The 576,716-nt window shown below is 33.4% G+C and overlaps 7 protein-coding genes across 16 annotated transcripts; 3 read left to right on the top strand and 4 right to left on the bottom strand.

The window, feature by feature from the left end:
- Positions 1-112,173: 112,173 nt before the first annotated feature.
- Positions 112,174-130,569, bottom strand: LOC147073232 (uncharacterized). Its single transcript, XM_085945276.1, has 9 exons — positions 129,507-130,569; positions 125,921-126,050; positions 123,352-123,517; positions 121,204-121,384; positions 119,984-120,101; positions 118,141-118,381; positions 117,204-117,492; positions 115,469-115,586; positions 112,174-113,382 (listed from the first exon to the last, which is right to left on the bottom strand). Exons 1-9 carry the CDS (start codon positions 130,439-130,441, stop codon positions 113,128-113,130), a joined length of 2,433 nt encoding a protein of 810 aa, XP_085801402.1. The 5' UTR covers positions 130,442-130,569; the 3' UTR covers positions 112,174-113,127.
- A 14,113-nt stretch (positions 130,570-144,682) lies between these two features.
- Positions 144,683-168,498, top strand: Syp (synaptotagmin binding cytoplasmic RNA interacting protein). 8 transcript variants are annotated; one of them, XR_015070487.1, is made up of 15 exons: positions 145,200-145,256; positions 146,079-146,194; positions 148,791-148,984; positions 150,375-150,502; positions 151,188-151,429; positions 153,490-153,625; positions 155,550-155,683; positions 155,772-155,843; positions 156,643-156,792; positions 157,931-158,079; positions 158,848-158,936; positions 160,928-161,070; positions 162,932-163,139; positions 165,208-165,304; positions 166,515-168,498. XR_015070487.1 is itself a non-coding variant. In XM_085945573.1 (14 exons), exons 2-14 carry the CDS (start codon positions 146,084-146,086, stop codon positions 166,730-166,732), a joined length of 1,974 nt encoding a protein of 657 aa, XP_085801699.1. In that variant the 5' UTR covers positions 144,683-144,736; positions 146,079-146,083; the 3' UTR covers positions 166,733-168,498. The 8 variants fall into 8 exon arrangements, 6 of the variants coding, with proteins under 6 accessions (XP_085801699.1, XP_085801698.1, XP_085801697.1 ...); XM_085945573.1 differs by lacking the exons at positions 145,200-145,256; positions 153,490-153,625; positions 165,208-165,304 and adding exons at positions 144,683-144,736; positions 154,469-154,604; XM_085945572.1 differs by lacking the exons at positions 145,200-145,256; positions 165,208-165,304 and adding an exon at positions 144,683-144,736.
- A 1,984-nt stretch (positions 168,499-170,482) lies between these two features.
- Positions 170,483-485,167, bottom strand: LOC147073229 (CUB domain-containing protein 2-like). Of its 3 annotated transcripts, XM_085945567.1 has the most exons (18): positions 484,932-485,167; positions 428,712-428,771; positions 350,935-351,030; positions 208,366-208,455; positions 193,030-193,204; positions 192,241-192,267; positions 191,288-191,499; positions 190,636-190,843; positions 189,937-190,145; positions 187,994-188,129; positions 183,653-183,748; positions 182,528-182,733; positions 180,942-181,173; positions 179,806-180,001; positions 179,290-179,494; positions 177,182-177,311; positions 175,215-175,405; positions 170,483-173,250 (listed from the first exon to the last, which is right to left on the bottom strand). In XM_085945567.1, the coding sequence occupies exons 3-18, from the start codon at positions 351,020-351,022 to the stop codon at positions 172,952-172,954; spliced, it is 2,700 nt and encodes an 899-aa protein (XP_085801693.1). In that variant the 5' UTR covers positions 351,023-351,030; positions 428,712-428,771; positions 484,932-485,167; the 3' UTR covers positions 170,483-172,951. The 3 variants fall into 3 exon arrangements, with proteins under 3 accessions (XP_085801693.1, XP_085801694.1, XP_085801695.1); XM_085945568.1 differs by lacking the exon at positions 208,366-208,455; XM_085945569.1 differs by lacking the exons at positions 208,366-208,455; positions 350,935-351,030; positions 428,712-428,771; positions 484,932-485,167 and adding an exon at positions 233,562-233,598.
- On the bottom strand, positions 233,574-233,735 carry LOC147073230 (uncharacterized). Its single transcript, XM_085945584.1, has one exon. It carries the CDS (start codon positions 233,676-233,678, stop codon positions 233,574-233,576), a length of 105 nt encoding a protein of 34 aa, XP_085801710.1. The 5' UTR covers positions 233,679-233,735.
- A 7,902-nt stretch (positions 485,168-493,069) lies between the features above and the next one.
- Positions 493,070-506,420, top strand: CCT1 (chaperonin containing TCP1 subunit 1). The gene is made up of 10 exons (XM_085945361.1): positions 493,070-493,174; positions 493,516-493,639; positions 495,747-495,864; positions 496,620-496,801; positions 497,858-498,122; positions 499,089-499,341; positions 503,745-503,835; positions 504,215-504,407; positions 504,593-504,733; positions 505,331-506,420. The coding sequence occupies exons 1-10, from the start codon at positions 493,102-493,104 to the stop codon at positions 505,562-505,564; spliced, it is 1,674 nt and encodes a 557-aa protein (XP_085801487.1). The 5' UTR covers positions 493,070-493,101; the 3' UTR covers positions 505,565-506,420.
- Positions 506,411-529,448, bottom strand: LOC147073227 (serine hydrolase BPHL). The gene is made up of 5 exons (XM_085945362.1): positions 529,231-529,448; positions 522,348-522,605; positions 512,075-512,228; positions 507,678-507,933; positions 506,411-506,691 (listed from the first exon to the last, which is right to left on the bottom strand). Exons 1-5 carry the CDS (start codon positions 529,333-529,335, stop codon positions 506,595-506,597), a joined length of 870 nt encoding a protein of 289 aa, XP_085801488.1. The 5' UTR covers positions 529,336-529,448; the 3' UTR covers positions 506,411-506,594.
- Positions 529,449-529,880: 432 nt separating this feature from the next.
- On the top strand, positions 529,881-552,794 carry EMC1 (ER membrane protein complex subunit 1). The gene is made up of 15 exons (XM_085945360.1): positions 529,881-530,057; positions 530,156-530,271; positions 530,502-530,633; positions 531,739-531,946; positions 533,057-533,384; positions 534,092-534,284; positions 539,416-539,532; positions 542,489-542,682; positions 542,995-543,168; positions 544,197-544,469; positions 546,208-546,412; positions 547,305-547,457; positions 549,315-549,494; positions 550,864-551,100; positions 551,518-552,794. Exons 1-15 carry the CDS (start codon positions 529,915-529,917, stop codon positions 551,676-551,678), a joined length of 2,814 nt encoding a protein of 937 aa, XP_085801486.1. The 5' UTR covers positions 529,881-529,914; the 3' UTR covers positions 551,679-552,794.
- The last annotated feature ends 23,922 nt before the right edge of the window (positions 552,795-576,716 follow it).

Raw genomic sequence — 576,716 nt, 5'->3', positions numbered from 1 at the left:
GCACGTGCATAATGCGTGCTTCATTTTCGTAGGACACTCACACATTCAAAAGCCTGCTTCACCATGCGGCGTATTGAATATTGCCTATCGGTATTCTATTTATTATCTGTTCTGTGATATAGATAATAACAATGAAAATAAATTAGATACATTGAAAGTAGGTGTTAATAAGGGTGTGGATGGCAGATCCAAGTACCTACTAGTTTGCAGGATGTTAATCAATAGCTATTAAAGATTCTCTAGAGTCTTGACAAAATAATTGTTAGATACATTATGAAATTTTCATATACTTACATACTTGAACTCCATAGATGGCAAACTAACATTAATTCATCAGGCGATAATGGTTTTTTGTGAATTATGCACATATACCTATCTGCATACTTCAATATAAATAGCTAGAAAAAATACCAGGTTGCAATGCCACCTGACAACATTCTTGTCGATGCGTTCAAGAATATTATTGAGCTAACAATACTACTATCATAACAAAGCAATAGAGGATAACAATATTCATAGCTACTGTCCGACAAGAAGATCTAGGCAATAACCGGATGTCGCTGTAGTCTAAGTGCGATTAACTAAATAGGAGGGGCTTGTTAGTTCACAGTTTTAATAGGATAACTAACGATAACTGCAACTCGTTGCAGTCTAAGTGCATCTAAAACAGGAGGGGCTTATTAGTCCACAGTTTTAACACGTTGACAAAAATATCTTGTTCGACAGAATAGAACGCGTCGATTTGAATATCAATATAGATTGGTAGGTATCTATTTCGATAAATTCGGTGTATTTTAAGTGAGCAATCGTGTAAGCAAAATGCGTAGGTATACATTACGGGATAAATCGATTAAATACAGCGGGCTTAAGAGGGATGCAACGTGGATGTTTAATTTATGCGATCGCGCAACAAAGACTCAAACTCATGAAAACTTACGTACGTCATAGAGATAAGTAGGTATATCAAGACAGATATATAATGTGATTAGGCGACTATGTCAAAACATTCAAAAAAATGATTTGATTTAACTACTATTAAAATGAAGGAACCATTATGTACATTTGCAAGTTTAAGACATTCGCTGTGGTTATCATTAATATCGCTCACATTTTTGGATTCTCACACATTTGACGAAGCAGGTATGGAGATAGGTAGGCACAGAGAGAAGTGTGGAGTGTAGGCCAATCATGATCGTCTGGCCGTGCCCACAGGTGATGGCGATATGAACACATTGCAAGTGGCTCCATTCTCCAACCATTAGCGGCACGCATCGAATGAAACATAACACACACCTAGACGCCTATGGGGACTGCAGTGACGTAGGGACAGGTAAGTAAAGATTACTAGGTAACAACATATTTTTTATTATTATTAAAATAACGATTTATGAAGGCTCTTACAATATTACCTGCATCCGTGAATATTTTCAATACACGACAACATGAATCCAAACTTGCTATTACATATTATAATAAATTTGATCGCAATCTGATGCATGGCCCCACATCCTAACACGGGCCTGTAGGCCAATTCTCCAACGGACCCCCTAACATTTTCTGAGAACAATGTAATGCTCTACAGAAGCGTTTCCCAAGTAATATATCGCGAAACCCTGGGTACTATTCACTATACCAGTGGTCTCCAACCTTTATGTTACTACGCCTCCCTTTAAAAAAATCTAATCTTGGCGCCTCCCCCCCCTTTATTTCATTAAATAATACAGACACTTTTTTAACACACAAGTTTTTACTACTTAATTATATCAAATTAATTTTTTAATTAATTTTTTTTTCATGCGACGAATGAGCTTGTTTATTACCACAATCAATTTTAAAAGAAGTCAACCAAATCCATCATCGTTCATTGACAAAAATTAATGGATTCTATCATGAGCTCCACATAGTGAATAGGGCCCACAGGCCAGGATCTTTCACCCATATATTAAAAATATTTAATAGCCCTGAAACAAAGCAGCGCCGCAGGCGACTTTTTTTACTATTAATAAAATTATATGAAAAATGCATTAGCAAACTAACCAAGAACTCAGGAAATAGATTTTTGTTTGCTTCAATATATCTGGCGTAGAAATCATTTAAAAGTGGAGACATGTATTATTGTTATATTATATTAAAGAAATCACGTCAAAAACAGTTTAAAAAAAAAATATCACACCCTGCCTACACGCTTCAGTTGACACTTTAGCTACGAGTGACATTTAAATTTGAGGTTATTGTTTTCATGCAACCAGCGGTCGTTTTGTGCATTACCGAAACAGAGCGTTTGCAAAAGCGCCATTTTTAAATTTCTCCGCTCCAAATATTTTTTTAATAGGATTTAAATATATGTATTATATATTTAAATAAACATTCATGCACTGAATTTTCACTGTTACGTTAAGATATGAACTTTTATTTATTTGTAGATATTATGGTATAAAAAATAATTTATTCAAAAATTTTGGCGCCTCCCCTGGCAATAGATCGCGCCTCCCAGGTTGGAAACCGCTGCACTATACTATAAACAAAAATTAAATCATACATAATACCTACTTGTCACACAGCTGCATACATTTAAATTTTCATGTAATTATGTGATTTTTTTACTATTCGTGGAATAAATTAGTAGTGTATGAGAACATGTATTACTCTTTATCATAATTATTCAAGAGTAGCGTATGTCACCCTAGAAAGCACGCGGTCCATGGGATAAGAACCAATGGTTTAATTTATATATCAGTTTACATAGTTTTTCTATTGTTTTAAATATTGTGACCATACCAAAGTTTGGTTCAATTTAAATAATAAAGACTGTAATTTATATGTATGTATATACACTTTTTAATTTTACAGAAAAATAAAACCTAATTTAAATAATAACGAAAACTATACAATAATGAATTAATAATCAAATGAAATTATTTCCTTAAACTTAAACGATCATTTTATAACAGTTTTCAATATCTATAACTCAAGCGGATTTCAATAATTATTATCTACCATTGTATATTATTACCGCATATTTGGAATATAACCATGATTCGTATGAACGTATTATGTTACAAAACTTGATGGCGATAGGTATATACTTTAATATTGCAAACTTAATAATAATTTAATAATAAGTAGGTACTAATTTTCATTGAAAATATTTTAAGACAGATTGATTTTTCAAACTGACAGTACGTATTCGTTTTATGGTCAAACTGTGCCATAGTACCATTTTATGTCAATCATAATACCTATACATATTACGCAAATGCGAGCTCTAACGAATTTTCATGAGAAATATTTCATTCAAAATTTCTTAGATATTTTATTTGGTTCACTGTGACAGATTTTACAGACGCAGTTTATTGAGTTTGAGTTTGAAAGGTGTGTACGGACTACATTGATCTGATAAAAAATTACCACAATAAAATAACTGGTAAACAAATTCCAGCCTAAATATTTTTTTTTGAAAAAAAAACTTAAAAAATTTCATATGATCGCAATGACAGATTTTTACACAAAAAATCATTGTAATCATAGGAAATTTGTTAAGTTCACAGTGCATTATGTCGTGTCCTGAAACTTCTACATATGCAGTTCACCGTATCACACTTCACCGAGAAATGTTGTATCGGAAATATAATCCGTATATTAAAGACTGTCCAACCTCTTTGGGTTTATAAAATTCATGTATAAATAAATCACGGTTCTTGTCGGTTTACACTTTACATTCCAGCAGCAAACAATTTTTTAAAAAAGCCGGTATACTGGTTTATTTGTTAGGTTAGGTTAGGTTTTCATTCTTGAATTCATAAATTTTGTCAAAATCAGCTATGAAAATTAAATTAATTTTCATATTGAATCTAATAAAATTGGAGACCGTATAGTAGATATTCGGTCATCTCTTTCCGATAAGAAAGCTCACGGCGAACTGTGTCATGGTGAAATGTTTTACGTACAATTTACAATGCATTATGTTGCTTGATAGTCATGAAAATTATTCTGTACATTATCACTTTGGTAAAAGGAAACTATAAACTTTGGTTATTTGACATATTTTCACCTGTCATCATTATGAAGGTAAGACAGACAAAACAGATTTGTGTTCATTGGTATGACATATGCAATTCTTATACGTTGGTGTAGAACGGGACCGTGAAATACTGTAGATTCATATTATTGTAAAAAATAATATCATCTATTCTGAGATAATTTTTTTTCTACGCCAATGCTCATCGGGGCCCAAAAAGAATTTTCGGCGGTCCCTTGCGAGTCTCGCCAGTCTACCCCATCTCTCACTCGGACCCTTAACTTTCCTCTGAAAGCCCCCCATCCCCACATCCCTGAGCCATCTTTGTATGCAATCCCACGGGGGTTATTTAAGACAGTGTTATACCTATACATATATTTTATTTATATGGTCGGTATACGTTTCTGATGTTTTATCTATTATTCTATGCTTGATATAACGGGATATGGGATTGGAATCTCAAGGGACATCTAAAAATGACTCCTGTATGAAAGAAAAATGTTGTTTTTTTTTCTTCAAAATTTTACACAACAATTTACAAGGGTTTGCAATCCTAGGATTGAGTCATTTTATATTACAGTTTCATTTGTATTGAATTTCACAATATTATCATTCTCATCTATTAATAATTATATTCATTTTAATACAATTTTAAAATGTACTAAGTCTATAAGTTATGTAGCTTTTGGCGAGCCAATTTTTCAATTTATTCTTTAATGCTAAAGATTCATAATGCTTCTTTGTCGCGGGTTTAGGGTCGTAGAGGCTCGATAGCAGTGGATCGGCCCTATCTGATGATTATGATGAATTATTATTGAGGATACAGTGATTTCAGGTAATAATATTAATAATTTACTTTTTTCGTACCTACAAGTCTTACATATCTGTTTGAATGTTAAGTATTGAAGATTTTGTAATGATTTGGGAAATATTTTATACTCAATACCTACCTATTTGGTGAGAGATGTGTGCATCTTTAAAGACTTTGGTAGTTATCATTTAATAATTATATGACTTGTTTGAACTGTTCCAAGGCCCCTTTTAAAACTCCTGATGGAACGATTGCGTCATTTGCGTCAAAGAAAATTGCCGCTGGTTCTTATATCGGGATATGCAGTAGGTACATCTGTTCTTTCAGGCAAGCAGTGCAGTAAATTAAGCTTTTATTTTTTTGCACTACTCAACTTGATTTTCATATTTTTATGCTGATTTTATTGTAATTTTTCTGTTTTTCTCAAATGGTTTATATTTTTTTATATCTTTTAGCTGATTGTATTATTTTAATATTATTGTAGTATGTGCTATAATTTTACAAGATTCTGCAGATGTAAACTCAAATTTGTGAATTAACCATTTGGTATAATTTAAAATAACAAATTTGGTTAAACATTAATAAAAATTCACATAATAGGTATCTAGTACTTTCAGAATAACAAAACTTCAAAATAGTATGTCAAATATGGATGCTATAAACCAAAATTTATAATTTCCAATTATCAGTACGCCAAAGTACCTACAGAATAATTTTGAATGGCTATCATACTACAAAATTATGTACAGTGTGTTTAACAAATTTGCTAAGGAATATGTTTTTTTTTTGCATAAAAAATCTTTCAGTGTGAGATTATGAAAATTTCTATAATTTAAAAAATATATATACCTATACCTATGGGCCGGCATTTGCGCCCCAGATATTATTTTCTTTAGGTAAATTTTGTCAGACCGATAGGGGTCCAAACTCGATAGACTGCGTCAGTAAAATATATCAAAGTGAGCTTAAATAAATTGCTAATATTTTTTTCCCATGAAAATTTCTTAGGACTCGGATTTACATATTATTAGGTACCAGGTTGACGTCAAATATTATCAGACAATAATCAATGCACCCATACACATGGTAAATTTTGAGCCAAAAACGAATACCGACTGTCAGTTGTAAAAATCTGTCAGTGTGAGTTTGAGTTACCTGTTTAAAAAAACTATTTTAAAATCATCATTCGTTTAAGGGGATGATTTTATTTGATTAATAGTAACCTACACATTATTTCATAGTTTTAATATCATTTAAATTATATATTTACGAATTTTTTTAATTTAGAAAACATCGACTTTTCTATGAAATTAAAATGAGTGGGTATCTAAGTATAAATTTAAATAATTAGTATTTCAAGTTAATCCAACGTTGGTACGGTCAGAATATTATTAAAAAAATGACACAAAGCCATGTAAGCTGATGGATACTTACTAGAAAAGAAAACAAAGAAATTCGATAGATAAATGCCCATCGAGAATAAGACTCCTTGCAAGATTGCATCGCTTTCTGTATGAGCGATTTCAAACATTTTCATCCCCGGATTTACAACCCCTCCAAAAATCACTTACAAAAATGTATCTAGTAATAAATTGAAATTAATCTCTTTTCCCAGCAATAGTTTAGTTTATAGAGTAACATACACCTACCTAATTACGACAAATTAACTATGAGTTCTTCTCAAATTTTGTTTATATTAACTATCGGTTTTTGTAGTCTGAATCAAGTCAAATAAAATCATACTGACGATAATGCTCTTATCTAACTTGATTCATACATGGCGTCACGGAACTGAAGATCTACTGATATTGGAAGTTAAACCATCAATGAATAAGAAATAAGTAGTCCAATCATGGCCCCCACAAGGAGGGGGCTGACAGGGCTCTAGCCTGGGAGCCCAAGCTCAGGAAGGGCTCGGCGTGAGTCGACTAGATAAGTGAGATAAACACAGATCACAAATTTGTTCTAATAGTATAAAAAAAGTTGCCCGCGGCGCTATTTTTCTTCAGTGATATTAATAATAAAAATATTTGGTTGTATGATGCAATTTTTAACTGTTTGCCGACACTCGACAACTCCATAATTCAAATGGATTTAGGTACCTACATATTAAAAATACAAACAATTGATAAAAATACATTTTAATTTTACCGCGTACACCATTTGGAAAACGCTACTGCAGCGCGTCACACTGCCTTTACCCTTAGCGATAGGTAGCCTGGGTCCGTTTCAGGATGTGGGGGCCATGAGTCCAATGGACAGGAGTCAGTTTTATTATCACAATGCGCCACTTTATAATTGAAAAAAAAAACATATGCGTTGTCTTCCCTGGAGAATGTCCAGTGCTCCTGTCAGGTTGATACGCAATTCAGCTTTACATGTCAAAACACGTACCTACTACACTCTTCAAGTAGACCGATCAACGCAACGATGCAACAGGATCTCCATTAGTGTTGGTAATCCGCTCAGTTTAGTCCAGGACAAATCTAGAAGGTAACTTATACCTACATTCGATTTAAAATCTAGCCACGTAGGTTTCATCATACTTTAAGTTGACGTATTTTATAGCTTGTCATTCAAGCATGTGGATACAAGATTATAATATTTATTTAAAATTTCAGTTATGATACACTCTCGTTTGAGAAGTGAATCCTCCCTTTATTTCATAAGTTCGGTTGAGTTCCTTATGTGAGTAGAGAAACCGGGAAATCCCCTCGCGATGTTAGGAGTTCCAGAAAAAATAAGGGGAGACTCCGACGACAAAAAATATGGCGACTTTCCTGTAAACACCACAGGGGAATACAGAAATATTAAACAGAAGAAAAAATATATATATTTAATTTACGGAATGGCATGTTAATATCATCATCATTAGAAGCACGACAAATTGGAAATATTCCTGGCTAACCTGATTCCTCCCTCAATTATTTACACCTGTTCCTATTCGATACCTCAAACTTACAGCAGTCTTCAGAAAGTAATTCTTACAAATCACCAGAAAAATAGGTAAATAGTAACCAAAGGAAAAGTAATACGATTGTACTAAGTAGTTGTAATAATCTACAATTTAGTCCCAGAACACTATATCTAGGTAAATCAAAATGGATTATTAGCCAAAACTGGACAATCGTTATGATACAAGCAACCTGGGTTTCCAATACCCAACTCAATATAAGATACATGGAAGTTCTGCGAATTAAACGAGTAGGAAAGATGAGCTAAAAATAATTAGAAGAAAAAAAGAACTTTTTATATACCACGTTTTTAAATTGTCTGTTGAATCATATAAACTTGACAATTCTATGTATTATTAATTTAGGACAAATAAGGCATTGTCAACAAATCATTTTTTTGCTATTTTGTAACAAACAAACAAATATAGAATACTGAAATGTCATTTTGATTTCCATAGTAACGCACGTATATATTAATAATTTAGTTGCTAGGACCACCCCCTTACCAACCAATAATAGTGGATTGGATTACGGATTTCTTCCGAAATAACTTTTCATACAAAACAGAATTAACTGAAAATGAATTCAATTCTACTTAAAGATAGCTAAAAGTATTGAAAGAATGCATTAGCATCGTGTTCTGATATATTCTAAAAGTTTCAAATGTCTAGCTAGTCGGGAAGTTAGTTAAAAATCGATTGCAAGATTTGTACTGGATAAACAACCACCGGACAAACAAGAATACGAGCTAAGAAAAACGTGGTAAAATAGGACCACCAATCATACCATAGATCAGGCATATCCAACGTGTCGATCATGATTGATTGGTCGATCGCGGGATGGATAGAAATATCTACAGTTTCTTATTCATTTCCTTAACCAGCTTACATGAAATTCGTTTATAAATTAACAATGAGGAAGCCAAAGTGACTTTGTTATAATATCTATAGATTCGTATTGCATCACTTACAGCCTGGCGAAGGAGTAAGAAAAAGAAAATATGTAAATTCATGTATTTTAAACTAAGGCACAACATCCCCCTAACCGTCGCGCAGTAAGCTCTTTGCAGAGTATGATAATAGATTGACGATGAGTGCAACAAGTACCCAAAAGATGATAAACACTTATCATTTACAAGACGAATAGGAAATTGTATATTTCTCTGTGATGGTGATATAAAAGGGTTGTTAATTTATTTCAGACCCAATATCCTTAGCCACATTTTAATATGTTTATATAGGTTAAATTGTGACAATGAGAGGTAGTTAGTGTTTATGATTTCTCGACTATGTATTTTCATTTTTCTCGATTGTAGAAATCATCATTATTACGTAATTACTTCTTCCTGTGTCGGTTTTTATTCATTTTTAGACCCAACTAATAAAATAACCAGGAAATTTAAGAATTATCATTGAGATTGAAAGTCGAGACCCATTTTTAAAGATTTTTCGGAGAAATTTTTAACCAAAAAATTTAAGAAAATCCGTTCAGAGTCAGTCCTTTTTTTAACGAGAAATCAAATTTTCTTGAGAAACCCAATAACATTATTAATGGACAACGCACTCAATACAGTAGGTAGTTAGCAAGTAAATTCGCGCATACCGACATTCGCACATGTATAGGTAGACGTCACGCAATTTCCATTATGCGATATCACGCATCGGGAATTTATAGCAATATCACCTTTATTGTAATGGCGTTAGAACAGTGTTTCTAGTATCAATGTTCATTTGAGCGAACCCGTTCGAACCGAACCATTCGGCAGACCCGACAAAAAGCATAGGGAATTTATAGCAATATCACCTTTATTGTAATGGCGTTAGAACAGATTATGCCATTCGGCAGACCCGACAAAAAAGTGAGTGTCATTTTTTTTCCACATGCTTCGTCCATATTAATGTCATTGGAGAAACTCCATTCGGTTATTTTATAGTTACGATTGCGATTGATAGATTATCCTTGTGACATTTTATGGGTTATACGAGAATTTCATTGATGATTTCTTGAGAAATGAGAATGATATTATATTATTATATTATTATATTTACCTCTTTAATATACATACATTTTTTTTTAATTATTAATAACCATGTCTTTGCTTTTTCGTACAAAGTGGTTGTTAGTAATTTTGAACAATCACAAACACCCAGGCTTTGAGAAAAACACGTAAATGTTTTTGTCATGACCGGGAATCGAACCCAGAACTCTCGGGTGGAAGGCCAGCGCCTTACCCACTGCACCACGAGAGCTGCCTCTTTAATATTAAAGTAAATGGTTTTTAACTTAAAATATAATATATATTACTATGATAATATAATGTCTTCAAACGTGACAGTATTTAAAAAACAATTTCGAATTTTTGTGATGCGAATTTCGCGTTACACGATCTATTAATTCGATAATAAAAATGGCGGCAACGTGAATTTTGTAAATTAAAAAAAAAAATGAGAAAAATATGAAGGGGTAAACGGAATAAAGCGACGATAGTGGAGGACAACAAAAATATATCAACCCCTCCATTCTATTCTATTCACTGTTAACAACAGTGGGAAAACTTTTCGACGACGCGACGCGGCATATATCGAACATTGACTGTGGTTCTGAAATGCTAACTTTATATAAAAACTAAATTATGTTTTTCATTAGGTATATCTTATCACACGATGGCCACGCGGCTTAAGCGTCGGCCTATAGCGTCGTGGGTCCCAGGTTCGAATCCTGGGTCTGGCAAGTAGGTACACATATTGTTTTTCAATTTGTGCATGAGTCAGAGTATGGACCTAATAGGTTGAGCAAGTGGCTGACATCCATTTCTCGTAAAAACAAAATCTGTTAATACAAACCTCCATTCCGTGGAGGCCCATGTAATCCTATTAAGGTCGGACATGGTCGGAAAAAAATATCTTAATAATTTTTATTTGTTTATATATTTATCGTTTATTTCAAGAGACATAAATAGTGCACACTAAACTTTGTCTGTCATAATTATTTGTTTTCATTAAACTAAGAAAACAAATTGCTTTGTTGGTTTGTTTTTAAAATTCAATCAAACCCTTTTCAAACCTTGCCATAATAGATAATAAACAAAAAATGTTCGTATACCTCTCTATAAAATGTTTAAATGTATGCCTACAAATGACACATAATTTTATATATTTTACAGATAAAACATTATTTTTATCTAATATGGTTTGGTTTAGAAAGGGATACCATGAATTTTAAAAAACTAACCCACACCTTAATCTTCAATTTATATTCTTTAATATATGAATCATACGATCTTTTGAAATAGATATATTTACTCAATATTATTATAGCAGTGGCAAAGGGTGGAGATAGGCTGTTAAGATCCGACATAAATAGTCTACAATAAACTTTGTGACTCATATGTAGGTATTTGTTTTCATTGAAATAAGACTACAATTTACAGATGGTGTTGGTTAGTTTTTAAAATTCAATTAAACCCTGCGAAAACTAAACCATAATAGATAATAGTCAAAAAACACTCATCTATCTATATAAAATATCTAAAATTATGCAATTAAATCATACATAACTTTGGATATTTTATAGATAGAATAATATTTTTTATCTATTAGAGTTTGGTTAGGCAGGGCTTAATGAATTAATAAAATGAACCAACGTCATAATATGTATTCCTAATCTAACGAAAACAAATACGTATGAATGAAAAAGTGTGTACAATTTTGTCTATTCGCTCAAAATATACCAAAACTATTATTGTTTGGTATGGGCAGGGTTTCATTGATTTTTCAAAACTAACTGACACCATCTGTAAATTGTAGTCTTAGTTCAATAAAAGCAAATACGTATGACTAACAAACTTTAATGTGCACTATTTATGGCAAATCTTAGCAATCTCCACCCTTCGTTACTGAGATATAGGTAGCAAAAATGGACAAAGCTGATCCAGAATTCTGTAGAATTTTTTGGAAAATTATCATCATCATTAATATTAAGAGACGACGAGAAATAGACGAGTTATTAATTCACAAATAGATAATACAAACAGTCTGGAATCGTTAGGAAGTGTTGTAATACAGGTTATATTATTTCCTCTCTCTCTATTCCACGTATTTGTTTAATATTTTTGTTTGCAACAGTTTTAACTTCTGTGTAATACTCGAATAGCCACCCTGCCGGTCGGTAGCCATGCCGCCCCTAAACTCGAACGAGGAGGGTGAGGACTGGAGCGGCGAAGGGGAGCCAAGAAGGGCGGCGAGAGGGAGGGCGGCATGTGATACCGTTGATGGCTGCCAAATAAGAGAGTTCTGGGGATAGAGACAGGCGGCGGGTGCAGTGGCGTACAATATATTTATTTTAATACTGAAAAAAGATCTAACAATAAAAAGCAATAATAACTTTTAATACTGAACTCAGGATACATAAAAATAATGAGAAATGTGTTGCCTTTTGGGTGAGATGGTAACAATAATTTTATTTAATTGTTGAGTATGGAAAAACATGGGATAAACTTAAACACGTCGTGTTATTTTCAATAGTTACGTTACTATCATAATGCGCAATAAAGTTTGTCATGTAAACGAAAGCGGTTTCAATATTTTGTAATGCTGTCTATTTCTTGAATTTTATAGCCTGATCGTCATTATGCTATAACGAAAATATCGCTTCGAATTTTTGGTATATTGTGACTGTTTTCTCATTCATATTTATTGTCTACCCTGTGACCGAGACTCAACCACACCCATAAGCAATTTCACGTAGGTAATTACGATTGGCCTATTGAAGCGGATGAAACTGGTCCTGATTGTTTTTAAATATATATTGAATAAGTATTAGGTATACGTTCCGTTTAATTATTATCACGTCTTTCCAGCAATAATATACATTTATCCTATATATATATATCACATATATACCTATTAGGTATGTACCTATTATGTCACTGAAGTATCAAAATATTATAAATAGTAAAATAATACATTTTTGTCGTTGGTAACTGTGTATTTTTAATCCTTTGCATATTTATAATTATTGCAGTTTTATATTTTTACTTTTACTTTGTACTGTGGTATATTGATCAAACAACTTTTGTGATAAATAAGTAGTTAGATAATAATATCACAAAATGAAGGCCTCTCAAAACACCCTCTACTTTTTGCGTTATCTAGTTATTCGTGTACAGTGGCCGCGCCGCTTAAGCGTTGGACTATAACGCCGTGAGTCCCCGGTTCGAATCCTGGGTTTGGCAAGTACACATATTGTTTTTCAATTTGTGTGTGAGTCAGGGTATGGACCTAATAGGTTGAGCAAGAGGCTGATATCCATTTCTTGTAAAAACAAAATCTGTTAATACAATCCTCTACTCTGTATAGGCCCATATGATCCTATTTGGATCAGACATGGTCGGAAAAAAAATTAATAAACTAACCAATACCATCTGAAATTTATTCTTAGTGCAATGAAAACAAAAGTACCTAACTATGACTTACAAAGTTTAGTGTGAACTGTCTATGTCGAATCACCTCAGCCTACCTCCACCCTTCGCCACTGATACTTACGTTCTGTTTATCTACCTACATATTGTCATTCAACCGATTTGTATCGACAAATTAGATACCTACTATTTTTTTATATAAATTCAATTTTCGAATCGGCTGTTAGTTACCTATCAGTGGCGAACGTGTCCGCTAAAATTGTACGTATGCTGCAGTTGGCCTTATTTGAATAACAATTTGAATTTGAAATGAATTTTATAAAAAGAGAGGTATCAGGTAATTAAAAAAATAGATGTAGGTAGTTACCTAGGTAATATTGATTGATAATAGCACTTCTCTTAATACAATGTTGGTGCATACCTATATAGATACATACTGCTACTGAAGTTTTCTGATTTTATCGGATTAATTACATATGCAGTCAGTTATATCGATCGGACATGGTCGAAAAAAAAGGTATTCGTGGGCATTTACCTTCACCCAAAATATCTGATGAGGTCGTTGAACCTGTAGGTTTTAAGACTGCCCAGAGGTTGTTTATTGCTTTTTGGGGTACCATTGAACTGTATTTGTCCAGTGGTTGTCCAAAATCTCCACTCACCGGACCGAACTATAAGCCTGACCCGTTGCCATTTCATCTGCTAGACGACTTCTTCTACATCCCATACTCTTATCTGACCCTTTACCTTTTTTTGTTGTGTTTACTGTCAATTCATGGTGGAAATGCATTGTATTACATATTAATTGAATTCAATAAAACGCAAATTTTGATATTTATGTTATTTTATTAACACTCTTTAATTTTTTTTACCTACATTACTATTTCACTACACTACTGTCATTGGGCAGCATGGCCTGCCATTGTGTTAAAATAATATAATTCTTATATTTATCTAAAAATATTCCTTTTATAAAGATATGTATAATATTATGTCATAGTATTGATTTCATAATAAACAATTCTATCGCGTTTCAACAATATTTCTGCGGGTGAGATAGATTTACCACCATTGTGTTCAAAACATTCTTGAAAATTGTATATTATTCATTTAATAATAACTAAATGGGTTGATGAAAAATATAAATAATATATTTCTACGCCACTGAGCGCAAACACTAGCAGTACTAAACCCCGCAGTGCTTGCTTTGTTCATGTTACATGTAGAGAAGTACCTAGGTACTACAGTGAGGCGACTCCCTATAACTAAAATACCTAATCCTTGTATTGGGTAGGGCGATGTATTGTATAAAACCTCCCGTGGGGCTCCAAACAGGATATGGGATCGCACATATAATATATATTATATTATGTTGTACAGAGTGACTTAACACTCGTGGGACTTTCTTCACCATCTTGAAACAATTTATTTCTGCACTTTATTACTCGATAAACGCTGAATCTCGTTCGGTTCGTTTTTATGCACTATTATCAGTATGTATATACGACATACGTAATAATATGTTAGTATAAATATAAAAGAACCTCTCGATCTGTAGAGTCGCAAGTTTAGTGTAGGTAAGTATTTCTACTTGCAAGTTTCTAACATAGGATATAATAAATGTCTTTCATCCAGCAGTGGATTGACTTATAATTGATTTATAACGATAATGATATGCAAGCATTAAACCAAAACAATTTTCAATCATTTCCAAAATATCTGTTATTTGTAATGAATAAATATTCCAAACGCGGATGACGCTATCGATCCATCAGAAGATTTTATAAGGGTGCTCAAAACTGTCCAAACAATTATTAATAAATTATACCAAAATCATAAAAAAGATGCGCATTTCTCACAAATTGAGTATAAAAATATTACCTACCCAAAGCATTATAAAATCCCTAAAAATCAATTAACAAGAAGGAAATCTATAACATACACATTCAAACAGATACGTATATGTCTGTTATAATGATATATAAATATATATGATATAAACATCTGTTTGATTGGAGTAATATGACTGTCATCTTTAATAGTAATTATTTTTGTGATTCTAGGAAAGAGATATATTGATATTTATTTTTTTATCGTGGAGAACCCCAAAATTTGTCAGTGCCACGAGTCTCCAGGAACGTACTTGAATCCACCAGTGTACTCAAATCTAATAAATTATACAAACAATCAAAAATAAAATGTGGTTAGTCATTTTGAACGTTCATTGACATAGGTATGGACAGTATGGAGTATTATTATGGTTTCTAACAGGGAACTCAGAAGTAGGGAACTGAAATACCTAACGGGTGTTGAGAAACAGGCAACCGATCTCGAGTGTGGAATAATATGGGATAAACTTAAACACGTGTAAAGAATACGCTTGTATTTCGATCTGACAACTTCTCTCGTTTTATGCACTGACGCTGGTGTATTTTAAATTGCAACACACACTATTTCACGTCTATAATGTGTGTTTTGTTTTCGTAGGACACTCACACATTGTAGTGTATTGGGTTATAGCCTATCGTAATTCTATTTATTAATCTGTTCTGTAGTTTCTAACCATTTCGTCAGCGTTTGAACAGCGGGAACATACACAAAACGCTGTTCTGTGAAAATACTCAACTGTGGAAATTCCCGTGCTCAGTGTCCACAACAGCAAATTGGAACAAGCTTTTACAAAACATTGAAAAATAATATTGAAAACAAATATATTACTTATAATATTGTGTAACATTTTAATGATATTTTTACAGCGGTGGTGAAGAACACTTTATAACCACGTTGTATTGATATTGTTATCCATAAAACCAACAGACTTATTTCAATTTTATATTTTCAAAGCAAAAACTATCATATAAACTATAAACCTTCACACCATAGTAAGTGTATTTATGTATTAGGTGCTTATATTATATAATATATTTTATTATACATACTTGAATTTGGTGTCGAAGTACAAGAAAGCTTACTTCTATTATTTACTTTGCCAAAGCCCAAAGGAAAAGCTCAAAAGCTCAAACGTATTGAGTTTTCCACTTGATGGGTGTACTTTCAAATAAAATAGCTTCTTGGCGTAACCTACTTTAACTATAAATGTCATCTATACAATCATTATATACTAGCAAATATTAATTTTCATGTGCCACCAATGTTACTAGAAACTCTGCGTATTTATATTACTCCATCACAAGACGTATTAAATTTGACTATTCATGATGCTGTCCATCGTGCAGTTAGCCCATTTGACATCTCCTACCATTACGATTGATTATTTATTTTATAACCAGGTATTTAATTTTTATGGCCGTGTAATTATTTACCTATATTAAGTTTGTTATTAATTTTCACGCTACGTAAGTTTGCTTTCACCATGTTTCTCAAACCATTATAATATTATTCTGGTATTTATTGTCATTATTAATTACTTAACTAGTTTTTGTCTTTTTGTGTTGTTATCATCGTTGTATAGTGTAGGTATACGTTATGTTGGTACTCTACAGTGGTGTAACAAGAAAGCTCAGGTAGAAGCGAAGAAGTAGAGTTTCGTTGATTATGCAATAATAAAAAGTGAGCCGAAAATCACTTACTAAAATTATCAAATTATAGGGGAACGAGCCCCTTTGTCATTATGATAAAAATAATGTTTCATTGTAAAAAAAAAAATCGCCTGCAATCTTTTTGGTAGATATTAATTATCTTTAAAATCTCTGTTAAAATAAATAATTTGAAAAATTAGGTTTTCGATTGTTTAGTCTATCGTCTGTTTAATTAGATATATTTACCTATCTAATGTTAAAAATTCACTGTTTATTCCTTCATGGATTACCTAATTAAAGAGTTCTCTGATGTTCATACTTATAGGTGGATATACTTTTATTTTCTTTGGTTTTACGAGGCCGTACATTTTTTAAAAATACTTTTATTAGTAGATAAGTTATTTAATCCATATTATTTTATTATGTTAATAGTAACCGGATATCATCAAATTTTGTATTTATAGGTTGGTATGAAGTGTGCATAGGTACCTACAAGTTATGTATTACATAAGAGGCGCATTTTTCATTCTGCCCCTAACGCTAAAATACCTTGCTACATCCCTGGTACAATGTATTTTGGCGCATTAGTCAAATACTGTAATATCATAATATTGATATTACATTTAGGTACCGGACAAAATAATGGATACGAAGGCAGACAAGAGTACGCTATGCGATAGATGTCGCGAAACTATTGAAATGTACCTAATTGCAATAAGGTGGACAAATGCAACCATACAGGTGTAGACATGGCCCCCATATCCTGAAGCGGGCCCTCAGGCTAGGATCTTTATAGGGCCCCCCTACCTATCGCTAAGGATAAAGGCACTGTGATGCTCTACAGTAGCGTTTTTCAAATGATGTACGTGGTAAAATTAATGTGTATATTTAGTGTTTTTTTTAGTATAATACATATATTTGAATTATAAAGTGGTCGAGTATCAATATACAATTAAAAATTGTATAGTACCTACTAGCATTTAATTTTAAATTATAACAATAATTAAATAAAATAGCGCCTTGCGACTTTTTTTTACTGTTAGAGCAAATCTGTGATGTGTGTTTATCTCACTTATCTGGTCGACTCGTCATGCCGGGCCCCTCCTGAATCTGGGCCCTAGGCTAGAGCCCTGACAGCCTCCATTTTGTGAGAGCCATGGGTGTAGATATGAGGCAGCGAAAAACTTGCAGACCAAAAAGTGTGGAAAGAGCTTGGGGCCGCCTTCATTCTCCAGTGGTTCGACTCCGGCTGTAACTATGATAAGTACCTACCTAGTTATGTTTTCAAATTTCATTTCAACCATTAAGTAGGTATATTTGAATATTAGATAATATGCTCATCAGATGTTATAACAGGTATAGATACTTACCTAACTATTTGGTGCAAAAAATATACATAATTCACTTTTTTTATCAAAACACTTTAATTTCCATGACATACGGCACGCGTGCTCTTTATTTGCAAATATAGAGGGCAATAGATTTAATTTTATATCATTAATACATAGTTAAGGCAATCAAAATTTCTAATTAAAATCGAAAATAAAATCGTAATCAACTTCTGTTTGAACAATTTCATCGCAATTGAAGTTTTTATGACCACGCACGACGCTGAAATTTTAATTTTAATCAAAATTCTACGAAAACCAGTGCTTGATTTGTAGCTAAGTAATTGGCTAAAATAATGTTGTTAAGTCCACTTTAAAGACTCCATAATATTCTGATTGAGTTAGTAGATACTAAATATCAATCACACAAATGCTTGTTATTCACAGAGGCTTTGAGCAGCGATTTTGTCCTTCTACTGAGAATAATTAAGACTATTAGAAATTGGAAGTTTTAGCCCACAAATTCTTAGGTACCTACACGTGCACAATTATCAGTTTGAAACTCAACCCATGGAAACGCCTATAAGCATTGATATTAAATAAAATATAGTTTGGACAGTCTATATCGTATAAATTTACTTGCTTTCATCAAAACATTTCATGAATGTAACATTAAATACACCAACAAAATCACACCGACGTATTATTCGACGTGTTGTAATCGAGACCTGTTTTGGTATGCGACCAAGTTACAGTGCATTAAAAATGCACAAAGTTGCTATTCAAAGTCGCGGTGAATAAACAAGCATTTTCATGAATGGAGATATAATAATAAGAGAATGTTTAAATAACTATTTCTTTTATTCAACGAATAATTCACAATTCAGATTTAAGAATGTACCATTCTAATTATTGAACATACATAATTTTGAAAAACACTTCTGAGAAAATATATTATAGCCAATAGAAAAAAATCTTTTTGAAAAAAGTAAAAGTTAAAAGAAAAAAGTAAGTTAGGTACATCATAAAATATTGGAGAGATCCGTGACGTCGGTTAGTAATTGCCAATAGTAGCTTGATTTGGAAGAGCGCTGATGAGTAGGTATTTAAAGGCCAATAGTTAAAGTCTGTCGTAATTAGTATGTCACCTTGTAGCATAGTGAACAATGCGCGGACGGTGCGTAAACCCAAGAGATGCAGGTTCAATTCCAGCCATGTGTCTTACTTTTATCGAAAAGATTTTTTCTATTGGTTATAATATATTTTCTCAGAAGTGTTTTTCAAAATTATGTATGTTCAATAAGAGAGTGTCTTTAAACTGGACTTAAGAAAATCAATGTGTATAATAAATAATATGACATAAAATAATAATAAACATTATGCCATATGTCCACAATTTCAACTAACTCACGAGCTGCACGTTTGCAACTCGCATCACAATTACCTATCATTGTTTTAATAATTTATTTTTTCTCACATTAAGCACTGGTTTAAGATATTAAGTAGGTACCTTTTGTATAAAATAACTGGGCTTTTTTATGTAATGAGTACTCCTTTGGTAGCTTTTCAAATTTGACACTGAATCTAGCTAGGCACTTATTTTTGGAAATATTATGTTATAAGACGTAGGTTTATATCAATCAGTGGTGTACACACATAACTTTGACGTTATTTTGATTTTTTTTACATTTTTACTAAAATGATGTCTTAAATATTATGACAACAGAAATAATTTTAAAAAACCTTTTCATCCAGAATAATATGCATATTTAAACCTATTAATAGGTATAGGTATTTCAATTTAATATCTAGCTTTTCTTAAAGAAATGTATAGGTATTTACTTATTATATATTAATATAAACTATTTAATTAGTATGTACACTGCACTCTTTCCAAACATTTCCAATACCAGAATTAATAGGTACTGGCTTCATTGCTAAATTATAATGTTTTCACGTTCTTTTATTGTATCTAAATATTACGTACCTACTTCTCTAGTCTGAGTCAGTGTGCATTTGCCTAGATTTTTTATTTAAACGATAAATGGATGTTAGCCTATTAGGTCCATATGCTAGGTCCAAACACACCTTGAGAAACAATATGTTAATTTTGCCAGACCCGTGATTTGAACCCGGGACCCTCGACATTATGAGTCGACGCGGTAACCGCTCGGCCTTCGTGCACACACTCTCGCGTAAAATACTCCGACTTTATCGAAATCGATACTTAACAATAGGTATAAAGGATTTTTATTCAATTCAACGCATTCTTTAGCAATGATTTTTGTTACCAATTATTGCTTTTAACGTTTACACTTTTTTAGATATATTTTTTTCTATTGCATTTTTTTAAGAAAGTATATTTCCATCTGGATATGGATTCTCACTATCAACATTGGACCAGGATTGAGGTACTTAAAACTCAAGAATATGTAGCATTACTTGTATAGTATGGGTTTTTAGGGAAAAAATTAATGACCGTGGATGACACGTTGGTAATCAGCATCCCTTTTACATTTAACTGATTTCACTTCGCACGCCACTCAAAAAGTAGGTTGTAAAAATAGGCACGCGTTAGAAATATAATCATGAAATATAGTTACATTTTCTTTCGTTAGGCCCCTCCCCAATTTTATTTAATTTACAATGAAACGAATCCATGCAATTTGCATAATATTACTCACTAAATAATAAAGAGATTAAAGATGGCCGCCGTTTATAATTGGGCATTGTAAATGGCGATATGGATACATTACGTACGTATTTAATAATAATACATTTTAATTCAAATGAGAAAAGTTAAAATAAATCCGTGGAGATGTTTTTAAAGGCATTGTTTTTTATATTTACCACCATATAAATACCTACCTACTACTACTAGTTTTCATTGCCACAATGCCACACCTATATTATATATTTGCTAAATTATTTCAGCTTTGTAAAATTGATTAAAAAAATACATACAATATCAATTTATTAAAAAAAAAAAAAAAAGAGATAGGTATCTACTGAGCTATAAGTATTTAATAAAAAATATAGGGATTTATTTTCTATTAAATTTATATAAGTATGAGAATGTAGGTATATTGACGACTTACATAACACATAAAACCGATTACTTTTATTTTAATAACTTTACTGGGTATAATACAATATTACTACAAATTTTTAAAACGAAAAAAATCATAGAATTCTGATGTAAGTCGGAACAAACAGTTTTAATATAAAATTAATTAAGGTACAAGGAACAATATGTAGGAGTATCTTTCTAATTAGTAATTTAGAGTAATTTTCAAGTGACTATAAAATTATTTATTATGTAACGTGTGACAGTAACAGAAAAGAAATATCATGGTTGCGAATTCAGATACCACCATGGCCCCCACAAGGGGGGGGCTGACAGGGCTCTAGCCTAGGTGCCCGGGCTCAGGGGAGGGCCCGGCGTGGCGGGTCAATCAGATATTTAAGATAAACACACATCACAAATTTGCTCTAATATTATGTAAAAAAAGTCGCCAGCGGCGCTATTTCACAAGAAAAAATTTTACATTTAAAAAATGAGGTCGTTAGTTGCATTTTGATTGTTTTGTGTTGATACTTGACAACTACATAATTCAAGTAGATGTATTAAAACTACAAAAATCCATAAACACCTCTAACACAATTTTGAAAACGCTTCTTTTGTGCGTCACACATGCCATTAAACTTAGCGATAGGTAGGGGGGCCCGTTTTAGGATGTGGGTGCCATGGATACCACTAACTATACAAACTGCAAGAACATTGTGATGATTGATAATTTATATGAAAAAATATAAATAAGTTGGTTACTTGAATGAAAATTTAATGATTGCGAATTCAATCACATGGAAATACCGAAAAAAAAGATTTTTGATTAGCCTTTCATCCCTTCATCATTTCACCGTGTGATTTCAGTCTGGATGTTTGTGATTGTTTCACTTCTATTACGGGTCGATGACATTGAGCTACTTTACAAGCTGCTTTTTGGTAAATTTACAATCTGCTTGTAAACTCGCCATCTACACAGTGTCACCATTGAACAAGCTAACAAGCAGATTGTAAACAATCTACCGAGAAACGTTAAAAGCCGGTCAACTTTACACGGTAGGTACACGTTGGCGTGTGGGCCGATATGCGTTAGTGGCGACCTCCCGGTAAAAAAACTAACTACGTCCTGTCAAAATAGTCGCTAGCTTGTGGCTTCTGAGCGAGTGGAAAGTTGTGTGTGTCATCATCACAATCACACTAGCTGACTCGCCCGGTTTTAAATTCGCCAACAAGCAGCTCGTAAAGTAGCTCAATGTCATCGACCCATAACCTAATAACTAACTACACTGTGGTCATCACGCCTCATGGCAAGTTGCAGTAGATGTACATTAAAAAGAATAAGTTGGTATATGATTAAAAATAATATTTTTATATTTCTCTTTCTCTCCTATAATAATAATATATGATTGATAATCACATGTAAATTTTTATTTAATTATTATTTGTAAAGTTTTTTTTTCTCCTTATCAAAAGTGCTGTTCTATAAAAACCTGCTGGAGAGTCGCAGATTACTTGGCTTTCATAAAAATATGTCACGATTCTAAAAAGATTGAAAACCGATATTCTCACAAACCAAAGAACACTACAATTACCTATTAAGTAAGTAGTACACCTATCGTCGAAAATGTAGGTAAATTAAATAGCAGGTACCTACCTCATAAAAATTACTTTGTATTTTTAGCACCATATTTCTTTACCTAAATCACACTTCCAATTTGACTGTAGTTACGTATATCCGGTGGCGCGTTTAGTGACGTACAGTCCTGACGCACTAATCGGTCACATTTAAAATACATAGGTAATATTTAAGATTTCGCTATAATGTAATAATTCAATTACTGGTCTGAACTGTTTCGAGGTCTCCTTTGAAACGATCTGACGAATCGGTTACGTCATCTGCGACAAAGAAATTGCTGCTGTGTACCTATACCTATCTACTAAGCACTGTTAATAATTTATTGTAGGTACCCTAACCAACCTGAACATGTAAATACTTACTTCTAGGCATTGATATACTACTAGATGAGGAGTTCCCATACAAGTGTGATTTTAAAAATGTATCACAAAAGAAGATATTACGAATATCGTCTTATAATATTTCCTTGTATGTATAATGCGTTAAGACCATTAACATGGATTCCCGAATTTAACCCGTATTGCCCTGGCTGTAAAAATAAATTTGCGTTCTTGGAATAATGACCCTAAGGGTGCTGTAACCCAAAGCTTGCAAGCTACCAAAAATTCATGTCTGAGCGGACAGAGTAAGTCGTCATGCGCTGACTATTAGTTAGAGTTAGAGTAAGATGCAAGCTAGATCGGGCTTACTCATAATTATTGCCAGGTTGTTTTCGAGACAAATATTAAGTGAGCTTATATCGAGTTAAGTCCGCTGATATTAAAACAGTAAGTTTTAACACTGGCCGAGTCACTGAAAATCGGGCGTCATTTTAAGAAGCATCTGATTCATCCAGTAGTATATCAATGCTTCTAGGCAAGCGCGCACGCAAGGACGGGGGTTTTATGTCCGGACCCTCCCCTCAGGAACCGAAAAATACAACTTATTACGAGAATAGAACTCTTTTTAATCATAATTTCATGATTCGGGATGATCCGTTGAGAAAGCTGTTCGACAACCAAGCTCTCTCAACGGATTGAGCATTCTCCTGTTGGCATTAACGTCACCCAAAGGCCTGTGTCATTGGAAGACCCGTGGCAGTCATAAGTTGGTACAACTATCTGAAGCATCGAATTTTTGTTTAAAAATTCTGATGAAACAAACTTAAAGACAAGATAGCACAAACGAAACTAATGATCTTTATGATGACGGTTAAGCCACGTGCATTCGATAACCACTTATGGATGCGACACATCGCTATAACTCGTAGGTGAGCATCTATAGTCATAGCTGCAGACCATGTGCTCATCACTAAAATAAAAAGTCTGTGTATGAGGAATGTGCCTGTAAAAGTACAAGGGGTCCACGGTTGAAGTTAGTAGAAGTCAGTGGCATTTGGTAGATTTTGTTAATTTTGCCCCTCCTGTCGTAGGCTATTAAAAAATCAAAAATAAATTATTATGGATATTTGATCAAAATGGAACCCCCCCCCAAACATTTTTCTATGTGCGCGCCAATGTAACAATATGGACTGCGTGTCACCAGAGGGTGGTAACACAACAAATCATTCACATAGAAAATGTGATTAAAACTTTAATTATCATCTAAAAATATAAGTGCTTGCGAAAATTATTATAAAGATGGGTTGTTACTCACCAACAAAATATCAAGCGTCTTTGTTGAAAAGACAAAATGAAAAAAACCAGTGCAGTAACAAAAAGAGCAATAATATAAATCACATCGTTCTTGAAATATTTCACTTTGAAGCAAATCAAATGCCATTATGATTTATTGTTGTAATTCTTTCGGTATAATGAAAATGGACACTTCTTTACATTAATTTTACCCTTTAATACATGTACCTACATAAGACCTATCTACACATTTATACACCCATATCACCAATATAATTATATCTGTGTATTTGTAATAAGTACAGTTGAATATTTGTGAGAACTCCATGATTATCCATTTTTTTTAATAAATAAGCAAGTGTAATCTATAATATAAAAATCAATATTTGTTTATTATATAAGTAGATGTTGAGTATTATTATTATATATATTATATATTATTATCTAATATATAAAAATCAATATTTGTTTGTCTGTTCGTATTTTATGCGCTGCCATACCGTTCATCCGATTGCGATAAAACTTTGTCAACTTATTGCTTGCACTTGCGCAAATAGTATAGGCTATATCTCATATATAAAAATGAATGTCTGTCTGTCTGTCTGTCTGTCTTTCTGTCTGTCCCGAATGCGTTCCTATACTATTCATCCGATTGCGATGAAATTTTGGTAAGTGGTTGTATGCACACCCGCAAAGGTTTCTGAATTAGTACAACCATTGTCTTCTTCTATTCTTTATTCTTCTATTCGTATGCGTTCCTATTCCATTCATCCGATTGCAATAAAACCTTCGTCAGTAATTGTGCCAACACCCGCGAAGGTTTCTGAATTAGTACAACCATCTTCTTCTTCTTCTATTTTATCATCTTCTATTCGCAATGAAACTTTGGTGAGTTGTCGTGCGCATGCCCACGAAGATTTCTGAATTATAAAATCATATTCTTTTTCTATTCGTATGCGTTCCTATACCATTCATCCGATTGCGATGAAACTTTTGTCAGTAGTTGTGCGCACACCTGCAAAGGTTTATAATTTAGTATTATATAAAATACAAAGTTTGTTTGTTCCATCCAATTTTTTTTTACTACATATTAATAACATTAATAACGTTTGCATATTTTAGATTCGATTTTAATTTAGTGGTCTTTTGTTTGACCTTTACTCTTATTAAAATTATTTTCATATTGCCATATTGTATTACACCGATATTTTAATATTAAAAAAATAATTACCTCTTATTATTTTTTAAATATCTAAGATAAATATAACCACAAAGCGACCCTGTGCAAAGCCAGGTAATTAGGCTAGTTATATTATAAAAATCGTAAGTGATAGGTATTTTGAGATAACTATAGGATAGATACCAAGGAACTACGTAATATTTATGTATATCTATAAAAAAAAATGTGACGTTTTAACTAATTACAAAATACCTAAGTACCTACTCGATGACAAACAACTCGAAGACCAGGCATAAAGATTATCGCCATACCCACTGTTGGGGTGTTCACCTACGAGTTGCCGCAACTTGTCGCAAAATCGTGTCGACTGGAACATGTGCATGGATAGAAACCTTCGGAAATCTCGCGGCTAGCTGAACTTAATGAAAAAGCAGCATCTGCACATGCGCATTATTTTTCGGTTCTACCAAAAATTTTGTACCAACGGTATGTGCGACAGGATATTAGATTATACTTTGTGAATGAGTGACATATATTTTGTGAATGACAATAAAATCACATCGACAAGTTCTACATGTTGCAGTCAAGACAATTTTGTATGTGCGACAGAGCTAAGAGATTATACCTAGTGTAGGTATACGTTGAAAACCAGGGAACTCAGAAATAATGGAAACTGAAATACCCAACGGGTAAGGCGATAGCAGGTGACCGTCTCGAGTAAGGAAGAACCGGGTTAAACTTACACACGTGTCAAGAATACGTTGTACGTCGAATACTAAAAACTGCTCTCGGTTTATGCATTTACGCTCATTTAATGTTGGTGTATTACACACACTATTGCACGTGCATAATGCGTGCTTCATTTTCGTAGGATACTCACACATTCAAAATCCCTGCTTCAAGGTACGGCGTATTGAATATAGCCTATCGGTATTCTATTTATTATCTGTTATGTGTTGAAAACTGTCCTAATTATCAGAATCATTTGTGTCGTCCACGCCACGCTATCTCATCTTTTAGACATGTCAAATGGCGATATGAAAATCGAACATTTATTTTATTTTAATATCCACGATAATATTTAATTAATCAAAATAATTTAGTGTTTTTTATCATTCTTGAATCTTGTCTCACAATATCCTTCTTTATGTGCTCACCTGCATACATTTGTATTTTCAATTAGGTAGGTAGGTAGATACTGGTAAAATATACTTATTATTAATTATAATAAATTTAACCAATTAGGTATGCACTTATGTAACTATACCTACTTATATATAGAATATATATTATATATGGAATATTTTATTTATAAATAATATTCATCATTTCTTAGGGAGCTTAGTGTGCACTATTTATGTCAAATCTCAATAGCCTACCTCTGCCCTTCGCCACTAATATGTAAACTTATAAGTACCTTACTCCATGACCCCCACAAGGGGGGCTGACAGGGCTCTAGCCTGGGGGCCCGGGCTAAGGAGGGGCCCGGCGTGGCGAGTCGACCAGATAAGTGAGATAAACACACATCACAGATGTGCTTTAATAGCAAAAAAAGTCGCCTAGTAATGTTATTATTTAAAATTATGTAGTTGCACAATATAATTTTTAATTTTGTATCGATACTCGACAACTCCATAATTCAAATGGATGTATTAAAATAAACAAAAAGCACTAATTTTTCCGTGTACACCATTTGGAAAACACTACTGTAGAGCGTCACACTGCCTCTATCCTTAGCGATAGGTAGGGGGCCCGCTTCAGGATGTGGGGCCCATGCCTTACTCTGGGTACCTATTCTACGAACCGTGATGCATACACCTAATATGTGTAGGTAGATAATAATACAAAGATTTCTTATATACCGGCATAAAGATATCACATTTCACAAGTTAGTGACAGATGAAGATTATTTCCACTGAAATCATTTCTGGATCCTTTTCAAAAATATGTTTTTGTATTGAATGAGTGAAAAAAATGTCACGGTCTCTGAACCAATCACGAATAAGCACACTTTTTTTTAATACCTACATGCACTCATTCTCACACCATCGCACTATTATTAACAATCCATGTGAGAATATTTTATGCAATTTGTGTAAGTGTATGGTTGTTGTTTGTATTTAAGCATGACGTCTACAAAATTTTCAATAATTTTTAATAAAAGGATTGTGAAAAAACTGAATTATCTCGCCAGCTTTCGGAGCCAACCTTAGTACTTACATATCAATTATATTTTTATTGTACTGACACATCATTTTTTCACGATTTTTTAAAAATTTAATTTAATTAATGAATTTTGACTTTTAAATGTTGCTGGTATGTAGAAATACTTACCTATGATGTATTATCAACAAAAAAGTAGGTAATGTCACTATCATGATAATTTTACCTAAATATGGCCGACTATTTCTAAGCGTAACTTAAATATTTGTTATCAATGCTTACTACAATGTCCTGACTTGAGGTTCTGCCGTCGATAGAAAGTAACCTTAAACATAAGCCATGTCGCACATCTACACTCGACTCGACTGCAACATATAGAATATGTCGATGTGATTTTTTTTGGTATTTACAAAATACATGTAATTTAATGTATCTCTTAAAATAGCACAAATGCGACATTTTAGTTTGAAAAAAATAGCTGGTGTCGCAGACAACAGATTTCACTCAACGTATAGTGCAGGTATAATACGAAAATGTCGCACTTAGTCATTGATTTTGGCTAACCGTCCAGGCATGGAAAGATGGAACATTGCGACTTGTTTTGATTTATGACTATATCCCAATCGAGAATGAACGACTGGGAGTGTTTCAGTAGATATATCAATTTGATTAAATTTACTCAATTTTCTACATCAGTAATTCCGAACGAATTCTTGGAATCCCGGGATTCTTAAAGCTTGTAAACATATAAAACTTGACATCTTTTTAAAATTAAATAATAACACCCAGTCTATTTTCTAGCCGTGCGTTTAATGTATAACCCGGTGAAAACATTACCCTTACCAAATCGCCTAAAAAATAATTATGTACCTAAGTACCTACCTATGTAAAGTTTTTTTAGTAATACTTTAAGTTATAATCCCTACCAGGGACGGATTTACCTTAAGGGTTCATAAGGACCAACCCGCATCGTTATCATGTCAAAAATACACTTCTGATATAAAAAAAAATATTATTGTCATAATATACTTCTACATGATTAAATGAACTAAGTATTTAATTTATTTTATCCATCTAAACTCTAAACTTAACCCTTTCTCAACTTTACAGAGATATTTATTATTATTATACAAATAAATAAAGAAATGATTGTAAATTGTGTAAGTAATAACATAACGATGATTACGCCGTATTAAAATAATTAATTTAATTTAATATGCATATTTCACGGTGACACCAATGTACAAATTAAGAAAGCTATGGCGTCTATTTTTTACTGACCGGGGTCACTCAGTCCCATCCCGTCGCCGCGGTACAAATCTTGTTCTACAAAGGATGTGAATGCATTAGCGTTGGTATACGCTTACTGGGGAGCGAATCAAATGACATATAGATGAAGAAAAATGCTCGTTGTATGCCGTTGTTCAAAACTGATAATGGTGTCTAAGTCTATAATAATTATTGTTACTAAGTAGATGTGATTAAGTAACGACTCAGATAATCATATTATTTATTCTGAATAATTACACATTTCCTCATCTTAGTCTTAGTAGCTTGTAGGTATGTATGTTTAATAATTAATGGCTAAACCCCACCACCTAGAAAGTCGTCGGACCACCACTGATCCCCACTCATATATTTTACAGCGACCACCTATTTGTGTTAATTGAATTTAAATATTGTCTTTGTTATTAAAATAGACCGTGGACGCTGTGCTTTATACCCTTCCAAGCATGCACTAATTCCCGCCTAACTAACACACACACATTCACAACAATCATAATAGTGCAACTTCTCCTTTACAATATCTGATGAGTGACGTAATAATAGTGTTATCTCTCTCATCGCCAGCTGACCTGTGATTGGTCGCGCCATTACGGTCAGTTTAAGCAGCCACATGCTCTTTTAAATTACTATTCCAAATTCAAAAATGAAAACAAAACAAAAATTTGAATCAGATAACAACAGTAGTAATTAGTTTCGTTCCTAATTCAAAATGAAGGATTTTAAATTCAAAACAAATTATGGCTTGTATAATATGGGTCATAGGAAAATTAACCAATGCGCTGATTATCACAGTCACACCTATAAATGTTTTTTTAACAAACCCGTGGTGGAAAAATACTCTACCGCCCAATAGGTCTCACGTACCCCGTGGCGTAACGAACATTAGGTTTGCCGGGGGTGTTCCAGGAGCTATCATCTAAAACCATGCTTGGCTAATCAATGGATTTAATACCAACATTCTGACCAATTCTTCGTAAGAAGAGTTCTCTCGCTCACAGCAAGACATCGATACTTTTTGATAACAGATACCAATGACCAACCGGTTCAACAGGTGATCGGACTGACGTGAGAAATTTTCGTTTTTCAACTGAAATGATAACATGCTATTTAATATATTATAATTAGACCAACCTACCAACACCTGGAGGCAAAAGTACCATAGGAACTTACCTGTTTGTAGGTATATCTTATCTAAATATTTTGTTAATTAAGAAACAAAAAACCTAAGTACATTTTATAGCATTATTTATCGTTATTCTCTGCCTCGGGAAGGCAAAGGGTCACAGGCAGGCCCTGTTATCGATTAATCAAATATTTTTGTTTTATATCTTGAAAATATTTCATTGCGGATAGAGAGTCATGCCTGAAATAAGGGAAGAGCAGTATATTCCTTAAACTTGTATTACCTACTGCCTGAAGAACCAAATACCTATATCTATAATATTATTTTGACCGTGCAACGGTGCATTATAATTTACTATGTATAATAAAATAGAAATACATGTCTAGAATGAGAGCCAATATAAATAATTATTATTTTTTTTATATCCTGTTTCGTTCATGCTGTTAATTTCTAGGACACCGAGGAACATACTTTAAAAGCGTTTATCCTAAGAACAATTTTATCAACAAGATTATCTCCTTCCATAAAATAGGTACCTACCTGGCATCCACCTTCTTAATTTTAAAAAACCTCAGAATCATTAGTAGGTGTATGAGAAATGGATGTTAGCCACTTGCTCAACCTATATATAACGTAAATACGCTGAACCAAACACACATTGAAAAATATTTTTTTGAATTTTCCAGGCCCGGAAATCTAACTCGGAACCCACAACATTATACACAAACTGACGCGGTAACCACTCGGTCATCGTGGGAGTAACCTATTTCATAAGTGTTTAAAAAATCCCTGATAAAAATTTGGACTTACCTAAAAAGGTTTGAACGCACATATATCACCGTCTGGGTGAGTGCTCTTATCCATTAAGCTACCGATTCGAAGTATTTTCAAATTACACCAATTGAAGGGTTACTAACTTTGTGATTACCTACTCAAGGTACCTAATACCTACTACCAACAAAATTACAGGTAAAGTTCGATGCCAAATTTAGTGATGGCGTCTTTGCATGTGCGAATATATTTTTTTCTTATTCAATACTGAATAATATACCTACAAGTAGGTATCTACTCGTGGTTCAAAAATGTGGATACATAATAATATTTATGTAAGTAGATGTTGAGTAATAATCTTATATATAAAAATCAATATTTGTTGGTTTGTTTGTTTGTATTTTATGCGCTGCCATACCGTTGCGATTGCGATAAAACTTTGTCAACTTCTTTTTTGCACTTGCGCGAAGGTTATATGCTATATCTTATATATAAAAATGAATGACTGTCTGTCTGTCTTTCCCGTATGCGTTCCTATACCATTCATCCGATTGCAATGAAACTTTTGTGAGTTGTCATGCGCACGCCCGTGGAGATTTCTGAATTATAAAACTATCTTCTTCTTCTATTCCTATGCGATAAAACTTTTGTCAGTGTTGTGCGCACGCCTGCAAAGGTTTCTAAATTAGTATTATATAAAATACAAAGTTTGTTGTTTGTTTGTTCCATCCAATTTTGATTTTTTTACTACATATTAATACTAATAATAACGTTTGCATATTTTGGATTCGATTTTAATTTAGTGTTCTTTTGTTTGACCTTTACTCCCATTAGAATTATTTTCATATTGCCATATTGTATTACACAGATATTTTAATATTGGAAAGATAATTACTTTTTAAATATCTAAGATAAATGTATCCACGAAGCGAACCTGTGCGAAGCCGGGTACTTCAGCTTGTAATTTATAATATAATCTTACTCTATAACAAAAATAATAATTTAGTAATTCCGTGATTTTTAGTTTACATTGTTTACATTTATTACAACTTTCTCTTAGAATTTATTATGAGCTTTCAAAAGCTCGTTGTAAGTAATAAATACTAACATTTTATTCAATATTATTTGTATCTGCTGCATACGTACCAGTAAAATAATATGCCAAATGTTCTTATAAATACTCTTTAACGATGACATTTTGAATATGTATTGCAGCCACTAGCCACTGAGGAGTAGGTAAGTGGGCGTCAATTTGACAATGACAGTTGACAGTAGAGTTGACAGTATAATGTCACTGTCAACTCTACTGTCAACTACTCTTCCAACCGACAGTTTCAATTTTGATTGCTCAATAGACACTTCCTGTCAGACTCTACCGAATGTAACCCAGTGATGATTAACATTTTTATTTTTATGTCACGATTATAAATAAGCTTAAAAAAAACGTGGTGTTGTCGCCAAATGTTTCGTATTTCTTGGACAGACCATAAGACGACCATTCAATAATTCAGAGACTACGGATAAAGAAACGGACGGCTACAATATACAGATATTTTATTGTTCGGCCTGGACGGACTAAACTGGAGAGACTGGTGATTTTGAGTAGCCTCCAGGGAAGGCGAAGCAGTGGCAGAGTGTCGGCGCATTGGAGTGACCAAGTAAGGGAGCTGACGGAGGGGGCAGCTTTCAGAGAGCTTTTCGAGAGGGGTGGAAAGTCTCGGTCGCTCAAAAGATGATAGAATTTCAAAGCGCTCACGCTCCTGAGTCATGAGGGAACGACCAAGAAAAGAGATAAATAAGTAGGTGATCAATTAATTACATACAAGATTATATATTTGACTTTATTTATGTAGCGATGGCGAAGACTGCCTGTTGAAGAAAGGTGGACTATGTTTACCTAATTGAAAAACAATGCTAGGACAGACATATTTACGGGACAAATTGAAATTTTATTTTATTTTCAGTACATATTTAACTTTAACTGAAAAAAAAATATTATACCTAGGTATTTTACTTTTTTATTTCACTTTTCAAAAGAGAATTTACAGTCAGTGAATCAGACATTATTTGACCTGAACCCATGTACGTACGCGCACTTTACTGCACACTTCCATTTGATATTATACTGCAAGCAAGAGAAGAAGGGAATGGGACAACTGGACGCAAGAACAATTGGATGCCGCACTATCGTAAACACGTATACAGAACGTAGACGAGGAATTTTAATCAGTTTCTATCTACTACTTAGTAGTTTTAATCCATTTTACTCTTAACATAATGTTTTTTTTATTGCGGATTGAGAATTACCATTCCTAAGTCTTTATATAAAATAATAGAACTCTTTTTTATTTGGATCTTAAACATATGCACGATTAAATCATTATTTACGTGTGCATATTTAAATTCTCACCAACTATTAAATCATAATATAATAATTTAAATATAAATAATAATATTCCCAAATACGCCCACGGTGGCCGCGCGGCATAAGCGTTGGACTACAAATCCGTGGGTCCCAGGTTCGAATCCTGGGTCTGGCAAGTACAAAAATTGTTTTTCAATTTGTGTGTGTCAGGGTATGGACCTAATAGGTTGAGCAAGTGGCTGACATCCATTTCTCGTAAAAAACAAAATCTGTCAATACAAACCTCCACTCTGTGGAGGCCCATATGATCCTATCAGGATCGGACATGGTCGAAAAAAAAAAAAAAAAAAAAAATAATATTAAATATTTTTTTTTAAAAGTACCTATTAGTACCTAACGTCTATTTGATTTCAAATTGCGTGGCTTCCAGTTGTCCCGGTGCCAAATCGTCCTAGACCCGAGAGGAACGTTGAAAAAATATTAGCTACCTACTCCAAAGGGTGTATCTTCTGGCAGTCGTGTCCTGGGTTTAAAACCAATGATATAACTTCATAACGCAGTAGTGTAAAAAAAACCATTTATATACCTACCTATACAAGCATAAAAAATGTGTTCTCCGTGCTAGAAATTTTATTTTAGAAGTCGGTACCTAGATAATGCTTAGACTTTTGTATTTTCAATAATAAGAATCCTAAAACGTGTTACTCGGTGTCGAATAAAAATAATATTATAAAAAGTAAATAATACAGAATTGCCTTGTGATAAAAAAAATATAAAACATGCATAAATCTAAATCACCTGCCTAGATACCTACATCACGTGAAACAGTTGCATAACATAATACCTATTGGACGAAGTGGGACATAATTATAATTTCTGCTTACTTGGCTAATGTTTTGGCCAATTAATCTACTCAAATGTAGGTACTTAGGTAGATATAACTTACGGATAATTCCTAATATCTACGAAACTAGATGTTTTTTTCTTGAATTGCAGCACACAGCAGTGATGTCTCGTGGGGATAGGCACATCATGCGTTGCATGAACCGTTTTGGCGCTAAGAACAATTTACAACTTTATTTTTCATTCCCTACATTTTAACTTGATAACACATAATACCTATAAAGGTTGTGGTCGATATTATAATATGAATCTCGAAAATTCGAGAAATTACTACTAGCAACAAATAAAAATAAAAAAAATAAAGGGAATTTCAAATGGGAAAGGAAAGTCGCCGACCTTTTGGCAAGAAAACCTAAAAAAGGGTTTCAAACGGATTCTGCCGGTTGAACATTTTGTACCGGATGATTTAAAAACACAAATACTTGAGATACTCGAGAAATCAATAAACCAATCTTGAATTCTCGAGAAAAAATATATTCTTGAACTCGAGAATTTTCGAATCTGGAGAAAATATAAAAGTCGATAAATCACATGCTTAGTAGGTAAGTATACTTATATTAATATAAATAAGTTGGATCATTGTGCTGGTATATTTATTTATTATAGTAGCTATAAGTAATATTGTGTTATTGAACATAAAATTGCACCACAGACGACATTTTAGTAGCTATTTAGGAAATTAACTGTGTGAGAGATTCGAATGAAAATAGGCTCTCGACTAGATTGCGAGAAGACGATAGACAACATTTTAATATATATATATATTGATAAGTATATTAATCGTGGTCAGTGACGTCCTTAGACCAAATGCCGCCCTTGGGCAGCGCCATAATGCCGCCCCATTTTTGTAAACAATATTTTTTCATCATCCGTGTTTGTGTCGTTTCTGATCACCAAGGACGTCGAAAGCCATCGGAAGTAAGCTAGACAGACATCGCAAACCTGACAAAAAAATTACAGTCCTCTTGAACCCTTTATGTTAATATTAATGCATTTTGTGAACTGATTTTTTAAATGAGAGTTATTTACATTATTATGTACTCAATTTAAGTAGCTATTTCTATATATACCAAATGATTCTCCTCGATTTACCGCCTTTCGACTCCTCGATTTACCGCCCCCAAGCGACGCTCCATCTGCTTACCCCCACGGGACGTCACTGACCGTTGTTAAATGCACACTTAGGTTTTTATTATGCAACTAAGGCTTTTCGGCGGCCAATTTATCCAGGTCACAATCCTCAACCATGAGGTTCTAAAAAAAAATATATTCACCTAAATACTTTGGATGTTTGTGGTCCCGAGGGGATCAGGACCCGTGGAGGACCTCCTTCGTGTGCGCGCTTGAATATTTAATTATCGATTATTAAGGGCGGACGTGCTCAGCGTTGGTCAAAATGGAGCTTTTTTTCTATTTTCAAAGCATGATCCTGGACATACCTTAAACGTTGTAGATAATCTATTTATATAATTTTGAAGCCTTATTATCCTTTATATTTATTTTAAACATTTGATTTGATAACATGTCTTTGACCATTCAAGTGTGATAAACATCCTACGAATAATGATTGCTTTATAATAATTATTGACCTAAGAATAAGGTAGTGTTTTTTTTTAAATACGCCATTTCTTTTGGCATTCCCCAGTGGTTAAGCTACAACATACGGCCGTAGCCATAAATTGACAAACTATAATTGAAGTAGGGAGTAAAATGATGTTAACGCGCGTGTTTGAACATGTACCTAACCGAATTTTTTAACGGTTTTTTTAGAACAAAAGCTCCATTTTGACCTACGCTGAGCATGTCCCCCCTTAAGAATTGAATTTATAAAATCGATAAACATTGTCTGGCATAACTGTATTAATTTTAACTGTACCTTAGATTATAAGAGTTATAGGTAATCTCAGTTTACGTACCTATCTACAATGTACTCATATGAAAATAATAATATGTAAATATCTGCATGTTCCTGCCATTGTACGAAATGTATCCGAACAGCTTGATACATTTCTGTAACCTTCAGAAGACTTGGACAGCTAGACAAATAATATTCAATCCAGATAATGTTAATTACCATTTCATAGAAAGAAATAATTAATCCAAAAAAAGAGTTGTACCTACATACAATATAATCTTCATAACTACGTTAATACAAACGAGGTACAACTGCTTGTTCTTGATAAGACGGCGGAATTAATTGCCTTATGAATAAATTTGTTTATTTCGACTGTGATTTGTTTGGTAACGTAGCGAATTTTAGTGTTTCTTATATCGTGTTTTTTAAACAGAATGTTTTTAACACACGTTCATTTATTTACAATACGATTAATATAAGACATGAATTAATATTCAATACAATGTAGTAGTTAGAATTAATACTTTTTAAAATGTTAATAAAGACTTCAACTTAGATATTATGGCTATACCTCAGTTGAGGCATGGTCTAAAAAGATCGTGGCTAGGCGATGCGCGGATTGTGCAAATGACGCGTGCCGAACGAAATATAATTTGTCATATAAATCCAACATGCGTACATTTAATGTTCTGTTTATTGTTCTATTAGTAACAATATTAATATCGTCTCTGTTCTGGCAGAACACACTAACTGGAGAATACTAGTTTTGAGTAATTTGACTTTGAAGTTGTTAAAATGTTTGAAATGGTCTATCATGTGAGTTTATTAAGTAATCGTAAAAAGGATGACTTTAAAATAAAGACTGTTTATTTATTAAGAAGGTTTCTAGACGGTAAAGTTTGAAATAAGGAACATTTTGGTATAACTAACTCAATATGTCATTTTTTCGAATTAGTGTCTTCTGCCAGAACAGTGACGATATATTCATTGACATGTTTTCTTTTTCAAGTAAATGGGTAACGTTTTTTAGTCATCTTTACACGATTGAAGAATTAATACCCCCGTCGCCATCACGAAACAAATTGACGTGTTCACAGCTCGACGTTCGCTCTCCGATTGCCAGCGAGTCCAAAATTTCGTCGCACCTATAGTTGAAAATTATTTGCATTTTCACTGAAGTACCGTCTTAAGTCATAACGTTGGTTGAATTTTATTTTTAGTGCAAACAGGTGACACACAATAAAAAATATGCATAATACTTTTTTTATTGATTTTTCAGGCTGATAATAAAATCTAGCAAGTGCCGAATACCGCAAAACTCCAGATACATTCCCCATACCCAAACACTCATTGAGTCTGACTATAAACACCTGGATTGCAGGTATAAGTAGGTATAGGTAATAGGCCTTCACCTACGAGCTATTTGCGTTGTATCCGTTTGTGTAGTCATTGCATGATCCAGATAGTTGCAGCTAATTATGAGGTCACATATCTTGCGTGTCGTAGAATGATAAGATGAGTGCAGTCAACCCGATTGCTAAATCATCCGAATCATGATGACGAATAATAAAAATATATAATATTCCATTTACCTAAATTATTTGTATTTTTTCCGTTTCTGGAGGGGGTTCGGACCCACCCCCACCCCTCCCGTCCCACTCCATGTTTGTAGATACATGTATCTATAGTCTAAGGTAGATACGTAATTCATAATTTCCTCTCCAAGAGGGAGCATTCCTATGATCGTCCGCTTTGTTGAGATATATTCAAAGTTATATTCATCGTATTTTGATTCATGATTACTGCACTCAATTAAGATTGCACCTATTTCACTTTTATTCCACCACGGTAAACGCTTAAATTGTTTCTGAAATAAGACTGGTTGTATAAGAAGTAAAAGTAACAGACGAAGACAAAACAGCTATAAATAATATCTTGCGGCTATCTTGTATTAGAATTAGCCAAGATAACAATGGTCACACATAATAATATTGGTGTGACCATACGTATAATATCTATAGCCTCCTGTGATATTAGTTAAATAGATTTTCATACGCTTGCTTTATGTAAAATTATGTTATACTACTTTCTCAATGTGTAATAAATACGTATTTTTGTAAGTGTTTAGAATAATTTAATTATTTTTATACTGACTGATTTTAACCGTTTTTTGCAAGAGTGATACAAATAATACCTAGTCTAGATCAAAAACATCTGTACGTGAACAATGTTTTCCATCCACAGTGAAATACAAACACATTACATTGATAATTATCTATTTCTTTTATTCAACGAATAATTCACAAGATTTAAGAATGTACCATTCTTATTATTAAACATACATAATTTTGAAAAACACTTTCTGAGAAAATATATTACCTATAACCAATAGAAAAAATCTATTTTGAAAAAAGTAAGCCACCCCGGCAGGGAATCGAACCCTGCTTATGTATTTTCTATAATTAGAATGGTACATTCTTAAATCTTATGAATTATTCGTTGAATAAAAGAAATAGTTAATTATAAATTATTAGCAAGTTCAAGTAAGTTACATCATAAAAAATATTGGAGAAATCCACGACGTCGGTTAGTAATTGAAGTAATAGGTATCTACTTTGATTTAATAAACAAAAACCGATTGCCAAAGTAGCTTGATTTAGAAGAGCGCTGATGAGTGGGTATTAAAAGTGGCCAATAGTTGAAATTTGTCGCAATTAGTATGTCACCGCGTAGCATAGAGGTAATGCGCAGATGGGGCGTAAGCCCGGGAGATGCAGTGTGCCGGGGTGTATTACTTTTTTCAAAAAAGATTTTTTCTATTGGTTATAATATATTTTCTCAGAAAGTGTTTTTCAAAATTCTGTATGTAGGTACATTACATTGACATTAAATTTGTATCAGAACATTTTAAATATTCGTAAACAGTTTGCATATAATTTGTTAATAGTTTTATATTAGTGACTATCTATCGAGGTATCGATTAAAACAGAATAAGAAGGTATTTTTACGAATACAATATAAATTATAAAATCACATAGTGTAAACTTTAAGTTAACAAGCAATTAAGCACCTACTCAATATTTTGTTGATCTGTGAGAGAAACAAAACTTGAATTCTTCCGCTACAAATAAAAAAAAAATCTCTCACGCAAGTAGGTACGTTTAAAGATAGGTATCTAAGTAGGTACTTACGTATCTGTTTTTTAGGTACCTATATACACGCATAAAAAAACAACACGGTAAAATACAAATAACAAAAATTAAATTCGAAGAAAATGTTTCAGCGTGGAGTATCTAACTGCTATCATTTTAAAACTTTGACGTGTGGTCAATCAAACGAGGATATTAATACTTTAGATCGATATTAAATGGGTAAACCGCCATAACTAACCAATAAATTCAATTAACACACAAAATAAACTTAAAGTATATTTTTTCTATTCTATTCTCTTTGTTATATAGACTATCTACATTCGACTACATATTCGAGGACAAAAATGTTAATTATCAACCTATTTTCAATGAAGGTGGTTACATTTTATATCGTGTGTAGATTATGTACCTAAGTATTATTCAGTCTTGATTTTTTTTCTTTTTAATACTACAACAAACCATGAGGCTTAATTACAGTAGTGTAGTTAGTAATATAAGTGAAATAATCACAAACACCCAAACTTGACTTTGAGAACATCACATAAAATATATCTCGTGACCTCACGGGAATCGGATGAAAGGCCAACGTCTTACGCTCTGGACTACTGTCGTTTAGCAAATCCCACAAAAGCATCATGATTGCAAGATGGTTATAATTCAAAACTACCAGTAATGTTGCAACTCTCTACCACGCACATAGCCGATTGCGATGGCTGACCGCGAAGAGCAACAACTGCACATGGACCGCTCATTCACTATGTTAACAAGAGGCCCGTGTCAAGTAAAACTTTTTGCATACAACAACAGATTTTTTTAAACCAAAAATGTTGTATCGCCGCTACGAAAGGTAGTCCATTAACTTACTTGTGTGTTTTGAATGACAAAACTTGACGATTCGTGAGTGCTGCCTGGCTAAAGTTTAGAAAGATCCTGACACCATCTATAGTAGGTACAATGTTAGTGGCTTTGCTAATAAAATTATATTACAAAATATGATTTCAATAGTGTCGAAATTTTAAAACAACTCAGAAGCGTATGTTGTAACAAAATTGTATGAACCGGTTGCTAAATTTGGTTTCCCAATCGGGTTATATGTAAATTGTACGCTATTACATTTCACCGTAGCACAGTTTATCGTCACCTGTTGTACCGGAAAGCGATGGCCGTATAGTATTGAGATCAAAAATGACGTGTTGTTCGTGAACCATTGTAGATTGTAATGTTTCAATTTTATTTGATTCAATAAGAACATTTATTTGATATTGATTTGTATCAAACATCTGATAATAACGCTGGCATTGTTATCAGATATTTTATAGGTATAATTTTATACCATTACAAACACCTACTTACTAAACTACTTTTGAACCATTCAGAATTTTATATAAATATAATATACTATATTATTGAAGATACTTCTAATTTGCTTCCCAAAGTACATATTTTCTTCTTTGCATTCCGGTGGTTGTTAATACGTTATATACGAATTTTATCTCAATGCTATACGGCCAACTTTTATTATTGTACACAATATGTTGCTAAGGCCGTTTTCAAATTATGTATTGATAATAATACCTACTTAGTTATGGCTTTATATCATAATTTGAAAGCAGATAAGTATTCAAATCAATGAAAACGTGCTGAAAATTTATACTCCTGCTTTGGTTTGACATACTTGTGCGAATCAGCGTTTTCGCAAATATAAATGATAAAATCGAAGTATAGAACAACTTTAACAGACGAACATTTGGCATCATGTTTGAGAAATGGTTAAAGTAATAAACCCCCAAGTATACAAAAAGTTTAACCAACCTACAATGTAGGATAAGTAATTCAAGCCCTGTAGCATTAATGACATATTATATATATATTTAAAATATGTCCTTAATTTCAGAAAAAGTAGATCGCGGAGAATTTTTTTCTCCAAAGTACATTGATATACTACTAGATGAGCAGTTCCCATACAAGTGTCATTTTAAAAGTGTACCACAAAAGATATTATGAATATCGTCTTATAATATTTCCTTGTAGGTATAATGCGTTAAGACCGATAACATGGATTCCTGAATTTCACCCGTATTGCCCTGGCTGTAAAACTAAATTTGCGTTCTTGGAATAGTGAACCTAAGGGTACTGCAACGCAAAGCAGACAGAGCAAGTCGTCATGCGCTGACTATTAGTTAGAGTAAGATGCAAGCTAGACCGGGCTTACTCAGTAAGTTTTAACAAAGGCCGACTCGCTGAAAATCGGGCGTCATTTTAAGAAGCATATGATTCATCCAGTAGTATATCAATGCCAAAGTAGATCTTATATAAAAATTAATTGACACCCCTGCTTTATACTAACGAAATACTACGAATCAATTTGTAGGTAATAAATAAATATTATTAGATAGACTAACTACTTATATTTTCTGTAAATATTCAATTTGGGCAAGTTACTTCTCGTATAATGTACTTTGATATCGGTACTGTCAAAAATACCTGTCAGATACCCATTGACGATCAAAATACATTCTCCGCGTCTGTGCTTCACGTGTGGGTAAGTTCCAATACCATGTAGGTAGGTCTTAGTTACCTTTATCCATGTAGGTACATGTAATCTAATAAAAATGCAATTTTATAGTAATTTATCAACAAACGTTTACCTACTTTCCGTGACATAATGTGATACATCAAAAGCAGCTTGATACATTAGTTTTAAAACTTTTTACAGATACTAGCTTTGCAACAAGGCCAAAGAACAGAGTGTTCGTAAATAAATAGAAGAAATCAGAGAAGGTATTTTAATTTTGGACATTAATACTTAATGTGTATGTGTAGGTTCGAATCCTGGGTCTGGCAAGTACACATATTGTTTTTCAATTTGTGTGTGTCAGGGTATGGACCTAATAGGTTGAGCAAGTGGCTGACATCCATTTCTCGTAAAAAACAAAATCTATCAATACAAACCTCTACTCTGTAGAAGCCCATATGATCCTATTAGGATTGAAAGACGAAAGAAGTATGTGTAGGAAGACACTGTTGTTAGAAGTTAAACTTCCTTTTATTTATATATAATCCATATAGTCTCTAAAATTACAATCGGATTTCAAACTCCATTGAATAATTTACCAAATATATTCGTTTTTTCCACATGCCTTTATGGGTACCACGCAATTTTACTATCAAGTTTTCTTTACGGACTTTGGTACGCTAACTACTCTACTTGATGGTAAGTCAAAGGGAATTTGTACCGGCTAAAAATAAACACGCACGGTGGCCGCGCAGCTTGAGCGTTGGACTATCACGCCGTGGGTCTCAGGTTCGAATCCTGGGTCTGGTAAGTACACATATCGTTTTTTAATTTGTGTGTGAGTCAGGGTATGGACCTAATAGGTTGAGCAAGTGGCTGACATCCATTTCTCGTGAAAAACAAAATCTGTTAATACAAACCTCTACTCTGTGGAGGCCCATATGATCCTATTAGGATCAAATTAGATGGATTAGAGGATTAGGTCAAAAAAAAATATTCTTCTACCCCTTAGACTATAGATACAGTCTACCCCTATCGGGTATTGCCAATTTGGACTCGGTCAGGAAATAAAAAAATCATCTTAAAAAAACCCTGGAAAATTCTTTGTAGCAAAAAACGGTGGTGATTTTGATGGACATTTTGTCGTATTCATTAGGAAATGAGAACTGCGGTTTACAGCCGCTATTTTTTTTGTAATTTTCCCATGGAAAAAGAAATGTCGCATGGAACTGAACTTCTTAGCATACAATGCTGCAGAATTAAGATTTAATATACATATTCTAACTTATATGACTGCAATCATCATATCTGAAAATTTATTTGCCTATACTCTGTTAAATTTATGAAAAATAAAGACATAGATACCTAATGCGTATGTTGACAAAATATAAACATAAAATATAGTCCTATAACCATGGACATCTGTTGTACCTACTAAAAAATATGGCTTTATTTTCAATGTTAACCCGACGACGATTATAACAGTACTCTTTTATGGTATTCATATTTATATTTTGTTGTGGTTTTTCTTAGATGAGAAAAGACAATGTATCATAATGACATATGTATACATTTTTTTGTATAAAGTCTACAGATTGTCTAGACTAAACTCGCAAAGATGCACTAATTTCTTCATTTTCGTCCTTCACTAAGCACCCCAACTCTTAAGAAGGATTAATATCTATCAAAAATTGTTTTGGGGCCATTTAAAAAAATATCCACAATACTTTTACTTAATTGATTCTTAATGCAATATAGGGCGAGGTTAATAAAAACTACCAGGTGCCACTGCTTCCACATTTACCCGCCAACTACTTCACTACTACTAATTTCTCATCGCTTCAACCGCGGAATACTGCACTTTTCCAGTCTTCTAATAAACACCTGGCCTGCAACTATAACTAAGAGTGTTCACTTATGAGTCGTTGTGAGCTGTCGCACCCTCAGGTGGTTATCGGATGCGCGTGACTTCATAATTATTACAATCTACATAGTTTCGCTCTTAGACAAAATTCTAAGATAGCGACCGCATCGTTTACCTGCTGGAAAACCGCTATTGATTTCAAAAGTTGTGATGATCGCATCTTTTCGTTCATTTGCCGCCCTTTATAATCTGCCTACCCCAAACAAAGCATGACCTGCCTGTCCCATGAAACGTCACTAGTTCCAGACACGAAACTCCACCCCCCTGTATTCGCGTCTGATATCTGTGCATACTTAATTGAAAATAAAACAACATTTTCACACAAAAACAATACATTAATTAATCAGGGTACCTACCACAAATTATACAAAAACACTTGTAGTTTATACATATGTTAAGATAATAATTACTTATTCATAAAAAAGCTAGTTTTATGAAGATATAAAATCTCAATTAATTACATACACAGCTACCAATTATTTTATGATAAGTAATATGAAGATAATTGCTTGGGTATTATACTGTACATATGTGTGAGAATTAAAAGTTTCCGGCAGATGAAATAAATTTCTCTTCAAAGTATCATTTCATTTGTATTAAAATACTAATTAATGGATAATTTAAAAAAAATTCATTTGTATAAATGCAGGGACGCGCCAAGGGTGTCTGCCGCCCGGGAGCCAGCCTCAAATTGCACCCTCCCAAAAATTTAAAATACTTTTTTTATTGGAAATATGGCAAAAGTCAAAGAAAAGTTTAATTTTTATTATTTTCATTAAAATATTCATAACAAATTTATGACATTCTGAATTATAATGCAAAGCGACTTGAAACGATCGATATGTATCGATAGAGCACAGAAACTCAAATTTATAAAAAAAAATAATGAGACGGAAGATAATAAATTGCGCCAACTGCGAATTTTTTACTATCCGTGAAACAATTTCATGAGACAAATTGTGACTATTTTTTTCTGATGACTGTTCTTAGGACTTTTCCGCCCCTTACATCAAGCCGTCCGGGTGTTTCGCACCCCTAACACCCGCGCATGGCGTGCCCCTGTATAAATTCTGATATTTTTTTATAAATTAAATTCTAATTACAATTGATTTAAGTGTTGTACTCTTTATTTTCGGGATCTTTCGTCACTATGCGCACTCACCAAAGGACACAGATAATGAATACATAATACAATAAAGAAGGTAAAAACATTATCACTTACTAAGTAACTAAGTAAATGATCAAGTAGGTATACAAACAAATTGTGTTTAAGTGTTTGTAAAGGGAGGTAGGCTGTGGAGCTTCGATCGGAGATTCGATATAAATAGTGCACACTAAACTTTATAAGTCATATTTATTTGTTTTCATTTAACTAAGAATACGAATTGCATATGGTATTAGTTAGTTTTTCGATTTAATCCTGCATACATCAAACCATAATAGATTTATTAGATATGATTATATTATATTATAAATTAATTAGACATCCAAACAAAGGCTTGCGTTAATCCAAAGTTTTTCGTATGTAGTTTGACGCTATTTGTCCTTGAGATCTCATAACTATCTGCTTCTTTATAATGCTTCCAACGGCAACGCCTAACTTTGCGTATATTGTATTAATTCACAATATTTCTGTTTCACCATGCGCTTATCAAAAATAAAGATTTTTCCCATCGATGGGCTATGTTATTTTACGCACAATATGTCACCTGTCAGATAAGAATGCCAATAATTAAAGCCAAGTTCGATTCCCGGTTGGGAATTACTACTTTTTTACAGTAAAATATATATTTTAGTGCATACTGTCTTTGTGTCATTATAAAAAGTTAAATTTAATATTTTATGTTCAGTAAATTGGAACAACATTTATATTTAAGTTGTGTAAATATGGTTGTTGAAAGACTCTTTTCAGTTACATATGCTTACCTTCCCCCAACATGCATACCCTTTGCCACCGGTACCTACCTACTTACATTGTCATATTATTTCGATCGGGCAGGTGTCATATTTTCGGCTCATCTTGTATGTAGATACTTCAAAAGTGACCTAGGTATTTCTTTAATACCTGGGTATTGTAATTCTTAGCAGTAGTTCGATGATATAGAATCAATGTCAGTTATATGAGCGACGTGCAATAAAACTAAAAAAAACGTAACATATTTTCATACACGTATTTCCACACAACTGATGCTCTATCATAATATATCAGGTAAGAAGCTGGTTATATTTTCATGTATTAAATAGATACCTATACAAAAATATCCAGGACGGCTGAACTGATAAACATTGAAAATTTATTTTAAATTTTCTAAATTATAACATGTTCACTTTTCTATGTCAACCTTCTTTCAATAACAATATTTAAAGTAACATCCCTCACGGAGGTAAGTAGATCATGTGTTGCATAGTTGAGACACATAAGAAAGGGTGGCGAATTAAGCGAATAAAAATATTACAATTTTTGAGGCCAGTGATGGTTTTCCATGAAGTAGAAAATATCGATATCGTAATTTTAAAAAATTATCGAAGCATAAAAAATCCTGACATTATAACTATTGTTGTAGGTGCTACAAAAAAATTGCGGGTGGCAGTGCCACCTGTCAAAATATTTTTTTTATGCGCTCAATGCAATCATTGTGTTTAATGCGCAGACAGAAAGGGATGGTGTGTATATGTAAAGGTGTTTCAAGAATAGTATGTGAATTTCCATAACTACAAATCTGACAATTGTGCTTATTTATGAAGCCATTTGACCAAAAATGAGCTTCATCGTTGAAGATGATTTTTTCATGAAATGAAGGGTCTGTTGCTCTAAAGCAAAATTTCGACGCACCAAATGGTTGCACGGTTTAAGTTCTTGTGTTAACTCAATACGCCTTCAAATGCAAATCTTTATGAAGAATATTCCATGTAATGCCACAAGAACGTCCAAGTTCGCGAGAACGACGTGTATTTGATTATTTTGGATTTTCGTCCACACTTTAGTTCACAACATCGATATTTTCAGCAGTACGTTTACGTTTTTGATGGGTTGGATTTTTAACATTACAATCATTATTGACTCTAATTTTCCGATTAAATTACGAATATTAAGCTTTGTGGGTCGATAATTTTGACCATATTACATTTGACATTATGCCCAAAACGTAGCTCGAATAGATTCATTATTTTTGTAATAAATTTTAACAATTTGTATTGATAAGCTGTACAATTGTGTATCTTTCCAATGTCAATTTTGGTGGGAATCAGAAAAAATGGCTGCTGTGACGTTTTGAAAAATCTATACCTATCTATTAATTTGATGACCCTATATTATTATACTTATTCGCTTTTAAATTTAATGTTAGGTATCTGTATTAACCTACTTCTTAAAACCACCAAAATAATATTTTCATTAATTTATTATTAAAAAATCTGTTTCTAAAATATACAATTATGTGTACAGTTTATAAATAATAATAGAATTATTTTACATGGAGAGCCTCTGGTCTTTGCGATAAAATTTATTTCATTCGCAGTGGCGTTTCTTTTTATGGGTCAACGTGTTTTCGGCGTTTAGATTAATAAACAGAAAACTGCAAGTAGGTTATTGTGAAAATGTAACTTTACCAGCTTGCCTACTAAATGATTGATGATATGGGGAGAAAAAAATATGATTTACAAATTAGTGTTTAAATATTTTATGATTTGATTGAATTCAATTGTTTCGTTTTTTACCATTTCAAGACATTTCATTTGAAGAAACTAAGTAATCGCCAATAACCATTTAAGTGGTCACAATGCGGAATAATAATTCAAAAATATATTATGTTTAAATGTGACTATTGATTTATTCATAGACATATTATTTTTTTAATAAAGCAATTTTTGTAAATAGCATTAGCATTACCATAAGCATTTGAATCTTACAGAGTCTGCTTATGCATTTGTAAAAAGATGACAGCTGAATGTCATTGAAAAATTAACTTAATTTATATTACTATTCTATATTATATATATACCTACTATTGTGCTAATTTGATATTGATATTATATATTCGATCAATATCAGCCAACCTTTTTAACAAATAAAACGCCAAACGGTGGGTTATCAAGCTGATCGAACACCTTTATTCAATTCGATTTAATCTTGTAAAATATGTAGGTACATACAATACATATCAGTGGCGAAGGGTGGAGGTAGGCCGTAGGAATTCGGCATAATTAGTGCACACTAAGCAAAGGGTGCATCATTTTGTCGGATCTCCACAGCCTACCTCTACTATTATGGTTTTGTCTAGGCAGAGTTTAATTGAATTTGAAAAACTAACCAACATCATCAGCTTAGTTAAATGAAAACAAATATGTATGTCAAAGTTTAGAATTAATTTGTGTCGGATCTCGACAACCTATCTCCACCCTTCATTACTAATACATACAAATTTTATTCAAATTCAAAGTCCTTATTTTTAAAAAAAAATCAAACAATATGGCGAATAGAGAAAATGTTTATTTGAGTATATTTTCCATTAGCCACTGTCTTTCGTTAATTTTCACCTGAAAATATAGTGTTCAAATTTCAACACGATTCTTCCAAATTAATTGACAATTATTAATATATGATGCATGAGAAAATTATAAGAAAATGTTTTTCATTAAGTACACTTTTATTCTTATGTATGTAAGTATTAGCTACGGCACTGGCAACTAGAAATGTAGGGGATTGTTTTTCAATTTACCTCGCAGGCTCCCGCTGTTTGGCGGCACCGCACTGCCACTCCGTGCTCATTTTTCTCATGCCATATTTTTAATATTACCTACTACTATTATTACACCGACATTTTTTTACTTCGTTTTGCAAATTTCTACGCCATCTTGATTATTAATGGCTATTTTGAAAGGTACAATGAACAAAAAAAAAACAAGAAAAAACTGGTGTATTTTTAATGATTATATGCACATGAGATCCACGGTGTTCCAAGGGTGGTTTTTGGCACCTCCCCTTTTAAGAAATGTAATATTCTATAATTGGGTTCCTTGCATTTATAACATCCCCTAAAATTAACTACAATAGAAACCATATATTGTCTAAAGTGACAGTTTGTGTCAGGTCCCAACGGCGATTTTCTTTAACACAGATGACGCAATCATTCTGTCAGAAAATTTTTAAGGGGGTCTCTAAACTGTTTAAATCACTCATACAACTGTGGCTGTAAATAACCCCATGTCAGCGCAATTCGGACAAACTGATCAGCGAGTTACACAAGTGAGGCACATCACCTCAGCTACGGTCAGCACATTATTCTATGATGATCAAACAACAAAGCCTGGTTAGCAAAAGGCCGCGAAGTTGCAACGGTGCATCGGTCATCAGATTTCCAATAGTGACTTACATCAATAATGGCTTGCTTAATTGAGTCATAATTGATGGAATATCATATTCAGCTTCAGTATCTCGGCAGCAGTACAGACTACCGTCTACCCCCAGATGCACTCTCTCACCTTGCCTGGGACTCAAGCATTCCTTCCACCGATCCTCGGACCGTTAACATCTCTCATGCATTATTTATTGTTGTACCACCTGTATACCATTTATGCAGCAATAAATTCTTACTTCTCGATTCATCCGAGCATCTCTAATCAGTCTCTTTCTCCTTCAACATCATTTGTTGCGGCAATTTCGGGTTGGCATGCAGGCGACATACACCCTTGGCACGTCCCTGATTAAGTTACACATAGGAAACAGCACTTGAAGAATAAGAGTTATAGGTAGGTACCTACATATATAAAAAATCGGTGTGTGTACTTATGTACGCGCGTTAGAAGTTATAATTCTTTGGTGTAACAAATCAAAATAAGCCGTTACTTGAGTCTATTAATATTACAGTGGATTAGGTTGATGAAAACGTATGCGATTCATCTGTGTCTCATATAGCATATGATAATTATAATTTAAATATTGTATTGGACCAAAACTCATCTTTGCCATACAGCGGTTATAATCGATTCAGAAGTGCCCATGATGAATTAATAAAAAATCAAAATTTAATATATTTTTTGAATTACTTACCAACTCAACATTCACAAAATTTATTTATTTATTGATATATAATTTTACTCATAAATAATACTTACATAAATATAGCCTCAAATCTTGATACACAATCTTTCCAATATATGCATGCGCATGTACCCTTGAGACCGAAATGAATATAATCATATTAATAAATTATGTGTTGCATCGGCGCGCGCAACTTCCGTCACACGCCAAACGTGTTACATCGGTGCGCGCAACTTCGTCATACGCCAAAAATACACTCTGATCTGTTTTTCCAAACGCGCCAAAAGAAGTATAACTTAAAAAACGAAAAGTTAAATTTAATTTCCGAACATTTTTCGTTGAAATTAATATTTTTAATCTAGCCTCTACTTGACCACTAACTATGGAGCGCGATATATTTATATTCAAATTAGACAGTTAGTAATGCATTATAAATAAAAACACGTTCTTTAGTACATACTCCCATTACGTGACCAGGCGGAGTAATTTAAGCAAAAAAAAAGCCGACTCGACATGCAAGAAATTTACATTTCAAGCTCATTTTCTACGGTGGGTAAGTGAGCTTCGTAAAACGCCTGACTGAGTAGCTTTGGCTTTTCTTTATAATTCAGATATTTAAATACACAATAGGCATCAAGAAACTTAAATGGAGTAACCGATTAACAGCTTTAGTGCTTAAATTTTCCTGCCCATTTATATACATAAAACATCGTGTATTTTATTTACTAGTAGATATGTTTATTTAATTAAAATATAAACTATTTTTATTGGTGACGACGTTTAAATAGTTGGGTAGTTCGGTCAGTGATGTCCTGTAAGATTAGCAGGTCATGAGTTGCTTATGAGTGACAAATGGAGAAACGAATACGATGATTACAACTTTCTAAAGCAGTGGTAGACGATGCGGTCGTTTCGTGATAAAGTGCCGACAATTTAGTTTCAAAAAATTACCAGGAGTGCCGCAGATCTTATGTATTTAAAACCACCGCTGTTTGAGAGTAAAATTTGTAAAAAAATTTCAATAATCCGTAGACAATTTTTACAAAATTTCCGTTTAATTTGTCTATTAAAGATTGTGAAATAGGTAGGTATTTATACACCTGACAATTTTCCATAGAATTCGAGATTAAAAATTAAAGTGAACTGTTTTCTCGGTCTGCCTAATGGCAATACTTTGACTAGTTACGTCACTGACTAGGCTTACTGACGATGATAGTCTTTCCAGGGAACTTGGAATGTACATGGGTGAAGCGGAGTCTGCTTTCAGAGGAGAGGAGATCAATGCTTTATGCTGTGAGGACGAAATACCGTTAGTTAAACGCAGATATTATATTTCCATATGGCTGTGAAACACGGCATCTTACCAAGACTCAAAGATCTCAACTTTTGAGCTTTGAGCTTCGATGTCTCTGCCAATGAAAACATCCGGATTTGTAACCAAACACAGCCCTCGGTGATTATCAAGCCGCAGCGCTAAATAGCGAGCTCAGATGGTAGTGCTAGTTATTGCTTAACTTAAAATGCAATGCCGTTACGTGTTTGCCTTAAATTAATGAAGATTTTCGATTGCATATTTTGTTGCAAGTCATATAAATTCAGTCAAAGTACATTGAGTTTACGGGTACCTCAGTCTTGATTAACTGCTCCTGAGACATTCCTAGTCATAAAATAATGATGCTTCACATCAAAAGTAGGGTCCCGTGACACGCTTGATTAAAACTGGGTGTATTAACTTCAATGCATAATTCGTTCGAAAAATATAATATTACCATTTTCTCTATGTAAATGGGTACTCCAATACCGAAGCGTGTTGAATTAGATACTCCTTTTGTACTGATCACTATTTTTATTGATGTCTGAACATACAGAATATTTAAGAATATAGATTTTTTTTATTGAAAACACCTAATTTATTTTATAAAACTTAGGTTCTGTTTGGGTATATAGAAACGATTTTTAAGTAATAGGTATCTGTTCAACTTCACACTCGTGTATTTAGGTCCATCTACGTAGAGAAGCCAGTATAATAAATATATTATATATATATATATATATATATATATATAGGATGGCAATCTGGGGGGAAAAACTCGTGGTATTAGAGTAGAGACGACGATGAAGAGTTTCCTCTACTAGATAGATGCACCAAGTCAATAATGTCACGGAGTTTTCACTGACAGGCCCGCCGTTTCGCTAAATTTAATGCTGAATGAATAACCAAGACGTGGAGAGGCAGGCAACATGGCTAAATCAGTCAAGTGACAACATTTTCAGTCACGTAGTCTCAACAAAGAAAAGGAAGAAAATTTAGAGATGATTGTATACGACTTGTCTGTTAATTGTTAAGTTTTTAATTCAATTATGTTTTTGTTCGTAAGATTTAAGAAACACAATAAATAATTTTGAGAAACCTTGGAAAAATTCTAAAAAAAATCTTGAATTAATTTGAATTCAATCGCACACCTCTCACTTGCCGGGTGAGTGCTCTAACCAATTAACTCAACTGTTTTTCTTCCAAATAACTCTCCTACACTATTTCATTACTTATTCCTTTTACTAACTCATCAATTAGTATTTTGAGTCTACTAGCAATAATAATTACCCACGCTTACAAGCATCCAAGTGTTTATTCCATTTTTTTTTTAAATATTTAAAATATTCCTTTACAACTTATTTTACCTACCTGAATCTTTTTTTATATTAGTTATTTAAGAACAGTAATTAGTGTCTTCCAAAACTTCTACGAGCTCCCTTAAAAATATCTCTACGCCGTAGGCCGTAGCGACGTAGCAATGGCACCAAAATTTTAGTTTGCCCTAAAGGTTCGTGTTTGGAAAATTGCACGTATCCAGTTGGCTGTAGCACAGTATACCAATGCATGTCAATAACATTAGTTCGCTTAAGATGACCGAAGCAAAATAATATCGTATTATACATAAATTATGTAATTATTAATTTAAATAAAAACTTTAAGAGGGGGCGGCACATTGCCCAAGATATCAATGCTATTACTGACTGCGTGTAAAGGTACAGATCGCGGCACTAATTTTATTGTACATATATAGGCAGCCAAATATACCAAACAGTATTTTATAATAAAATTTAGATGAATAATCACAAACAATTATTTATAAAACCAAACCAGCTGCCAAAGATAACAGCTATATATTGTTGTTTTAGTTTTATGTTTCAATACTCCTAAGTACAGAATATTAATTATAATATGGCTACCAATTCAACCACATTAAAATAATATATTTCAAAATCCATGGTTATTTAAGTCAAAATCCAGGTTGTACTATTTCGAATTTGAGAATACATTTCACAATTGCTAAATCAAATTCTTTTTTTTATGAGAATGCCATAAATCCATTTGTCACAATTTCAATTGAAGTCACTACTTGGAAAATACCCTTCCATTTTATATTGTACGTTCCAAAGTGAATTTCTGCAATAATTGCACATTCTTTGAAAAGACTTTCCCATAATACATCCACCCAGTACTTTGTCGTATAAACGCTATTTTGGGGGTATGTTTTACAGATTTACAGTGCCGTAGTATTTATGTGTTTTTTTATTTATCTCTAGCAGACGACAGAAAAATCGTATAAAATTCTATGGACTATTCAAAATAAATGCTTAGAAATCTCATGATTCCAAGGATTGATTATTAATCATTCCCTCAACCTTTATTTAAGAAAGATTGTAAAAGAAAGAAAGTAATCCAAAAACGCTCAAAATGAGTCACTCATAATATGACTCTATGTAATATGCCTGAGACTAATTACTTTTTTGTTATTGAATTAGCAGGGAGATTGTTATGGAAAAACTCGTGCTATTTTTTTGGTCAGGTCGAAGATCGGAGAAGACGATGACTGCAGATGAACGCTGAGAGGAGTAAAACCACAGAACAGTTTAAAAAGATAGAAATCAAAGACAAAGTCGTAATGAAGGCCTCCAAAATATCCTCAAATACTACCAATAATGTAAATGTAAGAGAAATTAAAAAATATATGATTATCGTAACGTGGCGTGGAAAGGTGCATGTTGAGCATAATTCAAAAATAGCACAAAATAATCCAAAGGATAAAGAGACAAAAAAGAGTACGCGATGTGATAGAGGTCAATAAGTAGGTGAAATAGCAATGGGATGGATACGTCAGAGAACAACCGTTGGACAAATGCCGTCATACAATGGACTACACTGGACACTAAGCGACCACAGGAACGTCCTAAAAACCGCTGAATAGACGAATTCATAAAATTCGGAGGATGTACGTGGCAACAAAGGTCCAGGAACTGAGAAGAGTGGGAGGAGGTGGGGCAGGCCTCATCATGAGCGTTTCGCTTACGTGACTTTAATGCATACAGACGTAACTATTGAGTATAACAATCGTTAACACGTGTTTTTAGTTTATTGCATATTTCTTCATACTCGAGAATTAAACCGTGTACTGCCACACCCAGAAGCATGGCCCCCATAAAATGAAACGGGTACCCAGGCTATGATCTTTGCCGGCCCCCCTACCTATCGCTAAGGTTAAAGGCAGTGTGACGCCTTACAGTAGCGTTTTCCTAATGGTGTTTACAGTAAATTTATGGATATTTAGTGTATTTTTGGTACTTAAATCCACTTGAGTTGTCAAGTATCGATACAAAATTAAAAATTACACAGTATCACCACATATTTTAAAATATTAACATTATCGAAGTGAAATAGCGCCGCAGGTGACTTTTTTTACTATTAGAGCAAATTTGTGATCAGTGTTTATCAGACTTATCTGGACGACTCGCCACACCGGGCCCTCCATGAGCCCAGGCCCCCAGGCTATAGCCCTGCTAGTCCCCCCCCCCCTTGTGGGGGCCATGGTCATGCCCATATGGTAACGCACTTCCAATCATTTCTTTATCCCCTGTACGAAACGAAGCCGCAGAGAAGTCTGCAGACCGTCACCCGTGACATCATCCGTGTCACGATCCACACTCATAACATTGCAACAAAAATATTGATACCTACTAACTAACCTACTACCTACTGCATAGAGTTACTGAAAATTATTATAGTCTAGAGTAGCTATCATTAACACAATATGCATTTAACTGGTTATGGAAAATCTGTTGGCGATGTACTCTACGCCAGTGGGTGGTGGGAAATAGATTTTCCGTGAAAGGGGGATTTAGTGTGATAAGACACAAAAGCTCATGTGTTGATTGGGAGGGATCAGGGGTGGATTAGGCGATCGCAATATTCGAGAGTGACCAACCCCTTTTTGCACGTGCTGGGGGATGAATGTTTTTCACGCCGAAAGGGGTGTGATAATGGTACATACCTAAGTAAATACTAACTCGGAGATCTGTAAAGCTTGACTGTTCGCAGATGTAACTTACACTATGCATTAGTACTGAGCTTTCTGATTATTTGTCATTCAAAGGCATTGTTAATATTTTGACTGATACATCATATGCCATGTCAACTACTAAGAATTTGTCATATATTTAGAAATTACTCAGAAAGTGTATATTCGATTACAATTTTCAATCTTTCCTCATTCAGGAATTAATATTCCATGATCACATAAAATATATTATTAATACCATAAAACAGTACTTCCTACGTCATCGTTTCGAAATTGATAATAAAGCCATATTTTCGTCAATATTTCTAATTATTATTATATAGATACACGCATTATACATACATACATATAGTTTAATATTTACTTAACATTGCATAATAAAATTTATGTGGTAAAACTTTATATTGGAGTTTGCAACTGATAACCTTTGGCGACCTGTTTTTGCTATGATACATGTATTTATGATAGTTACGTACCTACTGTTCATATCACTTTACATAATAAATATGTTGTATGCTGTAATGTGAATTTTCAGTATCGCGTTTAGTGACGTAAAGGCCCGGCGCACTGACTGATCATATTATAGTAGCATTTAAGATTTTGATATAATTTATTAATTGTACAACTTATATGGACTGTTTCAATGCCCCTTTTTAAATCTTCTGACAAAGTGTCATCTGCGTCAAAGAAAATCGGCTATTTCTTCCAAATAACTATACTGTACAAATTTTAGAAGACATAGACGTAAAGGTTATATTTTTGTTGTTTGTTTTAATAAAACGCATTTTTTTGTAGTACTTATTACACTTTAATAAATAATTTGGACCGGTTTCCGGCGGTTTCGTCCGCCTCAGAGAAAATGTACCTCTGAGGCGGACGAAACCGGTCCAAATTATTTATTAAAGTGGAATAAGTACCTCCAAGAAAAAAAATGCGTTTTATTAAATCAAACAACAATATAATGCAGTTTCACCATGAATTGACAGTTAACACAATAAAAGAGCTTATCTTTTTATTTTTTAATCGCAATAATTTCTATTGGCTCTGCAATACGATTTCACGTTGGTTTCTCAACTAATTTCTTTTACAAGAAAGTGATGTTAGCATTATACTCAACCTATAAGGTGGTCTGGTTCCACACTTTGAAAAATAGCATGTAAATTTTCCAAACCCGGGATTCGATTTCATAAACGTACATTATACCACTCGTCCATCGCGGGCGTCGGTAACAGTGCAATAAAAAAACTATTGGATACCTACCTACTATGAAATAAGATATAAATGCGAAACTCAGTCGCCATAGACCAAGATGGCAGTTTTGATTTATGACTTAATGATGGGCAAACAGTACAAAATCCCCTGAATGTCCTCAAATATCACCAATATTAAATAATTACGTTACTTTTACGTGATACCATGGCCCCCACATCCTGAAGCGGGCCCCCAGGCTAGGATCTTTGACGGGCCCCCTACCTATTGCAAAAGATAAAGGCAGTGTGACGCTCTACAGTAGCGTTTTCCAAATGGTGTACGCAATAAATTAATATGTGCCTATATTTAGTGTTTTTTTGTATATTTGAACTATGGAGTTGTCGAGTATCGACACACAATTAAAAATTGTATCATACAACCGCATAATCTTAAATAATAATAATATTGAAGACATTTTTTTACTATTCGAGAGAATCTATGATGTGTGTTTAAATCACTTATCTGGTCGATTCGCCACGCCGGGCCATTCCTGAGCCCGGGCCTTCAGGCTAGAGCCCTGTCAGCCCCCATCTGTGGGGACCATGCGTGATACATTTGAATGTAAAATATGATACATACGTGAATAATGAAAATACCAAATTTTTTAAAACATATTTAAGTTTATCTCAACTATCTATCTGATGGTAACGCATGTTCTCTTATTTTTTGGTTCCCTGGTGTTAATTATCATTATCAAATAATAATATTATATTTATAATTAATATTATTTACTATTTATTTTGTTCACTGATATCACTACTATATTCGATATTCAGTTCTTCCAATTTTAATATGCATTCTTATCTCTGATAACTGTTAAATTTTTAATTTCGTTTTGATTTAGGTTACCTGCGTTACTAACCTTGCATTATTAATGCATAGATATCGTTTCATGAGGCGCATTAACTGTCAAAAGGGCACTCGCGTCCATCAATCATTTTAAGATCAAGGTGTAACTAATTACGTGCCCCTCGCCATATTTAAATGATCTTTTCAATAAAAAGTGAAATATATTTTTTAAATAATAATTCATTGATATTGAGACGACGAAGGTTTTGTTGGGTTCTTGGTAGACCATTCTCACCACGTCACCTCTTTGCCGGCAAATATTTTGCAGAACTTTAATTAAAAAATAATCATCATCAGCCTGCGGGCACGCACATATAAAACATAACCAGAATAATTTATTTATATTTTTTTAATTCGGCGTCAACAATAGCTATAATGTGGTACTTATAGCTTCTCATCGCTCAAACCACGTACATATAACTATTTTCCTTGTACATTCTCCATACCCAGATACTCCGCATTTTTATTCTAGCTAAGCTAACCTAACGATTATAATTATTAGGATCGCTAGTGTTTGGAAACACCTCAGAAACATACATATTAGAAAAAATCTTGAAAAAATATGTCGCCGGACAGGACAAGCAATGTGCTTTACCAATTTAGGAACCCGCATTTACCTTAATACGTAAAAAATAATTAATAGGTATGCACTGATGCAACTGAAGTGCTTCCCAAATATCATAAATACCCAGTGACGTACCGTGGGGGTAGGCAGATTGAGCGTCGCTTGGGGGCGGCAGTTACTCAAAGGGCGGCAAATCGAGGAGAATCATTAGGTATAAATAGCTACCTAAACTTAGTCATAACGGAAATATCTTTCCATTAAAAAAATTAGCTCTCTGGTAGGAAACAAAATGTATTAATTAACATACAAGGTTTAACAGGACTGTTTTATTTTGTTGGGTTTTGCGATGTCTAGTTTACTTCCATTGTCCTTGGAGGTCACGTTTTTGATGACCATTAATGGCATGTGCAGATTTTCGATTTATAGGTAGGTACATACTTACTTAGTTTAAAATGTATCCAAATATTTTTGCCAGTCACTCGCGAGTTTTCAAAGTTGTCAGGTGTATTTTTAAATGTAGGTACCTATCTGAAACCGTGGAAACTCGCAATATTGTCTATTGAAGTAGAGATGGCATTTAAATTAGATTTAGTGGGATATAGTTTGTTAGTAACAACGCATTTCTTAGATATTGGTGTCATGATAGGATGATAAAAATACTGTATAAAAATGGGGCGGCATTTTGGCGCTACCTAAGGGCGGCATTTTATCTAGGGACGTCACTGTAAATACCGGCTTCTGTGCTTTGAATCAATGCATTAATCCTACTTACCTCGATTGATTCATAGCTGATGTCATGGATCTCTCTTAATTTTAGTCTTAACCTAAGTATCTACACACACTTGCCAATGATTTAATAAACTATTTTTTTATTCAACGGATAATTCGCAAGATTTAAGAATGTAGCATTATTTATTGAACATACCTACATAATATGAAAACAAGTCAGAAACATAGCCATTAGAAAACATATTGCAAAAATAAAGTACCGGATAGGACTCGAATCTGATGTGCTGATGGATAGAGGTTCGAGTCCCGTATTGCGCCAAAATTATTCAAGATTTTTTTAACTAGTGTGTTATTGATGTGTTTGCAAATTATGTCAGTGGCAAAGGGCGGAAGCAGGCTGTTGAGATCTATGTTTTCATTGAATTAAGAATACAAATTGCAAATCGTGTTGTTTAGTTTTTAAAATTCAATTAAACACTACATATTATAGACTATACACTTTACGAGTCATATGTATTAGTTTTTATTATTATAAACTAACCAACACATTCTGCAATTTGCATTCTTAATTCAATGAAATCAAATACACAAGTAAGTACATAATAATATGTCCTCCACCCTCTATATTATATATTCAAGATAGAATGTTAAATTTTCAAATCTTGCTTAGTATTCGTTGAATACTTTTATATAAGTACTTAATACTTATAGTAGTAGTAATAATAGTAGAATGAACACATATTTTTGACGCCCTTAGCTTAGTTTTACGATGAAGAATTAAGGTGTGTGATAATGTATTTTTACTACTAATGGCAACACTATTGTGAGGAAAATCTAGATAATCCGCTATGCCAGTTAAATGTGACCCAATTACAATATGCACAGAGTTCCAAGTATAATTAGAAGCAAATAAATAAAGTCTGCTCAGGCAAAATCATCCAGCGGAGGGATGCCATTGTGCGCCGAAACACATGAAAAGGATTTGGGTTCCTTTTGACTCGACCCCAGATGCGACATGGTCTAATTTTGAAAGGTACGTTCTTATCTGCTTTTGATTAATTATCATTCCTTCCGACGGTGCTTTAAAATTGCAAGAAAGACATGTGTGTGTATGCCTCACGAAAATGCTCGGTAAGGCAGGGGTTGGGAACCGCAGATCTTCGCACCACCTGTGCAATTTACAAGAGCCAATAATTAACAACGTATTTATTGTATAACCAATCCGATAGAGCAGCTATTGTCCGACAACAAGATCTCGTCAATAACCAGAAGTCGCTGTAATCGCGTATGGAAGTCTTCTCAGTAACATACCTGTCATGGCGGCAACGCGTGTTTAAAATAATATATCAGCTCTTTTTTTAGATACGACTCCTTTTCTTCTTATCAATAAGCCAAAAGTTTACTAATAATAATTTTAATATCACTCCTGATCGTTTTATATATATTTTTATTATAAAAAGCATGAAATTACGTAAATTGGTACCTAGATCCGTACACAACGGAAGCGTAAAATGAAATGATAAATTTAGGAGTGTTCCTCATTTCAAACGGAAGTACGATTAACTGCGTAGGAGGGGCTTGTTAGTTCACAGTTTTAACACGTAGACAAGAAGTTATTGTTCGACAAAAAATAAAATATTATCTAATATTCTAATTACATATATATTTTTTGGTTAAAAAATCTATGGTTGTAGAGCTTAAAGTTCTTACATCGTATTTTTACGAAGTTAATATTTTAATGCCAATGTGTGTGTGTTTTGTGTTTCATAGATTTTGTCAAATGTAAACAAAATAAACAAAACAATTTAATTTGTAGAAATAGCTTAAATTTTTAAAATCATTTTTAACTCTCAAGTTAAATTACATAATTACATAAGTATAACAATGTTATTTGAATAAACAAGATACACTAATTTAACTTCTAAGCAAGAGTATTTTCAAACTTTTATTTATTTAAAAGACGATTATCTCAGCTGCAACCAAACTGACTTATATGACCACATAAATATTGAAACGTCAGTTTTTAACAATGAAAAACTTTCCATATATAATATACTACAATAATCACGATAAATGATTAAGTGCTAAGATCAACTTGATTTAATTTAATTTTAATATAATAATTATTATTTACTTCCTAAGTTATGAAAAATAACTGAAATATATAATACCTAAATCCTCTTACAAAATACATATAATATTCAAACAATGGACGGTGCTAGTGCTCACGTATACATTGTGAAGAAATTCTAATCAATAACGATTTGGTTTATATTTATTAGGGAATATATTTTTTCATGTGATTTTACCTCACTGATTGAAAGAGTTGTCCATCCCTGCGCCAAGGTATCTTTTAGCTTTTTTTGTCGAAAGAATCATTAATTATTTGGAATACTACCACGCAAGGATGTTAAGAAATTTTGAAAAGAAGAAATTTGAATGCTGCGCTGGAGCTCCATTTCAACTTTTCAACAGATGAATAGAGAAACATTTATTATTATTTTTATTCTATTGCTGTCTGATATATTTTTCTGCAAAAGAACGCGACACAACAAAAAAATTATATATTCTTAATGATTTCGTTCGGGACGACGTCGCCTAATCAGTCGAACTCTAAAAAATACAATAACTAGGTAAATACTATGTATAATATAGGTACTTATCCTTAGTGGTGAATTTAAGGACTTTGATGCAAGAGGCACTGACTGATTTTGAGGCCCCCACGATTAAATAATTAAATAAAAACCATAAAATTTCAACTACCAACATTGTAGGCATCTCTTTCCTCCAATCAAATATTGTCCCTAAAATTATTTTATATTAAAGAAAACAGCGATGACACATAATAATAGTACTGGTTTACTTTTTTTGTACAATTACGTATATGTTTGAGTGGTTATTTTATTTTCCCTCTCATGTTAGTTGCACGGATTTTGTTACGCTTTGGGTAATATTTTATAACCATTTTTTTTTAATTTCTGTATAATTTAATATTCCTAGATATGACTGGTTTGAACAGTTTCAATGCCCCCTTTTAAATCTTTTGACGAATAGATTGCATAATCTGCGTCAAAGAAAATCGCGCCTGCCTATACTATAAAGTATAAACAGACATATTTGCACTAAAACTAAATATTAAAATATTCTATCATAGAATTGAGAGAAAATCTTGTTCTATGGAAACTCTGCACTACGGGTGCTCACCTACAAGTTATTGCAAAATGTTGCATCCATATAAGTAGTTAACGAATTCACGTGTCCGTTTATGTCATCCGCGCTATCTTGTCTCAGTTGATTACCATGCTTTATGAGTGCCACGTTCCTTCCACTGTCACAGGCTTTGGGTATCGTGAAATTCCAAGAGAATAAGGGTAAGCTTGTTAAGTTTAGAGCCTAAAAAATCGTTTTGTGTATAAATGGGTTAAGTTTAAATACAATAGGTATAGGTACCTAGTTTATTTTTATTGTTGAATTTTAAAATATTCAAAACGGCATTTTTACTACCCATTCATCGGAAAACAATGCATCTGCGTGCATTTTTGCAACACCATAATATATAACTGACTACTGCGCAAAATACTGTTGCAAAATATATCATTATTTATGACTGCAATACGTATACTATTCAGAGATAACCCTTTTATGAGTAGGTACAAAATACAGTACCTACCATATAATGAAAATAACGAAGGATATCCTAACAGTAGGAAACTGTTGTAGACGATAGCAATTCTCACAACTATGCATAATAAATTTACATTTTATTCACACATAGGAGGTCCATGATTCTATAGATATTTTTTCCTTATTACCATTATATTTTATGCATTGCTTTTCAATCTTAACATTAGTTTCGTTAGTATATATAAACCTTATAATATATAATTAAAAAACGCCTCAAATATATAACTACCTATTAGAAAAAAATCTAACACCCGACGAGACTCGAATCGGCATCCACTGGAGTCGCGACAACACCCTTTACCAATTGAGCTACGTGTGTCTTACCAAATTATAATGAAATTTTGATTCAGGCAGAGTGTAGTCCAGGGGGGTGGTTTGGTTTGGAGGAAACTATTAGGTAGCTAGTATGAATAGGTACTTTCATCTGAAGCGCTTATATAATTGCATTAATTTTGCCAATCAGTTTTTTTGGTTTGAATCAAAGATAATAATAGATTCTTACCAACCGATGTCAGGATCTCTGATCGTTGAATAAAAACAATAGTTAATTCTCATTATGTAGTTTTACCAGTTGTATAAACAGTTATAGCTGAAAAACTAAACATTTTCCAAGATTGCAGTCGTATCACAGCATTACGACCAAGGCCTGAACAAAAACGAATCATAAGTAAGAGTGAGTAAGAATTCGGCATGCTTATATCTCCGCACAATGCATTAGAGTAAGATAGAATTTCTACGGCTGAATTAAATATTTTTTGTAAACGTCGCCGGTAAATATGGATTTGATTAATTACATTCATTTAAAAACTGCGAGCACGTGTTACTGAAATTTTATGTTTTTGAGTTAAATATAAAGTTAATGGTGATTATTTTTAGTTATTTTAGTAGAACATATGGTTAACTATGCTATGCTTATGCCGTACTGAAAAGCAATACGATGGTATAACGTTTCACAGTAATTAAGTTGATAATAATAAAATCGAGGTTCTACTGTGCGTTATACACAAGAAAAACGGCTTCATTTTCCCGAATAATATGCGCTCTCTATATACCTATCATTACTCTGAGATTACGATGGTTAATTTTTGGTATCTTGTTACTGGGTACTTGCACTGCAAAGGCAGTTTACTAATTTAGAAGAATTATTTCCATATAAGTAGTTATTTTGACCTAATATAACTGGAGTATTGTAACCATTGCTTACTCGCATAGTACATTCTCACTATTTAATATTTATAGATATCTATGGTTTATCGCGTTATTATTTCAATATTTCAATACATACCTACGAACTATCTGTCGCAGTTATATTATAATCAACCCCCAAAGTGGAATGTGTGGTAAATCACCTGTTTTCAAAACCATGGATGCAGGTCCAAATAACGTGTCTGAAAAAAATACAGATTGTTTTTTCAACGTATGTATATTAATTTGATCCATAGTAAGTATCCAATTTGTTCAGTGAATGGCTATCAACCATTAATCGAAAACATGTCTCTCGATCGTACCTATCTCAAAATCTCGAAAAGTATAAATGTACATTGTACATCCATTTTTAGATTTATTGTAAAAACTATTTTCGAAAATCTTCTACAAATAAAACTTTGACAATCACTCCAGAGCAACACTAGGGATAGGATATTTAATGGTGGTCTACTGTGTTTTATTGTTTTAGTATTTTGCATGTCGATTTTTTCAAAATGTCACAACCGTTTTGTCACTAATGGCAATCCTTTTGTCACTCAAACTTTTGTGTTGGTTTTGCAAAATTGTTTACCGTTTTCAAACTAATGTATAACGATTAGCTCAGTTTGAGTTAGATGAATAGATTTTTTCATGTTCTGTAAAACTGGCAAACTTCATTTCAATAATAGGATATCTACTGGTAAATAGTATTCCGATCAATTGTTTTAATATACCTACCTGCCAGGCAGCGGCGAAGGATGAAGGTAGGATGTGGAGATTCGACATGAATAGTGCACACTAAACTTTGTCAATCATACTTATTTGTTTCATTGAACTAAGATCATAAATCGCAGACTGTTAATTTATAAATTCAATCAAAAACTGCCTAGACTAAGTCACTAAACTAAAATAGTAGAGGTAGGCTGTAAATATCCGAAAAAAATTAAACACACTTTGTCAGTCATACTTATTTGTTTTTATTGAACTAAATATACAAATTGCAGATGGTTTTAAAATTTTATTAATCCCTTCCTAAACCAAACCATAAAAGATAAAGGTACTGTTCGGTTATACGGAATACAGCGGAAAACGCATTTTCAAAATAGCCGATAAACTGGATTATTTGTTAGGTTAACCTAACCAAACCTAACCTAACCTAACCTAACCTAACCTAACCTAAACTAACCCAAACTAACAAATAATCAAGTTTATCGGCTATTTTCAAAATGCGTTTTCCGCTGTATTCCGCATAACCGAACAGTACCAAGATAAACATATTCTTCAATTTATAAAATACCTAAAATTGTGTATAATTTAATGCCATAACTTTAGATATTTTGTAGGGTTACAATATGTAAGTTGTACGTATGCAGTTCATCGTGGGACTTTACGTGAAACATGAGTTCATATAACATTTTATCAAATGACGAGGTCTTCGTTGAACATTTCGCACCCCTAGTTTTAAAGTATGACAAGTCAAAAAACAGCATTCTGAGATAATTGGATTCAAAGATTCAAACCCCTTCAACTAAATCTAAAAATGTATGTATTAAACTGATTTTCTTGCTCAATGTGTATTAGGTCTTGTATTTTTGTATGAAATTATTATTTTATTGAAAAATTATACAGAACACATATTTTTGGTAGTTTTTTTGAAATGTCATAGTCTAAAATTGGACTATTTTGATAAATTTTGAAATAACCCATCATGCACACAATACAAACTAATATGAAACAACATAAAATCTCTTCAATATATTATGCATATCAAGTAAAATAATAAACGAAATGGTTATTTGAAATTTTTATTTCATAATAAAATAACAGATAAACCATCACATACCTACCAAATTTTTTAAATATATAATTGTATAAGATTATGATTACCTATTCAGGATTCTTGCATATTATGTAATGGAAATTATTATATAATTTAGAATTAATCAGAGTAATTTCCATCACTCTCTTCGTGAACCAAGTCATTTCTTGCCACTTGAGTACTATTAGCGACTTTCAAATTATTGTAAAAATCGTGGTACGTCATCGGTATCATTCTTTTGCATATAGTTAAAAGATCTTGCCTTTTCTGCATGGTTATTCCTGGTGGCTCATTATAAGCTTTCTGTAAAATTATCATATTCATGTGAACCGGACAACCCGTCATGCCATGCCTTATATTAATTTCCTCGTAGGAAGAATCAATAAAATTGGAAATAATGAAAAAACTATACGGTGATTCTTTTTTCAAATGCATGACTTTGATTGCTTGCCATGTTACCTTCGTACATACGGTAGTTATAACATAATTTTGTCCCAGCTCGTCGGACAGCAATTTCAGGTCAAATATATCATCAGTTGCCATAGCATTAACTCTATAAGGTTCATCATTCTTTTCAGCCATGGCTATAATGGGTATCCATTGAGCTGGTATGAAGACTGGAGCACTTTTAGCATTCTCTTTTTTTCTTTTTCAATGAGTGAATGCATCGCAATCCACTGATTTTGGGTGTAACCCGTGGTCAAATATTTTTGCGTTATAGACTTTATATTTTCTGTTTCCAATAATAAATACAACGCAACTAAATATTTATTATTATTCTGACCAGCACAATTATCGGACCAAAAATGCACATTCTTATTTTTGAGAATTTCTTTTTCAATTAATGGTGTGTAAATACAACTACCAATTTCATTAGAATCTCTTGTAGGAGTCACTTCGTTCCAGATACAACAGAACCCTTTTTCTCACCAATATCAAAGATTGTGAAATATGTTGCAAGTTTTCTTGTGTAATAGAAGTTTGAGACTTCACCACAGGGTTATGAGAGAACTGCAATTAATTGTTTTGCTTTTTGTGTATCATTTAAATTTGTATAATATGCTGTGCTGACCATTGATCGTTTTTTGACTGAAAGCGCCTAATATTAAATTCTGTATTAAAGATGGTAGAATACTGAGATAACTTCACGAAAGGTCGATCATTTTGTCGACACTTTCCTTTGTATAGCCTATAGTGTTGCTAAATTTAAAGAGCCATCAATAAATTGTCTGGTAGTTAGTCTGGTGTAGCGTCGTGGGTCATAGATTCAAATCCTGGGTCTGGCAAGTACACATATTGTTTTTCAATTTGTGTATGAGTCAGAGTATGAACCTAATATATTGAGCAAGTGGGTGACATCCATATCTCGTAAAAAACAAAAATCTGTTATTACAAACCACACGTGGAGGCCCATATGATCTTATTAGATCGGACATGGTTGAAAGTTTGAGCTCTCAGGAAGTGGGAGTCTACCCTAGGAATGCATTCGATGTGATCTCTAACATATTGTTTTAATTCGGTATCAATTTTCTTACGATTTTCACGTGTTCCTCTGAGATCCTTTTCTATGATTTCATCACTGTTTGTTTTATTTATTATTGTGTTTATCAACAAACGACTGTCAAATTGTCAATGTTTTCAGAATGGCTAGTCACCAGTGGGACCACAACACAATTTTTATTTACTTTGTCCATTCCTGTGGGTCTATTCTATACTTATCGAACACTAAAGTGATAAATAGTATCAAACTTAGGGTAGGTTTGTATCAAAATATTAGCACTTATTATAACAATTACACGAAGTTGGTTTTTATTGATGCAATAAGTGCGATATATTAACAGCAGCAAGATAGGTTCTGTTAAAATATAGCACTTATTGCAACAATAAAAACCAACTTCGTGTAATTGTTACAATAAGTGCTAATATTTTGATACAAACCTACCCTAAGTTTGATAATATTTATCACTTTATTACGTAGGCGGTCGATAAGTATAGAATAGACCCACTGACCTATGATAATTCAAGATGTCATAGTCTTAAACTCGCTAAAAATTTGAATCCTAATTTAAGACTATAACAACTCAAAATAGCATAGTCTTTAAATATCACATAATACTATTTATAAAAATTATAGACTATTCTTTCTGTCCTGTATTTCCGTAGAATTCATTTAGACTTCTGATAGTCTTTGACCAGATAAATAATGATATTTTCAACCATTCTGCATTATTAACTCAAAATGTCACTTTTTCGACTTGTAATAGTTTAAAACTAGGGGTGCGATTTGTCACCGTGGAATACATTTGTACGTATCTTACAAAATGCGGCGATAATTTGCAAATAGTACTGTTCCAATTAGATTAACCCTAGCCTAACCAACCTAACCTAACCTAGTAAAGACATCTCATAAAATTTGCCACATGTTGTAGCATACGTACAAATATACACTACGGTGAAATGTTAAGCGAAGAACTCGTCATTTGATTAAATGTTACACGAACTCATGTTTCACGTACTGCGGCACACGAATAAGTGTCCTGCGATGAACTGTTTACGTACAAATTTCCGGATACGATTTTGTAGAGAATAATGATTTTTACCTAATATTTATTATGGTTTACAGGGTTAGGCAGGGTTTAATTGATTTTTAAAAATTAACTAATACCATCAACCATGTGTCGTCATAGTTCAATGAAAACATATTATAATAATATAAGTATGACTGACAAAGTTTATTGTGTACTAGTTATGTCGGATGTACACGGCCTACCTTCAATCTTCGACGCTGCTTATAACTCTCGTAGTCCAATGCGTAAGACAATGGTTTCTCATTCCAGAAGTTTCCGGGTTTGATTCTCGGTGAGGTCTTCATACGTCATATTGTATCATGCAGTTGCAGGTTTAGGACCTTCTAAACTCGAAGTACTGACTGAATCTGAGGCCCTCTACGATCAAAAAATAATTAAACCCATAGTACCCAACGACCAACAAACCTAGTAAAATAACAATATCTATTTTTCCTTGAATCACATACCTAACAACGTATCTGCTTGAGTGGCTATGTTATGGCTCTCTTTGATGTTAATTGCTTACATATTTCATACTGAATTTGTGAGATATGCGCATATTTTACCAATGCGTTGAACAGGACCTCTGGGATTGCCCGCTTATGGAACCTGAACGAGCGGAGCTGTTTGTCAGGGTCCATCCTCACACGAGCCCAATTGGTCACGCAGATCTGATAGCAACCGAGGCCAACTTTGCGGCATTCGAGAAATTTGCAGCGTCGTATGGGGAACGGGATATACCTTATTCTTTTGTAGACTCATCCATTTCAACTCGTGACACTCAGTATGCGGATACATTGAGCATTTAACGTCAGCAGACAGCAGAGCCAATCCTAAAATAAAAAAAATATTTCTTAACTTCCTTCTTTCCGCACTACTGTGCATGGTTGCAGCATCAGTCCTGTGCGGCTCCGTTTCGGGACGTAATGAGCACTTAAAATTACTTCTTTCAGATACGTCTATAGTGTCATGGAAGGCGGCCGTGCATATCCACGGCTGTCCATACATGACGGGTGGTGGTGAGAACATTGGTAGTTATGTACAATAATATTTAATAAGTTTATGTCCTATTTGATCATTTTCAAGGCCCCATTTTAAATCTTGTAATGAATCTATTGCGTTATTTACGTCAACAAACATTCCCGCTGTGATCGATATGACGCATGCTATCTAATACCTACCACAAAATATAAAAGAATTCAGATATCCTATCTATCTAGTTTGTAACACTATATGATTTAACGTAATACTATTGGAGATACGGAGGGTAAGACTAGTGGCATAACACGACCCTTAGTTTCATCCCTCCCTTCCCAAGGCAGGACTTAATGCAATTTCCTTGTGCATCCCCCTTCTCATATCTCATATCCAGCGCGTTATATTCTCTTGTCACCAAGGTGACAAGCATATCAGGGACGAATTGGTTATCGATTTTGTGTCACCCCCGTATTAATACGACGCGGCTTCCATTTTAAAAATTGGATTATGTTATCGTAGTTTTTAACAGTTTTTATCTTAGGGGGATGCCATACTGCGCTATTTTTATGTGACAGTACATGGCAGGAAACTTAGCTTACCGAAGTGAAGGTTTTCATGCGGCAGATAACGCAATCGCTTCGTTAGATAGTATCAAAATATTGACAATATGCGTATTTTGAGTGTCTGCAGGCCTATTCTAACTAGGTACGTAACACGTCTCCTTTATTTTTCTTGATCCAAAATAACACTTTTATCACTCGGGGCAATTCCTTATGCAGGGCAGTTATCTACAATAATAATTGGTAACACACAGCACTGCGTCTTACTTTATTTTATTCCAAATACATCCAATTAGAATCTCCAATTGACAGTTAACTTCCCGGGATAATTAATTACCTGAGTACGACTTATTATACTTATCACTTTTTTATTGATTTTGGAGTTAAGTCATACATTAGAATAGCCCTGCTGAAAAACACCCACAAATCTCAGAATTAGGTGTGCAAAACACCCAGGCGGCAGGATTCAGGTAGGTTGGAACTAGAATCACATATCAACCAGATCTTATACAAATTGATTCACAGAATATCTTCAGGCCTTCGTCATCTGATCAGTAGACGTCGCAAAAGATGGAAGTATAATTGGGGCTGAATATGAATAAAACAGGCGTAATCAAGGGAACACAAAAATAATGAAAATTAGATTACCTACTGGTTATGGCTGTAAGAAGTTTTAATTATTGAGTATTGATAAATATGATTAAACGCGTATTAAAGAATATTATATTATTTCAAAAGTTACGTCCGTAATGCATAAAATGCATTAAATAAACTATTTGTTGATCCTAGATCCTGAGAACGGTTAGTAATTAAGGTAATTCGTACTTTGATTTAAAGCACAAAAATCCACTGCCAAAATTAACGCAATTTGTGAAAAGCTTCAAAGAAATGTAAAAGCTGTCAAAAAGATTTTTTCTATGAGTTCTCAAACTACGTATTCAAATGCGTTGACGTCTGTCATGTAAACAAAACGCGCATTTAATATTGATAATATTTAAGAACATTTATGCAATCATTGTATTTCTTGCGTTTGTGGCATGATTTAAGTCGTAAACCGAAACCCGCTTTAAAGCCTTGATTCACGGTGACTGGCTTCCATATTATCAGTTTACTGTGGGCGTAACGGTATAAAGAAGGGACTAGGAAACTTTTTTGGGTTTTCCGCTAAATCTATCTGTGGTTAGTGATATTACCCCACTTCCTAGACTAAAAGTTATTATAATTACATTAATGTATTCTTAAAATTAAATATTATACATATTTATCACATACATATACAAATAATAAAAAAGCAATCATCACAGAGCTTTTTCATGTCAGAGCTCAGAACAACTTGGATTTTGTCTTAACGGCCCACATGCTCGTCGTAGGTCAAAATTGAGTTCTTATTGTATTTTCAAACCATGATCCTGGACACTCCTTAAACGTTGTAGATAATCTATTTATATAATTTTGAAGCCTTATTATCTTTTATAGTTATTTTAAACATTTGATGACTGCATAAAGTATTTTTGTTACATAAAATAGTATTCTTTTAAACCTCTCGCTCTATTGTTTTAGAATATAGTCATATTTCAGTACATAACTGTGCAGTGATGTTAAGATTTTTTACATTTATTAATTTTTAAACGCATTTATAAAACCATTAGTATAATTTATGACGAGATAATTTTTGTAAAACATTCACGATAAAAAAATATATTGATAATCTCTGTGATCCCAAATTTGACAGGAATTAGGCATTTTATTATTCAAAAAATCGGCAAGATTAACACATTTGAAAATGATTCTAAAGATATTTATTATAAGCTATATCTTTTACCATTCAAGTGTGATAAACATCCTATGAATAATGATTGCTTTATAATAATTATTGACCTAAGAATAAGGTAGTGTTTTTTCGAAATACGTCATTTGGTTCAGTGGTTAATCTACAACATACAGCCGTAGCCATAAATTGACAAACTATAATTGAAGTAGGGAGTAAAATGATATTGACGCGCGTGTTTGAACATGTACCTAACCGATTTGTTTTAATTTTTTTTAAAACGGTACATGTTCAAACCGTATTTTATTTAGACTTGAATCTTATGTCAGTACTATTTGACCCAAATAGGTTGGACGATCTTTAATATACGGCTAAATACCTATTTCCCATACAACATTTCACGGTGAAGTGTGGTACGGCGAACTGCATACGTACAAGTTTCTGGATACGGCCAATAGTGGCAATCCTTCAGGATATTCTGCCATATGAGTAAATTGATAGCTGTTGGGCTATTATTTTACAACGTTTTTCTTAGTTCGTATTCTTATTTGTCCGGTGGTTCTTTGTCTGGTACAAATCCTGCAATCAATTTTTAACTAACTTCCCGACTAGCTAGACATTTGAAACTTTTAGAATATATCAGAACACGATGCCAATGCATTTTTTAATACTTTTAGCCATCTTTAAGTAGAATTGAATTCATTTTCAGTTAATTCTGTTTTGTATGAAAACTTATTTTGACACCATTATTGGTTGCTAGGGCTCTGGGGTCCTAGCAACTAAATTATTAATATATAAGTGCGTTACTATGGAAATCAATATGACATGTCAAGTACAATTTTTTTTTGATCGTTTAAGCTAGTCAAGTCAGTTCAACAGAAAATTTTAAAACGTTGTAAGTATATAAAAAGTTCTTTTTATCTTGTAATTATTATACTTTTGATTTAAAGATTTTCATGCTCAAATACTGAAATACTTTTATTTTCATTTGTAAAGCTCCACTACTCCCACAATTTTCATATCTACCTTCCCTATGTGGGGTAATTTTCCCCAGTTTCCCAACCCCTGGTATTCATAAATAGCGAGAAAATATAATTATCAAACTTTTTATGTTATTAAAGTTAATCTTAATATGATGGATAAGTCTTGTTGGTTAGGTTATTCATGTATATTTATTGAAACACCAGTTGTACCTATCTCGTAACTGCAATTAATTGCATTTATTTTATTCCATACTACAATAATTATAAAACATTCCTACATGCACGATGCGTATAAACGATTTCAAATTGACTTCTGAATTTAAATTTCACTTTACTATGTTTAGATTTATACCAAAGGCGTACCTAGGTCAAATGAAAAAATACCACGAAGTTTCGGGTTTTGACACAACCGCCCGATGGATAATAAATAATCTCCGCTATAGATAGGTATGTTCTAATAATTTTTAATACGCCGTCTTTTTTTTAAGTAATGAAATCGTGATCCGGGAGTTCGTGATGGTGGAAGTTGTTAATGTGACCAGAGGAAATTGTTATCAAATATAACTGATCTTCCCGGTAGCTAATAGTATAAATAACAGTAAACAACTAAAGGCTTTAAAGTTTAATTTATATTATTTGACACATGGGTAACAAAAATATCACTACGTCACTGTATTTTATAACCAACTCAGTATCATCTAGAATCTAGATCAGTCACGCACACGGGGGGGGGGTTCATATCGAAAGATTATCCATTATATTTATTAATGTTTTTTTATGGCGGATAGAGGAGGCGGGGTTGACAAAATCTAGGAGGTGCCACTGACTACCGTATTTACCCCCCGGATCCTCGCACTTTTCCATGTATTTTTTTCATACCCAGGCACTCCGTACTTTGAATCTAGCGATCAACACCCTAGCCTGCAGCTATATATGGATTCTCCCCTATGAGTTATTGCATCAATGAGTGGTTATCGATTCACTTATCGGTTATATTGTTAGTGTGTGTTTGTGACATCCTCGCTGTCCTGTCTTGTCAAATACTGGGTGCATGAGTGCCACGGGTATTCAACTGATATGGCCCATGCTATCGTAGAATTCTGAGAGAAGTAGGGCCCTTTGAGAAGGCTGTCCAATAGCCAAGGCATCCGGGTCATGATATTCAGTCATGAAGGGCCTGGTGAATAGTTGTCCCTATAAGTTCATCGATCCAGTAGGTTTTAGGACAGCTCTGTGCTAAGTGGCAGTTATTCATGGAATCGTTTATCAAAAATACCAATATCTTAAAATTTATGTGTGTTTTTCACAATCTGAATGTAAAAATCGATCAAATCATAAAAATCCCTATACACATTTCAAGACATGTCCAGATGATGTATTGTAGTTACTAGTTAGCATCCAGCGATGCGTGGCCACAGGCTGATCATCAGGTCCTAGTTTGAAGACCTTGCCAGCAAAGCCTCTATGACCGGAATAAGAACGGTTATCTCCATTCACCACTCAATGATGAGGAATGAGGATGAGTATAGGTGGACGTTATTTTATAAATTCTTAAAATAGGGTCTGCTTAACTCATCCGGTGTACTTCCTTGTACCCATATAATTAATATTTTTTGTATTTACACATTTATACTGTAGACTAACTTAATACTGATATACATATCTCTTTTGTTATGTACATAATACTGTTTTAATAATATTTCTTTGTTTCTAAATGTCATGTTGTGTACGTCTAAAACTTATAATTTGTAATGTCTACAATATGTAAAATAAATAAATTGAAATTGAAACCTATCTGGAAAAAATGTGAGCATGCCCTGTAAGAATGCGTCCCATTCCAGATTTTTGCCTCCCAAGTGAGGATGTGGTGACAAATTAAAGTCACCGTCGTCTACTTAAGATGGAAAGAAAACAGTGAAGAAGAAAGTACGTAGCTATATGGTACGAGAAAAGATGTAAGTTAAAAAAAATAATAAAAAAAAGGAGCACTTATGTCCCGATAAGCTAAAAGAAAGTTATGGATGTATCCGAATTCATACCGCAGCTGTGACGCCAAGCAGTAATAAAATACATCCATGCCATCGCATTTAACATTATAAAGCAATTTAAAATCTAACTGTTTTCAAAAGGTTCCTTTGTCTTATGCGTAACAAAAAACATATTATAAAAACTCCTTATTATAATTAATTGGAATATTTCACTAGCATAACTAATAACTATCTAATTTTAGATTGTTTGTAAGCCTCCGTAGTGCAATTTTCTTTGTAACACATCCACTGAAACAGAGATGTCAAACCTTTTTCTGTCTAAAAGAGACAGGGGTAGATTAAGATATTGTAGGCCCTTGGACTGCAAGTAATCTATAGACTCCCAGACATATTTTCAAATTAGAGTTTGAATTTAAAGATTGTTACATTTAAGAATATAATATTACTAAAAACAGTAGCTTGTACGTTCTCGAGAAAATCTTTTTTTAATTGCCTTGTAGTTCTCGTGTCTTTGCCAATCTGCGTACGTGCTTTAGGTGTGTCATCTTAGGCCAAAATATCTCAGTTGTCTTCCAAGTCGTATTTCAATGAGTTGTTGGAGCCATGGGCCCCACATCCTGAAGCGGGTCCCTAGGCCAGGATCATTATCAGGCCCCCCTACCTATCACTAGGATTAAAAATAAACGCTCTACAGAAACGTTTCCCAAATGGTATTCCAGGTAAAATTAAGGATATTCAGTGTATCTTTAAAGATTTTTTGTATTTTTCAATAAATTCATTTGTGTTATGAAGTTTTCGAATATCGACACACAATATTCAAATTTTACATCACACAACCACATACTTATTTTAAAATGGTAATATTCTTAAAGCAGGCGACTTTTTTACCATTAGAGCAAATTTGTGACGTGTGTTTATCTCACTTATAATGTATAAGCGCAACGCGGGCCCCCAGGCTAGAGCCCTGTCAGCCCCCTCCTTGTGGGGGCCATAGTTGGAGCTCTATTCATTGACGGTATATCGTATAACAACTGCATGAAAACATTCTAGGTTGATAGGTATGCCTTAATTCGGCCCCGAAGTTACCATCCATTCTAAAACATCTTAAAACGAAAGTAGGTACTGTATGCCACCAAATTGTTTTAGACATCGACATATTTCACATGTATGAGATGAATTTATATTGATGTTGTTTTATAAATAAATTTAAAAGTCACTCATTTTATGACAATAATGTGATGTATTTATCTGTTTGCTGTAGGTTCCTGTACTGGAAAAGGCGATTGCGCAATTTCCCCTTTCCTATTTCATTATTCTCACAATTTTATCGCAATAGTACTCATGATAACAAGTTAGTGATGATTTGAAGTAGCCAAGGATGCGCCAAGTGGGACTGTTTGGAGTGTGAAATACCAGGACGGCAGAATTAGGGGGCGGCAAAAGTCCGACAAAACATTTTTAACGATATTATTAAAAACTATATAGGTATTATAAAATAATATAAAATAAACGTTATGATGAAAAAAGTCGCCTGCGACGCAATTCTCTTTCGTGTAATTGGATATTCATTTATAAATGTTTTCGTTCTCTGTCTATAAATTTCCAATAAAAAAGTAGTTTTTATTTGGGGGATGGCAATTTTTGAGCTGGCACCCGGGCTGCACCCATCCTTCCCTGATAAGTAGGATAAACCTAATAAGGATAGTGTAAAACTTATTATTTATTTCCATGTCACATAGCACCCATTGCAGGCCTATTCTATGTAGTAGGGATATTTACCGTTGAAGCTAAAAATTTCTCCTGTACGCACAAAATAGCTATGTTTATAATGATTATGCAAACGCATCATCATTGCTCGTGATTTTAATTGGCACCTCGCAACAAAAATATTAAAAATAACGCGATGTTTACTTTTTTGTTATACGTGATAGCTAGGTAATACTAGCCACTAGCTTCTATGCGCTCGCGAGCCACCGATTTTACATCACTGCAACAAAAACATAGGTGTGGTGAGGTTTAAAATAACATTGATCAAAATGCTTAGGGCGACATGGAATTAAACAAGTCATATTTTCTTACTCTGAGCACTAAACAATACGCAGAAACAACAAAATATTGTACAGGGTATTCCACTAGAAATTAAAAGCTTCTGTATTAACAAAAAGTAGACATTTAATGTCTATGTTTAGAGACTAAAAATAAACCTGTTCACTTTGTATATTTTTTTTCGACCATGTCCGATCCTGATAGGATCATAATATGGGCCTCCACAGAGTGGAGGTTTGTATTGACAGATTTTGTTTTTTACGAGAAATGGATGTCAGCCACTTGCTCAACCTATTAGGTCCATACCCTGACACACACAAATTGAAAAACAATATGTGTACTTGCCAGACCCAGGATTCGAACCTGGGACCCACGGCTTTATAATCCGCGCGGCCACCGAGGGTGGTGAGTACCTATATACATATCTACTAACTTAAATTATAAATATTTGCAGTTTTTATATGAGTTCGAAGTAGTTAAAAATGAACGTATAGATATATTTCACAATATGTGATGGTTATCTTTAACAAAGTTAGATAATGTATTGTTTCAAATAGGGCGCCTTGCTTTTGATATTGATGGCGGCTACCAAATGTAAATACTGAGTGACAATTTTTATAGCCAGTGAAAAGTAGAGACGCCCCGTGGGGATGGGCAGGTTATGCGTTGCATAAGGGTGGTACATAATAAAGAGCAGATAATGAATGCACGAATACAAGTATGACAACTTTTGAGAGCAAAGCGACAAGTATTAAATCAGAACGCGAGCCATCATTTTGTTTTCAGCGCTGCAAATAAAAGAAGAAAATAATGAACTTTCTACCCATACAACGTATATCTACATATTGCTTGATTCGAAAATCGAACAGCTCATTAATTTAAGTACTTTTAACAAGACTTAATTCATTTTTTTTGTTTAAAGCCATAAAACAAACGAACGGCTACTAATCAATTATCCGATTTAAAGAACAATTTTATATTTTGTCTGCGATCAATTTATCACAGCGGTCAATTTTCCGTGAACCGCATGTTTGTATCAAACCACCCTATAGTAATTTGGCTTCTGGCATATTAATATGATAGAAAAGCAGCAATAGCCCAAGTGTCCGATGTGAGATTGTAAGATGTTAGATTGACAAGTTATGCGTTCTGAATCCTAACAGAGAAAACGTACCGGTGCCAAATCATAGTTTTGAAACAAGGCGCGTACCAACTACCTATACCTAACGAAATAAATTAGGCAGATCGTTCATAATAATGTGCCGGGAGCACAATAATTTTATTTCATATCAGTATTAAGAAATATCACCATGGGTTTCACTTTACTATATCTCTAAACTACAAACAGCTACATAAGTATAGGTATATGGGTAGGTTTAGCTAAAAAGCATTGACGTATCATTGTCTAGGACGATTCGGCGCGGGGACAACTGGGCGCTACACAATTGAATGAAATTTGAAAATAAATAGACGTTCGTGAATAAAATATATTTTTAACGCTTAGGTATACGTATATTATTATATTATTATTTAATACTTGGTGAGAAATATGCTACTTAATTAATGATTTAATTGTAAATATTATATTTAAGTTCCAACGAGAAAAGAGTTCTTTGATTTTTATATAAAGCGTCAGACATAATAATTCTCAATCTATTTTCTATAATACAAAAATGAATTAAAACTACCAAGTAGTAGAAATAAAAAAAAATTCCTCTTCTACTTTCTATATCAAATCGTAACAAACGTCTATTTATTTCATTCGACAGTACGGCGCCCAGTTGTCCTGGCGTCGAGTTGTCCCAGTGCCGTATTATTATAGACGAATTGTGTGAAAATAAAATGAAACCAAAATGTTAGTCTGCTTGACAGCTTCGTGTCCGGAAAATTGTACTTCTACAGTTTATGCACAGTTTATCATGTGATTTTAGACATATTGGAAACCGATAGCCATATTGTACCTACATTGAAATCAAATTCATATTTAAATAAAACATTTTAAAAACGTAATAAAAGCCACCGGTTTACAAGGGAAAGATTGAAGAAAATAGTTTGTATTCTTTTGACCATACCCGATCCTAATACGATCATATATAGATCATAGATTCCAAAAATTTAGGAAAAACATAAACAAGATGGCTTGATAATGAAAATAGTGTACACTAAACTTTTTTAGTCATACTTATTTGTTTTCATTGATTCATAAATCATACATATTTGGCTGTATTTTTACTGCCTGACTCCTTTTTCCTTGGTTGGTATTACTTATTGTTTTTAATGTTATTGTGTTGGAAAAATTCCATCGAAATAATTTGCAGTAATTTTCATCACTTCCCAAAACGAAATATTTCAATTAGGTATTGTCTTGTCAGAGATCGTCCCACTTTGAGCCAATTCAAACCACCAGTGGCGGATTAGGACGAAGGCAAACTAGTCTTAAATATGGTGGAGTATCTAAATCTGTTTCTCCAACCACCGAGCGCAAATGAACTATTTAAAATTAAAAACATCCCTCATTAGGAGCCAGTTCGACTATTATTGTATAAAATTCTCACTGACAGTACATACACGATAATTAAATTATCTCGGAAAGTAAATCGATGCCATCATGTGTTTTTGCATTTATATCTGGAAACTGACTATGAATAATAGATTAGAGATGATTTCGTACCCACAGCACCATTGACAAAAACGTTATGATAGAAATTTTCCTCATACACTTCAATGTGCAGAGAGATCATTGCAGTTTATCACATTCACACACACACCCCCCCCCACACATATTTATTTTCGAATAATTTGTCAATTAATTATTCGATCGAATTACCTGTCGCGAGTTTTAAGGACGTGGAGGCGCGAGGCAAGAACCGATTTTTCAACCCCCCCCCCCACGATAAAAAATAAAAACCATAATAATTCTAGTAACCAACCAAAATCTGGATCTGTCAAATAAACATATTATTTTCTTCAGTGTAGATATTCATATTTATGATCTTCTTAGGATCGGACATGGCTTAAACAAAAAATAATATTTTATTATTTATATAATATGCTCTCATCGTGAATGAGAGATAGAACATTCGTATCAGCAAGCGACATGCTATAAACTTTTGACTGTAGTTGCATGGGTTTTGTTATACTTTGGGTAAAATTATGCTATACCCAATTGGCGAGAAAAAAGAGTCTTTTTAAGAGCGTACATAAGTGAAACGGCAAATAATTTTCAACACTATGTGGGACGTAATTTCGGTCGTGTTGCCAGTCGGAGAGTGATAGTCGACTTGTGAGCACGTCAATTTGTTTTGTGATGGCGTCGGAGGAATATATTTTTAAATCGTGTAAAGATGACTAAAAAACATTCCGCATGTACTTAAAAAAGAAAATATGTCAATGAATATACTATTATTATTACGAATATAATAATAAATATAACATTTAAAGGACGCATGTTGAATTTTTATGATAAATTATATTTCGTTCGGCTCGCGTCATTTTCACAATCCGCGCATCGCCTACTCACGATCTTTTTAGACCATGCCTCAGCTGAGGTATAACCTTAAGATTCTTGTATAATTTAATATTGTTATGACTGGTTCGAACTGTTTCGGGACCCCCTTTTAAATCTTATGACGAATCGATTGCGTCATCTTTGCCAAATAAAATCGCCGCTGTCAATAATCTACTATCATATTTTCGTTAATAACTATCGGTCGCCCACGACTTCATCCACGTGAAACACGGAAATGATACCTATAAGTACAAATACATAGTGAAAAATAGTACCTCATATTGTTGCAAGTGCGTTATTTTCGAGAAGAAAATCGGTAGCAGCAATGCACCTAGTCAACAAATGCTGAGTAAATTTCATCAATATTGAACACTCCAGTAAATATGTACAACACAAACAAAGACCTACCGAATCATCTCGCCCCGCACCACACTCGGTCTTAATCGAGCGTATCACGTGGCCCTATATTTGGTGTGAAGCATGAGCAATTTGTTACGCCTGGGCATGTCTTAGGAGTAGTTACCCAAGAGTCAAGACTAAGGTCGCCACTCACTCAAGTGTGTTTTGAGTTAGTTTAAATTGACGTATTTAATAAAAGTGCCCATGTGAGAGAGAAGCAAGGAAAATTAACAAAAATAGTTAATTACAATAATTATTCGGTAAATATTATTTTTTATGTAAATACCTATACCTAAATCAATTGTGTGAAACATGGCGGGTAAAATTCGTTCCAGAATTAGCGCAAATGATTCCCCAGACAATGCGAAAATATTATATGAGGTGGATATTTGTATGTGTGGCCTGCAAACATTTTTCGGTCGCCTTTGGAGACGCCATACAAAACAAAAATATCTAGCCTCTGAGTACTTAGCAAATACATGCAGTACTAAAAAACATAACTTCGTCTTTTTTAATATATTTGAAAAAGCTTATTTTCATTGTGAGGAGGCGGGAACTTTATTTAAGATGAATGTATTATTATTTACGATAGGTACTTAGTATTTTTGCCATGTCCATGAAATTATGAGTTGAACATGTAAGTAAATCAACATATAATAAAAATAGAAAGCAAAGATACATTATTAAACATATTATGTATGTAGGTACACAGCGCATCACTAAAAATATCTGCGTCTCTAAGCCGGCTTTCACATCAAAACTCGTCTCGACTGCAACGTTTCGAATACGTCAATGTGATATCATCGTCATTCACAAAACACACGTTGCCAAATGGAGCTCCGCAGATTGGTCGAATGCGACTGTTTAGTTTGAAAAAAATATCTGCTGTTGCAATCGACAAGTTGCATGCTTCTCGGGCTCCGAGTCGAAGACGCCAGGACGCATACAAATACATACGAAACGGTCATTCATATACCGGCTCACCGATCGCCGCATCTAAATATCTATACGTTTCGAAGGTTACGTGCGACCACAGAACAGATAATAAATATAATACCGATAGGCTATATTCAATACGCCGCATATTGATGCAGGGTTTTTGAATGTGAAGCACGCATTATGCACGTGCAATAGTGTGTGTACACCAACATTAAATGAGCGTAAATGCATAAACCGACAGCAGTTTTCAATATTCAACGTAGGTACAACGCATTCTTGACACCTGTGTAAGTTTAACCCGGATTCTTCCTTACTCGAGTCGGTTGCCTGCTATCGCCTTACCCGTTAGATATTTCAGTTCTTATTATTTCTGAGTTCCCTGCGTGCGACTGTCGCTAGGTAGATCTGCGCGGTCTTCATATGCAACACCGGATTGACGTTCTTGGAAGGTTTGATTTATGGCTATGCGGCAGACGAGGCGAGTTTAGATGATAGCCGGCTAAGAAGCGTATTGACCAGTTGTACAGTCCTCGTTATTTTCTGATAAGCCTGACACGAAAAAGTAGTTTTGATTCGAAATAGGTCAAGGTTGTGATCACGCATGTAATTGTCGGGTGCATACAAATAAAATTTTCTAGAACATGATGATTGGAAACCATACCACATGAGATAACAAAGATGCATATCTAAATTGGTAGGAATAATAATGCTACACTGAGGCACCAATAGTATTTTGACCTTCGAGAACAGTTTGCGACGGATACTGAGCGTGCGATACTTTAGGAGTAACGAGGAGATAAGAGAGTAGACCAAGCAGACTCCAGTAACATCCTAGTATACCACTAAATACTATCCACAAAGTGTATACGGCGGAGCAGCAGCGTCACAAGGGTGTGGGGACGGGGTAACCACCTCGGGCGCAGCTTTTGGTGGGGTCGCAGAAGTGGAGTTTCTTTGAATGTGTAATAATAAGAAATTTAAGTATGGAACATTTTTTGCTGAAATGACCATATAATGATGAGAAAAGAATCTTCTTAAAATGTTGATAAAATGTAACGTTTAATTATAAAAAATTTCTTTGGTGTTTATTTATTTTACAACTTTTTTATTAGCTCGTATTCTTGTTTGTCCAGTACAAATCTTGCAATCGATTTTTAACTAACTTTCCGACTAGCTAGACATCTGAAACTTTTAGAATATAATATAACACGATGCCAATGCATTATTTTAATACTTTTAACCATCTTTAAGCAGAATTTAATTCATTTTCAGTTAATTCTGTTTTGTATGTAAAGTTATTTCAGAAAAATCCTTAAAAAGTAAAAGACTATTATTGGTTGCTAAGGGAGTGGTCCTAGCGACTAAATTAATAATATATACGTGCGATACTATGGAAATCAAAATGACATTTCAGTATTCTATATTTTTTCTTGTTTTTTATTTACTTCATAGATATCAAGTACAAGTTTGAGCATATTGAGCATAATAATTCAACAGAAAATTTAAAAACGTTGTATATAAAAAGTTCTTTTTATCTTGTAATTATTGAAATATTATGCTAACGCAATACTAAATATTACGTTTTTGATTATTGTTATCACTGTTATCAATGTTGAAAATTCATTATTTTTCTCTCATTTACGATTTTTATACTTAGAAAAAAGCAGGGTTTTTGAGTTATAGAGAGCCGTATATTTTGAAAATACTCTAATCAGTTATTTTATCCGTATTATTATGTAAATCTGTTAATGATAACCGAATACAATTCAACTTAGTATTTATATTATGTAGATAGTACGTGTGCATAGGTACAACATTTTAATTTCGTAAGGGGCGCATTTTGCGTTACCGCCCCGGGCGTTAAAACACCTCGTTACGTCTCTGCGGCGGAGTTACGAGATGCTTGCATGACTTAGGGAAGATGCAAGAAAACTGGCGAGTGGTCACTTTGTGTCCATATCCTCCAACTAAAAGGTGCACATAACCGAAGGAGAAGTTTTTTTTTCAAAATGAATTTATGGTGTTTGTGATTGAATTATTAAAAATGTAAACAGTAAGTTAGGGAAGGCAGTCGATAGGTATAATTAATAATTCTTCTCCATCCCTTTCCTGTGTGTGCTTCTCAGTACGTGATCATTTTCAGAAAACTATATAAATTCTGTCACAATTCAATGGCCACGGATTGATTCGTATCATTTTCCCTTTTTGATTAGCCTATCACTGTAATACTGCTCTTTTATCAACCATAAAGTCTCCGAGCTTTATCCACCCCCATCCCATCGGTTGTGTTTCTGATGATGACGAATATTTTTTTCCTCTAGTGTCACTCTGTATTTTGTAGAAATGAAACAAGAAAGGACGAGGAGTGTGGAAAGTGCAGGAAGCGTGCGAGAGGGACGGCGAGCTGGCTGCCGTACGCTAAAGAAGAGTTCGGAGCATAACAACGTACATCAGAGTAAAACTCGGTCGTGATTAATGATGTATCAGCGCTCGCTAGTCTCGCACAGTGTCGACTCGTGGAAATAATAGTTATCTTTATTTTATCTTATACATATAAATATATTGGTACGGTCAGACCTTGGATTGTTAGCATAATTCGTTACGGACCCAAAAATATTCATATAATAATTACAAGATAAAAAGAACTTTTTATATACAACGTTTTTAAATTTTCTGTTGAAACATATAAACTTGACTTGACTAGCTTTAAGGATAAAAAAATTTTGTACTTGACAGAAATAATACTGAAATGTCATATTGATTTCCATAGTAACGCACGTATATATTAATAATTTAGTTGCTAGGACCCCAGACCCCTAGCAAACGATAATGGTGTCGAAATAACTTTTCATACAAAACAGAATTAACTGAAAATGAATTCAATTCTACTTAAAGATGGCTAAAAGTAATAAAAAAATGCATTGGCATCGTGTTCTGATATATTCTAAAAGTTTCAAATGTCTAGCTAGTCGGGAAGTTAGTTAAAAATCGGTTGCAAGATTTGTACCGGACAAATAAGAATACGAGCTAAGAAAAACTTTGTAAAAATGATTAAAATACAAAATGCATTTTTGTATTTTTATAAAATATTTAAATTATCTAAATGTAAGGGGATCAAATTTATTCATTATTGCGAAGGACGACCATTTTAAACATTATAGAGTACACTTGTAACACTTCCTATTAGCATGTTTTATCAATTTACAACTTCTATACTTTACATAGCATTATCATTACACACTTGTTTATTTTGTGATTCCTCCGCCCTATACTCAACATGCACATTGAGTATTGTCTTATACGTAAAGTTCTATTATGAATGAATATTGATGTATTAACATATTATGTAATGACAGCGTGGTCATCGAGACTGAATTAGTAGATACCTGTAGTATCGGTCGAGTAGGTAACAATCTTAATAGTGACATGTAAATAGTACGTAAACAGTTGTACGTGTGTATTCTGGCAGTGAACATTTACTCAAATAACATATAGTATAATAACATTGAGACCGGATGACACGATCTTAATCCAGCATTTCACCAAGCGGTAGTTTGAGCGAGTATTAGTAAGTAATTAGCTTGTGATAATATACTAAATGTGTTAGACTAAGTGGTCGTTTCATTATAATGTTCGTGAATTACATTTTTTTTTATTATTATTCAATTTATTCATTTAATTAACTAAATGTGATTGTAATAAGCATGGCCCCTACAAGGGGGGGACTGAGAGGGCTCTAGCCTGGGGACCCGGGCTAAAGGGGGACCCGGCTTGGCGAATCGACCAACCAAGTGAGATAAACACAACACAAAATTTCACTAACAGTAAAAAAATGTCACCTTCACTTCAAGCGTGTTAACATTTAAAATATGTGGTTGTGCAAAGCAATTTTTGATTATTGTTTGTCGATATTCAACTCCATAATTCAATTGACTGCATTCAAAAATACAAAAAAACGCTAAAAAATACAATAAATACCCTTAGTTTTACGTCTAATACAATTTGGAATACGGACACTGTCTTCAATAAATTAACCTTTGCAATACGTAGGGGGGGGGAGGCCAAAGATTCTAGTCTGGGGGGCAGCTTCAGGATGTAGGGGCTATGGTTATAATATTGTCTGATTAATTTAATTAAATATAGGTATTTGTTTTATTTATGAATGTTTTTGTCTCTTTTTAAATTGTATAAATGTATGTTTAATATAAATAAATTTTAATATCAATACGTTAGAGGATTAACCACGAAAGTCACGTTTGGACTTTGTTCAGGAGAGTGATTTTAGTGTAGGTTAAATATTTGAAACTCTATAACTTTTTAAAGAACTATAGTAATTAGGGTCTGTAAACGGTATTATTTCATAATTAAATTTATTTTTGACCATAGTATAGATAGAAATACCGAATTATTTAGAATTAATAAATTAATGGACTTCCGTGTTTTATGTTCTAACACATAATGTAGAAATACCACTAAGCAATAGTTCACATATAGATAATACACGGAAGTCCATATAGGTATAAATTATTTTTATTTCCTGTGCATCATATTATTAATAATTATTTTATTATAAGTACACAAAATATTTCAGTAAGCCTAAATATGAAAAGGAATTATATATTTATTTATTTACATAAGTACAAGATTATTTGAAATTTATTATTGCTCTAGAAAAAAATCGACGCAATGAGAATTATTCCTGGTCATTCTCCGGGACATCAGTTGATGAAGAATTATGTGGAATTCTATCATAAAATTCTTGAAATTCTGGAGATATCCATTGTATCAAAGTCTGCAGATCTTAACCGGACACGGTGGTTTTGCCTCGAAGCTCTTGGCCTAATAGAATCTCCGACTTGCTTATGTGCCGAATTGCAGGATGCCGATCACATGCTCTGGGAGTGTCCCCATATTATGTCGGTTGAAAGGGAAGAGCATTTCAAGTCGGTTTGACCCTCAGTTGGACCGGTCGGCCATTGCGACTTGGTATCTACGGGAAAAATTTGTCAGCTTTAAAGAGTTTGCGGCGTTTTACGGCGAGCGAGAAAGTCGGAGGTCCACACTTCATCGGAGAACTTCGCTTAATAACGTAGATAACCAGCGCCATCTTAATATATAAATAAAAAAGAAAAAAATGGTGTGCCATCAATATTCTTTTTTCGAGCCACAAAAGGAGCTGAAGATGATGCATACAAAGAGCAATAATTGTTTATATCATTTAACTCCATGTTAATAACTTTAAAAGGCTTGTTTCTTTTACATGTCCCTACAAATTGAACCCAATCCCATGGAGTAACAATTATCTGCATACCGTTCAGCATCTTTTTTGACATTCTGTTATAGAGTGGTCAGTGTCTATCTCCATGTGTGTATGGCCTCGTAATAGGAATTTGTGATTTATGATTTTCACCGTAGGAATGGTTTTCAGAAACCAGGTATATGAAAAAATAATCATGATATTCCTATTTTGGTCAGGGCAATTAATTATCATAATCATACCAAATCGTCAGCTCTTCAATATTTGCTAAAACATTGCTAGATGCCCATTTCATCAAGCAGCAGCCGATCTTATTGCCACCCTTTCCACTTTTTATTTCATCCACATCAGTGTTGTGTCTCACTCACCACTTGCATCATCGTAAATTGTAAAATTCAAAGTCTACAATTTTCTCAGATGGAAACTATATAGAGTAGGTAAACACTTCTCCAAGTCAACCATTATTACTTTCATACTGGTAATTTTTTCTGTTGCAAGCCTCCGGGCTGTCCCCGGGGTGCAACGGGTTAAAACTGAAATTCGAGACCCCGACCACGCACTCCGGCTCTGATGCGTCCGCGGGGTGCAACGGGTTAAAACTGAAATTCGGGACTCTGACCACGCACTCAGGCTCTGATGCTACTACATACAATTATTGTCCGTGAGTGAAGCATTCCGATCTACGCGTAACACGTCGCCCGCGCCAACCTGGCGGTTATTAGTTTTTCTAATCTAACTTTGCCATTTGACCTCCGATTAAGCTGAAATAAACGCCAATATTTTTTAAATGTACACATTCTAGCGAGATTTTTAATAAAAAATGGGGGTTGCAGCATTAACTTCCGCGTTTCAAGACCTTGTACGCGGCGACTTTTTTCCGCAAAAACCGTAAAACTGTCCCCGGGATGCAACGGGTTAAATCTGAAATTTGAGACCCCGACCACGCACTTCGGCTCATCAGCCCCCGTCTACTGTCCAAATTTTGTCGAAATCCGACTGCGCGTGTGGATTTTTACAAAGAAAAACGAAAATTATAGTAAGTATAGATAATACGTTGGACTTCCGTGTTTATGGAATTATTATAATTTATAATGGTTCATTAACATTTTTCTTAGAGCATAAACATCGTAAAAAGGACACCCGTTGTTTATGCACTAAAGAGAATTGGACTTCATGATTTATTAATTAGCTATATCGGTTAATTTACTACTTATGGACTTCAGTGTTTCGTTCATTTGTGTAATGAAATAAAAGTAAATTTTCTGCATATTTAACTCAGAAACGGTAAAAACTGGACATCCGTGGTTAATCCTCTAATGCTAATGTACAGAATTATATTTTCGTTTTATTTAAATTGATAAACATACGTTTTATTAATGAATACGACGCCTACACCACTGGCGAGTCACATTGCCCCCAAATAGTCAGCAGTAACATTTCCCAGGGAAAGACTAAACATAGGTTGGCGAAATAAGAAAGAAAAAAAAACCAGTCATCCCGACCGACAGTTTGGGAAATCCACCTCTCAAAGAAATCTGCCCGCGGCGACCGCCATTTTTGTACATTTTTTTCACTTTTTGGAGGGAAACTACAAAAACGGAATTCTTTTCTATTCGGGGTTTATTTTTTACGACTCTCGTTTTTTTTCTCAGACTGCACCGGTTTATCGAGTTTAATTCAATTATTATCGAAACAAAATACTTATTATTGTCTTCAATCCAAAACTCATCGCTGTAATAATTATGTATAATGAACATTGTTTCATTCCACCTATGTACCTACGTAAGTAGATATGAATTCATTTCAATTATTAATAAGTGACTTATTAACAAATCTATTTTTTTAGTATACCAATACGCGCAAATAAACAAAAGCCTAGTTATTTAGATAGGTATCTATAGATATACCTACCATGGCCCCTATAAAAGGGGGCTGACAGGGCTCCAGCCTCAAAGGGCTCTGGCCTAGGCTCAAGGGGGCCCGGCGTGGTGAGTCGATCAGATAAATGAGATAAACGCGCATCACAAATTTGCTCTAATAGGAAAAAAATGTCGCTATTGATTTTTTTTTAAATTATATAGTTGTACAAAGCAATGTTTGATAAGTAATACGCTAAAATACATTGAATATCTAGCCTTAATTTTACCTCGAACACTATTTGGAAAATGCTTCTGTTAAGTGTCACACTGTATTTAACCTTAGCTAGAGGTAGGGGGTCCCGCCAAAGATCCTGGCCTGGAGACCCACTTCAGGATGTGGGGGCCATGATACCTACCATCATAATTCTGGTGTTCGAATTAGAACTAAGCTCATCACAGTATAAACAAATATTACATCGTATGTCAAATTTTAGCATGTGGCGCCCTCACTAAGCGGACAACTTATACTGATGTATCTATATAATATGCTTTGTCGTTATTCTATACCTACTAGGTACTTACTGACGAATTTCTTTATATGAAGATTTTGGTTCCTGTGAGTTAGTACTTACTTAAAATATTATAAATCACAAGTTAAATCCAACGCGACTGACGCAAACCTAATACACTTACTCATTGGTACTACTGTCCAACAGGATCTTCTTGGCTACGTGTTAAAACTGTGAACTAACAAACTCCTCCCACTTTTAACCGCACTAGCGACTTCCGGTTATTGCCTAGATCTTCTTGTCGGACTGTAATACAGATTTTTTTAATCATGACAAATTTAGTCAAACTACGAATGGATTGGTAAATTTGTTGTCACAATGATTTTTTTTTTTTTTGTAAATTATCCTTCGATATCCTTTTGCAATGACGTTCCGTAGGGGGTAGGCAGGCCATGCGTTACATAGGGGTCGCACGTTATAAAGGGCGGCGAATGAAGGAACCGAAGAATACAAAATTGTGTGTTCTCTGGAAGGAACGAATATTACAACTTTTGAGAGCAATGGCGGTTTCATAATTCAGACGATCCTGAAACATAACTATTTATCCACTGCAATACATACCTATTTAAATGTCTGTTTGTCACATAGGTAAATATTTCATAATGGTTCCTTCAAATCTGACTCTACGTGTCTAAAAACAACACAGTTTAAGACTGGATTTCGTGGAAATGCTCTGATTCTCAGCAGACGTAATAATAGTATGTCAATTTAAAGATTTTTCATGCACCTACTAGTGTCTGTTTAATATAAGTTTATAGTTACGAGCAGTGACGTCTCGTGGGGGTAGTCAAGTCATATATTTCATAAGGGCGGCTCATTATAATGGGCGTCGAATGAAGGAACGAATATAAACATTACTACGTTCGAGAGCAATGTTGGTTTTCTATAAAATAGACGATGCTATCGCTTCATTCTCTAGCATCGGCATTAAAAAATAATCAAAGCATTAAAAATCCGGACAACATTAATATTGTTGTATTCAGTATTTTAATACATATTGTAATGGCGGTTTATCACTCAGGTAAAATTTGTATAATGGTGCTTCCAAACCTGTCACCGCCACAGACCTACACGTACCTAAAACCACCACTGTTTGGGAATAGACTTCGTGTAAATTCTCTAATTCTCAGTATAGATGTAGTAGGTATGTCAATTTAAATATTTTTGATGTATTTGTCTGTATAAGAAAATAAACCCCCGAGCGCGAATCCCCGTGTTGTGTGTGCGCCTGGCTTACATGTAAATTGTACGTAAAACATTTCACCGTAGCACAGTTCGCCGTGAGCTTCCTTATCGGAAAGAGATGACCGTATACGGTCTACAATTTTATTAGATTCAATATGAACATTAATTCAATTTCCGTAACTGATTTTTGCAAAATTCATGAATCCAAAAATGAAAACCTAACAAATAATCAAGTAGCTATTTTCAAAATTTATTTGCTGCTGGCTTCCTGTAAAGTCTAAACCGACAAGAACCGTGTTTTATTTAAGACATGAATTTTATGTCAGTACTATACATTGATAGACGGTCTTTAATATACGGCCATATATTTCCGATACAACGTTTCACGGTGAAGTGTGATACGTGCTCCTGAGTGTCTTACATATATCATTACGTGTATCGGGATGTAGATCCATAAGATTTTCTTCTTCGTCACTAACTTTACTGTTTGACCAACAAACTGACAGAATACCCACAACACGATTATCAAGATAACCAAATAGTTATTTACATGCTCTCGTTTATAAAACAACTTCTGTGTTACGATAAGTAATCACTTAGTAATCAATAGTAACTACTTTGCTAACTACCGGTTATCAAAACAAGTAATTCCGGTACCTAATAACTAATAACTACCAGCGATAGAGAAGCATTATGCTTTGTAGATTGTATCGACAAAGTGACTATCAGAAATTACAAAGTTTATCTACAATCGCCTGTAGTATTAAGTACCTACGTCCTACCCACATGATTGTCAACTGTGGTGACCATAAAGTACGTCTACATAAATATCATCAGTTGAAATCGTCACTGTTCTGGCAGAAAACACTAATTCGAAAAAATGACATATTGAGTTAGTACCAAAATGTTTCTTATTTCAAACTTTACCGTCTGGAAACCTTCTTAATAAATAAACAGTCGTTATTTTAAAGTCATCCTTTTTACGATTACTTAATAAACTCACATGACAGACCATTATTTCAAACATTTTAACAACTTCAAAGTCAAATTACTCAAAACTAGTATTCTCCAGTTAGTGTGTTCTGCCAGAACAGAGACAAAATACGACCTTATGGTGGAGTTCAAAAGAAATTTTTGACTCCTTTATTTCAGGTTATATGGATACTATCCGTGAGTTTATCCAATTAGTTTCTCTTAAGTATGCTTACATCATCATCATCATCAGCCTGAATCTATCCACTGCTGGATGAAGGCCTCTTCAAGCTGCTTCCACTTCTTTCGGTCCTGTGCATTGCGTTGCCACGTACCTACTTCCGCAGAACTTTATCATTTCATCGATCCTGCGGCCTCTAGGTCTGCCCTGCGGACGTTTTGTACCACTGAATACCACTGTACCGTTGGATACCACTGGATGACTAGATTTGTCCAACGATTGCCTCTTCTTCGAGCTATGTGTCCAGCCCATCTCAATTTAGGGTTTTTAATAAACTCTATTACATCGCAAACCCTTGTCTGCTTCCTTATCCACTCATTCCTCTTTTTGTCTTTTCGCGCTATGCCCAGCATGCACCTCTCCATACCAGGTTGTGCTACTCTAAGTTTCTGGATCTTAAAGTAGTTCAAATAGTTTTAAAAACTTAAGGTAGTTTAAATGCTAGAAGATATCAATATTTGGTCACGTATTTTTTTCGACTTCTACGTAGTGTAAATGAGAACTCTGCCATTATTGGTGGTATCGACCTGTGTGTCCCTGATAACTATCTTAGAAATCGGGAGCATCAGTTGTTTGTTCTCCCAAGGCGGAAAACTAACCTGTCATTGGTGATGCCAATTGGGAGGGCAATAATTCTGCTCAACCAAATCGCTTCGGATGTTGATATATTCTACCTACGTGAGGATGAGTATATGTGGGCGTTGTTTTATAAATTCTTAAAATAGGGTCCACTTAGCTTTGCTTCCATGCTTTATAGTTTTACTTTACTTTTCACACTGTTTTTTTGTGATACTGCATATATTCATTTTGTTTTTGCACTGTTTTAATACTTTTTAAATGTCATGTTTTGAACATCTTAAATTTATAATTTGTAATGTTCATCGTATGTTAAAAAAATGAAATTGAATATATAAACAGGCGGACAAAAGCATTACATAATCAAACAATTTATACAGTAATTAAGAATCACATCATGGAAAACACGAGCACACGAAAAAATCATTTGGTACCTATAAGTCATAAAATAATGGAAAATAAAATATAAAAAAGCACAGGCAATACCTATAAGAAAAATAAACAATAAGTACAGTAATTGACCACCTTTCAATCAAAACCTGCCTAACTCCATGAACTAAATTGTTGAATAATATCAAAAAAAAGCTTATGTGGGTTTAATTATTAAGTAGGTACCCATAGAAAACAAGAATTGTTAAAAGAATTGAATGAAGAAATCAATATTAACACAATACCCATCGGATTTTTAATGCGGAATCAAAATTTAAAATTTTTATTTAATATTTGGATTTAGACTGTTTAAGGAAATGAAGTGGTTCAAAATTGAAAAAAAAAATACTAGGTGTGTAGGTATGCAATACCTAATGAGACATATGTGTTTTATTGATTTTGGTGAATTATTATTTTATTTTAATGAAATGGGGATTAAGGTATTTACCTAGTTAGTACATGGGGCATTTAATCATGACGGCAATACACTATTATTATTTTTTTACTATCTTAGCAACCTGTTTTGACATTTCGCTTCGCCTGACATACTAATATGGTTTTTTGTGGTTGTTAATCTAAATATTTTAAATGCGTAATGATGATTCGGTATGCATATTGGAATGCTTATCGTATTGTTGTCATCAGTGGGTTAACAACCAGGCCCGCCTTCTGATCACTATTAAGTCATGAATTAAAACTGGCTTCAAAGTGTCTATGACCTATATATCTATACCTACTATGGCGACTGACTTTTACATTTATATCTTAATAATCTGTGATTAGATAGCATTTTAGTAGGTATTCGTAATGCAGTGACGTGATGGTCACCCCAATAAATTACTCAAATATATTTAGTAGATATCTATTTGACGTTTAGAACTCACAAGGCCTGGCGTAATCTGGAAAAATGTCAAAAAAATCAAACATCGATTCGACATCGGCTTACTAATCCGCTACGACAATGACCGGCAGTCAAAACTGGCCATTGATGTCGTTATCATCATCAGCATCGTATCGCGATACGCTACTGAATTGAGGCCTCCCTAATCTCTTTCCGTGACTCACGCGAGCGCATATACCTATATGATTACATGCAAGATCACGTTATTATTTTAGTGAAATGTCGTGATGAATAAAATAATTAAAGATAAAAAGAACTTTTTATATACAACGTTTTTAAATTTCCTGTTGAATTATTATGCTCAATATGTTCAAACTTGTACTTGATATGAAGTAAATAAAAAACAAACAAACAAACAAATATAGAAATACTGAATACTGAAATGTCATTTTGATTTCCATAGTAACGCACGTATATATTAATAATTTAGTTGCTAGGACCACCACCTAGCGACTAGCAACCGATAATAGTGGATTGGATTACGGATTTCTTCCGAAATAACTTTTCATACAAAACGGAATTAACTGAAAATGAATTCAATTCTACTTAAAGATGGCTAAAAGTATTAAAAGAATGCATTGGCATCGTGTTCTTATATATTCTAAAAGTTTCAAATGTCTAGCTAGTCGGGAAGTTAGTTAAAAATCGATTGCAAGATTTGTACCGGATAAACAACCACCGGACAAATAAGAATACGAGCTAATAAAACGTTGTAAAATGGGACATTACCTCGTTATGAAAGTATTAGGTACATAGGTATCAAGCACAAAACAGATCAATAAGATAATTAGTAGATTGAAGATCAAGGCTTTGAAGCCAGTTTGCGTTTTTAACTTACGACGGTCAGTCCATAAAACACAATAAATACCAAGTCAACTGAATAACGTCAAATATTACGAATATTGAATGCACGTTTCATTTACGTGATAAACTTTAACACAATCACTGCTAACCTTTTAATTACCACATTTAAATAACACGTTAATTATATCTAATGTCGAACGACTCCAAATGCGCCAGTCGCTCCAAAGTCCAATGCTCCAAATAACATAATATCTATTGCTTAACACGTCGTGTTTCAGTTCATCCCATATTTCTCCACATTCCAGAATCGTACGTTTTTACAGTCAAACCCAGAAGATAATACACTTCCCTTGTTTTTATGTTCCCTAATATCAAGGTACTCGTACCAAATACGCGCGTCAATATTATTTTACTCCCTACTTCAATTATAGTTTGTCAATTTATGGCTACGGCCGTATGTTGTAGCTTAACCACTGGGGAATGACAAAAGGAATGGCGTATTTCAAAAAAACACTACCTTATTCTTAGGTCAATAATTATTATAAAGCAATCATTATTCATAAGATGTTTATCACACTTGAATGGTCAAAGACATAGCTTATAATAAATATCTTTAGAATCATCTTCAAATGTGTTAATCTTGCCGATTTTTTGAATAATAAAATGCCTAATTCTTGTCAAATTTGGGATCACAGACATTATCAATATAATTTTTTATCGTGAATATTTTACAAAAATTATCCCGTAATAAATTATGCTAATGGTTTAATAAATGCGTTTAAAAATTAAGAAATGTAAAAAATCTTAACACCACTGCACAGTTATGTACCGAAATATGACTATATTCTAAAACATTAGAGCGAGAGGTTTAAAAGAATACTATTTTATGTAACAAAAATACTTTATGCAGTCATCAAATGTTTAAAATAATTATAAAGGATAATAAGGCGTTAAAATTATATAAATAGATTATCTACAACGTTTAAGGAGTGTCCAGGATCATGGTTTGAAAATACAATAAAAACTCAATTTTGACCTTCGACGAGCATGTCCCCCCTTAAGAAAGGCGGTGGTCTTTTTAAGGCACGTACCGTAGAGGCTCCAAACGCTGGCTGATTTGCCATTCAGGTAATTTTCGTAAACAGATTGACAAATATCCAACGTTTCGGTTTCGTGTTATAGTTAGTTACCTACCTATTATTTATTTCAATTTACGACAACGTGATGGACTGTTTGTTCATTTATATACTTAAGTATAGAAAATATCATGCTTAAATTTTTGTTCGGTTTTTAAGAGTACCTACTTTTTTTTTACCTACTTGTTACCCATCTAGATAGTAGATTATATTAATTAGCCAAAAACGTGTATGTATGTTAATATATCTACCTATTAATAGACAATAGACTCCATTTGGCAATCCGTTATTCACACCTTTTCATTTAAAAATATAATGACAATACGCAATAATGGTTAGAATTGGTATTCATAAATGACATTTCAAACAATTAAAAAATATAATGATGTTTCAAAAAAAGAACGAAGTTGTTTTGTTTTTCAACTCAAACGAGCGCGCGTGCGCGAGCTCTATTTTTCTCAACAGTGGCGTGCTAAACTTGGCGTCAGCAGATAATAAAATAGAAACATTTTTTAATTTTAATTAAATTACATACAGTGTTTTCATAACATGTAGATCAATAAAGTAGGTGTTATAGGGTATGAGATAACTGGGCGCCAGGACAATTGGGCGCCGCACGGTTGAATAAAATAAATAGACATTCGTTACGATGTTATACAGAAAATAGACGAAGAATCTCAATCAGTTTCTATCTACTATGTACCTACTTAGTAGTTTTAATTAATTTTGTTCTTAACCATAGAACAGATAATAAATAGAATACCGATAGGTTATATTCAATACGCCGCATATTGATGCAAGGCTTTGAATGTGTGAGTGTCCTACGAAAATGAAATACGCATTATGCACATGCAATAGTGTGTGTAATACACCAACATTAAATTAGCGTAAATGCATAAGCCAAGAGCAGCTTTCAGTATTCGGCGTAAAACGTATTCTTGACACGTGTGTAAAGTTAACCCAGATTCTTCCTTACTCGAGTCGGTTACCTGCTATCGCCTTACCCGTTATTTATTTCAGTTCCCATTATTTCTGAGTTCAGTGTTCTTAACATAATGTTTTTTATTGTGGATTGAAGATTATCATGCCTGAGGCTTTATATAAAAATAAACTCTCTTCTTGTTGGAACCTAAACATTTTCACAATTAAATCATTATTTATGTGTGCATATTTAAACACTCGGCAAGTAAGTGTTAAATAATAATTTAAATATAAATACATAATAATACTTAATATATATTTAAAAAATATGTAGATACCTATAATTTTCGAACGTCTATTTATTTTTGAATTTCATTCGATTGCGTGGCGCCCAGTTGCTCCGGCGCCAAATCGTCCTATACCCGTGTAATGCAAGTTTTATAATTAATATAGAAAATATGAGCCGGAATGACGAAAATTCAATAACGTTCTTCTCATTTAAATTAATATACCTAAGTACATTATGAATAACTACATTAAGCCGTCTACGTCCATTAATTTGTACGAATATCGACGAATTTTAATGTGGCCATTTCTTTGCGAAAAGAAAGCATTTATCCTACAAGTGCAAGAGCTGATCGCGTTGAAGATTTGTTACCAGTCTCAAGACCATCTGAAAAATTCAACTGACCGTCGTTTTCATTGTTTTATAATATGTATTTCACCACACGTGAAGAAAGTTAGCCTTCGATAATATATTATGACACCCGCGGTGGCCGCGCAGCTTAAGCGTTGGACTATCACGCTGTGGGTCTCAGGTTTGAATCCTGGGTCTGGCAAGTACACATATTGTTTTTCAATTTGTGTGTGAGTCAAGGTATGGACCTAATAGGTTGAGCAAGTGGCTGACATCCATTTCTCGTAAAAAACAAAATCTGTTAATACAAACCTCTACTCTGTGGAGGCCCAATTATGATCCTATTAGGATCGGACATGGTCGGAAATATATTATTACGTACTTATCTATTGTTTACCCATCTTCACCGTGGAGCCTCAAATCAGTAAGTATGCACTAAAGGCCTCCAAGTACCTTAAACTGCCACTACTGTCTGGTCTTTGTTTATGCTTCTTATCAGACTAAAATATATAGTTTTCATAGCTAACAACTCAACAAATTTCAATATTTTAATTCTAATCACCCTTTCGGGTAAACAGCTTTGTAGGTAATTACTGTCCAGCAAGAAGATTTAGGCACAAGCCAAAGGCACTGCCGTCGACTAAATGGGAGGAACTTGCTTGTTCACAGTTTTAACACGTAGCCAAGAAGTTCTTGTTGGACAGAACTATTTATTCATTTGAATATAAGTATCAACTGTCCATTTTTTGTGTAAGACATTGCAATAATTAAAATGAAAACATAATATGTATAAATACCTATACCTACTATTAATTCTATAAAATTTAATAAACTGAAAATGCCCTGTTAAACGAAGGAAACTGATCTTTGTCGTTTGTTGAATAAGACGTATTAAATTAATGTTTTTTTAACACATTTACGCAGTTTTGATAGATAACAAAATATTATAATACATCACTGTTAAGTTAATACAACATCCACTCTGTGGAGGTCCATAGTATGATCTTCTTAGGGTCGGACATGATAAAAATAATATCGCACATGGGAAATAATAGTGGCACAACTCGAAAATCTTGTTTTTGCAGGAGGGTAGTTTGAATATTGTATTTTGGTGTGTTAAATCAGTTTTTTTTAATTTACTTTATAATAGCGAGAAGTTGGCACACTTGAGTCATCTCATTTTAATTGAATTCAAGTAAAATGTTATAATATGATAATGACAAAAATGCTTTAAAGGCCACCATTATATTTTTAAGAATTATGCCGCTAATTTGTGCGGATAGAAATAATATCTTGGAACATTTCTGCATACAACTCAAAAATGACAAATTTGGACTTGTGCCACTATTACTCCCCTGGTGCGATATGTTGTAGATACATATCTACTCACCTTGAGATAAAATGGTTAGGTACATTCGGCATTTAACATTTACAAGTAAGTAGTAGGCAAAAAGGTCAACCTACGTAAAATCTTTCTCACGTATGTAAAATTATGTGTTATCTACTGTTTTTTTCTTCTTCGTTTTTGCACGATACCTACGTAGTTTAGTGTTGAAAAAATTGTTTCACAAAATCACGAAAACTTGGTTAGCAAGTTCACACCCTTACAGTCAAAAACTAATGTCACGCCATTCTCCCGAACTGTCATTCAAAGATTTGAAATGACATTGTCAAGTTCTCATTACTATTCCCGCCGCTTCAGCGCTGCGGCCGATTTGAGAAACTTCTTTTCCAACATTTTCCCGCCAATATATCGTGATCACAACATTTTTACTACATAACTAAATAATTTGAAAACATTTCTGAGAAACATAATACCTATAACCAATATAAAAAAATAATCAAGCTTTAGGTACGTGTCCTATCAAATTGCGACTAAGTTAACTCAAGCGCTTTCCAAATTCCGTTATTTTTTAATCAGCTTTTGTATTTTAAAGTAGGTATTAGGTATAATTACCTTAATTATTAACTGGTTTCAGGATCACTCATCTGTTTGTTATAACGTTGGTAGGTACTTGAACTTGCTATTAATTTGTTCAAATTATGTATGTTCAATAAAAGAATGTTACATTTTTTAATCTTGGTAACTACCTATTAGTTAAATAAAAAAAATAGTTTATTATATTATTTACTACAATTTTGGTGTCGAGGATTTTAATGAATACCTACTTTTGGCAAATAAATTTTAGTTACGAACAGTTTTCACACCACCATATAGGCAGCGGCGGTTTCCTTTGTAGCAAATAATGATGCAATCGATTCATTGGAAACTTCAATAAGGCACCTCAAAACAGTTCAAAACAGTAATCATTTTTTTAAACTATATGTAGGTACTAAAATCTTATAATGTTGCGTATTTCTCACAAGTTATAAAATATTAACAAAAACATATTAAAATCCTTGCAAATATCATCATAAAAGTTTATAATAGATACAAATAACTGCACAAACAACTTCTTACTTGTACGTCATACATAAAATAAACCATTTCAATAATATCTATATTTTTTATCGATATGATGAGATTCTAGAAAAGTGATGCCCTTTATCGTTATTATTTATATTTCATCTTGGGGGGGGGGTGGGCTCAAAATCAGTCAGTGCCTCTGGCCTCCAAGTTCTTAAACCCACCACTACATACAGCCTACTGATTGATGCGTAAAATATTATTCAGACATGTAGATAACTGTTTTTTATAAGGATATAATAAATAATCATTTGATTCCCAACCTGTCCCGTGGACATGGTTATAAAAAGCATTATAATTTTGATATCAACTGCATATATCTATATATATATAATTTGAATTTTTAGGCTTGACCTGTAAATAAATTGCGTTTTCCCGAAAAAGTGTCCTTTTGGACTTAAAATACCTACACTTATTCTCAAGTACAGATTTTGTTAGAGATTTAGCGATTAAAACATCGAAGTAGCTCTTAGCATCAAAATAATTAGATGTCATTTATTTATAAATCATCACATTGGTTGGTTTTTTTTCCGATTTTTTTTTTCAAAATTTGCCACTCTCTTGATCATTTTCTGAACCCACAAGTGATGCAGCTCAGAAGTTTACGAAGTCTTAATCCCGCCCTGGCTGCATACCGACATACAAAAATTCGCAAAGAAGCACTACACAATGCTCGTACGAATAGCTTCTATTATATTATTAGAATAAAGAATACAATAATGATTTAATGTTCGACACTTTAGAAGTGAAAAAAAAATGAATGGATAGATGATTAATGTTGATTGAGTCGCAAAGTAAAAATCTATCTACAGAAATATGGCGAATACTAGGTACCGAGTAATGGCAAAGACTACCCAATGGCATGTTTAGTGACGGAGAAGCCTGACGCACTGATTGATTTCGAAACCCACAACGATAAAAAAAACAAATTTTAATTTAACAAATAATACAAATACGATGCATTATTTTTATTTTGTATAAATTACACAAACATGATTGAATCGCATTATAAGATACTTAAATTTATTCAAGTAAACGTCAATATACATTCATACAGCATAGAGTAAAAACAAAACAATGGTTCGGTTGGTCGATGGTGTGCGTGCGAATGTCCGAGCCCTACATGATACTAATTATCTGGCAGCCGATGTTCCCGTAGTGCTGACAACGGTACACGTATTCGTACGCATACAATCCAATTATCGAATCATTGTTTTCTTTTTACTACACGTATGTCTGCAAATTTAATATCTTCCAGCTTCTTAACAGCTTTCATGAATTTATACTAAAACACGAATATAACCTAAGTAGGTAAATTACAATAATAAATGTAGGTACCTTTAAACAAAATCTTTTGAGATAAGTATATCAACTTACATCAATGAGGTATGGATAAGACATTAGCAGTTAGCACCGCAGGCGAAAAAAACCTACATTTGCAGAATCTACTATCAAAGATGTAGGTATGTACATATTAGATATATAATATACGAAATTTTTGCCTTAACTTTCCGTTTCTTAGCAACGCATAATATGCCTAATGCCATGTGACGTCATTGATTTTAACATTGTTGAATGATAGTTGACCGATTATGCCATGAAATCTAAATCGACATTATTAAAAATCATAAAGTTATAAGAAATAATGCGCATTTTGGTATAATTTAATAGTTTCAAGATGGCGCTAGATTTATTTTTTTCATTATCTACGAGTGGAATAATAAATAACTAATGTGAGGATTGTATTTTGAAAATTCTTGTCGATACCTATTTCAATTATTTTTACGAGTCAATCTAAATTTCTTTTAATAGTACCTGTTTAGTAAAATTATTAATAGTCTTCAGATAAATTCGTACCTTGCATGTAAATGTCTATCTCTTATTGTTTTACCTACTATTTTCTATGGTTACAAGCAATACCATAAAAACATTTCTTCGTTCAAAATGTATTGTCAAATAGTCAATTTCACCATTAACCTTTCAGTGAGTAAGGTAGGGAGGCATACATCTACTTTTTGACATTAAAAATAATAAATAAAACCTTTATAAGAAAAATATTAACCACAAAAAAAATGTCAAACAAAGGTAGGGCATTTATACGTCAGTACACATGTACCTACACTTCATAATACAAAACTCACAATGGAAATGGGAAAAGGTTGACCGAAAAACAATTTTCCTGAAAGCACTTTTCGTGGTTGATGGATTTTGGTCGAATGGCATGCCATTATTTTTGAAAGTGAAATTTAATGTCAAAGATCAGAGGTTGGTGTTTTTTTTATCTTGAACTAGTAACAAGCAACGTGAATGTCAAATTAAATGGCAACCCATAAATTAAACAAAAATAATAATGAATAAGATAAATTAATGATACTGTTTTATTCAAAACAGGTTTTTTTGGGTTTTGCCATCTATGGTTTAGTAGTATTTTATATTTTTGTAGTTATTCTATTCTACTATAAATATTTTGATGTTACAAAATGGTTAGGACATCTATTGGAGAGTAGTTATATTATTATGTAATTAGATATGCTATTCGAATATAGATGTCACATAAACCATAACCTATGCCATTTTTAGTGAAATTGTTTACACTGGTTTACATAGTACAATTGTCAATTACCATTCAATTTAGTGAAGAAAGTTTAATCTCTAGATAAAACCTTGTTCACTTATGTGAAATCACTTTTTTGGATCACAAGGTTCCAACTAGTTTTATCAAATTCATGTATTTCATATTAATTAAAACATTAATTGTTTCTAAATAATGCATACCGTCACTGTTTTAGCAAAACCATCTATGTGCACTTTCTCAAATTGTGCAGGAGAAGGATAAAACTGAATAAAAAAATAATGTTACATTTAAACATTAAAATTATGAAGAATGCTTTATTATAATCATAAAATGATCTAAGATTATTATTTTGTTTACAAAAATCTTTCATTTTTAATACAAAAATAATAAAAATACAGTTTGTGATGTCACATAAGTTATTTTGATCGTTTTGTAAATGCACATAGTTTAATTTATTCATCAAAATGTGAATATTAATAAATTTGCACTCATGAAAAACTGTTACATAAATAATAGTTAAAATATACATAGTGCGTTAGTGATAAATTGCGATATCATTTTATTAATTATTAATGCAATAGTGAGATGATATTATATTTATACGTTCGTTTACTTTCTATTAGCAGGTTTAAATGTTAGGTTATCGTAGAAATAATGGTGATCTTTCTCTATTACACTTTTTAATTCCTGAAGATGTATGTATTTCGACTGCGATATTGGCAATGATTCATTATATATATTACAAAGGCAATCAAACGGTTGCACTGATAAAGTTGAGTTTGTAAAAGATTGTTCCATCTGGTAGATACTTTAACATTTTAATATCATATACAACAGGATCTCTGATTCGTTTTCCGGGTCTGATTGAACTTAATCCAGATTTAATCTTATCCATAATTCTTAAAAATTTAAAATCGATGAAATTAATTTTATAAGGTTGTTTTGGTCTTACTAGCCGCATACGTGCTATATAATCAGATGGTGAATATATTGGAGGCTTAAAATACTTTTCTAAGGTGGCATATGTGCACTATCGGCCTCCATCATGGTGTGGCCTTTTTCCAGAAAAAGCTGTTGAATCTCGATGTTTTTTCTCTCTAAAGATATAACTTAGAGCAGTAGCGAATAATTTATTTCGGTTTTGATATCCACACCCATCCGATATTAGAATTATTTCATTGTATTGTCCTGCTTTCGATGAGATGAGATAAATTCATTAGAAGATACATTATTAAGAATGTATATGGTGAAATTGTGTAGTTGCAGTTTTTGTTTATAATACATTTGTGCATGTGTTTTGGACATAGCAGCACACTTTGGAGATCCAAACCGTCCAGTAATACTTCTGGTACTCTCCTTCATTTCATTTTTGGTCTTATAGCATCTTTTTTTTTTTAATAATGTGGCTATTGTATTCCATTTCTGAAACATTCTTCATTTTATAACCACAGCAGATGGCAGTGATGGCACACTGATCTTTGCGTGGTTGGTGGATATAGATTTTTTGCTGATAAATATACTGGAGTATATTCTGCTGCTTTATGACCATTTTCCAGAGACCATTTTTTATATTCATCATGCATTTTGTATTTTGGATCGGTATTTTCTCTGCAATAATGGCTGGGAACTTTGGAATTAGATCCAACCATAATGTAACATTTTTCCACAAATCTCTCCCGTTTTGATTTTTGGTTGCACTACCAATTATTTATCTTCAGTCAGATTCTTATTACCTGTCATTGTTGCTTTCAATTGGCCACTGTCATCGAGACGTTTGTAGTTGTTTACCCAACTTTTAAATTAATTCTCGCCTATACCCTATTGGCCATGTAGGCATCTTCCAGAAAAAGAGGAAGAGCGTCTGCGCGATGGAGCGACCAAGTGAAAGAGCTGACTTGGGGCACCATCCATTCTGCCCTGAGAGAAGCGGAAGATCGAGAGGGATGGAAAGTCTTGGTCGCTCAAAGGATGGCGAAATTTAAATGTGGTCACGATCCTCAGCCATGAGTGCACGACCAAGAAGAGAGAGATTCTAACTGTTAAAAAACTTTTTTAAGAAATAGAATAAATAAACAAAGACATATTTAATTTACCTTCTGAGAAGTTCGACGTTTCAGTAATTTCGAAAAAATGACAAATTGAGTTAGTTATACCAAAATGTTCCTTATTTCAAACTTTATCGTCTGGAAAAACACACTAATTTTTATAATATATACATATGCTTAAAAACAGTTTTGTGCATACGAACTAAATGAAAAATCACAAAATGTTGCCTGGAAAGAACAACTAATTGAGTTAGTGTTTTCTTCCAAAACCATTTTTGCTTTTCACCTTATACTGACAAGCAATGTCATTGCTGACAAGCGACTTACTGTCTATAGTCTCTAAAACAATGTGATCTGAGAGATTGACAGAGCCTGATTTACAATTATATATATTGCTTTTAATCATCACAGTCCTTTAATTTATTCATTTATTATTTTATATTCAAAATCGACAACAAGCGACTGATGGATAAAACACATTAAAAAGATTATTTACATGTAGTCCAGGTTTGTTACCTAACCCATATACATAATCAGAGAGACACACCTATGTTTTGTCTACTTGAGATGATAGTATACACGAAAAGTTATGGTACCAGGTCGGGAAGTGGTCGTGACTCCCAATCCTCACCTCCGTAACTTAGTACTTGATGAGAATCGCGCGCGTACATCGGATTCGTTGAAATCATATAAAGTTTGTTTTGCAATTCGTCCACCTCAGACGATAGTCTACACGAAAAGATATAGCGCCATGCCAAGGAGTCGATGTGGCTCCCACTCATCACATCCTCAATGGGTACCGCGAGCGCGCTTCTGATTCACCTGCATAATAATATGATACACCTACACGGTCTATTTTGTAATTCGTCTACCTAAGACGATAGCAAGTATACACGAAGAGTCACGGTAGCAGCACCGGAAGTAGTCGTGAATCCAACTCCTCACTGCTTAGCTTGGAACTTCAATTACACTGTGTGAGCATCATAGTTTCGTATGTATATGAGAGACACAGTATGACTTTGTATATTATTTAACGCTGGCCATTGTCTTCAAGAATAGGCATGGTGCCAGACAGTGTATTGGTTTCGTTAACTTTTATAATTATTTATACCCACATACCATAAGGCCCCTTACGCATTGTCGACTGGTCTCCGGCAATCATGGTTGCCAGGAACCAGAAAATATGACTGAGCGCCGCAACCACGTGCGTAAATGCTGATTTCCTTTCTTATGACTCTTGGTTGCCAGAGACTGGTCGACAGTGCTTAAGGGGGCTAAGGACCATGAGCCATAAAGATAGCACACAGATTGTACTAGTATTTTAGTTGAAAAAGATAAAGGTTTTTTTTGTTAATTCTACGATAAATAGAATTTTGGTAAAATTTAGGTCACATAAATCCGATTCTTTTTGTTTTGTGTTACTTTGGTGTTAGCGTCATTCTTCTTCTTCATAGTAGGAACCTCATCGCCGAAGGTCGTGACTCGAATGGGCTCCACCCCTCTGTATACCCAACTTCATGTTCGTATTAACTACGAATTCAAAATGTGCTTCTACTAACAAAGCTCACGTGACTCTTCTAACATGAAAGACGCAGTTATTTCATTTGTGATATATCTACCCGAGACAATAGGAAACCAAGAAAGTCATGTTTCCAGTTGTGGAATTGGTCATACCTTTCACGAATCACCACCTAACTTGACTACATGCACATGGTTCATTTTCAATTAAGCCACTGCTGAAACACTTGTTCGTAATAGTTATGAGAGATGCAATTTCTTTTATGATTCTTCTGCAAGATATGCGGTAACTTAATTGATATTTTCTCGGGCAACAAGTGTCTGTAGGTGGATGTATATTTGATGAAATTGTTCGGAGAGTCAAGCTGGACTGAAGTACTTTTGACCGCCTGAATAATGTCTTCAAAAACGACCTGTGCCTTAAGCGCAAAATGTTAAACCAGTGTGTGCTTCCCGTAATCACATGTGCGTGTGAAACATGGACCCTAAGTAAAAGAGAGACCCAGAAACTTATAATAGAACAGCGTGGTATAGAGAGGTACATGCTAGGCATAACTCGAAATGAAAGAAAGCGGAATGATTGGATAAGAAGACAGACAAGGGTTTGTGATGTAATAGTGTTCTCTAAAAACCACAAATGGAAATGGGCTGGATACATAGCTCAAAAAAGGGACAACCAATGGACAAATTTAGTCATCCAGTTGTACCCAAGAGGTACAAAACGTCCGCAAAGTAGACCTAGAGGCCGCCGGATCGATGAAATGTATTAATGTGAAAGTACTGCGGAAGTACGTGGCAACGCAACGCAATGCACAGGACCGAGAGAAGTGGAATCAACTTGGAGAGGGCTTCATCCAGCAGTGTATTGATTCAGATTGATGATGATGACTCTAACTATGCTACCACCAATGAGAGTTGTTCTGAAATTCCCTTTATTAATATGTCTTCTACTTGTCATCATTTACACATGTACCTACGTATAATTTCTACGCTCTATAAGAATATACTATGCAGTATGTATGTATGTATCTATCTCATTTTTTTTATAAAAATACCTAGATAAGTTTACCCTAAAACTATACTTCAAAAGAGTCAAATTACTCAAAACTAGTATTCTCCAGTTAGTGTGTTCTGCCAGAACAGACACGATATTATCTTAGCTTATTGACACGGCACCCTTTGGTGATTAAGGTAATCATGAAGAGATGCTTTACGACCTTTACGTGGCTAGGACAAGTGTTCCTGATGCCGCCAAAGAGTGTGACACTTCGTACCCTTATGCACAGCCTTAAGGGTTCCGTTGCCATGGCCGGCCCTCCCTCACCCTGCAGCGGTGCTACAAAAGCGACCTACATGCTGCAGGTCTGACATGGCGGGAGGCGCAAGAGTTGGCGATGGACCGAGGGTAGTGGCGTGAACTTATGCTTGCCCTATGCACCAATGCTGGGTATAGAAGGTAAACCATTGCGCACTACCAGAAAATGCTATTCTGAAGACCACCGGCCGCCACTGGTTGTCATACAGTATGTCAGTTTTGGATGGAATCATGTTATTCTCCATGTAATGTTCAAAATTATTGACATCTAGTGAAAATTGTTTTCACTAAATTTGTTTATTATTTCGATAACAGATGTCACTGCAATTATCAAAATTATTGATATCCTATTCTAGCTAAAATTGTTTATAATAAATATTTATTGTTTCCATGACAGATGTCACTGCAATTATCAACCATCTCATCTCATCCAGTGTAAATTGTTCACACTATATGCATATTATTTCGATGACAGATGTCACTGCTATTATCAAAATTATTGACATAATATTCTAGTGAAAATTGTTTCGGCAAAATGTCATTACACTGTAATTTAGAAGAAATATAGATTTTTATAAAAAATATTAGTTGATCTTTTTGTGACATATCCGTTATCAGACGTCGGCAATGATTTTGGCTATCATTTCTCTGTCCAGAGCGTGGAAGAGCCAAGACGTTCTTCTTACTCCAGTGCCTTGCTTATTGGAAATCTATCCTTAAATCCTTTATATGTTATCACCATTTCCATAACCTAACAAATTGACTGGAATGAATTTTTTGTGTTATATTTACACAAATTTGATGGAACAATATAATAATTTATCACTATTTTCTCACAAACTGTCAAACCGTCAACAAACATAAAAACAGAAGAATAGGGCACAAATCTGAAAAGATTTTCCTATTCTTATTTCACTATCCTTTCACGAATTAAGTACCTTCATTTCGCCAAAGGTGAAAATTGCCGTGCAGAATAAGTGAGCTTAAAATTAGCATGGCCAATCTGCATACAGCAAACAGTGATCAATTAATTATTTATTAAATTATCGAAAATTTAACTACTCTGCAATGATCATTATAATTTTTGCAAGACAACCTATCTAACTTTTTGGCCCGCATAATAAATAAGCGCAAAAAATAAGGTATTATTTACAGTGTAAAGTAATTTCGCTAACTTATTTATTGTCAATCCATTCTATTCTATAACTCCGGAACCGGTTATGTGCCAAAGCAAACTAGTCCGCGGATATGGCCAGGCGTACAATGCCGGCCATACAAAAAACGCGGACTTATTTGCCTGTCTTTGAAGACAGAATGCCAGTGTCGGGCGTTTTTGAATAATTTAAAATTCGGAAGAATACTGGTCCAATAATGGACATTTAGCATATTATGATTGGTAAGTGTTTAAGATAAACTTTCAATATATTTAAAAGAAAAAAGAAAAATAATAAGGTTTATTCTTGCTAAAAAAATCGCAGCCTCTAACTTGCCGCCCCACAAAACCTCCCAGCACTTAATGGCTTTTTAATTCAAATCGTCGCCGTAGATGTCAAGGGAGCCAAGCCACAAATTTGGCGAAAATGAGTTCAGTATACAAAAGCATTAATCATCAAAGATGCAGTGGTCAATGGATTTAAGCCACAAAACTCTTTTGACTACATTTTTTGTACATTTCAATATTCAGTGGTCAAGAGATATAACACACATAACTTCTAAGATAGTATTTTTTTAGTTATTCGTACAAAATAATAAAAAGGTAACATCACGAAGTATATTCTATGTTCAAAGTTTTACCGTTATATCTTTAAAAACAAAAAAGTTCAATAGAAATATGTTACTTTTTTTGTCACACAAAATCTTTGCGCGCCTGTTTCTCAGCATTGATTTTGTGGACTGGCTCTCTTGACATCTACGGCAACCATAGATATATTAAAAGTAAAGATAGGCAACGATTTGGCTTCCTCATACAACTGAATGAAGCATGCCGCCAACAGCCGATAACTCACGATAAATGGCGACGCGATAAAAAAAATGCAGGGCATCACGGAGAATTTACTTTGGTCTTTATAACCTACCCATATAATATAATGTTAACGTGGAAATTTTGCCGCAAATTGATTACCAGCCTGTTTCACCATACTTGCCGGCTTCACCATACTTTCATATACCATGCCGCCCCTAGAGGGCAACGATATGTACCTACTAAGATGTTGGCTGGTTAGCCGGGTAAAATTTCCCATTTTGCGGTTATTTAAAAAACGCAGTTACCCAGTTGAGTCAGTATGGGTTTAACCGTTAGGAAGCTCCAGCTCTTAACAATCTGTAATTTTCATACAATTCTCTTTTTGCTTCTGTTTATCGCCTTGAAGGAATCTATTATTGCAGATGGCATAATATTGTCGGTGTTTTGTAAAAAGGGCGAATTAAACAAAATGCTATTTTACAGGAGGATTTTTAACTTTTGACATTTATTTGTTTATTACCTGTAGATGATTATAAATATCTAACAAGTTTATAATAAAGCTTAGAAAGAATACTATAATAATAATAGGTATTATTATATAATATTTTAAAAAGCCTAATATGTCACATTTGCTTTTTATTTCGTAATTTTAATTAATTTAATTTTAGTCGATTATCGTTTTTAAGTACTTTCCTGTGGAGATACAAATTCGCTGTTTTTACACAACAAAGCTAGTGGGGTACATATTGTATTTTCATTAAAATCTCGATTTCGCCAAAATGGTTGATTCGCCCTTGTTACAAAACACCGACGATATGTAAGTAATAAATAATAAACTTTGGAGTACATAAATGTTCAAATGAAATGAAACAAGAGAATTTCAAAAAAATCATAAACTTTTATTATTACATTGTATAAAAACTAATATAATAAAATGGACGGTTTTTCTAAGGCCACAATAATAGTTCATTAGCACACAAACATGTTAAAAGATCAACACATTTTTACTAAGATAATAAAACTAATATTATTTGTCATATGTGTAAAAATCGAGACACAATAACAGTATCTATGGAATACTTAATGTGCAATATCAATTCCAGAAATCATAAATCTATGCATGGTGAATCAAGCATATTATGATATTTATGTACCATAATATTATTACAGAGAGACATTCTATCAAAAAACTACAAGTGAATATTTATGATTGTTTGACAACCATTACTGTAGGCATTTTTAATCTTTCAAATACGCTTCAATGTAAATTAATTAGTTGAAAAAACATTGTCATTTTTCTATTGCAAATTCATAAAAATCACGTCAGACACACCTGTCAAACATTCAAACAATATACTCCACAGAACACTGATAATATTGAATGTCATAGTGAAATTTATAGTTTAATAAAATCGTTAGATAGAAATGTTTGTAAAAACAAACATCTGACTAAATTAAATTGGTTACATAACCAAATAATTAGCTACCATATTGCATCGTTTATAGGACGGATTATATAAATACCAATAAAATAAATCATTATAAAAACTTTATTACAAAGATAAAAGCCATACAATGACAATCAAAAGTAATATAATATTTATGGACTGATGCAGTATTTATTTAAAGATAGCAGATTGATCGCATCGATTTATAGACAGCTCAAATTGAGAGACACCAAAATAGGGAGAACAAAAAACACGCGTCTTATAAACAATACAATATGGTATACACTATTTTTAACATCAGATACCGTACAATGAATACTGTATTTTATTTTATAATTAGATACATTATTAACATATGAACTAAATTAAACATAACAGAATGTGAGATTTGTACATCAGAGAAATATACTTATGAGGACGGAAACTTTAAGTGCGTATCGAACACAAAAATAAAAAAATAAATCAAGTAGGCTTCATTGCGAAACGACTGTAATAAAAATATTTTACTATTAACTTTTTTTGGCAACTAAAATTAATAAAAAAAATCATTTTTGTGCGCTCCCTAATTAAATGTGTAGATTCATTATTAACAATCACAAAAACTACAAATGAATTAAAATAATTACCACTTAAGGGGGGACATGCTCGTCGAAGGTCAAAATTGAGTTTTTATTGTATTTTCAAACCATGATCCTGGACACTCCTTAAACGTTGTAGATAATCTATTTATATAATTTTGAAGCCTTATTATCCTTTATAATTATTTTAAACATTTGATCACTGCATACAGTAATTTTGTTACATAAAATAGTATTCTTTTAAACCTCTCGCTCTAATGTTTTAGAATATAGTCATATTTCGGTACATAACTGTGCAGTGGTGTTAAGATTTTTTACATTTATTAGTTTTTAGACGCATTTATAAAACCATTAGTATAATTTATTACGAGATAATTTTTGTAAAATATTCACGATAAAAAAATATATTGATAATCTCTGTGATCCCAAATTTGACAAGAATTAGGCATTTTATTATTCAAAAAATCGGCAAGATTAACACATTTGAAGACGATTCTAAAGATATTCATTATAACCTATGTCTTTGACCATTCAAGTGTGATAAAGATCGTATGAATAATGATTGCTTTATAATAATTATTGACCTAAGAATAAGGTAGTGTTTTTTTGAAATACGCCATTTCTTTTGTCATTCCCCAGCGGTTAAGCTACAACATACGGCCGTAGCCATAAATTGACAAACTATAATTGAAGTAGAGAGTAAAATGATATTAACGCGCGTGTTTGAACATGTACCGTTTAAAAAAAAATAAAAAAAAATTCGCTTAGGTACATGTTCGAATACGCGCGTTAACATAATTTTACTCCCTACTTTAATTATAGTTTGTCAATTTATGGCTACGGCCGTATGTTGTAGCTTAACCACTGGGGAATGATAAAAGTAATAGCGTATTTCAAAAAAACACTACCTTATTCTTAGGTCAATAATTATTATAAAGCAATCATTATTCATAAGATCTTTATCACACTTGAATGGTCAAAGACATAGCTTATAATAAGTATCTTTAGAATCATCTTCAAATGTGTTAATCTTGCCGATTTTTTGAATAATAAAATGCCCAATTCTTGTCAAATTTGGGATCACAGAGATTATCAATATATTTTTTTATCGTGAATATTTTACAAAAATTATCTCATAATAAATTATACTAATGGTTTTATAAATGCATCTAAAAATTAATAAATGTAAAAAATCTTAACACCACTGCACAGTTATGTACCGAAATATGACTATATTCTAAAACATTAGAGCGAGAGGTTTAAAAGAATACTATTTTATGTAACAAAAATACTTTATGCAGTCATCAAATGTTTAAAATAACTATAAAGGATAATAAGGCTTCAAAATTATATAAATAGATTATCTACAACGTTTAAGGAGTGTCCAGGATCATGGTTTGAAAATACAATAAAAACTCAATTTTCACCTTCGACGAGCATGTCCCCCCTTAATATTATAGAAAATTGCTCTTATATTTTGAAAAATTGGAATGTCTAAAAGAATATTTTGAGATTCAAGTTTTGGACGGATGAGATTCATTTAAGAGTACACTAAAAAATACATTTAAAATACAAGAGAAGTCATAGCAGGTTCATTACAATAAATTATAAAACGGTAACAATATGTATATTACATTGTATGCAGAATTAAGGCACTACATTATATAGAAATATAATAACATTATAATAATATCTAAGTAAAGCCTGGCAGTTGTCAGTAAAGAAAAAAACATACAAAACCCATTCAGTATATGTCAAACCTATGAAATGTAGCATATTATAATATATACATATTGAGTTAAGTTCAACAGTACAATTAATTGCAAATACAATTGAACCACTACTAATCAGAATATTATAATGAACATTAGAAAAAGATAAATTAATAACGAATGATAAGTTTTATAACAAAATGTTTATTCCGGCAGGTTTTTTTTTTAATTTTTCAAGATACCCAAATGTATTGATATCCATATGCCTCCTTCCCCAATTATTCCAATTAATAGAGGTTCTACTGTATAGCAACCATTATGTAAATTTTACGTCTACATACTTGCAATACAAATATAAAAAATAAAACCGTTATAGTACGAAGGAATCTCTAAAATCGTTATAGTACGCGAGTGTTTGTAAATGAATATTGCATAGCTATAATTTCTAACAGATAAAATATATAATACGTAATTCAGTGACATAATTATATAATATAACCAACCTTTAATATAGATAAAATGATTCTCTTCGTCAATAATATTGTGATGTCTAATAAGATGGCGAAGGATTATCATTAACATGGTATGTAAAAAGTATAAATCAGTCAAAATGGGACACGTTTACAATATTTAATTTCCCAGCATAACATCGGTACATAATATATGATTCTCCTCTTAACACGATAGTATATTTATACGTTGGGAAATTTTTAATTAAACAGCAGAATACGCTGCACCCGACCATCCGAGAAGCTTCTCTTCAATAGACCACAATGAAAGAGGATCGGGAAACTTAAGAAATGGTTTTTTTATGATGTCAATGCAAGCACATTTTGCTGAAAAACAATGTGACATTTTAAAAGCCATGGCCATATGCAAATAATTTATGGAAATAAGTGGACTTTGCATTACATAGAATGTTACTTTAGATGTGTTCCCATTACAGATGATACAAAACACATAAGACCCATAGAAATGTTCAGTATGCGGAAATATTTTAGACCAACCAATCTAATACAAATTTAAAACACTTCGCCACGACGAAATCCCATTGAGTAATAACCAAACATTGATATATTCTAAATTTCACGCATAATGAATGAGTCACCTCAACGTCTATGATGTTACACATCCATTAATTTGAATCACCACCGTGTGATGTGTTTAAATAAACGTTTTGACTATCTCATCTTGAAGAGGACTAGGACCATGGCAAGGAAAACAGTGACGCTGCTCTGCATGGCGGACGCTCCGGCCACGCGGCATGTGAACGTGTCGAAACGCGTCTCCTTGTCGTACACGATGTTGGAGAACTCCGCCTCTACCAACTGCCCGTCGTAGTACGTGATGAGGTCCTCAAACGGATACTCGTATCCTTGCAGGCACTCGCACTTGTAACCGCCTGTCTCGAAACCTCTGCCCTGAATCGGCACACACTGAAAACAACAAAATAAAATGGTATTATATCGATAAACATAGAGAGAATTCAGTTCAACAGTGTCGCAAGCTTGGCTTTTTCATGCACCCTCGCTATTGGCGGAACTGACTTTGGCTTTTGGGAAATAATAGCCACAAGTAGAATGACAAGGACTTGCGAGTAAATAATTTTAACGGACAACTTTGAGAAATTGAATCATTGTAAAATAATTATAGCAAGAACCTGAACTTGAAATATGTGATTAACTCTGCTTAATACCAAGAGACGGTAGACATATTTCAAGGACATAATGCATAGTCATACTTAGGAGTATACGTGTGTATGGACGTTCGGCGCTTAGCTTACACAATTGAAAAGGGCAACTGCGCATGCACAGCCTTCTATATTCATATAATATATACAGTGGAACCTCTCATAAACAGCAATTCGCATAACGAGCAAAACAAATTGTAAAAAATGGCTCCCTTAACGAGTGACATTTCGCATAACTCATCACGTCACTGACTTGTGCGCTGGGACATTCCGCGCCAGTGCGTCAGTCTGTGTTTAGCACTCTCATTCCGCTAGCATGTTAGTGTCGCTTGTGATCAAACCTTTTTCCAAACTTATGTAATATGTGCAAAAAGAGAAATGCTGAAATTATGGGAAACTGTTGCTTCGTATATTGAGAAGCATCACCCTAATGAGACGGTGGCTATGCGCGCAACAAATTTACTTACAAAAGTAATTTTCTTTGAATAAATGTTACAAATAAAAAAAATTAGGTATTTTTTTCCGGCATGGAATGAATTATCGTATTTTACATTAATTTGTATGGGAAAAATTGTACTAGTAAGATTCTGGAACGAATTATGCTCGTTATGAGAGGTTCCACTGTATGTCCAATAGTAGTAAATCTATGGTCAATCTATAGAAGGCTGCGGAGCCACTAATATTATAAGACAGGACATATTAAAATATTCATACTGATTATTTACATAAATACATAAGACTATTTGAAATGAATAATCATCATTCTTACGGTGTGAATATGTGTTGACAATCTGTCGATGAATATTATGTTGTGAATTTAAACAATGAATGACACTTGACTTATGAGTTATCGTGGTTAATGTGTTGGCATGTAAAAAAAATGTTTTACAGTGTGTCAGAATAGGAATTTTAAAAATGGCACTAATTTCAATCACAATACGAACAATGCGAAATGTAAGTAATGTACATATAACTATTGACCCTCAATAGTGTTTATATACTAAGGGTGACTTTTGTCAGCCCAACTTATGCATTACGCCCCAAGTTATTCATGTAAATAATTTAAAATCACACCAAAATGGCAATAAGTGGTGAAGTTCCTACAGTTACTGCTTGTACTGTTATTAACAACATGGAATTATAAAGTGGCTTGCGGTGGTTGTCGATAGCGTGCACGCTGTGTACGATACAAAATTATTTCAATACATAATTCTATCATTAATTTATTTATACCAGTTTAAAACCAGAAATGAGATTGTTTTTTGTCACGGTTTTGAACAAGTAACAAAACCATCAGAACATTCAACAATAAAAACTGACAACTTATAAAAACATCATGTCAATAACCTGTCGTCTGTAGCTCGATTTCAAAGCACTATACGTGAGGTCACTCACAAAACTCGAAAATGTGTAAATTTACAGAAACTAAAAAAAACATTTTATCACGCGTGAGGTTTATGGTGTGATACGTGCAAAAGTGACCATAGTGAGGATTTGATACATTTTGACAGATTATGCTAATCAACACTTCGTTTTCATCTAAAAATATGCTGCAAGATGCGAGCATTTGTTTCATAACATTTTAAATATGTACTAAGTAAAACCACATCGTATACTTTTTTCCTTTGACACGAGCTTACAGTAAACTCATGTGACGTGATCGTAATGTCTATACTTTTCATTCGAAATAAGTGAAAATATTCCCAATTTTTCGCGCTGTTATATAGGTTACGTGAGAATCCGGAAAAACTAATACCTTATTTCATAAAATTTATGCGTCAGGTTAGAAACTACGAACTAGTAAGTCAGTGAAAATAGGAGGATGTACTCACGTAGGAAGTTTTCTTGTCACATTTGTGAGTACCCTTGAAGGCATTGGGCACATAGTAAGTATCAGGACACTGGTTTATATCCAGCTGCAGCAGATCCATCGTCACAGCAACCACACCCCTACAAATCAAATTAAAAAAAATTACAATTCGTTGCCAATGTTAAAATTTTATGAATTGCGCTGCAAAAAATAGAGAAAAAACTTGATCTTTCTTTATACTTATGTTTTCAATGTTTGAAACAACACATACCAAGACCCCTCATAACTAACTTGCCCTGCACCAAACTCGGTCTTCATCGATCGTATCTCGAGACCCTACGTTTGGTGTGAAGCATCAGCAGTTTTTTAAACCTGGTAATGTTTCAGGAGCAGATACCCAAGTCTCCCACACTCTCAAGTGAGCTTTGACTGAATTTACTGAGTTGACGTAAGTTAATAAAAAGTGCCATGGGAGAGAAAGGCACATAAAACTAACATAAATGTAAATGAATGTTTGAAACAGCACGAATCATGCCAAATTATTATAATTATATACATTGCTTTGCAAATAGAGACGATTCTGCTTAATTGGGATGGCCACTTATTTAGGCCAAATCTCAAGGAACTGAAACCAAACCAAGGAACCAACAGTAATTACCATCGGTTAAATGGGACAGTAAATTTAAGATCACAATACTGAGTGTGGTAGGGTATTAAAGGGTGGAGGTAGGCTGGAAAATTTGATTAAGGCCTGCCTAAACCAAACAATAATACACAAAAAATATCTAAAATCATGTATGATTTAATGACATAATTTTAGATATGTTTTATTTATAGCTAGAAGAATATTTTCTATTATGGTTTGTTTTAGGCAAGGTTTAATTGAATTTTAAAAACTAACCGATACCATCTGCAATTTGTATTTTTAGTTCAATGAAAACAAATGTACGACTGACAAAATTTAATGTGTACTATTTATATCGGATCTCCACAACCTATAGAGATCTCCACAACTAGTAATTAACCACATACTCGTTAATCTCGGCGAAGTAGATACAACTCACGGTAGGAACACTGAATAACACTGCTGGTATAACAAAATCTACTACATGGCATATCGTATGACAAGAAAATCAACTGCGTGGGGAATTGACATTACAGGAATTTGTTGAAATGCAAGCTTACAAAAACAAAAGACAGATTACACTTGATACATTTTTGCAGAATAAAATACTTATTATTTAATTTTAGAATTTACTATTCTCCTGGCGATTGTATAGAGATAAATCATTTTTTTTGTTGATAATAATCCTTATAGCTTTTCGTATGTTTGAAACTTTTTTAACATATAAATAACTGTGATCGTAACATAACACATTGTTTTACTTTTATGTCACTTGTACTCAGAGGTATAGTTCTAAATAAAAAAATCACGAAGCGTTGATTAATTATAATATTTTAGGGAACAGGTTGGGGCCATTGCATTCAATCTTCAGCACCTCAATACTTTCATTTGATGTATTTAGTGTAGCATTCTTTATTGAACATACATAATTGAAAACACCTCAAAAACATACCTATTAGAAATATTTCTACAAAATGAGACTTGAACCCACAGCCATCGCCATCCGTGTGCTGTGCTTTAGCAAACTCTGGAAAACTGGAGGGAAACTGTTTTGGACAAGCCTGAATGGAGACAGATGCTAGAGGAAATAGTCGAAGACTCACATACTGCAGGAAACAAATTGAACACTCACTTGAACTCCAGCTTGACCTTGACACTGTCCCAACCGAAGAAAGGAACCGCATATGTGATGACCCACTTCTGCAGTTTACCCTTGCAATCGAAATAGGGCGTGGTCCAGTGGCCGTGCTTGAGATTGGCAGCCTGGTACGAGTTGGGATAGTGCTCATATTTCTTCAGCGACTCTCCCGTTTCATTGTAGCGGATCTTGATCTTCATGTGGAACTTCTCGAGATCATCGAAGTTGGTGGACCATCTCTGTTTGAGGAACTGGAACCATGGCTTGTTTGTATAGACTTCCTCTGCAAAACAATTCATAACATATCAGAATTATTAACTGTCACACTTGGGCTTTATGGTATTTTACGGTGGATGGCAGAAAACTCGACATGATTTTAATTCAAGCGGTAAGTAATTGATAACTAGGTACCTACTTTATTGACGGTCCGATCTGACACATTTATTTTGGTGGTAATTTACACTTTCGACAAAGCACATTTATATGAAAATTATACACGGTTATAGAGTTGATTTTTTATTTATAGAAAGGGACTCGAAATTACAACATGTTCTCTCATCCCTGAAAAAAAACAAGCCTGGAAAAGTTACATTTTTGAATCAGATGCTTGTTCTCGATAGCATAGTCGAAGGAAACTGGTCCCTTCTCATACAAATTCAAAAGTGCCTGTTGGTCGCTTTCGCCAGAGAGCAGCGCATCTCACTAAAAAGGCGCGAATTTCAAACAAAAATAAAACTGGCTTCATTCAGGTCGATCAATGACAATTACATCTTACCGATGTATTATTACGATGCTAACACTACATACCATGAAAAAATAAACTGATCGACGAGTAAAGTTTACCAATCAGTCATTATTGTCAAATGTTATATATGGAATATCAAGCCCGTACACCAAGTGACTCAGCTTTAGACACTATATTATAACCAACCTGTAGAATTGAGCCTGGCGACATCTTCGAGCTTAAACTTCCTGGTGTTGAGTTGAGTTTTATACGCGTAGGGGGCGAAGAATGTTCGGTTGGTAAACTTGTTTCTATCCCAGTACGTTCCGGCAGACCAGATCTTAGTGTCCCCCATCATGAGTGCTAAAGTTTCACCCATCATCTGATCTTCTGACAGCGGTTTATCGGCCACCCTCTTGCCCGAATACACTTCTTTAGGATCAGAAATCTGAAAAAGACAACATAATATTATATTTACAGCATTTGTTGAATTTTACTACCTTTATCAAAGAGAAATATAATTCAGTTTATTCAATTTCTTATTAAAACTCTTCTGTCGTATTCACCATATTCGGCTGCACAAACCCAGGTTTCTATCTTCACTTGTAAAATCATAATTTTTGACAAAGTGGTTTGTAATCTTCACCATAGATTTAAAATATTTTAAAACATGTGTAGCGTGACTTGACAGCGTAGAATGGAGACGGTTAACATTAATTTACAGGTCAAGTACAGTAGACTCCCGATTATCCTGGGCTATTGGTGGGGAGAGGTGGCACGGATAAACGAAAAACAGGGATAATTCAAACTACACTTAATATACTACATATTATACATTTCTAAAGCAGACAATTATTTAAAATGTTTAATACTCATTATTTATTAAGAAAATCTGGGATTTTGATTTGTTTGCCATCTTTTAATAATTCTCTAATATCTATTATACCGTTATATTCGAATTCTCATTGGTCGATGTACTCCAATAAAGTCGTGCCAACAAAAGTCAGTGCCATGTTGTGTTATGCGTCACTCATTATTTGAAAAACTGGAATGAATCATATTCTAACATGAATCATATTCTAACCTAACCACTCCTCAATATTTCGTCACTGTTCTGGCAGGAGACACTAATTCGAAAAAATGACATATTGAGTTAGTTATACCAAAATGTTCCTTATTTCAAACTTTACCGTCTGGAAACCTTCTTAATAAATAAACAGTCTTTATTTTAAAGTCATCCTTTTTACGATTACTTAATAAACTCACATGATAGACCATTATTTCAAACTTTTTAACAACTTCAAAGTCAAATTACTCAAAACTAGTATTCTCCAGTTAGTGTGTTCTGCCGGAACAGAGACGATTTTCTCTATCAACATTTTCAAAGCCATGTAAATTTGCCATTAGTCCACATATTTCAGATAGGCGCGATGGAATCCAAAAAATCACTGTCTACATTTGGTAAAATTTTCCTCCACGATCCAACGAGTGTTATTGGTTTTATTTTGTACCAAGATTGAGTTACTCCATGTAACCGCATCCAGTATTGTCATTTTTTTTCCAGAATTTAATCAAATCATCATTTTCGTTACAGAGATTTTTAAGGTCATTACGGTAATGTCATTTTATTAATGAGATAATCCCTTGATACATGGGTTGAATTAAAGATGGAACATTAGGTGGTAAAAATTTTGCAACATTGTCCGTTTTCAATTAGCTTTTATTTGGATGAGAAGGAGCATTATGTTTCTAATAACAGCACTGCTTTCTGTGGCAACCCTTACTTTTCAAAAAATCTCTCACTTCTGGAACCTATTTAGTTTTGAACCAATCTTCAAAGATCCATCCATGCTCCTTTCTGGTGGTTGTAATAATCAATAGGAAAATTTCTTATTGCGTGTACACATGCACTTATAGAACACGTAAACTTGAAAGCAAATTTAATGTTTACGAAAGCAAGCGATTTAAAAAAAAAATTAAGTTTATGCACAGATAATCCGCACAAGGATAATCGGGAGTTTACTGTAATTAAAATTGTATATATAGATACCTGTAAAAATGCGCTGATGAAGTTCGCCAGTCTGACAGCCATCTTGGCCTCATTGGCAAACTGGTCTTCGGCGCCAAAACTGAGGTCACCGTGCAGTTCCAGGTCTTGCGGATGATATCTGGAAAAAGTCAATATGTGGAGCCATTGTGACATTTGTGGAAATGCTGTTAAAAAATAATGTCTCAAAAATGGGAGATTAAGGTATGTAGAGGCCCTACGCGCTGACTTATTTTGAGGTCCTGTGTTAGAAATTAAACTGATAAACTTTTAAGAAAAACAATATACCTAGTTATAAAAATTCAAAAAAATATTTCGTAAACTTACATTTAATAATTTAATACATAATTTGTGTAAAGTGATGGACTTTTCAGAGATTTGGCCAGTACTGGCTTCTGACAGTCCTATAAACGAAAGAATTTGGCTAAAATAAATATTATTTTATATTTCTGTAGTTATACATAATTGATTCGATTTAAGAATCGTAAAATGAAACTGACTACCTGCTGAGACAAGTGTTCTGCGAGTGAGCTGTTTCTAAGAATGCCACACGGCACCTCCGCCACGATAATTTCAGATAAAGAGAAAGACTACGATAAGCGACAGGCGCTGACGATGAGATATCGTCACATGACGCTCAATAGAGGTGATAGATGATAGATTTGGAGGCCTTTTTGCAAAATTTTGCCTGCGCTATAAACAGGTGATGGACACTTTGTTTAGATTTGTTGAACTTTCTGACGAAACAAGTACCTCATGAAGGAAAATACCCACTGGCTCTCAAATAACTATAAAGCTAATTGTTTTTTGAGGGCATAAGGCAAAACTTCGCCATGTTTCTCCTTCTTTCTCCTAAGATGCAGAACTAACGAGCCGTTGGTGATGCCAATTGGAAGGACAATACCTCTGTTCAACCAAAGCGCTTTAGATGTTGATATATTCCTATGTGAGTGTTGTTTTATAAATCCTTAAAATAGGGTCTATTTTGCTCATTCGGTGTATTTCCTTTCCTTGTATCTACTTAATAATTTTTGTATTTACTCTTTATACTGTTTTAGCACTATTTCTTTGTTTTTAAATGTCATGTTGTAAACGTATTGAATTTGTAATTCGTAAAATTCACTATATGTAAATAAATGAATTTAGAATGTTCGCCACCTAAGTAGAACATACGACCATGATCAGCAAAACATGTTATTACAATAATTGCAGTAACTTCTTACTTGGTGCAATTGAAAGACTGTACTCCGTGAATGAACCTCAACACTTGATCAATGTTCATCTTGCTTCCGTGCAGGGAGGCGGGACCCGTAGTGTAGTTCTGATACTCATAATACCGCTCCAGATACAGCATCCTGATGAACGGGTGCGCCTTCTCCCATTGGACTGGCATTTTCTGCACCCCTGGAAAGAACAAAATCTCATGTGTAAACTGCCGATTAATTGTAAACAGAATTTTTGAAAGCGTAATTAATTGTATTAAGCCAGCCCTCTCTTCATAAAGACGACTTCACGGTAGCCTCGATGCAGCAACTACAGAAAAATTTACGTTGTCACAGGGAGATACGAGGGTGGGTCAATAAGTCCTTAGAAAAGCCGACAGGTGGCGCGACTAGTACTGTAAGCGGTTTGTTTTCATGCAGCGGCACTACCGATTCAGTATGCTGCGAAGTTTCAAATCAGATTGGTCGGGTTGTTGTGTGTTTCTCGTACATTTAAAAAAAAAAATTGCTTGTTTACAAAAAATGGAGAAAATTGAGTTTAGAGCTGTTATTAAACATTTTAATATAAAAGGGTTAACAGCAAAGGAAATAAAAAATGAGTTGGATTTAGTTCAAGGCACATCTGCTCCTTCACTTGCAACTATTTATAACTGGTTAAATGAATTTAAACGTGGTCGTACATCAACAAAGGATGAACCACGCTCAGGACGTCCTGTAGAGGTGACTACACCAGAAATGATCAATAAAATCCACGATATGGTGTTAAGTGACCGAAGATTAAAGTTGAGTGAGATAATTGAGGTTACAGGGATCTCAAAAGGTAGCGTCATTTCTATTTTACATGACAAATTGGGCATGAAAAAAATTTCTGCAAGATGGGTGCCGCGTTTGCTCACAGTCGACAATAAACGCAATAGGGTGGTGGCCTCTAAAGCCCTGTTGTCGCTCATGCAACGCAATCCGGATGAATTTTTTCGTCGATTTGTGACTGTAGATGAAACATGGATACACCACTATACTCCTGAGACGAAAGAACAGTCAAAGCAGTGGATTGCGAAAGGCGAACCATGTCCAAAGAAGGCAAAAACCGTAAATCAGCTGGTAAGGTTATGGCTACTGTATTTTGGGATGCACGTGGAATTATTTTCGTTGACTATTTGGAAAAAGGAAAAACAATAACAGGGGATTATTATGCATCTTTATTGAACCAGCTAAAAAACAAGATTGAAGAAAAACGGCCTCATTTAAATAGGAAAAAAATCCTCTTTCATCAGGACAATGCCCGTGTTCACACATGTTTACGATCAATGGCTAAAATTGAAGAATTGAAGTTCGAATTGGTCGACCACCCACCGTATTCGCCAGATTTAGCCCCCAGTGACTTTTTCCTTTTCCCAAACTTAAAAAAAATGGCTAAGTGGACAACGTTTTTTTCAAATGAAGAAGTCATCGATCGGACAAATGCTTATTTTGAGGACCTTCCGAAAACTTATTTTTCTGACGGCTTAAAAAAAATTGAGAAACGTCTAACCAAGTGTATTGAGCTCCAAGGAGATTATGTTGAGAGAAAAAAAAAAAACAAAAAAAAAAACTGTTTTAATGCTTTTTTCTAAGGAATTATTGACCCACCCTCGTATGTCAACATTGCTAATGTTTCCCATTCTGAAATCAAAAACCCATGCTCTTATTTTATAAAATAACGTCGGTGTTCTATATAGAAAAGTGTCGTTCATGTACGACTGACTTGAAACATATGAGAGACTTTCCATAAGTCAGTCACACACCATCATATAAGCGAATGAGTTTTGACTGACTCGTGACATCCATTCAGCCACCGTTCGTCATAAACAACCTGCTAACACAAAGGAGTCAGGCAGACGAGAACAAAAAGTTAGGGAAGTGACTCGGAAGGTGAAATATAAGGGAAAAAAGTTGTTCATCATGATTCAAATGAACTAAACAATCAGAACTATTGATGGAATGTAATTGAAGTGAAGACATAAATTGATATTTAAGTGACTCATTTCATATGACTAATTCGGTAATAGATATATTACACACCCTTTTTGAACTATCACAAAATCCACCATTACACATGCGTAAAAAGTTATTAAAATAATACTACATAATATAATGAATGTTTCTTACATCCTATTTTCAGGCAGTCAAAGTTATTATAGAACTGCTCGTCGGTGGCTCTTTCCACTATCTCTCCCAAGTAAGGCCTCCGCACCACACTGGGCAGCCTCCAACCCGGCTTGCATCTGCACTGGTAACCGCCTCTTCGATACCCCCAGCCGTGTATAGGTTCACACTGAAATATGATATTGAAAATAGATTTGCACAAAAACAATATGCATTTGGAGTCTACTGTTGCTACTTAATAGATTTTTACAGCACTATTTCATTATAGGTACTACGGTTAATTTTATGACAACTACATCTTAATTAATTCAACTGTTGCGACACGTAGAAAGCTGATGGCTTAATTCCACCATTGTTGACTCGGACCATTATGAATAATTCATAAATAACTGTTATATCCAGCGATTCAGATATCAATCGGATCGTCTTCACGTTTGTCACAATTGTCTCGTAACGTATCCAGTGTTGTTTCTCTTATAAACTATACGTAGACCAAAAAATATCTTTCAGTGGGTTTACTAAACATAAACTGCAAGGCACATAGATATTTCTAATCATATCCTTATAGTCTGTTTATTTCTATTACTATGGTAACTGATACCAGTGGCGAAGGGTGACTTTTGGAAAGAGGTAAGCTGTGGAGATCAGAGAAAAAGAGCACACTTGTCAGGTAACTTACGGGAAATAAGAAGATAATACTTACGATATTACTACTGATGAATAGGTGCACACTAATGACAACGACACACTGGTCATAGGTTTCACCGCTGAATTTGTCAAATTATTTAAATCACTTATGGCAGTAGAATTCCACGCATACTTTCTTTACCAAACAATACGCATCGCCAACAAAAAAGTTTGTTTAATGTATAACTGCCAGTTAAAAACAAATATTTATCATTTATAAATTGTTGTGAAAATGTCTAATATAAGTTTTTTTGCTGTATTCAAATCTAAATGAACCCTTGGAAGGTCAAGCTTTGATAATTTTTAAATGCAATCGTTCGCACATTTTCTACCGGGACACTACACAATTTAATAAATACTTATATATTTAAAGCACTGGCGAATGATTTCGGTACAATATGAGATAATTTATCCACATTCACAGTAACACAATGAATTTTGTATTATAAAATAAACCTTTACCATCAAAATGACATAAACTGTGAATAGCATGTTATGTTTGTCTATGACTGAAGTAACCTAAATAATAATCGCGAATTAATACAATATTTATTTTTAATAACAATTTATAAATTATATGTGATCGAACACAATAGTTATTATTTTTTTTAATCATCCTTATTATTTATTATTTGCTTTTAAAGATAAGCAAAGACAATAAACAAATCAACATTTCGAATAAGCTTGTCTGTTAACGCTTCTGAGTCTCGAACAAAAACCCAGACATGCATGAAGTTGGCAACTGAATTTCGGTAGAAAATTCGGCTTGGATTATCGTTGAAATAATTCTAAAAATAGCACTCACGTTGGACGTTCCGTCATTTATTTTTGTTTCGAAACATGACTAAATTAAAAGCTCTACTTATAAATAACGACGATAGATGGCAATCAATATTTTTATTATAACCTACAATGTCCTACAATATAGATATTTATTTATATAAATTAAATACTTGAAAATAGAAGGTAAGCTTTAAATAATCGCTTAGTATGGAGCCTTCGCCACTGACTGATACAACAGGAAAACACAAATATGTCTTATTATCATATTATTTTTGTAAATAAAAAAAGATTACAGGAAATTGGACATCTTTTGAGTTGAATTATATTAAGGATGTCATCCGAAGGATAAAAGGCACAAATCACCAAAAAGACCAGACTTCTTCATAGATCAGAAGGCCAATGAAATACTGCAATCCCTGTGACTATGGAAGTAAAGGGAGCTGATGGCAGACGGAATGGGATTGGAGAAATTTCCTGGAAGTGACTAAGACCTACATTGGGTTGTAGCGATTGGTTGTGCAGGTTGATTGCGGAGGATACGTTATGGACATGGTCGCGATAAGGGAAATTTCACAACCCACTATCAACAACAAAATAAATGTCATACATAAAATAGTAGTAATATAACTTTGCAATAAACTGAAAAAATAAACTAAAATACACACTATTGGTGCAAGTAAATCCATGCACGTGTACACGCGGTATTACCCTAATAAAATTATGCATAATATGCACTGAAGTAGGCTGTAGTAAAATAAATACATATTACAGTTTAGCCATGGCTCAGAACTTATTGCTTTTAACTTGCTACATCTACACAATTGAAAAAATGTCAGTTCTCTCAGTGCGGTTTCTGGGATCTTAAGTTTTATTTTAACAAACTATCTACCTTCATTGTAGGCTTAGTTTAGTGAGACTAAAATCTTTCGATTCAATTATCTCAATGATTTTCTACATACATACTACAGTCAGACTCCGGGACGGCAACGGCGAATGGAAGAGAGCAGAGAAAATTTGTTTACTCAGCTTAGTATCCTCGTTGCGTACAGATTGTTGGTATATTTGAAAAATGAGAGGATGGAGAAGATTGTTAGTTACTCACTTCTGTAGTTTCCTTTTTACATCGTGCCGTGTCAGCAAACTGATTGGGACCACTGTTTCCTTCGCCCTTCGGACATTGATTTATATCTATTCTTTCGTAATCCAATTCCAACACTGCAATAGCTGTATATCTATAATTAAGAAAAACAAAACAATATTACAGTAAAACCTCCATTATCGGATGTACAAAATAAATAATTGTTTTTTGAAGCAAGTTTTTGTCTAATAAATATTATGGTATTGACACATTGATGACTTTGGATATAAAAAAAACCATACAGTCATGATATAAAGAAGCCGATGAGTGTATTTTGTATGATTAATTTGCAGAAAATCTAAGTAAAGATATGAAAATTCTGCAGTGGGGTACAAAACCAGTAAATAGCGTGTAACCATATTGGTGTGTGCTAATTCATCAAGCAGACAGAGACTCCCTTTAATTCTTATTGGGAAATCGAAGAATCCCAGGTGTTTTAAAAATATATGAAGTCTTCCATTTCCATAATTATAATCATTAGAAAAAAACATTGATGAAAGATGAGATTTTTAAACGATGGTATGAATAACAATTCATTCCTGAATTCCTGAATGAAAATTCTAAATAAAATTATATAAACGGAGGAAAGTATTATTACTCGAAAATGCACTGTCACACCCGTCAGAGGAATGATTAAACCAGATTGATGCAATGTTTAAAGTAAAACATCTTCCACTAAATGTCACGTCTATAATACAACCGATGACTCATGGTGTAATATAAACATTTACATCCTTCGACAACTATCGTTAATATAATGAAGAATTAGTTATGAAGTTCCACAAGAAAATTGATTTAAAGGACTGTTGGTACAAGACATGGCAGCAGAGAATTTGAATTATGTAGATGTGCCAACATTGAACAAATCATGGAATAAAAATTTGAAAAGACAGTTTACAGTTTCTTTCAATTATTCGGATAAATCTGGACCATCTCACTCTCCATTTGGTCCGGATCATCAAGGTTCTACTATAATACAAATAAAATTGCTACTAAGAGAAGGAAGCTTTAAGCAGATATACAAAATTATGGCACAGCAATGTTTGGCCAATGCGTTTCATATTAATGAATAAGCAAGTATGTACCATGTAAACGCCTGTTCAATTTATGTTGACATTTAGAAACCATGTGCCCGATGCATGGAATGTAACAAATCGCTATACACTGTTTTTGTATCGGTTTTTGAATGGATAGTGAAAAAGTTTAAACAAATGTGGTACATAAGAATGTGAATATAGAACCTGTGATAGGCGATAACCTTACTGACATTTACGAGTATTCACGCAAACAATAACCGAAAAACTTAGTTTACATTGCAAGCATTTGAAATTTTTATCATATCGATTATCGATAATAATTGTATTATTCACAACGCTGAGTGCTGACATTTACTTTCGTAAACACACAATATCTCTGTCAATATAAGAATTTATTGTCATGTCAATTAAAAAACATATGAATCCATTATACCTTATTAGGTATACATTCTCACCACAGCTAACCTCTAGGATGTTGAGAATTATCATTATTTCATTCTGGTGTATACGAAAACCTTTAAAAAAAAACTGTCTCCCACAGGTGGGGCTTGGCTTCAAACCCTTTCCTTGCCTGCTACGGTTGTGGTGCGTGGAAATGCAATATGGCAAATGGGCTCAATTTACCGAGAGCTTACCGCGGAGAAACGTCAGATTTTTTTACTCTATACTTGAAAGTATCTAAACGCCACTTTTTGAGCATAGACAACCATGGCAAAACCGTTATTAAAAGCGTAGACAATAAGTACGGTCACAGAGAATAGTGAAATATTTTAAATAAACTTAATAATTAACAATACAATTATTACGTTGGCGACAATACCTATGTAATAAAATATGCAAGATCCTATTTCTTTCGAGCGTTGGTTATATTTTGGCTTTTTTTTAAAAATAAAGCTACCTCTTTGTCAACCTTGTAAATGGCTAATTTTGAAACAATAATAATTAATGTCGTCTACGAAAGCCGACGATAAACGCGGTTGCAATGCAGATACACTTATTTACATATTCCCAAGTTTTTTCGTCGGCCTTCAAGACAAGTAATAAGATAGTAGTTATAATATATTAATTTGTAGTCTACCCCTAGATTGAACGCATAACCGAGAAAATTAAGATTAAAAAAAAATTACGAGGTTAGTTTGGTATATTTAATATGAAAGATAACACGCTTCATGAATATTTATGATAGGTATATTATGCCGAAACGTAAATTTTAGGTAGGAAAAGTGGCTTTTTAATGAAAATCAGTGACGTTTAATTTCAACCAGTGTGAGCCGTTTTATCGAGGCTGTATTGACCGGGCCATTTGTTTGTGGAAGCGAAATGTTTTCGTGGGGCTAATAAACTGGAGCCTGTTTTATTTATTATACATTTAATTAAATGAATACGAAATACTGACTACGGATATATATTATAATCTTATAAGAACAATCACTAATCAAACAAAAGCCATCCGAGCCATTTTCACTCGTATTTCTAATTTTATTGATAAAATTTGAGTCGGAATTATCTGAAATAATAACAATGTTGTTTAGTTAACATGGCTAAATTTTATATAAAAAATATTGTTATCTATAACGTTATTTTGAAAAATGTTCCTTATTTTCGCATAACTATTTAGAGCGTTTTTATACGAAGGTTTAAGGCTTGCACAAACCAACGCGAATATTCACCAAGTACCAGGTCAAAATATCCCGAAAAAAGCACCCGCCATCGGTACGGAAGGTCCGGTCAAAAGAGTCTCACAAAATGCCAACGCCGCTGTAATGCTCCCTACCTACCTGTTGTTAATGAACAAACGAAACATTTATTCATGCAGGAGATCTAAAGATACAATGAAAGCCATCAATTTGTCATATATTTGGCTATTTTTGAGACTCTTTTGACCGGACCTTCCATATCGATGCGGGTGCTTTTTTCATGGTAAATGCGAATGGATGGCAGTGTCGAAGACAAATTGTATCAATGATAATATAAAATTATTGATATATTTGAATGCTCGATACCGAAACATCAAACAATCGCAGCGCTCCATATTGAACATTGTAAGATAATAACTTAATTCCCTTCCGAAATCTGTGCGTTGCGTGCTCTTTCCCGTAAGCCAATACGAGCTTGATTGGCGAATATTCGCTTTGGTGTGTGGACTGCATTATGCACGAATGTCTTTGTGTCAAAGGTTACTTTATAATTATTTAAATTTTATGAAATGCATTGGCGAACTCCATTATGCTATACTGATTTTTGAAAACAGCGAATTTTATTAATTTAAAATGTTTGAATTTTATACATTGTAAATGATTTTTATATTTGTACTTATTGTCTACGCTTATAATAGCGGTTTTGCCATATAATAGCGGTTTTTCCATGATTGTCTATGCTCAAAAAGTGTCGCTTAGATGCTTTCAAGTATTGACAAAAGAAATCTGACATTTATCCAGGGTAAGCTGTCGTAATATAGAGCCGGCAAATGTTCTTTGCAGTGATTTTTAAATGGGTTATAACTAATAACTTACGTGGGATATTCAATATGTCTGAACTGCGTGTGTCTGGGGTATATATCTGCAATCGGTGCGACAACGCTGACGAGCCACTTGTTTGATCTGCCGCAGTCGAAATAGGGTCGAGTCCATTTCACCGGGCCTGGAAATTCATCAGCGCCACGCGGACCGTGGAATGTGAATGTTTCATTTGTGTTGTTGGCATATCTGATTTCAACTTGATATGTCGTCTTAGTGTCGTGCCTCTCCCCGACGACGTCGGGAAGCCATTGTTTGAACCATTCGTTGATCCTGTAATAGTCCGTCGTGTAATCGTCCGAGAGAGTGTCCCCGGGAATGGCGCCGAGATCTTTAACGGTGAACGTATTCAGCGTGGAAATCTTCTGAAGGTGGATCGGATCGTTGAAGTCGTCGGCGCGGTACGTCCGCGGCGCGAACCTCGGCATCGTCTTGTTGAAAAATCCTCTGTAAGACGACGTGTATGACATGTTCGGCGAGAAATAAATCGCACTGGCGTTGACGGAAGGATTCGACGAAACGTCGGCGACCGTCGACAGAAAATAGTACATCATGCCCGGATCGTAGGTATCGTTTATCGCCGGTCTGATAAACCTGGACTGCAGAATGTAACTCCAGTAGAATGAGCGACTCAGCGCCAAATTATGTAGATGCAAGAGGTCAGTTCGATTCGGGAACACGGGGTTAATGTTAATGTCTTTAATTTCGGGCAAGTGGGATATGGAATCTTCCGGTAAATAAAGGTCGCCGAGATGCATTATGGCACAGTTGTCTGCGGTCACTCTGTCCATTTTCGCCTGAACTACGTCAAAGTTGTCTCTCGATTGCCACTCATACTGGCCATTGACGCCCATCCAGCACAAACAAAATATTACGGTCGTTTTGAGAATCATTTTGACAGTCTTTTCAATATTTGTTAATAAAACTAGCATTAATTACACTTCTTCATTGCACTTGTGAATTGCTGTAGTAAAAATAAACAAAAACATTGATAAAATAACCGTTTACTAACACCACGCCCCACTTGATGACACCGATCCCAGCGTTGATTCACAAACACAAATGACAAACAAGAAACGGTGTTACTAGCTACATGAAATTTTCAAAATTCTGTACGTCATATTATTATATAAATTATTTTATTTTTGATTTTCAAAACCAACAGTAGATTGACGAAATTATTGCATTCATTGACTTTATGTTTCAGGTTTAAGCAGGGCTTTTTTTAAAAAAAAAAAGGTGCCGGAACTCACTTCATGTCAAGCTTTTTACTAAATAAAATTATATTCAAATGTCACTTAAGAGGACGTTCTACAGAATTGGCCATGAGAATTGAAAATATGATTTTTTAACATGTGGTCCATAATATCTGGTCTACTAGTTAATTTAAAAAGGTCGTGTCAAAGTTGTTTGTGTTAATAAATTTGCTCTGTGACTGATCCGACTCATATTTCACATTTATTTCATCAGGGCTGTCGAAGACATAAATCATAATATATATTTATAATTTTAAATTTTTATTTATAATATATATTATTTAAGTTTTGTGCATCTAATGCCGGGTCCACACTGGCAACAAGTTAATTTGCTGGCAACCTCGTTAGATTTTACGATAATTATTGTAAAATTTCTTAAGCAATTATGGTAAGTATCGTAAAATTTAATGAGGTTGCCAGCAACTTGTTGCCAGTGTGGAAATGGCTTAATATCCACTGTGGTTCACGTAGTGGCATGGACCTGGGGTTAGCTAATTCAGGAAGTCAACACCCATGATAGAATTTTTTCCAGTTTTGGTTGCATTATATTCCAAAACTCTTCTGTAAAAATCGTTTCCGAGTTTATAAATGGAAATTTCTCGGTGTACATAGTAAACAAACCTACGAATAAAAAAAGACAAAAAGGAACATACTGATTCATCGCAGTAAAATCTGGTAATCAAATTCGCCATTTTGAAAAGCGACGATTTTGCGTAAACAAATATCACGTGGTCTGTACGTGTGCGGCAAACTTCGAATGTGTTTGTATTTTTGTGCAAAGTGCGAATGTAATGTTTTCAAATAATTGATATGGATTAATTATACCATCGTATTATTTTCTCGAAATCATAAACATACTTTAATAGTATTTGAGTATCAACCTATGTTCAATTTGAATTGGGTTATAATAATAATATACCCGTATATATATCAATAGTATGTTTGCTACAAAATCCACCCAAGTTATCAGTACGTACTTGCACAGGTTTGATTAAAAACCATGATGAAATTAACATTTAAAAAATATGAATGGTTAATATTATTTTGACAGCCCTGTTTTCTGATCGGCTTCATCTCGCAGGTGTTCATAAAATAATAATAATTCTCCGCTCGGCAGAAATTATCAGTAATAATAATAATATTTCTTGAAATAAAATCTCCGATGATTAGTGATTTTTGCGAAAAGATCGATTTAAATTGACGTAGTTACGACGCCGAGGTCCTTTTTATACTGAATTATATTTGAACGGCGGGCTCTTCAGCGGGCCCTTAAATGAAATTTAAAGGAGCTATGCCACGAAGCGAACAAAAAAAGGTTGATTTTTACGATAATTTTTTATTTTAGTCAAAACAAAGCTACAGAAACAATAAAATACATACATTATATTTGAAATATATTGTACAAATAAGACTAAATAAGACTAACTTTAAAATATAATTGTAAATACATATGTAATGTATTTATTTACGAACTTGAATAAAAGTTTAGAGTGATTTCCAAAGTTTTTTCCAATTCTCGTCTGATACATCATCTCGATTCCTTTTCTTAGTGTTAGAGTCTAAGGCCGATTGTCTTCCTTTAAGTAACCACCTATCAACATATTTTGAAGGATCGAAAAGTGTCAAGGGTGGTCCCACGAGTTTGATGAACAAGAGTGCCGAAACTGTTTTAGTGTTTAACGAAGCTCTTGTTGGGGTAATAATAAGATTCATTTGCGAAAACCCCCGTTCACATTCACTTGAAGAAATGGGAATAGAATTCAGAGCATATACCAAACGCAAGAGTTTTTCAGAATATGTCTTTTCGAGAATGTATGCGCGAAATCCACGAATCATTTCTCGTTCATTTAGTTGTAGCCTGATCGAAATGTTTCTAATTTCCATCTCTCCAAATGTCAACCGATTATCAATGTCTTCAGGCCAATATTTTTGGTCAAGTACGCGAGCCCAAAGTGCAAACTCAACATCTTTATTATCTAGCAGCCTTTTTTCAATTGACGTTTTCAACGTGGAATAATATATTTTCGGATCAATAGGAGGATCATTTTTAGAAAATTTTTCGTGAAGTAAAACTCCACGAAAATGCAGATTGCTTATAGCAGCTGCAGCACATTTATAATAGGGTCCAAAATTCTGTTTTCTTTCTTCAAAAACTTGAACGAGTTCATTTATTTTTCGATTTGCAATGTAAAGGTTCACATTGCGATTTTGTAGGTCCAAACTAAGTTCCGACAATTCTTGGAGAGCGTCGCACATCAATGCTAGATCCAATAAAAATGCTGTTGATGTTATTTTGTTCTTTAAGCCACTGTAAGTACACTTGTCATTTTTATCTCTTGTAGGGTCATTCATCGCTTCTTCAAAATGACGCACAAGGGATTCATAATTATTCCACACAGCCGAAACTGAACGAAAACTAAATGCCACCCATCGGGTACTTAAAACTCTTCCGATTTTCAGTACCTCAACGCCTAGTGATTCTGCACATAAATGCAACTCTCTATTATTTTTCGGCGACGCGTGGTATAAAACATAAAGTTTATCAATAAATGATTTGAATCTATTGATCCCTGAAATTTTTTTTACAACATCACTTACTGATAATTCTAATCTGTGATTAGTACAATGCCAAACTATAATTGAAGGAAATTTTTCTGTCAGCAATTTTTTCACTCCATTTTTAGAACCTAACATCACAGCAGCGCCGTCGCATGCAACCGAAACTAAATATTTTTTTAAATATTCTTCTGTCATCCCATATAAATCAAGAGATTGGAGTAATGATTCAAATATTCCTTTTGCCGTTACGTCTTTAAGTTCAATCAAATCCAAAAACAAATTAATTGGTGAATTCATTCCAACACTTTCGACACAGCATCGAACATACACAATGAGGGTGGTTTTTTGGCTTATGGTGGTAGACTCATCAATTATCAAAGAAATTATATTTTTCGATTGAACAATTTCTTTGAAAACATTTTTTCTCATTTCATCACATATATGATTTACAATGTTAACACATGCGTTAGTGGAATGGAGAATATGACCCATTTCGATCCCATTTAGTTCTTGGAGATTAATTTCACTTTCAAACATATTGAATGATTGATTTTCCTTAGCTACTTTATATGCAGTTCGAAAAATGTTTGCTGTTATTACTTTTTCGCGAGATAACGATTTTAAAAAAATATTTTCAATCTGCTTTTTTTTGGCTTCAGAAATGATTTTTAACGCTGCTTTGTGTGCAATAGATCCTCTGTGATCGAAAATTTTTTTTCGAAGTGACCCCAATTGTAGCTTCCTTTCTTTCCCAGAATACGTGATTTCATTATTGGCCCATTCTTTGGATATTTTCATTCCCATTGTCGTTTCAGTTCCAAGAGTTCCAACGTTTCTGCAAATTGTGCAGCCAAGTTTCATTTTGTGTACGTTCAACCATTCGTTTTTTGAGCAAAAATCGTTTTTTTGATCTAATGACCAGCAGTCTGGCCAATCGTTTTGAGTTCGACCTTGATCCCCGAGATCAGCTAGAGATGATTCAGGAACATCTACATGTACCGATATTTCCATATCTTCTGTCATCGTTTCTGTTTTGAGCTTTTTATTTGCGGAATCGGCGCCGCTGCCGGTGGTTGAGAAGTAACAGGAAATTTTTTTCATATTTTAACTTGGGGTTGCACTAAATAATATATAAAATAGTTGCACAACACGTAATCGTAACACAAACTGACTAAACAAACGTAAATAACAATATACGCAGATGCTGCCATGCGATAAACGTCAAACTGTCAAAATCATAATACGCAGCATACGTATGAAGCTAGTTACATACGCATGTTTGCTATTTAAACTATACGGTTACTTCACTAACACTAACACGCCAACATTCAAAATGGCTTCCACCTGTACCTTATTTTATCATTTTAACGAATTATTATTGTAATTACTTAAGCGCAAATATTTTTTCGTTTAATTGATTTTGAAATAAAACCGTGAAAAAAGGTGCCGGAACGCCGTTCCACCGCGTTAAATGGAAAAAAAGCCCTGGGTTTAAGTATTCCTGTGGGTCTATTCTATACTTATCGACCTTTAAGTGATAAAGTGATAAATATTATCAAACTTAGGGTAGGTTTAACAGCACCTCTCTTGCTGCTGTAAAAATGTAGCACTTATTGCAACAATTACAACCAACTAATTGTAATTGTTACAATAAGTGCTAATACGTTGATACAAACCTATCCTTAGTTTGATAATATTTATCATTTTATCACTTTGGCGGTCGATTAGTATAGAATAGACCCACTGAAAGTGATATAAATGATTGAAATGTGTCAAATCTCAGTAGATGAGGTGTAGAAATGGATATGTTGTATTCTACAATCCCTATTTCTGAGAATTCCCACACTATAGAGATCGAGTATATTAATTATACAATATCATTATGATGTTATGATGGATCTGAAAGATATGCCTCTTACTGGCTTTAAGTTTATTCGAAAACTGAGGCAAATAATTTAATAGAAGATTTTTTACACAACATTCCCTCAATCATCAGTAACAACAATCTTGTATAAAGAATTACAATAAATGTAGGTAGGTATCTGATGTAGATGAAGACAACAGGCCAGTTGAAATTGAACCATCAACATTGGGCTTGTTGCATAAACAATAGTTTTGTATTTTATATTATATTTTCAACATATTTTTCATTTTAAAATGGTAATAAACAAAAAATAGAAAAAATATTTAGAAAGTTTTTCCGAATTTCCCATTTTCCCAACAATTTCCATATATTTTCTCCAGAAAAAATATTATATTCGATAACTTTCAAGAATTTTATTTATTTTAAGATGAAAAGTGAAACAATGTATCCTGAATCACCAGAATTTCCATACGAATTTCAGTTAGAACCTTGTAGTAAAGGCGATTTGTTTGAGTTTCAGGTGCACATAGTTCTAACTGAATTTATGACATATCAAATTAACTATTAAAAACTAGTTTTAACGTAGTTTTATTGATAGGTACACCATAGCAGTACCATCATTGATATATTCAATAAAAAAAATAATTGAAATCATTCACAATTAACAAAATACAAGCGTTCAAAACTTCAACAGCCCATAACTTTTTTGCTGCAGTTGTCCACTTAGAACCCTGTAGTTCTCGGGTCGCGAATTGTCATTAACCTCTTATATAAAAATCTACGATTTTATTTAATGACAACAGTAAAAAAGTAATTTTTAAAATGTGTATATTATTATAACCCACTCTTTTTAATTATAACCTCACAAAAATCTTTGAAATAACGATGTGAAAGGTGACCTTTTATCAAATAATTTAAATAAATATCTGTAGATTTGATGAAAAATCATCTTGTCTTCTTTCCTGATCAAAATAAAATAATTACCTACTGAAATTCCAATCGACATGGCATCGATCGTTGACCAAAGAAATCGCCGAGTTGCAAGTCGCCAGAATATATTTTTACGCATCATATTGTTATCAAAAATTTAAATGAATGGCAATACACAATATTATATTTTTTTAGCCGCCAAATGTTCCAAAATACAAAAGCATAAAATTAAAATAATATTGTGTATTCCTTTGACAATCAGACAGTAACTATTTGGCAAGATTTTGTGTGGAAATGGTAGTAATATATCTATTATATTGTATTGTCTACCAACCTATATTAAATTAATTAATACAACGCTCGACTTACTATAGACAAAATAAATAATAATAATTATTTGTAGTACCAAACCAAGGTAAATTTACTATTATTTACGGTGTTAACACCGTACAATGTTTAAAATAAAATGTACTGTGAACATAAAGTAACATTAGAAGGATGACTAACTTATGACAGAAATCTTAAAATGCATTAAAATATATAATAAATGTAACAACAAAATATAATACAGACTATAAAATCATGATTAAATTTGTATTATATTTTTATTTGTGGTACGAAGTAAATAAATTATTATGGAAAACAACTTCATCCAGCACGTTTATAAGTTAAAAGCAAAAAAATATTGTCGAACAAAAGCATAATTTTAAGCAGATTGAGTCTTTCCACTCTGCAGGGCAATCATCCTGCTCGAAAGATTTTAATAGTGCCTACCTACCATTATTAGATTCTAGTAAGACTTATAAGAATCTAGTAGGAAAGTTACGGTGTACAAAATCTAATAAAGCGTTTTTTCATATTTTTATTAAAAAAGGCTTTGTTTGACAGTTGCTATTACATTGACGTTTCTCACTCATTGGACCGGCAATTTATTATTGTTTTATAAATGCGTCACCACTAATTTACTACTTTTAAATAAGTTTTAAATTAGATTTTAAATTGGAGCTTAAAGCCGCGTTGACACGGTCTAAGTAAGATCCAAGTATACTTGGATCGAGTGCCATCCAAGTGACAGCTTCATACTAATTATTCCTATTCAAGTTAACTTGGATGAGTAGGACGCGGTCCAAGTAGCTTGGATAGGAATAATTAGTATGAAGATATCTCATACGAGTGCACTTGGATGGCACTCGGTCCAAGTGTACTTGGACCGTGTCAACGCGGCTTAAAGGGTTACTAAAGTTAATGGTTGAATTATCTGAAAGTAGTTTCGCTCACACTTAGCTAGATAAAAACGTCTTGCATTCGTGTAACAATCTTAATACCCTTTTGACACAATGGATCATCATTATTTAGTTAGACCAAGGTTTATTAACCTTTTGAAGTTGCGAACCAAATTTGGGTATTGGTTTCGCAACCCACAAGAAGATTAATCAAATAATAAGTACATACACTCCTACAAACTTATCTACGAACTACCATATAGACGCCATTTTGAAAACGTCATTCGAATGTTAGACTCTATCCAGTTGCGAGTCTTGATTGGGTTGTTTTCGACAGTGGCTCCCCCATCCATTCTTTAGATAAGTTTGTAGGTCTATACTCAGTTCTTACAAAATTTAAAAAATGATTTTTTAATACTATATATTAGGATGTTCCTAGGTATAATATAATTCATCTGTCCAGTGATGTCCCGTGGGGGTAGACAGATTGAGCGTCGCTTGGGGGCGGCAGTTACTCGAAGGGCGGCAAATCGAGGAAAATCATTTGGAATATATAGATATAAGCTACCTAAAGTTAGTATGTAATAACGAAAATATATTTACATTAAAAATTGAGCTCACTGGTTTTCTCGGGTTCGCGATATCTAGTTTACTTTCATTGCCCTTCGACGTCCTTGGTGACCAGAAACGACACGTGCAGATTTGCGAATAATTAGTTTGATATTTTGTAAGTAATGTAACCATACAACACATTTCTTAGATATTGGACTCATGAAAGGATGATAAAAATAATGTTTAAAAAAATGAGGCGGCATTTTGGCGCTGCCTAGGGGCGGCATTTTATCTAGGGACGTCACTGCATCTGTCATTATTAAAACCAGTTTAAATCGAATCGTGTGTGGGCATCAGAAATTGTCATAAAATAAATAATGCATAAAGTGGGGTTGAAAGAGTCCATATTGATGAAGCAACTGACGCATTTTGATGAAAACAACTGTAACAAATATTATCTACTCGTTTCTAACTAATTCTAACTGGAATCAGATAAGATCCATCATTTTTTTCGAGAGTAATTTGCTCAGATCTTAGCGCCGTGTCGCTTGGCCCTGAATATTGCTATTTTTTTTTTGAATTATCAATAACTATGTCCGTGCTTTTTCGTACAAGGTGGTTGGTTGGTTGTTAGTAGTTTTGAACAATCACAAACACACAGGCTTTGAGAAAAACACATTAGTATGTGTCCTGCCCGGGAATCGAACCCAGGAACTCTAGGGTGGAAGGCAAGCGCCTTACGCACTGCACCACGAGAGCCGGCTGAATATTGCCATTCAAGATTTTATCGCTGAAGAATAAAATATATAAAAATATGACGTAATAGTAAATTAAAATGAAACCATGATGTTAATTATACTTAGAGTACCCACATACCTAATATTATTATTATTCACATTAAACTTTAATTACTCAAGTACCTACCTACAACTATAATTATTGGATTATGGCAACATAGGTTACTACCCTAGGTAGTCTACTTATAAAATACCCAAGTTTTTTTACCTACTACCTAGTAACGTGAAAAAAAATTTATCTTATCGTTGAACATCGTAGTAAGTATTAAAGTAGAAGTAGAAGTAGAGTAGAAAAAATATTTGCCTGCATTATTAAACAATATTTCTAAGAAAAATATATCTAGAATGGTTTTCGCGGCTAGAAAAAAAACTATTATTTAAATTACGATCTCAATATTTTTTTAAATAACATATTATGGTATCTTGTTACTATGATTCAATAATGTGAACGGTTTTTCCTACTTTCAATCTGAAACCTTGATATTTTCTGACTCTACGAAAATGACGTTTTTATTTCATAGCGTCTATGGTTATTTATTAAACTTTTCTCTATGCCTACATTCAACGAGAGGAATGTCGCGACTCATGAGGCATGAGAATATACCTACACATGCGCATACGTGTATAATTTGATTGTGTGCGTGCCATGAATACATGTGCACCGATGCAGCCGCAGCCGTGCATTGCGTGTGCACGAGCACAATGCAGTTCACATTGGTTCACATTCACATAGCGCCTATTGTACAGTTGCATATGTGCACATTTAAAATGCAGCCACAGAATTTCATGGCGCGGCGGATAGTATAATAGCTCGTATGACTAATATCTATTTTTTCAAGCGTTATTAGGGAGGATTCGACATATTAAAATTAAACCAATATCGACGCGTCTTCTTCACATGTGTACGACAAACCGACATTGTACGTAGGTTGTATGTATGCCGATGTCAAAACAGAATCGAGTCTACACATATTTTTATTTGTAGCAGATAATTATTAAACGAACATGGACGGACATAGGTAGTTAAATAAAATTATTATTGCAGTCATCTTGAATTTAAATTAACGTATGTATTATAGTATAACAGTATTTTAGAAATCTATAATAGGTAATTACCTATATGGAGTGTGGTACGATAAGACGAAATGCCTATGTCAACCAATACCTACATTAAGGCTGATTTTTCCAGTATCATATAGCATAATTATTTTATAGTATTTAAATACTTAGGTAGGTACCTAATAACTTTATATTGTAAATTTATATTAGACACGCCTTATTTTTTTACTTTTAGAGCTGCATATGACAAAACATCAGCATATTGGCAGGCGGTGAGACACCATGTAACCACATAGGTAGGTACCTACCTAATAGGTAATCATACCTATATTTTGTTTTATTAGGTATTTAAAATATATATCATAAAACTTTATTAAACATTAAAATCTAGGAAATTTATTCATGTTTAGTTGTAAGCCATGTTCGACCTCTATTTATTTAGAGGGTGGGAAATATAGGAAATGAAAGGGAGAACGTAAGGTACGTGTTCTCGGTCCAGATATCTAGCCACGTTTTTCTTGGTTCTGATTTGATCCAATTAGAATTCTGTGTTGTTCTGTGTCTTTAAGCCAAAAGAAACAAAACACAATGAAACCAACTTTTTTCTTGTAGTTTTTTTCTTTTACGACTTCGCATCTATCCATTCGGGGTGCGAGGTGCATCGGTCTATCCACCCTAAAACCGGGCCCGATAATTTGTAGGTATGATGGTTAGTTTGTGCGATTTCAATACATTTTCCAAATTTCAAAGTTATCTGTACGTCCTTTTGCACACAGAATTATTAACCCGTGAATTATTTTCACTCGACATCTAATCAAAACTCTGTAACATCAATTGGTAGGTAGATTATAGTGAAGTATAGTGTATATTACGTAGGTAGATACCTACATAATATATATATAAAAAAATCCGCAGAAAAAATAATCGACGTTGTATTCAGATAAGATTCTATTTATTATAATAGTGCCTACACATTTTTAATAATCTTTAATACTATACTCGTATTATCAAGTATATACTTATATCTTATATCCACTTAATTAATTTTAGATATAATAATTTTGTAGACTTTAATAGAAATTGAATGAACTCGTAATTAATATACATATGAATTTAATACTGACCAGTGACGTCCCCAGGGAAAACATCGCCCGTAGGCAGACTTAGAATGCCGCCCCTTTCATTTTTAATCTTACGCATTTTTTTTTAAGTGTAACTACCTATTTTATTACGTTAAACTAATCAGCGCTCGAAATGGAATTTTTTTTTAACCGGAGCGCTTGATAATTTTACGAAAATATTAACACTGTTACTTATCTAATTCTATATCTACATATATGTATTTAAAAAAAACGATTGTGTTAGGTTTTTTTTTAAATAATATGACATATCTCGCTCAGACGGTCAAATTAATATTTACACGAGACGGAGCGATAATTTTGGAGATTGTATGAACCGGAACGGCGCTCCGGTGCGTTCCGGTCCATTCCGAGCCCTGAAACTAATGCAACAAAAATATTCAAAAAAAAAACACATAGATACCTACTTAGGTTCATATTATCATATTCAATTGATGATTGGAGCATTTATGCAAAACCTACTCTCAAACAGCGGTGGTTTAAGGTAGGTACACAGAGGTCTCAGTCACTGACAGTTTTCGAGCCCCCTTAATTAAAAAAAAAGATATCGGTACTTTCTAATGAAGCGCCCGCATCGTTCGCTTCGTGCAATACCGGCACTGCTTTCAAAAGTTGTAATTATCATATTCGTTCTTTTTTTTGCCACCCGTGAGCAACGCATAACCTGCCTACCCCATGGGACGTCCTAGGAAATGCGCCATAGGTATAGCATGATCGGGCATATTTATGTTATCGAAGAAAAGGTTATTTTTAAGAATACCTACCGGTGAATTTACTCATTCGACGAAAATAATATATTTATATAATATATTTTCATTCTTGTGCATGTCCGCTTATTCGGTGGAGCATATGATCACCACATGTAATATTGGTCGCATGACAGTCTTGTTACCTCTTCCCAGGATAAGCCAGTTTCTCGTAGCTCCACTGGATACATACAGCTTGTGAGTATTTGGCAGAATTCCTTGAGTCTGGACGCCGGAATCCAGAAGAATAGGCCGACCAGGTTCAGACTCTTGAGCCATCAATATCATGCGATCAATGTTGTATCTTCACGTTTTATTTGACGAAAGACTGCATGGTTCACTTTCTTACCTCCCTCGTTAGAATATGCTTATTTGAATATAATTAGTAATTATTAAAAAAAAAAATGCACAACATGTAAGTACCTACCTACCACTCGATGAAACTGGTCGATCTTCATAATCCCCATGTACCTACTTTTATTTATACCTTTTGCAGCGGTGGTGAATCTATGGTACACGTGCTATGTCTGGCACGCAGCGAATTTCCGGTGGCACGCGAACCAATATTGTAAAACCACTACCACTGGCATGGCTACGTAGAACTTCCCGGTAGAGGTTTTTTGATACTGAAAACAGGATGTCACAAGAGAAAGCAAAAAAAAAAATTACGGACTAGGTACCAAAAACACGCGTCGACAGATTGAGAACGGAATCTGTCCGGCCTATTGAATTGCAGAGCTCGAAGTGGTCTGTTGCGAACCGGTTCGTGAATTCTTAAAATCAAATTCATTTACTGTTCGCTTTTAATGTTAAAGTTTAATGCAAAACTTGTCGGCCACACGGTAAAAATAATATAACATGTCGTAACCCTTATTTCTATTACATGTATTAATTAGTTTTTGTGTTATTTTACCATATTACCTATACATGTTTGTAGGCGATTAAAATTTATAGGTATTTTTATTGGGTGTTCCTGTTGAACAGATATTGTCTTGTTATTATTTCCGATTTTAAAAATAATAATGAATGGGTATATTTCGAAGGCATATTTTCCGACTGATATTGCATTATTTGTCTGTTCAAGTTAGGTACCTAAGTGTATAAAAAAACTAACACACCTTAATATGTTCGAAAAATGAATGCACGCACCGGTTCTTAAAAAAATATATTTCGAGCACTGGATAAAGTGGTCTGTCATTTGTGCCAATACTGGTGAAATTTTTCCGTTATCTGCTTTCATACTTATCTTCATTATTATTACGTACCGCTACACATTTTTTCATAATAAAATATTTTATATAATTAGTAATTAATGATAAAAAGGGTAAAAACTTGTACCTACCTACCGGGCACGGGGTAGAAAATATTACAACCGTGGGATATTACTTGTACCCACGTACATTCTACATTCCAATTTATTTTTATCTTAGCGAATTTGGTTACTAAATAATATAACATAGGCAGCTCTCGAAATTGAGTAGTTTACGAACTGGAGCGTTCGACAGTTTTCTGAAGATATTTTACACATTTATCAAATTGTATGTGTATTTCATAAAAATAAGTGTGTTAGATTTTTTATTATATGGCCTATCTAGCTCGGACGGTCAAATTATTTTTTCCACGAGACGGAGTGATAATTTCACCGATTTCACGAACAGGAACGGCGCTCCGGTACATTTCGAGCCCTGAAAATAGGTGGAGAGGTATTAAAACAACCTATTAGGCTATTCGCCCACTATAATTAATTTTAATTAGTTATGATCAGAGATGAATCTATCATTCTTTCATTTTATTTATTTGAAACTAAATGAAGGACGGCTAATAAAATATCCACCTGATATATATCACCTACTATTTCCAATCATTCATTGGTGACTCAATAATTTTAGACAGTGACGTCCCGTGAGGGTAGGCAGATTGAGCGTCGCTTGGGGGCGGCAGTTACTCGAAGGGCGGCAAATCGAGTAGAATCATTTGGTATACTTATATAGAAGTAACTAACTAAACTGAGTACCTACTTAATAATGAAAATACCTATCCTTTCAAAATCTCAGCTCACTGGTTGGAAACAAAATGTATTAGGCAATTAGCATAAAAGGTTTAACATGGCTTTAATTTATTGTCGGGTTCGCGATGTCTAGTTTGCTTTCGTTGCCCTTCGACGTCATTGGTGACTAGAAAAGACACGAGCACAGATGATAAAAAATATTGTATAAAAAAATGCGGCGGCATTTATGGCGCTGCCCAGGGGCGGCATTTTGTCTAGGAACGTCACTGATTTTAGATACCTATGGGTTGCAACGTGTATACTGAGTGGTAGATAGTTAGATAACATTTTGCACCTTTTTGCAATCGTAGTTGTACGATAATTTTATTATAGGCAGTAGGTAAATAGCTATTAGGTATAATAACATTACGTGAAAATCAATAAGTAGGTACCTACCTACTTATATGTTTTTATATTATAGGTTAGCATTTTAATTATAGGTACTTAAGCATACTTAAGCATGATTTGAATGTATATTTATTAAATTTCATCTTTTACTTTCCATTCAAAGATTTTTATCCCCGTATTTTATTATACTTAGCGTGTTTATCGCGCTTTGTCTTCTACCTACCAGTAGGTATATAATTATTAGACTAATTCATAGTTTAACATAAATACTCATAAAAAGAATATAAATCTAGATACATTTATTACCTAGTCAAAGCTTGTCTTGCGATTGATAATCTGGCCTAGTCAAACAACTATTATAATATTTTATACTCGCATGGTAGGTTTACGTAGCAAATGATATTATCGATGTGTCTGTAATTTCTTAGCGCACAAGTGTGTATCTACATTAAGACAACCGCGTCTACAAAAACTAGCTGCAGACATTGCACTTTATGCAACAAAAGCGTTTGCAAAGTGACTCCACCCTAATTTTTGAATATCACATGTCCCCTCCATATAAGTGGTGCGTTTTGCAAACGGACAATGAAAACAAGCATGCTATAAGCCAGCAGCAGCAGCAGCAGGTACCTGACAAATTTGCATATAGGACTATAGGTGGATAGCGGTAATCGTCACTTCTACCGCGCTTTTACAAAGCTCTCTCGGTAATAATTTCGATGGACAAAGTCTCCTCTTAAAGTTTAAATAAACATTTTCATTAATTACCGCTGAAGCGTAAATTTATTTCAATCGTTATAATAGTTAGTCATTCAATATGATTTTTAAATAAAAATACTCTAGTTGGTTTCCTATCGGACTACCTAAGTACTGGAAACTGGAATGGCGTGCAAGTGAAACGACGGCATGTAGTTATTAGTTAGTGCGGTTCCGATACCTAATAATAATAAGTTTTCGCATTGCAATTTTCCAATTCGCAAATTTGCGAATGATAACTGTGCTAGAATAAAAAAGTGTAGAGACGAATAAAAATCTATAAATAAAATATCGTATCGCGTACGGTCGTACACGAACGGAGTGTTAAACAAAGTTTGTAAAGAATGCACTGAAATCGCAAGTCGCGAGGCACCTTGAGCGTCATTTTGAGAACCCCGTAGCGCGAATCGCGTTGACGTTGTCCGGTGCCGCCATTTGTGTGTCACGGTTGCCGTTTAGTTAGGTTTTTAGGTGAATATTATATTATTTGTTTTCCTAATATCGGTCGAGTGCGCCGTTATTTGTGTATCGAGTGACCCGGCACAAGTGGACGCTGGAGAAAAATACGTAAACAGTGTAATTTGACATAAATAGTTTCGAATAAAGTTTCGATGCATCGCCGGCCGGTCGACGATCGAAGTTGCATTCGGCGCATGCAATTTCGAATACTTGTGTGCAAATTTTTTTTTGCGAAAAATTTGCACGACTTTTATACATTGCGCTAATAAGAAAGTTAGGCAGTTTTTTAGTGCTCTTTTGACCGAATGAGAAGTCATAAAGTAAAAAATATTAAAAATGTTCGGCGGGCAGACGGTCGTTGTTTACCCGTTTGCAGTTCCGGTCAATGACCGCGAAAATAGCTTCTTTAATCTCGTACCTACGTTTGGTGGCTATTGTTAGTTTCATTTTATTGCGACCCCGTCAATGCACTTATTAGAAGTGCAATTTCGACTCGTTCGTTATTATTTTACAGGGTCTTTGTTCAAAAAAATAGATCACTATTTTTGTATTCCAATTTCAAACTTCGCCGTTTGGCTTTCGCAATCTTTTGTTTTTTTTTCAAATTTCCGATGAATTTTGTTTTTGTGCAAATTATATTTTCTCCGTTGAAATTATAAAACGTAATTTTCTTTGCGAAATGCTAATTTAAGTTTTAATGTCAATACTGCAGTTAGATTAAAATTGTTCCTTTTGTTCCGATCGGTAGGTTGTAATTACGTGATTTTACGTAGAATAATAACAATGAAATATTTATTGTGTCTTTCTGATTTAAAAAAAAATTACCAATTTCAGTTGCTATGGCGGAGGGTAATGGAGAAGTGTCCTTAGATGAAGTGACCGGACATGACTGTGATGGTAACCGTACTGAAAACTTTTCCAAACTATTAGAATATGGACTAGATACAAAGGTAAACTATGATAAAACCATTTTACATATATTTTGCAGCAGTGCTTCAGTACTGCACAGCGTAGCATATCATAATTATTTTCTTGAATCGACCTATTATGATTTTTATATTAGCGTCTTCCCAATGTATCGGCTTCAGACCGAAACTTCTAAAGTCTAGACTATAGACCTATCATAAAAATCAATGCTGAATGCGACAAGTAGGTATACACTTCAAAATTGGGAGAAGGCTGCAACGCCACGCAACGCAGCTGCTCGGGTTCCATAGGATATATTTTATATTACTTGATCTTATTTTGATCGCTGTACACTATACAGTGTGGTATACCAAAAGTGACCACTTTGAATAGGGACGAGCGGAGAGAGTCGTTCGATGAAACCCCAGCGCTATTCACAAAATTTAATTACATATGTATGCAATTCACCGTGAGCTGGTAGGTATACCCAGAACAGATGAACTTATACTGTTGAAATCTAAAAATGACACTCTCCGTGGACCATTTTGACAGTGAAGTGAGTTGTACGTATATTACAAAACTATTCTTCATGTTCAAATATTATATATCAAATTCAGTAATGTTCCGATCAGATTCAACGGGAACATTAGTTAGATATTGATCGGTATGAAATATCTGATAATATCGCTGTCATTATTGTCATATATGATAGATCCAAACGAATTGATACTAACGAGCGCTTACTTGCTACGCTACTTTTGAATTATTGAAAATTCTATATAAATATACCTATACCATATACCAAAACATTATTGTGAATGGAACAAGTAAATTTCTAAAAATCTGTCATTAGCACGTTTTTACAGTAGGGTATCTAACTATTTACAGCATTTCAACAACCATAATATTTTATTTAGTTATCTTGTTCGATTATATGTGGTGTGTGGCGTTCTCACATTATTCCAATATAAAGGAAATTAATGAAAATATCATTAACTTGTATGTGATTTCATAAGTGATCTTATAATAATCTTAGCAGAAACCAACAGGAAAGGTTCATTAGATTTTTTTATATTATTGAATCATCCGGATAGGAATCTGGACAAGAATTATTATTGTACTTAACATTTGTGGGGGTCACACTCAAGAGCAGAGTTTGCCTCGTATCCCGTGTACTGCGAGTTCGAATCCCACAGCTAGTTCACATTGACAATTTATTTTTTAAATCAATATGCATGTTTGGATTCAGCGCATAGATGGGATGGGTTCAGTGAATGGCTAAAACTGAGCCTCGTCAGGCTTTAAAGTACCCACCTTTGCACTGTTAAGGGAAGGCGATATCTCAGACAGTGGTGTGAGCCGGAGCGCGTCGGATTCTAATCAATATTATGTTTCACACAATAATATAGAAAATTAAGAAATTGAATATCATATATAATATATGTATTTATACCCAATAAATCAAAATTCTTTTATTAAAAAAATTAAGATGGCGAGATGAGGTAGGTCCCTAAAATATAATCGACCCTCTAGAGATTTTTTTATTTTGCGTTAAGCCGCTTATCTCGGAGCGGAGATGTTATTATTTTTAATATTAGATGTAAAACAGTATTAATGGATGTTTTGTTCCCAAAGTACCCCACAGAGACATAAGGCATAAGCCAATCATATATTCATATTTTCTTTCTTTGTTTCATGTACATAGGTACCTATTATGTTATGCACACAAAAATATTATTTAGTGCAAATATTGATTGAAATTATTTTAAACCATTGTGTATGATAATCTTGTCTTTTTTTATATTACCTATTTCTCTGAAGATAATATAATAGGTATAATACAATGCATAATGAATAACAAAATATGACATTGCAAATAAATTATTAATTAAAAGTCAATTATGTCAATGCTGAAGCTGACCACTATCATCATAATAATATGTAGCCAGACTCAGCTACCTCTCTTAGGATGATTCAATACATAGTAGCACTTACTACGTCCGCCTCATAATCAATGGATAGTGAATCGAATCCTATATCCGGCAATTTCAAATCAGGCTTTTTCTTTTCAATGTACCTATGTTTCAACAGTTTCAACGATAGCCGAGCGGCTTATGCGTCGGCCTATAACGTCGCGGCTCCCAGGTTCGAATCCTGTCTCTGGCAAATATGCATATTGTTTTTCAATTTGTGTTTGAGTCAGAGTATGGACCTAATAGGTTGGGCAAGTGGCTAACATCCATTTCTCGTAAGAACAAATCTGTCAATACAAACCTCCACTTTTTGGAGGTCTATAATATTATGATTTTATTAGGATTGGACGTGGTAAAAAAAATGTTTGATCTAGAGCGAAGGGCGATGGGTCGAACGAATGGTGAACAACCGTTTCTCATAAAAAAGCATGTCTCAATAATCTTAATTCTGTTGAGGTCCGTATGCTCCACTCGGATGGAAGGAAGAATGGTAGCTCACTTTTGTGGTTATTGACATTTCATTATAATTTACATAATTGTATTAAAAAAGTGCTGGATGTCCTCTAACATGCAGGATGTGGTTTACTTCTCCATACTTTTATGCCCGATTGATCGGTGATTATATTATTATGAGTTCTTCGTTTAAAAGTATTGTTATATTTTTCAGGTGGCTGTTAAACTAGATGACATTTATAAGACTGGAAAGCTAGCTCACGTTGAGCTAGACGAAAGAGCGTTGGATGCTCTGATAGAATTTCCAACTGACGGCGCATTAAATGTGCTGGAACAGTTCCTCGACTCTAATCTCGAGCACGTATCTAATAAGAGCGCATATCTGTGCGGCGTTATGAAGACTTACAGGTCAGAGTAAAGTTTTTTTCACCCTAATTGTACAAGATATGCATAACTTTTATCAGGGCGCCTTAAGTTATGTTTAAACATTTGTAATATGTCACGAAATGCTCTACACCGGCTGTATAATTAAATTTATCTATGGTATTGTTATTTGCGCCGTATACTATGACTGATTATTTCAATTGCTAAATTGGTTTAATGTTTCCTGCCGCCGGTGAGCTGCCACACTGAGTTTGACACTTCCAAATTCATGTTTTACAAACAATTTTTTGTATATCTTCCGCAAAAAAAAATGTATATGATAGGTATATACGTGAGCCTGAAAAACTCGTACTGATGTCGGTAATAGACCAATACCAATATCCCAAGAAATACTTTGAGCGATGCACCTAGACAAATTAAATAGCATGTGGGTGAGTGTACCGCAATTGTTATAATTGCAGGTTAAATTGTAAATATACCCTGTGCATTCACTTTTATTTACCAGAATTAGTTCTCACAATCGCACATGTGTACCCACATGATACATCAAACTACATATTATAATGTTTTTAACATTGTATCCCGTGTAGAATTTGTTCTAACCGTTTAAAAGTAATAAAAAAACTAAGGCGTCAATGTATGTAATCGGCTAAGGACTAAACGAGTACACGTCATGACATATAATTAAAAATGAGTAGTTTTCACATCACCACACATTTATTTAATATAATTATGTAATTTGTGAAACAGGATTCAAATGGTACTTAACTATTTCATATGAAAAGTTATACCTAATCATTTTATTGGTAACATCGGATTGTAGCCCATGAGTCATGACATGTTATGGTATATCTACATCTATATAAAATGTTATTGTTTTCATAATACCACACCTAATAACGTAATTTTAATATTTTAGCCTAACCCAAAAACATTAATAAACAAAGAAATGTCAATCATTTTTCTTGGATAGATGGATCATTTGAGAACTATTTCATTATGTAATCCGTTGAAAAGTAGTTATAGAAGGGTTACTGAATTTCATTCAAAAGTACATTTGTAAATTAATGCTGGACAAAAATATAACAATGCACCGATACGCTGGATAGTAATAGGAAATGTTATTTTAATTTTATATTTGTTTGGTAGGTAGGTATATCAGTTGGAGTTCAATTTGATAATTGAAATATTGTCAATAAAAATAATTGTAAAATGGAGCCTTGCACACAAAATATGGCCATTCTTGAAATTTGCCCAATTTAACGATATGATTTATAGTTTGGGTGAGAAAAAACAAAAAGCAGAAGGGGATTTGATCGAGGCGAGTCGATACGACTTACAAATTAGCCCTACCTATTTTTTTGTGCACTTTCACTGTGGTACCACTATATAATAATAGACATAACATTTGCAGACAAAAAAGTCGCGCCGGGCAACAGGGAAGTCAGGCCACAGCCCCTGTCGTTCCGATCAAAGGTCCTGATGAAGATAAGATTAACGAAATTCTAACACGTACTGGATATAAACTTGATGTCACTACTGGTAAACAAAATCTCTTTCTTTTTAATCAGAATGCAATATGAATGAATGAATAAATTTTAAATATTATTTTTGTATTATGTAGAAATTATTAATGTCAATTATCCACTGTGCAATATAATTTATCCTTATAAATCAAGAGAACATAAATTTTCATCTGATCAATACTTAAATAAAATATTATCTAACTCAAAAACCATCAATTTTGGATGGATTTATTGGGGAGACTCTTAAAAATTTACCGGTCGGAGCCGGTCAAGATATTGAGGAAATTTGGTTTTAACCTTTTGGCTACCGTAAAAAAAGGCCTTGCAGTACCCAACAGGCCAAATAATATAATTTGAAAACTACATCTCTAAAATCTCAGTTGTAACACTTGCAAAATTCAAAGTAAATCGATGTTAAAAAAAATCATCAACTAAATATGGTAAAATGTTATAGGAACATTCCGATAGATGTCAGTGTGTGTCCTATTTTGAAATTATTTCTTTTGACCGAATTATTAGTACAACCGAGATATCTCATATCTGGCGTAGCGAATTTGGACCATTTGACAAGATATCTCGTATCTGGCAGTGATCGGGTATCCTAATATACATGGAAAATCTCTTTTTCCATAATGTTGAGCGAAGAGAAATCGAGTACCCGTGTAAAAATGTAAGAATTTGATGTATAAACATTTTTGTAGGTCAAAGAAAATACGGCGGGCCGCCTCCCGGTTGGGAAGGATCCACTCCCGGCTCGGGCTGTGAGGTTTTTTGCGGGAAGATACCCAAAGACTTATACGAGGATGAGATAATTCCCCTGTTCGAAGGGTGCGGAACTATTTGGGATCTGCGCTTGATGATGGATCCCATGACGGGCTCCAACCGAGGTTATGCTTTTGTCACATTTACGACACGCGAAGCCGCCCAAAATGCCGTGCGAGAGGTAACCTATACTTTTACACTGACACCAACCTGACACTTGTCTTCAAAATAAGTCAAGGGGTTATACTTGCGCATCGACAGCCGCCCTTCCGCTGGATTGCTGCCTTTATTTTAATATCAAATTACTTAATACTTACTTTCTCAAATTTCAATATCAAAAATCAGTATTTATCATATTATAACATTTGATATGGCAATTTTCAAATACTGGTCAATAGAGTTGGAGCAATAATATCATTTTGTCTATCTTATAAGCTAACTTGTTTTTTTCTACATTAAATATAATTTTGAATGGCCTGGTTAATTTTCCTTCTGATTTGAAAAAAATAGATGAAAAATAAGGCTTTAAAGAAAAGGAATAACGATATGGTAGTTTTGCCTATGCCTATGCAGATCATGGTTGATTATATCTCTGGGCGAGTAGATTTACCTCCTATCTTGTATTTAATTACCTGGGTGGCTGCAAAAAATACCATATATTATGTAGGTACTACTTAAGACTGCAATAACTTCAAAATAATGTTCTTAAGATTTATAACTTTATTAAAAAGGTATTTTTCATTTTGCTAGTTACATAGTACTTACTTACATATTTCTAAAATAATATATAATTTTATTTTTCTTCTTTTGACCATGTCCGATCCTAATAGGATCATATGGGCCTCCACAGAGTGGAAGTTTGTATTAACAGATTTTTGTTTTTATGAGAAATGGATGTTAGTCACTCGCTCAACCTATTAGGTCCACATTCTCGACTCCAAACACAAATTGAAAACAATACATATATGTATTTTGTAAGACTCAGGATTTCAACCTGGAACCCGCGACATAAGCTGACGCGTAAGCTGCTCGGCCATTGTGGGCGTTTGTTGAATTTAGTTGAGGTGAAATTGAAGCTAACATAAATTAATGTAGCAGGTCATCAAAAGAAAAATTTTATTACTTTGTTACTGTAAAAAATGCAACTGAAATATTTCATAAGCTGGCAATGAAATTTAATTTTGCTGTTGGACATATTGTATTGTGCCAGTACTGAACTGAATAAATTTAGTTTCATTCTAATAACTTATTTACTTATATAAAATTATTTTGAATCATGATCATAAGATCACAAGATCACATGATAGATAACATTAAATAAATTGTGCATACATGACCAGAACATTCAATTGAGATGTGATTCATAGAATGAATTTCTTAAATATTATGTTGTTTTTATTCTAATACATTTATATGTTGATTTAAAATGATATGGACTCAGTTCGTTCTCCTCATGAAATACTGGCCCGCTTGCATTCCTTGTGTGTTCCCAGCTGCTCTGTTCATTTTCAACCTATAAGTAATGCCACCAAAATATTCTATCTATAATATGACCGTTTGGTTCCTCTTTGAACGTATGTTCATCTTCATGTTGTATTTACTAATGTATATAAATGTGTCGACTTGTAAACGGAGGAGTGAGTTTGCAGGGGGCGGGTGCTGCGGTGGCAATCGGGCGTCGGTTCGAAAGGATCTATTTCAAAATTTTTTTCAGGGTCTCCTCTTTGCTTCCGCTGGCCGAAATTGGAGGCCGTCTTGTTATTCCAAATTTCTATATCCTAGGTAAATGATAAATGGTGGAAATAATACTAACCGATGAAGCGTTAAAGACTTTTCACTTCACTCCGAAGTGTTATTCGTTTATTTCTGTTTTTAGTAGTTTTTTTTGTTGTAGTTTGTCTTTTGATTTATATATTTTTTTTTCTGTTTTTCTATTTTGTTTTATAATTATTCCCAAAGGTCTTTAATAATCCTGTTTTTTCACCATTGCCATTTCACCATCCACCGTTCCCAATGGCGCTCAACGAAAATGGCAGGGGTCGGATGCGCGGGCGGGACGGGGCGCACTTTTAGGTTGTCGTTAGCGGATGCCGGTCGTCGTTCCAAATTACAAAATTTCTCCCCCTCGACGTGTCACGCGTCAACGCGTTCAGGACACTTTTGGCGTTCCGTTGCTTGATACATATCTGAAAAATTTATGAAGTTTATTAAAAAAAAATTTGGCCTTGTGTTTTCCCACAGCTTGATAATCACGAAATAAAGCCGGGCAAGCGTCTCAAAATAAACATTAGCGTACCGAATCTGCGACTTTTCGTGGGCAACATTCCCAAGTCTAAAGGCAAAGAGGAGATACTGGACGAGTTTGGTAAATTGGCAGGTAATGTTCACTCAAAATTATTGAAACAAATATAAGCGCGGGTCGGGATGTATGCCGCACCGCCGTAACTCCGGCAGGGTCACTTGCCCTCACCCCTATTGCCCTATTCCTTTTCCCGTCTCCGTCTACCTCTGTTGTGGTATGTCTCTTTTCTTTACCCGACCTTCCCTTTCGAAGCTTTCTTCTTTTTGCCTCTGTACTTTGCCTATTGTAAAAGAAATATTTGTGTCAGTGTCAACATTTTATCATTTTGCACTCCGAAGCTTGTATTCAATTCTCGCTGATATCTTTGGCATAAATTAAATCCGTAAGATACTAAATCATTTTCCGGATACTAAATATTATTATAGTGGTAGCAAAATTGATATTTCAAGTTTACGAATAAAGTTTACTCAGTATATTTTTCCAGTCAACGTCGACAGTAAATTATTATAATAGTTTGCGGATCTCATTTAATACCATCGTGATCTGTACATGTGTATTTTAATATTACTATAATACGCTATCTAAATAATAAAATTAATACCTACCTTTGAGGTTTTGCTTGAATATAAACTTTTTAGTAATCGAAAGACAGTCGGTCGAGGCTGTAGGGTGTGATAAGATGATGGAATGCACTGTATTTATCCATTGCGTTTCGGATTGTGGAGTCTTTGAACAGAGGCAAAAGTCCAAATCCAACATTCCACAGTGAGAGCGAGCCGAGATGTCGTATGTGACCTTGTGTGCCCTTTCCTTGTCCGGTGAATGAGAGCGCGCGGACACTCACACTCTCACTCCTGCAGTCACCTGCTCCACTCAGTGGTCTAAATTGGCTCTTCTCCTTCCAAATTGTTCTTACAGCTGAATGATTACGAAATTCGAAAGGGCAAAAAGATTGGCGTTACCGTTTCATTTAACAACCACCGTTTATTTGTGGGAAATATCCCAAAGAATCGACATCGAGACGATTTATTTGCTGAATTTACTAGGCACGCACGTAAGTTTTTAAGTAATTCATAAGAGATACTTTCAACACTTATGAAAGGATTAATAGCAATTATAGCTAATGGATGGTTTTTCAATAGCAATGTCATATGATCTGGTCTGTTCTGTTGTGAATGCTGTTTTCAAATTCATTTTTTTTGTTCAATCATGAGATCCATCTTTTACCATAGCACAGAAATAGCTTTTTGCCATCTTTTATATATTTACATATACATATTATATTATATTATGTAGTAGTGTTCTGATTATGTTTTTATAACCTTTCCTGTGGGAGATTTTTTTTTATAATTACATATAATAATTAATACATACCTACAAATATTTTGAAAGATTTTCAAATGATTGGAGACTATAAATTATGACATTTTCTCAATTTGAACAATTTCATCAGGCCATTCTCTTAAACATTATACATGTTGGGATGTTGGATTGAATATTACACAATATTTACATAGAATTTATTACTATATAACTATTATATTATAATCATCTATTTTAGAAGTAGCCTCAGTATTATATTCCCGACAACCGAGATGAGATGGTCCTTGTGAAAGATGACAATCATCTTAGAATATATTTAATATCACCTATCATTTAAGTTATGGCTAAACTCTTTATCAATGTATCTACACCTACCTACATCTCAAAAGTATACTTTTGTTGATTTATTTTACTGCGGCTGCTTTATTTATTCGTTTTTAAGAACATACAAGATACCTTGGAATAATTGCAATTTTTAGTTGTTTTGCGGTAACACTATCGCTTTTTTTGCATAAATTATAGTTTTTTTTTTCATATCATTCTCATCTATTATGAAGTTTTCCTTCTCATTCACCTAAAATTATCTATTTTTTTTTGTATTTAATTATTTTCATCGATCATCATCCTTGTGAAAATGAGTGGCACTGATTGAAATGGAAAAATAAAAAATTTGCAGCTGGACTGATGGAAGTAATCATATATAGTTCTCCCGATGACAAGAAAAAAAATAGAGGATTCTGTTTTCTCGAATATGAATCCCATAAAGCTGCATCATTAGCTAAACGAAGGCTCGGAACGGGAAGGATAAAGGTAAATATCACAATCTCATCACTTTTACATCGGCTATTGTCAATTCTTATTGTCCGTTTCAAAATTGAATTTCTGCATTTTATCGTAGGTATGGGGATGCGACATCATCGTCGACTGGGCTGACCCGCAAGAGGAACCCGACGAATCGACAATGAGCAAGGTATTCTTCAATTTTTCAAAAATACGACAATTCTGCAATTACTGGGTTTATTAAGACCATGCGATAGTCGCAAAATCATTCAAATTCCTTATCGAGAAACATCGACTGGCATCAAATACACTATTATATTATATAATATGGCTGATTAAATTATCATTTTTGTGTAATAGTTAATTATCGATATTTTCACGACAAATTCATTGGACTTATTCATAAAAATGTGGTCTTTTTTGAGTGTCCATACATGGAATTTTTATTTGTTGTTTTGTAATTATATTATTACAAATGGATGAAAAAATTTGCTGGATTTTGATGTCTGACGCCCATGCTCTGACAAGTGTCGCACTCGGAAATAATAATTATGTAGTCACAGAAAACCAACAATAAATAATTGGTGTATTATCAACATAATTTTGAAGTGAATAAAATAGAAAAATAGCTACCCACACCTAAACAAAATTATATTATGATGTCTGTAGTAGTACCTACAAGTAGATGATTTTTTCTTTTATTTCTTATTTACTTTTATTTCTTCAAACTTTCGATATTTTATTAGCGATGCATTAATAATAAATTATCCTCTTGAGAATTGGATAAATAAACAAATATATATTTAAAAAATACTTTATATTCACATATATGCAGATACTTATATTATAACTTATGAAAGAATCAAATTTTGTTTTATTCATAAGATGTTCATGCGATTTTTTATGTTTCTCTCTTCACCCGCGTGTCTTAAGAAGCTTCACTCGAGTCACTTATGAATAATGCCATTATTTATTTTATTTTGATGCAGGTGAAAGTGTTGTACGTTCGAAATCTAACTCATAACACGTCTGAAGAAAAATTGAAGAATGTATTTGAAGGCTATGGAAACGTTGAACGTGTCAAAAAGTTAAAAGATTACGCCTTCGTTCATTTTGAAGACCGGGATAATGCTGTCAAAGTGAGATAATTCATGTTACATTTTCATCATGTTCACTCGGTACACTTTTTACTAATATATAATATGTACCTACATGCGAAGTGATGGAGAAAACGTTGTCTATGTCAATGGAGTTCACATGAAAGAAGCTGAAAATAATTTCGCATTGAACATTCATTTGTGGCAAATATTTTCATTTCACAACCGAAGAAAAGATCAGTAATATAACACAAACAGATGACAATAAATTAAACGATTTTTATATTCTAATAATACAAAATACAGTAGATGAATATTTATACTGATAACATTAAATCTTATTAATGTAAACTTTTCATAAGCATTTCATGGAAGAACTACTAGTTAAAATCGTCGTAATTAAGTAGTATGCCCATAGCTTAGTTGGAAAAGCACACTGGCGTGAATTCAGCAGTTACAGGTTCAAGTGTCATATTTTTAACAATTTTTTTGGGTATATAATGGGCATGAGATGTTTTCAAATTATGGATGTTCAATATATTACAGAATGTTACATTCTCAAATCTTGTGAATTATTCGATGAATAAAAGAAATAATAAATAGTTTATTACACCATATTTTATTGTTAATGTTAAAACGAAGTTTGATAAGTTCTGTAAAAGGTAATAAAACTATTTTTTAAATTGTCATAGTTTTAAAAAAAATTATTTTTACAAATAAATAATATTTCCAGATGCTACGTTCACAAAATACACCTCTACCAACATGCAGAATTAATGCAAAAATATAACTGAGTAATATTGAAATCTAACCTTGCTCATGTGGCCGTTTCTGTGCTTCTTGGCCAGCTTGGCGAGCCTCTGCATCTGTTCTTTACCTTTGTCGGGGGCTTTCCCGGGAGTGTCCTCGCTGCCTTCTATACCGGGCCACACCCGCAAGTCAAACATGCCCTGAAATGCAACATATCATAGACTGTACATTTTTTTTAAAAGGAACGTTTGCAATATCAGGAATTGAAAATAAATATAATCGACAAAGATAGTTTTGCAGAAAATGGGAAAACAATTTTTAAAAATCTGGATGAAATAAGTTGAGGCGAGACTTTCATGTGGACAATCTGGACCTAGCGACCTAGCCTGGTCATCTGTAATCTTCTCTAATTTATTTTTCTTAATTGCAGGCCATGCGCGATCTTGACGGTACCGAAATGGGTGGAGCAAATATAGAAGTGTCATTAGCGAAACCGCCCTCAGATAAAAAGAAAAAAGAAGAAATGCTTCGCGCCAGAGAGAGAAGAATGATGCAAATGATTCACGGCCGGGGGGGAGGGTGAGTCTCATTTATATCGTTGTCGGGGTGCCTCGGCATGTCCTCGGTCAATTTGGAGATTACACCGCTTCAGTGATTAGTACACTATATTAATTGCCTACAATAATTAAAATATTTTCTTTCTTTGAAGTAATGTTAAAAAAGTGCATTTGTAAAAGTTTAATCTCGTAACGAAGATAGATGCAAATATTCAATGTGTTTTTGTCAATCAACAATAGCATTACATATCATGACATGCGATTGAATTTATTTACTAATATCCTGTTTATACGTGCATGGATTTACTGTTGACAGTAAGTATTGTCGCGGCCATAACAAGAAAATGTATGGGTAAACATGTATTATCCTGAAGTTGCAAGCTTGCATGCATGAATCAAAAAGGTTTGGAAGCTTCTGAATTTTCATGCAACAGCAGGGATTTTTTCGATCTGCGCCTGCGCAGTAGAACGATAGTGGCGAACCTACTGGCAAAAAACGAACTATACTCATTTTGGGGTTAACCGATTTTCACTACCTGTCAAATAGTTCCATAAAATGACATTATCGCATTTCACTTACTCTTGAAGAATGAGATTGGAGAGACAGTCAGCACTTTTACGTGTAAACAGTAGTTATTGTCGCGATAGTTTAAAATCTGCACTATTACTGCCAGTAATCCATGTGCGTGTACAGGCGCTATAATTCTTTTAATTGCGTGACTGATATTGATAAATGAATTAAATGATGCTAGATGAAGTGTTCAAGTGTTGTGCGCTTGTCTGTTTGAAGATGTTCACCCTCTCAGATGGGAATGATGGGGCGAGGCATCCGGCCGGGCGGCGGTCAGATGCGTGCTCCCATCGACAGGGACGAGTACGGTAAGTCCGCTTGCGCAACCTAATATTATATTACTGCTTCATATTACCACACTTCTGCCATATTGTCATTACTATCTTATTAACCCTCAATAAAACAACGGAGCGACTGTACACTTCCAATATCTAGTACACCTTTGTTAAAGTTATAAACTAAAACTATAAACTTTACAGTATAAAGGTATAAAAGGTAAGTTCCCGTGCTTATGGGATGTTGGCCACTTGCTTGACCTATTGGGTTCATACTCTGGGTCCAATCGCACATTGAAAAACAACATGTGAATTTGCCAGACCCGGGATCCTCAAATCCGGGACCCGCAACATGATAGGCTGACACATTACAGCTCGGCCATCATGGGGTATTACTTGTAATAAAGAATGATCATGTATATGTTTTGTATAAACTGGTAAACTGTAAGGAGACAGATATTGGAAGTTCTACAGTGATCGGTTTCTTTGTGAGCTATTAATGATTTCCTCCTGTTATAAATCATCTTTTTTCAGATGAAGACTTTCCGATAATGACTCCAATACTGACCGCATGCCTTTAACTTGTGTGCTAATCTCCTCACATGACGCGTGCGTTTCAGAGTGTGACTGTTACTGATGCTTTACATTGCATGCTAATATTAATATTCCTTTTCATTTCCCTCGCATCCCACAATCCATGTGTGCTCTATAATTTAGTCAGCGGGCAGGTATCGGCAGGTATCAACTAGAAAAATAAATTATAATAAATAATTAGTATAATATATTTTATATAAATTTTAATGCTTTTGGACACTTCAGACACTTCAATCTAATGATACGTAATTGTGTCATTCTCAATCTTTGATTCAGTATTAGGCCGAGATAGATAAAATGAGGGAATACACCATCTTATATTACATATATAATATTATTGATAAAAGTATGCAACATAGTTTCAGGTTTATACATTTTTATAGACGTAATTTAGACAAATACATTTGGTGGGTAAAAACACTATGATCGCTATTCAGTCATTTTGAATTCTGGACTATTTTGCAAAAATATGCATGTATGTGATGTAGATAATTTTTTCCTAAATCAAATCCCAGTTATTAATAAAATTGTGCATGGTTTTTCTTTACCACAGTTTGGTGTGAGTCAACCGACAACAGTTATCCAATATTGATTGGATTCGGTAATTTGGATGCTTAAAATTTGTTTTGTGTTTCTTGACATTTCCAAAATATTATATTATCAACATCTCATTATTTTACTCATCATGCGTATCGTATCCAATTTTGATTGTCAGTTCAGTTTTAGCACTGCATTCTGATCTGCTCTAGGGATATCACATGGTCATAGAATGGCATGATAAGGACAGGACGGTACATACTATTATGTATTGGCTCAATGATTTGGGGTTTTTATGAATAATTGGGGTGTCAATGGATCACATTATTTGTGTACGAATTACCAGATTTTATAGATAAAGCAAAAAGTCTAGGTACCCTGAGAACATTGATTGAACATGTATAATATATTTTATTTAGGACTGATGATTTTTTCATATTTTGAAAGTAATTTAGCCTAATTCATTTTTTAGAAGTTGGAACTTTTGTCAGGGTAGAAAAAGGATGAAATTGAGCTCGGCTAATTTATCCTGTGCATGATAATATTTAATAGATAAATAAAGTAATTTAAATACTTACTTATATCGAACAATCCATTTCTTTCCATTGTATTATACATTATATAATATATTGTTTGTATTATATTGGCTCGCCGATAATGGAAACAGGGAAGATGAAATTTCAACTAGATCACTTTGGTGAATGCGGTGTGTGTGTTAGTCGAACGGTGCGAAAATCGATGCGGGCAGCTTTGGAAGGGGCGGCATGTGACGGCCGGCGGCGGTGAACGTTTGTTAGCTCGCCGATGGACGATAGCCTCGATAGTTTAAGTTAGCTATAGATATTTTGGCTTTGCGTTCTAAAGGGCTCTGTATTTGTTGTGTGTGTTTATAGATTATGATTACGACTATTACGGGTACGGTGTTTACCGAGGTGGATACTCTGAGCCGTATTATCACTACGATGAGTTGTATTTTGATTACTCGCCACCCCCGCACGCGCCTTCCGCCCCACAGGGCCGCATCAGATCTCAACCGGTGGGTCTTCCCAAATCATATCATATCTACCATAATCATTTCACTTTTTTGTACCTTTTTAAAACAATGATTTGCGAAATTTGTTTTTTTTATCGTTCTTTTAATATTTATTTAATTTTTTTATGATTGGCCTTTTAAATTCACCCGGAGACAAATAAATAACACATTTGTGTCGGCCTGACGGTTTCATTCTCAGGTATCGCTTGCTTGCAGTTGCTGCTGTTTGAGTGACTCACTAAATTGCATATTATTAATTTATTGAATGCATTCTACAAATTAAACCCTTTTCAATATCATATTATCATACAATAGGTGCAGTCCTTATTTTTTTATCACCCTTGGACATATGCAACTGCTTTGCGACTTACCTAACAAAAGCTTGGGGTAGGCAATCTAAAATCTTTTTATGATATGCAAATTTATTTGAATGATAACTTTACATTACTTTACTTATCCTCTATTATTGATTATTGATTAGCGATTAGTGATTAGTGATTAGTGATTAGTGATTACACTGATTACACTCAACACACTGTCGAGACTCTTGTGAATTATTGTGGCATCTGAGAGGACTGCACGCTACGTTTTCTAATACATATTGACATTTTTCCATATTACTTTTGAGTCTTATCGATCGGACTAACAAAATTGCAAAAAATTCATATCTTGCAGTCGAGCACAATGTTAATTTAATCCAATTAATGCTAGTAATTCATTTTGTAGAGCTAATTTGCATTTCTTCATCGTTGATAAGTCATGGATGGGTTTTTTGTGTTTTCTATTATCTTTATGGTCTTATATTTGAAAGCTTTTTTTTATCATGCTTCTTTATGAGTTGGGCATTTTTCGCTTATTATAACTTTAGCAGCTTTGCTTATTTACCTGTTATGCTAATTTTTGTTTTGACTAATATAATTAACCTATTTTGATAATATCTATTGTTATGCCATATTCTCCGTTATGCTCATTTTCTATCTTGTACAGCTGAGTTTTACAATCTGTAATATAATCTGTTTCTTTCTGAGGGCAGTCGACAGGTATTTCGTCTCGCATTGAGTGTGTGATACAGGATGTCACTTTATGCTATATAACCTAGCACAAAAATGAAAGATGATTTTTCTGCCATTACAATTATTATTAGATAATATGTAGGTACTTCTTATTATCAAAACGAATGAACAATTTTTGTTTGCACGACACTTGCCACTTGCGCTTGTGCTCTTAGTAATTCCACATCTTATAGCTGTCTACTGCTCTTGACGGGAAACCCATTAAACCATTATTTAATTTTATTCAGTAAATGTACTTTTTTTTAATTTTTATGAATTTTAATTTTCTTAATAATTTTGAATTGATTTATTTTCATAACATTGACTGTTTATATAATTATTCTCATTGGATTATAAGTAGTAGCCCACAGTGCCTCGATGACTTGGATTTTCAGGTACCTATTCATCATTTTAAAAGGTATGTGGTCATTTTAAAATCAAAATATATTTCATCATGTATGCTTTTATGCATTTTATTGATTTATTAACTTCATATTACAATAAACTCATCTATTTTCTTAGAAAGAAAGTATTATCGTCAGATTAATCTTTCTGTCAATTCATTGTCATCCTTTATATCAATACAAAAGAAAACAGTAGACCGTCGATTAGCAGCAGTCTCGTACAGCTCAGCTCATTGTAATTGAATGAATTTTTTGTTGCCGATTCTTATAATATGTGCCCATGTGCCCATGTGCCCAGATCGAAATGCCCAAGCATTTTGGTTAAATTTAAGTGTCAAAATTTTAATAAAACAAGATGTCGTAATGTAATGATGTCGTAGATGTAAAACTTTGCATTGATTGTGTCAGGTTGGGCGTGGGCGTGGAGCGGCGGCGGGGCCGGGCAGGGCGGGGGCGCGTGGGGCAGGTGGGGGGGAGGAGGGGGGCAGTGGCCGCAGCAGGCGCGGCGAGGCGCTCGTCTCTCTCACTCCGCCCACCCACACTCGCTCGCCTATCATCAGCACCAACCACCGTTCCCATCTTCGTGGCAATCCTCGCGCCAAGGGAAGTTTGCCAGGTACGCTCTCCCTCTCTCCTTTTTGCCTCCGGTATAATACTTACATTTTACGTTTGAGATATCTAGGAACGCTGTCTTGTCCAAGGATAAAATCTGCATCGGACAAAAAAATACACTATGCTGTCTGAGCACAGTTATCTATTATCATGATATCTATCATTACGTTCGCCAGGACAGAACGACGAATGACTGTGCAGATTGGTATTTATTTTGAGAATACGTATGGTTATAGCACAGGGTTGGTGAACCTTTTTACGCACGCGTGCCAAAATTTCCCAAATATTATTTTTCAACTGTCTTGACGTGCCAAGCAGTTTTTCAAGAGGGAATAATGGTTTTTAAGAACTCCATTGAAAATGATGATGTTCTAGATACCTCTCACAGAACATAGCATCATATAGTTTTATCACTTTTTTCAATTACGCTATACATTTGAGTCCACCAATTTTGAAACTGTCTGCCAGAATTACTACTAGGTACTAACTCCTCCAAGTTTTAGTTTCTAATTTGGTGCAGCCATTTATTTGGGTAGAAATGATATCAGATGATGGATTCTCTCGCTACATTGGTGACAGGCATTGTAAATCAGTCAAAATCAGAGGTTCGCGGTACAGTTTGCCGCCTGATGAAGTTAGTGCAATTATACATGCCGTATACAGGGCTAACGACTCACCTATGCAATTATATTTATACATATACATTAAATGTTATGCTTATTCTTGAACAGTATTTGTCTGTTATTTTTTATACAATGCAATCTGTCATTTATTGTTATTATAGGTCTTTTTTCTCTTCAAACGTGTGCCATGAAAAATCATTTCCATCACCAGGGTCACGCGTTCCATAGGTTCGCTACCACTGCTATAGTACATTATAGCTAGGTCACGATGACAAACCCACTTTTCTCTTACAATAAGTCCTCGACTTACGCGAATTCGACTTACGTGAATTCGACTTACGTGAATTCGTACTTACGCGATTTTTTAACATATGCTTTTTTACTGCAGTTTGTGTCCTCTGCACTTGTGTTTACATATAATATTATGTTATAATATAACATGATCATGTAAAAAATAGTAGTAATAGTCTCGGCGTCCCTTCTCTGTCTCTACGGCGCTTCTTTCATGTCCGTTGTTGTTATTTCACACGAGCTCAATTGTTTTTTAATATATTCAAATGTGTAATAATTTTCGTAATGTTTACTACGTATATACATAATGCAATCTACGATAATTACCAAGAAAAGAGGAATATTAATAGAAGAAATGGAAATATTGGTTATATGGATGGAAGATATTCAGCAACAACAGATTCGAATAAGCCTTATTTATACTCATACAGGATTAAAGCCTTGGATCGTTTTGAAGACATGAAGTGTAAAAATGATGATAGTGTTGATACTAATACATTCACTGCAAGCCACAGACGGTTTCAAAATTTTAAAGTATGTAGTATTTTAAAGTTGTAGTAAACTACACAACATCAAATTGACAGGTGAGGCTGCCGAGTAATGCAGATACAGAGAAAGCTATAAATTCTATAAAGAGTCTAACAGAAATCATAAAAATGAGGATTACCTGCCACAACAAATTTTTAATGTGGATGAAACTGGGCTCATTGGAAAAAATGCCAGATCAGTCATATTATATATCCCAACTAGAAAAATCTATGCCAGGTTTTAAGGTGTCTGAAGAAGATAGGCTAACCCTTTTACTTGGTGGAAATGCTGCTGGAGATTGCAAAATCAAACGACTTCATCAATCAATAATTTTTTCTTAAATGTATGTATGTAGGTCCATTTTATTTTCACTTATCCTTCGAAACTAGCACATATTATTTCAAAAATTGCATGATTATAAGTTTTATTCGACTTCGCGATTTTTCGACTTACATGAAAACCTTCGGAACGAATTAATCACGTAAGTCGAGGACTTACTGTACTACTATTCTATTTTAAGACAGATATTGGATGCCTTCGCCACCTAAGAAACCATTAAAGCTCTGACTGCTGTGAAAAGAAGATAATTTTTTCCATTCTTAATGCTCATATAACTTATTTTGTCCACAGTTTGTCTCAAAGTCTGTGTCTAATTGAATAGACTTTATTTCGCCTCTCCTCTCCTCGTACTGTTTTGCAGTTTGTCCGCACCCGCACCCTTCACTAGGTAATCTAATCCTCATAATCCTTAGTATCCAATATGTCCTATGTCCATCCCAAACTAAATAATTATTAAAATTAGCTGTCAACCATAAAATTATTAAGAACTAAGAAGTACTTGGTATTTATCTCATTAATTTTATTGATTAATGAATTTTAATATTCAGCATATATCATAATGATAATCTGACTATATATCACTACACTACATATTATTTGAAAATACATAAATTAGATGGTGTGTTTATAAATCAAATACTGTTTTTGCGAAACATGGTTATGTTAAAAAATTTGTCATCTTCATTTTATTAGTAGGTATGTACACCATTTGTGAAATCCTGATTTTTGGTGAATTCAATTTTTGTCATTTAACAAGGTTTCCACATCTTTTTATTTTTTGGACTTGTCGCATGATTCTATTAATGCATAGAGCTGTATCTTTCTCAAAAAGTCACAAAAGTTAAAGAACTTGATGGCTGTCTATTTTTGATGACGCTCATTAGAATACTCACCAGTTTTCCATTTCCATCAGTGTTCATCAATCGACAGTTAAGGGGGGAGAGGCATGCCAGCAGAGAACCTAGCGGAAAAATACGAAACTTGCAATTTGAGATTTTTTTTGATAATTTATAATATATATATAGATAATTAATATTTATATTTTGATATAAATAAAAAGGATTTCAAGTTATACACATTTATATTTTTATGAAAATTGATGTTTTTTAAAATAAAAATAAAGAATATTAAAACGATGAATTAGTCAAAAATCTAAACGGACAAAAATTGAAAACTTAATTTTAACTAAATTTTAATAATAAATATGACCATAATATATAATGTAATAATAAGATATGACCCTGCAACGAATTCACATTTTTTTACAATTGTAGGTTGTGTTTACTTTTTAATGTTTTCATATACATATTTATTAATTAAAACAGATGAAATTATGAATTATCAAAAAAAAATCTCAAATTGCAAGCTGCGTATTTTTCCGCTAGGTTCTCTGCTGGCATGCCTCTCCCCCTTGTTATCTTCCAAATTATCTGATCTGATCTAGTCAGTGTACTTTCAGGATTCCAAAACAATTGGCTTATAGCCAGTCACTTGCGCTTGCCTGAACTACATTTTTAGTGTTCAGTTACAAAACTTTACTCTATTTTCTATAAAATTGTATTGTGGCAGAAATGAAAAATATGTTGTAATTGCCGCAGGTAAACGTAAGTTGGACGGGGGTCACCAGAACCAAGGGGGGGACACGAAGCGTCGCATGGGGGGGGCGAGGTGGGGGCAGGAAGACGGCGAGAGTTGGGGCAGTCAACCGCTGGCGCAGCAACCTCTACCGCCGCGAGAGAGAGACGGAGACATGGAGAGAGGAGAGGAAGAGTGGCCGGGCTCGGGCGAAGGAGAAAGCGCCGGTGGATGGAGATAATCTCGGCGTCCCTTCTCTGTCTCTACGGCGCTTCTTTCATGTCCGTTGTTGTTATTTCACACGAGCTCAATTGTTTTTTAATATATTCAAATGTGTAATAATTTTCGTAATGTTTACTACGTATATAATATGATATGACGTCGACGACGATATGTAATTCCGTAACTAGTGTCAGACACAGCCTTAGAGATTTTTACAGTATGAGTTTTGTTTATATATTTGGTATATATATATGATATATATTACGTATGCGCGTACGTACAGTGTAGGAGCAGAAAAGGGAAAGAAAGGGGGGAAAAGAAGGGGAGGGTAAGAGGGAGTGTAGGCGGGCGGGTGGGGGAGTCAGGGTGAGGTGTCGGACGCGCGAGGCGGTCGTATCGGCAGTTAGTCAATGTAAGTGTTATGACCGTCGGAGGTCGTTGTGATAGCTTTAAACGGCGTTAACTTTCTGTTAGGTCGATAGTGTGGATAACCATTTTTTAAGGGAATTTTTCCGAATAAGAGGCGGAGACTAAAAATTGTTCTTTAATCAAATTTTGTTGCAATATTTTCTTTAAGTATTTATTGGCTGTTATTATTGTATTCGGTATTATGTTGTTGGCCCCTATCGAGATGAGAGGAAGCGCGCTCTTCCGCCGCTCATGATCTCACATGATCTCACATGGTCACGGATGTACGCTGAATCTGTTGAATCTGCTGAATGAAGAAATGAAATAGAATGAATTGAACGGTCGCGCAGACGGTTTGCCCCTTGTTCTGGAGACGTATTACACTTACGCAGGGGGGACGCCACCCGCTGGAATAAATCAATCTTTTTGGTTCGCGGTTTCGTTACGTTGCGGTTCCTTATGTTAGAAAGGGAACCTTTTTCTCTATTATATGTGTTTTTAATAATTTGACTTTCATGTTTTTCAATTTTTTATTTGACTCTGATTAAAATCTTTAGTAGGATGTTATCCATTTTGAATAATTCGATTGTAAGTGTCCTGTTAAGATTAAATTTTCACTAACTAATTAGCGATTTATATTGTACGCAAGAAAAAAGAATGGAGCGAGGGCGGTAGGTTACGGAAGGGAGTTGACTGTTTCCGTTTGTGAGAGTTTGGCGTTTGGCAGGCGGGGCGCGGCGGCGGGGCTCGCCTCGCGCTTCAGTTATTGTTTTCTTTTTGTTTCGGTTCCCGCTGGCAGGGCGCGGCTGCGCCCGCCTCGATCTCGTTTTCCGGCAGGCCGCGTGGGGGCCGCACCGCCACGCCCCGCCTCCGGTTATATATTTTCCTAAAACTGTTTAGTGGAGAGTATTTTTGTTACTCGAAACGATGTCTGTTTTTTTAAATATATGTTATTAAATATATTTTATTCCCGGCAAATGCATTTTGCGATGTGATTGATGTATTTTAGTAGTAAATAGATCATGTCTATGGCGAGCGACCTGCCGGTTTCGCAAGTGTTTGAAATGCGGATGGCGTTCGGTTAGAATCAAATAAATCATTAAACTTTTACAGCTAAAATATTTCCGAATCGACAAATTATAATTATAATTGTGACAATATTGACAATATTGAAATCATGATCCCGCTTCGCTTGATTTAATCTTGTTTGTCTGATCATCCAATTGTTATTAAGAAAATAAGGATATGCTGAGTGAAAAATTAGAACATTATAATAATTATATAGTAATATTTCCGGCCATCTGACTAATATGTCAAATATTTTCTTTTTTGGATTTACCCATTGTCTTAATAAAACAGTTTTTATGTGGACTACAATTTCATTGTATTTTATTTATTTCAAGATATCATAACATTTCTTCCTGATTTCATACACCTTTTATCGTGAACGACCCGGATGGAGCGACCGGGTGGTCCAGTAAAACTCATCTATAGGAAAATGATGGGAGTCCGGCCGAAGCCTGACTGGGGAGGGGACTCTCTTACACAATAATAAAATGGCCGTCTACAATTTGACACATGTCCAACTGCGGTCCGTGGTTATCTTGCTAGAGTGATTTAATGATACGAAAAATGAACATCATATTTTTTGTTTCAATAATTACATATTGGTGTTCTACAAACCCATCGGCGACACTTCTAGCGTCTTCATCTAGTGTAAAAAACAAGAGAATCAATATTATCATTATTTAAACAATTCACACGCACGTACATACACATACATGCACACTTTACATTCTTAGCGTATCAAATAAACGTCAACAATGTTATTTTATATATGTACCGCACCCTGCTGTTATTTCAGAGCGATGATGTTCTAAAAAAATCTAATACAACAAACACATAATTCGATCGTCCCGATTGAAAATTAACAGGAGAGGTGGGAAGGGTTACCCTCAGAGAGTGAAACCTCAGAAGGCTATTGTTCATTTTAAATCTTTCATATCAAAGTGAAGATACAGTGAAAATTTTGTCTCAGGCTAATTAATAATCCCACAAGAAACTCAAGGTATCCTGTCGTTTCACAATGAATCAATTTGATTTATTTAAAAGTATATTATTTATTCTAAGATAACATTCACAAAAGATTAACATGTCTGTATAGATATAAAAACTTGCACGATGTTAGCTCAGGCTTATATGTGAGTTGTGAATTAGTAGACAAAAAATGTCAGCCCGGGGATGCAGCAGCTGCCACTTCAACCGCATCACACCAGTGACTAGACTGCGCCGGCTCAGTGTACCACCTGGCTCCAATTAAAGAAACTGACGTGGAAATGACATTTTGCCTTCAAAGTGAATTTAGTAATAATTTAATGCATAATTATGTTATTATTTACCCTGGCAAGAGCGTTTTATTGATGGTGAAGACATTGAAAACAAACACATGTTTGAAGACAATTTACACATGTAGATAGAGCCTTCTGTGTTTACCCTCGAGTGGGTTTCAATTTGTTGAGTGCTGGCGCAAATATACGTATGCTTTTTTTGACTCTTCGGAGGTTGTGTGAAGATTAGTAGACCAAGTATCCTTTAGTCAGTTTCACTTTCATACATTCAGGCTATATCTGTATAGAAAAAGGTTTTCTTCCAAAGATATTGAAGAAAACCTTTTCCTTTATCTGTATTATAGTCCAAATTGTGATACATAGTTTTAATGAAAAGAATCTTTTTAATGGTAAGTATTATTAAGTGAATGAGGGTTTTTTTTAAAACCAAATTTAGGTACAGTTTATATAATTCTTGACAGTAATTTCATTTATCACATCAGGCAGTGATTCATCAATCATCATATTCACAACAGTAGTGTTGTCTAGTCAGGGTAAATCCACTAAAGGTAGTATACTGCACAGGTTTTTATAAATAGGTATTACACGTGCGCATGCATACCTTTTGTGATGTGCTATTATACATTGTCAGTTCTTACGATGCTGTGTGCAATAGCAATCAAAAGTGGTATTTTAAGTATCCTACGTGTAGTAGGTTTACCCTGGGCTAGGGTTAATTTATTTTACTAGTAACAAAATAATATAAACACCCACATAGTCTAAACAGAATGTCATGAGGTAAAGATTTTTTGTGCATATTGCTGTCACATATTTATTTAAGTTTTACATATTATATATTTTTTGACTGTCCGGATTTTTGAGCAAAGGATACAATTATCAATTGTCATTTTTCTTACAAACATACGGAGAATCCGGGCCTCAAAGTTATTTTGTCGTTAATTGAAAATGCAATTTATCAATTAAATTTTATCATTCGGATGAGGGTCTCGGTGCAAAGCTCTCGAAATAATAAAAGTGTATGAAGTAGGGGTCTGGTGAAACGGTTGGAAGAGCGTCAAGTATGCCGTACCCGTACCCGACCTTATCTTAGGGCTATTTCTCATATTTCGGTGTAGTAATTATTAATTTAATTAATAATAATATACATTAGTTAATATAGTTTGTTGTGAGCACGTACACGTACACGTACATACGTATAAAACGATAGATGTCATTGCGCCGTGCCCATACCGCAGGCGCAGGCGCTGGCGCCCCAGAACAATATATCATATAAAATTACTAACATTGATACAAACTGTGGTGACTTAGAAAAGGAATCGTAAATCTATGTACAATAATAGCTAACGCTTATCTTTTATATTTTGCGACGATATTATTATAATAACGAAAGGACGGCTCTGGGTTAGCGCGGGTCAACGGTGGGTGTCTATGTAAGCATACTTCTTATAAAAAACTTCAAATACTCTAATTTAGGTGTTTAATTTTTAAGCTCTAATTATGTCATGCAGTGAGACATTCAATATAATCTTAGAGTATAAAATTTTACATAGTAATAATCTATGCGGTTAGACTTCATTATCAACTAGGGGTTCCGGTAATCGACCCTCGTACGAGACCGATCTTTGATTTATTTTATTGTTCAACGGGCGGGGTCGAACACACACCAGCACGAATGGACCGGCCGACATTTCTTTTCTAAATATTTAATGTTACCGTTACTAATAATATAATTCTCAATTGTTATATTTTGCGTGTGCGCGTGTTAATTCAATATCGAATCAGACCAAACGAATATTTTTAGTGTATTTCCTTATCTTAAAATTGTAAATTGTAAAAGGTCCGTTGACATTCATGCTGGTGCGCCATTATTGAACCGGTTTTCAGATGATTTAAATTCGGAAAGACATCGATGGCTCGGTGCCTCATCTCATAATATTTATAATAAAATCATAATCTCTGTTTTTGATCGACGGCTTTTAAAAATTCTGGCTCAAGAGTCGTTCTTTAATATTCTTCGACACTCAAGGTATTTCACTAACATTTGCAGCTGTAAATTTATTACTTTCTATACAATTAATAATTACGTGTAAAATAATTGTGAATTTTTTGTACAGCCAATTATTAATAATTAATTTAATACAAATTTCAATAATTTTACCTGCACATTTCCATTAAACTATAGTATCTCGAGGACTACATATAAAAAAATAATGTTTGTAAATATTTGCACAAAGGAAGAGGTATTCGAATTATTGCGATATTCGAAATTTTTATGTATGAAAAATTTGGCAAATCGGAAACAGACATAGGATGTTATCTAATTACAATTAAATACATATAAATTCAACAACTATACAATTAAACAGGATCCGTTTTCTTCTCTATAGAGACTCAGCTGAATCGAAACTTCAAAATTACCATCGGCGGATTGTTAAGTCGCGATCGCTCGATAATTTTCGAGGACACAGCAAAAAGGCGCCGATAGACCCGATGAGAACAGATGTAGGTATCGAAAATAGGAAAACCGCTGAGAAGCGGGTCAGTTAATTGCACAAATATAATATGACAGAAAGAAACCCTGCGTCGCGCGGCCCCGCCGCTCTTTTGGTCACGATCTGTCGCCGAAAGACAGAGCGGTCGCGCGAGGTGGGGCTCGTTCCATTTTCAATTTGATTTGAATCCTTCGCGGAGCGCAGTCGGCCGACCCCGATGGACCCGCACCCAAAGCCGCCCCGTCGTACCCTATTTATTAACACGTTCGGTTCCGCACCGACACCGTTCGCGAAACAATACTCCCTGGGCCACTTTCGTTAACTCTATGTGGTCTACGTGCTGTTCCCGACCCCACGCGTGGAAAGTTTCTCCGTATCTCATTTTCAATATCCTGCCTATTTCTTCGGACACTCTGGAAGGTGAACGGATCATTTACAATTCGAAGGTTCACCGATGAGCGGTCAGTATTTATTAATACAGTGAATTTTATTAACTTCAAATTCTACTTTGTCCATCGATTATTACATCATCTCTTTCGAGTATGCTTTCTCAGGAGCATGAAATAATGAAATATATTTTGGATGATGTAGAAATTTTACAAAACGTGGAATTGGTAACTAATATAGTTATTGCCATAATAATTGGATAACAATGGAAGATGCATGATGAAAAATTACCATTACTGAACACGTCATTCAATGGAATGAAACTAAAAAGATGTTCAAAATTCATGAGAATATTCTTATAAACATCATAGAGGGAGTCGAGGACGGTGAAATCGATCTCATTCAAACAATCGCAGGATCGATGATGGCACTTAGTGTCGTAGCCTCATTCAAATATAATATTATCGAGATGCATTTCTTTATCTGATCCGACAAATTCATAATTGATCCGTTCACCGGGATGTCGAGAGAAGGCGGTCACCGTGATGATGTCTAGTCGAGGTAGAGAAGAGCGGAGCGGTCGGGCGAGTGGCGATCGTGGCGTCAGACGGTGTCAGCGTTGGCAAGCCGCTCCCCGCAAGGGTCGCAGTGCGGTGGGGGAGGAGGCGAACGGGTGACGGGCGGCGGAGGGGCTGGAGGCGGCGGCGGAGGGCGAGGCGGGGGTGGCGGCGGGGCCAGCAGTCTCGCCCGGGAGCGGCGCCGCCGTCTCTTGGCGGCCGCCGCCCACCACCATGCCCCCGCGCCCGCCAACGCGACGCCTGCCGCCGCTCCTCCCCACAGCGGCCAGCCGCCCCAGTGCTCCTCTGCGGCCGCGCTGCCGTCCGACGTTCCCAGGTTAGGACCTACCGACAGACAAGAGGACGCCCGGTCAACACTACGTGTGAATACATCTGCTATGCTTCGGCATTTCAACTTAAACCGAAGAGCTAAGTTATTTAAGTAAAGTTTATGCAACGAAAAGAATTATAATGAAGAGGTGTCCAATTCAAAAACCCGACAGGTACACATTATTTTCAAAGTTTAAGGCCGGACGTGCTCAGCGTGGGTCAAAATGGAGCTTTTATTCTATTTTCAAAGCATGATCCTGGGCATTCCTTAAACGTTGTAGATAATCTATTTATATAATTTTGAAGCCTTATTATCTATCTATTTTAAACATTTGATGACTGCATAACGTATTTTTATTACATAAAATAGTATTCTTTTAAACCTCTCGCTCTAATATTTTAGTACATTAATGTGCAGTGGTGTTAAGATTTTTTACATTTATTAATTTTTAAACGCCTTTATAATACCATCAGTATAATTTATGTCGACATTATAATAGTGAAATATTTACGATAAAAAATTATATTGATAATCTCTGTGATCCCAAATTTGACAAGAATTAGACATTATTCAAAAAATGGGCAAGATTAACACATTTGAAGATAATTCTAAAGATACTAATTATAAGCTATGTCTTTGACCAAGTGTGATAAACATCCTACGAATAATGTTTGCTTTATAATAATTATTGACCTAAGAATAAGGTAGTGTTTTTTTGAAATACGCCATTTCTTTTGGCATTCCCCAGAAGTCAAGCTACAACATACGGCCATAGCCATAAACTGACGAAACTAAAACTGAAGTAAGGAGTAAGAACATGTTAACGCGCGTGTTTGAACATGTGCCGTTTAAAAAAAAAAAGATTTTTTAAAAGAAAATAGAATAAAAGCTCCATTTTGATCCACGCTGAGCACGTCCCCCCTTAACTAAAAATATATAAATATATGCAATGTGCACACTATATATTATTATAAAAAAATGATCAAACAGAATTCGATGAATTAAAAATATACAAATGGATATATTGCTCTAATTTGAAAATTCGATGAAGTAATGTTACCAGAAACCATTAGGTATGCTTGAAACACTAATATTGAATTGTCAACTTGTCGGTATTTGGAAATACATATAATGTCTCATATCTCTTCTCAGTGTGACACAATTTCTTATCTGTATCAATGAGTTTCTCAAATATCTGCAACTCGGAAACAGGATGTTCTATTGATTGACATTTTATTTGTCGAAATACTTACTGTCTCAGAAGAAAACATTGAGCATTTAATTGTCAGCAATATGTAGTTCCAGCGTCTTGGACAATTAATAAATTAATCTAACCCAAAGCTGTTGAAGTAAACCTTCTTCTATAGATTATAGATATAGCCTTAACATGCAAGTGGAGCAAAAAGAGGACCTCTGGTTTTTTACTGATGAGGTTAGCTACCTACAAGTGACTGCATTGCAGGTTCATTTGGAAAGACAATCTGTCACGAGGTACACTTTGTCATTATTATTTCAATTAAAATCATTTAAATAACTGCACATGAATAATAAATCGCCTAAAAACAATGAGTATCATAAAGTGACAGCCATTGCTTGAATTTGGAAATCCAAAATGCTAACTTGACAGTTATTATCTGTGCAGTTTACCAAATTTAACCATGCTTCATTTGCTCAGTTAAATGTGCTCAAAAATATCACAGTAGAAAACTTCTATAAAATATTTATTTTCTTTATTCATATTTTGTACAGTGTAAGTACACTGATACAAGTAAAAAAAATTGATACTTGTTTTTTGAATAAATGTAACTCAACCATAATATGAATCCAATTTTGAAAAGACTATCATATATTCATAACACATGTGGTTAGTAAAGTTCTTTCATCTAGACTTTCTGTTTGCATATAATCAGTTACCGGCTCTCAGTCTGAGTGTGGCTTTATTTGTTGCGAAGATCGTGATCGATGCATATAAACTTACAATCATTTTCATCACTTTTATCGTCTGCACCACAGTTGTCCACCCTGTTGCACAGCAGTTTGTCGGCGATGCACAACTCCGACTTGTGACATTTGAACTGGTCGCAGGCGTCAGTTGCGGACGACTGCTTTACCTCTGTCCACACCGCTCTCCAGCCTTGCGCCCCCACAGATTTGTCTGCCGATATGAATCTGTAAAGTGAACATGTTGACAAGGTTTCAGTCGCAGTTTTTATTGTATAAATTATTGATGAAAGCAATCTAAAGGACAAAATTTAATTTCGAAGAATGATTTCTTTATTCTTTCTCCTTTGTTGATACATAGCGTCATGACTAGCAATACCTAAGATGTTGAAGAAAACCTTTTATAGAGTATGAAATATATTGTATACTGAATGTATGAAAGTAACGCAAAAAAAAGGATCCCTAATCTTGTAATTTTTATATAAACTGATGAGTTTGGAAGGTCAATAATTTGTAATTATAAAAATGGCAATAATTGCTGAACTGAAACTTCCTTCAGCAACATTGATAGGGAAACTACAGAAGGCTCCGGTCTGGCAAAAGAGCAGTTTTTTCAACATCTTTGGCCAATACATTTATAATTTTGTGGGTGTCAGGCTTAAATCCCGGGTCTGGCAAATCCACATGTTATTTTTCAATCTGTGTTTGGACCCAGAGCAAGGACCTAATAGGTGTAAGCGAGTGGCTAACATCCATTTTTCATAATTAAATCTCTACAGAAACTTCGAGGAAGGTGACCAAGATCTATAATGGATTGTAGAGTCAATAACATAAAAGACAGACAAAGTAACACAAAAAAGAGTAGGTACCTAATCATTGGCGGCCCTTTGTTTGACCATTTGGTGGGTCATTTTTAAATAAGTAATTATATTATTTGAACTTGGCTTTTCGTTGTATATTTAAAAAACGTATTGCAAATTAGGTTTTTATACATTATAAAAGAAGTGCTAGAAATTGTTATAGATAGGTGCCTACTTACTCTTCCAAAAAAAGTCCATTTCACATCAAACAATCAAACACATTTAATAAAATACCGTAGCTTTTTAGCTTCATTTTTCATTTAACTGTCACTGTCAGAAAAAGTGTTGTGTACTGATATGGAACGGCGGGATCATTTATATATATAAAACACTTTTTATATTTCCACTGATTTTATTAGAAGGTAAATTTTATGATTAATATAGCAGATGACATTTTAATCGATAACTTGTATTATACAATGGTTTAACACAATGAATGCAGTCGATGCGTATTACTCTAAGGTTGGATTTAAACTAAACTGCATACAAACATTGAAATTGCATATAAAAATTTCAGACAACAATAGGAAGCGATAACAAATAAGTATAAAAAGGTTTACCAAAACAAAACACGCTCGCCCATTTTATACCTGTTTCATTTTAACACATTGAAAATTTACATCTCTTTCATTTCTGGCAATGACCTAAATGACGCCTAATACGGCGACAAAATAATATGAAGAAAAAGAAAAAGACTTTGTCCTTCTCTTCGTCTGACATATGAGAAATGAGAGAGAAAGAGAAATATTTATAAATATTTTATCCCGGCAGATTCTGAAATGCCCGAGCCCGACTATACAGCGACCGATCGTGATTCCTTCTGTTTAAATTTTATACACACGGTTAGCGTGCATCGCGAGTTGACGCGTTAGCCGATAATTATAAGACATTGTACCTACATCTTAGATTATAACCTACATAGATTGTAAGATATTTATTTTTGGAGGGTCATTGACCAATTGACCTAAGAGAGGAGCCGCCAATGTACCTAATGATTATATCTGATTTAAAACCTAAAAACCAATTTTCAGATTATCCTTCGACTCAGGTTGTCTTATTAATGCCACGCCATCATGGTCATGTGTTTCATGCGAGCGGATAATGGTAACAAGAAAGAGACGAACAAAATAAATATGGTACTCACGTGAGGCGGAGTGAGTTAGATTCGGTGATGTATTGCCACTTGTCAGTGGTGGCTTTCTCTCCGCACAGCTCCAACGGTGGTCCGGAACTCTCGTACCATAATCTCAACACAGCAGCGGGACAGCCTCGCCCTGAGATTAGTTTCCAAATCGTTAGCAATCAAAGTAATTCATTATTAAAGTATTAGTACATCTTTCTATAATGTCAAAATAATCTAAAACAGTGTCAATGTTGATGTTCTGTTATGCCTACTCCAGAACAAGATACATCAATATATGTTCGAAAGTAAAGTTGTATCAAAGATTGATCTGTTACAAAATGTCTATGTACTTTTTCCGCCACTGTTGGAAAGTAATAATATTCTTGGTCTCGACTTGGCTTCATGGAGACGAATTTAACCATTCGGTGGCCGTACTCGAATACCAATTGAAGCATCCCATAAAAAAAGAATACTACCTACTATCTAGGTACCTAAAAATGGCGCATAAACTTGCATTTCATATTAATCAATTAGTAATATCATCTATGTACATATTTAATTTATAATGCTCCCATTTTCTTCACCTACAAATCTCTTCAATTTCACAACTAATATGTAACAGATGAATGCCCTATATAAAGGGGCCTTGTGATAGGCCTGTGATAATTGAGACTTGGTATCTATGATGAAATATCAGATTTCAAAAAGTTTCTAGCATTTCAATGCGAGCAAGAACGTCTTCTCTCATCGAGAGTTGACCGTAATATATTTATACCAGAATAAGATTGGACACTAGTGTACACCAAACTCGTGGGAAATTGCTACTGGGACACTCAGCACAACTTTAAAGGCGGACATGCTCAGCGTAAATTTTTTTTGGTTAGGTACATGTTCAAACACGCACGTTAACATCATTTTACTCCCTACTTCAATTATAGTTTGTCAATTTATGGCTACGGCCGTATGTTGTAGCTTAACTACTGGGGAATGCCAAAAGAATTGGCGTATTTCAAAAAAACACTACCTTATTCTTAGGTCAATAATTATTATAAAGCAAACATTATTCGTAGGATGTTTATCATACTTGAATGGTCAAAGACATAGCTTATAATTAGTCTCTTTAGAGTTATCTTCAAATGTGTTAATCTTGCCCATTTTTTGAATAATAAAATGCCTAATTCTTGTCAAATTTGGGATCACAGAGATTATCAATATAATTTTTGATCGCAAATATTTCATTAAAATCTTAACACCACTGCACATGCATGTACTGAAATATGACCATATTCTAAAACATTAGAGCGAGAGGTTTAAAAGAATACTATTTTATGTAATAAAAATACTTTATGCAGTCATCAAATGTTTAAAATAAATATAAAGGATAATAAGGCTTCAAAATTATATAAATAGATTATCCACAACATTTAAGGAATGTCCAGGATCATGCTTTGAAAATGCAATAAAAACTCCATTTTGACCTACGCTGAGAATGTCCCCCCTTAAAGGATGCATAACATTTGTTACGCACGAGTGTGGAGATGTGGTGGTTGGTGGAGGGAAAAGTAAGTCATTTTTCGACTGCAGAACTTTACTTAGTAATAAGAAATATGTACATAGGTATATAATATAATATATTCTTTTTGACACTACAATAGACTTCCAGGTCCAACGACAGTAGTGTAGTAGTAGAAGTGAAAAAATCACATAAATATATTGTGTGACCTCACCGGGAATCGGACCCGGAGCCCACAAATGAGAAACCAGTGCCTTACACGCTGGATTATGAGGGCTTCCACTCGCATTCATTCACTAGTATTTATAATAAACAGTTCCATAATATTGTAAAACTGCATTTTCACATATTTTAAAGTTAAAAAAGCAAGGATTGGGGGTCCCTTGTCAGCGTGGGGCTCTACTTCGCACTCTGAATACTGCCTTTGTGCTCCAAATGATGACAGTAAACATCCTCTAAAATATCTTTTACTTTACCCAAATAAAAAACTGGTCTGTTCTGACCCTTTATTATTTTTATAAGATACCGTATTATGTTACGGACTCCCAGTAGTAACCCACTTGGGAAACGCTGATTTATATAGAATATTACAGTCCCAAGTAATTGAAAAACTTACCCAGGGGATCTCCTTCCACAGCGAAGAATTCAAAATTGAGCAAAATCTTGTGGCGCGGTTTGACAGAGACAAACCAGTTGCACGTTTTGGAAGCCAAGCCTCTTCCTGGTCCATCGTAATTGGCGGGAAAATTTGGACTTGTGATCACCCCGTACTCCAACCCTGACATGTTTCCTCCGCAGTCACCGAATATTGACTTCGCAATCTGAAAAGAAAAGAATATTTTCTCAAATTGCTTTCACCATATTTAGACACAATTATTGATAATTTATATTTTAGTTAATTATTTGATAATGTAAATTTGTTAATCTTATTATTGATCATTGGTAACGCATTAATTAGTATGGAGTCTTTATCATCAACCGGCTACTTTTCTGCTGATTTTGCTAAGAAAGTGTTAATTCTACTTTAATTATGAAATAATTAACAAAAATAACTTTGTTTGAAATCCATTATAATGGAGTTCTACCACGTAAATGCGAGTTTAATTAATAAGAAATATGCAAAGAAACAAACCTCAAAAGTATATCGAGCCTTAAATCCGCTGGCCACCCCTTCAGAATCGGCGTGCAGGAGCACCGCGAGGCCGAGTGCCCCCCGAGGCGAGACCAGCGGCCCGGGAGCTGACAGGCCGCAGTACCTGCCCAGAGGTGCCCACCCGTCTCTCTCGACACCCCATACCTCTACCCAATCCTCCCAGCAAGTTGTTGTCCTGTAAACACATTCACTCGTTACTTATATAACTTAAATAAACATAGAAATCTGGACTAACTAAAACCAGCGGTGGTTCATATAAATGAAAATGTTGATAATAGGTTGTATAGATGGATCAGTGAGGTCCTGTGAAGGTAGATAGGCAGGTCATGGGTTGCATAGGGATGGCAAATGGGGGAATGAATACAATTATTACAACTTTTGAGAGCAGTGTCCGTTTTCCATAAAGCAGACAATGCAGTCATTTCATTAGAAAGTATGGATATTTTAGTATACAAAATAATCGAAGCATAAAAAATACTGACAATATAACTAAATTGTGTTGTATATAGCAGTGTTCCGCAACCTTTTCTTACCCACGGCACACCACATGTAAAACAATTTATACACCAAAACATTCTGAAGCGGGTCCCCAGGCCAGGATCTTTGAGGATCCCCAGGCCAGGAATACTCTAAAGTAGCGTTTTCCAAATTCCTTCCGCTAATAATTTCCGCATGCGGCCCATGGGCCATGCCTGGTCTATACTAACCTTGATATTAACACATTCGCGGACACATGTTAGCTAATACATGTTAGCGATATGACATATATTAAAATTTTCGATTTAGATATATAGAAACGAGTTAAGTCTTAAGATACGACATTATCTAATGGAAATATGTTCGCACCGTGACACAAATAGCAGGGAACATATTGTAAATCCAAAATACGACTTCTATAAACGTCGTGTTGTATTCCGTTCCACAGTACAGGACGTCTATGGACGTCCTGTCATATCACATCTCGCAAAATACGACGTCAATAGACGTTGTGTCCGCAAAAAATAAAATTATGTGTGTCTTTTCGATCCTGGTATGAGGGGTGTTAATAAACATTGGTCGTGTAATACCAAAAAAGAAAATTTTATCGGGGATTGGAATCCTCAATAGGTACTCACCCATATGCTCCTCCACTGGTAATATTCACGGACTCCGCTTTCACTTTGAAGTGGTCGAAGACAATGGTGACTTGCTCGTTGGGCGTTGCGAGGAACATGAAGGTGCAGTTGGTGTCTGAAGGATAGTTGGAGGGGTAGCGGGGGGAATTGAACTCGCCTTTTTTGCGAGACACGCTGCGGTATGTGAATGAACAGGTGCCGTCGGGTGCAGCCGTGCCAGGGATACGATATTCTGAAAAAGAAAACAGTGTAATCTTATTTAACAGTGTAATTATTTTAATTTCATTACAAAGGACTGCTCTTTTAAGTAAGGGTTGAGCGATTTAAATTAATTAAAATAAGATTACGCAGTTGACCACAGAGTAACCATCGTTAACAGGCGTTTCAACAACCTACTAAAACAAATTAAATCAACATTATCCAGATATTATACGACTGTCTATAACTCTCATAAAACCGACCCGGTCATACGGGGGACATAGGACATGGACCTTGTGATCCACCGATGGTGTCTAAGCACAGTATTTAGAAATATCCTTGTATAAAATGGAGTATGGCAGAGCTGGTGCAAACTGCACAGTATCAGTGATGTGCTAACAGTGGCGAAGGGTGGAGGTAGACTGTGGAGATTCGACATAAATAATGCACATTTTGTCAGTTATACTTATGTTTTCATTGAACTAAGAATAGGTACAAATATGTATAGGTAAAAAATATTCTTCTCTATAAAATATCTAATTATGGTATTAAATTATATACAATTTATAGATAGTAGAATATTTTTTATTGATTATGGTTTGGTTGGGCAGGGCTTTTTTTTTTTTTTTTTTTTTAAACTATCCGCAATTTGTATTCTTAGTTCAATAAAAACAAATAAGTATGATTGACAAAGTGTGCTTAAATTATTTTTATACTATTATTTATTATAGTTTGGTTTACGCAGGGTTTAATTGAATTTTAAAAACTAACTAACACTATCTCCACTTTGAATTTCAATTCAATGAAAACAACTAAGTATGACTGACAAAGTGTACACCATTTTTGTCAGATTTCCACAGCCTATCTCTACTATTATGGTTTAGTCTCGGCAGGGATTAATTGAAATTTAAAAACTAACAGATACAATTTATTTGTATTCTTCGTTCAATGAAAACAAATAAGCATAACTGACAAAATATAGTGTTCACTATTTATGTTGGATTTCCACTGTATACCTCCACCGTTAGCCACTGAACTAGATATTATCAATGAAATTTATAAAAATCCATTGACTCCGCTTAGTGGACACATAGAAAGGACGAACAATATATCAGCATCAAAGCCCTTAACGACGACCAAGACTCAGGTCGCATGGAGTAGAAAAACCTCCAGATTATTAGTCACGTCAGTATTACTGATTCAGTATTTATGTCAGTGATATCGAGCATATATGGTGAAGTGTCAAGAAAAGGTAAACCACATTTCCAATTTGCACTTTTCTTATTTACCATGTTGCTGAAATTATTTCTCAAAATCAGTGGGACAGCATTCTACTTATTCAAAATGTTCATTGTAGTTGGGTTTCATTGCATCACCAAGCTATTTACCTGTTTCGAATGAATATTTAGCCTTGAATCCTCGCCCCCAGAGGTCTCCCGAGCTGAAGACGAGAACCAGGCGAGGTCCATCGGAGACGGCGATGGGCGGAGACACCTCCCCACACAGGTCAAAATCAAATTTATCATAAGAGTCCGACGCTTCCTGTCCCTTCAGATACACTTTCAGGTATCCATCGGTACACGCTGCGCCAGACCTGAAATAATCAAATTGACAAATGAATAATGATGATCTACAACGGCTCAGCCGTTAGAGTGGTTGTTTCTAAAACCATACCTCACAGACTCAAACCCACAGCATGTTGTTTTATAATGTGTATCTGATCCAGTAACCCAATGGGTTGGGCCACTGAACAAATTAATAAGATCGATATGCGAAAACCATTCGCCATAGGGCATCGACCAAGACTTTGAAGCCAGTTTTGGTTTATGACTTAAAGACAGTCAGGCCAAAAAACGAAAGGAATACAAAGTTCATATTGAATGCGTGTTTCATTTATGTGATAAATGAACATTATTATCATATAGACCTAACTATTGAAAATATCATATTCATTTCTTGAGATAATAACCTCAAGTGATTCTAAATGCATCCTGCATAAAGAAAAATAGTTGTGTATCAAAAAATCACTTTAAACCATCTAAAAATGTTTCCAAAGATTGATCTATTGGGTGATTTCTGTCCTGGCACTATGGACTTTTTGAAATATATCTCGTCGGCATTATTGAGCTATACCTTAGTTACTCTATGCAATTGCTATTATGGCAGATTTCACATCTTAGGAAGGAGACATAATGATTTTTATAGTATATTAAAAAAAATGCAAATCAACAATGTAACAGGAGATCTTTACATTGTTGTATACATTGTGCTCTAGTGGTTTTTTGCATTTTTCTCAAAATTTGATTTTCGGAGAATGTGAGTTATGATTCTAGGCAACTCAAATCATGTATTGTTGCATATTTAATGGTTTACGTAGAAATTAATTAGTTCTACGTGATCTACAATACAGAGTGCTTCCAGGAAATACTCTTTCATAGACAAGAAGTTGTCGCCCGTATCGAGTCAGCTACAAACAGAAAAAATATTAAATATAAATTCAAAATGTTACTTACTCTGCGACCTTTTCTCCTTTCGGTATTTCAAACTTAATAAACTCCAGACGTACTCTTTCGAGGTGCTGAGAATCTTGCATGCCATAAATAAAGTATCTGAAACAGAGATAACAAAGATTTTTCAATAAGTAACAAATTTAAAAATACATAGATATAGGGGGTGTGAACTGCTACCAGATGGGATTATGAAACATGTTGTGACAGTTGTCATTAAGACCAAGAAATACTATAGCCAAGAAAGACTAAAGACTGTAGTTAAGGCTATATATACTTCAGCTGGGGCACAGTCTAAAACGATTGTGACTACGCGACGCGAAGATTGTGCAAATGACGCGTGCAGAACAAAACATAATTTGTCATAAAAAGTCAACATGCGTCCATTTAATGTTTTGTTTATTGTTCTATTACTAATAATAATAATATATTCATTGACATGTTTTCTTTTTAAAGTAAATGGGTAACGTTTTTTAGTCATCTTTACATGATTTAAGAATTAATTCCCCCGTCGCCATCACAAAACAAATTGATGTGTTCACAGCTCGACTTTCGCTCTCCGATTGCCAGCCAGTCCGAAATTTCGTCGCACCTATAGTTGAAAATTATTTGCCGTTTCACTGAAGTACCGTGTTAAACAGTCTACGTGTCCAGACGTTCAGACCATGAGAACAAATGGAAATACGCACACCGACAACGAGACGTCTCATAGATAAAATGGTCTAGTGTCCGTGCAAACTGCTCCTAAAAATTCCTTTCCTTTGAAATATATGTGAGAATGCAGACTCCAACAAAACAGTCTAATCAAACTAAACACATGTCTTTTCAAGATAAATCTAATTTTTATATAATGTAATAGGTTTTTTTTTCTCGACCATGTCCGATCCTAATAAGACCATATGGGCCTCCACAGGTTGGAGGTTTTGTATTAACAGATTTTGTTTTTACGAGAAATGAATGTCAGCCACTTGTTTAACATATTAGGTCCATACTCTGACACATGCACAAATTGAAAAATAATATGTGTACTTGCCACATCACACATTGCCCAGCCATCGTGGGCATATAATAGGTACAGATACATTAAAATTATGGATTGTTGAAAAGAATAATTACTCTACACATTCAAGAATACTTTATCAAGCGACTTTTGCATCAATCAGACGTTCGTATGATACAAACAGGTCTACGATATGTTGTGATAATTATGGGAATATATCTTTAAAGATTGTTTTCAAAAGTTTTTCGAAAAATCTTTGTCATCGTGGATCGATGACCAACATCAAAAAGATGTCCCTCTGAGTATATCAATTATTCAAACGAAGGCTCTTAGTTTGCACAAAGATTGGAAGGCTAGATTAAAAGAAGATTCTAACACGATTTTTCAAGCAAGTAACGGTTGGTTTATATTAAATTCACTGGAGAATCGGCTGATGCGGATAAAGATGCTGCAAAAGAATTTATTTTCTCATTATCCAAAATTATTGAAGATGGAGAATATTCCTCTAGCCAAATATTTAATGTAGATGAGACAGGTTTATTTTGGAAAAAATGCCTATTCGTACATTCTTATCTAAGGAAGAATCAGTTGCCCATGGGCATAAACCTTCTAAAAACCGATTGACATTGCTTCTTAGTGGAAACTTAGCTGGTGATTTAAAATTGATGCCAATGTTAATTTATCAACCAGAATATCCCAGAGCATTGAAAGGGAAAGATAAAGAATTGCTTCCAGTCATTTGGTAATCAAATAAAAAAGCCTGGGTTACTGCCTTAATATTTAAAGAGTGGTTCACTTTACATTTCGTGCCAGCAGTTAAGCAATATTGTAAAGTTAATAATTTACCATTTTAAAATATTTTATTTAAAATAAGAAAAAGAAGAGTGGCAAACAGTTAACTCTTGATAACTTTTTAAGGGAAACACCCGCAAACTCCACTTAAACATGTCTCTTAACCGCTTCTTCAACATCTTATATTTACTTGATAAATAAAATTTTTAAAATACACACAATTTAAATATTTTTTTACTTCCCTCTACTTTCGAACATTTAACATTCGCACACACTTTCAGGAACCAATTATGTGCGAAAGTCGAGGTCCTCCTGTATTTTTCTATTTATTGTTTTTAGGTATTGATAATTATTAGATGAATTTACAGTAAATTCTATTTAATTATTGCATGTTTCATAATCCCGTCACCAGATGATGCAGTAGCTCTGCCCGAAAGGCATGCAGCAGTAGTTAGTTTCTTCAACTTTTTCATGTCAAGTATCTATACTTTCGTATTAAGGCGATACTTCACTGAAACGGCAAATAATTTTCAACTATTGGCGCGACGAAATTTTGGACTCACTGGCAGTCTGAGAGCGAACGTCGAGGTGTGAATACGTCAATTTGTTTCGTGATGGCGACGGGGGTATTAATTCTTAAATCGTGTGAAGATGACTAAAAACGTTACCCATTTACTTCAAAAAGAAAACATGTCAATGAATATATTATTATTGTTACTAATAGAACAATAAACAAAACATTAAATGGACGCATGTTGGATTTATATGAAAAAATTATATTTCGTTCGGCACGCGTCATCTGTACCCGCGACCTGCAATCCGCGCATCGCCTAGCCACGATCTTTTTAGACCATGCCTTAACTGAGGTATATAGCCTTAACCAGTGGCGCACCCAGGAGGGGGCCAAGGGGCCCTGGCAACCCCCAAACATGAAGATTATCAGAATTATTTTAAACATTGAAATTGAAAGTCAATAAACTATATCTTTGGGCTTAGACAAATAAAAACACGGCAAGAAAATGATTTGTAATTCTCCAGCACCCTTTTTAGAAAAATTTCTTAGATTTTAATTTCTAACACAAAAATTTCGAAACACTAACGTCAGGTTTTTTTAGAAACCCAATCCGTAATGGAACCGTCAAAAAATTCTCGGTGTCCACCCGAATTCCGGAGTGGTGTAGGTCATGGCTGAGGAGGGCTGATAGGCCTCTAGCCTGGGGGCCCGGGCTGTGGGGGGACCGGCGTGTCGGGTTGACCAGATAAGTGAGATAAACACACATCATAAATTAGCTTTAATAGTAGCGCTATTATACTTCATGGCCATGAACATTTTCAATTACTTATATAAAATTGTGCAATATATTTTTTGATTATTATGTGTCGATACTCGACAGCTCCATTATTAAAGTAGATGTATTAAAAATCGCCAATAATTCACTGTATAAGTACCCTTAATTTGAACTAAAACACAATTTGAAAAACGTTAATGTAGTGTTTCACACTGCCTTTAATCTTAGCGGTAGGTAGGGGGCCCGCCAAATATCCTAGCCTGAGCGCCCGTTTCAGGATGTGGGGACCATGGTGTAGGTACACCGAGTGCAATAGACAAAAGACCGATAAACGAGAAATTAGGCTGTGAAGAAGAAAAAGAGCCTATGGGACTAATTTACATTCTCCTCCTTGGGCCCTCCCCAATATAAAATCCTGGGTGCGCCACTGGCCTTAACTGACAACAATTAAATCTAATCAAACATAGATATTTGAATTGAACATTTCAATACTGGGAATTAGACGTCTATAACTTATTTTGGTAAATAATTAACACATGCACATTAAACGTTGAATAATATAGATTGTATTATACTGTCACCACCTACCATTACAAGAGTTCTTAAATATACATTTTTTATATTAAAAAAGTTGAATGTTGATAAACTAAATAAGTACCCTAATTCATGGGTTCCCAACCATTTTTAAATCGCAACCCCGTTTTATAATACCCAAGTGACTTACGACCCACTGCCAGATTTGCATAAGAAGACTTTAAAAGGATGAAGAAAACTCACATGTGAATTTGCAATCATCCTATTTTCTTTCACTGTGTATTTACATATTATGATTAATTATCAATCATAACTACTTTTGAATTAACAAACATTATGTTTGATTAAACTTTATTAATCCTCTATTAAATATTACTCCTTTTCTTTGAAGATTATATTTTTTGATCTTTTTCGTCAGTAACTTGGTGATTTTATTTGTGGATATAGTTTTATTGACTTTATAGTGAAGTTGTTTCCACTTTGAGCTGAATTATTTGATGATTAGTGCTTTGAAGTAGATTAATCGAATGTTATAAATTAACGTAAATATAAAATTCTGAGCGACAAAGGTCCGTAAAATTTGACAGTCTATCTTTTTAATATTGAATTTTGTATTATAGTCGACTTTCTTTCAGTTTACTACATATTTAGTTGGTGATCCCTTATAAAACACCTCGCAACCTCATGGGTTGGGAACCCGTGATTTAGTTGATAGTGATGTGAGTAGCTTACCTACAAACGATTTTCGGAATATAAGGAAATGGATAGTTAGGACTAAAAACATTTCCCGACGACTCCTTTCTACTAAGGATCTTCTGATCGCACTCCGATCCTCGAATGTGTTCTGCATCGTTTTTACTTATGAAATCTGAAAACAAAACAAAAACATATTATATTTAACTACTCAATTCATTGATATCAAACTACTTATGTAACGTAAAACGAGGTGAATAGGAACAATTCCCGGGAAAAAGATCCAGAGTGCTACAATTGTCAAAATGCTACTGTTTGCATTCCAATATGTATGTTATTTGACAGATAATTTATGTTTATGCTGTATGGAAATTCCCATAGGATAGGAAACTTGACCATTTTTTATTCATCCGATGTGAAAAAGTTTGTTGCGATTCACATGTTTTGTATGCCTTGATCTATGGATGAACTCAACACAATTAAATATGCAACTACTTTTGTTTCTGCTTAATCCACTTGTTAAAAAAATATTACAGTTTCTATTTTGTAAATTTGCAGTTTTCCCTTCCCGTTCCTTTGACCTCATTTTGCTGGTAAATAGGAGTAGACCATAGTTTCGGGAAACTATTGATGGCGAGTGAGTAATGAGCATTCCCATTCACCAAACCATACTGCTGAATATTGCAAACATAACTTTTGGCAAGTAAATTTAGCTATTCAGTATAAGGTTTAAATTGAATATCTTTATTTAGCTACGTATTTTTTTCGACTTATACAAGGTATAAATGAGAACTCTGCCATTCTGGGCAGTGTTGACCTGTGTGTCCCTGATAACTATCTTAGAAATAGAGATTATATCAGTTGTTTATTCTCCCAAAGTGCAGAACCAACCTGCCACTGGTAATGCCAATTGGGAGGGCGATAACTATGTTCAACGAAATTGCTTCGGGTGTTGATATATTCCACCTACGTGAGAATGAGTTTAGATGGATGTTGTTTTATAAATTCTTAAAATAGGGTCTGCTTAACTCATCCGGTGTACTTCCTTGTACCTATCTAATTCATCTACTGATATATCTCTTTTTTTATGTAATACTGTTATATTTATATATCTTTGTTTCTAAATGTCATGTTGTGAATGTCTTAAACTTATAATTTGTAATGTCCACAATATGTTAAAAAAATAAATGAATTGAATGAATGAAATCTGAAAACATTCCTATTCACCCCATTTTACCATACTAAGTTTTAGGAGTGAATTTTAATGGTTTGATTTCTTTGTTATATCGAACTGTCAAAAGTGGTAATCGTAATGGAAACAAGATTCAATAACAAATAAGCAATGAATTACAAAGAGATTAAATTTTAGTATGACTTCTTTATTCTGGTCCAGAGCACTCTGTGTTGTGTGAAAAGATAGAAGTAGTGGGCAGAGCATATATTATTATTGTATATGTAAGAAAATAGAGAATAGGGATCCTACATTAACAGTGAGAATAGCCTAGAAATCGAAATTAAAAGAAGAATTGTGCTAGGCAATAAATGTCGGTACGGTATAATGAATAGAGCGTTGGAGCGGAGCTCGGAGCAGGAGCATGGAGCAGTGGAGCAATGAGGTTTTACCCGGAGCACAGAAAATTTGTACTGCTCCGAATGATTTTTTTTATAATTAAATTTACATCCTATAATCCGATGATTCGGTGGTTCGAATCCAATAGAGTGCGTTTTTTTTTCGTGTGAAAAAATAAATTATGTGTTACATGTCACACGCCAAAAATCCACTCTGATCTGATGACAAAAGAAGTATAACTTCAAAAAAAATTGTGATTTAAAAATAATAATAATAATGATAATAAAGGTAATTTACATGAATATTGAAGCCCAAAATTGTGGTTTTATTGAAATTACTCTGACCATATCCGCAAGTCTTAAAACCATGGGATGGTACGGTAAAGTTGAAAGACGAATAAGTAGTGTCTTACCGAGTTTAACAAAGCTCTCGGAGAACTCGAACATTCCCTTAAACCCCCTATTCTGCGTGTTGGCTGTCCTGGGCAGGGTGTAGAAGACCACGAGCAGCCTCTCGTCACTAGAGTACAGCACTAGGTTGCGTTGCTGGCCGCAGTACGTGCCTACCTGCGCTGACGAGTTGTCCGGACCGTCGTACACGCGGACATAGTCGAACGGGCAACTGCAAGCAAACAGATGATAAGATTATATTATTCACACACCGATAAATGAAGACACTAGTTACTTTTGTTTTGCACCTATGTCTAGTCTTTACTGGCCGTTTATAGTGATAGCGACATTTGGACAATACACGAGAATTTAAAATCAAAATAAATCGGCACAAAAACGACAGATGTCGCCGGTAGTAATATCGGTAAAGCAGATTTCTAAAATACAGCAGTGCATTTGCATACTATAATATCTTATTCATTCAATATATACATATTACGGAGCCGTTGTGAATGGCCATATTTAAATTATTCTCCCTTTATATTACTTTATGGTCAACAACTGTAAAATATTCATTCAAATAAATTGTCCGTTGCTTGAATTTAATTAATGAGTTTTATGTCTCGTGTTATGTGCGACCGAGGGAGGATAGTAAATGGTAGTTGTAAGTGGTGGTGAGAATCGTCATCGCCAAATGCTGGAATGAAAGAATATTTTCTTACTGCGGGCCACCGTAGAAGAGGTCGAAGTCGCGAAACTCGATGCGAATCCTCTGCCCCGGCTTCCCGAGGAACTGATAGGCGCAGTTCAGCCCCTTGGGATAGGCCCCGGGGTAAGTTGGCGACAGCAGCACGCCTTTCCTCCGGCGGGACTCGTTGACCGTGAACGAGCATGGCGCTTGCTCCACGGCAGTTCCCACCAGGTATTCGGCTGCAAAATTCAATGTGGTCAGATTATCACAAAACATACATGTTTATCTATTTACACATTTTGTATTGGGTTAATAGGTAGGTACATGTTGGGTGGCCTAAAAAACATCCATTAAAACGTAATTTAAAGAAAAAAATTTACTCCTGCTTTCTTGTTTGCAAAATCATTTATTATTTCATAGTGATGGTGAACCATTTTACAGCTCTTTACAGATTTTTTTTTTTACAAAAAATGAAAATTGCATTCTATATTAATCGACGACTGATTTTCAAAGTAAATTGGGATAATTTGGTAGCGTTGTTCAACCGTGACTCTCTAATCATGATGATTAGCCAGACTATGCTGACCATACATGTCAAAAAGTTAGTGCAGTATCACAGTTCGGTTTGACAAGTTATATCTAAGCAAGAAAAACACCCGTTATAAATATATTGATGTTCTTACAGTCATTGATGAAGCGATAGTTCCCCTGGAAGAGGTTGGCCGGCGTGTGAAGCTTATCGGTGAAGAAGGAGAGCGCGATTGCTCGGTGCATGGAGACGCGGCGGCGAGGGGGGATGGGGCCGCAATAGCGGCCTCCGAACGGGCTGTTCACGAGCTCCGCCGCCTCCCCGCTCACCGCCTCCGTATATATATCCATGTACTCGTGCACGCATCTGCAAACGAACAAAAATTAAAAAGTGCTAAGTGATCCACTATTATTTTTATGGATGTCTCATTGCTTGTCAATAAATGCAATGAAATTTGGTAAGAATACTATGCCAATAAATATAATAATAAATGATCCCTTTTACACTGGTAAATCGAGATTGTGATGTGATATCGGCTACAGATTTGATCATAAAGATGTATTCAAATGAAATAAATGTCTACACTTATATATACAACGATCTGTCACCATACAAGTGAATGAATTAATCTCCATGATAATTCTCGATATTCAACCGGCATCGTTGACGACTCTAAATTAATCAAAACAAAAAAGTTAGGGCCATATGCATAGTCATACTTATGTAAATGAGTGCGTTTATGCTTTATTCATTACTTGGATTGGTAACGCATCTAATTGTCATTCCATAATAACACCATATCCGAAGTAAGGCATAACTCACAAACTCATTCATGTATTTACCTATCTATAACTATGTATAAGGCCACCTTAAAGCCTCCATTGAGTTGAGGTCATATTAACAGATTTTTAAGGAGGAATGGTCTACCCATTAGGTCATTGCTTTGGATCAAACAAACATTGAAAAAAAAAACAAATATTTTTTAACAGACTCGGTATTTGGTCTGGAATTACGGTTTCAGAGGCGAGTTCTCTATGAACTACGCCACCGTGGGGCTAATATTAAATTTAACAGTTTAAAAGAATATTATAAGTATTTTCTACTTACCCTGGTAGTTCTCCCACAGCCGCTCCACTGAAATTATAAAAAAAATACATTATCAAGTCATTTATAAATACTTACTATAAATATATAAAAAATACTATAAATCAAAATTGACACCGATGCGATGATTGTGTTTATTATTTTTTCCAATTCAAAAATATATCTTAATCTTGTATTAACTTTTTATGAGGTAAGTATATATTTTTTTATCGATTCAATGAACAAAAATAATAATTATTAATTTAGAAACGTTTAAATGTCTAACTTCTTAGTTCTCATATATATGGTTAGTTTTAACTTAGGAAGATTGGTTTTAATCACAATAAAAAACAAGATTTAAAAGGACATTTTTTAATGACTATAAATCCAATGTGGATTTTGGCCCCTTGTCGAAAGAGACTTCTTAAAAGTATAGTTCACGGTCAACTTTTTTATACTTATCACCTACTTTTGTATCTCTGTTAGTAGTAAAATTTTCTAACCGCCCACCGGTTCCACAGTAATGGTGATTTATAAAGTAAGGAAGTAACTTTAGTTTATAAAATTTATAAAGCAGAGTTACAGCAAGTTATAGCATATAATAATAATTACTTACCAAATACTTTATCAGATTTTTTTAAAACCCCTATCGCCCACCATGAAAGCTGGAACGTCCAGTAGTGGGCGGTAGGGACCAGGTTGACTACCCCTGCTCTAGGTTCAAACATACATATGAATTTGCCAGACCAGCAAGGGTGCAGTAGAGAATGACAAAATTTGGGATGGAGTAATGAACATGAGGACGTTACTCACTCCTGTGGGGTGCCTCTAAGGTTGAACGCTGTGAAGACAAGCTCGACGCGCTGTCCGGGGGTGGCGAGGAAGGTGAAGAGGCACTGCCGCGAGTGATTGTTGGGGTTGACCAGCTCCGGAGCAGCGAAGGTGCCTCCTTCCTCGTCGCCGCTGCTCACGAACGTCTGGTCACACTCTGCAACACAACACACAACCAATAAGTCTTTGTACAATACAACATCAGATACAGAACGTACACCCAACAATGACAAAAACTCCTTACTAGGGCGATACTTTAAAGCCTACCTTAATAAAAATCAATTTCATATTACATTCTATCGGTAAAAGACTAACATAAGCATAGACATAATAATAATATTGTAATAGTTATCACTGTATAAAAGTATCTACAGATGCGTTGCATTGTATGTTTTTACTCGTGCGTTCAGAAGCTGTAATAATCCGTACGTAAATGTATCAAGTGTTTGTATAGAATATCGTGACAACAGGATAGATTAATGAATAGAATTCAGATAGTCTATACCCCAATACACTACATTTTGAAGCAGGGTTTTTAATGTGTGAGTCTCCCAAGAAAATGAAATACACATTATAGACGTGCAATAGTGTGAGTTGCAACCTTCAAATACACCAATATTGAATGAGCGTCAGTGCATAAACCGAAAGTAGTTGTTATCACGCGAAGGACAAGCTTAAAATGACGTATTCTTGACACGTGTGTTTATCCCATATTCTTCCACACTCGAGTTCGGTTGCTTGTTACTACACACCCGTTAAGGGGGAGGCTTCTACCTACTAGAGGCACCTAGCGGAAAAATACGAAGCTTGCAATTTTAGACATTTTTTTGATAATCTACAATTTCAACTGTAGTAATTAATAAATATGTATCTGATAATTTTAAAATAAAAAGGATTTCAAGTTATACACATTTATATTTTTATAAAAATCGATTTTTTTTAAATAAATATAAAAAAAATATTAAAACTATGAATCAGTCAAAAATCTGTATGAGGAAAAATTTTATAAACTAAATTTGAATAATAAATATGACCATAAAATATAATGTAATAATAAGATGTGATCCTGTGACAAATTCACATTTTATACTTAACATTTTTTTTTACAATTGTAAGTTTATCTTTGACTTAAATATTTTTCTTTTTAATGTTTTCAGATACATATTTATAATTTATTACTACACTTGAAATTGTAAATTATCAAAAAAATGTCTCAAATTGCAAGCTTCGTATTTAGAAGCAGGTAGAAGCCTCCCCCTTAAGCAGGTATTGTTCAGTTACCATTAATTCTGTATTCCTTGGTCAGATAGGTACATAGAATTATACAAGTATAACTAACTCATTGATATATATAGTAGTATTATATATGATATGATATATATAGTAGTATTATTTATGGTAGTATATCAATGAACTAACTTGATTGCATAACGATTTATGACTTTGTGAGATTATAATATAACTGATAAAACTGACGAACAATTTTATTACGTCGATAATTTCCGTATTTTTCGGATGACGTGGCAATTATCATTTTGCTTTCAATGCATTAAATTGAATTGCGGGAAGGCTTTCTCTGCTCAACGCTCTTTATTGGAAATAATGGCCAGATCGCGGGTAAAATTACAGGAATGAATTCTTCTAAAATGGGAGTGTTACAGAAAAACCATAATAAAACCTCTGTATGAATGAACGCTGCGTCAGAATTGCTGACATTGTCACATAATGGCTCGAGATTACGACCGGAGTCAGATAACGATGCGTCCTCAGACTCCTTACCACGCTTCTCTTCGTTAAGCGCGCACACAAACGGGAGGAATTGGGGCCCGGACCCTCCCAGAAACGAAAAAAAAAATACAAATTAGTTTACATAATTTTGAAAACACTTATATAGCGTATCCGGAAATTTGTACGTAAACAGTTCACCGCAGGACACTTATTCGTGCGCCGCAGTACGTGAAACATGAGTTCGTGTAACATTTAATCAAATGACGAGTTCTTCGTTGAACATTTCACCGTGGAGTATATTTGTATATTATTTGTCCACCGTGGTAACTCACACATCGCGTCTACAGACTTATTATATTATAACCAATAGAAAAAATCTTTTTGAAAAAACTAAGACACCCCCAAGAATCGAACCTACATCTCTCGTGTATCGCGCCCACGCACACATACCAATATGCTAAAGGAGTCATACTTAATTGCGATAAATTTTAACTAATGGCTTTTAATACTCTCTGAAGCGCTTTCCAAATTGAGCTACTATCGGCGATCGGCTTTTGTACCTATTTAAAATCAAAGTAGGTATTACTTTAATTACTAAACGACGTCACCGATCACTCCAAGATTTTTTGTTGTAACTTACTTGAACTTGCTAATAAATGGAAGTAACTATTTTTTTTTATTCAACGAATTCACAAGATTTAAGAATGTAACATTCTAATTATTGAACATACATAATCTTGAAAACACTTCTGAGAAAATATATTTCAACCTACTAGTTTAAATTATCGTTATTAGATAGGAGTCTCGTAGCATAATTGGTTAATGCACAGATTGGCGCGACACCAATCCACACAAATCCCGCCGAGGCTCGTATTTTCAAGTTATGTACCTATGTTCAATATATTATGGAATGTTACATTCTCAAAATATTGTGTATTAGTTTATTAATATATATTATTTATAATATCAATTTCTAATGTGAAAAAATATAGGGCATCATAATGACATTTACACCTTTCTTACAAAGTCTACAGATTGTTCAAACTTGACTGGCAAAGATAATCAAAATTATTAAATTAGCACTTCTTTATAATGTTCTACCCATAGCATAGGGCAGTGGTCGGCAAACCGCGGCTCGCGAGCCACATGCGGCTCTTTGGCCCCTTGAGTGTGGCTCTGCCACAAACGCCCTCTGCCATATTTGACATGGATACAAAGAAGAAGCAAAAAAAAATCGGATGACGAAAATAAAGGGCCTACCGACCTGTATTATTTGTCGAATAACATGAAATTGGCGCATAACAAGAAGTCAAATTTGTCACACGTCATTTAGCACAAAATATCCTATCGGTGATGCAAGAAAGAAAAGAGAACTTTAGAAGAGTCAAGAAAAATCAAGTTCTGTATTTAATTACTGAATACAATCTTGCAACAAAGTTAATACTGCATGTTTGTGGTTAGTAAATGGATTTCTAAGAGAGGAAATCAAGAATAAATTAAGAAGTCGTCTTATTGATGAGAACCTGGAATCATCAATAAGACTTAAAATTAAAAACATTAACTACAAACCCGACGTATCCAAACTTTCCAAGGAGATGCAAGGCCATAATTCACATTTAGTGTTTGTCAGTCATTGTCATGATTTAATTTTATGGATACCTTACATACAATTAAATTTGTATCAATAAATAAGATCATTATTAAGTATGATATCAAGTTTTATGTGCACCAATAGTTTAATTAAAACTTGAATCATTAACTAAAGTTTATTAAGTTAATAAACAGTGTACCTACATAGGTATATAATTTCAGTTTAAGAAATTTGGCTCTCAAAAGAAATCTCAATCGTTGAATTGAAGCGACTAGTTTCAAAAGCCCCTAAAACGGTTTTTGAAAATGTTTGAGTTAGATATGTATTTAGATGGATATTTTTGTTCACACACACACACACACTGGTGTGCCGTGAGACGATGCTAGGTGTGCCGCGGTGCAATAGCCAAATTTGCGTACATGGCTGGTCATATATTTGAGCACCTGCATGAACTTAATAAAACAATGCAAGGTCAGAATGAAAATATATTGACGTGCTCTGATAAATTAGCAGAATTCAAAAATAAAATCGAACTTTGGAAGAAGGAGTTAAGACAAGGATCTCTACAAATGTTCCAAAGGAACTACCAGACCACCATTGAAAACCAGCAATCAATTTTGGATCCGTCTCAAAAACATTTAACTTTGCTGCAAAAGAAATTTCATCAGTAATTTCATACGATCAATGCGACTGGATACGAAACCCTTTTACAACCAATGCCGAAAACTCTATAGAAGCGCTTTTCCTATAAATTCGAGAGGAATTTGTTGAATTGATAAATGACCGGACGCTAAAACTGAACTTCGCCGATGTTCCATTGGTAATTTTCTGGATTTCGGTTAATAAAAAATATCCTCGGATTTCCGACAAAACTATCACAGTTCAGCTCCCATTTTCGAGTCAAAAAAAGTCGCCTGCCGCGCTAATTTACTATGCTAGTATTAATATTTTAAAACATCTTATTGTAGGACACAATTTATTATTATTGTGTCAATACTCGACAAATAATTATTCCTAACCGACAACTAACCATAATTATATTAATATAATATAACCATACGAAAAATTGCTAAACATAAAATAAATACTTACCATTAATTTTACCTCGAACACTATTTTAAAAATGCTATTTTAGAGTATCACGCTGTCTTCAACCTTAGCTATAGGTAGGGGTTCCCCTTCAGGATGTGGGGTCCATGTTTTGGTGTATAAATTGTTTTACGTGTGGTGTGCCGCGGAATTCTGGGAAGACCTTTGGTGTGCCGTGGGTGGGAAAAGGTTGCGGAGCACTGACCTATATGATGGCCAAAGATTGAACTTTAAAAAAGGCCAAAAACCGACAATACGTATGATCAAAAATAAGGGCAAATTTCAAAACCCGCTAAAATGATTGGGTGAGCTTTTCAAATACCCCTAAAATGGAAAGCCAAAATACTCTTTAGAATATAACGAATTAAAAAATAAATACATAAAGTTCACAGATTTAATAAATATGACTTTTTCTCATTTTTCTCAGAACTACCTAAAATCGTTTTAGGGGCTGTTGAAACTAGGCGCTTCAATTGTTGATATTTGGCTCTGTTGACTAATGAGTTTGCCGACCACTGGCATATGGGTAAAGAATACCGGTTGTTCGAGGTCATTTTTTCTGAAAGGCCCCGCGTGTACGTTTAACTTTAAAATGTGAGGAGTGAGATCTCTAAAACTCATTGTGATTAAAAGAATATTCACAAAATGTCATACGCCATATTTTTACGTCGCGAATATAAGAAATGTCAATCACAGATAAAAGTGGAATCTGAAACCATTTCGAATCAATGCGTTCAAGAAGGGCGAGATGTAAATTTAACCTTATCGCGCGTTTATCGAATCTCTGTGGCGACAAAATCAGCCTCACATCTCACTTCCCAAGAGGGCTCTGCTGATAACGTTCGTATCTAGATGCCAGCCAAGCCACATTGGCGTGCAAGGATAGTAAATTAATACAAATTATAATTAAAATTTTGACAATTTTTATTAGGAACTCTATTCTCTATTTCAAAAATATTGTTGTCATAGAGATCTAAATTTATGAGACATCATTTATTATGATCAATATTTATAAGTACGTGATCAAATCACACTTTAGGGTCATTATACACGAACAGTTAGTTAAAAAGCAGTGGTTCAACCGCTACCAATCGCGTAATTACCATTAATTGCATGATGTTGCCTTTCATCTACAAACTGTACATATAAATTGTACTTTATATTATTTGATTGAACGAAATTTTATTTAAAAACTTACAGTCCTCTCCAGTGGAAAAAGTGTGATGACAAAATAGTTATAGTTTTTATCCATAGGTGCCACTGTTAATTTATAATAATAATAAATGCGATAGATTAGTAAAGTAATATTATGTACATTAAAGGGTTGCCATCATGCATTTGAGGGTTAAACTGAACCATTGGGGTATAGTTAGCCTGTCTACACAAACGCTTTACCGGTCGCGGGAGGAAATGTTCGGAAAATTGGTGGCGGTCGAAACGGTTCGGGAGGCGATTGCGAGCGGTTAGGCTGCGCGCACACGGCAAAGCGAAGTTTCGGATTCATCCGCCAAACGTCGTTTGCGGGTCGAATGCGTTTTGTTTGCGTTTCGTTTACGGCGATATATCGACGATGCTGTCCAAACATCTGGACAGAGAAAACACAGTTTTCAAGGAGATTCATAAACGCCTTTTTTTGAAACTGCACCCTGCTGCGAGAGTATTTATCTCTCATTACAGTGGTGTACAAGGGTAAATAAACCAATATAAAATCAGTACATAATATTGCATTATACCTACATTTATTTTCCCACTATTGCTTCTTTTGGAGCTGGACTGTTTTATATCGATAGCGTTTTGAAAATTACCTATTATTGTGCCTATTATGTATCATCATAAACTTTGTCTGATCAATACTATCGACCGAGGGTACTTGATGGAGTTTGAATTTAAATTCTAATTGATTTAAGTTTTGTACTATTATTATTTATTAATACAATAAAAAAAAAGATTATAAGTTAATACACGAAGAAAGGGTAAAAACCTTATTACCTAGATACCCACTAAGTAAAGGATGAAGTATAAAAACATAATATTGTGAATAATTTGAATACTTGCATTGTTTCTAAAAACTTGTTGTAAATACTATTAATACATTCGGTAGGTAAGCAGTTTTACAAAATAAAATAAAAAGTTTTGACACAGCACAGCTATGAGAAGAAGTATTGCATCAGAAGAAAGGCTCGCCATAACTAGAAGGTAAACTAAACTAAACTAAAAAATATACATATACCTATACAAGTACATAGGCACACACCTATCAATAGTAGTAGGTAGGTATTCATTATTCTCACTACAATATATTATTATTGGTACCCGTTTACATTTTAGTGTATATATATATATATAGATCATCTAGATGAACAGATTTTAAGGGAGATATTTCAAATGTTTATTTATAATATGAATACGTGTATTAAATAAGGCGATTGAAATATATTTTATCAAGTAAACTGAAATCCTTAAAGACAGGGATGTACGGGCGATTTGGGGGAAATCCGATGCTGGCTTAGCCGTGACCGCATCCTTTTTGCGGCCCTTTGATTCGATTTGGCTCGATTGTGTCATCTGCCTCAATTCACTCTGACCGCAAACCTATTAGATATCTTTATTTTCATCGTTTTAGCTCTACAGCCCTTAGCAAGTCTTAGTCTCTCCCGGAAACATTCTCCACCCAGCTGATTCTTTTGGTTGGGCATCTTGGCGTGGTCCAGCCATATTAGGCTCGGTACTCTTTCTTTCATTACTTCTCCGGCATTCTGCTGGCGTGCACACAAGGGATAGGCAGTACGGGGGCTGTCCCCAGGTCTAGATACAGTACAAGAACCCACGGTGGAAGCAACGAGGCGCGATAACTCCTCCCGTCTTCAATGAAAATTTAATATCATTACATACATAACGGATATACTTTAGAATTGAATCTTACCCCCTCTACCATATAATGTTTTTGAGTGCATAGTAATTATTGTAACTACGTGGCTCACACATCGCAATATTTGCATTTTTATTATGATATCTTAAAATCAGTATGGGCCCGGGGCCTCCAATTGTCTGCACCGGTTACAATGGTTACATCATGACATTGCGTCATGCGTTATCAGTTAGATTTTGAATTTAAATTCTAAGTTTTTTACTATTCCAGTTTAATCCAGGTTTCGTCTTTCGACACTATCAGGAACTATCGTAAATATACTGCTTAATATATTATAATATACTAAATTATCAAATTAACATATTGTGGGTCAGGAAAAACGTAGTTTTAAGAAGTAATTTACTTGAATCATTTAACGATCGATAGCTTAAAGGCGAGAGCACTCGTCCGAATAATGAAATATGTGAGTTCAAATTCCACTCGGTCCAAATTTATTTCTAGGATTTTTTCTAATATGTATATATCTGAGATTTTTAAAAATTATGTTTTTTCCTAAAATAAAATGACAATTAATTAATTAATAAACATTTTTTTTATTCAACGAACAATTTACAGGACTCACTAGACATCCAGCAGGATTCGAACCTGCGCCCCTCAGGATTCGCATCCATGTGCACTGACCATTATGCTATACGTGTCCTGTCTAATCGAGACTCTGATTCTCTAAAGTGCTTTCTAAATTGCTTTACTTATTGGCAATCGACTTTCGTATTTTAAATGAAAGTATTACACTACCTTAATTACTAACCGGTATCAGGATAACTCCAAATTTTTGTTATAACGTACTTGCACTTGTTAATAATTTAACAAACTATTTTTTTCTTCAACGAATAATTAACAAGATTTAAGAATGTACGTATATTATTATGTGTAGTGGTTATAATTATAATTATAATGCTCAGAAGTCTTTTCAAATTATGTATAAATGTTCAATTAAGTTATTCATTTTACTAATATTAACTTTACTCTCCCTTTACGCGCGCTACTGCAATACTTGAATTGCGATTTTCACAAGATCCTATTATTGTAGAGGTTCATTCAAGTGAAAGGGTTGAACAGGGCAGAGCTGGACTGAGTGGGGGCACAAAGGGCCGCAAAAAGGATGCGGTCACGGCTAAGCCAGCATCGGATTTCCCCCAAATCGCCCGTACATCCCTGTCTTTAAGGATTTCAGTTTACTTGATAAAATAGATTTTCGAACTTTCGGCGAAAGCGGCGAAAGCGCCCTCGCTAAGTAGTTCCACTAAAGTGACTTACAAGTTTCTTATCTATAATTTCAGACTACTCGAATGAGCTCAATCGTTGAAAATAATGATCACCAAAGCACACACATAAGTATTCTTAATAATTAACTGCCAGGAATAATTAAAAAAAAGTCCGTCCTTGTGTCTAGTTAGTAAAATCGGGTCTAGGACGATTCGGCGCCAGGACAAAAGGGCGCTATACAATCGAATGAAATTAGAAAATAAACAGACGTTCATGAATTAAAGGCACTTAAAAATATATTTATTATTAGGTACATATTTAATACTTTGTAAGAATTTAAATATACACACGTAAATAATGATTCAACTGTGCATATTATGTGTAAGTTCCAGTGAGAAGAGAGTTATTTTATGTTTTATATATAGCGTCAGGCATAATAATTCTCAATCTGCAATAAAAAAAATATTTTAAGAGCAAAATGTAAAATCAAATCGTAACGAACGTCTATTTAATTCATTCGACAGTGCGGCGCCCAATTGTCCTGGCATCCAATTGCCTCAGTATCGTAAAATCGCAGTCTCACTCTTTAAGCTGGTATTCGACTATAAAAGATCTTTGACAAAGATGTTTTACAGAATTTCTTTTATTCATTTATAACACGCCTTTACTACACTGCGTAAAATATTTTATAAAAGCAAAGTTTCAATTCCGTATTTATTTTTCCAGTATTTTTTTATGTTTAAATAATCTGAATGGCAATAGTTATTATATAGCATTTCTTATTTTTTGTGATCAACAATCAATAATTTTATTTGTTAATTTCTTGCCGTCTTCTATTTTGAAATGAACTGTCACAGCAGTTGTGACAGTATTGTCAAGTTTACTGATATTTCAGTCTACTGATATTTAATTTTGAATCAAAGGCACATTTACGTCACATATAAGATAATAAGATTATAACAATATCACGGTTTGGAGGCCACTAATGTATTGACTTATATTATTTTTTTCAATATACTGAGTTTTGAAAATTTTATCTGGTAGCACTGTAAAACATCCTCAACCATAGTAAATCTTCGATAAAAGGTAATGTCGTCATATTACCTTTTATAAAAGATCTTATGTATAAATCGTAATTCAATAATTTTGTCGTAATAATCAGAGCGTTGGAGCGGAGCTCGGAGCAGGAGCATGGAGCACTGGAGCAATGGGATTTTACCCGGAGCAGAAGTCCGCTCCTTACCGAAAATTTGTAATGCTCCACTGCTCCGGATATTTTTTTTTATTATAAAATTTTCGTCCTACAAACCAATGAAAACAGTATATTTTGACACTTTTTTGACAGGAGAGGCAAATAATGAGAGACGATTTGCTGACGGTAATTTTGTTTAATAGAATTAATAATGAAAATGACGATTATTTTAAAACTACTTTTTTAATTTAATTTTAATTTTTTAACATTAATTTGTATACATATAATACTTGTTAAAATTTTTTACTCTGAGCGGAGCCGGAGCAAGTATTAGGTCCCGGAGCGGAGCTGGAGCGGCGCAACTCAAAAGGGTCCGCTCCAACGCTCTGGTAATAATATGTTGAGCTCAATATTTTTTGTCTTTTTATTACCTTAAGTGATTGAATAAACTAAGACAGCGCTGCCAAATACTATGATTTCACTTTATAATAACCTGTACCAATAAAATATTTGCCAACTGCCTCAGGAAAGAGGTACTAGACTCCGATTTCTATAAGCTGGCGTACACGTCGCTAGCGTCGCATTGACGATGGAGTTGGCGAACGGCGGACGTAATGCAGTGTTAAGATGCTGAAGCGGGGGGAATTTAGGAATTTAGTTCTACTAGTTCATAAAAGAACCGTCATAACGTGTACGCCAACTTATAGAAATCAGTCTCTACTACCACCCTATTTTCTCTCGTTCGGAGTGCCGGGGCTGGGACGTATCAATATATTATATATATATATATATATATTATATTGGGAGTATGCGCTTTTTTTTTCTTTTTTTTTCTAAGGGGTACGATATCATAATTTTGAGACCAATGGTTTAAATTATAAATAATTTAATACGAAGCGTGTTTCTTTGCTGATAATATTTAATTTAATACATCGTTCAAATGAATAATAAATATTTTAAATAAATACTAGTAAGGGTTTGTACACACAGCTCCTAATATATTAATATATTGTGTTCCAAATTTTCTCTTATGTAAATTGTTTTGTGATGTATGTAAAGCCGATTATTATGCACGAATTACTTTAATTTAATTCTATTATTAAAGTCTTCCTTGACATTATTATTTCTGTACAGCATATTTAAATACTTACAATATTATGTTTGTTTCTGACGCATCATTGAACATAGGTGGCACAAAATGAAAATGGACTCTTTGAGAATCAGTGGAGCGAAGATTCAAAAGACTTTTTTTTTGAAAATGGAATTTGTTCGAATTGAATATTATATAATTTTAAGATTACGGTGTTGCCATGAATTCAAGAATATATTTATGAATACATTATTATTGCCGTGCATATTTTAGAAGAAAATTAAAAGAAAGTTGAAAATTTAAAAGGTATTTATTATTATTAAGCCCCACGTGGGATGAGATAATTATCACGATAAATAATACTATTACGTACGTTAAACATTTCCCATAAAAGTCGCAAAAAATGCTGATGGGATTATGTATCAACTTGATAGGGGGACTTTAGGCACTTTTTAAAATTATTTTACATGAGGCACGATCCTAAATTATAGATGCCAACATTAAACTCCTATTAATTAACAAAAATTAAGATATTTTTATGTAAAAAAAACCAATTAATGTTCAATTTAGAGTAGGAGTTTTAACATTATTTTTATTACAATCTCAGATGTGCAAGAATATGAATATTAATCAATACGAAATTAAAACGTATAATTCTAATTTTACAAAACAATCGTATTCTTTGAATTAATTTTAACATCAATACCATATTATGTAGAAATATCTGAAACCATTATACACAAATAACAATATGTTTAATTTATAGTTTCAATATTGCATTATTAAAATTTATATTCCATGCTAACATGCCATAAAACATCTAATATCTAACATAGAAAATCATGCTTTAAAAATCGTTAGCAAAGCCTAATAGATATTGGTATTGCCATTCAGTAAAAAATATATAAATAAATTCTCGCAACAAGCTTCATTTTTCAAATATAGCAACCGTTGAAAGGAAACAAGTGAAATGTTTCGATTATAAGAGCAATAAATTGTAACTGAAATGGCCTTCTTTATAAATCGATTAAGATTTTAAAATAGATTTTTAGATATTTTTAATACAGATTTCGTATTACTGTAATTGAATTTTTAGTTTTTAAAATTGTTGATTATTTGACAGCATATTTTAAGTGTATTACTAATATAAAAATTGACCAAATATTTATATTGTTATAGCAATGATAATTTTAAAATACAATATTATTAAATGTGTGTTCTTTGACAGAACAGTATCTGTTCTATAATTTAATTGTTTATTTAGGTTTTAAGAACGAATATTATGATTAATATTCAATATAAAAAGTGACATACTGCAATTTTATTAATTAATTATTATCGACGAAATATATATCCAGTTTTTTTAAGTGTTTATAAAATCAAATTTGATGATTCGAATCAATTGAAATGAGACACTATCTTTCCAAATACTGTATGAATGTAAAATATTTTTACTGGATACAAGTAGATGTGTATTTTATGTATGTATAGTGAATAAAAGTTAAAACGGTATGTACAATATCTTTGGATCTTTATAATTATTTTCAATTAAATGTCAAATAAATGAAAACGAGTTAGTACTTCATATTACGTATATTGCTCTGTATTAGTTTTGTAAAATTTATAATGTTTTTAGAGCTTTATAATTATAATATCATGAAATAAAATATTCAATAACCGATGAATGAGTGTGTACATGTTACTGGATTACTTACATTGACTCCAAAAAATAAACGTTTACAAAAAAATAAAACAACCATGGCATTCACAAAATATAAAGTAATACGATATGCGTATATTTAAAAGCATAATTTCACATTTTGTAAATGCTAAAATGGCGTAGAACGAAAAAATTCTCGCTACGCTAAACGTAGAGGCGTAGAGCTAAAGCAGCGCTGGTTCTAAGGGTCTACGATAAATACGCATCCGAGGCATTAGTGATACTAAATTATATTCATTCGTTATACGATATCTTCACTAAACATTATGAACACGCGTAACACTATAAATTACCCTAATATCGCTGTCAGAACCAAAATTTTAGAAATTCTTTTAATCTTATTTTTTTTGTGATAAATTTTATTAAGTATATCAAAAAGTTGGTGTACAGAAATTGTATGCCCAGTTTAATTTACTAAAAAAAAATTAATTTGATATATTAGAATCGAATGTGCGGAGCGAAATGTATATTTTGTGTATTAGTGTCTTCTATGTATGAACATGCATTATTTTTATGGGCATTTTCTTTATAAAAACTCGATTCCAGTGAAAACTGGATATATTATGATGTACAATGTCTGTACACTAACCCAGCGATATGGTCATATATTTTACTTCTAATTTTCTTAGCGCGCCTACATTTCTTGACACCGCTAATCTTTTGATCAAGAATACTCAATTTTTAGTTCCACCAATGAATGTTTTGACGTCAAAACTAATTACGAAAGTTGCATTGTAAATTTTGTCGTCGTATTGTTATAATTTAGAATAATAATAATAATAAAAATTTGATTATTTTTCATAAAAATAAAATCTATGTCCAATGTCGTGTTTTTTTGGGTTACGTTTTCTGCCAATTTTCGACGATACGGATATGATCACAAGCCTTCCCAACACGGACCGTATTTTGAACTCGAAATAGGCTGATAAATGCAGTCGATTTCCTGTGAACTGTGGTTGTCAAACAATTTTCTTTAGCACACCCATGGGTATTAGACACTTGTATGACAACGACAGTTGTAACCACAATACAATATAGTTCGTGATGGAAAGACATATATTGGGAAATGGGAAATAGGAATACGTCGCAACTTTTGATTAATAAATAATAAAGATTTTTGAGATCTTTTTGATTTTATATAAATCCGTGTACAGACTAAGCAATTATGTCAAACTGGTTTTTAATCAACTGTTTATTAGTGTCTAATTACTAGAAACCGTTCTTCACATTTTTCATCGAACAAAATCTAATATTATCTCCGATATTGCCTAAACATATTTGCTTAGTATGTACGTAGCCGAATATATTATATAAATTGTCTATAGTTTATGTTTTAAATATGTAAAGTGATGAATGAGAATTGCCTACGAAAAACTTTGATTCTGTTCTTGCGATATATCCAACTAAACCTTCAGGCAAATCGATGTCAATGCATCTGCTATGCAATTAATGAGACGCGTGAAATCAAAGCCTTCTTTTTATCTCAATTTTTATTATGGTATCTCAAGTGATAGTTATGCTGTTTTGATTTTACCTGTCTCATAATGTTTTTAATAAGATAAGGGGCATATTAAACAAAAATAAGTATTTACTTTCACTTGTCATAGAATGTTACATATATATGTCTAGACTGTATGCTCACAGAGATAGCATATTATAGGCACCATGTTATTTATGCATATTATTTAAGCTTTTGTGAGGGTTTGGTTTTCAGTAGGTGAGAAATAAGAAATAAGACAGTAAAGACGCAAGATGTCATACTGTCAAATTAGACGCATATTTCCAAAAACTGATAAGTCCACATGAATATGGCTAAAATCTATCTGTAATTTCATATAATAATATATAACTTGCAAAACCCGCGAAAAGCATTTTAAAACAATGTTTAATAACGTATGATGACTTATTATTAATTGAAATGTTATAAATACATGGCGATGTTCGTATTTTAAAATATAATACACGAAAAAAATTTATTGAAAACCAACCACTTATGCTTGAACACACAGCAACGGCGATAATCATTAATGAGGTAACTTGTTTCAAAGTCGGTTAACTCCATTTTTATTATTATATATTTTTCATGATTATTGTTATGTAAGTACTTTTACGTTGTGTGCAAGTATATTAGTTATCAATTTTATTAATCTAGCTCTTTCCTTTCCTTTCTCAATTCCAATGTCATCTACATCTATTAGCTGCCATTTTCGTATATTCGTCGACCAACTGCAAACAAGATTTTTTAGTAATAATAAATTGTTATAAGTAATTTTATTCCGGCAGTTGTTTTATATTGGTTATTATTTACGAAAATGCTTTCAAACACAAAATATTGCATCTACAGTCATAAATGTTTTGTGATTATCTTGAAATGGAGTTAACCAACTTTGAAATCAATACGATTAAATGTGGAATTGTGAGCTTGTCAGTTTTTGGAAATAGACGCCTCAAATTTAGGTGAAGCATGTATGCTTTCTATCATTATGAAAAGCTAAAGGCCTACTTTGTCTTTAGTATTTGGATGATTCGTTGCCGATAGATCGCTTATGTTTAAACAATAACCATAAATATCAGTCATGATGTACTAATCAAACTTTTATTGGTGAAAATAGTAAATTTTCTCTAGCATGTGTTAACTATACGTACTGCTTGTCTTTAGTATTGCATAATATGACTTGGGAGAGCATGAGCGTTTGGTTAAAATAATGACAAGTAAATACTTATTTTTTTGAGTGGGCCCCATAATCAATGTAAGATATATAGTTGCACGTACTTGGAGGTTTGGTGGGGGAGATCAGGGTCGGAGGCAGAGGCTCGACTGCGGGCGCTATACCGCTCGGGGGCTGACTCTCACTTTGGGACCCTAAACATCACATACACCGCCATTTTAGTATCGCTTCATTACACAAATGCGCTACAATTTACTGGCTAAACGTAATCTGTTCAAAGTTAAATATCATTCTAATTAATATTCACGATCCGGCTTGACGTCCTAACCACACAGTGGTGGATTTTAATACCATAATGAAATAAATCTAATAATATTGATACACGTTGACATGGAATACTTGATTTCTCACTATAGCAAGTATTTAAGATGGCATCATTATTTTTTTCTTCATTGGGGTGAACTTCTGCTCTAATGTCAGTTTGACATGAGTTTTTGTCGATGTGTCACTTTTTAGAGGATAGTTTTATTTTTCTGATATTTAGAATAATTATGAATTTTAATTTAATTTTTCATTTGGATTATCAATCAACACATTTTTATTAATTTTAGTTTAATTCCGTTTGCTAACTGTCATACATTACACGTTTCCGATCTGGACTTGCTCTTATTATTTTTGAATAGTGGTACGTTTGGTTTGATTACGTAGAGGCCCGTCACACCGACTGATCACATTAACATAACATTTAATATTTTGGTATAATTTTCTAATTGTATGACTGGTTTGAACTATTTCAAGGCTCCTTTTTAAATCCTTTGACGAATCGATTGCGTCATTTGCGTCGAAAAAATCGTCGCTGTTTTTGATTGTAAATAATATATTGTTCGTTGTAGATTTTCCGTAGACGACGTTAATCGAGCTTTCACGAGTCGCACATAAATTAAAACACATAAGTACAAATTTTATACAAAATGTAAATTGATATTCTATTAAAAGGGGGTTATATTTGAGTATATTATTTTAATATCCAGACACAACTAACAAAAAATGTTACTAAATTTGCATAATAGTCAATGTTTTTACCAGTTTGACGATCCCCTAAAAACTACAACGCAACCTATAGATTAGAATCCCGTGTGTTATATAAAAAAAATGTTGCGTTTCTACTCTATTGTTTTATTTTTCTCTGTGCCATCTGCCAAGTATATAATATTAGTAGGCACGGTCTGTAAATATCTCGTCTATTATGTATTGGTTTAGCGCCAATATATTATGCATGATGTACGATAGATTGAAATTCATTTATGTGGTTGCAGACGTGAGGGGTTAGCATACGATTAACCCAATCAGGACCTCGGACTCCTGATACCATCTCGTATCAGCTATACTCTTGATATAAATCAATAGTGGTAAACATCTCATATAAAGCTCAAATTACACCGGCACTCTCAAGACGATCGTCTGCGCCGATTGGTCCCGATACTGATATTTCATTTAGGATCGTTCTTTAGAGTCATGGCCAAAATTTAATAAATCTTGTGTTTTGCCTGTAACTCAATTGACGATCGGTGATAGTTGGTTCGACGATTACCGATAACATACGATGATCGTCGACTCGCGAACGATTGAAATTAATATATTTCGGTCACGACTCCAGTGATCAAAGTGACATTTCATAATGAAGGGTGATCGATGAATTGATACATTGTTCCTAGTAGAGGTGGGAAAACTGGTCGATTTTGAAGACTTAGTATACTTACTACCAATATAAAAAAATACTAAATATCAAAACTTGTTCCAAAATACTTACAAGTATTTGGAATACTATATAGAGCGTTTGGCGTGCGTATGCGACATAAGTCTCATACTAAACTAGAACTGAAACTTAACTATGGATTAGTATTTGAAATATCGGATTCAATAGAATCGCTAAAAATACACTGAGCTAGTCTTTTCGAAATGTCCCATTTATTATAAAATTTTAAACACATTTTAAATTTATGAGCTGTTTTTATGTTATGTTATAATATTCTTGTTAACATAAAATGAATAACAATGATTTTTTTCATTGTAAACTGCGTCACCTCAGTCACTCACCACATTTCCGAGGGAATAATATGCTACTACAGAAAATTTATGACCTCTTGTTCATACATAAGATGATGTCATTCGCATGCATAGACTAATAAATTAAAATATAATAATTGTAATCGAGTGACATCTCGCTCGCACGCATTTAATGTCAATAGTATTGAAAGTCTACAAACTATCCAGCGGCTCGCGATGATAATATCATCACAAGTATTTTGGAACAAGTTTATTGGGCCACACGTACTGAGTATGGGTAGTTTCATCCGATACTTGAGTACACAAACTGGTGACAGTATTTCCAACTCACCTCTAGTTCATAGTAGGTACATATATGGTATTTTATAATTAAAATTTTACAATTTTTTAGGAATTTAGTCTCTTATTGCGTTTTATATGAATAAAAGTGTAAACAATAAACTTAGATTATGTATATATTTTAAAGCCATCTGTGGAAAAAAAACGTTGAGAAAAATATGTAAGAATCCTAATATTATTTATTAGATATCCAGTATTAGGCAATAACCACTATGCAGTATTATGTAGTCTTTTCATCGTAAAAAATTACAATAATTATTTATTTTTTGAATAAAATGTTTCAAATAAAGATGTGTCTCGCTTACGTTTGAAGAATGAGATTGGAGAGACAGTCAATACTTTTACATGTAAACAGTTATTATCGCGATAGTTTAAAATACACACTATTGGTGCAAGTAAATCCATGCACGTGTACAGGCGCTATTATGTTACACACAATACTGTTGAATCACGTGAATATAGAAAATTTTTACATTATTTTTTATATAAAATAAAATTGGATATTATTGGAAAAGACACACTTTCTATAAATAATTGAAAAAAATGATTATTTATATCTGTTGATAATAATAATATGTAACCGTATAAACGGTTTAATACGGAACTGATCTATATTACATTATGTGGATTAAGTATCTGTTGTAATTTCCAGTAAGAATTATTATTTAAAGCTAGCAACATTAAATCACTATGATAATATTATTGTTAGTCTATGCTATCCTGCGAGTTATGCCACTATGCATTATAATAATGATATATTTTGACAAAGCCATTGTGTATACATAGCATAGAGCAGCTAGTGGTAGGTTTGGGTAAACATCTTTTAATTACATTGAAGGGATGACGTGGATCTCTCACCCTTGACATATGACAGGAGAATTTAACCATTATCATTTAAATTTAAACTAACGGGGAGGGAAAATTGCCAGAGACAATCTGTGATCACTTTCAAGCTGAAATCGTGCACGAAAATTTGTAATAGAATACACACACGGTATACTCCTGCAAATAAGTTTACGTCATAATGGTTTCTTATCAAGAGATTAATATGTAATTAGATGTTGAAGGAAAACCTTCTTATGGTCATCTCTCTCCGAAAATAAATCTCATAGCGAACTGTGCTACGGTGAAATGTAATACGTACAATTTATATATAACTGTCTAACAGGAAATATTTTTCATCTTTAAAAAAGTTAGCGACATTTTGCGACGAGAAAAAAGATCTAATCTCAGCGAGGTTTGATAGATCAAATCAGAATCACGCATACTCTCAGTGGTGGTTGTAGTGACTTTGAAGTAGAAATTCAACCATTCAACTAATATTACAAAATTATTTTGTTTTATATAAACTTTTCAAAGATAGTTTTATTACAATATGTACGTTATATATTACAATATGTAGGAACGGATTTATGTACCTACGTAGTTCGTATGTATCATCTTTTTGTTACATTTTCCCGTATTGAATCAATCATAGAAATGCACATAGCCGTATGTTTAATACACTCTCTGGAAACAAGGATAATAATAATATGTATATGCATTTCCATTTTCATTATTAGTTGCTATGAAAGGAATTCACTCAACTAAAGTGCACCTTTATTTTAAGAGAAAGATAAAAGTTCATGCATATGGCTCTTAATACAGTATAAGATAGGAATTGAATGAAACTGAAGTCATATACTAGCTATCATGCATATTGTATACTCGTAGTACATACTAGAATAGAAGTCAGGCAAGTAAAACACGCGGAACGAGGGCCGCAAACGGACCCTGAGAGCTAGTAATGTGGACACAGAAACCAATATTGTCAATGGGTTGGTTAATTTAATTAAAATCTGCCGCCTGTTTGGGCAGTATATAAAAACATCAGGAAATACAATCTGCGATATGACGTATCCTTTGGCTGTCGATCAGATACATAATAGATTTTTTTGAGAGGCTCCCTCAGTCTCTCTTTCGTGTGACAGTTGAATGTTGATTTTTTTTTGCGGAAAGAAAATAACCTTACATACATAATATTAGTTTAGATATTGACCGTTCAACTTCTTTGCTACATATGCATTTTAAATTCGAAATATGTACGGACCTACAAACTTATCTTAAGAATGGATGGGGGAGCCATAGTCGAAAACTACCCAATCAAGACACGCAACTGAATCTGACATTCGAAAGATGTTTCAAAATGGCGTCCACATGGTAGTTCGTAGTTCCATTTTTGATCGTTCTGTAGATAAGTTTGTCGGACTGTATCTATGTAGGTACAGTGACGTCCCTCGGAAAAGTGCCGACCCTAAAGCAGACCTAGCATGCGTACCCCTTTCATTTTTCGTCACAAACTGTGTGGGAATCTGTTAGGTACCTACCAACCTATTTACATATTTTAGGCAGACTTAAACAGACAGTGTAACAAAAATCTTGAAAAAAATACACACAACACAAACTCGCCCTCCAAACCAAACCGCTCCGCACCACACTCGGTTTTAATTGAGCGTATCACGAGGCACTACGTTTGATGTGAAGCATCTGTAAAGTTGTTTACTCCTGGTAATGTCCTAGCGCATCTATTCTATACACAAGACTGCTTTCGGCCTTTACGGCAGTTATCTAGGGTAGGAAAGTATCGAAATATGAACACTTATTGTAACAATTACAATAAGATAGCCGTCTGAACTGTCTATCTCACTCTAAAATTGATCACAGCCAAGAGAGGTGCTGTTAAAACATAGCACTTATTGTAACAAGTACAACTAACGTATTGTAATTGTTACATTAAGTGCTAATACTTGGATACTTTCCTACCCTAGATAGCGGCTGAAAGTAGTCTTGTGTATAGAATAGATGCGCAGGAGCAGTTACCTGAGACTGAGGTCACCACGCTCTCAAATGATATTTGACTTTGTTTACTGATCTTACTATAATACAAAGTGCCGGGGAGAGAAAAGACAACGAAATTAACAAAAAAGAAAGAAATTTATTAAATATAACAAAAAAACGAATCTACTCTCAAACATCGCTATCTACGTGATGAGTTAGAGGCTCCCTTGTGAAAACATCGTTTGTGCGATTAACCGCCATTGTCAACCGTTAACGACACGTTCTAATGAAGCGACCGCATCGTCTGCTTTATGGAAAACCACCACTGCTCTCAAAAGTTGTAATAGTCTCATTCGTTCCTTCATTTTCAACCTTTACAATGTGACGCCTCTAAGGAACGCATGACCTGCATATACCCATGGGTCATCACTGCATTATGTAATTTATAATAAATGCATTTCAAAAAAAACTCACCGTACTGCGTTTGCATGTTAAACTTACAACGTTTTGTAAGAGGCATACAAAATTTAATGCCAAGAAGAGACATTGCCGAAAATAGAAGTTTCTCCCTATCTTCTCCAATATTAATTTGGCGTGGGTTTCTGGAGAAATTTACGCTACCGGAAGCGTCGAATTGCCCGACGAACTAACCTTGCCACACATGAGAAGGCTTTGAACGAAGTTTGGTTTCAAGAACCTAGTTGTTATCCAACTGGGGTAGTTAATAATAAATTTAAATCATCTTTAGTCAGCATACGAATACCTTCCAATATTAAAATATATGTTGACATGTCCAATTTAATTTACATTAAAATAGTACCCAATTCATTGCACCTACATATTATTATGTATAGTAAAAAGTTTATAATATAACATACCATATTACATCGATTATAAGACAAACTCTTATTTTACCACGTTTTTATTAGCTCGTATTCTTGTTTGTCCGGTACAGATTTTTTCTTGTGTCCAGTACAATTTTTTTCTTGTTAGTCCACGATTTGCATAGGACGATTGAAGATTTTTAACTAACTTCCCGACTAGATAGACATTTGAAACTTTTAGAATATATCAGAACTCGACGACAATGCATTGTTTTAATACTTTTGGCCATCTTTAAGCAGAATTGAATTCATTTTCAGTTAATTCTGTTTTGTATGTTTCGGAAAAAAATCGTTAAAAGTAATATTTACTACTCACTATTATTGGTTGCTAAGGGGGTCCTAGCAACTAAATTATTAATATATACGTGCGTTACTATGGAAATCAATATGAAATGCCAAAATAACATTTCAGTATTCTATAATATTTATTCAGTATTTCTATCAAGTACAAAAAAAAGTATTTATTAATACATAGAATTGTCAAGTTTATATGATTCAACAGAAAATTTAAAAACGTGGTATATAAAAAGTTCTTTTTATTTTGTAAGTAATTAATTATTTAAATACCAATAAAAAAATAATCATAAAAACTTTATAATGAAGGTGGACGTTATACAAATATAGGGTTGTCAAATAAGATATATATATACAGAACTTTCTCTCAATAAGTTGATTGCATCACGAGCTGTATAGCATATTGCACCGTCTTGTTGGAACCACACATCGTCCAGATCAAAATCATTTAATTCATGGCAGAAAAAAACGGTAATCATGTTTCTGTAGCGTTCTCCATTGACAGTAACTGCATTGCCATTTTCGTTTTCAAAAAAACACCGTCCAATTATACAACCACACCAAACTGTTAAGTTTTATGAATCTAAAGGTGTTTCAAGAATAGTATGTGACTTTTATTACTCCAAATTTGACAATTATTGTGCTTATCCACAAAGCTATTAAACCTAAAATAAGCTTCATCGCTGAAGATGATTTTTCCATGAAATAATGTGTCTGTTTCAAAGCCTGAACAAAAACGATGCATAAGTGCGAGTGAGAAAGTATTCGGCACCCATATAATCTCTACGACACGCGCTAGAGTAAGATAAAAGGTTTACAGATGTATGAGATGATTTGCTGTGGTGTCGCCGCCAAATCTTAGTTTGTTGCTTAACTAAGCGTCGATAACCTGCGAGCGCGTGTTGCTAAAATTGATATTTTTGTGTTAAACATAAAGTCAGTGGTAAATCTTTTTAGTTGATTAAGTAATTAAGATGGTTCTGTGTGTTGTATTAAAATGTGGTAGCCGTACTGATAAGCAAGATGATGGTATTACGTTTCATAGGTAGTTGATGCATGTTCGTTATAATTTTATTTGTATATTAGGTATTATATATTTTAATATCAGTGACCTAGTGTTTCTTTAAAATAACTTAAATTTAGGATATATTTACCTAATGGTTGCATTTTGACTGCTTAAAAATACTATATAACGTAAAAAAAAATAGAAAATTATATTTTAATTCTGGATGTATTCTATAGTCTAAGGTCTGTTTCAAGTTGCTCTAAAGTCCAATCAACACAGTGTTAATACGCTTTTTAAACTTCTAATATGTATTTCACACAATATATGGAAGACATGCTGACCGGCATCTTTTCGGGAGACATCCCAAACGATGTAAAGATACCTGGGTCTCAACTTTGCAAAACTTTTAACAGAGACCAAACGGTCTCAATGTTATAATATAACAAGACGAATAAAAAAAAAGGTACCTATGCTTATTAAAATTTATTCTTTTAATTGCTTATCAAAATAAAAGAAACTCCGCCGTAAATGGCAATCAAGAATAAGAAATATAATATTATGACTTATGAAGAGTTTTGTTTATTTAAGTTAATTAATTTTCAATAGGTTTGCTGAAAAATGAAACAAGTGCAATTTTCGGTCTATAACTATTGTTTAAAATACGCGCCATGACATGAGGTAGGCATTCTCATACAATCATAATATAAAATTTGGCTTGTTGTATAAAATTTAATACATCATTAATCTGTTCAATAAAGTAAGTGTGGTGAATTAACATATTTTTTTAAACTATCCATTTAAAAGCTGGGAAGTAAATATGTAGAAATTAGCTATAGTCATGTTTTGGTAAATCCAAATACCTAATCATTAAGTTCTGAGGGAACCGACAATATGCCACGACATACGTTTAATTTGAAACCGCAAATTTTATGGCGGGAAATACAATATTATTACCGAACGTATTTGCTCATGGTGCGGTTGAAACATTTCTAGTACAGAGTGTGTCACATGAAAATGCACAAAAATAATAGATAGAAGATAAAAAGAACTTTTTATATACAACGTTTTTAAATTTTCTGTTGAACCATATAAACTTGACTTGACTAGCTTAAACGATCAAAAAAAAATGTACTTGACATGTCATATTGATTTCCATAGTAACGCACGTATATATTAATAATTTAGTTGTTAGGACCCCAAAACCCGAGCAACCAATAACGGTGTCGAAATAACTTTTCATACAAAGCAGAATTAACTGAAAATGAGTTCAATTCTACTTAAAGATGGCTAAAAGTAATAAAAAATGCATTGGCATCGTGTTCTGATATATTCAAAAAGTTTCAAATGTCCAACTAGTCGGGAAGTTAGTTAAAAATCGATTGCAAGACTTGTACCGGACAAATAAGAATACGAGCTAAGAAAAACGTTGTAAAATATAATCTTCGAACTTTATAAATAAAAGATATTGACTTCAGAAATAATATAAATAAATTGCAATGAAAGAATTTGACTATAAAAAAAGGTATCCTTAGGAAATTTTAGTGATTCTGGACCACCTTAAGCTTTCTGCTAAGTGTTTTTACGTCATGAACCTAGTATTTTTCTAAAAGTCTTTATATGCATCTCGTATTGGCTATCGAAATTTCTTTAATTGAATTCAAAAGAAAAATGTGACAACTGATGGAAATGCCTAATTGGAAGTCATTTATTTACCCGAATTGGGTATTGCTCATTTGAATTCGACCAGAGGGGTTATGAGACCACCTTGTAAAACCCTAAAACACTATTTGCAGCGTAGTAGTTTTGATTAATTTAGTTCCAATATTTTCGTACATTCTCGGTAATTCTCGACTTAATTGTCACCGATCGTCGACTGAGTCGTACGAGAAAAATATAAATTAGTCTGTTTTGGTCATGGCTTTAGCGAACGGTCTAAATGAGCCTTCAAGAATGGGAGTCTTTGGATCTGATTGAATCTTCAAGTTTATCTGTGTAATTTGTAGTTTACATCTTCGAAGGCAATCGTTCAACATAATCGTGAGTCTGGCCTGGCAAGATAAGATTTTATATTATTTAATAATTCACAATATATAAAATTCCTCATAGAATACCTATACATAATTATTAATACCACAGAAATATACCTTACATATGGTTCAAATGGTAGAGCACACTGGCCGGAATCCAAATGTTTGTTTGTTGTTGTATGTTTCTGAGATGTTCCGAAATATGTATATTCAAGAAGACATTTTTTACTTTTTATCTCAAGATTGATCAAAAGATTCAAAGTGAATGTATATTGCAGATCATCAAACCAGACAGTCGAGTAAGAATGGTGTAATGGTTTTCGATTTACTATTTCCTCCTTGTATACCCTTTATGCACATTTGTTTTTAAAGGGGAGGATAATGGTTGGGAGGTAGAATAATGGTTAAAAAAATCAAACCTTTTGATTCAATTATTAGTCACAGTCACGCCTACCAGTTTATAAAATATTTTAAGAGACTTCTTTTATTGATTATTTCACAAAAACAATACGCTCTGCAGAGCTAAAATGCTAAGAGGTGCGGAAACGGATTGTGAATCGGTACGACATGCTTGTTCTGCCCTCTGTGACTGGAACCTGAGATGGTGATATAATGTTTAATGGCCATATATGAATAATTATTCAAACAATAAATGGTCGAAATGGACATGATGTTAATGAAAAAAATCAACAGATTTAAACGGATCTTTTCATGTTAAGTAGAACGCAAAGAAATCCAATTCTACGTTTGAATTTCAAATCAAAATTAAATTAAATAAAACATATATATTTAGGGACGCGCTGTATACAAATTAATAAAGGTGTACGTACATCCCATTATAATCTGAAATGCCTACCAAATGTGGACATTATTTACATGTCTGTACAAAATACATCATTCCAAGAAAGTGTGTGTGTATGTGACACGACGCTGTTTGTCTGTGGTAGATTTTAGGTTGTCATGACAACGGAGAAAAGTGGGTTACCCACTGAACGAGATTGGAAGTAGACGAATGTTCTCTGGGGTAGTGGTGAATAACACGTGACATAAGAGCTTTTTTGTTAAAAAGTTATAGTTAAGTAGTATTTTAGATCCTATTAAGACATTTCTTTAAAGTATTGGATCTCTTTTCGAATATTATTATCCTTCTTCTTCTGGTTTATTATTAAAAGTTTATTAATAAAATAAAATTGTATTAGCATTTGTAAAGTTCGCACGTGATCATCAAATTTCCCGAAAGCGAATTATAAATTATTTTAAGATTAACCCAATCATTGCAGCCTGATTTTCTTGTACTCAGACCAGCGTCATTTGCGGGGGATGTCGGGGTGCATAGCATTCGGGCAGGAATATTTAGATACCCGAAAAATATTACATACAAATATATTGAATTCAATTAGATAAACTCAATTATATGTTGAAACATACGAATAACAAAGGATAGAATAGGCATAGGTCCTGGGAATTGGACTGAGTTATACATACATAATAAATAGTTTGAAAAGTAACGGTTTTTCATAAATTTATCATTCATGCAAATGTATGTATAGTAAAAAAAAGACATGTGGTTCATTTTTCTTATTCTAAAAATCCTGTTTTTTGCTTGCGCAATATTTACTATAAATTTTATTAAGTTTAAGGTGGTTGATTATTGACAGTTTAGTCATTTTTGTTTATTTATTTCTTTAAAAATATATGTGTATCACCGTCGGCGTGGCTTTGGTCGTACAGTTCCCTCATATCTACTTTTTTCTTGTCGATCCGTGTTACACATGTGGAAAATTTCCGAGCGGAAACACATTGGTAAATACTGAAATCACTTCACTTATATCATTTTGCAACCACCGACTTCATTCGTTCAACTACAAATAATTAATGACAGGTAATGACACAATGTTTTTGTAGGTTGTCAGTTTTTATTATTGTATGTTATGATGGTTCTAGCAAGTGAATTCGTGTGATATGATAATAATGTAATGTATGCCTGTACGCCTCACGGTATAAATTATTTACTTGATACAGGTTATCCGTGGCTGCACGGTCTGATAAATAAGTGAAGGGGTGAAAGCGATCCAAGAGTTAGTCAAAATGTACGGCGTCAGCTGTGAAGTCGATTGACGCCATTACTATTCGCTGGCATGTTGGCAACCCTGGGACTCATATAGTGATTCCGGCAGAGCTTAGAAAATATACAAAGATTGACTCTATTGCCATAATATTTTTTTCAATATCTACAAAGAATAGAATGATATTTGATAATTAATACGTTGTAAAATGATTGAACTCATTTTATATTAATTAGTTTACTCTCAGTTGAAGACAAACGTGGTAACGACCAGAATATTAGGATAAAACATGTTTATATACAACATTACTTATGTTGGGATTTCCCGCGCATCAATTCATGCCAAAAATGGGGTGAAATTGAACAATAACAAATAAATCTGAAACTAGGATAGTATAATGTTAATATGAATAATTTTCAATGTGAATAGAATAATATTACGGATATTATTCATATTCCATGGTCGAAAGCGAAATATTATTTATTTGTAACTTTTATCCGTAAAAGGTATTAATAAAAATCAGAATTGAGAAAATATATTTTTATACTCTAGTAATTTATAGCCAATGAGTAAAAGCACATGAAAACATCGGATTGATGAAATAATTTTATTTTGAGTTAATTATTAAAGAGTAGAAACTATGCAATTTTGGCTTTAATTTAGTTTTAACAACATGAAAAATCATTTTAAATATCTATAAATCATCTTGAAACCCTGTACTATAATAAAATGTTTGTATATTATGCTTTGTTAATCGTTATTCCATTAACTTTCTCTAATATACATATTTAATTGAAAACGACTACAAAAATCTACCTACCTACTAATGTATTGTATTTTAATCCTCCTAATTTGTTCAAAGCCAACAAAGCAGTCTAACGTAAAACGTAAAAAAGACAAGGGTACCTACTATTACCCTACCTAATGATTGGGACGAATTAAGCCCCGTTTCCCCTTCCTGTGTTTACTGTTATTGGTTTGGTGAGCACTTTTTCTCCCCCTAACGATTGGATCAATGTTCCCGGAACAGATCGCAAAAGAGATAAAAGAATACATACTTACGTTATAAGGAGTGAGTATCAAATTATAATAATGTCCGACATTTTCAGCACGCAATTAACGTGTTGAATTACACATCTATAATATTGATGCTTCAAAAATAGAACACTCTTTCTATCATTTACAAATTTCTATGGCTGAAAAACTATAATTAATTATTTATACATCCAACCAGTAATAACTAAAATATCTTCGTTCTTAATTCGAAAAAAATATCTATTTTTATAGCATTTATATGAGTGAAATAATTGTATACCATTGATTTTATAGTCATTAGGCTTATTTAAGATTCAAAAAAATTCAGAAGGTACACAAATGTTTACTTAGTGTGATCGAGCGGGAACGGAATATATCCCATTATTAGGTAGGTAGGTACCTACTTTCATTTTTTTTATTTTGGTTCTAATGGTTCAGGATTGGGTGTGGCCTGTCAGCCTTCTCCATAACTTGTCATCATATTTTCATATACTTAATGGAAACCGGAATCAAATGTTACTGTTAATTTGGTCTATCCATCTGCCGAGTCCATATTCTCTGACACTTAAAATTGAAGTGTTAATATACTATGATGGTCATAGTCAAATAAGTTCTGGAAGATAACCCAGAGGAAAAACACCGTCGAAAATCAGCGAAAAATGCTCTATGATGACCGCCTGGAAAAATATACCATACACGTGAAACTATTCTATATATAAGACCAGCACTCGAAATAGAAAATTTTACGAACCGGAACGATCTATAGTTATCAAAAAATATTAAAATGTGTTCGATTTTTTTCGTTTTTGTTCCACCTACGCGAGGATGAGTGTAGGTGGACGTTGTTTTATAAATTCTTAAAATAGAGTCTGCTTAGCACATTCTGTGTACTTCCTTATATCTAATGTATATATTTTTTTATTTCCACTTTTCTACTGTGTAATAACTTAATAGGTACTGATATTTTTTTATATAAAATACTGTTTTAATAATATTTATTTGTTTCTAAATATCATGTTGTGAACGTCTTAAATTAATAATTTGTAATGTTCACTATAAAATAAATAAAATTTGAATTTAACATTTGAACTACTTTAGATGAATAAATGAAACAACAGGAATTAAACTTCCGATATGCATTATTACGGTATGTGAATTTTACCAGCGCCGCAGTCAAGAAATCTCATTTCTACGAAATACACTCTCAACAATTACCATGTATTGATGTACTGTCTACCTAGTTAACATACTTTCGTATTATCGTAATAAAACAAAGACAAAATATGATAATATTAAATTTTGATTGAAATATATTCATATTTTTAGCAATTTAAAAAAGGCAATCTAAAATTCCATAATTTTTATTACCTATTTATTATTTTTTTTTAAAGTAGTAAGCAATAAACAAGGATGGTGTTTGTTTAATATGAACACTCCATAAATAACAAAATAGTGGTAATCGAAAACCGTTTTTTTTTTCATGAGACCGAGCGATCGTTCCTAGGATTTCACGATTCCGATCCATTTCGAGCCCTGCAAAAAGGCTGCAATACTAGTACAAAATGTTGGTAGAAATCAGTCTTGTGTCAAACTATATCACCATAGATCACGCGACAATGATTGTAGCTATGCCCTGACTGCAAACGCGTGCGGTAAGTTCAATATTATGTACAATGCTAAAGTAAACATAAAAATCGATTTATTATATTATTTATTTTAATGAAACTATGCACACGTTTCTGGCGTATGCAAATTGTGATCCCCACTCTTCATTATAAACGTTCCCCATCCCCAAATTAATTACTTCAAAATCGTTGATTGCTTTTGCGATGCAAACAGGATATTGAAGAGCTGTTTGGACTCGAACGCTGGGGATACGAACAATATCATAGTCTATGACTACCTCTACCTATAAGCATAATATTGTTTACTATGGTTTCATAACCCAAAATATTATTTAATATTTACAGATACATAAAAGTTATATCACTGATTTGTGGCTAACAGATTTTATTTTATTATGGTATAGTCAACTTGTGACAATAGACTTTACGAATGAGATTGTGATTTGGTTTTTATTTTCCTGATTGTGTCCCTTAATACAATTGAATACAGCGACATTTATTGTTAAATATAAATCAGTGAAACGAAAAATATCTCCGGGTTTTTGACCCATTTTTTCACATAGCGAACACAATATAATGAATAAAACAATATATTTGAAAGGCAGTTATATTTCCATCAATAGTAACTAAATATTTTTCTGAATTTACCCAAGAGGCTTTTTAAAAGATTCGAAATATCAAAAGTTTGCGTCGGAATATTAAACAAATAAAAGCGGTAATCGCATATTTTATAGACAAAAAGAGTAGTAATTATATAATGTTTTATTTTTTTATTCACATATAAATTAAACGATATTTTGTTTTCACGAAATGCTTGCAGTCAGGCAGTCAAAGCAAATCTGCAAATATGTCTCTATGAAATTGTTGTATACCGTATTTTTGTTATTATTCGAATTCATCAGAGTTTTGCTTGAGTCATAACTATCTCTCCATCTTTTAGGAGGTCTGCCGGGATGACAACTGCCAACTGGTTTTCCGTGCAAAATCTTAGTTTCATCCATACTTTCTGCCTGGGTATTTCATAATTTCTTCCCTATCTGAACAAACTGTCTTGTTCTAATTTCACGGCTTCGCAACATACATCTTGTTTTAGCTGTATCTGATCTAGTTTCGATCCCATATGTTATTATAAGTCTTAGGCACGTTTTGTAGATTCGTATTTTGCTGTTTCATATTTTTGTTTTTCCAAATAATGACCTGTAGACATGCAGTTTTGTTTACTAGTCATTTAATTTCATCAATTTGATCTTTCTAACTGAGCAGATGTTTTTCCAAGTATCTGAATTCTATGACCTGCTATAATATTGATCACAAGTTTTCATTTTGATGCTTGAAAATGTGAGGTACTTTATCTTTAAAATATATAATGCAATATTAAATTTATTTTGTGTATTTTTTTGTTAAGAAAACTGTGCAGTGAGGAGGAATATAATTTTGGAATATCTAAGCATGTGTTAAAAATGAGAATTTATTTACCTCTCCATTCCATACTTAATAACGATTGATTGGGTACGCTTTTATAAGAATTATTAAAGGTTTTTAGATAAAACTATTACAGATATTTTCCCCCTAAACTGTGAGAAAGTTATACTACCTATCTGATTTCTAAATGATATTCAATAAATCCCACGCCAGAAAGAATGTTCAAATATAATCTCCACCCTCATCATTCACACGAACCAAAATCATTTTCTCGAGAAATGATCCTACCCTACCTCAAATATAATAACATTATAACCAACTGTCATTTTAGAGATTTAGGCCTATTTTTTATATTACTTTCAATCTTCAATGGAAAAATCTTTTGGTGGAATGATAAAGAATAAATCAAACTTCGGTTTCTGTAATGAAAAAGTCGCAAAGCTTACATACACTTCAAAGAAATCTATTTAATATCGGAAAACAGATCGCATTTCCGTTGTTCCTACAATGTTATATACATATTATATTTCTGACTTTAGCTTTATTTTAACACATTCATTTCTTTTATTGAAAGAAATAATAGCTATTTATATGTAATTTTTTCAACAAATATGGAAGATATAATATCATCATATCTGGGATCGACCATCGGTGGAAAAGGCGGATGTGAAGCGGAAATAAGAAGGCGCACACAGGTTGCAAAAAATGCGATGATACGTCTTATCATTATATTGGAAGGATCGGGGAATCTCGATTGCCACAAAAATGATTCGTATAGAAATAAACCAACCGCGTTCCAATAAGCGGTCCTTTTTCTTGAGCTAGTCGAAGAATCTAGTTTATCACAAGTTTTGTTTTTGTTTTGTTACGCCAAAGAATTATAACTTCTAACGTACATAACTACCCACACCGATTTTTTTATATCTTTTATTTTTATAATCTTTCCATTCTAATAATTTGGAAATCGTATTATCGTAGGTATAGTTAAATTCCGATGAATAGTTACTTAATCGGGTATAAAATTTAATTGCTTTTTATTAAGAGAACGGTCCCTTTTAATGGTTTTCCTACACAATGCTATAGCACTTAGGCCGCACAAAGTAGAGTGCCTTTATTTGCTTGACTGCGATCGAAGTGAAGTTGGTCGCTATCGAAAAATCTTTCACTCTCACACACATATAAATAATATATTTATTCTCACATAATGTATAATATATTCGCCAGGAATGCTTCCAGTCAATTTATGACTAAGAAAACAAGTTTATTGTAGAATGCGAGGTCTGTCGGGAAAAGAGATTGTAAACAGAGACTGAACGTATATTTTACCACGTTTTTATTAAGTCGTATTCTTGTTTGCCAGGTACAGATTTTTTCTTGTTTGTCCAAGATTTTTAACTAACTTCCCGACCAGTTAGACATTTGAAATTTTTAAAATATACCAGAACACGACGACAATGCATTCTTTTAATACTTTTGGCCATCTTTAAGCAGAATTGAATTCATTTTCAGTTAATTCTGTTTTGTATGTTTCGGAAAAATTCGTTAAAAGTAATATTTACTACTCACTATTATTGGTTACTAAGGGGGTCCTAGCAACTAAATTATTAATATATACGTGCGTTACTATGGAAATAAATATACTATATCATCAGTAAAATATAAAAAACGTGGTATATAAGAAGTTCTTTTCATATTGTAATTATTTTATTAATTAAAATAAAACAATATTATTTAGTACCTACTAGTTACATTTTTTTAAATGTCCAGCTTCATTGACTTTATCCATTTGAAGCATACAAAACCGGTCCTGACTAATATATTAAAAATAGTGGAACCGCTACTACATATATATCAATAATTGACAGTTAAAACCATAAAAGAAATATATTTCTGACGTAGAAAGAAACACAAAAAACCGCCTGAGAGAAATAATTTGAATAAATAATTACACACATGATAAAATAATAAAAAAAATATTAATTTTTCACGACGATACTGAAAATAATGAATAATTAAAAAATATATATTGTTTATTGTGGAGTTTTTGCAATTTTACGTTATTTTTAATCTAAATTCATAAATAACACTGGTTCGCCATTCTACATAATATTATTACAATATCAAAAAATATGTTTAAATATTTTTGACTTTGTAATCATTTAACAGTTTGTGACATGGATGTTAAATAAGATAGATAAAAAATAATGAATTTTATTCTCCGTGCCAAAACATAATATCTACCTAGAGGTTGGGTATACGTAAGTACTTGAATCCCGAAACCCGAAATCATGATGGCTGAAATCCCGTAAAATGAAATTTGATGTATTCACATTCGATAAAAGTAAATAAACTTTTACTTTCATTGCTCATATTTTGGCCACACCATGCGGCATCCCGGGAGATATTAACCTCTGCATCTTATCATTGAAGGTAGAAGAAGAACGCCCGGGTCCAAGAATATCAGAGACTGATTTGAACTCAGTCCTACATCCCTATTTAAAACATTGATGATCAGGGAGAAAATGGCTGGACTCATCACCAACGTTCCACAACGGATATAGCAGAAAAAGAATAAGAAATGAACATTAAAATCGAATACAGCAGAACAATTAAAAAATCTTCTAATTATTAGGCAGGATATTTTGGTTAACAGTGCTTTGGATTCTGCTACCTATACTTTAACAATGTCGCTATAGGTGAATGCGTTTCCGTAAACTCTTTCTCAACTCATTAAAACTTTTCCACGTTCCTACTATGTGACAGGAAAAGCTATCGGACCTAACAATTTCTTCTATCGATAATAATGTTGCCCGGGTATTAAATTATTTAAATATATTTAATAGATTTTTCAGTTTAAAGTCATTTGACAACTGTACGCAATCTATTATTTAATATAACCATCACCTAACAAATAAACCAACCGTCATTACGAGGACGCCATCAGGAAATCTCGCACCATCTAGAAAAATTGCATGCCTAATGGTACGTTTACATTTGACACTAATATCGTCATATTTATGTATGACACCATATTCACTTAAGTGTAAACAGTAAGTATATTTGTATCTGCCACTTATTTTGCGTGTGTCGACTCTCACCTACCGCTTATTCAATCTACTTATATACGCAAATGTAAGCACCGCGTATTCGATAAGTTCGAACTTGGAGCGATATATCACCGAAGTTGGACCACCGTCTACTTTTATGTCAAGTACCTGACACAATATTCGTAGTTTGACAGGTACCTAGTGAATTGTATATGTATATTTCTAAAACAACGGACAATCAATAATCATAGGTACACCATGAATGTATGCCCAACGTTTACGTTAATAAATGTACTGTAGCGATCTGTCAAAAATCATAGACAATGAGAAATTAATCGGATGTGCCGTGTTCTATGGATTTTGTTCGAAAATAAAATATCGCTTGTTCTCGGCACATACGATTAATTCTGATGCACTCTGTGAAGAAAAAATGCGCTTCAAATGGTATTACCTAATTCATTTTGGCCCACACCTGCACTCGTATTAGGTACGATAATATTATATTGAATATGCAATGACGATCAAGTGCTAGATATCGCAATGTTACTGTTAATCGTTCTTCTACGCATTTCTGAATTGTGTGTCTTGTTTTTTGGCAAAAGGTCCAATCTTGCAAACTAAAGTTCACAAATTGAGTTGGATCTTCGATTTTAAACTCTGACATTAAACGGAAGGCACCTAGTTCTTCTCGTCGCTGAATCCATTCCCGCACCCATCTAGACCATTTTTTCCTCCTTTTTGTTGCCAAAAGACTTAAAATAATAACACTCGCTGCTTTCTTTTTTAACATTCCCATATTGACAACTGACATAACGTTTTTGAGAAGTATACAAAATAAGTGTCCGAATAAATTACAATATCATATGTAAACACCGCATATATTTATTCCAATGTTGCCATTGAATAAAGTGTCGAGACTTTATTTCAACGAGAAGTATACCAGAATTTTATGTCAGATCCATGCAGGTGTAAACAGTAAATGAAATTTTATGTCCGACACATAAAATAAGTATAATGGTATAAGTGTCAGATGTAAACGTACCATAACAGTATGGGCGATCTGAAAAACATAGTGCATAGTTTTTCAGTCATACTTATTTGTTTTAATTGAATATTATTACAGACGGTGTTGTTTTTTAGACCAAACCATAACCGATAAAAAATATTCCTCTATCTATAAAATATCAAAAAATATGTATGTTTTATTGGCATAATTTTAGATATTTTATACTTAGATAAATGAATATTTTTTGGCTATTATCTTCGATGACGTTGATTAGGCAGAGTTTAATTGTATTTAAAAACTAACACATACTATCTACACATTGTAGCATGTGTTCAATGAAAACAAAAACGTTTGACTGACAAAGTTTAATGTGCACTATTTATGTCGGATCTTAACAGCCTCCACACCTCGCCACTGTGCCCAACCCTGCTTGTAGGTACAACTCAATACGTATGGTCACAGTTCACTGGCATAAGAAAAGAGTTCGATCGAATAAAAGGGCATTATATAAAATTTGGGAAAGGTGGTATTGAAGTGAATGACGATTGTGAAATCTAATAAAGCCAAAGAGTTTCTATTTAGGCTAAAACCCTTTCTTATTTTTAGCCAATAGGCTTTGAGTAGTATTGGAATGAGCAAAGGGTTTAGATCAATGGCGCACAGTAGAGATCTTCTCTTCAAAATCATATTATATTAAAATCATTACATTTAGATGTAACATTTATGTCACGCTAGATATTCCAATTTCAAAAATACATTATTTCTACTGAATACTCGATGATAGATTATCAAAACAAATAAATTTAGTGTTGCTACCATTGATTAGTACTTAATTAAAATATGTATATGTTGACGTTGCTGTCTTAAAGTAATGTGAATCTATTTGCAAAGCACGAAAGAGATACTATCAAAGTGTTTATACGATTATATTAATACTATCGACCGAGGTACTTGATGGAATTTGAATTTAAATTCTAATGGAATTAAGTTTGGTACTATTCCATTTGAGTCGATTTTTGCGACCCGGGTTTCACTTTCGGCATCTTCAGGCACACTCACTAAAAGGTAAATACACACTCACAACGTTAATGCTCACTTATATACCTAATAAATTAATACAATTTTGGATGAGCATGTTCATATGTCACAAATTTATAAGTAGGGACGTTCCGAAGATGCATTTATTTTTAAGATGTTATACCCAAAAACTACCTATCTCTAATGATATGTTAAAATTTTAAATTATACTTATTTACAGTATACCATAATGTTAACGGAAAGACTATATTGGCACAATTATGAAGTAATCCAGTAAGTAACCTTACCTTACCTACAATTATTGTTACTGAGTGAAACATTACCTACGTCTCTAAAATTCTGAGGCAATATTAACATGTTTACGAGGTATAGTAAAATTGCCATTATTTTATCAGAAACGAGATATTAACCTGCAACTATGATTTTAAAGATGGTCGTTCTACCGTAAGTCTACAACATAGTATATTATACTAGCTCTCTCCAACATATATTTTTAAAACGAGTGTTTTTATTAATTTTCTGTAGGTTATTACTTCAACCCTTAGTAAGGGTCGGACGCAAGGGAGAGAAGGGTGAATAATAAACATATATCAAGGTAAGTACACACTTAGAAAATTGCATATTAAAAGATTGGTTGAGGTGGGGTTAGTGAAAGTTGAATTATTTAATATTTCACTCCTATTTATATCATTATTATTGAAACCCACACTCGCCTTTTGCATTTAGAATGTATAAATAAATGCACGTCAATTAATTTTATAGACTTTATATTTAAATTTACATTTATTTAAACTTTGGCATGGATTTCGCCTTCTGATATCAAAAGACTATATGCATATTCACATATCTATGATAAATACATACATGACATCAGTCTAATAGAATAGTACAACACTAGACTCAATTAGAATTCAAATCAAATTCTTCAATATTAACTAATTCAGAACACAATATTATAAAAAAAACATCAGTGTGTGTACTTATGTACGCGCGTATAAGTTATACTTCTTTGGCGTAACAAAACAAAAATAGATTCTTCGACTAGCGCTTAATTATTTTGTTAAATTACACACTCAAGAAAGAAGACCGCTTATTGGAACGCCGTTGGTGTATTTATATACACCTTAACTTATATCACTAAATTATATAATTATTTATCGTTGTTTTTATTTTTAAAGTAACAACTGTCACTATGACGTTTAATAGTTTGTTAACGTATGGAATTGCAAATGGCCGACAATAATAAATTCGCTGCCTAGGCAACGGAACAATTCCAAACTATAATATTATACTGTATAATCGTCACGATTGCAGTATCATACTGTGGCGTAAAAGTAGTGCGTTCGGCTGATAACCGAACAATCGGTGGTTAAAATCCAATCGAGTGCGTTTTTTTCGTGTGAAAAAATAAATTGTGTGTTACATGTCACACGCCAAAAATACATTCTGATCTGATTTTCCAAAGGCGCTTAAAGAAGTATAAAATTTTAAAATATTTGTTATATTTCTAAATGAAAAATCAGTAACGAATTTTCTACCTAGCTGGGAATCGAACTCATATCCTTGAGTTAAGGAATGTTATTAGCGCTTAGTTTCCTAGTGATAGGTACTATTAATGCAGTTGAGTATGCATTTATGCAAGTTTCGTGGCTGTCTAAAATTGTGACGGCGATTCCAGTTGGAACACTTCCGCTTTGATATGACTAAAGTTGTCAGAATACGTGATTTGCGAATTTACACGTAACAACTCGGTTTCTATTATTTTGAATTATTCAAACCAGAGCTTGGTTGAAAATCACATCATAATTTAATGTATTTATGCAGAAAGCATCCAACTTAGAATGCGTTGTTTAATTTATAATTATTATATTGTATTACTTCACCCTGTCACGCCTTAGCATTGAGGCACAAGATCGTGCCTCTCGCGATGTGAGAACTATTACGTGTAGATCGCATTTGTAGTAATTCTACATGGTAAGAGAGGGTCAGCCATGGTGATGGAACCCTTGAGGTTATGCCACAAGGGTACGGAGTATCGTACTTTCTAGCGGCATCCGGAACACATATCCCAGTCACGTCAACCGACTCTTCATGACTACGTCAATCACCGAGGGCCGCCTTGTCCGCTCATGAATTCGAGTGGTTCGTACCAATATAGCATTAAGATTCGGCGGAGACATCAATTCTCAAAGCTCAAAGCTCAAACGTCAAGAACTTTAAAGCTTAATAAGCTGCCGCGACGTTTGGTACTTACAGAATACAGCCTTGACTTGCACATGACTCCAAGTTGACTGAAGTTGATTTGTCCCACCTCACCCATGTGGATTCCAAGTTCACTGGAAATACTGCCATCATCGTCAACTATGGCACTTTCGTATTTGATCATTGTCACAAGTCCGATAGGCAGACCTGAAACCCGCAGAGAATTGTCGGCGCCAATGCAAGCAGCACTGCACACGGTTTTGGTATCCGCTGCATTCAAATGAAGACCTACACGTTTCGAGTTCGCGGCGAGTTTTTATGTCAGTTATAATATAATATATTTCAAATTATTTCAGTATTAATTGACTTAACTAAAAAAAAAAAAAAATTCCAGGCATGTCCAACTTCAAGTAAGTGGTGGTATGATATCCAGTTTAAAACGGATAATGATATAAACACATTCCCATTGTAATTATTCACTGAGCGGACGTATTATTTTAGTATGAGGATACTCAAGCATTAAAAAATAATCACAATCACAAAACATACTTAATTTCCCATTCGTCATGTGAAAAAGAAAGACAAACATGAATGGAGGCAAATACAAAAAGAGGCCAAGACCAACAATGGGTTGTACTCGTAGATTAAGAAATGGCACGATTTAACAAAAAAACAGTAAAAATTGTTCAATAAATAAATTTCAGATTGATTTATATATAAACGTTATGTTTCCTGCAAAGATCAAATAGAGTTTAGGGTGATAACTACTTATCAAAACACATTTTGAATTATTATTAAGTACACTAATCCGATTAAAACACCTAAAGTAAACCTGTTTCATCTCAGAGTTGGAAAGTTTTCAGGAAATCGGATATAAGATAAACCACAGGTGATGTAGGTCACAAGTCACATAGGTGTGCTGTAGTGTACACGTATATACCAATACCTGCTGCAGTTTCCACATTTCTTTATATACAAAACCACCTATGTACGTCCTCGGCGAACCTCTTTGAAAATTTTAATGAGAATTTTAGTTTTAATTGAGTTAGTTTTCTGTCGAGTTCTTTAAAAAAGTCTCACTGCAAACGCAATTTGAGTTATTTTTGTTTTAGTTTGAATGATTCGAGGCAGTAGATTAATATTTTTCTATAATTAACAAGATAATGGAGATTTTACAATAAAAATAGATTAATGTTTTTAAATATAGTATAATAGAATATGACATTATAGTTGAACGTGCGACAGAAAAGATATGTTAGAAATGTTATAATGTTGTATGATACTTTTCAAATAATTTAAGTATATATACATGTTCATATTACAAAAAAATCAAATTACGAATCCTGTATCCATTTTAAGACAGTACACATTTTATTATTACGACTAAGAAAGAGTGTGAGATTAATCCAATATTAAAACATGGATGGAGTTAAAAAAACAGAACAAAATAATTTGACTAGATTACCTAGTTAAATGCCTTGTTATGCAATGTATATTGAGCGATATAGATCAGAGCTACATAAGGCGTGCAGGTATCTTTGAGGGTTACACGTAAATTGTACATACAACATTTAACCGTAGCACAGTTCGCCGTGAGCTTTCATCAGAAAGAGATGACCGTACAACGGTCTCCAATTTTATTAGATTCAATATGAACATTAATTAAATTTTCATAGCCGATTTTGGAAAAATTCATGAATTCAAGAATGGAAACCTAACCTAACCTAACAAATAATTCAGTATATCGGCTATTTTCAAAAATTGTTTGCCGCTGGCTTTCTGTAAACCGACAAGAACCGTGTTTTATTTGGACATGAATTTTATCTCAGTACTATACGACCCAAAGAAGTTGAACGGTCTTTAATATACGACCATATAATATTTTCGATATAACATTTCACGGTGAAGTGTGATACGGTGAACTGCATACGTACAAATTTCCGAAAACGATATTTGAGAAGAAAGAGAAATTCAAATATCCTCTGGAATCGAATATTCAAGAGCTTGATAGTTGTAATGTTCTTCGAAAATGGATCGTCAGTCAGAGAAGAAGACGTGACGTGACTGCGGGTTACAATTATTATTAATGTTTCAGTATTATAAAAAAAAAAACTAAATCACTGTCACTATTTCAAGACTAGTATTTTATTTATAATAGTAAAATTATTCTTTCTAGTTAGATATAAGAAAACTTTATTTTGGACGGGTCAAAGTGGTTTTTCGTGTATATCGAAAATTGTAGATTAAGAAAAAACTCAAAAGGGATGGAATACAATCCACAAACATACTGCCCGGGTACAAATAAATATTTTATCATGAAGTCACATTGAAACTGGGTATATGTGTTAGTAATTATTGAACACAGAGTTTTCACAGTTCGATCCAAACTGTTAACATCCAAACAAAAATAAACCGTACAACTTACAGGGGCGTCCGATTAGGTGGACGGTTTCGGCTCCCCCATCGATTGGCCCACAACTATGATGAGCACGATGAAAACGACCAGCAGTACCAGGATGCAGCATATGGCGACGGCCACCATGTCAGCGTGCGCGCCCACTGCGACCTGTTCCCGTCCACGGCTGACCCGCCTGCTGCTCGGTACTTCTTGCACGGCCCACACTCTTCTTACCAACAAATAAACTACAGCCGCTCACTTTTTATGCGCGCCTAATACTTTTTTACACTCAAAATTTTTAAAAATTCCGCTGTAAATACAATTTATTTATTATCACAGAATGATGATTATTTTATACGTTCCTGATACTTTTTGCTGTACACTGAAATTGATTGGCACAAATTAAATTACTAACTATATTATTTGTGATTTATGTACAAAAATCACCACCTGTTTTTTATGTTCGCCTGATACTTTTTTCGACACAATAAGTCAAGATTTCGCAACGATAAAGTGCATTAATTATTAACTATCACAGATTATACACCCGTTGTATTACTGTTTTCCTGGTATGTTTTTTTCACAAAGGATGCAGAGTTTCCGCTCGAATTTAAATAAATTCACTTGTGATATATAATAAAAATAATCACGATCTCTCCCTATGTGCGCCTGGTATTTTTTTTTGTAAACAATATCGGTTTCGTCACGTAAAATAAAATCCGATTATTTATAAATCAATATGTGCTCCAGTATCTTTGCACTGCTTGATTGACGCAAGTACCAAATATGTTATTTATCTACAATGTCTTTTTATAGGCGCCTAATACTTTTTATTCACAAAATACCTACAATCCAGCGTTGTTATTAGAACTCAAATAACAATTATCACAGAGTTTATAACAAACACTCTCTTTTATATATTTTCCTGATTTTTTTGTTCAGAGTTAATCCGGAGTTATTGCTACTTAAATCCTATTTAGCACTGGTAATTATCACCTTTTCAGTTTTTACAGCGTTTTGTTTATTTTATGCATAAAATTACTTTTTCCTTTTTATACACACTTGGTTTTTATTATTGTTAATTCGCAAAAAAATATCATGAGCAAGCACCACTGTTTTTTTTGTGTTTTATACAATTGCGATACTATTAGATAAAATTCGATCTCTTTTATAAAGACAAAACTTTAATTAAATCAATCGATTTTTAAAGAATTTAACTTTAACCAAATTTATAGTTTATATTGTTTTATTGAGTGTTTTATCTTCTATAAATTAAGTGAATTTCTTCAATATATATTAAATTCCTAGTACAATTTAAATCAATATATTATTTACTTATTAAGAGGAACTGTTTTTATCTTATCTTTTCATATATTATGTTTTAATTGTTTTTGTAAACAATATTGGTTTATTGAAGTACTATTCGTATATTTAAATGGAGCTAGATTAAATGTTAGCACTAAATTGCAGCTGTATATTCACTGTGAGAAAAAAGCTTACACAAAAGCCAAAAGCTTGCTTTCACCACACGAAGAATAGTTCGAGTTATAAAAGTTCAGACGAAACTATGTTATAAACTCCTATATCTTTTATTTTGCTCAATTTCAAACGATCCCTTGAGGTATTATTTCGATACACTTCGTTGAGTTCCGTTGAAAATTTATCGATAGAAGATAATATATCAGGCTAAGACTTGAACTAGCCTCACGTGTGGTTTTATTACTCGTTACACTGCTTTCAATTTGAGCTTTAACGAAAGCCAACGCAGAATCAATGATAACTGGCTGTGTTTACGACGTATAACAGGCTTACAGATAAAGCTTTCGACGAGCACAGTAAGCACGCTTCAATGACAAAGTATTATTTGTTTGTTGTTGAGCTTATTAAGCTGTGTGGCAAATATGCACAAAGCTTTTTTCGTGAATTCGCACTTTTATGTGTACTTTTTTTAATCTTTTGTTTATTTCAAAGCATGTAATATTTAATATTTAAACTTTCGTTTAACAAACACAGATGGGACAAAAAAATAACGAAGCTAATGATTTATTATTAGTAGTACGTCAAACACGTTCGGGTAATATTTTCTCTGAGGCACTCTGTATCAATCTTCTCCGTTTAATCGTTAGCCAATAACTCACTTTTGTCAACAATGATAAATTTTCAAATAAATATAATATTTTTTATTAATAACTTAACACTTTTTAAATATTTTAGAATATCTGAAAAACACTAAAACATTGATACGAATAGTTGTTAGATATTTGGTTATTGCACAGTTGTTTACGTGAATAATCATATTCCATAATAGAAACTGGTAAAATTGTTCAAAGTGTTTATAATCTTACCTAACCTACTAACCGAAGCATGTGATAGCCGGTATTACATGAGCAACAGTTTTATTTTAAAGTTGGAAGCCCACGGTTGTTGTACTTGATGAATGTACAAATAATTCGTGTCCAATTCTAAAACGAATAATTAATGTCCTGTTTTTGTTATTTTTGAGTTATTAATTCCACCTAGTAGATACTCATGTATATGTATATGACAATTAATCCATAATAATAATAAAAGTCGCGGGAAAATGATGTTTTGAATCCCAAATCCATATAAAATCATATTTCGTCTCATTTGATTTTGACATTGATTTTTCTGAATTATCACTAACATTATTTTCAAAAAATTAGTATTTTCAATTTTTAAATCTTAATTCATTTTTTTTTTTTTTTTTTTACATATTGTGGACATTACAAATTATAAGTTTAAGACGTTCACAACATGACATTTAGAAACAAAGAAATATTATTAAAACAGTATTATGTAATACTATAATTATGCAATATTAAGTTATTCTACAGTATAAATGTGTAAATACAAAAAATATGAAGTATATAGGTACAAGGAAGTACACCGGATGAGTAAAGCAGACCCTATTTTAAGAATTTATAAAATAACGTCCACCTATACTCATTCTCACGTGGATGGAATATATCAACATCCGAAGCAATTTGGTTGAACAGAGTTATTGCCCTCCCAATTGGCATCACCAATGGCAGGTTAGTACTGCTCCTCGGGAGAACAAACAACTGATGCTCCCGATTTCTAAGATAGTTATCAGGGACACACAAGTCAATATTACCAAGAATGGCAGAGTTATCATTCACACCACGTATTAGTCGAAAAAAATACGTGGCCAAATATTGATCTCTTCTAGCACCTATTATAATATATACAGTGGCGAAGGGTGGAGGTAGGCTGTTAAGATCAGCCATAAATAGTGCACATTAAACTTTGTCAGTCATACGTATTTGTTTTCATTGAAATACGACTACAATTTACAGGTGGTCATGGTTGGTTTTCAAAATTCAATTAAACCCTATGAAACCAAGCCATACTAAATAATAGTCAAAAAATACTTGTCTATCTATAAAATATCTAAAACTATTCCATTAAATCATACATAACTTTAGATTTTTTATAGATAGAATAATATGTTTTATCTATGAGTATTATATTTTGGTTTGGGAAGGCTTAATGAATTTAAACAAATGAACCAACAATATGTAACAGTATGCAGCAACGAAAATAAATAAGTATGAATGAAAAAGTGTGCACATTTTTTTCGTATCGCCCAAAGTATATCAAAACTATTACGGATTGATTTAGGCAGAGTTTATTTGATATTTAAAAACTAACCAACACCATCTGTAAAATTGTCGTATTGGTTCAATAAAAATAAATACGTATGACTAACAAATATCAATGTGTACTGTGTATGGCGGATCTAAACAGCCTACCTCCACCCTTTGCTACTGTTATATAATATATATATATATTGCAACATCTAAATATCGAAAATTATATTATGAATTATTTACAACATTATTAAATATTTTACCAGAGTCGCGGTTGAATAGGTAAATCAAAAGATACAAAGGTGTCGACCGCAGACTATTCTGAGTGGATGATTTCACCAAAATTTATTCCAGCCCTATACGCATTATCGTAAAATATTTATTGGAAAATATCATTTTATGACTTAATCTTTAGTCGAAAAGATACTATTTATGCATTGCGTCATAAACGTAGTATATAAGATGGAAAATATTATACAATTAAATACTTAGGAAAGTTCAAATGGTTTGACAATGTCGGTTTAATATGTTATCTTCTGATATCAAATCTTTGTAATGTTATATTAGTATTACTAATAAAATAACCTCTTATATTCCAATATAATATACTAATAATACAATTGAAGTGTTTTTACGAGATAAGCCTGAACCAGTAGCGAAGGTTGGAGGTAGGCTGTTAAGATCTGCCATAAAAAGTGCACATTAAACTTTGTTAGTCATACATATTTGTTTTTATTGAACTAAGACTGTAATAATTTACAGATGGTGTTGGTTTTTAAAAATCAATTAAGCCCTGCATATGCCAAACCATAATAGTTTTGGTATACGAGGACGATACGACAAAATTGTGCACACTTTTTCATTCATACTTATTTGTTTTCGTTTGATTGAAAATATATTATATTACACAGATTCATTATAAAAATCATTAAGCCCTGCCTAACCCAAACTATAATAGATAAAAAATATTATTTTATCTATAAAATATGATTTAAGTGCATAATTTTAGATATTTTATAGATAGACGAGTATTTTTTTTACTCTTACCTATTATGGCATGGTTTTCACAGGATTTAATTAAAATTTAAAAACAAACCAACACCATCTGTAAATTGTAGTCTTATTTCAATGAAAATAAATACGTATGACTTACAAAGTTTAGTATGCACTATTTATGGCGGATCTTAACAGCCTACCTCCACTCTTAGCTACTGGCCCAAAGTATAGTGTTTAATCCTAGATGTATATGTTTTTTATAATATATAATATTTTTGGTACATTATAAGACTTTCTCGAGAAATAAAAATCACGAAACTTTTGAAAAAATCTTGAGAAACGATAAAAATCTTTTCTTATTAAGTAGGTACTTTTATCTCGAAAAAATTCGGTCGCAAACTCTAACCACAGCTATCCTGCATATTTATTATATACGCCGTTTTTTTTTTTTTTGAAATAACTGCTACCACTCTAGTAGGATCATAAAATTTTATGTTATAAACACAACACTCGTAAAAAATGCAAGCTATAAAAACAGACAAATTATTGCGTGATGTTATTATGCGAAACCGTACTGGGTCATTATTATGATTCAGCTTTACAAGTTGCTTTACGGGCCCTGTGATCTGTTTGAGAGTTTTTGAATTAAAGTGTTAAGTTGCAAAAGCCGCTACAACTGGGTTCATGTTAATTTGTTAAAAACACTTAGTGAAAGGTACAGGGTGATTACATGGAAAAATAATCTTTTTCATATTATAACATACCAGTGCCGAAGGGTAGAGATAGACTATTAAGATTCGATATAAATAGTGCACACTAAACTTTGTCAGTCATTCTTATTTGTTTTCATTGAATTAACGTTAGAATTTGCAGATGGTGCTGGTTAGTTTTTAAAATTTGATTAAACCCTGCTTAATCCAAGTCATAGTAGATAATAGTCAAAATATATCCGTTTATCTAAAATTATGCCATTAAATCATACAGATAGAAGAATATGTTTTATCGGTTATGGTTTGGTTTAGGAAGAGCTTAATGAATTTCGAAAGACTAACTAACGCCATTTGTAATATTTATTCTTAATTCAACGAAAACAAATAGGTAAGCATGACTGAAAAGGTGTGCACTATTTTTTTCGGATCACTCGTAACACACCTAAACTATTATGGGTTGGTTTAAGTATGGTTTAACTGAATTTTAAAAACTAACCGTAACATTTGAAAATTGTATTCTTAGTTCAATGACAACAAATAAGTATGACTGACAAAGTTTAGTGTGCACTACTTATGTCGAATTTTAACAGCCTACCTCCACCTTTCGCTACTGATAGATTCTCTCAAGCATAAAATAGCTATCATAAAATAATAAACAATCATGGATGTATCCATTAGATTTTTCAACCCCTGGTCTAAGATATAAACTATCACAATATGTGTGTCTTTTTATGATTAAAATACTATTCCCCATATTTTCCTATTTTTCTTCATCTTCAATTATTGTTACCCACTGAAATGTGACACTTTTTTGAAGTTGTTTTGGTACGTGACTAGAATATACTGTAATATTACATCGTAAAAGCGAGATATATTTTCTTTAAAAACAGCATCAACAAAATTTGGGTGTTCATATTGTAATGTATTCAAATAGCGTTTCTTTACAAAAAATGGGATAAATTTAATAACCTTTAAAATTTCTGACAAAAGTATTGGCTCAGATCGAGTTGCCAAGTCTGGACAGCCCGGACAAAATCCGGTGTTATGGAAAGTCTAATTTATGAGATACGGTCTAGTAAAATCAAACAAGTAAAATAGTGAGTTTTCCTGAAGTGTAATTTTTGACTATAAAAGAAAATTACCATGCAAATTAAGTTTTGTATAAGAAATTTTACATTGGTATTTATATACAATGCAATCTAAAAGCAGCGGAGGTTTTTCACTTTGACCGCTTTCCGCCAGAGGCACTTATTAGTTTGCCGGCCTGGTCATCTTCTCTTTATGACAGATTGCCGAAATGTCAAGCCGTCTAATATCACAATTCTCCATTATCAATTGTGTTCTACCCCTTCAAAATGTATGTAAATTCTAATTTAAGTATTAAATTTATTGTGATTGTTGTTTAATATAGGTTATTCATATAAGGTTTGTAAAATACATCGGCAGTTCTGTTTACATTCAATATGATATTATTATATTACATATATACTATATATATATATATATATATATATATATATATATATATATATATATATATATATATAAGAATAAATCGTTTTAATATTGCTACTATAATGGTTACTGATAAATTGGTAATGTTATTACCACGTTATATGTTATTTTATTGTTTAAGTGTTAACTCTAACTGTCATAATAAGAGTCTATAGACTATATATATAAAAAATAAAACACATTAATGCAATGCATTTCCACTAAGAATTGACAGTTAACAATATAAAAGTAAATAAACAACAATGTGTTGAGGGCCGATATACTTGAATGGTTTGTAGCGCCAGGTTAAGAAAGTAATTATTTAGTAAATGCAATGTACATTTTCACAATTCAATTACATATAAAGTTATATAAAAAATATATAACAAGATAGTTAAACGGTGTGCTTGCAGACGAAAATCACTTTATCTTCTAATTTTAAACTTTCAAAATTTGCCGCTAACACAGTAATTGATAAAGCTCTGAGAATCACAAATTTATTTGGTAATCTAATTAATTTATTTTACAATATATTTTTCAAAAGTGTTGTATTAATATTGCGTAGCTGGTTTCAAAACTCAACGCTCTGTCTCGAGCCAAGCCGAAAAGTAAGCAATTTCAAGTTTTCCCCTATAATCTTCGCCTTCCTGTACGTAATCCAAATTTGATTAATAATTGGGTTGAATTTCATTAGGCCCAAGGCCACGTTCAAGTGATAAAGCAATATGGAATGTAAACAACGCAGTTTATTGAAGTTAATGCGAGTCCTCTGTGTTAAATTTGTCATTTACATATTCAAATGGATGAATGTCATGTTATTGTCGTCACCCTACCCTATAAATGGCGGTTGAGTAAATATGACTAACTGTCAGTCAAGAGAATTGAAACCGATAGAGATATAGGTACAGCAACATTCCAGAATTTTGTCCTCTTAAAGATTTTACTAAGTACTCTATCGTTCCTGAAAAATTGACCGCAGACTAAAAACAATGCTATACTGTCCCAGAATTTTTTAGACATATTTTGTTTATTTATTTTGTGGGTCTTAGATTATTCGAATTGACAATCATTTAATTGGCTATTAATTCAAAGTATACACACATTTAAAGAGACACTCCAATCCGTATTATCTATAGAATACATAAAAGTCAAAAGCAGGAGAATATCTAAATTTATTTTTGCAAAGAATTATTGTCATTTATTTGGTGAGTCATATATTGGTAATCAAGGGGTACTAAACAAGAACAGGGCTACCCAAAAATCCGATAAGAACTCATCAAGCTTGGCGTTTGCCTTCATTCAGCAGTGGATCTCCAGCAGTGATTCCCAAAGTGGGGCGTAATCTTGAAAATCATTAGAAGACGAAGCATAGCACAAGGATCGCACTAATTTTCTTTCGAGTTGCACATGTTACGTAATATATATATATTTACTTGTGAAAGTTAAATTAAAAATAGTATTACCTATGTGCATTTTATATTTAAAGCAATTCATTTTTTTCAGAATTAGGTAGGTAGGTAGGTTTGCTGGGGAGGGGGGGGCATGAAGATTTTTGGAGCGTTGAAGTGGGGCTTGGCAGAAATAAGGTTGGGAAAAACTGATCTAGAGATTGCAACACTGAATGAAAATACCAATACCGGTATTTGACTATTTCCTAGTGAATACCTGTAAAATAATTGAAAAAAAAAAACAGAAGTATATACCAATATATTGATTAATATTTTATAATTGTGTCATTGCTGGTCATTAAGGACGATGAAGGACCACGGAGGTAAAACAGTTATGTTAGGCTTTTTGTGTTAATTAATACATGTTGTTTAAACTTTCAATACCAAATATATCGGTATTGTCTGTTTTTTTTTAAACCGGTATTTTGCTATCGAAAAATACTGGGATAACGGTATTGCAGTCCCTAAGTGGATCGACTTCCGTTGGTGATAGTAATAATATTCTCGTATTGAAATTTTAAATTACACGCCTTAGGCATAATATACGTAGGCAATATTTATTCAAAGCACTGCATATTATATTTTAGGTCATTGGTTTTACAACCCCGTCAAAGTGCGTATGTAACGATCAAAACAATTCATTAAAAATGAAAATCATTAAACATGCCACGGAAAAAGGCGAAGAATGCATTGAGAGAAAATGTTTGTTCTTTTACCTGGCTAGTTACGGATGTTTTACTACTTACTACCTATAGTGAGAGACGAGAAAAAAACTTACAAATAAAATTTATATTATTCACTATATCCATTCGAAGTAAATGTGAAAAAATCGTGTGGTGTCCATTTTCAACTGTAAAACTATTTTAAACAACGAACTATCTAACTGTAAATTATATATTGATACTTTACCCCATATTTACCCCAATGGGGGGGCTAAACAATCAGAAAGTTTATATGCTAATAAAAACTTTTACTAATTGATTTTAATCATTCAATATTGAATATACATAAGGTTTAAGAATGCTAGATAAAAAAAATATAATTTTGAAACACCTCAGTAATATAAAAAGTTGAACCGACTCAGACTCGACTTTCCATCTCTAAGCAAACGATCTGTCTATTGTTCTTACGAATTATATCGTATAACTACGTTTTAACTGAGGTACTTCAAATTACACAAATCAAGAGACATTGTGATCAATTAAGGTAAATGACATTACTATCTTAATTTCTGCTGGATAAAGGCCTCTCCTGGCTTCTTCCTGATAGTTCTTCGCTGCCACATACTTCCAACGAAATTGATAATTGTGGCATACATCAGATGATCTTCTATTCTTTATAATAATTTGTTATATACCTAAACGAGAATTAACTGTATGTTATGTCAGTGTGCATTTACAATTGTTAATATGGTAGTGCTAGTTATTTATTATTTTCATATTCAATGCGCTAACCTGTTTGCAATAAATGAAGATTTTCGATTGCACACTTCTTCAAATTATTACTATTTATTTCAATGTCCAACAATCATCATTTTCTACAAACAGTTTATCTTATTGCATTCGAAGTGTGACTAATAGTTGGCACTACCATAAAAGTTTAAAGTTTTGTATTACGGCCTGACTATAGTGGGCATTAGGTTAGTATGCATTATGTCAGAAAATGCCGAAAGGCGAAACTCAGGTTACAAGAAATGACTCAAATGGAATAATCAATTACAATATATTGTTTGATTAATCAATTGTAATTAAATAAAATACAATTTTTTAGCATTTATTCCACTTTTTAATTAAATTTTTGTACCGGTTCAAGGGGACATTATCAAGAAAAGGACGAAACCGGTACAAAAATTTAATTAATAAGTGGAATAAGTACTAAAAAAGTTGTGTTTTATTTAATTACAATTAATTTAATTATTAATCAAGTAATATAATGTAGTTCCACCATGAATTGACAGTTAACACTATAAAAGAAATTAGAATATAAATTAAATTTGTCACAATGAAACTTCTCTTATACTTACATAAAATTGTCAGGAACAATCTTAAATAGCGTTTTTAAGTGTTATTTATGGACTTAAGATGCGCTGAGTCTCGAGTACCTACAGATATAATTCAAATAGTCAGCGGAACCATGAAAGTCCGAAGAGCCGCAATCCGAAAGACGTGGACCCCCTTTCGATTTGACGTTTCTCGAACATGGCGTCGCGCGAAGTGGCGTCATATTGATTTTATGGCGGGAAAACGGAGTGTGACGTCACGTGACCGGGACGCTGGGGCTGGGGGGAGTGGGCGTAACGCTACGCGAGACCCGCTGGACCGGTGTCAAATCTCATCAAAAAAATATATATCACTTATATTCGCGCCCTCGGACACTCTTTCGCCATAAACGGTAGCGAAATTTGTATACCTTAATTGAATCTATTTTTTTACATTCGCCCTCACTTATGCGACGTGCTATAAATGATTATTTATTAAGTTTACAACATAATCATCATGATACATGTATCGTAATATATAAAAAGGTTATACTATAACAAGACGGTACTTGAAGTAATAGAATTAAAACGCTTGATGTCAAAGAATTTGGATTAAGTACCTACCTAAAGAGACAAGTCCTTTATACTATGTATTTCGAATTTGAAATTTGAATGCATTTTTCAAAAGAACGAAGCATGGTTAACACAATCGCTGCGTAACTTTTAATTACTTTTTAATTACCGTATTTAAATAACATGTTAATTGGATCGATCGGCCGCTTAACGGGGACACGGCAGCCGTGTCATCCGCGTCGAATGAGTTAAGGGGGGACATGCTCGTCGAAGGTCAAAATTGAGTTTTTATTGTATTTTAAAACCATGATCCTGGACACTCCTTAAACGTTGTAGATGATCTATTTATATAATTTTGAAGCCTTATTATCCTTTATAGTTATTTTAAACATTTGATGACTGCATGAAGTATTTTTGTTACATAAAATAGTATTCTTTTAAACCTCTCGCTCTAATGTTTTAGAATATAGTCATATTTCGGTACATAACTGTGCAGTGGTGTTAAAATTTTTTACATTTATTAATTTTTAAACGCATTTATAAAACCATTAGCATAATTTATTACGAGATAATTTTTGTAAAATATTCACGATAAAAAAATATTTTGATAATCTCTGTGAACCCAAATTTGACAAGAATTAGGCATTTTATTATTCAAAAAATCGGCAAGATTAACAGATTTGAAGATGATTCTAAAGATATTTATTATAACCTATGTCTTTGACCATTCAAGTGTGATAAACATCTTATGAATAATGATTGCTTTATAATAATTATTGACCTAAGAATAAGGTAGTGTTTTTTTGAAATACGCCATTTCTTTTGTCATTCCCCAGTGGTTAAGCTACAACATACGGCCGTAGCCATAAATTGACAAATTATAATTGAAGTAGGGAGTAAAATGATATTGACGCGCGTGTTTGAACATGTACCGTTTAAAAAAAAAATTAAAAAAAAATCGGTTAGGTACATGTTCAAACACGCGCGTTAACATAATTTTACTCCCTACTTTAATTATAGTTTGTCATTTTATGGCTACGGCCGTATGTTGTAGCTTAACCACTAGGGAATGACAAAAGAAATGGCGTATTTCAAAAAAACACTACCTTATTCTTAGGTCAATAATTATTATAAAGCAATCATTATTTATAAGATTTTTATCACACTTGAATGGTCAAAGACATAGTTTATAATAAGTTTCTTTAGAATCATCTTCAAATGTGTTAATCTTGCCGATTTTTTGAATAATAAAATGCCTAATTCTTGTCAAATTTGGGTTCACAGAGATTATCAAAATAATTTTTTATCGTGAATATTTTACAAAAATTATCTCGTAATAAATTATACTAATGGTTTTATAAATGCGTTTAAAAATTAATAAATGTAAAAAATTTTAACACCACTGCACAGTTATGTACCGAAATATGACTATATTCTAAAACATTAGAGCGAGAGGTTTAAAAGAATACTATTTTATGTATCAAAAATACTTCATGCAGTCATCAAATGTTTAAAATAACTATAAAGGATAATAAGGCTTCAAAATTATATAAATAGATTATCTACAACGTTTAAGGAGTGTCCAGGATCATGGTTTGAAAATACAATAAAAACTCAATTTTGACCTTCGACGAGCATGTCCCCCCTTAAGTTAGTAAATTGTACAGCTGATATCAATATCACCAAGTTGGCATTTCCCTTTTTCCTGACGCAAACAATGGTTGCCACTTTTTGATATGCATTGTTTTTATGTTAAACAATTTTAGAAGATTAATTTCTTTTATTTTGTTAACTGTCAATTCATGGTGGAGCTGCATTGTATTGTTGTTTAATTTAAAAAACGCATTTTTTATAGTACTTATTTCACTTTTAATCAATAAATTAGGATCGGTTTCGTTCACCGAAACCAGACGAAACCGGTCCTAATTTATTGATTAAAAGTGGAATAAGTACTACAAAAAAAATCATTTTATTAAATTAAACAACAATTAGAGAATTAACTAAATAAGTGCTGTATCACTGTTTATTTCTTTATCACGACAAATTGTTTTTTCACACACCATATTATGATTGGATTGATCTCTTAAAATGAACCTGAAGGTTTTCTTAAATATCTTTTCGCTTTTGAAACGATTTTAGTGTGATAGTGCTGATACCAAGATCAAAATTAATATTTTGATATTTGGCGTGTTAAAAGTGACATGATGGCTTTTAATAAATGCCAGTCATTCATCCAGAGACTGCAAATAAACGAGACTGATCGACAACATGTCTGAGACGCATTCTGTAGTTTTTTGTATATATTTTTCGGTGAGACTGGTGGGTTTGGGTAGTCTCCAGGGAAGGCGGAACATAGAAAGAGGCAGCCTTTACTCTGCCCTGAGAGAATCAGAGGATCGAGATGGGGTGGACAGTTTTTGTCACTCAAAAGATGACAGAAGATGACAGATTTAGCAGTTTGGATTTTTAGAAAAGAATTCATATTTTTTTAATTTGTTTTTGGGTTAATTAAAATACTGTGGTATTTTTTTTTATTCCACGTTTCCAATTTCCAAGTCTTTAATTTTTTTTAATTCCAAGTTTCCAAGTCCAATTAAGTGACTGTGACTTGATAGCAGATTAATTTGTATATTTTATGGTTCAATTTATGTATATATTAATATAAACAGAATTCTAGAATGTAGGTCAAGAGTTGCCTATTAAAATTGATTGTAAAGTTAATGAATATGCACAGTCATTAACTCTACAATCAAAACTGTAGCCAATATCGAATCATGTAGAAATACGAAAATCTGCATATATAAAAGTAGAACAAAAACGTGTATTGGTATACGGAAACCAATATATATAATATAATATAAATATATTGATTATACTATTTTCGAATGGTTCAGAAATAACTTTTGGTATTGTAAGTAATTCATAATATTCTAAGATTATAGTATCGTATAACTCGGTAATTTTACGGTGGCGAGGGTGGAGGTAGACTTTAGAGATCCGACGTAAATAGTGCACACTAAACTTTCTCTGTAATAATTATTTGTTTTCATTGAACTAAGAATACAAATTACAGACGATATTAGTTAGTTTTTAAAATTCAATTAAACCATGCTTATACCAAACTATAATAGTAGAGGCAGGCTGTAGAGATTTGATAAAAATAATGCACAATTTGTCAGTCATACGTATTTGTTTCCATTGCATTAAGAATATAAATTGCAGATGGTTTTTAAAATTCAATTAAATTCTGCCTAAACCAAATCATAGAAATACATTTTTTCTTCTATATATAAAGTATCTAAAATCATGTATGATTTAATGGAATAATTTTATACATAACAATATTTTTTTACGGTTGTCTATTATGGTTTTCTTTAATTTAATTTAATTTTAAAAACTAATCAATACTATCTGAAATTTATATTATTAGTTAAATGAAAACAAATAAGTATGACTGAAAAAGTTTAGTATGCACTTGATACTTATGTCGGATCTACAAAACCTACCTTTACCCTTTGCCACTGGTCATTTATCTACCCACACAGCGGTAGGGATAAAAATGATAGGCATATACAAATATTTAGAGGCAAAACCTTTAGCATTGATACACCATTACGTAGGTAGTGAAAATCGTGCACAATTCCTACAGAACTAAGGCATTTATGTAAAATTATATTATTTTGGCACGATATTCCCCAGTAATGGGAAATGGATGCAGTCTCAACGATATGCTCAGTGATTTGAGTTTCTCCAGAGAACAGCAAATTAATGTAATAATAAGTATTGTGCAGTGTACAAAATGTTCAAACTATTGATAATATACTAGCTGAGCCAGCTGGCTCTCGCCAGTTTGTCTCGCTAGGTCTTGTAGACAGCTTAGCGTCCTAATGACATGACGTTGGATTTTAATAAAATTATGAAGTATGCATAGACGGCACCGTTTGACATATCACTGATTTGTCACTTTTACAATTTGCAAGTCATTACTGTCGATATAAATTTGGCGTCATATGCATAGTATATTCTCGATTTTTGCCTTCAGAATGTCATCTGATACCATCCCAGGCTGCTAGACCTAGCAGCATAGCTGACAATTTGATTGCGATTCAATATAATGTAAATATTAATCTCGCGCGTATCCCTTTGAGGTAATAGAAGAAGGTTAGCCATATAAAAAAATTAGTTTAAACTCTTAAGTTAATTTGTTTCATTGTCTAAAAAATGCTTGTAATATATTAATATTGTTAACAATCTGAGACTATTTTCAAAGTGTGACTTTTTAGATTGCATTAAAACGATGCCATACATTAAATCTATTATTTTATCTCTTTCTACAGGTAGAAATTACATACACGCATATATTATTTATATATAAAAATGAATTTTAGAGAGAAGGTGGATATAAAACGCCGACCAATTTGAAACCAAAAGCAACGTGTCAGCTTATGCTCCAATTAATCAAGCGAAGGCTGTTCGCCGGCTTCACATTTTTCATTTCTAGTTCTCAGAAATAAATTACTACATATTTTAGATAAACTTTGGTGGTTGGACGGTGTCAAAGAGAATGCTAGAGCGAACGGTGTAGGTACTAGAGAACACTGGCTCAAAATAGGGAGAGATGTTGGAAGATATTGAAAGATGCTAGAATCAGCCATGGATTGTTAAGAGTGTACATAAGTGAAACGGCAAATAATTTTCAACAGTATGTGGGACGTGATTTCGGCCGCGTTGCCAGTCGAAGAACGATAGTCGACCTGTTTGCACGTCAATTTGTTTTGTGATGGCGTCGGAGGAATATATTCTTAAATCGTGTAAGACTAAATACGTTCCGCATGTACTTGAAAAAGAAAACATGTCAATGAATATACTATTATTATTACGAATATAATAATAAACATAACATTAAAAGGACGCATGTTGAATTTTTATGACAAATTATATTTCGTTCGGCTCGCGTCATTTGCACTCGTCTAGTCACGATCTTTTTAGACCATGCCTCAGCTGAAGTATAGCCTTAAGCTACTGATAGTGATATGGTAACGATACTTTAGATGAGGGGTTACCAACATTATTTTCATCAGGAGCATATTTACAGCCAAAAACAGAATGGCGAGCACATTTTTTTTAATGAAACTTACGTCATAATTTAGACAGAGAATACTACATATACATTTTTTGACAACTAAATATTAGTTCCATTTCTAAACAATTCCTGCGCATCTATTCTATACACAAGGTTGCCATCGGCGGCTATCGAGGGTAGTTTATCATATTTATGTATTGAGGCGGTTAATTTTTACAATAAGTTAATCTTCTGAACTGTCAAAAAGTGCTATGTTTAACAACACCTCTCTTGGCTGTGTTAACTTTTAGAACGAGATAGACAGTTTTTACAGCTTAGACTAGGGGTAGTCAACCTTTTTATACCTACCGCCCACTTTTGTATCTCTGTTAATAGTAAAATTTTCTAAACGCCCACCGGTTCCACAGTAATGGTGATTTATAAAGTAGGAAAGTAACTTTACTTTATAAAATGTATAAAGCAGAGTTACAGCAAGTTAAAACATATAATAATAATTATTTACCACACACTTTTACTTTACACTTTCGTAACGTGAACTAATCTTATGCGAGGGCGATAAAAATAAGTAATATATTTTCTGAAATTTAAATTGTCACTGGGAATTTTATGAAAACATAATAAAAATGTATTTAAAACCCCTACCGCCCACCATGAAAGCTGGAACGCCCACTAGTGGGCGGTAGGGACCAAGTTGACTACCTCTGGCTTAGACGACTAACTTGTTGTAACAATTATAATACCTTAACACATAAATATGATAAACCACCCTCTATAGCCGCCGATAGCAGCCTTGTGTATAGAATAGACGCGTTGGTCAATAACCTAGTATCAATGAAGAATTTAAAACATTATTACATAATATAATGAAGCAGGTAATTAGAAATATGTAATTATGGTTTTTTAATAATTGAAATATCTATAAACGTCACATGACAAAAAAATGTGTAATACAGAAAAGAATGACGACTTAATTAGTAGAATCTTTGAAATTGGATTTCTTTGATAAATTTTTCATATTTAGGAATATATGTAGATATTCCTATTCGTAAATAATCATTTTTGTATGTTGACAACCTTCACAGAACAGATTAATAAATATAATTCAGAAAATCTATACCTTAATACACTAGATTTTGAAGCAGGGTTTTGAATGTGTGAGTGTCCTACGAAAATGAAACAAACATTATAGACATGCAATAATGTGTATTGCAACCTTCAAATATACAAAAATTGAATGAGAGTCGGTGCATAAACCGAGAGCAGCTATCAAAATGAAGGACAAACGTATTCTTGATACGTGTTTAAGTTTATCCCATATTTTTTCACACTCGAGATCGGTTGCCTGTTACTACACGCCCGGTAGTTATTTCAATTTCCATTAATTCTGTGTTCCCTGGTTGACAATAATGATTCACACAAAATAGTTCAGCAAAAGCATAATTTTATCTTATAAACCCCACTTTTTAGTAAGTGATATTTTTTTTAATTCACCAGGTTGCTTGTGCAAACATGCATAAACAATAAATTTAATATATTCAACCAACCAACACAAAATTCGATTGAAATTATTTTTATTAATCGATTTAAAATATTATAAGATTTTTTTTAAATATATAAAATGCAAAAACGACTCCGTGGGAGCACGCAAAAGTGTTGGGAATCCATGGTTTAGTTTAGAGTGTACAAGTTATTAGTACAATATTGTGACTTGAATAAAAAACCGTTTAATTAAAAATACCTTAGATGTTAAATAATGACTTATCGTAACATGTGATCAGAAAATAATAATTATTGTAGTGTTTTACTATAAGTATATATTATATTTATAAATTTGACGTTAGTTATTTTAAGCATTTTAGTACGTAGAATTAAATAATTGAGACCGACGGAAAAATTAACAACTAACATCGCGTGAGAGAGATCGTGCGATAATGCCACGATCAAAGGTGAGATGGAAATATACTCCTAACCCTTACCTGTCAACCTCATAAGCTGACGCTAGGTTTCATTTGACATGATGTTTTAGAGCGCGATGCAGAAACATACTTAAGTGCATAAGTCCCTATTCTCTAAGAGCGAAACGCAGAAACATTTGTCGTAACTAAAATTTCCTTAGCAGAAAACACTATACAGAAACATTATCCTTAGTTAAGATCATTAAAAATTCTCTTTCCTATTAGGTAAATTATTTTATAATTCTTAAACGATGACAAAAATATGACAACTGCATTTTATAAATGCAATAACTATAAATACATATTAATATTAAATTATAAAACTCTTATGTTTCCGTTATAAGTCATTATACGTGATTCCACAGGCACCACAAGATATTTTTTTTAACATGATAACACTAGCGTCAAGTGTCATTCTATCATCTGGCATCTTGTATTTCTGCGGGCTGGCGTATAAAAGTAAAATATTATTCTGCAAGTACATGCCAAACGAATTAACACTATCAATATCCCTATTGTGATACATTGTTAAATGAATTTGAGTGTATGGACTGTTTTATAGACATGCGAATTTATTTTGACAGCAGCTGTCAGTGGTAAATGGTAATACAGAAGGGGGCGTGTTCATAACAAAAGTAGTCTATGGTTAAGGATTCCTTAACTCTATACTCAGGATTGTCTATAGTTAAGTTATGCTTTTCGGCGACTTATCTCTTAGATTGTGCATGCCGCTCTAAGCGTCTAAGCTATGAGGTGAATAGCGGTTACTTATATTGCATCGCATACATACAGTATCTATACATAATAAATAATATATCATAATATAGCAGATATTAAATCTACAGAAAAAAGGCAGTGGCCCAGAACGAAAGCATTAAATCGAAACTACGGTCAAAACACGCCTTACTAAGTCAAGATAAATCAGTACTTATGTCTTGATGGTGTTTATTGCCAAGTTAATCCAGATGGTTCTGTATCGCGTTCGTTTTTTTCTCTTTTTAATACTATTACAGGCCTAGAGGCCCAATGACAATAGTGCAGTTTAACAATAGTGTATTTAGTAATATAAGCGAAACAATCACAAACACACAGGCTTTGAGAAAATCTTATATCTTATACATATTTTGAGTCCTCACAGGGGTCGAACCCGGAGCTCCCGGGTGAAAGGCTAGCACCTTGCGCACTGCATCACAAGATCTATACTTACCTAATTTCTCAATTTCCTGGACTTTTGACTGATAATAAATTTTTATTCTTAGCAGATGTCAAGACGTTTGTTATTTTGGAAAAAAAAGTTTCCTAGTTAACATACCTAATTATTCTTTATCATGAAAAACACGAAAATAGACTAGTATTTCCCAAAGTGAGCGTTTTTCGAAGACTATTCAGGAGACTACTAATATTATTGCAAAAAATCAAATAATAAAAATTATTTCCAACAATAATATATTCCAGTACTAATAATAGAGACTTTATGGACTTACTGGAACCGTAGACACTATTGAATAGGTAATGTATGTATTAAACCTTCGCGACAATAAAAGTTAGAACGCATCTAATTTCGTAAAATTACGTATGCATGGTTAAACTGTCAACACAATTAATACTAAGTACATTCATTCTATTTTAATCTTGATAGTAGTAGAATCGATGTTAAATCTATGTACATGTGGGTAAAGCCCCAATTACAACAGATCGTAAAAAATAATTTAACATTTTTTTAAATTTAGAAGCCTGAAATGCGAACGAAACTTCTGCGCAGTTTCGTTTTCAAAAACATTACTTTGAAATCAAATACATGACAGATCAACAAAACAAATGAAAATAACACTGCTGTCATTCGTAGTACGCACTGAAAAGTATGTATGGTTCCTTAAAATAATGGGGAGCATTATGCAAAGCACGAAAAAAATATTGGAAGGTTTTAGAAACTGTTCCTAAATTATATATTATGTCAGTATAAAGTTCCTTATAATTAACAAGAACTTAAATATTATTTTGTATATATGTACTTGAATGATCTTTCTACCTAAATATTATATAAAATGCTGTAGCCATGTTGGTGAGTACTTGTTTCAGACATAAATATTTGAAATGCTTACATGAATAATAAATAAATGCCTGAAAAAAAACAGATAAGTTTTGTCGAATTGAATTAAGAGTTGCGTGACTAAGACGTTGACCCACACGAGGCCACGAACGCCCCTGGCTTTATTTTGAGATTACCTACTAGAACTACTAGAAAGTAACTATATATGTACATTATACTTTAATAATATAAATATATTACTAATTTAAATAAAACGCAATTTTATAGTACTAATTTCAGTTTTATTAAATATTAAACAGAACCGGTTTTGTCCTTCTCATAGGTATATTGTTGCTTAGTAGGGGGTAAACTGATGTATGAATTTCGTGATACAATAGTTTATTAAAATATTAGCAAGTGCAAGTACGTTATAAAAAGAAATTTGTAGAGATCCTGACACCGATTAGTAATCAAGGTTAAATTAATACTTTGATTTAAAACACAAAAGCCGACTACCAAATAACAAAATTAAGAATGCGAATTTCGTTGCAATTGTATAGGAGATACGTAGCTTAGCGGATGGCGCACATGTACACGAATCCCAGGGTACGTGGGTTTGAATCCGGCTGGATTATTTTCAAAAAGATTTTTTCTAGTGGTTTCTCACATTCTATATGATCAAATTATAGGTATTTATTTGCAGGTGGCCATTAGATATAATTAGCATGTTATTTAAATGTGGTAATTAAATATTAATTAAAAGGGTGAATAATTGTTTTTCTAAAGTGAATGCGCTGTTTATTAATAAATAAATACATTATAATTTTGTTGAAAATAAGTGAAGCATTATACCTAACAACTAAAAGCTTTTGTTTATAGATTAAAACCAATCACTTAGTCAAAACACGTATAGAATAAACGAGAAATAATATTGCAAAAGATTTTTTCCACGAAAATACAACCCACGAATAAGTATGACTATTTTCCAAAGCCGTAAAATAACCCGCCAAAGCTCGCAGAAAAAGCTCAAAATGTGACCTTTGACATAAATATGAGTTGGCTAAGCCGGCATCGAAGCCTCAATCAAAGTCAAGTAGACGCGGCGTATCCCAAAACATGATCGCCGTTTCAAATCAATAAGAAGGAGCTTTTATATCCTTTTGTGGTAAAAGATCAATTTTCAAGAAGGGTAAAATATATCGAAAGCTCTTCGCGAGTGGATATTGTATACAGTTTCGAGTACGATATAATATGCAGGTGTTTTGAATATTTTATTTAAGTATTTTACGTATGAGTATTTTGCCGTTTTAATAATGGTACTAATTACTAATATAAAAGGTTTTTAAATCGTTTCTTAAATTCACACATCACTGCCACTTGCCAGTGACGGGTTTGAGAATGTAGAGACCCGACGTACTGACTGATTTTAAGATCACCCACCATAAAAAATAAAATAAAAATCATATAATCCAACTACCTCCATATTAAAAAAAGCCTTGATACGTTCAATAAAGCAAAGTACAAACCGATGTGTGGGCCATGATAGGGCCAGGATAGGTGAGTGGACGAAGTTCCTAAAGGAAGCTAGGACTGGTCTTAGGTAGTTTAGCTACTTATAATGAATGATAATAATGGTGACAAAGAAGTGGTTGGTTTTATCAAACGAGTCATTTCCAATGGTTATATTTATTTTTACGTAGTTAGATCTGATCTAAGCTTTGTATTTCCTTAATTAATTATCATGAAATATTTAATATTATCCTAAGAAATTCCAGTTAGAAAATGTCTTATTTTTCCGATTAGGTCTAACTTACAATTTTAGTATTCTATTTTATCATCAGGGAGGTGGGTACTAAAATCATCCAGCAATTCTGTCCACCTCTAGTGACGACAACTTAACAATATTTCCTAATTTAGATATTTACACTAACATATCCCACCATCGAATACATTCGGTACCACACCCAGACATCTGTGCTTTTTTTTAATCCCGGAAAGTCAACCAAGATGAGGTCACCACGAATTTACATGTAGTTGGACTGAGGTCACTTTGATTTTAAATTCATATTGGTTATTTATTTTGAATTTTAAAAAGTAAATGTACGTATATTTTATTACGTACCTATTTAATTATGTATTTTTTACCGGCGCCAAGATGGCAATCTTGGTAACACTAAATTATTCAAATCCCCATAAAATTACATTTATTAACTAGTGAGATATGTACGCGAGTTTATATTCACAAATAATAATAATGTGCTCCCATATAGGCGTTGGCTGTGAAAGTGTATTTTCGTATCGCATACCTCGAAAGATATTATTATTGATACGAAAACGCTCCGCCAAGATTATGTACGTATTATTATATATTATGCATTGTATGCAGAGTAAAGAGTGCCCTTAAACTCTTTTTTATTACGTTTTGAAATAGAAATCTCATGAAAGTTTCTTGCCATTCTGTACGGAGATTATGTCAACCCACCCTAATGATTCGCCAGATTTGCTATATTACAGAATCATTACAAGCCATTTCGGATTATATTATGGCTGGGTAATGATGTCCCCCGCATTATTATATATCAAATATAAGTAAAATGAATATATACTAGATACATAATAATATGTAGTGACGGAATTACAAAAGATACAAAGGTTCCATGACAAAACAGAACAGCCAGGAGAAAAATAAAACATTTATTTTTGTGGAATCTATTTATTAATAAAATACTTATAAACTTAAGGGCGGACGTGCTCAGCGTGGGTCAAAATGGAGCTTTCATTCTATTTCCATAGCATAACCCTGGACATTCCTTAAACGTTGTAGATAATCTATTTATATAATTTTGAAGCCTTATTATCTTTTATATTTATTTTAAACATTTGATGACTGCATAAAGTATTTTTATTACATAAAATAGTATTCGTTTAAACCTCTCGCTCTAATGTTTTATAATATAGTCATATTTCAGTACATGCATGTGCAGTGGTGTTAATATTTTTTACATTTATTAATTTTTAAACGCATTTATAAAACCATTTGTATAATTTATGTCGACATTATTATAGTGAAATATTTACGATAAAAAATTATATTGATAATCTCTGTGATCCCAAATTTGACAAGAATTAGGCATTTTATTATTCAAAAAATGGGCAAGATTAACACATTTGAAGATATTTCTAAAGATACTGATTATAAACTATGTCTTTGACTATTCAAATGTGATAAACATCCTACGAATAATGATTGCTTTATAATAATTATTGACCTAAGAATAAGGTAGTGTTTTTTTGAAATACGCCATTTCTTTTGGCATTCCCCAGTGGTTAAGCTACAACATACGGCCGTAATATACATTTTTTTTTTATAAAACCGTTATTTTGAAAATAATGCATTTTTATGTATATATAGACTAGGTATATAACATTGTATAATGTAATCACTGCATGTTGGCCATTCAGCATAAAAACATCAATTTTATCTGTTTAATTTTGATAATTATGCACAACTATTGCTACTCGATTACTAAGGGTCTCGTACTTTTATTTATAACGTCAAAGTGACCTGTATGAGCATTGGCTAATAATAATCGCTGGAAAGCTATTAAAAAAATGCATTATTTTCAAAAAAACAGTTGATGATTTCACTTAAAAATAATAATTTTTTATATACTTATAATATTTCGTTTATACACTTAAGTTTCATAAGTATTTTATTAATAAATAGATTCCACACAAATGAATGTTTTAATTTTCCCCTGGCTGTTCTGTTTTGTCACGTTCTGTTTTGTCTGGTTACCACACAGGCCATGGTATGATACGAAGATTCAGAGCAACCACAAAAACAGATGTTTGCGATGGATAATGGGTGTATGTAAGCATTACTTTCGGAGTAAAGAGGAGATAGGAGAGCGAACCAAGCAAGATTTCATAACGCTGAGAGTGAAGAGGCAACGTTGGACTTGACTCGGCTACGTGCTGCCAACGTCTGAAGAGAACTTCAACATGGCTTGCCTGTTCTTCAAGCCAACCTGAATGTTCGCTAAATATTATTTACATGGTGAATACGGCTGAGTTACGGGATGCTGATATGACCAGAAATAACGCAAGAAGACTGGCGAGCGACAGGGATTTTTTGGAACCGCCATGTGGTGTCCATATCATGGCCCCCACAAAGTGGGGGCTGATAGGACTCTAGCCTGGGGGCCCGGGCTCAGGAGGGCCCGGCGAGGCGAATCGACCAGATAAGTGAGATAAACACACATCACAAATTTGCTTTAATAGTAAAAAAAGTCGCCTGCGGCGCTATTTCCTTTCGATAATATTATATTTAAACTTATGTGGTTGTACGATACAATTTTTAATTGTGTATAAATACTCGACATCTCCATAATTCGTATGGATGTATTAAAATATTACAATAAAACACTAAATATACAAATTATTTTTACCGCGTACATACTGCCTTTATTCTTAGCGATAGGTAGGAGGGCCCGTCAAAGATCCTAGCCTGGGGGCTCGTTTCACGATGTGGGGGGTGGTTAAAGAAGAAGACACCAGTGGCGAGGGGTGTAGGTTGGCTGTTAAGATTCGACATAAATAGTGCACAATAAACTTTGCCAGTCATACTTATTTGTGTTCATTGAACTAAGAATACAATTTGCAGACGGTGCTGGTTAGTTTTTAAAATTCAATTAAACCCTGCCAAAAGTATATTAGTTTTTGACCCTGCCTAAATTAAACCTTAATAGTTTAGGTATGCTGTGGGCCATCCGTTAAAAATAGTACCTACACGCTTTTTCAATCATACTTATTTGTTTTCGATAAATTAAGAAAATGTACATGTTACAGATGGTGTTTGTTAGTTTTTTCATTCATCCTGCCTAAACTAAAGCATAATCAATTGAAAATATTCTTCTGTCTATAAATAAATATCTAAAATTATGCTATTAAAACACACATAATTTTAGATATTTTATAGATAAACGAATATTTTTTGATTATTATCTACTATGACTTGGATTGCTTGTCGTTACGAAGGATATTTTTTCTTCTTTATGACATTACAATGAGGCCAAATTATAGTAGTATAGTCTCAGTAAAACAATAGTAGGTAGTTGTAGCAGTGAAACAATAACAGAACCATCCAGGTCATCAATCAGATACATGTATTGTAAATTGTAACGTCAACGAGTATCGAGCCAAAACGAACTAATTGGACTACGAGGGTCGCCATTGTCATTGACGTAAGGCCGCTGCATCAAATTGCAAGATACGATTGTAGTCAGTACTAGTCATTACCTAACTTTGAATACAATGCAGCATTTTTTTTTGCAGTAAATGAAGATTTTTTATTGCATATTTCGTTCATATTAATTAACGTATTACTATTTTTTTCAATACGACAGTTTATCATATAATTGCATTCGAAGTATACACAATAACTAGCGGTCTGAATATAGTGGACCTCGGACATCTTCTAAGGCTATGATGGCATTTTGATCAACCAGTTCTCGCGAACCTGTGCAACTCCGAGAGATACAACACTACCTACTCTCACAAGAATACTTCAAACTACAAATAAATTATATTGGGTCATATTATTCGACAGCGATTTACTCGTAGAGAGCCAATGTTTAATCTATTGGAATAATCCCTAAAAGTATTACAAACTTATCCTGTTTTCGGTAAAGTTGTAAAAACTGTACCTATATTATATACACTTAATTAAAATTAATATTGATATAATCTTCGCAAACCTATGATAATAGATACAGTTTTATATATTTTTATTATGTAAATATATTGTATTTCCTTTTTTAAGATTCTTTTGTTTGTAACATGTTTGCGTAAATCAATTTGTATTAATACTTAATAGCAGTGGCGAAGGGTGGAGGTAGGCTGTTAAGATTTGACCTAAATAGTGAACACTTAGTTTAGGTATGCTATAGGCGATCTGACAAAATTAGTGCACACCTTTTCAGTCATAATTATTTATTTTCGTTGAATTAAGAATACATACTACAGATGATGTCGGTTAGTTTTTTAAAATCCATTAATCTCTGCCCAAATCAAACCACAATTGATAAAAAAAATTTCTATCTTTAAAATATCTAAAATGATGTGTGTTTTAATGGCATAATTTGGATATTTTATATTTATAAACGAATATTTTTTGACTATTATCTACTATGGTTTAGATTAGACAGGATTTAATTGAAAAACTAACAATTTTTATCTGCACACTGTAGTCTTAGTTAAATGAAAACAAATACGTTAACTGACAAAGTTTAGTGTGCAATATTTATGTCAGATCTAAGCAGCCTACCTCCATCCTTCGCCACTGCTTAATAGTGACACAAACTGTGTAATAAACCATTTCTTTCATTTAACGAATAATTCATCAGATTTGAGAATGTAGCATTCTATATATTGAATATACATAACACCTCATATATATATATACCTACTAGAATAAAATCACATTTGAAAAAAATACGACACCCGACGGGATTTGAACCCGTATATTCACTGGTATCGTGCCAATATGCTTTAACCAATTAAGCTACGGGCCTTCTACTTAATTACGCAGGACCCACATGAAATGATTATCAAATGTGATTTATTCTAGTATGTATATATCTGAGGGTTTTCAAGTTATTTTGTTCAAACTGTATAAGTATATATTCTTCTAGTTAAGGTAAACGTTAAATAGTTTAGTATCAAGATTTCTTCACTGTGGTAACTAACTTGAAGAAATACTTAACTTCTTCGAAAAGGTAGAACTGTTTTCAAAAAGTTCCCACAGTCATTTCCTACTTTCTGAGTATTCAATCAAGTAAATGGCGCCCCTCTAACGCCTGCCGACGATCTTTTAAAACACGCCTACTGCATAAAACATTTCATCCGTCGTGCATTTCAAAGTGTTGCCAGTCCTAAGTAATGATATTCAGTGCGTATTTAAAGGATTCCCAGTTTCTAAGACTGGGTATACCTTTAAGACGTGACTTGCATAAAACCAGCACTTTCAAGATATGATGCTCCCAGATCATCTTGGAGAAATTGAAGAAGATAAAGAAAGAGATCTTTGCCAAAAGTGTACGATGTACGTACTTTAAAGTTAGTTTTTCACTACTGTAATATAGCAATAGTTATAATATACTACTTCATTATTATAATGAAAAAATATAGTTTTTTTCTCTCAAAATGGCCTTTAATAATCTCGGAAAATAAATCGACGACACCTATGTTTTTTTTAATATTTGGAACTGATGCAATGGCTTCCGACAATATTTCTGCAATTTTTAGATATATTATTTTCGGCTCGGACCGGATAACCCAGAGAGACCGGTGGTTTTGGATAGCCTCCGGGAAAGCAAAGACGAAGAGAAAAGGCTTACTAAGGGCAATTTTCACTCTTCACTGAAAGAAGCAGAGAATCGTGAGCGTGGAGACTAGGTCGTTCAGAAGATGACTGCATTTTATGGTGATCAAAACACGATCCTAAGACATGAGTAAATGAAGAACTAAGAAGAGAAAGCTTTTAATCGAGGAATCGATTGGTGTTAGTTTTTATATTGGTAGCATATGAAACAATATGGAAGACCGTTGAACGGTTTTTGGATGAACGTTATATGGTGGATAGAAAAAGATTTATCAGTTTAAATGTGTTATATACAATATATTATATTATCTATATTCAATATCTATTCGAGCCCTTCTACGAACCAAATTGTAAAAAACTGCTTTGGACTTAATTAATATAAAATAAAACAAGTCAAAATGAATGAATGAAGAATTTAATTATAACACAACTTTTAAATAATTTATATATTGAAAAATGTATTTAAATAGTTTTGAAACCTTATTCCATGGATTTAAGTTGGTTTGAAAGCAAATGTAGTAAGTATCATGCATACACTGACGTTTATATGACCCCAATTAGATGAAAAAAAATTTGTTTCTGATGTCATTGCAAAATTGAACCATTTTGGACATAAGTAGGTTTTGAAACTAAATAAATTTTTTAACATGCATTATCTTTTAATTTAGAACGGTTCAAGAGTGAATGAATATTTGTTGCGTAGATAGAGAGCAGTAAGGTATCGAAATTTGAAAAAAATAAGGTCGTTGGGTAAGGTTTTAAACTAGGTACGATGCTCAAATGTGCTTGACGGATTTGTATACTTTTAATAAAATGGTGGTTCATAAAGGTAATCGACGATTTCTATACTTTGTCGCCATACAAATTTTCACTCTTTCAGAAATCTTCATTTTCAACAGAGCAGTTTATTCCAAGTTCAAATTTCTAGACAGTTTGAGATACATATGGCATTTACAGTTTAAATGTGATATACATGAATAAATTTATTGATTTAATCATGAAGGCTTTCAAATATAAATGTATTCATTGGACATATATTATTCAAAATGATCTTAGACAATGGCTGATTCAAACTTAATACGATAAATTTTGTAGCTATTCTTGAATCTTTCAACTATTGCTTTTTGTAATACAAAAACTCTCGGAAAGCTCTAAGAATGGTAAAGTTAGCTCTGACTTTTCGTTTATAGATAAAGAGACTGAGTATTTATTTAATATAACCAGAGAAGCTTAGTAAATAATTTATATCCTACGGTACATATTATAACATTATAATATATCGGTATTTAATTTTCAATTTCATTTTTTTTTTAACATATTGTGGACATTACAAATTATAAGTTTAAGACGTTCACAACATGACATTTAGAAACAAAGATAATATATAAATATAACAGTATTACATAAAAAGAGATAATATATCAGTAGATGAATTAGATAGGTACAAGGAAGTACACCGGATGAGTTAAGCAGACCCTATTTTAAGAATTTATAAAACAACATCCACCTAAACTCATTCTCACGTAGGTGGAATATATCAACACCCGAAGCAATTTCGTTGAACATAGATATCGCTCTCCCAATTGGCATTACCAGTGGCAGGTTGGTTCTGCACCTTGGGAGAATAAACAACTGGTGGTCTCTATTTCTAAGATAGTTATCAGGGACACACAGGTCAACACTGCCCAGAATGGCAGAGTTCTCATTATTTATACCTCTCATTTATACCTCGTTTATAGTTAGCATTTGCTATATAGCGGTAATGCTATAATAGTAATGCCATATTGTATTATACCTATGCAAAATCCATAAAAAATTATACGTAAAAGTAGAAGGGTTATGTTGTTCATGGATGATTTGAAAACACCTCAAAAACATACATACAGCGACCGACCTATGTTCTACTTAATTACGATGAAATTAACTAGTATTCATACAGCTGAAGCCTCAGTATGACCAATGAAATAAATCTCATCGCGTAAGCGTGAGTAAATCTTGCTACACAATGACGTCCCTAGGCAGACTTAGAATGCCAACCCCTTTCATTTTTAGTCTGAAATGGTATACTAATTTTTAGATATCTACTGAGCTATTTTTTAAATCAATTTTCCGCTATCTTAAACAGACCAATGCAAAAAAAAATCTTTGAAAAATACATATACATCATTTACGTGCTGATGATTAGAACATTTCAACGGAAAAATACTCTCAAACAGCGGTGCTTTAAGGTATTTGGAAGTCTGAGACACTGACAGGTTTGGAGGCCCCTTTTGGAAGTACTTATTACAATACGAAATAGTACATGTAGGTTGCCAGATATTTTTATGCTTCCATTTCTTTTAACTATGTCGTAATTTTTAACGAAGCGAACTCTCAAAAGTTGTAATACTCGTATTCGTTAATTTGCCGCCTTTCATAATGTGCCGCTCCTATGCAATTCCTGACTTGCCTACCCCCACGGGATGTCAGTCTTGCTATAATAAAATAATAAATGCTATGATAATATTCGAAACAATCTGTAGCTAATTTAATTATGCACTTTAGTAGAATTTTCTCAGCCTCACTTTTATACAATATTAGCTTTGTATAGCTAAAGGGGTTTCTTTATTACGTTTGGTATCGAGATAACGCAAGAGTAAACTAATTAAAATAGTTTCCGGGGTTAGTATTTTTCCATCCTTCAATTACATTCACTAGAATCATAATGAATGGAATCATCACTGATGATGAAAGCGTTTGAAATATTCTTTACCTAAGTTATTCCGTGCTTTTAAAATAATGCACGATGGCATGATAATTTAATTACAAGTTTTAAGTGTAAATTCGTTTGGTATATGTACACGTTAAAATATAAACACTCAGAGCGGAATGCACAATCTAAGATTTCGTTCCTAAGGATAAGTCGCCGAAAAGCATGACTTAACTATAGACAATCCTGAGTATAGAGTTTAGGAATCCTTAACCATAGACTACTTTTGTTATGAACACGCCCCCTTCTGTATTACCATTTACCACTGACAGCTGCTGTCAAAATAAATTCGCATGTCTATAACACAGTCCATACACTCAAATTCATTAAACAATGTATCTCAATATGGATATTGATAGTGTTAATTCGTTTGGCATGTACTTGCAGAGTATTATTTTATTTTTATACGCCAGCCCGCAGAAATACAAAATACCAGATGAAGAATGACACTTGATGCTAGTGTTACCATGTTTAAAAAAAATCTTGTGGTGCCTGTGGAATCACGTATAATGACTTATAACGGAAACATAAGAGTATTATAATTAAATATTATTATGTATTTATAGTTATTGCATTTATAAAATGCAGTTGTCATATTTTTGTCATCGTTTAACAATTATAAAATAATTTACCTAATTTAGCTATCGAGAATTTTTAAATATGGTATTATTTTCAATAAAAATGATCTTAACTAAGGACAGTGTTTCTGCATAGTGTTTTCTGCTAAGGAAATTTTAGTTATGACAAATGTTTCTGCATTCCGCTCTCAGGGAAAATGGTAATCATGTACATATAATTATTTTAAATCGCTTCCAAAGTGTTTTATACACTTGAATGGTTAAGGTCATAATGATTTATCCATTTAAATAGTTAATATTGTTAACAATTTAAAGACCCTATAGATAAAATGTGGCATTTGCAAAAGCCAACATTTTTAGTACCAAATGCGTCAATTACATTAAGCTACTTTACGAACTGCTTGTTGGCGAATTTACAACCTGCCTGCAAAGTCGCCCAGTGTAATCATTGAACAAGCTAACAACCAGATTGTAAACAATCTACAAAGAAAAGTTGAAAGCCGGTCAACTTTACACGCTACACGCCGGCGTGTCGGCCTACTGCGTCTGCGCAGTAGAGCGTATTAGCAAACTCCCGGTAAAAAAATGAACTACGTTCTGTCAAAATAGTCGCTGGCTTGTGGCTTCTCAGCGAATGAAAAGTTTTGTGTGTCATCATCACAATCGCAGTAGCTGAATCGCCCGCTTCTAAATTTGCCAACAAACAGCTCGTAAAGTAGCTCAATGTAATTGACGCCTAAATGCAATAGTTTTAAAAAAAAGTTACTTTTATAAATTTTACTTTAACTATATACAATATATATTATCTATATTCAATATCTATTCGAGCTCTTCTACGAACCAAATTGTAAAAAAACTGCTTTGGACTTAATTAATATAAAATAAAACAAGTCAAAATGAATGAATGAAGAATTTAATTATAGCACAACTTTTAAATAAGTTATATATTGAAAAATGAATAGTTTTGAAACCTTATTCCATGGATTTAAGTTGGTTTGAAAGCAAATGTAGTAAATATCATCCATACACTGACGTTTATATGACCCCAATTAGATGAAAAAAATTTTGTTTCTGATGTCATTGCAAAATTGAACTATTTTGGACATAAGTAGGTTTTGAAACTAAATAAATTTTTTAACATGCATTATCTTTTAATTTAGAACGGTTCAAGAGTGAATGAATATTTGTTGCGTAGATAGAGAGCAGTAAGGTATCGAAATTTGAAAAAAATAAGGTCGTTGGGTAAGGTTTTAAACTAGGTACGATGCTCAAATGTGCTTGACGGATTTGTATACTTTTAATAAAATGGTGGTTCATAAAGGTAATCGACGATTTCTATACTTTGTCGCCATACAAATTTTCACTCTTTCAGAAATCTTCATTTTCAACAGAGCAGTTTATTCCAAGTTCAAATTTCTAGACAGTTTGAGATACATATGGCATTTACAGTTTAAATGTGATATACATGAATAAATTTATTGATTTAATCATGAAGGCTTTCAAATATAAATGTATTCATTGGACATATATTATTCAAAATGATCTTAGACAATGGCTGATTCAAACTTAATACGATAAATTTTGTAGCTATTCTTGAATCTTTCAACTATTGCTTTTTGTAATACAAAAACACTCAGAAAGCTCTAAGAATGGTAAAGTTAGCTCTGACTTTTCGTTTATAGATAAAGAGACTGAGTATTTATTTAATATAACCAGAGAAGCTTAGTAAATAATTTATATCCTACGGTACATATTATAACATTATAATATATCGGTATTTAATTTTCAATTTCATTTTTTTTTTAAACATATTGTGGACATTACAAATTATAAGTTTTAGACGTTCACAACATGACATTTAGAAACAAAGATAATATATAAATATAACAGTATTACATAAAAAGAGATAATATATCAGTAGATGAATTAGATAGGTACAAGGAAGTACACCGGATGAGTTAAGCAGACCCTATTTTAAGAATTTATAAAACAACATCCACCTAAACTCATTCTCACGTAGGTGGAATATATCAACACCCGAAGCAATTTCGTTGAACATAGTTTTCGCTCTCTCAATTGGCATTACCAGTGGCAGGTTGGTTCTGCACATTGGGAGAATAAACAACTGATGGTCTCTATTTCTAAGATAGTTATCAGGGACACACTGGTCAACACTGCCCAGAATGGCAGAGTTCTCATTATTTATACCTCTCATTTATACCTCGTTTATAGTTAGCATTTGCTATATAGCGGTAATGCTATAATAGTAATGCCATATTGTATTATACCTATGCAAAATCCATAAAAAACTATACGTAAAAGTAGAAGGGTTATGTTGTTCATGGATGATTTGAAAACACCTCAAAAACATACATACAGCGACCGACCTATGTTCTACTTAATTACGATGAAATTAACTAGTATTCATACAGCTGAAGCCTCAGTATGACCAATGAAATAAATCTCATCGCGTAAGCGTGAGTAAATCTTGCTACACAATGACGTCCCTAGGCAGACTTAGAATGCCAACCCCTTTCATTTTTAGTCTGAAATGGTATACTAATTTTAGATATCTACTGAGCTATTTTTTAAATTATTTTTTCGCTATCTTAAACAGACCAATGCAAAAAAAATCTTTGAAAAATACATATACATTATTTACGTGCTGATGATTAGAACATTTCAACGAAAAATACTCTCAAACAGCGGTGCTTTAAGGTATTTGGAAGTCTGAGACACTGACAGGTTTGGAGGCCCCTTTCGGAAGTACTTATTACAATACGAGTTAGTACATGTAGGTTGCCAGAAACTTTTATGCTTCCATTTCTTTTAACTATGTCGTAATTTTTAACGAAGCGAACTCTCAAAAGTTGTAATACTCGTATTCGTTAATTTGCCGCCTTTCGTAATGTGCCGCTCCTATGCAGTTCCTGACTTGCCTACCCCCACGGGATGTCAGTCTTGCTATAATAAAATAATAAATGCTATGGTAAAATTCGAAACAATCTGTAGCTAATTTAATTATGCACTTTAGTACAATTTTCTCAGCCTCACTTTTATACAATATTAGCTCTGTATAGCTAAAGGGGTTTCTTTATTACGTTTGGTATCGAGATAACGCAAGAGTAAACTAATTAAAATAGTTTCCGGGGTTAGTATTTTTCCATCCTTCAATTACATTCACTAGAATCATAATGAATGGAATCATCACTGATGATGAAAGCGTTTGAAATATTCTTTACCTAAGTTATTCCGTGCTTTTAAAATAATGCACGATGGCATGATAATTTAATTACAAGTATTAAGTGTAAATTCGTTTGGTATATGTACACGTTAAAATATAAACACTCAGGGAAAATGGTAATCATGTACATATAATTATTTTAAATCGCTTCCAAAGTGTTTTATACACTTGAATGGTCAAGTTTGTAATGATTTATCCATTTAAATAATTAATATTCTTAACAATTTAAAGACCCTATAGATAAAATGTAGCATTTGCAAAAGCCAACATTTTTAGTACATAATGCGTCAATTACATTAAGCTTCTTTACGAAGTGCTTGTTGGCGAATTTACAACCTGCCTGCAAAGTCGCCCAGTGTAATCATTGAACAAGCTAACAACCAGATTGTAAACAATCTACAAAGAAAAGTTGAAAGCCGGTCAACTTTACTCTGCGCAGTAGAGCGTATTAGCAACCTCCCGGTAAAAAAACGAACTACGTTCTGTCAAAATAGTCGCTGGCTTGTGGCTGTGGGGTTTTGTGTGTCATCATCACAATCGCAGTAGCTGAATCGCCCGCTTCTAAATTCGTCAACAAACAGCTCGTAAAGTAGCTCAATGTAATTGACGCCGCAATAGTTTTAAAACAAAGTTACTTTTATAAATTTTACTTTAACTGAATCATTTACGTTAACAGTTATTTCACGTTATAATCATCGAAACGATCGAGTTACGTTATATTCCGTATTGTAATAAAAAAACGTTTGTTTTTAAATTAAAGAATGACAATAATGGGACAGTGTGGTGGATTACTGTCAGATTTGAGACTGGACAGTAGATCACACCCTATTTTAAGGTGGACATGTCTGGTCTATATGAATGACAGCAACGCAGGATAGGAGAAAGGTGAAAGTCAAGGATTACGTCATGATATGACAAATAAGAGGATTAAAATAAGCACATTGGTGCAAAAACAGTGGACATGGGTTCGGGTTACGTCGGGTGTAAGATATTTTACAGTAGGTATATAACTGAGGCGTTTTTAAATTATGAATGTTCAATAATTAAAAGTATGTTATCTACATACTCAAAAATAAAAATATATTGGCAAATGCAAGTACGTTATAACTAAAATTGAGGTTATTGATACCTTCATTTAAAACATAAAATCCGATTGCCAACAATTAAAATGTAGTAATTAAATATTAATTAAAAGGTCCACAGCGAATGGGATTTATAAGTGCTTCAAGGTGAAAAAACTACGAGTTAATTTTGTCATAAATAGATAGAATGCATGTGGTTCAATTGGTAGATCTTATTGGTGCGAATCCAGTAGATACGGGATCCAATTATTAAAGTTCATAGAATTTTTCTAGTACTGTACGAAAACATCTTCTTGGCTACGTGTTAAAACTGTGAACTAACATGCCCCGCCCATTTTTAGCCGCACTTCTATTATAAACCAACAAGCTCCTCCCATTTAGTAAACAACTAAGCCAAGAAGATGTTTTCGTACTATAGGTATAATATCTGAGGAGTTTTGAAATTATGTCGTTCAATAAAAATAATGTTACATTGTTGATTTTCAATACAAAAAATTTATAACTCTGCTATTTAATTTAGTGGTAATTTGATAGGACGTAACGTGGCCCAAGTGGTAAAGCACATTTGTGCGAATTCAGTGGATATGGGCTCGAATCCCATCGGGCGTCGTATTTTTTCTCGTATGTATAATATCCGTTTTAAAATTTAGCAGTTTTTAAATTATTTTTGAACATTCTTGATTTAAAACACAACATCAGATTAACGTACGTAATTCGAGATGTACAAAACTGCTTGTTAATTTCGTCGTAATTAGATAAGACGTACGTGGCTCAATTGGTAAAGCATATTGGTGCGAATTCAGTGGATACAGTTTCGAATCCCGTCGGACGTCGTATCTTTATAAAAGATTTTTTCTAGTAGGTATATTCAACAAAGATATTGACAATGGAACACGCAGCATCGTAGATTGTGGGTATATTATGTACATCGCAATATATTCACTTTGTACATTAGGTTTATTTCCAGATTGGATTTATGGCGTTGAAAGCTTTCGGGATACGTTATAAAACATCATAATTGAGGTAAGACGATGTAACTAGTATTATTATTATTATTATTATTACTATCCAGTCGCGAGTGTCTAGGTAAAAAGTAATAATTAATTCAAGAACGGCAGATGGCAGCCACTTTTAAGGCTCTTAGTGTGATGATTTGAGATCCAAAAAGCACATAAAACTCGCCCACGTAAAACGTAGGTAAGCCAGAAACCACCGTAAAAAGTTATTAGAGGATCCCATATTTCTTGTTCCTGCAGAGACTAATTCGCTTAACTATTCCGGTCACTCACACATCTGCCGAAATATTGTAAGACACGAAAATAAAAATTATTATTAATGCGAGGGATTTTTATTTTCTTAATTACAAAGATAAGCGATATTATTAGTATGATTTAGTAAAAAAAAAACTTCAATAATTCAGATATTATACGTCACGAAACGACAGGTAGGTATAGTAGAATATTGAAGCCTTGTATTAAACAGATTTTTGTTTTTATCAGGAATGGAAGTTAGCCACTTGCTCAACCTATTAAGTCCATATTCTGACTCAAACACAAATTAAAAAACAATAATATGTGTATTTGCTAGAACAAGGATTCAAACCTGGGAGCCACGGCATTATAAGCTGACGCGCCAACGTCAGCGTAATTTTGTTAGTATTCACAAAACACATAATATAATATTATTTGTAGGTATTGAATTCTTCTTAAGTTAACTTTATATATCAGTGGAATCTAGAAAACATGTTAAATATAGTTATTGTGTTTTTAACCTTTTTTCCATGATATAACTAAATGATAGAATAATGATAGGTACTAAAACTGTAGTTAAATATATTACTCCTTAAGATAATTAAAAGTTAGAAGGCCATATGATGTTTTTTACTCTTTCAACGACCCCATACCTACCGAAATGATCATAACGATACCATAGATCAATAGGGGAACAACTCAAAATTTAAAGGTTTTGAGTTAAGAATGCAATTCGACGTAGAAAAATCTTCTCTTTATAATTCAGCAAAAAAATATTCAAAAATTTCTTCAATGTGTCATGAAATCGGATAACGCTTTCTGAGATTAATCAGTAATTCTGTTATATAATCAAATTTATTCATTAATTCTTCATTAAATTGTACAATTTCATTGTGCATTGATGAATTCCACTAAATTAAATATAAAAAACATACACTTTCATCAAAATCAAGGCTTTACAATTAAAACAAAAATTTCTGCAAAAAATTCAAACGCCGTTATCTTGAAACGAGGTTTTTTTAATTGTTCCCCTATTGAACTATGGTATCGATAATTTTGACAAATTTAAATTAACATAGATTTTCTAAATCAAATAATTCTTTAAAAAAATATTAGATTATATATTTATAAGTAACATAATAATACGATAGCTACATCTATTATTTAGTAATTTCAACTTTAAAAAAATCAAAATATGATTGAACATGTTTTATTTTCATCATGTCCTGCATCCTGTATCAGCGGCGCTAAATTGACGCCGATTGTCGCCAACGGGTTAACGTCGTGTATAACATTACTAATACATAAAATTATTACAAAAAGATTATGTTAATCTATTGGAAAAATTATCGAGCCCTCCGGTACGTAATATTGTCCGTTTCGAGCGCTTATTAAAGGTATATGCCCTAAAATACGTACAGGCGTAGTTGGTGATGAAGAGTCCTCCAAACTCCAAACTAATGTAATTTATCTCTTTTTGGAAATACGACCGGAATCACTACATGCAACAGAGTTTCCAAAATGGGGCACGACAAAAAGGGACACGCTGCGTGTATTTCACAGCGACGGGACTCAGTAATGATGTAATTGTTTTCACTAAGAGGCAAGGCAAAAAATGGCGGGAAAATTCCCAAAAAAAAAACAAAGTGATTAAGCTAATCGGTTGTACTGTACTGAAGTGGATTATAATATTATGAAAGTGTAATGTAAAAATTGATATTTATTCCATTTTCTAGAACAAAAATTTTAATAAAATTTGAAGGTTTTTTAATTATAATTCTGTGTGCGATCTCTCTTATCCATAGCGGACATTCATTCGTAACATAACATTATAAATATTTACATAACAATGTTTTTACACAACTTTCGAACATTTTTTGAAGTTATTCTTCTTTTAGCGCGTTTGGGAAATCAGAATGTATTTTTGGCGTGTGACATGTACCTAACACATAATTTATTTTTTCACACGAAAAAAAATGCACTCGATTGGAATCAAACCACAGATTGTTCGGTTTTCAGCCGAACACACTACCTTTACGCCACATTATGATACTGCACTGGTGACGATTATACAGTATAATATTATAGTATAGAATTGTTCCATTGCCTAGGCAGCGAATTTATTATTGTCGGCCATTTGCAATTCCTTACGTAAACAAACGATTAAACGTCAGTTAGTAATATAAGTTAAAGTGTATAGAAATAAACCAACGGTGTTCCAATGAGCGGTCCTTTTTCTTGAGTGTGTAATTTAACACGATAATTAAGAGCTAGTCAAAGAATCTAGTTTATCACAAGATTTGATTTTGATTTGTTATGCCAAAGAAGTATAACTTCTAACGCGCGTACATACGTATTTTATCACAGAACTAATTACTTTGGACCAAGGTATTGAAGCTGGACTATTTTCATTATTTTATCACCTAAAGAGGATTAGCCTGGAACTTGCTTCTGACCATATTATTCAAAGGAGTTGGCTGCAACGCAAACAAATATTAATACTACGTTTTATTAAAATGGTGTTATAAATAAATGTTCAAAATTACCTATAAGGTACTATGTAACCAGGGAAATCAGAAATAATGGGAACTGAAATACTCAACGGGTAAGGCGATAGCAGGTATCCGACTCGGGTAAAGAAGAATTCGGGTTAAACTTACACACGTGTCAAGAATACGTTGTAAGTCGAATACTGTAAACTGCTCTCGGTTTATGCATTTGGGCTCATTTAATGTTGGTGTATTACACACACTATTGCACGTGCATAATGCGTGCTTCATTTTCGTAGAACTCTCACACATTCAAAAACCCAGCATCAACATGCGGCGTATTGAATATAGCCTATCGGTATTCTATTTATTATTTGTTCTGTGTATGTAACAAACATTTTTCCTGTTCCTATATTTCGAGAAATCAAAGCTTAGGTACCTTAAGTTGTGCATTGGAAATAATGATTGAGAACGATCAGACCTCGTTCCTTATGCAGCTTGATTTTAATTCTCGAAAATTAACATTTATAATTTACTTATAGAAAAAAATATTATAATCTGTACGTTATCTGACTTGTTCTTTAAAATATAAACAATTATCCGAACAAGTTGTTTATTATTAGATTTGCTACCCCTCAGTATTACAACTACGTGCTTACAGTTGACAGATTAACAATGAGAAAAGTAAGAATATCTAATAGTTAAAGGTGAAATACGTAGTCAAAAAGATCGAATTCCTGTAGTTTGTTTATTATTTTATTACATTTTATTATTTAGACATGTTTATGTTCTGGCAATCATTTTAGCAGACTCAAAGATTAGTTCAAGAAAGAGCAGTCAACACATCGCCGAAAACATTAAGTTCGAGAGTTGTATACGTTTTCCAAAATAAACACATAAAGTGAACATCTGCTCTGTGTATCAGCTAGTATTTTTCTTCGATGCAGTTTATGGCTGCTATTCATAGATTTTATGATTATGTATAAAAATTGGCAATATACGCAGTTGCGAAATTCTATTAATCCATTTAAGCAGAACCAAAGATTATTGAAGGAAAAAGTATTAGGGCTTGGTCACACTATGCGGTGTGGAATTAAATTCAGCCGCATCGTCTTTCCCGCTTTTGACCGATTGTCAGTGCTATTTACGACTTTTATTATTTAAAAAACAAAACGGTGTGTACAGAGTTCAATACGTTGACAACTTAAATTAAAAAATAACCTGAGAAAATCAAGAATAATAAATAAAAATATAAAATAAGCAATAGTCACAGAAGAGGAAGAAAAATATATTAATGTTAGTGCACAATAATATAAAATTATAAAAAAAATATACTCAGTACATCACTGAAAATATATATATCTCTAGGAAGTGCATTGATTAGTCTCGCAGTCTTCGCTAATATTGCCTGATAAACCTGACGCGACGAGCCTGTCTCATCCAGAAGAGGTCATGTCTGCCACGTAGATAATTAATGGTTTCACTTAAATAAATTAATAGCCATAAAACAACTCAATATTTCAAGATTTATTTAAAACTATAAATCCCTACTACCGACGTACCCAGTTAAAATATCAATGTATCTCTTTCATATAATCACATCATGAAACTAAATATAATTATTAAAAAATGACAGGGTTGACACATTTTGTTGTGTATTTGAGTGGTTTTGTTAAAGAGCCCTTCGGTGTTAGTTGCAAGATTATTTTATGATTTGGGTAATATTTTATACTGAATTGATGATAAATGCGGATCGTTTTAAGATTTTTGTATAAATTAAAACTTGTATGACTGGTATGAACTGTTTCGAGCCGCTTTTTGAATTATTTTGTCGAATCGATTGTGTCATGTGCGTCAAGGAAAATCGCCGCTGCATGCAACGATTACATATTTAATTTCCGCAATTACGCACAGTGTGCGAGGGTCTTTAATTGATTCCTTAAATTAACGAGTTTATCTTATATCGTCGTCAAAAAAGTTTTAAAAACTTGATTGAAATTTTATAGACGGCATCATTAGTGAAAAAAATAGTGCTTAGTGAAGAATTTTAAATTAAATAACACTTTTTTTATTTTAAAAGAAAATCAATTAAGAGCGACGCAGCCTCAGCACTAGTAATCAATTAATTAGGATCATGCTGTCAAATTTTTTGATACCCCGCCCCCCACCAAAAATAATATCGCACAATTTAAACGCTCGGTCGCGTGAAAAAAAAAACGAAAAGGCCATCCATTAACAAAATTTAATTTGAACGAAAATGTTTGTAATTATGGTACTTCTGTTTTTGACATCTCCCATAGGGGAGTGGTGGGGTCAGGACCATCCCCAGGTGACGGGCGGTTGTTCAATTATTGTCACGGAGTGATTGCTTTTAGGGCGTGGAATATTAATAAATATATTAACATTATTACAAATATGGTTGCTTGTTATAAGCTTTTGTTTGATTGATCCATGACAATTCTATCTTGCTTTAGTTTGAAGATTACGAATGTAATACCCCGTTTACACGTACATGGATGTACTGTGCACAATAAGAATATGTATGGGGAAACATGTATTATCCTGCAGTTGGCAAGATTGCGTGCATAAATCAAACAAGATTGGAAGCTTCCAAATTGTGATAGGATTTTTTCCGCGCAAGTAAAATCTGCGCCTACGCAGTATAACAATATTGGCGAACCTGCCGGTAAAAAAACGAACTACTCATTTGAGGTTAACTGATTTTCAATACGTGCTGTCAAAATAGTAGTATAAAATGACAACATCGCGTCTCGCTTACTCTTGAAGAATGAGATTGGAGAGACAGTCAGCACTTTTACGTGTAAACAGTTATTGTCATGACAGTTTAAAATAAGCACATGTGTACAGGTGCTATAAGGCTTAATAATAAGACTAATTACGAAATGAATAATTAGTATGAAAATTTATAGGTTTATGTAGGACTGACTGTAAGTTACCTTCAGACTGTCGGCCAATGAGGTAGCGCTGAGAATACAAACTCCGAGAACCTGCATGTCATTTTGTGTTGTGAAAATATGCATAAACAATTTTATAAAGACACAAATGCCGTTATTATTAGTTACAAAGTTACGTACGACACACCGTCCTATTATTATTTATTATATATATAATTGGATATATATTCTCTTTGAATGATGTGACATTAGTCGATTAAACGATTCGATCTTTAAGCAAAACATTGATTGGCTGATATTATGAACTGGTATTTTCCATCTTTTTCATTTTTTTTTTTTTTTAATTATTTGGGCAACGGGTGGTGTATGATAGGCATGGGGTCAGAGGAAAAACGGACGCAGCAGCATGTTATTTCCTGTATTAGGACAGGGTTAATATGATCTTACTCCCTACTTCATTATCGTTGGTCAATTTATGGCTACGGCCGTATGTTATAGCTTAACCACTGGGAAATGCCAATAGAAATGGCGTATTCCAAAAAAATACGACCTTATTCTTAAACCTTATTCTTTTATAATCAGTACCTATCTTTAGAATTATCATCAAATGTGTTAATCGTGCCCATTTTTTGAATAATAAAATGCCTAATTCTTGTTAAATTTGGGATCACAGAGATTATAAAATATATTTTTTTATCGTAAATATTTCACAATATAATGTTAACATTTATTTTACTGATGGTTTTATAAATGCGTTTAAAAATTAATAAACCTAAAAAATCTTAACACCAATGCACATGGATGTACAGAAATATAACTATATTCCAAAACATTAGATCGTGAGCTTTAAAAGAATACTATTTTATGTAATAAAAGCACTTTATGCAGTCATCAAATTTAATGTTTAAAATAAATATAAAGGATAATAAGGCTTCAAAATTATATAAATAGACTATCTATAACGTTTAAGGAATGTCCAGGATTATGCTCTGAAAATACCATAAAAATCTCCATTTTGACCTACGTGGGGTATGTGGGCTCTTAAGCATTGGACGCCTGTTGGTTCGTTGTATAAAAAAATCTTTTAATCTAGCAGTCAAGGCAATGAGTTTTTATCTCAGCATCCCTAGCAAATGAATTTGTAGCACATTAATTTTGAACATCGCTACCACAAAATAGATTAATAAGATATAAATGTAATAGCCGGTCGTAATGGACCAAAGTTTTGAAGCCGGGGTTGGTTTATTAGTCATGCCAAAAATCGCAACAAAAAAAACACCAAAAGGCACCGAGTGTACTAAAATATTACCAACATTGAATGCGCGATTCGTTTACATGACAAACTTCAATGTAAATTACGATACATATTATTTAACACGCGGTGATTAAGTTTATCCCATATTTCTGCACACTAAAGATTTAAAACTTGTTACTACCTCACCGACACTACAAGGTAACACACTTCCCATTATTTCTGTGATTCCTGATCGCTATAAATTCTTTTATTAGCGTCATTTTTACCACGTTTTTCTTAGCTCGTATTCTTGTTTATCCGGTGGTTGTTTATCCAGTACAAATCTTGCAATCGATTTTTAACTAACTTCCCGACTAGCTAGACATTTTAAACTTTTAGAATATATCAGAACACGATGCCAATGCATTCTTTTAATACTTTTAGCCATCTTTATTAAGTAGAATTGAATTATTTTTCAGTTAATTCTGTTTTGTATGAAAAGTTATTTCGGAAGAAATCCGTAATCCAATCCACTATTATTGGTTGCTAAGGGGGTGGTCCTAGCAACGAAATTATTAATATATACGTGCGTTATTATGGAAATCAAAATGACATTTCAGTATTCTATATTTTGTTTGTTGCAAAATGGCAAAAAAATGATTTGTTGACAATTGCCTTATTTGTCTAAATTATTAATACTAGAATTGTCAAGTTTATATGATTCAACAGAAAATTTAAAAACGTGGTTTATAAAAAGTTCTTTTTATCTTGTAATTATTATATTTATAACACGGCTTTCGTTTGATTTAATCAATTTTTTCAACAATTTTTAAATGATTAGACAATAACAAATGAAAACAATAGTTTATTTTGTGTATAATATATATTTCATTATGCATACCCACAATATTTACGGTTTGTCTAATGGCATTTCTTTGTCTAAATGAGGTTCTGACGAATTGTTTACAGATACGTACCTACCTAGTACCTAGGTAGTTTTGCAAAGCCTCCCCAGCGGAATGAGACAAAAGAGGGAAAATAACGAAGCACAGTGATGCATCCAAGCTTTTCTCATACAAAGAAAAACACAGCATATCAGATTGAAAGCTTCGTCCTTTGAAGAAACTTTTACGTAAGTAATAGATGTTTTCTCTATATAAACATAGAACATTATTATATAATATGGGCATCTAACAAGCTTTTACCCCTAACAAAGTGTCTTTGAGAATAAATTGTTTTATTGTCAAAGTACAGTATGTTTAATAAGCTAGAAAGACTGGTTTTAGTATATACATATACCATGATTAATTTTTTTTTCGACCATGTCCGATCCTAATAGGATCATAATATGGGCCTCCACAGTGTAGAGGTTTGTATTAACAGATTTTGTTTTTTACGAGAAATGGATGTCATCCACTTGCTCAACCTATTAGGTCCATACCACAAATTGAAAAACAATATGTGTACTTGCCAGACCCAGGATTCGAACCTAGGACCCACGGCGTGATAGTCCAACGCTTAAGCCGCGCAGCCACCGTGGGCGCTAATAATAAAATTGAAATATATGTATGTAATTTTGAAATATTTGTATTATATACATGACATTTAAGTACAGTTTTTTTTAAAATTGTCTGCTTGTTCCATAGTAAACAGGAAATACAAAAATAAAGCATGTATAATTTATGAGTATGGAGAAATATGCGATAAACTTAAACACGTGTTAAAGAATATGTTATTTTCAATATTTGTCTAAATCAAAAAAAAAGATGGAGGCATTATTCGGCGCAGACCAGATAACCTATACTATATAGTTTACAAGAAAGGTAAAATATGAGCATTGGGGTACTCCACGTAATGGAGAGACCAAGTGAATGAGGTTACTGAGAGGCTTGTTGTACACAAAATGACTGACTTTCAAGGTGGTTATGATCCTTAGCCCCGACGAAACGACCAAGAAAGGAAAAGAATATGTATTATAATATTTATTAAAGATTGTCACGTAAACGAAATATGCATTGAATATTTGTAATATTTGAAGATATTCTGTAGGAATTGTATTTCTTTGTTTTGTGAGCTAACCAATGACATTAATATGGACGAAGCATCTGGAAAAAAAATAACACTCACTTTTCTGTCGGGTCTGCCGAATGGCATAATCTGTTCTAACGCCATTACAATAAAGGTGATATTGCTATAAATTCCCGATGCCAAATGGCATAATTCATATTTTAATATCAATATCGCTCACTCAAATAAACATTGACACTGGAAACACTGTTTTAACGCCATTACAATAAAGGTGATATTGCTATGAATTCCCGATGCGTGATATCGCATAATGGAAATTGCGAAATTTTGTCACGTGACGTCTACCTATACATGTGCAAATGTCACTATGCGCGAATTTACCTGCTAGCTACTGTACTGAGTGCGTTGTCCATTAATAATGTCATTGGAGCTAACCGTCACAAAGCAAAACTATGACGATTTACATTCGTATTTCTATCTTATTAATATGTTATGTGATTATAACTCAAAAACTACTGAACCAATTACTACTGAAACGTTCACAGCTTGAATACGAAAATGTTGGTACCTACATAGTATAGTTGCATTCGAAACATTTAGTCCTCATACAGCTTTCTTCCATTAAAACTAACTTTTTGCGATGCTATCAATCTAAAAACTTCACCATTAGATAGTATATTGTACCTTGTTGCAATTTAATAAAGTTTCGTTTCGATATCTCAAAAGTTTCCGGAAGTAAAGATAAAACTTATAGAAAATAATACACTTTCAACAATCCACCACGACTTGTAATGTTGCTAGATAGCAGCGGTTGATTGTTGATGTGGGATGTGGGATGTAGGTGAAGGGTTTTTATCAGGCGAGCTCAGTCAAGTGTGATTTCATTTTGTCTGTTTATCTGGGAAGAGCATTTCCCCGATTTCTCCGACTTTCGGTTTGATCATAAACCACGAATGTTTCAAGTTGCCATCTTTCCTACGTGCTACATATTCAGCACACACAAATTGAAGAGAGTATTTCTCGACTCTCGAGTTGGCAGATGATAGTTCCATTTATCAGTCTACAAAACTCTCAAAACCCGTCTCCAGCACCATTTTAATTAATTAGTTTAATGTAATTTGTAATTTATACCATTGAGAATTGACAGATGGTAGCACTTAAATCTTTGTTTCCATGTATTTATTACAATAACCACATGTTATTTTGATGAAATTCATGCGATAGCTTTATGGAAGATATAAATTACAGTTTTTTTTTCGTTTGGTAAATGAAGGCAGGTTGCAAAAATACAGATTGAATAAAAAACCAAAAAATTCCTAATAATATTATACATTCAATAGTTAAGTACCCCTGAACAACACAAAAGCGTGGGTTGCAGTAATTACAAGCTGTCCCTTTGTATCCATGTACAGCAAATGAAGGGATAACTTTGTTGGGGTTGCGGTCAGTGGTTTGCCGTTTTATTTGCGGGACTCGTTTAATGGTACTATTACGACAACTGAATGGTTAAGTATGAATTAAATATATATACTTTACGTGAATCTAAAAATGTTTTTTAATTGTACTGTGTTTCAGTAAGGTAAAGGTCACCAACAATGACCTTCTCACCTTTGAAGAGCACCGTGGATGCACCCATTATTTATATGTGCCTATCAAGAGGAAGAGTTCGCGTCTGTGGATATAGTTCTTAGTTAAGGCTATACTTTAGCTGAGACATGGTCTAAAACGATCGTGACTACGCGACACGCAGACTGTGCAAACGACGCGTGACGAACAAAACATAGTGTGTTATAACAATTCAACATGAGTCAATTTAATGTTATGTATTTAAGTAATACTAATAATATATTCATTGACATGTTTTGTTTTTCGATTAAATACGTAACGTTTTTTAGTCATCTTTACACGATTTAAGAATTAATTCCTCCGACGCCATCAAAAAATAAATTGACGTGCTCACAGGTCGACCATCGCTCTCCAATTGGCAACGCGTGTGAAATTACGTCTCACCTATTGCTGAAAATTATTTGCCGTTTCACTGAAGTATGCTCTTAATGACAACAGCGCACTGCGCTGCCCACAAGAATGTTTATAAATTTAAAACTTTTGTGGATACGCATGTACCATACGCTAGCAGCACAGTCAGGGATCCCCTTGAAAATGGTATAGTTTATTCTTAGTGCTCTTCTCATTAGTCCCCAATCATCACCAACCGTACGACCAACTCTCTGGAAGGCCGTGCTGGCCTTGTGGACCTAGATCCTGGCATGGTGATCGAAATTTAACATATTATCCATTTGAACGCAGACTCTGGGCGGCCGCGTACTTTCTTTCCTTTAATAAGGACAATGGCTTCTATTTGTGTATTTTAATTTGATACTGACACACTTATCAAAAGGAACCGATTGGGTATTTATATGTAACGCCTGGGCAGAGAAGCGCGCCCCGAGATCCAACCGCTGTCTTGTCATTGAGTTAAAAAAAATCATAATAGGTGAATAAATTACATTAAAATCGAATCCATCTTTTTCATCATTCTATATATGTAGATATTTACATAGTTTTCTTTCCATTTTTCGCACGGATAAAGTCGCGGGCAATCAGTAATAATCACAGAAGAGATTAATAAGATAGAAATGCAAAAGCCAGTCGCCATACAACAAGGTTTTGAAGCCACAAAACGCAAGATATACAAAGCCTCCAGAGTGTTCTCAAATATTATCAATATTGAAGGCGCGTTTCGTTTACATGTCATACTTTAAAGCATTATTACGATACAGACGTTACTGTTGCCATTATACACGTGTTTAAGTTCGTATCCGGAAATTTGTACGTAAACAATTCACCGCAGGACAACTATTCGTGCGCCGCTATACGTGAAACATGAGTTCGTGTAACATTTAATCAAATGACGAGTTCTTCGTTGAACATTTAACCATGGAGTATATTTGTAGGTATGCTACAACATGTGGTGAATTTTATGAGATGTCTTTAGTAGGTTAAGTTAGGTTAGGTTAAGGTTAATCTAATTGGAACAGCACGATTTGCAAACTATCGCCGCATTTTGTAAGATACGTACAAATGTATTCCACCGTGAAATGTTCAACGAAGAATTCGTCATTTGATAAAATGTTATGGAAAACTCATGTTTCACGTACTGCGGCGCACGAATAAGTGTCCCACGATGAACTGCATACGTACAACTTACATGCAACCGTTTAAGTTTACCCCGTATTTCGGAAAAAGTATACTTTCTTACTACCTCTCCCGGAAGGTAACCCACTACCCTTATTTTTGTGTTTCCTGATACTATCTAATCAATATAAATATGACTGTTATTTTTGTGGTAGAAAAGTATTCAATAAAATCGATTAACCGATTCTACTACAAAAATATTAATAAAAAGAAACAAATATAGATCGTTTAAAGAAAGCATTCCAATTCAGGTAGGAAATCTTGAAACTCAAGTGCTTTGCCGTAAAAAAATTATTTATCTCGATTCCCAACTGTAGGTAGCTTTTGGAGTACTAGAAATTCGACCGTGAACTCGAAAAACCAATATTTAAAGAAGCAAAAGGTTAGGCGGTTTTACCACTGAAATGTAAACAATTTCTTCCCAATCCTACGCGCCGATGTATGAATGATCTTTTCATATTGGGGATGTTTTTATTGGAACTGGGATGAAATAACACACACTCGATATATACATTATACATGTTATATTCATCATATAAAAACAGAAAGGGTTTGCTTGTAAAGTTTACGTAATACTGAATGAAAATGATCAATTTTTATTCGATGTACGAGTATTAATGTTTTTTAAAAAGGGAATCAAAAGGTTTTGTTTTGGGTTATAATGACAGGTAGGCTAAAAATTCATGTACGTGGGTATTTTATAATTTAATAGTCACAAAAAATTAAACGCTCTCGTCGGATTACAACTAGTCCAGTGATATTAGGGTCTCACTAGACCAGCGGTTGTGAACCTATGGTACTAACTAAATCACGAGATCAGCGCTATATGCGATGTAAAATGAATGAAGTCCAGTATAAACGACGCGTGGTCTCGAGGAATGTTGTTTTAATTAAAACGCATTTATACGATATGGAGTGCTTAAACTAAATTTTTATTAGAGATCAATCTTATAAATAATTATATTTTTCTGTACTAAATTGTACTTAAGTATGTTTTGATCATTTTTTTTTTTTGTTAATATATATATATTTCTTTTTCTATATTATCTTCTCTCTTGTGAGGGTAATGTTTGACTGTAAATCTCATGTTGTTTACGTCTTGATATTATTGTATATCTTGTATTCTTAAATAAATCTTTGAAAATGTGAAAATTTCAAACATAAGAGAACGGAAAAAATTTACAAACAATTAGTGTATAATTTGTTTGCGGGTCATTGTATCTATAGTCTAGTGATGCACAAATCGCAGCCCGAGAGCCGCATGCGGCCCAAAATAACAAGGAATTCATCACCAAATTTTTCATTGAATACGTGAAATTTCTAATTTCCTATATATTAAGTTCTATCGTGCAAATTCATAATATGTACGTAATTCTGAGTAGCTTATTATTGTAAATATTAAATTTAAAGTAATGGAATGCATGTTTCGTCTAGTGTAATATATCATTATTTTTACCCACTTTTACCCACTGCGGCTCGTGAAAAATTGAAAAATGGATAAACCGTCTCTGTTCTGGCAGAACACACTAACTGGAGAATACTAGTTTTGAGTGATTTGACTTTGAAGTTGTTAAAATGTTTGAAATGGTCTATCATGTGAGTTTATTAAATAATCGTAAAAAGGATGACTTTAAAATAAAGACTGTTTATTTATTAAGAAGGTTTCCAGACGGCAAAGTTTGAAATAAGGAACATTTTGGTATAACTAACTCAATATGTAATTTTTTAGAATTAGTGTATTCTGCCAGAACAGTGACGAAATGTGCTGTTCTTTCAAATAGGTTTTGTACTATTGATCTAGACTCAATCACTCGTCTCAATCGTATCAATCAATCGTATTATATTGATAGACCTATAATGGAATGTTTTCTTGAATAATTGACGTTTTTGCTGATTTATGTGGAAGATCTTAATTAATCTTACAAAAATAATATATACCTAAAATAATATAATATTATATAATTCTCGCATTATATACATACGTTTCATTAATCAAATATTGTATTACATTGGCAGCCAGCTATGATGATATTAATCAACTTACGGCTGGCGAAATATTTCCTAACAGACTTGAAAGAAAACTCAGTCAAGCGAACACAGTAAAGTACGTAGGTAATTTATTGACTGAAAGCTCTTGGGGAAACTTTTCCAGTTATACCAATATACTAACTACGAATTTCCTCACACGTTTGATAGAGATCGCCTTGGTCAAGAGTTCCGATCGCTTAACAAAAATTGACTCTGTATTTTGTAAACTTATACACGTGCATGGATTTACTGCTAATTGTACGTATTATCGCGGCCATAACAAGAAAATACACAAGTATTATCATGCAAGTTGCATGTATGAATAAAAAAAGTTTGGTTGCTTCTGAATTTCCACGCGACAGTTGAATTTGTTCGATATCTGCGCCTCCGCAGTAGAACGGTAGTGACGAACCGGCCGGTAAAAAAATGAATTAAACCGCGAGACTCATTTTGAGGTTAACCGATTTCACTACTTGTCAAACAGTACTATAAAATGACGATATCGCGTAGTCAGCACTTTGACGTGTAAACAGTTATTATCGCAATAGTTTAAAATACACACTATTGCTGAAACTAAATCTTTGTACGTGTAAATGCGCTATTACATCGAAATGTGAAATTTCTATGATACCAACACTATATTATGTACATGAGGAGAAGTGTGCTGCGTAATGTCACGCATCGTAGTCGTGTAAAAAATGCGGTTCCCAAGAAAGTATGTAGGTAGGTAGTAATCTTGAATATGTTATTGTAATATATTATAACTAGGGAATCCAATCCCGAGCCAAAATTCTAATCCCGGGATTTCGGGATTACAATTTGACAATCCTGAGATCCATTTTTTTCCATTGTTAATATAAAATTTTTATATTTACAAATAACATTGATAAAATCGATCAAAAATAAATCTAGTATAATTTATACTATTTAAGACATTTATTGTTAATATTGTATACGTTCAATCTTGGAAATACATAAGTTTAACTGAGAAAATAATATTGTAATATAAATAATAATGTGAATTTAATATGAGATTGCTGTTTCTGATAGTAAAGACTTAATGAATGGAATATCGAGATTTAAAATAGTAAAGCAAATAATCATGGTGTACTTATGGCCTTTCCGCTTCATAAATCTAATTAGTCAGCCAAATATGAAACTGCCTTAAAACGTATGAGATCATGGTGGAACTACTTTGTTAATAGTGCGAAGCATTGTTTTTTCCAATCTTTCTCGTTTTTATTAATTAATGTGAAAACATATTAAAATGAATCGGCAATTTACACATGGGTATAAATCAAACTTCATTCAAACTCAGTTTATTTCTAATGTAGTTATTTGTTATTAAAAGTATTTTTTCTGTTATATTTTCGTTTTTATTTTATTTTCCATAAAAATTGATAAAAAATCAATCCTGCAAGTTTTGGGATTATGTTTATCAATCTCGGGATTCATAGGTATCGAAAAAATAGCTCGGGATCCTTAATTATAACCTATAAGAGAATATATATATTTTTTATTAATGCGGTTTCCAAGTATGTAAGTAGGTATTTTTCTAGTCCCAAGGTGGGGGAGAGAGATCATACCGTCTCATTCTGTGAGTTTTATAACGTAGTAAGTACACTAGTCGTTTATTTTTGTATTATTGATAATGGTGTTACAACGTTACTGAAATAGCTATCGGCTTAAAAATACTCTGTAGAATTGAATATAATTCATATTATCATTTTGTAAATTGTATATGTAAATTGTTCGCAGAGTAAAGCTAGGCTGGAGTGCTTTTGGCCGCCTGAGTAATGTCTTCAAAAGTGACCTTCCACTGCGCCTAAAGCGCAAAGTGATCAACCAGTGTGAGCTTCCCGTGATCACATATGCGTGTGAAACATGAACCCTAAGTAAAAGAGAGAACCAAAAACTTAGAGTAGCACAACGTGGTATGGAGAGGTACATGCTGGGCATAACGCGAAAGGACAAAAAGAGGAACGAGTGGATAAGGAAGCAGACAAGGGTTTGCGATGTAATAGAGTTTATTAAAAGCAGCCTTAAATGGTAATAAGCTGGACACATAGCTCAAAGAAGAGACAATCGTTGGACAAATCAAATCATCCAGTGGTATGAAGAAGTACAAAACGTCCGCAAGGTAGACCTAGAGGCCGCTGGATCGATGAAATGATAAAGTTCTGTGGAAGTACGTGGCAACGCAATGCACAGGACCGAGAGAAGTGGAAACAGCTTGAAGAGGCCATCATCCAGCAGTGAGTAGATTCAGATTGATGATGATGATGATTATATGTACATACTTTTGTTTCGACTAAGTGATTTATCTGTTTACTACTGGTTAATTTTGATTTATTACCACAACTGGAATAACTCAATGAAACGAAGTCTAAATTTTACGTCAACGTCTCATAATTAAAGCCCGCACTGGGAATTCGATCAAATAAAATATGACAATGTTTTAGCGGTATTTTTTATTATTATTTATTTTTCCGTTTGGAAATGGCATCAAAACACAATTCGGGCGGAAAGAATAATTTCTTAGACACGCACTGCCTTCCTTCTTTTACTTACCAATTCGCCTGAGAATTCGTAAAAAAATAGTTTTATTTATTTTATAGGTTGCTTGAGCAAAACGTGAGCGACAGACTATTGTGAAAAAATATTTCGAATTTATTTTGAGATTGCCGGCGCAAAAATATTCCCCCCTTCTCTATCAAGTGAGCATAATAAAATCCGCAATATCACAATTAATATGTTTTACTAAATCTTGATTTTTCGTCTGCTAAATCCGAAATAATAACAGTTATTGTATTAATTGGAATGCTTTCAATTTCGAGTGCAAGCATAGAGTTTTTAAATCATGTTTTTGTAAGGTTACAACAAATGTATAAATAATTCAACACATCTAGACTGATGAGCATTTAAAATTTAATAAATTCACGCAGATAAATAAATAGTCCGGACAAATTGTAATAATTTATTTATCGGTAATTCCAAACCAAAAACTAAATAACTAGTCGCATAAATAGCTTTTTAGCGTACATACGGTTACTGTTTTTAGTATTTTAATATTTCAGCACAAACTTTTGATATTTCGTTTGAATTGTTTTTTTTTCATATTTATAAATATTCAAGAAATCGAAATAATATTTAATTATTATTGTATCTAGTTTCCATTTCATTTTATACGTTAGGCGTTTTTTTAGTTCAAAAAATTGTCTAGAAACTCTTTTTGCTTTTCAATGAAGCTTTTTCTTTAGTACAATTGATAGTATACTTTGACAATTATTATAATGTCCCAAAATCTTACTTAATAATCACCTTACAGTACATTATACTATTATACATTATACTATAGATTCCTGTAATAAATAATAATAATAATAAAAACAGATGTCGTATGTATGCTTTTATTCTTTTTATAAATATTTCAAACGTCACAAAACAGAACGATTTTAATTATCATGTTATTCAATATAACCTTCTAAATACAAGCAAACGCACATACCTCTCTACACTATAATATAAAAAGCAATGTTTTCTGTCCAGTTTTTGTATAGGTCTTATTTTTATGTATCGCCTAATTCTCGTATTCCAGAGAATTGAAATTCAATACTCTGGTAGTAATGAGTTGATAATATATTTTATCAAAACTTAGGGGCAGTCCGGTACTACAAACATGATAGATCTATAAAACGTTCTTCAATAATAAACATTTTTTTTGTTAATGTATCGATCTGAAACCTAGACTATTGTGTTTATCATGGTCAGTTTATTTAAAGATATAAATGTTTAGCGGGTCTCTTTGTAGGAGTTCAGGAGTTGAGATAAAAGACGGTTTGGAGGTTGCTCCGATGAATGGAGGAGCGAGTGTTTATTGCAGCATAAACAGTTGGTACAAGACTTATGTTATGGTCCGAGGTCCGAGGCTCAGTGGATGAGATGATATGCGGAGCAATGTGGAGACTGAGATCTGCCTGACAAGAAGATTACTGATTGATACGAACACTAACTCATCAATTATGACTTGCTATTTATAATAGATGAATAATCGGTAAACAGTTGTGAGAGTCACTGTTGATATATTTTGCGATTGGGAAATCTGCTGGACTCTGCATTAATGCAACTTCGAACGTTTTAATAACCAAGCCCGAGGCAGTCAAACCCGTCGAAGAATGTCACGCGTGTAGAATATGCTGACTGTAGACGGGACGATTATAATATGATAGTTAAAGTTATGACTTGCTAATTCTTAGATTTTGAAATAAGGCTGACAAGGCCCGAAATCATTGACCGCTACAATTTTTTTAAATGAGTATCGTTGATCTACTTTTCGAAATAATGAGTGCGTAGCCCAGTTTTCTGAATACATAATATAAATATGCGTACTCTCAATTTTCCTAATCTTAATATTGATTTGATATAAAAATCGCCCATCTATCATCGTATTTCAAGTATTATAACATATTATTATATAACTGTTTGTGTATGTTATATATTTTCTTTTTCTTTTTAGAGGGAAATTCGAAGTGTGTTTACATTTCCCATAGGCCTACAAAAGCTAAAATGTTGGGTTTTTTTACGAACTCGAACGATGACAGAAAAGCTTTTTAAAATAATTTTTTAAACACACAAAAACACAAATTCCATTGTGATTCTTCTATTATCAGAAGTCTTATGACGTGTAATAATTTAAAAAGCTACCTCCGCCGTTATATTTTTAACAAACAATAATAAATTATTATATCGGTGATAATGAAAAACACTCTCAGTGATTTATGAAAACATTACATTTTTATTTGTCCACCATTTTCATAATATACAATAATATTGCGTCATATCTTTTTCAAACATTATATTAAAATTAACTATATTTTTATTCAACGAATAATTCACAAGATTTTAAAAAAAATAAGACACGGAGTTTTTTCCGCAAATATTTTTTTCTATTACTTATAATATATTTTCTCAGAATTGTTTTCAAAATTATGTATGTTCAGTAATTATAATGTTACATTCTTAAATCTTGTGAATTATTCGTTGAATAAAAAAAATAGTCAATAAAAAACAATAAGAATTTAACTTATTTATTATTTAAAAAATATATTCAACGAATTATCCACAATATTTGAGATGTACCTAACATTATTTATTGAACATTCATAGTTTGAGAACACATCAAATATGAAACATGCATAGGTAGCAACTAAATAACATCACTGAGGTCCTTTCAAAATATGTATATTCAATAAAGATTGTAACATTTTCAAGTTTTATTATAATATAGAGTTTGCACACAATTATTATTCTGAGGTATGCTAACGTCGGCTAGGAACCAAGTATCCATTATCAGTACCTTGATTCAAACCACAAAACCCTGTCACCAATATCAGCAAGTTTCCGTTGCATGATTATTAGCTAATTTCTTTGTAATTAGGTAGGGCGCAGTTGGCTAAATTGATATAGCATATTTCCAGGAATCCGATGGATGCGGATTTGAGTCCAGCTTGGCGTCGATTTTTTAAAGATCTTTTCTAGGGTACCTATGCTTCTGAGGTGTTTTTATAATTTATATATATATATAATATAGATAATTAACTCAATTTGATTTCCAAAATTAAATATTAAATAATATAAGCAGTAATAAACCCACGCGATACCCGAGAGATGCAGGTTCGATTCCTGGGGTGTCTTACTTTTTTCAAAAAGATTTTAGTGTATAAAATATCGTCAAGATTAACATTTTGCAATATATTTTGTATAATGAAAGCTATGTATGAATTATGAGATTTTCGTTTACGATATCAATTTTGGATATTTTTTTAAAATTAATTTTGAGCTGTTCTGATAATGTATGTATTTTTTTAGAAAATGTATTACTATATTTTAGATATAGACTTAAATGAGTACGTTTTATAACAGCAAAAATCCAAAATATTTGGAATTACGTTGCATTAATTTTGAGTTAAATTAAAATTGTAATGCAATTATTCCGCCCGTTTTCGAGGTGGAGATAAAATCTCGCGTAGCACCCACCTTCGATTGTAATTATTATAATTTTGTTTAATTATTATAATATCGTATTCTGTGATATTATCATTTTACCAATTAAAATAAGGTTATGAGTAAACATGATAACAGGTGAATATTACGGTTAACATTATAAAGGTATTGTTATTGTGCTTATGGGCTAGGAAACGTATTATCTTCCGTGTAGTGTCACTAGGAAATCCAATCCCGAGTCAAAATTCTGATCCCGGGATTTCGGGATTACAATTTGACAATCCCGGGATTGGCATTTTTTTCCATTGTTAATATAAAAATTTTATATTTACAAATAACATTGATAAAATCGGTCAAAAATAAATCTAGTATAATTTATACTATTTAAGACATTTATTGTTAATATTATATACGTGCAATCTTGGAAATACATAATTTTAATGTAGAGAGTAACGAGTAAATAATATTATAATATAAATAATAATGTGAATTTAATGAGATTACTGTTTCCGATAGTAAAAACTTAATGAATGGATTAGCGAGATTTAAAATAGTAAAGCAAATAATCATGGTGTACTTATGGCCTTTCAGCTTCATAAATCTAATTAGTCAGCCAAATATGAAACTGGCGTAAAACGTATGAGATAATGGTGGAATTACTTTGTTAATAGTGCGAAGCATTGTTTTTCTCCAATTTTTCTCATTTTTATTAATTTATGTGAAAAAATAAAATGAATCGGCAACTTACATATGGGTATAAATCAAACTTCATTCAAACTCAGTTTATTTCGCTATTTTTGCGGTTCATTTTTAACTATTTAATATTTTTAACTATTTAGCAGGCCTAAAACACAAACGTGACACACATAATATAACACACAAAACATAGTTAGTTAGTATAGTACCTATAATTAAACAATACAATTAGGTGATGGTGTTTTTGGCATTGTTAGACTCAGTATCCACCACAGTGGAATCCCAAATCACACATATTCCTTTCCTCCACGGAATTGTCGTGATACTATCAGGTCGCTTGCCATCTTGTCTATAGATAAAATTATAGCTTTATAAAACCATTATTACTGATATTTCTGAGGGAAGTAAGATCAGATTATTTTTTATTATGAATTTGTCATATAAAAATATGTAACGCGAAATAACATGCAGTTATTATTTTAATCATTTGTCTTAGTCATCGTTTTTCAGTGTCACTTTAGTATTTATTTAAGATCTTTACATACAAAGTACTTTTGAACCTCCTTGAACAAATCGTGTGAAATACTTTTTGAAATAATTCAAAAATGTCAGCGCTCTTTTGAACAAAACTTTTTGACAAAAAACCAAGTATAAATATTGTGATTTTGAAAAACTTTTTATATTAAGTTCATTTATATGCATCATTATGACTTTTATTCAGAAACTCAAAGATACAATTAATAAACCGTAGTCTAAAATTAGTACCTATGTACTTTCTAAAAAAAGTATTTCAGTAACGGAAATACACATTAGTTACATTTTTGATAAGGTTAGGTTAAAATTTTTATTAAGTTAATCATTTTACAATGCAAATTCATTTTTAGAATTTTTTTATTGAAAACTTGCCAGGACGTAGCTGAGTCTTGCATTATTGCTACAAATAATAAAAAAAAATATACCTATATTGAAGTTATTGGCCCCACCAAACCACACCCGGTCGTAATCAGACGTATCACGAGACCGTAAATCTGATGTCAAGCATATTTTTTTATAACTGGGAATATCTCAGGAGCAGTTACCCAAAACTGACGTCGATATGCTCTCAAAATATTTGCTTTGACTGAATTTACATCACTTTAAGTAAATATTACACATGGGAGAGAGGAACACGTAGAGGTAAAATGAAATTGAACTTCCGAATACATAAAATAAATTTTATAAAGTTTTAAACAATGTAATATCTTTATTTAGATGAAAAATCACATTAAATATTTGCACATCACGTGATTTATTTATCAAAGAGAAATATTAAAAAAGCTAGCTAGCTTTTTGATTTAGAAATAATAACATTATTTTTGTAGCATAATTCTGAAATTTGGAATCGCTGTCTTTGTTACTCAAAAAGCATGAATATGTCATATGGCAGTATATAATGTAATAATATTATATACGTACATATCCTTGACACTTTGACTTCATTCCATTTTAAAAAAAGAACTGCAAAAATGCATTTGAATATTCAAAAAAAAAAAACTCTGAATTCAAAAACCAGAAATCATTCCAGCATGAAACAAGTGAACAGCCGGTAGGTATCCGTGAGGCTGGAGTAAGCTAAAATCAGGTAAGCCCGATGTAAAACGGTGACCCATTTCTCACGATCCGGTTACCTTGCCCTGAGTTCCTAGTGGGCGCCAATGTACCTAATACGAGAGTTTTCCCTCCAACGGAAATCACGTGACCTATAAATCTCGTTTGTTCCGGTCCGATTCGCGCTCGCAAGAAAAACAGATTGATGCAATTCGCGAAAATTGTCATTTTTTATCTTTGTCTGTTTGTTCGCCGCGTATCTGGTAAACATGTCAGTTTTTTTTGTTATTTATTGCCAGAATATTTTCTTGTTATTAATTGGATCGATCTTTCTTTTTCCCAACCACGTCTCCCGTTTACCGTGGGGTAACGAATGTCCTTCAAAGCTATGCGAAGAGCGTCCCAGGGGTAATCGGTTAACATTCGCTAGGGCCTGGTTGAATCCTATTCTGGTTTCATACTAGGCGTTGATGAAAAGCAATCTTTTCCGAAAGTTTTTGAAAGATTGTAAGAATTGATACCATTTTTATAATAACGAAAAAGCGTTGCGACCCCTCGCCACCTTTGATTTAATCATCAATGATTTATCTCTACCCATAACATTTGGTTTCATTTTAACCCAATGCTTACGGGCCGCACAAAATTGTGTTTTTGCAAATGCAAATTAACACGTTAATTACAAAATTAATTAAAAGGGCCCGTAAGCATTGTGTTTAGTCTTTATTTAACTTCTCTTAAAAAAGTCAATATACTTCTTCTAGTTTGTTCAAATATCGACACACATTTTAAAACTGATTTTGGATATTGAAATTCGTATTATTGTCAATGTTAATAAACTATTTATGTTTATTCAACGAATAAGACAGAGATTTGAGAATGTAACATTGTATGTAATGAATATACATAATTTGAAAACATCTCATGCATATACACACTAGTAAAAATCATTTTGTGGAAAAAATACGACACCCAACGGGACTTGAACCTATATCTGCTGGATAAGCATACTGGCCCAAATCCAACAGATACAGGTTCAAGTCTCGTCAGGTATCGTATTTTTTTTCTACAAAATGATTTTTTATAGTGTGTATATCAGGGAACTCAGAAATACTGGGAACTGAAATACATAACGGGTAAGGCGAAGCAGGTAACCGACTCGAGTAAGGAAAAATCCGGGCTAAACTTACACACGTGTCAAGAATATGTTTTACCTCGAATACTAAAAACTGCTCTCGGTTTATGCATTTACGCTCATTTAATGATGGTGTATTACATACACTATTGCACGTGCATAATACGTGCTTCATTTTTCGTAGGACACTCACACATTCAAAACACTGCATCAACATGGGGCGTATTGAATATAGCCTATCGATATTCTATTTATTATCTGTTCTGTGGTGTATATGCATGAGATGTTTTCAAATAATTATGTATAATATTCATTGTCAATATACTTAATTTATAAAATGAGTTAATCATTTGGTATTCACAACATTAATAAAATTATTGTTTCGTGCATGTTTTGCTCACATTGCGAGCTTTATCAAGTATGAGTTTAGAATTTACGTTCGAGTTTATGCAATGTTGTAATGTATTGTTACTATGTGCTGAGGATTGAAGAGTAGCCATGTATTGTATGAAAGGGAAAGTTGGTAAAATTGAAAATTATAATTGATTAAAGGTGGTTGATATATTTATTTAAATAATTACAAGATAAAAAGAACTTTTTAAATTTTCTGTTGAATTATTATGCTCAATATGCTAAGACTTGTACTTGATATGAAGAAAATAAAAAACAAATATAGAATACTGAAATGTCATTTTGACATTTCATTTTGATTTCCATAGTAACGCACGTATATATTAATAATTTAGTTGCTAGGACCACCCCTTAGCAACCAACAATAGTCTTTTACTTTTTACGGATTTTTATGAAATAACTTTCCATACAAAACAGAATTAACTGAAAATGAATTCAATTCTGCTTAAAGATGGCTAAAAGTATTAAAAGAATGCATTGGCATCGTGTTCTGATGTATTCTAAAAGTTTCAAATGTCTAGCTAGTTGGAAGTTAGTTAAAAATCGATTGCAAGATTTGTACTGGACAAACAAGAATACGAGCTAATAAAAACGTTGTAATATTAAACAATGGGGAACCATTACAGTTTAAAATGTACCCACGATTAATATTTTTATTTATTGGTATTCTAAACTGTTAATTTTTAAACCTACTTTAAATAAATTACCGCGAGATGAATGATTTTTAAATTACTATCATTAACAAAATTATGATAATTGTCAATAAGAATTTTTATATGACTGTGGTGAACATTAAGAAAAAAAACTCATTTTATAAATAATCACGAACTGCCGTAAATGACTGGATCTCTAGTTTACTATTTAGTTTGTGTGCCGGATGTACCCCAAAAACACCTTGAGTTGTAACCCGTTGATTGGGAACAGTGATCTAAGAGGTTTAATTTGAGCGAGAAAGAGTTATTAAATTATATGGATTAAGTACTACATACATATCTTGTTTTATTTTTTTTAACTGTCTACCTAATGCAAAGTTAGTCGAACCTGTTTGATTTTAATGAATTTTAGCTTTCAACTCTCAATAAATCTAGTAAGTAATTAACTCCAATAAAACTGCTAACGCCGCCCGCTCCCGAGTTTAAATAAATCAGGCAAAACATTATAACTTTTTATCATCTCCCAGGAATAAAATACTCATGGCGTAGGTTACTTGTATATTATGATTCCTATCCATGAATAATTTCACTTTTATATTTTGTAATCCAAACAAACTCGGATGAATCTTCGCCAATATACCGCGCAAAATTTTCCAAAGTGAGTTTTGTGGATTTAAAAATATTACCAATTAATGTACGCTCCGGCAATTAAATGAGTTTGCGTAAAATGCTTTTAAAATTACGTCTGAGTACTTAGTAGATTTTGGCGTATTTTTATATAACCAAGGTAATTCATCAGTAGACCATACGAACCGATCCATTATTTAAATTCAAGACCATCTATATTCATGCCGTGGCACTGCTAGTTAATATAATACTAGTAATTATCATGGAATGCAATGCGTATATTCGTAATAAATGAAAAGTTTTAATTGCGTATTTAGTTCAAATTATTACCATGTATTTTTTTAATAATTGTAGCAATATGGCAAGTAGGTATTAGCAATAACCAACACTACCATATAAGTATATAGTTTCATGTCACGCCCTGACTTTTGGATTCATTCAAATAGAACATGTCCTTTTAAATCCATATTTCACGCATTATTGTATTACCTAAGTAAAAGGTTTATCAATATACAATTCCTATGGGTGTTTGTACGATTTTTTGAGAAATTAAAATGCCCGTAGCAGTGATGCCAACCGTACTATAATTATAGTACAATACTAAAATTTTAATTCCGCGAAAAATGTAAAATACTATAATTTTACGCTAAATATACCAAAATACTATAATTTTAAAGGATTCAAGTTCCTGTACTATATATTTTTTAGAAATACTATAATTTTTACCCCTTCGTACTATAATCAGGATAGAAAAAGATGGCAGCACCGGCCTGTAGGCTTCAAACATCGGTCAAGATAACTCAGGACTTGCCTAGACAGCCAGTTGACTCGAATAATGATTCACTGTTGAATCGACTAAAAGTAGGGACCTAAACTTAATTCAATTTAACATACAAGTTGATCAACTTTATTGAAATATGTATTCTTCCCACTTATTAATAATTGACTGTCAACTGCTATTCAACATACAGTTGAACGACAAAAATCGACATGTGAGAATGTGAAAATAGATAAATTGCTATGTCTACCTGGCAACCGAAAAACCGAAAACCCGACAAACTGAAGTACCGACAGAAGATCACTCTTGTGGTGACATTGAAGAGTGAGGGAAGGTCATGCCATGACGGTGGAATATATGGGGTTGAACTAGGGTGTGTTTCCGGACGACGCTGCGGTCAACCTGATAGATTATCTTAGTGATTACCAATCAGGGTTCCGCGTGAAATAGAAAAAGCTTTCTGAATAAACTTCACACTATTTTTCAAAGTTCATAGCACCTGTAATAATTTTAAATGTAAATTTAGTAGGTATACTGATTAAACTTAAGTTAAAATACCTTCTTAAATTGGGAGATTATGGAAACATATAAATATTGTATTAAAAAATGATTGAATTGTGAACCCTATTGGTTTAATAAACTATTTTTTTATTCAATGAATAAGACACTAGGTTTCAGAATGTAGCATTCTATATATTGAATATACATAATTTTAAAACATCTTATGCATATATACACTAGAAAAAATCATTTTGTAGAAAAAATACGACACCCGACGGACGTATTTTGTTTTTTTCTACAAAATGATTTTTTCTAGTGTGTATATACATGAGATGTTTTCAAATGATGTATATTCCTATTGGTTTATATTATATTTTTTGAAATTTCAATCCAACATATCTGTCAGGTATGCTTTACTATTACCTCGACAGTTGATGACGTTTTGAATCACTATTAAAGTAAATTAATATATTCACCCCTAACCGAACTATATGACCCTACACGTAGTATTAACATACCCTTTACACAAGAAATATTTTGTAACCGTTCACCCAACCCTTTGGGTCTCCTTTTTGACAGTCGCAGAACCCGCGACCAACGGCTTCAGAGACATCCGCTCCATCAATGATACGACCATGGTTGCATATTCGTTACTATAGTTTTAATTAATGTAAAAATGTAAAGCGAATACAATTTTATACAGCCTTTGCACAAGTAGAAGTTCGCCTTTATAACCACTACCTAATTATGCTGGTATGTCAGCAAAATATTCATAATTTATTATTTGCAAATACCAAAACGTCATTATCGAATTACGTTAACACCGGACGCCATCTATAATCATCATAGTAATATAATTACCATGATTAATTACGAAGCTAGTTATTTCAAATTTATCAATTCTAAGACCTATGATAACGTAGTTGTTAGAATCAATTTGCAAGACCCGGTAATCGGTAAATCGGTAGACCATGCCCGGACAATAAAATATCTGATTTTGAAATCCATTCGATTCAACGTTTTTTCTAGAATCTTTTCTAATATCATATAATATTTTGTTTTAATAATTATGTATTTCGTCAGACATTATTATTTTATTTTAATTGAGAAGTTTTGTACTATTTCATTTGAGTAGTTTTTTTACGAACCGGGTTTTGCCTTTTGGCATTTTCAGACACCATAAACACTCACTAATAATAAATGCACATTGACAATGCATAGAGTTAATTCTAGTTTATATAGTAAATAAATTCAATACAACCTTCTTAACAACTAAGTTAAGTATCATGTATGAAAACAAAATTATTATTTTAAGTGTTTGTAAAAACCTGTAGTAGATACATTTTATAGCTGTTCTTTAATAGTTACCAAAATGCATTTACCATTTTTGAGTAACCCGGGTTGCAAAAAACGACTGTAATAGAATAGTACAAAACTTAAATCGATTATAATTTACATTCATCTTCCATCAAAGTACCCTTCTCGGTGGATAGTATTAATTGTATTATGTTATACGTATGTTTATTTGATACATAAGCGAAACCCACTATACGAATATTATTACGTTGATGTAAGTATCTTTTATGTACTATGTTTGTATAACATAGTCTTGTAAGAGGATACTTGAGGGCTTTCAAAGGAACACAATTGAAACTGATATTGCATGTTTCATTTCATCTTTTTCGGGTAGTATGTCCGTAAAATTTTGCAAATGTCAAGAGAACACTCATCCCTGTGAGTCACAAAATTTCATTACTAACAATAAAAAAGGGTACATCCCCATTTCCGCTTCAAGGTGGAGCATTTTGAGCTAAATAATGTGAAACTATTCGTTACTAGACAGTTGCTCCACATCGGTAGTCCTAAGTTTGATTTTTGATCAGAAACACAATGAAAAAAGGGCGTGTGGTTATTTTTTAATTGAAATCTCCATACTTTTAAATAAACAAAGCCTTTAATTTGAATAAAAATTCCAATTTCATTTTAAAAAAATCAAAAATATCAAATTTACTGATTTATTTGAAAAACCACAATGTGTACAAAGCCTCATTTTCTGAGCTAGAGTTGTCAGTATTTTGGATTCTGGCTTGCAGTGAATATCCTCCATTTGCAACCAAAATCATTAAATAATCTCAGTTACCGTTTGGATCTTCATATCTTTGAGAATTAAGTATCTCAGCACTCAGAAGTAAAATAAAAACAAAGGGAACGATTACAATTAGTAGATGAAGAGTTACGTATTTGTTTATCGAATTTATAGCCGAGATTTGACATTTTACATATATAAATTCTATCTTAAAATAAATTGCACCCTTCTCAGTAATAAAATTATTATCTATATTACATATTATTATATTTCTATCTATACCTACTAAGATTTTTTATTCATAATAATCGATTACCTGGGTATATTTTTTGGAGGGATTTTTGTTTAGTGTGCCACGAAACGAAGTCCCCATCCACAGTGTACTAGGTAAACTTGGATATCATACATATTTTAAATAAATTAAATCTATCATAGTAATTGATTTACACTTTGAACAATTTTACAGATTAATGAGCTGCTGAGAATTGAATACATATAGATGTACCAGTGATCATGTTGAGTAAATCGACGCCATATTTAAATTTGCGATTGTAAATTATATTGTTTTAGATATTCTGTAAATTTTATTTTATTCTCAAATGATTAAAGAATTAAACATTCTACATTAATTTATGTTTTAGGTATTTGAAGGAGGACAAATCAGGTCAAAACATTTTATTCTTCTAACACACGTTTCTTTAGTATATTATGGAATGTAATATACTATTTTGAATAAAGCAAACAAACATGTTATATGTCTGAATCACGTTTCAAGTATATTGGTAATATAAATACTGTTTCTAACTTTAACTAATTAGTAATTACATTCTATACCTATGTCACTTGTAATCGTTTAATTCTCAGCGTCCCAATAATAATAATAGTAATATTAATAAAATATGATTATGAAAATAAACACATACATTGAATTTTTAATGAATATAATTATTGTATTGAGTAGATAATAAGCAAAAGAGGTTCTCTACATTTTTAAATGCACAACATCAGTCGGTGAAATGATTAATTTAAACAATGGTAAAAAGAGATCAGTACAGTCTATTAGTTATACAATAAAAAATTTAATGTAAGTACCTAAACATCGTCAAAACCGTGTCATTATTTTTATACGTATAGGTATCTGAATGTGTAAGTGATGGAGAAAAGCCCTTTTCTTTTGACCTACTGAATTCTGTCACTGACTGTATAATAAATACAGTGATTATTTTACATTATTGACTTTGTCTAAATATTTTGAACCATACTTAACAACTGTCCGTATCGTCTGAGAGTAAAAGCAAATATTACCACCAACCGACACAGAGTAAAATAAAAAGTAGCCACCTCACACAGATATAATAACGACAGAAAAAAACTAACTTTTTTAGCACTCCCGCGAGTTTAGGGACAGCGTAAAAAGTGGTAAGTGACAATAGACGGAAACAACGCGGTAACTCTTCGGCAAGGAAACTGCAAGCAGCGGAAAAACGACCGTGCGACGCGGCGACCAAGAGCGTCTGAACAAACCGACGCCGATCGACGCCCGAACGCGCTTCTCCCAAAGCCCTCTCACTCCCCCTTTGCCGATAAGGACCGGTGTAACTTAGACTCGGAGCTTTTTTTCAAACAGTGCGAGAAGCTGATAGGCAAAAGGAGGTACGTCTAACATTGATTGATGTGTTGTTTTGCTTATTTAATTGAGTTAGCATAATATTTACCAGGTAAAACTCAGATTACCATATTATTGATTATTTGCGTAGAATTTGTAAATACACAATGATTTAATAGAATATTTAAACGGTTGTGTGTGTTTTTTACCTTTTAAAATATTAAGTATAATTTATTTAGTAGAGAATTAAGTAATATTACTTTATTAAATAAAATTTGAATTATCTACATCGCAATAGAATGATGTAAATTTATTTCATGACTTGGAAGAAAAATAAGAAATAATAATATGTACTTTATAATATCATAAAATAATCCAAATTCATAATTATTAAATTTATAAATTTTGTCTTTTGCTTGGTATTCAACACATATAAAAATAATTATTCCTACACGTAGAAAGGCTTAGTAAGTATTAGTACCAATATTTTACGGCTGAATATTCATATAATATTAAACTTATTGGCCTAATATGTATACATATATCTTTATGTCTATTAGTACTGTTTATTTTAAAGTAACAGTTAAATTATTGCTATAAAAATAATATTTTTCTGGATTGCAATCCTATTTTAATAATAAATGAGTACGATATACAATATAATATTATACATAAATATATAAAAATAATAATAGACGAACAAAGAACATATTATAATAATAATAATTACTAAATATACTTTTAAAAACAAATATTTATTATTATTTAATTTAAGAGAAAACCAATACAATAAAATTAACATATTATATAATTATTGAAAACAAGTTGTGTAACTGTTTGAGAAAGCTTGAGTTCTTAGATGAATGTAATGAACATGTTCATAGAAGAACTATTTCAAAGAGAATGAATTCTTGGTATTGAACAGGGAACACAAAATTAATGGGAACTGGCTTATCTTACCGGGGTTGGTAGCAGTTTTGAAGCAGGTTCCGCTTCATTATTGTAGGGCTTAAAACCAAAGGCCACGCAATCTCCCATGGACAGTTTTATTTTAAACTCAGTCAAAGCTCACTTGAAACTTGGACACCTGTTCTTGAGACATTTCCAGGTGGAAACAACTGATGCTTCACACTAAATGTAGGGCCTCGTGATACGCTCGATTAAGACCGATTAAGTGGTGCGGGGTGGGTCAGTTTGGAGGGTAGGTTATTAACTATTAACTGTTAGGGTAGGTAATCAAATATTGAATGTGCGTTATGACGTAGACGTATAAATTTAATGTATGTTATGTTATGAGACAGATATTATTGAAAATTACATATTCTTTAACACGTGTGCCCATATTTATCCACTCTCGAAACCCGTACCCTGATTATACCACACCCGGTAAGATAAGCCAGTTCCCGCTCAGTTTTTGTTCTCTTATATTATTGAATAATGAATTGAGAAGTCGGTTTTGTAAAAAAAAATTTTTTGTCATAACTGTTCTTCTATCATGTTCGAGCAGCGTAAATTGAATTTACAATCTTAAATTTAATTAAAAAGGACAACTGTTTGTTGCCTTGACTTTAGCGTGGATAGGTAAATTTTCTCTAATAAATTATTGCCAACAATTAATAAAAGTCTGAACATAAAGACTCTCGCAAGACGTTTTATTATTTCAAAACATATTTGTACCGAACATCATTTGTGTGACTCGCCTCCTTTTGCCACTCTGATCTGACCGTTAATTCGACTGGTAATAAATGAGAGCGCAATAGATAGGGCCCGCATTTTGGGCTTTTACAGTGACGAATTTCAGATCGATTGCCCAAGTACTTAGGTAGGTGCGTTTTAATTAAAATGAAAACACTATATCGCCCACATTTATTTAGGGTGAATTGATTTTTTACATGTACACAATAATTAATGTTGTTTGCGTCTATTCAATCACAATTTTAAATACTAATATTTACTCTTTTATTGCATTATTTTAAAATTTAATTAAAGCAATGTTAATATTTGTATCTACCCCAAAGCCAGCGTCTATGATGGCTGAGCAATAATGTCTCGACTTGTAACGTCGTGGTTCGAATATCGGGTCTAATTCATGTTTGGCAATGTTATTGAGCAAGTGGTTAACATTCATGTCTCGTAAAAACAAAAACTTGTTAGTATAACCTCCACCCTATAGATGCCCACATACTTTGCTTAGAATCTACCATGGTAAATTACTTTTTTTAAGTTTTCGCCAGTGACCATAGGTAAGTGTTATTTAACCAAAAATTAAGATGATGTTACTGTTCATATATAGCCGTCTAATATAACAATATAATTAAATAATATAATTAATACTATAAGAATAAAGAAGTACGTGTTTTCATCTAGCGCTCGCTGTCCGACGCTGCTAGATACCGATTATTGTTTGTAAGAGGGAGAAAGATTCTTCTTCCCACTCTTACGCCGCACCTGTGTGTGCGGCGTGATACTAGTTAGTTCTCATCGGTTATTTGTATCGCGCGCATATAAAATGTAATCTTTCTGTATAATATTATTCATGCAGTTTAATATAAATAAAGTTAATCGTGTATTAAAACTACGTTGCTTATTTACGATCCTTAAAACAATCCACAATTCCCAACAGTTACACCAAAATTATTAAATTTCGTAGTATATTAGCATTAATCTGGTAAGGAGAATCTATCTAAACCATTGATGCACAAACCATGGCCCAAAATGGCATTTGTTGCAACCCAATATTATAAGTAATGCATCACCAAATTATGGATTGTATGTGACAAAATTCTAATTTACTATATAATAATTATACTAAGTTTTATGGAGAATGATTAGAGTAACTGATATATAATAATTAAATTAAAAATAATAGCATGTATGTCTCGTCTGGTATACCATTATTTTTCAACCCTCTTACCCACAGCTAGAACTAGAAAATTGATTATTTGGCTATTTTTTCAAATATTATGTTGTGCACCACTAATATAAGCAGTTTGAAACTGGTGAACGATGACTTATGTCCATATGACAGTAACACGTCTCAAACATAGTGAAATGTCAATAGCGACAGCCCAATACTGGAAAATGAGTGATGGGATCTCGGAGTTTTGTGCAGATAACATAATCATGAAATGGATCTTTAAAAACCTCACGAAAAACAACAAAATATGACAAGAACAACACACAAAATAATATATGGAACACTGACAATTAAAAATATTACAGAAGTACACATGAAAACATAATGTTATATTACTCAATATGAACTGTTTCTTAAATGTCAATGGAATAAGAGAACCGCCTTGTACGAAAAAGCAAGGGTATAGTTCATAATGAATTAAAAAAAGTCTCCGCTTATAAAGTCGTGCGTCTCTTCGAATCCGGGTCTATCGAATTCACGTGTTGTTTTTTCAATTTGTATTTCTTTGACCATGCCTGGTCTTAAAAAGATTATAATAGCCCCCACAGAGTAGAGGTTTGTAATAAGATTTTTTTTGATTTTATGATAAATTAATATTAGCCACCTGATCAACCTATTAGGTCAACACTCTTGAGTCGAAATACACATTGAAAAACAATATGTGTATTTGCCAGGCTCAGGATTTGAACCTGGGACCCAAAACATTGTGAGCTGACGCATTAGCAGCTCGGCCATCGTGGGCGTGCATATAGCACTGGTAAAAAGTAAATTACCATGTTCGATTCTAAGTTGTGCAAATAGGCATCCACAGCGTAGAAGTTGTACTAACGGTTTTTTTTACGAGAAATGAATGTTAGCCACTTCCTCAACATATTAGGTCTATACTCTGGTCTATATAGACATTGAACATGTGAATTTTTCCAAACCCGGGATTCGAACCCGCTGAACAATAATCATATAAATTCAGAATAAAATCTGCAAATAACATGAAAAGGGCCCATTACATAACCTTTCAAACACATACGTACTTGTACACAAAAAAATAAACAATAGTATTATGTATCAACATTATCAACCACAATAATGATTAGTTTTAGTAGAGTTATATTTAATATTTTTATCGTGGGGGAGGGCGTCAAAATCAGTCGGTCTTCCACGTCCCTAAACTCACCAATGCGCTCCATTATTATTTTAATTTATTATATAAACGTAAAATAATTATGTATGTGTGCATTTGCCATTGGTGAGTGTGTATGTTACCGGAAGATGACGAAATACAAAAGAGGAGTAGCAAAAAAATACTCAAAAATTGTTAAAGTATAAATCAATTATAATTTATCTTCCGTTTTCTGACATTTTGATTCCTTTATAGCAGTGGTGCACTATTTATTTGAAAGAAGGGTCAATGTTATCCATTTTCTAATGTTTGACAAGCCACAGTGGGTAAAAGTGTTGAAAAAAATAAATAAAAAAAGATACATATCAGCTACTTCAATCACTCTTCACTCATACGTATATAATATGTATTTACATGATAGAACTTAGTATATTATAGGAAATTAGAATTTCGTCGCATTCAATAAAAAATATTGGCGTAGTACTTGTTATTTTGCTTCGCAAAAATTGTCATTTTTGGCCACGGTTTGTGCATCACTGCTTTATTGAGTTATACTTTTAAATAATTTATCTTATTTAATGTTAGTGATTTAATTTGTAAACCAAAACAAAGTAAAATATATATTAATGAACTTCTTAATAACTGGTGTTATGAAGAATATCTGCATCATTTATTAATTAATATTAAATCAAGCTTACTACAGCCAAAACTTTGCGTCACTTTGTCGTACAACCTTCGAGGGGTGTTACTCATAAAACTTTTGAAAGTCTCCATAAAATGTATCAAACTTTATTTTATCGACAAAAATAATCTTTCTATATAATATTTATTATCTTTGTTTCTCATTGGACGCATAAATAAATCAGTAATTACTTACTTATTTCTTCGGAAGTTTATTTAAATTTGCAACTAATATATTATATACCATTATTAATAATGTTGCCCTAGCACTAATTATGTATATGTTACGGACCAATTGATTAATGGGGCATTATACATAATGTTTGAGTAAAATCATATTTTGACATACTATTAAATTCATTATATTTGAATATAAGTACTTATTATCTAATCATATTTAACAAATAAAGATTTTGTAGCGGTCAACAACCTCAGGCCTTGACAGCATAAATTACGACAACGCAGAAGTCACCGAGTCACTCAAGCTACGGCACAATCAACGCACCTACAAGTCAGCTTTTTATACAGTTCGACTACATCATGCTTTACCATCAAAACACCGCGAAGTTGCAAGACGCCGATTTCCCATTGGTAACCTAGATCAACAATGACTATTATGAAATTGCAACCTAGATAAACAATGACTCTTATAATGTATTGAATATTTGTATGTATATATAGCAAATGACGATGATGGAAACAGTCACTTGATCACTATCGGATTGCGGCTCGGTCTGAGCATAGCTCGCCGCGATCGCATTATACTGTTATCTTTTCTCCTACAATAATACTTGTAACTTTTCATCGAGATAATAAAACTCTACATCTATCTATGCTACCGCTATCTTCAATCAACCTACATCACCTGATCATATTCTTCTTCTTTCTTCTTCTTCAGAAGAAGAAGAAGAAGAAAGAAAAGATCCTATTCACTACCCTCAAATTATTAACATCATCATCATCCGGGCTCAATCCACTGCTGGATGAAGGCCTCCCTAGCTCTCTACGCTCTTATATATTATATCCACCGAAATTTATGAGTTCATCTGTCGGTTTTTTTTTGGCAGAGATATGTGTCTATATTTTACAAAAGTTTAACTATTTTATCTGTTAATAAACAAATCTACAATTGAACCTCACCAAAAAAGAATTATTTATTTGAATCTTTTTATATTCTGTAATTAAAAAAAAGTGTTATATTGGATTCATTTTAAAGGCCAAACCTGCAAGTTTCCCACCCCTCCACTAAGGTTTATCACTTTTTAGAGTCACTCAGTATAATATAATATGTTTTATGTAGATATGTGAAACTTAGTTAATAGTAAACTCACCTGAAAGCGCAATTTACTTTTAGTATGCAGTTACCTAACTAACGAGTATGGAAATAAACCAACTCGCTCCCTTGAAGGTTAAATACTCGCATTTAATTAAAAATATTTTGAGAATCCTTAGAAAATAGTGATTATTATAAATAGTCCTGGAACATAAATATTATCCCGTAGGAATTTGAATGAAGACATTGAATGGTTATCTGAAGTACAGTCCGTATGTACTCTACAATCATGGCTTACCAGGTATTTTGCTAAGACTTGGCAGGAGGCCTGTATGTCGTCTTAAATCTAAGAATCTCTCCAGACATTGATAAAAAAAATAATCATTCCTTTCACAGTGTTGTTATATAATAATTTCGTTCTAGATTTTTTTTGTTCATACTAGCTATCTATTGTCATTGTGGATAGTATATTTATATCAAGCCAAATTGTTGTTGAAGACGTATGGTATCTTTGAGACCTAAGCCTAAATAAATTGTTTATTTTATAATAAAGATATATGTTTACGACAGCGGCGAAGAATCCGTACTAGGTGATTATTAAAGCCTGCTTCTTAATAAACATATATTTTTTAATTGCATATTAACGTATTTAAAGAATTGATTCATTTTATATTATACAAATTTTTTAATTTTTCAACGACATCTATCCCTTGGTATGTACAGTAAATTAATTGTCCACTTGCCTTACCAAACCGAAACGTACATGGCACTAATACGTAACCACCTATGGCACCGATACAATTTTAAAAAGGCTGCAAGTAATTTGGAACATTTCACGCATACAACACATACGTTCGATTAACCACGTATTGTAAAATATATTGTCGTTGGCAAATTATATTATTTTTGAATTTTTTATAAAATATAATATGATAATAAAGTTATTATTTAAATACGTTAACTACAAAATATTTTTCTTAAATGTTTAAATATTCACCTAGTATAGAGTCTTCGCCACTGTCAAATATAGATCTCTCCGATGGTGATCGATGTCCGATTGTTAATGGCATAATAAGAAGAAGAACATATATTGTCTATTAAAAATATAAATCCTCAAACACATGGCCATAGTGCAGTAGAGATGGCAACACCGACGATAGGCAGAAAATATAAGAGTAGAAAACCATAGCAACCAAAATCAACAACCATAATATACAAGACCTAAACGAATTAGGTATTACTGTATAAAATCAAATATAAAGACATTGAGTATTAAAACGATCATTTTTAAATACTATATGATATCCTCCATTGACTCAATAAAGCCACATACATATATAACCATTCGGAGTGACTAATTCAAGAAAACCGGCCATTTCACAAAATGTATATCGGATTCCATTGTCACAGCTAACAACGGTATGTAAACAGAAATCAGAAGTCGAATACACAATATAGCCAACAAGTTACACTTTGGATTTCGTAAATATCTAAAATCCAAAGTTCTATCTCGGAACACAAAAATCTAGACATACAAAATACTGCAGAGACCAATCCGCATATAATTTATTAAAATGTCTGGTTATCAGTAACAAGTCTGAAAACAGTTCTCTGAACAAATAATGAAGATGGAGTGTGACGCGAAGTTTATGAGGTATTTGAGGAATACAACACAATCCAAAAAATTAAAATTTCCCGACTAAACTGAACCTAGGATTTCGGGGAACCATTCCGGGAAGTTTATAATGCGAAGCCATCTGGGAGATCCAAATTACGTTGGTTGCATACACGAACGATTGGAATCCCGGAATTGAGGAGGGTTGCAGACAGGGAACTTAAAAATAATGGGAACTAAAATAACTAACGGTTAAGGAGTAGCAGGTAACTGATCTCGAGTAAAGAAGAATCCGGGATAAACTTAAACACGTGTCAAGATACGTCACACGTCGAATACTGACAACTGTTCTCGGTTTATGTATTGAAACTCATTTAATAATGGTGTATTAAGCGTCAATTACATTGAGCTTCTTTACGAGCTGTTTGTTGGCGAATTTAAAAGCGGGCGATTCAGCTACTGCGATTTGATGATTACACACAAAACTTTCCATTCGCTGAGAAGCCACAAGCCAGCGGCTATTTTGACAAAACGTAGTTCGTTTTTTTACCGGGAGGTTGCTACTGCGCTCTACTGCGCAGACGCAGTAGGCCCACACGTTGACCGGCTTTCAACTTTTCTCGGTAGAGTGTTTACAACCTGCTTGTTAGCTTGTTCGATGATTACACTGGGCGACTTTACAGGCAGATTGTAAATTCGCCAACAAACAGCTCGTAAAGAAGCTCAATGTAATTGACGCTTTATACATGCTATTGCACGTGCATCATGCGAGTTTCATTTTGATAGGACACTCACACATTCAAAAACTGTAGCGTATTGACTATAGTACATCGGAAGTCTATTTATTATCTGTTCTGTGATTGCGGAATAAAGACAGAACTGGGGAAGACGAATTGAGGAACCTAGGGCCAGCCCCAACTGTTACACCACGAATTATGACGTTGATGATGAATAATATAATATATGACAATATCAACCTCTCTACATTATAATAGTATATTCTCGGAAAAAAATATACCTTAATCTTTAGGCTTTTTTCCTGAATAATTTTGTTTACAAAATAATTGCCTACGTATCAGAAATGACGTAGATTTATCACTCCATCTTATCTTGTCATTTTAGATAAATCATATTTGACATCTTCGGTCATGAATCCCAATTTAAGATCCTTTTTGGGTAGTTAGCTAAACAAGGAAACGATAAAGTAATAATATGTCATCAAAAAAATCAGCAGTCTTTGCCGATCGGTTATTTTCATTTTAATATTGATTATTTACAGTTCGCGTTTTATTCGGTGTACTTATTCCAGTTTAATAATTAAATTTGGACTGGTCCACGGTCCATTTAAAGTGGAATAAGTACTACAAAAAAACAGCAACAACACAATGCAGTTCCACCATGAATTATTGACAGTTAACAAAATAAAAGAAAAAAAAGTGATGGAAAATGTTCATAGTATATTTCTAAAAATATCCGTCACGATTAGAATATATTATACGATGATAATATTTTCTCATTTCCAATATTTTTAAGCAAAATTATGTTTTTTTTTTTATTATAAATATTTTATATGAATATCATGGATTAATAAGGGTTGCGCTGCATTCACAGTATAATATAAACCGCACGCCACCGGTGAATACAGATATATTGCTGCAACCCCATGATGTAGTGGGTATATACTAACACTGTTTGCTTTGGATTGTCCATACAATATATTATAGCCTGTGTAATGCTTTAAAAACATTTTGTGTAATGAATTATAAAGTGTGGGTGATAAAGCGACAATTATAACTTAGGGATGCATAGAACAGATTAATAAATATAATTCAGATAGGCTATACGCCAATACACTACATTTTGAGGTAGGGTTTTAAATGTGTGAGTGTCCTACAAAAATAAAACACACATTATAGACTTGCAACAGTGTGTGTTGCAACCACACCAATATTGAATGAGCGTCAGTGCATAAACCGAAAGCAGTTGTCAGAACGAACGAGGTCACTTGACACGTGCTTCTCATATTCTTCCACACTCGAGATCGATTGCTTGTTACTTCACACCCGTTAGGTATTTCAGTTCCCATTAATTCTGTATTCCCTGGATGCGAGTATTGCAAGATTCTCCAACCCCTCCCCCCGTAGGCGCATTGTGTGTCTATCTAATTAACATGGCCGGTAGAGCCGCTGTTAACAAATAATGCCATTTCGACGTTTCATACTTTGTAATAATTAATTCAATAATGTATCATACAATTTTTTCCCTATTTTTAATGATTTCAGAATGAATTCACCTGATGATGAGATATGTTAACCCTGGAGATAAGCATTCGATTCAAGCCTCAGATAGTACGCATACAAATAACGTGTCGAGGAGATGGCACAATATCAGATACAAGCCTACGTAGAAGCAAATAATATACTATGTCAAAGTTTTGTTATTTTCAGTGGGTAGGTACCTAAGTCAAACATTAAAGTAAATTTTTATTTTCTAAGAGACTTCGTGTTACATAGCTTTAACCTAATTATAATCTACATCATTTTGAAATCACTTCTGAGAAAATATGTTATAATGAATAGAAAAAAATCTTTTTTGAAAAAGTAAGATACCTAGCAGGATCGAACCTGCATGTCTCGGCTTTCGCGCCAATGTACATAGACCACTACACCATAATAGGCGAAATACTTAATTGCGACAAATTTTAACTAATGGGTATTGATTCTCTCTGAAGCGCTTTCCAAATTGAGTTACTCGAAAGATGCAGGTTCAATTCCTACTGGGTGTCTTTCTTTTTCTAATGGTTATAATATATTTTCTCAGAAGTGTTTTCAAAATTATGTATGTTCAATAATTAGAATGGTACATTATTAAATCTTGTGAATAAAAAAATAGTAAACTAATTAGAATCGATAGTAGGCAGTCAATAATATGGTTTGTCTGCTAAATATGGGCCTGGTGGCCAATTAAAAATCTAAATAAAAAACATCTCAAATCTTAAAGAAATAATACATTTTTTAATAATGGCGTATTCTTTATATTTTCCGCGGTCTTTCCATGTCTAAAAATAAATACTAAAGCGACTCCTGGAGCATACTTAGCCTTTCTCGCCTCGCCCGACTAAAGTGGAACAGTTTACCTTGAAATTTTGTAACAATGAATAAATGGCGTCTACATCAGACCAGTCCAGCATACGGCTCCACTAGGCCATAGCTTCCCAACCGGTGCCGCGAGCGTTTGGGAAGTGTGCAGGAAGATATTTTGGAATACAATAGAGGGGGCTTCGCTTTAAAACTAACAAAAAAATCTTCAATATTCTATCATTCAATTCAATTTGTATCATTTTTTACAACCCATGTTACGCCTTCAGGTGCAATTCAAACTCATTTTTAATTCGTTGAAAATTATGGATGTCAGTGTAATATTTTATTCTTAGAAAACATGAGTTTAAATTATGATCACATTTTCTACATCCCCATATTTCTATAACCCCCCTACCCCCTAGGGCAGTGGTCGGCAAACTCATTAGTCAATAGAGTCAAATACCAATAGTACAACGGTTGAGTTTTTTTTTGATAGCCAAATTTTTTAAACTTAAATTATATATTATGTAGGTACACTAGTTATTAACAATAAACTTTAGTTCAAGTTTTAAGTCTTAATTAAACTATAGGTACACTGAATAAAACTTGAAAATATAGTATTGATAAAAAAATTAAATTGTAAATAAGGTATCCATAAAATTAAATCATAACAATGACTAACTAACACCAAATATGAATAATTGTCTTGCATCTCCTTGGAAAGTTTGTTTAAGTCAGGTTTGTATGTTGTCGTTTTTAATTTTAAGCACGATTCCAGGTTCTCATCAATAAGACGACTTCTCAATTTACTCTTGATTTCCTCTCTAGAAATATCTTTACTAACCACAAAACTTGCTATATTAACATTATTGGAAGATTGTATTCAGTAATTAAAAACAGAACTTGATTTTTATTGACTCTTCTAAAGTTCCTCAAATGCATTCTTCCTTGCATCACCGACAGGATATTTGGTGCGAAATGGCGCGTGTTTAGTTGTAAAGTGTCTCTTTAAATTTGAATGCGCCAATTAATAATACAGGTCGGTAGGCCATTTATGTTTTGAATAAACGCGAAATTTTCGGTCCATTCAACTTTAAATTCACGGTTTTCGTCTTCCGTTTTTCATTGCTTCTTCTTTGTAGCAATGTCAAATAGGGCAGAAAGCACTTGTGGCAGAGCCGCACTCAAGGCGCCAAAGAGCCACATGTGGTTCGCGAGCCGTGGTTCGCCGACCACTGCCCTAGGGCGTGATATCATACTCGACCCTTTTAAATATGGTTTTAGGGCCGAATTCATCGAATTATTTAGACAAAGCACAATCCACACGCCTCGAAACCCAAACTACTGTGAAAATTATCCCCATCCAATAAACCGCCATTACAATAATATGTATTACAATAAAACAATATCTATGTTGTTATTATTTTTTAAGATACTGTAAGTCCCAAAGACTACGATGGGCGGGACATGTGGAGAGAATGCCTGAAGTTAGAGCGCCAAGGATCATGATGAAGTGGCTACCCCAACGGAAGAGACCCAGAGGCCGTCCAAGAAGGAGATGGGCTGACGCCGTAGAAGTGGACTGGCTTCATATAGGAAGACCCGGTAACTGGAGAAGTGTGGCGAGAGACCGGAATAAGTGGAGAGCGGTTGTGGAGGAGGCCAAATCCCACCCTGGGATGTAGCGCCGTGGAAGAAGAAGTATTATTTTTTAAATTAAGAAATTGATACTTTTTCATGTAACGACAGCATGCCGCCCCGCCACTGATTTATAATGTTTTATTTGCATTCGTTTCGTTATTCGCCGCCTTTTATAATGTGCCACTTCTATGCAACGCATGATTTACCTACTATTTAGAGCAACGATGGACAGGGAGAAAATGACTTAACTCATCGCCGACGATCACGATTCTCAGTCATGAGGAAATAATCGAGAAGAGAGAGCAAGCATATTGGATGTCACATATTGGTTTGGCTAAAAAATATTTCAATACCGTCCACGTTAAAAGCCAAAACGGTCACCTCTATATCCATATTATAATATACAATATGAGTTTGAAATTTTCAATGAGTTACCGAGCCAGAGTTGGTATGTTCTATCTACATCCTTTTCCCTCGCGGGAAACACCTGACTCCCGTAGGATATGGGGCATAAATTTTCCGTAGATAATGCCGGAAATGTGCTTCATAAATTTAATGAATACAAAACAGCTTTCGCTTTATGTTTCAATAAATTGACCACATATTAAATAAGAGAAGTTTAATATTTAGATTATTTTAGATTTATATAATGTTTGTTGTCAACGTTTAAAATTGTTTTTTTTTGTTTTATGCAATAAATATGTCAAAATCCGTAATTAACGGCCCACATGTCCAGCGTAGGTCAAAATGGAGATTTTATGCTATTTTAAAAGCATGATCTTAGACATTCCTTAAACGTTGTAGATAATCTATTTATATAATTTTGAAGCCTTATTATCCTTTATATTTATTTTAAGCAGTTGATGACTGCATAAAGTATTTTTATTACATAAAACAGTGTTCTTTTAAACCTCTCGATCTAATGTTTTAGAATAAGTGGTGTTGAGATTTTTTATATTTATTTATTTTTAAACGCATTTATAAAACCATTAGTAAAATGTATGTCGACATTATTATAGTGAAATATTTATGATAAAAAAATATATTGATAATCTCTGTGATCCCAAATTTTACAAGAATTAGGCATTTTATTATTCAAAAAATGGGCAAGATTTACACATTTAAAGATAATTCTAAAGATACTGATTATAAGTTATTATCTTAAGGATAATAAGGCTTCAAAATTATATAAATAGATTATCTACAACGTTTAAGTAATATAGGATCATGCTTTGAAAATAGCATAAAATCTCCATTTTGACCTACGCTGACCATGACGTCTCCCCTTAATAACATAATATTAAAGATATGTTTTGCATGACTTATTTATTCATTTTAGTAGGCTGTATTGAGATGGTTAGGTAGGTACCAACATGCAATTTGTATGAAAACTTTTTTTTTCGTTTGGCTATACAATCCGGTGTGCATCTAGGCCGCTTCAGAGATATATACGTTAGCCACACTATTAAGTCCATGCTCTGGGTCTAAACGTAGGTACATTGCAAACAGCACACGAATTGGCCAACATACGAACACGAGACCCTCGACTTGCCAAGCAGATACGTTACCACTCGGCCATCGCGGGCGCTGAAAATTTGTTCGTAACAATCAGGTGATTCATAATTAGCAGAAATTCATTCGAACCGAACGAAGGTATTATCCGATCAACTCTTTCCAAGGGGTTGAGAGGAGGTGGAAGTAACTAAAAATTAAGTAGTAGGTGATGTCAGTGATACTAGTCTAGTCATTTTTGCAAAATTGATGCCATCATACGATATTTATTAATATTTGATTGGTTGTATTGACTAGATATCTACCATCTTTTTCATCTCTTCATCACTATCATCTCTTGATAATGGCCTCTGCAACGAGCCCGAAACGTCGAGGAAAGAAGGAAGAAGGACACACGGTGGAAACCCAAAAATGTACTATCATAAAAAAAACAACCGTGAAAGCCTCAAACATTATAGATGTCTATAACTGTGTAGGTATTACAAAAGTTAGGTATGAATCATTAACTTGATTTTTAAAAAATATTAAAATATTTAATTGTACTCGTAGCTTAAAATAAAGACCATAATATTATATGTATTGAAACACTGTTTGATCAGTCCTAAATAGTACGCAGTGTTGCCAACTTGGCGTTTTTCTTTTTGTGATTATGGTTTGCATAATTCACATCTGGCGTATGCAATGACGTCCCGTGGGTTAAGGCAGGCCAAGAGTTGTTTAGGGGCGGTACAGTTTTTTCCGACCATATTTGATCCTAATAGGATCATATGGGCCTCCACAGAGTAGAGGTTTGTATTAACAGATTTTGTTTTTTTACGAGAAATGGATGTCAGCTACTTGCTCAACCTATTAGGTCCATACCCTGACACACACAAATTGAAAAAACAATATGTGTACCTACTTGCCAGACCCAGGATTCGAACCTGAGACCCACGGCGTGATAGTCCAACGCGCCACCGTGGGTGTCAAAGTTGTGTGTGTACAGTTGGTGTACAGTTTAAGAGGTAAATTAAGGAAGGAATGAAAACATAATATAAATTAAAAAAACTTTTGACAATCGATTCCTAACTTTTACGTATGAACCTGGTTCTGCGGATGTAGGTACGTCAGATCTTTTAAGATTCCCACTACATTTTCTGTTTAATACAAATTAGAAATAATAATACAATGAATTTAAATATAATTTGAGATTATAGTTTAAATAAACTATGGTAGGTGGCGGTATTTGCAGTTTGAATAAAGGCGGCATTTAGCTTAGCTATGTCACTGTTATGGCATTAAATCTAGCATTTTAGACACAACAAACATCTTAAAAATTCTGATAAAATAACTTATCCTATCTGGTATATTTTTGCAAATCACAGTATGCTACCAAAATTGGTAGTAGGTAGTAAGTATTTATAATAGAATATTATTTCTATTTTTATAAACAGATCGTTCCTGACTGACAATATTTCAAGAAGCCAGAACAATTGAACGCTCAAAAGAATATCCACAATTTTGAAGTTTTACAAAATTAAATGTGACATTCTGGCAAAAATTTTGACGAGATGAACAAAGGAAATAGTCACAGAAGATAAACATGAAAAAACCTTTTATTTTTTGCAATTTATCAAATAAACAGGCCGCGAAAAACTTAAGACATTAAATTAATAGCTGGATTAAGATAAAAATGTGGCTACATTAAAACTTGTGACAGTTACTCACAGGGGCGGAGTGCAATTTAGCAACCCGATATTTCACCCCATAAATTCACCGACTGACATGAAAATTATTAGTACTATAACATTATTAAAGCTTATAATTATATACCTACGGAGCTATTTTTTTTTTATTCAATAACGATTATTTTTGTCTAGTATTGTTAGGCATATTATTATATTATGAGCACATGGCGTGGTGGTTCGAATCCCGTGTCTGGAAAATTCACAATATGTTATATTTGAATCAAGAGTTTGTGTCTAAGCGGAATATATGAGTTGCCACAGGATGAAGGTTATATTAAAAACTGAGGAATAATAAAATTGTTAGCCATTCGTCTAACCCAGTGGTCGGCAAACATGAGTCAATAGAGCCAAATATCAACAGTACAACGATTGAGATTTCTTTGGAGAGCCAAATTTATTAAACTTAAATTATATGTAGGTACACTCTTTATTAACCTAATAAACTTTAGTTATAGTTTTAAGGGCGGACGCAATCATTATTCGTAGAATGTTCATCACACTTGAATGGTCAAAGACATAGATTATAATGAGTATCTTTAGAATTATCATCAAATGTGTTAATCTTGCCCATTTTTTGAATAATAAAATGCCATATTCTTGTCAAATTTGGGATCACAGAGATTATCAATATATTTTTTATTGTAAATATTTCACCATAATAATGTCGACATAAATTTTACTAATGGTTTTATAAATGCTTTTAAAAATTAATAAATATTAAAAATCTTAACACCACTGCACATGGATGTACTGAAATATGACTATATTCTAAAACATTAGATCGAGAGGTTTAAAATAATACTATTTTATGTAATAAAAATACTTTATGCAGTCATCAAATGTTTAAAATAAATATAGAGGATAATAAGGCTTCAAAATTATATAAATAGATAATCTACAACGTTTAAGGAATGTCCAGGATCATACTTTGAAAATAGAACAAAAGCTCCATTTTGACCTACGCTGGGCATGTCCCCCCTTAAGTCGCAATTAAACTATAAGTACACTGAATAAAACTGAATAGGTAAGTATCATATGTAATAATGATCTTATTTATTGATAAAAATTAAATTGTAAGTTAGGTATCCATAAAATTGAATCATGACAATAACTGACAAACACTCAATATGAATAATGGCATTGCATCCTCTTGGAAAGTTTGGGTATGTCAGGTTTGTATGTTGTTGTTTTTAATTTTTAGCACAATTCCAAGTTCTCATCAACAAATCGACTTCTCAATTTACTCTTGATTTCCTCTCTTAGAAATCTCTTTACTAACCACAAAACTTGCAATATTCATCATAATCATCATCATCATCAGCCTGAATCTATCCACTGCTGGATGAAGGCCTCTTCAAGCTGCTTCCACTTCTCTCGGTCCTGTGCGCTGCGTTGCCACGTACTTCCGCAGAACTTTATCATTTCATCGATCCGGCGGCCTCTAGGTCTACCTTGCGGACGTTTTGTACTTCTTGGATACCACTGGATGACTAGATTTGTCCAACGATTATCTCTTCTTCGAGCTATGTGTCCAGCCCATCTTGCAATATTAATATTGTTAAAGATTGTATTCAGTATCTAATTAAATACAGAACTTCATTTTTCTTGACTTTTCTCCTCAACTGCTTTCTTCCTTGCATCACCGACAGGATATTTAGTGTCAAATGACGCGTGTTTAGTTGTAAAGTGTGTCTCTAAATTTGAATGCGCCAATTTTTCCCGACAAATAATTCAGGTCGGTGAGCTATTTAAATTTTGATTAAACGCAAAAGTCTCTGTCCATTCAACTTTAAATTCATGGTTTTTGTCTTCCATTTTCTTTGCTTCTTCTTTGTAGCTATGTCAAATAATATGGTAGACGGCGTTTGTGGCAGAGCCGCACTCAAGGGGCCAAAGAGCCACATGTGGCTCGCGAGCCGCAGTTTGCCGAACACTGGTCTAACCCATTGGGTCCGTGCACTGTATCAAAGACCCGTGGTCCAAAGACCGTGATATTATATGTCTCCAGAGTAGGCCGCTCTATCAATTAGGCCAACGTGGGAGCATTTAATATGTTTAACAATAACTAATTTTACATTCAAAATCAGATACACAAACCTCTTTCATATGCGAGTACAATTAATAATGAGTACAATTCACATCGCATTGTAAAGCCAGGGGTAAAAAATACGTAATAATATGTCCTTATATGATAATGTTCCCTATCTGTATAGTCAATAGTGTCTGAGATGAGAGTCGTTATAAAAATCTTTGAGGCTGTTGTGAAGAAAGAAAATGAAGTTTGCAGGTCGAGGTATTATGAGGAGCTGTATTTTATTTGTCAGAGTGAAAAGATTATATGGCATATAATAACGAAGAGACTATGCTGGATCAGACACGTACATAGATTGCCAGAAGAGTTTGCATCACCTGAAGGCAAGAGAAGACCTAGATGGCCGAAAACTGAAATGGCTGGACTGTGCTACGGGAGATTTAAGAATGCTCACCCAAAGCAATTGGAAAGTGTCAGATTTGAATCGTCTAGGATGGAAAAAAAATGAGGGAGCCAAAAACCGCCAAAGGCTATAATTCCATAAATTATACTCACAATAACAGTGCTCTCCTACAAATGCAAAAATTTTACCTTTAATTTAAAATAAATCCAAAATTACGAATAATATAACGTGGCATATAAAGGTGCAAATTAGGCACAAAATAAATCAATGGATAAGGATGCAGACACGAGTATACGATTTTATAAAGATCTACAAGTAGTTAAAATGGTAAAGATCAGGATATGTCGCTCGTTGTGTGGACAACCGCTCGACAAATGCCGATATATAGTGGCACAAAACGATCAAAGAGACACGCTAAAACCTACTAGATAGACGAACTCATAAAGTTCAGTGGACATATATGGCATCAAGAACTAGGGACTGAGAAGAGTGGAAGAAGCTAGGGGAAACCGTCTTCCAGAAGTGAATCGACGCCAGCTGACGGTGATGATGGTTTGTAATCAGGAAATTACTGTCGTGGAGAATTTCACAAATTAATAGATTTAAAACTATTACCTATGATTTTAAAAATAATTCCTGATCACTATGACATTGTAAAATATTAATAGTTGTAAATCAATCCCGTTATTTCAACATATTTAACAATGCATATCGAGATTTTAACTAATTACAACTTGGGACGTTTTTCTGATCCACATTTCATAGTGCCTTAATTTTTGTCCCCGGACTCTACCTTTCTTTTTCAATCCACTGAGAAGAAAAAATAAATCGGTACAGATCTATTCTACTTTGAAGTCGAGCATTAATTTTAAATTGTCAGTCCAACTTCCGAGGAACGATTTAAAAGTTTCCATAAATATTGCCATATAAAAAAATCCTCCACTGGAAAACTCGAAAAAACTTTTATCACGATAATATAATGTATAATGGAATACCCTACATCTCGGAGCGGTGGTATTTAATTCCAGATGAATTATTGATAACAGACCTTTAGAAGTAATAAGGTTCAAACAGTCATTTCAGCAAGTGCTTCTGGGATAAAAAAATCGTAATGTGTTTATTATGCTAATTGAGATTTTATAGTTTGCTTTTGAAATTAAATACTTCAATTAAAGTACAGAGCACGTATATATTGTGGTCTCCAACATAGACATATCATGTAGTAGGTATATTATGCAGGTGATCCACAGGCGAGCCAAAAGTCAGCTGTATAAAATTTGACGATTTTGCACGCTCTGCTACTGATCAACGGACGATCTAAAATAATGTTATTTGTATATATAAATTTACATAGAATAATAAACAATCGAAATAACATAATTTTTAAATAAAAAAATATTATCACATAAGGGTGCACGTGCCAGAAATTAATAATTTAAGGTATCTTTGTGAGCTAAGTCTGAATAAGTTGTATATTTTGTAGGAAAGATGATATATCAACATTTCATGATGCCACCACAAAGAGACCTTCATCCAGCAGTGGATAGTAGAGCTACAATAGTTCAAAACTACAAGTTCAGCACAAAATATAGCCAATAGAAAAAATCTTTTTTGAAAAAATTATGACACCAGGCAGGAATCGAACCTGCGTCTCTTGGGTATCGCGCCCTGTACATTACCACTATGCTACGACTGCCGTACTTAATTGCGACAAATTTTAACTATTGGTCTTATTAATACCGTTCTGCTCATAAGCGCTCTCGAATGGCAGGTTAATATTAATAAGACTAATAGTGTTTTCAAAATTATGTATGCACAATAATTAGAATGGTATATTCTTAAAATCCTGTGAATTATTCGTTGAATAAAAGAAATACTTGAATAAAAGAACTAAAGTATTATATTTTTTTAAATAATACCTTTTGACACACTCCCACATTGGCTGCCTCTACTACTGTCTCATTTGTAAGAATTAATAAACCTGTGGCAAAAAATATAACTATAATAATACCCGTTAAATAGTGTGTTTAATTACTACCAACTCATCTCCTCGAAATATCAAGAATAATTCATGTAAACTTAAATATCTTTGACACCTCAGGTCCACCGACTGAGCTGGTACATCATCAGACCTCGGGGGTATGTCACTTTCCACAACAATTAACAATCAATGACATTTGAGTAGTTACAATTTTTCGGGATATTAGATTACTCACTCAAACACAGAAATCAAATTGAATCATTTATCATCATCGATGTTGCCATTTTTATGACGGATGTATGCCATTATAAAAAAAAATGTATGCTGTAAATAAGTATATTGTATCAAATCGCTTAGCGTTAGATTTAGATGGATTACAATTTACGAAATCCTAAAAGGATTTCGCGCTCGCGGTAAGAAAGAAACATGTTTAGGAATATACGACGGGGGCGCCTCAGCGCGGTGAAAAAACGAACCAAGATAATAAAAAATGGCAGCTGTCAGATGCACGATACGCCTCAAAAACATTCATATATCAATTTCGCAATGGTAACTTTATTATGCGGTGAGGAAATATTATTATGACAAAACTTTCAGGGATCGCGTGAATATCATTTTGTTTATCTTTACAAATCTTCGCACACTCAAAGCATCATCAGATTGTGAACTTTTTTATGGTTATTCTCATGTTGTGTTTTTCGCATTTACGGTCAAAAATATGAATTCAAACAAACAAAGCCATAAATAATATTATTATATCACTCCAAATATAAAGAAAAGAAACTTTTTTCCACGACACAGGTATCTGCGACACAGGTTCTTTCTCATGTGCCCCCTCAGGATTTTGCTGCGCCCACCAACTTCATTTTCAGTATTTAATTTAATCAACTGGGCTAACGTTAAATATGCGTTACTAGAAATGAGTCGTGAGCAAATACTTAAAAACCATTTTAATAATACCACGGTTGAAAAAATTTGGTCGAAGTTATACGTTGACCAAGAATCAAGTCAATTCAAAGAATTGCCAACAATTGCTTTATTAATATTGTCGATTTTCCTACTACCTACTGTATACTGTGAAATATCGTTTAGTGTAATGTACTTCATAAAAAACAAAACATCGAAGTTAGTTGACAGATGCAAACTTAGATGCAGTCATGCAGCTCGCATTGGGAAAAAGGAGTATTGAGGAATTTCCATTTGCATTATTTTTAAATAAATATATATGTACTAAAATGTTCAAATGTCTTTTATTAAATGGACTTGTCGAAAATAAATTGATCCATTATTTTAGGAAATAAAATTTAGCTTTAATTTTTTCTAACGGAAAAACAAGAAAAGGCGCTCCAAGTGTTTGAAAACAGAATCCTCCGGAGAATACTTGGACCCGTCAATGAGAACCACCGGTGGCGCTTCCGCACAAACGCTGAGCTTTTCGACCGATACCAACCTAGAATCACTAATATTCCGAGGTCAAGAAGGCTCAGATGGGCGGGCCACGTTGTACGATCTGAAAGATCTAGATTCTCTATAGGATTTATAAAGGCACATCAGCTGGCACTCGACCTCTTGGCCGCCCTCGACGGAGATGGGCGGACAACATTCAAAGGGATGCGGAAAGGCTGGGGATAGTCAACTGGGAAGAGAGAGCGCTGGACAGGGATTCCTGGAGAAACGTTGTGCAGTCGGCCATGGACCTGAACGGCCCCTAGCGCCAGTTTAATAATAATAATAATTTAATTTTTTCAATCATAACAAAAGTGAAATTTGGTGCGGCCACCAGACGTTTCCATAGAATTGTCAATGTCAATTGTGCGGCCACAGTTAAATTTCACGTGAGAACCACTGTTCTAGAATCTAGCTAAAAATCAATAAAACGTGATAAATATGCTATATTGTATTCAGACGGTAAAGGGATGTGAACTGTAAGGCGTGATGATTTTTTAACACGGCCGATCATGACCGTGTTAACTGTTTTAGAGCAAGATAGAGTACGAACATTGCATAATATTGAGATGATGCTGAAAATTAATACTAATATTGCAACACTGGCATCACCGCTCGGTCTCAAACATGACGCAGTGCCGTGTGTCTTAGCCCGCTTATCACGGTGTTACCAATTAGCAGTTATGATGAAGGGTAGGTAATTAAATGCAGGGAATATAAAGCCTGATATATGTACTCAAATGTTATCAATAATGTATGCGCGTTCCGTTTACGTGACAAACTTTAATGCAAATTATGATACACGTGTGTAAGTTTATCCGATATTTCTCCACACTCGTGAATTGTACCTTCCAGAACATAACTCACTTCCCTTGTTTTTGAGTTCTCTGGATATTAGTCAGCAGAGGCTCGAGAGGAGTGTAAACATTTTGTCACTCAAAAAATGAAAAAAAATCCAAGGTGGTCACGATTCTCAGCCATGAGGGAACGACCAAGAAGAAAGAGAAGAGGGTATTCTATTTTTTTTTTTTAATCTTTCTTTAATTGTACCTATCATATTTCTCTCTTCAAAATGGTAGACATTTTAGTATGTAAAGGGACTGAGAGAGTTATACAAACGAACTTGATATAATGATCAAAAATAAAAGACACCATTTCTTTTTCAATGGCTCTTAGACATCGGAGTGAATGGTGAAAATTGGCTAGTCACACAGTTCAACCACGTGTGACGAAATAAAATAACTACACCAATATAATTGGTTTCTATATATTTGATGCTATATATCAGGGGTACTCAATTTTTTGTGGTCGTGGGTGTATTCGAAATTGGGCATAAGAAATAATTATTTTTTTAAAACAAAAACAGAGTAAAAATATTACTAAATAAGTATATACGAGGGTGGGTCAATAAGTCCTTAGAAAAGCTGACAGGTGGCGCGACTAGTACTGTAAGCAGTTTGTTTTCATGCAGCGGCACTACCGATTCAGTATGCTGCGAAGTTTCAATCAGATTGGTCGGGTTGTTGTTTTTTATTTTCGTACATTTAAAAAAAAAAATTGCTTGTTTACAAAAATGGAGAAAATTGAGTTTAGAGCTGTTATTAAACATTTTAATATAAAAGGGTTAACAGCAAAGGAAATAAAAAATGAGTTGGATTTAGTTCACGGCATATCTGCTCCTTCACTTGCAACTATTTATAACTGGTTAAATGAATTTAAACGTGGTCGTACATCAACAAAGGATGAACCACGCTCAGGACGTCCTGTAGAGGTGACTATACCAGAAATGATCAATAAAATCCACGATATGGTGTTAAGTGACCGAAGATTAAAGTTGAGTGAGATAATTGAGGTTACAGGGATCTCAAAAGGTAGCGTCATTTCTATTTTACATGACAAATTGGGCATGAAAAAAGTTTCTGCAAGATGGGTGCCGCGTTTGCTCACAGTAGACAATAAACGCAATAGGGTGGTGGCCTCTAAAGCCCTGTTGTCGCTCATTCAACGCAATCCGGATAATTTTTTTCGTCGCTTTGTGACTGTAGATGAAACATGGATACACCACTATACTCCCGGGACGAAATAACAGTCAAAGCAGAGGTTTGCGAAAGGCGAACCATGTCCAAAGAAGGCGAAAACCGTAAAATCAGCTGGTAAGGTTATGGCTACTGTATTTTGGGATGCACGTGGAATTATTTTCGTTGACTATTTGAAAAAAGGAAAAACAATAACAGGGGATTATTATGCATCTTTATTGGACCAGCTAAAAAACGAAATTGAAGAAAAACGGCCTCATTTAAACAGGAAAAAAAATCCTCTTTCATCAGGACAATGCCCGTGTTCACACATGTTTACGATCAATGGCTAAAATTGAAGAATTGAAGTTCGAATTGGTCGACCACCCACCGTATTCGCCAGATTTAGCCCCCCCCCCAGTGACTTTTTCCTTTTCCCAAACTTAAAAAAATGGCTAAGTGGACAACGTTTTTTTTCAAATGAAGAAGTCATCGATCGGACAAATGCTTATTTTGAGGACCTTCCGAAAACTTATTTTTCTGACGGTTTAAAAAAAATTGAGAAACGTCTAACCAAGTGTATTGAGCTCCAAGGAGATTATGTTGAGAAATAAAAAAAAAATACAAAAATAAAAACTGTTTTAATGCTTTTTTCTAAGGAATTATTGACCCACCCTCGTACCAACGTCTTATTATTCTTCGATATTATTATCAAGGAAAAGAAAACACAATATTAATGATTAAAATATTTGACATACAATTTATTTAAATAAGCGTGACCTTTGACAGCACATTTCATTTAAAAAAAAAATACAGTATGCGGTAAACATGTTACAATACGTGAGCAATCGTCACGATTGACATCGGTATGTCGAGATCTTAATTTTGATTTATTACCTTCATCGTTGAAAATAGTGGTTCACGTCACAAATTGAAACCGAAACATGATTTTATTCTATAAACTCAAATTTTGAAGAAAGCATACTTTTTTCTATCAACTAGACTTCAACTTCTATATCGAGACGTACACGTTACTGCTGTTTCTGGAACTAAAATCGTTGCTCTACCGCCAGCATGTAAAAGGCGCGTGGCGTAAAATCACAGAACAGATAATAAATAGAATACCGATAGGCTATATTCAATACGACGCATGTTGATGCAGTGTTTTGAATGTGTGAGTGTCCTACGAAAATGCACTTGCAATAGTGTGTGTAATAGACCAACATTAAATGAGCGTAAATGCATAAACCGAGAGCAGTTTTCAGTATTCGACGTAAAACGTATTCTTGACACATGTGTAAGTTTAACCCGGTTCTTCCTTACTCGAGTCGGTTACCTGCTATCGCCTTAGCCGTTATGTATTTCAGTTCCCATTATTTCTGAGTTCCCTGCGTAAAATACTGTCATCGCATACAGCGCCATGACGTAGATGTCAATATATAGAAGCCGAACACCATGTTCCACTATGTGCCTTTGCGCCGACGGGCACCGCATGTTGCAGCAAACATGAAATCATGAACAAGGGTAAACAAACATAATAATAATATATCCATCACAGGGTATACCTACGTGCATTAAAAACGATATTTTGTTATGTTTTAAAGCCATGTTATAAGTTTAATTTCAATATGTGAACAGAGAATTTTGTCCAAATCATATAAACATCTCTTGTAGTCAGAAATATATTTAGAAATCTTATCTAACAAAACATTAGATTCATGCCAAATGATCTGGCATAATAATGTGGTACGTCACGGCAATTAGAATAGATTATAATCCCTTGTACATATTTGAGTTGGAGCCGACATTTTCTGAGAGAATTCGAAGCCGGGTTTGGGTCATCCATCAAAACGTACGTCAGTGTCTAAGCTTCGCAGTTTCATATTCAGTTTCGTGCATAAATATGGATACACTTTGGTTCATCAACACCGACCCATACACTCGATTAATCCGATTTTAAATCATCTTGTCACATCATCGTAACATCATGTTATTTATATATTTCAAATAGTTCGTCTATCTACATGATCACTACCCGGATCCGATCAGGCGCTGAAAATTGCAAAACGTTTTGTCGCTGTCTGAAATATTTTATAATTTTTCATAATCATTTTATTTTACTTTTTGCTGTTTAAATAAATGTATTGTACCTATAATTTGATATCGCTAAATAAAAAAAATACACATTATTGTATTTAAAAATAAATATATTTAAAACATATATGAAATACTTAGGTACCATTAAAAATATGAATCGAGGGTTCAACGATTTTTTTTTAAATTGAAAGATTATAATAATCTTAACTTTAAAAACTATTCTTCTTTTTAATGATTTTAGAGACGTATTGTTAAATTTAAACACTTGGAAATATAAATTACATGGAAAAATGTCTTAAATTCCATGCTCCATACTGTCAGTAGCATTATGAGCAAGTCAAGTTTGTTGCAAAAATAAGTGACGCGTTTAAGGACATGGGTGCCCGAGGCACTGACCATTTTAAGCCCTCAAGCGATAAAAAGTAAAATAAAAACAATAAATTCCAACTAGGGAACACACCTAGCAAAAATGTCAATAATATGTCTCTTTCTTAGAATCAGATCCTGTAACTAAAAATCGTTATTATTGAAGACGATGATGATGACACATAATACTGTTAATAGTTCATTTTCAGTGATTATGTTATAGGGCCTATGATGTTGCAGGCATTGGCGGCTTAATCCGGAAAAACCTAGCAGGTCAATTTTGAATATATTATTTTAATTTGCCTTTTCGTTGTATACTGAAAAGACGTATTGCAAATTGACTTTTTATACATTATAGAATAAGTGCTAGAAATTGTTATAGGTCGGTACCTACTAACCCTTCAAAAAATGTCCGTTTTTCATAACGCCAACCCATCGTTAACCGAAATTGCATACAACGCGTTATAATTTTTTGTTAATCAGGTCCACTTTTCTTTCTTTGCTTTTTGAAAAATCATCAATCACACGATTATAAAAATTGTCTATTTTTCCCACATATTTTTTTTCAATACTGAGCATTGCAAGAGCGGTCAGTCTATCCTGGCCCTATTGCGTAGAAAGGTTTTTATTCTTTTGAGAGTGGAAAAACATCTTTCACTTTCAACTGTTGTCATTGGTATGACGCAAATAAATTGGAGAACTTTGATCGACTCGGAAAATGTTTCGTTGAAATTATTGCTGAGTAAAAAATGTAGAAGAGAAACTGCACTAATAGCGCCATGCAAATCATCTCGTTGATAAAACACCAATACTTCATTTTTTAACTTGATTATGTTTATTTCTTCTAACAGTTTTACCAAATTTACTTGACGTGTGGGAAAATTATTTTTAAAATCAGTGTAATTTTCTTTATTGAACAAATCGGATATAATGAGATGATCGTTGGATGCAAATCGTGCTTCCATTTCCATTATAATTGTATCACAGACTTCAATTACTACTGCGTGCGTACTAACTGCTTCACAAAAATGTTATAAATCACCAAAAACTCCTTATATATTATTAAAATAACCAAAGGCATTCGTCAAAACCTGTCAACGAATCCGAACCGCATACACAGTTGCGTCTTGATACCAATTATCTAGTCAGTGTTATCATTCTGTTTCATTTAATTAGGTGAAAAAATCTTTTGTCTCACACTCGGGCATTGCCGATATTACAGTAATTCACGCACCGTTACAAGCTTCGATCTCGTATTTTGTGTTATATCGATCTCTGTCTTATGTATGAGAAACGAGAGAGAAAATTTTATAAAAATATTCAATTTAGGTCAATTTTCAGACTGCCGGCGAACACAATATTTTTGTTCGGGGAATTATCGCCCAAACAAAAAAAGCCCAATAGACTGGGTTGACACAATATCGCGCGCCCTATAATTTCAAATCCACCGATTATTATTAATATTATTATATATGACATTGCACATATTATTAATATTATTATGTCGATTGTAAGGTATTTATTTTGGCAGGTCAATGACCGAATGACCTATAGAGGGAGCCGCCAGTGGTTGCAGGGATTAAATTATGCTTTCGGTAATATTTTACGCTCAATTTGTGATCTTGATAATCATTAATGAAGCGCCTTGTTTCATAACCCCCTAAAACGGTTTTAGAAAATTTTTGAGTTAGATAATACTCGTACGCATTTTAGTTAGATATTTTTGTTACCTATATAATGGCCAAAGATTAAACTTAAAAAAAAAACGCCAAAAATCGTCAATATGCATGATCAACAATTAAGGTAACTTTCAAAACCCGCTAAAATGGTTGGGTGTGCTTTTCAAATACCCATAAAATGGAAAGCCAAAATACTCTTTAGCATGTAACGAATTAAAAATAAATACATAATGTTCATTGATTTAATAGAAATGATTTTTTCTCATTTTCTCAGAACTACCAAAAATCGTTTTAGGGGCTTTTGAAACTAGGCTCTTCTTAATAGTTGACAGGTTTAAACTGTTTCGAGGCCCCCTTTAAATCCCCTGACGAATCGATTTCGCCGTTTGCGCTAAAGAAAATCGCATCCGGTTAGAATATGAACGAGTTGAAACAGCACAGGGCAGAATGTCGACGGTTTTCCCCGAGGCAAAGATGTCAGTGTATGGACTGGTATGATAATCCTCAGAAGTATATTGTAAATATTAATGCTCGTGACCGTACACGAGGGATTCTTAACATTTTTGCGGTAGCGGGCACATTTGAGATTTCGGGTAATAGCGGCGGGCGCACATCGGATTTCTAAAAAAGCAAGATTTAAGTATTACTTGTTACATTTATTACATCGGGAGATTATACATTTATTTACATTTAAACGCCTGTAAGGGCATTTACAAAAGAAGCATAAAATTCCAATACAGTTACAAATAGAAAATAAAAAGAGATAAGATACAATAAAGAGTAAAAAAAAAATATTTAAAATAACACAGGCTATTAGACATTGCATTTCACTTAAGTACTAACTTTTCAAAGTCAGTAATGTAAGATGATAATCCAAATCGTAAATAATTATCAAGGTTGGTATTAGTAAGTCGTGATATTGTTTTTGATTTTATTATGTTCATGGTGGATAATAAAAAATCGCACAAATATGTGGAACCAAAACAGGATTTAATTTTGTAAGCTTCTTTTGTTTCAAAAGAGTGTACTTAGTGTGGTCAGCTAAATTCCAAATGTTTTCAGTCAGTCCGTTCTATTTTAAGATAATGTCATTTTGAATATCTAAAATTTCTTCTTCGATTTTGGTGTGTCTTCTTGAAGAATTTCCGCTATGGAATTAAAAATTTTAGTAATGTCTATATCTGTATTGAAAGGATTTTTAAAAAATGTAGCCATTTATAGAAAAATATTTTGGCACATAATAAAGTACGTGAAAGATTCATCTCTCTTGCAATGGGAAATGAATCCATTATCGCAGCCCACCATTGTTGGAGCACCCTCAGTGGCGTATTTTTTAAAGATAGGTTAAAAAATTTGGGGTAAAATATATTCGATAAAAAATCAACCGCAGTGACAACACACAATGTGGTGCAACACTAAAATTTAGACAGAACGGGATTGCCAGCAAGTAAAATACGTAACTAAACAATTTCACAATATTAGCATAATATGTAACCTTTAATTACTCACTGACAATGAAATTAAAACTTATTCGTAAAATAGCGAGAATATAGTTATTTTGTTTCGATTTCAATAAATAATTTTATTAAAAAATATTTTTTTTTTCTTAATGTTATTTATTACTTTGCCGGGGGCGCAAAAAATGGCAATGCGGGCGCACATAAGCCCGCGGGCACGCGGTTAAGAACCCCTGCCGTACACGATCGCTGTACAAATGGCAATATGAACGAACCCTCATATCCGATAGGGCCATTTAATAAACATCAAACGAAACATAACATTATGAATAAATCTGTCGCATCTGGGTAATATCAACACCGTGATTAAGGATTGGCCATTTCCATTTCAACTGATATTTAAATCTGACTGTAGAGATAATATTTTATCTTTCATCACAATTTTGAATCTTTGACAAAACTCACAGATATTCAATGGCAATTTTCTTTGACATATATTACGCACCCGATTAATCAGAAGATTTTCACAGTTCAAATCAGTCCAGTCAGTCAAATTATACAACAATATTTAAAAGACGCGTATTTTACACAAATTGAGTATAAAATATTATCCAACGTATAAAAAAGTCTCTGCAATTAACATCAAAAGGCAGTGCGAAGGGTGGAGGTAAGCTGTTAAGATCCACCATAAATAGCGCACATTAAATTTTGTTAGTAATAAGAATTTGTTTTTATTGAACTAATACAACAATTTATAGATGGTATTGGTTAGATTTTAAAAATCAATTAAACCCTGCCTAAACCAAACCATAATAGTTTTAGTATATTTTGGGCGATACGACAAAATTTTGCACACTTTTTCATTTATATTTATTTGTTTTCATTGGATTAAGAATACATTTATTACACATATTGATGGTTCATTTTTTTTAATTAATTAGTCCTGCCTAAACCAAATTATAATAGATAAAAAATATTATTCTAGTTATAAAATATTCAAATTTATGTATGATAATATAATTGCATAATTTTAGACAGTTTATAGATAAACGAGTATTTTTTTACTATTATCTATTATGGCTTGGTTTCACAGGGTTTAATTGAATTTTAAAAACTAACCAACAATATCTGTAAATTGTAGTCTTATTTCAATGAAAACAAATACGCATGACTGACAAAGTGTAGTGTGCACTATTTATGGCGAATCTTAACAGTCTACCTCCACCCTTCATCACTGTCAAAAGGTTATATAACATATCAACTCAAATGCATATCTGTACATAAAAAACAAACTACGAAATAATATTATTATGGTATTTTTTTCATGTCCGATCCTAAGTAGATCATATCGGTTGTATTAACAGAATTTTGTTTTGACCAGAAATGGATGTTAGCGACTCATTCAACCTAATAGGTCCATACTCTGGGTCAAAAACTACATTGAAACACATGTGATTTTTTTATAGGGTTGTTGAAAAATAGAACTCATATTTATTTGTCAAATTTATATGCAGTATTTTCTAAATTATGTACCTAAGTTTAATTGGAAAAAAATATACCCGCCATTCCATTGTTGTCTATAAATGTTCTCTTGATAAAAATAATGTTGGGAACCTCTTTGAGAGTTTATCTTTGTATGTACACTCATTTGAATTTGTTTGGAATTGTTTCTGATTTTAAATTTACGTTCTTTTGTTTCGCTTTTTTATTTGGCGGTTTGAATACAATTATTTTTAGGCAGGATATGAATGTATGCGAATAAACATTAGAATCAATTGAAAAAGGGTTGGTTTTTATTGTTTTATTTTTAAATTTTGATAAAGATATCTCTACAAATAATATTAACAGCTCTAATTAAATGCAGTGTTATATTTTTCTAACATGTCGTATTCCTACAATTAATGGTATTTTTATTTTATGGTACGCACTAGTAAATAAATAAATTTAAATCTTGATATTATTATAATATTCTGAAATATTCTTTCAAGTTATTCAATATAAGTAGGCCGTTTTATCGAGAACAAGTGTTTTGATTACTCGAACCTTTTCGAGCAGTAGTGAAACCTGTATCTGATTTTTGTCGGATATAGAATTTATTATTGACAGATAATCGAGAATAACTTTTGTATAAAAACCAATGACACCATCTAGTGGCAAATATCGAAGCAGTTTGTTATTGTATAAAGTATAAACCGTAATAAACGTTCATTCGATAGCATAGTACCTATAGATAAATTAAATAAGTTGTAACTGACATTAAAATGTTACATCACCATAATTATATGGTTCATAAAAACATTAGTATTCCATATTAATACTATGTTTATTTGCCTTTTGGTGAGTGTACACATTGCCTGAAGATGCCAAAAGGCAAAACCCGGGTAGCAAAAAACGACTCAAATGGAATTGTACAAAACTGAAATCAATTGGTGTTAGTATTCCGTAAATTAATTACTTTACGAACCAATACGGATCGAATCCGATATTACTATCTTTGTTTTTCATCAAATACCTAGAGAATTAATTTTAAAATAATATACGATTCAAATTCATCAATTTCCTTTCATCCAGTGGCTTTGGGTTCGATTCTCTGTAAAATCACAATATATTTATCTGATATTCTCAATGCATGGGTGTTTGATTGTCTCACTACAAATATTACATTACTGTTCCAATACACTATACATGCTACTTTGGTCTGTTAAGACATTTTAAGTCCCGCTTACTATCTCGCCGAACTAGAAGCACACTTTACAAGACACTTGTAAAACCAGTGCTCACCTACGCATCGGAAACCTGGACATTAACTCTGCGAAATGAACGAGCCCTGAACATCTTTGAAAGAAAAATTCTCCGCCGTATATATGGACCGATCAGGGATGGCACCAATTGGAGGAGAAGATATAATGCTGAGCTCTACGGGCTGTACGAAGATTGCAGCGCAGTTCAATCAATTAAGATTGGGAGACTGCGATGGCAAGGTCATGTACACCGTATGAATGACAATGAACCGGCAAAGAGAGTGATGTCCAGCAATCCAATAGGACGTAGAAGAAGAGGGAGGCCAAAGATTCTCTGGTTAGATGGAGCTGCCTGTGACTGCCGTATGCCGGTGGTGCGGCGTTCTCTGATCTGTCCTTAGTGCACAGTGAGCGTTTGGAGCGTTTAGCCAAAGTGAAAATTTTAATAACTCTGGCTCTCTCGCGTACGGAAGTGTATTGAATGTGTTCTTGGGAGTTTATATGCAAATAGGTGTATATTAAGTAAAGCGATAGAAACGAACGTGGAACATGCTTGTCTAATAATAATAGCTACATGCATTTTACACAATGTTATAAGAGATCTCGAAGGCAATTTTGATCATCATCCACAATAGATTTCTTAGATTTCTCTACTTAAGAACATACGGGTTCTTTCCTTGTGATAATGATAATAAAATGAATTTCCCGACTCGTTTTATTCTGGGTATGCTTTCAATGCAATCCCTGTCCACTAGAAGAGTGATTGCTCTTTTAAAGCATTTCTTTTTACTTCTTCGTGGGTTCATTTACAATCCGTAATACTGGCAAATATTAATTTTCATGTTCCCACCAATATTACCCGTAACTCTACGGTTTTCATGATACCTCGTCGCAGGACAGATGTTATGTTTCATGATGCTGTGTATCATGCGATTAACTTATTTGATGGCACCATAAAGGTTGATTTATTTTTTATCAACTATATAATGTTAGTAAACGTGTTAAATATGTTAAATTTATAATTGTATATATCATGTTTTTTTAATATTTACATAAACACATGCTGTTTTTTCTGCTTTCTTGTTATATTAGTTGTTATTTGTAATTAAGACATTTTTATAATTTTGTATTAAATAAATAATTAAATAAATAAATAAAATCATTACATTATAAATAATATTCCTACAGAATCAACTACGAATAAATTCTCAGGTAATAGACGAAACAACAGTTCTTCCGTCACAGCGCGAGATGTAAGAAACCAATTTTCAACTATTTTTTGGAAAACAGAATAACTCCGGCCTGAATAAATTTGTAATGAAATACTTAATAATACAACGAACTTTATACTAAAAAATAAAAACATTATTTTCCTTCAATTCCGACTTTTACTGCTAATTCCCTCCACCGAATAACGAAAATAATTTGCGCGCCGAAGTAAACGCTGTTAAATTTCAAACTGGTTTGTCATGAGCGCGCGCGCTCGTCAGCGCGCCGTAACAAACACAAACACCCCTGCTGTTTTTCATAGCCAGTAAGGCCACCTGCATTGCGTAACACGTGTTTGTCCTCCACGCTGCGCGCTGCGCTCTGCACAACGCTCGTCACTGAGGCCACACACTTGTGTCGCCGCTAATTTCGTTTCGGTAAAGTGAAGCCTCCAGGTGGCGGGTGAATTATTGAAGGCAATTGTAATTGAATAACGAAACCTGGTGAACTTTAGGAAAAGCTCGAGAAAACTTTTTGTTATGCAAGATAGAGTTGCGAAGCTTTCATTTGGAGACGAAGATATATGTACATTTGTGTTTGAAAAACTTTAGTTCATTGGACTGATTTAACTAAAGATAGTAAAGTAAATTATTATTATATGCAGATTTAGCCTGTATAGAAAGATACGCTGATATTAATGCTAATAAGGAGTATGATCCTACAATAATTGATTACTAACAAAATTTAATACGCCTGTCTTTGTCATAGGCACTACAATAAACCGTACCTAAATTGGATATAGGTACTGTTATTAATTGAAGGTAATGAATCCAGTGATCAACAACTTGGGTAGACAACGGTTTATATTTTACAGATCAAGACAAACAGCGCACAGTTAACAATATTCTTCCATAAATTATCAATGTTAATTTTTAAAAATTAAAACCAAGCAACTCGCTAAGCTCCCTTGCTTTGATTTCTCAGAATATGGGACCAGTTAAATGTTTGTTCCCAGATAATTTTGGACATTTGTAACTCTATAAAAAATGTAATATTAATTTTTTTCTACGTTGCAGCTAACTCTTTGCTATAAGATCATCATAAGCCAGTAGCGGTCCATACTGCTAGTAACATGATAGTATTGATAAAAATTGTCTGGAGTCTGGTCTCTGGTCTGCAACCCCATTCAATCGATTGTTAATTAAATCGTGAATAACGCTTTTAATTTGAATTTTCATTCAACCAATATATTCAGTGATGCCAAAACTAAAATATCCGTTGACATCGTAAGGATGAATCCGATGGTAGTACAAATATTTGTCTAATATATATTTTTCAGAGAAGTTTCAAATGATATATTACTACGTGGGAAATCCATTTAAGAATGTACTAATAAAGGAGCATTATGCTGCGAGGAACGTGCCGTATACAGAATAGCAGAAATTGCCTGAAATACCTATCCCTATAAACTTTGACCTAATATAATCATATTTTTTACCACTACTAAGAAAAATGTGTTGCATGATGTAAAAATATTATTTCCACAATTATTAATAATTGAAATCATTTAAATGGCTAGAATATCTTCTAAAACCTTCTAATAAAATATTAGTAACGAATCGAAATATTTGCATAATATTCCTCATTATTTTAAAAACCATCACGATATAATATTTAAAATATGCACATATATATATATTTTTTTTAAATCAGTGCATAATTTGAATGACAGTTACGCTATTTTCGTTTTTGTTTTGTTCATCTGTCATCCACATATATTTTTTTAATTGTAATTGCATAGAAGATCCGTGCATATTTCTAACTTAGTTTTTGAAAAATGTAAAATTATATATAAAATATTATAAAGTTTTAAATTTGAATATTCAATTTTAACATCAAAATACAATGCAACTGCTGAGTCAAATTACACCAACAATTGGTTAATTATCAAACGCGAAATGATTAACTACTTAAATTATAGTTTTATCTATTATTTTTGTGTTTTATTAAATACTGAATTGAAATGCAAAAATCGACATTATAAATTTAGAAATTTATATACCTGTCGCTATCTATAATATAATTAATTACTTTGATTAGTCACAAAGTTGATTGGCCTCTATTGGTAGAATTTGAAACACTAGATTTTTTCTAGTCTCCGGGGCTTTTCAAAAGTTTGTTTCTATGTTTTCAAATTCAGATATATCCCTCATAACTCGTGTTTTATTATCAAATTGAACAACATAAAAAAACGTAACTATGTAGGTATATGTGATTTACATTTAAATTTATGGGTAATTTTACGTACATGCATGTAGTAAAAACAGTCATTATGTATATAGGTACTTAATAAGAGTAAAGCGGCCTCTTGTTTCAAGGGATGAAATGATATTATTGATCTGACCCACTGTCTGCGAGGAGGGATGCAGAGGGGGTTGAAAAGGCTGGACTGCGCAGCAAAGAGGAAAGTGGAAACCCTTCGAGGTTGGCAGTTTCTTTTATCTACCCAACTAACAGCAAAACGCTGCAGGAATTTAGTTTCGCTTAAAGCGTGAAAAATGATGCTGCTTGCTAGTTTTTTTGTTGTTGTTGTCTGATTTTGACAGTGGGGGTACACATGTGAAATAAGCATTGTTCGTGCTTCCAAGCAATTGTTGTAATGTTCACTCAGAGTGCTTTTAGAATTTCAATTGAAATCAAAAGTTCATTACGTGAATCACTGTTTGAATAAGAGTTTTGACAACAGCCTACAACCAATTCTCGTTAGGAGTTGATCACTCTACGAGTATAAGTATAACAGAGGGTGAATTATTAATAATTAGGCATGTAAACCAGTAAGGCCAATAAAAACAATTAACTCTTTTGAAAAACATAAGTACATAATTGTTAGCATTTATTAATAACCATGTCCCTGCTTTTTCGTACAAGGTGGTTGTTAGTAATTTTGAACAATCACAAACACCCAGGCTTTGAGAAAAACACATAAATGTTTTTGTCATGACCGGGAATCTAACCCAGGAACTCTCGGGTGGAAGGCGAGCGCCTTACCAACTGCACCACGAGAGCCGCCAAGCATTTATCATTGTTTTCCTGCACTCTCTCTCAATTCTCAACAATGTTACAGTAAATATTATTACAGTCCTACAAACTTATCTGAAGAACGGTCAAAATGGAACTACGAACTACCTTATGGACGCCATATTGAAAACGTCATTCAAATGTCAGATTCTATCCAGTTGCAAATCTTGATTGGGTAGTTTTCGATTGTGGCTCCTCCAAAAATTCTTCAGATAAGTTTGTAGGTCTGTACCATAATTCTTCTGAATAGTTTCATGTGAATTAAGTATAAGAAATTTACTGTTTTACAGTTTCCCGTAAGATGTCGTAATGGAAATAGGCGGCCGTATAGTATTGAGATCAAAAAGTGACCAGTTTTTCGTGGAGCATTTCACGAGAACCTATTTGCTAACCAACTTTTGGTTCTTTCAAATTTTATATAAAAATATACGATATTATTGTATTTCTAATTTAATTACTTACCTATTTATTCCGGTGGTATTTATAACGTATTTTAAGCGGTTTATTTAGATATGAATTTTATCTCAATACTATACGGTCACAGTAAATTGTGATACAGGGAATTTTATACGTACAACGCTTCTGACCATGTCTTTACTATTATTTATTTTTAAACGGTGTCACTTTTCACAAGCTTTTTCTCGCGAAACCCTTGTTAGAAATCACTGGTGTATAATAAAGTATGATACTATGTAGGTATTTTATAATATCCAAGATGTAAACCTTCCACAGTGCCTTAGATTTTCCAATGACACTTCAGACAGAATACTTAGAGAACTTTATAATATATATATATATATATATTGTTACCTGCCCTCCCCGGCACTCGTGGAAAGGGGTGAAGGGGTGAGAGGGCCGACGAGACATAGGAAACACGGAAACCAACTGTCCAGCACACGTTTAAACGTCGCAGAATTATAAAGCCTTCAAAGATTGCTTTACGGAAAATATTTTTATTAGTAATCAATAGTTATTAATAGAGAATGGCGGAATGCTAAAAATAAAGCAAATACAAACAACAGACCTTAGGATGGGTTATTATAACAAAATGTGGTGACAGGACAAGAATTAAAGCCTCAGGTTCCGTTTTACATAATATAATATAACATTTTGAGTTAACTTAAAAATGGATAAAATGCGCAAAATGTGAAAGGTTACATTCTGATATTTTTGCCTGCTGACAACACAGAACAGATTAAAAAATAGAATTCCGATAGACTATACCCTAATACGCTACATTTTGAAGCAGGGTTTTGAATATGTGAATGTCCTTCGAAAATGAATCACACATTATAGACGTGCAATAGCGTGTGTTGCAACCTTTAAATACACCAATATTAAATGAGCGTTAGGGCATAAAATCTTTTTTCCTTAAAAATTGCATAAAATCGTTAGTTAGTTCATTAGTTCTAGGTAGGTTTTAATTGCATTTTAAAAACTAACCAATATCATCGTCATTTTTTTATTGTTCAATGAAATCAAATAATTATGACTGACAAAGTTTAGTGTGCACTATTTAGGTCAGATATTCACAGCGTACCTCCACCCTTTGCCACTAATATATATTATAATATATGTGTGTGTCCTTAAAATAATATTATTACCTCTATTGTATCCTTTTTTTATTTTATTTTTCTTTGGTGAATTTGAATTTAGTGTGCTCGAAACAAATTCCCCTTTCCTAGTGTGCCATCAGTTAAAAAATTTAACAGACATAGGCTTAGATAATAGTTACAATAACTTACCGTTAAAAGTTAAGTCACTAAATATTATCATCCTAAGCATAACAGCTAACCGGTTTTGTGGATTTATCTCAATGTAATGAGGCCACATATATAATACCGAAATAATTTAATGGTAATTAGGAAATCCTTCAAACAGTAAAACTATGCCAGTCGATTTTACCATCCAATTATTTTTATTTTTTTTTTGCCATCAAAACGTGAATTATTTTAAAAGGATTAATAATTATATTATTATCAGCCTGTCTAATAAAATCTACTGCTTAGTATTCAAACTTGATTTCAGTTAGATTTCAATTTCAATTCAGATTTCATTTTATTAATTTGATTTTTTTCTAAATCACTTTTTATAGAATGACTAAAAACCCAATGGAATTCAAAAAACGAATGGCAAAAAATATGTCAAGACACGTGTCACATGGAAAAAGATTCCTATTGAACTAGTGACAGGTAGACGTGTCAGTCCCGACTATATTAGTAGGTATTCATGAAAAATCCTTGAAGAATATTTATAACATCGTTTAAATGCCCAAATATGAATTACTAGCAGTATTAAAATATGTATTATATTATAATATTTCATTGTGACATCTAAAACATAAACAATTTAACAAAGGAGTACCATTTCATAAATTAATTAATTATATTGCCATATTAAAAAAAAGGGATCAAGTATAAATCTATCTTATTAAGTATAGTAGATCCGTAATGCAATTAACTCAAATCATCACTGATAAAGTAACCGTTAATTTATTTAAAGTCAACTTTTTGTTTATAATAAAATTATTTAATTCACATTGTGCCGTTTGTTTACTTTTACCGTTCTTGATTTTTTTTTTTTTTTAGATAAATGACGGGTACTTATTCAAAATTAAAAAAAAGGCCACGATAGTGATGAATGATGATGGAACGAGAAGTGACGTCACTAATCAAGAGTTTAACAGCTATCACTATATTTTCGTTGATATATGTAATATTAACGTTATTTCGATTTAACCTAACTAATATATTCTATGCATCTAGAGCTAATAATATTAAAGAGTTCAATGGGTTGCAAATGGCAAAAAACACTTAACCTTGAAATTGCGCAGATTACGATTTCTTCTACTGCGCATGAATTAGGCATATAGGGTAAATTTAATTATTACTACCGTTGTTATTTCCGACTGCTCTTAAATGAAGCATATTGCATTGTTTTCTCTCGCTTGGCATCGTTCTAACTACGTCATATTTGCTGTCATAACTTACACGCTTATGTGGTATATGTAATGATTAGTACAATAGTACCTTGATATTAATCTCAGAATAGTGAACAAAAATAATGTTACACGATAAAATAAAATTTCAAAAACAAAATACACAGTAAATTACTGATAATGTAAACGTGTCTAGAGAGCGCATTTATAAGTCTCGTACCTCTCGCTAATTGTGCCTGATAAGCCTGCATATTATTAGCAAGTGCAAGTACGTTACGATTAAAATTTCGAGAGATCCTGACGTCAGCACAATCAAAGGTAAATTTATATTATTGATACCTTGATTCAAATAACAAAAGCCAGTCGCCAATATTAACGAAATTTGAGAATCGATACAATTGCATTATTATTAGTTATTTTCGTCGTAATTACATAAGGTCTAGGTGGCTAAATTAGTAAAGCATATCGCCCGGAATCGGATAGATGTCCGGCGCTATATTTTTTTCCTGATTTTTTCTAATTGGTATATTTCTGATGTATTTCCTAATTGTGAAGACTCATTTCAATATTTAAAATAGCCTTTTAATGTTCGCTTTATTACCACCTTTAAAAAGCGCTTATCTTGTTAAAATAATTTCACATATGCCCCATGTTGACCCGGATATTATAACTTACCTATTTTTACTAATATTTTATGCACAAAAGTTCGTAATTTTCCAGTGGCAGTTGAAAATAATAAGCATTTAACGAACCATTGTACAGGGCAATGATATTTTTATTATTACGAGACGCAAAACGTTTTCGTCACTTAAAAGTTTTGCGGTTTCCATATTGCGAGCAATGGAGGGACTCTCTACTCAAAGAGCGAGAAATAAGAAGCTTTGGACTTTTTTTCTGACAAGATTAGCGTCATTGGCGTGCAAGAGCAGTGTCAAATTGTTGCTACTGTTTCCAATGATAAATATAATCAATTGCTTCATATTGTATTTATTTGCCCTAGATCTACGTTAAATCGAAATAAAGTCAAAATAACATGCGTAGACTAAAATCATAGACTAATATACTATTTGACTAAAATGAATGACAGCTATAAAACTCTTAATTATTAGTGACATAACAACTCATTATTGCCATTTTCTAAATTTCGATTTCCCGACAATTATTATTAAAATATTCTTTTATGATAAAGTTACCGACTTTGAAACTGACATCCCCAATCATGACCCCCACATCGAGAATCGGGCCCCCCTACCCATCGCTAGGGTTAAAAGTAATGGGACTTTTTAAAGAATCGTTTTCTAAATGTTGTTTCAGGTAAAATTAAGGGTATTCGGTGTATTTTTAGCGATTTTTTTTATATTGTTCAATAAATTCATTTGAATCCTGGAGTTGTCGAATATCGACACACAATAATCAAAAATTGCATCACACAATTATCTTTTTTAAAAAGTTAAGACTGTACAGACAAATAAATGCGCAGCAGGCGACTTTTTCCCCATTAGGGCAAATTTGTGATGTGTGTTTATCTAACGTATCAGGCCAACCCACCACGCCGGGCCCCCAGGCTAGAGTCCTGTCAGCCGCCCCTTTATGGGGTCCATGACCTCAATTATAAATGAATATAAAATATAAATAATATAATAATATAAAGTCAATTATTGCCTTAATGCGGATAGAGTATATATACTTGGTAAGATATACTGGATACGTCTTAATATATAAGTCTTACTGAGATCTCATCTGTAAAGTAAAACAATATGTGAACATTGTTGATAATATAATAAAATGTATTGAATAGTGCTAGTCTCTTAATCGATACTCAATACTTAAATTAATACATTCACTTAATTTATTGCTTTCACTTAGTTAATTGCTTTTTAATTACCACATTTAAATATCATGTTAATTATATCTAATGGCCAACTACTGCAAACGCGCCAGTTGCGTTGTTAGCACTAAATGAGCTAATTCCGGGCTCAATATTTCTTTGCAACTTTAAAACAATCACAAGATGTCGCGAGGTCTCCTGTACGTCACTGGTACGACTCAACTATTCGGAACGTGCCGCCTTTTTTTGAGTTGTCCCATAAATAGGAAAGTCGCGCACGTCGTTGTCCCGCGCTTACACAAAGAAAATTTAATGTGCCGGCATTTAGTTTTCGAGCTTCCCTCGGAAAAAAGGAAAACAGATGTAGACGTCTTTGACAAAACGGCCATGTTGTTTGACGTAATGTTTTATTTCTCAAATTTCCATTGTAAACACGGCGAAGAAAATAAACAAAAAATCCTCCCGTCATTGTTTCCCTGAATGCAAATGAAAAAAATCATGTCTATTCAAAATAGCAATCTAGCAGTAACGATTTCTGTTTTTAAGACATTGAATATTATTTTCTTCATCTTCCTGCTTCGTTCTTGTTTTGCAAATCAAAAAAATCCATTACACAAGCATGAACTGTTATGATATATTTTATTTTTTATGTCTATAAAAAAAGGAGGCCGAATTCGTAGCCCTAAATAAGGTAAATACGCCAAGCGCACGCGGCATAGACGTAAAAATGGAGTAATCGCGTGGAAACAGAAGTAAAATCTCATATTCTTAAGTGAAGGCGCCTTTTCACGCTATCAATATATCGAAACAATTATTTTGCGGGCGAGTTATTGTTATTTCCGGAGTAATTGATTTTATAAAATGTTACGCTGATAGCGCTTGTACACGCGCATAGGTTTACTGGCACTAAATTAAACTATTGCAATAATATCTCTTTACACGTAACAGTGCTAACTGTCTCGCCAATAACATTCTTCAAGCGTAATCGAGACGCGTTGTTGTTGTTGTAAGGTGCTACTTCACTGGTTGTGAAAATGGTAAACGCCAAAATGCTCGCGGTGTATTTTTTACGTCAGGTTTGCCACTATCGTTCTACCGCGCACGCGCAGATATCGCACGAGTTCCAACTGTCGCATGAAAATTCAGAAGCTGCTGAACTTTTTTGATTCATGCATGCAATCTTGCAACTTGCACGATAATACGTGTTTACACGTGCATTTTCTTGTTATGGCCGCGATAATAAGTACTGTCAGGAGTAAATCCGAACGGACTATGATGTTACAATCTGCACATCAGTGGGTCTATTCTATACTTATCGACCGCTAAAGTGATATATATTATCAAACTTAGAGTAGGTTTGTATCAAAGTATTAGCACTTATTGTAACAATTACAATAAGTTGGTTGTATTGTTGCAATAAGTGCTATATTTTAACAGCAGCAAGAGAGGCACTGTTAAAATGTAACACTTATTGCAACAATTACAACTAACGTATTGTAATTGTTACAATAAGTGCTAATACTTTGATACATACCTACCTTAAGTTTGATAATATCTATCACCTTAGCGGTCGATAAGTATAGAATAGATCCACTGGTATATAATTAAAGCTCTAACAAGCGGTTAGCCGATTAGAGCCATTAGTAGATTTTAGTACTGTCTTATTCTATGTAGAAATACCGGGTCAAATGTCTTAGCCTGTGAAACTGGCTTTAAATTTGCATGTGTTATTAACACGCAAGTAAGAATTTTATTTCCCCCCCCCCCCCTCCCAATTCGTATATTGAACTAGTTGTGACGAAAACCTAACGAAACGGATTTATAATCAGAAAAGTCAGCTCTCAATTATCCAGCTACATCGTAAAAGATGTATGTGATTTTATTCATCGACTATTCGCGTGGAAATACCGACCAACTTTCTAACGACCTACGTTATGCATATGCTTGGGTAAATGAGCCTTTTCGCTTATCGCACTTCACTTTGTTCCTTTATTATGTTATTGTTGACTGTACACACAATATGAGCTATTTTAACAACTTAATTATCAATAAAGAAAAATAAAATATTAAGTTAACTTTAAAATAATTTGATATTACCTAAAACGCGTGATATTTACATATAACTATGAGAGTACTAACAGGACTCATTAGCCTTTTTTGTACACGGGTGGCATTACTTCTCGCGGCGGTCCTGCCCACACGTATGGCAACCGAAAAGTTTTTCAACAATGTATTCCTCCACAAAATAGTACATATACCCGATATATTATTCAATGATAACTGCCTGCCCGGTATAGTTTTATTGACCGTATCATAAATATATCTCTTTCGCTCGTTAGAGTTCGTATAAACGCGAAAGTAACTAACCATTAGCAGTAAAAGAAAACTGAAATAAAACAAAAAGTTTACGCGCGCAAAGAGGTGATGGGAAAATATTATTTTTGTCGAGCTTGAATCGTACTAAAGTGAGGAGAGACACTCGTTTCGAGTATCTCTTATCTGTATGTACCACCCTATTTTTCAATCATTTTCTCTTTTTCGCGCCAAAAAAAATGAGTGGAGTGATTTTTCTGATATTAAGTAATTGAATTCCGATCAATATCACGATTCTGCATAAGTATGAATTAATGTTTATTTCATATTGAAACCTCAGTACCTACTATAGCCAGGTAACTTAATTAATAATGGTACGATATTTGAGGTATTTATTAAACTATTTATTAAAGATTTTTGAATGTAACATTCTTTAAGTTAATAATTATTAATGGTCAAAGACGAAGGCTCCTTAAAAATTTAAAAACACAAAATTATTATTTACCACGTAATCTTGAGATGTTTATAGCTCAGCCAAACATCAACGTGTTTTTGTGTACCTATCCATGTAATGTTTCTCATAAAATGAAGCATGCGTGAATTCATTATAACACCACATAGTAGAATGTAATATTGTGTACTTCTCATTGTGAATAATATGTATTTTTCAATTTTTATAATCATTAATATTATATAATATGTAAAACACGAACACCGATAGTGAACATCAACGCAATTTGATAAGCATTTTATGTAAAAAATACTGGGTAAATTCGCCCTGATTAACTAGGATTCCCGTAGCTTAATTGCTTAAAGCACATTGGCACGAATCCAGTGGTTACAGATTCAAGCCGAGCGAGGTTCTTCAAAAAATATTTTTTCTAGTAGGAATATAAATATATACACGATGGCAGCGCGGCTTAAGCGTCGGCCTTTAGCGTCGTGGGTTCCAAGTTCGAATCCTGGGCCTGGCAAATACACATATTGTTTTTCAATTTGTGTATGAGTCAGAGTATGGACCTAATAGGTTGAGCAGGTAGCTGACATCCATTTCTCGTAAAAACAAAAATCTTTGATACAAACCTCCACTCTGTGAAGGTCCATATGATATTATGATCGGACATGGAAAAAATAATTAGATGCCCGTAGCTTAATTGGTTAAAGCACATTAACACGAATCCAATGGTTACAGGTCCAAGTCGCGTCGGGCGTTGAATTTTTTCAAAAGAGTTTTTTTCTGGTTGGTATATAATATAATATATTTGAGGTGTTTAAGGTGACAATTTAAATGACAGGAATTATAAATTTCTGCAACGTTTTTCTTAGCTCGTATTCTTATTTGTCCGGTACAAATCTTGCAATCGATTTTTAACTAAGTTCCCGATCAGCTAGACATTTGAAACTTTTAGAATATATCAGAACACGATGCCAATGCATTTTTTAATGCTTTTAGCCATCTTTAAGTAGAATTGAATTCATTTTCAGTTAATTCTGTTTTGTATGAAAAGTTATTTCGACACCATTATTGGTTGCCAGGGAGTCTGGGGTCCTAGCAACTAAATTAATAATAATATACGTGCGTTACTATTGAAATCAATATGACATTTCAGTATTATTTCTATCAAGTACAAATTATTTGATCGTTTAAGCTAGTCGAGTCAAGTTTATATGATTCAACAGGAAATTTAAAAACGTTGTATATAAAAAGTTCTTTTTATCTTGTAATTATTATTTCTTAACAGAAAAATATGAAGTACGAAGCTTTAAAAGGCCCGATGCTATCCATGCAACAATTTAAAATACGTATACTTTTTTCCTCCATTTTTCAGTTGCCCTACTTCTCCATCAAGATAGATAGGTAGGTTGAATTACGAACCATCTTGAAACGAAGCAAGAGCTTATGCCTATTGAAAGAAAAATATAAATGAAAGATACTTCTGAAGCTCCAAATATTCAATAAACGGAATAAGATACACAATAATTATTTTCATGGATGAAATTTCAAACCTAATTACGCATTTAAATAAGCTTAAAATTCTGAATAACTGAAATATGAGCGTAATAGTTTACTGGTTGTACAAAATATTTACATGATTTCATATTTTTTCTTCGTCGCCACTGTTATAACTGATATAAAAATAAATGCTTATAAATAAAATAAAATACAATAAAAAAGCCTGTTGGGGTCACTCGTGTGTGGTGTTTGATGTGTAGGTTGAGGATGATGATAATGACGAAGTCTACGATGTTGCAGGGCGAGATTTATTAGCAGCGTATCGGTACAATAGTATATTATACATGATAGTCACTAGCTAAGTACTCTGATTTGAGTGACATTGAGATAAATTGTTCTTCGTTATTTATACAATAAAAGTTAGTACATTAACATTAAATTCTGTTACATAATCATATTAAACTAAATATAGAATCAGCGTTTTAAATTGAGTAGCGAAAAGAAATATTATTTGTTAATACAGTTGTAAGAAAATACTATGAGAAATGTTTATTCAGCTCATACACCGTAATGGTATAATGTATGATATGATGTAATAATACACCGTCTCTGATTTCGCCTAATCGACTTGCTGTTTAGCTGAATTGTTTACTGGAAGATCGCTGGGAATACATTGCTGCAAAGTAATTTGATATTTTTATAAACAATAGGTATTCGATCGCTTATTATTCTGCAGCTACAAGCCTTTTTATTTCTTACAAACAAAGGTAAATGACAGTTAAATGACTATATCTAATGAATATATATAATCTAAGAATATATCTATTATGTATATATATATATCTATGGTTGTATTATCTACTTATTTTCTAGTTTATATAATATTAATTATTATTATTTTTTTATATTTTTGTATAATACATATATACATTAAGATTTTTTATTTTTGTATATAATACTATTAGATAATGTTTATGAATTAAACAATGATATGTAATTAGTTTGTTTGGTTTGTAAGAACCCCTCTTCGGGTGAAGGCCTCCTCCAAAGTGTTAATCTCTGTAAATCTCTATCAATGCTTATAACTAACTATAAATCTTACAGCGTGTACATCGTATTTTTATTTCTGTGTGATATCCTTTAGTCCGTGATCAGTGAACCATTGGTGGTCTGCAGAAATTTTGAGATAGAGGAGAGAAAGAAAAAAAGAGAGGGAAAATCCACGAAATTTTCGTCTTATATTACGTAAATTGTACATATGCAGTTAGCTTTAGCACAGTTCACCGTAAGCTGTTTTGTCGAAAACAGCTAACCGTTTAACGTTTACATAAAAAATGACGCGTTGTCCGTAGAACATTCCACCGTGAAGAACTACACCATTATGTTAAAAAACGATTTAGATGCGACGCTTGTTTGCGTTCACTAAAGCTCCAATTTAATTACATTGAATAAGAACATATATTTGATTTTTATTAAAATAATGACCTCGTGGTATTACTTGATTCGTATTTCTTCAATCACGGCCTGAAGCAGGAGTGAGGGAACGACAAGATGTGAATTCCGTGCTTTAAACTGAGACGTTGTAAACTTTTTTCAGTAGTGTCTTTGCACAGTAAGATAATAATTTGACGATGAGATGACGAAGATCAAAATGGGGAATTGAGTTATTCTTTATGATAACAAAAGACAAGACATGTTGTTGTTTGATATGAAACGATTAAGTGTCCCCAAACAATAATAATGTGTTTGTTTTAGTTGAAGAGTGACAATGGAATAGTATGCTAGATTACCATTGATACCTATATTTTATTAGAATTATTCCTTCTGTCTGTAGAAATGTCTTCAAAAGTGACCTTCCACTGTGCCTAAAGCGCAAAGTGTTCAACCAGTGTGTGCTTCGGGGATCACATATGCGTGTGAAACATGGACCCTAAGTAAAAGAGAGATCCAGAAACGTAGAGTAGCACAACGTGGTATGGAGAGGTACATGCTGGGCATAAAGCGAAAGGACAAGAAGAAGAATGAGTGGATGAGTAATGAGTCGATAAGGAAGCAGACAAAGGTTTGCGATGTAATATAGTTTATTAAAAGCCTTAAATGGGGATGGGCTGGACACATAGCTCGAAGAAGAGATAATCGTTGGACAAATCTAGTCATCCAGTGGTATCCAAGAAGTACAAAACGTCCGTAAGGTAGACCTAGCTGGATCGATGAAATGATAAAGTTCTGCGGAAGTACGTGGCAACGCAATTCACAGGACCGAGAGAAGTGGAAGCAGCTTGAAGAGGCCTTCATCCAGCAGGGGATAGATTCAGGCTGATGATGATGATTCCTAATAACCATGTGCTTGCTTTTTCATACAAGGTGGTTGTTGGTAATTTTGAACAATTACAAACACCCAGGCTTTGAGAAAATCACATAAATATTGTGTCAAACCGGAAATCCAACCCAGACCTATCGGCTGGAAGGCCAGCGCACCGTAACCACTGAACCACGAGAGCCGCCAACCAGTTGATATATTTTAACAGTAGATCACAGCATAGCATAGGGTACTACTTGAAGTTAGACAAGTTTGAGCTTTATTTTAGCGTGTTATTATTTATATTGTATTTTTTTAAACAGATATTTTTCTTGCACTCTTTTATATGACGGCTTTTTCTTACAGGTACAAGATAACTGACGTTATAACTGGTTTGAAGGTATCCTAAATAATGTCCAATGTTGCATTCATAACAACTACTTAGGTACATTTTTGTTTTCATGTAAACTTGAATGGTCGTTGATCATTTTATTATTAGTCTCTGTCAAGAAAATAACAATTGTTGTCATTTGAAACACATTTTAATCATTACGTAAACAACATTATTATCAATTATAACTGATTGACGGCTCTATAGAAACTAGAAGTGTATTAAACTTCTGAACAATAAATTCCAATTAACAATATGACTGTCAACAAAATATTCTACATCTTCGAACAATAATTAAAATGAATATGGAATATTGTATAAGTGAATACCATTCAGTTTAAATTACGACACGATTCGTAAGATGTCAGTCGGTTGCACGGATAGTGTACAAAATAAAACAGAAATCTATTTTACTCTAACTCGATTGGTCGATTACTGATAGCATTTTTGGTGCCACTACAATGATATTGTATAGGTACTTCAAAAGTCAGCATTTAAAATGGCGACGGTTTCACATAGTTTTTGATATATGCGTTAAACGGTGCATAACTATGTATTTGCTTATTTATTTATGGTCATATTACACCTAGGCTATTTGAAACATAGGTATTCACCTCAATCAGCACATTATCTGTCGCGAAACTCTTTTGATCATTGTGCAGCTGATTTTACGATTTTTACGAGATACAATTTTCATGTAATCGGTTACTATTTTCAAACAACCCTTAAATACAAATTTAATATACCTACCGAATGCGGGTAAGTTTCATCATGAATGCACAATTTCAAGATGGCTGGCATGGTATACGTCAAAATAACTACCTACTTGCTAGATCACGAATGACCTACATTTCCTCGCGAATTCAATTCTCTCCCTCTCAAAATAAACCCTGCCATCTGTGCTACGAGTCGTTAAGCTCTTAATATCATAATCATAATAATAATTAGCTTTAAAGTCTATTTGTTAGCCAAGACAATAAGAACAAATTTAATAATAGTATATTATGAATATTTTATTAATTATTGTTATGACTGTAATCAGTATACAAATTTGTCCAGTTCTACAAGTAATTATATAACATAATACTGGGAATTATTACAATAGACAATTTTGGACAACGGTTAGTGAAATAAGGTACGCATTCATACTTGTACCGGATGTTAAAGACAAACTATATTTAAACATTAAAAGAGCTATTTTATTATAAAATCAATCCCGTCTTTCCAAGAAGAACGAAACAACAATCCAGTGAAGGAATTTTGTAACAGACCTACGGTACGTAACGTCAAAAAATACGTATCTTGTAACTTGTCAGCAAACACTTACAGGAGGGAAAATTAATCGAAGCCATCATAACGATTCAAAAAGGCAGAAAAAGAGTCAAACTGATTAGAATTTTCAATTAGTTAGTTTGTAATTTGTGAAAAATTTAGAATAATAATTACAAGATAAAAAGAACTTTTTATATACAACGTTTTTAAATTTTCTGTTGAATTATTATGCTCAATATGCTCAAACTTGTACTTGATATGAAATAAATAAAAAATAAACAAATATAGAATACTGAAATTTCATTTTGATTTCCATAGTAACGCACGTATATATTAACAATTTAGTTGCTAGCTTAGCAACCAATAATAGTCTTTTACTTTTTACGGATATTTCTGAAATAACTTTCCATACAAAACAGAATTAACTGAAAATTAATTCAATTCTGCTTAAAGACGGCTAAAAGTATTAAAAGAATTTATTGGCATCGTGTTCTGATATTTTCTAAAAGTTTCAAATCTCTAGCTAGTCGGTAAGTTATTTAAAATCGATTGCAAGATTTGTACTGGACAAAAAACCACTGGACAAACAAGAATACGAGCTAATAAAAACGTCATAAAACAACGTGAGATATATTTCAATTATATTTTGACTGAATTTCAATAAAATTGCTATTATTTATTAGAATGTAAATATCTGAAAAATCATTCAAAATCACATAAAGGTAGTTACTTAAGTACCTACATGCCGTAATAATTATTATCGAATATTTATTTTGAATGAATGTCCAATTCTCTAATTTAATCGTGAAATACCATAATTATGGAACATCTTATATTAATAGCGTGGAAATTTTGCATCTTTATGAGATAATAAAATGAATTAGTGCAGATTGTTTTCTACATTATTTCAACCATTCAAAGTTTTCACTGCCCAACGATTGTTACAATATTAAACAAAATATAATTAAACATACATAACCTGAAAACATCTCAGATATAGGTACACACTAGATAAAAACCCGTATATCCACTGGTATCGCGCTAATATGCTGTATCCTATCAAGCTACGAGCTTTCTACCTAATTGCGATAATTGCGTATTTTTTTTCAAATGTGATTTTTTCTAGTGGGTATATCTGAGGAGTTTTCAAGTAATGTATGTTCAATATAATATGGAATGTTACATTCTAAAATCTTGTGAATTATTGGTTAAATAAAATAAATGGTTTATTAAAATATAATTAGTTATTACCAATCTAAGTCAAAAATAATGTGTGGAGGCCGCGTTCAAATTTACCATAATTGGTTTGATTTAAAAAAAATTTACCCTTACTATTCCTTCATATAAGTAACCTTACATAGGTTATGAAATAATGGCTAATTATACAATTAAAATCCACATGTAATATAATATCGAACCTCGTATATATTTTACCCTTTTTTTGTGTGTTTTACCGAGGCTTTGACTGCGACTTGCTGTCATATCGCCTCTTCTCTTCTAGAAGGGGATCCGTCGATCAGGTCCTCACTCCTATTCTGTTAAATAACTTTACAATTTTGCCTAGCTCTTCCGTCTTACCCACCGCCAGGGTACCCTTCAATTCGTCGACATTCTCATAGATATCCGCAATTCGCAGCTGTACTCTGTGAAATTCATATTTAGGGCATTGTAGTGCTATATGTACAATGTCCTCTAAAACATGACATTCATCGCAGAGTTGCGATTCGCTTCTTCCCATGAGGACATCAAATCTTTTGCCCATTGTGTGTCCATATATGTTACCCTTTAATATGGTTATTTTTATAATTAATAGTCGTGTAATTTTAATCACATAATTAAACTCCATTCGGTTTGAATATTTTTCTCCCTTTTGTGAATCGGCCAGATAGTTTCGGGCAAATTCCTTTTCGTATAAGTTACATGTAAACGTATAAATATATTTAACAATATTTTTTATTTAATAACCTACTAGTATTGCAATGCACTTATAATCCATGCGTATTCGTCATATAATGTATATAGATATAATATATGATATCATAATAACCTTTATATTTCATTATCATGAACGAAATAAATTTCCGAGATTACGACGCCATAAAAATAATTTTACTTAATACACAACAGTTGAAAGAAGTGTCCTTAAGTTAACTACAGTGTGCAACAAAAGTGTTCACGACTTACCACTTGTGACTTGGAGAGAGGCAGCCAACAGGCACAGCAATGACAGAGAGAGGCTTCTGTGTGAATGGAGCCAATATTCTGGGGCCATACTGTGTCCTGGAAAATAAAAAAGTCAAAATGTTATTATTTGATACTCAGCAAAAATGTGACGTGGACGCTGTGTGCGCGGGTACAGTAAGTTACATGTGTTTTGTGAATACCAGAAAAATGAATAATTTGACGTATTGCAGTTGAGACTAGTTTGTATATTATCCGACCAAGCGAAGTATGCTGTCAAAAGTAAGTATGAAATCTACTGGTTGGGCCAATTATGGTTGCCATTGTCTCAATATTTCCCTCCTACCTATAATCCAAATTATTGTCGCAAGTCCAGGCGCAACTCAATTACGGGTCGAATCAGTCGACCGTGATTGATAAGCAGTTATTCGTAGACTATAACCGGGTCAACTTGCTATAGTGTGACCGTCGTCCAAGAAATAATTCAATTCGAGTCTCATTAAGAACTTAGTCAATTCGACCACCTATCAAGCTGTGTTGCCGGCACATGGTGTCACATACAAACTTGTCATCACATTTCATATTCATAAGTGTATACCGTGCGAGTGATAACCAGAACCATTCGCCTACTAGTGCGTGAGTGCTTGACCCGGGACCTGCTCCAGCCACAGAGTCAAACAACATCACGGTTAGTGCCTGGATCGACTCCCGTTTAAATCGCCCTCCCCCAGCCCATCCCAAATTACAGTCCACTATAAAAAGCGTCGCCATCTACAAATGTTTTTTTTTTGTTTTGAATGCAATATTTTTTTTTTATTAATATAATATTTAACTAATATCTAAATTGAGTAATGGCTCAAATTGGCTATTTATAGTCTTTCATGAAACTTCAATCTACTTAGGTCGTAAATGTATAGGAGGAAAATTTCCGAGTATGTAAAACCAGCTTTAAGCTTAACTTTCGTACAGAGCCAACCATTCAGAGTTCATTCGAAATCATGACAATTGTGATCCTTATGTATTTAAACTTGGAAACTTCTAAACGTATTATGACTCCAAGTACCCCACCATGGATTACGGCATCTTTAACATTGCACTGACATGTATCTAACTACTTTTTTAGACCATGTCCGATCCTATGAAGATATTGCCCTCCATAGAGTAGAGATTTGTATTAAATACGAGGAATGGATGTCACCCACATGCTCAACCTATTAGGTCCTTACTTTGACTCCAAACACACACTGAAAAACAATATGTGTATTTGCCAGACCCAGGATTCGAACCTAGGATCCACGACATTGTAAGCCAACGCGTTACCCGCTCGGACATCGTGGGCGTACTTTAGTATATCTATATCAATTGAAGTATGTTTTATGTTACACGAGTCAACTTTTTATAGACACAAAAATAATATAATATGTCTATTTTAATGTGAAATTGTGTTTTCGCCCCGGATGTACTAGACATTCGAAGGCTGGGTGTGAATTTCATATATCAGCCGTTCTCAAATATTTCTAACCAGGAAAAAAAACAAATTGGATTTTAATAATAATATAGCCCTTGAGAGTTTTGATTAAAATTAAGATAAATTTTGAAATATAGTAGATATAGGTAATATTATTATACATACAATGAATAGCATTTGACATTTTGGCACACCGGAATTAAGTGTGGAAAAAGGTTTGTTGTATATATATATATATAGTCTCAAATAGTTACGGCTTACGACATACCTACCAGTTGCGAAGCGTGGAGGTAGGCTGTTAAGATCCGACATAAATAGTGCACACTAAACTTTGTCAGTCATCCGTATTTGTTTTTATTGAACCAACAATACAACTTGCTGATAGTGTTGGTTAGTTTTTAAAATTCAACCAACTCTTTTTGTCACTGCAAAGGCCAATTTTGTTGCAATTAGAAATTTTGCAGCGTCATATTGCCAACGTGAAAATCTTTTCACTTAGATTTTGTCAAGTAAATGAAACGCGCATTTAATATTGGTAATATTTGAGGACAGGTCTAATCGCCATTAAATAATACACCGAAACGGCTTAAAAGACTTGGTCCATGGTTACTAGCTTTCGCATTTCTATCTTATTGATTTTTCTGTGAAAAATAAATTGACTTTTCAAGCGGGAGATCTGGGTTTAATTCTCAACAAAGTGACAGCACATCTACCTAGGTTCCCACCGCCACCCGTCAAGTATGTACAGCCGAAGATATACACGGCCCCCTTTCATGACGATATAAACGTGTCTGAAAGAAGTGATTTTAAGTGCTCATTCTGTCCCTAGACGGAGCCGCATGGGACTGATGCTGCAACCATGCACCGTAGTCCTTAAAGAAGGAAGTTAAGAAAGAAGAAACGACAGAACATCTATGTGATTTTAAAAAGCTCGGGTAATTATGTGATTTTTTCACTGATCGTTTTACGGTTTCACTATTAGTCAGTGGCGAAGGGTGGAGGTAGGCTGTTAAGATCGCCTAATAATATTTCACACTAAACTATGTCAGTCATACATATTTGTTTTCATCGAACTAACACTATAATTTACAGATGGTGTTGGTTAGTTTTTTTTTAAATTCAATTGAACCCTGCAAAACCAAACCATGATAGATAATAGTCAAAAAATACTCGTCTATAATATATAAAATATCTAAAATTATGCCATTAAATTGTAAATCATTTAAGATATTTTATAGATACAATAATATTTTTTATCTATTATAGTTTGGTTTAGGCAGGTCATAGTCGGCTCGCACATTTGAACTCATCTCGCCTAAAAACGTGTCGAATACGTCGATGTGACGTCATCGTTATTTAACGAAACAACATAACACGTGTTGCCAAATGGAGCTTCGCAGATTGATCGAATGCAACTGTTTCGTCTGAAAAAAAACATCTGGCTGTTGCATTCGACATGTTGCATCCTTCTCGGGCTCCGAGTCGGAGGGTCGAAGTCACAAAGAATCACCGACGAATTGGTCATTCCTATACCGGCTCGCCGATCACTGCATTGAAATATCCATATGTTTTGAAAGCTACGCGCGACTGTCGCTAGATAGATGTGCGAGGTTGTGTCATGCAACATTTGCCGCCCGTTCTCAGAAGTTTTGATTTATGGCGGTCAGGCACACGAGGCGAGTTGTGATGAGCGAGCCGGCTTAATGAATTTAATAAACATAAACAACAACATATTGTGTAATATGTATTTCTAATTCAACGAAAACAAAAAAGTATGAATGAAAAAGTGTGCACAATTTTGTCAAAAATGTGCTAAATATACCAAAATTCTCATGGTTTCGGTAGGCAGGGCTTAATTGATTTTTAAAAATAAACCAACACCAACTGTAAATTATAATCTTAGTTCAATAAAAACAATTACGTATGACTTACGATTAACAGCCTACCTCCACCCTTCGCCACTGCTATTAGTATACTACTGACATTAAGCCTAATGGCATGTTAGTGTGGTATTAAAAAGGAAAAAATACAATATTAAAAAATTGCATTATTTTTTATCATTCGCGCCGAGCTTTTAAAAGCTCCAGATTAAATTTGTATGAATGGAGATAATACATAAATGTAGAGGGCGGAGCGGAAGGGACTGGTTGTGCAACATTGTTCCACTGGCGTCGTCGAGGTACGAGGGCGGATGGGAATTTCAGCTTTCACCGTTAAAAGCGGAGGCATTTCATTCAGGTGGGCATTGTATTTACTCGACAACTGAACAAAAATTGCGCAGATAATGTACAGAGAGGCGTTAGAGTAGGTATAATAAAACAGGGTTATCAAATAAGAGATATATATTTTAGAGATGTATCTCAGTAAGTAGATTGTGTCACGACCTGTATGGCATATTACAAGTCATTCCAGAAAAAATCAGTAATCGTGTTTCTGTAGCGTTATCCAATAGCCGCGTACTGACTGAGTGAGCAGCCTCGCCCAAGGCCTGAACAAAAACGATGCATGAGTGCGAGTGAGAAAGTATTCGGCACCCTTACAATCTCTGCGACACGCGCTAGAGTAAGATAAAAGGTCTACATATCTGTGAGCTAGTTTCCAAAAGTATCGCCATCAAATCGGGGCGAAACGCTTCACATAGCGTCGATAACTTGCGAGCTCGAGTTGCTAAAATTGATATTTTTTGTGTTAAACATAAAGTCAATGGTAAATATTTTTAGTTAATTAAGTAGAAAAGATGGTTCTGTGTGTTGTCTTAAAATGTGGTAGCCGTACTGATAAACAAGAAGATGGTATTACGTTTCATAGGTAAGTTGATACATGTTCGTGATAATTTAATTATTTTATTATATATTTTAATATCAGTGACCTAGTGTTTTTTTAAAATAACTTAAATTATGGATATCTTTACCTAATGGTTGCATTTTGACCGCTTAAAAATACTATATAACGTAAAAAAAATAGAAAATTATATTTTAATTCTGAGCGTCTAGTGCGAGCACTTTGGGCGAGCACTAGCGAAATGGTCTATGGTCTCGAACATTTGTAGACGAATGCGTTCGCTCGCCCACAAACCAAATGCAAGGCACGCGGCTTCATTTAGCAATGCAACGGGTGGCTTCTAGATGTATCTATAGTCTAAGGCCTCGCCACAGATAATATTACGTAAAAGCCTCGCGACGCAAATGCTCAGTCAGTCAGTATGCGATTCGTCCGAGGCAAACGCATGTGCCGCCTTGCCCAAGCGGCCGATCCAATCGTTGTCGGTTTGTCGATGCTCAAAGGTGCTGCGCGCGGCAGACTCGCGTAACGTTAATATTTAGTCGCAACCTCGCGCAGTGATTTTCGCGAAGCAAATGCCCGGGGCAGCCTCGCGAGGCTGCTAGCTCAGTCAGCACGCTGCTATTAACAGTAACTGCATTACCAATTTACCTCCAGACCATAAAACAAACTAAACTGTTCATTTTTTACATGTAAAATTGTTTCAATAAGAGCATGTGGGTTTTTATTACTCCGAATGTGGCAAGTGTGCATATTCACAAAGCCTTTTAATCTAAAATAAGCTTCATCGCTGAAGATGATTTTTTCATCAAATAGCGTGTTTGTTTCAAGTTGCTCTAAAGCCCAATCAACACAGTGATAATATGCTTTTTAAACTTCTAATTAAAATATACAATTATAATACCTCAATACAAACATTGTATTATATGTGGATACATAGGGCGCTTAACGTCAGCGGAGCAAAGCCTGTCCACCACCTTTCTTGGCTGTGAGAACTCTTAGAGCGAGATAGACAGTTTTGACAGATTAAACGGCAAATTTATTATAACAATTATAATACCTTAATATATAAATATGATAAGCTACCCTCGATAACCACCGATAGTGGCCGATAGCAGTCTTGTGTATAGAATAGATGCGATAATTGTATTTATAATTTATTTAACCACGTATTTTCTTTCCCTTGTATTCCAGTATTTTTATCTAGACATGAATACTATGCAGCCATTTATGTTTGATCCAATAGCTCAAGATGAGCTGCGATATTGTCAACTGCATAGTACGAATTTATGTCCACGGGGTTTTTTCTGTGTAAAATTATTTCAATGTACTTTTTTCGCAAGGGTTTGTGAATTGTCATGGAATCCCATGGCGCAATACGCGGAAAGCCGGTTGAAAAACTGGCTTAGAAGATAATACAAAAATAATTACAAGATAAAAAGAACTTTTTCATGTAAACTTGACAATTCTATGTATTAATAAAAACTTTTTATTGTACTTGATAAAAATACTGAATAAATATAGAATACTGAAATGTCATTTTGACATTTCATATTGATTTCCATAGTAACGCACGTATATATTAATAATTTTGTTGCTAGGACCCCCTTACCAACCAACAATATTTCATACAAAACAGAATTAACTGAAAATTAATTCAATTCTGCTCAAAATGGCTAAAAGTATTAAAAGAATGCATTGTCGTCGTGTTCTGATATATTCTAAAAGTTTAAAATGTCTAACTAGTCGGGAAGTTAGTTAAAAATCTTCAATCGTCCAATACAAATCTTGGACAAACAAGACAAAATTTATACTGGACACACAAGAAAAAAGCTGTACCGGGCATACAAGAATACGAACTAATAAAAACGTGGTAAAATAAAATAACTCATATGTGTGTTTAAGACGGTACTTCAGTGAAACGGCAAATACTTTTCAACTATAGGTGCGACGAAATTTTGGACTCGCTGGCAATCGGAGAGCGAACGCCGAGCTGTGAACACGTCAATTTGTTTCGTGATGGCGACGGGGGTATTAATTCTTAAATCGTATAAAGATGACTAAAAAACGTTACCCATTTACTTGAAAAAGAAAACATGTCAGTGAATATATTATTATCGTTACTAATAGAACAATAAACAAAACATTAAATGGACACATCTTGGATTTATATGACAAATTATATTTCGTTCGGCACGCGTAATTTGCACAATCCGCGCATCGCCTAGCCACGATCTTTTTAGACCATGCCTCAACTGAGGTAAAGCCTTAACCATTTTATTTTTGTTGAGTAAAGTACAATACGTATTTGTTTAAGTAGTTATATTAAAGGCCGAATTGATGTTGGTTCCAAAGATTTTGTTATGCTTTGGGTAATATTATGTACTCAATTTGTGACAAATACACATCATATTTGATAATAATTGTACGACTGGGTTGAGCTGTTTCGAGACCCCCTTTAAAACCTCCTGACTAATCGATTGTGTAATATTTGTCAAACAAAATCACCGCTGATTATCGGTCTATTTTTATTTACGTATTTCACGTGCTCGTTGTCGTGGGCGATCGTCAGTAAAAAAATAAGTATAATAATGATATTAACTTATAAACTAAATTATTTTTAGCACGTCACTGGCGCAAAACAGAAGTTACACCTTAAGAGCGGCATGCACAATTTAAGATTTCGATCCTAAGGATAAGTCGCCGAAAAGCATGACTTAACTATAGACAATTCTGAGTATAGAGTTAAGGAATCCTTAACCATAGACTACTTTTGTTATGAACACGCCCCCTTCTGTATTACTATTTACCGCTGACAGCTCCTGTCAAAATAAATTCGCATGTCAATAAAACAGTCCATACACTCAAATTCATTTAACAATGTATCTCAATATGGATATTGATAGTGTTAATTCGTTTGGCATGTACTTGCAGAATATTATTTTACTTTTATAAGCCAGCCCGCAGAAATACAAGATTCCATGTGATAGAATGACACTTGACGCTAGTGTTACCATGTTAAAAAAATATCTTGCGATGCCTGTGGAATCACGGTATAATGACTTATAACGGAAACATAAGAGTATTAATATGTATTTATAGTTATTGCATTTATAAAATGCAGTTGTCATATTTTTGTCATCGTTTAACAATTATAAAATAATTTACCTAAATTATAGGAAAGAGAATTTTTAAATATGGTATTATTTTCAATAGAAATGATCTTAACCAAGGACAATGTTTCTGCATAGTGTTTTCTGCTAAGGAAATTTTAGTTATGATAAATGTTTCTGCATTCCTCTCTAAGTTTACAATAATTGGTTACTAATTTACTATGAGTGGGTATCGATTTAATTTTTTTAGTGTTATTAATTTATTACGTTACTACTTACATGATTTCTATACCAACAAAGGAAATAGCTTTGTGCATGTCTGCATCACAATAATGTCTCACATCCTACATAATAATATTCATCGCACACTATATTATTATCACGAAACGTAAACACCAGAGCACGCAGCATACTTTCCAAGAATGTCACTAAACTTAGTGGAAACTGCGAAGTGAAAATGTTTTCGAATAGTTTGGGCTCTTGGCGAATTTTCTTCGGCACACTTTCCGAGATAAAGGGGCCGGTCTTATCTCTAATCTTGACACAACATCATACCCTCTTCCGGGCGACGTTGCGAGATAAATTTCTCATATTTTCGCAATAATTTATGCGTAACATAATATATTACGTGATATATATCTTGTTATATGAAAACCGGACTGAGGTGACGGCATAGTTAGTGAAAACAATGTCATTTTTATAGGAGAATTTTGATATATTATTTGCCGTACGATATGCATTATTAATAAACACACCAGTGGTGGTTTAAGAGCGATGTCTTTACCTACCAGAGGCACCTAGCTGAAAAATACGAAAATGTATCTGAAAATATTAAAAATAATAATATTTTTAAATCAAAGATAAACTTACAATTGTAAAAAAAAAATGTTATAAAATGTGAATTTGTCAAAAGACCCTTTAAAGCGCGTTGACATGGTCCAAATACGATCCAAGTACACTTGGACCGAGTGCCTTCCAAGCGACAGCTTCATACTAATCATTTCTATCCAAGCTACTCGGACCGCGTCCTACTCATCCAAGTTAGCTTGGATAGGAATAATTAGTATGAAGATATCTCAAACGAGTGCGCTTGGATGGCACTCGGTCCAAGTGTACTTGGATCGTACTTGGACGGTGGACTTGGATAGGAATAATTAGTATGAAGATGTCTCATCCAAGTGACAGCTTTATACTATTTATTCCTATCCAAGTGCACTCGTATGTGACATCTTCATACTAATTATTCCTATCCAAGCTACTTGGACCGCGTCCTACTCATCCAAGTTAACTTGGATAGGAATAAATAGTATGGAGCTGTCACTTGGATAGGAATAAAAAGTATGAAGCTGTCACTTGGATGAGACATCTTCATACTAATTATTCCTATCCAAGTCTACTTGGATCGTACTTGGACCGTGTCAACGCGGCTTTAAGCAAGGTTTAATTGAATTTTGAAAACAAACCAAAAACATCTATTGGCGCCAATTATCGTGGCGTAAATACCACCAAATATTTACACCCTACCTACTACACTCACTGTTGTCATCCAGGTACTTTAATTAATTAATGAGTCACTGTTCAACCGTGTTTGCAAAACGGTAGTGGCTTGTAGACCACGAGAGGGTCAAGACTTGCACTGGTTTTACCGCCATAGCGTCATCAAAGGATTAATTCGATTGCGAGTTACGGTTTGACCAATTCCGCGTCAATCACAGTAATTCAACCGCCACAAGTATAGTGTACACGCGAGAGTCATCGTACTAATTGTGTGAGCTCGTAAACACAGAACCGGCTCCAGCCATCTCACATCAAAGGTTAGTGCCTAGACTGAATCCCTGTATAACCGCCATGCCCCACCATCCATAACCTTCCTTCCTAAAGTCTACTAAAAATCATCACCACTATATGCAAATTGTATTCTTAGTTCAATGAAAATAAATAAGTGTGACTTATAAATCTAGTGTGCACTATTTATATCTCACCTTCATAGCCAACTTCCATTCTTCTTTACTGCTAACCGGAGTATATTATTAGGTATTAAGCATTGATAGGTTATTCCAAAAACATTAGATATTTTCAATATATTTTATAATATAGAGAATCGACTCAACGCGACGTCCTTATAAAAGCATAGCATTATTTTTAATTAATATATGCATTAGCGAGTAACACAATAAATTAATCTCCGTAATATGTCTAGTGCATATTTCCGCGGTTTTCCAAGCACGATGTCAGCCTCGCAGGTATACCCCAGTAATAAGAAAAAAGAAAATGCCCGGCCATTAATTTCCAGTATCTTCTGACACCGTCTGGCTTTGGTGTAATCCCTGGGTGACAAAATAACACATTCCTTTGAATATAAAAATAAATACATTTTTAGGACAATAAATATTCAATGTTTTTGCTACACTTATTTTTTCATAAATATCAAAAAAATATCTATGCATTTTTATTTATTCTTTTTAGTCCATGTCCGCGCTCCTCTATATTATTATGCGGTGGCTCCAGTGCATCTATTTAATACACAAGACTGCTATCGGCAGCTATTGAGGGTAGTTTTTCATATGTTTGTATCAAAATATTAGCACTTATTGTAAAAATTACAATGTTTTAATAATTATGTTTTAATAGCACCTCTCTTGACTGTGCTAAATTTTACAGACAGTTTTGACTGTTTAGACGGCTAACTTATTTTAACAATTTTAATACTTTGATACAAAAATATGAAAAACTACCCTCAATAGCTGCCGATAGTAGTCTTGTGTATAGAATAGATGCGCAGTAATTTTAATCGATCTTCAGTTTTCTTGCGTCTTCCTAGACTATGCCAACATAGGTCCACTGTGGACACATTGTAGTGTATATGGATGGGATGTAAACCAGATTCTTTGTAACACTATCCGGAAATATGTATGGAAAGGAGTGAATTGTTTGATTCGGTCCAATCAGCAGTTGCTGGTCGCCACAGAGGTCAAATTAGTTGCATTTAAAAATTTGCACCTGTAAAGTATTTTTAATGCAATTAGCGCACACTTGAGTATATGGCACCCTCAGTCTTTGGTAACTACTCCTGAAATATTCTGTAATAAAAAATCTGATATATGTTTTCGTGATACAGCCGATTAAGATCGGGTGTGGTTTGGTGGGGCCATCATCTTAAATTTGACTGGTATTTAACGGCCTTCTAGGACGTCGGTATCTAATTTGCTTGAAAGAATCCAGGCCAAATTGATACTCCTTTGAAGCATACACTGAGACAGGTATCCTTCTTCTTCTTCTTGGTCGTGCACTCATGGCTGAGGATCGTGACCACATTTAAATTTCGCCATCCTTTGAGCGACCAAGACTTTCCATCCTTCTCGATCTTCCGCTTCTCTCAGGGCAGAATGGATGGTGCCACCAGTCAGCTCTTTCACTTGGTCGCTCCATCGCGCAGACGTTCTTCCTCTGCTTCGCATTCCCTGGAGGCTACCCAAAACTACCAGTCTCTCCAGGTTATCCAGTCCACGCCTGACAATATGTCCAAAAAACTGCAGAATTCTTCTCAATCGTCGAGAGCCGTTCCTTTATCTTCAGTCTTTGGATGATTGACTGGTTCGTCCTGTACTCCGTCCAAGAAATGCGAAGCATTTGGCGCCAACACCACATCTCAAAGGCATAAATTGCCTTCCATTCTCTTGCCTTCAGGGTCCACGACTCGACTCCGTATAGAAATATCGAGAACACTAATGTTTGCACAAGCATCATTTATGTGGCAATCGAAATTCCCCGATCCTTCCATATAGTGGTAAGGCGTGTCATCGCATTTTTTGCAATCTGTGTGCGCCTTCTTATTTCCGCTTCTTCCGCCCTTTCCACTGATGGTCGATCCAAGATATACAAACTCGTCGACTGTTTCGAGGTTTTGGAGTGTACTTGGTGTTGGTAGAAGGTTGGCCCGATCAACAATCATTAACTTGGTCTTATTCCTATTAATAAGGAGGCCGTATTTGCGAACTCTCTTCCTCTGCCCGGTGTAGCAGCTCTGCGAGTTCTCTTTCATCAGCAGCGATTAGTGTGGTATCATCTGCGAATCTTAAGTTGTTTATTTTCTGGCCACCAATTGTTATTCCGCCTTGCAGACAGGTATACAGTCGCTTATTCTCTGCCGCGTATACCGTTAAATTTTCATTGGATAATGAGCATTAGAACGCTGCACGGTTGTTCTATAATCAATCTGGTTAAGGGTTTTGTTTGAAAATACTTCTATAATATAGTCACACTTCTAAGGACTCAACTTCTCATGATATTACCTTATTTAGTGTATATCCCTTCATGATATATAGATTAATTGAGATGATTATAATAGCAAACCATTCATACATTTATGATTGTTAGGCAGTGACGTCCCGTGAGGGTAGGCAGATTGAGTGTCGCTTGGGGGCGGCAGTCACTTGAAGGGCGGCAAATCGAGGTATATTATATAGAAATAGGTAGCTAAACTTAGTACTAATAACGAAAATATCCTTCGATTAAAAAAATCAGCTCGCTGGTTGGAAACAAAATTTATTAAAAATTAACATAAAAGGTTTAACAGGACAGTATTTTTTTGTCGGTTTCGCGATGTCTAGTTTACTTCTGTTGTCCTTGGATATCATGTCCTTGATGACCAGCAATGACACGTGCAGATTTGCGAATTATATTTGAATTATAGGTAGGTACATAGGTACTTATCTAGCTTGCGTGTTTTGAAAGTAAGTTGTCAGGTGTATTTTTAAATGTATCTGAAACCGTGGACTCACAATGTTGATTATTGAAGTAGAGATGGCATTTAAATTGGATTTAGTGGTATATATTTTGTTAGTAATGTATCCATACAACACATTTCTTAAATATTGGGGTCTTGTGAGGATGATAAAATATACTGTATAAAATGGGGCGGCAATTTAGCGCTGCCTAGGGGCGGCATTTTGTCTAGGGACGTCGCTGTTATTAGGTTATGATTATTTCTAATTCAATATTGTATTTTATAACATCTTGCTATATAAATATAATATATAAAATCAATTCTTGCATATTATTTGTAATTGAAGTATATAAAGATACTCTTCCTTTTTGTTTTATTTAGTTAGTTATATTAAAAAATATATAGTTATATTAAAAATATATTATATAGTTATATTAAAAAAAAGAAATTATTATAATTAAAAGTTTAAAAAGGCCGAAAATTAAATTTACAAATAATTAAAATTTCAAAAATTGTCTATTATGTTGAAAATATTATTGAATACAGCAGTGAGACAGTGACATCTTTTATCCATGTATAATATTACAAAGGAACAGTTTTACAGAAATCCTCCGATAGAAAGTATTTTAACAATTTTCCTGAAAATGGTGTGAAAACCGGGTGGAAAATAGCATCTAGCGGCGAAAAACTAAAACTGTATTTTCGAGGGTAAAAACCACCACTAGGGTGTGCTGCAGTATGAACACTTGTTTCAATGGAGCATTTAAAACGTTTGTGAAAATCTTTCAAATTGTGAGGTTATGTTAAAAGCAATTACGTAACCAGAGCACACGGTAAGGTTGTTATGATTACCATATTGAGACGATTTTGGACATTTTATAATTACGCATAATCAAACGATATTATTTAAACATTTTAAAAGATTAACTTAGCAAGTATTTAAAAATTGAATAAATACGTGCCTAAATAATTTAACTAGGCAGTTACTAATACAAAAAAAATACAATACCTAGTTATTTAATGGTGGCTTAGTCAATGTAAAATTTGATTACAATGCTATGGTATTGTTACCTTATATTTTTTTAAACATTTAGATGATTATGAAACTATTTCGACAACAAGCAGCTGCCATAATGCTTCTTAATAAAATTAAATATATTATCTACGTTCGAATTCGTACAAAATATACCTAGACATTTGGCGTTTTGAAGAAGGTTGCAAATTTCGATTGTAGTGCTAATTGTAACTCGTTTATCGAATGCAATATGGTAAACTGTTTGTTGTAAAATGGTGATACATTAATAATTAATTTGAACGAAATCTAAAATCTAAGATAATCAATAACTAGCACTATCATCGTAACTTAATGCCTAAATGCATAAAGAAAACTTTACTGATCGCAGAGTATGCCACCATGTCTATGAGGACCATATGGGCCTCCACAAAGTGATGGTTGTATTGACAGATTTTGGTTATCTTACGAGAAATGGGTGTTAGCCACTTGCTTAACCTATTAGGTCCACACTGTGGGTCCAAATACCCATTGTGAAATAATATGTGAATGTTGACAGACCCGGGATTCGAACCGGGGATCCATGACATTATAAGCGCGACACGAAAATAACATAAATAAATATTCCATTTATCTCCTGAAAAGCTATTCACACCCATAGGTATATGTTATTTATTATTAAGAAAGCCAATATTATTATGCTGTATATATCCGTGGTGAAAGGTGGGGGTACGCTGTTAATATCCGACATAAATAGTGCACACTAAATTTATTTTCATTGAACTAAGACTAAAAATTGCAGATATTGTTGGTTTTAAAATTCTATTAAAACTTGCGTACACCATGCCATAATAGATAATAGTCGGAACATAATAAATATGACATTATTTTAGATATTTTATAGATAGAAGAATAATTTTTATCGATGATGGTTTTATTTAAATTTAATGAATTTAAAAAACTTACTAACAGTTCATAATTTATTATCGGCGTATTGAGTAAGTACTTAGCAATAACCCGTATCCACTGATCGTCACAGATTATTAAGAAAATAGAAGGTGCCTAGATGATAATAATAAAATTAAATAAAAACTCTTTATATAAAACTCTTTCATATTGAATATTCATAATGAATATTCATATAATATCACTTTTTAATTCGGTAACCCGATCTCTAAACCATGTCAAACAAAATTTCTCGGCACATCTTTGGCTTAAGAACATCTAAGAATTTTAATAGAAATTGTTTTGTAAAAGTTAACACCGACTTAAGAGAAACTCACCTACAAGCAGCGGCGTACGGTTCATATATATATTTAGAGGGGTTAATGGTATGGAAATAATTGATGTTTTATTTGTTCTGAAAAACGTCCATTTCAACGACACAACGTCAATATAATCAATAAAGTATTTTCTGTCTCGAATCATAGCACTAACTATACGTCCCGATTTGATCGGGATTCAGCGCTCGGAATGGAAAATTTTACGAATCGGAAAATATTAACATGCAGTCCAACTTAGGCAATATCCGGAAGTCTCTGTCGTCAACTAAATGGGATGAGCTTGTTAGTTCGCTTTAACGCTTTAACACGTAGCCAGGAAGACCTTGTCGTGTAGTAGTTATCTAATTTTATGTATATTTTATAATAATAAGAATACGTGTATTAATTAAGGCGCAAAGTACCAAAATAATAAAAACCGACATTTTTATAGAAAAATGTTCTACATACCAACGCCAATCACTTCAACTATAGTCTAAGTGCCTCAAGCAAATCAAAAAAATACATCAAAATAATTAAACCTGTCGACGTTGTAAGTTCGTTGGCGTGTTTTATTTATAATAGTGTAAGTATCACTGCAGTGGTCAACGGCATTCAATATTAAATAGCTGACGATGGTGTGTTGACACTTGCAAGTTGTCCATAAGTACATTCCATCTACGAACGTACTGTAAAAAAACTTTTCTTTGTATAGGTACAAGAAAATATCTGTTTATATGTCCCCTTGTGTTAGTTTATGTGATTTTGTTATGCTTTAGGAAATGTTAGGTTGGTAGATATTATAGGTATACTCCATAATAAATGTGTATTACTTTAGGATTTCTATATAATTGAATAATAATTGTATTACTGGTTTGAGCTCTGTTAGTGCTTCTTTCTAGATTTTGTCATAATTAATTGGTTTATATTCATGCATACAGCTGTATTGCATGTTTGTATATATGTCAAAGTAAGGCCAGCCGCTCATTACTACGATTAGACGCAGTCACGCATTACATGACGTAGTAGTATATATTATAAAAATCTGAGAAATGAAAATAGTCTAGTCTAGAAAATACAGGGGGTTCGGAGTTCGGAGTTCGGGTTCGTTCGCACGCCCACTATTCTACGGCACGATATACAAACGATTCCAGAACTTATTGACATTTGTGGTTGCGTTAAGCCATCTTAATGTGCAACGGATTTTAGGGTTGTTAGAAAAGACATTTTTGGCATTAATGTTATGTTTGTGTTGTAATACGTTTAAGATTTTTTTATAGTTATACATTACAATGATAATGAAAAAAAACACAATCATAAGCTGGCGAAATTCACAAAGAAGAGATTCGATATCGCCTTTCTTTTAATCTACATTTTTATTTTACCAGAGCACGCCACTGTAAAGAAACATTTTAAAATGCTATGACAGGGAAAATTTTGAAATATTTCTCAGTCCAAAGACAAAATTTTCAGATTCTAAATTAAAAGACGACAGGGCTGCTTACCGGTATGAATTATTGTAACCGGGAAACTGTCAAAGATGGAGTCGTTTTACATTCGCGAAGCTTACCGACACGACGCCTTTGCAACAGCAGATTAAATATATTATTTTACATTGTTACAGAAATGTCAAGGTCTTAGTATCTTTCCTTACCATTCTTATAGTTAATTTTCTAACAAATGTTGGCTAATTTCTTGCAATTCCATGGAATCTGCTGCTTGGAATAAGGACATTGTTGTAAGTCAGATCCGTCATTATTGTCATTAAAAAGCCTATTCCGAATCTTGACATTACTCGCAAACACTGCTTGTAAGAGGGAAGTAAACTATGGGTTGTAAGTAGTAAAGAATAGTTCCCTCTGGGACAGTATTACTTACGGGATTTAATTAGATGTAATAATAACAATATAATATCACTATTCATGATGCTATAACCTTTAACGAAGAGCGCTCCAGTCACCTGACTGCAGTAGCTTGCAAATCAAAGCCTCAAAGTAGGTTTAAAGATAAATGTCTTGAAGACTGAAGTAATTCTAAGCTGTTTTTCTGACCCAAAAGCGACGTTCAGCAACGTCTAGTTCGGGCAAGAAATTTAATTTCTATTGACGGAATTATGCAGGTATAAAAAGATTGTTCATGATCATGGAATGTATTTATATGCCTGAATAGTATATTCAAATAAAAGTGACGTCTAAATCGTGAAATATTCAATCAATATTTACTACCAGTACTCACGTATGCATAATATGAAACGTGGACCCTTAATGTAAGAGAAATCTAAAAACTACGACAAGTGCAACGTGGTATGTAAAGTGTATGAATGTTGGACATAACGCAGAGAACCTCATAAAATAATGGGTAAGGAGCGAGACAAGAGTATGCGATATGATAGAGGTCAGAAAGCTGATGAAATGGGAATGAACCATACAGGTCGTCCAGCGAGTGTAGAAGTGATAAACACATACAGTTAAACTCAAGGGACGATAAACGACAGCAAGGCCCACCTAAATCCCGCTATTTAGGTAATCCGGAAGGTAAACGAAGACCCAGTTGACATTGTTTAGAATAATAGATCTAAAGACCATGTGCGTTCTGAATTGGAGGAAAGCAGTTTTGGGCAGCACTAGGTGGAGGCAGACGCTGGAGGAGCCCAATATACGTATAGGGTTGTAGCGCCAGGAGACGAAGAATAAGAAGAAATATGTACTACCACTATATTTGGAAGCAATCTTTTCTGGATGGGTGGAATTAACAATCAGATACAAATGGGGTTCTCTACCTCTACATTGTTTGGTAAATGTTAATTCTAGGCTGTCTATTTTTTAATGATAGAGTAAAATGGGTAAATTTTCGTTGTTGAAGTCGTGTCCGTACCTATTGGAAACCGATGTCTCTATAGCATTCAGGTCAAATTTATGTCAACATAATAAAACACTTAAAAAACACGTAAAACCACCGGAATATGCGGGGAAGACAGAAGAAAACAGCTAGGTAAGTTTCAATTTCAATTTCAATTTCAATTTTAATTTATTTTACATATTGTGGACATTACAAATTATAAGTTTAAGACGTTCACAACATGACATTTAGAAACAAATAAATATTATTAAAAAAGTATTATGTAATATTGTAATTATGCAATATTAAGTTATTCTATAGTATAAATGTGTAAATACAAAAAATATGAAGTATATAGGTACAAGGAAGTACACCGGATGAGTTAAGCAGACCCTATTTTAAGAATTTATAAAATAACGTCCACATATACTCATTCTCACGTAGATGGAATATATCAACATCCGAAGCAATTTGGTTGAACAGAGTTATTGCTCTACCAATTGGCATCACCAATGGCAGGTTAGTTCTGCTCCTCGGGAGAACAAACAACTGATGCTCCCGATTTCTAAGATAGTTATCAGGGACACACAAGTCAATATTACCAAGAATGGCAGAGTTCTCATTCACACCACGTATTAGTCGAAAAAAATACGTGGCCAAATATTGATATCTTCTAGCACTTAAACTACAGTATGTTAGCATACCTAAGAGAAAGTCAGTTGGATAAAGCCACGGATAGTATCCATATAACCTCAAATAAAGGAGTCTCAAAAATTTCTTTTGAACTCGCTCCACCATAAACACCTACGATCAGACACGTTACACATTATATTATATGGGTACGTTATAATGACCAAAGTAAATCCGTGATACCCTGGTTTTTTTTTTTATCGCGTCGCTATTTCTCGTAAGTTGTCAGTTATTGTTGGCCTGCTTCATTCAGTTGTATGTGAAAGCCGATTCCTTGCCCCTCTCTTTAATTAATACCTCTATGATTATACCTAAAATGGGAAAATTTAGCTACGTATCGGTTGTTATAAAATCCAGTAACCATAATATTTCCATATATGTACCTACCTACTCACATAAATATGATTGAAAGTATAATACCTATACCTATTATGTAACTACTTACTTGTCTATTTATTTTTATCATATAAATATTCAGTTGTAGGTACCTACATCACATTAAAACTATTTAATAGATTCAATTATTTTTAATAATTAGTATACAAAATTAACTACCTACCAATTTAATATTTTTTCTAGTCTTACATACTGCTTCAAGCTTAGATTATAGAAAAATGCTTCAAGTTAAAGTTTCTGTTAGCGATTTTGTATAGGTAAATACATAATCTTGTTTATTATGTGCATAAACGTACATAAGTAAAGAAAATAACGGTACATTTTGCGTTTTACGTGCGGGTGGTATATTGCCGGCAATTATTATTGTCAGTTGTTTTCAATGTTTCTCAACATATTTCTACGGAAGGTTTCACATTGCTCTCGACTACGATCTCGACGACGTCGATATGTGATTTTGTTGGAATTCACAAAACCCATGTAATTTAGTATACTCGCACGCAACCCGAACGTGACATTTTTGTTTGAAAAAACAGCTGATCGCAACTCGCAAGCAACAAACTTCACTCGACTTGGAGTGCATGTATTAATCCAAAATGTATATTACTGTTCCAGCGTGGCCTCAACTATGCCCGCGAAAGAAAGTTGCAACATTGCGCCAGTTTTGATTTATGACTATATTCCAGTTGGGACGATTTTCAATGTGAGACCAGGCTTATTAATTTATCGATCCTTAGAGACGCATTCACCCGAAAAGTGAAAGACGTGAGTTCGCGTCCCACTCGGTCCAACTATTATTTCAAGATACATATTTTCTAATATGCGTGTTTCTGAGGTTTTTCAAGGTTGTTTTTAGATCATTATTACCTACATTCATAACATTAATATCACTTTAAATATGTATACAATTTACATATCGATTATACTTACCTAATATAAAAAAAACACGGCAATTCCGAAAGGCAAAACTGCATCGTATATGAGCAATGACATTATTATTAATATGGACGAAGCATCTGGAAAAAAAAATGACACTCACTTTTTTGTCGAGTCTGCCGAATGGCATAATCTGTTTTAACGCCATTACAATAAAGGTGATATTGCTATAAATTCCCGATGCTTTTTGTCGTGACACACTTTAATATGTACTTTTTGTTGTCAAAACAAAATAATAGAGCGAAAACGATAGTCAGCATTTCCTCGATCATAACTACATCAGTAGGGTTAATTGTTAATTGCGACAATGACTCTTGTAATAATATATGGACTGCATTCGTATAACTAAGATGGAAAATCCATAAATCAATCTCTCGATCACATAGATCTCACCAGTACATCCGTGCCCGCGATTATAACCTCACGCTGTCATCTTTATTATTTTAATATAAGCTCCCCTTTCGCAACATCCTAGCAACAACAACTTTATCCTCACAAATTTGAACATTGCTGTATACAATACTCCACGAATAACGCGTCGTTTTGTATCTCATTGCTATGAGGCCATATTTTCCAGGACCACAGTTCATGGTGAACTGTGATACGGTAAAATGTAATACGTACAATTTACATATTGTTACCAACTATAGTAGACACATGAAACAGTTGAAAAAACAGATACTGAAATATACCATTTCTTTTATTCAACGAATAATTCACAAGATTTTGAGAATGTAACATTCCATATATATATTGAACATACATAACTTGAAAACGTCTCGATATAATATTATTACCCACTAGAAAAATTCCTATTTGAAAAAAATACGATGCTCGACAGGATTTAAACCCGTATAACCACTGGTATCGCGCCAACTGTGCATTGACCAATTATGCTACGAGCATCCTATCTAATTGCGACAATTCAGTTCACACATGAAATGTCCCTTTCAAATCCCGTCGAGGATCGTATTTAGTATTATATACTGAAATGTTTAGATGTGTCGCGGTAAGTACCTACCTGCTTTTAAAATTTGAATAAATGTTTCGTGAGAACAGAAAGAGGTAAGCAATCGAAAAGACTTGAGTTCGAATTAGAGAAGTTTATAAGTCTTTTAATGAATCCAATACTTAATCGATCACAAAATGTTTGTGTATCTGTTACCGAAAAGCGCAGGTTGAAAATTGGAATCTCCCCCACCGAAATTTGTCTTTAATCTTTTATCCCTCCACGCAGCAAAACCCTTTTAAAATATAAATTATAAGGAAGGCCCACCGCTTAGAGATAAATGTACCGGAGCCAATTAATTTGGCCGTCAGTTTTGCAGAGCACCCCATCCCACCCAGCGAAAAGCCAGGACACCGCTGGCTAACGTTTAAGTCCTACGCTAAGAGTTAGTGTTTGTTGTTGATATTGGGTGGGGGAATGGAAACGGATACAATGTTGGCCAGTTTCAAGTGGACACTGAATAAAATAGTATCATTATCAGCTGGATTAAAGTCTCCACGGTCTAGTCAGGCTTGTCCAACGCGTCGATGGGCCCAACATCTGGTTGATCCGACTTGAGAAATACTTACATATTTGAAGATATTCCCATAGGATCAGTAGCGGTGAGGCATTGACTAATTTTGAGACTCCTAACAATAAAAATCACGAATTTGACCTCCCAAAGTACCTACTAAAAACATGAAAATCTCTTCACTTGGAATGGTTTCTCTCCCATGTGTACTCTTAACTAAAATTAAAGTAATGTAAAATCAATCAAAGCACATTTGAGTGCACGGTGACCTCAGTCTTGGGTAACTGTTCTTGAGATATTCTCAGTCATTAAAAAAGGAAGATTTACACTAAACGTAGGGTCTCGTGATACGCCTGATTAAGACCGGGTGTGGTTTGGTGGTGTCATTAACTTCAATGTATCCCTTTCCTAGAATCACCTGCTTTTAATAAATTATTATACTGGAAAAAATACGTCACTCATCAGGACTTGAACCCATATGACATATACACTGAAATCGTTTTATTATAGGTATATATATATATATATATATATATCTGAGGTGTTTTAAAACTGCATAATATTCAATATAATTATATAATGTTACATCCTCACATCCTGTGAATTATTCATTGAATAAAATAAATAGTTTATTAAAAATAATTAAAAATAAAGTGATGTCATGTTATAATAAATTAATGGTTTATTTTTTTGTGTATAGGTGCGTATTAATTTTTGTCTATTGATGTTAGTTGCAAAGATTTTGTTGTACTTTGAATAATATTTCATTTCCAATTTGTAAAAAAATCGAAGCTTTTCAAGATTTTGATTTAATTTAACAATTGTATGACTGGTTTGTACTGTTTTGAGGCCCCTTTTTAAAATTTATGACGAATTTATTGCGTTATTTGCGTCAAAGAAAATTACCGCTGCAGAGGTTGATTAATACGATCGCAACTCTGATGGTGGCTTACTTCCGATGGGGGTTGGTACAAGAAGAAAAATACGAATGCTATGATTTTATAAGTAATTTATAAATCAAGGCAAGATCGCTGATTTTAGTACAGTTTAGAAGAGCAAATAATAATATCAAACGCTACGCGTTGTCGGAAAGGTGAAAAACAATTCATTTAAAATCAAAAGCTTTTAAAAGGTATTCAACGAATCATATATTTATCGTGTAAATAAATAATGCAAACAAGGTATAAATATTTATCTCTCTTCTTTATGCGATGTTAAATATTTGTAACCTAGATTCGGTCGTAATTTAAATCCGGCAAAATGCGTTGATAAGATACCCCAGTGGTGCAATTTATGCGCGTCTACCCCGTCTCGCAGGAGACATTTCGGCAAAAATAAGAAAGTTTATTTTAACTGATTTCGTTTTTTTTTTTTACACAAAACAAAAATAATTTTAATTCTAATCGATTCTAAGCTTTTACACAAGTACATCGTGCGCTTTCTTTGGATGGTTGGAGGACGGGCCGATTCTGAATCCGCGAGCTCGAATCCCGCGTCTGGCAAAAACGGTTGACGCTGGTGACCGCCGATAAAAATCTATGCAAGTAACATTTTTAATATATTTGGGTAAAAATATAATAACATTTCGTAACTATATAACTTATTCAATTGGCTATAGCATTTACCATTTAATTAATTTGTATATGAATTAAAATGTATTTATTTTACTTATTATGAACCTCACAAATTATAAATTCAAAACATTTATGACATAACTTATTAAACGTTATTTGTGGTAAAACAAATTAAACAGATTAAATTTTATTGAGTTTGATGCATGCTTGCTCATGAATCGCTAACCGCTGTTTCACCGTGTATCGGCTGTTTAACAGAGAGAGAAAAAATGTAAACAGAACGTTGTGCGTGTAAGAAAATGCACATAGAGAAAATATTTCATATCTGTCATTTTCGAATTTCGAGTATTCACACAAACAAGCATTTGAAATATTTTTTTAATATCGATTAAATATGCAAATACGAACGGCTGGCAGTATTAAATATGTATCATTGTATTATCACATAATCAACAATGTTTACATTTTATTATCGTAAGCACAATATTATATCTTGATTACGGATTACGGATTTCTTGCATTGTGTATAAAAAAAATTAACCGTATCCACGATGGGTCAATTGATTCATTTAATCACTGATAAACTGACAATTGAAGTATTTAAAATATATATTAAATTATATTATGGCATTTGCATACTGTTACCATTGTATGACAATAATTAAAAAACAATTTTAATTAATTTCGGGAAATCTAAATTTTAAAAGTGGCAACAATTCTGACGTCGTATATGACGGACTTCGCGACTTTCACAGCTGCTATTACCTTATAATATATAGGTACATATTATATTATTTTTGGCAATAGTATCGGCAATCTGCATTTTTTGATGCTCGTTTACGGGCCCCTTGAAATAGTGATTGAAAATGTGTAAGAGAAATCGAGACAGGGGAAAATATATTAAACATAAACACGTATAATTCCAAATTCTAAATTTGAAAAGTCGAAGGAATCGTTTGTTTTAATCCGTGAAAAAAAACAAATGATAATCTCATAATAGTTTGACAGATGCTTATAGTGCGGTGATAACTACATTTATCAAGTGATTAGATTATAGAGAAATTAATGTGTTATCCAAAAGATTTAAGAGTAATTATAATAAGGATAGTGTGCTGTAAACTATTGTTATCTTAGACACACAAGCAAGCAAATAAGAACCATCTGCCAAGAGTCGCCGCTTGAAAAATGCACGAGTTCACCGATGGCGTGCTAGTCAAATTCAAGAGACTACAAAGACTCGATATTTCACAGAAAAAATAATTGTGTCTAAAACACCATAACGATGACATTAAGACAGGCAGGTTGTTGGTTGCTCCGCCTCCAAACCTTGATGCTAAAGTATCATTGAGGAAACGGACAATACGTCAAATGACGCTGGATGTGGCGTCAAAGACGCGGTAGCGAAAGTAGAATGCTTCCACCAAAGGCAGTCACACATATTTGTTTCCTCCTAATGTCCAATGTCGATTGGAGATAACCAGTCTGACTCCTGATCAGCATACCAGTCAATTCTTGACTAGGCATGGTGGGTTTGCTGCCAAGCTCTTTGAGTTTGAGCTTGTCACCCGACCAACATGCCCTTGCGGCGGAGAACTACAGGATGCAAACCACAACTTCTGTGAATGTCGGAGAATGTGCTCCGAAAACGAATAGATGCTCAAGTCGGTTCAACCAGCTGTTAGGACCATCAGGCCGTCCGACCTGATCGCCACAAAGGCCAACTATAATGCTTTTTTTTTTTTTAAATTGCGGTGTTTTATTGGGGACGTGAAGATTTCTTCATATAGTTTACCATATCCATATTGTTTTAGCTTTGTTTTTACATATATAACGTAAAATAATTAGAAGCATTTATTTTTGTTAATTCTCCGTGCTCCTCTCTCCCACGGGCACTTTTATTAGAAAACCTCTGTAAACTCAGTCAAGCCACAATTGAGTGCGTGGCTACCTCAGTCTTGGGTATCTGCTCCTGAGACAAACAACTGGCGATGCTTCACATCAAACGTAGGGCCTCATTATACGCTCAATTAAGACCGAGTGTGTTGCGGGGCGGGTTGGTTTGGAGGGAAATATTAAGTAATAAGACAGACCATACTCGTAACGACGTATGAGAATGTTGACAGGTGGTACTGCCACTGGTAATATTTGCTAGTCATTACATATTGATGTGCGCTAGTAATTGTGATGCTGTTTCGATTTAGATTTAGAGTAACTCGACGTTAGATAATAGTTTTTTTAATTAGCACGTGAATCTGTGAATTCTGTATCGTGAATTACTCAAGTTTAACCAAATTCGCAGGGTATATTCCACATACGTGAGGATAAGTATAAGTGGACGTTGATTTATAAAATTTTAAAATTGGGACTGCTTAGCTCATTCGGTGAACTTCCTTGCATCTAATTTATATTTTTTAAATATTTTTTTTTTGTCTTTGCACTTTTCTCCTGTTTAATAACTTAATACTGATCTATTTCTGTTTTATTTAATACTGTTTTAATAATATTTCTTTGCTTCTAAATGTCATGTTATGAACGTCTTCAATTAATAATTTGTATTGTTCACTATATTATTTTTATCAATTTGGATCCAAATTACTAACAGCAGGAATATTACTAAGCAGATAGGAAAGCCGTAGAGGATTTTTATTGGATACACAACTTCTGTAAGTGACTGAATGTTCAAGTCATTGGTGATCTGGCATGACTGGTCCAAGATAGGGTTATGTAGTTCCATTTGATCCCCAACCTGAGAAGACAAACCCCATAATTTTGCAGTAAGTATTTCCAGGTGTCATTAGTTTCACTACTCGCGGATGTAATATAAATCAATTCACGCTGTTCGTGTAGATTGCCTTGTAGATATTATGTATGTATTAGCATAAGGTTAAACAATATACATTATTGAGTGAATTTTTGCATGCGAAAGGCATCGGAATTACTTATTGAATATTTGATTGTGGCGCTGCGATATCGATCGAAAGGAAACTTCCCCCGCTGGCGACTTTACACCCGCTCACTCTTTCCAGTGACATCTCCACGATACAACACGGGCGAAACAGCGTTAATAAAAGGTTAAATTTTCAGAGTTTCACTAACCTAAGCCCATTTTTAGAAAACACAATTTGAAAATAGCCGATATATTGTATTATTTGTTAGGTTAACCTAACCTAACCAAACCTAACCTAACCTACCCAACCTAAACTAACCCAAAATAACAAATAATCCAGTATATCGGGTATTTTTAAAATGTGTTTTCCGCTGTATTCCTCATAACCGAACTGTAACGTAATTTGTTAGATATAACGAATATATCTATGCTTAATTCAAGGTGGAATACGGCTTACCGGTCTTTAGGTTATGTTTAAAATTGAAATTCAATATTCGACTGCTCCGAAGTATTGAGCATCATCCAGTTTTGTGTCTCCCATTAGACAGACAAAAATTATGACCGTTTTCACGTTGGAGAATTCATTCTCTTATGAAAAGTTTTCCTATTAACATGTTCAATACGTTCATTCGGGTTATTATACTGATTTTAGTGTATTTTTTTTATTTTTTATTTAATGATAAATAGTATTTTGTTGGTGGTATATTATATTTAACCTGACTGTAATAATATTGTTATGTGTGCTCTGTTTTAGTATTTTATTATATATTATATTTTATAGTAGATAAATATTTACCCATTAAAATGATGGGTATGATTATGATCTCAGAATAAGATACATTTAAAATCCAATCCATTGTAAATACGTGTCATAGTGTTATAATATAAGAAAATTCTTATCGGCTCAATGCGTGAGCTTTATGTAAGTTAGAATTTAATATTCAATTCTGAGTCTTAAGGATGTTTAAAGAAAAATGATGCACTTCATTATACGATGGATTGGTACTTTGGTACTGCGAAAAGTATGTAGAAATCCATTAGAAGTTTAAATTAAATATTTAATACATAATTATATAATATTATTATTATAGTAGAAGAAAAAGTGGAGTGAATTCAAGACGGCTCGACTGTGATAATAGAGACCCATTACACTGGGTCTTCAAAGCAGTAAACCCACAGCACAGGCTATGTGCATAAATCAGTGCTCGAAATGGAAAAGTTTACGAACCGGAGCGCTCGACAGTTTTCTGAAGATGTTTACATACCTACTTATCAAATTTTATGTGTATTTCATAAAAATGAGTGTGTTAGATTTTCTATTATATGGCCTATCTAGCTTAGACAGTTAAATTATTTTTTCCACGGGACGGAGCGATAATTTTACCGATTTCACGAACAGAAACGGCGCTCCGATGCGCTCCCATCCATTTCGAGCCCTGCATAAATATGGTGTCTTTAAAAACGGTCAAGATTCACACTGGAGCTAATGATGATGATGATAATATAGGGGATTCATGATCAATCAGAAAAAATTAAAAAAAAATGTATTTTCCCAATTGGTAATATGCAATCCTTAATTATTTTTTATGAATTATCTTCCATTTACTGCGATATGACTTATACAGGACAAACGTCCGTATTGGTAAACATAATAAAATATGATTAAAACATAACTTGGTGAAGAAAACTACAGAAACAGAAAACGTTGAATATAAATATTGTAAAACTCTCCAAAGGAGATAAAATATCAATACTAATAACTAACCTAACCTAACTTAATAGTGACACATAAATACACATTGACATATTGGTGTCTGAATAGCTATTTACGACACTCGGTCGATATTAATTCGCTTCCACCTTCATCGAAAAAAAAACATAATGCTTCAACGAATGGACAGAAATCAGTTCTTGCAAAACTGCCAATTCTAAACTATGCTGATGCCATATTACTGTATTGTAATATCATAATAATTAAAATTACTTATTAATTGACCGACTGAGGATTAAACAAATACAAGTAGTAACGTACTACAAATTGTAAAAATAGGAGTAGTTTTGACATCATGACATATATAATATTATTTATGCCTGTAACAGGATTTAACACGCGCGTTAACATAATTTTACTCCCTACTTCAATTATAGTTTGTCAATTTATGGCTACGGCCGTATGTTGTAGCTTAACCACTGGGGAATGACAAAAGAAATGGCGTATTTCAAAAATATTTTGAATAATAAAATGCCTAATTCTTATCAAATTTGGGATCACAGAGATTATCAATATAATTTTTTATCGTAAATATTTTACTAAAATTATCTCGTCATAAATTATACTAATGGTTTTATAAATGCGATTAAAAATTAATAAATGTAAAAAATCTTAACACCACTGCACATTCATGTACCGAAATATGACTATATTCTAAAACATTAGAGCGAGAGGTTTAAAAGAATACTATTTTATGTAACAAAAATACTTTGTGCAGTCATTAAATGTTTAAAATAAATATAAAGGATAATAAGGCTTCAAAATTATATAAATAGATTATCTACAACGTTGAAGGAGTGTCCAGGATCATGGTTTGAAAATACAATAAAAACTCAATTTTGACCTACGACGAGCATGTTGGCCGTTAAAATATAGTACAATATATAGAAATAACAACATTTTTTTCTTACAGTCGAAATATTGGATCTTAAGAAAATAACACCCATTTACAGAACATTTAAAATAGTTATATATGATTTACAATCGCATATTTAACTGTCATAACGATTACTAGTATCTACCGTATTTGTTCAATCCCATCATCGTAAATTTATTGTAAAATTAACACTAATTATATTAAGAAAAACCATCTATCATAATAAACATTAAAAGTTGCACCACGCTTCTTACACACCCACCCCCATATGACACGGTGTTAAGCACGCCACTGAGTCTGTCCCCACCTTTCGTTTCTGTCAGCATGCAGCATTTAGAGATGCTGTCACGCAAAGTGCGCCCTGCCCCCCCCCCCCTACCCCACCTCACTAACCAGCATGAGTTTGACGTAAGGGACATGAGTAGATAACCTTTAGAACACGTATTTATCTAAAATGGCAGTTTTCCACATTTGACTTATTATTTTGGTCACCATATTGAAAACTATCAGATTGTATTCACCTTTCCTTTTCCTAAATTTCAAATACCTAGGTACCATTTTTTAAAATGCTTAACTTAAGAATTGTTGTGACCAGGGAACTCAAAAATAAGGGAAGTGGGTTATCTTCTGGGTGTGGCTGTAAGTAAGCTGTACAATGCTCGCTTTGGATAATTATATATTCCAATTACGTAAGGGTGAGTTTATGTGGACATTATTTTTAAGATAACTAATTGGCCTACTTAGACGCTTTGAATACGTAATGTGTCATGTTCATTATAAAAAATTTAAATGAATTGAATTTATATTACACCTTCAATTTTCAGCACTCTCATCAGTTGTAAGTATATCTACCTATCAATATTCTAAAAAGTACTAAGTATATAATCTTATTGTGGGTATGATGCATATAGATTATATTTGAAGATTAAAAACACCATCGAAGTCTTCATCCCTCGGTGTGTGGATATTGTTTTAATGGTAAAGTTAAATTGACAATTAGTGCAGTTCTAAAAAGTTAATTTAAATTTAATCAAATTACCACGGCACATTATAATAGTATGTATATGAATCAGGGGCGGATTTAACTAGTCGAGAATTTGTAGCGCCTATTTTATTGGGATCCCTTTTGTAAAAGTATATAAGTACCTAACCACCTATACACACAACATACTTTTCATAATTATCATTTTCCACACAAAACACAAATTAAAATAATATAATAATTATTTAAATCTAATAAAAAAGTCGGTAGGTAAGTAAAGTTAAAAATGGCACGATGTTTTATAATTCAATTTCCTTACATACAATAAAAATATGTTTATTTATATTATGTTCAATAAAACTTGTATCCTTGCTACATCGAATAATGTACAAACAACCATTCGTATTTTTTTTTGAGGAAATTATCGTTGAATATTATCAGATTTCTTTTTAATTGGGGTGCCGAACTCATCCGTGCACATTGAAAACTATTAAATACGCAACTGTTATTTTAAATTTATAATCCTTTCATCTTCTCGTGCCATCCCTAATCGGATGTCGGCCACCATCAGAGTGATCTTTCCTCTATCATCTGCTTCTTAGAATTCCTTATTTTTTAAAATAAATATTATTATATACTTACATTTAAAATTGTTGATTATTTTTGTTATTTCAATTAATGGTTTGGGTATATTTCATTTATAATATTGTTCATTCACCTGGGATCTGATAGTTGTAATATACTTTTAGTATCATTCTAATATCATAGAGGTTTTCATAAAAAATACCTTTTTTGGATAAAAATCTAAGCAATTTCCATAGAGCGGCGCTCAATCTCGCACTTGGATCGCCGTAAAGCGCTATGTTTATAAATCATTGAACCCGAGCCTGCGGCCAGTAGTTACGCCCCTGCCTCCACGGCATCCTTCGGGGAGGTCCCTCTCCTCACTTCAGACCGCGTCCCTCCCCTCGCCACTTTTCACTCTTTTAGTTTTCCAGTGAGAGAAGCGCAAACATTTCAAACTGGCACCTTCGCACTCACCTAGCGTCGCCAAGATGTTTCTCCTTCTTCGTCGTCCACTTTCACAAAATCAAACATCTATTAAACCAGGCCTTCCCAACCTATTCTATGCAACACCCAAGAAAACGTTTAATCATTGTTCGCTCCGCCAACAAAACTGATATCACATTTAAAGATCAGTTAGTATTTAACAGCATTTAAAAATTCTAATTGATTTATGTCTTTTTTGTGACCCGGACTCCGCTTTTTGGCATATTCATGAACTATGCATACTCACCAATAGCAAATACACACTGATGAAGAACACAGTTAATTCTTGTTTATATAGTAATTTAATACAATAAAATAAACATATACAGTGCTGAACAACAAGACTCATCCAAAGTCTTGCTTTCAAATTATATTATATAAAATATTTTCCTTCATCGGTCATTATTGAATAAATGTAAACATATAGATCATTAACAGATCTGTCTGGCAAAGTTGTTTCACCCGCTAAAATACCATCTCTCTTCCTCGTGTGCTACGGGGTTGGAAACGTCTGCAGTACACAAACCAATCCTCATTTTAAAAAAAATTAAAAAAAAATCGGTTAGGTACATGTTCAAACACGCGCGTTAACATAATTTTACTCCCTACTTTAATTATAATTTGTCAGTTTACGGCTACGGCCGTATGTTGTAGCTTTACCACTGGGGAATGCCAAAAGAAATAGCGTATTTCAAAAAAACACTACCTTATTCTTAGGTCAATAATTATTATAAAGCAATCATTATTCATAAGATGTTTATCACAATTGAATGGTAAAAGACGTAGCTTATAATAAGTATCTTTAGAATTATCTTCAAATGTGTTAATCTTGCCGATTTTTTGATTAATAAAATGCCTAATTCTTGTCAAATTTGGGATCACAGAGATTATCAATATAATTTTTTATCGTGAATATTCTACTCAAATTATCTCGTCATACATTATACTAATGGTTTTATAAATGCGTTTAAAAATTAATAAATGTAAAAAATCTTAACACCACTGCACATTCATGTACCGAAATATGACTATATTCTAAAACATTAGAGCAAGAGGTTTAAAAGAATACTATTTTATGTAACAAAAATACTTTATACAGTCATCAAATGTTTACTATATAATTTACTTTAATAACTATAAAGGATAATAAGGCTTCAAAATTATATAAATAGATTATCTACAACGTTTAAGGAGTGTCCAGGATCATGGTTTTAAAATACAATAAAAACTCAATTTTGACCTTCGACGAGCATGTACCCCCTTAAGACGAATGTACTGCCTACCAGATACACCAAGCGGGAAAACACACAGCGCTTACAATATAAGACAATTTTTATTAAAATTTATTAGTAGTTATTAAATTTATAATTAATAAAGGATCCCGTCTGTTTATTACATTTTATTTTGTGCTCATATTTATTATTAAGGTTTAGTTAAGTTTCCTCTAACGTGGAGAAAATATTGTTGAAAAATAGATATAAAAATAGAATAAATAATAGAATAAATAATAGAATAAATAGTTTTAATGTATCTTTTATTTTAAAAAAACATCAATGTTTATAAATGTGTAGGTACGTATATCTTTTTTGTAAATCTACATTTCTTTTGGCGCGTTTTGGAAAACAGATCAGAGTGTATTTTTGGCGTGTGACGGAAATTGCGCGCGCCGATGCAACACAATTTATTATTATGATTATTCATTAAGATTTGAGGCTATATTTATGTAAGTATCATTTATGAGTAAAATTATAAATCAATAAATAAATAAATTTTGTGAATGTAGAGTTGGTAAATAATTCAAACAATGGTATGTTGTAAATTTACAATATTTAAACACTTCACACACAAAAATATATATTTTACAGTTTAGGATAATATTTGTCGCATATCCCATGTCAATTTATTTATTAGCGGTTTATAATAATTGAAGACAATAATAATTATTATGTTTCATCACAAAAGCCAATATTACGTTTCATTTAATCCATTAAATAGGTTATGTTTTACTTTTGAGTTGTAATAAATTATTATTGTTAACGAAAATAGTTGTACAGTCATCTGTTTAAGCAAATATGGTCGAAATAGCGGTTTGCTGTTTTTTTTTGTTACGACAAAGAAGTATAACTTCTAACAGGCGTACATAAGAATTTAAATATATATATCAAATCTCATTTCGGTATGATCAAAATATTTTTTATAACATTTTTTCTTTGAATGTAAATAAAAACATCTTTTTCATGTTTTTTTTTTTAAATAATTACTTATACCTACTATTTACAACACTTTCAATATTAACTTTAAATACATTTTCTCAAATTGGAAGCTTCGTATTTCCCGTCAAGAGCCTCTGTAAGGTGGAGCATTCACAATAAAACAATTAATAGATAAATGGTTCTCAAGCATTTTTTTAAAATACATATATAAAAAACCATATTATTGCTTTTTCATTCAAGGATATACGTTCAATTACATAATATTTTGCATTCTGAGAGGTTAATTTTAATAAATATACTTATAATGTTTAGTTAAGTCCAAAATACGACAAATTACTAGATTTGATAGATTTACATTACGTGTTTACTGCAGTTTGTACTAGTGAGTCCCATGTTATTGTTATGTTTCACAATTTATCTTTTATAATAATATTATGCGGGTTAATCAGTGATGAAATACGCATGCTTAAAGGGTTAAAACCAAGTACACAGAAAAATGCGACATGCGTTACTTTCCGAAAGTATTAGTAACACGGTCTAATTCTTGATTGTGGAGAAATATTGAATAAATTTTAGAATTTAAGAAAAAAATAAACAATAGCTACGTCTCTATGCAATAAAATATGTCACAAACCGAAACGCGCATTCAAAATAGGTAGTATTTGGAGATTTTTATGGCTTGACCATCATTAAGTCATAAACAAAATCCGGCTTCAAGATCTTGGTATATGGCAACTCTGGCTTTGCATTTCTATATATCTTTGGGTAAAAAATATTGTGCACTTCTATGGTGTATAAAGATTCAAACATTATAATATGAGTTAGTTAGAAAATCGCTTTGCAATAAATTCAAGCCTAGAAATAGACCGGTTCGTGAAACCCTCGTGACTATCGCTCCGTCTCGTGAATTTGTGAATTAACAAAATATATTTATCACATCTTCAGGGTCTGTGAATATATTATTATTGTATGTTAGATATTACTAAAGTAATAAATAAAATGTCAAAAATACATTATAAGCAGCGCTCGAAATGGAAAAGTTTACGAACCGGAGCGATCAACAGTGTTCTGAAGATATTTACATAGTTATCAGATTTTATGAGTATTTCATAAAAATAAGTGTGTTAGATTTTCTATTATATGATCTATCTAGCTCAGACTGAGAATAGGCAGGCCATCCACTGTTTATGGGCTGTAGATACAGGAAAATTATCAAGCGCTCCGGTTCGTAAAATTATCCACTGAATAAATTTACAATAACTAATATGCAACGGTTCTTAAAACTAATAAAAGTAATAAGGACAATATTATAATTAAAAAGAAATGTCGATTTTACAAAGTTTTTATTAGCTCGTATTCTTGTTTGTCCAGTACAAATCTGGCAATCGATTTTTAACTAACTTCCCGACTAGCTAGACATTTGAAACTTTTAGAATATATCAGAACACGATGCCAATGCATTCTTTTAATACTTTTAGCCATCTTTAAATAGAATCGAGTTCATGTTCAGTTAATTCTGTTTTTGTATGAAAAGTTATTTCGACACCAATATTGGTTGCTTAGGGTCTGGGGTTTACGTTATACGTGCGTTACTATGTAAATCAAAATTAAATGTCAAAATCACATTTCAGTATTCTATATTTGTTTGTTTTTTATTTACTTCGTATCAAGTACAAATTTGAGCATATTGAGCATAATAATTCAACAGAAAATTTAAAAACGTTGTACCTATATAAAAAGTTCTTTTTATCTTGTAATTATTTAATATTTTCGGTATTTCAGGAAATGTAATTTTAAAAAATATATTGCTAATCTATCGAAAGATCAAATAGGTGTGCAAATGTGTTATTTGCGCGTGAGTTGAGTACGTTTTTCAAACTCTTTAAGGATAATAAATAATAATATGACCGATAGGGGTCATTGTTATTTTTTAGGAATAATTTATATAGTTTAAACCTCTAATGTAGGGAGTTTCAATCAATACTTCAAAACATGAATAGAATATTATGCCGTAACAACTTTCCTATGTTCATGAAGCCGTTAGCTTAGGTTTAGACATCTACAAACAAATTCAAAGCGGAATAAAATAATACAATATTTTGGAAAATATTAAATTCCCGTGACATTCAAGATTCGCGAAGATTCTCGGCGTTGGAAGTTTCGCAGGCAATCTGTAGGAAAATTCCGAGTATGTGCGGCGCAACTGGCGCCCCCCGAACTTTGCGCGGAGAATGTTGCAGAGTGGGTGTGGTCGGTAAGGCAGGCTGCGAGGTTACCGACCGGCAACCCAGACGAGCAGGTCATAGACGTGCAGCAAGGGGAGGGACGGAGTAATGCCACGTTGTGCAGAGCTTTCTAACTCGACTCGAGCATTTTTAACAAACAACATTATTGTTAGACAATATTGGTATTGTTCAAAAAGCAATCATTTCTTCATCACCAACAGTTAACCACGCTATAGAAACCCAACGTTATATTTTAAATATTAAAATAATATTCGGTAGATATTATGTATGTAATAAATTATTAAAGTTGTACTTTTCTTTTGATATGCATTCACATTATTGTTGACAACGTATTAAATAAAAATAAAACGAAAAATCTGTAAGTATAATTAATTTTATTTACCACTAGCAATCGCCCATGAATTCGTATAAGTACGTGAAATAAATACAGAAAAAGTAGACAGGTGAAAGTACACTTTATTATTAATTATTCAATTTCTAAGCGCGCCTCACCCATAGATTAAAGACCTCACATTGTTGCAAATGCGTTATTTCATAGATGCTTATATTTAGATAACAAAAATCGAGATGCTGTCAATGAATTGTGCAAGTATCCTCAATATTGGTTCAGTAATTTTTTAGTTATAACCAAAAAAACAGACATGCATACATATAGTGATCAGAACAGATTAATAAGATAGAAATACGAAACTCAGTCAACATAGACCATGGCTTTAATGAGAGTTTTATTTAAGACTTACAAGAAATACAAAGCTCCCTTAATATCATCAAATATTATCAATATTGAATGCGTGTTGCGTTCACGTGGCAAACTTTAATGTATTATTATGATACATACGTAAATATCAAAAATAACATTATATTCTATAACACATATTGTGTTTATCCAATATTTCTCCACACTCGAGAACCGTACCTTTTTAGAACTTTAGTCTTCCCTGAATTCCGTGAACTATACCAGGTCAGAGGTTTCGCAAGAATTCGCAAATACTTGAAAAAAAATAGGTATAACAAAACATTTGTCAAATAAAGTAGAAAATGGTACCTACATTTACATTGTGACCTATTTTTAAATAATCAAGTATTTTAATAACTAAGATAACTTGTTATTATAAATAGGTACCTATCGATTTTTTCTTGAGAGGGAAATAATTTTTAAGTGTGTTCTATTGGTCCGCCCATTAGCGGTAAATAATCGAAGGTAGGCAAATAAAACTTTTATTTTTGGATTTTGTCGTGACACATTTTTCGCCTACGCCACTAGCAAACTGTCAATATTTTAGCCATGTAGGTTTATCATAGCCACGTAGAAATAATAAAATTTAATATGTAACGATTTTTTTTTATCAAATTTGGTCATAAGTACATAATTTAAAAACACCTCAGATATATACATACAAGAAAAAACAAACCTGTATGTATCTACTGGATTCGCGTCAATGTGCCTTACCAATTAATAATTTATCCACGTGCGATATAAGCACCACAAAAAGAACAGTTCATAGTTACTATAGTCGCTTTTTTAGCTTGTCACTAATTGCCGAAATGAATATTATATCTCTCGTTCACGACGAGAATATCTATATATAATAAAAGAACTATAGTTGCTTTCAAATAATCTACTAGGTATCTATTCTATTTTTAAGTTCATCAATATTATGTTAAACAATCCGTGGAGGAAAGGCGACAATGATATTCGAGATCAAGAAGTAACACGCTATGTTCTGGGTACTAATATTAGCTTTTACATTATAAAGTGCTTAACAAATTGCATTAATTTTGTTGAATAAAAAAAACAATTAGGTAATGAAATTTGATAATTTTTGCCGCCTTAAATACTGCTGGAACCATGACTTCATCAAGTTGAAGTGGCAACGAATGATTCGGAAACAAAAAGAGAGATATAAGCTAGTGAAAGTATCCATATAGCAGGGAATTTGCGTAAGAGTTTCGACTATAAATAATATAAGGTATCTAATACAATACTTTATTTCTGTTATGACATTTGAAATTATGTTTCAAGTGCATTAAGTATGGTTAAGTTGGTAACATCCACACATATTAACATAGCTGTGTTGCCTTTCCGATTTTCTTACATACCTACGCAATTATTGGCTGCTTATCTACTCATCGTGGCCTACACACACATTTCAGAAGCTTTGTGTTTCTGAATGTTGTTTCTGTAAGTATCTACTTCTCCAATACACATATTACGCAGGGCTCGAAATGGACCGGAACGCACCGGAGCGCCGTTCCAGTTCATAAAATCTCCAAAATTATCGCTCCGTCTCGTGGAAATATTAATTTGACCGCCTGACCTAGATATGTCATATAATAAAAAATCTAACTTATTTTTATAAAAATACATATAGTACAATTAGATAACAATGTCAATATTTTCATAAAATTATCGAGCGCTCCGGTTCGTAAAATTTTCCATTTCGAGGGCTGATATTAAGACCGACAAGAGGTTTAAGTCGTGGCTACATACGAGCCTTTCTAAAAAGTGTTAACATCTACTTTTCATAATTATCATTAAAAAGTGTAAATCGTAAATTGAAAACCTCCTTATAAAGAGATAGAGCCTTAATGCATAAAATTGAAGTAAGAAAAGACTTTGCATTGCATGTTGATTTACAGAGAGCTTCACACCATTGCTGACATTTATTTGAAAATTAGCAGTGCGTCCAAAAACAATCCGCAGAAATATATGCTCCATTCAGCTGGGAAGACAAAATTACCATTATTGTGGTGATCATGCGACATGCCGAGAGGTATCAACTTTTACAACGGAACGGAAGATTTCAGTAAGCGTGACCCTGGCAGTAGAACAACGTCATGGTTTAAGAATCTTATTATATTGGTTAGAGCTCAACCAGTTCAGAACAGCGACAGACAGGGAACATAATATGGCCAAAATCAATGCTGTCGTCTGATAACAGACATGCCATAGACATGGTTGCTCCGTCGATTCAACACCTGTAAAGCCGTCGATACCGACACTTGTGGATTGCCCGTAAACCGCTGTGCAGACAGGGTGACACATCCATCCAGTATCCTTTTGACCTCTGATCTGATACGATACGACCGTAACCGCATTAACAATACATATTGACTCATCCATCACGTATCTGAGTGAACGTCGCGTCTCTCATCCATCCTGAACTTGTCATCATCATTCATCCCAAAAAGACAAATGTAAGCGTGTGACAATACACCGTCAGTTTAATAATGCGTGAGTGCGTGAATACGGAACAAGCTTCAGCGCGCCAGCCATCTCAACATCAAACGTTAATGCCTGGATTAAATACCTGTATATCCGCCCTCCCCCCACTATCTAAAATCCACCACAATTACAGTCCACTGAAAAGTGCCGCCATGAAAATGATAAACGGATAACGGATATAGCATAGACAAAAGAGTGGTACGATTTTTAAATAGTAAAGCATGACAGTCCGTGCCCGTGGAAACGTCTTCTGTTTTTTTATGCAGAGGCACTTAACATTAAGTGTACAAATCCCATCTCACATTGACAAATCTCGCGGCGTAAAATAAACATTTAAACTTAATTATAACATTAAGGTGAGACGTGACCATTTTATTTTTTTGTGGTTTAACACACAAGACTTCGCATCGTCTTAAGGTCCTAAAGCTAAATTAGGGGGTCGCTTAATCCCCTGTTTAAGTTCCCTGACGTTATACGTAAATATATACCTATATACTGCAGTCATTTTAAACCACAATCTAAAACATGGGATAACAACCTTTTCACACAGAAAATCACTACCTAAAAGATATTATAGGCAGTGACGTCCCGAGACAAAATGCCGCCTCTAGGTAGCACCAAAAGCCGCCCCATTTTTTATACAGTATTTTTAATCATCTTTTTGTGGATCAAATATCCAAAAATATATTGTATGGATACATTACCAACAAAATATATACCACCAAAACTTACAAAATTAAATTTAGATACAAAAGGCGAATAAATATAATATAAGACACTTTCTCAAGTCACCAGAGTTTGAGGTCCTATTTGGTTGATATTTCTGACACATTTAGTTTGTACCATTTGTCCCGCGATACGCTCGATAAAGACCGAGTGTGGTGCAGGGCGGGTTTCGGTGGAGGGCGCTTAGCTTCAATGTACCATTTAGCAGTTTGTATATTTTGTTTGCAACCAGTGAGCTGATTTTTTTAATGGAAAGATATTGTCTTTATTACTTAGTTTCGGTAGCCTTTTATATAATTATATATACCAAATGATTCTCTTCGATTTGCCGCCCTTCGAGTAACTGCCGCCCCCAAGCGATGCTCAATCTGCCTACCGCCACGGGACGTCACTTATTGTAGGTAGCAATTAATATTATATGTGTAGGTATGTAATGTCTTACTGTTTTGTTCTGTTGTTTCAGAATCAATTATTATTTGTCTGTGAATTACCTACTGCATCAGGCATATTTGAAGTTTTTATAGAGTCTTCTTTTGCCGAGCACGCCATCGGTGAACTCGATCATTTGCCAGGCGGCGACGCATAACTGATGGTTCTTCCTTATTCACAATCTTTCTTTTTTTTATTGACTGTGTATGTTGCCTAAGTTAGCACCCTATCCTTATTATAATTACTCTTAAATCTGTTAGATAACACACTAATTTTTTGATATGCTATTACCGTATTGGAAGCATCTGTCAAACTATTATGAGAGTGTCATTTATTTTATTTCACGACCCGATTAATATAAAGGATTTTTCTGATTAAGAAAATAGAATTTACGTTTATAGGTGTATGTTTAATATTATATTTTCCTCCTATTTTGCTCTCTTTTACGCGTTTTAATCAGTTTTATCTCATGCTTTACAGATAATTAAAAAAACAAATAGGTATATAATGTAATTAATATAAAATGGGAATGAATGGTATTTTATAGTGATTGGTAATTTAAGTCAAATATAGACAGTTTTGTCTACCTTGGTTCTGTCGTGAACCGACATAGTGATATAATATCACATTCGAAATTAACAAAAGAATCACGATAGCAAAAAAAATGCTACTTTGGTATATGAAAACACTTTAAGACCTGTATACTACGAGTATCTAAAACTGGGCATAAACTTGGGAACTAACTCACTAACTAAGACTATTATCGCAATCTTCATAAACCACATTCGAAGGCTCAACCTTTTTGCCCAACAGAATATCCTTCCGGCTTACGTTTCGGCTGCCTATTCTTGCTTTATGAGGTGGAGTAAATCATTCATTCAATTGCAGAAATTTCATCAAAGAATGCATCCATCAGAAAACAACATGTAAACCCATGATTTTAGATACTGCTGCTCGACTAACCAAGAAACCGTGATGTACAATTGGCATAAACATATTATTTAGAAATCATTTTAGTGGTCGCGGTGCGCTGATTCTCGACGCCTGTACTTAAAGATAAACCTCTCATGGCATGATAAAAAATTGAGAGACAATATAAATTTAGCATGGCAGCATTCGTCTCTTAAAATATTTAAACGGGTGAAATTCGTCCTTATTTATTGAAGAAGTTACTCACAGATGGCATCTTGTAAGCCCCTGATTTTTTTAAATCCAAAAAGATGTTGCGGCCAAAACAATGCCAGACATAATGACATATTTGTTCTTTTTTAAATCATAACTTTAGCATCCGATGATTAAATGAGTACTAGTGATAGGTATATGAGAATAGGTAATGTAGCAGTTTTTACATAATCATATAGATACATATATAATTTATGCGTAAAAATAAACGTGAAACGTGGTGATTTTACTTATTCGATTATCGCATTAAAATCGAATCAATATATCAGTGCTTTTACTTGAACAGTTATTATACTTTGAATATAACGTTGATCACAACAGAACAGATTAATAAATATAATTTCGATGGCTATTCCCCAATACACTATATCTTGACGCATGGTTTTGAATGTGCGAGTGTCCTATGAAAATGAACCAAACATTATAGACGTACAATAGTGTGTGTTGCAACCTTCAAATACACTAATATTAAATTTGTGTCGGTGCATAAAACGAGAACAGTTCTCAGAAAGAAGGCAAGCGTATTCTTAATACGTGTTTAAGTTTATCCAATATTCTTCCACACTCTAGATCGGTTGCCTGTTTCTCCACACCAGTTAGGTATTTCAGTTCCCATTATTTCTGAGTTCCCTGTTGAGCACTTTTTTGAGAAATACTGCACCATTGATTCCACAAAAGACATTATTTTATGGGAAAACACTGTAATCAACGACCATAAAAGTAATTCAGAAATACTGTCTACTGAATCTGAAGAAGTTTGAGACTTTTTGGTGATATTACAGATGAAATTACATAAATAATCAGTTTCCTCACTACTGAGGATAATAAATTACTAATATTACAGGCATTTCCAACAGTCCCCTTCTATCTTGCATTGAACTTCTAACTTCAGTTGCTTTTTTGATGATGTTCCTCCCTTCGATAGCACCAGTGATCACCAGCACCAAATGTACACATTAAGCCTGGGCTTATACTTATTGATTTCAAAAAAGATCTATTAATTTCTCAATTATTTATTTTCATACTAAAAACTATTAAATTTTTGCTTAATTATAATTTTAATTACACGTATTCAAGTTGTAAAAAAACAACTGAAATACAATTTATGATGATATAATATACCTATTAATTGATTCGCCCACAAATTCTGTATGTTCAGTCGTGATGTTTCAGCGCATCTATTCTATACGCAAGGCTGCTATCGGCGGTTATCAGTGGCTATGGAGAGTAGTTTATCATATTTATGTTTTAAGGTACTATAATTGTTACAATAAAATAGCGGTCAAAATTGTAAAAACTGACTATCTCGCTCTAAAAGTTAACACAGAAAAGAGAGGTGCTGGACTGGCACTGCTATCCGCTAACGTTAAGCGCCCTATGTATCCGTATACTAAGTGTCACGAGTTGAAATGGATGAATCTACAGAGGAGTCGGAATTATCTCGCTCCCCATACGATGCTGAAAATTTCTCGAATGCCCCAAAGTTGGCCTCATTTGCTATCAGATCTGCGTGGCCAATTGGGGCCATGTGAGGATGAATCCTGGCAAACAGCTCCGCTCGTTCAGGTTCCATAAGCGGGCGTTAAAACATAACACTTTTTGACAGTTCAGACTGCTAACTTATTGTAACAATTGACCGCCTAAATATGATAAACTACCCTCGATAGCCGTACGATATGTTCCGATGAGCTTATAAATTAAGTAAGTACGAGTATGTACCTACCTATAATTCAAATATAATTCACAAATCTCAACGTGTCATTGCTGTTCACCAAGAATGTGACGTCCAAGAATAACGGAAGTACACTAGACATCGCGAACCCGACAAAAAAATAAAGTCTTGTTAAAACTAGTACCTAATTAATACATTTTGTTTCAAACCTGTGAGCTGATTTTTTAATGGAAAGATATCTCTGTTATTACTAAGTTTAGGTAGCTATTTCTATATATGTACCTAATGATTCTCCTCGATTGGCCGCCTTTTAGGTAACTGCCGCCCCCAAGCAACGCTCAATCTACCTACCCCCACGAGACGTCACTGTTGTGACTGAAGAATGAAGAATGACCGATAAACCATTTATGATGCCAAGTTCTTCCAGCAATAATATACCTACTACTTTTTAATTCATTGTATGGTATTTACCTTTGTAATAATGTGATTTATTTATATTATTAGTATTTAAACAGTCAAAGTGAGTTTAATAATCAGGGGAGGATTATAACCGATGCAATACTTAATACTAATGTTCATATCTTTGTAGCCCCGGATCTGTTTTAACTAGGGATTATAATACCGAATAAAAATTTCAATACCGGTTTTCGGTTTTTCTAATTGAATACCGGTATTAAAACCGGTATTTCTTGAACACTAAAAAAACAGAAGTAGGTGCTTATCAATAAAAATAAAGCTATTAAAATATTTTAAAAATATTATTTTATGGCAAAAATCTACATACCTACATTTATTATGTTGACATTTAAAAATATGTATTGATCATAGTTATAGAACTAGTGACTTTTTACAAATAATTTAAATATATGGATAATTTTAACAACAGCCCTCAAACGTTCATCTAGTGCAAATAAGTCCGGCTGCAGGAAAAGCTTCTTAAATTCAACGCTTGTACAGTCATCAATAATTATAGAATAATTGAACATTTGTTTTCTATTTCGAAATAATACTATGATAATTCATCGCGACAATTACTTATATAAATATATTTGATGAAATTTGTTCTATTTTTTTTTCATCTCTGTTGGATTCACTCAATATATTTGCATTTTAGCAGCACATCACTTATAATTCATTTTCAAAAACGTAAACGAGTGTGCTTTCTTAATACCAAAAATTCCGGTATTTTGGATTTTAAAAATCGGTATTTCGGTATTGATAAACACTGGAATACCGGTTTTGAAATACCGGTATTGCAATCCCTAGTTTCAACGAGACAACGCTTGAAATATATCCACCCCCCCTTATAAGCAATGCGAACAAGACGTCACGTACTGACATATTGAGGGGAAAATGTCGTAATATAGAGGTTTATTATGACTTACAGCAGATGCACTCCTTCGAATATACGCCATGATAATATTTAAGTGCTGATCGATAAAAATATGCTTCAATGTGCACCGACGTATATAAATAGCTTTTGTCACATATATATAGGTATATATATATATATGGCATGTGTATATGAGTTGCCTAAAGTCATAACTCATATATTCAAAGAATCGAGTTTTGAGATAATCGCAAAAAACCACCAGAGCACTGTTTGTTTTGTAATTAGAGGAAAAGTATTGAACTCCCTTCAATATAAATGAGTGAGTGAATCGATTTACGCTATTTTTTTTATTATTACAACGTTTTTCTTAGCTCGTATTCTTATTTGTCCGGTACAAATCTTGAAATCCTATCCGACATATATAAATCCGACTAGCTAGACATTTGAAACTTTTAGAATATTTCAGAACACGATGCCAATGCATTCTTTTAATACTTTTAGCCATCTTTAAGTAGAATTGAATTCATTTTCAGTTAATTTTGTTTTGTATGAAAATTTATTTCGGAATAAATCCGTAATCCAATCCACTATTATTGGTTGCTAAGGGGATGGTCATAGCAACTGAATTATTAATATATACGTGCGTCACTATGGAAATCAAAATGACATTTCAGTATTATATATTTGTTTGTTTGTTGCAAAATAGCAAAAAAATGATTTGTTGACAATTCCCTTATTTGTCCTAAATTATTAATACATAGAGTTCTCAAGTTTATATAATTCAACAGAAAATTTAAAAACGTGGTATATAAAAAGTTCTTTTTATCTTGTAAATATTTCATTATATATAGAGTGTTGCCTTCAGTATCACTTGGAATATTTAACTAAAAAATGACAAAATTGCATAATGTGAGTTATGACTCTAGGCGACTCATATGAGTCGTAAACCAATGTGACCCAATATATGGGTACAAGGCCAACTATAGTCGGGTCGAGACACGAAACTGTAAACTTCAGTGGTAGTACTAGTCATTGCTCATACTTCAAATGCAATATGAACTGTTTGTTATGTTGCAAATTGAAATAAATGGTAATAATATGAACGAAATATGCAATCAAAAGTCTGCATTAATTGCAAACAGATTACCGTATTGTATTCTAAGATAATCAATAAATAGCACTACCATCGGTATAAAACTTATATTTACCAAAATTTATAAGAGTTTAAAAAATGTTTAATAACCTAACGCGTTATCTAGAGATGCATGTTGGACATAATGCGCAGGGTTCAAAAAATGGTTAAGGAACAAAAAATATAAATTGTTGGGCACACACATCGCTCAGAGAATAGATCATCACCTGACAAATCTCAACATCAATTCACTGCAGTGATTCCCAACCGAGGTTCCGTAAAAATTCGCATAAGCTTGCGATACATTAAGACTTGAAAGTATTTGGGAATACAGAAAAATGTTTGAACGTTTATAATGACGATTTTTATTATTTACCCCTTCTTCCGTTATCATAAAACCTTTTACCTTCCCCTCTGTCTAAATTACGTTACATTTTTAAACCTCACCTCTATTCGTTTAAAATATGAATTGGTTTTAATTTTGTTCCACCCCCGCACATAAAATCATAACATTGTCAAAATCATTACATTATATTATCAGATCCCTTCAACCCTTTAGGGCAGGGGATCTTAGCCACGAGCCATTTTCGTGCGCACCCGGTAAAGTATTAAATAACGAAAAAAAATATTTTTAATAAAAAAAATTATTGAAATCGCAACAAAATAACTATATTTTTGAGATTTGACATTCAAAAAATTTTCATTTTAATAGGTCAAATATTCGAACAATTAGATGACCATCATTGGCTGATAGTTGTGGAAAATTAAACAATTTAAATCTTGAACTTCAGGAAAAAATTAAGATATAGGTACCTAGCAGAAATGATTATTTCTATAAAAGCATTCAAAGCTAAAATATAGTTTTGGATAAATATTTTTTCGAAAAATTGATTGGCGAAAATATTTTTGGCGTAAAATTATTTCTTGCATCTTAAGACGCTTTTAGAGTAATTTGAAAACATATTCCAGCAATATTTCATTATCGAACCGATGGCTACATTTTTTTTAATCCTTTAATTACAGATATAGACATTACTAAAATTGCTAATTCCATAGCGGAAATTCTTCAAGAAGACACCAAAAAATGAAGAAGAATTTGTAGAAATCAAATGTGCGCCCGCCACTATTACCCCTAATCTCAAATGCGCCCACTACTGCAAATAGGTTTAGAACCCCTGCTTTAGGGTATCACGACTTATATGAAATACTAAAGACACAAAGGAGTATAATATGTTAAATGGAATAAAAACACAAGTTCGATTGATCCTTTGACAAAAATGCATGGTGCATGAAACATTCGCGTGTTGTGTCGAACCGATTCTATATTAATATTAAAGAGGTTTAATGTGCTATTCTTTGCGGCGCGGAGTGGGTTAACAGCTATAAATAAACTGACACCACTCAGCAGCAGCGAACGGGTTTTATAATGCTGGAAGGCGCTGTATAATTTGACTGTGAGATATTTTCGTTTGTACCTAGCATAAGAGTTATTTTAAAATATATTATGTATATGCATCCAAAACATATATGACAGGAAGCTGGTAGTATCGACTAAATTGATCCCCTTTCTGAGACTCTTCCTGAACCGGCTTCGGGCAATCTCATGACCAGAAGTTTATTCCAATTTGGTTTAATATGTAAATATATACCAAGTTCTATTTTTTTGGTTATGTGACAAAATTACTTGTAAGATTTTAACGAATGTTTTAATTCAAGTGAGCTGGTCAAATTTTAAGAAGGCAGGCCACAGTAAAATCGGTGAATCTTGTCGATACTCGACCAATTGGATTCAGACATTGTTACATGACATAGGTACAGAATACACATTTATATATTATATTCTTTATAACACCACAACAGTCCGTGAAGCCCAATGACAGTAGTGAAGTGAAAAAGTCGTGTATTTAATAAATAGAAATAAGCAATCACAAACACCCACGCTTTGAGAAAATCACATAAATATATTGTCAACTCACCGAGGATGGAATTCAGGGCCCCCGGATGAAATGCCAGCGCCTTACGTTCTATACAACAGCAATATCGAATGCGTCGTTCGTGAGATAGACTTTGGTCAATCGCACCATAGTTCCACAAGAATCGAATCGTGAAAATGTGAAAATCGTGAACATTCAGCTGTAGTTTATTATGGTTTTACTGTGATTTTGAAAGTGGAGCATGAACCACTCATATTGTTATTTTCTGAACCACCTGACGTGAAAGACGTTTTCAAATTAACCAATAGAAAGTCCGCGTATCACTTGATTCTTATAGAATCACTAACAATCTACTGCAGGAATAAGAGAAAGAGAATATGTGAATACATGCGCTTTAAAGTGAGCCGTAGTTTCCTCTTAGCGCAGTAGGCACTTTGAACAGTATAAGAATGTAGTTTGTCGAGAGAAATAATACCACTTTGGGAGGTAAAAATGAGTATGGTCAGTTAGAAAATGAAGAGTGGAGGCTTCAAACATAGAAGTAGGGATTGCAATACCGGTATTTTAAGTATTAAGAAAGCATACACGTTTTATGTTTATACACATATATGTTTTTCAAAAATCGATTTAATGTTATTTTTCATTACTAACTACTATATATATGGTATATTATTAAAATTATTGTACTTATAAGTTTTATATATTTCCAATTATTCTATAACTATTGATCCAACGTTGTTAGTTCATCCAACAAACGTTGAATTTCAGAGAGATTTTTTTTGTCCCGCACTTATAGTACATATTTGTAAAAATTAGCAGTTTTAAAATATATATGATCTATACATAATAAATAAGGTCAACATAATAAATGTAGGTAGGTACATTAGGTTGCTATAAAATAGTGTTTTAAATAGATTTTAATGGTTATATTTATTGATAGGTACTTGTTTCCTATAATATGTTTTTATGAATACCGGTATTCAATAAGAAATACCGAAATACCGGTATTGGTATATTCATTCGTTATTGCAATCCCTACATAGAAGTACATGGCCGAAGTTGGTTATATTATTCATGAGTTCAAGAATTTGAAAAGAGATTTGGTGAATTCCAAAAAGTTTTATCAATTATTATTGGGTATTATATGAGTAATTTCCATTAAAATCCTGTTTTAATATTAAAGAAACTGTCACTATAAGTAACAATTATTACGTATTGAGCTTACAACCTCTTTAAAATAAGATAGAATTTAATTCCTAGATAAAATTAGGTAATATAAGTAGATCACAGTCTTCTTGAAGTTGGAAATGTATGCTGTAGAATATCTCAACACAAAAGTAATTATTATCTCATTAACACTATATACATTCACACATTTTTTGCGTTCGGTAAATGAATGCATCGTAGTGCATACGAAGCGTGCGCATTGCTTGCTTCTAATCGGTTTCAAAATGGCCGTTTTTCGTGATGTAAGTGCTAGAGCACGTAGCTTCATTATGGATGATGGATGTCTGTTAAACATAACGACTCAGTGTTACCAACCGAATGATTCGGTAAAAATTTATAATAGGCAATTATACTATAATTTTTTTACGCCAAAGTGTTTCGTGTACATACTAAAGTTTTTTCAAAATAGTATCATTTTTATATCTTGCTGGTGCGTTGCCCGCCAGGTGGTCATTAGATATAATTAGCATGTTATTTAAATGTGGTAATTAAATATTTATTAAATGGTCCGCAGCGAATGGGTTTATTAGCATGATTAAAATATGACAACACTGCTTCCCGTGAAAAATTGAAAACTATGTGACATATGAATGTAAATATTTTACGCGATGCGAAACACACTTACAATAAACATGCACAAAACTGCTGCTGAATTAAAAACTTGAAGTGAAGTGGAACATGTAGTGATCAACTGTAGACATAACTAGTGTCGAGCATAACACCGTCACCATGTTGTTTTCAGGGGGAAAATATATAAACATACCTACTGTCGAACAAGAACTTCTTGTCAACGTGTTAAAATTGTGAAATAACAATCCTCTCCAGTACAGCTAATCACACTTTTCAATTTACATCATTTCAATGTACGCTTTTGTAGTGTATGGATCTATCAATCTATGTAATTTGAAGCTTTTTATGATAAAAAGATGTCTAAAACGATCAGGAGTGATATTGGAATTATTATTAGTAATCTTTTGATTTATTGCGAAGAAGGAAAGGAGTATAATCTAAAAGGAGGGCTGGTACATTATTTAAACACGCCTCTATCACGCGTTGGCGCCATAGCAGGTACGTCACTAGAATTTCATGTTGTGAACGTCTTAAATTTATAATTTGTAATGTCCACAATATGCAAAATGCGATTACAGCGACTTCATGTTATCGCCGATCCCTTGTTGTCGGACAATACACGGAATATTTTAAAAATATTTTTGAAAGATACGGAAAATCAGAATTTTTATATACGGCGGCTATTTCGATTGCCAAACAACGCGATCGATGATGCCATGTTATTTATTGTTTTGATAAATTATTAACTAACTATCCATAGGTTAACTATTAATTGGTTTTACATAATGTCAACATCTTTCCGTTTGGTCGTTAGTATGATAGATATATTGTAGTACGGTCACGAAAAGCCCCTTAATATTTGTACGCTACGCCACTGCCATGTGAGTACATACAGCAGGACTGCAGAGAGCGAAACATTCCACGTCACGTAGGACATGAAATATGCAAGCGGCAGTGGCGTAACGTGGACGGCACAGCCGATAACATTTTCAACAGAACCGCCTTCTCAACGAACCCCAAGAAACACGATCCCCTCTTCCGTAATCGTCTTTTTATATGCGGTGCATATGTACACATACAGTGTTTCAATTCAGGCCAAATTTTATACTCTTACTTCCATTCATTTGGCGCGGGAAAAACGGATTCGAAATGATAATTTCGTATTCTGGCGCTGTGTGACTTTTTGAATTTGGAATGTGCGAGAATTTTCTTTGGCGACAAGTGAAATAAATTAGTGAAAGCTATAAATGTAACATAATGTTGCCAATCCAAAATATATCACGAAACCAAAAAAATAATTACGTTCTACATAACGTCGCTTTAGGATTGGTTTGTCGAATAGACCAAATGTCAAGTGTTCAGGAGACGAAAATAAATTTCATTATCCTATATTTAAATACATGGAGGTATTTAAATTGTTGTTTTCACAGCATATGGATGCTGTATTCATTACAAAGCAATTTAAAGAAAAGGATGGTTCTGGTCCATTTAGATACAAAAAATCATTCTGCATTAAAAGTTCGATTTCAATAAAAACGGATATTCGACAAACCAATCATGTAGCGACGATAAACCACACAGACTCTCTTCATAAAAATATGGTACACATCTATCTATACACAAAATTTCACTGATCGCAGAATATGCCACTTTCGATTTGCAGAAAATAGTCACATTTAGTTCTGTAAAATAGCATAATAAAACACTAACATAAATTTATCACTTATATTATGAAAAGTTATTCAAATTAATAGATATTATATTTATTATATTGTAATATGTATCATTAAAAAGCAATTATTCTGCACAAATGGTGTGTGGTTTTGAATAGTACCTACTACAAAGGTGCATAGTTATTTCTATGTGAGGACTGACCACTTTCAATGGCCAATTTAAAAATGAATTTGGAACAGTTCATATCATCAAATAGTGAAATACTTCTTTATGGTGAAACAGTATTCAAATATTGAATTACTTTATTTTTATTCCCAACATTGGGGTAAGTAGGTAGGTATATCCCATGGACACGTTTTATAAAATTACATTATTATTTTCATAATAACTATATCAAATTTAAACGTTTTTGTATGACGTGTTCTTCTACAAACACTAAAAATATTAATTTATATAATATATATTCACAGTCATGTTTCATCCCAAGAAGATCTTATGTGCCTACATGGAGTGGAGGTTGTATTAACAAATTTTTGTGTTTAAGAGAAATATAATATTATGTTAGCCACTTGCTAAACTTATTAGGTTCATACACTTGGGGTCAGATCCAAACACACTTTTAAAAATAACGTGTGTATTTACCAGACCCATGATTCGAATCCAGGACCTACGTCATTATAAGTCGACGCATTATCTGCTCGCCCATCGTGGGCGCTAAACATACCTACATCATTTAAAAATGAAACCTTATTTACAGAATGTTGAAATAGTAATGTAGAATTTAATGACATTTATTATTTAAATTTATAATCGATTTATTCAACTTGGTCGCCGGTGCACTTCTATTAGTTTAATTCCCAGCAATTCAATTATGCACGATTTAATTTTTTTTATCTTCGTGTCTGTATTAATTTTAGTTTATCAAGTTTAACATAAATATTAACCTATAAAATCATAACCATACTATAGATAGTCTGAATCTAAAATATATAATTTCTTCTGTGAAAGTGTTAATTAACATTTCGCTTCCCATATGCGCTGAGTTTATATTTGGAAAAGTTTTTTATTTGATTTTTTACGAAGAATAGTGATTATTAATTCTTTAGACCCATTGATTCTTTGTACTGGATAAAAAATAACAATTTTTCCCGCTGCGAAATTATACTCGCCCCCACGGATTCAGAAACAGAGATTCTGAATGTCGTCCGCAAGATGTAGCCGTTATTTCCTCACCTTGTAGCAACATTACAATAGCATTATAGGTACACACTGAATAGCTAACATACAAGAAGCATGCAGCGTAGTGCAGATTGAAGAAACTAGCTAGATCATGTCAGAGGGATGTGAGCAAGTAACTGAGAGATCGGATTTTTTAAAATTCTAATTGGAGATTCTTATCGGATACGTTTGAAATCAAGTAATACCTGTGACGATGTATGCAAACTGCAGTATCGTGTGTCTGAAAGCTGAGTCAATAACTATTTTGCTAGTACTATCGTCTACGATAATCGAGTGATAGAGATTCCGCTTCTGAAATTATAGGTTGCGGGTACGAATCCCGCGTCTAGAAATATGACAAGTTATTTTACAATGTGTGTTTTGATTAAGAGCGTGGACGTAACAGATAAGGCAACTGAGTCGCCTAGAATCATAACTCACATTTTGCAATATTGTCATTTTTGAGTTAAATATGCGAAGTCATTCTAAAGGCATTAATATATATAAAGAAAAATAGTTGGCTATCAAAAGTCACTTTAAACCACGTGAAAATCGTTGACAACATTGACTATTGGTGTCATAATTCAGATTTTTCAATAAATAATGTGAGTTCTGTCATCAGGGCCTTTCTTACCAATCTCATAGTGTGTTGTGTACTTGCAGTCTTATGAGTATTATAATATTATACATATTTTTTTAAATAATGTAATTCACTCACTCATTCACTCATTAATATGCAAGGGAATTCAATAATCTTCTTCTAATTACTAAAAAGTAAGTAAGTCTGGTGGTTTTTTTCGATTTCAACACCTATTTTTGGAATGTGTGAGAACTCAAGTGTCTAACATCCTTTTTTGTAACTAAAATATATTAAGAATCTTCTTTGTAAGGTGGCCAAGATCCACATCGGATTGTAGACCAAATTTAAAAAAATCCATTCCGTTCTACGTGCAGTTTTAAATGGACGAATTACGAGGTCCAACTAAATCATAATTTATAATGTGTCTGTAGTGTTTGAATCCTGGCATTATGCTAAGAGCAGTCACCTAAAATGTGCTTTGACTAAGTTTAATTCTTTTAAGTGCTCATGGAAAATAGAAACAAAGATAAATAAAAGCAGCTTTCGTAGTCCAGTAAGGCATTGTCTTCTCATACGGGGACTCTGGCTTCGGTTCTCGGTGAGTTCAAAATACATTTATATGGTTTGGGTGCTTATGATTGTTTCTTTTTTTATTATTACACTATTTACTGACATTAGCTCCATCGCCTGTTCTGTTATAAATAGATTACTGGAAATACGAAATCGAGATAACTAAACTATGTTTTATGTGTGGTTTATTATTTATTGAATGAATATCAATGTTTATACTATTCGTTCAGCAGTAAATAATGCAAAATTACTTCAATGACATCTGCACAATAACAAATTTGCTACGCGACGTAGATGGTCTACGCCACTACTTTAATATGTCTTATTATCATCATCATAAGTAGCCCAACAACTTAGGGTGATTCCTAGACCCCTTTCCATCATCCCCTTTTATCATGGGCCAGTGTCCAATAAGTGTATACGCAGGAGTCTGTTCCTGCCAATCGACCTCCATACGTCCCGTCTGGTATCCAGGATTCCCGTCGGCGGTTGAATACTGTTCATTCTTGCTAGATGGCCCACCCATCTAATTCCGACTTATGCACTTTACCAATTACTACTAATGTTGTACTATCTATGGAAAATTCACTAGTTACAATCGATTTGCTTGTATAAATTTTTCTCAGTGGTTCCGAAACTTATTCGATTCACGTCGATTTTTTGAGTCAGAACATACCTAAAAGTTGTTCTATTTAGATTTTCGCACAATACCTGCATTTTATTACAACATATATATTTGTGGAATGGTGTGTTTTTTTCGGATCGTTGATTTCTGAACGCAAAACTTTTAAAAAGCATTTAAACGTTCGGCTCATTTTAGTAAAAATATTGGAATATTAGGTAGAAAGGCCATACATAGATGTAAGAAATACTAACTAATTACTAGGGTCACATCCACGGTGGCCGCGCGGCATAAGCGTTGGACTATCACGCCGTGGGTCTCAGGTTCGAATCCTGGGTCTGGCAAGTACACATATTGATTTTCAATTTGTGTGTGAGTCAGGGTATGGACCTAATAGGTTGAGCAAGTGGCTAACATCCATTTCTCGTAAAAAACAAAAAATCTGTTAATAAAAACCTCTACTCTGTGGAGGCCCATATGATCCTATTAGGATCGGACATGGTCGGGGGTCGGGGAAATAATGAGAAGTGTGATAGTAAAAAGTTTTAAATTTCGAATATGAATAAATATGTGCGCATTCATTGTTCGTAATATTTTAAGAATTTTTGGGTACCTATATTGTATTTCAACAATATAATTATATTTCAAGCACTTTATGGCCTGACCGTCATTAAGTCATTAACGAAATTCAGCTTTAAAGTCGTCATCTATGGCGACTGGCTTTGTATTTCTATCGTATTAGCCTCGGTTGAGACACGGCGGGTTCCGCGCGGAGTCAATTTGTACTAGCTTCTATATTATATTCGTTCACACTTATCCGCAGCGGAGCTAGTGCAAGTTGACTCCGCGCGGTACAATCCGCCGTGTCTGAACCGAGGCTTAATCTGTTCTGTGTTACTATGTAACTATGCTGATGCCTATAACTCAGGAACTTGCCTCAGTAAAATAATTGAAAAATATTACTTTAAGTTTGTAACTGATATTTTTAGCACTGCCAAAAAAAATGTCAAGAATATGTTAAAGAATTAATCCCCAATTAATAATAAATTAATGAATTCATCCAAATATCCAGAATGTCTTCTAAACCCTTCAAATAAATCTTATTCATGCTTTGCAAAATGCTCATCTATATTTTAAGAAACCACCACAAATTCTAATATTCTAGTATACATTTAACTGTTTTTCAATGCGTATTGCTAACGACGGCGACGCTATTTTCATTTGTTTTTTCATCTGTCATGTCATTGGTTGACTTCAAAATATTGATTTAGAAATTGGAACTGCGCAGAATAATGATGCACACGGGCAATTCAGACTTAACATTTTGTAAAATGTAAAATTACATATTTATAAGATTACGCGAACCCCTTGTAAACCAGTTGTAGTGCACGCTTGGGGTTACCACGGGTTACCACACTTTCACATTATACCACAAGTATACCACTATTTACAGGCGATTTATCATCATTCAGTGATAGCGCCTATACGCATGCATATATTTATTTGCAGCAATAGTGAGTATTTTAAACTATCGTGACAATAACTGTTTACACGTAAAAGTGCCGAATGTCTCTTCAATTTCATTCTTTAAGAGTAATTGAGACGCGATGTTGTCATTTTATGCTACTATTTGAGAGGTTATAAAAATCGGTTAACCTCAGAATGAGTCTACGCGGTGTGGTTAATTTTTTTGCCAACAGGTGTGCCACTATCGTTCTACTGCGTTGGCGCAGATCGAAAATTTCCCAACTGTCGCATGAAAATTCAGAAGCTTGCGAACTTTTTAGATTGCATCTTGCATCATGCATGCAATCTTACAACTTTCATTTTACAACGTTTTTATTAGCTCGTATTCTTGTTTGTCCGGTGGTTGTTTGTCCAGTACAAATCTTGCAATCGATTTTTAACTAACTTGCCGACTAGGTAGACATTTGAAACTTTTAGAATATATCAGAACACGATGCCAATGCATTTAGCCATCTTTAAGCAGAATTGAATTCATTTTCAGTTAATTCTGTTGTGTATGGAAAGTTATTTCAGAAAAATCCGTAAAAAGTAAAAGATTATTATTGGTTGCTAAAGGGGTGGTCTAGCAACTAAATTATTAATATATACGTGCGTTACTATGGAAATCAAAATGAAATGTCAAAATCACATTTCAGTATTCTATATTTGTTTGTTTGTTTGTTTTTTATTTATTTCATATCAAGTACAAGTTTGAGCATATTGAGCATAATAATTCAACAGAAATTTTAAAAACGTTGTATATAAAAAGTTCTTTTTATCTTGTAATTATTCTTGTTATGGCCGCGATAATATGTAAACAGTAAATCCATACACGTGTAAACGGGGTATGATGCTACAAGCGATTTAGGCGTTGCACCATAGACACGAAAAAAAGACGAACATAGCCCTCTATCAATATAATAATGACACGGAGTTATACTTGCGAGACTAGACCGTAAAATTATGAAGTAAAAAAACTGTACCTATTAAAAGACACTCAAACGGATCTTCTAATAAGGTTTTATGCACAATTTATTACCAACCGTAGCGCAGAGCATCAAATTATTACATTTTATCTAGTCAAGCAGTCTTTTACAGCCGCCTTATTTAGTTACACAACTGCTCGCTAAGAAGGGGGGTGTTTTATTCTAACATTATGACATTGACATTTTGTTGTTCGCGTTGAAAGTCTCCTTTCCTTTCATTGCGATATCCCGACGCAAAAACACCGAGGACCGCACTGAACTGATAAATGTGTTTATTTTATATAGAATACGCAAACGATTACGCCAAAACCCATTAGTTATCTTGGATTCGATCCAGTGACGTGCGCTTAGTCTTGAATCAGATAAAAATAATCACTAATTTATCATCAGTCGTTTTCGATTAACTGATGCATTAAGGTATACGCAATCACAAGTTGGATGACCAAATAATGACTCGCCTTTCGTTGCCCTTGTAAGAAACCCAACATTATAATACGTATCGTAAGGGCATTGTTTTAATTAAAAACAAAATAATTACAAGATAAAAAGAACTTTTTATATACAACGTATTTAAATTTTCTGTTGAATCATATAAACTTGACTTGACTAGCTTAAACGATCAAGAAAATTTGTACTTGATAGAAATACTTAATAAATATACTGAAATGACATTTTGACACTTCATATTGATTTCCACAGTAACGCACGTATATATTAATAATTTAGTTGCTAGGACCCACTTAGCAACCAATACTAGTTTTACTTTTTACGGATTTCTTCCGAAATAACTTTTCTTACAGAAAATGAAGTCAATTCTACTTAATAAACGTCAAAAATCTAAAAGTATTAAAAAATGCATTGGCATCGTGTTCTGATATATTCTAAAAGCTTCAAATGTCTAGCTAGTCGGGAAGTTAGTTAAAAATAGATTGCAAGATTTGTACCGGACAAACAACCACCGGACAAATAAGAATACGAGCTAAGAAAAACGTTGTAAAAAGCCTAAGCACTTAATAATATAATGACAAAATTATTTTTTTAAAAAATTGAGACCAAGTGGGATTCGAATAGATATTATAATTTGGGTGTTTCTTTGATTTTTTTAGAAAATATTTATTTACTTATAAAAGATGTATTCACTTCTGAAATGACATCATGTAAATTTCAACGGTAAAACAGAACACATAAAACAAAAATAATAAAACATTATAATCTGGTAAAATAACACAACATTTATCAAAATATAATTTATAGTTAGTTTTCTAATTACAAAAAAAAATAAGTACAATAAAACATTATGGAAAACAAGTTGAGTATATTATGTACACAATAAAAAAAATGATCATATTTAATGCAGTGCATGAGTGCCTGAACGGAGGTATTGAGCTTGTCAATAGAATAATTATTCAAAAGAGAAAGATAACAAATACTTGGCATTGAAGAATAAAAAAGAGAAATTGCAGTATTAGTTACATTATACGTTCATTATTAGTTGCAAAGGAATGTATTTTAAAACAAGTCTTTTGTAGGTACGAGTATTTCGATCGAATAAAAGAAATTTAAAAAACAGCAATAATTACATTATATAATATAAATAAATACTGTTATTAAAGAATGCCATTTAAATATAGTGTATTCATCATTAGTTATATTAAATATTTAGATCGAATGACAAAAATTAAATCATTAGCAATAATTAAATTATAAACAAACTATATTATGGCAATTTACATGTATCCTTTAACTGCACATCAAATTCCATGCACTTTGGAAAAGTAACCATTCAATGGTGTTTCATAATAGTAATGGATCAAGTCCAATTTTCATAAAATTAGATTTTTTATTTCAGAGGGCTAGATCAGATTTCTATATTGCGTGTTAATATCATAATCGTATCTCTACAATTTTCCGCATAAATGGCAATACTAGTATTGATAAGACATCAAATTGAATGTGAATCATGTCCATTTTGACAGTTCCTTCAGCAGTATGAAGAGGTATTTACTAACATTAATTTGCTAATATCAAAGAATAGGAAGGAGCATACTGATTCATTGCAGTATAAAAACGGGCAACCAGAATCTCCATTTTGGAAAGCGACGATTTTGCGTAAACAGATATCACGTAGTCTGTACGTGTGCGTAAACTACTTCGTATGTGTTTGTAATTTTGTGTATTTTATGTTTGTGTATCACGCAATGTCGGCCATATTTGCTGGTCTTTCTGATTGCTGTGATTTGTACATATATTATGCTCATTCCTTCTTTTTTTATTTTAATTGATTCATGTACCTACTATCAAAATATGGTAAGTATATACAGTGAAAACGTTCCTGAATTTTACAAAAGGAATTTTAACTTTAGGTCAAAATATCTCAGGTTCCATTTTGATGGACTTGATCCATAATTATTGTGAACCACCTAAATATCAGTAGGCGCGTGAACGCCACTGTACATTTCGCTGGCAGAAAAGGGTCCTTGGCGAATATATTCTTTCTTATTTGAAATTCGTATCCTTCTCAAACGATGTTCCAAAGCGCGCCAGATTAAAGAGTGAGACTCGGAAGAACTGTTGTGATTTATTCCGTGGAAGATTTTCGCCTCCAGCTGCGGAGTTTACGCCTCGAAGAAATATCTCTCTGCCTCGCCGTACAGTAAGGGACCCTGAACATACAAATGCCTACTGTAGGACTGCGACTCGTCGACTTTGTGCGTGTGTGATTTAGTTGAGATTCACAAAACGCATGTGACCTAATGTACTGACGCACATAGAGTAAACATAAAGAATTTGAACTTTAGGTAGGAGTCTTACACGCAATTCAAATTAGAAGTTTTGAAGTTTCGATTTTTGAATCGAACAATTATAAGTGCGGTTGTATTGGTATTAAGTTAATTATTTTCTTCTTCTATTGGCAGCACCGAAAACAAAATGGCGCCTTGCGTTATTGCTTTGTTTACATAACCGATGTACGTATTTCTCAATAGTTTACGAGATTATTTATCTTAAAAATAATGGTTAATATATTGCCTTTAGCTACCTACATAAAATTAACATGAAAGTATCTTTCCACAGGTATAGCTAAATTTTATATTCATATGTCTGTTTTGTTATGTACGTCAACAATGATTATAAGATACATGAAATGTCAAATTGAAATCTAATTGTACACTATCTAATAATATGAAGGCTTTATCTAAGCATATAATCATGAATCGCTAATTTTGTGAATTTGAACCCATAGCTTCATTGGAACTTGCAATGCGAATTCACTTGCGATTAACTTAATTAGAAGGCCAGAGCAGCGGCGCGTTTCATTGACGCAGAATACGCAACCGATTCTTCAGAACATTCAAAATGGAGCCTCCAAAGTGTTCAATCCAAACTTTTTAAAATTTAGGGTTTCTAATTTCTATAGTAGAAGAAAAAAAAGTAAAAATAGGTTAATTATGTAGTAATGTAAAAATTCTTATTATTAAAAAAAGTTACTCTAGTAAACCTGACAGATTAAAAAAAATATTATCAATTAAGACTTCACATAATGACAAATGGGAGTAGGTAGGGCATGCGTTGCTTGGAGATATAAAATTAAGACATATATTAGACGAATACCTAATACACATTATATTTGATGGTAGATTCCGTGGTTTGAAGGTTTTTCGCCTAGTACTGTCACATGCTCATAACAATAATCGAAGTAAGTATATATATTTTTTAAACGGTTTTGATTAGTGTACCTTTCTTATATATTATATTAATGCAATTCACCTACTTTGATTATATTAGTGTTTTAATATAAATTCATGAAAGCTATTTTCCAAGTACTAAATTGGTACGTACCTATACTGATGTATGTACTCACTTATGTATTGTGATTTGTAAGAAAGGAGACACTGAACCTTGTCTGTATAACTTATACAAAATTAATTGTTTGAATGTTTGGATTTATTTGAAAAATTAAATTTATTTTATCGTAAGAGACTCCATTCAGACTTTATAGAAGAATGTTTTTTCAACATATTTTAGTAAACACAGCGTTGGTACATAGGACAAACATGCATTCGGGCATACAGATTCATTTATAAGGCGATGTAGTGACGAATTTGGCACTAGTTGAAATAGTAACCGGTAACGTTCTGTCAAAACGCGCAATGCTCATAATTATTATGAGCCCGAGAAAATCTCAATCTCGAGATTCGGGATTTCCCGAAATGATGAAATTTTCAATTCTCGAGATTCGGGATTTACAGAAAATAATTCTCGAGATTTCGGGAAATTTAAAAAAAAACTGTAAAAAATCCTAAAATCAGTGTAAAAACAAATAGATTCCAAAAAATATGTTTTTTTTTTATTTATGTAGGAAGACCGACAAATAGAAGTAGGAAAACAAAGATAATTCAAAAAATTACTTGAATAGAATTTCAAAAAACACTGACCGTCAATCGCTGCGTCTGACAGTCGCGTACGTTTTTGAGACACAAAATTACCTGATGTTGAAAAATGGCGCTCATTTTGAGTTGAAGTTGGCTTAATTGTGTAAAATGCCCCGATCAGTCTTTGAATGTTTTATGTTTTCTGTGTACTTTTTTCATATAGAAAAATTGTTTTTTTTTCAATTAATATTTGATAATAAAGAAATGCCGAAATGTTAAATATCTCAATTCTCGAGATTCGGGATTGAAAATTTCGAAAATTTCTCGAGAATTCCCGTCGGGAAATTCCCGAAACCCAACTCTAGTAGTAGGTATCTTAATAGCATATTCCAGGCATGTCAAATGCTTCGATTGCACCATAAGTCCATTTTGATTGAGCCATTAAAATGTACCTAGTGTGAAATCATCGTACCAATTTCAATACCGGTATTTCTTATTGAAAATCGGCATTAATACCGGTATTCGTCAAAACATATTTAGTACTTATAGAAAAAATAGTTACCTATTAATAAAAATAACTATTACAATCCATTTAAACAATATTTTATAACAACCTAAAGTACCTACCTACATTTATAATGTTGACCTTTATAAATAATATTTTAAAACTGCTCTCTTTTAAAAATCTCTCTCAAATTCAACGTTTGTTTGATGTACCATCAACGTTGGATCAATAGTTATAGAATAAGTATTGGAAATATTTGCCACAAATTTTTCTTTTTCGAAATATGTTAATAATATTGTATATTGATGGATTTTGTTTTAATATTATTTAACTTTGGTTGGTTTCAGTCAATATATTTGTGTTTTCGCAGCATAAAGCTAAATTTAATAAATTAAAACTAAATTTAATATAAAATATAGTGGTAAGTAATGAAAAATTAACATTAAATTTATTCACAAAAAAACATAAACGTGTATGCTTTCTTAATTCAGAAAATACCGGTATTTTGGTATCGCTTAATAATTGAATACCGGTAATGCCGTCCCTATATGTATATATAAACGCAATTAGTGTAATGAGGCTTAATTTCTAACCCTTGACAAAGAACAATGAATGATCTATATTTCTGGTTGTTTGAATTTTTATTGTTAAATTCAAACGTTCTACTGGCGGTTTTCATTTATAGCTCAGTCTTCCCGGTTGAATTACATAACTAACCACTTTATCAAAGAAGAATCCGCTAGCGGAAAATGTCACGAGGAATTTTCGTTCGCAAATCGACCACGCCCACTCTAAAGCTCCGCGCACACGTGTGCAGCCGACTACAGCCTGAAACAGAAGTGGAGCGCACACGTGTCGGCTTATAGTATAAATCAAATAAAGGGCGCGGGCTCTGGAAAAACGTCCTTTGGCGATACTTCACGGATAACTTTCTACTAACTGCGAACATATTGTATCGTTACGAGATTCGGCTCTCCGCTTTATTGAGTTAAAATTTCTTTCGTTATCTTTTAAAGGGCTTGTGATCCTTCATTCTTAATTACGGCTATAAAAAGGTGTTCAATGAACAGGTCTGTCTATACTCTACATCAGAGGGGGGCAAACTGCGGCCCGCCGGGTATTTTTTTGCGGCCCGATATCATTAATTGTACTTCTGATAACGAATAACTTTTTTATATATTTTTAAAAAAATATTGACAATAGATTAAAATTTGTTTGGCAATAGTACGCGATCCATTTTCAATAGCTATTGATAGTGTATTGACAGAGATACAACTTGAGATTATTGATCTGCAGTGTGACACTGATTTAAGAGAATTGCATCGTCGTGAAGAAATCTCCAGATTTTACAAAGCCCTCAATTCAGACAAATTCGACCAACTTAAGGAGTATGCAAGAAAAATGTTCGTTATTTTTGGATTAATCTATATATGTGAACAAACATTTTCGATCATGAACCTCAATAAAAATTCTTTACGATCAAATATCTCCGATGCCCATTAACAAGCAGTTTTGAGAATTTCAACTACAAAATTAACACCTGAATTTGAAAAAAAATTTCAAAAATGTACAACAGTTTCATTCTTCTCATTATTTTTTTTTATAATGTTTATTTTTCGTGATAATAAATAGTGTATATCTAAAAATGGTATTTTACTTGCGGCCCGCCACTCATTTTGAATTCTTGAATTTGGCCCTCCAGCCAAAAAGTTTGCCCTCCCCTGCTCTACATAATAAAGCTGATAATAACCGAACACACAGTAAGAAATTTAATTTTCGTTGCAATTTAATTATACAATGAAAAACACAAAAAAAATCTTACACGTATTTTTCTAGTTATTTTGCAATCGGCAGCGATTTTCTCTTTTTAAACTTCCCTTTATTTGGTTTAATTTACAACCGTTCTATAATTGAATACACGAAATAAAACTATAAATATAAAAATATTAAAAAAAATATCTATTAAGTGCCTGAAAATCGAAAAAACATGAATATGCAGAAACTTTCTATATACCATCGCCAATATCCTAAATAAGTGTCAAAAAATATATACAATAAGGGCTTCTATGTATATTCAAAGATGGCTTTGGGTGTAAGAGGCTGCATGGTTATTTTTAAAATAGGCACTAAGAGCCATTTAGTTAATCTAATCTGTTCCCACTACATATTGGTAATATTATGCCTATATCAAATGTATCATATCAAGTGAATTACTTACTCTAGAAAATTTCAATACTTTCCTATTTATCCTTTTTTATGTATATAACCTCTCAACAATGAAAAATAATAAGTCATATGTGACTGAATTTAACTCAACAACTACCTACAGCATAAAATAACGTTTTTTTAAATAGCATTTGTTTAATACTTTTAGCCATTTTTAAGTAGAATTGAATTCATTTTCAGTTAATTCTGTTTCATATGAAAAGTTATTTCGGAAGAAATCCGTAATCCAATCCACTATTATTGGTTGCTAAGTGGGTGGTCCTAGTAACAAAATTATTAATATATATGTGCGTTACTATGGAAATCAAAATGACATTTCAGAATTCTATATTTGTTTGTTTGTTTGTTTTTTATTTACTTCATATCAAGTATAAGTTTGAGCATATTGAGCATAATAATTCAATAGGAAATTTAAAAACGTTGTATATAAAAAGTTCTTTTTATCTTGTAATTATTTTATAATAAGTATATTTTTCATGTTTTTCAAAATTAACTAAGTATTTATTTTTTTGGTTATTTTAAAATTAGGAACATCGACAAAAAACAAATGAGTTCGTCTCGTTATGTCAACGATAGTGGCGAATTCAAAAATGTTTATCTCTGTTCCGAATGACGAAGGCATTTGGGAGTTACGAAGATAGGAAGTCACCGTGCGGCGTCTGGCGAAGATAACAGCATGTATGGCGGAAGTGCTGGATATCACCTGAAGAGATCGCGCCTCACGCGAAGCCATCTAGGTTAACGAGTCAGTAACGATCTTATTATGCACAATAAACTGTATAATTTACCAATAGTATGTATATAAAGGTGCGATTTAAAAACGTGTTTATGGTAAGTGCGTAAAATAGTTGATTGATACTTTGAAACAGCGACTCTCAACCTGTGGACTGCGAACCGCCACACCGGAATTAGCTGAAAGTATTTTGTGTAAAGCCAGCAGAGCATCTCCCACCCGGAGCCAGTCTCGGGTGCCGTACACGGAGAGCCCTAAACGGACTGATAACCATGGTAGGGCGGACTCGAGACAACATGGTGAAGTGGGTGTTCTCCGATGACCAAACATATGAGTGTGGTGAAATGCAAAGCATGGAGCACCTTTTTTTATACAAGGCTTGTCCAGTAAGCCGTAATTTCGACGATATCCTAAAAGTCGAGTAAAATGGTGTTGCTTTCGCCTAGTTCTGGAGCGACACATTGTAGCTATTGAAAACCCGACATGATGAAGAAGAAGAAAATAGTAGGATGAAGTATGGTAATGTTAGGCCCACGATGGCCGAGCGGCTTACGTATTGGCTTATAATGTCGTGGGCACAGGGAACACAGAATTAATTGAAACTGAAATACCTAACGGGTGTAGGGTAGCAGGCAACCTATCTCGAGTATGGAAGAATATGGGATAAACTTAAACACGTGTCAAGAATACGTCATTCTAAGTCTGTCTTTCCTTTTGACAACTGTTCTCAATTTATACACTGACGCTCATTCAATATGGGTGTATTTGAAGGTTGCACACACACTGGTGCATGTATATAATGTTGTTTCATTTTTGTAGGACACACACATTCAAAACCCTGCTTCAAAATGTAGTGTATTGAGGTAGAGCATAATATCTGAATTCTATTTATTAATCTGTTCTGTGCGTATGCCTCAAGTTCGAATCCTGAGTCTGGCAAATACACATATGGACAGTATGGACCTAATAGGTTGAGCAAGTGGCTAACATCCATTTCTCGTGAAAACAAACATCTGTTGATACAAAACCTCCATCATGTGGAGGCATATATGATCTTATTATGGTCAGCCATTGTCTAATAATGAATAATATGGTAATGTATGTATACACTAGTTTATAATGAATATATATAAAAGTATTTCGGTGATAGTTTGTACTTCAACGTATACTTATTCAAATAACCTGTTGTAAAACTTTCATGAATAAATCATACGTGTGTCATTACTAGATATGACATCGAACTGTAACTTGTGACATTAAGTCACCCGATAACCTGTAACCTGTAACCTGTATCCATCAATTTTTCTAATCTAGTATGTACATTTCGGAGTAAACCACAATAGCCGGGCGGCATAAGCGTCGGCCTGTAACTTCGTGGATCACAGGATCGAATCCTGAATCTGGCATTAACATAATATATTGTTTTTCAATTTGTGTTTGGGTCAGAGTATGGACCTAACAGGTTAAGACTATACCTCAGCTGAGGCATGGTCTAAAAAGATCGTGACTAGGCGATGTGCGGATTGTGCAAATGACGCAAGCCGAACGAAATATAATTTGTCATAAAAGTTCAACATGCGTCCTTTTTATGTTATGTTTATTATTATATTCGTAATAATAATAGTATATTCATTGACATGTTTTCTTTGTCAAGTACATGCGGAACGTTTTTTAGTCATTTTTACACGATTTAAGAATAATTTCAACCGACGCCATGACAAAACGAATCGACGTGCAGACACCTCGACTATCGCTCTCCGAATGGCAACGCGGCCGTAATTTCGTCCCACATACAGTTGAAAACTATTTGCCGTTTCACGTCTTATGTACGCTCTTAATCAAGTGAGTAACATTCATTTCTCGTATAAACATAAACCTGTTAATACAAACCTCCACTCTGTGAGGGCCCATATGATCAACAAAAAAAATATTTCTGAGTACTTGTACTAAGAGGGTCACCAAAAATTCAAAAAAAGACAACACTAAATGAAGAAAATAAATCAAAGTATCGTACATACTAGAAGAGTAATTCATTGCATGAATTTTAACATAAAAAATAGACGATTTTCCACGGATAAGAGTTGCAGGTTTCGTTTTCCGGCAGCCTACGGGTTAATCGTGAAAACTCGTGAGCTGGCATCCTACCCTGTCAAGTGTAGATTAACAAACTAATTTACTTGGCACGAACGGGTTAACTCCAAATAAATAGGACGATTTCAAAACAATACACTCACAACAAGAGTGTATATTGTACGAAGGTAGGTATTGTACAATTTACACTGTTGCAGTTTATTTTATTAGTAAAGTGAGTGTATGTATGTGTTGGTGTCAAAAAGTTTCCACTACAAAGTACAGCTAGAGAGAATTCTGTGATGTTTATACTTGATAGCGATTTTGCAACGTGGTTAGTGTTAGGTATCTAATAGGTAGCCATAGACTAATTTATTTATCGTATAATTCGAATGTTAAAACATTAAAACATTATTGTCTATTGAGACTGTATATTAGTAAGGTTGTGATTCAGTAATACAAACATACGCGGTGTGAAAACAAATGATATTATAAGATGTATCTTGATATTTTGTCATAGACTAAATAAATTTGTATTGCGGTTTTCTGTAAGTATTTTCAAACAGGAATAATATACCTATTCATTGGATAGATTTATTTTCAATGCGCAAAAATTAAGGTTTTAAGTCATAATTTAGTAATTTGATGTTTAAAATTACTATCCAGTGCATAAAAATGTCTGCCGTGGAATCAACGTCATGCCATTTAGCGAGGCGTTGACTGCTGACGCACGATTAGATAGACGTGATGCGGAGTAATATTTTAATTGTAAATAGTCCTGCCATGTAAAATAATTTATGTTTGGCTGTCGAATTTCAAAGTAAATAAAAAAATAATTCAATAATTAAATATCATTACGATATAGTAGGTATAAAATGTTAGACGATTACTGCTTTTATTTCTTCGATTTTTTGACATAAACTTTTGGTGTTGTCTTTGCATTCGGTTGTTAATTAATAAAATAAACAATTTCTTTTATTCAACGAATAATTCACAAGATTTATTATTAAGGTTTATTAAATTATTAGTACCTAAGTACAAGTACGTAAGTAAAAATAGATATATTGAGTGATCCGTGACGTCGGTTAGTAATTAAGGCATTTAATTGATACCTACTTTGATTTAATATACAAAAACCGATAGCCAACATTAACACAATTTGATAAGTATTCCATGTAAAAACTACTAGTTAAATTCGTCATAATTAAGTAGGATGCCCGTAGCTTAATTGGAAGATCACACTGGCGCGTATCCAGCGGTTACAGGTTCTAGCCTGTCAGGTGTCATATTTTTTTTTTCTAAAAAAGATTTTTTCTATTGGGATGTTTTCAAATTATGTATAATAAATTAGTAACCTCTGAAAATTGCATAAATAAACAATGTATACCTACCTACTTAATAAAAAATACTTTGTATTCACATAAACATAAATCTATCTTTCGAAAGAATCATAATATTGATTTATTCATAATACGATATTATGTTATGAAAACAAGTGTGTTAAAATTTGCATTTTTTCTGTTCACTCTTTTGGGTTTAGCAATTCTGGACCCGAGGTGTAAACTAGGTTAACCGAAAAGTTAATTTAATTGAATTTCGTATAAATTCATTACATAGAAAAGAACGTGCTCTCTCTCTCTCTCTCTATAATATATGCGTAAATTTATCCGCACAAAAGTTTCCAACCTCCGCGTATAAAATTTTCGTAGAAAATAGATGCAATACCAGATTTTTGTTTTGCCTAAAAATACTAAACAATGACTAACATTATAATATCAAGTATGTTTAGGAAAAAGGGCGACCCTCAATTTTTCTAAAAGTGCTTTTATTGGATATTAATAATGCATACAACTAAATACACGACCTGTAAAAAGGAAGTAAGCCGCAAATGCCGATTTATTATCTAAATTCAAGTTTTAATTGAGCTTTAATTAAGTTTTAATTTAAGGAGAAAACCATTTACACTCAATTTAAATGATTTTTCTGTAATAACTTCTTTAATTATTAATAGATCGAAAAGATATTACACCAAATCATCAATAATCATACACCCAGTCTGTGCCTATTTTTTTTTATTAATATTGAACCAAAATCATTCAAAAAACGTTTTTTGCCTCTCCTGTAAAATTTGTTCTGTGTGGGCTACGCCCTTTTTTCTAAACACGGTCGATATTACATCCGCCAAATTTAACACATTATTTACAGACTTATTTCTCACAGGACGATTGTCATCACGTATTTCTAGTTTATTCTTCACAATACTTTTTTTTAAATTTTAAGAAACAATTCCATATAACACGCATGCGATTCTAACTATCCAATGACTCCAGAATCGAGAGGTTTGCCTTCACCGGACACAGTTTATCGGTCATATAGCCCGCAGATAACATAACAACCAAGAAAAACTCATGATATTTGCTCAGATCAAAGGTCAGATGAGAGGAAAAAGAGCTCTCCCAGATAGTCTGACCAAGATCAAAAGAATGCCACAAGTTTCATATTAACAAAAACCCTGCGTGCTGTTAAATGCTTAGAGGGGTGAAGCAAAGCCATGAAGTAAGCTGTCAGGCTGTCACAATTCTGTCATAAGGTTCAAAAAAGAATAAAAATATCGGTGTGTGTATTTATATATGCGCGTTAGAAGTTAAACTTCTTTGACGTTACAAAACAAAACCAAAACTTGTGATACCCTAGATTCTTCTACTAGCTCTTAATTATCTTGTTAAATTACACACTCAAGAAAAAGGGCAGCTTATTGGAGCGCCGTTAGTTTATTTCTATACACCTTAACTTATATTACTAAATTATATAATTATTTCTCGTTGTTTTTATTTTTAAAGTAACAACTGTCACTTTGGCGTTTAATCGTTTGTTTTCGTTAGGAATTTCAAATGGCCGACTATAATAAATTAGTTGCCTAGGCAATGGAACAATTCTACTATCAAACTTGCGTTTGTATACAACTGACTGATTTCCAGGTGTGCGCGCGCAGCTCTCAATTCTACTCTCTACTAAATACCCCAAAAGAAGTATAACTTCAAAAACATTTAATATTGTTGATAAATATTAATCGTTGGATAATAACAGATTGTAGACGATTGATTGTAGTTACTTTCTTATTTTGCCTCGCCTAAAAAACTTGCAAGTTTATATTAACCCAGTTTACCTTTCGGGTCAAGAACTAACGATACACCCTGAATGAAACCCCGGACGTTGTATATGCACGCGGCAAGTATTGGGTGTACAAACCGTCTAAAATAATTAGCGGGAAGCGTCGGGTGTTTTTGTCGGCCTGCAGGGTTGGCTCAATTACCTAAGTTTAATTCAGTGTCGTCGAAACGTTATACACAGATAAGGGTTGCGGACGGAATCAGCCAACTATGTGAGATCGGGGGTGGGCGGACGTTAGGTGACCACACGGCTAAGGGGTTGTAATAAAGATAATCTGTTTGTTATGTTGTAACTGCGTACACATCTTTTAATTAATTGCAGTTCGAAATAACAGTAACGTTCGCAATCAAACGGATGACTTCAGTCAGTATAAATTATCTTCATTCTTACATTTGTATAACCCATGCATGTCCAACTTCAAGTAGATTGTCATATAATTTCCATTATCAAAACTGACACTGATCCACCAAACTCTATTATTGTCGTTCTTGAACTAGAACAAACGTAGATATTTTCAATTCAATTTCAATTTATTTTTAACATATTGTGGACATTACAAATTATAAGTTTAATACGTTCACAACATGACATATAGAAACAAAGAAGTATACTTAAAATAGTAAGTGTTACATAAAAAAGAGATAGATAGTATGTTATTAAACCGTAGAAATATGTACATACAAAAATATTAATTAGATAGGTATAAGAAAGTACACCGGATGAGTTAAGCAGACCCTATTTTAAGAATTTATAAAACAACGTCCACCTATACTGATCCTCACGTAAGTGGAATATATCAATACGCGAAGCAATTTCGTTGAACATAGTTATCGCCCTCCCAATTGGCATTACCAGTGGCAGGTTGGCTCTGCACCTTGGGAGAATAAACAACTGATGTTCGCTATTTCTAAGATAGTTATCAGGGACACACAGGTCAACACTGCCCAGAATGTTCTCATTTATACCTCGTATAAGTCGAAAAAAATACGTAGCCAAATAATGATTTCTTCTAAATTGCAAAATGCAGTATGTAAGCATGCCTAAGAGAAAGTCAGTTGGATAAAGCCACGGATAGTATCCGTACAACCTCAAATAAAGGAGTCTCAAGAATTTCTTCAGAACCCTCTCCACCATAAGGCTATACTTCAACTGATGCGGTGCCCAAACAATAGACCCACTCTCAAGTCTGCTTCGAACTAAAGAATTAAATAAAAGTTTTAATACCGTAACATCCGAAAAGATCCGGGAAGTACCCATGACGAAGCCCAACATTTTAAGCGCTTTGTTACAAATGGTAACTATATGGCTAATAAATGTCAGTTTACTCTCAAACGTAATGCCAAGATCCCTTACAGATGATATTCGTAACAGAACTCTGCCATGCATCGAGTATTGGGAAAACAATACTTTTGAGGCTCTGGTGGCGAAGGGTGAAAGTAAGCTGTTAAAATCCGCCATAAATAGTGCGCAGTAAATTTTGCCAGTCATACGTATTATTTGTTTTCATTAAAATAATACTACAATTTACACATGGTGTTGGTTAGTTTTTAAAATCCAATTAATCTCTGCGAAAACCAAGCAATAAATACTCGTCTATCTTTAAAATATCTAAAATTATGCAATTAAATCATACATAACTTTGGATATTTTATAGATAGAATAATATGTGTATATATTTGGTATAGTTTGCTTAGACAGGGCATATGTGTAATATGTATTCTTAATCCAACGAAAAAAAATAAGTATGAATAAAAAACTGTGCACAATTTTGTCGTATTGCCCAAAATATACCAAAACTATAATGATTTGGTTTAGTCAGGGTTTAATTGATTTTTAAAAACTAACTAACACCATCTGTAAATAGTTGTAGTATTAGTTCAAAACAAATACGTATGACTAACAAAGGTTAATGTGCATTATTTATGGCGGTTCTTAGCAGCCTACCTCCACTCTTCGCTGCTAGTAGATATTATATTTGGTAAATGGTATTGAGGCCTTTCAAATAGAAAAAAACCTTGCCTTTAACCATCACAAATAAATACTCAATTTCCCATTCATCGCGAAATCGCGAAAATTATATGTGTTTGTCTTCTTTTGAGCATTCATTGTACTCACCATCAAACTGTTTACGTAATGATATAGTCCGTCGTCATAAAAGTAAAAGTGTCCAACTGCATTTTTTGTGAAAATACACTACATGACTATCTGACATCTTACTAACGTTGCGGTTGCCTGCATAAAAGGTCCAGCTGATTTACAGCCTGGAAACATACTAACCCGAGTGTGTCAAAATTACTATCTGCTGCTTCACTGCTGACCAGTTAATTATCACAAAGCAGTCAGTGCTAAAGACACGCCAGGCGTACCTACCTTGCTAAACGCAAAAATGGCTCTACTGTAAAATACTGTTTTTGCAGTTGTTCCCTTTTAGTTGTATGGTAACAAAAAGAGCCTACTACGTAACGTTATGAAGAAGAACCTTAGTTTAAAGCGTGGAAATTTATATATTCTCTTTCTCTCACTCCTGCTATAGGCTGTGACTGATGCGTTACGATGCGGTCACCAGGTGTCTTCATGGTATTCATGGTCATCTAAACGGATTAAGAAAATAAATATGGGAATGGGTAATTCTTCCAATCAGTTTCATAATTGCGATAAAATCATGTTATATTACAACTGTATGAATATACACGCTTTTTACATTTTCATGACTCAATTCCTATGGGCCCTATGGTGTGGTTATCTAAATTTTATTCAGCGATCGCAGTGCCCATAGACTACCTATAACTTCCAAACCTATACGCAGTGCCGCAGATATTTTATCTTGCAATTAAAGTCAGGGAAAGGCTCATACATATATTTTAAAAATGATAAAGCCGTGTACAGACCGAAGTGAAATTAACCTCAGAAAATATTTATTATAACTATCATAATTTGTTTTTGATTCGAAGTCACCTGGGGGGAGGAGTATCTTTTGGTATACCAAAATTACGATGATTGGATTACGTAGCACAAGATGCACGAACAATTGGAATTGGATAAGGATTGATCAGACTGTGCAAGACGACTCGGTGAGGCCAGGAATCCACTCACAGTTGTTGCGCTGGTTAATGAAAATTAATCTAACCGAAATATCATTGTATGTGTATACAAACAAACGTCTTACATAAAATAAATTTGTACAAATTACAATTAGGTGAAATGCTGGTCGTATAAAATATCATTCGGTCTCCTGCCTTTCTGCAATTTGTAATGTGTGTAAATATTTTCGGTCATAATGTATTCGTAACCAATACGTGTAACTTCTTGTGATATTTATTTTAAATTTAAAGTGAAACAAGGACTGTTTATATAAGTAAATTTCAAAAATTACGAGTAGCGCGACATGGCATTGAAAGGTGCATGTTGGGCATTACGCATAAAGATCACAAAATAAAACAATGTATAAGGAAGTAAACAAACGTGTGTGATAGAATAGATGTCGTTAAGCAGGTGAAATTGCAATTGACTTAACAATATACCATCATACAACGGTGCCCAAGAGGTACTAAATGCCCATAGGTATACCTTAAAACTCACTGTAAAGACAAACTAATAAAGTTTGTGGACGTATGTGGCAGTAAAAAACTGGGAATCGAGTGGAGGGAGCTATGGGGAGACCTTTATCCAGCAGTGAATCGACTCCGGCTGATGATGATGATATCATAATTATCTTAAAAATCAGTATTCAGAGTATTCATTGCTTGTTACCAAAACTACCCAGATTTTGGTATTGTCGATTTTTTTCCGACCATGTCCGATCCTAATAGGATCATATGGGCCTCCACAGAGTGGAGGTTTGTGTTAACAGATTTTGTTTTTACGAGAAATGGATGTCAGCCACTTGCTCAACCTATTAGGTCCATACCCTGACTCATACACAAATTGAAAAACAATATGTGCACTTGCCAGACCCAGGATTCGAGCCTGGGACCCACGGCGTTATAGACCAACGCTTAAGCCGCGCGGCCACCGTTGGTGTATGTCAATTTGGAGGGCAATAGCTATGGAAATTAAATCGCTTCGGATATTGATATATTCCACTTTTATTTAAGACAGGATCTACTTGGCTCACACGGCGTGCTTCCATGTACGTTTTTTACTAAAGTATATTTTTCTATCTGTGTGTGTCGTGTACGCTTTGAATTTATAATTTATCGTGTTCATTATATGTAAAATAAATAAATTTGAACGGATTGTCTATCTTTCTTGACGGCTGGTCACAGCCAGGTTACGGACACTGCGCCATCGCCGAAAGTTGATAGCATCTTGAAAGCGCTCCTTAATGACCCGCCACGCGTAGCCCCTGTATTTCGCCCCCCGCGATGTCTTCGAGATTAATATATTTTTTTCAAACCAGATGCCCAAAAACTCCCGCCGCCACTGGATTAATTGATCGATCGAGATGACGCGATTATGGCCACGTACGCCTTTTGTCGAATTTCGCTAATGTGCCGCCAGTATCGGCGACTTTTTGTGTCGACTTTTTTTTTGGCTCCGTCGAATTTTTATTTTACACGATATATCTGCTTCGGCACGTACGTATAGCTATGGCAAATACCGCCTGTTGGAGGTAGGTAAACGATTTGTAACTTAAATAATTACAAGATAAAAAAACTTTTTATATACTACGTTTTTAAATTTCCTGTTGAAACACATAAACTTAACAATTCTATGTATTAATAATTTAAGACAAATAAGGGAATTGTCAACAAATCATTTTTTTTGCTATTTTGCAACAAACAAACAAACAAATATAGAATACTGAAGTGTCATTTTGATTTCCATAGTAACGCACGTATATATTAATAATTTAATTGCTAGGACCACCCCCTTAGCAACCAATAATAGTGGATTGGATTACGGATTTCTTCCGAAATAACTTTTCATACAAAACAGAATTAACTGAAAATGAATTCAATTCTACTTAAAGATGGCTAAAAGTATTAAAATAATGCATTGGCATCGTGTTTTGATATATTCTAAAAGCTTAAAATGTCTAGCTAGTCGGAAAGTTAATTAAAAATCAATTGCAAGATTTGTACTGGATAAACAACCACCGGACAAACAAGAATACGAGCTACGAAAAACGTGGTAATAATAAAATAGCAGTACATAAAGGCCAGTAAAATTATACTTATATAATATACTGAACATCAGTGGCGAAGGATGGAGGTAGGCTGTTAAGATCCAACATTAATATTGCATACTAAACATTGTCAATCAAATATATTTTCATTGAACTAAAACCACAATGTATAGATAGTGTTTGTTAGTTTTTAAAATTTAATTAAGCCCCGCCTAAACCAAGCCATAGTAGATAATAGTCAAAAAATATTCGCTTATCTACAAAATATTTAAAACTATGCCATTCAATAATACATAATTTTAGTTATTTCATAAATAGAATAATATTTTTATCGATTATGGTTTGGTTTAGGCAGGGCTTAATTAATTTGTAATAATATGTACTTATCATTAATTCAACGAAAACAAATAAATATGACTTGTGCACTATTTTGTTGGATCGTCCATTGCATCTTTATACTATTATGATTTGGTTTTGGTGGGGTTTAATTGAATTTAAAAAAAAATAACGAACACCATCTGCAAATTATATTATTAGTTCAATGAAAACATTTTTTTATGACTGACAAGGCTTAGTGTGCAGTATTTATGTCGAATCTTAACAGCCTACCTCCACCCCTCCCCACTTCTGAACATATATAATTTGAAAATATTTCATGCATAATATATACATATGGGGTAAGAATATGTGAGGTTGAAATGACAAGACTCAGATAGGATACGTGTGATTGAGAAAAATATCCATTTTGTTACCCCATAAATATAAATACTATTACAAAAATGGAATCCACTATAAACTAAGACTGCGAATCAAATTACAATAAATAACATAAATATGATAGTCGTAGTAAAACAAGCTGATTCTATTTTACTATGAAATAACGATGAGTTACGTAAAAATTGTGACGCGATGTTGTTAATACAAATGCTCGTAAGAAAGTGTCTGTTTGTATAGCATATTATTTATTGATTGAAAAATTGCATCGCTACTACTACGCTTGCATACTATTTTTATCAGTCAATGAAATATATGTTTGATTCTTATTTGCTTGGTTAGGTGTGTGTTTTTGTTTCGTGCATTTTAAATAAATATTATTATCATTTTTTCTATATCAGCTCTCTTTTGAAGTCATTCGGATTTCTGTCATACCACTAGACATAACTATCTACTAGTTAAATTCCTACATGATTCTTAAATTTAAATGACCACGTTTACAATGTTTTTTTCTTGATGCCTTTACGGATGCTTCGTATTTACTATACAGTATAGAAGTTTCTGGACTTTCGCACAAAAACTACTCTACTTGATGCTAAGTCAAAGAAAAAAGCAGCTGAGAAAAATGCCTTATTATAAACAATACATTTACGCGCATCGGGTATTGCTAATTTATATTCGGCCAGGTCCTATAAAACCATCTTGTAAAAACTATAGAAAGTTCTTTGTAGCGCAATGGTTATTCTGGTGAATATATGTTTATGGTATTAATAATGTATTTTATATCACCATGAAAAGTTGATTTCTAAAATTAGATAAAATAGGGGATAATAACTGCATATATTTCCTTTCCTAGAAGAAACAAAATATAGTAGTCAATGTCATCTAGTCAGTGGGCTTTGAGCTTGGACCGCCACAATGAACAAGGCTACCAACTACGTTAAAATTAATAGTGACCCCTTTATTTAAATCGAAAAGTGAATATAACAATGTGAAGTATATTATACCGTGTCGCCGCGAGTGGACAATTAGTTTATTATGGTTAAGTTTTGTTTCTGCCAGCTGATGAGCTGACATCTTAACAATGTTCCTCACCAACGATAACCTGAGGAAGATGAAGAAGAAGGAGCCGGCCATATTGGGGATCAGCTATATGGTATGTCTATAAAACTTTGCTGCGATTAATTCTCTTATTCACTAATAGGTTCGTTCCCGCTAAAACAAAAGCGGGATTAATATTTAATAAGTTTTTATTGGAAATACGTAATTTCGAAAAATCTGAAGTCTAGAGTCACTAAAACGATTTTTTTTAAATGACGGCCAGCAGAATTTGCGCCAATGTGTTCTACCAACCAAGCTACGTGTATCCCATCTAATTCCGACGAAGTTAACTACCTGTACACGAATATGAAAAGTGACACTATCAAAAAATTCACTTTTTCAGTATGACCATTCTGAGTTGTTTTTTTTTTTTTAAATTTTATAAGTAAAAAAATATAATGGAATGTGGTTATAATGTGTGTACTATATTGTTTTATTATTAATTTAACCATCTTATTTTACAATGCTTTTAAGATTTTCCGTATTTTATTGTCAGGGCAATGTTAATTTAAGCCCACGATGGCCGCACGGCTTAAGCATTGGCCTATAACGTCGTGGATCCCAGGTTCGAATTCTGGGTCTGGCAAGTACACATATTGTTTTTCAATTTGTGTATGAGTCAGAGTATGGATCTAATAGGTTGAGCAAGTGGCAACATACATTTCTCGTAAAAACAAAATCTGTTAATACAAAACCTTCACTTTGTGGAGCCCCATTTGATATTAGAATTGGACATGGTAAAAAAATGTTAATAACTTAAAAATGATTAATGTCGAATTTTTATTTTACACGATATATCTGTCACGGAACGTACGTATAAAGAAAAATGCCTTATTATAAAAATGATTAATTTTGTATGGCGTCACTTTTAATATTAATGTAAGTACGTACCGTAACGTACGTACATGAATATTAAAAGTGCAATACTCTCTGAAGCAATTTTTAAATTCCGTTACTTTTTTGTTAATCGGAATTTGCATTTAAATCAAAGTATTAATTACCTCAATTCCTAAGTGATGTCAGGATCTCTCCAAATTTTTGTTATAACGCAATTATATTTTAAATGAAAAAATGGGTACTGTTCGGTTATCAGGAATACAGCGGAAAACACATTTTGAAAATACCCGATATACTGGATTATTTGTTAGTTTAGGTTAGTTTTGTTAGGTTAGGTTGGCTTAGGTTAGGTTAGGTTTGGTTTGGTTAACCTAACAAATAATCCAGTTTGTCGGCTATTTTCAAAATGTGTTTTCCGCTGTATTCCTGATAACCGAACAGTACCAAAAAATGTTTTTACCTTTTACAAGACATGGTGGTCTTTTTAGAATTTTGAATGTTTTAGTGAAGTGCTTTGTAAACTATTGTTATTATAAAAATCACAATAATCGCTATAAAAACACCTGCTATCACTTCATTTAACAGTCGAACGTACAGTATATATTTTGCCCACACTAATGATACAGAAGTTTCTTGCGATTTTGACATAAACTGAATTTGATATTCATACCCAAATCTTTGCGAGAGCTTTAAATTTGAACGATAATTGATTATGGCAGTGACGCCGTGAGAGATTTGAAACTCTTGCGGTGAAATCGTGAAATAATAATGACGGTGCTATTATTTTTAGGTTTGGCTATACACAACTGTCTATAACGAAATAAAAACTCTAGACCCCTTGGTGAATAATTATGTCATTCGCAACATTTTCAATCGAGACAAACAACAATAATATATAACAGTGGCGAAGGGTGACTTTTGGAAAGAGGTAGGCTGTGGAGATCTGATAAAAAGAACACACTTGTCAGGTATACTTACGAAAAATAAGAAGATAATACGATATTACTTCTAATGAATATGTATACACTAATTTAATGAAATTTTTAATGAAAACTCAATGACGGCATAAAATTAAGCAATCAGCTGTTTAAATTACGTATTTTTTTCAAAACATTTATACACATCAAAAATCATTACATAAATTTTATGTCTATATTTATTAATATTCGATTCAACACCATAGAAACAATCTAATTTTTAATTATTTAGTTTTAGGCTCTGCGATCGGAGCTTACCTTAGTTTATACAATTCTATAGACTGGGTGGGGCTACGTGACGTAAAGTCCATATGAAAAAACTTGAGAATTATTTAAAACATAATCCGATATTTATTTACGTCAAGACAGATGGCGCGCTGTGGTATATTTTTTAAAACCTTTGCAGATTGTTTTGTAATTATCTGTGTAATACATTCCTACACATACGTCATCTCTCGTTGGCAAAATAAATTATTTTATAGAATATAATATAATCAAATGATTAAATGAATAAGTCAATATGCAATTAAAAAATATTTTTCTTAAGAAGGTAGGCTTCAAATAATCGCCTAGTATGGAGTCTTCGCCACTGATATATAACCATGAAATATTGATACCATGATATTATATTATACGAAGCTATTAAAAAGAAATAAAACAAACTGCAAAATTATCCAAATTCGGCACACATAATTTTAAAACACCTCTGATATAAAGAAGTAGATCGTGAGGGCGTGCGCACACTATCAAGAAAACGACTGAATCAACAATAACTGAAGCAACAATGTCAGTACACGATGACAGGAAATTGTTTGCAACGTTTGTCAATTCATTGATCATCATTCTCAATAATGATGCAAATAATATAAATAGATTTTAAAATACTTTCTACGATCCCGGATTATCTATGTGTATTACATATAGCTAAAAATGGACCTCATGTTTTTATAGATAACGTATCCCACTATGAAATACCTTCCACTAATAAATAACCATTTATAATAATAAATAAAAATAACACTCACCATATCGTCAGTGTCAGGTCCGTTGTATTAAGCATGAACTGTACCCGCCCTGCGGATTATCTGAAAAGAAAAAATCATTTTTCAATTAAACAATTATTATGTACAGTAATGCAATTAATTATTATTTATATATATATATATATATATATATATATATATATATATATATATCTATTAAACCCCACAACCTGTATTTATACTATAATAAATCAAAAGACCGTCTGAAATGTCACAATATTTCTTTAATAAGAGTCGAGAGATAAAATAACATGTCTCATGAGGTAGGACAGAACCTAATAATTCGTAAAAATAATACGACATAATATCTAAATGGGTCCAAAAGAATAAACACAAAATTTTTGATGCTCTTCTATCTTATGGTGTCATATTCCATCATGCAGTACACCTCCATATCCTGGGCCAGTCGTATCAGATCCACAACACCTTGGACGGCAAAGCTAAGAGAATTTTCTTTTACCTAATTCATAAATCCTAATCATATTTTCTAATTACGGAAAATATGGCCGAAGTATGCAATTTTTCTCCGCTTCACAGTAGCTATAAGTTATATCAGTGACAAAGGGTGGAGGTAGGCCGTTAAGATCTGACATAAATAGTGCACACTAAACATAATTGTTTTCATTGAACAAAGACTACAATGTGTAGAAATAGTGTGTTAGTTTTTTAAATGCAATTATACTCTGCCTTGTCCAAGCCATCGTAGATGATAGTAAAATAATATTCATTTTTGTATAAAATATCTAAAATTATGCCATTAAATTACGCATAATTTTATATGTTTTATAGACAGAAGAATATTTTTTATCGATTATGGTTTCTTTAATATGTATTCTTAGGGCTTAATTTAAATTTAAAAACTAGTCAGCACCATTAAAAAATTGTATTTTCAGTTCATTGAAATCAAATCAGTATGACAGACAATGTTTCGGGTGCACTATTTATTTAAAATCTCAACAGCCTACCTCCACCTCTCGCCACTGAGTTATATTGTCCCATTGGCTCATCTTGATGACAAGAGAAGACCAGATAGGCTGAAAGTAATATGGGTAGACTGTGTTACGGAGGATTTAAGAAGGCTATGCCAAAGCAATCGTTAAGGGTCGGTGTTGGATTGTTCAAAATGTAAAAAACTTTTTTGGAGCAAGCCAAAACCTGCGAATTGCCAGAAATTATTACATTAACTTGTCCATATGAGGCGGAAAACCACAGTGTGCAAACCACTTCCTCTGGGACTGTCATAGAATGTGCTCCGATAGGGAAGAGATGCTCAAATTGGTTCAACCAACTGTTGTGCCCATCCGCCGCGTCCGACCTGGTCGCCACAAAATAAATGCGTTATTACGTTTGTGAACATGAAGAACTCTTCACACAGTTTTGTATAACCGTATTGTTTGAGCTTAGTTTTTTGTACTATATATTTATTAATTATAATCATTTGGGTTTGTTAGTTCATCATGCTTCTTTTTGACATTGCCACATTTTCATTAGTCATTTCACAAGTTTTCGTAAACTCAGAAACTCAAACTCGCTCTTCGTCCATTTGAGTGCGTGGTAACTTCACTATTGGTTATCTGCTTCTGCGCATCTATTCTATACACAAAACTACTTTCTTCCGCTACGGCAGCTATCTAGGGTAGGTTTGTATCCAAATATTAGTACTTATTGTACCAATTACAATAAGTTAGTTACACTTATTACAATAAGTGCTATGTTTTAACAGCACCTCTTTTGGCTGTGGTAAATTTTAGAGCGATATAGACAGTTTTGGCTGTTTAGACGGCTAAAATAAGTGCTAATACTTGGATACAAACCTACCATAAATAGCTGCCGTAGCGGCCGAAAGTAGTCTAGATATGCTGAGACATTCCCCAGTATTTAAAAAATGCTGATGCTTCACACTCAAATGTAGGGCCTCGTAAGACAGAATGTGATACAGTCGGGTTGGTTTGAAGGGTTTATATTGCCAGAAATTATGACTGATATTAAATTTGTTTAAAAAAAAGAATGAAATTTGGTAATTTTTAATTAAATCAAAATTAATACAAGATAAAAATAACTTTTTATGTACAACGTTTTTAAATTTTCTGTTCAATTATTATGCTCAATATGCTCAAACTTGTACTTAATATGAAGTAAATAAAAAACAAACAAACAAATATAGAATACTGAAATGAAATTTTTATTATCATAATAACGCACGTGTATATTAATAATTTAGTTGCTAGGACCCCAGACCCCTAGCAACCAATAATGGTGTCGAAATAACTTTTCATACAAAACAGAATTAACTGAAAATGAATTCAATTCTGCTTAAAGATGGCTAAAAGTATTAAAAGAATGCATTGGCATCGTGTTCCGATATATTCTAAAAGTTTCAAATGTCTAGCTAGTCGGGAAGTTAGTTAAAAATCGATTGCAAGATTTGTACTGGATAAACAACCACCGGACAAATAAGAATACGAGCTAATAAAAACGTTGTAAAAATGAATAATTACTGTGCTGAAAAAAAAAATATATATACCGAATCTTAACGTATATCCACAGAAATCTGTTGCATTTTAATAAATAATATGTATTTTTTAAATAGATTAAAATGAGTGCCTATAGTATGGTCGTTTAGTATTTCAAGGACCTTCTCAAGCCATATGTGTATGGGAAGTATCGAAAAACGAGAGGGTTTTTATGTTTTATATGCAGTGCCCATTATATTATAAGTCAATATTCTTGAGTCATAAATCTCTCCGTGACACAGTCCACTTATACCACTGGTCCAACGCCATAACTCTTCGAGGGTCCATGGAAACATTCCCCGTGCAGTCGTAGTTTATACGGCAGCATTATTTAATGCTAACAATCTCCACCGAGAGCCGAAATAATTCGCCGAGATGATGCCCCATAATGCACAGGGCCGGCTGCAGGACTTCGCATGGGGATCAGGGGCGGATCGGCGATAAAAACACCATCCATCATCGGCCCGCTACAATTGCCGAGACGTGACTTGGAAACAAAAACACGAGTTATCCGTCATTTACACAGCCTGCCCGGAAAATATTTCGCCTCTTCGCTTGTGTATAAAGTAAGGATTCGTTTTCAAACAGCCTAGGTTTAGTGTTGTATTAAAATAATATGTTACACAGTTTTATTTTAAAATATATTGTGAAATATATCGACTGTTAAAAGTCAAAAGGACTTAACCCACACAAATCGAATTTTACAACAGGCACAAAAACGTTTTTTCTATGATTTTCGTCCAAAGTTAAAATATAAAATAATTACAAGATAAAAAGAACTTTTTACATACAACGTTTTTAAATTTTCTGTTGAATCATATAAACTTGACTTGACTAGCTTAAGCGATCAAAAAAAATCTACTTGATAGAAATACTGAATAATGAAATGTCATTTCATATTGATTTCCATAGTAACGCACGTCTATATTATTTAATAATTTAGTTGCTAGGACCCCCTAGCAACCAATAATGGTATCAAAATAACTTTTCATATAAAACAGAATTAACTGAAAATGAAATCAATTCTACTTAAAGATGGCTAAAAGTATTTTAAAAAAATGCATTGGCATCGTATTCTGATATATTCTAAAAGTTTCAAATGTCTAGCTAGTCGGGAAGTTAGTTAAAAATCGATTGCAAGATTTGTACCGGAAAAACAACCACCGGACAAATAAGAATACAACCTAAGAGCGGCATGCACAATCTAAAATTTCGATCCTAAGGATAAGTCGCCGAAAAGCATGACTTAACTATAGACAATCCTGAGTATAGAGTTAAGGAATCCTTAACCATAGACTACTTTTGTTATGAACACGCCCCCTTCTGTATTACCATTTACCACTGACAGCTGCTGTCAAAATAAATTCGCATGTCTATAAAACAGTCCATACACTCAAATTCATTTAACAATGTATCTCAATATGAATATTGATAGTGTTAATTCGTTTGGCATGTACTTGCAGAATATTATTTTAGTACAATGACACTTGACGCTAGTGTTACCATGTTAAAAAAATATCTTGCGGTGCTTGTGGAATCACGTATAATGACTTATAACGGAAACATAAGAGTATTATAATTAAATATTAATATGTATTTATAGTTATTGCATTAATTTATAAAATGCAGTTGTCATATTTTTGTCATCGTTTAATAATTATGAAATAATTTACCTAAACTATAGGAAAGAGAATTTTAAATATGGTATTATTTTAAATAGAAATGATCTTAACTAAGGACAATGTTTCTGCATAGTGTTTTCTGCTAAGGAAATTATAGTTATGACAAATTTTTCTGCATTCCGCTCTAAGAAAAACGTTGTAATTGTAATAAACATAATTTTGAAGCATAAATAATTCGGTGTTTTATTTTTTCAATATAAATTAATATTCTACATTCTTTTCCCACTTCACTAAAAGAAATGTTCGATATTTAAAGCTTACGTTCTTTAGGCACAATGTCTATTTAGCAGTGGCGAAGGGTGGATGTAGGCTGTTAAGATCCGACATAAATAGTGCACCGTAAACTTTGTCAGTCAAACGTATTTGTTTTCATTGATCTAAAACTATATAAACCCTGCCTAATCCAAGTCATTGTAGATATAGTCAAAAAATATTTGTTTATCTTTAAAATATTTAAAATTATGCCATTAAACCATTCATCATTTTAGATATTTTATAGATAGAAAAATATTTATTATCGATGATGGTTTGGTTTAATTCAACGAAAACAAATAACTATGACTGAAAAGGTATGCATTATTTTTGAGGATTGCCCATAGCATACCTTAATTAGTATGGTTTGGTTTATGCAGGGTTTAATTGAATTTTAAAAACTAACCAGCACCATTTGCAAATTGTATTCTTAGTTCAATGAAAACAAATAAGTATGTCAAACAAAGTTTAGTGTGCACTATTTATATCGGATCTTAACTGCCTACCTATGCCCCTCGCCACTGGAATTTAGCCGTGTACAATGTTAGATATTGTCCAATTAAACATATTTTGAAAAAAACCTGTTGGTTAAATCCGTTTGCCTTTTTAGAGTCGAATGTTAAACTTTTTGTGGTTTAGAATGTATTATAATTCATTTTGATTGACCGATTGGGCCTAATCAAATAAATGTAATTTTACAATAATATGAAATTTTATAAATCTAATTTAACACGATGTAGTAGGTAAAGAATGAGCCAATACAAAAATGTTGATATAAATGGTGTATCATTCTACGCATTGGTTAAGATCATACACAAGTGAAATTGCAAATAATTTTCAACAGTAGATGGGACGAAATTTTTCACTCGATGCCAATCGGAGACCGACAGTCGAGGTGTAAGCACGTCAATTTGTTTTGTGATGGCGTCGGAGGAATATATTCTTAAATCGTGTAAAGATGACTAAAAAAAGTTATCCATTTACTTGAAAAAGAAAACATGTCAATGAATATACTATTATTATTACTAATAACAAATTATATTTCGTTCGGCTTGCGTAATTTGCACAATCCGCGCATCGCCTAGTCACGATCTTTTTAGACCATGCCTCAACTGAAGTATAGCCTTAATATTAGTCTTAAAAATCAGTGACAAAGAGTGATTTTTGGAAATAGATAGGCAATGGATAGTTCTCAGCCTAGCCAAAGTGTAGTGTCATGTTAGAATTCAAAGTCTGACGTCGGTGGGATTTGAATCAGACAAGGAGATCCACTGACCACATCGCTTTTCAACACAGCATTGGAAAAAGGCAGTCAGAATAACCGACATCAATTTCAATAAACCCATATGACATATAGTATAATATTATATAGTATAACAGTCACGTCAAATATTATCATATACGTACACAAGCGTGCACGCAGAAAAATGGTTTGGGGATACTTTCTGGATTTAAATGGGTGAAATAAGTAACTAACCAACTATAGTGAAACAATTTAACCATGAACATATTATGCAGATGATTTTTTTCTAGTGGGCAGAAATTCGGCAGTAATATTTTTACGGTTGCTATCATAGACTGTATATCAACAATATTGCATCGTTTTCTCTAGCTCGGCATCCCTAATTATTGTTTTATTTTTTGCCAAATCTATCGAATCTCACACTGGTGTGCTTATTTATGGCTATCATTATTTGACATCTAACATAAGTATCAATCATAATTGAATGTATTCTAATCGTATCGTGCCTATCAAGTATATGAAGATTTCTCTTCTTTAATTTTTTTTTATTGTGTTAACTGTCAATGTCCGAAAATGTAAATGTCTGAAAATTTCCCTCTGAGGCGGATGAAACCGGTCCAGATATTAAATAAAAGTGGAAGAAGTACGATAAAAATTTACGTACTTTTAAATTAAATTAATAATAAGCTTTATCTTCGCTTATAAACTGTTAACTACTAATTCGATATCTTAGTCCCCATATAGAGTTAGGTTTTTGACAACCTGTTTTAATTTGTTAAATTATATAAACCACGGCGTCCCCAACAACGGATCGTGACTGGGGGGATCGCCAATTACTAAAATAATGGAACCTAAATCGTCGTATAAAAATAAATAGGAGTATGATGCAAAATTCATTTTTAACCTGGAAGTTTTGTTTGGAATTTGTGTAAAATTTATATATATGTCCGACTTTATGCTTGCTCTATGATCCATTAGTGGATCCACTGAAGCGTAACAGGGTTCAGTAATAGTATTTATGAGATACTGGGGACATCGACACCAGATTATCGTAGTAGATACTTGTGTTTCGACGTTTCATCTCGACGAAGGAAGAAGTACACGCGGTGGAAACCCAAGAATCTATTACGATAACAAAACAACCGCGAAGGTATCAAACATTATATAGACACCAAATTAATATCGTCAACCGAAAATCAGTAAGTGGAAACAGGCATTGCTTTTTTTGTGTCTGTCATCTAACTGCAAATACAAAGTTTAAACCAATAAAATGAAATACCTATTGATGGGTATGGGTTACGTAAGGTGTTGATTTACACTTTTCCACTTACTAAAAATACTGATTCAGGGACATTACGCAAGCATATTTCGCTTCACAAGTAACAATTAATTAATAATAACATTTGTAAACGCACGTTTTGTCGCAAAGCGGTGGAAAATCGTATTTAGAGGCGACGTTCAAGGCTCAAGGGTAGATTACTGACTGACCGTACCTACTTTAGTTCCTTCGTCCGCCCAGAAACAGATAACGGTACTTTTTTTTGTTTGTTTCGCTGTGCATCCTGGCCTAGCCTTGATTCATTTACAGTTACAATAATATTATCATTATATTCCCAACTCTGTCGATTGGAGGATTTTTGATGGGAGGTTTAGGGATTATGATATTTGGTATCACTATATGATTGAAAATATTTCATGCATATAGCTGCTAGAAAAAAATACGACACCCTACGAGACTTAAACCTCTAACCGCTGGATTCGTGTTAGTGTGCTTTTCTAATTAAACTACAGGCATCCTACCTAATTACAAAAATTTTAACTAGTAGTTCTTACATGATATCATTACCAAATTTCGTTAATAATTTAATAAATTATTCGTTGAATAAAAGAAGTGATCTATCTATAAAATGATGTAGATTTTTAATATAGAGCTTATTAATAAAATAATTCAAAATACAGGCCGCGTTTCAACCATTTATGAACCGTAAAAATACACGGTTGGGCCGCCTGTTACCGACCCCTGTTTTATACTAAAATAACAACCTTAATTTCTACCAAATAAAATCAACCACAATTTATTTTCTTAACGATTGTGTTTGTCATAAAATGTCATATACAAGAGACAGTGAATCCCATTCAATACACGACTATATACTTAGTCAGCACGATTCTAGGTCTTTGGTATTTTTCATTGTGTAAATAGCATATAGAGAAATATTCGCTTCGTCTTATTTACGTTACGTTCTTTCGCCTGCAAATTGAGCAATTTTTATACCAACAAACGCCCGGCATTGACTTGCCTGATGGGCACCGGGTGTTCTCAAAATACTACATAAGTCATTGGCTTACAGCACGGTTAGTATTTTATTATACATTCTCAATTCGCCGCAGTCCAATACAAACACACGATACAATGTTACTTGTCATTTGTACGAAGGAAAATTGACGGAAAACAACAGATCGATTCCCACATGGACGAATGGATTTATTGTCTATCAGTTATTTGTACGCAATTAAAAAATATTGTTTCCATGTCCGATCTACTACTAAGATCATACGGGCCTCCACAAATTTGTGGTTATATATTAACATATTTTGTTTTTACGAGAGATGGATGTTAGCCACTTGCTAAATCTATTAGGTCCATACTCTGATTCATACACAAATTGAAAAACAATATGACTGACGATTGTTGGTAGTATTTTCATACCAATAAATTTGATTTAAATGTTTTGTCAAACACTATAAACATTAAAAAATTGAAAGATTTTTCTTCTTAGAATAGTAATAATACTAATAATGGAACAATTGAAACCATGGAATACAGAATTAATGGGAACTGAAAAATCTAACCGTTGTGGGGTAAGTAACATGCAACCGATCTCTAGTGTAGAAGAATATGGGATAAACTTAAACAAGTATCAATAATACGTCATTATAAGCTTGTTCTTCGTTCTGACAACTGCGCTCGGTTTATGCACTTACGCTCATTCAATATTGGTGTATTTGAAGGTTGGAACACAAAATATTGCATGTCTATAATGTGTGTTTCATTTTCATATATTCAAAACCCTGCTTCAAAATGTAGTGTATTATAGCATAAAACCCATACTAAATTTACAATATGCCGAAGTATTATAAATGTGCTTCTCAAATAATTGTATGTATAGTAACTTTTCCACATTTATAATTTATAACGTAATATCACAACCAGTCTGATCAATTAAAACTCATTCGCTGTTGACTAGATAATGATTTTTTAATTACCAGCTTTAAAATGCACGTTAATTACATCGATCGGCCGCCTGGTCATTACACGCCAGGTGCGTCTTCAGCGTCCAAAGTATTAATAATGTCGTAAAATGAAACCTGTCATTGTATAAATTATAAAACAAACAAATTACCTAGTCGCACATGCGTCACTTGGAATAATAATGAAAAACAGATCCATTTTTAAATGCATCTACGAATGAAAATTATTACATTGCCCTAGCTATCAATCACTCGTGTCCATATGCAATTCTTTCAGCAAAAATTCATTTTATTTGACTCATAAATCTATCTCTGTTTGCATTTTTAGACGGACGCCATTTTGCTATCATCCTATTAATGAAAAGCTTAATAAACGGCGTCTGCAATAATAATAACCATGGCAGCGAATCCGTTTTCACGTTTTTTGAAGCGAAATTTGTTTCCAATGCGAATATTTATTTGCTCGAATGTTTGTGACAGGGAACTAGCTGTAGAAATTGTTTTTGTTTGTTGCAATGGCGAGTCAATGTTGTATTAATTTTTTGCCTAATACGAGAGAAATTTGCCACAGTGTTGTTTGGCACTACCAATTATTATTGCTCTCTGTATTGCCAAGTGATTTGTTGACCCATTTAATCGTGTTTGTTTTTATTTTGTTGTTTTTTTACCGTTTTTCAATAATATACTCGTACATTAGACATGACCAATTTCAAGTAGGTTGCGATCTACTTTCCTAGTGTTTTTCTTTTCTCTTCTTCTTTTCATTCCCTCATTGCTGAAAATTGAAACCACCCTGAAATTCAGCCATCGTCTGAGCGACTAAAGTTGTGATCAAATTGAAGTGCATGTCGCCGACTGTCACGCTGTCGCGGCGACAAATTTAGTCTATGGTTTCGTCATTTTGCAAAATATTTTGAACGATCACCATCTCTGCAAATTCACTGAAGAATGACACTGTTGAAGAGTGCCAACTATAATGTATTCGTAATTATTTTAACAGTTTATACGTGTGCTTAGGTTAAAATTACTTGCGACATTACATCCATAGATAATATTTTGAACAGAACTCAACCTGCAGACCATAGATAATAGACAACATTCTTATAGAAAACAAAAAAAACGTGATTTTGAAATGAGTCAAAAAAGTGTAGGCATGTAGAAGATGATAAAAACATGGTATAACAGGGTAGGTACGGCTTTCGAGAGAAAAATATGGAATAATCTTAAACAAGAAAAATAATATGTTATTTTCAATAGTTACAGCATTAAATTTTGTCACGCAATCATAACGTTAATTCAATATTTTATGACAGTCAGCGCGATTTGTGTTCTTTGGTTTTTTGACCTAAAGTAATAAATTTAATCCTGTTTTAAAACTGCTGTGACACCCGGTAGGTTAAGCCAGTTTCAATTAATTTTGTGTACTCTGACATTCACACATGTATAGCGGCGTTCACTGGACGCCGAAAGCACTATGTAGACGGATTAGGCTTTAACTCTATGTTAACTCCGTAATGATTGATATCTCTCACAGTCTTACAGCCAGTCAGCTTAGTCTGATTAGCTGTGCCCCTTTTGATCATACAGGTCCTCTATTTTGAGACTAAGCACCTTACACTATCGAGATTCGTGTCTAGTGATAAGTGTGGTATCTAGTTGTCAAATGTGATACCTACCTGAACTAAACTAATCCTTTTGCAAGTTCATCTAGTTAATTGGTCGAGCGAGTCTTATCTTATCTTGTTAATCTATTTTCGTGTACCGTTTTAAATATTATCTGTGTTTATTGATTAAGTCTCTGTTAATTCGGAATAAATACTAAACCCGGAAGTGTTTCTATTTTATAAATAGTATAACTAGCGACCAACGTGGGCCCAAAGCGTTTCTATGTTATAAACAAAAATAAAACCATCCTATACAAGTAATATAAAATTAGACAGATCATCGGTCCTCAGCCGTGACGGACTGACCTGGAAAAAGAAGAAGTAGCCCAAAACTCAGCTGTCAATCTTGGATATTGATTCGCGTACTTGTTAGCAGAAAATTAAATCACGCAATAAAGAATTTACATAAATTTGTGTCACACCAGTATTGCCATAAACATAAGATGGAAGAATAGACTCGCGAGCGACGAAAACTTTTTAATTGAATCTCAGTTTTAATGTAGAGGCGACTTAAGGCAATTAGTATTAAAACAGCTTCGAGTCTGCATGGTATAGGCATAGATAGACAATTGGCAATGTTTTACTATTATGGAAATCATATTTATTGGAAAAAATAATGGACAAATCTCAAAAATTAGAAGGCGTAGGTATGTCTAAAATCTTTTTCTTTTTTTCTGTCGCTACAATCCTATATGGGTCCAGCATTTAGTTCCATCCCAATCTGTCCAAAACCCACTTCCCTCCAATAATAATATGTCTACAGTTTTTAAATCCAACTCTACAATATTCCTCAATCTCAAGCCAGGTTATTATCACTTAACTCCAAAAGCAATAAAAATATGATAATATATCGTATTTATCCCGGGAAGTTAACTGTTAGGCGTGATATTTTTATAACACGGCCCCCCATGGCCGCGTTAACTGCGAACTGTCAAATGTCGTTTAGAAAGACGTGTTAACTGTGTTAACAATCATTGTAGATAACCGCCTTTTTTATGGAATTTCTCCGAGAGATATCACCGTGTAATTTTGAAGCAATAAAAATAACGAAAACGTGTTACCGTGCTAACTACCTTTTTAGAATAGCCTTGCTAGTCTTCATCACACCTTCTGGATTACCGAACGTCAATTTTTTTGTCATGCGTGATTCTTCCATCTTGTGTACTTGATCTAGCAACTTAGTGGAGCCCAATTTGATGGTATCTTCGTCCGTAGGTAAGTATGTGTATCTTTTTTAAGAACCGGAATTGAACCGAACAGCATTCGTTTTTTCCATTGGAACCAAATCTTTAAAAAAAATAGGTGTTCTAACAGCTCTGATTATAATATAAATATAACCCGACATTACATTATATTCTTATACGACGTAATGCACATATATATACACCCACCCCAAGTCAGCTTTCTCCTGCAATCCTTCCTCCAGGGCATTCACTATAGCTACCTATAGTTTAGGATTAGAGGGTTTAGGTATAGCAAAAAACATTGTTAGCTACTTTCACGCAAGATAGCCGCGGGATGCAACCACGTAAGGGGGCGTTTCTAGAACTTGGTTCCGCGAAATCTATCAATGAACTTTAACACCTAATTACGAACGGACATGATATGTTTTATTATTATAAAATGGCGTGTAAAGATTTTGTGTAGTCCAATGCATAAGTTACTGGCTTCTTATTCGGTGGATCATGTTTTGATTTACGATAAATAAGGTCATAAAACATAAATGTGATGTGATCAGTGACGGGTTTAAGGACTTTCAGACCCGAGGCATTAACTGATTATGTGGTGTGAGTGGGTCTATTGTTTGGGCACCGCATCAGTTGAAGTATGGCCTTATGGTGGAGAGGGTACAGAAGAGATTCTTGAGACTCCTTTACTTGAGGTTGTATGGATACTATCCGTGGCTTTATCCAACTGACTTTCTCTTAGGCATGCTTATATACTGCAGTCTGCAATTTAGAAGAAATCTTTATTTAGCTACGTATTTTTTTCGACTTAAACGAGGTATAAATGAGAACTCTGCCATTCTGGGCTATCTTGGAAATAGAGACCATCAGTTGTTTATTCTCCCAAAGTGCAGAACCAACCTGCCAATGATAATTCCAATTGGGAGAGCGATAACTATGTTCAACGAAATTGCTTCGGGTGTTGATATATTCCACCTACGTGAGAATGAGTTAAGGTGGATGTTGTTATATAAATTCTTAAAATAGGGTCTGCTTAACTCATCCGGTATACTTCCTTGTGCCTATCTAATTTATCTACTGATATACCTATCTCTTTTTTTATGTAATACTGTTATATTTATATATCTTTGTTTCTAAATGTCATGTAGTGAACGTCTTAAACTTATAATTTTTAATGTCCACAATATGTTAAAAAAAAAAAAAATTGAAATTATGAGGACCCGCATGAAAAAAAATTATCGTTACTAACAATTTACACAGTAAATATCATCGAATAGCTTGCCTAGAACCACATCGTGTCACTAAAAATAATTAGTATTGAAGTATATTAGCAGCTTTTTTATGAGTACGTACTTAAAAAGTGCGTATCTGTTTGAGTGGTTGTAATATAATGTCTTTTTGATGTTAGTTGCTGGAATTTTGTTATGCTTTTGATAGAATTCTATACTCAATTTGTGAGAAATGCAATTTAATATTTCGGGGGTCTAGGATCATAAGGGCGAAACTACAAAAACACCGTACTGAGATAAATGGTAAAATAGGGTAAAATAGTTTTTATTGTTAAAAAAAAACAATTTCACACTGTAAAAATACAAAAATAATAAATTAAAGCTGTTGTAACATATTCATAAGAGTAATGTAGAGCATCAATATCGTCATTTTAGACATTAGTTAGATTGGAAAAAAATAAAATATAATTAATGGGAGACAATCGCCCCTTTGTCTCTCAAAATATTTTCAAATAAGGTTAGTGATAAATATTTGTATTTGGATATTCGCCTATATGACATTAAAATTCCATATGGATTTGTAGATACGCCGAGTAATATCTGGCAAACCACTATACGTACGAGTTTCATCTTTGTACACATAATAGAACTGCGGTCTAGCAATACAATGCAATATTTAACTCAAAACAGCCATTTTTGTAGTTTCGCCCTTATGATCCTAGACCCCCGATTTGTATGACTGGTTTGAATACGTCGAAGAAAATCGCCACCGTATGTGATTTTCGTATGCCTGAGTGATTCAAAAAAATGTTTTTAATAATAATATACACACTAATTTACTATAATAATTAACATAATTTAATACTGCTAGTCTTAAGTATTTGCATATTCATTAATAATCGATACCCAACATATTTCAATTACTGTAAATGGTTGCTAAGTAACCATAGTTTTTCGGGTATTGTATGCATGGATAGTCTTGAGTCACTAGTTATTATTTGACACAAATGTCAGCTATTACAAGGCATATATGCAGCATCTTACAAGCGCAATGTTTGTTAAAAACAATCAATATCCGTTAAACAACCTATGAAAGGCAAAATATAGTACTTATAGTGATTCAGGTACTGTTCGGTTATCAGAAATACAGCGGAAAACACATTTTGAAAATACCCGATAAACTGGAGTATCTGTTAGTTTGGGTTAGTTCAGGTTAGGTTAGGTTGGGTTAGGTTAGGTTAGGTTAGGTTAGGTTAGGTTAGGTTAGGTTAGGTTAGGTTAGGTTAGGTTAGGTTAGGTTAGGTTAACCCAATGACATTAATATGGACGAATCATCTGGAAAAGAAAATGACACTCACTTTATTGTCGGGTCTGCCGAATGGCATAATCTGTTCTAACGCCATTACAATAAAGATGATATCGCTATAAATTCCTGATGCTTTTTGTTGGGTCTTTCGAATGGTTCGGTTCGAACGGGTTCGCTCAAATGAACATTGACATTAGAAACACTGCTCTAACGCGATTACAATACAGGTCATATTGCTATAAATTCCCGATGCGTGATATCGCATAGTGTAAATTGCGTGACGTCTACCTATAGATGCGAATGCGCGAATTTACTTGCTAGCTACTGTATTGAGTGCGTCGTCCATTAATAATGTCATTGGGTTAACCTAACAAATAATCCAGTTTATCGGCTATTTTCAAAATGTGTTTTCGGCTGTATTCCTGATAACCGAACAGTACCGTGATTCATAACAGTTTATTTAATTAATGAAACAGTTAGATTCGTTGATTATAAGTATGTAAAAAATATTTTAAAAAGAAAGGGTTACAACCGGTAAAGTTTCCATATTATATAAATAATATTATAATAAAGCTTAGCAAGATGGTAAAAGTATATTTAAAAGAATAACGATACCTGTAACATAAAATATAAAGAATTGAAAAAGAAAAATATGAAAAAAATATAAAACAATTATAAACTAAATGATACCTACCATTTTATAATAATATAAACATGTCGGTGATATTATTGAAATTAATATAAATTAGTGTAAAAGATATCAGAGAATAACAAGGAAAGAGAAAATGCATAATAATAATTGAATTGCAATTAGGGCCCCGATTATACAGAATGTTGGAGACAGCGCGTTTAAATGAAGCAGACGAGTTATTTATTGAATGGATCAACGATGGAAAAATAACTATTATAAATAATTACAAGATAAAAAGAACTTTTTATATACTTACCACGTTTTTAAATTTTCTGTTGAATCATATAAACTTGACAATTCTATGTATTAATAAAATGTTTTTATTGTCCTTGATAGAAATACTGAATAAATATAAAATACTGAAATGTCATTTTGACATTTTATATTGATTTCCATATTAACGCACGTATATATTAATAATTTAGTTGCTATGACCACCCCCTTAGCAACCAAAAATAATAACTTTCTATCCAAAACAGAATTAACTGAAAATTAATTTAATTCTGCTTAAAAATGGCTAAAAGTATTAAAAGAATGCATTGTCGCCGTGTTCTGATATATTCTAAAAGTTTCAAATGTCTAGCTAGTCGGGAAGTTAGTTAAAAATCTTCAATCGTCCAATACGAATCTTGGACAAACAAGAAAAAATGTACTGGACAAACAAGAATACGAGCCAATAAAAACGTGGTAATAAAACAAGATCGTCGAATGAAGTAGTTTTATGTGAAATTAGGATTACCTCTGCTGAGATTAGATACAAAGCTTTCACGTCCATGCATCTCGGCCCAAGTTCGAAAGGCTAGCTTAATGTAGTAAATTTGATTAAGTATTTTTTTTTTTTTTAAATTTGAGAATCACTGTTATAAAGTTAAGGCATGCGAGACGCAGAAAAAAAGGGGGGGCGATATAGAAGCAAAATGTATATTCCACGCTTTTATCGCGATTTTAGATTTGTGAGACAATGGAAAATATTGAGATTTAAATCAACTGCACGATAAGAATCGGTTCTGTTAAAACAAAAAAATCATGTAAATACCGCAGAAGAAGAAAATGAATAATATATTATTTTTTCTCGCATGCCTTCTTAAAATAAATCCCATCATTTCAACTGTCAAACCGCTTACGTGGCTTTAAACATGCTCGTTTATCCCTAGAAAAATAATGCTTTCAGTTAGGTACCTTGTCGGAGTTTGAGATTTGTTTTTTATTTCGATTAATGTTGTTGTTTAAAAAAAGTTTTTATTTTGTCATTTTTTTCTGTATTCATTTAAACATAAATGGGTATATCTTTAATGTGGTGTATAACAGCGCGCCCGGTGGAGCGGGGGAATGGAACAACTGGGCGCCAGGACAATTGGGCGCCGCACTGTCGAACGAAATAAATAGATGTTCGTTACGATTTTATACAGAAAGTAGACAAGGAATTTTAATGAGTTTCTATGTACTACTTATTAGTTTTAATTCATGTTACTCTTAACATAATGTTTTTTGTTGGAGATTGAGAATTATCGTACATGAGGCTTTCATAAAAATAAAAGAATCATTATTTACGTGTTCATATTTGAATTCTAGTCAAGTAAATAGTAATATAATAATTTTAAATATAAATAAATATTTTAAAAGTATTTATAATATTTACGAACGTATATTTATTTTTGAATCTCATTCGATTGCGTGGCGCCCAGTTGTCCCGGCGCCAAATCGGCTTTACGCACTTGGCTGCCTAATATTGATAATGTCGAATTTAAAATAAACTTTATTCAAGCATCCATTTCAAATTTTAATTCAAATTAATTTTTACATATACTTAGTGACCATTACAAATTATTAATTTAAGACGTTCACTGCATGACGTTTAAAAACAGAGAAATATTATTAAAACAGTATTAAGTATGTAAAAGTTATTAAAAAGTAGAAAAATGTAAATACAAAAATATATTATAAATTAAATTAGATACAAGTAAGTACACCGAATGAGCTAAGCGGACCCTATTTTAAGAATTTATAAAACAATGCCCACCTATACTCATCTTCACGAAGATGGAATATGTCAATATTCAAAGCGATTTGGTTGAACAGAGTTATTGCCCTCCCAATTGGCATTACCAATGGCAGATTAGTTCTGCACCTTGGGAGAACAAACAACTGATGCTCCCGATTTCTAAGATAGTTATCAGGGACACACAGGTCAATACCACCAAGAATGGCAGAGTTTCCATTTACGCGGAAAAAAATATTTAGCGAAATAAAGATCCCTTCTAAAGTTTAAGCTACAGTATGTAAGCATACCTAAGAGAAAATCAGTCGGATAAAGCCACGTATAATATTCATCCATACATAATATGGTATACGTGGCAAAAATACGTCATTTACGAGTAATTTTATCAAAATTTTGCCTTATACTTACTTATTTATTTACCACTTATTTATTTGGTATAACATCTTAAAACTAAATGTATCCTCGGAACGATCATACTTATAAATGTGTTATAAATGTATAAATTATATATATATAAGTGATTTGGTTGAACAGAATTATTGCCCTCCCAATTGGCATTACCAATGGCAGATTAGTTCTGCACATTGGGAGAACAAACAACTGATGCTCCCGACAAAGATAATTATCAGGGACACAGGTCAATAGGGTGCCGGACGAAATCCCGAAGGCCGAAATCCAGAAAAATAAAAAAATACAAACAGTAATAAGTCTTAAATAAATCTGTCGAATGAAGTGCCAATCCCTCCTAATTCGCCACTGCACGTACTCACAGCACAATGAATAAAAACTTTGAACAGTGTGACCGCAAAGTTGCCGCCCATGTTTGAAAAGCGGTCGATTCTTTCACAGTAATTCGAGCTTTCCCCTGCCCACTGCGATACAGTGTGCTGTGTCCGAATCTGCCCTCAGGCCAAAATTACTTAACTTGGATGGCGCTCGAGCAACGCCACTCGAATTTCCAACTTGGCGAAACACTAGAGAATATCTTGGACTCGAACCGGGCGTATAAAGGAAACTTAGGAATTATTTACAAGTTGGACAGAATTTGTGTACAGTACTTACTGTGAGACTATACAATTTGGTAAATACAACAACTTAACGTTAATCGCTATTAATCATCGTCATCATCTTTGCATTTGTAGTCCTGGATGAATCCTGGGTCCCTTAAATCAGTAGGTACTTCTCAAACGAGCTTCTACCAGGGAGCCGCGAAATATTTCAGTACTTATTTGAAAAACAAAAATAATAACGTGATCACTGGACGTTACCTGCTACAAATCAATCAAAATCTCGAGTTCGAATTTTTACACGATCACAATATTGTATCCGATATGGATAAGAATTGTAGTACTTAGTACTGAACTTCGCCTCTTAGGTACTTCATGACAAAAAAGCAGATCTTTCTTCCCACTTTAGTGATGAAAAAAGGATGTGTTTTGCTTCATATTTGGCGGATTTTTTTTACAAAGTAAATTAATTGAATTTTTCTCTTCAGGGAAAAGATATCAACATTTTTATTCTGAATATCAAACTTCAAGCTTTCCAACAAAACTTTCTCTGTGGTCAAAAGGTATTAATCAAGGATGCACAGACATGTTTTCATGCTTGTATGAGAGTTTTTTAACACCAACGAAATATCACTCTCGACTTCAATTAAAAGTGTTATACTTGATCACACTGTCGAATAACAACGATTTTTCAACATAATATAATATTTCCCAAACTTAAATGAATACCAAAAGTACAATTGGATAAGAACACCATTTGCTAAGTCCTTAAAATATGATGATATAATAACGTGGGCATCTCAATAAGAATTGATTGATATTAGATCAGATAATTCCCTTGAAATCGAATTTAATGAAATAAGTCTTGCAGAATTTTGGATAAGGCGACAGCAAGAATATACGTAAATCTCAAAAGCAGCATTGTTAATCATAATTCCTTTTGCGACAGCATACCTATGCGAAACAGCATATTTATCATTACTGGTAATAAAAAATAAACATATGTCGTGATTTTCAACAGAGACTTTGGAGCAAACCCTGCGAATTAGCATTTCAAACATTGTACCGGATATTGATGTATTATCTAAAAATATGCAATCACATCCCATCTCACTAAATTGTTTTTATTTTTTTAATAAATATGTACCTACATGTAATAAAAATAATGGTTAATAAAGTACTGTTGGTCACTAAAGACTAAAATTTTTGGGAAGGGGAGCCTTGGATTTTTTTTTGATTTCGGGGACCATGGTATGAAAAAAATTGAGATGCAATTGGATATCACCATTTCAGTCCCGTGGCCATATCACTTTTCCTCGCTCTTTATGTTTATTGCAAAACAACTTGCACAATTTTCCCTGCCCACGACTGATTTGGGAACCAGCGCCGACCCCAGCAGTATTGTAATAAAAACAATCAATTATCAAAAATAATCTGATGCTGAAAAAAACTTTCTCATATCAATGAAGAAATTAGTTATATGCTGCAGAAATCCGGCAAAAATAGTGCAAATTTTGACAGTGATACTTATTTGTTTTCTAAATAAACTAATAAAATATGACACCCGACGGTACTTGAACCTGTATCTGCTGGGTTCGCGCCAGTATGCCTATATGGGCATCTTAATGAATTACGACGATTTTAACTTGAAGTTGTTACATGAAATGCTTATCGAATTACGTTATAATGTTGGCTATCGATTCTAGTATATTTAGTATTAATTAATTGAATAATTGGCCGCTTAAAACCGAGAAGAACTGACTACGCCATTGGAAGAAGAAATCTTTATTTACACCATCACTATTTTTTAATTGCGTGACTACTCAAATGAGTATGTTAAATTTGGCAATTATATAAAAGCTTTTCCATACGTATAATCCGATATACTATATATATGTACATACACGAAAATTACTAAGTTCAATCCTCCCAAAACGACGCGCCATAAAAGTGAGATAAGTCGACATTTTATAGTCGTTTAATAATCTCTTTTGCCGTCAGATCAACGACTCCGGGCGATAATAAAAACCCTAGACTTCACTTGTCGTCAGGTGAAGTAAGCGTTAGACATTTTGTAAACACACTGTGTATAACAGTGTCCTTAAATACACGTATAATCATATTTTAATACATTTATAATCATCATAGTATTCAATAAATTTATATATATATATTATTTTTAACACAACAGGCCATGAAGCCCAATGACAGTAGTGTGATGAAACAATATCTAATGTATTTTAATAGTAATAGAAGAAAAACAATCACAAACACCCAGGCTTTGAGAAAAACAAATAAATATATTGTGACCTCACCGAGAATCCTGGCGCCTTGCTGAAAGGCCAGCGCCTTGCGTACTGGACTACGGGCGCACCGGGCTATGATTCAGTTAACATTATAATTTTTATTATGTACAAGAACGAAACATCTATGTTAAACTATGTTTTTATTCCATGGATAATACTCCTTTACAAAACGTTTATTGTATGTCCGTCTTTTCCCCGAATGTGACATAGATAAGTTCGAAGACAACTTGCAACACCGCTCTAATAAACCCAACATTCTACATATTTTCGGTTATGTACAAGGTTTACGAGTCACATTAGTCATATTAGTATTTTATACACGACGCATTTTAAGTGCTGTTGCAATGCCTTGGAAAGCAGCACCTTCGTGAGACCAAAGTGACATTTCGACTACTTAATCTGCAAACCAGCCAACTGTACTTTCGACCAAAAATAATATGTTGATAGCATTTTTTTATAAAGCATGTTTTCTATGCTCACACAAAATTTCAAACTCCTAACCTATAAATAAATGCGTTATCCTTCTTCACACAAAGAAACCAACTGCAGGTGCCAAATTTCCAATATCGTAAATGGAACAACTCCGCTCTTTATATAAATTTACTTACATATTATAATGTGCAAACCGGCTAACTCCACTTGGGCAGAAGAAGAAGATAATGAGAAAAAAATTAATAATTTAACTATCGAGCGAAATTTAACAATTAAAAAAATACACTAAGAGATTTTTTTACAAATAAGTTGCACTATGAATTAATACACTATTTTAGCTTCCCTTTTATATATAAAGAAAAAATATATAAAGAATGGAGTTTTCCATTTACGATATTGGAAATTTGCTGTTTTGTCTGAAGAACGATAACGCATTTATTTATAGATTTAAGAGTTTGAAATTTTGTGTGGGTATATAAAACATGCTTTATAACAAAATGCCATCAAAATCTAATTTTTGGTTAAAAGTGTCGTTAGCTGGTTTGCGGATTAGGCAGTCGATATACTGCAGCCAAGGCCCGTTTCAGACGGGAGACCGGTGTCGCGCTCGTATATAATAAATAGGTATTTGTATTCGAATAAAGGGGACTTTGTATTATGTTTATGAATGCTCCAGAGCTAATGAGTCAACGCGTGTCCGATACACCTTTCCGTCGGTCGCTACATTCTCAAGCCGCCGATACACTTGTTTTTATTACCGCAGCCAGTTTTATGTTCTAATTTATAACGCGAAATTATGCGTCGACTCATTAGCTCTAGGACGTTTATAAACATAATACAAAGGCCTGTTTATTCGAATACAAAGGCCTCTTATATTATGTCGAGCGGGACACCGGTGTCCCGTCTGAAACGGGCCCAAGAGTCACGAAGGCTTCCCGCCAATGTAGATAATCGGTGCGAGTGCTGTTTTTAGTTGCCATACGAAGAAGTATTGCTCGTGCAAAAAAATCCCGGTGTCCAATTCACTAGAATGGTACATAAATGGTTCCGGGTATTCGCGCAGTTTAAACATAGTATACAGACCAGTCTTTATACGCAGGTATACCAGTAAAGTAACGTTAGCAGTGAGTTATACAACATACTTACTTACTTAAAATTTTCAGCAGTCTATGAATTGAACAAAAGAATACCCCCTCTTGCCAACTCAAAGTAAATGGGGTTAGCATTTTGTTTTGCTAACCGGATCTACTCGTACACCACAGTAGCGTGCAAATATGTAGGCATATTATTCATTGTAACAAAAAATAGTTTAATCAAAAATTATTAGAAAGCGTAAGTACGTTACAACTAAAATTTGGAGAGATGCTGACGCCGTCTAGGAATTAAGGTAAAAGGTACCTATTGTTGGTAACATGTAAATTGTACGTAAAACATTTCACCATAGCACAGTTCGTCGCGAGCTTTCTATTGAAAAGAGATGACCGTGTACTATACAGTCTCCAAATTTATTAGATTAAATATGAACATTAATTCAATTTTCATAGTCGATTTTTAACATAATTCATGAATTCAAGAATTAAAACCTAACCTAACGAATAATACAAGTATCCAAAATAAACAAGTATCCAAGAACCTTGTTTTCTTTAGAGATGAATTTTATCCCAGTACTATACGACCCAAAGAGTTGGGACGGTCTTTAATATAGACCATATATTTCCGATACAATATTTCACGGTGAAGTGTGATACGGCGAACTACATAAGTACAAATTTCCGGACACGCCTATTGTTAATACCTACCATTAAAGATTATCATCAATATTAACGAATTTACCTAATAATATGTATAGTATTGATTAATTTCGTCATGGCTAGATATTGTCACAGTAAAGCAAAGCTTAAAAAAGCTCATGACTTCGATTTGAAACGGAATTTATAAAATTTTCCAGTAAAAAATCTTGGTTGGAAGAGGTAAAATATATTATCTCTGCATGTCTACCTTAAATTGATACTTTGAAAATAAACCTTTAAAATTCTGTTATACACATTCACGAACAGTAATAGATCGCTGCATATAGCGCCGCAGTTGAGAAAGTTCGGAATCTAATCAAAAGTTTTATTACTTGGATAAAATTGTCCGCTTCTAAGCAACGCATAATCTGCCCACTCACATTGGATGTCAATGACAGGATAGTAAATAAATAGTAATTAACTAATTTTAAAACAATTAAGCCTAATATAGTAAATGTCTCGGCTTATATTGTCTAGTCACGTTGTTAGATACGGTGGATCTAGAGCTCTCCGTAAAGTTTATGAAAGAACCACTGTAGACACCCGCCCCCGAAGGAGAGGGTCTAAGACTATTTGGCACCGGACAACTGGACGCCACGGAATTCGAAAATAAATAGACGTTAGGTACTTATAGGTACTTTAAAAAAAATATTCAATATTATTATTTATATTTAAATGAATATATTATGATTTAATAGTTGGTGAGAATTTAAATATGCAGACGTAAACAATGATTTAATCGTGCATATGTTTAAGTTCCAACGAAAAAAGAGTTTTTTATTTTATATAAAGCCTTTGGCATGGTAATTCTCAATCTGCGATAAAGAATACATTATGTTAAGAGTAAAATGAATTCAAACTACTAAGTAGTAGATAGAAACTGATTAAAATACCTCGTCTACGACAGTGCGGCGTCCAATTGTCCGGAGGCCAGTCGTCCCATTCCCGAAGGAGATGGGCGGATAACGTTAAGAAGGACACCGAGTGATCTTGGGATAGGGATTCCTGGACGATGGTTGTTGCAGTTGGCCATGGACCTTAATCGTCTCTAGCGCCATACTAAGTAAGTGTATGTGTTAAAAAAAATATTAGTACGCTATACATTTCGGATACACATTTTAGGATAGTTCGGTCATGATGTGGCTTACGGAACCAAGGTTATGAATCGCTGTCCTAACCTGTTGGGTCATTTATTTGGATCAATCACACATTGAAACAAAGTATGCGTCTTGCTAGCTGCAGGGCCGAATACCGATACCTATGTGGATGTGCGCATAGCGAAATAAACAAATTCGTAACAATTATTTTTAATGAAACTGTATTATTTTTTGATTACGTATTATAGGAATATTCAAAATGTTGATCAAAGGGCAAATATTTCGAAATAAACGCTTTCGGAATATACCCCCATATCATTTTTCTATGTACGCGGCTTATATAGATAGACACTCTGTAGGTACGCCAAAATTTTATAATTTAAGATGCAAAGTGATATCTAGGAAAAACGGACCTCTATCGGACACGTAGCATTATCGTAATCTTCCCCTTTCCCGCGCCACTGTCAACACATTACACACGTAAAAACGCATGAAAATGTAAAACAGGGTTTTCCCCCGTACGGCATCGCGATAGCATCTATGGTTCGCAGGTTATTTTTTGTACCGCGGCTGTTTCAATGTTGCCAGGATAAAAAATGTGACACATTTGGGATGCTGGAAACGGGGTGAGTTTTAAAACGTGGGAAAAGTGGAAGCATGTGGTCGATTCCGACAAATAGTTCACGATTAAACCCAATACATATTAACGGAATTATTTGCAATAACAGCTCGGATGCATAGTAAGTCAATTTTGGCGTGATTAGTATTACACAGATTGTTTATTTGATAAACCACATTGACAGGAATCCAATTGATCAGTGGTTCCCAACTTAAATCGCGTATTCCCTTTTATAGTTGTCAAGTAACCTGCGACCCCCTTGCCGCATTACCATAACAATGCATTGTAATAGAGTGAAAAAATACATGACAAATATTAATAATATGTTACCACGTGGGTTATAATTTTAATTATCAATAATTAAAAAAGATCTTTAACTTTGTTTGTTTATAATATGTTTCCATGTGAATTAGCAATTATCATATCTTTTTTATGTTACATTTTTATCATGTGGCTTATTAATGGTTTGGAAACATATAACATAAAAAAGTTTTTTTTAATTCCACAGTTTTTTTAATATTGACACTGACTGCTGATTTGGGCTGGGCTATGAACCTATCTTAAGAATACGAGAATATAAAATGAGAAAAAATAAAAAAGATAGCATCCTAAATGCTTATAAATTATCAATCAACGCATAACGTAACGCATTTTTTTAAATAAAAAAAGCATAATTATTATAAGTATTATTATTATTTTAACACTACAACCGGCCACACGGCTTAATAAAAATAATATAAAAATAAACTATAGTGCAACAGTATTGCAATAGCTGAATTGAAACAATAACATACACACCCAGATTTATTAATTGTTACATCACCATGAATCAAAACCGCAGCCCTCGGATGAGAAGCCAGTACCTTACGCACTGGACTACAAGGACCTCAGGGGGAGAGTTGAATTCCTCACAGTTCTTAAATTTTATCAGCGTTGTGTTTTTCGTGAACATAATCGATTAAGTTTAAGAGCATGTAGGTATAACATGGAAAGACCACAAAATAAACCAATGAACCTGGGCACCATATGCGATATACCTGATAGATGTTGTCAATCCAGTTTTGTCATAAGAATATACATAATATTTTAAAGTGGTAAACTGTATAAAAAAAATATTAAAAGCTATTTGTGACCTTAAATCAAATAGATTTTTCTCACAATATACAAATCACCTTTAAAAAGTATCTATCGCATATGAAAAACTTGTTTTAAAAATACTTTTAAGAAGATAATATGGAAAAGCTGCCATAGATTCAAGACTCTTCCAGGATCTGTATCCATTGAATTTAACATATTATATAGAGGCAATGGCAGGTTTAGAGACTTGGAGGCCCGATACCCTGACTGATTATAAAAACCATAAATTCCAATTACCAAAATTACCTGGTAAAAATAACCATATATCTCTTTCCTACAGAATTGTTATTGATAATAATTATATAACATGATAATTTTAGTGACATATTTTTGTATGTAGGTGTCTGTTAAGTTTTTATTCATTGTTTAAATTCAATTTATATTAAATATTTTACATAGTGTACCTACGTATGCCCTGTTGTGTTTTATAAAAGAGTGTTCTTAAAAAAATACTATAAAAATGATAAAATGTCTTTTAGTCTAATACCGGCTTTTAAAAGACGCAAGACGACTGGCGAGCGACAGGGATTAAGAAACGTACATGGAAGAAAATGAATAATAATTAAATCTGTATACAGTAACGGTGCAGTGAAATGAAAAAGTTTTAAAACCACTGACAAAGCTATTATTACTGCATTCATTTCGGTCAGCGCTTACGTGAATTTGTTCGCAACAACTTTAGCGTAGGTACAATTTATTCACGCTTTGTTTATGGTCTCACATGACACTAATGCCCAGATAATAAATTCTGGGGATACTTATGAAAATTAACGTGCATATTCTGCGGAATGATAAATTGTCATTGTGTAAAGAAAAACGCAGCGTCATCGCGAAATATTATGTTATCTGTGAATGAAAACAAAATGTCGTGGAATATTATTATTTCAAACTGAAAACGGTTTGACAGCCGTTTTGGCGGGAAGCTTACGTGACGGCTAATGGCGACTAGTGAAAGAATAAGGATTATGTAGATTACGACATCAATTTATTAAGATAACATTTAACTTAGCAGAACTCTAATCCATCTTATGACTATAATATGATATTGGTTTTTTCTTTCTCTGATAACGTCATGTACTTAGACTCAAGATCATTATATTAGCTAATTCTTAACTGGGCATTGTGGCTTTGCCGGAAAAGTCCATAAAAAAAAGATTTGATAAAAACCGAAGCCAACTTTGAGGTAAGTAGGTATTTTAAAAGTCTGTATCATAATAATATGGAGTACATATTAATTCAAGTCTCTTCTTAAATTCATAACTTTCAACTTCTGACTCCTTTGCTTCAGCAGAGTTTCAGTACCTACCCGGGTATAAAGGACATTTTTTAATGTTATTAAAATATAAATGACGGCAAAGAAAATCAAGATTGTTTTTTCCAAAACTCTTTCTTTAAGCACCAAGGTGCATTGTTGCTACATTATTCCCGTACGGCTTTATCTTGGGATAAGAAAAAATGTCACTAAAATCTTTGAATTAATATAATCTGTATGTTTATAGTGTCATGGAAGGTGACAGTGCCCAAATACGTGACGGGTTTAGATAGGATTACTCAAATCATTAGCCGTAATGGCTTCACTGTTTTCAACGTGTTGCAAACATCTTTATAATATCGCATTACTTCATACCAGTGGCGAAGGGTGACTTTTGGAAAGAGGTAGGCTGTGGAGATCTGATAAAAAGAACACACTTGTCAGGTATACTTACGATAAATAAGAAGATAATGCAATATTACTACTAATGAATAGGTACACACTAATGACAACGACACACTAATTTAATGAAACTTCAAAAACTCACTGACGATATAAAATTAAGCGATCAGTTTAAATTAAGTACGTATTTTTTCAAAACATTTATACACATAAAAAATCATTAGATAAAAGTTCTTGTTATTTCTATATTTATTAATATTCGATTCAACACCATAGAAATTATTTTTTTTTATTATCTAATTATTAATTATTTAGTTTTAGGCTCTGCGATCGGAGCTTACTTTAGTTCATACAATTCGATAAACTGGGCGGGGCTACGAGACGTAAAGTCCATATGAAAAGAATTGAGAATTATTTTAAACATAATCCGACCTTTATTTTCATCAATACAGATGGCGCGCTATGGTACATTTTTAAAACCTTTGCGGATTGTTTTGTAATTATCTGTATAATACATTCCTACACATACGGCATCTCTCGTTGGCAAAATAAATTATTTTATAGAATATATTATAATCAAGTGATTATATAAATAAGTCAATACGCAATTAAAAAATATTTTTCTTAAGAAGGTAGGCTTCAAATAATCGCCTAGTATGGAGTCATCGCCACTGCTTCACACTAGTGCATATTCAATAAAATGCATATATTTCTCAATGCACAGCGAAGCTTTATACTCCACTTATTATTAATATATATCTACAAAAGTATAAAAATGGTCACTATGTCGAGTCAGCGCGCAGACATCTTTTATTGGAATCGCTGCCAAACTTTCGTATTCAAGTGTTACTGCACAATAGACTAGCAACTACTGCAGACCTATAAAACTGACCACTTCAACTATGCGGCAGATAATAATATGTGTTTCCTGAATAGATATCATTGATTCGCTATTATATACAGTATAACTATGTACATTTAACTTATTTTACATCAACGTTTTATATTATCGTTGATATTATTACAATATTATAAAGATTTCAAGTGACAGTAATTTAAAGTAATTAATTTACATTAATATTTGTTATTGGCTTGCTCGCGATGTCGTCTAAATCTATCAATAGTTTATCATTGTCATGCCCGTGAACCATTGACACATAAATCCGAGGGATTTCAAACATGTTCGATATTTTACTCGCCGAGCCGCCGAAATTCGTGCGTTAACCATTACCGCGAGCTCGGACTACCATTAATACTCTGTCATTCAAACCGAAAACATGTGCAATGCTTCTAGATTTTATTTGACTAATATTTAATTATTTTTCAAATTAAAAATGTGATATAAAAGCATAACTAAAAATATTTTAAAAGTCTAATACTGTACTGGGCCCACATGCTCAGCGTAGGTCAAACTGGAGCTTTTATGGTATTTTCAGAACACAACCCTGTACATTCCTTAATCGTTTTAGATTATCTATTTATATAATTTTAAAGCCTTATTATCCTTTATATTTATTTTAAACATTTGATGACTGCATAAAGTATTTTTATTACATAAAATAGTATTCTTTTAAACCTCTCGCTCTATTTTTTTAGAATATAGTCATATTTAGTACATCCATGTGCAGTGGTGTTAAGATTTTTACATTTATTAATTTTTAAACGCATTTATAAACCATTAGTAAAATTAATGTTAACATTATATAGTAACATATTTACGATATAAAATTATATTTTATAATCTTTGTGATCCCAAATTTGACAAGAATTAGGCATTTTATTATTCAAAAAATGGGCACGATTAACACATCTGAAGATAATTCTAAAGATGCTAATTATAAGCTATGTCTTTAACCATTCAAATATGATAAACATTCTATGAATAATGATTGCTTTATAATAATTATTAACCTAAGAATAAAGTAGTATTTTTTGAAATACGCCATTTCTATTGGCTATTCCTAGTGGTTAAGCTACAACATATGGACGTAGCCATACATTGACAAACGATACATGAAGTAGGGAGTAAGATCGTGGTAACGCGCGTGTTTGGATATGTACTGTTTTAAAAAATATATTTATTTTCGGTTAGGTCCTGCATTAGGTTTAATGGTGCATTAAATGCATTTATTGGAGCACATAGGAATTTTAAATGTTCGTTATAAAGCGGAAAGACCACAAAAGATGATTTAAATAATGAAGCAGATAAAAGTAATCGATGTGAGTGGTCGCTAAGCAAATGAAATGTCAATGGGCTAGAGTGTAGATCGGCGAGTGGACAACCGCTGGTAAATACCATCAAACAATGGTACCCAAGAGGCACTTAACGACCACAGGGATACCCTTAAACTCGCTAGATAGACAAAGTTATAAATGTCGGTGTATGTATGTGGCAACGAAGAACTATGAACCGAAAAAGGTGAAAGGAGCTTGGGAAGGCATTCTGATATTGTGTTAAATTATAACTGCAATAACACGGTTTAATTGAATACTTATACTATATTATGACATAGTATAATTTCAATTTATTCATTTATTTATTTGGAAAAATAGTATTACGGCATTACAGCGATTGGCCAATGCGCCATAATACATAATAAATACAAAATTATAAAAATATCTTAATTACAAATAACAACCAATATAACAATAAAGTAGAAAAGACAGCACGTGTATATTTGAATATTAAAGAAACATCATATTTACAATTATAAATTTAACCTATTTGATACGTCCACAAACATTATATAGTTAATAAAACATAAATGAATCTTTATGGTGCCATTAAATAAGTTAATTGCACGATACACAGCATCATGAAACATAACATCTGTCCTGCGACGAGGTATCTTGAAGACCGTAGAACTACGAGTGATATTGGTGGAAACGTGAAAATTAATATTTGCCAGTATATATATTGTAAATGAACCCACGAAGAAGTAAAAAGAAATGCTTTAAAAGAACAATCACTCTTCAGGTAGACAGGTATTGCATTGATAGCATTCCCAGAAGAAAACGAGTCGGGAAATTCATTTTATTATCATTATCATAAGGAAAGAACCCGTATGTTCTTAAGTAGAGAAATCTAAGAAATTTATCGTGGACTCGATCCAACATAATTGTGTGGATGGACCTATTAGGACTCCAAATAATGCTGGCATATTCAAGAATACTCAACACAAATGATACGTATAATGTACGTAGAGCTCGGATGTTTTCGAATGATTTTGAAATCCTCATAAAAAACCAAGCATTTTGCTAGATCTAGTACTGATGTTAAGAATATGCTGATTGAAAGTGCTTTATGACATAGTATAATTTCAGTTATCATCGACTACTGATACTATATGGAATTACCTACTGAAGTGACACCAAAACTATACACGTTTGTAATAACTAGTGGCATTTGCAAATAATAATTATTTTTCTGACTAGTTAAAAACGTGGCGATAAAGTATGAAAATCATAAAGCTTTATATTATAATGATAATAGTAGTTAATGAATAACTTTCCATGCTAAACTGCATTAGTATATAATTTCTATTCTGCTGTATATGTTACGCCGAATGTGTGAAATTGACTATTACATGAAATGGGCAAAATTTTGCCTAAATCATGAAAAATGCAAGCCCGTTGCCTTATTCATGAATTAGACAAAATGTCTGCCGAGTCCGTGAATACTACATTAATTGTTCTGCCTAGTTCATGCATTGGGCAAATTAGATAGTAGCGCTACGGTGGTGTTTTTTGCAACTAAACCAAATATGTCAATCAAAATAGATGGTCGCGCTCCGTTGGTGTTTCTGCAACTAATCAAACTAACCAAATGTGTAAAATGTCATTGATTATATAAAAATATACCAATCAATATCTACAATGACGTTCATATCCATTTACTATGCCCAAAAAAATCTAGAACTATAATATGATAACGGAAGAATTTTATTAAAAGGTATTTTCGCGATTTGATTCGTGCTTGGGTATCAATCGTGCAATGGTCGATTGTTTGTTTGTGATAGTTTGTTGACACTTGTTAGCTAACCTCAAAATGGACATTCGGTTGAATTCAGAATTACAAAACCTAACATAACCTAACCTAACCTAATAATAATAATATTATATTATGTCCAATTATAACGAATAAAACCAGTATACTTTTTCTACTCTCATGTTGGCAGTTTAAGAATTCCATACCCTGGCGAATTCACGCACTCGGAAGATAATTTACCTAATTCATCAGTGGCGAAGGGTGACTTTTGGAAAGAGGCAGGCTGTGGAGATATGATAAAAAGAGCACACTTGTCAGGTATACTTACGAGAATAGTACGATATTTACTACTAATGAATAGGCACACACTAATAAATGATAACGACACACTAATTCAATGAAACTTCAAAAACTCATTGACGACATAAAAATGAGCGATGTGTTTAAATTACGTATTTTTCAAAACATGTATACCCATCAAAAATCATTAGATAAAATTTATTTTTATTTTTAAAAACAATCTATACTTACTTATTTATTAATATTCGATTAAACGCCGTTGAAATTATTTTTTTAATTATCTAATTATTAATGATTTTGGACAAAGTGCGCAGTCGTGACAACAATATTATGCGCGAATGTTTTAGGCTCTGCGAAAGGAGCTTGCCTCATTTCGTACAAATCAGCAGACTTGCTGAGGTTACGAGACGTAAAGTCCATACAAAAAAAATCAGAATTATTCCAAACATAATCGGAAATTTATTTACGTCGAGAAGTCGCGGCATTTATTATTTAATTTACGGCGCGGCGCGCTGTGGTTTTTTTAATACCTTTGCAGTTGTTTTGTAAACTGTGTAATACTGTAATACATTCCTACATATGCGATCTCGTTGGCAAAATAAATTATTTTTATATAACATAAAATAATGAAGTGATTAAGTATATAAATATGTCAATATGCAATTAAAAAAAATTTTTCTTAAGAAGGTAGGCTTTAAATAATCGCCTAGTATGGAGTCTTCGCCACTGTAATTCGTGAATAAGGCAACGGGCTTGACTATTACATGAATTAGCCAAAATTTTGCCCATTTCTTGTAATATTCAATTTCGAACATTCGGCGTAACATATACATAAACATCGTAGATCCAGCCGTAGAGGCTGCGTAGCAAATTACTGCACATAATTAGTTTACATATTATATCAATATAGAGACTATTTATAATTTACATAATATGTTGTATATAATACCTTAATATAAAATTGGTTTAATAAACATACTATTATGTGCTTCTTTAAAACACAGTGAAAATAGGGTATCGAGTAGAATCCGTAGAGGCAAACGTAGCACTCGTAGCATTAAAATTGTAGCACACTGTCGTAGTCGTACCTACATAATTTGATCCAAAACTACAAAATACGGTTGCAAATATTATTAGAACATAATATCTGACGCATAGTCGTTAAGAAAATTCGGCACGATTCGTTTTTCACCGGTTTTTTAATTGGTAAAAGAATATGATACCCATACTATGTAATATACATTGAACAAAAATGGTTTAATTTTAAAACTCTCAACAATTCGATTTGATCAAGTAACCGTGGTATCATTCTCTAATTATTTTCTCCACAATTAGGGCCGTCAAAAAATATTTATTCATTAGTAACAATACTACTGCATATAATACCGGTATCCAATTAGGCTATTTAAATGCTCATTGGCGATTACAATGCATTCAAATAATATGTACAATATTTTAACTATCATTTTCAATGTAGTATTTTTTAAATTTTTGCTCCAGATTTTAATATTTTTTGTACATTATTCGCCAATAAATACACTGAAATTAAGTTTAAAAATAATTACAAGATAAAAATAACTTTTTATATACAATGTTTTTAAATTTTCTGTTGAATCATATAAACTTGACAATTTTATGTATTAATCTCTTCTTCTTGGTCGTGCACTCATGGCTGAGGATCGTGACCACATTTAAATTTCGCCATCCTTTGAGCGACCAAGACTTTCCATCCTTCTCGATCTTCCGCTTGTCTCAGGGCAGAATGGATGGTGCCCCCAGTCAGCTCTTTCACTTGGTCGCTCGATCGCGTAGACGCTCTTTCTCTGCTTTGCCTTCCCTGGAGGCTACCCAAAACTACCAGTCTCTCTAGGTTGTCCGGTCCGCGCCTGACAATATGTCCAAAAAACTGCAGAATTCTTCTCAGACATATCGTCGAGAGCCGTTCCTTTATCTTCAGTCCCTGGATGATTGACTGGTTCGTCCTGTGCTCCGTCCAAGAAATGCGAAGCATTCGGCGCCAACACCACATCTCAAAGGCATCAACTGCCTTCCGTTCTCTTGCCTTCAGGGTCCACGACTCGACTCCGTATAGGAATATCAAGAACACTAATGTTTGCACAAGCATCATTTTTGTGGCAATCGAAATTCCCCGATCCTTCCATATAGTGGTAAGGCGTGTCATCGCACTTTTTGCAATTTGTGTGCGCTTTCTCATTTCCGCTTCGCATCCGCCCTTTCCACTGATGGTCGATCCAAGATATACAAACTCGTCGACTGTTTCGAGTATTATGTTATGTATTCGAGTATTATGTATTAATAATTTAGGACAAATATGGCAATTGTCAACAAATCATTATTTCAATCAAATAAACAGACAAACAAATATAGAATACTGAAATGTCATTTTAACACTCATATTGATTTCCATAGTAACGCACCTATAAATTAATAATTTCCTAGCAATAATAGTGGATTGGATTACGGATTTCTTCCGAAATAACTTTTCATACAAAACAGAATTACTGAAAATGAATTTAATTCTACTTAAAAATGACTAAAAGTATTAAAAAATGCATTGGCATCGTGTTCGGATATATTCTAAAAGTTTCAAATCTCTAGCTTGTCAGGAAGCTAGTTAAAAATCGATTGCAAGATTTGTACCGGACAAACAACCACCGGACAAATAAGAATGCGACCTAATAAAAACGTTGTAAAATAAGTTGTTTTGGTCGATATGTCAAAAACATCAAATCTCCGCAGTGCGATCAGTAAGACAAACTATTTGGTTAAAATTTAAATTTCTAAATAATATGTACCATGAAATGGGGTGAGAATAGTGCAAGACTATTTTCAAAGGCTGTATGTTTATTTTCTTAAAGTGGAGTCTCAAAATTAAATATCTCACGCATAGTTTTTTTATGTTTCGCTGATACTAAACCTACCTACGAACGAAAAATGAAAATAATCGGCGCGCGTCTGTAATTATTCTACGTCTATTTTTCGTAACGCTTTTGCGTCAGAGATCATGAGTAAAACATGTTCCATGATAAAAAAAACTATTATTAATTGTAAAAAAGAGAATTACCACGGTCGATACTAATCAAAGCATATATGCCTATACAGAGCGAAGGTATCAACAGGTTTTTACGAGAAATAGTAGTTAGCCATTTTCTCAACCTATTAATTGGTCTCTTGCACTGGATAAAAAACAACATATTTTTTTTTCCAGTCGCGAGTTTTAACCCTCAACCCAAGATGGCCTCCCTACCCACTAGGTAAACGTGAGTGTATAAATTGTAAATATTGTTTAGAGTCGATATATCAAAAACATCCAATCCCCGCAGTGTGATCAATACGACAAACTATTTTTTTTTAATTTAAATGTATAACTAAATAAATGTGTTTCATAAATGAAGTGAGATTAGTGCAAGGATATTTTCAAAGTGTTTTGTAATAAATTAATGTTTAGAGTCTCAAAATTTGCTGCATGAGTACGTTATTATGTATATACATTATCAGTAGAATATTATGTTTGTCTGCATTTTTGTAATATTAAAAGTTTCGATATGACAGCCCTACCTACAATACCATTTCGAAATTGGAATAGGTATAGGGATTTGATATGTAATACAGAAAAAAAAGTATTATAATAATATGATAAGCCTAACATACTAATGGATTTATATACACGAGTGTATGTGTGTAGTAGTTATCAAGTCGCCAAGGGTGTTCACGGTGTGGATAATATAAACAATTGTTTTCGGATCTGATCAAAATTAACAAGATGGTGTGTTCAGCATTTATCAAAACTCTGCATTAATTCATGATAGAATAATTACATATTAATAGAAAAACAAGTGTGAGACTGCTAAATTATTACTGGAATTATGCATCCGTACGTTCAGCGACATTTTTCAAAACATGGCAACATAATTCGTTTCTGTCAACTGAACCGAACAAGAAACGCAATAAATAATAAATGCACGATGCTGTCTCAGGGAAGCATCCATCAATCTTTCATAATAATTTATGGTGCACATTTTTTTTATAAACCTCTTCGATACAATAAATGGATCAAGGTTTATAATATTGACGGAACAAATAACACGAAAGTGAAATATTTTGTATAAACACATAATATTTGAAGCCATAACTCACCAGAGACAAGTCAACGAGTGTTTTTTTTAATATTATCTTTTCAATATCTCATCATCCATCCGTCATTGGTAAACCCATGGCCACCACAAGGGGGAGGGCTGACAGGGCTCTAGCCTGGAGGCCAAGGCTTAGAGGAGGCCGGCGTGACAAGTCGACCAGTTAAAAGAGAAAAACACAAATTTGCTCTAATAGTAAAAAAAGTCGCCTGTGGTGCTATTTTCCTTAAAGATTATTAACATTTAAAAATATGTAGCTATGCGATGTAATTTCATGTGATATGATGATTCTATAATTCACGCGTAGAATTTTATTTTATAATTATTTTTTGTGTGTTTCCTGACTTACAAAATGGATTTTTATCCAATATGGCGAAGGATTCCATGGTGACTTGGGTACCACAAAAGGAGGTCACGATCAGTGCTTCATAATATGCTGAGTGCTGACAACTCAATAAATCAACTGGATTTATTTAAAAATCGCTAAAAATACACGGAATACCCTTAACTGTGGGTTTCTATGAAAACCACTTGGGGAAGACTTCTCGACCATGTCCAATTTTAAAAGGATCATATGGGCCTCCACAAAATGGAGGTTTGTATTAACAGATTTTTTTTTTACAAGAAATGGATGTCAGCCACTTGCTCAACCTATTAAGTCCATACTCTGACTCATACACAAATTGAAAAACAATATGTGTACTTTCAGACCCAGGATTCGAACCTGGGACCCACGTCGCTATAGGCCGACGCTTAAGCCGCGCGGCTACTACTACTGTAGAAAATCACACTGCCCTTAACCCTAGCGGGAGGTAGGGGGGGCGCCATATATCCTGGCCTGGGGTCCCACTATAGGATGTGGGGGCCATGCTACAGCCCAATGTGTCTTGATCACCTCCAGGTTACACAGTATTACCACCACTGCTTTATCTTCAGGGATGCTGTGTTTTTTGATCTCTGGACTTTCTTTTCCATTCTGGTCTATTATGTGGTCGAGTGTCTTCCATCCTCAAAACATAGCCTACCCAACGGAGTTGTCCCACTTATACGTATGAGTGCAGTTACCTGTAATCATTTTTTGTTAAAGCCCAGCATTTCGATCCTTAAGCTTAATAAGGGTTTATATTTATTTTCTTAGAGAAGAGTCTCACTTTAATATCTCACGTATAATTTAAAAAATATATAAAATTTTATGTTACGGTGATATTAAATAAAGAAAAACTATTATTAACAACTGACTAGAAATAAAAATTGTAAAAAAGTAAATTACCATGTTCGATACTAATCGAAACATATAGGCCTTTAAAGGATTTTATGGAAAATAGTAGTCAGCCATTTTTGCAACGTATTGGGGTCTAGATAAAACTAGATAAAAAAATCGATGTGTGTACTTATGTACGCGCGTTAGAAGTCATACTTCTTTGGCGTAACAAAATAAAATAATCGCACACCGCGTTAGTCAAAATTCACATCAACCAAAAATATTCAAACAGTTAGAAAATAGTTTTCACATAAACTAAATATGTAATACCAAACAAAAGTAACGTACCTATCACACTTATAAATATTAAGCTTAGTTTTGACAGCTAATCACATATAAAAAGGAGTAGGTACAATTATTCACAACGCGAAAGAATATTTTTCACCAAGCAAAATAATCCATACTCATTATTCTATGGTCACTGTGGTCGGCTAAGATCACATCATTGCGCGAGACGTCATGTTTCAGATCTGTCAAATTATAAAGTATGATATTATAAGATAGAATTAACGTTTTAATAGCCCCATATCAATAAAAACTAGAATAAAGGCCGCTTATTGGAGTGCCGCTGGTTTATTTCTAGACACTTTAACTTATATCACTAAATAAATTATTTAATTATTTCTCGTTGTTTTTATTTTATTTTAGCCAAAAATAATAAATTTGTTTCCTAGACAACGGAACAATTCTTCGTACATATAATAATAAATTCGCTGTCTAGGCAACTGAATTTATTATTATACTGTATAATCGACACGATCGCATTATCATACTGTGGCGTAAAGGCAGTGCGTTCGACTGATAACCGAAAAATCGTGGTTCGAATCCAATCGAGTGCGATTTTTTTCGTGTGAAAAAAATAAATTATGTGTTACACGTAATACGCCAAAAATACACTCTGATTTGATTTTCCAAACGCACCTAAAGAAGTATAACTTCAAAAAACAACACACACTCACGCTTTATATACAAAGATGGTCGCTCTACCCACTAGGCCAACGTGAGTGTATAAATTGTAAACATATGATATTTTGTATTAGCTCTACAATTCGGTGTGGATCTTGCCTGCCTCACGTAGAAGTTTCTACGATAGGTGGATGTTAGTCACTTACTCAACCTATTAAGTTCATGTTCTGTATCCAAACGCACATTGAAACAAAACTCAGACGTGGGATTAGAACTCGACACCTACGACATCAAAATTGAACTCATTTCAACTCGCCCACCGTGGGCGATGATAAACAGATGATTAATCCGTCAAAATTACATAATCAACATAAATTATGATTGGTTCTTTGTTCAATGTTAAGTTTATACCGATGCAATGAGCTAAGAAACAACCTATAGGTATCTATGGCCATGGTGTATTTTTGATAAGTAGATCATCAGATTACATTTTAAATGTATTTTTATTTATATTTAACTTAAATTAGTATTGTAATATAATATAACGAATTCCTGATTTTTTTCTAGAAATAATACATAATAGAAATATTATTATATAGCTACCCCAAAGCAGCTACCATGTAAACGTCGAATAAATTGATATTATTGTCAATAGATAAGCATTTTTTTCTTTTAGTTTATTGATTCAAAGATTAGTGTTTTTGTTTTGATAGGAAATGGTTTGAAATAACAAAAACAAAAACTAAGCATTTATGTAGAAAATGCGATGGACTTATCTTAAAATCATATTCATGTCACACTAATGGCTTGATATTGTTATTCATAATAGTACTTTTAGAAAATACCATAAAATATTTATCGTAATTGCAAGGATACGATTTGGAGATCACTACAATCGTCAGCTGTACAAAATCTTTGATAATTTTGACGTCATCATAATATGTCCATAAACCCAACGCCTATAATAGGCCAGTCACGTCACAATGTGACACGTATGGATAACCAAATATTGACAATATTATTTTATTGAAGCAGAAGAAAAACGGAAAGCGGGAAGACCACAACTGATGTGAAGTAATAACTGGTGAATAAGAAAGGAGCAGAACGGAGGATATCTACTGCTTGATGCGGCCAAGATCCGCTCCGAAGCGCCATACAAGATAAAAGCATTTCTTTTGTATGGGTAAATGTGTCGCTAGATTTCAAAATCAGCCAAGTCCATAATAGATGAATAGGAGAAAAACAGCTTTTTGTTTTCTCAAATATACAGTCACAAGGGTGAAAGTTTATATTATTTCGAGTATAGAATATTTAAAATTAATAAATTCCACATTTTGATAATGCAGAAATGTTAGAAAGCAGCAATTCACAAAAAAGTCAAAAATACCTAAAGGTGGACTTGGCTGATTTTGAAATGTAGCGACACAAATGTTACCATCGATGTTAATTTTGCATTGGCTTACATTTATATGTAGAAACAACTATGTGGGCTTAATTCTTAATTCAGACCAACGTGGAAATAACATTATATAAAAACTGTTTAAAAGTTGTATGAAAACGTTTGTATAAATATATTTGAAATGCAAATGTACTGGCATACTAGCGTGTTCAGCCATATTTGGTGGAAATTTTATATTTCTTCATCGGAAGTAGCGAAACGTGGTCTTGTATAATATTGTTTTTATTAAAGCTGTCCGCTGACGTAACTTCTATTAGATATACCATCGTAAATCGTCAGGTTTTCGAATTTAGAACTAAGCTCATCACAGTATAAAAACTATTGAGTGATATGTCAAATATTAGCATGCGGTGCCCTCACCCAGCGAACAACTTATACTAGTAGATTTATAGGGCCGTGCAGGGGTACCTCGGCGGCTGGCTTACCCATTTTACGGCGAAAGGGTCGAGAGGTGTGCGGCGGGTCAAGCGTAATGTCTGGCGGTTTGTGTCGGCAGACAAATGTGCACAAATTTGTATTATGTGGAGTTTCCTAACTACTTTTCATTTGATAGTAATGTTTGCAGGTGTGAGGATGCGTTGAATTTTATACAAATGATTGTGCTTATGTGTAGCATTATAAATTTACAAGCCATTTCACAATCTGTATGTGTATTTCTGTCTAGATTAGGTTTAATGAAGAATTCAAGAATGTTTAAGTATAGTTGTTATGTATGTGACATCATGTTAAATTAATTGGACGTACACACGGATGTATCCAATTTTTATATTATGCTTGAAATTGTAGGATGCATTTGTGTGTATGTAATACTAACTTTACAAATATCATAGTTTACAACGATTTGGTATAGCAGTAGCTGTACTATTCTTAATTATTGAACCTCTATTGAATTTAGAGTCAATGTTTCGTACCCATATATTCATACTGGAAGAACGCATTGGTTAAATACTTGAGAGCGGAATGCAGAAACGTTTGTCATAACTAAAATTTCCTTAGCAGAACACACTATGCAGAAACATTGTCTTTAGTTAAGATCATTTCTATTGAAAATAATACCATATTTAAAAATTCTCTTTCCTACAGTTTAGATAAATTATTTTATAATTGTTAAACGATGACAAAAATATGACAACTGCATTTTATAAATGCAATAACTATCAATACATATTAATATTTAATTATAATACTCTTATGTTTCCGTTATAAGTCATTATACGTGATTCCACAGGCACCGCAAGATATTTTTTTAACATGGTAACACTAGCGTCAAGTGTCATTCTATCACCTGGAATCTTGTATTTCTGCGGGCTGGCGTATAAAAGTAAAATAATATTCTGCAAGTACATGCCAAACGAATTAACACTATCAATATCCATATTGAGATATATTGTTAAATGAATTTGAGTGTATGGACTGTTTTATAGACATGCGAATTTATTTTGACAGCATGGTAAATGGTAATACAGAAGGGGGCGTGTTCATAACAAAAGTAGTCTATGGTTAAGGATTCCTTAACTATATACTCAGGATTGTCTATAGTTAAGTCATGCTTTTCGGCGACTTATGCTTAGGATCGAAATCTTAGATTGTGCATGCCGCTCTGACACTGTAGGAATAGTGGAAGCTAATACACAGTTGGATGCATAAATAAGTTCTAAATAAATTAAATTTACATAAATTAATTAGTGTTTCTTTAACTAAAGATTTATCAAATTAGTACTATATTTCTTTAAAACGTCATATCAGCTATTTTTTCTGATTCCAACCAAAATTTACATTTTTATTCAGTTTTGTTTGGCAAATCATCATGGAAAGATATACAGTTGTACATCATATAAAAATTGTTAAAATTTATTACAACAATAATGAATCTATTCGAGCTACAGAGCTTACTATTAATAATTTAATTGGAAATTTTGAATCAAACGGCAGTTTTCGTGATGATAAAAATCCAACTCATTAAAAATGTAAACATACTGCTGAAAATATCGATGTTATGAATCAAAGTGTGGATGAACTTTGACTTTCTTAGGCACTACTTGGAATATTCTTCATAAAGATTTACATTTGAAGGCGTATAAAATACAGTTAACATGATAACTTAAACCGAACTATTTGGTGTGTCGAAATTTTTAAATTGGGCTTTAGAGCAACTTGAAACAGACTCATTATTTCATGAAAAAAATACCTTCAGCGATAAAGGTCATTTTTGGTAAATTGGTTTTGTAAATAAGCACAATTGTCGCATTTGTAGTAATGAAAATATTTTGAGAATTAAACATTCTATTTTTATTAAACACACATAATTTGAAAACATGTCAAATAAATAAGGTATTTTTTAAGACCGATAGAATGTTGAATTATAAAAAATAACACAAAAAAATTTAATCATTTTTTTCCCATGAACTTTCAATAAGACTAGTATAAATAATATAATAGTGATAATACAAAAGACGTTCGTATTAAATCAGAGCAAAAATATATCAAAATTAAACTGATAACGTGGGCAATAAAACTGACGATTGAATAAACTACTTGTCATTTTTTATTACAGATTCAATTGTAGCAAGTTTCACACGGAGAAGCGGATAGGCATTAATTAATAAAAAATATATTACAATAATTATGAATATACATGTGGTGTTCGATGTGTGGGTTATCACTTTGGGAGTCGTCGATGTGTCGTAGGTTATGGTGTTGAGGATGATGATAAGGAAGTCGAAGATGTATGCAGGAGCGAGTTTTATTGAGCGTAACGGTTGGTACAATAGTATGTTACAGCAGTTATGTTACAATACTAAACTTATGATAGGTACGGATCCGAGGTCCGCATCTCGGTACAATCAGATGTTGGGCGAAGCGATATAGAGACTGCGATGGTAACAGACTGAAAAAGTATATTCGAATGACATTTTGATAAATCATTATTCGTAATTTATACAGTCGAAAGTAATACCTAAACATTATATTCTAGTAAGTACATAATTATATTGAACGAGTCAGCAGTTTAAATACGAGAAGCTGTGAATTTTATTTATTATTACAGTCATAATATAATATGATACTATGGGAATAGATACTAGGCTAATTTTCCATTGCGATACCGTGTTTAATATCGCCAATCAATCTGCTGATACAGGTAAACAGTTGTTTACCGGTATATGAGTCGCTGGGAATATATTATTGCGGTCGAATAATTTGATACATTAAAAATAGATATTTGATCACTAATATACTGAGAGCTACACACCCCCTTTCCAGAAATTACGAAATTTCTACTATTGCAATTATATAAAATTTTGTTAAAGTTGTGATGGCGTTGACATTATAGAACTACAATTGCTTGAGCTTAATCACAACAAAATAATACAACCTACATTTATAAAAGCGGCTCTACGCTATTGATTAACGTAAGATCTAATAATATTTACTAAGCCTTATATTGAAGGCTTTGTATTAATCCAGGATACTTGAAAAATTGTCACAATACGGCCGCATCGAAGGGGTAAAGTTCTACTTGTTCCAAATCAGCAAGAAAATATCACTATAATCCCAAATCCGGCGCCCTTTCGCCAAGTCAACGACCCCCAAAGCAGTTTTCTAAATGTATGAATACCCATCGATTCCTCGGCGAGGCGAGGAGATATGTTGAACAAGTCATAAAAGGTGACTGGGGCATGTAGCCCCCGTACAAGAATCGCCCCCCTAAGCGGTTTATGGGACATTTTCGAATGGTCGGTTGTTATTTTTTATATGGAGGTTTTATCGTCTCTCGAGGTGCGGTACAGACTCCAGAGAGGGGACGTATGCGTTTATAGACGTGCTATCCGCAGAAATTGCATAACGTATACCACTTCTGCTATTTTATACTAAGAGGGATCAAGTATAACAGTGTTTGGCATGCTTTTGATAGTTAGAAGTCTGCTTCTCAATTCCTTATGGGATAAGAACGTTTTATTTTTGATTCTGAAAGATACACTAATATTTCAACGACCCTTGTTCTCTGTTTACAACGAATTCAGCATTTACTTAGTGATTATTTTATTCTATCATGCAAATTTTATGGACAATAATTTCAATTATTTATCATAACCAAACAGGTTTAAAAATATGTATAAAACTGTTATTGGGTCATTTTAAACCTTGTGCATTTCATTTTATTCAATCAACCACCGAAAAAGCAACAGTTGAATTGTTTATATTATCAACTACGAATTTATAATTATTAAATTTAAATTGTGCAGTTAACATACTTATAATTTTTAAGTATTGTTATCATTTAAAAATAAAATAAAATCGTATTTTTTTAATTTTGCGGTGGTATCAGGTTACTTGACTATCATAAATGAGGGTCGCGACGCGAAAATGGTTGAAAACTAGACTTCGGCATTGTCATATTGTCACATTGTTTCGAATTAAATACATGAAAAAATGGTTAAAATTAAAAACTAGTATTTTTTATCGAAAACAAACTCACTTGTATAGTTATGCTATGGTTTTTTTGGAAAAACCTGCCATATTGAAAATAAATTTAATCTAGTTTTAAATATGTTAAAAAATTCTTCTATAGAGATGGAGCCTAAGTGTATGAAATTGATGCAAAAAAGACCACTGATTAAGTTAGCTACAAATGACTTCGTATTGCAGGTTTATTTGTAGAGAACTTCACACTATTGCTTTGAGATTTATTCACCGATTTTCAGCGAGTATAAAAAGACAATTAGTGCGTAATGAGTACTAATCAGCCAGTAGTGCTACACTTCGGTATTATTAATTAGTTGAAAAATCCTGTAACATTTATGTAAAATCATTTATAACTGCACTCGAGTAAGTCATCACAATTAATATATACGCCGCCATATTATGTGAATAAAAATTTGGATTGGCAACTGAGTGTTGTTATTATTTGTGGTGTTTACCAATTCAATAAATAACGTTGGTATTACTGATTAAGGATAAAAGTATTACATCTCCTACTTTTTTACACATAATTAATGTTGTAAGCAGACTTATTATTATATCCATGAAAAAAGTCGATACAATATACAAGTGTTTATTGAATATTCGTTTATGGTCACTTTTAAGCTTAAGTATGTAAAAATGTTACTTTGAAATACATAAACAATTGAAATTCAAAGCGCTACATCGAAATAAAAAAATCCAAATGAGCATACAAAACACTGCTTAGACCAGTTCACATGTACCGATCTGAATATTGGATTACTATTAACAAGTCTGGAAATATTCTGATATTTAAAACATTCTGATAATACAAGTCTACGAGGAATTTGGGAAACCCAATATAATCCAAACCACCAAAAATTCTCGAATACATTATGCTGGTCATAGCATTGAAACATTTTTGCCTGTTATCGCGAGGGATGGTTTCCAATCCTGGTGTCCTAAAGAATTTTGAATTTACATGCGCCTGGCACCTACGTGATCGCAGATGTCAACATTATTATAGTAACGGAGAAGAGAAAAAAAGATACAGAGAACTGCTACATACACAAGCAGGTGGAAAGCTTATCCACCGATATAATGAAAAATATATAAATTCTTCTTAATTAAGGAATGTGCTTCACGTAAAATAATAGAAAAAAAAATCCCCTATAAAGTTGGTACTTACAGGTACACCGATCATTTTTTTATGGTTGTCAGGAAAAATGTCTTGTAAATATTTAAGTATTATTTCCACAAATAATAATATTAATGTCATTCAAATAACAAAATGTTCCCCATTATTCTAAGGAACCACCACAATATAATATAATATGCGCCCGATTTAATTAATAACTATTTTTCAATGCGTAATGCGAATAAAATCAAAGCTATTTTTATTAGTTTTATTCATTAGTTGTCGACTTCAAAATAATGTTTTTAAAAATGGCAGAATAACATTCTTCAGGCTTATTTTTTTTAGAAAATTATAATATATAAGATGTTAATAAATTGATGGAAAACTCACACATTTCGCTAAATATATTTACAAACGTACCGAATTAATACTGTAAAAGTACTGTTAGCATTTTTTTTTATATAATGTAAATATATCCTCCCTATTGTTCATTTATCTTCTATTACATCCCTATTGTAATAATTTATATATATAATATATTATATATATATACGCTACTGTGTGCAGTGCAAACGCGCTTCTCATATATCATTCACACGTTAAGCCAGGGACTTGCAAGACACTACCTACTGTCCAAAATGTCAACATGCCTAATGCCCGGTCTACACCCACAAAATAATAATATAACATGAAGTTACTATGTACTACAATTCATTAATCAATTTAATTAAATCAATTGAGTTGACATCTACTTAGTGGGATTCCATTTTATAATACCTACTTCTGAATCGATGATGGTTTGCCTCTGATACTATACACAACCTTGTGACGTAGGCAGCAAGCGTCTCGTCACGCTGTACTAAATCTAAATAAATCGTAATTTCTTAACATTATTTTCGTGATATTACATACATTTATTAAAATTCTAATTATTTATCTTAAATATTATATTTAATTCAATGCGTTCACAAAATGACATAAAAATATGGAAAAAAAAATACATTAGTAAATAATAAAAAATAAAACTACATGAAACCACACTGAATAAATTAAATATACCCTATCTTAAAAGTTTATAATTGAATAATATATACTGTTCCATATTATGTATATTTTATATACAAACATAAAAATAAGATTGTGTTTACAACATTTTAAATTGATTATTTAGTTTGTTAACAGAAAGTATCTATTCTACTGTTTAAAAAAATTAACACGTGGTATTCTTCGATATCTGGGAAACATATACGAATAACGTATTTTTACGATCTTTCAATATATTAATTTGGTATATAAGTAGTAAATAAGTAGGCATGCGCCCGCGATGGCCGAGCAGTTTATGATGTTACATAATAGGCACAATAATAGGTAATTTTCAAAACGCTTTCGATATAAAACAGTCCAGCTCCAAAAGAAGCAATAGTGGGAAAATAAATGTAGGTATAATGCAATATTATGTACTGATTTTATATTGATTTATTTACCCTTGTACACCACTGTAATGAGAGATAAATACTCTCGCAGCAGGGTGCAGTTTCAAAAAAAAGGCGTTTATGAATCTCCTTGAAAACTGTGTTTTCTCTGTCCAGATGTTTGGACAGCATCGTCGATATATCGCCGTAAACGAAACGCAAACAAAACGCATTCGACCCGCAAACGACGTTTGGCGGATGAATCCGAAACTTCGCTTTGCCGTGTGCGTGCAGCCTTACGTGTCGGCTTGTAATATCGTAGATCACGTGTTAGAATCCCGTATATGGAACAGTTTTTCAATATGTGGTTGGACCCATAGTATGAACCTAATAATTTGAGCAAGTAGCTAACATCAATTTTAACCTTGTGACCCTCATAGGATCAAACATGATGGAATATAATGTATATGTATAATTAACTCTAGTCTGGATCAAGTTATATGTATATTTTCCATTAGTGAGTTTGCTTATTTGTTTACATTGTTAGTAAGCACAAGTTAGTGTCAAAAGATCCAGAAGTTACAAAACAAAACTTTTCAAAAATAACGTTCTTGCAATCGTGCATTATTTTGATACGAGTAGGTTTAGTGGGCAGATAGCAGTGGCCAGTGGTAGAGTGGTGAGGTAAGTTTTATATCAACGAACATTCAAAAACCACTATTAGCACTATATCTTTCTTATCGGCCCTTTAGTTAGACTATCTTAAAATAGTTGACAAATATTTTTATGAAGAATTTTTTATAAAATCTTTTACAGTGTAATAGGCTATATTTTATAAAATATGTCTTTAATAAGAAGTAATACTACGATATTACCTTTTATCAAAGATTAGTCTATGGTAAAGCCTGTTTTGCAGTGTTTCCATAATATGAAATTTTCAAAATTTAGTAGCTTCACAAAAATATCTAAAAATCACGAAATTGTGACCTTTAATTCGATAGAACAATGTACTGAAATTGGGTCCAGCGTTATTTTTACAGCTCATTAAAAATACAAAATGTAAGACGGCAAGAAATTCACTAACATTTTTTTTAAATTGTAAGGTTACAAAAATAAAATGAAATTACAGTGTAATATTCCCTCTAGTATTTTATAAAACAAATGCTATAAAATGTTGATAAAATATCTTTGATAGTCTATTAGCCTATTATAATGCTATTATCATTGTACGTAAACTAGATTATTTACAGAATATTATTAAAAATAGCTATTCACAAAAACTATGAAAAAGTCTACCACATAATCATAGTAATATTATGTGTATACATAGTCCACAATGCCATTTTATATGAGAAGAATAATAAGGTAGTGAGCTCATTACAAGCCGTGACGATAGCAATCATGCCAAATTAATTGGGTGCAATATTTCACCCTTTATAGCCAACGTAATATTATTATGTGTGTAGTCATTTAACATCCTCGCAAGAAAATTAATTATCTGGCTAAATATTTGTTTATTAAATTTGAATAACTCTGAACCGCAAAGATTTGGGGGGTGATGGTCACAACTTCTGTTTTGCGCCAGTGACGTGCTAAGCAGAAAAAAATATGTTATTTAGTTTAGAAGTTAATATCATTATTCTACTTATTTTCTTTTTAGTGGGGATCGCCCACGACAACGACGATTTTATTTGACACAGATTACTCAATCGATTAGTCAGAATATATTAAACGGGGCCTCGCAACAGTTCGAAACAGTCATACAATTATTATTATCAAATATGGTATGTATTATTCACAAAAAAAACTACTCAATCAGATACGTATTGTACTTTACACAACAAAAATAAAATTATTAATGAAAACAATAATGATTATTTTTAATTACATGATGTGATTCTATTAAAGAGACATTGATATTTTTACTAGGATATATTAAACGAGGCCTCGAAACAGTTCAAACAAGTCATACAATTACTTATTATTAAATATGCTGTGTATTTCTCACAAATTGAGTACATACTCGTATATATACAATATTACCCAAAGCCTAAAAAATTCCTTGGAACTAACATCAATTCGGCTTATAACATAACTACTCAAACAGATACGTTTTGTACTCAACAAAAATAAAATGATTAATGAAAACAATAATGATTATTTTTAATTACCTACATCATGTGATTCTATGAAAGAGGTAGGTACATTGATATTTTATTAGATAGTTACGTAGGTGGTTAGAATTTATGTTTTTTTTTGCAGAGGGCTTGAAAGCGTCAATCAGTGTCTCGTACCTGCAAGTCCCGAAACCGACCACTATAAAATATGCTCATTCGTACTATTAATTGTTATATTTTTACGTGCATTCTTTTCTACCCGCGCCGCATCTTGTATTATTGCAAGTGCGTTATTTTAAAAACCTTTCGTTCGAGATGAAATTCTACTACCAACCACAAAATAACAAAATTTTAAATATAAGTACACTCACATAATATAAACAGAACAGCAAAGTACTGAAACTGACAGACATCGAATTTGTTCGATTTCTAGACATGCGCTTTCTTTTATTTTATTTTTTAAATATTTGTGATATCAGTGGGCCGGGCCTATTCTGTACTTATCGACCGCTAAAGTGATAAAGTGATAAATATTATCAACTTTAGCGTAGGTTTGTATCAAAGTATTAGCACTTATTGTAACAATTACAATACTTTGGTTGTAATTGTTGCAATAAGCGTTACATTTTAACAGCGCCTCTCTTGCTGCTACATTTTATCACTTTAGCGGTCGATAAGTATAGAATAGACCCACAGGAGTTCATTTCAATATATCAAGATATCGAATAAATGAATAAAATTTTCAATCGAATATCTCGAAAAGTAAATCGAAGACACCCACTGTTTTTCATTTCTATCTGGAAACCGAAAATGAGAAAACTGAAATATGAAGGTTTTATATTGATGGCATCATTAACAAAGTAGTTTTAACAAAAAATACTATTAATTGATAACATATTAATGTATCAGTATTTTTCAAACGTGATGATTGATAGAGCTGACTAAATGACTGAATCTAAATATTTTTACGCTTGCAACAAAAATGCAACACGTTTTTATATTCGCGCAGCACTGGTAAATAAAGAACACAAAACAGTCATATTTGCTGCAAATGAATTGAAACAGTTTATTTAATCATTAAGATTAGTAACATTTTTTCAGTTTATTTTTAATATAAAATGTAGCTCCTCTCTTTAGAAAAATATTTTATTACTTCAACGTCTTAACTACAAACCTATTGTGTGAACAATAATTTGTCGCATACTCTTGTGGCGTTTTCATTTTTTTTTAATTATTTTCTACGAGCTTAATTCAAAACCAAAAGATAGACGTATATCTTAGGATGTCGAAAACGACTACATAGTGTAGGTACGTGAGAAAAATATTTAGTATACTTATAAAATTTTAGTCTGCCTTGAACTAGTCCGCCAAGAATCAATGCATATTAATTTTATTCTTTCGTAATAAACAGATAAATGAGCTCCACCTAGGGTAAATTTGTGTATGTGCGTCAAATGTATTGTCACCTACTTACCCTAATGTAAATTAAAAGAAAATAATTAAATTTTGTTGGTATTTTAAAGAGAATTGTTATAAATACATATTGTATGTATTTAAAGCTTAACTCACATTGTAATAAAAATGGTTCTGATAGATTTTTACCTATAATCTTTACTTAAAAGTACTTATTTTTCTGGCCAGATATTTTATGAAATGTTGTATCCTGTAGGTATATCAATGGCTCTTTATAATAATTATTATTAAACAAAAATTTTGCTGTAATGAAATGAATTTAATTTTCACATATTGTCACATTCGTTTTTGCGTTCATCAAATCGTAGGGGCGGTCCGCACCACTGGAGCCTCCTTCTACGTTCGCGCCTGTCAACAATACAAACAATGGACGCTTTACAGCCACGCTGTATCTACTCCAGATCAAAATAGCTAAACAACATGCAATCTAACGAGGCCATCACGGCAAACAAAACTGTATGAAAATTCTAATTGATAAGAATTTTGTACTATCCCATATTAATCGGTTTAAGCGACACGGTTTTCGCGTTTCGGCATCTTCAGACTATAATATATCATTTTCAACTTGAATCAACCCCGTCCATTCTGAAGCAGTAACAAATTAAAAAAATATTTAGCGTTTCCCCGAAAAAATAATTTAAATTACGACAATTTTAACACAATACCTAAGCACCGCATTAGTGTGAAATAATAACGTAATGTACGTGTGTCTGTTTTAAATTATTTCGAAATATAATTAGTATTATATTTGATGGGATGAGAATCAAAGAAATATAAATAATATTTATGTATAAAAAAAATGAGTTAGGGTCAATTTTCATATCAACACAATATCATGTTTATTTATGAGTAAGTGTTTATTTCCCGTTGACAGTTTATAGGAAACGTACATATCTTCATTATGTATTCTACTTTCATAATAAATTTAAATTATAATAATTCACCTTCACAAAACAATAAATAGTCAAAAACTGCAGTAAATAGTTGTTAAAATATAGTGTTTTATACCATGTAAACATACGAATATTAAATAAATAGGTATATATCTGTAACTGTTTATTTATTTTTACAACGTTTTTCTTAGCTCATATTCTTATTTGTCCGGTGGTTCTTTGTCCGGTACAAATCTTGCAATCGATTTTTAACTAACTTCCCGACTAGCTAGACATTTAAAACTTTTAGAATATATCAGAACACGGTGCCAATGTATTTTTTTAATACTTTTAGCCATCTTTAAGTAGAATTGAATTCATTTTCAGTTAAATACTGTTTTGTATGTAAAGTTACTTCGACACCATTATTAGATGCTAGGGGTCTGGGGTCCTAGCAACTAAATTATCAATATATACGTGCGTTACTATGGAAATCAATATGACATGTCAAGTACAAAATTTTTTGATCGTTTAAGCTAGTCAAGTCAAGTTTATATGGTTCAACAGAATTTAAAAACGTTGTATATAAAAAGTTCTTTTTATCTTGTAATTATTTAGACTAAACAGAAGTAATATTGTAATCATTTGATTTAATTTAAATAAAATAGCCCATATGAATTTTCTTTTTGATCTTCTGTGTATTTGGATGACTGAAATCTTCTTTTGAAGAGTTTAAAACTAGTTATTCTGAAGAGTAGTGAGCGATTTGTACATGATATGATTTTTTGAAAGATGGATATAAACTTGTGGAAAAGTACTACGTTTATATATATTAATTTTATTGATATGTAGATATAGAACAATGACATATTAAATGGACGACTCACTTCATACCCGGCGCGCACGAGAAATTGTGCATGAAAGTCATTCACAGATGTATAGGTAGATGTCACGTGACCATTGACGTATCCGTTTCCATTATGCGATACAAGCTTCGAGAATTTATAGTAATATAACCTTTATTGTAATGGCGTATTAGTGTCATGACTCATTGCGTTAGAAACAGATTCTCGGTTACTTACGACTTCTCGGAGATAAGACGCAAGTGAGCCCATCGAATCACAGGCGACTGACTGTCCAATGGTTCCTGTCATTCAATTGCATTGAATAAACATTCATCAATATCTTACAATGGCATTTTATAAATAATAAATAATACTAACACATGCAAAGTGATATCCCATCTTTCTTGGAGTGTTTAGTAGATTTTTTACAATTTTTAACTAGGCACATTGGCATTTTGTAACACAATAATAACGGTGGAGTCGAAACCTGACAGTCAGAAATTTTGTATGGGCTGACCCAGCGGTGTCGCTAGACCGCTTGCAAGCAGAATGTTCATTTGAGCGTAGGATACCGATATTAAAATATGAATTTCGCCATCCGGCAGACCCGACACAAAGTGAGTGTCATTTTATTTTCTAGATGCGTCGTCCATATTAATGTCATTGATATAGAATGATAGATAAATATAGACAACAGAATGATTGCAAAACCAGTAATAACACCACATCTGATGAAAACCTGCAATGTACTATTTTATGCACTATGGTCACAATCTGAGGTACCTAATTTTCGTATATTTGCAAGACGTTATATAGGGCAACTTCTTGTTTATACTGTTTATCTATTTGTGATGTTCTTTTATTTTCACTTTATTTTTTAATAATTTATGGCAACATAATTTGAATTTAATCAATTTTACTATGACCATTATTTGTGTACAAAAATAGCCCATAACAGCTGTCAAAATGCAAAACACAGAATGGTAAATTTTACATAAATATGTTTTCACACATGGTATTTTTGGGATACGTCCGGTGTTTTGCATGTTTTTTTATTTGAATTTCAATTTTCAAATATCCAGAAAAAGAAGAAACAACAAAAAACCTCTTTAAAATCTTATTTAGTCTATTCTGCGTTCACTTTGTGGTATTTATTGACCATTAATTTATTAAAATATGTAATGTTCACTAGAATATATTTAAAAAATATATATATAAAAATCACGTAGGTACCCAATATAGCTTAATATATTTGCAATTCACGTATCATATAATTACCAGGTTTTTCTTAGATCGTATCCTCTTTTTTTCCGGTGGTTGTTTATCCAGTACAAATCTTCCAATCGATTTTTAACTAACTTCCTGACTAGCTAGATATTTGAAACTTTTAGAATATATCAGAACACGATGCCAATGCATTCTTGTAATACTTTTAGCCATTTGAAGTAGAATTGAATTCATTTTCAGTTAATTCTGTTTTGTATGAAAAGTTATTTCGGAAGAAATCCGTAATCCAATCCACTATTATTGGTTGCTAATGGGGTGGTCCTAGCAACTAAATTATTATATATATACGTGCGTTACTATGGAAATCAAAATGACATTTCAGTATTCTATATTTGTTTGTCTGTTTATTTGTTGCAAAATAATGATTTGTTGACAATTGCCTTATTTGTCCTAATTTATTAATACATAGAATTGTCAAGTTTATATGATTCAACAGAAAATTTCAAAACGTGGTATATAAATAGTTCTTTTTATCTTGTAATTATTTTTCGTTAATTAAATTTAATTTTCAGACAAATTCATACCGATTGAATCTAAATGAAATCAGTATACAACTAAAGTAAATTAATTATCCCAATAGCTCTAAAAGAACCTAACTATATGCAAGACGGACATTCAATAATTTAATATGTATTTTTTACAATATTTAAGAATATAACGTTTCATAAATATATAAATATAAAAATTCATGACTTTTATAAATTCTAGAAAATATTAACTTAAGTCAAGTGGGATTCGAATACACATCATAGTCTAGCCCTAGCCGCTGTGCTATCGGCCCGAGTGCTTTCCTTAAAGATGTTGCCTAAAACATAATTATTAATATTTTATGGTAGGTAATTGATTATTAGATATTTTTTCAGTGTTTGATAAATAACTGTTAATACAGCCTTTACTATTTGAAGGCCTATATATTTTTTCGGGCATGATTAAAAGAAACGTCATCTTCAATAATAATAAAATTATCGTACCCATATCACATCCATGATGATGTAATGTAAAAATTGTTACATTAATTTTACACTGTTACACGTTACTATTATATTTTACTTTTTCTATCGCTATTATTGCATATAAATATAATTTCCATATAATCATATCATTCATAGGTACTATATATCGATACCAGGGAACACAAAAATAATTAGAAATTAGTTTCCTTCTGAGTGAGGCTGTCACAAGGTTTAAACTGAGTTTGGAAAAATATGAGATAAACTACTTAAACACGGGTTAAATAATAATGTTATTATTAATAGTAGCGTCTGTATCATGAATTTAATATTGGTAATATTGGCCTAGCCGTCATAAACCACATATCTCTTCAAAGCTCTGGTCCATGGCGACTGGCTTTCACATTTATAATATAATTAATAATCTGTTTTAGATAATTTAAAACATATATAAAAGAAACATTGTAATAATGTCACGTGTGAATGAAAGAATGGTCAAAAATTTCAGCATTTTCTTGTGCTAATCGGATGTATTGAATTTAAATACACCAATATATATATATATACTTCCTACTACTAATATAATGTCATTGTTATTATGCTTACGTCCACAATGACCGAGCGGTAACGTGTTGACTCATAATAACATGAATTCCGGATTCTAATCCTGACAGATTCACGTGTTATTTTTCAACGTGAGTTTGAACCCAGAATGAGAACCTAATAGAATGAGCAAGTGACTTACATCCAATTATCATAAAAACAAAACAAAAAAATGTTAATTCAACTTCCGCCGGATGGAGACCCATATTATACTCTTAAAATCGAACATGGTGAATTATTAATCTAATGTGTTAATTCTCTGTTGTTTTTCAACAAATTTTTGGACCTATTAGGTTTACCAAGTGACTAATATCCATTTCTCATGAAAACAAAACAAAAAATGATATTCTTAAAATCGAACTTAGTGAAAAAATGTAATAATTTGTTAATTCTCTGTGTAATCATAGGTAATATTTATAACAACATTTAAATATATATAAAATAATCATGTTTTATTTTTTTAATCTCGCGTGTTATGAAAGAATGACTACAATACCACAATTTTCTTATTACTAATCGTACGTATTGAATTTTAATAAGCCAATTAATTTCCCCCGGTATTAATATAATGTAAATATTAGCATGCTTATAATATTACTATAATAACTGAAATAGACAATTATTAAACGTTTCATTAAAATATTATACACAGTTTTACAAGAATATAATAAATACTCAAACTGATTATTATTAATCTATGTAACAACGTCACTTAATAAAAAATATAATAAATTATCAATATATAATATTGTTATATACGTATTTTTTTGTTCTTTCATCGTGATTTTTATGCAGTGCGTGGTGAACCTATCCCTCTCAACTGAAAGCCCATTCTTCTACGGTTTTGCACTTTGACATATCGTCCTTATCGTATGAAAAAACGGGCTAAATACCAAAAAAAATATAATAAAACACGAATATTGATTAAATTTGTTAAAATCTATATTAATATATGTTTATATTTCAAAACATATTACAAATTCTTATATTCTCTGACGTTTTTGTATGTTTCATAGAGGAGTAGGCGTATAGAAGGGGTGGTTTTCCACGAACTTCGCACTGATATAGGTTATAACTATATTATATCATACGGATTGTTTATTTTTCATTGTATACTTTTATAAATAACATTTTTTACTATTTTTTTTATATAATTTTACTTGAAAAATGATTGTTTTAATAATATTATGTATGCTTCACAGATTATTTTAGTCTTATGATTATTATTGTAAATTTATTTCGATTTTTTAATATTATATTATGTATAAATTTATAAAGAAACAGATTATTTTAAATTAGCGATTGGAAATTCATTTTTTTCTGTTGTGATTGTTAATTAATGATGAATTTACTTACATTTTGACGAACTGATCTGTAGATAAGTGAGTCGTGTTTAAACAACAAAGATTCACAAATTTAAAACTATCGCGTATTAATATGAAGACGTTGCCAATTTTTAGTATTTCTTAGACGATAATTTAACACAGTTCACAGTTTTTGACGCATTATTCGGTGAAAATATCCAGCGTCGCGGTGCATGCTTACGATGCATAAGGGCGGTTTTCCGAAACGGACATACTACACCACGCCCCTCAATGCAAACTACATTTAGACCCTACTAATGTCACTGCACTCTTACAAACACTTCAAAAAACAACACAATATTAATCTGAAACAAAAATGAAGCCCAATAAAGCGAGGCTACTGAGTTTTACAAACAAAGCCTCCGAATAATACAGCGAATTGATCTGTGATGTAACTAGCGTACAGTGTAAATACACTTAGTGTTTTTTTTGACATTGAATATTTACAACAAAAAAACGTATAAACCATGATAAAATTATGTAAGAAACGTGTATAAATGATTGTTTGTTTAAAAGGGTGGTTATGTTGAGTATAGTTGTAGCGTAATGTTTGATAATAGCAAGAAAACTTACCCCTTAGCGTACACTGTCAAGATAGCCGCCATTTTTTCTTTCGAGCGCATCCAGCATCCGATGTTGGCGCGTTTGTCAGATTTTCTCTCGCTGTTTTGGGCGAGTTACGAATGGCGGATAGCGGGACGTCGGGCCGTGTTATTAGGCCGATTTGTGTCTGTTTTTAAGTGGGTGCACACGGATCCGTCACTCCCGCACGGGCCGTCTCTCGGTCTCGGTCCGTGGCACGAGCGAGCTCGCCCACTTGCGGCACGCGTGTACCGACCGACGACAGCCGACGCGGCGCGACCCCTACTTGACGTCGAGTTGCCGCATCGGCGCCGAATTACGACGAGCGCCTCTGCTCGCCGCCGCTTTCCTATTCAAAACATCGCAAGACTACTTCATCTTCTATACTCTATAATATCCATACGATAATGATCCTTTAACACAGCAAGAAGAAAACTTATATAAACTCAGATTAATCTACTACATTATTCTGATATCATGTCCGATCCTAATAAGATCATATGGGCCTCCACAGAGTGGCGGTTTGTGTTAACAGAATTAGTTTTTACGAGAAATGGATGTCAGCCATTTGCTCAACCTATTAGGTCCATACTCTGACTCATACACAAATTGAAAAACAATATGTCTACTTGCCAAACACAGGATTCGAACCTGGGACGCTCGATACTATATGCCAACGCTTAAGCCGCACGGCTATCGAACCATTAGTAATCATCAATAATTTCGGTAGGAAACAAAATAAGAATGGAAATTAAGATGATAACCTAAAGACGCTCAGCGATATCGTCCGTAAACTTCACGGGTTTGCGCATAGATTGTTGATAAATAAATAAATAAATAAATGTAATTATATTATGAGTAAACATCGATAATTTGGGTAGGAAACAAAAAAGAGTGTGAGTTAAGACAATGATCTAAACACTGTCGATGATAGTGTCCGTTAGTTCCACGGGCTTGCGCACGAAAAAAATCGAATCCGCGCACATTAATTGTTAAATGGTTCCAATATAATTCATCTGACCATGTCCGATCCTAATAGGATCATATGGGCCTCCACAGAGTAGAGGTTTATATTAACAGATATTGTTTTTTTTACGAGAAATGGATGTCAGCCACTTGCTCAGCCTATTAGGTCCATACCCTGACTCGCACACAAATTGAAAAACAATATGTGTACTTGCTAGACCCAGGATTCGAACCTGGGACCCACGGCGTGATAGTCCAACGCTTAAGCCGCGCGGCCACCGTGGGTGAAATATAATTAATTACCACTAAAATAATGTTTCATTATTTTTAGAGATATGTTAAAATAAAAATACATTACCATTTTTACTCCAAAGCGGAGTAAATGTAGCTTCTACAGCGTGTAGATTATATTAGCATACTTTTTACGTAGAATGGTTCTTAACGATTCGCGAATCTCATCGGGTCCTTGCATTGGATCAAACACACGTTGAAACAATACCATGTGGTTTTTGACAGATTGTCCCGGTCTCAGAGATGATTACTCTGGCACACTCTTCTTTGGGCCATGTTTTATAATATAAAAATTATACAAATTACACCAATATGCAATTTATATTCTTAAGAATCATTTTCAATCTACAATAAATTCATGCGTGATATTCTTCAATACCCTGATTCTGTACCTTTATTGATTCTAAATATCTAGCATTTTAAATAATTGGACATATCACTCGAATATAATTTCCCGGTCTGTTAGTATTTCAGTCTCTGTATCGCTCCGCACGTCATCTCATTCTACCGAGATTCGGACCTCGGAACAGTATCATAAGTATTGTAGCATAACTACTGTAACATACTCTTGTTTATAATTATTGTTTAAAGCTGGATGGAAACTTTTTCAGAACGGAGATACAATGGGGTATACAATACAGAAGTTACCAAAGTCATATCCGCTATCGAGGGTACCCTCTACGCCGTAGCTATGGCGTAGAAGTTAATTTGTGAAACGAATCTACTTGTCCTCAGTCGAATATAATAACAGGACTATGCATTTTGTTCAATATGCAGGTGTACATTATCGAATATTACAAATGCGCTATAAACAATATATATAATATATCATATTATCATAATAGACTTTGTCACTTGTAAATATTTTTAATTTCACCTTTTTCAATATTGTAATCAATCAAATGATATTTTCTCTCTCTCTTCTTTCTTCTGTAAGTGCCAAAGTGAAGGTTTACACTCAGTAATCTCTTTCACTTGATTACTCCAGCGCATCGACGCACTTCCTCTTATTTATCTTACTTCCCTGAAAGCTACCCAAAAACACAATTCTACACCATGATCAAGAGGTAGTTACATTATTTTTAGTATCTTCATGGTTGATTGGTTTGTTCTGTGATATGTTCAAGGAATTTGACGCATTCTGCATCAACACCACATTTTAAAGACATCAATTCCTTTGCGTTCTCTTTCCTTACAATTTTAACGTTATAATACAAATCTATATTTTAAAGAGACCCTTTCTCATTAGGTATAGTGTATAGTGACACTATATTATTCAGATTTAAATTATTTAACGTTTGAATATATTATAAAAGATGCTCTATCACTAATGAAAATAGCGTTCATTTAGAATGCTTTCGCTTTAGTTGGTAGTTTTATCAACGTCTTGTAATCATTTCTATATTGGGCCATTATTAGATCGGCATGACTACGTACATCCATGGTTTGTTTTTGCGATATTGCGCGGTGTGTTTTGAGGTTTTCGAGTCAATTGAGGCAACATTCATTTAGTGGGAGCGGTCGCGAGTAAAGGGGGTGCGCATGCGCCACCCCCCACCCTCTAGCCCTCCGCAATTGCGCCATTTTCCGCTCTTTCGTGGCGCTGCAGTTCACATCGGGAGAGCAACTCTCCGCACGTTTGTTTTGGCGCCTTTGATAAAGATCTAAACTGACGTGTCATTCGCAACGTTCTCATTTCGAAATTACAAACATTTTTCAAATAATTCGAACGATTTTAAGGAATGTTCGAAAATGTACCATTATTTTGATAAATTTAACAACAAACGTATAAACAATGTCTTAGGAAAGTAGAAACCATTAAAGATTATTTACAACGCTTACATATATACCACAGATGACGAAAATGAATATTTATTATTTAATGGATAAATAAATGAAGATGAAAAAAATTAAATATTCAACAAACAATTCACAAGATTTGAGAAAGTAACATTCATTATTGAATACACACAATTTGAAAACACCTGAAGTAATATATACTTTTATAAAATTCTTTGACGTTGGTGGGACTCGAGCCCGCATCCATGGTATTACGATCAATGTGCTTTACCAACTGAGCCACCTGCATCCTACCACAATACGATAAAATTAACTAATATTTATACATCAGTGTGTCTATTCTATACTTATCGACCGCTAAAGTGACAAAGTGATAAATATTATCAAACTTTGGGTAGGTTTGTATCAAAGTATTAGGACTTATTGTAACAATTACAATAAGTTGGTTGTAAATCTTGCAATAAGTGCTTTATTTTAATAGCACCTCTCTTGGCTGTGATAAAAATTAGAGCGAGATAGACAGTTTTGACTGTTTAGACAGCTAACTTATTGTAATAATAATTATAATACCTCAATACAAATATGTAATAAATACTATCACTTTATCACTTTAGCGGTCGATAGTCGCCTTGTGTATAGAATAGACCCACTGAAGCGCTTAATAAATTACGGTAAATGGTCAATTAGGTTTTGCGGTTTAAATCAATATACTAAAAATATAGATACTTACCCTGGTTCCTAGCCAACATCAGAAATTCTCAAAATTTTAGTCTTAGCGTACATGCTCTTAATAAATTTCTCATTTATATTCTCTTCTGTCATTTTTCTAGTCTAAACTCCTTAACCGAAAAAACCGTATTTTTTCCACCGCGTCATAGTATAAAACAAAACCGCGTAGCGCATTCTCCAGCAAGAAATGTGACGTAGCAGCGTAGCACATGTGCCTACGGCCTACACCAAAATTTGAACATTGGAAAAGATTAGATTGAATCATTATCTGTTTCTTGTTATTAATAGATTTTACATATGTATTACACAAAGTACGTGAATATTCAACACAAATAAATATTGTAGTATTTTTATAGATACACAACATATTCTTATTCTTATTGTGCCATCCCCTAGCGGAGGTCGGCCACCATCAAGGCGATCTCATCTTTGTCGTCTGCTACCCGGAACAGTTCGGTGGAGCTGCACTCGTACCAATCACGGAGGTTCTTAAGCCACGAAATGCGACGCCGTCCTCTGCTACGATTCCCATCGATCTTTCCTTGAATGACGAGTTGGGGAATGCTGTATTTTTGTCCTCTCATAATGTGGCCGAGGTTTTGTAGTTTCCTGGTTTTGATACTACGTAGAACTTCTCGGTCCTTCCCCATTCGATTGAGAACTTCAACATTTAAGTAAACTAACGAATATAAAAGTATTTGAATATATTTGTGACTCATTGTGCATATTGCATAATATTATCACCAGTCCGACCACTGTACAATAGCATCTTAATTTTAAAAAAGACAGCGTGCAGTCTTGGGTAATTCATAAATCGTAAATAACAAGGGTGCGCCTCTTTACTGATGTCGACGAAATAGTTTGTACACGCGTTGCAATTTGCAATAATGGCAAAATCTGCAATTGAGATTTATAATGCAATTGTATTTTCGTAATAGCAACATTTGGCAGACGTGCGCACCGCAGGATTTTCAGGAAACCAAAAGAAGCATTAAAATAATAATAAAAAAAACATTTTTGTAATTGTTTGACATTTTTAACATTTGACCTTGTCTGTAACCACCTGCTACTAACTCCTGTCTTTTACCAATTATCCTACAGATACTTATTATAAAAATATGGACAGCCTAATTAATTACTTATTAATTTATGTAGGTACATAATATTTTTTTCTATAAAATTAGGGATGGTGAAGCTAAAATATGTGCTTAAAATATGCATTCATTTGTGTTACCTAATATAAAACATAAAATCTCTCCGAGATGATTAAGGGTTTAATTATTAGGATCGTTAATGTCCATTTGTGTCGTCCGCACTGCCTTATCGCTGTGACTTAATAGACATTGGATGCCCCAAATAGTTGCATCAATATATTAATGTTATGGGTCTTCAGGCTAAGTTGTTTGGTGGCCCCCCTACCTATCGCTAAGGGTAAAGACAGTGTGACGCGCCGAAGTAGCGTTTTCTAAATTAAGGTGTATCTTTAGCGATTTTCTATATTTTTTTTATGTACATCCATTAATATACAGTTAAAATTGCATCGTACAACCAAATATTTTTAATTATTAACATCATTGCAGTAAACTAGGGCCGCAGGCGACTTTTTTTTATTATTAGAGCAAATTTGTGATCTATGTTTATCTCACTTGTCTGGGCGACTCGTCACGCCGGCCCCTTCCTGTGCCCGGGCCCCCAGGCTAGAGCCCTGTCACCCCCCCCCCCCTTGTGGGGGCCATGGGGTCATCCATTAGCCACAGGCCTTTGTCGTAAAATGCCGAGAGAAGTGAAGCTAACTCATTCATAAGCTGTTCAACAGCCAAATCATCATTGTGACGATCCTGTCACGAGGTTCTGACGAAGAATAAGAAGAATTAATATTCAATTTACCTAAATATTTTTTTTCTGTTTCTGGGAGGGCACCGAAATGAATGTTGCTCCAGCCATTCCTATTCGGGTAACGAACTCTAAATAACAAGAATTCATTATAAACTAAAGATGTTGAATAAAACCGTATTATATACTAAACACACATTGTCAGTGCTCCTTTATTTAAAGTACCTACCTATTATTTAACTTTTTAATTCGTCACTTCGCGTTGCGTTATTTGTAATCTGAATTGAACAACTTAAACGAAATACTTATCTTACCTTATCTCACCGCCAATATATTATTTTGCCTTAGGTCCTGTGATATTATTTTATCAACCCCTTTCGAACGTAGGCGTCTATTCCGAGTATAGCGCAGTGAATCAGTTTTTATTACCAATTCTCGGTAATCTAGAAGAATTTTTAGAATTCGCACAAAGTAGTTTTTATCTTTCTTTTCCATTCATTTAGAACTCAAAAATGAGATAAAAATGCGATTCTCGGAATTTGTCTCAGTCAGTATTTATTTATTTATTTAAGAACACAAAGTATTGTGGACATATCAAATCAAAATTCAAAACGTCCACAACATGAGATTTATATTACAACAAATATTACTCTCACAAGAAGAAGAAAAATAGTAATAATAATAAAATATACTTAAACAATTTGTTACAATAAAATAAAGTTTCATAAACAAAATGCAAAGGACATCATTGAAAATGTCTATGTATTTAGGGATCGAATTTACTAGTCTTGCACCTCTCGCTAATGGTGCCTGATAAGTGATAGGCTTGACTCGATGAAACAGTTCTGATCCAGAATAGCTCATGGAGGTAACTGACAGATGCATAATATAAATTTTAAATTCTTTGGGACGCCAGGATTGGAAACCATCCCTCGTGATAGCACGGAAAAAATGTTTCAAGAGCAGAATAATTAGTGACCTAGCTAGGAGATTCAAGAGAGTGAAAAGTGAGCATGCCTAGAAAGGCAGTCGGAAAGTAATCGTTTCATGAATAATTATTAAAAGGAAAAAAGTTATATGTCTTATAATAAAGACATCATATCATCAGTTCATATTATTATTTTCCCCGCGCTTCGTCCTTATTGTTGCAAGTGCGATATTATCTTTCACAGTTTATTTTGAATTCGATCATTCAGCGTATTGTAAAATTATACTTTTTTGATAATAAAGAATAAAATAATCCGAATAGTAATTTTATTATAGCTGATATGTTTTGCAATTTTAGCTGCATATAATAAATACTTAGGTAGATAGGTACCTACTTAGGTACCTACTATTATTATGAAATATGTTTTTACATACATATTACGTTAGTTTTCATTATTGTTAGTTAGGTACCTATATTATTATAGTCTCAAATATTTCTTTGCATTTATCAATTAGGTACATACCTACTTCATTATTTTGTAGCGCAATTTATTGCTTGAGACTTCACGGTTAGGTACAGACCTATAAACTTATCTGGAGAATGAAATGAAGAGCCACTGTCGAAAACTACCCAACCATAACTCGTAACTGGCAAATCTAACATTCAAATGACGTTTTTCAATATGGCGTCCTATAGTAGTTCGTAGTTCCATTTTTGGCCATTCTCCAGATAAGTTTGTAGGCCTGTACTCAGTATATTTTAGTAGGTACCTACCTAGGTAATATTAATTGAATTGTCACTATCTATTAATACAAAATTATTCTTTCTTCTCATTTTCTTGAAAAATGAGCTTGAAACTTCGAGGAAAGCGGGATAAATATCACCATAATAATATACCACCCGGATGAAACTATTATAACAGAATATTTTTATAGTAAAAATATAGTGGACTGTTACTTTTATCTACGTGATCTAGGAATTTGCTTGAGTTTTATTTTATTACAAAATAACTTTACAAAGGGACAAGTAGATTTATTATTTTGCTCAATATTTTGTCAATACCTATTTTAGGATTCGATCCATTTTTATTTTAGTTACTAATACAAATATCAATAATTATTATTCTCATATTTCTGTAGTGTATTGGCAATATATCAAAATATGATATTATTTCTTATTCCACAGTTATTCTGCTGATAATTTTAATACATTTCACTATAGGTACCTACTTAGCAAAGAGATTTTAGTAGTGACCGTAGTTATTCCTTTTCGTTATTTATTTTAATCAAAGAGATGGATGAGTCCAATCTTTTTGATTTTAACTTTGTTAGCTATAAAACAACAATTAACTCTAAATGAAAACATTGACTTCTTAAATGAATCTATTGGCATAATATTTATTATTATAGAACTGTAATTAAAGTTAATTTTTTTTTAATTTTTTTTTTCATCGCTAGGAAAAAAGTTCGTTAAATAGAATACTTATAATTAGGGACTAGTATTTTTTCTAGCAATATATAATATTTTATTGTCTGTGGTATTTCGTAAAAAGTGCCTAACTTCAAGTCAATCTCCATAGGTTCTTCTAGAAGCTTGACTCAAAAGTGTTTGAAAATGTCTACACTTGCGAGTGCTTTATCGGTTGCGGGAACCAGAACCTCTGGGGCCCCAGTTCGCAGTCAAAATGGTAAATATTATTACATCCCTCGAGTATTTATTACCAAGTGTTTTATCAAGCGTCAAACTAGTACTTCCATGTTTTCATGTCTAACCGACATGCACGCGGTACACAAATTTGATCACATGTTTTGCCGATTGTCAATTTGAAACTTATCGTCGATTTTATGAATGCAGAAATGCTGTTTTCCGTTTGCTTTTATTTGAACATTGATCTGAGACTTATTATATTGACGTTCTGTTGTGTTCCGGCTGATATATTGTAAATACAATTTTTAACCTTTTCACGAGTGGGTGTTCTTTTGTCACACCTTGATATGGTCCGCTGATGTTTTTACTATTTCTTTTCAGTTATGGCAGCATGTGCCATTGCAAATATTGTGAAGAGCTCTTTAGGGCCCGTGGGATTGGATAAAATGCTTGTTGATGACATTGGAGATGTCACAGTGACTAATGATGGAGCAACAATTCTCAAGTAAATCATTGCATACATTAATAATATTATAGTATTGACTGTCCCATTCCTTATATTGATTCGTGTTCTACATTAATAATAAATAGTTTGGCAGTGTTTGGATAATTCAGTGGTTGCCAATTTGCTTTACATCAATGATGAGTCATTACTAATCTTTGTGAGGTACCTACATTTAAATGGAAATGAAATACCTACCATCCTCATTTGCCATTAACCCAACACTACAAAATAATCTGCCTAGCATTTGTGTAATACTAAATGCCGTTCAATATTAGTGGCAAAGGGTGCAAGTAGGCTGTTAAGATCCAACATAAATAGTGCACATTAAACTTTGTCAGTCAAATGTGTTTGTTTTCATTTAACTAATACTACACTGTGTAAATAGTGTTTGTTGGTTTTAAAAATTCAATTAAACCCAGCGCCTAATCCTCTAAGGCATGGTTTCCCAAACTATGGGTCGCGAGCGAATATTGAGTGGGCCTTCGCCACTGTATACATGAATTTAAAAAAATAGAAAGTGATAAATTTGATATTTCATTCAGCTATTTATAATTCTTAAAAATTGAAATAAACTTAAGTTACGGAAAATATTGCGATAAAATAATAATAATTTGAATTGCCAATGCACTACAGATGGCTTGATTCGTTGCGTTGGATTTGTAACCCATTTCAAGACGACTTACCAACTAGTATGTCAACAAAAGCAAGTGAATAACTCATTGATTTATCAGAAGATACGTCACTGAAAAATAGTTTCAATCGTAAACAGTTAACGAAATTCTGGCTCTCAGTTGGTGATAATTATCCTTGCCTGTTCGATGAAGCTATGAAAATCTTCCTCCTCTTTACTACCTCATATCTATGTGAGGTCGGATTTTCGGCTATGATTAACATTAAAACTAAATACCGAAATAAATTTGATATATCAAACTCACTGCGATTAAAAGTAACTAAAGTTGAAGTTGATGCTAAAACTGTAATGAAGAAAAATAAGAAACAAATACATCCTTCCCATTGAAATAACTTGTAAAAACACCTTGCAGGTGTAGGTATTTAAGTAATATTTTTTTTATTTAAGTTGTGTTTCTTATTTCAACAGTCTTTCATTCATATTGGTAACACTTAATGTAATAATAATGTAAGGTAATATTTTTTTTATTTCAATTAGAACAAATAAGACAGCATTAAGTAGTTCCACGACTCGCCACTAGGGAATCTGAGCATTACCAATATTTATACCCTCTTTTCTCTAAGACAGCTAAGAGGTGGGTCCCAAGATTGGAAATTTTTGTTAGATGGGTCGGGGCCCAGTCAACTTTGGGAACCACTGCTCCAAGGCATGGCAGATAATAATCTAAAAATATTTGTAGATAAAATATCTACAATTAAGCCATTATAAATACATCATTTTAGATATTTTATAGATCAAAGAATATTTTTTTTCGATTATGGTTTGGTAAGACGGCTCAACAAATTTTAAAATACTAACCAACACCATCTGTAATATAATTCTCAATTCAACGAAGACAAGTAAGTATGACTGAAAGGATGTGCACTATTGGGTCGCCCATAGCATACCTAAACTATTATGGTTTAGTTTAGGCAGGGTTTAATTGAATTTTAAAAACTAACCAGCACCATCTGCAAATTGTATTCTTAGTTCAATAAAAACATATAAGTACCTATGACTGACAAAAGTTTAATGTGCACTATTTATGTTGAATTTTAACAGACTACCTCCACCGCTTACCCATAATGCTAATTTCAATTAAGAATTAAACAGTGCTCCTCACTTCATGATAACTATCCAACTAACAGTTGGATATCCGCAAATGCTGTACTTAATAACGTTTTTGTGGCCGTGTTCTTTATCGAAAAGTCAACACAAATAGTGGTTGGAAAGAGGTTGCCATATTTCAATTCCTATTCGTTTCACGGCTTATTAATTTTACACTGGCTATCGAATCAGACTAGAATAAATTGTCAAGTGTTTACACTAAAATGTCATATCTTTGTCTTGTTATAATCTCAAGACTTTGGATTTAATTTAATATTATTAAGTATTCATTTTATTCTCATGATATTCAAGTTAAATTTATGTTTTTAGGCTGCTTGAAGTAGAGCATCCGGCTGCTAAGGTTCTTGTAGAACTTGCCCAACTGCAGGATGAAGAAGTGGGAGACGGAACAACCTCGGTTGTCATTCTCGCTGCTGAATTGCTTAAGGTAAGGAGTCTTAAATAACACATTGCCAAGTCACCTATTGGAAAAGTATCAATTCATGAAGAAAAGAATACCTAATTTCTTTTGGAGGTTGTTGCTTTCCTAATTTACGATGTAAATTACGTACGAGCGGCTACCGCGTCGGCTTGTAATGTCCTGGCTCTTTCAATGTGTGTTTGGACCCAGAGCATTGACCTAGTAGGTTGAGCAAGTGGCTTACATCCATTTCTCGAAAAACAAAAAATCTGTTACTACATGCTCCATCCTGTGAAGTCTCATAATATGATCTTATTAGGATCGAACATGGTAAAAAAAATTAATATTATCTTCAGCACAAAACTCTATTTTCTACATTAATAAACAATCTATCGATTATCACTCAACGTGCCATGTTTTTCGAAGAGATTTTATCAAAATCATGCCTAACATCTCTCTGTTCTTAGACTATGAATCATGGCATCCATCATGTAGCCGAAACCTGTCATAAGCAAGAGTGAATGTTTGGAACATTGTACTAGATCAGGGATCTCCCATCGCCCAATTAGGCTATGCACATGTTCATATTATAATAATGGTTAGTGGCAGCATATAACTACAGATCCAGTTGCAGCAAGCTTCAGCGAACTCTTTATTTTATTAACCACATGTGGCTATGATTAATGCTTGTGTCTGTCTGCCGTCTTGCAGATGAATTTAATCAAACTACAGAGTAATATAATTTTATTAGTAATCTTAAAAATTGCCATTTGCCTTTTCAGAACGCTGATGAAATGGTCAAGCAAAAGATTCACCCCACTAGCATAATCTCCGGCTACAGGCTGGCGTGTAAAGAAGCCTGCAAATACATCTCCGATAACTTGTCCATACCCACAGAGCAGCTCGGCAGGGAGTGCCTCATCAACTGTGCCAAGACGTCGATGTCGTCCAAAATCATTGGAGCGTATCCTTTTCAAACCGCAAACAATTTATTCAAGTCACCCGCTGTCCAAAATTGCAACTAACATAACTTGCAATTACTAATAATTTCTACTTTTCGTTATATAAGATGACTAGATACCTATTTGTTTCTTATTGAGGTATAAGCCAGCACTATATTTGAAGAAAAGAACTTTGAGTACTGTTTATAACTTATCTCAAATATTTATATTTAATATAATAGCAAATATAATCAGCCTTACTAAAGTCAACAATTAATAACTTAACTTGAACAATTTTTTCACAGTTGAGTGAATATAAATTAGTTTAATTAGCATTATACAATCTCGTACATTTAAGCAGGATTTTCAGAAAATCTGTACACCATAATATACTATACAAATTTTGTATACCCAGGACTGAATAAAATAAATATGGTTACTATACTTATACATAATTTTAAAACATCTCAAATATATACCTACTAGAAAAAATGTATAAATAAATGGTAAAAAAAGTAAAAAGTGTAGAGCGCTTCAAGATTTAAACTGCTAAGTGGGTAGTCCATTTTGTTTAAATAGGACCAAAGATGTTGAAGAAAATCTTCTATTCAAAATCTTTGGATATAACGCACATTTTACTCAATTGATAAAGCACATCGGCGTGAATCCAGTGATTGCGGGTTCGAGTTCCGCTAGACATCATTTTTTTTCTAATAGATATAATCAGAGGTGTTTTCAAATTATGTTATGTTCAATAAAAGAATGTTCTTTCATTCATAAATTTTTTGAATTATTCGTTTATGATTATAATATGTTGGATTTTCAATAAGAATTTATTTACAATCAACCCTGATTATGGATAAATAAAAAATTTAACTTTCTACAAAATATTATTACGGAGTCAAAATCGAAGGATGATGCATATTACGCAATTTCCAAAGACAAGAAAACTACTCACTGTAGAACACTATATAATACAATTGCTAAGCGATTAAGTATGGCAACATGAAAATTGAAACAATTTATGACAGCCAAGTAGACACTGAGTAAAATAAATATGGCCTTAACCATACATCCAGTGATTCAGATTTCTTCGCCAACATGGTAGTGGATGCCGCAAATGCCATCAAAATGACCGACTCAAAAGGAAATGTCACTTACCCGATCAAAGCAGTCAATGTCCTGAAAGCGCACGGCAAAAGCACCAAGGAAAGTATGCTCGTCAATGGATATGCTCTCAACTGTACGGTGGCCTCACAGGCCATGGTGAAGAAAATCGTAGATGCTAAAATCGCGTGCCTTGATTTCTCCCTGCAGAAAGCTAAGATGAAGATGGGAGTTCAGGTGAGTTCTGCTTCTATTCATTAATATTTTGGTTGGAAATGCCACGGCAAACAAATGTCAATGAAATAAACACAAGAATTGTACGTTTTCTTTAAATATTATGTTTAACTATCGGTATATAGCTATGTGCGTATTTCAAAATTAGATTTTGCAATATTCTGGGACTACATACTCTTGCGTAGTATCGTAGTATATTCTTGGGTTTCCACCGTGTTTCCTTCTTCCTTCTTTACTCGACGTTTTGGGCTCGTTGCAGAGGCCATTATCAAGAGATGATATGTTTTATGATGAAAATGTAGTGTAGGTATGTGAATATAAACGTTGCTCTAAGAATGTCAAAAGGAATCTGATTAGCTAAGAGCAAACGTTGCTCAGAGTAATCTGTCAATCGTTGTGACCAGGGATACCGGTTCGAATATTGGATTTTGCTGATAGTGCCGGAAGTCATGACGTTTTTAACCGTAATCCATCATAGCCTCCTTTACCAATCGTGCGAAATATCCTTTATTCCGACCCAATATCTTGGTTTCAAAATCAAATTTGTGTCCTGTATCCATCGAGTGCTCGGCAATTGCTGACATCGTGTAATGTTTAAGTCAGTATGCTCTCGTGTTCACTCACACGCTTCTTTACTTTAGGCTTGCGTAGTAGTTCGCAAGACTCATCCAAAGCATAGGTGCCGCACCAAACTTTTTCGTGTAATTTTAATAGAAATATAAAAATTGTGACTAAAAAACTCTGTTTGCACTCAAAAAAACCATCCTGACGATTGTTTGTCCTGGCACAAAAATAATAAAAAAAACTTTGATAACTTTAATGTTATAACCGAATAACTAAGATTGGCCATACCTAATGACGACTTGTATTTAAACCTAGACCCCAAAAACCAAATACAATACCCAATCATCACAAGTAGTCATATTCTCACCAATTCAATTGTATTTACAATCATGGTTTTTTTTCCAGGTCCTAGTCACAGATCCCGAGAAGCTTGAAGCGATCCGTGCTCGCGAGCTGGACATCACCAAAGAGAGGATCGAAATGATCTTATCCACCGGCGTGAACGTTGTTCTCTGCACCGGTGGAATTGATGATTTGTGCCTTAAATACTTTGTAGAAGCTGGAGCCATGGCTGTCAGACGGTGCAAGAAGGTGGACCTAAAGAGAATCGCCAGAGCTACGGGAGCCAAATATCTCACCTCGCTCACCAATCTGGAAGGTATAGTGCTGCCAATTATTTCCTAATTCATAGTTTGCCAATCTTTCGTTGCACATAAACTGTATATAATGCCGCGATCTTACAGCCTCTTGGTAATATATGCAAACAAATCAATGTATACTTAAAGATCAAAAGCCTACATTGACATTCATGCTGAGCGCTTCCAACTATGTCGCGTGCGCCAAAAGATGCTTTTTCCACCCAACAACGTTGCATCAACGGTGTGTGCCTCGGTACATTAAGTTACATGTGTTTCGTGAATGCCAGCAAAATCATATTGACAATCGTGTTGAGTAAATTCAAACCATGTTCTTCTTTGTTACCAAAGTGATACAGATTCAAGTACATTAGAGTTTTCTAATCGTAATCTGGTAGTAATTCTCTTCACTACACTCATCTTGGTGCAATGTATGCAAGCAGCTCGCAATGAAATTCCTGTATGTATGTATGGCATCGAAGAGACAGTAAAAACCCTGTTGTCTCTTTTCAATCACTGCTTCCCTTCTTTCTGTTAGACCATGGGTGGCCAACCTTTTCAGCAGCCGAGCCAGATTCTAAAAATGAGATTTCCTACCGGGCCGCACAACCGATTTTTTTTTATTATAAGTACAAAACAAAAAAGAAATATATATTAACACATTTTGAGCGGGAAGGGTATTTCTACCCGCGCACCGTACCGGTGTTCGACGGCGGGACGGGTAGAAATACCTTTTACACCGGCTCCACTTGAAGTGCGGGAAAGGTATTTATACTCGATTATTGCATACGAATATTTTATGAAAACGGCTTGAAAATGTTTCAAACTACACACTCATCTACAAAAAAAAATTATTTACCGTTGATTCATTTACTTACACACACACTCTTGCGCAGCCCATATGAGAGCTTGTGCGTAATAAGGAAATTTGTTTAGAGTCAATAAATCAGCGAACTATATTTCTGTAGACGATAAGAATGCTAAAACTATATGCGTCTTCTTTTTACACTTGTTTATTATTTGATGGGTGAGCAGGAAGACAACATTTTGTGAAATATCGATGTATTCTTTAAACATGGTTTGTTCGCTGTACTGTGAATGCGATTATATGTATATTTTTATGATGTGTGATAAATACTATGCCTCCTTTTCATACTATATATTAGCCTTTGTGAGCGAGTGAAAAGACGACATTTGTGATCGACGGAATGCATTCTTCGCACTTGTTGTAAGTGATATTGTGCGGTGCGATAACGCTGGTATGCGAGCGGAGCAATAAATTATAACATGAGTGGAAACCAATGTTATTTAGATGTCTGTAATCTACTACGATCTATATTGAATATCAGTATTGAATTTTCAGTCTTGAAATACGGCGCTATAGAACGGGTGTGTTTTTACAAGTGAAATGTATTTAAGTAATCGATATTTTATTTAATCTTTAAAAAATGGCTTCAGACAATTATGAAAGCGATGACGAAATATTTGCCGATAATTTGTCTGCCTATTCTGGTGAAGATTTGCCAGAATTAGGCAGCGACAGTGATAGTGACAGCGATAGTGAAGAGTTTCCTCGCACGAGAAGGGTACCAGTGATACCGTTACAAATCAGTGATTCTGAAGACAGTGAAGTGGAGGAAGAGGAAGTCATGGAATGGTCGGAAATAGACAACCCACCGCATATTGAACCATTTTTAGGTAACGTTGGTGTTTGCGTCGCACCAAACAATTCTGAAAATGTGATGGATATAGTTAGTTTATTTATTGGAGATGATTTACTTAGCATGATGGTAGAAGAAAGCAATCGATACCGCACACAAAATGAATCCCGAATCAAGAAAATTAAGAAATCTATCAAATGGAAGCCTGTAAATATTGGTGAGATGAAAAAATTCCTCGGACTAATTTTGCTTATGGGACAAGTTCGAAAAGACACAAGAGATGATTATTGGTCTACTGATCCGAGTATAGAAACACCAATATATTCTAAAACAATGAGTCGTGATCGTTTTAGACAAATTTGGCAATCGTGGCACTTTTCAAATAACGATATCATTACGGATTCTAGCGATCGCATCGAAAAGATTAGGCCAATTATGACATACCTAATACCGAGGTTTTCTTCGGTTTATAAGCCTCAAAGGGAACTTTCTTTAGATGAAGGTATTATACCCTGGCGGGGAAGACTTGTATTTAAAGTCTATAATGCATCTAAGATAATAAAATACGGTATCCTAGTGCGCATGGTCAGTGAAGCCACTACGGGATACATCTGTAATCTGATCATTTACAGTGGGCAAGGAAGACCACTATTAGACACCATCCAATTGCTTCTTGGTCCGTATTTAAATTTGTGGCATCATGTCTATATGGATAATTATTATAATAGTGTAAAAACCAGTGAAGCACTTTAAGAAAATAAAATTAGGACGTGTGGAACAATGCGAATAAACCGAGGCTTCCCAGAATGTTTTAAACACGTCAATCTTAGTGCAGGACAGAGTATGTTCCGTCGGCGAAAGGATGTATTGTTACAACTCTGGAAATCAAAGAGAGATGTTCGAATGATTTCAACAATACATCCATCTACCATTTTAGAGAGTCACAACATCGATTGGAATACGATACTACACATTTGGAAACCACTATGTGTTATAGAATACAATAAATATATGAAAGGGGTTGACCGTGCGGATCAGTATCTCTCTTACTACTCGATCATATGAAGAACTACGATACTACACATTTGGAAACCACTATGTGTTATAGAATACAATAAATATATGAAAGGGGTTGACCGTGCGGATCAGTATCTCTCTTACTACTCGATCATATGAAGAACAAAAAAATGGACAAACAGAGTTGTCATGTATATGTTAAATTGTGCTTTTTTTAATTCTTTTAAAGTTTATAAAGTATTAAATCCGACCAAAAGGCTAACTTACAGTTTTTGCGTAGTATAAGCAAATTTTGGATAGCCGACCATATCGTTGAAACCGACGCAATTTTGGAAGAAGCGGGGCCGTCTACATCACGATTACCAAGAAGAGTGGATAAAAGTGATCATCCTGGTAGGTTATCACTCGATATGAAGAAGCATCGAATGATAAAAATTGTTACAGATGGTAAAAAAAAAATACCCACAAAGACAGTGTCGAGTGTGTTCGGTGCACAAAAAGAAAAGTTTAACTAGTTATATGTGTACATTTTGTGACGTCCCCTGACGTCCCCCTACACAGGGGTGAGTGTTTTCATAAATATCATACTTTATCCAAATATTAGAATAATAATTTTTGTGCGGGAATTTATTTATAGTGAATGGAATATTTTTTACGAAACCTTCCTGTAAATATGTGATTAGCACCATGTACTTATGTTTTTTTAAATAATTTGTCAACACAGCACTGAGGAGCAATATATGGTGAGTGTGAATTCCAAATTTCATTAAAAAATAACTGATAGTTTGGAAGATAGAGCGATTTTTGTAAAATTCGATTTTATTTCAATTTCCGCTGGTTTTCGCCCGCTGCGTATACCTGTGCCTTTGTACTGAGGCCCGCGCAAAATGTGTTAATAAAATAAAACAAAAATGAGAATCAAACATATTTATTAGATTAGACTTTTTTTAAATAATAAAAAATAAACAAAATAATATAAAAATAATAAATTTTAGTGAGAAGTTTGATTTTGTGTGGCAGAACTAAGTGCACCAATATCGAGTGAGGTTGTTCCTACACGCAAACAGTTTTCCAAATTCACATTAGTGATTCGTGTTCTCACTCGATTTGGGATGCTTCGTCCGACTAAAAAGCTGTTCACACGTGTAAGTGTTTCCAAATAGCGAAGTCATCATTAGACATGTTTGTAAAATGCAGGAAATTTCTCCTTATCCAAATAAATGTTTTATAAAACTCTTCCAAACCAACCTGATGGAATTTCTCCTTTAACTGTTCATCGCAACATATTTCACAATGTTCCATTTGTAAATTTTCCGGTAATAAATTCACATCTACGGAGAAGTGCGTTGCAAATGCAGCAAAACGCACACGGAGCTTTTTAAAATCTTGAGCTAATATCGAATCTCAATTTTCTAATTTAGCACATCTAGCGGCAGCATTTGATATTATTTTTATTTTCTCACTGCTCCACGGGCCATAAGTTGACATCCAGTGGGCCGCGGTTTGGCCACCCATGTGTTAGACTATAATCTCTCATTGAAATTTCTCCATAATGTGTGTAAAACGCTATTATATTCACAGTGAATCAATTCTAGTTTTAAATTTTAATATTGTAATACAACTTGCAACGAATATTAAATCATAATTGTTACAAACTTTAAAATTGGTAGAATAGAAAGTACATAATATTATTGTCACTATTTTCTTAAATAAGATGCATTATTGACATGTTGGATTATTTGTTGCAGGAGATGAAAGCTTTGATATTAAAATGGTGGGAGAAGCAGCCGAAGTCGTCCAAGAAGTGATCTGCGATGAGGAATTACTTCTCATTAAAGGGTTTGTAGTTTTTGGTCCAAATTCTTATCTTCCCTATTTTCATATTTTATCATCACCAGTCGGAAGCCTCCGTACGCTCATTCCACTTCCACCAGTTCTTAATTTTTCACTTTCACGTAAATCTGTCAATCTAAATCCATACTTCAATCCAGTGTGTTTTACTGCTATGAAAGATCATTACTGATATCTTGAACAGATCCACTCGCATACCGCTATGTCCTATCTAAATCACAGGCATTTGCGGGAAATCCAAATTCGTTCAATTAGATTACGGTGCAGTGTATATTGATTTGTTGTCGTTTATGTCGACTATCTCATGTTTTTAGTAGGAGCTTAAATACTATGTATTTTTATTTTGACACTGTTTTTTTATTTGCAGTCCCAAAGCCCAGACGGCAGCGTCGGTGATCCTGCGCGGTCCCAGTGACACATACTGCGATGAGATGGAGCGCTCCCTCCACGACTCGCTTTGTGTGGTGAAGCGCGTCTACGAAGGAAAACGCGTGGTACCTGGAGGAGGCTGCGTTGAAGCCGCTCTGTCTATTTACTTAGAGAATTTCGCCACAACACTTGTAAGTACATTTCAGAATGATTTTATTTTATACTGTATCTTTCCAACATTGTCTTTGACAAGTTGATTTCGCAGGATTTGAGTGTACTTCCACTAATATAAAGGCATGTGATGAAAGAATATTTTTTTATGATTATCTTCATCGTCTAGTTTGATGTGTTCTTCCAAAGTCCTTTTTATTTCTAGGGTTCCCGTGAACAGTTGGCGATTGCACAATTCGCTCAGTCACTCTTAGTCATCCCGAAGATACTATCCGTGAATGCAGCTCTCGACGCCACTGACTTAGTTGCCAAGCTGAGAGCCTATCACAATGCTAGCCAAACTAAGGTACAATCCACTTCACTACTAACGGATTTATTTAGACTGATCCGTAATCAGTTAGCAATACAAATGTATGTTATGATTTTTCATCTACTAAATCAAACCTGATCTCAGTTTCATTTTCATGCTGGAGCTTTTTTTCAAGACCAAGCAATTTTTTAATCATATTTTTGTAAATAATTGGGCAGGGAGTAAACATCCTGCCTCTAAGCTAAACCGAGCATGACTAGTACATCTTGCAAAGTTAACCCAGATGAAAACTTTTCATATAAAATAAATGATGGTCCTGACAAATTGTAATAATTTATGTACATACAACATAACCATTATAATATGGCTACAGACATCTTAGACCTGCTGAACTACAAATTCTTTCGCTCTTCCGAGTTTATACACCCCCTGATTAAAACCATGCACTATAAAATTGCAGCCAAGACATCGTGGTGATTGTAGAATACATACCAATACTTTTTTACAGAAATATATCACCTTCAAAAGAATTTTTGTTTTTAATCATTCAATGGTTGCCACAGAAAAATCATTGGAGTGCAGCGATGTTTGTGTTTTACTGGAGCATACCGGTAATAGATATTATTATTTCAGGTCGACCAAGTGGAACACAAGTGGGTCGGTTTGGACCTGCAGAAAGGCACAGTCGTCAACAACAAAGACGCCGGCGTATTAGAACCTGAGATGTCCAAGATCAAAGCCTTAAAGTTCGCAACGGAGGCAGCCATCACCATTCTCCGAATCGACGACATGATCCGCCTAAACCCGGAGCAGTCCGGAGGGAGGAGCTACGAGGACGCGTGCCACAGCGGAGAATTAGACGGTTGATTCCGTCAACATTACTTAATTGTGATTACACTACCGCTTAGTTATGATTTCATCGTCAGTATTTGCCGTAACACGAAAGCTTCGGTTATGCATTTATATAATACTGGTATAATTCTAATTTAATACCATCGGATCTTCTCGTCTCTGGTCTTTTAAATACTAAAGAATGAGTTTTGAGTCGTGATATCTACATAATAAACATTGAACCTTCTCATTAGAAACGCAAACAAATCGATGTTTTCTCTAAATGACAAGTCAAATTATTATTTGGCCCAATTGGAGAGTTGGAACTTAGAAAGAAATCGATTCAAATAAACTTTTTTGTATTACAATAATTGATAGCAATTCTAGAACATTTTTTTCTTCCTCAATGTTTAAAACTGACAATAATTCCCTGCTGCAATTCTCTGATTATACTTGACTCTGTTATCATTGGAATTTAAATACACTATCTAGTTGTATATTTTGTAAAACTGTTAAATAACAAGGATCAATAAAAGCTATGTTAGTTGCTAGGCAATGGAATGTATGTTTACAGTATTGCCAAATCAATCTATACTACAGCATAATCTATCTAGAAAACACTCACTAAAATCAATCTATCTAATTTCTTCATTCATTCTATAATATTTTTAAAGCCTGATGTTCAAAGATCCGATGGTTATATCGTTAGCTCGGTGAGCTTATTTTATTAATAACTTACATTTTATTTAATGTATAATTCTATTACGGATTGTATTACTTCGTCGAATTTATTTAACACACATTTTGCTTTAACATCCCCACATAACTCTTTTTTTTTTAAATAAATATATATATATGTACCTAATTGCGTAATAAAATACATTTATTATAAGTCAGTGTTTTATTTGACGAGTATAGAATGTTTTGTTATAAAAATAACAGATTATTAGTAAAAAAAATCAATGGTAAAAATATGGGTAACTTGAAAATATATTTTTGTATTTATAAAAAAACATCACATTCTTCAGTTTTTGGAACAGCATCATATGAAAGTATCAAAATTGGATCATTTGGCCGGTACGAGAAATTCTGTAACAGTCTTATTGAAGTCTTCGGAGTACTTTAAATGGATATCGTGTTTGCCTTCAGGGTAAGTGTGGAGTCTGAAAGGAAATATTGAATTCTATAATTGAGGAACTGAAATGAAGAATAGCCTAAGTGAGATTGAAACCATTCTGTTACGAATGTTTGATGACATCAGCAGAAGCGGCTAATCTAACATCGTACAAATGCACTGCAACCCTTGCATTTTTTTAAAAAATCTGAACAGCGTGGTCATTTTTCTTCATAGTTTTTCAATAATATCACTCACTTATTGTAGTGCGAACTAATAAAATTTTATTTACATTAAAGTGACATTTAAAAACAAAAAACAGTATAAAAAACAATAGATGCAACCCTTGCATTTTTTTAAAACATCTGAATATCGTGGTCATTTTTCTTCATAGTTTTTCAATAATATCACTCACTTATTGTAGTGTGAACTAATAAAATTTTATTTACATTAAAGTGACATTTAAAAACAAAAAATAGTATTAAAACAGTATAAAAAACAATATATGCAGTATTAAAACTTAAGTATATAAAGAGTAAAAACAAAAATTATAAAGTATGTAGATAGATACATGGAAGTACACCGAATGAGTTAGGTAGACCATGACCATATTTTAAGAATTTCTGGAACAATACCTCATGTAGGTGGAATACATCAATATCCAAAGTAATTTCGTTGGACAGAGTTATTGCCCTCCCAATTGGCAGGTTAGTTCTGCACCTTGGTAGAATAAGCAACTGATGCTCCCGATTTCTATTACCAATATTGGTCACGGTTTACCGCATACGTCATCGACTTCTTTCCATATTGTGTGGAATTGATCATTTGATAGATTAGTAAACACCATCCATTTACAATGTATTACAGTCCTTTTAAATGTTGTCAGTGCTTAGTGGAAACAGTCTTAAATTGTGCGAACACATTTACATTATATTCGTCTTTATAATTTTTTGAAGGGTTGCAATGTGCAACAGTAGAAAAACACAAATGCCAACAGCTGGTACAAAAGTTAGTATTAAATAAAACAAAACTCACTTGGATAGTTCAATGTTGAAGCTTAAAAATGGGATATGAGATGAGTGCACAAGACTATCCTTTTCACCGTGCAAGATCAACGTGGGACACTTTACCAATTCAAGTTTTGACAGGCAGATGTCACCCCGATTTGTTTTGTAAATATTATTCATTCCGTCGCACCATTTATTCAACATCTCACTGAGATATTTCTCTCCGTATTGTTCAATCAAGGGGTCTTTCATCTTTTTTGACCATTTACTCAAATCCCGGATGTCTGTAAAAAGAATTCACATTCATTTAACTTATCTTCATTGCACCTTCAAAACTGCATACATTACTTATAGCGCCTGTACACGTGCATGGATTTACCGACACCAATAGTGTGTAAATTAAACTATCACGATAATAACTTTACACATAGTGCTGACTGTCTCGCCAATCTCATTCTTCAAGCGTAACCGAGATGCGTTGTTGTCATTTTGTTCGTTGTATGCATTTTTGATCTATGCAACTTGCACGATAATGCGTGTTTACAGGTGTATTTCCTTGTTATGGTCGCGATAATATCGCCTGTACGCATGGATTTACTTGCACCAATAGTGTGTATTTTAAACATTCGCGTTAATAACGAGAATTGTCATCTGACAAATTTACACTGAGATTATATTTTTACTGCAAAATATTTTTTTGATACATTGAAAAATCCTCAAGATACCTATTTATATTAAAGCCATATTGCCAATTGGCTCTGCATACAACCTTGTTTTGAGACATAATACCACATGGTAGAAGACTATTGATTTTTTCAAATTTCATTTTATTTTTATATAGTTTGTGTATTTTCTTATGTGACAACCCTGACGTTTTGTGAAACATTTAGTTTTTTAATGGCTTTACAGTTTTGACAATTTTTTTTGTAATGTTTGTTTTTAGACATTTGATTTATTCCGAGAAAATCTGGCATTTTATACTGCAATCTACCTTATTTTCTTATCCTGTCTTGACATATAATCATGAATGACAGTTGACAACACTGCTGATAAGACTTGACTAATAATTCGTTGTTATTATTGCGTTCGTTGCATTGTTATTATTCGTTGCAATTATTGTGCAGTAATCTCCAGACTTGCATTAGGCATAATGTATGATTTTTATGCATAAAGATGTCGCTAGTAACGAAGGCTAGAGAAGTAAAATCTCGTTGTTTCAAACCGATGAATGAAAAATATCAGTTTTGCATTAATTGAGTTAGCATTTACTTGGTAGAATTCCATTTTAAAATAAATGAAAATATAATTAATATTAAATTCTACAGGATTCATAAGTTGGCGGCATACCATGCCATGATCCACAGGCTAGTTAGTGTGCCCATGAACAAATTAGATTTTGCGGATGAACTACATACCATTAAACAATTAGCCTTAAGTAATGGATATGCAACATCCATGGTAGATAAAATATTATATAAAAAACAACTTAAATTAGCTAGATCTACGATATACCCTAATGTTAAAGATTCAAATCGTTATTACAAATCCATTGCTTATCACGGCATTATTTCAGACAAAATTTATCAAGAAATTAAACATAGCGTTAACGTAGCATTCAAAGCTAATAATAATCTAGGATTAAACTTAAAAAATAGTAAAGATAGAATCAACAAACTGGAGAAAAGCGGGGTTTATAAAATAACATGTGGCACATGTAGTCTATGCTACATTGGTCAATCTGGTAGGCCCATAAAAACTCGTTTTGAAGAACACCTCCGGTCTTTCAGGAACGGTAAAACAGATTCTCAGTTTGCTAAACATTTGATATCAAATTTGCATACCATCAGTGGAAAAATAACGCCAGAGTGTTTGCATACATGTAACAAAGGTCTAAAATTAAATTTACTCGAACAGTTGGAAATTAATCGCGAATTATCCAAAAGTAATCACATAATTAATTAAAATTTGGTAATGCATTCGTCGCCACTATTAAATATAATTTAAGCGCATGATTAACAACATTATACTAATAATATTTTAATTGATTAATAATGTCAAGAAATAACCAAAGCACTTGAACACCGTACCTTCGATAAATTTTGTAAATTTTGATATCCATTAAAAACCCCACTTAGGGTTTCAAAGTATTAATAGTATTACAATTAATAATAAGTATACAAAGTCGTAATATTGTTTGAACGAATAAGAAAATGTATTCTGTCTCTATCTATGCGTATAGTATTTAAGCAAAGGCCAATGGCTTATCTGAATAGTCTTAGTTACAACCGAAATAGCTATCGACAAACCTTTTAAAAAAACCTGTAGAATTTAATATTAATTATATTTTCATTTATTTTATCAGTTTTTCATTCATCATAAATTGACTACAGCTATATTACATTAGAGGTCATAACTAATGAGCTCTGATTAGAATTTTCCAATTATTATATCATCATCGAGTCATTACTGTTTGTATAAAATATTCACTACCATCATTATGGGCCACACTCCCACATTGAGCCTTTTGAATTATTATCATGTCCATACCAATATACCAGAAGCGAAGGGCGGAGGTGGGCTGTTAAGATCCGCTACACATAGTGCACATTAAACTTTGCTAGTCATGCGTATTTGTTTTTATTGAACCAAGACTAAAATTAACAAACGGTATTGGTTAGTTTTTAAAAATCAATTAAACCCTGCCTAAACCAAACAATAATAGTTTTGGTATATTATTTTGGGCGATACAACAAAATTGTGCACACTTTTTCATTCATACTTAATTGTTTTCGTTGTATTAAGAATACATATCGTGGGTATACTGCGAATAAGCATTAAGTCAAAAATACTAGTTTTGAGATAATCGAGTTTGAAAGTTTGGACGGTCTTAACTTATTTTATATATATAAAAGGCAAATTCCTTTCTGCGATATTGCTTTGAGTATGACTTAGTGCAGTTTCGCAAGCAGAATTTTGTGAATATAGCCTGAGAATGAGAGAAACAAATGCACTAAGTCCATTTAGTGCCTTTTCTCTGAATAGATATACTAGTTTTGAGATAATCGAGTTTGAAAGTTTGGACGGTCTTAACTTATTTTATATACATAAAAGGCAAATTCCTTTCTGCGATATTGCTTTGAGTATGACTTAGTGCAGTTTCGCAAGCAGAATTTTGTGAATATAGCCTGAGAATGAGAGAAACAAATGCACTAAGTCCATTTAGTGCCTTTTCTCTGAATAGATGTATGTCTTTTTGACTTATAACATAAATTATCTTCGCCAGTTTTATAGATATGACTGTGTGTGTTTTTGTAGACTATAGAGCGTACTCTTAATAAGATTACCTCATCATTAAGTCAAAACAGCAAAATTTTGACTTAGTGCCTTTTCGCAGAATACCCACGATATTACACATAATATTATTGGTTCATTTTTTAAATTTATTAAGCCCTGCCTAACCAAACTAGAATAGATAAAAAATATTATTCTATCTATAAAATATTCAAACTTATGTATCAGTATTTTTTTACTATTATCTATTATGGCTTGGTTTTGCCGGGTTTAATTGAATTTTAAAAACTAACCAACACCATCTGTAAACTGTAGTCTTATTTCAATGAAAACAAATATGTATGAGTGACAAAGTTTAGTGTGCACTGTTTATGGTGGATCTTAACAGCCTACCTCCACCCTTCGTTACTGCAATATACCAATGATTTGTAAAATTTTGCCGGTATACAGTAATGTATGTACAGTAATTTTCAAGTTTTAAAACTCAATGCACGTCTACACCAGCAAACATGTAGCTTTGACTAATATTTTGCATAATAATCAAGTGTAGCCAATTGTTTGCAGTTTTCTCCAATATAAAAATAGAATTTATTATTTTTCTAAATGATATCTATGAATATTTATTATCTATTAGCTTATTTTAAAAAAGGAATAGACAATTTTGTCAACATATTCCCAGTGTTCATGGTCAGTTCATAATTTTATTCCTCATGAAGTTACTTTACATACATACTTACAAAATAACAATAAACGGTAACATGCTTTTTTAATAGCTCCCGTACAAGTGCATAGATTTACTGGCAACAATACCGTATAAATTAAACTATCGTGACAATAACTGTTTACATACAAAAGTGTCTATTGTGTTATTGTGTGACAAAATGCTCTGCGCAGTGTAGTTTGTTTTTTTTCCGTCAGGTTCGCCACTATATTTCTACTGTGCAGATATCGTGCACAATCACGTGAAAATTCAGAAGCCACTGAACCTTTTTAATTCATGCATGCAGTCTTGCAGCTTGCACGATAATGCGTATTTACATTTGCATTTTCTTATTATGGCAGCAATAATACACACTGCCAGCAATAAACCCATGCACGTTTATACGGGCTATAAAACTACAAAAATTCTCTTACTTTCATATCCAGCCAGTTCGGTTCTCAGTATATGAGAATTAGTTCCCCATAGCACTGCTTTTTTGACATTGTTTGGGTATTTGGCAGCTAGAAATATAGATGAGATTCCACCATCACTCCAACCCATGAGGAAGAACTTATTAACATCTAATGCCTGAAACAAATTCAATATTTTTTTTAATTATACAGTTGAACCCCGATTTTATGTGTCCGGAATTCACATTTTCCTGTTTTTACAGTCCCGTTTGATTACAGTAAGTACTATTTTATATACACAGTCGAACTTGGTTATTACGAGGAAGATGGGACCGACTGAATTTGCTCGTTATAAGCATTACTTGTTATATCGTTCTATTTAAGCATAGAACATAACAAATCTGAAAACCATCGTAAAATTCCCCGAAACAAGCCTGGCATTCATAAACTACAAAAGAATTTGTTTATTGTACCTACTGACTTCACAAAGCTTGGAGTTTTTACATGCAATTTCAACCATATGCGTCGATACTTTTTCAATGTTGTCGGCGAAAACACCAATTAGGTACTTAGACACTTAACTAGTGTCATAAACATAATCCGATCCCAGCGGCATCGGTCTAGTTGCCCGGTCGGATTTTATTGCTGGGTCGAAAATGTTGTTTTTAAACGATTGACACATAAACAGTTTCGCTCGGTATACCCGAGAAGTAGCTTGTTATAAAAGTGAATAAAAATATGGAGAAAATCATAAACTAAAATGTTTCCTCATTACATCCGAGATCTCGCTATTTCCGTGATTGTAATAACCAAGTTCGACTGTATTCAAAATTTAATTAAAATTCCAATTTAACAATTGAACACATTCAATTCAATGCATGGTAATCATTGAAATGAATTCCCGATGTATGTGTGCATTTCTACTATTATTATAGACTTGTTTGCAGTTCCAAGGATCAAAGTTGCACAACTCGATTGTATAAGTTTTTTGTTGTGCTTTTTTATACCCATTCAAATAATGTCTCAGCAAAGAAAATCATCGTCAGTTCAAGAGAAAAGTAACATTCTGGGAAAAGTGAAAGAACACATTTACATAATACATGCTCAAAACCAATTGCATGGCCGCCACAAGGGGGGGACTGACAGGGCTGTAGCCTGGGGCCCCGGCGTGGCGGGTCGACCAGTTAAGTGAGATAAACACACCACAAATTTGCTTCAATAGTAAAAAAAGTTGCGTGTGGCGCTATTTCACGAATAGAAATTCAATTTATAATTATTTTTAGTGTTTCCTAACTAATAAAAAAAACTATTTATCCAATATGGCGAAGGGTCGCATGTCACTTGGCTATCACAAAAGGAGGCCGCGATCAGTGCTTCATAATATGATGCCGAGTGCCGATAATCCAAGTGGATTTATTCAAAAATACCAAAAATCGTTAAAAAATACTCGAAATACCTTTTATTTTGCATGGAACCCTGGAGTTCATTAGAATATCCTGGCCCGGGGCCCGCTTTAGGATGTGGGGGCCATGACCAATTTGTATGATTTTTCAATAAAAAAAAAATTATTTACATAATTACGATTAACATTTTCCCTTTATTTACACATAACAATTTCGCTCACAAGAAAAATTGGATACTTCAATAATAACTATTTAAGAAGCTATTAAAAAAAATTTACCATGCCCAATCCAAAGAGGATCATATCGCACCCTCGCAACTAAACCGCCACAAGTCCAAATTTATGTGTTTTGAGTTAATTACTATGTTTCATTGTCTATCGTTCATAGTATATGTACCGAAAATTTCATATCTCTAAGTCATCAAATTCAAGTCAAAACTTCATTCAATATCTAAACATATTTCAAAAACACAGTACAAAAATGCGAAAGGTAAAAACTTCAAAGCTGATTTTCTCTGTTTGACGTTTTTTGGATTGTGGCAGTTTAGTTGCGATGGTGCGATATGGGTTTCAGCGGGTAGATGTTATATCAACAGTTTTTTTAAAGAGAAATAGATGTTCGCCATTTGCTCAAACTATTAGATCCATACCCTGACACCAAACACACATTGAAAAACAACATATAAATATTGCAGATCCGGGATTCTAGCCCGGAACCCATGACATCATAAACCTGATGTGTAACCTCTCCGGCCATCATGGGTTGTAAAAATACTTCACGATAAACCTTTTTTTCAAATTGATTATCATAAAATTTTCAAGTTATACATTTTCCATAAGCTTTGTGAATCATCTCGGAACCCCAGTCTGAAGTCCGATGAGAATTATTATTAATATAATCAGCTGCTATGTCTAACACAAACAGTACAATTTATTATCAGATAAATTCGCTTTGAAATCAGTACTAGATTACTGACACAAGACAGATAGGTGTTCTAATTAACAACTTCTATATTATTGTCTATTATTAATTAATTACACACAATTCGCTCAATGCTCGGGCCTCCACATGTTAATTAGTTAAATAGGATAGTCGCTATCTCCAGGTATTATTAGTGATACATGAGGTTCTTATCAGCGCGCAATATATAAATAACGATTTTCAGCTTTTTAATTAGCGCGACCTGAACAAAGTTCAACCATGACCGTACGAATACGTATGAAATATAGTTCTGGATATTTACATAAATAATTGTGGCATGCTTTAAAATCTAGATTATTTTATTGATGATAGGCAATCTAATCAAATATTTCTTTGATAAGCGATTTAATGCCTTTCTCTGTTACATCTAGGTCAACTTGAGAGAATGATAAGGAGAGTACATGAAATTTTATAGACAGTAGAAAAAGCCGCAGATTAGGTTTAAAGATATAAATGTCTCGGTTCCATAAATAAACAGAACGGTGACAAAACAGAACAGCAATAATTAATAGAACTATGACCTTTCAGGAAAAATATAACATTTAATATTGAAATTGTCGTATCTCTATAATGTTGTATACATTTTCAATAACACAGGTTTTCAATATGCCATAAAAAAAAACAAAATAAATTCTGCATTCCTAATCGCTGGAAAGCCTCGATTAAACGGGACTCAAATCAGTGTTGCCGGCAAACTAGGTAATGATACACCCCTGTTACAGGCGGGCTTCTCCCGGTGTAAAATAATCATTTAGTAGCTATAAGTCGAAACGTAACCCTGACCTCTAGAAACGGCTTCATAAAACATCTAATCTGATTCCTTGCTCAACCACGTAAGTATTTTTTATTCATAGGTAAAGGCCTACGTCCGGTGTGTGAAAATCGCATATTGGGCGGAGGTGTAATTAAGATAAATTTAATTTAATTTAAAAAGTAAAAATGATGATGGATGAAAGAGATAATGTTAAGACTAAATATAAGGATTCAAAAATAATAAATTTTGCCGCACTTGCCGGCTACGTCGAAATATCTGCGCGCCTGCGCCGAAGTGGTCCTCGTGATTCGTCAAATCAAAATCATGCGATAAAATTTGGCCAATCACGAGAGTCCTTTTTGTAGAATGGCGTGGGTACGCGAAGTTTGAAAAAGAGAAAAAAGGTAGTAAGCGTCCCTTTTCCAATAGGATAGGACCTGCGACTATGATCGTAAAAACCCAGATATAAATTTGTGAAACTAAAAATCATAAGAAAATATAAGACCACGTCACGAACACGAAAGACCGAGTTTTATTTATACTCCAACCGTTTAATTTATTTTTTTTGTGAATCCGGGGTTCGATGGACACCTGAGCTAGCCGCTGGAACCCCGGGTATCTCAAATGGCGCCATGGCAACATGAGGCTCGAAGATTCTTCCGAACCCGCGAAATAAAATTTATGCCCGCGAACGCTAAATAAAAGTTTATGATCCAGGAGCCGGAACAACCAAGAAATGGTTAACTAAAAAGTGGACTCCGATGTGACCCTTATCGAAGAAGAAGTGCTGTCTCCAACATCAAACCGGGAGAGCCCTCTGGTGTTCGAAGACAGTCCACATACGGAGCTGACCGCGCCTAGCGTCGTGCTGGAGACCATAGCACCAGCGCGTCTCCAGTACGACGAATGGCTGCACAAATCCCACCTATGGAGACCAGACACATCATCGACGGTATCCAGCGAGGAGGGCTCGTAGAGGCCACGGCCCACTCGCGACGAAAAACGGCGAGCAAAATGCCGATTTTCCTAGGGTATCACTAACATGTCGTGTACCCTAGTCGACCACGGGATGTTCGGTGAGGAGAGAAAAAGGAAACGCGAGGCCAGGGAGCCTCACAAGAGGGCTGAAAAGGCGCGCAAGCTGAGATGAATCGAAGCTGTGCGGGCGCAGGCTCGACCACGAGGAGATGAAGCAGGACCAGTCGCCAACCCTCGAGTCAAGGATGAACGCCGAGTTGCTGTTAGAAGTGAAATGTGTAGATTATACGAATAAAACATCCGGAAATTCTTCTAATTACGGATATAAAGTTAATTAAGGACAAACTTTCTAAGCCTTGTAATCTTAAGTTCATTAGTACGAAAAATGTACATTCTAGTTTTAAAAATAACGCTTCGCAAAGTGACGCCAATTCTTTCCGTTCAAATAAAGTAAATATGAATGAATTCGAAAACATTAACATTGAAAATCGCAAACAATTTTATAAACGGCAAAAAAGGATATTCTACAGTAGCGCGAAACCTGTTTCAAAGTTACGCCGTGTTAATAATTTGAATCCAAAGAGAAACGAAGAAAATAGTATACGACCGTCACTATTATTTCTTTACAAATTACCAATCGTAAATTTAACACAGCGAAAACGGAACGGGAATAATACGGCATCACTCGACGAAGTGTATATTATAGTTGATAAGTGAAATTTTAATAATAAGTTAAAATTAGGTATAAGAGGATGAAAGTAGAGATTGTATGCTTGTGATAAAAAAAAAAAAAAATAATAATAAAACGTGAGAGGCACCGCAAATCGGCGCGCCTTTGGAATCGGATGACATGAGACTTAACGCGATAACGCCGGGATCGGGCGCGTAAAACGAAACATTTTTTTTTTTTTTAAATAAAACGGGTTTCACTAAAAATAAAGTTAATTACACAGTTTTAAGTTTACTGATTCAGTAAATAAATATAATGAGAGGGTGGAATATTTCAATTTTTAATATCAATGTTATTTATACAGTCAATACAATGTTGCAAAATATTTATGGGTATTAGGGTAAAATATTAAATGTGATAGTAAGTGCCATAAGTACAATGGGAAGATTTTATATAAAATTAGTAGCTATTTAATGTATGGGGTAGGAGTAATTAATAATGTAAATTCGAATAAATTTAAAGTACAATGAAGTCTAATAAACGAATAAATCACTAAAGAAAGAAAAAGAATAAATACAGATGAAGACAATTTGGAAGCACTAAGTGGGTCTCCTCTCGAAGTGAGCGAATCTGAAGGCAGCGTAACCGGGCAACTTATGATACCAGAGCTTGATGGTGTGGAGAGTGCGCACTCTCCTTTCTCGTCGCAGGTTCATGAGGAGGCTAGGGACGTGACGCCTGAAAGAGGTCGTGGCACAACGAGAGGTACTCTCGAAGCGTTGCCATACACGAAGAGAAGAAAAAAGAGGAAGTGGAAGAGAATACTTGCGGCTAAGAACCATCCTACTACCGGTGGGAAAGCCATGCCGTCAACGAGCCTGGCCGTTGTACCGCTAAATGACGCTTTGCCCACTGCTGTAGGAACGGATGCAAGCGCAGTATCTACCCATGAGGTGATGCTACAGAGACCAGCAGACGAGTGGGAAATTTTCCATAGAAAGATATCCGCTGCTCGGGACGAGCCTGGCCCAGGAGTCACGCTACTATCTCGCCCTCGTCGCGAAGGCAGACGACGTCCAGCTAAGTATGCTCCTATTGAGCAAGAATAAAATAAAGGTAAAGCGTAACACGAAATAATAATTCCGAACGAGGGCCAAACGTCTACAAATGTAGCCTCTCGGAATACAAAAAAACTGGACAGCCCAAGAGTCGAAGACTATAGCTCTACGACCCCTCCGCTGACTAGTATAAAAGAACGAGAAGAATAACAAAAACATTACGAAAACAAAATAAACGCATGACATTACAGGAGAAAAATAAAATAATAATAAATTATGACAAATGATAATAAGAAAGGAAAATAAATCAAACTCTGACTTATTCAGGAGCATTGCTTTGAGCAGGAAAATAGTAATTAAAATAAATATAGAAACAATACGTAAAGTTAGTTGTGTAGAGTTTTTTTTTTTGTTAGAATAGTTAGATTGTAGTTGAATTTTTTTTATAAACTGTTATCATGCCATGTACTTAACGGATGAACAAGGAATTGGATGGTTGGCCGATGAGATCAGGGCGTACCTTTCGACTTTAATCCAGATGGGGCGAATTGATACACCTCTGTTACAGGCGGGCTTCTCCCGGTGTAAAATAATCATTTAGTAGCTATAAGTCGAAACGTAACCCTGACCTCTAGAAACGGCTTCATAAAACATCTAATCTGATTCCTTGCTCAACCACGTAAGTATTTTTTATTCATAGGTAAAGGCCTACGTCCGGTGTGTGAAAATCGCATATTGGGCGGAGGTGTAATTAAGATAAATTTAATTTAATTTAAAAAGTAAAAATGATGATGGATGAAAGAGATAATTTTAAGACTAAATATAAGGATTCAAAAATAATAAATTTTGCCGCACTTGCCGGCTACGTCGAAATATCTGCGCGCCTGCGCCGAGGTGGTCCTCGTGATTCGTCAAATCAAAATCATGCGATAAAATTTGGCCAATCACGAGAGTCCTTTTTGTAGAATGGCGTGGGTACGCGAAGTTTGAAAAAGAGAAAAAAAAGTTACTAAGCGTCCCTTTTCCAATAGGATAGGACCTGCGACTATGATCGTAAAAACCCAGATATAAATTTGTGAAACTAAAAATCATAAGAAAATATAAGACCACGTCACGAACACGAAAGACCGAGTTTTATTTATACTCCAACCGTTTAATTTCTTTTTTTTGTGAATCCGGGGTTCGATGGACATCTGAGCTAGCCGCTGGAACCCCGGATATCTCAGTAAGTACCTATATCTCGTCTTAATCAATCTAATATTTTCAAAATGCTTGGGTGACTAGGTACATCGAAATAATGAGTTTAATAATGCTGTGGAGTTGTGCATGGTTATCAAAATCAAGCAGATAAATTGAGGCTAAAGCTAAAGCGAAATCCAAAAATTGAGAGTAACGCAACGTGGCGTGGAAAGATGCATAACGCGGAAAGACCACAAAAGAAACCAATGGATAAGGAAGTAGAAAAGCGTACACGGTGCGATAGAGGTTGCTAAGTAGATGAAATGGCGATAGGCTGGACATGTCGCTCGGCGAATGAACAACCGCTAGACAGATGTCGAGTACAGTGATACCCAAGGGTCACTAAACAACCACAGACGACCTTAAACCCGCTGGATAGACAAAGTCATAAAGTTCATTGGATGTATGTGGTGAAGAACTAGGGATCGAGAAAAGTGGAGGGAGCTATGGGGAAGTCTTCATCCAGGAATAGATCGACCCCGGCTGATTATGATGATTCAGTAGAATCTCGATTATCCGGATTTTTTTTAGTGATCGGTTTCATATGAATAAGAAAAAAGTGGAAGTTTGTGTGTATTCGCCAGACCCAGGAATCGAACCTGGGACTCATGACATTATAAACCAACGCATCAGCTGCTCGGCCATTGTGGGTGTTCATATTTTTTAACGACGTTAAAATATATAATTAGTAAAAAAGCGAATTTTTCAAAATTTGCTTATAGGCTTGCAGGAAGTAAAATAGGTGTTTTATAATTTTTTTGGATTATCCGGATTTACCCTCATCCCCAGTTGGTCTGGATAATCGAGGTTCCACCACACAGTCCAACATACAGGCAAAAGTATGGGTATGGACTGTATGTATGATTCATAATGAATTTTAAAGCAGTGGTAATCAAAGTGTGAGCCGTGTCTAATACCTATGGGCGCCACAAGCAGTTTAAATAAAATAACAGTTCTAGACAATTTTGCATAATGCACAATCACAGTTATAAATCCTTTCATTGCACCAGTCCATGACCTCCAATGCTTCTTCTTATGATATAAAATTATATTTGAACAGCACCTTTGTCACCGGTTTCAAAAATACTTGTATAAAAATGATACTATGTAAGTAGAAGTACACATGGATTAAATATTGGATGAGAAATGAGAATAAGTGACGTCCCATGTGGCTATGAGATCATGCATTGCTTGCAGGCGGCAAATTAAGGAATCAGTGTAAATTAACATTTGAGAGTGCAATCTATGGAACTAACAAAGTCTGCTAAAGATCTGCATATTATGTGTATATCAGAATTTAAAACAACCTCTATGTGTATCAGTTAAAAATAGTGATATAATATAATAGAAGTAGGTAAAATAGATCAAATTTAAGACTAAAAATAATATGGGGTGGCATTTTGGGTATACTTAATGGCGGCACATTCCCTAGACTGCGTCAAATATAACGTGAAGCGTGGCCGTTTCGAGAACTACAACTCTCCCTAGCCCCATCCTCTTCGTTCCCTTTACCAAGCAATCATTTAACATTCGTTATTTGTGTGTGCTGCAAGTTCGTGTAAAGTGTTTAAACGTGTTAATAATGCAAAAAATGGTAGCTAGAGGATTATAAGTCGTGTTATAACCTACCGCGAAGAAAAAAACGAAATGAGCTCACAGGGCCTATAAATAATGTTGATGCAATGACAGATAGATATTCTTTGACATTTCAGTGTTACCATATAACTAAAAATATCCCGACAGATTGGAAAAATATTGTCGTCTGGTAATTGTATTCGATATTCACATTCTGAAACAAAGTAAAAAGTCTCCTAATATTGGCAATCCTTTTTTTAATATACCGCAACGCCACGACGGCGGCCATGACACTTCAAGTTATAATTTTCGCAGTCTAGGTATGTCTTATTTGATTCTAATATTTGATAAACGATAATTGGTATTTTTAGGATGCGGTGAATAAATCTTTAAACATAAAGACCGCCAAGAGATGAAAAAGTTTGAAAACCATTGAGTATTGTTATTCATTTGACAATTTAAAAACATCTTTATCGGATAAAAAATAAAAACGTTATGAACAAAAATAAAATTACAATGGCGAGCAAATTGAGTAAATTGGCTAAATTTGATTTAAAAGTTGATAAAATTTACATAACTTTCTCAAATGACCTACCAGTTACTATTCCATGATTTTGATATGTTGCTTGAAAATCAACATATTTGTTTAGTATACGTTATATTTTAACAATAAAGTAATGAATAATTCATTCCTACATTCACTTTTAGTTGCACATATTACTTATTTGTTAGTTGTGAAACAATATATAATTATTCAATATTCGTTCTTGTGAAAACAATGACTTACTTTTTTCAATGCCGGTTTCTGGACATTTTTTATTGTCAATTAGGTAGGTACCTTATTTTCTTACTCTTTCAGGCGTATTTATATCAAGGATAGTTTACAATGCTTACCCCATAGCAGTGGCGAAGGCTTCATACTATACCTACCTTCTAAGAAAAATAGACTAAAGACTTAAAAAGAAAGAATTTAGAATTCCGATCAAAGGTAAAAAATATGCGATAGCGCCATTTGTCTTCAACTATTGTATTTATACGATTATTTTGTTAGGAATTCAGATTTAGTTTGTATGACCGTCATGTCACGTGACCTCAGCCCCGTCTACTGAAATGTATGCAATACGGTAGGCTCGAAAGGCGAAGCTTAAAACCTTTACGAATAATATTATTGACTATGACTGCAGCTTTGTACAAAAAAATTAATAGTAAAATAATTTAAAAAAATAAAGCCAGCGACAAACAAATTTTGAAAATAGCCGATATATTAAATTATTTGTTAGTTTAGGTTAGGTTACCATTCTTGAATTCATGAATTTTGCCGAAATTGGCTAAGAAAATTGCGGCTGTTCCCGCCTGGCTTCTAGTAAACAAACTTGTACCAAAATTATTTCTATGGCATTCAATCACATATAAATAGATGGATTTTAAAAATAAAAATTAATTTTATGATTTTTGACGTGTCTAGATGTTTAGGAAAATACATAATTTAAACTCATCGCTCAATTTTATATTGTCAGTGAGCAATTGAAATTCCATCAATTTAGTTTCAAAGTCACCCTTCGCCACTGCACCATAGCATTATTATAAATCATGGTCCATTTGGAAGAAGATACGGAATAAAACTAAAATAAAAACTAACCCTCATTAAAAAGAATGCGTGATCAGCATCTCTCTCATAGAAGTCAACGGGAAATTCTCTCTCTGGTGGTATACTCTTTCCATAGCCTGGTGGATCCCAGGCATAAATTGTGAACAGATCCTTACTCAATCCTTTTATCTGTGGTTCGAAATGGGTCCATATCGAACCCATAGAACCTGGCATCAGGAGAACATTGTAAGGGCCGGTTCCTGTTTTTAAGTAGTTTATCTGGTATTCTCCCACATTGATTTTCTCCTCCTGAAACAATTCAAAAGCGAATGTGTAATATTATTTATCATTATAGTTTTCTTCTACAATGGACACCCTGCCGCCATACATTCATTATCAAAATAGAATTAATACCTATATGCCGTTTATACTACAATAGTAGAAGAAATTGAGAAGCTGAGGATTGAACAAATATATGATCACTGCTAGAGCCAAGTTAAATCGTCAAAGCATGTATGTCGCGTCAGGCCATGGACGAGTTAACTCGTGCGTTCTTGTAAACGTCAGAACTTCTGAATAAACTGTTTGTGTGTAATTGTGAAAATATTCACGATAAACTCAAGAAACATGTTGATTTGGTAAGTTTTCACAAATATTTATCATTCTGTTCCTATTTCATATTTTTTAAGGGATTTATTTTATTCCAAAAATAGTTGGCCTACAAGTGTCCACCTAGTAAAAATTGGTTGGCAGTAAATAATTTTACACTTCAGGGGCCTTATGTTATAACTTGTGATATGAAGTCACCCGACGACATGACGTAATTGTGACGTAAGCTCAATACACGCTCGAGGCAAGCCGCCCAACGCACACGGCTCACCATAGATATTATTATGCTGAAACACCTATTCGTGTATGGGGACATTAAATAACGGCAGTATTTGAGTAGCGTTAATTTCTTGAATGCTTTGACTCACTCCGATAGTACGTCACAATGATGTCATATGACACGACAAAACAGAACAGCCAGGGGAAAAATGAAACATTAATTTTTATGGATTCTATTTATTAATTAAATTTTAAACGAAATACATTTACTTATATATAAATATTTTTAAAAAAATCAATTTTTAAGGTATAATATATACTTTCATTTTTTTTACAATACCGTTATTTTGAAAATAATGCATTTTTTATATATAGAGTATATCAAATTGTAGATATAATGTAATCACTGCATATTGACCATTTGGCGTAAATACCTCAATTTATCTGTTTGATTTTGATAATCATGCACGACTATTGCCACTCGATTACTAAGTATCTCATACTTTTTCTTTATAACTTCAAGGCGACCTGTATGAGCTAACTAGCGAAATCACGAAAAAATGTTTTTTGTCTCTCCTGCAAAAAATTGCGCAATCGTAACACTTATTTTGAATTGCGCAAATTTTACAAGGGAAACAAAAAACACCTTTTTTTCTAGAAAAATGGGTTTTTGTCTCTCCTGCAAAAATTGCGCAATCGTACTTAACACCTATTTTGAATTGCGCAAATTTTACAAGGGAAAACAAAAAGACATTTTTTTAAATTTGCGCAATTCAAGATAAGCGTTACGATTGCGCAATTTTTTGCAGGGGACAAAAAGGGCATTTTTTTCTCTTCATTAATTTTCGGTATTTCGACCCAAACCCATCTTAAGCTTGCCGGCAACACCGAGTTACGGTTATTTGAGGCTTTCTAGCGATTAGTAATGCAGAAATTAGGTATATAATTTCATTTATTATGGCGTATTGAAAATCTCTGCTTTTAAAAATCTATCAACATAATAGAGTTAGGACAATTTCAATATTAAATTTATATTTTTCCTGAAAGGTCATAGTTATATTTATCGTTGTTCTGTTTTGTCACTGTTCTGTTTTGTCTTGTTCTGTTTTGATTGCATTTTTGAGGATTAGTGACTTTTGCCTGAACGGTGACTATATATCATCGGTGTTTTGTAAAAAGGGCGAATCAACCATTTTGGCGAAATCGAGATTTTAATGAAAATACAATATGTACCCCACTAGCTTTGTTGTGTAAAAACGGCGAATTTTTATCTCCACAGGAAAGTACTTAAAAACGATAATCGACTAAAATTAAATTAATTAAAATTACGAAATAAAAAGCAAATGTGACGTATTAGGCATTTTAAAATATTGTATAATAATACCTATTGTAATGACAGTATTCTTTCTAAGATTTATTATAAACTTGTTAGATATTTATAATCATCTACAGGTAAAAAATAAATAAATGTCAAAAGTTAAAAATCCTCCTCCTGTAAAGTAGCAATTTGGTTAATTCGCCCTTTTTACAAAACACCGACGATATATAGGTACTATCACACAATAACTAGAAAGAAGTATTAAATAATTTATTGGCTAATTTCCGTCTCATTACCATGTCAGAGGCACAAATAATTTGTGCAACATGGCAACAACATAAAAAAATATTAAAACATATTTCACATTTAGTGTCAAAACGATGCGAAGATGATAATTTGATATATTAACGTTAATTTTCCTTACCTACACTATGCAGCTGTTAAATAAGTAATAATAAGGCCTCTAATTGATAAAATAATTTACCTCATTATTAGATGACGTGATAAGCTATCATAGATTTCAAAGCTTGAAAAAAATCTAAATAATAACATTACAAGAATTTTATAATAATAACATAAATAAGTGAAATCAGTACACTTTCCAATTAAGTGCTTATCTATAACCATGTTCCCCAATCTTTTTACACCTGCAGGCCGGTAATAATTGAAGAAATATTGGTAAATATGCCGCAGATGCCTGTATGAGCTTTCATATATTTTTTTTACGAAAACAGTTTATTGCATGTAGACAATTTTATTAAATACCTTTTTCTGTCGGCGCAGATGCTATTCGATCCAATAATAATTGTTAATTTAAAATTTTCATACATTTCGATGCATCATAATCACACACTAAGATTATAATATCGTCACTGTTCTGGCAGAAGACACTAATTCGAAAAAATGACATATTGAGTTAGTTATACCAACCAAAATGTTCCTTATTTCAAACTTTACCGTCTGGAAACCTTCTTAATAAATAAACAGTCTTTATTTTAAAGTCATCCTTTTTACGATTACTTAATAAACTGACATGATAGACCATTTCAAACATTTTAACAACTTCAAAGTCAAATTACTCAAAACTAGTATTCACCAGTTAGTGTGTTCTGCCAGAACAGAGACGATATTAGGTTGGGGTAAACAATATTCTGCGCATGATAGTCTAATAATATTTATATAACAAAACATTTAGATAACGAAATTCAACTATATTAGACACATTGTTGTAATTTTAGAGAGTTGATTATAAATAAACAGCAGAATTAAAAAGAGCAAACAAAACTTGATTCTTTTTCAAAGCAGGATTACCGAAAGCAAGTGCATGAACATCGAACATTAACGTCACTCCACAACGGGTGTGTCTGGATATATTATTCGAAGACGAATATACGGGATTTTTTAGTGTTTTTATATAACGGACTTTCGGCTTTAACGGACATCCCCTCACCCGCATTAGTCCGTTATATCGAGGTTCTACTGTACTATTATAATATAATGAATGCTGTATTTTGTTTGTATCATATATTTCAATAGTCTAACTTAATACTTAGTCCAACTGCGAATACAAAAAAATATAATTAAAATAATCAGAAACCGATAAAGTAAATATTTTTTTAATAATTGATAGATCTTCTGGAATTTTGAGATCAATAGTTCGAAATCTGCTGTTACATCTTTACTAGAAATCGTGTGTTGTTTCGGAGACGAAGCGCTATATTGACATCATACCTACCTATCTATATATAATGCCATTATTATCACGAGCCTCAATAAATCCACTGCTGGATGAAGGCCTCTCTACGTTGATTGTATTCTTGACAGTATTGAAATTCTATATTTATTAAAATTGCTAATGTTATTTACCTACATATTCTTATCGTCATCCTAATCATCATCATCATCAACCAGGATCAATCCACTGCTGGATGAAGGGTTCTGCAACCTGATTCTACTACTAGCGGTTAAATGATTGCTATATTTATCAAAAGTGTTGCAATTATATTTACCCATTCATAATATCGTCATTATCATCATCAACCAAGATCAATCCACTGCTGGATGAAGGTTATCCCAACCTAATTCTTCTCTACTTGGTCATATAAATTGCTATATTTTTTTAAATTTGTGATTTTATATACCTACCCATTTATATCGTCATTACTTATCGTCATCAACCTGTATCAATCCACTGCTGGATGAAGGCATCTTTAAGCTGATTCCACATCTTTAGGTTTTATAAATTCCTATTCTTATCAGAATTGTTCTATTCGTCTCAGATATAATATGTATTGCTTCATTATTTATCAACATTTGTTTCGATATGAATGTCCCGCACCGGGAAACTATGTTGTTTTAGGTTAATTTTTAATTCAAATTTTGATTTTTTAAATATTGTTCTATGGCTGCAAGCATTTATTTTTTATAGACAATGAAACAAAATAATGTTTAAATTTATTTTTTACAATGCTAACCTTCCTCTATTATCTCAATGGGACCTGAAGGAGATTAATATAACGTTATATTGGATCGCTATTTATGATAATCACATAATATATTGTTTTATATTCGAATGATTGAGATGTATACTTTCTACACATATATTGTATTAAAATTAAAATGTCAGTGGTAGCAATCGGCGATTGCCAGCTGTTCTGCTAGGCATAGCAGCCTAAGCCGGCTCGCACATTACAATTCGCCTCGTGTGCCTTACCGCCATAAATCAAATTTTCCGAGAACAGGCGGCCAGTGTTGCATGACACAACCTCGCACATCTATCTAGCGACAGTCGCGCGTAGCCTTCGAAACGTATTGATATTTCACTGCGGCGATCGGCGAGCCGGTATAGGAATGACCAATTCGCATGTGTTTCTTTGTGACTTCGACCCTCCGACTCGGAGCCCTAGAAGGATACAACATATCGAATGCAACAGCCAGATATTTTTTTCCGACGAAACAGTTGCATTCGGTCGATCTGCGAAGCTCCATTTGGCAACACGTGTTATGTTGTTTCGTTAAATAACGATGACGTCACATCGACGTATTCGACACGTTTTTAGGCGAGACGAGTTCCAATGTGCGAGCCGACTAAGGCGGTGTTAGACGATATTGTGAAGGCCAGACTCCTGAATAGACTACGCATATGAGTCCAAATTTATATTGGCAGTGACGATTTGCAAATCGTAAAAATGACAAATCAGCGAAATGTCAAACTATCTGACGTGAATAAAAAACCCATCCTGAAGGAAAAACTATGGCGCCATCTATGCATACTTCACAATTATATTAAAATCCAAAACCGCTAGGGATTCCAATCCCGGGATCCCGAGCTATTTTTGATACCTATGAATTCCGGGATTGATAAACATAATCCCGAACCTTTCGGGATTGATTTTTTTATCATTTTTTATAGAAAATAAAATAAAAACGAAAAAATAATAGAAAAAACTTTTAATAACAAATAACTACATTAGAAATAAACTGAGTTTGAATGAAGTTTGATTTATACCCATGTGTAAGTTGCCGATTCATTTTATTTTTTCACATAAATTAATAAAAATGAGAAAGTTTAGAAAAAAAACAATGCTTCGCACTTAATAGTAATAAACTGTGTTAATACACAGTAATTCCACCATGAGCTCATAGGTTTTACGGCAGTTTCATATTTGGCTGACTAATTAGATACAGGGCGTAAACCATGATACACCATGATTTGCTTTACTATTTTAAATCTCGCTAACCCATTCATTAAGTCTTTACTATCAGAAACAGCAGCCTCATATTAAATTCACATTATTATTTATATTACAATATTATTTACTCCATTAAACTTTTTCCAAGATTGAACGTAATATACAATATTAACAATAAATGTCTTAAATAGTATAAATTATACTAGATTTATTTTTGACCGATTTTATCAATGTTATTTGTAAATATAACAATTTTATATTAACAATGGAAAAAATGCCAATCCCGGGACCAGTCCCGGGATTGTCAAATTGTAATCCCGAAATCCCGGGATCAGAATTTTGGCTCGAGATTGGATTCCCTAAACACCGCCAAGCTGTCTGCAAGACCTAGCGAGACAGACTGGCGACCGCCAGCTGGCTTAGCTAGTATAATATTAATGCTCAGAAAAGATGTATTGGTTTAAGATTACTGTATTTCACAGATTGAATTTATGTATTTAGAGCAATGACATATGAGTGACATAATGAGTATATAATAGATAACCTAAATCCATACATAAACTTATTTTCATTAATATAATTAGGTATAGGGAAGAAAAAAATTGTTATATAAACTTCAAATTATTATGGAGTTATCACTGCACTGTAATAATACCATATTTTTTGGGACAAAGTCCATTGTCTCAATATTAAGATAAATGCAAATTTAGTAATTTTATTCAAAGTGCCTAATAACATTACGATAATGTGTGTACCGCTTGGTATATAAATAGTACTAACACCAATATAGTTTTTAATGCTCCTCTATCTACAAAACGTGCGGAAAATTAAAGGCAATCTCTAACAAAACCATTATATTTTCAAATAAATAGCAGCAGAAATATTACCTTACCGAATTTTTCATTATAGCTACTGCATACAAAAATGTTTTACATTAAACAATCAAAGAGTCATTCAATCAAGTTTCAGTATTTTATTCTTTGTTTAATCAATAAACGGTAGAAGTAAACATACAAAACGCATTAAAAAATAATGTAAGCCGGTGAATTTTTTTCGTCAAGAATTTCGAGAAAGTACCTATAATATACAAATTTACCTTGAAATCGAAGTTCCCATTAGAATATTTTCTTTTGGCCAAATGAATCAAGCTTAACTTTTGAGTTTGAAGGCAGGAATTTATAAAACCACGAATGACACTCATTTTAACAACTGTTTATAATTATTTGTAAAAACCAGTCTTCAACCTTGTAAAAACAGTACGTCACAAAACCATAAAACCGCCCAACCAACCTACGCGAACTATTTCCACAGACTAAATCATAGATAATTTTTATTTTGACAGTTCCCTGATAACCATAAAGAATCGGCATCGACAATTTTTAAATCATTAAATTTGTTATCACTAATTATAGAAAAAATATAAACTAAAATTTGCATTTATTTGATGAAAACCATAGAATGCATTTATCTATTCTTACTACATTTAAATCACATTCGTTATAAAATACGTTTTTTTTTTTAATTTTTGACACAATATTATAAAAAAAAATCCCACAGCTTACCCAAAATACTATAATAATAATATTCATGCATTATGTTCCAAAAATAATTATTCTTATGAATCCCTACCTACGTCTTTCTTTACAATTACCTAAGTGTTTTTTTTTCTAAAAAATATTGATTTAATCTCAATAAATGGATTTTTATATTTTTATTATAGGCAACTCACCTTATTAATTTAGAATATTTTAGTCTATGGTTGTCATCGGCTGATTTCGCCATGGGTTCTTGGAGTTTTCGTTTTAAAACCAATTTTTTTGGAATTGTGAAAAATATAGGGTCCCTTTATTGTTTAATAATACTCTTAAGTCTTTTTAATCTATCGCTATGTTTATACGAAGATCAGATAGGCAAATTTGACTGGTAAATATCGTCACAATATAGGTTACAAAATATGACTTATTTGATATTCTGTTGATTTTGACTAATTAATTATTTTCTTTTGCACGTTTTCATTGCAGGAAACAGAGCTATGTAGGAAAATTTAAGTTTTCTCAGTTTGATACTGTATCTGCTGCCAAAAAGATCATAGTTGCCACAGAAGAAAATGTAATTGCTGCACTCAATTTGAAGTCAGGTTAGAATTTTGAAGCCTTATAAATGATTAGTGACAAAGCACAATTTATTCAAAAGCCTATTTTATATTGAAAATACAACACTGATATGTTAATAATTTCTCTTTTATATATTCATTTATTGTTTATTTGATATGTGCTATTATTTCAAGGTGTTTCATTTACAGGCCTTGGTCTAATATTGATATAAAAAATACCTTCCTATCTAAAATGAATTTCCTTCATATTGTAGGTCACATATTATGGCGGCACGTATTGGAAGGCGCCTCAAATGGCAACATTCAAATGTTACATGTTTCCGAGGAAGTTGTAACAGTGTCAGGAAATAATCCATCGTTAATCAGGGGATGGGACAGCACCACAGGTGAATATAATATAAAGACCCCAGAGATATTATGATTCCAGGGAGACATCCGAATACATAGATAATTGTCAAAAGATTACAAAATTGGTCAGTACAATCAAACATTCGCTCTCTGAAGATACATTGATACAAAAGATGGACAATGTTAAATACATCCAAAAACAGAGACTGTATGTCCAATTTTGCTAACTGGCTTCTTACTGCAGATAGACTAAAGCTAGATCCACACAATGGCCCAAGTCAGACAAATGTTTGTAGTCACGTGGTGGTCCATCTACCTACCTTTTTGTGAAAATAGTCAGAAGTCAGTGGCTACCTGGCATGCATAACGTGGCAGCCTTTCAATCTGCATAGAGCATGGAAATATTAATCTATTTTTCATTCAAGAGGTTGAGAAATATTCGTCCAATTGAAAGACTGCATTGGTATATTATTTTTAATTGATGGATGCACCTAATATTTCTTATTTTACTTAAGGGTCAACTGTTTCACTGTATCTGTATTTTTGTTCAGACATTTCCAATATTTGAAAGTTCAGTTTGATGTTTCGACTCCATGGACTGTACATATTACATTTCACCGTAGCAGCACAGTTCGCTGTGAGATGATTTTGGCAAAATTCATGAATTCAAGAATGAAAACTTAACCTAACAAATAATCCAGTACATCGGCTATTTTCAAAATTTGCGTGCCGCTGGCTTCCTGTAAACCAACAAGAACCATGTTTTATTTAAACATGACTTTTATCTCAGTACTATACGACCCAAAGAGGTTGGACGGTCTTTAATATACAACCATATATTTCCGATATAACATTACACAGTGAAGTGTGATACGGCGAACAGCATATGTACAAATTTGTGGACACGCTATGGACTATGTTGTGCCCGTGTGCACGATTGGGGAAACAAGTATGTTGACTTGTCTTAGTTCAAATTAATTTGGGGTTACCTCTAATGTTTTTTTGCAATGGCTTTTACAATATAATGCGGGGTTTTTTTTATGTTTTCACTATATGATTAAATCGTGTATCTACATGCAGGAAGTCTAAGATATGCGGAATATGTTGGCTGACTTCTATAGCACACTTGTGACAATTTTACAGGGTATCTAATGTGGGAATGGTCGCTGTGGCTGCAGGGCACGGCGCAGCAAGCGGCCGCACCCTCAGGCCACTGGTGGGTGGAGTCCAACATCCTGCACCACCTTCTCCCCGTCTCGGGCACACATCTCGAGCTCACATCTTACAATCTGCGCACTGGACAGAACCGGGGAGCCTCCAGCAAACTGCCAGCCTCGTGGATTAATCACAAGTAAGAATAGAACGGTGGCATCTTTAAATATAATAATAAAATTATCTAAATATAGTTAATATCTTGAGATCATTAGCACAATGGCGAGATTTCTTAGCTAATGAATTCGCCTTTAGATTAAACACCATCCAGACTCACTAGTTACTAGGCTCTACTTAGCTAGACGTATATAGTCTATGGTGAAATGATACTTATTAGTTGGCTTCGTTTCTATTGAAAATGGTGCCATATTTAAAATTTCAGTTTTCCCTAGGTGAATTAAATGTTTTCTTGATTGACAAAATCATGTAAAATACGTAATATAAAACTCACGGTCAAACATTGCTTAAATGAATAAATGCACATAATGCAAGCGTCGTGGAATCATTTTTTTAAAATGCAAACATTTGTATAAGTCACAGTCATCAAATATTATTAATTTATTACCTAACGTTTTCATCTATAGAGGTATTGACATACGATGATATTAAATATATAAAACATTCTATGAAAATTATTCACATCCATATTTTGAATATAGAATTAAGTGAATTTTTGTATAGCGCTTTTATTTTGACACCTCATGTGGCCCACTGCCTTATACCTAGATTTACCATAAATTTACTACTGTAGAACAAATATTATTTATGGATATAGAAGGCGATGCAATCTAAGATGATGTTTTCCATTGCCTGAGTTAAACATCTAACTTTGTACTTACACTTCTAAGTTCTCGTGCATCATGCTCTATAAGTTATATTTAAATACATAGAATAAACTCGATCTGAAGACATTGAAGAAAACTCTCTACTCGACGGAGCCTAAATATATGAAAGTGAAGCTGATAAAAAGGACTCATGGACTGCCATATAAATTGGATTTTAGATTCACTGAAACAGTCAATTCCATAAATTATTATTATCAATATGGCCAATGCATGACGTTGCCAAATTTAAATAATTCTAACTATAAATGGCTCAATAAGACATTGTGATGATATTTGACAATCCGGTACAGGTTATCCTAAAATGAATTGGTAAAAAATATAATTCACCTTTGGTAAAAATATCAACCAAATCGGTAAACTCTCATACATCCATTCAATTCATAGATATTTTTTTAATATTTCAGATGCGTTTTGTCGGCGCCTTACTACACATGCGTAACAGGCACAAACGATGGCGGTGGTCAATTGCTTTCGATGGACGTAACATCGAACGCAATTCAACTTTTTTCAAAATCCATATCAAGTACATTCCCAAATATGAATGACAATCACGTGGACCTCAGGGTATTGCCCGGCACCGTACCGGGCGTCGTTGTGAACGGGAGAGTTATTTTATTGAAAGATAATGAATTCCAAGTTACGGATGTGCAAGTGAAGGAAGACGTTGCGTCAGTGGATGTGGTCAAATATCTTGACGACTACGCCATTTTGCAGACTCGTTATGCTGATGAGGTAATTACCGGCTATATTTTTAACGTATTCAAACCTACAAATAATAATATGAATATAATATGTTGCATTAAAGATCACATTAATGTGATCTTTTGAAGATACTTGTGAAATTATAACAATAGCACGCTTTAAAGACCAACAATCATCAAGTATAATCGTTCATTTTTATAAAAAATACCATTTGGCAACACTACAACACACTCCTTACCATTGATTGATCTTTGATAATCTCATGCTATTATCTTTTATAAAATATTTCGGTACAGTTCGGTTATGAAGAATACAGCGGAAAACACATTTTGAAAATAGCCGATATACTGAATTATTTGTTAGGTTAACCTAACCTAACCCAACCTAACTTAACCTAAACTAACTCAAACTAACAAATAATCGGGTATTTTCAAAATGTGTTTTCCGCTGTATTCCTCATAACCGAACTGTACCAATATTTCTTATGAAAGACATTTTATAAAAGATAGGTTACATATTACACAATAAAAGATTTTATAAAATATTCTTCATAAAGGATATTTATTTGTCATAGTCTAATAATACCAAAGTAAGTCATCCTCATTATAACTGAAACTTTATAAATTTTTATTTTAAGGTGGATGTAGTGTTTAAAAACAAAACCCCTAAGCATTCCCCTATTGACAAATTAGACCAGACTATTCGAACTCCGATTTGAGTTTATTCTTCTTTTCCAGAGCCTTCATGTTACGGCTTCGAATCTAGAATCTGGTCAGGACATGCCGGATATCAGCAGTGTCATTGCGCTACCTGGTGCCAACTATCCGAAACTCAGGGCAACAATGTGTGCCAAAACTGCTAAAAATACTGTGGCGTGCAGACTTCTAGTCGGAGGCGATGATGATGCTATCTATTTACTACAGAATCCAGGTATAGTGTCTAAAGCTAAATCATTTTTACTTATTTGTAGATTACATAAAATTTACCACAACTTAATCAATGAGGTAGACAACGGGTGGATCTAGATTGCGCCTCTATCCTGCCGTTACATTTCGATGAATATCCTGTTACTGCATGTAGGTACTGACCTACATATCATTCTCGACTAAGAGCTTGGTTAAGCCGGTGCAATCGACAATAATTGGATGTAGGTGGTGCCTCTCTACCCACACCCTATCTCACCACACCACCACTGCTATCAGACCACTTAACCTACTCGCGATAAATTGTTGCAAGTCGACTGCTTAATCTGCAAACCAGGCAGCTGCACTTTAACCCGGCACCTGCCTCAAAAATCGTATGACGCACCATAACTACGCATGAATTTCATTATCGTCTTTGTTCTATACTAAAAAAAGCAATAAAAAATATGTCACAGCTCCAGTCGAGAACCCAAAACCATTAAAATAATTTCGACACACTAAAAAACCGTAATAAATCAGTTATAATATCAGAAACACTCGAACAAACGAATGCTATCCAAATTTGAAAGAACTCACCGTAAGACGCCATTTTGTAGCCAATAGTTAGAGCTCTGCGCGGTGTGTACTATTTCGACACTTGTGCATTACGTTCCCACGAATTGAAGTGTTACTAATTTTCAAGTGCATATCGATAAATCACATATTAATGTCTTCGGGTTGAGTCGTAAACAAATATAAAGGGGACCCTTTTAATATATTTAAACTACACAAACACTTAACTTATTGAATATTATTGATAAATTAACACGAACTCAGATATTAAAAAAAAAACAAATACAATAATAAACCTATTTTAAAATTCTTTTGACGTGTGATATATTTTAAAGCAAGGTGACAGACATAACGCAACATCACACGTTGGGCACATATAGCGAGAGAGTTTTGTTTTTTTCGGATTTTTTTTAGAATTCCCGCATACGAAACATCTCCTTCTAGGCTTATCGGTATTTTGTGTCGGTAAAATGTATTCTGGCAAATGTCCCGTTGCACTTTTGGGCAATAATCGTACGGGATTATCGCTAGTTGACGCTGTCGGCTTGGGCAGGGGTGCATTTGAAATTCTCACACAATATTTGTTCACTAATTGTTTTATTACACAGAGTTGAAAATCGCCCAATGTTTTTTTGTCACATTTAATAAATTTATATAAATAAAAAGCATTTAATAAATATAAGTCGATCATGTGGAATGCGACCTTTTTATACCACTTGATCGACTTTCTCATACACGACAAGTTGCTAAGCATCATGTCGGACTTATCTACCGTACCCATATTTTTGTTATAATCTATAACACATTTTGGTTTTTCGATGTTTTCGCCAGTTCTATAGTTCACTTTTCCCGTTGGTCCAAATGATGCATCGTGGAGGGTGGATAGCATGTGAACATCCCTCCTATCGTGCCATTTCAGAGCCAAAAGTGGACTATTGTACTTAGACTCGGTATCTCCCTTTTTCAGTTTGCTGAACTCTGGCATATCTTTACGATTTTTTCTCACTGTACCGCAAGCATTCGTTTTGTGAGAGTGAAGGTATTTAAAAAGCGCCGGACTCGAATACCAGTTATCACACCATAAGGTGTGACCTTTCCCGATGTAGTCTTTCATTAGCGTTGTCACTACCGCACCGGAAATACCGAGATTTTCATTGTCTTGTATGTCAGTCCCTTCCCCACAATAAATTATAAAGTCAATAATATATCCTGTCATTACGTCACACATCACAAACATTTTTATTCCAAATCGATGTCTTTTGGAAGGAATGAATTGTTTAAAAATTAATCTACCCTTAAACACGATTATGCTCTCATCTATGCAAAGATTCTGATACGGTATCATCGTTTCCCTAAAAATTGTTCTTGTGTGTTCTAACAGTAATCTAATTTTAGCTAGTCTATCATTTGAGGCGGTCACACTAGGATCAGAAAAATGAAGCATTTGTAAAATAAGTTGGTATCGATTTCTAGCCATTATTTTCCCAAAAATGTCTGCATGCAGGTAAGGATCGGTACTCCAATGTTCCTCTATCGACGTGTGCTTATTTCGAGTCATCAGCATTGATACGGCAAAAAATGTATACAACTCCGGCACTGACGTGTCTGTCCAATTGTGTGATCGCGATTTCGGTCCAAGGTCTCCCGCACTGTACGAATGGTTAAAAAATGTATTCGTTTGGTTCACTATTTCCGACATTATATTTTTATTCAAAAAATGTTCAAAGAAAAGACATTCGGGAGAGGATTCGTTCAAGTCGTTCGATGTCACGCCAGATCGACAATCATTGAATTCGTGAACTATTGGAATATACGGGCCAGTTCTCCACGACCGCAAAAATTCAATTGGCTCGTCAGAGTCCGTATCGTCGACGTCATGATCAGTCTCATGCTGTTCCAATTCCTCTTCCAACATATCATAATCTGAGTCCAATTCCTCATTAGTACGCACATTTTCTTCCTCCATATTTACGCACTATAAAACTATGAAATGTTTTTAAAATGTTTAACTACAGTATTAGGGAACGCCAAATCACAGAAACCATTAAACTCACACACAATAGTTATTGATATCAGTATTAATTTTCACATTCACTAAAATGGGACACGGTAGACAGTACAAAAAGTATTTTAAAAATCGCGGTAAAATAAAATCATACGTTCAATAGTTAATCATGCCAGTTTTAATGTGATAAGTACACCAGACAGCAAAAAAAGTATTTATCAACGATTGCGGTAAATATTCAACTTGTATGCGATAAATACAATCCCGCGCAATGGCCCGCTCGGTTGAAAGTCTGTCGTATACTGCGCAGTCGCGGCGCGCAGTTCAAACTGATTTCTGTCGACCGGCAAAACTTGGCCGTACGAATTGGTTCGAAACTTTGGTGATTATTTTATATTTAGAACCAATGCTTTTAAAATATGTCATAGGTGGCAGGAGAAGGACAAATCAGGCCAAATTTACGTGAAAAAATCAGTCCCGTATGATAAATATGGACGCGGTGACATCGATTTATACACATGCGCATTGCGAATTTGGCCGATTTGTACAAGGTGTGTGACATCGGCGCCGGCCGGGTTAAACTTAAGACCATAAATGAGATTTTGAAGGCATTTTGTTATTAACCCTTTTACTCCCAAGTGATTTAGCCTAGCATATGTGAAAACTCCCAAGCGTTTTTTGCCAAAAAATTGTTGATTTAGTTTTTTTTAAATAAATAATTCTACACATGTTTTAAAAATCTGAAACTTTTTTTGTGTGTTCTAAATGGTGTATAAAGCAATAATAAGTAATAATAATGATAGTTAACACCAATAAAATAAAAGAAAAAAATAATGTATCAATATTTATTTAGAAATGAACGGATAAAACTATGTTTGAACTACAAAACAAGTGTGACGACATTTTTTTAATTATAATTGATATATCAAAATTTATAGTATAATCTATTCTTATCTAGTAACAGAAGAAAAATATACATATTATTATTTCTCTATGAAATAGAATTTTTATATAAAGTAATCAAAAAAAATCGTAAAGTGTAAAGGTATTCATGAATATTATTCAATTCACAAAATCGCACGAGAATTCAATACAGTATCGGGAGCAACTGGTATGGGAATGAAGTAATTTCAAAAAAAAAGTTTCAAAGCACTAAATCTATTATAATAAATAATATTTATTCATGTATTTTTTCACCATCCTGCCAAAAGAACAGTGGTCCTTCATTGTTCGTTCGGTCAGAGTTCATTAAAATTACTAAATTCATAATTATGTGATATATGAATCATAAAACAACTAAAAGAAATCTCAGAACTTAAAATGTGTCATAAAAATAATGTTTTATTATTTTTATGACCCTCTTTGGCTTCGAGTTCGACAGCAAGAACAATTATGACTTGTGAGTTATTAGGGTATGCCACAATTATAATCGAGTGCCACACTAAAATAAATATTAGTCACACCTAACGCATACCGAATATAGTGCTTTGTCTACATGAGATGAAATATGACGGGAAAAAAATTGGAATAAATCGTAAATTTGGATCCAAACTTTCAGCCGATGGATCGGCCCAGATGGAGTTTTCGCATAGGTATGGTGGGCCGAAATATCAGCCGAATGGGAGTAAAAGGGTTAAACATGTTTTCTATGCTCACACAAAATTTCAAAATTTCAAACTCCTAAACCTATAAATAAATGCATTATCGTTCTTAACACAAAACATCCAACTGCAGGTGCCAAATTTCCAATATCGTAAATGGAACAACTCCGCTCTTTATATAAAAAAGGGAACCTAAAATAGTGTATTAATTAGTATAATTTATTATAAAGTATATTTTTGGAATTGTTAAATTCTGCTCGAGAGTTAAATTATTAAATTTTTTCTCCTTCCTGAACAGTTAGCCCAAATGGAATTCGCTGGTTTGGAGATTAAACAGTCGAATTGCATTATTTTCATTTGCTAACCTTTGTTTAATTTGGCGGTCCCTGTAGGGAGTAATATTTCATCCATTTTGGTCATGTTGTGTTAAGCCTCAATTACATTGAGCTTATTTACGAGCTGTTTATTGGCGAATTTAAAAGCAGGCGATTCAGCTACTGCGATTTGATGATTACACACAAAACTTTCCATTCGCTGAGAAGCCACAAGCCAGCGACTATTTTGACGGAACGTAGTTCGTTTTTTTACCGGGAGGCCCACACGCCAGCGTGTAAAGTTGACCGGCTTTCAACTTTTCTCGGTAGAGTGTTTACAACCTGCTTATTAGCTTATTCGATGATTACACTGGGCGACTTTACAGGCAGATTGTAAATTCGCCAATAAACAGCTGGTAAAGAAGCTCAATGTAATTGAGGCCTTACCTCTGTGAGGTCACTCGGCCAATTGAATCATTAGGAATGAGCACATGCTCATTCAAAAAGATCACAGACAATCGAAAATCTCTGATTTTTTGCGATCGTTCATCCACGTTTCTTTATTTAACAATTCACTCGTTGCGTACATACAAACATTGCATATTGCTTTTAAATTTCTTTATCAAAAAATCTTTTGTTCATTTATTTCACAATTTATTATTTCAGGAAAATTATTATGGGTTCGAGAGGAAGCCTTAGCCAGGATAGTAGGTGTGGAAATGTTAGATCTTCCGGTATCAGAGCTGGAAGCGGTCATCGAGACTGAGTTCGATAATAAAGAAGGTAAGCGTACATATTATACACTCTAGTAATGCATACATACTGAATTAGTACATAACAGTGGCAAAATGTATCAATATGTACCAAATGGTTGTTTTTGTTTATATTGACTTACAATGAAATAATTTACGAGGATTTATTTACCACAATATCCAATTACTGCCCTGCAGCAAATAATACAAATTGGTTTATTAAATTACGCACAGTGGCAGCAAATTAGAGACATCTATATTATTATTTCAATAATAACAAATTCTATCACAATGGGATTATTCGACATTCGATATGTATCTCAGATTGCTTATGCAAAGCTTTCTTCAAAACCACTGTTGACTTGATGTCGAGTTTATGTCATATTTATTTATTTAAAATATACACAAATTTAAATTGTCTATGTGCTTTTAAGATTTCTTGTCTATTATGCAAGTATATTATGTAATCGAAATTGAATATTGTAATAATATTTCTAATAGTTTAACCGGTTCTATGCTTTCAGCGAGTTATCTCGCTCTATGAGACCGCGATCGACAGACCGCATATACAAATTTCGCGAGTTATCTCGCCCGATTTTAAACTCAAATTTCTAGCCACTGACGATTGATTTGCATAATCTAAAAAATTAAACACACAGTGACATCTGTTTGAAGAATTATGAAATACTGAGCCACAAATTATCGGTATAACAGCGATTGTAGTAAGAGCTTTGCTTTCTACATTCAACTATTTCGTTAAAAATCTACGGCCTCTGAGATACTGCCGTAGCAATATCGTAAGGTTAAATATTACTTTAGGTACCTACGTACTGTTGTTTTCGGTTACAAATCATAAATACATAAATTATATTATACCTAATTTAGATGAAAGAATTAACAATTTCTTTAAACTTTTAATTGACTATTAATTATTACCTTTTTAATATGTATGTACTACATACAATTATTAATATTGACATGCAATATTAACCTAAAAAGATTTTAAATCAATTACAATAAATTCAATTCATTCGCATTTTTTATTTCTAGCTGACATTGGAGAATCGGGTACAGTATAAAATATACTCTATCGTGTTATCTTTTTATGTTTGCTTTTGTTTTACAGTTTCGTACATAGTATTACATAAATCCCTTTTTTATTTTTCCTCAAAACCATAAACAAATATCCCGTTAGTGTTTTTTTTATTCATTTACTAAAAATAGTTTACATATTTATGTTAAATTGTCCCCTTATATTTTGTGACTTGGTGTTATTTTTTCAGCTTTTTTATTAATTGTTTAAAAGCAGATAAAATGTACCCCTTTTACATCATTAGGTTTTATCCTCTACTATTTCACATGTGCTGTACAAAAGTATATAGAGCAGGGTTCAATTATTAAATGTTAAAACCACATTGAATTCGTTTTGTCATCTCCCCTTAATAAAATCTTGTTTTTTTTTTTTTGCTGTGTACCTCATAATATATCTTTTATCCCCATTTCATAAATTGTATTTGATGACCTGAAAACAAGTTGAATAGATACATCCTTGAAACAATTTATTAGATATTAAACTATCAAAGATCTTTTATGAAGAATATTTTATAAAATCTTTTACAGTGTCCCCCCTTAGGCAGACTTAGAATGCCGTCTCCTTCCATGTTTAGTCTCAACTTGAACGCAAAATTGTTAGGTGCATACTTAACTACCTATTTTACTATCTTAAAGTAACAAATGCAACAAAAATCTTGAAAAAAATTACATACATATCATTGTCTACTGAGGATTAGATCATTTCTACGAAACCTCCTCTCAGACTGCGGTGGTTTTAAGTTCGTGGAGGTCTGAGGCTCTGACAAGTTTGGAGGCCCCTTTGTGATTAGTTTAAACTAAGATGTCGGTACTTTCTAACAAAGCGACAGCATCGTCAGCTACAAGAAAAACTGCCGTTATTTTCAAAACCTGTAATGATCGTATTCATTCCTTAATTTGCCGCCCCTAAGTAACGCATGACCTGCCTACCCCGACGGGACGTCACTGAGACTAATAGTCTATATTTTACAAATAGTAGGATATTATCTTTTATCAAAAATTAGTCTTATGTTAAAGAATGTTTTGCAGTGTTGCCAAATGAAATTTTTAAAACTCAGTAGATTGAAAAAATTATAAAAATCATCGATTTTACTTGAAGAATAATAGATTAGCGGCCTTCAAAACATACTATTGTTATAATCTCACTAATATCTTCTAAATAATCACGCAAATCGACCTTAACTCCAATATTAAATATTATCGTAGATTCAGTTGGCATGGCAACAACAGTAACAGCCACTGTTGTGACAGTTCATTTCACAATGGAGAACGGCAAGAAATTAACTATCAAAGTTGTTGATCGTAGAACATGTAAAATATCAAAATATTAGTTTAATAATCGAGCCAACCTACATTCGTTGTCAGCCCACAACGGCATTGAGGTAAAGATATAACCAACGATAAGTGAAAGGGGGTGATGATTACATATCATCTTCACTTGCCGCTCACCTGAGGTCATCCATATAATAAGTCACTCACTCGTCAAATCTTTGTTAATTATTGGATTCGCCCACCCTCCATCTATAACAATTATGAATATGCCACATAAGAGGATAGTTAGATAGTTTTGACAGAACATATGACATAGTTAAAGTAACGCCGAGTGAAAGAAAACGATTCAATAGGCTCCATGTAAGAGCAGTCGGAAATAATAATAGTTACAATCTATTATAATCATTTACAAGCCAAATGGTTTTTGATTTTGATCACAAGCTGTTTTTCCTTATTTTGTGCAATATTAAAACATATTTTACTTGCTGATTTTTGCCTGAATATTGTCTAATTTCTGCGAAAATTTTGTTTAATTTTTCTCAATACATCATTTATTCAACTGTCGTTTCATTTGTGATCCTCTCACCGATTTGCCGATTCGATTTATGTTCTATCTGTTACAGGCGACATATTCAGTATGATAATACGAAGACTGAGAAGCCAGGCGTCGCAGGTGAAGACGTTGCTGCACACCTTACTGCAGCAGCTGGTGCCGCCTTTAGACAGTGAATACACCCACGAGACAACCAACGACCTGCTGGTCAGGGACGAGTTTGGCCTTCATAAGATTATTATTGTGGCGACTGACGCTGGAAAGGTAAATAAATATAACCAAAGACCACCATGCATTTCTGTAGTTTGTGTTTTATGACATGTTTATTTTCACAGTTTCTTACACTGCACGTAAAACCCTGATTGAAAATCACTCCCCGAGTAGCATAAATGTTGACCTTAGGAAAGGTGCCTACATTGTTCTAAAGATTCTGAATGATTAACTTAACCTTGGATATGTTTTTAATTATAAAACAAAATATCTGTTATCCAAAATCGCCATTATTTCACCTGAACAAAATAACCTTATACTTTACAAATAAATTGGTTTAAATGTTTATATTGTACTTTTACACAGGTATTTGCAATTGACAATCTGTCTGGAAACATCATTTGGAAGAGGTACATCCCGTTCCTGTCTCCGTTCAACAACAAGTTATCAAAGAGCGACGGGAAAATGTTGCTCTATGTTCAACGAACCACCAGGCATCTTCCCTTCGATGCCCAGTGCACCATTGTTGCAAGACACAAGGTAAATTAAATACATACAGGCGATCCTTGGCTATCGTAATAATATGTTCTACTTTCATACAATTTGCTGTTTTGCACAATTCTTGAAATGAAACACAAGTAAGCGGTCTAGCCTCTACATTACCATATATCCCGGTGTGGGCCCAGACTTCTTCTTAACAACTCCACACCTGTTGCTATCCAGTTCGGTTCCCCAAGTATACGGTAGTCACTTGTAGCTCCATCTAGCCATTGAATTCTTGACCTGGCTATTAAATTACTCTACATTACTCCCTTTTCTAGTCCATGGTCGTTCTTATGGTGCACACTGCACATGATCAAGCTATCTCAGTTTCCCAATCTAAATTAATTGAACTGCAATCTTCGTATAAACTGTATACCATTTTAACCTCTGCTCCAGTGTGGACACACTCACTATCACTATAAAAATCTGCAAACATAATTCATTACCCTGAGAGATTATCAAGACCCCGATGCGTGAAATGTCAAGAATTGCTAAGCGCTCTTTCACTGTGTATCGGCTGTTAACAGATAACAAAAAAAAATTGATAAACGCGCGTGTAAAAACATGCGCATAGGACTAGTAATTATTTGTCATTCACGACCTGATTACCTTACAAACATTTGAAGTGTTTATAATATCGATTAAATAAGCAAATACAAATGACTAGCACTATTTAATACATCTCAGTTGTATTATCGACAATGTTAACATTTATTATCATAAAACACTATATCTCAGCACGAATACGAATGTCTTGCCATGTCAATAAAAAAATATACTAATCCAGTATACCTCACTAGGTATACTCGATCCACAATTGGTCAATTGGTTCAGTTAATCACTGAAACAATTAATTTACTTAGAGATATTAACTACTATTAATTTATATTGTGGCTTTTTCTGAATACTTGCAGCTGTCATTATATTTTGATGCTGTTTCAATGTAACGAAACTCAACATCCTATGCATTTCTCGAATAGAAGACAATTTTTATTCAACACGTTTAAAAATGTCCATTATTTCAGTTCACCGGTGAAGGCATTTTGTTCATGTTCAACCCAATCACGGGGGCCGCGCTAGACCTTGGAATCGCGAACCTGGGCTATAGAATAAAGCAAACGGCGCAGCTGACCCAACTGAATGCGGAATTCCTCAAAGGTATCGTCATCCTGGACGAGAATGATTCGGTTCATGTGTACCCTCCCAGTTGTGCCGAGCAAGTCAACAACTTGTACATGTTCGTGGCCGATCCGCCGACAGCCACAGTTCAGGGACTGGCACTTGTCAAGAAGAATAAGGTAAGAATATACATTCCCTCTTTAGATATTTATGTTTTTTGTTTACTTGTTTATCACTTGCTGTTTAAGCTAATTTTATAGTGGAAATTCTTAACTTTCAGCTGTGATTTTTTCCCGTGTGCATGACATAAGCGGGGACTAATATGTCTTTGGTTGCTGTTGCCAACTGCTTATCGCGCATGTTTTACTGCCTTGTCTCTGTCGATTCTGCGTCACCCACTCTTTCTTGTTTCATGCCCAAATTATCAAACATTACAGTAAAAGATCGCACAGACAAATCTGAAACATTATATACGATATACACGTTATAAACGAAATGACAGACACCAATATACCAGTGGTGAAGGGTGTTAAGTGGAGGTAGGCTGTTGAGATCCAACATAAATAGTGCACACTAAACTTTGTCAGTCATACATATTATTTGCTTTCATTGATCTAACACTAAAAATTGCAGATAGTGTTGGTTAGTTTTTAAAATTCAATTAAACCCTGCGTAAACCAAGCCATAATAGGTTATAGTCAAAAAATAATCATCTATAAATCATCTAAAATTATCCCATTAAATCATACATGATTTTAGATATTTATAGGTAGAATAGGTAGGTAGAGTTTGCTTAAGCAGGGGAGTGATAACATGATTTTTAAAACAGTAATCTATAGGTACCATAATTCAATGAAAACCAGTATGACTGACAAAATTGAATGCGCACTATTTATGTCGGATCCTAACAGCCTACATCCACCCTTCGCCACTGCAATACACACACAATGTCACTTGATATGGTTATTATTAAATTAGCAGTCAATTTTCATTATGTTTCTAAAATACTAGTTTTATGTGAATATTGCTTGCAAAAATCCAATTGATGGCATTAATCGAGTAAAACCAGATGAATATTTATAGATAAATAAAATTAATAGACATGATTTTTTCATAAAATAACTAAAAATCAGTAATGCAACATTCAACTAAAATTATTGAATATGCAAGTGATTATCACGAACCAACATTGCCAGAAACAGTATGGAGAAACGTTTCCCCTGTCGTATAAATAGTGTTCAATACGAAATTATGTACAAAGGAATTCTATAACCTCGCGAAACAAAATATTACCAAGTATTATGTGGTTCGATTAGGTATCACTTGAGAAAAACCAAATATACACTGCTAGTAAGCTAAAAATGTAATGTATTTAACCAGCAGTCGTCACTCATCTGCTGGCAGCCGATGAAGTAGCATGGTATACATTGTTGCAGATCGATAGCTCTGCAATGTTCTAAAAATATCTACGTGATACAGTGGAATCTCACGAATCCGGTACTATATAAAACCTGATGGTGCCGGATTCCTGGAATATATTATGAAAAACTGGAAAGCAGAAATAAAAAATGTTGCATGGAAATGAAAAAAAATGAGGCAATCACATGCCTTGTCCCATCCCAAATAGTGCTGAATTACCGGACATACGGTGTGTCAGATTAGTGAGATTCTACTGTATTAATTAACAAAAATATAATAGGAATAATAAGAGGAAACGGTTAAATAAAATATACAATTTGAATCACAGTAATTATTTTATCGAGTATTTCTGGACATGCTCAGCATTCACAGCATCTATGTACTGCACCCCACTGATGTACATATAGAAACAGATCACATAAAACCATACTTTTGAAACCATGTTAACAGCGTCATTATAATGCAAAAAAACATCTTAATGCTGTGTCGCTTTTGCAGCAAATAACCGCCGTGAAGACATGGCTGATCCGCCTGGGAGGGGCAGCAAACAGCGGCCACAGAATCACCAACGTGGCCAGTAAGAATCCTCTGGAGCGAGTCCATTCCCAAGGCAAAGTGATGGGCGATCGAAGTGTCCTCTACAAATACATAAATCCCAATCTAGTCGCGTTCACCACTGAAGGTTCTGACCCAGTGCATAAAGGTATTTAAACAAGGAGTTTTTTATCTATTAGCCTTAATTCCCAATGAATATTTTATATCTCAGTAATTCTAAACTTGCAATTCTAAAATCTGAGATTTATAATTAGACTGCATTTATTATCTACATGAGTTTGATTACGACTACAATATTATTATCAAATACAGTGGCGGCTGGTAGATTTCAAAGTAGCAGAGTGGGGGTGCACTGAAAACCTACCATTTAAAAAAAATAAAAGAAAATCGCCTATAATTTCATCATTGATCTCTGGAATGGACAATTTTATTATCTCCATATGTTTATTAAATTGCAGACACAGAAAATTACACTTTCTTGGTTTATTCTGTTTTCAACGTGTATTTTTTACTTCCCACAGATATCACCATAATGAAACCTCAATTTTACATGTGACTTGACAGAGAGAAAATGTAAATTAGGGACGTTTATAAAAAACTCATTATTGGTTCAGTGAATATTTTTGGCTGTTTTGTATAAACTCTTTCAATATTATATATTATTGATTAATAGGTTTCCTTTTGTACATTCCCAATGCTAATAAAATAACTTTTGAGGCTCCCGATGTACCTAATAGCATTTTCTATTGTTAGAATTGAATTTGAGTTTACGTCTTTTTCGCCGAAGAGCTCTTTATCAGACAAATTTTCTTGGATTTGACTGTCCACTATGTCATCAATTTCCACTATATCTGATGTCGACAAGTTACCGTATCATTCGCACCAAAGCGCAGAATGGTAAACAATACCGTGTGCCATAATTTTATGATGACCTGACAGAATGATAGATGGTTGAATTGATGTAGGATGACGTTTGTTACATGTTTGTAACATCCAGCTAAATTCAAAATTAATATTTTATTATCTTTCATTCCTTCCAGATGTCCTCAACTTATTCCTGGTAGATGTAGTATCCGGCGGAATAGTGGTGGAACAGAGCCATCGCAGGGCCCGCGGACCTGTTCAGATTGTGCACTCAGAGAACTGGCTCGTTTACAGCTACTACAGTGACAAAAGCCGGAGACCTGAGATCGGTATGTCCATATCAATATAATCAAAAATACTCTTTCAACCTTGGAAGTTTCTTTGTTCTACTTCTTCTTTATCGTACTCTGATTTTGGAACATGGGGCAGGTACGAACATGATATAATCATAAGTAAATTTGTCCATCTCTGGTGACTAAAACCACTACATAAAAGGAGAATATCTCCTTAGTAGGCACTGAGAAGGCACTTTTTCGTTAATTTTTTGGCACGTCCATAGGCATCTATCGAAAAAATTATGAATTAAATAAGTTTAAGATGAAGATCTTTGCACCACATAAAACTTTGGTTAGCGAGGTTTCTTACCAAATAAATATATAATAGATTTTTTAAATGTATCACCATGAGAAAGTGGCGCTGCGTGAATTCGTACTGAATATATTTGTGAATTTTTTTGTGACTATGTGACACCTATTGTTTAAATTGTTGATCTAATATGTTTTAAAACAACTTCCTATACTCTACAAATCAATGATTAGTGAAGTTTTCAACCAAATAATAATTTTAATAAACATTTGAAACACTTGAAAACATCACGGGAAGTTTGAAAAAAAATCAACAAAAGTTCTTATTTATTGACCATTGAACCTCCCTATCTCCATTTTCATGTGTTTTATTATTTTTATAACTCTGAAATTATAATAGGCCATCCTTTTTTTATATATCGATACCCTAGCTCAATAGGGGAACAACTCATAAAACCTTGTTCCAAGATAATGGCGTTTGAATTTTTTGCAGTAATTCTCATTTTAATTTTAAAGCATTGATTTCGATAAAAGTGTATGTTTTTTATATTTAATTTAGTGGAATTCATCAATGCACAATGAAATTGTACATTTTAATAAGGAATTAACCAATAAATTTGATTATATAACGGAATTACTGATTAATCTCAGAAAGGGTTATTTGATTTTATGACACATTGAAGAAATTTTTGACTATTTTTTTTGCTGAATTATAAAGATAAGACCTTTCTACATCGGATGACATTCTTAACTCAGTTGTTCCCCTATTGAACTGTGGTATCGATATGTTCCAAAAATCAATTGATTTCAAGTTATATATTTTGAGTTATTGATATTTGATTATTGGTTGTCATTTTACTGATCTATATACAAAAATAAACTTCGATTGAATGACCAATTTGTATTTCGGAAAGTCGGACGCCTATGGGTTAAAGCAACGGATTTAAAAACGCCTTAAAAATTACTCAAGCATTAAAATCAAACTAGACACAGCTATAAGCATATCCGGTCGACAGACGGAGAGAAGTTAAATTATATCCCATTTCGTCTCTGTGCATGTCTATGATAAAAATAAAGCGGTATGCTTAGTTGAAATTTTCCTATCACCTAAAGAAAACGGTCACATATGAATCTGTCATTATGACCGTCAATCCTAAGCAGGGAATTAAGATTCCATACTCTTACGACGCCTCAGGCTACCAGCTCTTATGCTTTGAAATCCTCCTCTTTATCCCAGGATTTCATGATCAAGAAAGCAGTACAAGCCACAACTCTTATCATGAAACCATAGAGGTATTAAATAAGAAGATGGGCAAGGAATCGGCTTTCTCATACAACCGAATGAAGCAGGCCAGCAATAGCAGACAACTTACGAGAAATAGCGACGCGATAAAAAAAAATCGGGGCATCACGGAGGATTTACTTTGCTCATCATAACACACCCATATAATATAATGTTAACGTGGAAATTTTGCCGCAACTTGATTACCAGTCCGCCTCACCATACTTTTTCACCATACCAGCCTGCTTCACCATACTTTCATATAACCTGCCGCCCCTAGAATGAAACTATTTTTCTATTATGTACATATTGATTTACAGCGACAATGGAACTGTACGAGGGCCCCAAACGCTCGGGCGACGGAGCCTTCAGCTCTTTGAAGACGGCTCGGTGGGCTCCTGAAGTGGCGAGACAATCTTTTGTCTTACCCGCACCCGCCCCACCTCTCTCTCTTTCCACAACCATCACCGATAGAGGCATCACGGCTAAAGACGTCTTAGGTAAGAGATACAGATTATATATTGATTTATTATTTAATTAATGTTAGATTGAACTGTGTGACATGCTGTACAATACAGTTCGCACCCGGGGAATAATAGTGGCACAACTCGAAAAACTTGTTTTTGCAGGAGAGCAGTTTGAATATTTTATGTTGGTGTGTTAAATCAGTTTTCTTTTTAATTTACTTTATAATAGCGTGAAGCTGGCACACTTGGGTCATCTCATTTTGAATGTTATCCGCAATAACAATGATCATTGTGCCACTATTTCTGCTTGAATTTAAGTAAAATGTTATGTGTAATATGATAGTGACAAAAATGCTTTTAAGGCCACCATTATATTTTTAAGAATTATGCCACTATTTGTGCGGATAGAAATGATATCTTGGAACATTTCTGCATACTTAACTTAACTAAAAAATGACAAATTTGGACTTGTGCCACTATGACTCCCCGGGTGCGAGTTGTAACTGTAGCTAGATTAAAATGACCGCTGTAGAAATAACATGTTCAAGATGTCCAATCATATTTCTCATACGTGAAACGAATATAGTCAAGACGCCTAAATAATATGGAAGTGGGAAGAAACGTTAATAAAGCTTATCTTTACAAGTAATTTCGTATTACAGATGCATTTATAGCAAACATTACCCTGTTATCACCCGCATCTACCAAAAACTGCAAGAATTTCAACACAATTTTAGCTCTGCTAAATCAGTCAATTCCATGAAGTATTAAATATTATATTGCCATGGGTTACATGTAAATAATTGTATGTATTACATTCCGCCAAAGCACAGTTCACCGTGAACTATCTCACCGGAAAGAGATGGCCGTAAAGCATTGAAATCAAAAAATTATGTGCAGGTGGAACATTGCAGATAGGTACAATATGACTTGATACCTACGAGCACCTACCAGAATTTTATATAAATTCATTATACAATATGATTGTAGGTATTTCTAATTTACTTACCTACCTATTTTCTGTCTTTTCCTTATATTCTGGTGATATTTAATATGTACATATGTTTTAGTTAGACATGAAGTTGATCTCAATATTATACAACCGTCTATTTCTGATACAACCATCATAGAGATGGAGCCTAAACATACGAAAATCAAGCAAGAAACGAACTCCATGTCAACTAACTTTTATATAAACTCTTAGGAACAATTAAAGTAGCCTTTGTTTGTCACATAGGAAACCGAAAGATCCGAAAGAACATTTAACATCTTTGGTACATATATAATACCCAAATTTAGTTTTGAGTAATACCTGAAAAAGTTGCTACCTCAATCCCTGCTCTAGGTATACTCTTGACTGTTCAGGTATAACCAAAAATATTGATTGAGTTTTTCATTACAGTGTCACTTAGCACAGGAGCCATTGTAGAGCTTCCGTGGGCGATCCTAGATCCCCGCCGGCCGACGATCCCTCTGACGGCGGAGATGCGAGAGGAAGGCCTTCTCCAATACACTCCCGAACTGCCGCTGCCCTCGGAGGCCGTCATCAACTATAACCGAACCATCACGGGCATTAAACACGTGTACACTTCGCCCAGCGGACTGGAATCAACATGCCTTGTATTCGCGTACGGCTTAGGTATGGTTTTCAAAAATTGCATTTTCTTCAGTTTAGACTGTCCATTAGTTGTGTTCCAAATAAAAACACTGTTAATCCAAGAAATCTATTAAAAGGGGGGCACCTACCATAAAATTTACGACTGCGGTAGTTTTGTTAGCTTTATTTATTTATGATCCCATACTTAAATTCATTATTTATTTTTAATAAATTATTGACCAGCCCGGAGAGGTGCGTGTCACTGTGAGTACATAGATATAGTGTCAATTTGATGTTGTTAAAATATAATATGTGCCCAAAGATTACTAAAATACTAATATAAAACTGCCCAAAAATTTACAGGACAAAAATTTCAGGATTAGGGATTCTAGCATCGCAAACCCTAATATAACATTGACAAAATATTTCCACTGATTTTTTTTTTCTTTTTGTTTACAGATTTATTTTCAACCCGGGTCGCCCCATCGAAGACATTCGATCTCTTGAAAGAAGACTTTGACTATTCCCTCATAGTGTTAGTTCTAATCGCACTGATAGTGTCCTCGTATGCCGCCAAAAGATTTGCGTCGCGCAAAGTCCTGAGACAGGCGTGGAAATGATTGCACCACCGGGTTACACGATATCCGTAAATTTTATATTAGTGAATTTGGCGGCACTGCTGAGGGACGCCGAACGATTACCACAATGTGACAACATTCACGAACGCACCAATGTTATAAATAAGTGATTGAATGCATCCGTTCAGAAAATGAAACACTTTATATTAGGGACATGGATACCCAAGCCATTGACTAATTTTGAGGCCCCCATGATAAAAAATTGATGAAAAATCATAAATTTCAATTCCCAACATAGGTAATAAAAAATATCAATATATCTCTTTGGTTATATTATTGGTATACATTATATTTGTTTGAGTGTTTACATATTATTATAATATTAGAGGCCCTTGTGATGTTAGATACAGGGATTTCGTTATGCTTTGGGTGACATTAAACCATACTCAATCAATATCTTTTTAAGACTGGTATAATTTAATAATTGTATGACTGACCGGTTTGAAATGTTTCGAAGTCCCCTTTTAAATGTTCTGATGAATCGATTGCGTCATCAGCATCAAAGAAAGTCGCCGCTGATCAATGTCAAAAATGAATACTACCGACTGAAGCTACGCGAAGAATTTAGATTCTAATTTATGAGTTGTGCACTTTTCATACAAATTGGTTTTAGCAACTCAGGTTTTACCTTTAGGTATCGTCAGGCTCATTGTGGTTTCGTTTGGTGTATCTCAGCAGTGTTACGTTAAATTAATTTAAAATAATATTATTTAATGTTTGGTGTCGTAAGGTTTGTACACGGAATAAAGTATGTAATAATATTTATTCGAATCGTAATATTTTATGTGTATGTTCCTTATTTAAAGAACAATCAATTTAGGGAGCAAACGATACGGGGTGATCTAAAACATATTAATTTATTTATTATTGTTATATACAATACTAAATTAAGGAAACTTTCAACATTGCATTTGTTATATTTGTTTCTAAGTCAATCTATTGTATTTATTGTTACATATTTACTTCACTTCAATATATTGTTTATGCTAAAACGTCTTTTCTTTTGTAAAAATCTATCATATTAACGATAATCGGACAAAACAGAGCAATGAAAAACAGAACAGCGATAAACAGAATTATGACAATTCAGAACAGGGCAAAAATAAAACATTTATTGTTGTCATATTATGTATCTATGTATTAATTAAATACATATAAAACTTGAATTTATAAAATAAATGTATGTATTATAAATATTTAATCACCATCTTGGCCATTCGAGGTAAAAACCTCGATTTATCTTTTTGATTTTGATATTCCTGAATTTGCTATTGCCACTCGATTACTAAGGGTCTCATACCTTTTTTTTCTAACTTCAAGGTGACCCGTATGGGCATTGGCTAATAATAATCGCTGGCAAGCTATATCTCGTCTTAATCCATCTCATCTAATCGGTTCCAAATGCTCAGGTGAGTTTGAAACAATGAGTTTAAGGCGTTGTGAAAACCTAGGACATCTCTTAGCAGCAGCCTCGAAATGAGAGGTGATCTTCCTGCAACTCCTTCGATGTAAGTTGAGAAGAAGTATGTGAGAACTTCATTATAGTTATCCTCATCCGGTATAAATGTTATATTTTTCCTATGTTTTGAATTTTCATAGTTCTGTTTATCACCGTTCTGTTTCTTCATGTTCTGTTATATCTTGTTATGTTTATTCATGGAACCCATATTAACACATTCGCTGACTACATTATTTCATTAAAATTTCTGAGATAACTTTGTAGTATGTAATAATTCGACAGATCTTACATATAAGATCGGAGTTGCAAAACTGCTGACCGTACGTCCAATATTATTTTTCAAATATTTAATGCAAACAGGGGTTATCAACTAATAGAAATGGTTATATTTTGATAGAAAAAGATGCTGACTTTAAAACTAAGCAGTTACATTTTGGCACATAAAAAGTCATTTACCACTAATGTTGAATTGTGATCTTATCTGTTTTTTGTAATTGGACACTTCAATTGCTATATTATGTAGTAAATACCATTTGATAAACACATTATGATGAATTAATTACCACCTAATAAACGCTGGATCTCTTGAAAAGAATAAAATTACAGTTCGCTCTCGATGTGCTGGGATATAAAATTAAAAAAATGTATTCCTCGATCAATCCACACATTAAAAACATTCAATACTACATTACATACTACATATTAGTATATATCACAATTTCATTGCATGGATTAAATATTTACTGGAATTAGTCATCTTGACCTCTGATGGGATCTATTACTTAAAGTATAACTAAAAATATTTTTGTAAGATGTGCAAATATGACGATTTTGACAAATTTTTTCCCCCTTTTTTTACTACCCCGGTTAATCATGGGTCAACTACAATATTATGAAGATATCATCATCATCAGCATGAATCTATCCGCTGCTGGATGAAGGCCTCTCCAAGCTGATTCCACTTCTCTCGGTCCTGTGCGTTGCATTACCGCGTACTTCCAGAGAACTTTATCATTTCATCGATCCAGTGGCCTCTAGGTCTATCTTGCGGACATTTTGTACCTCTTGGGTACCACTGGATGACTAAATTTGTCCAACGATTGTCCCTTCTTCAAGCTGTGCCCAGCCCATTTCCATTTGAGGTTTTTAACGAACTCTATTACATCGCAAACCCTTGTCTGTTTCCTTATCCACTCATTCCTATTTTTGTCCTTTCGCGTTATGCCCAGCATGCACCTCTCCATACCATGTTGTGCTTCTCTAATTTTCTGGATCTCTTTTTTACTTATGGTCCATGTTTCATACGCATATGTGATGACGGGAAGCATACACTGGTTGAACACTTTGCGCTTTAGGCACAGTGGGAGGTCACTTTTGAAGACATTATTCAGGCGGCCAAATGCATTTTATTTTAACACCAACTAACTATACCTTCCGCCATTTATTCTCATATTATGATAATTACAGTAAAATAATAAATGTTTATAATATCAGCAATCAATCATCCAAAGGTTAAAAATAATAATGTGTAAAATATTAGATTAATTAAACTAAATGACCTTTAAATTAAACACTTACATATTATTTTTCAGTCACTTAAAAAACTGTATTAATTCACATTACATAAACCTAATTAAGTTATTTTTAATTCTAAGTACAAACAGATGTGTATGTATAAAATATATAGTTTTTCTCTATTATAATAATATATAGTTGTAATACAAAACCGGCCCTAGGCATTGATGTATTTAAAAAAAAGTAACCCCCCCTAATGTTGATATCATCGTGTACCCACTGTTTATCCGTGTAGCAGTCACCGAAGTAAAAATCTACAAATTCCGTCAACACACATTTTGTTTGTTGAAAGAATCGTGTGGCAGAATTTAGAACTAGATATTTAACATACTATTTTTGACAGATCACATTGATAGTGGCTCCCTCACTCTCCCACTGACATTTAAATACATTAATTAATCAATATAACGTATTAATTCTTCTTTTTTGTTATCTAAATTATATATTTTAAGTGTACCTAATTGTCTTGTTACTTAATTTGAATTGTTATATCTTGTTTTCATAATAATTTGAGGGAATTGATTATTGTCTTCAAGCAATGGAGTGTATTACTTACATTCAGTATCTTATAATTATTTTGTTTTAAATTGAATGTGACTGTGCCTAAACCTCGTTTTTATATTATTATTGTTCCATTTTAGTATAAACATTATAATATGAATAAAAAAACTTAAAAATTGATATTGCTAAGTCTTTTATATTTCCTTCCTACTGTCAAATAAGAACTTCTTGTCCACATGTTAAAACTGTGAACTAACAATCCCTTCCAGTGCATCAATAAAATGGTAAGTACTTCCAATTTCAAATGACAAACGCCCCCAAAATTCTCATTTCATTTTGTGCTCCCGTGGTGTACGATTCTATTAATTTACGTAATTTGAAGCTTTTTATAATACCCTCAATGGTATGATCTACTTGTATACCATAGTGCAGGTCTGGGCAAACTATTTGGATAAAGGGCCACATTAGTAATATAAAATGAACGGCGGATCGCAAATTTTTAGACATGCATTATTTATTATTATGAAAAAGGAATTTCAACATAAAAAAGTAAATGATTTTCTAATAAGTCAACAATTTAATGAGAAGAATATAACAGTTTAACATTTTTTTAATTTCACGTGTTGCTTTTGTATGTGAGATTCTTAAAACTGCCTGTAAATGTTCATCGATGATGCTTGATCGTAAAGGGTTTATATTGATATTCATAATTGAAAATGTTTGTTCACACATTTATGTAGATTGATCCTTTTAGCAGAATCTTTAAGTTGTTCAAATTAAGAGAATTTGCTGATTTCTTGTCGACAGTGCAATTCATTTATATTTAAATTTTATTTTTAAAAACGCGTTAAAATAGAGGAAAAAGAAACTTTCAGAAATACGATTAAAGCTCGCGGGCCCCGTAGAACTACTCGGCTGGCCGTAGTTTGCCCAGGCCTGCTATAGTGCAACATCAATAAAACGAAAAATTCTCACTGATTTTTCATGTATAAATTACTATCCTTCTTTCATACTACTTTTAAGGCAGCAGAGAGGGCTGACAAACAGTGATAAGTGCTAAATAAAATAGTGCCGAGGTAAAATCCCATCAATCTCTCCAATTAGATTTGTTTATTTAATTGGAAATTCTTACCGGATGCATTTGGAATCAAGTAAGATCTACATCAACGCATGCAAACTGCAGTGTCGTGTGTCTCAGGGCAGTCCATAATATAATAAATATGTATATTATAATGACCATATTATTAGGCCCCTAATGATATAAATTCAAAATTGCTGGAAAAGATGATTGTTGTGAACAGATTTATAAGTAGATTTGTGCGAAATTCGGATAGGTAGTTGATGTGTATTTACGGTGAATAGCAGAAAGCTTGAAATGGTTTTGATTCGAGAGATAGGTACATACATATACTTCATTTACGGTCGGGTCAATCAAACACATTTATTTTGATACTAATTTACATGAAAGAACATTTTTATATGGTAATTATACATGGTTATGGAATAGATTTTTTACTTATTGGCGGGGCTCAAGATTACAACACCCTCTCTCAGCACTAACAAACACATACCTGGGAAAGTTACATTTTGAAAGGAATCTTGGTCGTGTAAGCAAGGACGAAGGACAACTTTAGTGATCCTCAGATATACGAATTCGAAAGTGGCTATAATTTTCAACGTAATGCGGCGTGAAAACGGCGCGGATTTCAAACAAAAATCAAATTGACTGCTTTGGTTAGTTAACCATGATTGCAATGATATGGATTTAGATCAGTGGTTCTCATGTGCGGCCACCAGAAAATTTTGCAGCGGCTACCAGCTACCAGCTGCTACTTGGTTAAAGTTATATGTTGACCAAGAATCAAGTCAATTCAAAGAATTGGCAACAATTGCTTTATTAATATTGTCGATTTTTCCTACTACTGTATACTGTGAAAGATCACTCAGTGTAATGCACTTTCATAATAAACAAAATATATTGAAGCCAGTTGACAGAAGATGTAAACTTAGAAGCAGCCATGCGGCTCGTATAGCCTCAATTACATTGAGCTTCTTTACGAGCTGGTTACTGGCGAATTTACAATCTGCCTGTAAAGTCGCCCAGTGTAATCATCGAATAAGCTAATAAGCAGGTTTTAAACACTCTACCGAGAAAAGTTGAAAGCCGGTCAACTTTACACGCTACACGCCGGCGTGTGGGCCTACTGCGTCTGCGCAGTACCATCCTCCCGGTAAAAAAACGAACTACGTTCCGTCAAAATAGTCGCTGGCTTGTGGCTTCTCGGCGAATGGAAAGTTTTGTGTGTAATCATTAAATCGCAGTAGCTGAATCGCCCGCTTTTAAATTCGCCAATAAACAGCTCGTAAAGAAGCTCAATGTAATTGAGGCTTATTGGAAAAAAGGAGTATTGAGGAATTTCCATTTGCACTATTTTTAAATAAGTAAATTTAATATTATATGTATTAAAATATTCAAATGTCTTTTAATAAATGGACTTGCCTATAAATAAACTGATCCATTTCTTTGTAAATAAAATTTAGCTTTAATTTTTTCAATCACAATTAAAGTGAAATTTGGTGCGACCACCAGACGTTTCCATAGCACTGTCAATGTCAATTGTGCATGTATTATTACGATGGTAACAGTAAGTTTGACGCGTAAATAGAATTTGGCATTTCGTAAGGCAGCGAATTCCAAACTGGGGGGGCGCGTTTGGTTGGCCATTCGATACAATTAACGTGTTATTTAAATGTGGTAATTAAAACTTCAGCAGTGATTGTGTTAAATAACTGCCGTGTAATTTAGGAAACTGGAAAGGATTGACTACTATTTAAATTTATTATGCTAATAAACAAGCACATCATCGCATGAAAAACAAATTAATTTAAAAATGTGTCTAATAAGTAGTAAAACCTTGTTTATTTTTATATTTTTTCCCTTCCATTTTTGTATTTGTACATTGTTGACTATTTAAAAAGGTGTCTGTATTATTTAATGAAATAAAGGGGGGAGGCGCCAAGATTAGTTTTTATTAAAAGGGAGGCGTAGTAACATAAAGTTTGGAAACCACTGTCGTAAGGTAGCCATGGCCGATGTTTGTGTTGTTATTATGTAGGTACTTACTAGGTATAACTTCTATCCACGAAACCTATGTACTATCAAAAATTATATTATTTTATAATCTCTCCCTTCTTTATTTCCCCCCCCCCCCCCTTTAGAGCCATTAAAAATAACAATGCATGTAATAGTGCATGACCTACCTATCCCTGTGGAACGTCAATATATTATGTAGATTTGTAGATAACTAATAAGAATGTATCTTCTTCTTGGTCGTGCACTCATGACTGAGGATCGTGACCACATTTAAATTTGATCCATCCTTTGAGCGACCAAGACTTTCCATCCTTCTCGGTATTCCGTTTCTCTCAGGGCAGAATGGATGGTTCCCCCAATCAGCTCTTTCACTTGGTCGCTCCATCGCGCAGACGCTCTTCCTCTGCTTCGCCTTCCCTGGAGGCTACCCAAAACTACCAGTCTCTCCAGGTTGTCCGGTCCGCGCCTGACAATATATCCAAAAAACTGCAGAATTCTTCTCAGACATATCGTCAAGAGCCGTTCCTTTATCTTCAGTCTCTGGATGATTGACTGGTTCGTCCTGTGCTCCGTCCAAGAAATGCGAAGCATTCGGCGCCAACACCACATCTCAAATCTATAATAAATTAACGGCCCACGTGCTCGTCGTAGGTCAAAATTGAGTTTTTATTGTATTTTCAAACCATGATCCTGGACACTCCTTAAACGTTGTAGATAATCTATTTATATAATTTTGAAGCCTTATTATCCTTTATAGTTATTTTAAACATTTGATGACTGCATAAAGTATTTTTGTTAATTAATAAATGTAAAAAATCTTAACACCACTGCACAGTTATGTACCGAAATATGACTATATTCTAAAACATTAGAGCGAGAGGTTTAAAAGAATACTATTTTATGTAACAAAAATACTTTATGCAGTCATCAAATGTTTAAAATAACTATAAAGGATAATAAGGCTTCAAAATTATATAAATAGATTATCTACAACGTTTAAGGAGTGTCCAGGATCATGGTTTGAAAATACAATAAAAACTCAATTTTGACCTTCGACGAGCATGTCCCCCCCCTTAATAAAGAAAATATAGAAGGCAGTTGCATAACGTAAGAAACTAGTCACATTACAATATATAAAATAAAAACTCAATTTTGACCTTCGACGAGCATGTCCCCCCCCTTAATAAAGAAAATATAGAAGGCAGTTGCATAACGTAAGAAACTAGTCACATTACAATATATAAAATTAAACTAAAATTATTGGATACGTAGGTATTTCGTAACTAATGCACTTTTTATAAGTAAGATAGTTACTTATAAGAGTCTATAGACAAAAATAATTACAAGATAAAAAGAACTTTTTATATACAACGTTTTAAAATGTTCTGTTGAATTATTATGCTCAATATGCTCAAACTTATACTTGATATGAAGTAAATAAAAAACAAACAAACAAATATAGAATACTGAAATGTCATTTTGACATTTCATTTTGATTTCCATAGGAATGCACGTATATATTAATAATTTAGTTGCTAGGACCACGCCCTTAGCAACCAATAATAGTCTTTTACTTTTTACTGATTTTTCTGAAATAACTTTCCATACAAAACAGAAAATGAATTCAATTCTGCTTAAAGACGGCTGAAAGTATTAAAAGAATGCATTGGCATCGTGTTCTGATAAATTCTAAAAGTTTCAAATGTCTAGCGAGTCGGGAAGTTAGTTAAAAATCGATTGCAAGATTTGTACTGGACAAACAAGAATACGAGCTAACAGTGACGTCCCTAGATAAAATGCCGCCCCTAGGCAGCGCCAAAATGCCGCCTCATTTTTTTATACAGTATTTTTATCATCATTTCATGAGTCCAATATCTAAGAAATGTGTTGTATGGATAAATTACTAACAAAATATCAGACTAATTATTCGCAAATCTGCACGTGTCGTTTCTGGTCACCAAGGACGTCGAAGGGCAACAGAAGTAAACTATATATCGCGAACCCGAGAAAACCAGTCAGCTGATTTTTTTAATGAAAATATAATTTCGTTATTACTAAGTTTAGGTAGCTATTTCTATATACATATTCCAAATGATTTTCCTCGATTTGCCGCCCTTCGAGTAACTGCCGCCCCTAAGCGACGCTCAATCTGCCCACCCCACTGCGAGCTAATAAAAACGTTGTAATAATATTAAATGAACACAGTAAAGAGTTTAAATAGCTCTCGAATTAGATTCTGGACAGAATTTTTAATGTAGACTGAAAATTGTCTATATTAATTTTGCATTTGCGTCTTTTTGGCAGGAAGAGCTTTAAAAAGGTTTCTACTTTGACATAAATTATTTTTTTGAGTATCTAAATCAAAACTATTGTGATAATTAAATATGTAGGTACCCAAATCTGTATCGCGGAAATCTTGGCGTAGCTACCTATAATTACATTGACAAAAAATACGTATTCGATTCTGTTGAATTGGACCACAGAACAGAATATAATTAATAGAATACCGATTGGCTATATTCAATACGCCGCATGTTGATGCAGACTTTTGAATGTGTGAGTGTCCTACGAAAATGAAGCACGCATTATGCACGTGCAATAGTGTGTGTAATACACCAACATTAAATGAGCGTAAATGCATAAACCGAGAGCAGTTTTCAGTATTCGACGTAAAACGTATTCTTGACACATGTGTAAGTTTAACACGGATTCTTCCTTACTCGAGTCGGTTACCTGCTATCGCCTTACCCGTTATGTATTTCAGTTCCCATTATTTCTGAGTTCCCTGAATAGGACCCTTTTGTATGACAGTTTAAAGTTGTAAGAAAATTTAAAGAAAATGTCTCGAATCTGACTCTAAATGGAAAAAAGTTCCAAATGGACGGTCAGAAAAGCTTTAATAAAAAAGTCTCGAATCTGACTCCGAAGATAAAATGAATTCGCCGCCGAAAAATATGTTTAAATCAGTGGCGCACCCAGGGGGGGCCAAGGGGCCCTGGCACTCCCCAAACATGAAAATTATCAGAATGATTTTAAACATTGAAATTGAAAGCCAATAAACTATACCTTTGGGCTTAGACAAATAAAAACACTGGCAAAAAAATGATTTGTAATTCTCCAGCACCCTTTTTAGAACAATTTCTTAGATTTTAATTTCTAACACAAAAATTTCGAGTTTTCAGGTTTTTTTAGAAACCCAATCCCTAATGGAACTGTCAAAAAATTCTCGGTGTCCACCCGAATTACGGAGTGGTGTAGGTCATGGCTGGGGAGGGCTGACAGGGCTCTAGCCTGGGGGCCTGGGCTGGGGGGGGGCGGCGTGTCGGGTTGACCAGATAAGTGAGATAAACACACATCATAAATTAGCTTTAATAGTAAAAAAATCACCTGCGGCGCTATTATACTTAATGGCCATGAACATTTTCAATTAATAATGTAATTGTGCAATATATTTTTTGATTATTATGTGCTGATGCTCAACAGCTCCATTATTAAAGTGGATGTATTAAAAATCGCCAATAATTCACTGTATAAGTACCCTTAATTTGAACTAAAACACAATTTGAAAAACGTTAATGTAGTGTTTCACACTGCCTTTAATCTTAGCGGTAGGTAGGGGGCCCGCCAAATATCCTAGCCTGAGGGCCCGTTTCAGGATGTGGGGACCATGGTGTAGGTACACCGAGTGCAATAGACGAAATACCGATAAACGAGAAATTAGGCTGTGAAGAAGAAAAAGTGCCTATGGGACTAATTTACATTCTCCTCCTTGCCCCCCCCCCCCCAATATTAAATCCTGGGTGCGCCACTGGCTTAGATGATTATATAGATAAACGAATATTTTTGTCTAACATCTACTATCTATAGCTTGGATTACACACAGCTTAATTGAATTTTAAAAACTAACAAACAGTATAGATATACCTAGACGTTATAGTTTTAGTTCAATGAAAACAAATACCTACGTTTGACCGACAAAGTTTAGTATGCGCACAGGGCCATGGCCCCCACATCCTGAAACGGGCCCCCAGGCCAGGATCTTTGCCGGACCCCCTACCTATCGCTAAAGTTAAAGGCAGTCTGACGCTCTACAGTTGCGTTTTCTAAATAGCGTTCGAGGTCAAATAAAATTCATTGTATGTTTAGCGATTTTTAACATAAGTACCGAATTATGGAGTTGTCGAGAGAGTATCAACATACATAAACCAAAAATTGCATAGCACAACCATATATTTTAAAAAGGTAATAACCCCGAACTAAAATAGAGCAGTAGGCGACTTTTTTTTACCATTGGACCAAATCTAAGATGTGTGTTTATCTCTTTTATTTGATCGACCCCCACGCCGGTCCCCTAGGCTAGAGCCCTGTCAGCCCCCCTTGTAGAGGCCACGCACAGGGCTCTAAATAGACAGGAGCGCCGTTCCGGTCCGTAAAATCGGTAAAATTATAGCTTCTTCTCGTGGAAAAAATAATTTGACTATCTGAGCTAGATAGGCTATAAACAAAAGACACTTATTTTTATAAAATACGCATAAAATTTGATACCTATGTAAATATCTTCATAAAAAGGCAGAGAGGTATTTAAATAATTAAATTTGAATGACATACCAAGTTACTGACTTTGCAACAAAAAAGGTAAAAGATTTTTTTTAAATTTTAATGGTTGAGTGTAAAAGTAGGTGTAGGGTGTAGGGTGTAGGTATATTAAATAAATACCAATGAAAATTATTTTGTTTGCATGCTGTACAATAAATAGTACAGTAAAAATGGTGTGAAATAATAAATCTGTGTATTGCTAAATGATACAAACCAAATGTGTCAGAAATATCAACCAAATAGGACCCCAGACTGGTGATTTGGGTAAATGTCTAACTTAATTATTTTATATTTATTCTCTTTTTATAGGTATCTAAATTTAATTTAATATGTTATAGTGGTATATATTTTGTTAGTAGATGTATCCATACAACACATTTCTTAGATATTGGAGTCATGAAAGGATATAAAATACTGTATAAAAAAATGGGGCGGCATTTTGTCTAGGGACGTCACTGGTGAGTGATGGCATAATTATATAAGTGGTTATTTTTTGTGTACCTATATAAACAAATACTCATTTCTTTTGGGTTTATAAAATATTATAGGCGCCGTTGTTGGTAAGTAGTTGTAAAGATTTTTCTTTCGAGGCCCCTTTTAAATCTTTTGACGAATCGATTGCTTTATCTGCGTCAAGGAAAACTGTCGTGAGATATGGTTACATGTAAATTATACGTAAAACATTTCACCATAGCACAGTTCGCCGTGAGCTTTGTTATCGGAAAGAGATGACCGTACTATACTAAGTCTACGGTCTCAAATTTTATTAGATTCAATGTGAACTTTTTCTTCTTTCGACCATGTCCGATCCTAATAGGATCATATGGGCCTCCAAGGAGTGGAGGTTTGTATTAACAGATTTTATTTTTACGAGAAATGGATGTCAGCCACTTGCTCAACCTATTAGGTCCATACTCTGACTCACACACAAATTGAAAAACAATATGTGTACTTTCCAGACCCAGGATTCGAACCTGGGACCCTCGACACTATAGACCGGCGCTTAAGCCACGCGGCCATCGTGGGTGTAATTACTAACAGTAAAAAACAATAATTTTAACAACGGTGACTATAGTATTATAATTATTATTATACATAAAGTGAACGTTAAAATAAATATTATTTATTATGAAAAATCAGCAGCAATACAACCGTCCAGCGATTAGTTTTCGGGTTCAAGACCGACCTGGACTGAGACGTTCTCGGGAATCTTCAATGTGAACAGTAATTCAATTTTCATAGCCGATTTTGGCAAAATTCATGAATTCAAGAATGAAAACCTAACCTACCTTAACATAACTTCACCTAACAAATAATCAAGTAGGTATATAGGGTTATTTTCAAAATATGTTTGCCCCTGGCTTCCTGTAAAACGACAAGAACCGTGTTTTATTTAGACATGAATTTAATTTCAGTACTGTACGACCCAAAGAGGTCGGACATTCTTTAACATACGAACATATATTTCCGATACAACATTTCACGGTGAAGTATGATACGGCGATTTGCATTCGTACAAATTTCCGGACACGGTTTTGGATATACGTCTGGAAAAGAGGAAGTTAGTTAACTCGTATTGAATAAAAAAAAGTGAAAAATAATACCATATTTTTAAAACCTTTTTTTTAAATATTATCTATAATTTAGTGAAAATAACTTGAATCTATGAAAGATAAATATTGTGACTGGTTGAAAATTCAGCGCAGTTTAGCCACGCCTACTGCAATTCAGAAGCACGCCTTCACAAATCCAGGCACTCTAAACATATTGGGTCGCTAAGCATCAAAACTTCCTTTATTCTGTATTGTTCTTATGTCTGGAAAGTTGTACTTGGCAGTTTTGCAGTTGGCCGTATCACAATTCATTGTTCATTGAGATCAAATTCATGCACAAAACACGTAAAAATACCTAGAAATCAAACGCACCTGTATAGGGACAAGGGAAAGACATAAAAATATCGACTGTAAGAAGGAAAAGACTGTAAGGAACAAAAATCTAATTTTACAGGAGCCGCAAAACGTTATTGTTATGGTTTTCGGTCAAAGTTAAAATACAAAATATATATAACCTTGAAGTACTTACATGATAATTATTAATAATTTGATTTTTATATGCCTAATCTGATATTAATTATGGAGTTAATTGAAGAAAAACCAACAAAAATTATGGTTAAGTCGTCTTTTCCGCTTCACTTCCTTCGTTTTTCTTAAATTTCCAGCTAAATTTAGAAAATAAATCGGCATTTGCTGCTTGTATCCTTTGGACGCAACGTGTATTTAGTTCGTGTATTATCTAATAAACCTATTTTTAAAAAACTGGGGGTTACGTCCTTTTTTCTTTTTACAGTCGATATGTAGGAATCAAATATGATTTATTTTATTTTGTTAACTGTCAATTCATGGTGGAACTGCATTGTATTGTTGTTAAATTTAATAAAACGCATTTTTTTTAGTACTTATTCCACTTTTAATCAATAAATTAGGACCGGCTACATCCGCCTCAGAGAGACATTTTCAACTCAAGTTGAGACCCTCTGACGCGGATGAAACCGGTCCTAATTTATTGATTAAAAGTGGAATAAGTACTACAAAAAAAAATGCGTTTTATCAATCTTAACAACAATCAAATATGATCATGTCGTACCTATCAAATATCTAATAATAATGTCAACGTTGTTATCAGATAATTTTGATACCTACCTACAATTCATTATCAAATTATTTTTATATTTTATTAAATCTAATAAAATTGTAACATTACTGTCTGCAATGCTCTGCGAACAAAGCGTTATTTTAATCTCAATGTTATACGGCCATCTCTTAACTGTCTTACGGCAAAATTTAATACCTACAATTTACATTTAATTGTCTTCAGTATTTACTGGAAATTCTCGTTAACTGAGTAGGTATACAAATTTGACCAAGCATGCAAGCAAGTATTCAAGAATTTAAATAATTGAAGAAGGTAGATCGTCAATTGGTAAGTAGTTATGAAAGCTACTAACAATGTAAAAAATATTCAACCTCAGCTTCCCTCCACCGTCATTGTGTGCCAAATATGCATTGCACGAGTGTGGCCAAATATTTTTATTTTTGACCATATCCGATCCTAATAAGATAATATTATGGGCCTCCACAGGGTGGAAGTTGTATTTTAACAGTTTTTTGTTTTTACGAGAAATTGATGTTAGCAACTTTACAAAATATTAGTTCACAAAATTTCACAAATTTCAAAAATTTCACAAAAGTTTTACAAAATATTAGTTCCAAAATCTGACTCCAAATTCACACTGAAACTCGTTATGTGTATTTGCCAGGATTCGAACCTGGGACCCACGATAATCTTAAATATAGCTGCGATTTTCTGTGATGCAAATGACGCAACCGATTCAGAAAATTTAAAAGGGGCTTCCAAACCGTTCAAACCATAAAATTATTGAATTATACTGCAATGTAAAACCTATACTGGTCTAGTAGTAGGTGGTAGTAGGCAGTTCATGCGTTGCATAGGGGCGGTGAATGAAGGGATGAATACAAATATTACAACTTTTGAAAGCTGTGATGCTTTTCGATGAAGCAAACGATGCTTTCGCTTCGTTATAAAGTAAGTATATATCGCCATCTTACTTTAAAAAGAATCGAAGTATAAAAATATTTTTATTTATTTATTATTTATTAAGGAAACAAAGAGTTACATATTGATTACAAAAATTTAAAATATAATAATGAAAAGTTATTGCAACAAGCAAATTTTCCATGTATACATTATAATATAGTTAAAATAAAGCGTAAGAATAACATAAATATAAAATAATTACATAAGAAAATTACATGAGAAAAATGAGGAAGAATAATGAATAATTAAATTATATAAGTACAAAAAAGTAACATAAGTATTATAATTATCTATTTATACAAAATTTTGGAGATAGCGCGTTTAAATGAAACAGGTGAATTATTAAAAGGATCAACGGTGGAGAAATACATATTATAATTTAAACAAGAGCGCCGAATAAAAGAGTTTTGCATAATTAGAACCGATATGACTGATATGGTACAATGTTTGGTTTCGCGTAAATCTTGATGGACAATGGAAACCCACCCTTTCGAGTAGGTTTGGCGAGTCAACAAAACCATTGATAATTTTAAAAAGAAAATATTGATCAGATATAGAACGTCGACTTTCCAAAGATGGTACCATAAAAGTTGCAGTGGTCGAAATAGAATTAGATAAATCATAACAGTAAGCTTTAAAATTGACGTGCTTACGAAATAGCTTTTGTACCGCTTCGAGGCGATTTATGAATGTAACGTACCTACTGTGGATTCCACACGACAGAAGCAAATATAAATGTGCATGTGTAAAAATACCCATTGTATTACATGCTGTAATGGCAATTTATAGCATACACACAATTTTCAGAAGAGTGCCTCAAAACATGTCAGCTTCACAGACATTTACGTAGGTACCTACCTAAAACCACCACTGTTTGAGAATAATATGTTTCGTCGAAATATTCTTATTCTTGATACCTAGATGTTGTGTAGGTGCGTCAATTTAAAGATTTTTCGTGCATTTGCCTGCTTAAAGCCGAAAATATACAATAAAAATAAGTAAATAGATACCTACCTAGTGAATTTTGAGAAAATTTTAAACCAAAAATGAAAGGGGATGGCATTCGAAGTCTGCTTAACGGCCCACGTGCTCGTCGTAGGTCAAAATTGAGTTTTTATTGTATTTTCAAACCATGATCATGGACACTCCTTAAACGTTGTCGATAATCTATTTATATAATTTTGAAGCCTTATTATCATTTATAGTTATTTTAAACATTTGATGACTGCATAAAGTATTTTTGTTACATAAAATAGTATTCTTTTAAACCTCTCGCTCTAATGTTTTAGAATATAGTCAAATTTCGGTACATAACTGTGCAGTAGTGTTAAGATTTTTTACGTTTATTAATTTTTAAACGCATTTATGAAACCATTAGTATAATTTATTACGAGATAATTTTTGTAAAATATTCGTTATATAAAATCGGCAAGATTAACACATTTGAAGATGATTCTAAAGATACTTATTATAAGCTATGTCTTTGATCATTCAAGTGTGATAAACATTTTATGAATAATGATTGCTTTATAATAATTATTGACCTAAGAATAAGGTAGTGTTTTTTTGAAATACGCCATTTCTTTTGTTATTCCCCAGTGGTTAAGCTACAACATACGGCCGTAGCCATAAATTGACAAACTATAATTGAAGTAGGGAGTAAAATGATATTGACGCGCGTATTTGAACATGTACCGTTTAAATTTTTTTTTTAAAAAAATCGGTTAGTTAATAGATTATCTACAACGTTTAAGGAGTGTCCAGGATCATGGTTTGAAAATACAATAAAAACTCAATTTTGACCTTCGACGAGCATGTCCCCCCTTAAGACGATACTTCAGTGAAACGGCAAATAATTTTCAACTATAGGTGCGACGAAATTTTGGACTCGCTGGCATTCGGAGAACGAACGTCGAGGTGTGAATACTTCAATTTGTTTCGTGATGGCGACGAGGGTATTAATTCTTAAATCGTGTGATGTCTAAAAACGTACCCATTTACTTGAAAAAGAAAACATGTCAATGAATACATTATAAACAAAATCTGTCAATACATACCTCTACTCTGTGGATCCTCCCTTATGATCCTATGAGGATCGGACATGGTCGAAAGAAGAATATATTATTATTGTTACTAATAGAACAATAAACAGAACATTAAATGGACGCATGTTGGATTTATATGACAAATTATATTTCGTTTGGCATGCGTCATTTGCACCCGCGACCCACAATCCGCGCATCGCCCAGCCACGATCTTTTTAGACCATGCCTCAACTGAGGTATAGCCTTAAGGGCGTCAATTTGCCTAGGGACATCACTAGTTATGCTGGTAGGAGGTATTCTAATTTCATGATACAAATAATTTGGGTTTTGGATAGGTAAATAATTTTAATGGTATATTATATTGTGTCCATTGAAATGAACGCGAACCAGAAAACACCACACCTTCCATCCACTCACCCCACACCCCTGGTTTACCAAACTCGAACAAAACAAATACTGACTCCTTACAAAGTGTTTCTCTTCGACAGCTGTTTGAAAGAGGGACATGAAAATGCGAGCGAGACAGTGCCGGAGTATCATCCCTCTCAATTGCTGGGGGTGTGTCGCAACACTCACAATAAGACAGGAGATGATAGCCAATAAAATGAACATAAACTTACCTTGGTCAGTCAATTGTCAGACGCTAACCGCAGCGGGCTAATTTATCGCGGAAAGACATCAACATTATCGCGAAGTGAAGTCAATACGGTGACATTTTTATTAGATTTAGCTGAATTATATTAATGTGTGAATAATACATAATTAATGTGTAAAACATGTAAGCTCACATACATGTTTAAGTGATTTTGGACATTGTTAATAATACCTAAATATATAAAATGTATTAACAATATTGCTGAACAATAATTATTGATAGGGCACTCTTAAAAAACATGTTTTTGTTTATCTAATCGTGGGAAACAGATCTTTCAAATAATTAATATTGTAATATATTTTGCCGTATTACAATATCTTACAATCCTTTTCTGGTTTTATAAAAGACAGTTTAAATTTCCATTTATTTTTAATATTTTATTTTAATGCACACCTTTTTAATACAATAAATAGGAAATACGCAAGACTAAAATAAAAATGATTGCCCCGGTCGCCATTAAATCAAACCTCTACAATAACAGATCGGATGAAACTGTTAAAATATCCACAATAGAAACATTCCGTAAAAGCGATTCAACAAAATGTACAAATCTTATCGCACCACGTCCATCGTCTCCACGAGAGTTCTTCGCCAGAATTTATGGACACCTGGAAGGCCCCAGCCGAGGATTATCAGACGATAAAACATCTTCGAAGAGAAAAGGCAACGACAGTATTATAACGTCAAATTCCGGCGACTTGACAATAAGCACGAAAAAAATAGAATATAATCATAATTTTAATGACAGTGTTTTACAAACAATAAACTCCACAGAAACTGGAAACAGTTTGCAGATACATAACGTTGCAGTAAATTCCGTGCCAATTCGAAGTGAAGATGGAATCAGTTATTCCACGGGGAGTGTTGGTCTTCGAGATGATTGTAGCTCGCTGTCATCTTCTGATATTGACATGAACGAGGCAGAGTCTCCGCAGTATGCTAATAATAATATGAATTGGATGAAATCAACTCCTGGAGAGGGTTCGACAAGAGATGCGCCTTTAGGATTGACACTGCCGCCTTGCTGGCTTCCAGCCTTGCCATTCCATGCTGGACTATCTGCATTTCGTAAGTATTATTTTCATTAATTGTAACTCTATTTGATACCTAGCGGTCCAATTCCCAATTCGCCCTACTGATAAATATAATTAATTAATTTATTTATTTATATTAAATAAAATGATTCTAAAATTTATACGAATAATAAATTGTTATTTTGGATAACCTTACTACAAGTTTGATTTTATGCTATAGGTACCTACATACCTCCTTTTCTTCTCTTCTTAATGTGCCGTATTTATTATAAATGGCCCAGTGGCGAAGGGTGGAGGTAGGCTGTTAAGATCCAACATAAATAGTGCAAACTAAACTATGTCAGTCGTACGTATTTGTTTTCATTGAACCAAGACAACAAATTGCAGATTGTGTTGCTTAGTTTTTAAAATTCAATTAAACCCTGCGTTACCAAGCCAAAATTAATAATTAATAGTCAAAAAATATTCGTTTATCTATAAAATATCTGACATTATGTCATTAAATCATACATAATTTGATATTAAAAATATTTTTTTTTATCTACTTACCTATTATAGTTTGGTTAGGCATGGCATACTTGATGTTGAATGGATCGGATGGGAATACTATGAATTTAAAAAAAATAACCAACACCATTCGTATTTGTATTATTAATTAAACGAAAACAAATAAGTATGACTGAAAAAGTGTGCACTATTTTGTCATACATACCTAAACTATTAGGAATGGTTTGGTCAGGCAGGTTTTAATTGATTTTTAAAAACTACCCTACACTATTAGTGCACTTCGTAGTCTAACAATGAAAACAAACACCTACGTTTGACTGACAAAGTTTAGTGTGCACTATTTATGTCGGATCTTAGCAGTATATCTCCACCCTTCGGTTTTTTTGAGTTTCGGGAAAAGTCATCCAGTGAGCCAAAGCGCGCCAAACATAGATAATATCGTGTCCGAAAACTTGTACCTACGTAATATGCGTTCGCCGTATCACACTTCACTGTGAAAATATGTTGATCGGAAATATATGACCGTATATTAAAGACCGTCCAACCTCTTTGGGTCGTTCGTATAGTAGGTACTGAGATAAAATTCATGTCTAAATAAAATACGGTTCTTGTCGGTTTACACTTTACAGATGCCAGCAGCAAACAAATTTTGAAAATAGCCGATATACTGGATTATTTGTTAATTTAGGTTAGGTTTTCATCATGGTCTCCACATCCTAAAACGCCCCCCCCCCCCCCCCCCCGACCAGGATCTTTTTGGCGCCCCCCCCCCGACCTATCGCTAAGTTTAATGGCATGTGTGACGCACAACAGAACCATTTTCAAAATTGTTCTTCTTCTTCTTTCTCGGCACTACATCCCGGGGCAGGATTTGCCCTCCTATACAATTGTCCTCCACACGCTGGTTTCCCTGGCTGCTCCTCTCCAGTCTCCAGCCCTCTCCATCTTTCTCCAGTCCTCTTCGATACAGTCAGCCCACCTCTTCTTTGGTCTGCCCCTAGACCGTTTCCACTGTGGGATCCACTTGGTCATGATTTTTGGCGTCCTGTGCTCAGGCATTCTCTCAACGTGTCCAGCCCACCTTAGTCTTTGGGATCGACAGAATTTCACCACCGTTTCATGATTTATTAACTCTTCTAACTCGTGGTTCATTTTTATCCTGTAACTTCCATTTTCCAATGTGGGCCCGAAAATTCTCCTGAGGATCTTTCTTTCGAATATGGCCAGTTTATGTTCTTCCCTTTGAATGAGGCACCATGTCTCACAGCCATAGGTAGCTACTGGTCGAATAACTGTTTTGTAGATAAGCAGTTTGCTATTCTTGCTTAGGATTTTCGAACTCAGTAGACCCTTACAGGCATAGAAGCACTTATTAGCAGCTATGAGTCGTATGTTCACCTCTTCTGTTGTTTTATTGAGTGTGTTTAGGTTAGAGCCAGCGCTCGGAATGGACAGGAACGCACCGGAGCGCCGTTGTGGTTCGTGGAATTCCAAAATATACCGTTCCGGCTCGTGGATTCATTTAAAATTGCGTTGCGGTTCGTTAGATTGAGATAATTATATATGAATGTATCTTTTAAAGTTTTTCTCAAAATTAAAAATTAACGAAGTTATGTTATGCCGGGCGTGCAAGGGTTAAAAATAAAAATTATGACATCCCTAAATTTCTTTCAACCTTCTTATTTTGTGTCGATATGTCCATGCCTAAATGCATTGTCTAAATAACAAGAATCAACCAGCTGCAAGCGTAAATTACTTTATTACCCAAAAAAATGTGCCTTGCTGACACTATTTGAAAACTCTTAAAAAATAAAGTATACATTGTTTAATAATTTCTAAAGGATGAAACATTTCAAATCTCAATACAATCTTGCCTTTGACTTACGCATTGTTAATTTACTTACCTACTAATTTATTATATTATTTTATTCGGAGTGACAAAAATTATTACTTCGCCATTTATTTTCGGGTGAATGAATTGTGTTTTCGATGGTTAAATTTGTACAAAAAAGTTTGATAATTTGACTCGTGCAATCCGCTATAATATTCCTATTAGTTGCCTTTTAAAATATTTTGTATTATTTAAGATATAAATACGTTTCTAAACAAAATTGTTTATATTATTAGTTTGGTGTTTTTTTGCTACATTCTAGTAAGTTTTGTGTTTTAATTTTAACTGTGTGTTTAACTTGATTTTTTAATAAAAAATTGTTCTAAAAGTTGGTCAAAAATGTCATCAGGCGAAACGTGTTAACCGAAACTATTGAAAAATATTTTGTCGCAAGTAACGTAACGCTGGCCACATACCTACACAATTTGATCATTTAAAAAATGATATTGAGTGGTTATTTATAAAAATAATGAAGGTATAATAAAGTAGTAGGTAATTCGTGTAAATCTGCTAAAACCACATTACATTACATTAGGAATTCACTCCAATAACCATTGAAATGGCAACAGATTGTATTCATCTCAACAATTAACTTTTGTTAAAAAAAGCTTATGACCCCTCTTTTTACGATGTTTACATTTGTTTTGTAATTTACATTATTGTTGAATTGCGACTATAGTACAATAAATCTTGTGATATAACTACTACATTCATTCATTTATTTGCCATAGGTCATGATGAGTATACTTTTTTGTAAGTGAATTTTGTTGCTTCTGGTAAGTTTTGTGTTTTAATTTTAACTTTGTGTTGAACATATTTTTTAATAACAATTTTTTCTCTTAAAAGTTAGTTAAAATTCTCAGCAGGCGATACGAATACCTTTATATCGTCGGTGTATTGTAAAAATGGCGAATTAACCAAAATACTATTACAGGAGGAGAATTTTTAACCTTTGACATTTATTTATTAATTACCTGTGGATGAATACTTTCCTTATAATAGGCTTTATAATATAATATTTTAAAAAGTCTATTATGTTAAATTCGCTTTTTCTTCGTAACACTAAGTGGATAATCACCCTTACAATTATCGTTTTTAATAAGTACTTTCCTGTGGGATACAAATTCGCCATTTTTACATAATTATATTATTACATATATTATACCTATATACTATTGTCGCTGGTATCCAAACTGATTTAAGATAATTCTGGCCACACGCACAATTTGATAATTTTGTGGATATTTATAAAAATAATGAAGGCTTAATTACGTAGTAGGTACTTCGTGTAAATCTGCTAAAACATTAGGAATTCTTTCCGGTGGACAATACAGTGGCAACATCTGTTCTGTGATTCAATAATTATTATCATCTCAACAACTTGACTTGTGTTAAAAAAATATTTATGATAAGTCGTAAACCCCAATTTTCACAATGAATAATGAATGATTTTTTCTACAAAAATGTGTTTGGGCCATTGATGGTTTGGGCAGAAAATATTGAATAGCCTTCTGCAGAGTTTATTTATTTGGGACGTTCCTATTGTATTACAATTATTATTACATGCATTGTAGCTTGTGACTTTAAAAATAATAGAAATAATACATAGGTAGTGTGGAGAGAACTTTTACTTAATTTTTGTTTGTAAATTTGTTTAAAAAAATATAGGAATATCCTTTAATAAAAATGTACGGCTATCATAATATCTGTATTGTATGTAGGTACCTATTATCATTTCCATGGCAATAATAATGTGAGTAGGGAAGGACAAACAACATAGATTGAATCGTTTAGAATAAGTAGGTACTAACAAATTAGGTACCTATGTGTCCAGTGCGGACATCTAATTATCTTAGGTGGTGTTAGTCATAGATTATTAAATAAATACGGTGGTATATTACAATAATGGTAACCAAAGCATCACCATTGTAACATAACATGCATACAATACAATATTAGTCCTTATAATGTTGAATATAGTAGGTACTAATTAATGACAATTTTATATTATTCTATAAGAATCGCGCTTAGCAACCTGAGTTTCACCTTCAGTCATGTTTTATCTTATATAAATGAAAATGACACACCATTGGTAATTTAATTACAAATAATGCTATGTTTACGTTGTTTGGATGACTTGAAACTTTTATTAGATGTAGGTACGGCCTTATGCCCCTTATAGTGGAGAAGGTTCAAAATAAATCTTTGAGAATCCTTTAAAGCTGTGTGGATAGTCGATACTATCCATGGTTTTATCCGATTGATTTCTCAAGACGTATGCTTACATACTGTATTCTGAAAGTTAAAAAGAGAGCTAGGTATTTAGGCTACGTACTTTTTCCAACTTATATCTACCCAGTACAAATGAGAACTCTGCCATTATTGGTACTTAGTATTGATTTTATTATATATTATTTTATAACTTTCTTGATAATCTAAGTTGTTTGTTCTGCCAAGGTGCAATAATTGCTAATGATAATTGGGCAGGAAATAACTATGTTCAACCAAATCGCTTCGGATAATCGTATATTCCACCTGCGTGAGAACGAGTTTATGTGAACGCTATTTTATAAATTCTTGGTATAGGTAGGCACTTACTGTTTTTTCTAATACTATTTCTTTATTTTTTAAACACTATTTTAATACTATTTCTTGATGTTTGATATTCTGTGCTCATATTTAAATGGAATTTGTAAAATTTTCTATAAGTACGTAAATATTTTTTTAATTTGAATCTATAAAGCGTCAATTACATTGAGCTTTTTTATGAGCTGATTATTGGCAAATTTAAAAGCGGGCGGTTCAGCTACTGCGATTTCATGATTACACACAAAATTTTCCATTCGCTGATAAGCCACAAGCCAGCGAGCGATTTTGACGGAACGTAGTTCTTTTTTTTGCCGGGAGGTCGCTACGCTCCATAATAATGTTCCATTAAACGTCAAAAAGGTAAATTTCAAAATGAGTAGTTCGTTTTTCCACCACCACGCTCTACTGCGCAGACGCGATACGCCCGCAAGCCGGCGTGTAGCTTATAAAGTTGACCGGCTTTCAACTTTTCTCGGTGGAGTGTTTACAACCTGCTTATTAGCTTGTTCGATGATTACACTGGGCGAATTTACAGGCAGATTATAAATTTGCCAATAATCAGCTCGTAAAAAAGCTCAATGTAATTGACGCTTAAGGTACTTATGTGGATATGTTGTTTGTTATGACTAATTAATTACAAACTTATCTATCCCAAATGAGACAGTAAGTTATAATCAATGACGAGTGGTGGTAGAGGTATCATGCACTGGTTATAGTGGTAGATAAAGTAAAAATAAAGAATAATACAATTTTTGACGGTATACTTTGTTAAAACAAGATTATTTCGCCTGCGGCGCTGACAATCCTTACCAGCCTGCCCAATATAGATCCACGTAAGAAGTTTAAAGTTTATTGTTGCATTTTTATATCAAAAGTACGTACGTATGTAAAGAACGGATTAGCATAAGTACTTAGTTTCGGAAAATTATACAGCGTTCCTGTTCGTGAAATTTTCCATTTCGAGCACTGGTTAGAGCCCAGGTACGTGAAGCTCTGAACCTCTTCCCATACCTGCTGCTCCACACAGATATTTCGAGGTGGACCCTGCTCTCGCGTGGATGCCATGTATTTTGTTTTGCAGGCGTTTATTTCTAATCCAAGCTTTTCCGCTTCCTTTTTCAATGTTGTGGCATGGTCGATCAGTCTTTGTTTGGATCGGCTGGTTATGACTATGTCGTCAGCATAGGCGCACATCTGGGATGTGTTAGAGTTAGATCTTCTAGGCGGGTCCCCCTACCTATCGCTAAGGATAAAGACAGTGTGACGCTCTACAGTAGCGTTTTTCAAATGGTGTACGCGGTAAAATTAATGTTTTTAATTAGTGTTTTTTTAATATATACATACATTTGAATTATGGAGCTGTAATATTATATATTATTATTAATTAATAGCTATTTTAGCATTTCTGGCCATTATCAAAAACAACGATATATCGTTGCGTAGCATTCTAAGGGTTAAA

The sequence above is a fragment of the Rhyacophila brunnea genome, unplaced genomic scaffold (assembly GCF_057557595.1).
Source record: "Rhyacophila brunnea isolate RB1 unplaced genomic scaffold, BYU_Rbru_1.0 scaffold_18, whole genome shotgun sequence".
In the NCBI taxonomy this organism is placed as follows: domain Eukaryota; kingdom Metazoa; phylum Arthropoda; class Insecta; order Trichoptera; family Rhyacophilidae; genus Rhyacophila; species Rhyacophila brunnea.
This window is presented reverse-complemented; position numbering and strand designations above follow the sequence as displayed.

Coding starts and splice junctions, on each gene's coding strand:
- LOC147073232 (XM_085945276.1), bottom strand. CDS start 130,441: ATGCTAGTTTTATTAACAAATATTGAAAAGACTGTCAAAATGATTCTC. Junction 123,518..125,920: donor GTAAAAAGGAAACTACAGAA/GTGAGTAACTAA, acceptor ATCATATTTCAG/TGTGAACCTATACACGGCTG. Junction 120,102..121,203: donor CAGTCTTTCAATTGCACCAA/GTAAGAAGTTAC, acceptor GACTTTTTCCAG/ATATCATCCGCAAGACCTGG.
- Syp (XM_085945573.1), top strand. CDS start 146,084: ATGGCGGAGGGTAATGGAGAAGTGTCCTTAGATGAAGTGACCGGACAT. Junction 151,430..154,468: donor CCCAAAATGCCGTGCGAGAG/GTAACCTATACT, acceptor TTGTTCTTACAG/CTGAATGATTACGAAATTCG. Junction 161,071..162,931: donor GCCGCATCAGATCTCAACCG/GTGGGTCTTCCC, acceptor TGATTGTGTCAG/GTTGGGCGTGGGCGTGGAGC.
- LOC147073230 (XM_085945584.1), bottom strand. CDS start 233,678: ATGGTGGCCGTCGCCATATGCTGCATCCTGGTACTGCTGGTCGTTTTC.
- LOC147073229 (XM_085945567.1), bottom strand. CDS start 351,022: ATGGCCCCAGAATATTGGCTCCATTCACACAGAAGCCTCTCTCTGTCA. Junction 192,268..193,029: donor CTTAGAGGCACCCCACAGGA/GTGAGTAACGTC, acceptor TTATAATTTCAG/TGGAGCGGCTGTGGGAGAAC. Junction 190,146..190,635: donor CTCTTCTACGGTGGCCCGCA/GTAAGAAAATAT, acceptor GTTTGCTTGCAG/TTGCCCGTTCGACTATGTCC.
- CCT1 (XM_085945361.1), top strand. CDS start 493,102: ATGTCTACACTTGCGAGTGCTTTATCGGTTGCGGGAACCAGAACCTCT. Junction 495,865..496,619: donor TCGCTGCTGAATTGCTTAAG/GTAAGGAGTCTT, acceptor TTGCCTTTTCAG/AACGCTGATGAAATGGTCAA. Junction 498,123..499,088: donor AGATGAAGATGGGAGTTCAG/GTGAGTTCTGCT, acceptor TTTTTTTTCCAG/GTCCTAGTCACAGATCCCGA.
- LOC147073227 (XM_085945362.1), bottom strand. CDS start 529,335: ATGAGTGTCATTCGTGGTTTTATAAATTCCTGCCTTCAAACTCAAAAG. Junction 512,229..522,347: donor ACGCATTCTTTTTAATGAGG/GTTAGTTTTTAT, acceptor AATTTGTTTCAG/GCATTAGATGTTAATAAGTT. Junction 507,934..512,074: donor CGAACTGGCTGGATATGAAA/GTAAGAGAATTT, acceptor TTCTTTTTACAG/ACATCCGGGATTTGAGTAAA.
- EMC1 (XM_085945360.1), top strand. CDS start 529,915: ATGGGTTCTTGGAGTTTTCGTTTTAAAACCAATTTTTTTGGAATTGTG. Junction 533,385..534,091: donor AGACTCGTTATGCTGATGAG/GTAATTACCGGC, acceptor CTTCTTTTCCAG/AGCCTTCATGTTACGGCTTC. Junction 542,683..542,994: donor TGGCGACTGACGCTGGAAAG/GTAAATAAATAT, acceptor ACTTTTACACAG/GTATTTGCAATTGACAATCT.